Genomic DNA, 576,716 nt, shown 5'->3' with positions numbered 1-576,716 from the left:
GGCTCATCCAGACAACTGCAAAATGTGTGACATGCCCGCTATGTGTGTTCATTATTTTTCGGTTGTCCAAATGACGTCTCGCGCTGTTACGCATTTTCGCGGATTAAATCCGCTCCTTGCAATACCGGCAAAAATGCAATTTGCTGTTTAAAATCAGGAATCATCCGCTGTGCCTTCAGAAGGTAGGATGCAATACCGTGGACTTTACAGCTGATGGGTGGTTCTTGGGCGTTTCCCCTTGCCCCTTCTCCTCATTCCAGCCAATCACGTATCTGCACTTTTGCACATGTGCGAGAATAAGCCTGGGAAAATTGAACCAATCATCGCAATGGTGGGGTGTTGGGGGGGGGTCTGCAAGTACTGTGCAGATGCATTTTATTTTTTGCCAGCCTGCGAACTGGGTGGCCGCTCTGGGTGAGATCTGCAATGCACAGCAAGCGAGAAAGGGGCTGCTGATCGGTTTCACGCCTGCCTCCAGAAAGCTTTGTCAATTTCATTCTACTTGCTGGGGTTTTTGTTTCAAATCATTTTGCCGCAGGAAGGAAAGGGAGAAGGAGGGGTGTGTGACACGTTTCTTGCTTTTTTGGAGAAATAAGTGCAATTGCCAGCATGTGTATCTCCTTAAATATCCATAAAGGCAGAAAAGCATACATTCCATAAAGGCAGAAAAGTAGACCTGGTGGCCTGGTCTACCCATTGAAATGCATAGACTTTCTGGATGCCAGGTCTACCCATTGAAATGCCAGATCTACTCATTGAAACGCATTGGCTGTTGTGACGCCAGGTCTACCCATTGAGACGCATGGGCTTTTCTGCCCCCAGTTCTACCCATTGAAAGTAATTGGCATTCCCTGCCCTGCATATGAGCGGTTTGCTACAGCATCCCCGCCACCCGGAACCATAGAGACTGGAGAACCATAGAGCAAGAAACGTGTCACCTCCCCTCCTTCTCCCCGCGACAAAATGATTTGAAACAAAAACCCCAGTGAGTAGAATGAAATTGACAAAGCTTTCCAGAGGCAGGCATGAAACCGATCAGCAGCCCCTTTCTTGTTTGTATTTGAGATATTACACTTAAACGAATGCATGCTTTTCTGCCTTTATGGATATTTAAGGAGATACACATGCTGGGAATTGCACTTATTTCTCCAAAAAACCAAGAAACGTGTCACACACACCCTCCTTCTCCCTTTCCTTCCCGCGGCGAAATGATCTGAAACAAAAACCCCAGCAAGTAGAATGAAATTAACAAAGCTTTCCAGAGGCAGGCGTGAACCCGACCAGCAGTCCCTTTCTTGTTTGTATTTGCGATATTACACTTTAAATGAATGTATGCTTTTCTGCCTTTATGGATATTTAAGGAGATACACACGCTGGCAATTGCACTTATTTCTCCAAAAAAGCAAGAAACGTGTTATCCCCCCTCCTTCTCCCTTTCCTTTCCGCGGCGAAATGATTTGAAGCAAAAACCCCGGGGAGTAGAATGAAATTGACAAAACTTTCCGGAGGCAGGCTGAAACCGACCACCCCCCTCCTTCTCCCTTTCCTTCCACGGCAAGAACTCCTTTACAGCCATATTGTGCTTCGTTGCAAAGGGGGAGAGGAGCATACGTCATTTTTTTGCTGACCAATTGGTTGATAGGGAGAGGTTTTAGAGGCGGAGCTTGGAAAAAGCAAAAAGAATGTTGGGGTCTTACCGCTGCATGTGCGGGTGCAAAAAAGCGTGTTTTTTTTAATTGAGAAAGAGCGAACTAAAAGGCAAAGTGAGGACTATCAGATGACAAACCGAATATGGAAACCGTGGATTATCCCGCTCCGTTTGGATAAGCCCTTAGTGTTCTCTGATGGCCTTTACCAGCTTCCTAATAGGCCTTTACAGGCCTCTGATAGAAATTAGCAATGTGAGGCTGTCTAGACCACTGCCTGCAGAATTCTGAAGAGCTCTGGATATTTGATGTGGTTAAAGCAGAGCAATATAGGACTATTTAAAAACTGAAGTGACGTTTTTAACTTTTAATTTTTTTTCCACTGCTGTGTTTTCTCTCTCTCTCTCTCTCTCTCTCTCTCTCTCTCTTTCTCTCTCTCTCACACACACACACATAAATCCACAGCTCTTCAATACTCCACAGGCAACATTTCTGACAGCTTCACCTCTTAAAGAGCCCATGGGCCTACAGAAACAAGGAAATATAGGAAAAAATTGAACTCTGTCAGTACAGATAATCACAGACACACAGCGCCCTGTAGCTTTGTGGGGTTGCTGATGTAACTCAGCGGGCTTACTGACATCATGCTTCAACTCAGGGGGAGAAAAGACCCCCAAATTGCCCCGATTTGCCCTCACACAGATGCACTGATGCACACCTTGCCCGGTGAAAGAGAAAGGAGGAAAAGAAAGAGTAAAAAAAAGGGAGGGATAAGTAGGCATATTGACCTTTACGGCACAGCAGCAGTTGGACCATATTGTGCCATGCAGGGAACGAAAGAACGAGGGCATTGTATATTACAAAATGAAAACATGGTCCCTTGTTGCAGGTGCTGAAAAGCACAGGCTTTGGGTTGCTGTTTGATTTAAAGACTGGGATAGAAATTTTATATAAATAAAATAGAATAAACAAACACTGCAAACAGATGGTTACCTTTGGTTTTTAAAACAGCAATATGATATCATCTGCCTTAGCCTTTGTCCTGCCACCAGTTGTCTTTGACTTCATTGGATGTGACAAGACCAGCCTTGAGCCTAGCACCCACACTTTACAGGCTGTGGAGCAGGGTACATCTGAGCAAAGAGGCCTTCTTCCTCCCCTGCTCCCAACAAAGCCCCATTTCTTCATTATCTCCACTGCCAGCTGGCTGCCCTCCAAGATCCAGTAGAAGCCACTTAGTCCTAACGCTGTTCTAGGCACAGCTGCAGTGGGATTCAGCTTGTCAGCACTCATGAAAAAAGGTAGTGAACTGAGATGACAGTTTAACAATATTTCACCTTCAAGCATTTGATGTCTTCAAACTTAGGCTGGTTTTGTTATTTAACAGATATAATTCACATTCTGGGCCTTGTCCAGATGATAGAATCTGGAGCTCTGTGTTTACAGGTAAAATAATTGTAAGCAGTGATATCTTTACATTTGGCTTTTTGATTTGCCTGTATATAATGCAAATTTCAGAGCCCAGACCCTGCTGTCTTAGAATGTAACAGCTAAAGAATAGAATGTATTTCATTCTCACAAGGAGTCAGAAGACCAAAACCTTCTCCCCACCTAAACTGCATGCAAGGCTGGTGCTGGTATTGGGGTGGGATCAGTTATGTCCCTTCCATCCAGTATATTGACCTTGCTTACCATTAACTTTTATGTGTAATTAATACTAGTAGATCAGTTGGACTCAAGTTTTGAAGTGAAATTTTATCTGATTGCTGGCATAACTAATGCTAACCTGATCCTTATCTATTGAAAGAAAAAAGCAGTTCTTAACAGGCATGCACAACCCTTTTTACGATTGCACATACCTTACTGAAAATTATAAAAAGGCCTATTGTGTGAAATAGACACTAAATGGACACTTGAGGTCCGAAGGACATATTTGCACTTTCAGTTAGTGTGATCAGTGCAATCTGTTAAATTGCACTTTGTTCCAAAAAGTCTATAAAGTTAAATGTTTGACTACAATATTTGAAAACACATTTCTTTACTAGGTCTTTATCCTTTGGCCCAGAAAACATCCTGGTGATGAAAATATTCTGGAAAATTTACTGCATCTTGATGCAACCATTGCTAAACATTTTAATGTCTTGTCTGTGCCAAATGTTTCACAATTTGTAGGGTTTTGTTTTAACACTCTCCTCCCACAAATACAAGTATCATCTTTGTTCATAATGCCGTCTTCTGGCTTTGGTCTAAAATGTAAAACCACTTGCAAAAAAACTCACAGGAAGTTTGAACTGGCTGCTTTCCCAAGGGTTGGAGGAGAGTGCCAACATTTCCCACTTTACAAACTTAAAATTTGCCAGTGTTCAAGTTTAAAAGCAAATGTACAGCAGGAAATATTGCATATGTGTTTATCAGTCAGTTCTCTAAATTGTCCTGATCAATTTAATCTGCTAGAGGCCTGAATACTTTCTTAAGATGATTAATATATCAATAGTTTTAGATTTTTCTTTTTCTTTATTTTTTTCAATTAGATATAGAGTTGGGCGAATGTTTAAAAGTCCTTTATGTTCATAATACTATAAAATGGATATAAATTCCAGTGCCTGTTTAGAAGCAGACCACCCACATGTTTTACTCCTTAAACAAATGTTTTCTGACAGTTGGCATCCTGCAAGAAGATAAGGACAGTTCTCTCCTCACTCTGCCCTCTTCTTACTACATTTCATGGCCAAACTATACAAGACACCATTTACACAATTACTAATTGCATGAATGGTCTCATTGGTGTCAATTTCTCAAAGGCACCTGTAACAGGGAAGGGGAACCTGTGGACCTACAGATGTTATTGTTCTACAGCTTCCATCATCTCTGCCCATTGGCCATGCTGACTGGGGCTGATGGAAGGTGGAGTCCAATAACATCTGGAGGGTCACACAGGATCCTCATCCTGACCTAAAGCTTCAACTCGCTCACTAACACTGCAATCCTAAACACACTTACTAAGGACTAGGCCTCACTGAAGACAAGTGGTACTTACTCCTGCGTAATCCTGCATAGGATTGCACTGCAGCTCTAGCTATGAGTCCATGCTCTATAAGGACATCAAACACACAAATCTCTTGGTTTAAAAGGGAATGGACTGCCTGTTTGTGCAGCATCTTTGCTATAGGATTGGAACGGGGTTGTATTTGACTTTGGAATATATCCGAGGGCAGGGCTTTGCTGCTCCCCCCCCAAAAAATCTGAAATTGTACCCCTGAAACTGGGCAACAGTTGTAGTTTCACAGATGCCATGGGCAAACATGAATCTGTGAAGGGGGATTAGACCTGCTGTTCCTGCTTCCAGACTCCACGTCCAACTTCAGAATGCAGTGACTATTACCCATTCCTAGTTGTACATAGGCTCTATGCAGATCTGCAGGTGAAAGTACATCTTGATTCTTACCCACCCACCCACATATTCATTGAATGTCTGAATGCTAGGACATCTGTTAATAGCCAGTCTTTATTTTATTTCTATCCCTTCCTGCTTATTCTAAGAGGGATGCAAGTGTACAAGACTGGTGTTGATTTTTTTCCCCAGCTAGCCCAGAAACTGTTGTTGTTGTTGTTGATTCATTTATATACCGCTTATATAACTGATTGAAAATAGGAGTGGAGGTGGGAGAAAAATGACTGTATGAAACCACCTCAGATCAGCATTCCTTCTATTTCTGATTCTTAAATTGCTTATATAGTCAAAACTGTAACACTGATGCATAGGAAGGTGGTACCTGCAAACTTGGGGGAACTTTGATGCTTGCAGAAATAATTAAAAAAAACTTTCAGGGGGAAGGAATCACCTTCAAAGTAGCTCAGTGAGGACCAAACATGCTCAGTGAGGATGGGATGTTGACTGACTACAGGGTGGGAAAGGTAAACTGGGGAAGTGATGAGGGATGGAATGGAGTGGCTAGAATCCAGAACAGGGACTCTTCACGCTGCAACATTTTGTTGCAGATCCAACTTGTATCTCTGTTCTCTATACAACTTTTAGTGTACCATGCTCAATAGTTTAGCATACTGTGTCTCTCATTTCTTTATTCTCAAATAATACTGTGTGAAGGAGTGTCGGACTGAGAGATTTGCCCAAAGCCATACAGTGGCATCCATGCCTTGTCAGGGAGTTGAACTTCATGCCATCCACTGTAGAATTGTGCCTCTTAGTATTGCTACAACTAGTGCTTACTAATATCTTTCTACATTATAGAAAACATTCCAGGCTAATATAAAAAAATTATAGCAGATTAGTGTGATAGCATTAACGAGTGTGTGTGTGTGTGTGTGTGTGTGTGTTCATAAATCAGGGTTTTTTGTTTTAGAAATTGTCTCACTTCATTGCAGAAAGTATATATTTAAATTACTTTGATTAATTAAATCATATCGCACTCATAATCTAGTTTTGTCACCACATGACATGTGTCCCAATATTTCCTGCAAGTCCATGTTACCCTACAATAAATGATCTGAACAGTAGGTGTCCTAATAGTCCTTTGGCAATACACTGTATTGTTGCATGAACCTAGTTTAAATAAAGCAGCCACCAGTTATTGAGTAAAGCTTAGATTACAAAGCAAGAAGGTGGCTTCCATTTTGATGTAGGCCTAATCAGAAGCAGCAGATGACGTGGCAGATCTGTCTGGAGAGTATCACTTGGGACTGCAGATGGAGTCTCACAAGCCTTGCATGCTCCTCTATACAAAATAGAGGACCAACAGCTCCAACTCTAAGACAGAAAACGGTCCTCTGCTGGGGCTCCCTCCTCTGTTGGTGAGCCCTGCCAGACTTATCTGGTGGTGGCGATGGACAGTAGCAGTAGCATTCCAAGCCAGATGCCAGGTGGCTGGGTCTACTACTACTTTAAGATGTGGTGCCTTGTAAGTGCAGACCCATAAGCACTTGCATTGCACAGTTCCCAATACAGTGAGAGATGCCAGCACAAAAGCTCACTTCTGCATACACATCTTCTTAGCTAGACTGGGACATTCTGACTCTAGGCTTTTTGATTTATGCAACTGCAGTGTCTCTCTGGCTGAGCAAGGTTTACTAGTGAGCGAGAAGGTTACATTACAAAGTGCAAATCAAAGTAAATTATATAAATTAGATGGTACACGGCACAAAGCTAAGGCTCTACTCCTAAAGCTGGCTTTATGATTTGTTGTATATAGACAGTATATCTAAAAATAACAGCTGGAATTTCACCTGATCATTTCCCCCCAGAAACAGCTATTTGGAAACTTATTGTGTATAAACTATTTTTTTTAAGCATCTTAATCACAAGGCCTTAACAAGCCTCACAGTTTTCAAAGTTCATATGAAGTGGCTGGGAATGTCATGCAACACATTCTCTCAATTGTTCAAAAATCACGCTCTGGAATGTATACTGCAGATCAAGAAAGGTACCACCAAGCAAAGAGGATGCCCATGTGGTTAACAAAGAAACTGTTAGAGGCACTTTCCTTTAGAAAGTGTCTTGTCCAAATGAGATTCAAAAAGGAATGAGATTGGCAAAAGCAATGGAAGCAGTCAATAAAGGATGCTAAAAAAATGAATCATTACTAAAAACATAAAGACCACCAACAAAAAAAATATTTAAATACATTGCTAGCAGAAGACCAGCCGGGGAGGTGCTTAGACCTTTGGATGACAAGGGAGTCAAAAGTGCTAAAGGAGGATAAGGAGATTGCAGAGAAGCTGATTTAATTCTTTGCATCTGTCTTCACAGCAGAAAATATAGGGCAGATTCTTCTACCTGAACTAAAGTGAGAAATTCAATTCCATTCACATTTCAAGCTGAGTCTATCAAATTTGCATTTTCCCGAAGAACATGAGAACCAAAACACAGCCATCTTTCAAAATTTGCACTTATTTGAATTCTGCAATACATCAAGCAATGAATTAAATATCATTTTTTACAAAAATGCATATGTTAGGGGAAAGTGTGTATAAAAAGAATATATGAGTGAAAATAACACAAAAATGCATTATATGATGAAAAATTGCTTGCAAAAATGTGTACATTAATCAAAACCACCTACAAAAATGTGTTTATTAGGAGAAATTCATGCTAAAATGCTGGAGAATTTTCACGAGAATTAAAAAAAATGCTGCAGAAATGTAGAGAACAGAATTGAAGATTAGAAAAATGAGAAACTGAAAGAACCAAAATTGACAGATCTTTCCATCCCTAACCAGAACTAACATTCACAGGAAGGGAGTCTGAGGAATGGAGGCAAATAGTGATGAGCAGAAACAAAGTTCTAGGCCTTTTGACAAAATAAAAACTGATATATCACTAGGTCCAGATGGCATTTACCTAAGAGTTCTTGAAGAACTCAAATGTGAAAGTGCTGATCTTCTATCAAAAATATGTAACTTGTCCCTGAGATCAGCCTCCGTATTTGAGGACTGCAAAGTGGCCAATATAACACCAATTTTTAAAACGGAACCGGGGTGGTGGTGGCAAATTACAAACTCATCTTAATGTTTGTTCTGGGAAAACTGGTGGAAAACACTGTTAAAGATAGAATTCCCAAACATATAGAGGAGCAAGCATTGCTGAAGCAAAACCAGCATGGCTTCTGCAAGGGTATGTTTTGCCCCCTAACCTATTAGTGTACTCTGAGAGTGTCAACAAACATATTGATAGAGGTGGTCCAGTTGACATTGTGTACTTGGCCTTTCAAAAAGCTTTGGCAAAGTATTTCACCAAAGACTCTTGCATAAGCTTCTGAGCCATGGAACAAGTGGACTCCTGCTGGGAGGAAGGGTGGAATATAAATTAAATAAACAAACAAACAAATAAATAAATGGAATAAGAGGAGAAGTCGTCTTGTGGATCAGGAATTCATTAAGAGACAAGAAGCAGAGAGTAGGAATAAATGGGCAGTTTTCCCAGTGGAGGGAAGTAGAAAGTGGAGTCCCCTAAGGCTTGCTATTGGGACCAGTGCTTTTTAACTTGTTCAAAAACCAGAGCTTGGAAACGTTACTTTTTTGAACTACAACTCCCTTCAGTCCCAGCCAGCATGGCCACTGGATTGGGCTGATGGAAGTTGTAGTTCAAAAAAGTAACTTTTCCAAGCTCTGTCAAAAACAATCTAGAGTTGGGGATGAGGTAACCAAATTCTGATGATACCAGATTGTTCAGGGTGGTTAAAACAAAGAATTGTAAAGAGCTCCAGAAGGATCTCTCTAACCTGAGTGAATGGGCACTAAATGGCAAATGCAATTCAATGTAAGCAAATGTAAAGTGATGCACATTGGGGCAAAAAAAATCTAAGCTTCACATATATAGTCATGGTTTCTAAACTGAGAGTGACCGACCAGGAATGAGACCTTGGGGTTGCAACTCAGGCAACTCAGTGAAGATGCTGACCCAGTGTGCATCAGATGTGAAAAAGGTGAATTCCGTGCTAGGGATCATCAGGAAGTGAATTAAAAATAAACAGCCAATATCATAATTCCATTATGCAAATGGTGCGACCACACTTGGAATATTTATTTATTTATTTTTTATTTAATTACATTTCTAGACCGCCCTATAGCAGAAAGCTCTCAGGGCGGTGTACAACAAATAAAATCACAATTAAAATATGAGCAAGTGTGGAAAAAAAATATATATATAGTACAATTATAAAACATTAATAAAATTGCCATTGAGATTTATAAATTAAGATCATATTAAGTTTAGAATGTTAAATTAAAATATTTAAAAATTTACAAAATTTAAAAAGCCTGGGCGAAAAGGTAAGTTTTTACCTGGCGCCGAAAAGATAACAGAGAAGGCGCCAGGCGTATCTCGTCTGGGAGGGCATTCCATAGTTCGGGGGCCACCACCGAGAAGGCCCTAGATCTAGTTGTTGATCTCCGGGCCTCTTTATGGGTTGGGACCCGGAGAAGGGCCTTCGACGTCGAGCGTAGTGAACGGGTAGGTACATAGCGAGAGAGGCGCTCCATCAGGTATTGCGGTCCAATGCCGTTTAGGGCTTTATAGGTAAGAACCAACACTTTGAATCTGGCCCGGAAACATATCGGTAGCCAGTGCAGCTGCGCCAGGACAGGTGTTATATGGTCAAATTTCTTTGTCCCAGTGAGAACTCTGGCCGCAGCATTTTGCACTAGCTGAAGTTTCCGAACCGTCTTCATAGGTAGCCCCACGTAGAGTGCATTACAGTAGTCCAATCTAGAGATTACCATAGCATGGATAACTGAGGCAAGATGCTCCTTGCTCAGATAGGGTCGTAGTTGGGCTACCAGCCGGAGCTGGTAGAATGCATTCTGTGCCACCGAGGCTACCTGAGCCTCAAGTGACAGGAGCGGATCTAATAAGACCCCCAAACTACGTACCTGTTCCTTTAGGGGGAGTGTAACCCCATCTAGGACAGGTCGAACGTCAACCATCTGGGCAGAGGGTCCTCCCACCAACAGCATCTCAGTCTTGTTAGGATTGAGTTTCAGTTTATTAGCTCTCATCCAGCCCATTATCGCGGCCAGGCAGCGGTCTAGTACATCAACAGCCTCACCTGACGAAGATGAAAAGGAGTAGTAGAGCTGCGTATCATCAGCATATTGCTGGAAACGCACTCCAAAACTCCTGATGACCTCACCCAGCGGCTTCATATAGATATTAAAAAGCATGGGGGACAGAACTGAACCCTGCGGGACCCCATATTGGAGTACCCAGGGACTTGAGTAATGTTCCCCCAGCATCACCTTCTGGAGACGATTCCCGAGATAGGAGCAGAGCCACCGCCAAGCAGTGCCTCCCACTCCTAAATCCGTAAGTCGCTCCAGAAGGATACCATGGTCGATGGTATCAAACGCCGCTGAGAGATCAAGGAGAACCAACAGAGTTACACTCCCTCTGTCTTTCTCCCGACAGAGGTCATCATACAGGGCGACCAAGGCCGTTTCTGTACCAAACCCCGGCCGAAAGCCCGATTGAAATGGGTCTAGATAATCAGTTTCATCCAAGAGACCCTGGAGTTGGCGAGCGACCACACGCTCTAGAACCTTGCCCAGGAATGGGACATTTGCTACTGGCCTATAGTTGTCCAAATTATCAGGGTCCAAGGAGGATTTTTTTAGGAGCGGTCTCACCACCGCCTGTTTCAGGCAGGGTGGGACCACTCCCTCTCGTAAAGAGGCATTAATCACCTCCTTGGCCCAGCCGGCTGTTCCATTCCTGCTAGCTTTTATTAGCCATGAGGGGCAAGGATCCAGAGCAGAAGTGGTCGCCTGCACCTGTCCAAGCACTTTGTCCACATCCTCGAGCTGTACCAACTGAAACTCATCCAATAAAACAGGACAGGACTGTGCTCCGGACACCTCATTAGATTCAACTGCAACAATATTGGAGTCAAGGTCCCAGCGGATGTTCATGATCTTGTCTTGGAAGTGTCTCGCAAACTCGTTACAGCAGGCTATTGATGGTATCATTGCGTCCTGGGGACCAGAATGTAAAAGTCCCCGGACAACTTTATAAAGTTCCGCTGGACAGTTAGAAGATGACTGAATGGAGGCAGCAAAGTACTGCTTCTTTGCTGCTCTCACTGCCTTCACATAGAGTTTGGTAGAGGCCTTCACAAGTACATGATTACTGGCGTCGGGAGTTCGTCTCCATTTGCACTCAAGCCGTCTCCTATCTTATTTATTTATTTATTTATTTATTACATTTATATCCTGCCTTTCTTTTCATGATAGAAACCCAAGGCAGCTTACATATGGTTCCCAGGCAGTCTGCCATCCAGGCACTGACCAGACCTGACCCTGCTTAGCTTCAGCAGGGTGCTGGCCTCATGTGCCTTCAGACGATAGCTTGGGACCCATTTCATTTGCCCAGGAATGGGACATTTGCTACCGGCCTATAGTTGTCCAAATTATCAGGGTCCAAGGAGGATTTTTTTAGGAGCGGTCTCACCACCGCCTGTTTCAGGCAGGGTGGGACCACTCCCTCTCGTAAAGAGGCATTAATCACCTCCTTGGCCCAGCCGGCTGTTCCATTCCTGCTAGCTTTTATTAGCCATGAGGGGCAAGGATCCAGAGCAGAAGTGGTCGCCTGCACCTGTCCAAGCACTTTGTCCACATCCTCGAGCTGTACCAACTGAAACTCATCCAATAAAACAGGACAAGACTGTGCTCTGGACACCTCATTAGGATCAACTGCTACAATAATGGAGTCAAGGTCCCGGCGGATGTTCATGATCTTATCACGAAAGTGTCGCGCAAACTCATTACAGCGGGCAATTGATGGTGTTATTGCGTCCTGGGGACCAGAGTGTAAAAGTCCCCGGACAACTTTATAAAGTTCCGCTGGGCGGTTAAGGGATGACTGAATAGAGATAGCAAAGTATTGCTTCTTTGCTGCTCTCACTGCCTTCACATAGAGTTTGGTAGAGAGCTTCACAAGTGCATGATTACAGCCGTCGGGAGTTCGCCTCCATTTGCACTCAAGCCATCTCCTTTCTTGCTTCATCACTCTTAGCTCCGGAGTAAACCAGGGAGCCAATTGAGCTCTGCAACGGAGAGGGCGCACCTGGGGCGATCGTGTCAACTGCCCGGGCCATTTCCGTATTCCACAGCATGGCCAGGGTTTCGACAGGACCGTCAATTCTATCAGCCGGAAAATTCCCTAGAGTCATCAGAAAACCCTCAGGATTCATTAGTCTCCGGGGACGGACCATCTTAATTGGTCCTCCACCCTTGCAGAGGGGAGAAAACAGTGTGAGTCTAAACCTTAATAGGCAGTGATCTGACCATGACAAAGGAATAGATGAAAAATCCCTCACTTTCAGATCACCATCCCCTAATCCAGTGGCAAAAATCAAGTCCAGAGTGTGCCCCAACACATGCGTAGGGCCAGTAACAAATTGAGACAGCCCCATGGCTGTCATGGAAGTCCTGAAGTCCTGAGCTGCTCCAGATAAAGTGGCCTCAGCATGAATGTTGAGATCCCCCAATACCAAAAGTTTGGGGGAACGCAACAATAGATCCGAGACCACCTCTGTCAGCTCAGTTAGGGAGGCTGTTGGGCAGCAGGGTGGACGGTACACCAACAGAATTCCCAGTCTGTCTCGCTGACCCAACGTTATGTGCAGACACTCTAGACCATTAGCCATCTGGATAGGGTGCCTAACAAGAGGGATGGAACTTCTATAGACCACAGCGATTCCCCCTCCCCGACCCTCGGATCTACCCAGATGCTGAACCGAATACCCAGGTGGGCGCAACTGGGAGAGATTAATACCTCCCAGATCGCTCACCCAGGTCTCGGTAATACATGCCAGATCGGCCGCCTCATCCACAATTAGGTCATGGATGAGGGAGGTTTTATTATTTACCGATCTGGCATTAAAAAGCAGCAATTGGAGATCCGAGGGTTGGCTGATAGAACTACCAGCAATCCTGTGGGTGTGAGGAGGACCGGAACACATCACAGCCACCAGTTGTCTGGGGCGAGTTCCCCTTAACTGGCATGTCCTACTCACAGCGCCATACCTCCCATTACCCGTCACTACACTAATAGGGGCCCCCTTTGGTCCTCCCTCCCACAACACTGTCCTCTCGCCCAGGCACATAATAAAAATAAAATAAATAATAAAACTCATGGCATATACACACAATCACACACTCACTCATACAACCCACTCATACATTCAGACAACACAGCAGCATCCGAGGAGCTTCAGCAGCCGATAATCCGTAGTAGCTGATGTAATGGGACCCAAGAACGATAGACAGCAATGACCCCCAACCTGGTGATAATGACAGCAGCAACGGTGGCATACACCTCAGAAGAGGCAACAGCAGCACTTCAGTCTCGCATTCCAGGACAGCCCAACGGCAGCAACAGAAACGTCCACGCCCTGATCAGGATCAGGCCTGGGGCCTGGTCCTGCCAGGCAGAAGTCCCTCTGGGAAGGGTGGTGGAGGTGGTGGTCCCACGGCGGCAGCAGCAAGAGCAGCAGCCTCTCCTTCCCTTGGGCGATGGTCTCTTCCTCCTGCAGGCCCTGGGTCTCCCAGGCCACCTCAGCCAGCCGGCTTATGTATCCCTCCAAAGAGGGACAGGTGGTAAGAATCAGTCCTGGCTGGCTGGGTACCTGGGGCCTGGTGCTGCCAGGCAGAAGTCCCTCTGGGAAGGGTGGTGGAGGTGGTGGTCCCACGGCGGCAGCAGCAGCAGCAGCAGCAGCAGCAGCAGCAGCAAGAGCAGCAGCCTCTCCTTCCCTTGGGCGATGGTCTCTTCCTCCTGCAGGCCCTGGGTCTCCTGTGTACAGAATACTGTGTACAGTTCTGGTTCCCCCATCTCAAAAGGGATATTGTAGACCTGGAAAAGGGAGCGTACAGTGGAATGAGGTGACCTGATTCTGGCAGCACCATGATAAAGACAGAAACTGGTGCCTAGCCTGAATGTTACAGCAAGACTTTTTAAAGCTTGGTGTCAGAGGTGAGGAGGCATTTGGAGCCTGCTTCAAGCAACAAAATGTCTTTGGCCAGCAATGGCAGGAACCAGGGAATTGCCTTTCACACCTGATCCTCCTTATTCATCCTGTCATACTTCTATTAGTCCAAAATTTGCACAGCCTTTTTTATATTGCTTCGAGACCCACATTATACAAATGCACATGCCCCATGTTACTCATTGGCCCATCCATTCACACAAAATGCCCTATTAAGTGTTATTACTTAAGCTGCAGTGTGTTCTGGAAGCAAAGACATCTATTTTTAGGGCTGACCCAGGTCAACCAGCTGAGCTCTCCAGTTGTTGTTTTTCTCGTGCAGCCACTATGCCAACCCAGATAAATGGGACCTGTTATATGGTTCTATTTTTGGTTTTATGTGTTGACCCAGGGTGTTAATTCAGTCAAACAGCCTGTTATAAAGAAAAGAAGACAGCAGAATTGTTACTGCAACCTAAGCAGTTAGCGCACAAACTTCTTGTCAGTGTGGACACCAAAAATCCAAACTTGGGTGGGAGGGAAAGGCCCTGTCATTTGAAAAGGAGGGATCTGGAAAGGCAGCTGTGCTGCAGCTATCATGTTTATAATTCCTGCCTTTTGCAGCTAAGCCTTTCTCTTTTTTAGTCACATGGGAGGGTTTAGCTGCTAAATGCAATTGAAACTGTTCTAGTTTCTTTTCCAGCATGGCAGCAGCATGAACCACAAATAGCGGTCAGCTACTGGGAAGTGGCAGATGACTAGAGACCACCCCCCTCCATTTTCTTCAGTATCCTTGGCTCATGCTTCCTGTCTGAGCTAATGTTAGAGTTCCGATTGCAATATGTCTCGTGCTTTGTAGGCTCACATCAAGAGCAGGAACTGGCCCAGAAGGATCACTCCTAGTCATTAGGAAATGTAGCACTGCCCTCCAATATGCCTAGTCTTTCACTGACTGTCTCTGACAGTGCCATAAGAAGGCCACATTCTGATCTCAGCTACACAGTTATACCCAGGACTACCAATTCACATGACTATTTGGGGGTTTATTCATCATCTGCATCTATACCTGTTAGCCTATACAAATTGGGAAGGTGAAAAAGCTGTCTGAGCAAATAATCCCAGATTATTTTTTTATTTCATTATGGAAAGTTTGTGTAGAGTGGTTAAGAGCACTAGCCAGGAAGTCATCAGTTCAAATTTCACATTAACCATGAACTCACTAGAGCTCTGTTCAGGCAATAATCCCATACAGAATCAATGCATAAAGCAGGGATCATACTTTCTGGCTCAATCTTTGACTGCGTGTTGATTGGGTTTTCTGAACAGAGCCTATGTGAGTACAAACTTTATCAAACATTTTTGTGCAGACACAGCCTGTTCTGCTCAGGAGAACGGCTCACTGCACAGCGGTCAAGGGATGAGGCCAGTGAGTCCAATCATACTCCTCCCCACACACCTCATGTGTTGATTTTGGATGGAATTGTCTGAACAAGACTTCGGACTCTTTCCTTTACAAAGTCACTGTCTCCCAGCTTGAACTCACTCAATTCTATGTGGCAGGGATGGGAAACCTGTGGCTATACAACCCCCATCACCATCAGCCAGCATGGTCACTGGTCAGGGATGATAGATGTTGTACTCCAACATCTAAGAGCTACTCATGACTCCTACGAGGGATGGGCATACTTCAGGCTTGCAGGATTTACTTTGCTTTTTACTAGAGCGCCACCAACTAGAGCCAGATGCAAAATGATGCTGGATGTCTGGGGGAGGGGGATAAAACAAGGAACACATTTCCTCTAAGCACATGCTCAGCCCAGGAAAATGTTTTTCAGTGCCAGAACTGAGTTGCCAGTCTTGGCACACAGGAATCCATGCTTTGCTTTTCCCCACCCCAGCAGCCTTAGAAAGGGCAGGGGGAGACCTTTTGTTGTTGCTATTGCTAAATGACAGGGAGTCAGAAAGTCTTGCTGATCTACTGTCAGTCACTCAGAGATCTACCAATAGAGCTCCATCTACCTTCTTTGCCTACCCCTGACCTACATGTTAAAAACTGTTGTAAAGATTCTTGAGATAATGTATGGGAGATACTAGAGTGTGAAGCAGACTTTTCATTGAGGGCGTAGGGAGAGGAAGAGCTGTGTTTCTGTAGGGTTGTATGGGTAAAAATGATACGAGTGAGCAATGGGTTGAATACAGAGAATCAACTTTTCAAAGAGTTATTGTACAGCACATGTAATTGGAGGCACTTTAGAAATAAAATATGCCAGTGATTGTGATGATGTTGAGATAATGGAATTGCTGTCTTGTGATGTCAGCAAACAATCATGCTGCAAGAGAGGGAGAAAAGACTTCGGGAAATTAAATGAAAATAAGTTCTTTCAGGAGATAATGGCACACCCATTCTATTGTTATTATCGCCATTGCATGTGATGCCCATAATGAGAAATGCACAAGAGTCCATCCATCTGCTGCTTATTTCTCTCCCCCCCCCTTCCGTTTCCTCCTTTAGCACAGAAATTTCCCTTTAGGTCTGTCCTCCTTTTAAAGGCATCCTGAATTTTGCAGGAGAGGAAGCATGTGTTAAACAAGCGGTGGGGAACAACATGGCAGTTCCCAAATGATGGGCCAGAACCCCCAGCGTGCTGTTATTGCCTGCTGAGTTAAAGAAGCTGCAGGGAATGTGTGATGGCTGAGGGGTTAATATGACAAAAGGGTTTTGGGGGAAGGTAGTATTCTAAACTGGTGGATATTACAGACCAGACAACCTTCCATCACAGGGTCCCTGTAGTAAAAGTGAAGGTTTATGCTTGCTCTCTGTGTGAAATGTAGTCAGGGGTTGGTCAAACTCAGAGACAGGCCATAGGTGGGGCCCCCTCTTCTGATCCAGCCAGACTGAGGTTTAAAGGGCGAGAAGGAGGTGGCGCAGTCAAAGACAGGCCTGTAATTAAGTTACTGATAGAGAAGACAAGGAGGGAAAAGTAAGGCAGCAGTGAAACAAGTTACTCAGAGTGAAGAGCTAGCCTGGGAGTTAGGGCTTTACAGGGCATGGATTCCAATTGCCTTTGAGGAATAGTTGATAGTAGTCATGCTGGTTTGAAATCTAGAGGGTACCACTGAACCACAGAGCTTAATGTGCCTGTTCTCCTGAAGAACCAGAGTTTATTGACGTAGGAGGTAAGGTACTAGAGAATGGCTGTGCAGGCCCCAATCTGAGATCTCTTTGGTGCTTCTGAGTACGTCCCACACATCTGATTGAGGCAGACTTTCCTCAGGAAGTAGAGGCAGTTGCCAGGGTGGCATTAGAGTTGCCGGGTTAGAAGCATCCCAAACCTTGAGATTTCTGGAACGGGCCTAGTGATGTCACAGGGCAGGCCCTAGTGATGTCATTAAGCATGATACATTAAGCATCAACCACAGTTACTTGAAGCATACAATTCAAACAAAAACATTTATCTGATTGGAAATTAAGATAGAAATCTAAGCTAAAAGATGGTGTTCCCAGGTCCAACTAAAGTGATGGAATAATTCCTTCTCACCTGCTTAGGGAGCCTGGTAGGGCACATTTAATCTAGGCTACTTGCTTCTGGCAAGAAGGGTTTAAGAGCCCTCAGGCCAGGCCAGTCACCAGAAGGTCATTGTAGAAAGAAAGCCTAGTGTTGTGAAGATGTTGTGGAGGCTGCACAGGAATCAATCCGTCTCTTGTTTGGCCTTCCTCTTTTTCTACTCCCTTCTGTTTTTCCCAGCATTATTATCTTTTCTAGTGAATCCTGGCTTCTCATCATGTGTCCAAAGTATGATAACCTCAGCTTCTAGTGATAGTTCCAGTTTAAATTGTTCTAACACCCAATTATTTGCCTTTTTCGCAGTCCATGGTATGCACAAAGCTCTCCTCCAACACCACATTTCAAATGAGTTGATTTTTCTCTTATCTACTTTTCTCACGATTCAACTTTCAAATCCATAGATAGAGATCAGGAATACCATGGTCTGAATGATCCTGACTTTAGTGTTCAGTGATACATCTTTGCATCTGAGGACATTTTCTAGTTCTCTCATAGCTGCCCTCCCCAGTCCTAGCCTTCATCCGATTTTTTGACTATTGTCTCCTTTTTGGTTAATGACTGTGCCAAGGTATTGATAATCCTTGACAAGTTCAATGTCCTTGTTGTCAACTTTAAAGTTACATAACTCTTTTACTTTTATTGGATTTTAAAGGGATTTATTTCTTGTTCTGAGCTACCTTGGTTTCCAGTCAGCAACCGAACCTCACAGGGATGTTGGAAAGACTCCATATACACACACACTGGAGATGTAAAATACACCCCCCTTAATAGTAGTTTATTGTCAAAACATACAAACACAAACACAATCCTTTGCTATGTTCACTCAAAAGTCCCATTAATTTAAAGCACAATCCTAACCATTTCTATTCAAAAGTAAGTCCTACTGAATTCAATGGGGTTTACTCCCAGTATGTAGGATTAGCATTGCAGCTTTACTCCCAGAAAAGTGAGTATAGGATTAAAGCTTCATATTGGGAAGGTTTTCAAAACACTGCCCTCTTCAATAGCCCTGGAAAATTTAAATGTGTTTGACTCCTCATAATTAGAAAAGCATAACACATTGTAATGGCATTTTGATCTCCTACACACACAGAGAAAGAGACTTTTGTTACTGCTGAAAGCTATAAATTTACACAGTTTATGAGATTTTCAGACAAGCAGGAAAAAACAAGTTTTCTGGATTTGTAATAGCTTGTTGGGGGAGGGGGAGGAGGAGGAGGAGGGAAGTAGGGGATTGGAAGGGGATGGGGTGGGGAAGAGAGGGGTGAAGGAAGGGAGAGGGAAGGAGAGAGAGAGAAGGGATAGGAGGTGGAGGAGGGGAGGGCAGGTTTGATCATTTGCATGATTTTTGAGCTCAGTGGGATTTACTCCTGTGCAATCATGCTTAGGATAAGTGAAAATGATCTGTGGGAGGGGAGGGGAGGGGGAGGGGGACAGAAAGGGGAGGGGAGTGGGAGGGGAGGAGACATTGTGAACAGTATTTCTTTCTCAGGGTTTTCCTCACCTTTTTATTGTACAGCAGGCTCATGTAGCCTCCTACCCAAATTTAAACCTAAACTGTCCCTGGCGACATCCACACCAGGGTGAAGAGTGCTGAGAGTTGCTAGGAGATGCCCTGTTCTACTTACAGAGCTTCAATCACAGCATCTGACTGTTAAACCACTCTGGCCACTGGGCTCCCTCAGGGGAATAGGAGTCTCCTCTCAGCACCCTTCACAAACTACACTTCCCAGGATTCTCTGGGGTAAGCCATGACTATCTCACATGAAACCAAAGTCTGGTGTGGGTGTGGCCCCCTGGTTAGGCAAGCCCAGCAGCTGGGAATTTGGCTTTTAGAACACTGACAGTTGGTTCTTACTGAGCATGCCTGACATTATCATTGAGTTCAAGCCAAAATTTCTTAAATTAATTAAAAATCAGCCAGACATTTTTTAAACTGCAGACGATGAAGGTCAGAATGTGGAGGAAGGTCAGTAATAGCATTACAGGTACTCTCTGAACATGACTGAATTTTATTTAATTTCAACAGATTATGAGAACTCTGACAGAAAAAAGTCTGGCGTTTTCTCTCTCTTTTCCCCCCTTGAACTCTCGATTCTCTCTGACTGTTTTGTGTATCACCATGAAAATTTAGAGGGTTGTGGCGCAGAGTGGTAAGCGGCGGTAACGCAGCCGAAGCTCTGCTCACGGCCGGAGTTCGATTCTAATGGAAGGAGGAAGTTGAATCTCCGGTAAAAGGGGTCGAGGTCCACTCAGCCTTCCATCCATCCGTGGTTGGTAATGAGTACCCGGCATATGCTGGGGGGTAAAGAAAGGCCGGGGAAGGAACTGGCAATCCCACCTCATATATACGGTCTGCCTAGTAAACGTCACAAGATGTCACCCTAAGAATCGGAAACGACTCGCACTACAAGTGCGGGGACACCTTTACCTTTTTTAAAAAAAATTTCTGAGTTTAGGACTATAAGTTTTGTAAGGTTTTGTTTTGAAATGAGCTTATAGGAAGGAACGGTATGACATGGGGGGTATTTTCAATTTAACATTGCAGAATGCGAAAAATCCATGCTGACTATAGTATACAGCCACTCTTGTGGCTGTATAACGAAAGACCCATGGAATGCTAGAATAAGCAAGGCAGCTGTTACAGCCTTCTCCAGTTGAGACCAAAGTTGCAGTTGAAAGGAGATGGCAGAGCAAGTGCTATGTGCTCCAGTGTGTGTCAACAGAAATCCTTTTGTGTGAGGTAACTTATCTAGTTAATTGAGGGATGTTTTAACCTTGCTTAAGTTAAGTGCAAAGGATTATTTAAAAAAACAAAAACAGAGATGATGACCTGCTGCACACAGAATCCCAGGGATTGCTTCTCTGGCATTTGTGCAGTGCAAGAGGTCACTGCTTTAAAAAGATAGTGCACCATGGACTAATTTGAATTAATGATTGGGTAAGAATTTTGTAGAATGGTTGCAGAAGAGTTTAAACTGAAGCAACAACTGTTGCTTGGGCAAAATGAGCTCATGGCATGCCATAAGTCATTTTTCGATACTGTCTTCAGTGTGGAAAAAATATAACCATACAAAATTAGGGAGGCCACGCTGTTCATTCTACTTTCTTTGGTCCTGAATACACAGATAGATGCAGATCTATTTATACAAATGTGTCGTTGACTGATGAGGCCTTAGCAATAAAACTATATTCCTTCCATTATTTATTTATTTATTATTAATTATTACTTTTATATGAAACTGCCATGGTCTTAATATGTTGGGTGATTCATTTATTTTCCATCCTTTGTTAACCTCTGGACACTTCCAGACTATTGTAATTTTTGGGAGGGTTAACTGCTATAACTGTAATGCCTCCTGCCCTCTTTTAATACTGTTGTTGCAGATTTATTGATTTTACACTGTTTTATATTGTATCACTGTATTTTATTAATTGTATTTTAATGATTTTGTACGTCGCCTAGAGTGGCCATTGGCCAGATAGGCGACACAGAAATTAAATTTATTATTATTATTATTATTATTATTGGGTGGGATTCAATCCCATACTGGCAAATTCAGGTGGCACAATTATAGTTGGTTGGGGGGTCTTACGAAACAAACCTGCTTCCCTAAAAGATCAGACATTTTTTGCAATAAGGAAAGGGATAGGAAAACATGGTGGAAAGTGTGGGTTAACACTTGTTTGGCGCAATGTCATTTAGCCTCCCCACAAATAAATCAGAGCGAATGCTCATTAAATAGCCAACATTGTCAAATCTTCCTGCAAACAAATCAGGATGGTTGCTCAATAAACAGGTCATGTGGAAGCAACTTCTGTCTTCCTTCCCAGCTGCAAATGTGGAATCAGCAATAACTAATGGTGATGGTTGGTTTAGCCATTGCTGGGCATACAAACTATCAAGGCACATATTATATGTTTGAAAGGTGTGGCTGGCAAGAAAATGATGTATTCCTGGTTTTTAAAACAATTCTCATAACAAGTAATTAAAAATCATAGCTCTCTCTCTCTCTCTCTCTCTTTTATTCACAGAGCATACATCCAAGAAGGCGAGAAATGTCAAGAAAAAAACTATGACATTTCCAGTTTTTTTTATAACAAAAATAAAATCATCTAATGTGAGAGCCCCAGGACCTATTTGTCTGAACTTTGACTTTTTTTTTTTTTTTTTACCTAAGGGCATCTCCTTGATGTTTCCAGTTTTCAAACTGATTGTCACAAAAAAAGGGAGGGAATATCGTTTCTATTTTCCCCAAACTACTGAACCTATCTTTCTGAAATCTGGAATGTTTCATCCCCTCAGAAAAGGTGACCATTTCTGAAATGTGCATCTAATTGTGGCAGAAAATGTAAAAAGTTAGAGACTTTTCCCAAAAATTAATTTTAAAGGTTCCATGCGCAAAAAAACAAACAACCTGGATGGATTTGACATGCTTAATCTTACTCAGGAGGGGCTCCTGGGCCTGCAAATTTTATCATCTGAAAAGAAAAAAAAGTGATATCCGTATTTATATTCCCTATTATATTCAATAGGGTTAAAATAAAGCTTTGGATTTAACGTATCAGATTTGGTTCCAAATAACAGATCATATTCAAACAATAAAGGGCAGATCCCAAACAGATAGGGCTGCTTCCAAACACTACACACTACACTTCTCTGTGCCCCCCTACTATTTATATCTTATTTCAAACCTCACCCTTCCAACCAAGAGCACATTATATTAGGTCAGTAGCCCATGTCACTGAAAGTTGATCAAAGCTATAAAAGGATTTTGTTTAAAAAAAATGACGATATGCAGACACCAGGTAGCCTTGGCCACATCTATCTCTAGCCTAACCTACTGAACACAGGTGTTGTGAACATAAAATGAGCTCTAAAGGGGAAATAAATCAACCCATAAGTGCAAGAATAAATATATTTATTGAGTTTTAAAACATCAAGATGTGTCACCATTTGCTCAGAGGTAGGGAAGGGTAGCAGAGAGGTGAGACCTCTGTTTATTAGCATCCCAAATGGGCATAAACGATCAAGACTGTAAATTCTATTTAGGCTCTTTTTTAAAATCCTTTGTATGTCTCTGTATCCCAGTGCCCAGACTCCCCTTCTTGGCAGACAGTATGACTCCTCAGTTCAGCATGCTGTTTTGTTTTGTTTTGAGTTAACTTTCTTTTTAAAGTCATGCCACCTCTTATTTCTGTGTAACTGGTCCATCTTTGACCCCATGCATTTGTTCCTTAAACTTCTCAAATAGACTGATATTATTACATAATGTAAAGAAAAGAGCAAAACAGAAAAATCTACATGTAAATTGTAACACATTTTGTATGCATACTCTGTTCTCCTAAAACATGTATTTTGTATACATTTTAAAAACAAACTTTTGCTCACACTTTTGGGGACTGAAACACTATTGCAAAATCCAGAGAATGTGTAATCTAGTTAATAGTTGTGTTTTAATCTGCAAGCATATTTAGGAACATGGAATTGGGTCACTGCAGAACAGATTCCTCCTCCATCCCTAATTATTACTGAAGTTTCACCCGAACTCACATGGTGGGCTTTGCAATGCCACAAACCTGCTGGAAGGTTTGCAGTGTTCCAAAAATTAGGAACACCCAAACTTCTCTTTAAAGGAAAGAAGCAAGATTGCTATATAAGAAAAAAATGTGCAAACCATGTACAAAAGCCAAAAAAGCTAGCATTCTACCAGCCAAATAAATGCAGAGGGAAGATATTCTTTTGAAGTCATTAAATATTTGGTGCACATAGCAACTGGTTCACTTCACATTGTCAGAAAATATGCATTGTATCTTGTAAGTGGAGGTTATGAGAAAAATTACTAAAAGGTCAACAATTAAAGTCAAACTATAATGTTAATTGCCTTCAAAGCAATTAAGTCATTCTAAGAAAAATTGAGCTGTTATTCAAATGTTTAAATTAGTTCATCCTTTCCTTGTGATGTGTAAAGTTTTGTGATTCATTCAAAACTAATGGGAACTCCCAGTTTTTTCCAATCAAGATGCTAGCTCATCGAGTATTCTTCTTCTCCTTCTTTATTTATTATATCTATATTTCATCTTTCCTCCAAGGAGCTCAAGGTGGCATTAATGGGTTGCCCCTCCCCATTTTATCCTCACAGCAACCGTGTGAGGTAGGTTAGGCTGAGAGGTAGTGAGTGGCTCAAGGTTACCCAATGAGTTTCATGGGATTTGAACTCTGGTCTCCCAGGTTCTAGTTCAGTGCCAACAACTACACCACCACTGGCTCTCTTTCTCCTCTTCTTCCTTCTAGTATCTTTGTAGTCCATATTCTCTGTTCATGTATTTGTTGCTAGATCAACTGACCCAAAGCGAAAGTTAACACGCAGTGACTCTGGTATGCAGAAGTGTTGTCAAGCTACAAAATGTCACCAGAATTTAGGGAATCTTGGAAAGCTTCTCCTGTTGTTTTAATCCTATCCTGTGACAGAATCCTTTTTCAAAGCATAGGTCCCTTTCAAATGCACTCAGGATTTATTTCCCCTTCCTTGAATACGTGAAAATGGGCTTTGTTGAAACCTCCTGTGAATTAAGTTGATTTACTAGAGAATCTATTCATTGTTTATGGACTTGATGAAAGCATTAGGTATTTAATGATTCCCAGACTGCTCAGGGGTTAGGGGGTGAGTGGGGTTTAGAGAGAAAAACTGACTGTGGTAAGTGTGGCTATGTTCTCCACAAACCTTATAGCAAGCTTAGTGGACAGAATTGCTTCAGGTGTTGAACATTGTTATAGAGGTCTAGTAATTACTGAGCCACTAGATGCATTTTAAAGGCACCCTTTCTTTTAAAAATGACCAGAAATGGATTGGGGGGGAAATCATCCCATGCAGGTGGACCTCGAAACATAACCCTTTTCACAACCTCAAAAGAATCCATTTCTGCTTTTATATTTCAGCATCCTCACAGAATGAAACACTCGTGTTCTGTTTTTGATCCTGCCGTGCCGACCCTCTGGCCCTGCTTTTGTGGAATTAAATGTGTAATAAATGAAATTATGCTTCATTAAGTATATATCGAGATTTCAGTCTACAGAACTCCAATGGGAAGCATTTTGTCCCACACAGCAAGTAGTGCTCACATTTCCCTCCCCACCTCCTTGCTCTCAGCTCTTGCAAAGAACACAAAAAATCCAATATATTGCAGAGTCATGGGATGCTGGACTAGAAATATGTGGGGCTTTGCTACAATCTAGCAGGGTTAGTTTTACGTCCCTATGGCTGCTTCTGTTTTAGTTTTGTTTCTAATGAAATCTTGAAGGATATACTCAAAATTTGAATAGAATCAAGCAGTGGACAACTTTATTTTCCTGTTTCTTCAGCCTGCTAACATTGCTGGAGAAAACACTTCCCGCTGGAGGGGAAAATACCCTCTAATGCTGTCCTTCCCACTGAAATAACTGAGTAACCTGGTCAAGACTAGGGATGAGTGAATCTGTCAATTTCGGCTTCTCTCAGTTTCTCATTTTTCCAATATTAAAGTCATTTCTCCACATTTCTGCAAAAGTTTGTGATTTTTTAAAAAAGAATCCTCATGAAAATTCATCAGCATGTTAATGAGCTTTCCCCTAATATACACATTTTTGTATGCAATTTTGCCTAATATACACATTTTTGCAAAACAATTTCCCATAACATAATGTATTTTTGTATGCTGTTTTCACTAATTATACATTCTTATGCACATGTTTCCCTAGTATATGCAAAATTTGGCAAAAAGCGGTTGGTTCGCATATTTTTTCAGTTTGTGGGAATTAGGTAAGTTCGCCTTTAAATTGAAATTCTCCTCCATCCCCAGTCATGATCAGGTTACTATGTTACTTCTATGGGAGAGGAAGGGAGGCATTAAAGGATATTTCCCCTGAGATTTGTTTATACTGCTTGCTTTTCATTCCACGGGTTATAAATCAAATAATAAATAAATAAATAAATTCCACCCCAAGGTACAAAGACTCTTGTAGCAGCCCAGAAGAGTGTGGATTGGCCATTGGACTGCAAGTTAATTCATGTACAACCAGAACTCACTCTTTGAAGAATCCAGTACTCATATCAACAACTCCAATATCATTTGTGTGTTTGTTTTTACTGGTTCCCAAGAGCCTGATCTCACTCTTGACAAATCTTGAAGCTGGCTTAATGTTATGGGGATGGTTTTTCCATTGTAAAACTAATGGCCCTCACTTTGAAACATCAAACTCAGAAAACTTGTGTATAATTTCTGTTTGTGGATCTATGGTTCAACTCATAACTGAACCAGCGTAGCTCAATAAATTAATGGCCGTATTTACATATTTCATAATTGGTTAGAATGATAAAAGTTAATTTTAACACTCTTGGTAAAATAGGTGCAAGAGAGCCAAAATCACTTTTCATAACCCCAAGACACATTTCTTCCACCTCCAGGAATGTGATTTCTGCACTTCAAGGAGAGTGACCAACAGTGATTTCTCTTTTATCCAGAAAATTTTAGTCACAGCTCTGTATAATGAACTGTTTACAACAGATAGTTCAAAAACCTCTGAAGCAAATTTGATATCAAATGAGTTGTCATGAAAAGCTTCTGTATCTCTTTGTTGTTTCATCACAGTGTTTAACTCTTTCTGAACACATCTGAAATCCAACGGATTTTCTGTTATGGCAGCTGGTGCTCTGAAAATCCATCTGGCCAATGAATGCACTTTGTGTTGAACGTGTCCAAAAATCAGCATCTCAAAGTAATACTTGGAAGTTTCAGGCTGTAGGGTATGCACACACAAGCTCAGTTTTGCAAAAGGTTATCACAACCTGCCCTTCTGCTTCCCTAAGCTGTTCCTTCCCCACCCCTCTGCCCTTGCCTGGTACTAGGTGACATGTTTAAGATAACCCAAAGGGTTCATAGAACACAAAAATAACCTATAACATTCCTTTCCACGGGGGATAGCAATGACCAATGGCAAGACAGGACCTTCTAAGAGTGACCCAGGAGCTCCACAGTAACTTCCTTACTGTAATAGATTCAGGAAGCCTGTCATTGCTGCTGCCATGATGTGTGACATCATTTATACCTGGGAAAAGGCACAGTCTGGGCAACCAGCGATACTTCTGTGAACCATTCTGGGTGCTGGTGGGATTCAGAGGCTAACAAAAGGCTCAGGCAAGTCACTGGCCATGGAAATGATTCTCACTGGAGAGCAAATCTCCGCTCAGGATGCCAGACTGGTAGGCCTCCAAAGTCTGCCCTTTGGAGAAGCTCTCCATTGAAGACATCATCTGTGGGAAAATGTTTGCTAAGAACTCTAGGATGGTGACAGTGACAGCTAAGGAAGCTGGGAATGCAGCTTTTGAGATGATGTTAACTAAGGGGAATAAAATGGAGCAGAGGCAACCTTAGCTACAGATGACTTGAATGAGGGAATGAGTGCCTTTGTGGAGAAGAGAGAGGTGAACTTTAAGGACCACTGAATCATTCTACAGAAGTCACTGATGACATAGAGGGTAGCATTGGAATGTGTAGCTGGATGACAATTGGCTATATGGCTCATCAGTTGGCTCATCAGACTAAACAAATCTTAAGTCAACATGGAAGGGGCAGCAGATATCATCTGTCCTTTGGGGGGGGGAGTGGAGGAGACTGGTAATGACAAAATCAGGGCTTTCTGCAGTTGGACTGCTCCTCACAAGAGGGACAACTTTACATTGTATATCATCTATTTCTTGTAGTATTTTAAAGTTATAAACTACCTTGAGTGTCCTGGCAGAAAGGCGGTATATAAATCCAATAAATAAATAATAAATAAATAAACATGAAGAGATTACGGGTGTGTTTTGTTGAATCTGCACAATTGGTTTCTTCCAAATGCCACAAGAGGCCTATAACTGTAAACTCTGTGCCTTCTACTTTTCTGGAATTTAATGCACCTCCTGGGTACAGAGTGATGTGATGCTGTGCAATTCCAAAGATGACTTTCTTTTGTAAGAAGTAATTGGGAACAATTGTTGTCTCCATTAAACCAGCTGTTGGGGAAAGAAAAGAAAAAGAAAGGGGGTTAGTCTTTTTTTGACCCTTCCATTAGAATACTTGCAAAAATCCCGGAAGACACTGAAAATGCACCTGCTATTGTCGTTTCTCTGCCTCAAGTCCCAAATCTCCTTTGAGGCAGAGCAAGGAAAGCCAGAGGTAGCAGGTGCTCCCCAGGAGTGGGACTGCTAGTCCCCAAAATGGAAATGGACTGCCTTCAAGTCGATCCCAACTTTTGGCGACTCTATGAATAGGGTTTTCATGGTAAGCGGTATTCAGAGGTGGTTTACCATTGCCTTCCTCTGAGGCTGAGAGGCAGTGACTGGCCCAAGGTCACCCAGTGAGCTTCATGGCTGTGTGAGGATTCGAACCCTGGTCTCCCAGGTTGTAGTCCAGCACCTTAACCACTACACCACACTGGCTTTCGCTAGTCCCCAAACCCAGGGTTTATTCTAGCCTTTCCTTCCTACTGCACAAGCAGCCAGCAAACTGCCCACCCCCAAACTAGTCAAGAAATTTGTCCTATAATATACTATTAGCTGGGCTTTTTTTGAGACAGTACTTGCACCTCTTTTTTTTTTTTTTTTTGCTGCCCATGCTAGCCATTTTGTGCAGGCACCCACAGTACTTTTATAAATATATGTGATAAAAGTTTATGAAGATAGGTTATGAAGATTTGAAACGAAACCGGATTGCTCTTCATTTTCTATTTCTTTTTAAGAAACTACCTAGCTCCTTGTTAAATGCAATAAGATCAACTGCACAAAACCTTGTTTCACCCTGCACAATTTTTTTACACTGCACAACATGTGCCTAGCTGAACATTAGAATAAACCTTGCCCAAACCCTCAATAGGAAACTGATGATGCGTGAGTCATGTCTGCCAAGCACAAGGCCCTCAGCAAGGGACTGCAGATTACATAGGGGTCACCAATGTGCTGCCTGTGAGTGCACAAGTGACCCACAGTGGCTTTCCCTGGCACCCACAGAAATATTTTTTGTAGCCAATAGACTAGCTTGCAGGGTGTGCTTAGTTGCCTGTGCATGGTGCCCTCAACTATTTCCCCAGTTTGCAAATGTACCCACAGTCCCCAAAAGGTTTGTGACCCCAAATAACGTGTCAGGATGCACAACATGGACTATGTCTCTTTGGCCTGACATCCAGATAACAAGGAGCTTGCACATTTATTTATTTAGACTATTTCTATACTGCTTAGTATATAAAAATATCTCTAAGCGGTGTACAAGAAAAAAAGAACACAAAAAGTATTATAAAAAGTACACAATGAAGCCATAGTACAAATAAACTCATACTTAATACAAATTATTAACAAATAAATATAGCAACACAGCAAATTCCATCACACTTCCCCACTTATCCCCTGCCCCTTTCTGTTCCAACAACTTGGAAGAGAGTCCTGTCGTAAGCCATAATGCATTCAACGAGGCTACCCTTCCGCCTCCCTTGTTTCAGTCTCCAAGACGACTTCGCAATACTCCACCTCCTTGAGAAAGAGGCTGTCTGGCGGCACAATAGTGTTCTGGGGGTAAACCATCAGGTCTCTAGTCTCCAGGGGCTCCTCTACATGGCAAGGTTGCAGCCAGTTCTGGCCAACAGCCACCAAAACACCGGCTATGCACTGCACCGAGGGTCTCCCCACCGCCACGACCAGAGCCGCCCCTAGGCACTGGGAAGCAGGGCAGTTGCCCTGGGCCCCGTGCTTTGGGGGGCCCCGCGCTTGGCGATCTGCATATAAAAGCAGCAGCTGCATCCTCCTCACTGCCGCAGTAGCGAGCTGAGGGGAGTGTAGAAACAAGCTGGGAGGAAGAGGTGCAGCAGCGGTCTTCTGATGGCCGTGGTAGCGAGCCGGGAAGGAGAAAACCTCGCAGCGAGAAACGCTAAGCAAGTCTACAACAAAGGCTGCAAAAAAGGGAGCCGCAGCTGCAGGCTCCTAGCAGCCGAAATACAAAGCCTCCACCGCTGCCTGGAGGAAAGGATATATAGAGAGAGAAAGAATGTGGGGGGCCCCCAACTATGTTTTTGCCCCGGGCCCCGCACATGCTAAGGGAGGGCCTGACCATGACCATACTTGTGCTGTGGTCTGCGAGTGCAACAAGGCTCTGGCTCCTCCTCCTCCACTTCCTGCGCTGCTGCTCCTGCCACGCGGGCAGTTCGAACTTGGCCCCGAGAAGCGACGCAGGCTGTAAAACAAGGCTTTCCTCATGAAGAAGGGCATGATGGTGCAGGGAGAGGGAGGAGTCAGGGGGGCAAGGTGGTCCTGTCTCCCTCTCAGGGCTCCTGAGGTAGCGCCTTCCTCCTGTACTGCCTTCAAGTCCACATGCGGAATTGATGATGGGGAAATTTTATGAAGGACTTTATACAACTAGTCAAGAGCCAGGAGGATGGGGAAGGAGACAGACAGAGAGAGAGAGAGAGAGAGAGAGAGAGAGAGAGAGAGAGGTTGGCTGCTTTCACAAGGCACTTTATTCCATTATTCTGGCAATTTCTTAACTGGTAAATTGCTCATTTTACTTGATCTTTCACACAATGTGAAAGCTAGTTCCAGAAATCTAGTGGATTGTAGTGGAAGTTTAGCACTCATTGCCATGATAAATGATTCCAGAAATAATCTGTTTGCAAGTTTGGAAACTCAGAAAATCGTGGGAGTTTTGCACTAGCTTGTCCTGCCCAGAGTGCGATCCATAAGATGGAGACGAGGATGAAATTAATTCTTGTTTTATTAGAGTAATTGAGACATCAAAGGCAGCGTGCTTCATAGACCTTGCTATGCTAACTCACTACTGTCCCTAACTAAGCTACCTAAGCATACTCTGCAGCATGTGAAGAAAGTTGACTTAGGACCCAGATCAGGGGGGCGCTGGCTTAAGTTTGGAAGGTCTTCGCCCGTAATCTCTGACTCCTTCGAGGAGCCTCCCTCTGGACGAGGCACTTCTTGGGACGTCTCTGTCGGCTTATCTGACAATACAGTCTCGATAGGTGCCGGCTCAGCTTCAGGAGGCGGGGATGTGTTTGAAGTTTCAAGAGGGGAGCTCGGGGGGGGGTTGAGTTGGCACACGTGCCAGGACATCCTCCAACGGCTCTGTTGAGGCGTCTGGAGGTGGCACGAAGTCTTCTTCGGCAGGAGAACTGTCCGTGGGAACTGCCACAGAGTCAACCACACCCCCTCCCCCATGATCCTCGAAAGTGTCTACACCCTCTGATTCTTCCCCATGCTCTAACTGAGGGATCTGCAACTCATCTAGCCCCCTTTCTTGGTTCCCTTGAGGGAGCTGGGGCTCGACATAGCTGCAATAGCTTACGTGACAGGCATCCAGCAGGCAATGTTCTCCTGCACTTTAGTCATGTATCTTTTTTTTGCTATAATTGTACTGGTATTCCAGTATAAGCACGGGTAACAACTTCTTCCTCTTTCCCCCCCACACACTGGTGTGTCCAGACACTAACTCACACACTGAATTATACGGGAACTACAGTGTGCATATGTATAATGGGTGAGGGACGAAAGTAAGATGTTGTTCACTGCAGTAGTGTGAAAGACATGTGCATGAAATGCTGGTATATTGGCTGAAAGAACCTCAGTTCCTTAATCCAACAGGTATAGCAGTATGAAAGGAATTTTAGAAATTGGGACAGAAGCACTACCATTTTAATCCACAAAACTACACAGTAAGCCCCATGTGTGAAAGCAGCCATTGTCTCAATCCTTCAGACAATTGCACAGGTAAGGCTAGTGCTCCAACTGTGCATGATTATTTATTATTTATTTATTTCTTACATTTATACCGCACCTTTCACCATTGAACCCAAGGAGGCATACATGTGGTTCCCAGGCGGTCTCCCATCCAGGCCCTGACCAGACCCAGACCTACTTAGCTTCAGCAAGGTGGTGGCCTCATGTGCCTTCAGACCATAGCCTGGGACCATGTTCCTTGAGCAGCCAAATCTGGCTGTGGTAAGATATGCCTTGTTGTTGTTATGTGCCTTCAAGTCGATTACAACTTATGGCGACCCTATGAATCAGCGACCTCCAAGAGCATCTGTCATGAACCACCCTGTTCAGATCTTGTAAGTTCAGGTCTGTGGCTTCCTTTATGGAATCAATCCATCTCTTGTTTGGCCTTCCTCTTTTTCTACTCTCTTCTGTTTTTCCCAGCATTATTGTCTTTTCTAGTGAAGATATGCCTTAGTTACATCTTAATTGGAGTACTGTGATGTGCTCTATATGAGACTGCATTTGAAGAGCGTTTGGAAATGTGCAAGTGTCTTGACCAGACCTGATTATAGGGAGCATATGACCCCCATTTTACAACAGCTTTACTGGTCACCAGTCCATTTTGGGGCACAACTTAAAGTGTTAGTTATGACTTACAAGATCCACCCAACACGGGCCAGTTTATAGCAAAGACTGCATTCTCCCATTTGAGCGTGAATGGGTTTTAAGATTCCTGGAGAGTCCTTTTGCTTGCCCCACCAATATCTCAAGCATATTTAGTAGAAACTGAAGACAAGGCCTTCTTAGTGACTGCTCCAGGCTCTGGAGTTCCTTGTCAAGGAGACTCTGTCTCTAATGACCTTCAGCTGGCAGGCAAACATTTTTATAGGGCTTTGGTCCAGACAAACCTATAAATATGTCGTTTTAGTTTAAATAGTTGTTTTTAATGAATCTTTGTCTTTCCTGTTTTCATATTTTTTACTTTGTATTTTATTTCAGATAGTTTGTCTACATTTTTATATGTTACTGCATTTGCATTATTGCTATCAGCTGCCTTGGGACCATTTGGTAGAAAGGCAGGGTACAAATTTAACAAACAAGCAAATAGGAGGAAAGAATGGATATTTACAGATTTGATTTTTCTTATCCTTCAGATAATCCTGTACGTCAGTCAATTGGCAATGTTAAAGGATAGCCTTTAGCTATCCTTAGATTATGTGTTTGTTAATAACTGTATTCTTTTGTCATGATATAAAAATCTGAAAGTATTTTTTAAGGGGACATCTAGCAACCTGACATTTATGAGTCTATAACTAGAGGTAGAACCTACCTTGAGACATGTCCTATTTCACTTTTCTTTGATAGCCAGTAGTCATTGTACTTAATGGCTGTAACACATTGCATTACACAGTCAATCCAATCCATAACACAATCAAGCAGAAACATTTGGATGCAAGCCAGTTTAATACCACTAAAACCAATAGATCTGAATTAATTTAAAACTAAGAGCTTCGGCTTAACTGGGTTGTGGATCAGCCCGTTGGCCACTTAATTGCTCTCCCCCCCCCCAAAAGTGTGGTAATGTTAACATGTATTAGAGTGATTCTTTACACAAAACATCTGTAACATTTTCTGAAAATTATAAATGCTCTGGGATTGGGGACTCCAGCTGTTGCCTGACTGAAGGAATCCCCATGACATCAGCAGTCAGGAATTAGGTTTCATTTACCCCTTTTGCCATGGTAAAAAAAAAAAGCCAACATGATCCAGATGGTCGTTCTGGGTATTAAAATGTGCCTGCTTTATGATTGTGGTCTGGGACACAACTCCTCTCTTTTTATAGTGCTGAAAGAATTGATTTCACCCCGCTTCCCAGAGAGGTAAAGTACCCAAGAAAGAAAAAACCTTCTTCCATTACTGCTCTGGGTGGGGATCTGTCTAAACGCCTTTATTGTTCTTCAGATTTCACTGTTTAATAATATGACATCATGTAGTTTCCTGAGGTATTAAGCTAGCTAGAACTAAAACCAGAATTCACTATCTTTATAATATGTTACAGCTTCAAGCTATGTGCAATAAGCAAAATGTGCTTTTATGTGTTTTAAATGTAGGGTGTGTCGTGTGCATAGAAAAACATTTTAGATTTAAAAAAAAAACAACCAGGCTACAGAATATTGAATGTGGCATGTAAAGAACCTTACAATTATACCAAGAAACTGAAAGTTTGGATTTTTTTTAAAAGTGTATTTGAAATTTGAAAAACACACACACAAAGATTCCGTTTTGGAACTTGCAAAACATGAAATGGAGAGAGGGCCCATCTGCTGCATGGACACCAGTAAGGTGCTATGCTTCTTTGGGGGATACTGTCTGCATGTTATGGCATTCTATGAATTTCCACTCCCTGAAGAGACCAGCACATCTAGTGTCATCGGGATAGGTGTGGACAGGTTTTGATCCCACTTCAAATGTGTCCCTCCCAAGTGTAGTACTTTCTGTACCTATGGAAAAATGCAAAGGAGTGTACTGAACAATATCACTGGGATGCGGATAAACTTAACTTTCTTGGATGTGGGCAGGGGTATAGTCATCCAGGGTCTTGGGGGGGTGTCTTAGACCTCTTACTTTTTGGGGAGCCAGGTCCCATCAGAGTCTCTATGTTTCCAGCATCCTGTGAAGCAATCAGCATGAAAGGGGAGTGTGTTAGCTACTGAGAAGAGTCTTCCAACATGCTTCCTTGTTCTTTCCTGTTGACTGGAGTCAATTAGAGTGAAAGGAGGTGAGTCAGCCACTGAGAAGACTCTTCTCAGTTGCTAACACTCTCCCTTTTCATGCTGATTGGCTTCTAGGGATGTCTGTTATTGTGGGAGAAGGCATTAACATCTCTTTCCCAACCCAGCAGCAAAAAAGGGTGTGTGGCTGTGACTATCATGAAGGGAACCTGCACTTCTGAATTTGCAACTACACTACTGGATGTGGGCAGTTTTTGCTCCTCCCCAGCGGCCTTGGCCATTGTAGTAAATGGACTTTAGTCTATAGTACTCAATAGGAGCCACTGAGAATAACTGGGCCTGGTCTCCTCAGCCTAACCTAGTCCTGGGATCCATTTCTTAGCTATGCTGAATGGTGATAAATGGCAATGCATTTTAAATATATTTTAAATTATAAGTAATTCACTTTGCTTTTTTCAACTGACCAATTAATGTTGATTTCTTTTAAGGCTGAGCAAAAATGGCCTCCCAAATACTCCATGCCATTTGTGGAAAGAAAATTGGACAGGGGTGTTCTGAGAGGTTAAGGAGGTGAAATTCTTCAACAGTTTGTCTCAGAAATTGTTGCATATGTATTGCATGCAGAAAGCCCCAGATTCAGTCCCCGGCATCTCCAGGTATGGCTAACTTTATTTGTAGAACAGAAGTGTACATCAGTAGACATAATAGCATAGATGGGCAATAATTGTACAAATTGTCAATAGTACAAAGTGTCAATTGACAGGAGCTTAATCAATAAATTTGACCCAAACAGGTACTCCATGAGGGGGTGAGCCCAAAATTCTCATTCAAGAGGAACCTCTGACATTTTTGTGCCTGAAATATAGCCTGCTATACAACAATAAGAAACACTGCTCTACCTAGTTTTGCCCCTCTCTCTCCCTCTCTCTCTCTGTAGCCCTTAGAAGGTTGTCCTTGAGGGAATGTGGTCCTTAGGATGAAAAAAGGTCCCTACACCCCTGCTGTATTGCATTTCTTCTTCTGGGTTCAGCTGATAATGGAAAGAGCCCCCATGATACCAAAGGCTCACCTTCTCTTTAACAGCAAGATCAGTGTCTTTGGGACAACAATGATTTTGACAGTGCAGCACAAAACAACTTTCCCAAATCCTCATTTGACTCACAGTCCTTATAACATCGAATCTATTGAACACAATCCCAAAGGAAAATCTGGTTTGAGATTGTTGTCATCTGGATAAGAGTGCCATAGGGATAACATCTGTTTCCAATCATCTCACCAGTGAATTAGGAACAGAACATACCAGCTGTTGGGGATCTAGCATAAGAACTAGCTTGGGGCATTACTGATCTAGATGGTGTGGCCCCTTCTCAGCACACCTGCAGCATGTAATAACAGCATCAAATACTATATGGATGAAATCTGGATTTGCTTTGAAGTCACAGCTAACACTCTTATCAACTCCAACAAAGCCAGAGTTCCACCTCAAGAGTGTTGTGGGATTTTAGAACAAGTTTTAGAATTTGCTGATATAATGAGCCTTTTGTTTACAAAGCATGGGGCAAGTTGCCCTGAGCTAGGAACCAACTTGACAGAAGCTGTGAAATTGTCTACCCACATCAGAAGAAAATAATTGGCATTAAGCAGGAAGTGCTGCAAGGCTCAAAGCACCGGCATGAAAAATTACATGGCAAACCAGAGATACATTGCCAGCTGCATAAGCCACTGGAAGAGCTCCCACAGAAACCTCCCTCAGGTTATCAGGAAGCTGAAAACCACAACGTTCTTGGGAATCTAATCTGTCACCAGCCAGATTGCCAAACTGCTGATGCAGTGAAATTTAGCTAGGTGAGAAACACAGGCAACACATAAAGGGAAAAGGGAAGAAGCAAAAAGAAAGTGAACATGATTGGTGAGTGATGAACAAAAACGTAAATGTCTCAAACATTGGACAAAGCCTCAGACACGTGTACTGTGTGGACACAACCCCCCCCACTGACTTGCATGAATAAAGATCCACTAATTTCAAGATTATTTGTTCAAATAAGAGTACTTGTGGTGCTGGCTTAAGAGGCAGTTCAGCATATTCATAGGACATTTTCATAAGTGAAACTATGAACTCCTGGCTATATAAATAGCTCTGGAACTATTCTGAGCGGGGGGACCATGGGCAGCCTCAATATGGCGCTGAAAACAGTGGGGAACTTTAATAAAATAGTAAATTCCCCAACATGTTTCAGTGGCAATCTTCCTAGGAGACACTGAAAGAGCAACAAAGCATAATTCAAACAATATAAAAAATATTCATAATACAAAATGTATATATAATTATATAATCATTAATTATAATCCAATGAGCCATATTTTAAAAACCCTGATCAAACATGTAACATGTCTTGTTAAAAATAGCCCTTTAATCTGTACTAATCTCTTCCAACCCAGTATTCCCCTCAGCAGTAACTGGGGCAGACTCAGTAGTTAAAGAACAAAGTCCAATTTTCAAACTTTCTACCTTCAGGGACCCCTTCCCAATTTCAGCTCATCTGCTGAGGCACTCCAAACATCTGCCATGGAACCGTTCTGCATTGCAGACAATTCTGAGGCATGCACTAGGCCAGAGGTTCCCAAACTGTGATCCATGGACCACCAGTGATTCACAAACTTCATTCTGATGGTCTGCAGAATGTCTGTGGATTTGTTGTTGAAGACGGAAATTGGCACATCCATTGCATTAAATATTCATATTGATTTTTTAATTGTATTTTTATTGCTTCTTTTATTTCTTACATAGTGTTCTGTTGTATTACAATTTGAACTCTGTTGAATTGTAATTGCTACAACAGGCAGAAAACTCCTTCAGTGGTCCACCAAGACCCTCAGCAATTTTCAAGTGGTCCGTGGAGGAAAAAGTCTAGGAACCAGTGTTCTGTCTACACATCAGGGATGTGCTTCTGCTGTTGTACTTTCCAAACTATGAGGCGAGTAGGACAGATTTGGGTGAGGTTTCTGCATTAACAAGTCTGACTGAGCAATACATAAGGCATCTCATTGCATCAAGGACTCCTTAAAGTCCCATGCCATGTCCACACTATATATTTAAAGCACTCTGGTACCACTTTCAAGGTCGTGGCTTTTCTAAAAGAATCTTGGGGACTAGTTTGTAAAGGGTGCAGAGAGTTGTGAAAACATTATTTATTTATTTATTTAATTATTAATTAATTAATTAATTTGTATCCCGCCCTTCCTCCCAGCAGGAGCCCAGGGCGGCAAACTAGGCACTAAAAACACTTTAAAACATCATAAAAACAAATCTTAAAATACATTAAGACAAAACAGCATTAACATTTAAAAAACTTTTTTAAAAGGGTTAAACACATTATTAAAAAACATATTAAGCAATTCTGACACAGACACAGACTGGGATAGCTCTCAACCTAAAAGGCTTGTTGAAAAAGAAAAGTCTTCAAAAGGCGCCAAAAAGATAGCAGAGATGGTGCATGCCTAATATTCAAAGGGAGGGAATTCCACAGGGTAGGTGCTGCCACACTAAAGGTCCGTTTCCTATATTGTACAGAACGAACCTCCTCCATTAACAAACTACAGTTCCCAGGATTCTCTGGAGGAAGCCATACCATTAAAGTGTATGGTGTGAACACAACTGCTGCCTTTTTAAGATGGTTGCCATTTTGTGTTTTTTTAAAAAGCAAAAAGAGAAATGCTCAGCTCAAGTGGGGAGTGGGGAGGGAACTTTTCATTTTGACTGCCTGCATTCTAGGTTTTAATGACAATGAACTGTTTTCTCAGGGCACTCCAATCACAATTTGGGGGAGGGACATTGACTTGAACATTTAAAAAATGTGTTTGCTTTTCATGTGGATCTATGCTGGGGCAGGTTCTATGCATCCTTCCCCTGTGCAAGTCAATGAAGAGATCTCTATCTCCCAGGAGAGACTATCCTGAAAAATATTTTATTTATTTATTTATTTACTTATTTAGTTATTAAATTTATATCCATTTGGGGATCCAAATATAAATATCCATGTATATGCACTTGGGGACCCACTTCTTTTTTACCATATATTTGCATGGTGGCAGTGTTGCTGTTACAACCCACCTTGAATTAGGTCTTGACCCAGTGGGTCCTGAGCCACCAATTGAACACTACTGTTCTAGGGCATTGTGGAGAAGTAAAATGACTGAGCCACCCAGGCTTCAATGGTGGAGCTTTGGCAGCTGCCTGAAGTCGCCATGTGCTGACACCAAGCCTGGCAGCAGGTCACTGCTTCACTCTTTGCGACAGTTGTGAACTCACTAGGTGGCCTTAGGCAAACCACTCTTTTTGTGCATCATTGCTTCTGTCCAAACTGCACAATGGAATAAAAATACCTACCTTACAGGATTGCTGAAAACATTATTGACAGTGTAATCTGATGTATGGTTACTCAGAAGTCAATCCCAATGAGTTTAATGGTGCTTACTTCCAAGTAAGTATACATAGGACTGTGCTATGAGATCATAAATGTGCAGCACTATGAAGCACTATGGATATTCTACATATTATAAAGGCTACTGGTAGCAATTGAACCAGACTGACAACCCCATGCTCAGAATCTTTCTCTCTCTTATGTTATCCTGCATTACAGTATAGTTTAATTTGCTGTATAGAAGTCCTAGATAGAGATGTCATGTGGCACCTAATTTGAAGATATCAAAAGGGATTTGCAATCTTAAACTATTAAAATTCTGCAACTGTATTCTTTTTTATTTAAACATTGACTCCCCAAGATATTGCACATATTCTATGGAAGATGTTTATTCAGCAAAAGCTATATCTACATTAATGCAGGAACAAAACCATGGTCTGCTTATCCCCATAGAAATAAATCATACATTCTTTGCTTTGAGGGCTTACTCTATATTAACCTTTCAAATTTCAAGTCAGTGACACAGTTTTGTAAATAAAAGGATATGAGGAAAATATGCTTCTGATTTTATGCAATCAAAAACTAACTCAGAAATATAACTTGTGTGCCAAATGCATTTTACTTTTGTTTCAGATAGCTGTTTCTTATTTCAAAATACTATTTTGCATACAGTTTTTTTTAAGTTACAATATTTTATTGGAGGTAACCTGTTTGGCTTATGGAAGACGCGAAATTTAAAGTACATTCCCATACCTATTTCAGACAGGTCCCAAAGATACTTTTCTTGAAAAATAAGACTGTAAGGCAAGGATGAGGACAGGGCCAGTGCTGGGCATGACTGGGCCCTTGGGCACCAGTGCTGTGGCCCAACACTCCCACCCGGTACAGGTGGTGTGGGGCTAATAAGCCTGCCTGTTTACCTCACCTACCTCTCTTGTTGTGTGAATGACATGTGTGCATAGCGTGCTTGTCTGCCATCAACCAAGATGGTGGCAGGGGCTTCAGCCCCTTAGGGAAGCCTCTGCCGCCATCTTGGGTAATGGCAGGCATGCACACACAGTGCACATGACATTAACACTGATGGAAGAGGTAGGTGGGGCATTTGTGCAAGCTTATTGAAGCCTGCACTGTCTATATTGCGGGGTGTGCTCCTGGAAACTCTCTCCCCATGATTCGTCACAGGGTCGGGTTGCAGGACCTGACACTGCTGCTGATCATGGAATGGGAGCGCTACCCTCCCACCTTAAGAAGGGGTCCTACAGGGGACCCTCTGAGTCACAGGGGCCCTCAGCCAGGCCCCAACCTAGCCACCCTCTGGCACCAGCCCTGGATGAGGAACTGTGTCCCGTCAGTTGTTGGACTACAACTCCCATCGTCCCTGAACATTGTCCATGCTAGATGGGGCTGATGGGACAGCAACATCTGGAGGGCCACAGGTTCCCCATCCAGGGCTGACACCAGACTGCAGCTGGCCCTTGAAGGTGGTGGCGGCAGCACTACTGCCAGTGGTACCAGAGGCTTAAATAGGCCTGGGAACATCAGCTTGTTAGCATGCTGCATGTGTATGTCTACTATCACCCAAGATGGAAGTGGGGGCATGTTGACACTCCCCACCAGCATCTTGGCTGATGGTAAGCATGTGCACACAGTGCAGTGATGTGGCGATGTGGGAAGTGGCCTGGCCAGCCCATGTCAGTGGTGGGATGGGGTGCTGCTTGGGAGGATGGCTCCTGCTCTGCGATCTGTGCCAGCATAGGGTCATGGGACGCACACTCCGTGACCCGATGCTAACATGAATTGCAGAGCGGAAGCTACACCTACCTATCACCAGCTGCAGGGGTCCTTGACCAATGCCCATCCTGGCCACCCACTGGTGCTGGGCCTGTCCCCATCTCTGCTAGCACATTTATTAGCAAATGTGGCTGACGTCTTGATGTCTGGCTGATGTGTGGGCATTCTTTTCATGTCAGTATACAGTGATTTAAGATATGTTTTAAATTTTACCATATGTTACCAGTCTCTAACAATGCAAGATCAATTCACAGCTGGTCCTCTGGCCCTCAAACAATTCAGCAGAAAAGCATGTACAGGCAGATAGATATCAGTTACGCATAAATCAAGGAAATTCAGGTCAGTCTGGGGCTTTTTATAGGGCCAGGTGAAATGCAATTGTCCTCTTGCATCAGCTGACAAACCAGGGACAGCAAAATCTGGATCTGTCTAGCTCAGCCTTCCACAACCTGGTACCCTCCAGGTATTGTTGAACTACAGCTCTCATCTTTCCTGACCATTGTACATGCTGGCTGGGACTCATGGGCCAGCAACATCTAAAGCACCAGGGATTCCCCATCCCTGCCATAATATTTATCTGAATCAGACCAAAAGTCCTTCTAGTCAAGGCGGGAGCTCTCAAACAAGGAGTTATGGAGGTAGCCATGGAGTTTAATATTTAATATCAGTCAGTCAGTCAGTCAGTCATCACTTTATTGTGCTAGCCACTAGCCTGACTTTTTTATTTATTTCAGAGGTGGGGAACAATCTGGCCAGCAGGCCAAATTGGTATCCTCACCCCACCCCTCATGGGCCCACCTTTCAATCACCTGATGTCACAATCATGTCAGGTGAGACTTTTTGCCTGTATGGTTTGAAATCAAACCATGCAAGCAAGTGTCCAGCACATAAAGAACCTTTCAAAGTACTCCCTAAGACCTGACAATCAGCTGATTGTGAAGTCTTGTGGAGCCATTTTCAAGGATCTAAAGAACCATGCAATTAGTTCTGTGTCTCCTTGTGCCAGTATTCATCAACCTGATGTCCTCCAACTGTTTTGGCCTAAAACTCCCAGCAGCCCCAGCCAGCATGATGAAAGTTACAGTCCAATACACCTGGAGGGCATCAGGGTTGGAAAGTCTGCTTTATGCCATAGTTTGAGCAGAGTTCTAAAAATAAACCCATGACATGACATAGGAATCTACTGTTCAAAGTCAAAAATCCCACCATGCATGGAAAGTCTAGAAGGAACCTAATCACCCAGAGAATAAATTCAAACACCTATCGTTTAGTATTACATGAACAAGCCTTCTCAAGTATTAGATTTGAATGCTTCCTTTGCCATTTGACAAGGCAGGGTCACAAACCATAGTTTAAACTAACCAAAGTTTGTCCTTTTTAGGCATAATCATATCTTTACATGGTTGATCCATTCATCCACTGCTTATTTACTTGGAATGTGCTAGAATGACAAAACATCCAGGGCATTCCGAGAAAACAAAATGGTGGCTGTCATAAGATAGTTGTTGAAATCTGCTGCTACTAGGAAAGGCACGCTCCCAGAATCCACCCAAATGAGTGATAAATGAAATGATGAACCCCATTCATTTGCATTTTTGCTCATTGTATCAGTTTTGTTACACAGTAAAACTGAATTTAATGGGGCCCAATTTACATTTGTTATTAAAGTAATGACCTCAAGAAATATTTTTATGAAGGAATGAAACTATAGCCAACTAGTGACTAATACAGAAGAAATTAAAATTTATGATCTGAAAAGAAATCTGCATTTTACATACAGTATAGTTCTTTCCTTCATTTGCAGACTGAATGTTTGGTACCTTCACCACTGGAGCTGGTCAGAGCAAAGAGCATCATCTGCTCTCTTTGGAGCACACTCTTTTTTGAGAGAGAGAAAGCCCAATGGTTACCACACGAGGATGTTCAGCTGTACTGAGAAAGAATGCTATCTCCCCTAAAAAACAGAAAGAACAAGAAATGCTTTGTGTGCAGTTTTTATCTATGCAGGTAGCTACTTAGAACTCCAGGGAACCCCATTAAAATCTGCTGACATGCTTTTGTTTATAGGAGTGAGGCTAAAGGAAAAATACAACAGGTGTTAATATTTGAAAGCGAGGGAAAAAAAGCTGTAGGGAACAGCAGACAGCCAACTGTGTTGTGGTCTCCAGCTGCCTATTATTAGTCCCTTCCCAGAAATTAACACCTGGTGAGACCCCATGGAAAATCTAATATTATGTGTAGCTTGGTATCAGAAAGGGGGAAAGGTGTTTCAAACTGCTACACCCCTCACAAAAAAACAGATTTGTATTGGTGCTTACCTCCACCATATCATCTTCCGTGGTCTCCAGATTTTCCTATGCAAAAGAGCCAAATGATTTTTCATTTCATTTATTAGCTGGAAAGAATTTTACAGAAAATGACATTCTGGCAAGAGGGCTTTCCAGTCAGTTTTCTGACTGCCTTTTGTATAAGTGGGAAACAAAAACAGATTACATAGATAGATAGATAGATAGATAGATAGATAGATAGATAGATAGATAGATAGATAGATAGATAGATAGATAGATAGATAGATAGATAGATAGATAGATAGATAGATAGATAGATAGATAGATAGATAGATAGATGAAACTGGTTGAGTATATAGTATGCTGCAAGCGTCATTTTGTTAATCAGGTTTCACACATTATGCTGCCCGCCATTAACAACAACAAAGAAGGTTCATTACTTTACAAAACACTGAAATCATGTGAATAAGAACCCATAGTTTGGTTACTATGATGATCCATTATCTCATGGGGGAGGTGGGTGGAAAACACTAATTCATAAGGGAAAAGCCACAGCTCTCTGGGTGGGATCGATGCAACCCCAATAGGAAAAGTGAGCACAGCCTACAATCTCTCCTGCACATGCCCAAAGAAAATGAAGGCAAGCTCTTCAAGGGCATGGATGTACAGAAGACATTCCTAATGGCCTATTCTCACTGGCAGCAACCCAGTGAATCCATACTGTGCTTAACAACTCAGTCCTCAGATTGTGTCCTATACCTCATTGGTTTCAGTGGAACCAGGAAAACTGTGGAGGCAACTGGGTTTTGGATTCAAGCTAACAAACACATGCAGCCACTATACAGTCTTCTCAAACACCAGCCCCAAACTTGCTATGAAACATTGTGCCATGTTCAGTTCAGTTCATTGGTCAGCCAAACAGGTTGTAACGATGTAAACAGGGGCCTACAAAACAAGCAATCATCAGGAGTTCAAAATCAAGTTAATTCAGTGAACAGCAAAGAAGAGTGTATGTCTAAGCCACTGGTGGGGAACCTCTGGTCCAGGAGCCAAATGTGGCCATATCTCCCCAGGCCACAGCCCTTACCAGCCCTACTTTGCGCCCTGAGTGTTTTTGCCTAGCTGGGATGTGTCCTTGAACTTTGATAATGCCCCCTGCTTGTCTGATATGTCTCTCTCTCTGTGTGTATAGACACTAGCCTATTGTACAAAGGTAAAATTTACATTCATTAGTCGGACCTTTTTTGCCTCTGGCCAGCCTGCTATTGGCTTGTGGTTCCTAGAAGTTGCTCAGAAAGGAATGTGTTCCTCGGGCTAAAAAAATGAGATTCCCCATCCCTAGTGTAATCCGATCCATGTCTACTCAGAAGTAAACTGCATTGGGTTCAATGGGACTTAATCCCATGTAATTGTGTTTTGGATTGTAGCCTAAATTGATCATTTCTTAATGCTGAAGGGCATGTAAGGGACTGATCCAATGTTTGCTTCTCTCTTCTCCACTCTATCCTTAAAGGCAATCAGCACTGTAAGAGCAGAAACACCATTCATACATTCCTGGGTGCTGGATGCAGGGGCTTCTATGCACAATATGGTAACATGTTTGAGGATGTGGTTTTACAGAAGATCAGGAAAAGGTGACCAGCATTTCTTAACTTCCATCTTTTGTGTGCAATCTTATACAAGTCAGACATCTAAGTTAGTCTGTTTCCAGGTCTGAATGAGTCATTTTAACCTCCAAAGGTGCTATGAATCTATACACAGATCTAGGGATATCAGAGGCAAAATAAAATATTAGTGTCAATTATTGGTACTTTAATATTGCAATCAGTAGCAATATGAACATGACAAATATCTGGTTTCACCAAGCTCTCTCTAGGGTCATGATGTTTGTGTGTTTCTTTTTCTACTCTCTATCTGCTCTGTTGTGTCTCAATATCTGAGGCAAAAGCTTGGTCTGTATTTTCAATAACTTATGGCTCGAAACAACTAGCCACTGTTTTGACTCGTCAAGACTGCAGAGAGACATTTTAAGTAGGTCTCAAAGCTGCTGAACATTTTTGTGTGGTTTTCAAAGGAAATGGCCCAACAGCTGCAATGGTGAATGATGTACACAGCAGAAACCCAAACCTCAGGAGTATTTTAGGGGTGTGGCTGGTAAGGCATCCAAATGCAATTTTTATGCTTACAGATGAGAGATGCATAAAGCCAAAATCTTTATCTGGATTTCTAAAGTATGGGTTGTGCAGATGAAAGCAGACACCACCTGCAGCAACTGCCCTTGGCCCCAAAGGAGAACTGGCCAGACAGCGAGCCATGTCCTGACTCATTTTTTAACTAAAGAGGGCAGCAGAGAATTTTCTCATGGGTTTTTATCACAATCGCTTCAGAAGCAATCCCAGAAGGATGGGCACTTTGGCTGTAGAGTAAGAAGCACGAGAATGAGAAGAAGAGTGTATAGTTTGGTTTGTACCAAAGTAGCAACAACAAACTGTTGTAAAATCATACCAAATGACTTTCAAGAGCCACTTTTAATAAGCTGATTCAAAATCAAACACTTAGGGGAAAATACCTGTTGTGTACCCTTGCAGGTTCTAAGAGACTTTGACTTTAAGCAATCTTCTTTATGCATTTTGAGGTGATGTAAGCCCTATTCAGAAATTCTCTAATTTCCCTAATCGCATAGAGGCAAAGTGGGGCTGCAGTTCTGGGCTCTTAATATTTACATTGTGTGCCCCTTTGGGCCCACATCCAGGGTCCATCCACTGAGTGTGGATATCTGCAGGGGATGCCTACAAGCATTTAGCTGAATTTACATAGGTGCTTGACACAAAGAGGAGCCCTGGTCATACAGGAATCCCCATTATGTGGAGCTAAGTGCAAATCAGTGCCCCTTTTTCACATCTGCACTTCAACACATGAACATCAGGGATGAGGCCATCGGGGCACATGCAATATCAGTTGTGGGGCCAGGAGATATGGCTCCACTTCCCCTCCACATGCTTAACCTGAGACATGGAGAATTTCTGAATATGGCCGATATCAATGGAACACATGGGAAATAAATGATCTGGAGAACATTTGAATCAGTTTCAGTGCTTGAGTTCACGCTGACATCCATGGTGAACTATCACAGGTAGAATTATACCCATAATTATTAAATTAATGTCTAACCCATTTTAGTTAGAATATTCAGACGTGTAGTTACTTTTTAACATGAGAGGCCTCTGTCTAAAGTGTTCTGCTAGGGCAGAGCTGACTATTAGTGGTGGTATTAGGTACTTTTAGACTCTAGACTTAATGGTCTTTTGCTCCTCCCCTCCTCCTCCTTAGATGATCATATGTATTACTTCACAATGTCATGTTGCTGTCCTTAGGGAAGTAGATTGCTGTGAATACATGTTTTATATTTTTATCATGTTTTATATTTTACTTCTTTATAAAAAGTCCTCAAGGCATTTGTGATATAAAGGAAAGAATAAATAAATAATAAACAAACAAAACATGTAATAAGCCAATCCTGTTGCATTTGGGGGGCTCTGTCTCCTGCTCATTCTGCCCCCCCTGCATGGCACCACTGCTGACCAGATGGGTACACATAACAGTCTTTAATCACGAAGCTTTTATTGCTGCAAAACAACAATTATGGATCCATAATATACATAAAACTGTTGAAAGCAATAAAAGAGCACACTTTTTAAAAGTTGCATGAAACACAATGATAAAACGCATTGTGCGGTGCTCAAAGTACTAACCTTTATCTTAGCCATCTGCACTTCTCCCTGATGTTAGACTGACACATTATGTCATTATTTATTTAGAAAAAATTATAAGCCACTTAATTAAAAAACACTAAGGGCACAGTCCAACTTGCACTTACGCTGGGCTGAGGGGATTTGGATGCAGCAGATTTCCAGCTGAAATCATAAGTACCTCAGGGGAGGTACCAAGGTGAGGGGCTTAGGCCGCATCCAACTCATATTTGGAGCAGTCCTGCAGGTCCCAGTCCAATCAAAAGTTACTCTGGGGAAAATGTCGGTCTAAGAAAATGATTGCAACAGAAGTCAATGGACAGGGCTTACTCCCCAGTAGGAGTATTTGGGAGAGCATGCATTTACTTTCTGGTCCCAGCTAAGCTGGCATTCAGCCAGTCCAGAAGCTCCTAAATGGCAGTTTGATGTGGTGGAACTTTATGCTGGCTTCTCTTGCTCCAGCACAACTTACGCCAGCTTCCCTTGAGTTGGATGACTCTGGCCACGGTATACATTATCTGAAATCTCAATCATGTGGGAACAGAACCACTTAGGAAGTTTTATTTGCATGAAGAGGTTCCCGTGCCGGTTGGGGACAATTTTAGCCTTGAGAGCCATTTCACACAAACATCTTCCTACAAGGTTTGCGATCTCAAAGAGAAACATGTGGGTAAGATATCTGCTATATTCACACATTCACCTGAACACATTTTATTTATTTATTTATTACATTTATATACCGCCCCATAGCTGAAGTTCTCTGGGCAATTTACAGCAATTAAAAACAATAAAAACAAATATACAAATTTTAAAACACAATAAACAATTTAAAAACACAATTTTTTTAAAAAAATTAAAGAACAATTTAAAAACACATGCTAAAATGCCTGGGAGAAGAGGAAAGTCTTGATCTGGCACTGAAAAGATAACAGTGTTGGTGCCAGGTGCACCTCGTCAGAGATATCATTCCTTAATTTGGGGGGCACCACTGAGAAGGCCCTCTCCCTTGTTTCCAGACTTCCAGTTTCCCTCTGAGTAGGCACCCAGAGAAGGGCCTTAGATGTTGAGTGTAGTGTACAGGTGGGTTCATGTCGGGAGAGGCGGTCCATCTGGTATTGTGGTCCTAAGCCATGTAAGGCTTTATAGGTTAAAACCAGCACCTTGAATTGAGCTCGGAAACATACAGGCAGCCAATGCAAGTGGGCCAGAATCGGTTTTATGTGTTCGAACTGTTTGGTCCCTGTTACCACATAAAGGGTTAAACCAAGGATGAGGTAGGGGTGCACACATCCCTGGGTGTATCAGCTGTTCTTGGGATCTTTGTACAACTAACACAAAGGTCTGAAGAGAGTTTTTAAGTATGTTTGACTGAACACACTTTAATCATGTGAGTACTGTGACTTATGAGGGTCTCCAACTGTGTGAAGTTTCTAAGTACATTTAATTGAATGCACTTAAAAAGAAGGGCTCAGGAGCAGCCAGTGCACCTAAGGATGTTGGGGCAAGGCTTTTGTTCATGCCCTTACCCCTGGCTAAATACCTGAACACAGCTGTTGTTTTAATTGGGTCTTGGTTAGGACATTTTCCATCAGCTTCCAATAATCAGAAGCTGTCTAGTCAAAGGAAACTGTTGCTACCATAATTGTCCCCTTCTACAAGATTTCTCCATCCCAGCTGGTGGGAAGGTTTGAGGACTGGGAAGAGGGGGAACTTGATCTTCTCCCCCTTCTTCACAAAACCATCTCCAACTTCCATTCATTCTTGAATTGCACATTCACTGTACTCTACTCTATGAAACTTTGGCTCATTTGGGATCTTTGGGGTTAACAAATTCAGTGTAGTCGTAGGGCATTAGCACTTGACATTTCTAAAATGGGGATGAAAAATATTTCCCCTTTGTTTCTGGTTTGCTATAGTCATGCCTTTCTCTCGAATGACCATTTATTTCAGTTGGACTCATTGCACACCTTTGCATTTAAGCAGTCAAGGAATTCCAAACATTTATCATTCAGAATGGTGCCTGGTTCTTGTCTCAGTTGTGTGGCACAGCTTTTAACCCTATGGTAACTAATTGGACTAGACGGAAATTGATCTCAAATTTTAGCTCCATAAGTGATTTTGAGAGCTCAGTATTCCTACACTGAGGATTGATTCTCACAGGGACAGCCCTCTGTCTCTAGTATATGATTCTGCAGGGACTGTGTTGCTCTGCTCATCATTAAACACATTTTTTTAAAAAAACACAGTACATGCTTGCCACATTTGTGCAGTTGCCTCAAGTGATGAGTCTTTCAGAGTCAAGTGATGATGCATGTAGGGCATGATCATACTATTTAGCTGTGGCCTGTTGAGTTCCAGTCATTAGTTTCCACTGTCAATCCCTTCTGCAAATCAACATTTGCTTTGAGTGTTCAAATAATAATATACTCCCATTAAGAAAGTGTAACCTTACACACACACACACACACACACACACACACACACACACACACACACACACACACACACACACACACACACACACACACACTAATTGCAAAATAACATTTTGTAGAAAGGACCTTTCTACCAACATGCCCACAATTGCTTAGCTCAAGGTTAATTGCAATTTCATAGTACAACAAATGGGGCATTAATCAGCAATCCTTCACTGGCGCCAGCAGAATTGTTCTAATCTGCACCAACCAAATCTGTTCTTAAAGATCTCCCTACTAATTCTCTTTTGTTTTAAAGCTTGGATAGTTTTGAACTTTCAAGTGGACGACAACTTGGAACCACTTCAAAAAAAGATTGGGGGGGAAGCAAATTACAAATGATGGCTAATTCTAATTGGCTACATAAAGCATTTGATATCTCTGCCATCATTAAAAACATGCATTTTATATGAAAGCATTTTATGGGGGTGGTTACATCCTTGAAAATGTTTGGGTTCTAAATATCCATTTACTTATAGTACACAGAAGGTGCAAAATGAAACCACTCCTTATGTGAAGTGGCTAATTTGAAATCTAATCCAGCATTTCTTAAATGGTTTGATCTTGCAGCCTTTGCTTAGGAACACCTGCAGTTTATGTCATGCATTTTTTTTCATTCAGAACAATCTGTAAAATTGTTATAGTGTAGTCCTGTACCATGTCACATTGTGGCAGTACCTTTGATCTCTGCCCTTGGGAAAGATTTTTTCATGTGGGCAGCAGCAGCAGCTGTAAATACAACAGTTAATACTATTGAGGTATTGAATTTCCCATTTATTTTGCTGGCTGAAGTCAGAAGGCTGAACTGCATTTCCCATACCATTTGCTTTCAAGTTTCTGAAGTTTGAAGATAATCTGGTAAATGGATGGTCTTAAAATACTTTTTTCAATGGTGTTACAAAGGGGGAAAGCCTTCTTGGTTCTTTTGGGAAATAAACTTGGCCAATAAATCATTATCTTCATATAGACCTTGACATTTTATTCTTGCCATGGTCAATTCAAAATTCACAGCTTTTCATCTTCTATTTAACTGGAAGCAATCTGTTGTCTAAAGTTTTAATCCCCATCACCATTCTGCACAAGGCTTATGTATGCCAGTTATCCTGTTTAGAACGCTTTTGACAAACTTGTATAGAAGAAACCAGAATGAAATGCATTCTGTGGTCTTGAATTCGCTACTTCATTCTTTGTACCCATCCCATATTGAATCATTACCATTTACATGCCATCCTTCAGTCTGGGTGTGGATTCTTACTGTACACATCAGCAAGAGGTCCTGATTTCAGCATTAAACAGTTGTGCCACAGTATGACAATCAGTGTGGTAAAGTGGTTAGAATGTTGGACTAGGACCTGGGACACCGGGGTTCAAATCCCAGTTGGCCATGAAGCTCACTGGGTGACTTCACTGCCTCTTAGCCTAACCTATGTTGCAGGGTTGTTGTGAGGATAAAATGGAAAGGGGGGAACTATGTACCAGGGCCAGTTCTGAAGGGCAGCCAGGTGGGGCACTGGCCCGAGGGCCCCTGGAGCTACAGGAGGCCCTCCGCTCTCCTTCCGCAATTCACAGAAGCATCCGTGTTGCTGCCATCAGCAAAGATTGCGGGAGAGGCTTCAGCCCCTTAGGGAAACCTTGGCCGCCATCTTGATTGATGGCAAACCTGCACGCGGCAAAAAACAATGGAAAGGTAGGTGAAGCATGGGGATAGCAGGGGGATGGTGGGCGGTGCGGAAGCTCCTGTCTTGCGGTCCTCAGATGCTTAAGTCCTGTGGACTGCAGAGGGGAAGCGGAGGGGCCCAGGACAGGCTGGTACCCAAGGGCCCCGGCATGCCTGGGGGCAGCCCTGCCATGTACACCACCTTGATCTCCTTGGAGGAAAGGCGGGATATAAACACAATAATAATTTTTTGTGCCGGGACCCCTGTTAAGTGATCACAACAAAGGTATTCCTGTGAGACCCTCCCCTTTGCTCAGTAAACATAAGGGAGAGTGAGATCATGCCTGCTGACCATATCCCCCTCCCCACTGCTGATTATGCCCACCAGAAATCTCCATGCCATCAGAAATCCTGATCATCTTGACTCCCTAGTGGTGTGCATGAACTGTATGCACATACAGCGCCTACTTCACATCCATGCTTTCTGTGCAATCTGACAATATGGCTAGCTGGAAAATCTGGTAGAAGGGTATGGCCAACAGGTGTGATTTTACTTCCTCTTCAGCGGGAAGGGGTTTGAATACATATCTCTATGGTTAATATAAAGATCCTCCGTGGCACAGAGTGGTAAGCGGCGGTAATGCAGCCAAACCTCTGCTCACGGCCGGAGTTTGATGCCAACGGAAGGAGGAAGTCGTATCTCCGGTAAAAGGGTCGAGGTCCACTCAGCCTTCCATCCAACCGTGGTCGGTAAAATGAGTACCCGGCATATGCTGGGGGGTAAAGAAAGGCCGGGGAAGGAACTGGCAATCCCACCCCATATATATGGTCTGCCTAGTAAATGTTGCGAGACGTAACCCTAAGAATTGGAAATGACTTGCACTATAAGTGCTGGGACACCTTTACCTTTATGGTTAATATAATCAGGCAAAGATTAAAAATACATTATTTTTCATTACAATGAGTTAAAAGGTTCAAAAATTTGTCTTTACATCACTACGTAAGACTTTACATCTCTTTTTGGGGTGTGGCGGTTGAAAAAACTCCAGGTACTAGAAATAAGGTTTCTTCTAGGCCTGAGCCATTAAAAAAACAAATCTATAGCGGTACTATAAGAATAAAATAAATAGGAAGTGGGATAGAGGCCACATCCACACCACACATTTAAACCACTCTTCCACTTTAAGTAGTTTATTAAGTGTGCTGACCTCACTGGACTATAATTCCAAGCACCCTTAACATACTACAGTTACCAGAATATTTGTGTGTAGAGCCATGACTGTTAAAGTGGTATGCTTTAAATATATAGTGTGGATACGACAAGAGTGTACAAAATATAGTAAAATATATTAAGAATTTAGGAATATATGAAGACCCCTGCTGGATCAGGTCAAAGGCCCATCTAGTCCAGCAACCTGTTCTCACATTCAGCTTCATTGGATGCCTAAGTTCTGATATTATGAGAAGAGAAAAACTCCCTATTCGCTTTCTCCATACTTTGCATCATTTTATATTCTCTAACATTATCCTCTCATAATTGTCTTTTTCCCCTAAACTAAAAAGTCCCAGTTGTAACCTTTCCTAATAGGAGAGTTGTTACAGCTCCGTGGCCATTTTGGTTGATTTTTTCTGAACCTTTTCCAGCTGTACAATATTCCTTCTGAGGTGCAGCAATGAGAACTGTACATAGTATTCCAAGTGCAGTTGCATCCTAGATTTCTATAATGGCATTATGATATTGGTAGTTTTATTTTTAATACTTTTCCTAGTTATCCCTAACATGAATTTGCCTTTTGAAGCTGCACACTGGGTCAACATTTTTATTCAGCTATTCACTACATCGCCAAGTTCTATTCCCAGGTCATTAATTCAGCTTCTGTGCAATCTGCTTTTCATCCCTGAATACACCATTTATTTTATTTTAACAGAAACCATACATGTTTATAATGACAAACAAACAAAGGAAATACAAGGTTGAATACTATCCTGATAGGTGTTATTCCAGAACATCTCAAAATCCTTGCTGGTGGTTCATTATCCATTCACATGTACTATGTTAATTTAGATAATATAGATAATAGTGCTGTGCTCCATATTCTGTTAAAACTTTTTCTTTTTAAAGTTATTTATTCTTTATTTATTTGATTAATTAATTCATGCTTCCATACAATATAATAAATGACAAAATCAAGATTTAAATTTCATAATCAAATAAAAAGAGAAACTGTATTCTCCTCTTTCCCTTACACATTACATTTTCCAGGAAAGGTATAATATTTTCACCCATGTACTGGGAATGTATAATAAATTCTCTTCCTTTCCCCCCCTCTTGTCTGCAGATTACTATCAGAAACAGCTCTGATTGTCAAAATTTCATATGACAGAATAGTTCTTTATGAGTTCCAAATCCTCTCATATGCTGCCAGGTGGGGGAGGGGGGGAATTATGTCATTTTCTCGTATACTTGCATAACTAATAAAATTGAACCCAAATGAAATAAATTTCCATCCTGTCTCAGTTCCATGTGCTGCCTTTAGCTTCTCTGTCAATTTTTCCAGAAGTGCCATCTCCCACACCACCTGGTGCCAATATTTCTTAGTTGTTCCTTCCAACTCTTTCTAAAACCTTGCAACAGAAAGGCGTGCTGCCAATAATAGGAGACTGATCAGAGGTTTATTGTGCAAGTCCATATCTTCATTCAAAAACAGGTTCAGCATTACCAACTGACGATCTAATTGCTGATATTGCTGATCCATTATTAATCCTATGTCCTCAAATATTTCATTCCAAAACTTTTGAACTTTTCTGCAACCCCAGCACAAGTGTATAAATGTGCCTATCTCCTGACAGCCTCACCAGCAATATGGTGTGAAGCCTGGGTTTATGTATGATAATTTACTGTGAATCAAATACTATCAATAAAGTATTTTGAGAAATTGACCTATACGGTAATTTAATCCACTGAGTCATCCAGTCCTCTCTTATTTAGTCCTAATTCGCTTTCCCACTATATCTTGACCCCTGATGTTTCTCCACCCTATTTATCTAACAGTATTTTATAGATACCGGATGTCAACCCTCAGGAGTCTTCCTGAAATTCCAACATCAGGTTTTCAAACCTAGTCAGCCTTCTGGTTGCACTCTACTTTGTAGTTGCATTATTCAAGAAGGCCAAGAATTGTCTTTTCAATAGCCATGGGAGGGAAATTCCCTGTAGGCCAGTTTTCAGCCTTTCCATAGAAATTGATTGCCCATTTATATAATAATCACCAAGATTATAAAATCCTTTGGCACGCCATCTTGAGCTGTCATAGCCTTGACTTTTGTTATAAAATAATGGGTGGAATGCCAAAGGAATTAGAGGAAATAAGGCAGGAACCAAATCTGGTACATTATTTATCCATGCTTCAAACGTCGACTGCACAAACCTATTCTGTATTTTCAGCCAACAAAACTTATTTTATTTTCTTATTTTCTAAACTACCCATTGCTTATTTGTATCTCCCATTACATAGGGGATAATATGTCGAATTTGATTAGCTAGGTAATACATTTCTAAATTTTGGGATGGTCACCTTAATCATCATTATTCTGTCTATTATTGAAAACATACACTTCCCCATCTCTTAAATACTAATAATGTTCCATATTGCGATATAATTAACATAATATAGCTTATTTAAATTCCCAGGGATCTGGACTCCTAGGTATCTCAGGCTGGTATGACAGACTGGGATACCTAGGAGTGATTAAGAATTTTTGGGTTTTCAGAGGGATTGTTAAACTTGTGGAAACTGGTGGTGCAATCCCCTGCCCTCTACAATTTTCTGCTGTACATATCCTGGCAATAGTAAGAAGGCTCACAACAATTTCCACATCAACATCAATAATTATTACCTTTAAGTAGTTCTTTTAAATAACCCAATAGTAGTATCTTTGGTTCTAATGAAAATAGATATCCAGTCATTTTCCTGACTAGAATCTAGATTCTATTACAAAAAATCTGGATTATAGGACATTCCTAAAATAGACTTCTTGCCCCTAATAGCTTCCTTGACTCTATTCATTAGCCATACTGGGATCCTCTTGGTCTTGGTGGTATATTTCCTGATCTGTGAAATACATTCTACTTCATCTTCTGTTATTGTAGTTTTGAACAGGCCCCAAACATTCTGGAGAGACCCTCTGGCCTTTCCCTTTTCACTTCCTATTTACCAATCCCCTCATTTCAATGATGTTTGATCTTTTGAGGAATGTGATTATGTTGCACTTTCTTAGGAAGTGGCCACGTACATGTACATATTGAACTTGATAGCACTGTGGTTACTATTCCCAGTTGGTTCAACAACACTTAGATATTGCACAAGGTCGTGGGCACCACTTAAGTCTAGGGTTGGCTCCACTCTTGTAGGATCGATGACTAACTGTTCTAGAGCACAGATATTTAGATATCTAGAAATTTTACCTCTTTGTTGTGCCTGGAACACACATGTCCACTCTATGTGAGGGTCATTGAAGTTACCCATTATTTCATCATTTCCTTTTTTGAATGCCTCCAGATTTTATGTTCCAACTCAAGATCATGCTAGACATTAGGGCTGCCAGATAAGAAGCACCCCAAATTCTGAGATTTCAGGGGCAGGCCCTAGTGATGTCATAAGGGTGGACCCTGGTGATGTCAGGGGGGGCAGACCCTAGTGATGTCATTAAGCATGATACATTAAGAATCAACTACAGTTGCTTGGAGCATAGCACTCAAACAAAAACATTTCTCTGGCTGGAAATTAAGATAGAAATATTAGCTAAATGAGGGTGTTTCCAGGTCTAGCTGAACTGATCCACTTGGACAGCCTGGGTAAGGAGCATTTAATGTAGCCTATTTGCTTCTGGCAAGAAGGGTTGAAGTGCCCTCAGGCCAGGCCAGTCACCAGAAGGCAGTTGTGGGAAGAAAGCCTAGTGTTGTGGAAATGTTAGATGGGAGCACTCACGAGTACAGATGGATGGCCCTGAAGGCTGCAATTCCAAACACACTTACTAAGGGACTAAGTCCCATATAACTCAATAGGACTTACTTCTGAGTAGATATTGTTAGGATTGTGCTGTTGATAAAGCTTGACTAGGGATCCTCTGCAAAGATATCCATATCAATGCAGGGTTGGCAAACCCCTGCCTGGAATGCCCTGCCTGCCTTTTAATGTGGCTGCTCTAAACTTCTTTACAGACTTGACCTTTCACTGTAGAGCGAGGTTTGAGAAATGAGTAAGAGTTAAGAAGATTCTCTACTCTTTCTTGCCTACTCTGTTATGAACTCACTTCGACAGCCAACCCAATTCTAGTGAGTAATAACTGACAGAGAGAAAACTCACATGGCTTGGTCTACCTACACACGCAGTAGCTTGGGAACAACAGCAATTGAAGCTACACTTCCCAGTATGTGAATTCTCTTTTACCACTATTGGGCAAGAAACAAACCATCATGCAAATAACAAGGTGCATCATCAGTGGATTTACAGGGGTTGAACTGACCACATGGAACCACTGTTGTTGCTTCTATGGATGTAAGAGAGTAAGGTCAGAGGTAAATGAAATGCAAATAGAAAAAGAAAAGACAGTGATGATTTCCTAAATGCAATACCATACCAACCACAACAAGATTCCTATGAGTAAGACAGAAAACTCAGCACCCCACAACCAGTTAGGGTTCCTAACCAAAACTAAAAAAATCCTGGCAGCCAGTCAGCCAAGATCACAGGAATCCCCATGTAGCACACTCTGACCCTGGGGCTGCAGTTAGTGCAGAATGCTGTGGCACAATTGCTGACATGAGTGAGACCGTATCCGCACATAATATCTCTGCTCTGAAATCTGCACTGGTTGCCGATTTGCTACCAGGCCATGTTCAAGGTGTGCTTTCCATGTTACGGATGACACATAGTACTTGTTCGGCTCTTGTAAGAAATCGATCCTTTAGTGTGGCAGCACTTTGGAACTCCCTGCCTATTTACATTAGGCAGGAGCCTTCATTGTACTCATTTTGGCACCTGCTAAAAACATTTTTGTTTAGGCAATCCTACCCAGGCATGTAGAAGCTATTATGTTTTTTATCTGTTGTTAACTCAAAGATGTTTATTATTTACACAATCTGTAAATATGTTTATAGTGCACTCCTATGCATATTTACTCAGAAGCAAGTCCCTATGTATTCAATGGGGCTTACTCAGACAGGGAAGCATGCACAGGACTGCAATTCAGTGATAAGGAACTTCACTAGCCCAATGCAAAATTCAGAATCATGCCACTTTAAGCTGTTTTGCAACTGTTTTATACTTGTTTTATGGTTATTGGATTTTTGTTGTTGTCATATGCCATCCAGTCGATTATGACTTGTGGCGACCCTATGAATCTTTTGGATATATTCACAGTAAATGGCTTTATTTCTTCTTGTGAGCTGCCTTGGTTTCCAATCCTACCTCACAGAGTTGTTGAAAATATTCCATACACACACAAACTGGATATGTAAAAATACATATAATCATTTATTGTCAAAACCAGTTGACCATTCAGAACTTTTTTTAAAAAAAGAGTTTCCTGCCAAATAAAAGCAGTGATACCTAGGTAAGCCCTGCCTAACTGCTTAAAAAAAAGGATTGGAGGGGGAGAGAAAGATTTACCACACAATCCTTTTCTATGTTCACTCAAAAGTTCCATTGATTTTCAGCACAATTCTAACCAAGTCTAAAAAGTAAATCCTACTGAATTCAATGGGGTTAGCTTCCAGGTATGTGGAATTAGCATTGCAGCTTTACTCCCTGAAAAGCTTCATATTGGGAAGGTTTTCAAAACAGGTTATGAATAAAATAAACTGCCCTCTAACAGTCCAGTAAAATTTAAACTTGTTTCACTCTTTAATTAGAAAAGTATAACACTGCAGCATGTACCCTTTTTAAAACTTCTGTTCAAAAATTATTTGAAAGATAAAATGTGTAATATGCCATTTTTGCAAGTAATTAAAAAACCTGCATGTACACTTTTATGCCTACCAAGATCCTGCTGTGATCTTGTGCTGTAGTGCAATCCTATGCATGTTTACTCAGAAGCAAGTCCCAACCCTGTACAGAGAAAGTACTCTTTATGCTGCTGAAAGCTATATTTACTGAATTTACTGAATTCCTGATATGAGACAAGCAGGAAAAAGAAACTGTGGGTTTAACTATTGCCTGGGGTCAACAAATATTGTCAATCACAACCCTGGCAGGGATTAGAGCAGCTAGTACTAACAGAAATGGGGTGTGTGTGACATTTTGGTATATATCTTTTGAACCAGACCACCTTGAAACTTAATTTTTTTAAAAATGAAAGCTAAAAGTCCGGAGAGTAAGGGGACTCACCCAGAGAGGACCCAAAAAACCAGAGTTCCCAGGGAAAAACCGGAGACCTGGCAACCCTACTGGGCATCATGGTCAGATGGGTGATGATGGTACATCTCCAGTACTAAATTACACTTGGGCCTGTTTTGCTACTCACTGTGATTGCGACCCAGGGGTGAAATAAGACGCAGACACAATATGATGGGTTAAATAACGGGCCACTTTATTAAACCAAATACATATCATGACAATGAACCTGCAAAGGGGAACATAAGTGCGGGATTCAACTGGTGAGTCAGGCAAAGCCTGCTTGCAGCTATTCGGGCGACCCAAACCCCTGTCGGGCAAAGGGGTGCAATCTGTCAACCCCTTGCCCTGACCATACTCCAATTGTGCGTAGGGAGGCCAACCTGCGTCACCGCCCCCCGGTGCCGTGAAACTCCAGGTGGATGAGACCTGTTGGCCCCAAAGGCGACCCGTATCCTGCCCTCAGGCCGTAAAACCCAGAGCTGCAGGCCTCCGGAACCGCCTATCACCTCCAAAGGTGCCTAAAGGTGTCACCTAGCTGCCCTTCACCTTCAACCGAGGGAGCAGATGGCGCGAGCCTAAATAAGCTCATATGCCCCGCCCCCTCTAGAAGCGCGCCGTTACTGCGTCACCCCAGTCGGCGCGCTTGCCCTCTCCAGGCATGGAGGCTCAGGCTTCACCCGGGCCGCAAACACGCCCTGCAACCGGTAAGTCCCGGGTGCGAAGCGGGGTTCTGTGGAGGAGTCTCTCCCTTTTGGATTTGTAGCTTATTGGACTTTATGCCCTCTGTGATGTATCGAGTGACACCACCTCTAGTTCACCCTTCCTTTTCTCCTATAGTTTGTATTCAGAGATAACCATGTCCCACCAGTTCTCTTCATTTTACAAGGTTTCTGTTATGCCCACTATATTTGTGCTCTTCTTTAAGAACAAACACTCCAGCTCACCCATTTTGGGTCAGAGACTTCTAGTGTTAGCATCTAAACATCTACACATTTGTCTCTCTCCGTGTATTACAGTCTCATAATTTAATACTAAACATATAAAAGTTATCAAATTACCTTTTGTAAAAAAAAAAGAGAACTTAAAATGTATTATGTATATCAACAAAAATAGTATTGAAGAAAACCTAATGAAAAACGCTCCTTAAAATGAGAGAATCCTCAAAAATTAAAAATCAAAAAGCTTTGTTAGTAAGATTCAAGCTCCAAACCTACAAAACTCTTTGAAAATATACACAGGGATATCTAAATACTCAGCACACAAACAAACACAGGAAAGTATACCAAGCATTTCTAGCAGCAGTTCTCAAAACCTCCTTGAGTTGTATCCAGTTTGTGTCTGTCTGCTGATGGAAAACTTTTTGATTCCGCAGACGCTTTCATGGGTGGAACAAAGGAGGAGGTAATTTCTGGCAATTCATCCTCCTTACTGCAGCTCCTGCAGCACCTTCCTTGCTGTTCCAAAGGGGCCCCAGCCCCCCAGAGCATATTTGGTGGGGTCACCAAACATTCTATCAACAAAAGTATACCAATTTGATACAGCCCTTGAGTATAATCATTTCAGTGGGCTCCAAGCAAGTATATGTTTCTGTTGGATTGTTGCTTTTAAAATTATGTTTTTTTAGACCTCCATTTTCTCACCCTTTGTTTATTGGCAACCTATTCCCAGTAGTGTAGTGGCAAATTCAAAAGTGCAAGGTCCCTTCATAATAGTCACAGCCAGACACCCTTCTAAAATTATACAACCTTTTAAGATTATAGAATAATCTGGCCAGGTTTGAATATTGCCTTCTGCTTCTCTAGCACTGTCACCATTTTACTCTTCTTTCTCATTGTCAGAGATATTGGTTGAATTACTAAATTCAATGTCTACACATTTATCTCCTGCTGTTACCAAATGCTTGATGATGTAGATAGGATGCTATCATTAGGATTCAATGTCTCTTCTTCTGCAGTTACAGAATTCACTCTCCACAATTTAGCTTTTTGAAGTAGGAACTAATAGGAACTCCTTTCACTCCGATTGGCTCCAATCAGCAGGAAGCAACAAGGAAGCAAGTTAGAAGACTCCCCTTTCATGCTTATTTGCTTGAAGGATGCTGGAGAAGTAGGGACCCTGCTGGGACCAGTCTCCCCCCCAAAATAAGGGGTCTAAGATGTTCTGAGACTCTGGACAACTATTGTTGTTGTTGTTGCTATGTGCCTGCAAGTCGACTACGACTTATGGAGACCCTATGAATCAGTGACCTCCAAGAGCATCTGTCATGAACCACCCTGTTCAGATCTTGTAAGTTCAGGTCTGTGGCTTCCTTTATGGAATCAATCCATCTCTTGTTTGGCCTTCCTCTTCCTCTTTTTCTACTCCCTCCCTCCCTGGACAACTATACCCCTCAGGGCCGGTTCCAAAGGGCGGCCAGGTTGGGCACTGGCCTGAGGGCCCCGCAGCTCTATGAGCCCCTGGGGGGGCCCTGAGGGGCCCTCCGCTCCCCTTCCGCGATCCCATGGATTGCAAGATGAGCTTCCAAGCCGCCCGCCATCCCCCACGCTTCACCTACCTTTCTCTGCTGTTTGCACAGGGTTGCCATCAATAAAGATGGCGGCCAAGGTTTCCGTAAGGGACTGAAGCCTCTGCTGCCATCTGGGTTGATGGCAGCAATGCGTGCGCTGCATGCCATCAACCAAGATGGCAGCAAAGGCTTCAGTCCCTTATGGAAACCTCGGCCGCCATCTTTATTGATGGCAACCCTGCGCGAACAGCAGAGAAAGGTAGGTGAAGCGCGGGGGATGGCAGGCGGCTTGGAAGCTCATCTTGCAATCCACGGGATCGTGGAAGGGGAGCGGAGGGGCCCGGGGCAGGCTAATGCCCAAGGGCCCCCGCATTCCTGGAGCCAGCCCTGATACCCCTGCCTATTTCTTTCAAAGCCGCACTGAAATATTTCTTTTATCATTGATGAAATTGGTGGCATATAAATGGCCATCAAATACAAAATATACAAAACTAGCAATCTCATTCTGACCATTTATCAAAGTGCATATAATTTCAGTTTGAACATCAGTTTAGCAATATCCCATTACTAGAAGTCCACCACAGCTACCTTCTTATTTAAAGAACAAGTCTCTGGTGGCATTACCAGAGTTCAAAGACACATTGCAGCCAGGCAAACACACTAATGCAAAGCAGGGCCAGTAAGGAGTGTGGCCTGACAGGCCTGGAGCACTGCATTTGACCCCTGCAGCTGAGGTTCCCTGTCCCTGTTACTGCATAAGCTTCTGTGCAGTGGATTCCTCTTCATCAGCAGCACAAAGTTCAGTTCTCAGTAGGCAGGTACAAACACATATGGGCGTAGAGAGAAAAATGTAAACAGTGAAGTCAGAGGGAACTGTGACAATTATGTTAAAGCATGAATGTTTTTTTTGTTAGAAAAGTGAAAATCTTTAGAAGACACAACTGTTAAAAAGGTACAGAATTGCATTTTTGCCAGAAAAATATACACAGCTGCTAAGACAGAAATATTAGCCCCACTGGGAGTAAGCCCCATTGAATTCAATAGGACTTGCTTCTGAGCAGATATGGTTAGAATTGCACTGTTAGTCACTTGCATTTTAACCATCTCTCTGTCTCTCTCTCTCTCTCACGCACGTGTATGTTGGAAAAGCTTACCTTTTGCAATAAAATTCATCACGTCATATGCTGCAGCAAACATACCTTTCCTGCACAGAGATCCATCTGTTCAGTGGATCGTATAATAACCTAAAGACCTTAGTTGCCAATGAATTGCTTGAACATGATATAGGAAATGGCCATGTACAAAGTAGCTCTAATAAAGCAACATTAATTAAATTCTCTACTTTTGTTATGATCAGAATAGCAATACACAACAATTTGGTTTTGAATGATATACAACAATAGTGCGTTAATTATTATAAGTGTTTATATTGCTTCTGTAGATGCATAATCAAAAAGAAAAGAAAAAGAAAGGTAGAGGATGGTGATATTTTTAGAACACTTTGTGAGCAACTGACAACTTTCATTCTGAGGCACTGTGGCCTTTAATAACCTGCCTGAATGAATACACACATAGTTTTGAAGTCTAGACTTCGCATTTTTTTTAAACAAGAACTTCAGGCACCCGTTTATTATCAGCTTTCTAGTTATAGCTTTTTGTTCTGCATGGGCATATTATATGGCGTGGTTCCTTTGATATAAAACTGTTTGTTTGCACAGTGTTTCTGCCATTTTTGGCTAAACAACAAAGAATATATTTCTGAGATGAAATCTGCCTTAGTCTGAAACATGTCCCTTTAGTCTTCCTCACACTTTCATCTAAGAACCTCGTTCTCACTCTCAAAAGTTAAACGTAGACCAGCTAATTAAAATTCTTGTTATTGCCCTGTTTTATCCCATGAAAGTATACATAATAGAATCTTCCTCAGAGGCTGTGCATTTGCTTAAATGATCACCAAAGTCAAAGAAGAAAAGAACCTTCGTATAGGCCAGGGGGGATCATCTAGTTTCTCGTTTCTAAGACCTGGATAGGCACTGGGTAGATCATACTCCCCCCATATGATCTCAGTTTCATCCATTACCAAAACAGTGTGAAAAAAAGAGCTGTGTTTTATAGTTTGTGCCTCTCAGTTTAAAGAGAACTTTAAATTGTGTTTTAATAGAGGTTCAGATTTTAATTCATTTGTTACAGCTTTTGATGTTGCTGTTTTGTTGTAGCCTGTTAAATTTAATGTTCATTTTGTTTTGTTTTGTGACCTGCCAGGGAACTCTTGTTATGGGGTAGTTACATAAATGTAGTTAAAAATAAATACATTTTGGAGAAGAGAAACTCGTATGCCATTGACATAGTATAAGAATTGATCTGTAGCTATAGATAATCACATACATCATTGTAATCGCCAACCAGAAGTCTGACCTCAGGTTTACCATTTTGAACACCATGTCCTTTATGAGTCACCTTGTCCTCCTTATAGTCTTATTACATAGTTGAAAATGACCCGCTGCCCACACTGCCAGATTTATTCTTGTCCCCTCCCCCATATTCCACTTCCTGTTTCAGTCAGGGTTTCTTTTCATACATCCTAAAAAGTGGCAGGTACTACTTTCAACATGTTTCTTATAGGATTGAGTTATAAGCCATCAATTTGTTTGGTATCCTGCAAACTTTCAGTAGGGATGAGTGGATTTCCTGTTCCATTCATTTATACTTTTGTGTGTGATGTTTTTAATGATATGCAAGGATTATCCTGTAAAAAAGTAAAGCACACAAAACAAAAACAATCTTGATACCACTGTATCACATCAAGGATTTTGGTTTTTGTATTTTATCAATGAGCACAAGCACATCACTAATGCCACAGGGTAGAAACAGAGAGGGTTGTATTCAGCTAAGTCCTACTCAGAGCAAACCGCTGACATTTATTAACCTAAATTAGTACTGTCTATTTACCTCAGTGGGTCTACTCTGAGTTGGACTAATATTGAATACCACCCAAAGGAACTGATATCTGTAGCAAACTGCTTAAGCACACAACACTGTACAAAAATAAAATAAAATAAAATTCAGAAGAATTGAGAATTCCAAATGCATTCATTCCACATCAGAAAAATGTCTGGGTAATTTGGAACTCCAAAATCTGTGAAGCAATTCAAGTGAAGATAATTTTGGAAGCATCCTTACTGTTAAGAAGCTAGCTTCACTATACTAGACTAATCAAATTCCATTATTAGGAAGTTACTACGCCAAAAGCACCAATACAAATTGACAGGGCTGGGCTGGACTGTAGGCAGTGGGCTGGAATGAATCAGGAAGTGGGAATCAGGGCTGAAGAGCAATCAAGGTCAGAGAACAAACCAGAAGGCAAGACTGGTGAACAAGCCAGGAGTTGGGTCCAAAAAGCAAAACCAGAAATATAAGAGCTCAGATAGACTTTGCTGCTTAAGCAAGGCTCAGCTAGAAAAGGAAGCCCTTTATACCTCTTCCTGCCCAAAAAGATCCAATGGTCAATGTGCATGGGTAGAGTTAGGGTGAACAGTGAGTCAGCACAATATTGGGACAGATGAGCACTTTAAAGACACCATATCTTTCTGCTTCCCTGGTTCTTGAGAACATAAAAGTAGGATGTTTCCTATTCTGGATGCAGTCATGCTTCTGCTGAAGATGCAGCCATGCAGCTTGGTGGTACTCTTAGATGAAACATTGATACTGGAGGCCCAGGTAGCCTCTGTGGCATAAAGTGCCTTCCATCAGCTTTGGCTGGTGGCCCACATGCAACCTTATCTGAATGGGAATAGCTTTGCTTCAGTTGCAAGTGCTCTGGTAACCTCTAGGCTGCTTTACTACATTACTACAATGTGTTGTACATTGGGCTGACTTTGGAGATGGTTCAGCAGCCAGACTGTTAACAAAAACAGGAAGGTGTGAACATATAACATTGGTTCTGTCCTGACTGCACTGGTTGCCAATTACCCTCCAGGCTGATCCAAAGTGCTGGCTTTGATTCTTAAAGCTCTGCATGGCTTGGGACCTTAAAGGACTGGCTCATCCCATTTCAACCTGCCAAGACCCTGCATTTGCCACCTGAGGCCTTTCTCTATGTCTAACCTCCAAAAAGAAGCATGGGGAGTGTAACCAGAGAATGGGCCTTCTCTGTTATATCCCTCTGTCTATGGAATGCTCTCCCCAGAGAGACACACCTAGTGCCAACTTTACTATCATTTTGGTGCCAGATAAAAATACTTTTGTTCTCTCAGACATGTTGAGATTGATGTTATAGTTACTCAATCCAGGCTTTAGTCTGTGTTTCCATATTTGTTACTATATTGATATTTTTGTTTTAATTATTGTTTTATTATGTTTTATTATATGTATTGTAAATCACTTTGAGATTTTTTAGTATAAAGCAATATATTTATTTATTTATTTGATTATTTGATTTATATCCCACCCTTCCTCCCAGCAGGAGCCCAGGGCGGCAAGTCTATACATACAAGTCTAATGGATCAAATTAGAAGAGCTCTTTTGAATCAGAACAATGGCCCATCCAATTTAGCATCCTGTTCTCACAGTGGCCAACCAGATACCTATGGGAAGCCTGCGAGCAGGAACTAAGCACAACAGCACTCTCCAAACTTGTGGTTCCTAGCAGCTAGTATTCAGAGGCATACCTCCACTGACAGTGAATGTACAACATAGCCATCATGGCTAAGTACCCATAGATAGCCTCCACAAATTTGTCTAATCCCTTTTAAAGCATGTAAACTTGTGCCCATCACTACCTTTTCTAGGAGAGTATTTTACAATTTATGGAATCCTTATTTATGGTGTTGAGTTTCTTACATTATGAAAGGCATTCTTCATATAAGAGCCACGGCCCAGAGCTTCAGGTCTGCCTTATCTTTCCCTTTAATGTTTATATATTCGTGTGTGGTAGCACTTGGATTGTTAATCTGACATGAATGTTTTAAACAATGTTACAGCATAGGTTCCACTCACATTTTACTTGTATTTATTTCAGCCGCCCCAAGGCTGAGGATCATTGGTTGAAGAGGTCACTATCTTTCTGGGTCAACATGGTTTGAATTTATTACAAAAATTGCACCCTACAATGCTGTTTCAAAAAGCTACTTTTGTTGCCTGTAATTTAGCTTTGGTTAAAAGCAGGGACTACATTCCACTCATTCCAATTTCTTGAATAGTTAAATCTTGCCCAGGAGCAACATTCAAGTGGAAGTAGCTCTTGATTTTATAATTGATGTTTAAAATTGCAAAGGGAGATGCACACTGTACCTTCCTCCTGCTGAGATGAGCTTTATTAACTATCACTTCCTTTGAGAAATGTCTTAAAACATTATTTTGTCCCTCCAAGAACTCTAGTGAACTGATTTAATATTTTACTTTTACATTGTTGCAATCCACCCTGGACCTTATGGTGAAGGGCGAGTGAGAAATGCAGTATAAATACACACATTCAGTAAGAATACTCAGTAGTGCTAAGAGGTGCTATGGAGAGATGGCTACAGTGCAGCATCACATCATGACAACAGCTTTTGGCTGGGATTGGGAATGCAACCATAATTCCTAACCATGCAGAGCATACCAGATCAGGGTCAGCTGTAATAGTTTTGCTACCCAATGTGGGTGGAGCATGTTCCTATGCAAAAAGAAAACGAATCTCTGTTGCCTGTAGTATTGCAGAGAATTCTGGAGCATAACCATGGATTATGGGAGAAGCTGACTATGACAGAAACAGCCAGAGAGTTCTTATTTATGTGCACCCTTGGAATTGTGCTGCCTTAGTTTTAATAAGTCTTACTGTAATCAGATAGTTGAAAATGTGTAAGAGATCTAAGAAGTCTGATATTTTGTTAGAGAACAAAATATCAGTAACATTACTCGCACTTCAAGGGCACAATCTAGAATAAAGTTCTCCTGTACAAGTCCCTATCAAACTTATTTCATGTTCTTTCAGCATTTCTCATTCTTTCCAATGATAGGTTGTGGAAACAAGTTCCTCATTGGATTGTACCCATGGTATTTCGTTTCTGTTACCAAACATTATTAGTTAGCAAATCAGCGCTTTACACACTGACACTTCTTCTGGTAGTCAAAATGTGCCATGACCTACTGAAATCACTTTAAGAATATGGAAATGTTATCTACACTTAAAAATATATTCATGAGACAAGCAAGAACTGACATGTAGAAGAAGATTCCTAGGAAAGCCACTCAACCAGTACTCTAACATCCCAGGGAGCACATTTAATAAGCAATTAAGGAGATGATACAATAGTTTCATATTTCCTTTCATTTTGAGTGAGTCTAATGTCTATAAAAGTTACAGTTCATTATACAATTCCAGCATGTAATAGACTTACACACATTGTGTACATTAAATTTCTTCCATTCTGTTCCTTTAAATCAGGAATGTAAACCCTTTTTTCAGCTCAAGGGCCACAGGCTGTCATAGGCAACCTTCTAGGGCCATATGCCAATCAGCAGGGCCAGAAGCAAAATGGGTGGAGCAAGATGTGACTCAGGTGCTACTAGCCCTGAAGGCTATGTTCTACAGCCACTGTTGGAGGCAATATGCCTCTGAATACCAGTTGCTGGGAGAAGAGTGCTATTGCCTGAGGTCCTGCTTGCAGGATTTCCACTGGCATCTTGTTGGCCACTGTAAGAACAGAATACTGGACTAGAAGGGGGCTTGGTCTTATCCAGCAGAGCTCTTCTTGTGTTCTTACTCTTACCTCTGTACATTATACCACATTCCAGTCATGCACAAATCAGAGGTTTATACACACAATCCAAGCAAGCAAGCGGCATTATGACAGGTCAATAACATATTCTACTCAGGCAAAAGCACTCAAGGAGGGTGCAGAGCAGGTCTGGTGAGGGGTGTGACCACAGAGTCTGAGGACCTGATACAGAGGACTGCAGAGACCCATGTGGAGCCCCTGTGGCTGAGTTTCCCCGACCCTGCTTCTCATATTTCAGGGGTTCACTCTGCCTGCATGTTGCTCCTCCTAAATTTAGAGTTAACTCAGAGGATTTACAAAACTAGTTCTGTACCTGAAGCATGTACAATTTGCCACAACTTTCATTTCCTTTAGCTTATTTGCATCTTTTATGCCTCTAATATTATCCATGTACACTTGCTTACATGTAAAACACTGCAAACAACAAGCTCGACCTGATCATAGATATAATTGCATCAAGATTTGTATGTTGTTTCACTGATGCACACATGCACCTCTTTATACTTTGGAAAAACAGCACAGAAAAAGAACGCTGCACTGACTTCACTCATTGGCTAAAAACACTGACAGATGACAGCACCCAAGCTGGCTCATTTCACAGAAATCACTTAGAAAGCTAATAAATTAAGAAGAAATGTGGTTGCTTTAATAGTGAGAAGTGATGTAGCAAAAGCAATTAGGAACTATAATGCAAGGTCTGAGCAAGTGATATCAATGAGATTTAATGGGAAACCTATTAACATAACCATCATTCAAGTCTATGCTCCAACGGCAAATGCAGAAGAAGAGGAATTGGAAAGATTTTACACAGAAGTACAGGAAGAAATTGATCACACACCAAAACAGGTTGTGCTGATATAATCATGGGGGACTGATATGCAAAAGCAGGGAACAGAGAAGAACTAGGAATTGTGGGAAATGGGGCTTAGGAGATAGAAATGAAGGAGGAGAAAGACTTACTGAATTCTGTGAAGCCAATAATTTGTTTCTTGCAAACACATTTTTTGAGCAACCGAAAAGATGACTGTACACGTGGACATCACCAAATGGTCAATATAGGAATCAAATCAATTATCAGGAAAGAATGCAAAAAGACAACACCTCTAGTTAAAAAGAGTGAAAAACCTCAATGGATAACTGTAGAAACTCTTAAAATGATACTTAAAATACTTGGAAGAAACAAATCACCAGGAATAGATGGCATACCATTGGAGTTACTACAAGTTACTGAGATGGAATCTGTTCAAATTTTGACAAAAAATGGTCAACAAATATGGAAAATAAAACAATGGCCCACAAACTGGAAGCGTTCAATATACATCCAATTCCAAAGAAAGTGGACCCCAGGGAATGCAGTAATTATTGAACTATTGCCTTAATATCCCATGCAAGTAAAGTAATGCTCAAGATTCTACAACAAAGGCTCTTACCATATATGGAACGAAAAATGCCAGATGTCCAAGCTAGATTTAGAAAGGGAAGAGGAACCAGAGACCATATTGCAAACATACATTAGATAATGGAGCAGACCAAGGAATTTCAGAAGAAAATCACCCTGTGTTTTATAGATTACAGCAAAGTCTTTCATTGTGTAGATCACAAAAAACTATGGAATGCTTTAAAAGAAATAGGGGTGCCTCAGCATCTGATTGTTCTGATACGCAACCTGTACTCTGGAGAAGAGGCTACTGTAAGGACAGAATATGGAGAAACCAACTGGTTCCCTGGTGGAAAGTGTATGAAGCAGGGGTGTATTTTATCACTCTATTTATATGCAGAACATATACGGAAAACAGGATTGGACCAAGATGAAGGAAGTATGAGAATTGGAGGGAGAAAACATGACATTCTTACTGTGAATTTCTATTCCTGGGGGTTCCTGGAGGGAAGTCCTGACCCTTGGGATGGATACTTCTTCTGGCTGTGCAGGCAGGGTCCACTTTCAATGCCTCATCCAGGGTGTTGCACTGTGTGTAGTTGTGTTGCTTAATTTCGTTTAAAAGCAGCACCACAGCAGCAGAGAGTAACAGCAGATGTTGAAATGCGAGTGTGCCAGCGTGTGCGTGCGTTTGCCTAAGAAAGCAGGCTTTTACCCTGCTTCAGCATCACTGAGACTGGAGACTTAATAAAATAAGAAAAGCTACTTTATTTATAGAAATACATAGTAGATAGAAAAAGGCAAACCTAGTTCTAACTAACTAGCTAAGTTGGGGGCATAACTCCCAGGTGTAGGAGTCAGCCCCATGCTTGGAGAGAGAGAGAGAGAGAGAGAGAGAGAGAGAGAGAGAGAGAGAAAGGGAGTCTCCTCTCTCCTGGTCAGCTGGAGGACAAAGGAATGGAAAGGGCAGAAGGAGGAGGGACAGGTAATCTTCCCTAAAGGCATCACAGTCTAGCGACAGAAGGAAGTCAGTCAGAGCATCACAGGTAAAAGGTAAACAAAGCCTATCCATCTGGAGGACCCTAGCCCTATCTTCCCTCTGGAGCTTAAACAAAAGAACAAAACAGGAGTTGCTCTTGCCCCACTTCCAACACAGGGTGAGGGCCCATCCCTGCTCTCCAGACAGAATGTCATAGCAAGGACAACCCCTCAACCCCAACCAGGCTCCTGAGTTGTAGTAGAATCCAGGCCTCGCTGGCCTGCCGCTCCAACAGGAAGCACAGGAACTTGATCAAAACAGGTGTTAACAAAGAACATAGACAAAACTAATGAAACAAATTGAGAACATTTGTTAGTAGCAACGGTAAGAAAAAAAATGCCAGGAAATCCCTGGGGGACCATAGGTACCTCCCCACATGTGGGACACTGGGAGAACCCTCTAGGCTCTGCATGACTCAATGTCTGGAATTAAGAGGCGGGAATCCACCCTTCAGAAACCCCAGGGAATACAAATTCATGGTAAGAATTTCATGCCCCTGTAGGGCAGTCCTGACCCTTGGGATAAATCAGAGCCAAGTGTACCAGTGATCATGTGCATACTACTCTCTGTAAGACCTTCAGGCCAAATGCTGCATCTGCAGAGGCCCAGGAATCGATCTTGTAGTGTTTAGAAAATGTGTGCAGTGAAGCCACGTGGCAGCCCTGTATATATCCAAGAGAGAAAAACTGTCCTTGAAAGCTGCTGATGTGGAAGCCCACCTCAGGGAATGCACTGTAAGACCTCTGGGGGGAGACTTCCCCAGTGTTTGATAAGCTAAAACTATTGCCTCCTTAAGCCAGTGAGAGATGGAGGAGGAGGAAACTTTATACTGAAGGGCCTTCCCCCCAAAAGAAACAAACAGAGACTCAGTCTTATGCAATGCAGAAGTCCTATCCAAACAGAATTTAAGAGCCCTATGGATATCCAAGGTATGTCATATCCGTTCCTTGGATGAGACTGGGTTTGGGCAGAAAGATGGTAAGACCACCTCCTGAGACCTATGAAACAATGACTTACCTTGGGGATGAATGATAGATCTGGGTGAAGTACCACCTGAAAAACACATAGTTGGCTATCCGAAGACAACGCCCCAAGCTCGGACACTTGATGCGCCGATGTAATGGCCACTAAGAAAATGGTCTTAAGGGTAAGAAACTTAAGATCACAGGTGGCTAGAGGCTCAAAGGGGGGACCCAGAAGTGCCAATAACACCCAAATCAAATTCCACGTGGGAAAACGGTGAACCATGGGAGGGTTCCACTGACCAACCCCCTTGATAAAGTGTCGAAAATCAGGGTGTGAAAACAATGAAAAATCTCCCCGCAGCCCAAAATGCTGCCTAATGCAGTGGCTTGTTGCCTAATGGTGCTAGTGCTCAAACCCTTATCTATTCCTGACCAGAGGAACCCTAAGGCATCAACCAGCTCCCTGGAAGAAGGGTCCCTCCCCTGGGCGTGGCACCAACTCAGGAATACTTTCCAAGTTGAACTGTATGCTTTATTCATGGAAGCTTTACGGGAAGACATAAGGGTATCTAAAACCTCCCCAGAGAACCCCATCTCCCTCAACCAGAGCTGCTCAGCTGCCACTCTGTCAGACGGAAGAGGTCCAGACGAGGATGAGCTATGAGCCCCTGGATCAATATGTCCTCCCAAGGAGGAAGACACCAAGGCCTCTCTCTGGACAGGTGTAGCAACTCTGGGAACCACAGCCTCCTCAGCTAGTACGGTGCAATGAGTATCACCTCCATCCGCAGATAACGTATCTGTCGAATTTTCTGAAGGAGAATTCCACATCGGTGCAATGTTGTTCCCTGGAGGGTGCCCTCACCAGAATGTCATCAAGATATGGATCTACCCACACCCCCAGGGTCCTGAGATGCGCAATCAAGGCCACTAGAACCTTGGTGAAGACCCTGGGGGCAGAGGTGAGCCCAAAGGGATGCCCTGTACTGGTAATGCTGGCCTCCATAGCAAAAGTGCAGAAACCTCATCTGTTTCCTGTTTATCAGGATGTGGAGATAGGCCTCTTACAAGTCTGTGGATGCCATCCAGTTGCTTTGAGTTATAGCCTCCAAAATCAACTTGAGGGTCTCCATTTTGAATTTCTTGTAGGCCATCCTCCTGTTGAGCCATTTGAGATTGAGTATGGCCTGGACGTCCTAATTTTTCTTTGGGATGAGAAGGAAAATGGAGTACACTCCCCTCTGCTGGTCCTGGGTCAGGACTGGCTCCACTGTTCGGATAGACAGGAGGTGACTTATGGCTTTGCAAAAGGCTTGGTGCTTGTCTGATTTTCTGGATCATGGAGTTGCCGTAAATCTCTCCCTTGGTTGCCTGAGAAACTCCAAGGAGTACCCTGAGGAAACTCTTTTGCATACCCATCTGTCTGTTGTTGTTAGCACCCATATGTGTGCAGATTTTGAGTCTGCCCCCTATAGGTCCCAGAGGAGATGAGGTCCTGGTGTCAGGCTGAGTGACTCTTCTTGGGTTCCTTTTGAAACTTGGTGCTGGACAAAAAGTATGTGGAGGGTTGGGTTCATGAAGAGGATGATCCTCCTGACCTGTCAGATCTGCTCCAACGTGGCTTGTAGGTTGCTGAAGAACCTTGCCAATGGTATAGCCTGGAAGAATGAAAGGATTGCCTCTGAAGCAGCTTGTAGTCCTTCTTTGTGATTGGAAGTGCCTTTTGTTTGTCCCATGTTTCCACCAGCACTTTCTCAAGTGGCTCCCCAAACAGTTTGGTCCCCCCGAAGGGGTAATTAGCCAGTTGATTTTGAGACCCAGGATCAGCATCCCACTGTGTAGGTTTACATTGCATCTCACCACCGTGCTGGCTGCCATAGCTCTTGCAGCGTCTGCCTGGAATGCTGCTGTTATGGCCAGTTTGGCCAGATCATCCTTCACTGGTTTGGGAATATCATCTCTGCCAGCCAACTCCTGTGCCCACAGTATGCTAGCCCCTGCCATTGTGGATATCGCTGTGGACACCCTAAACGTAGCTGCTTCTGCCTCAAAATTGCTATGCATTGAATGTGGATGTGAAAGTTGGACAATGAAAAAAGGGGACAAGAGAAAAATCAACTTTTTTGAAATGTGGTGTTGGAGGAATGCTTTGTGCATACCATGGACTGCAAAAAAGACAAATAATTGGGTGTTAGAACAAATTAAACCAGAACTGTCACTAGAAGCTAAAATGATGAAACTGAGGTGATCATACTTTGAACACATCATGAGAAGACATGATTCACTAGAAAAGACAATAATGCTGGGAAAAACAGAAGGGATTAGAAAAAGAGGAAGACCAAACAAGAGACAGACTGATTCCATAAAGGAAGCCACAGACCTAAACTTACAAGATCTGAACAGGGTGGTTTACAACAGATGCTACTGGAGGTCGCTGATTCAGAGGGTCACCATAAGTCATAATCGACTTGAAGGCACATAATACACACACACATCCATCATGGCTTTAGAGTAATTTTTTTCTTTATTTCAAAAACTATTCTACTTTCCACAATATATATTTTGTTACAAAGAGGAACAACGTAGCTGGGGTCTGACAGATCAAAGCCATGCCTGAACTTTTGAGTTAACGCTTGTTGGATTTATGGATTTGCTTCATTAATCTTTACTTTGAAGGCCGAAAAGGGACCAGGTGTTGTAAGAACTATATCATTTATAGCAATTAGATTACAGGTAGGTTTCCATTGTTCAGTCTTCACTTTTAATTGCTACAAGATATAATGCACTGCAAGATAGAATGACTTTCTTTGCTGTGATCGTAAGCACACATACTTAGAAGTCAATTCCATGAAAATAAATGGAATTTACTGCCAATTAAATGTGTTTAGGATCAAGATACCAGCTGTAATCTTTATACCATTTACACAAGGTAGGGAAATGGTTTCAGGACAATTCTGAGCAAGCTCTTAGCTGTGGCTATAGACCTGGAGATATCTTTGAGACAATCCTTCTACTGTTTGGGTTTATAACAGAATTTTTTTTTTTAATTCATATTGTATGTTAGATGCAATAACATACATACTCTACAGAAACATTTGAAAAATGGGACTGCTACAAAACAGTTTTCTCACATTCATCGCTCCATTTGTAGGTGATGAGTTTGAAGGAACTATTTTCAGGGGATGGGGTTCAAATTGTTTCAAGTAGCAGGGATGGGAAGTTACCATGGCATTGTCGTGGCAAGGTAAGTGGTGGTGGCCCTCCAGACATTTTTGGACTCCAGCTTCCATCATCCCTGACCATCGTCCATGTTGCCTGAGGCTGATCGAACTTAAGAGTCCAACAACATGTGGAGGGCCACAGGTTCCCCATCCCTGACTTAAGGATTAGAACCCTCCAGCAGATATTTGCATGCTGTACCTTTGCATTCATAAATCTAACAAGCATTAACTCAAAAGTTCATGCTGTACCTTTGTGGTCCCAGGCTATGGTCTGAAGGCACATAAGACTAGCTCCCTGCTGTAGCTAAGCAGGGTCAGGTCTGGTCAGTGCCTGGATGGAAAACCTCCTGGAAATCATATGTAAGCCGCCTTGGGTTTCATGAAAAAGAAAGGTGGGGTGTAAATGTAATACATTTATTTATTTATTATTTGATTTATATCCCGCCCTTCCACCTAGCAGCAGCCCAGGGCAGCAAACAAAAGCACTAAAAGCACTTTATAACATCATAAAAACAGACTTTAAAATACATTAAAACAAAACAACTTTAAAAACATTTTTAAAAGCTTGAAAAAAGGTTTACAAACATTAAAAAGCAATTCCAACACAGAAGCAGATATTTATAAATAAATAAATAAATAAAATTCACCACATGTAATGAGAAACTTATATCCTAACAGTACGCAAGCCTGTTGTTCCAGTGTTTTAGATTTTTCTTCTCCCTTTGTTCTAGATAAATTCCTCCCCTACATGATGGAACTAAGTTTTCTTCTCTAAGTCCTTAGTGTTCAGTCTTCACGGAATATTTTCTAGCCATTTTATATGCTGATTTTATATGTTTATATGTTTTATATATTTATAGGTTCTTAATGATATGTACTTTTTTTAATCTGGAAGTAGCCTTGAGTTCCAGTTTGGAAAAAGGCCGGGGTATAAATAAAGATAATAATAATAATAATAATAATAATAATAATAATAATAATAATAATAATAATAATAATAATAATATAGTTCTAATCCTAACCAGCTTTTCTGCTCGTCCTACCTTTTGTTCCACCAGTGTTCCCTAACTCCTTTCTGTCTGTTATTTTTATATTAGGTTTTACTCAGGGTGCTAAGGGAATGCACAGCTTCATATTCTCCCTTGAAACCTCTGCTTAAGAGAGCCTTTTATTGCATAAGGCTACAGGGATGTACAGCATTCCATTGGCCCCAGGTTTTTATTTATTTATTTATTTATTTATTTATTTATTTATTTATTTTATTAAATTTATATACCGCCCGACTAGCAGTAGCTCTCTGGGCGGTGAACATAAAATAGCATAAAAATACAATGAATAACAAAATAATACTAAAATACAAGCAACAATCCAATACAATTGGATTTCAACAGATTGGTTTCAATCGCAGACCATCCAAGCAACCCTAGTATATTGGCACTATACAATATACATGAGTCTCCTCTGAAGAAAAAGAATTTCCCCTCTTTACTCTCTGAGATCAGTATCTGCACTTTGGTTTTCTCTTTCTTAATTTGTTTTAGCCACACTGCTTCTAGCCGGCACTGGTTTATATTCTAACTTCCCTCTTCAACCTAATTCAGCTCCATGTCTGTCTGTCTGTCATCTGCCACTTTCCACACCCTGCACTTGCCATTAGAGTCCTCCTATTTCAGCTACCTCTTTGATTTAAGCCCTCAGCTGCCAGTCATATTTGAACCTGAATAATCAGCCATTTTATTTCTGCAAGAACCTACATGTTAGTCAATCTTTGTCTTCTGTAATAATCTGTAAATGCTACCATGTAATTTGCCCTGTGGCATGCTATGACTCCAAGCTGAAGACTCAATGCATGTTCTGGGCTGAAAGTAACAAAATGAAATTCAACAGGGATAAATGCAAAGTTCTGCACTTAGGAAAAAGAAACCAAATGCACAGTTATAAGATGGGGGATACTTGGCTCAGCAATACGACATGTAAAAAGGATATTGGAATTGCCGATATTGGAATTGCCGTTGATCACAAGCTGAATACGAGCCAACAGTGTGATGTGGCTGCAAAAAAGGCAAATGCTATATTAGGCAGCATTAACAGAACTAAAGTGTCCAAACCGCATGAAGTATTAGTTCCCCTCTATTCAGCACTGGTTAGGCCTCATCTTGAATACTGCGTCCAGTTCTGGTCTCCGCACTTCAAGAAGGATGCAGACAAACTGGAACAGGATCAGAGGAGGGCAACAAGGATGATCAGGGGACTAGAAACAAAGCCCTATGAGGAGAGACTGAAAGAACTGGGCATGTTTAGCCTGGAGAAGAGAAGATTGAGGAGAGATATGATAGCACTCTTCAAGTACATGAAAGGTTGTCACACAGAGGAGGGCCGGGATCTCTTCTCGATCGTCCCAGAGTGCAGGACACGGAATAATGGGCTCAAGTTGCAGGAAGCCAGATTTTGACTGAACATCAGGAAAAACTTCATAACTCTTAGAGCCATACAACAATGGAACCAATTACCTAGAGAGGTAGTGGGCTTTCTGACACTGGAGGCATTCAAGAGGCAGCTGGACAGCCATCTGTTGGGAATGCTTTGATTTGGATTCCTGCATTGAGCAGGGTGTTGGACTTGATGGCCTTGTAGGCCCCTTCCAACTCTACTATTCTATGATTCCTCTACACAGGCATTTTCCCAACACATGTAGATGAGGACATATAGATGAGGACATGTAGTAGAAATGCCCCTGAATGTAATGGCACTACATGCCTACCAGTTTAAGTACCTCAGTATTTTTCACTCTATGATCACTGAGTTCTATAAAGGTAGCTGGGATGCACAAAGCATTTAAAGAGAACACAAATAATTTGTGGGAAGTGTGTTGGAGATCAAACTATTTGGGAAGCTATACTGTGGTTACACTAATGAGATTGGTGAAAAAATAGAGAGTGCATCTATACAGCTGCAAATCTGCATCAGTTGTACATTGTACAGCTGAGTTTTTCTAATGGTATCACTGTGCCAGCATTTGCAAAAGGTTTAATGTGATATCAGGAAAAGGTCTTTGATGAACTGATGGAAGGAATTCCTGGTTTGCCTCAATGTTAAAAAAACCCAATTTAATATGCAGCTTATAAATAGAAAATATGCCAGATATTAAATAGATAATAGTTTAATTAAGAAAAGTGTTTCATGTTACAAGTTCACAAAAGACTATTATAGCAGTAACAAAACTAGAATTATACACAGAGCATAGATTATAGACTCTGATGGCTGTAGAAGTATATTTGGTATTAGTTCCAAGGTACAGATACATCATAATCTAACTATAAACATAAATTTGTAAGCCCAGGACCAAGCGTGGAAAAAAAGAAAACCGGCAGGACCCCAAACTCAGTAATTTCAACATACAGAAAAATATTCATATTCATATTCATTTTAGGTTAAAAAGAAAATGCCACATAATTCTAGTACAATGCAATAATAGTAATAGTAATATTAGGAGCAGAGCAGAATAGACTTGTATTGCACAAGTCTAAGTCTGGACTAGTTTATAGTGGACACTTTGGCACTAGATCCATGACATACATCACTCCAAAAGTCAGACAGTTTAAACTAGGCCATGCAGGGTTCAATCCAGAAAATTAATACACAGAACATACCTCCTACACAATGATGCACTGGAGTCAATAAATCTGTGGGACTGTATAATAGATTTTTATGAATCATAGGCTGTGTTCATAGGGAACTGAGTACGAACTGACCACTCTATTGCACCTCAGATCATGCTTCCAGTTACCATTTCTGTAAGTAGCATGCTGCTATGAAAATTATGCTAACTGGGGAGCATTTCCTACAGCATTATCAGCTCTACTCTTCATTCATCTTCTCTAAAGATACGTAACGTAACTCATAGCATCTGGATGAAAACAAAAAGACAAGGGGGCAGTCCATAATAATAATAATAATAATAATAATAATAATAATAATAATAATAATAATAATAATAAACTTTATTTCTACCCCGCCCTTTTTCCAATAGGACTCAGAGTGGCTTACAACTAAAAACAACACCATTAAAACATACAGAGTATATTATTAAAAAAGAATTAAACTATGAGAAAAATTAAAACCATAAAATATAGGTTAAAAACAGTGGACAATTTAAAATAATAAAATCATATAATGTAATCACCAAACCTATGACACTTAATCCTGGTCGTTCTCTATCCCAAATGCCCATTGAAATAAAACAGTCTTTACTTGTCGCCGGAAAGACGGCAAGGAGGGAGCTGATCGCACCTCACTCGGAAGGGAGTTCCACAGCCTAGGGGCGGCCACCGAAAAGGCCCTATCTCGTGTCCGCGTCATATGTGCTTGTGAAGGTGTGGGGAACACAAGAAGGGCCTCACCTGAAGATCTCAAATCCCAGACAGGTTCATGTAGGGAGATACGAGCTGTCAAATAGTCTGGACCTGAGCCGTATAGGGCTTTGTAGGTCAAAACCAGCACTTTGAATTGTGACTGGAAACAAATTGGCAGCCAGTGGAGCTGTTGTAACAGGGGAGTTGTATGGTCCCTGTAACCAGCCCCGGTTAGCACTCTGGCTGCAGCTCTTTGTACCAATTTAAGTTTCCAAACAGTCTTCAAAGGCAGCCCCATGTAGAGTGCGTTACAGTAGTCTAAGCAGGATGTAACCAAGGCATGCATCACCCTAGTCAGATCAGGTAGCTCCAGGAACGGGCGTAGCTGGTGCACCAGTTTTAATTGGGCAAATGCGCTCCTGGATACAGCAGCAATCTGGGCCTCCAAATTCAAAGCTGAGTCCAGGAGTACACCCAAACGGTGAACCTGAGACTTCAGGGAGAGTGCGACCCCATCCAGCACCAGTTGAATCCCTATTCCCTGATCTGCCCTCTGATTGACCAGGAGTACCTCTGTTTTGTCAGGATTTAATCTCAACTTGTTTGCCCTCATCCAGTCCATCACTGATGCCAGACACTGGTTTAGGGCCTGTACGGCTTCCTTGGCTTCAGGTGGAAAAGAGAAATAGAATTGAGTGTCATCAGCATACTGATGGCACCGAACACCAAAGCCCCGGACAACCTCTCCCAGCGGTTTCATGTAGATGTTGAATAACATGGGGGACAAAACAGAACCCTGAGGGACCCCATAGGTCAATGGCCAAGGGGTCGAGCAGGAGTCCCCCAGTACCACCTTCTGGGTTCGGTCCCCCAGGAAGGATTGGAGCCACTGTAACACAGTGCCCCCAAGTCCCATCTCGGCAAGGCGGCCCAGAAGGATACCATGATCGATGGTATCGAAAGCCGCTGAGAGGTCCAGTAGAACCAGCAGAGACACACTCCCTCTGTCCAGTTCTCTGCGTAGGTCATCCACCAAGGCGACCAAAGCCGTCTCTGTCCCATAGCCAGGCCTGAAACCAGATTGAAATGGATCCAGATAATCCGTATCATCCAGGAATCTCTGGAGTTGGGCGACCACCACACGCTCTGTTATCTTGCTTAAAAATGGAATATTGGAGACTGGCCGGTAGTTACCTAGTAAACAGGGATCCAGGGAGGGCTTTTTCAGCAGTGGTCTTATAACTGCCTCCTTTAAGCATGATGGAATTCTGCCTTGTTGTAGAGAGGCATTAACTACTCCCCTGACCCAATCAACCAGTCCCCCTTTGGTACTTCTAATGAGCCAGGAAGGGCAAGGGTCCAGTACACACGTGGTGGCACACGCCGCTCCAAGGATCTTGTCCACATCCTCGGGTAGAACAAGTTGAAAAGAATCCATTTTAATTGGACAAACAGGCGCCGAAGTTACATCCTCAGAGACTGTATCAATTTTAGCGTCCAAATCACAGCGAATCTGAGCGACTCTGTCTGCAAAGTGCCGTGCAAATTCTTGACAGCGGTCTGCTGAGTGGTCAGAATTACCCTCACGGGGGCTGGAACTTAAAAGCCCCCTAACCACTCGAAACAGTTCCGCTGGACGGCTCCCAGCAGACGCAATGGAGGCCGAGAAGAAAGATTTCTTCTTAGCCTGTACTGCCTCGGAGTAGGCCTTCAAATAGGCTCTAGCCCGAGATCGATCAGCTTCGCTCCGAGTCTTCCACCAACGTCGCTCTAGTCCCCGTCTGACACGCTTCATCACCACCAGCTCCTTGGAAAACCATGGAGCTGGTTTGGCTCCACTCCAAAAGAGGGGATGCTCGGGAGCGATCGTGTCCACCACCCTGGTCATTTCTCTATTCCAGAGATCAACCAGGGCTTCGACAGGATCACCTGCCAAGGTGACAGGAAAATCTCCAAGAGCCATCAGGAAACCATCCGGATCCATCAGCCTCTTGGGATGGACCATTCTAATCGGTCCCCCACCCCTGCAGAGGCTCTGAGTCCCAGTGAGTCTAAACCCGACCATGTAGTGATCTGTCCATGACAACGGAACCACCGCAAGTTCTTCCACACCAAGATCACCGTCATCCCGACCAACACAGAAAACAAGGTCGAGGGTGTGACCAGCAACATGAGTGGGGCCAGATACTACTTGGGACAGACCCATGGTTGTCATGGAGGCCGTGAAGTCCTGAGCCACTCCCAACAGAGCAGTCTCAGTGTGGATATTGAAGTCACCCAATACCACAAGCCGAGGGGACTTCAACACCAACCCCGAGACTACCCCGGCTAGCTCAGGTAGGGAGACTGTGGAGCAGCAGGGTGGGCGGTACACCAACAGAATCCTTATTCTGTCCTGGCCACCTAACTTCAAGTACACACACTCAAACCCTGAGAACTGTGGGAGAGGGCACCTGGTCAGGGGGATAGTATCACGATAGACCACTGTGACCCCACCTCCCCGTCCCCCAGGTCTCGGCTGCTGGTGTACTGAAAAACCAGGTGGACAAAGCTGGAAGAGATTAACCCCCCCAGGTTCATCCAACCAGGTTTCCGTAATACAGGCCAGGTCAGCATGCTCATCGAGGGCCAAATCCTGAATGAGCATCGATTTTCCATTCACCGACCTGGCATTCACCAGCAGCAGTTTTAACCCAGGGGCACTGTCGCCGAGGCCATCAGGTTGTTTGAACGGGAAGACAGCTTGAGGGTTATCAACAGTTGGTTACACTCTACCCTCCCATGATAGCATGGCTGTCTCCCTACTTCGTATCTCCCTCTGCCTTCAACAACATTAATGGCAGCCCCTTGGATTACCTCCTTCACCCCATGGATCCCCTCCTTTGCCCACTTATCCACAAACTTAAATGACCATTTTAAACCAGGGGAGTGTGTCAGAGGCAGTCAGGGAGAAGGAAAGGTATGTGTCAGCCTACAAACATTAGGGGGAGAACACTTCAGAGGAGCTAGTGAAATTAACGGAACCGGTCCTCGACAACTAGCTGACAACCCCTGTTCTGTATTCTCCAAGTCAGACCAAGATGAGTCGAAACTGGTGTTCAAAGATGCCCTATGAGAACAGACACTAGACAGGGTAGGGGTGGAATGAGCAGTCTCAATATAGTTCACAGATGAAAAAGGATTAGTCAAGTTGGTAAGGGTAGTTTTCAAGGATGACAGCCATGACAGGATCTCATGTTGTTCCTGTTCGGGAAGCGCACCAAAGCTGTCAATGAGCAGAAGTTCTTCAGGATAAAAATTCCCGGAGCCGAGGATCGACACACTATCAAGATGGCTCTCTCTGCCTTGCTCGGCCCTCAAGTTCAGAGATCCTATATTATCTGGGCCAGAGTTAACTGCTGGTGATTTCAAGGGTAAGTTAAAACGAGGCACGGAGACTCCTATATTGGACTTCTCCAATCTTAAAATTGAAGAGGCAGAGCGTTCCCTCATGCTACGTGTGACCAAAGGCACGGGAGGAGAAACGTCTCTAAAGTGTCTTTTAACCTCTATTCCTTTGCCTAGAAACACCTTCTTACACGAGTAAACAAAGTCCACAATAGAGGCTGAGGCAAACGTTACCAGGGCACGGGCCGTGTTTGAATTGTAAAAAAGATATTCAATCTTCGAGAATGCGTCAAGTTTCAAGGAAGACTTGACCATAGAGGACAGTAACTTCAATAGGTGTATTTTGCGATCCCTCTGTGACAGCCAACCGTATGGTTTGGGGTAGATGGTAAAAACCAAAACCCTATCCATATCCCTTTGAAGTGATTTTTAAAAAATCCTATTGATTAACATTGTTTTGGATTGCACCCCATGTTTTCTGTGTTCTTATTTTCCATTTTGGAGAAGGATTGCATGAGGAAGTTATCTGGCAACAGATCAAAGACTATCTTTCCTTCCAGAAACCTGAGCCAGGTTGAAAAATAAAGGTGTGATTTCACAAAGGATTATTTTTTTAGGCACAGGTCCTTTGCTATCATCTGGCACACTGTAATCTCACATTCTTATCTTCAAGTTTTAACTCTAGAGTAATGATTAACAAAGCAGATACACACAACAGAAGGATATTGCAAACGAAACTGAAGAAAAACCCTTCAGCAGCTATCAGATAAACGTTAAAAGGCAACTGAATATTCAATTTCCCCCCTTAAAGAATAAAAAAAATATTTCCAATACTAATTCATAACCCTTTAAAAATGGAGTTATTTCATGGTATAAGGGAGTAAATTTATTTTTACAAGAAATAAGTATGCAGTTTATTTGTAACTTTGCTGATCAATTTAACAACTAATTCTTGCCTACTGATAATTGTTATAACCGCTTTCTCTTGCAATTCTTCATTCACTGCTTTTTAGGCTTATGTATTATTGCCATAGATCACTCTGATATTTGGAAATAAAAATTGTTCAAATATATTTCAAATGAAGCTAAGTACTATACTAGTATTATCAGCACCAATGAGCCATTTTTTGCACATATGCTGATATTTGATCCTGAACACTGAATTAGCAAGCTTTTAAAATGTGCTTGGTTCAAAAATAGAATAAGCAGCATTTAATTACTGTGTTTGAATTACTCATGTTTCTATAGAGAAAATGCATAATGGGACATTTTGTTACAGTTAAGTTTTACTATCTTTCATAAATTACAGATCCAGTGCAAGAATAATAGTTTCTTTCTCATTTTTGGAGATTTCTCACACTGTGGGAAAAGCTGTATGCTGTGGTCTTCACAATTATGGAAGGAAAGGGAGGCCACAAGTACAAGGACAATAAGAGATGAAACTTCAAAGATAGATTGAAAATGCAGATGTTCTTCAGGAATAATTGATTCAAAGGGCAAATAAAGTTGTCTTCGACAGTATCTTAGAGATGACAAAGTAGCATTTTTAGAAACAACCATATTATTAAAACTACCAGCCCAATCTGAACAACTTTACCAAAGATATAAGGCATATGGATAAATTGTTAAAGTAATCACCAAACATGAACTGTGCCCACGTTGCAGAGATGTTTCACTAACGTTGCAGGCAGATATCAGTGTAAAGTCTTCAAAACTGCAGACAAATCTTTTTCACTGACATTATGATATACCAACTGACCCACTAGAATTAGCATTGCATGTTTCACTTATTGGAAGCATTTAATACCTAAACGTTATTATTAGGCACCTTTAAATACCGCCCCGCTCACCCGTGCAGCCTGGACAAGCAGGATATAGTTGCAGATGGGGCCGCCGCCGCCATCTTTTAGATGGGCAACGTCGCGTGTCACAGTGGTTATGCACGTGCAACGTGCGGCGTGTAGAGGTGGAGCTCTGAGGCCGCCCCTCCTATCCTCCCTCCTCTTTGGCATGCAACGGCTGAGGACAGAGCAGCGCAAAGAGGAGAGCGGTGTTGGCCATTTTATTGCGGCTGCGTGGACGGCGCCATTTTGCAGTGCAAAAAAGCAGCAGGAAAGGCTGCATTTGTTGGGCCGATTAGGCCCAGTTGCTAGATTCCCCGGAGGGGGTGGGTGAACATAAAGCTGCCGCGTGGGTGGTGCCATCTGGGCACGGCAGCGTGGCTGCTTCTGGCACTGGCCTTGGGAAGGCCGCATTTGTGGGGCCGATTAGGCCCATTTGTTTTTTCCCCAGAGGGGGTAGGAGACCATAGGGCTGCTGCGTGGGGGAGCCGCTTGTGATGCCGCAATGTGGCTGCTGCTGGAGCGGGCCCCGTAAAAGGGGCCTAGCCAGTGGGCCTCATAAAAGGGGCCTAGCCAGCTGGACGTCCAGGCCCCCTCCCAGGCAGTTAGGGGAGGGTGGCATAAGGTGTCTTTGAGCAGTGCCACGGCAGGGCTGCTAATTGTTCAAAGAAAAAAACACATAAATTAAAATAAATATAAAATAAAAAGAATAAAACAACATCATACAGCGTTCCGCTAATGGAGCAGTTGTCAATTGCAGAAAGGTCCTGCTCTTACAGTGCTTGTTCCGCTTTTACAGCGGTTTTTTGCCATCGGGCACCATTTTGGGCAATGTTAGTCAATGGGTTCCGCTTTACAGCAGGGGTCCGGAACGTAACCCGCTGTATGAGTGGGGCCCTACTGTATAGTAATAATAATAAAATACAGTATAATAAAATAGAAAAGGTGAAGGGATTGGCACAGCCATGCCTCCCAAGAAAGGAAAGGGGGTGCCAAAAGGGAAAGGAAAGGCCTGTAGGCCTCCACAAAAATGGCACCCCCAATGCCTACCTCTTCTGATGAGCAAGAGGCGCCTCCATGGGCAGCTATTTTAGAACTCTTGCAAGCATTGGAGCAGCAGGGGATGGGAGCATCGGCTCAAAGCACCATGCCACCCCTGGCTGCCACCGAACTGACAGCCACACCTGGGGCTTCAATGGGGGTGGCGCCCAGGCCAGAGAGAGCTAAGGCTGGGGTGCGGGGTGGTATTGGCACAGGGCAGCAGCACAGGGGTAATAAGAATGTTATTAATTTGATTTTAGCCCGGCTGGATACTTTGGAATACCATTCTGGCTCGACACAGGTTGTGAGTGACTGTGTCAACAGCGGCGGCTGGAACAGGACGGGAGGAAGCTGCACCTGAGGCTGGCGCGAGGTCATCATCAGTGGGGAAGGGTCAGGCAGCTAATGTGACAGGGCTGCTGGTGGGAGCAGGTGTGTTTGCTGGGCCTGCCCAGGCAGCTGTGTGGTCAGGATGGGGGTGGCCTCCATGGGGGCCATGGGCCTCAGGGCCGGGAACAGCATTTGCTATGCCTTCCAGAGTGGAAGCGAGTGGCGCATCCCCCACCTGGTCTGGTATGGAGACAACGCCAGGTGGTCTCCAGTCATCGCTACAGGCTGCTTGTAATCAAGTGTGGCAGCATACATGTAGGGGACAGGTGACAGCACCAGACATATCTCCTGGAGGGGCGGATCCAACAGTCACACTGACAGATGAACAACCACCTGTGGCCACAGGGCAAAGTGCAATGTCGGATCCTTTGGGGTCAGAAGCAGCGGGTGTCATTCCTTTTGGTGATACGTCTATCACCTTGGGTTTCCACCTGCTCCCGGCGACCAAGGATAAAATCTGGTGAGCGGAGTATGTGGATTTATTTTCCCTGCTCTATGGAGAGCACCCCAAAAAAGATAAAGAAAAGGAGGGTGAGGGTGATGTAGAAAGGCCCAGACCTAGGAAGGTGGACCGGATATGGGCCAATTGGTTCCCAGCGTACCTGATTTATGCGGGAGTGCTGATGGAAAGGCAGCCTCTGAAAGGGTTGCTTCTAGTGAAGTACCTGAATACTATACAGGGCATATGTGGAATTTTCTGGCCTAGCCTGGTTGTCCTATGATGAGGCCTTTCGTATGCTGCATGCGATAGGACACTGCCATGGGACAAAAAAAAAGAACCAGAGTTATGGCTGCAGTTCATGGCAGTGGCCTGAGCCATGATGGGGGACAGGTGTGATTGTGGGCACTTATTGAGCAGGCAGTCGGCTACTACCCTTCCCATTGCTAATGTGGGGCAAGGGGTTCAACAACGGCTGCTGTGCTGGGAATTTAGTTCCCAGTGGGGTTGTGCATGGAACCCGTGTCGTTTCCGGCATGAGTGTTCCATTTGTGGAGCGACACACCCTTGCACAGCCTGCCCTAGGGGCAGGTTGTATAGGGGAGGAGGCAGGGATCAGCAAGGGGGCAGAAAGCAGCCCTCACCTGGTGCCTCTCAAGGAAAAGGGTCCCTCCCCGGTAAAGTTAGAGGTTTTGCAGACCTTGCTTGCTGGTTACACAGTGGTTGGGGATGCACGTTTTCTGTTGCAGGGTTTTTCTTTAGGCTTTCAAATTCCTTACAGCGGTCCACGGGCCACCTTCATGTCCTGTAACCTTAAATCTATACTAAGCATGGAGGCGACTGTACAAATGAAAATTGACAAGGAAGTGCAGGCAGGGTGGGTGCTTGGCCTGTTCCAATCACCCTCACTCCCTAACCTTAGGGTGTCCCTGCTGGGTATTGTGCCCAAAAGGCAGCCGGGGAGTTCAGGCTGATTCACCACTTGTCCTACCCATGAGGGCAGTCAGTTAATGATTTCATTCCTGACAGTCTATGTACAGTCCACTACACCTCCCTGGATGCTGTAGTGCACATGGTGCAGGCTTGTGGGGAAGTGTGACATCAAGTCCTCTTTCCGCCTCCTGCCCATCTACCCTGCAGACTTTGAGCTGCTGGGCTTTGCTTTTGCTGGCAAATTCTATATGGATCAGGCATTACCCATGGGATGCTCGATCTCTTGTGCAGTGTTTGAGTGTTTTAGCTCCTTTTTGGAGTGGGCGGTCAAGAGATGGGCAGGTCTGAGTGCAGTGGTGCATTATTTGGACGACTTCCTGTTTGCAGGTAGGGCTGGCACAGGTGAATGCCAGCACCTCATGGCACAGTTTGAGGACATGGCAGAGGAACTGGGGGTTCCTTTAGCCATGGAAAAGACAGAAGGCCCAGCCCCTGTCTTGACTTTCCTGGGTATAGAAATTGATTCTGGGAGGCAGTGCTGTAGGCTGCCCAAGGAGAAGCTTGAGATCCTCCAAATTAAGATTAAGGAAGTTGCAGAGGCTAAAAAAGTTTTCTTCTCCACCCTCCAGGAGTTGGCAGGGCACCTAAATTTTGCATGCAGTGTTGTAACACCAGGCTGGGCATTTTTGAGATGAGTTTATGATGGGCTTTTACAGCCCCACCATAGGTTTAGGGTGACAGCTGTGTTATGCGCCGACCTGGCTGTGTGGTCCTCCTACAGGATTTCAACGGGTTATCCTTTTGGAGGCAGGACCGGCTCCTGGAGACAGAGTTGCAAATCCAATCTGACGCGTCTGGGGCTTTTGGATTCGGGGTAGGTTTTGGGTCTTCCTGTTGTAATGGGCGATGGCCTCAGGCATGGATTTAGGAAGGGCTGACCAAGGATCTGACTTTTCTAGAATTTTTCCCGATAGTGGTGGCAGTCTATTTGTGGGCTGAGAGGCTGAAGAACTCTACGGTCCATTTTTGGTGTGATAACATGGCTACAGTTCATGTTATCAATTCCCTTACATCCAGGAACACCTGGGTTATGGACCTCGTCCGCTTTTTTGTTCTCCAATGTCTGTGTTTTAATGTTCTTTTCCGGGCACGGCATGTTCCTGGCATTGGCAATAGTGTTGCTGATGCTCTGTCATGGAACCAGATGGACCGTTTCCATCAGCTGGTGCCCCTGGCTGGGGCTCAGCTGGAAGCCATGACCCCTGCGATTTGGGAGATTGGAGAGCACAGTCAGAGAGGGCCATAAGCCTTTCCATTGCCCCCAGCATGCTCACCAGCTACCAGAGAGCAGGTAGGGCGATTCAGAAATTCTGGGCCAGCAAGGGCTATGCACCAGAGTAGCCTATTCCGGTGAGTCACCTGCTGGAATTCCTGATGGACGACAGGAGAAGGGGCCTGTCAGTCTAAGCACTTCAAGGTAAGCTGGCAGGGCTTTCCTTCCTAGCAAAGGCTGGAAATTTTCCCGATCATTCCAGGGACTTTACAGTCAGCTGTATGTTAGCTTGGTGGGCTAGAGAACACCCTGCTGCCCCCGATTCACGTCGCCATTTCTTACTGACATTTTACTGGGTATAGTGGGTCAGTGGGAAACAGTATGCTCCTCCAGCTATGAAGCCAGACTATTCCAGGCAGTAGCCCTTACACTGTTTTTTGAGCTTTTAGGATAGGAGAGGTGGTGGCTGGATCCAAGCGAGACCCGTCTCGACGTGCCCTCCAGTTCTCAGATGTCACCATGGAGGGGGTTGTGCCTGTATAAAATTGAGAAGGTCTAAGATGGACCAGAGATGCAAGGGGCGGACCATTCATTTGGCCCCTTCCTCGGAGCCAAACCTCTGCCCTGTGCGGGCTTTGCAAGTTTTTCTGGGGGCCAGGGGATCTGGAGAAGGATATTTATTCACCCATGCAAGTGAGGATCCCCTCACAAAATACCAGTTTTGGGCACTCACAGCGGGCCTTGCAGGGGCTAGGGCATGACCCCTCAGAGTTTGGAACCCACTCTTTTAGCATTGGAGCTGCTTCTACAGCAGCAGGTCTTGGGGTTTCCTAGGCAAAGGTGCAGGCCATTGGACGCTGGTCCTCTGGTGCTTATAAGGGCTATATTCGCCCCTTTTAGAGGGCCTGGGAATTCGGACCTAATAAGTTGTAATTGTTTTTGACAGGTTGCTGAACGGGGATGGAGCAGATGCACATCCTAATATGTGGCCACAGCATGGTCTTCTGGGCAGCCCAAAGGGCCACGAAATTGAGCATGGGCTCACAGTTGGGCCTCAGTCGATGGGCTGCAGTGCAGTGGCTTGGCTGGAGAGAAATGCATTAGGATGGGCTCCTACCCGCTTTGTTCCAGCAAGGTTTAGTACGGGCAGTTCCACAGGTTGTGGTCATTCACCTCGGTGGGAATGACCTTGGTTTAATGAAGGGCAAGGCCCTTAGTGTTTAAGCATGTGAAGACATGCAGTTGATAAGGCAATGTTGGCCCTTGGTACGTCTGCTGTGGTCGGACATTCTCCCACGCAGGGTTTAGTGTGATGTATGGGACCCTAGGGGATTGATCGGGCATGGAAGAAGGTCAACCGGCAGATTTGGTTGGGTCTTCTTCAGCACGGGGGATTGGCTATTCAGCATCCCCACATACAGCATTGGAGGATTGGACTGTATAGGGCCAAAGGCTTTCACCTGTCAGATGCAGGGAACAACATTTTTTTGGGAGACCTGCAGAGGGGTCTGTGAGGTGCTTCTTGGCAGTGGGGTAAAGGGGGAATAAATAGAGATTTGAAGGTATGGGAAGGGAAGTAGGTAAGGACAGCTAGGTGGCCCCCTTAGGCACCTTTGGAGGTGATTGGCAGTTCCAGAGGCCTGTCTGTCAGGGCTTTATGGCTCGAGGGCAGGATATGGGCTGCTTCTGGGGCCAACTTACCCCATCCACCTGGAGTTTCACGGCACCGGGGGGTGGTGATGTGGGAAGGCCCCCCTAATCACCTACAGGGTGTGGCCAGGGTAAGGGGTAAGCAGATAGGCTTGCCCTTGCCCCAGTAGGGGCTGGTCGCCCAAGACCTGTATGGCACGCTGCTTGTTTATAGACAGTTCCCGCACCTAGGTTTCCCTCTGCAGGTCACTTTAAAAAGTGTTTTTTTAAATATAGTTTAATAAAGTGGCCCTTGTTCAACCCAAGCTGATGTGTCTGTGTCTTATTTCGCCCCTCAACCGCAATACTTTAATGCCATTTTACTTTTGAAAAAAAATCTTCAAAACTGAGGTGTACAATTCCAGCTCTACTAAAGTCAGAAAATCTGAGCTACATTCTCCAGTGTAATGCCTTTAAACAAGATTTATTATTTAATTTATTATTTGATTTATATCCCGCCCTTGATGTGGAATCAAGTTTTCTAACAGAGCAATCCTATATAAGTTAGAAGCAAGGGTCATTAAGTTAGGCAGGACTTACTCCTCGGTGAGTGCGTACAGGATTTTAGCAAAGCAATCCTCAATATAAATCTCAGTGAAGCTTTACAAGGGGGTTAAAGGCATTAGGCTTCCAAAGGTAAAGTCCTTTAGAGAGGGAATAAATCTCCCTGAACCCAGTGGGACTCTCATGATTGTTCTGTAATTTTACCTTCATATAACCTGTCTGTAATGGTCCGCACAATCATCTTTTGATAGTAGGCATGGATTGTGGAGGTATGAATGCTGAAAGCTCACTTCCTGGTTCTCTGGTAGAAAATTGACCAACAAAAAACTCCTTTGCATATTTTATAGCTTTTCAATACCACATACCTCCATATCCAAGCAGGAAATGAACCCATAAATTTTGAAGAATAAATAAGTAGTTTCCCATGATATTTTAAAATCAAATCATATATACTGCTTCCTCCAGAACATTGGAATTATTTAAATTGTTGATCAATTTATCACAGGCCACTGGAATAATAAAAGCACAACTCATCAATCCTGTTCCTAACAGGTCATCATCTGCAAACAGCATCTGAATATTTTTTCTTTTTCTTTAAAAGCACCCTGCAAACTCCATTGTCATTATGAACATGTGCTCCAAATTTCTTATGTGAGTGAATTCTACATCCAACAAAGACAACCTATAGCTGCATGGAAACATAAATATCTTGAACCATGAGCCCGTTGTAGATCTGCATTCCTTCCCTCTTTAGACAAATGTACAACCTTCCTAAGAGAATGAGTACAAAACAAAAGAATGGAATGTATTAGTTGGTCTATAGACAATGGGTTTTATCCAAAGTAGTGCTAAGTCAGGGTTCTGTTAGTGCGAGGATTTCTGTTTGTGCATGGGCTTTGTTCCCCTCCCCTCCCCCACCCCTCCATAAACCTATTCTATGGTTTGCCCCAACCCTCAAGAGCAGATTTGTGGAGGGCACAGGACAGCATAGGGGCATGAGAGGAGGAAAGTCCCATTGCACAAACAGAAATCCTTGCACTGACGGGACATGTTGGTTGGATACCACCCCATATTAAGAAAAGAATGAATGTTAGATTCTAGCGTGGTGTTTTGTTTTAACACGAAACATTGCTCAGAGTGGTCAGGGCCGGTTCTAAAGGGCGGCCAGGTTGGGCACTGGCCCGAGGGCCCCAGAGCTACAGGAGCCCCTGAGGGGCCCTCCGCTCCCCTTCTGTGATCCGCGCCCCCCACTTACCTGGCAGCTGGCTTTTTAGCATTGCCCTTAATGAAGATGGTGGCTGCAGCTTCACTAAGGTACTGAAGCCACTGCCACCATCTTAGTTGATGGCAGAGATGTGCGCGCATAGCATACACATGTGCCATCAACAAAGATGGCAGTGGAGGCTTCATTCCCCTTAGGGAAACCGCAGCCGTCATCTTCATTAAGGGCAATGGTAAAGACTAGACAGGTAGGGGGGCCGTAACAGGGGGCCAGTGTGCAGGTGCATATGTGCACGCACACACATTCACACACACACACACCGGGGGGCCAGGGCAAGTTAAAGGGCCCAAGGGCCCCTGCATGCCTGGAGCCGGCCCTGAGAGTGGTCGACTGGCTTTGTGATTCCCATAGGACTAGGTAGTCAGCATTCTGTGCAGTTGACTTCAGGACACAAAAAGAATTTTGTACAACCATAGCAGAGAACCTTCATCACTCCTAGGGCTGCATTCCCACATGGACAACTTTCTGGGGATAGCATGCCAGAGCAGGTGTGTGTATCCAGGGGCAAAACTGGGCATGGCCGGAAGCAAAAAGTGGGGGGAGGAATGGATAATATTCTTAACTTTGCAAAAGTCAGTGATTTCTACACATACATATCAACATAATCTGTCCATCGTCCATCTAGACAAGCAAGAGGTATTGGCATATTTCAAGGACACATTCCAGCCATGCAAAAGCCCTTGAGAAGGACATGGAGCAGGGACAATGAGGGATGTAGCCTGGAGTGAGGTGTGGCCTGGGGAGAGTCCCAAACGACAGAGAGGCCTGGAGATTGCATTTAGCTCCCAAGGCTGAGGTTCCCCACCCCTGCAAGAATGTTTAGCACCGGGGTTCCAAAACTGTGGTACATGGACCACTCATTCAGGTGGTCCAGGCATGTCCATGTTAAATATTCATATTGATTTTAATTGTATTGTTATTAGTTCTTTTATTTCTTATATCGTATTTTATTGTATTACAGTTTGAATTCTATGGAATGCAAACTGTAATACAATAAAACAATATAAGAAATAAACAAAGCATTAAAAATACAATTATAGCATCTAGCACAGTGTATTACATTTGCTGCAACAAGCAGAAAAATCATTAAATGGTCTGCCAAGACCATCAGCAATTTTCAAGCGGTCCATCGGGAGAAAAGTTTGGGAACCACTGATTTAGAAGATTCTGGACAAATATTTCTGATTTGTTTGATGCTTTTCTTGAAAAAAAATAATGACTAGACATACCTAGAGATGTGAAGGCTAGAAATAAAAATGGAAAAATTCAGAAAAAATCCCTCTCCCCCATTTTCCCAAGCCTTCATATCTCTGGGCATGCCAGGCAGCTGAAAGTATTGTGTTGGATCCCAAGTTGGTTGAGCAGAAAGCTGCTTACTATATGGATTATTTCTATCCCATTGTCTCCCCTCCAGTTCCCAGCTAGCAGAAAACCTCTCCAGAGAGTCAGGGAACATTTTTGTACAGTGTGAGCTGTGGTATGGAGAGCTGCAAGAGGGAAAGTGTCCCCAAATGTGAAGAGGTACTTTTTGTGAGTACAGGGATTCATTGCATAAACATCTTTCCACTCAACCAACTTGGGATCCAACATTTTTTATGTCAAAGACTGGATTCTGAGCCAGATATATTTGTCTTTAGAGAAGCAAAAAGGTGTAAAGGGAAAGGAAAACTTATTCAATGGCAGAAAAAACTGCACTGGCTCCTGTAGAGCAGTAAGTCTCAATGTATCCTAAGAAGTTCTATACATTTTAGAGGTGGGAACTGCACAATACTAAATATTTCTACTTGATGCATTTCCTTTTTGAAAGTTATAATTTCATTGAGTAGAGTTAAAAAGGGTTTTCAGCAGTAAAATGAAACAGCAGTGAAATACTAACAATATTCTATTTGTCTTTATCAAGCAATTTGTGTCAGAGACCAATCTCTAAAAGAGACTGCTCCAAGTGGACATGTGTGCACTATGAAGATTCTATGCTATGCTATATTTTATTCTTATAGTGCTAATCTGATAACCATTTATTAGAGCAGCAGTAACCAACATGATGTACTCCAGATGCTGTTGGAGTATAACTCCCATCAGACCCAGTTAGCATGGACAATGATCAGGGATGATGGAGGGCACCACATTATATACCCCTGCATTAGACCATGTTTATTTTATGATTTATTCCTACAATGTTAAGCTGATACCCATTTTTCTTCTCTAACAAATATACAGAAGCTCAGAAGATTGGACTGATGGATAATTAGAATTTTTACTGAATCTTAAAGGCCATATGTGGATAAGGGTAGCATTTCCTCTCTCCCCTAATGAGCACCATTCATTACTTTGTAGGGTTGTTAAATACATAAATCCAAACAATAAACAGAAACATAGAAAAACACACTAGACAATGTTAAAGCATTTTACAAGCAAAATATTTTACTGCTTTTTTCCAATTTGGGTAAAGGGTGGGATAAATAAGCTGGTTTACATAAAGACTGTACAAAAGCAAAACCACATTTCATGAAACTGTACTTTACACCATTAAGATATTGGAAGCCCACTGTCCTTACAAGGAAATAACCGGTATTAATAATATAAAAAAACCCTTACACCTGTAGCAATAAATATGTACGTCTTTTTCATGAATACATTATGGATGCAAGAACACACTGAAATGTCAGTGGTGATTATGCTCTTGTCAAGATCTTTCACCTGCTAATTTAACAGTGAATTAAGATTGCATCCTAAACATAGTTACTAAGAAGCAAGTCCCACCGTGTTGGAGTTCACTCTGAATAAATATGTTTAGGATCAGGCTATAAGACAGAATGGGCCTCTCCATTTTGGATTTATGATTGCTGTGAAGAAACCTACATCCTGTTCCATCACTAGTCACATGTAAAAAGGATATTTACTCATGCATTGCTGCATCAGAATATGGTTAGAGATGCACATTTAAATACACCTGAATATTCAACCCATTGAAAACAAAGCAGTGTGGACAGACATCATCTGCCTTCTGATGCTTATTAGATTTATGCCACTTGTCCCTGATCCAAAAAGTGATATTTATTAATGTATGCATGCAGAAGTTTACTTCTGTGCACAGATCTCCTTATTTGGATTGAGGCACTAGGTTACGATGATGAAGAGGGTTTAAATATTATATTGACTCTTTTTTATCCCAGCATCATGAAGCTAGTTACACATATCTGGAAATTTAGACTAACCTCTCTTGTTTACCTGTTTACATGTAAATGCAACTTTTAGCTCCTTGCCTTGCAGAAAGAGAATTCTATCTTCCTTCCCCCTTTCTATAACTCTGACTCCAAGTTTTATAAAACTAAGAAGTAGTTTATCTAAGCTGTAATAAACAAAAGAATATTAAATACCTTTGGTAAAAATATATATATTTAACAAGATTAGAAAAGCAAATAGTTATGCTGTCAAAAAGAGTATAAAAATGTACACAATAAAAATATAAACAAACAAAAATATTTGCAGGTCATAGTGAAAAGAATAAAGCCACTTCTTGGGGTTCGACCTTTTTGTCTTTGTTCACATATACTGACCATTCAGGTTTTCTAAACAGCATAATCTTTACTGGAAGAAACCAAGGGAAAGTGTCCATTCTTTTTCTACTTGCATCAGTGAAAAGTTAAGTTTAACTCAGAATAAGACAATCTGTAAGACAATTAACACTTTGATTTGGAATATGCAGGAGTTGCTGAGTTGAGTTAAGGAAGATTCCAGATGTTTTGAACTGTAAGCCAGAAGTAACAGACCTGCAGACGCAAGACCACCAGAAGAGTCCAGGCTTTGAGCACTGTCTTTTCCTATACTTCTAAAAAATTAAATCTTTTAAAATTCAAGATGAGTGAGAGAGATGATATTTTATATATCTATATCTAAAAGTATAGAATGGGGGAGGGGGCAAAATCCCTCATTGAAGCCTTCTGCTCATCCTTCGTAGTGGACTTTCAAGTAACAGAGTTGTTACATTGCATATACATAATCTCAGCTTTCTTCTTTCTTTCCATCCCCCCCCCGTAATTGTCAATCTTGAAGACTGAAGATTCTTAAAGTAAACAACTGAGATTACAGAAGGAGATTAATGCACAAGCCCCAGAACAGAATCAGCCACTGACTGAATGTGCTGTAAAAGCAAGCAGCACACCGAGTTCCTCTTATCGTCCTGTATTTCCTTTACATACACAGTCACATTCCTCATGATGGTCCAAAGGTACATCTGTCAGAGATTTTTGCAATCCTCTTGTACCGCTTCTAGGCTTCAGTTGCAGGACCTGCAAGAGGAGAGTTCAACATAATCTTTTAAAATGTCATAGAGTAACTTAATTGTTTAATAGAATCTGTTCCTATACCAGAAGCAATCCATACACTGCAGACCAAGGCTTTCACAAACTCATGCTGTAATCACATGATGAGTCACCCATGGGTGTTACACGGGATGCTGAATGTTTCTGAGGAAGACCTGAGCTCAGTGGTGGAGCATCTGCTTTGTATCCCAAATTCAATCCCAGCATCTCCAGGTAGGGCTGGAAATGACCCCAGTCTCAAACCCCAGAGAGTTGCTACCAGCTGGATGGACCAAAGAGAGTCAGTATAAAGAGGCTTCCTGTGTTAGATTTCCTGAAAAGGGTTAGAATGAAATTTCTGCACTGCTTCTTTCTTATAGCTGTTCTCTATCTAAGTCAATAACTTAAAACAAGGCACAGTTCTAATCCACACAGCTCTTCAAGAGCTTCCTCAGTGCCATCTTAATTCTGAAACAACCTACAAGCTTAAGAATTAAACATGATGCAGGCGGGGTACCCTCCAACACCCATGACCCAGCAAGGGCCTTCTGCTGAGAGCTCACTGTCTCTACTGCTGCTGCTTGCTGTTGCCACCTGTTTGCACATCCACTCTCTAGAAGGAATGAACAAGTGAGCAGTGACAGCTGCAAGGATGAATAGCAGCAGTTGTTGCTACTGCTCACTCGCCAGTCCTCTCTCTATGAAGCAGGTGACTTCAATGGCGGTGAGAAGGATGAACCACCACAGCAGTAGGGCACACACTGACAGCAACTTGCCTAAGGACCCTTAAAAAATGAAGTTGACACTGGCTTAATACCATTGCTGATATGTCTCTTTTTATTTCCTCTCTGAAGAAGAATTCTTTGTGACTTCAAATCTGCAATGTAAACATTAGTTCCAATAAAAGTATTCAGTAGTCCCTGATTTTTTTCATAAATAGTTTTCTATGGTCATAATTTAAAGTACATTTTTAGAAAATCATTGTACCTCATGGTATTTTTTCGTGACCTTGGTGGGGACACACTGGCACTCACTACAAGAATGCTGACAGCAGGCACAGTTTCCACCACAGCGTTTTACTAGTAGACAAAGTGGCCAAAAGATGGTGTCTGTTCGCTTCAGCTCTTCTCGCAGAGATACTGAGAAGTTGCGTGGAGTACAGCTGTACATTCGTACCTCCTCCTTCAGAAGATTCAAATCTACGACTGATTTTTTTTAAAAAAAAACATTTTTGTCATGAGTTCATCAGATTCCATCACTATAAATACCTGTTACAAGTGAATGCTATGAAACTGGTTTATTTGGGAGACACCAACCCTGTCCTCAATGCCACCAGACCTTTCAGACTGAACTAGTTTATTTCTGTTACAGATCTTATAAAGTCTACATTCTAATAATGCAACATTTTTCTAAGTTAAATTCCAATCCTTGCCTGTAAAGCGACCATGCCTGTGGTTAGTAGTCAGCATACATTCACTGGCCTGATGGATAAGTATTTAACAGAGCTTGGAAGATTACTTTTAAAAAGTAATAAATAACAGTTACAACTACACGGTCCAGAAAAAAGTAGTAATTACTGTTACAATTACAATTACCCTGAAAGTAACTGATTACTTTACTTTTTCTCAAAAGTAATCACTATAATTACATTTCAGTTACTTAAAAAAAATACCTACAAGGTGCTGGCCTTGGCTGCTGCACATCGAAGTAGCCTAAAACAACATTAAAAATAAACACACACATACAGAGGTAGTAGAATAATTATTTTTATCCATAAGATAGCAATGGTGGTCTCTCCACTGGTAAAGGAGGTGGGGAGGGAGGCAGAGGCCACTACCCAGATCTTTGCACATCAAACCAAGTGCATCTCCCACCCCCCGCTCAGCCAGCAACCATAATCTCTCTCACTTAACCACCTCCTGGACCCTGCCCTGCCACCAACTAAGAGACACTCACCCAAGCAAGCATTTTCCCCTGAGATGCAAAAAAGTTAAAATACTGCAAATGCAGCACTGTAGCCAGGGAGGGTGGTGGATGCCACTTTGTGTGCCAAGTGCAAACACAGTATTCTCTCTCTCTCTCTCTCTCTCTCTCTCTCTCTCTCTCTCTCTCTCTCTCACACACACACACACACACACACACACACACACACAGAGTCATCTTTCACATCCACAATCCTTTTATCTCCATTCTGCTGCTGCCTCCTCCTCCTTTATCCATGTTCTTGCCCTCTGGCTCCTTTCTCCCTCTAATCCATTCTTCTCTACCACCATTCATTGTTTTCTTCACTCCACCCTTGTCTCACTCTCCACCCATCCCTTGTCGCCTCCTACCCACCCAGCCACCCGCAGAGCACGAGGGAAGAGTGATGCTGCACAGAAGCCCAGTTTGAGGCACATGGTTTTCATCCACAAATCAGAGGAGCAGAATACTTCCCCTGCTTCCCCCTCCCCAAGTAATGCCCAAAAGTAATGCTGGAAACGTTACAATTACTCCACCAAAGTAATAAAATTACTCCTAGTTCTATTACAATCAAAATGTAAAGGAATTACCCACTCGTTCCTCAAAAAAGTAATGAATTACAAGAAATTCGTTACTTGTGGCTAATTACTTCCAAGCTCTGGTATCTAAGCATTGTATTGGGTTGTGTGGAGATCTCAAAATTACTAAGGGCCAATTGCATCTTTAAGGAAAGAACTTTCCTTCCATTTAAAAATGGTCATGTAGAATGGGAGATGGGCTGTGGCTCTCATTGAGTGTGTCAGGATTTTATCTGAATCATGCAGTTTGGGCTATAGGTGGACAGCAACCATGCAGTGATGCAGCCCATTACAATACAGCCCATTGGCTGATGTGCCTTTGAAGCAGCTGCCTCCCTGCTTGAAGCAGCAAGAAGGTGGGTGGCAATGGAGGTGGCTGGAGAACTCCCCACCCTGCTATTGCCACCCACACAGTCCCCCTTAAAGGAGAAGCACAGCTGTTTCAAAGAAAACCCTTTGCAACAGTCCCCCTTCTCAGAGCAGGCAGGTGACGGTGGGGGGAACCCCTGAATTCAGCACTGCCGCCCTCTTGGTCCCTTAAAGAAGAGGCAAAGCATCTTCAAACAGAGCTTTTGCAAAGGACAATCCCGTCCCCCATCTTCTTTAAAACCAGAGCAAGCAGGTGAGTGGCAGTGGTGGTAGTGGTTCCCCCACCATGCACCAATGCCTGCCTGCTTAAAGGGGAAGCAGAGCACTTTTACAAAGGGCTTTAAGACAGCCCCCCCTAAACAGGAGTATGGGGCTATCATATAGCCACTGTCTGCTCCTCTTTTCAACCTTTGACATCCGGTGTTTAAAAGGGGAATCTGGGCAGACTAGGCAAGCCCTTAGCAAGTCTCCCCAAGATCCAGTTTTAAACCTCTGAGATTGGGAGTTTAAAGGGGGGGAGAAGGGAGGCTTACAAAGCCACAAGGTAGTTTGACAGATGGGTGGTCTCGCTCTCCTGATAAGGATCTGCCCTAGTTCCTTCACCCAACGTTCTGAAATTTTGTAAGCTACTTTCCTAGAGGCAGCTCTGATGTGTGTCATTTACATACTAAAATCACTGTCCACAAAACCACAGGGAGAAAAACACATTCTTTCTATAACGGAAAAAATATCTCCACCCCCAAAAATCAACTTTAAAAGTGTGTCTAGCACAAAAACCTGGACCAATCTGTCTGTAATTTGGCAGGTTTCTTGCCTGGGCCACCTCTCTTATGCATTCTATTTTCATACAAATTGCTCAAAAAAAAATAGGGGAAATTAAGGGATTCTTTTTTTATTCACCCCAAAACTGTAAAGGCTGCCACTGTAGCTATCCTTCTGAAATATGGCAGAATTTATCCTTTCAGAAGGGGCTAATTTAATCAAATACTGTTTTAACAGTTATAGACACTTCTTTTTAAAAGCTAGTGCCCAGCACAAAAATTTGGACCTATTAGTCCATCATTTGGCACGTTTTAGCCACTCAGGGGCTACTATGCCTGAATATTTCACCCAATTCCACCAAAAGAAAAAGAAAGGTATAGATATTTTAAAATTTTTCCCATAATAGCAAATGGGGAAGATATAAAGCTTCATTTTTTAAAATCCGGATATGAACCTAAATGGGTTCACTGACGTATTTGGGACTGAATTGTGCTATTCTTGGAACTGGAGCCACCTCATAGATATCCAAGCCTCTCACCAGTTTAGGAGTAGGGCTCTCCTATTAAGCCTAGTAGCTCCTTCTAAAGTAGGACTGTAGAAGTAAGCCTGTCTGTGCAATGTGGGTGCTTCTGCACCTTGAGTTTTTGTTTTGTTGTTGCTTAGGAGACTAGCTGATAAAGATGTGTGTCTGAATTCGATTATTCTGCTTGATTAAATTATATCTCCAAATGTACTCCAGCTTCTGAATATTAAACTAAACTTTTCAGGCTATGCATTTTTTCTAAATTATAATAATCTCAACAGAGTCTAAAGCAATATACAGACACCACGTTAAACTATTTGGATTTCAAAAACTAGATTTCATCGCCTTGTCAAAGTACATTATTATACTACAATATGCACCTTTCCATGATGCTACACTTTTGTATGAATAGGTTACCAGCAGTTTCACATCGTGCTTGTATAATCAAGTCTTTGAAGTGAAAACTTTCCTTCATCCCTCCCTTCTTTTCGCATATCTGTCTGGCCCAAAATATACTTTAACACATTGTAGGGCATAAGGGTAGATGGGAAAATGTATATATATTCCTTTAAAATGTTTACTTAACTAAAAGAAAAGGTTATATGGATCTACGAAGTGAACTGAGCTACAAAACATTATAATGTGAAAATTTAAACACCCTTTGAACTGGGCTTCCATTCATTCATCAAGTTTGACACAATAGTCAAAGAACTTTTTAAGAACAACGTCAGAAAGAACACAGGGTTGTTTGCAGTGGCAAAGTAACTTCATGAATCAGAGCTATTACCTGAAACACAAATCCAACTCAAATAGGAAATGCTTCGACTGGGTGGCTTCAAATAAAAATGTTTCTAATAAACACTGATTATTAAAAACAAAATTCTGCAAGTGGAATACATAAAGCTTTGGCACACATAAAAGCTTTAGTAAGAACAAACTAGTCAGATTTGCACTGTTTTAATTTTTGAAATGCATTCAAATTGCATATATATATATATGTAAATGAGTGTTGGTATCCAAAAGGTATGTGGGGAGTTTCTGAGCATATGCTGGTGCTTTTCTTGCCGTGCAGGTTTCTGTCTCCTATTGGATATTCTACTTCATTAAAAATGTAGGAAAGAAACAGTTGCATGTTTGGCTTAGAACTTTCTGATTATCCAGTTATTTTTCAGTGAAGTCAGGGAATTTGTCTTTACAGAATTTTGCTTTCATTCCAAGGCAGTCTTCCTTCTTGCATCAAAAGTCAGGGACTGCCTCCCTTACTCAAAGTAGTGGTTAAGATGAAAACAAGCAACTAATTTACTTCTGAAATTCATGGATCTTACCTGATCTTGGAGCCCCATTACCCCTAGTAAAGTAACAATAGGAAAATAAAAAGTCACTTTCCTTCAAAATAATATGCCAATTTGATCATGAAATACATCCCAAGAGATGATATTCTCATTGGGCAGAGAAATACCACAGGGTAAGGGACAGAAAATTGGAGGCAGAGAAACGATCAAATCCAGATTCCTACCAGGCAGAAGATGGGGGAAGGGGAGCAGTGTTTTTCCTTCCCCACTTTTTGTGGCCTCTGCAAAAGATTTCCTCCTGGAACATTGCCTTCTCTGCCATCAGTACACTGACAGCGGAGAAGCAACAGCTGCAGACCTTTCTGTGGCAATCAGGAGGAAGATTCCAGAGGCATACACCCTCCCACCAGCCACAGAATTGTGCCCTTAGTGCAGCTTGTCCATGCCATTCTACTAGATATTAAGAGGAGCTAACACCTAATCTGTGACTGGGTATAAGACATCTTTGCTCGATAGGATTTAAAGAGATTGAAGCTATGACCGTGAATTTATCTTATTGGTTCTATAAAGTACTACTGACCTTTGTATTAGACAAAGCAAGAATAATATCTGAAAGAACACCGTCTCTCTTGTCTCTATCCTAATTTCTTTCAAACTGAAGAAAAGGTTGTTCTTTAAGACTAGAACTAATGCCAATGTTGTATGGAGCTGAAACTTTTTATTGTTTCTGCCAGTTGTATCATAATTACCCATCAAAATATTCAGCATTTGCAATGTATATACAACAAAGATGGGTATACACACACATCAGTATAACTCATCCAGATTTTTTTGTGTTGCTGCCACTAATTGTTATAAAACTATATACTATGCTAAAATATTATGTTTAAAGCTGAAGTTGTATTTTCTATTACATAATCAACACTTTCAGGTCCCAAAACCACTCCCTTCAGTGAGATTTTTCAAAAAGGCACCACACGGTATTAAAACGCAAACATGTCATTTCTGCAACAATTGTGCATGTCAGCAGTTAATACCATGTCATCTCAATGGGACACATTTTCTGCCTTAGGCTATTACATTACATACTCTCTTGTAATGCAGTCTGAGGGTGGTCCTTTTAAGATGAATGTGGCTATACTTGGATTTGTTTATTCAACAGCAATTCTATTTTAGTGTTTAATTAAAACTCTTTTAAAAGTTTTGTTCTGATGGCGCTTCCTTTTGGAGGTGATTGGCAGTGGGGTAATTGTTGTTTTGCTGGAGTTGGTTTTGAATAGATGTTATCCAATGATGGTGCTTCAGTTTATGTAAGACTTTATATATCAGCAAAATAGAAATACTCTAATCAGGAAAGAATTTCATACATCCTATCATATCTCCACACATAGGATCCTGTCGTTCATTTGTACATGCTGAAACCAAGAAAAAAACATAGGCAGAAACTTGTGCCATACTCCGGGCATCATATCAAACAAGTAAAATGGATTCTTGAAAGATTTTCCTTAGCCCTATTCTTAACATATCCATTGATAATCACTTTGGAATCATCAAGGCACTACATTTAAGTTTGAATACATCTCTATTCATGCAGTCATAGCTGTGCTTGTATATCTTCAGTGATCATGGTATGAGAAGGGTAGGGGCAGGAATATTGTCTGTTCTCTCATTAATATCAAATGCATTTGAGTATGTAGCAGACACTCCTCAGCATCTACATCAGATCTGGCTGGAATTAAATTCAAATGGAAGTGAAAGGAAACTCTTTTCCAGTACTATAGCCAGGTAAGGAATCAGGTTTTAACATGATACTGAATCAGCTTTATTGATTCAACAATGTACTTTCAGCTTTATTGGTTCAACAATTGCCTACTATTGTGTTAGATAAGATGGAAGCAGTGAAAAAAAACCTGTCCTCAAGGTTTAATGCAGCTGTTATCCTATCTTGCCTCCTTTTCCACCCCAGAAAGATTTTTTTCACTAGTCAACAGAATTTTAATTATATTTAGGAGCATTGCCCAGTTAGGTCAGAATTAGGGAGATTTAGTCCATTCATATCACCATCATATACATGTCTATTCAACAGTAAGCATCATTGAGTTCAATGAAGCTTATTCTCCAGTAAGTGGGTACAAGACTGCTGCCTAACAGATATGTGAATGCCCAATCCTTTCAAGGAGTAATTTAAAGTAGTGACCATCACCCACAACAGATTACATAGGAGAGGGTCAGGATGTAAATTTATGGTTGCTGATCCTATGCTGCGGAATGCTTTTTCAGCAGAGATTCGGCAGGCAACCTTGCCTTTGATTTTCAGGCACCTCTTAAAGACTTTTTTATGCCAACAGGCCTATGCAGTTTAAAATTTTCTTACGTGGCCAGTCAATTTAATGTATTGTTTTTAAAGGTTTATGTTACTGTACACCATTCTGGTGCCTTGTGAGAGGGCAGTATATAAATACTTTTATAAATAAAAATAATAATTCACTGACATTCTGAATGAACCAGAACTATGCACACAAAAGGACCATCACTTCAGTTTTCCAAAATGTTCACTTTTTAATCTTAGTTTCTACTTGCTAACGCTATCAACAAAGGCTCTTACCATATATGCAGCGAGAAATGCCAGATGTCCAAACTGGATTTAGAAAGGGAAGAGGCACCAGAGATCATATCGCAAACATACATTGGATAATGGAACGGAGCAAGGAACTTCAGAAGGAAATCACCCTGTGCTTAGATTACAGCAAAGCCTTTGACTGTGTAGATCACAAACAACTATGGAATGCTTTAAAACAAATGGGGGTACCACACCATCGGATTGTCCTGATGCTCAACCTATACTCTGGACAAGATGCTACTGTAAGGACAGAACATGGAGAAACCAATTGGTTCCCCATGGGAAAGGGTATGAGACAGGGGTGCATTTTGTTACCCTATTTATTTATTAATCTATACGCAGAACATATCATACGGAAAGCAGGATTGGACCAAGATGAATGAGGTGTAAAAATTGGAGGGAGAAATATCAATAATTTAAGATATGCAGACGATACCCTACTACTAGCAGAAACCAGTAAATATTTAAAACGAATGCTGATGAAAGTTAAAGAGGAAAGCACAAAAGCAGGACTACAGCTGAACGTCAACAAGACTATAAGTAATGACAACAGAAGATTTATATAACTTTAAAGTTGACAATGAGGACATTGAACTTGTCAAGGATTATCAATACCTTGGCACAGTCATTAACCAAAATAGAGACAATAGTCAAGAAATCAGAAGAAGGCTAGGACTGGGGAGGGCAGCTATGAGAGAACTAGAAAAGGTCCTCAAATGCAAAGATGTATCACTGAACACTAAAGTCAGGATCACTCAGACCATGGTATTCCCAATCTCTATGTATGGATGTGAAAGTTAGACAGTGAAATAAGTAGAAAAGAATTAACTCATTTGAAATGTGGTGTTGGAGGAGAGCTTTGCGGATACTATGGACTGCGAAAAAGACAAATAATTGGGTGTTAGAACAAATTAAACCACATATCATTAGAAGCTAAAATGATGAAACTGAGGTTATCATACTTTGGACGCATAATGAGAAGACATGATTCACTGGAAAAGGCAATAATGCTGGGAAAAACAGAAGGGAGTAGAAAAAGAGGAAGGCCAAACAAGAGATGGATTGATTCCATCAAGGAAGCCACAGACCTGAACTTACAAGATCTGAACAGGGTAGTTCACGACAGATGCTACTGGGGGTCGCTGATTCATAGGGTCACCATAAGTCGTAGTCGACTTCAAGGCACATAACAACAAAAGCTATTACTTTAAAGGCTATAAACAATCACCACAACCAGTCTCAGTTGTGCTTATAGCAACTGTTTTAGTTCACTCCATCAATATTTGACATGAGGATAAGCCTGCTCCCCAAACACATTGACCTGATTTGTTTAAACTTTACTCTAACAAATGTTAGTGAATCAAGAATACTCATATAAAGAGTAAACTAGGAATAAATGCTGTTCCAGATAGTCCACGCTATTCCAAAGGTCAATTTAATACAGCTGCAGGGTGATGACCACACAAATGTAACAAATACAAGGAAAACAGCAACACGAGATTAACATTAGTGTGCCAAGATAAATCACAAGAAAAAAATCAACTGGTTACCTCTAGATTTTCTTCCATGAATGTATGCTTTTCCAAGGAGCTGCCAAGTTGGTCTGTACAGGTCTTCCAAATCTAGTTGCCATCTGTCTGGTTCAAGGTACTTGATAAGTTCCTCCACAGTACTAAATCCAGCAACAGCATTGTTTAGCAATTCTAATGGTAAAGATGAGGGTGGCAATATTGTCGGGCTGGCAGATTCTGTCTGATGTTGCAAGAAGAAAAATAAGTATCTTAGATTATAGCTGTTGAGAATGACCAATATGTTGATAGCTGTTGAGAGTGACCAATATGTAAATTATAGAAATGCCTTCCTACAGAGATTTGCCTGGGACAATCCTCATGGTTATTTTTTTCTTTTTCCCAGATTAAGACATTATTATTCATCCAGGCCTTTTAAACAACTACTTTTATAATCTTGGATTTTCACTTTATAATTTGTGTTTTACTACATTTTGCCAGAAAGAGCAATTTTAATTTTACATTGTTTTTATTCTTTTGTATTGCATTTTTAATACTGTATTTTATTATTTTAATTTCCTCAAGGCACTTAGAGAACATATGTCATGGGGAGTGCACTCAAGTATAGTTAATAAAATCGTCTGTGAAAAACTAGAAATCTTTTTATCTAACTCATAATGTACTATCAATAGTGATAATCTAGGTCAGTAATTGTCCAATCCTTTGTAAGGTTACTCAGAAGTAAGTTTTGTGTTCAGTGGGGCTTAGGTTATAGCATAGGATTATAGCATAAATATTTACTTTGCTTATTATGTAAATTTTCCTCCTGCTTTCATTTCACAGTTCACCACTACCAAAGTTGGGCTATAAAATGAACTACCGCATTACTTTGCCAAAGATACTCAGTAAACTGATACAAAATGATGAATAGTATGTCAGTAAACAATTAGAGTTTAACGTACTCTGAGACTTTGATGGAAAAATAATTCTATTACATGCTATCACCCTCTGCAAAAATGCTAACACACATATTTCGCATGTATTTAGCATTAATATAAGTTGTTTTGATAAGTGAGCAGTAGAATTGATCTATATATTTTGCTGAGGAAATATATGAAAATATCAGCTGTAAAGGAGTCAATATTCTTGGCCACAAAACCCTAGATTGCAATATGCCACAACAGTTTACATGGCTAAAAGCAGTCATGACTCCTGCACATAGGAATGATATGTAATCAAGCTTCTCATCTCTTAAGCCAACAAAAGGAACCCTTGGGTGCATTAAAGGTTCTAGATCTCAAGCTGCTGGTAATTCTTTCATTACTGGCTGACTTCTGATCTTGTCCGGTCAACAGTAGTTTCGCTTCTGTACTCTAGTTTAAGCCCAGCTAAAAGTCAATCTCAAGCCCTAGCTTCAGATTGAAGAGCACGCACACTGTATCTCGATTCTGGTATGATTCACCAACACTCAGCCTTGGAACAAATCCAGACTATCTGCTTTTAGGATTCTTAAAAACTGAATATTGCTTTGTAAGGATTTGCACATTACTCTGCGCAGATATTGAATATGTGTTCACACACAAACACATGTGCCTTATGAAGCCTCCCTCACCACAAAATTTTGAATATTTATCCAGCCTTGTCCAGGAGAGACGGAGGTTTTTCTTTAGTTTTACTTTACATTTTTGTAAATATCTAATCACAATTCTCAGTGATTAAGATCACTGAGAAAAGGGATATTGGGGTGACAGTGAGAAGAAGTTCATTGGATGAGTCAGTTCAGTCTGCTGCAGTGGCAAAAGAGGCAAAGTCTGACATGAATGGTTACATGAAGGGTTGAAAATAAAATAAGTCAACAGGGTATAGATAAAAAATAAACAAAATAATTAAAAACAGACAAAGGTTGCATATTTGTAATACCCAGAATGCTACTGATATTTATTTTAAACATGTTTAAATATTAGATAGTTCCAACTATTTTATCTCTGTCATACTACTATATGTGAATGGGATAGCAAACCATAACCCATATATAAATACTCTAGGCCTTCTGCTGCCTTATAGTGAAGCCAAAAATGACAATTAGTGTTGGATCAGGAGGAATTTCCTGTTCTGCTATTTATACGGTATTTTCCTGCACACATTTGAAGCTATGAAAATATAGGTGGTTTCAATGCAGAGCAAAACTTTTCCTGCAAGACCTTTGTGCTTTCGTTGAGGGCAATAAAAACTGTGCTTTGAAAACCTAAATGGAGCACAAATATTAAAATACCAATTGCTCTGATTATTTCTACAGGAAAACCCTTCAGAAAAAATAACAATTCTGCTATTAGTGGCTTTAATAAAACAGTCAAAGGACAAGGACATAATTAATCAAGTTATATTTAAGACAATGCCACTATGCTGGGTATTATTTGGAGAATGTAACTACATATATTAATAAATTAACTTTTTCATTTCAAACAGATATAAGGATGATTAATTTTGTAACATGTATTATCTATTTATTTAATTTGTATCCCGCCCTTCCTCCCAGCAGGAGTCCAGGGCGGCAAACAAGGCACTAAAAACACTTTAAAACATCATAAAAACAAATCCTAAAATACATTAAGACAAAACAGCGTTAAAAACATTTTAAAAACTTTTTAAAAAGGGTTAAAAACATTATTAAAAAACATATGAAGCAATTCTGACACAGACACAGACTGGGATAGCTCTCAAAGGCTTGTTGAAAAAGAAAAGTCTTCAAAAGGCGCCAAAAAGATAGAAGAGATGGCACTTGCCTAATATTCAAAGGGAGGAAATTCCACAGGGTAGGTGCTGCCACACTAAAGGTCCATTTCCTATATTGTGCAGAACGAACCTCCTGATAAGATGGTATCTGCAGGAGGCCCTCACCTGCAGAGCACAGTGATCGACTGGGTATGTAAGGAATAAGATGGTCTTTCAAGTATCCTGGTCCTGAGCTGTACAGGGCTTTGTACACCAAAACTAGAACCTTGAACTTGGCCCGGTAGCAAATGGGCAGTCAGTGCAATTCTTTCAGTAGTGGGGTGACATGTTGGCGACCCCTGCTCCAATGAGCAGTCTCGCCGCCGCATTTTGCACCAGCTGCAGCTTCCGGACCAACCTCAAGGGCAGCCCCACATAGAGCGCATTACAGTAAACCAGCCTGGAGGTTACCAGTGCGTGGACAACAGTGGTCAGGCTATCCTGGTCCAGAAACGGCCGCAGCTGTCTCACCAGCTGAAGTGGGTAAAAGGCACTCCTAGCCACGGAGGTCACCTGGGCCTCTAGCGACAAAGATGGCTCCAGGAGCACCCTCAGGCTACGGACCTGCTCTTTCAGAGGGAGTACGACCCCATCCAAAGCAGCCAACTGACCAATTATCTGAACTCGGGAACCACCAACCCATAGCGCCTCCGTCTTGCTAGGATTCAGACTCAGTTTATTGGCCCTCATCCAGCCCACCACCAAGTCCAGGCAGCGGTCCAGGGCTTGCACAGCCTCTCCTGATTCAGATGTTACGGAGAAATAGAGCTGGTTATCATCAGTATACTTCTGACACCTCACCCCAAAGCTCCTGATGACTGCTCCCAAGGGCTTCATATAGATGTTAAACAGTATGGGGGACAAGATGGTACCCTGCAGCACAGCTGCCAGGGGGCCGAAAGACAAGGTATAAGGCCCACTTCTCTGTCTCCATCCCAAGAAGCTGCTCAGTAGAGCTTTTTAGTTTTGTTTGGAGCTTGTTAACATCTATTCCAAGGAATGGAGTTTTAGATCCTTCAGAAGCTGATGAGTAAAGTCATTCACCTCCATAACAATCTTGACACCACATCAACATTCATTGCAGTCTTCAGTGAGATCCTGTGCAACTTCTGCTGTAACATCACAGGATCAATCTCAGCCTGATGACATGCTGCTTGCAATGACACACCCAACCATGTGTCCTCCTGACCCTTGCTCCTCTTAGAATCATAGAATAGTAGAGTTGGAAAGAGCCTATAAGGCCATTGAATCCAACCCCCTGCTCAATGTAGGAATCCAACTTAAAGCATACCTGACAGATGGCTGTCTAGCTGCCTCTTGAATGCCTCCCTAGGTAATTGGTTCAATTGTTGCACTGCTGTAACAGAAGGTTTTTCCTGATGTTCAGCCAAACTCTGGCTTCCTGTAACTTCAGCCCATTATTCCACGTCCTGCCCTCTGGGATGATCGAGAAAAGATCCTGGCCCTCCTCTGTATGACCTTTTAAGTACTATCATACTTGAGTCTTCTCTTCTCGAGGCTAAACATGTCCAGTTCTTTCATTCTCTCCTGTGGAATGAAAATTCTATGGGCCTCAAAACTTTGGTCTGAACCTTGCAGACACAAAGGGAATGATGTGATAGATAGACAGACAGACAGATAAATTTTAAAAAAGACAATGAAAAGCTGCAGACTACATATACAGAGTGTGTTACAGAATGTTCCAAGAAAACTGTTGATGTTTGACCTTCTGGAAAACCACAAAGTAGATAGCACATGTGCATAGCTCAGGCGTTTCTTTCGCAAATAGTTGAAAGATGTCAGTATGATGATGGAAATCTGCTTCTGTATGCCTTAGAAATTTTGCTATAAGAGTGAGTGGACAATTGTCTATGGGAAAGAGCTTTGGACTAGCACTTGTCTGAAGTTCTCTCCAAATGGCTGTTCATTTGCTTTGCTTGATTTTGTTTTGCTTTCTTTTAAATAAAAAGTGTCTCTAGCAGATCTTGATGATTCAAATACAACGTGAAGCTTTATTTTCTTCCACAATTCTTGGTGCCGTGACTCGGATTAGCCATCTCACTTGAGAGCCAGCAGTTTGGACCATCCTCCACTCCCCAGCACCATCCTAAGTAAGGGAAAACTCTGTGGAGACTGTCAGTGGGGGATTGCCCATACTGCCTGGCCATCTCCTGTTCGGGACTGCGCTATCTGACCTTTTGCTGCAATTCACTATGTAAGTAGATAGTGCAAGTAGGAAAGAAGAGGAAAAGAAAAACTGTGTACATGTCTTTGAAGTATTTTCCCTGGGAAAAGGTATTGAAAGTGGTGCTAGCAAATGGACCCTTGTAAATTGAGCGAAATGAACTGCGTGCTGTAGCGTGAATTGAGCATAACTTCTGACCACCTCATGGCTCAGTGGGTGTGATTGACCTTACCCTACCCTGCTCCCCTACCCTTGCTGTGAATTGAGTGAGTGAGCTCCGCACTCTTGTGCATTTTGAGTGCTCTCCTATGGTATAAGGAGGCTTAGCTGAATGAGTTTCCCTCCCCATTCCCTGGTGTGTCACTGATTTGTGAGCCAGATCTAACTGTGGGAAAATGCATATCGTGCTGCCAAGACACAGTCTTGCCTCTGAGCATTAGGTGGGTGTTGCTGTGCCGTAGCAGACCCCATGACCAGAACTGGACTTCCTAAATAAACCTTTCCTGTGTGAGTGAAAACAAACCCAAATGAGCCTTTCCTGTGTGAAAGACCTGTGAGAATTGAGAAAGAAAAATGTGGGGTGGAGGACCCTGCCAAAAAAGGAACACCAGCTTTTAAGAATGATGGCCATCAAAGTTGCAGATGTTGGATGAATGGGATTTTTATATTGGAGATATAGTTTTATAGTTTCCCCTAGTGGGAACTTTTGATTTAGATAAAATTGTTCACCTCTGCTGAGCCTATGAGTTTAGAAGCAGCAAAATACCTCAGACTCAATGGAATGCCTATTTTTTATTGGTATGAGGAAACTAGTAAGAGATTACATGAATCCCAGGTAAGGAGTCTTAAGGACTGCCAAGGAAAAAATTTTGAAGCTCAAGGAGTTTAAAGAAGAGAACCCAGAAGATGTTATAGATTCTTTCACTGAAATTGAAATGAAATGTTGTCTAAATAATGCTGTGAGAAGGTTTTCCTGCTGTGTGACTCATGAATAAAACACAGGTTTGCCTAGTTGATTTGAGAATGTAGTTGAAGTATGTGTAAAGGTGGATAGAGACCAGGGAACTGTGTTAAAACATCCCCTATGAAAAACAGAAGGCAGAGGCATCAGTTGGTGCAAAAGCTAGGTATTCTCTAAATAAAGCCCTATGTGCCCATTAAAGGGAAGGGGAAGTTAAGGCTACAGATGGGTGAGATGCAATATGTAGTTAAGAAGGTATGTGGAGAAGATTGGAGAGCTAAACTGAAGGATTAGGAAATGTAACTATTGTTCTGCTTATCTTACTTTGCAAGTAACAAAGGTTTGGGTTAAGAAATGTTTTATTGGCAAACATTAACTCAAAAGTTAGACAGCAAGAGAATGGGTTAATGCCAACAATTCAACTCCTCCTCTTCCTCCACTCTTTGGAGGAGGTTTGAGATCAGTATATAATTTCAAAGGTGCACTTCAAGGCTGGGAGAAGGGGGCACATTATCCACCAGCTATCCCTCCTTTCCCAGCCCACTTTTAAAACAGCATGGTTGTATTTCTATTGTTAATTGATTCTAAAGAACATTTGGGTATACAAATTGACTTTTTTTGCATTTAAAATGTAAATGTACTGCCTTCAAGTCAATTCTGACTTATGGCGACCCTATGAATAGGGTTTTCATGAAGCTGAGAGGCAGTGACTGGCCCAAGGTCACCGAGTGCACTTCATGGCTGTGTGGGGATTCGAACCCTGGTCTCCCAGGTCATAATCCAGCACCTTAACCACTACACCACACTAGTCTTTAACTGCAAGTGAGCCAGATGCTGGCACCTTAATATGGGAATTTCAGAGCAAATTTTCATGTGCAACATTTTGTGTATGGACAGAAGCTGTAGGCTTCCAAAAGCCCAGAAAATTAGAATTTGTCATTTTGGGGAGATATTTGTATAAATTTGCATATTGGAACTGTGATTCATACTTTTACCCACATTTAGTATTTAATTAAAGGAAGAAAAGACAGAAGTTGGTAATTCCAGCTCTTTGATGCTAAAGAAGCAATGTAAGTGAAATCTCTCCCTTCGAAGGGTCTCTGTGATGCAATCTAACTTGCTAAAATAGTTCTTAACTCATCTGGTTAAAGAAACAATGCCTTAATTGGTCAGTTCAGTGAAAGCCAAAACATTTCAGAACATAATGCAATTTTCATAAACTGTGCTAATTCTTTTCAACCAAGTCATGACCAACAAAAAAGATTTGGGGGTTTGTTAATGTCTTATTAATGTTTATATCTGTCTGTTGTTTAGCTACAAAATGTTTAATGTTTGTTTTTATGACCAGTGTCTAAGGGGAGGCTTCTCTTCTTCTCCCTTTTTCTTTCTACAGATGGATTTTCTAAGGGAGGGTTCATTTTTCCTATGGAGTTTCTTTCTTTTTTACTTCTACCATCTTAACTTTTGAATTTGGATTTTTTTTCTATTACATATAAGTAAAGTGCAGCAAATTGTTTAAAACACAGCACAAAGCTTTGTTTTTGTTTTTTTTAAATTAACTCATGTCAACGAAATGCAAAGGATGACCTTGTTGCTGGTTATGCTGTTTGTTCCCAACATGAAATGCTTCTGAAAAAGACAAATGCAGACTGGCAGGGTGCCTCTTGCATCTGGACCATTTGGGGGGCTATCCAGACAGCTGCTTGGTAGCTCCCATGGTCCTTCTTCCCTATTTTTCTGGAGCGCACCACAGCGTGTCCCAGGCTAGAAAAGGGAGAATGATACATACAAAACAGCAAGATTGGAATGCTCCAAATTTTCCACCTGTGGCCCATCATACTGCCATACCTGCCCTGTTTGCCAAGCCCACAATGTGGGTAAAGCTGTAAGGACAAGAGGACAGCTGATTCCCCACCATGGGGACCTTTTGTAAATGTTCAGGTTGATTTTATTTAAATCCAAAAATGTTGTTCTTATGAATTTGTTCTTGTCATTGTATGCATGAGTTCTGGATGAATTGAGGCCTGCCCTAGAGCAAAGACCAACAGCATCATAATTATCAAAGACAGTTGGAGGAATTCATTTGGTATCTCCTTTCTCTTATGAGCACCAGAAGAACAGCTGAGAAAAAAAATCTGGACTGTCACTTCATGAAATCCTCATAGGTCGCTCAATGTGAACCCCAGTTTCACCTCCTATAAATCCTGCCCACTGTGATCTCTATTTAAATAATGAAATAGTCATGAACTATTGTGAGGCATTAATGAAGTGTGCTAACGCCTTTCATTATAGATCCAGATGACCCTATCCAGAGAACCAGAGGACCAGTGTCATCCTATCCAGTCAGGTAATGGCTCCAAGTCAAGGTACGTCAAAGGAAGTCTTTGCTGGGACCTCACCAGAAAGACCCCTTCCAGGTACTGCTGGACCTGGAACACAGCTGTAAAGTGCAAAGGACTCCAGACATGGATTCATGCGTCACACTGCAAGAAGACTTCACCACCAGAACCTGAGGACTCCAGTAGCAGCACCAGTCAGCCCCAAGATATCTCAGCCCTGAAGGAGAAGAGGATTTCTGGCTTTCTTCCTGGTTTTGGTTGGTTCCATTCTTCCTTGTTTTGACAACTTTCTTCCTGCTTCTGTTTCCCTTTTGAACTCACAATTAAAGGCCTCCACAGTCTGATAGTGAGCCTAGCGCCAGCCAGCACAAAAACCTATTAAAGAAGTAACCTTCAGCAAAGGGCCATAATAATGCCTTCAACAAAAGTCTAGTGGTAAGCCAAGAGCTCACTGGTGAATATTTGCCACCCCAAGATGCAGCTGAAAACATTCAGTTGACCAGGTACCATCTTAGAGAAAGAAGCCCTCCGCTTAGATCTCACTTCCCAAAGTGGGTGTGGTCTGTTGTTGTGTGGCTTCTATTCTCTGGACTAGTCTAGCTGCTCCTGTCCTGGATGTGCCTGGAAGAACCAGATCTGGTTCCTAGTTACTGCAGCTCCAAGGCAGCAGGCACCCAAGGTATATGAAACTGGTGGCAAGCAACTAAATGACTCTGAACTCATGAAACTGTTTCCCAACAAGAGTTGGTGGAAACCTAGCTAACCTAAGTGCTCTATGCATCATAGTTGGAACCACAAGAATTCTTTCATACAATTGATCAGATTTTTATCAGACAGACAAATGGGATTTATGGTCTTGGTTCAGCTACATTTTTGGATCATTTGGCTCTACCAATACATGGGTTATTGATATTGCTTGCTATATTAGTAGGAATTTATGCTATCATAATGCTTGTGCAATGCTACTTAAGTTGTACCATGAAACAAATGCAAAGCCTTTGAACCCGGAACAAAAACAGGAAGTGCTTAATATGTATGAGATTATAGAAATGTAAGGAAATGAAAATGAAATTAATGGTTTAATGCAAATTTAAGTTTGATATCATGTTGAGCTAGAAAAGCTCAAAAGGAGGGAATTGTGGAACTAAAATTCTATGGGCCTCAAAACTTTGGTCTGAACCTTGCAGACACAAAGGGAATGTGTAAGATGACGATGAAATGCTGCAGACTACACGTACAGAGTATGTTACAGAATGTTCCAAGAAAGCTGTTGATGTTTAACCTTCTGGAAAACCACAAAGTAGATAGCACATGTGCATAGCTCAGGAGCTTTTTCCGCAAATAGTTGAAAGATGTCAGTGTGATGATGGAAATCTGCTTCTGTACGCCTTAGAAAGTTTGCTATAAGAGTGAGTGGACAACTGTCTATGGGAGAGAGCTTTGGACTAGCACTTGTCTGAAGTTCTCTCTGAATGGTTGTTAGTTTGCTTTGCTTGGTTTTGTTAACTGTCTTTTAAATAAAAAGTGTTTCTAGCAGATCTTGATGATTCAAACACAATGGGAAGCTTTCTTTTCTTCCACACTCCTCATAGTTCAGTTTCCAAATCACATGAAATACTAGTTCCCCTCTATTTGGCATTGGTTAGGCCTCATCCTGAGTACTGCATCCAGTTCTGGACACCACACTTTAAGGATGCAGACACTGGAACAGGTTCAAAGGAGGGCAACAAGGAGGATCAGGAGACTGGAAACAAAGCCTTCTGTTGGGTATACATTAAGTTGAATTCCTGCATTGAGCAGGGGGTTGGATTCGATGGCTTTATAGGCCCCTTCCAACTCTACTATTCTATGATTACAGTGGCTTGACTGCTCACTGGGGTAGACTATTGCCACCATATTATGCTGGTACCCAAAATAATTGCAATGGCTGCCAATTAGCTGCAGAGCTAAATTCAAGATCTTGTTACTGGTACAGAAAGCGCCATACACCTTGGGACGAGGATACCTAAAAAATAGTATTACCCCTTGTATACCCAACCAATCACAGCACTCTGTAGGACAGGGCTTCTTGCAGATACCAACTGACCAGGAGGTTCATTCTTCACAATATAAGAATCCGGCCTTTAGAGTAGTAGCTCCTACCCTTTGGAACTCCCACTTGTTACATTTTAGTCAGGGACCATCTATATTTGTTTTGGCACCTACTGAACTTCATTTTTGAACAAACTTTTTAAGTGGAGACCTTTGTATCTGGATTTCAAATTGTTTTTACATAAGAAATTGCTTTTAATTGTTTTTATTGTTGAAGTTTTTACGTGAAATCACTTTGATATATTTTATGGGAAGCAATTCATAAATTAAATTAAATATGTACATAAAGTATAATGTTAAAGATATGCTTTTCAATATGGGACAAACAGAATATTCTCCAGAATAACTGTGAGGGGAGCGACACTGTTTGTCCTCAGGGGATGACTATTTCCACCTGCCTTGCCCCACCCTCCAGCCCTGGGAGCCTTCAAAAGGGAGCTGCCTTCAGGAGGAGGACTATGAGGAGAGAGACTCTGTTTATCATCACGGGATGGCTATTTCCTCCTGCCTTGCCATACCCTCCAGCCTTGGGAGCCTTCAAAAGGGAGCTGCTTTCTGGAGAAGAACTGTGAGGGGAGAGACACTGGCTGTCATCAGGGGATGGCTATTTCCACCTGCCTTGCCTTGACCTGTCCTCTAGCCCTGGGAGCCTTCAAACGAAGAAGCGGTTTGAGGCATAAGGTCAGGTGGATAGAAGAGATTTTTATATCAGCTTTGGGGTTAGTTTTCAATATTTTTGCTTTAAGCTTTATTGTTGAACTTTATGCTCATTTACACTTTGATGTATATTAACTTTTTTAGTGTTGTAGTGTTTATACTTTTAATTATGTATAGTTGTGCTACCAGGGCTGTGGAGTTGGAAGCAATTTTGGGTGGAGTCGGAGTCGGTAGAAATGTACCGACTTCGACTCCAGCTTCAAAATAAAAACCTTCATAGGAATTTAGGAAAGTTTTCGGGTCAGAAATTTTAATCAAATAAATATATTTTATGTTCTATCAATCTAGCCGGATGATTCACATGGTGGTGATGAAATGCCTTGTGCTACCATTTTACTACAGTAAATTTGTTATTACTAGTTAATATACATTTGCCATTTATGAAGGAGTCGGAGTCGGACAGTAGAAAAACAGAGGAGTTAGAGTCGAAGGTTTGACATACCGACTCCACAGCCCTGTGTGCTACAGTACTTGGACGGTTTGTGGTTTGTGTGAACTGCTTTGAGCACATGTATTTGTGGAAAATGTGGTATATAAATAAATTGAATAAATAAAAAACATGTTGTGGAAAAAAATCTCAGTGGTAAAACCTGCATACTGAGAATTTGGTCTATGCGACAAGGCTGTAATCTTACACTGGAAGTATAATTGAATTCAACAAGACTTACTTCTCAATAGCCATGTATATCATTGCATTGTACAGAGATAATATGCAGTTCTGAAACTAATATGCAAAATGGTGTTAGAAACAGGGCTCAGGTAATTAAAATCTATTAAAATCGATGGTCTATTCAGATGTTACTTAATAGATCAATCTTGATTCTTCAATGAAAAGGCCAGATTTTCTCTTTGCAGCTATTAATATTTGAATTATTACTGCTTTCGTAACAGTTTTGTTTATCTGCTGGTAAGTACATGGTCATTTATTAGCTCTTTTCTTGCCAGTATAAGTTTTTAAATATCTCATTTACAATGAGTCGTTCTTTTCTGCCCCAGACATACACATACTCTTCCCAGAGAACATAAGTTTACCTTTTGTGTCCTAGCAACTCGTGCAAAATATTTTGGTCTCTGAACTTCAAAAAGATTTATGCTTCAGCTTTCCTAAGCCAAATATATGCAGTGAGTTTAAAACTGATAAGATGCCTTTTCACCTCACACATACCTCCAGCAGGGTTAGTTAAGAATTCTGATTACCTTTACTGTATTCTTTACACTGTAAGAAATGAATTATTAATACGGGGGGGGGGGAGACTTCCAGGTTCATCTTAATGCAAAAAATACATTTGATGCTTGTAAGCTATATCAAAGCTTTATGCATTAATCTGAATTTTAAATAATTTAAGATGATGGGGGAACTGACATGCTTGCCAGGAACAACAGTGCTGTTCATGCTGATGCTCTGGAAGAATTTATTTAACATTGTTTTTATATCCACGACTCACTAAAATGTTTCATTTGGAAAAGCTTGCAATAGTGGATTGTTTTAAGTTATTCGTTTTAATCAGGGGTGTGTGTGTGTGTGTGTGTGTGTGTGTGTGTGTGAGAGAGAGAGAGAGAGAGAGAGAGAGAGAGAGTGAGTGTGTGTGAGAGTGAGTGAGTGAGTGAGTGAGTGACCCAACCTCTTGCAGAAGTTTATAAAGTCTGCTCTTATCATGCCGCCTTGGGCTCCTGCTGGTGGGAAGGGCGGGATATAAATAAAATAATCAATCAATCGTGGAATTTGGAGAACTGTACCTTTCAGGGAAATGAACTTAACAACACGCAGGGATAACCTAGAAATAAAATGTGTGACAACTTGGAACAGCAGGGATTTGTTGCCTATAAAATGCATCCTAACAAGCTTTGGCACTGTCAAGGTCAGATTATTCAAAGTTCTAAGCAAGTTCCAGTAAATAGTGATATCATATCTTAAATCAAGCCAGATAACCCCTTTTTCATCAGCAATCATGACTATTGTATCTTCGTGGATGGAAGTATTAACATGCAATTTGAGCCCAAAATTCTAGTTATTTCATTTGGGGGAGGGGAAAATTAAACCTGCTATTCAGCTGCATAAATGCTGCCCTGGGCTGCTGCTGGGAGGAAGGGTGGTATATAAATCAAATAACAAATAAATTACATCCCATTAAGATGGTGGCCTCAGTCTCATAAATAGATTTTAAAATGACATCCTGGGCTGTTGTCTAGGCAGAAAGCACCAGCTGTCTATACTCAGACAATGAAATGTTTCTAGACAACCTCTTAATCCAAACCCATTCAGGAGTATTTTTTTTTTTGGCAATATTGTTAGTAACAAGGTTAACAAATCAAAATGTTAAGAGTTAGGGAAGCTAAGGAACATTAATATTTAGAACTGAGTACTTTCTTAAAGTATATGTAAAGCCATCAACTGTTCAAATAAGAATAATTATAAATTTAATTAATTAATTAATTTGTATCCTGCCCTTCCTCCCAGCAGGAGCCCAGGGCAGCAAACAAAGCACTAAAACACTTTAAAACATCATAAAAACAGATCTTGAAATACATTAAAACAAAACAGCATTAAAAACATTTTTAAAAAACAACCTTGAAAAAGGGTTTAAAACATGATTAAAAAACATATTAAACAATTCTGACACAGATGCAGACTGGGATATGTCTCAACTTAAAAGGCTTGTTGAAAGAGAAAAGTCTTCAAAAGGCGCCAAAAACATAGCAAAGATGGTGCCTGCCTAATATTCAAAGGGAGGGAATTCCACAGGGTGGGTGCCGCCTCGCTAAAGGTCTGTTTCCTAGAATAAGCAAAATATGTACACCTGAAATAAACAACAGGATTAATGCCATTTTGAATTGTCTCAATTCTAATGTGGTTAAAAATGTGCACTGAGTGCACTCAAAAAAAATGCCGTCTGACATTTCACAGATAAATATATGGCCACTCATATGCAGAAGTGGTTGGGAATCTGGCAGCTCTGCAGCATGGCCTGGGAGAAACCAGCAGGGCAAACGCATCCAGACTCAAAATGCACCTTAAGCAGAAAGTGGTAACTGCAGTGAATGCAAGCACATGGCTTCAGATGCAGTGAGTCTGGCCCCAGATTAAATGCAATTCAAATACATATAAGACACGTATATGCACTACATTCATTTAAATAGTTTTCAGATGACATTGATCCAAGTTCACAACTAAAGAAAAATAAGTGACTAAGGCCGCAATCCCATGCATCTCTACTCATAAGTAAGCTCTATTGCTTTCAATGGGACTTACTCCCATGTAAGTGGGTACTGGATTGCAGTCTAACCCAACATCAGTCAGTACATCTATGGGAGAAAATTCTTTAACCAAAACATTTAAAGGTACTGCCTCTGAGCATCTGTCGAATGCTTTCCCATTACCACTAGACAACTGCAGCCTCTTCCATTCCCATAAACTTAGAATTAAGAATTGGGGTACACAGAATGATATCATATCTCCCACACAGATTTAAGTCCCAATTCAACTCTTTAGATACTAGCCCCATCTCTACCGCCAACCACCTAAAACCAAAGAACCCATACTTTATTTCCACAACCTAAGCAAGTCATTGTTTCACTTTCACCATCTGTGTAGAAAAACAGAATCTTTTTTTCACAATTGACCCCCTTTCTTGTATTGGCAAAAGTTCTCCATCCTCAACTTTTTCCAGACTAGGTTTGTGCTTACTAGGGCTCAGTCCAAGTATTTATTTTCAATATCAGGACTGAGTTCTGGAATACAGGATAAAAAAGTTATTCTGAGCATGTACGGAGTGCTTTCCCCTTTCTGTTGATCAACCCCCTTTTAGAATGCAAGAGTAGATTGTCTCCAAACACATGCTTAGTAGTAGTAGTATTCAGTAAAAGGATGAAGCCACAATAATTTTCCTCTATAACACAACATACATCCCTCCTACAATCCAATTAATAAAATAAAGGTATTTTTCTCTTTTTTAATATAATTAACAAAAAAACCAAAATTAACAAAATAGAAAGAGGAACTTTCTTCCGTTCTAAATTTCCATCTATCAGTAAATTAAGAGAGCAGGTGGAGGACTGAGTGAGTACTTCCCTTGTTGAAAATCCTCTTGCCTTCTATGCCTTACTCCTGCAAGCATCTGTTGCAACTTCAGTTAACTTCTTTCCTTCAATTAGTTAACCAGTTAGCTATCTCTATCACCTGCCTCCTCTCTGGGTCCTATTTTTAAAAAACACAACCAAATGCTGTATTTTGGGAGAAACAGAGATAATTAGCCAATACTTAAGATACCTATTTTGCATTAAGCATTGTGAAACTTAGGGATAAAAAGTTCAGAGAATGGGAAATCTGCATTTGCTTTTAAAGGAATACATAAATGTTTCAAGAAAAAAATATAGAATGCAGAGGTTTATGTAAAACTTTGGTAGTCTCTTTAATATGCCAATTTCTTGGCTTCAGCTTTAGCTAACAGGTACGTATCATCAAAAATAGAGAGAAAATATAGCTGAAGCAGAAATGTTTTTAAAGATAATTCTTTATCTTTCACAGAGAACTTCTAAAAAGGAACAACTAACAATCTAAGTTACCACTTCACTATCACAGAAGGCTATAAATGAACTGTACCCAGTAGTAACAAAGTCTGTACACACTTATATGATGGGAATGTGGTCAGCCACAATTAAAGGACGCCTTCTTTTCAAGGTCTTTTTAAAATTATATAAATCAAAATATGGGAAACGTTATCAAAGCTAAACCAAAAGCTGCAATGTGTTTGGATTCTGAGAACATGTTTGCCTTTCTCCGATTTCATATAGGAGGCTGCTTGTGAACTGACTACTTTGCAGTGTCACTGGGAGGGAGTGATCAATGTATCATATACATTAGGAAGGATGCAGTCATCACTGAACACTCATATCAACATAAAATTGAAAATTAATTACACTTGGCACATCCCATTAAGAGAGCCACTGTTTACTGAGCTAAGCTCTAACTCAGCTCTAATAATAATAATAAATACATGGCCCCAAAAGTAGTAATTACCGTTACAATTGCTCTGAAAGTAACTGATTACTTTTCCTCAAAAGTAATCACTACAATTATATTTCAGTTACTTTAAAAACAACAAGGTGTTGGCCTTGGCTGCTGCACATCTAAGTATCCTAAAACAACATTAAAAATAAACACACACATGCAGAGTAATTCTTTTTATCCAGAAGATAGCAATGGTGGTCTTTCTGCTGGTAAGGGAGGGAGGCAGGCAGGCAGGCAGGCAGGCAGAGGCCACTGCTCAGATCTTTTCATGTCAAACCAAGTGCAACCCCTACCCCCCATTCAACCAGCAAGCATAATCTCTCTCACTTAACCACCTCCTGGACCCTGCCCTGCCACCAACTAAAGGACACTCACCCAAGCAAACATTTTGCCCTGATACAAAAAAAGTTAAAATACTGCAAATGCAGCACAGTAGCCAGAGAGGGTGGTGGAGGCCACTTTGTGTGCCACGTGCAAACACAACATTCACACACACGTTATCTTTCACCTCCACAATTCTTTATGTCCATTCTGCTGCTGCCTCTTTCTCCTCCTTTATCCATGTTCTTGCTCTCCGGCTTCTTTTTCCCTCCACTTCATTCTTCACCACCACCATCCATTTTTTAAAACAATTGTTTTCTCTACTCCACCCCATCTCACTCTCCACCTCCTCCCTCGTCGTCTCCTACCCATCCACAGAGCATGACGCTGCACAGAAACCCAGTTTGAAGCACATGATTTTCATCCACAAATCAGAGGAGCAGAAGATTTCCCCTGCTCCCCCCCCAAGTAATGCCCAAAAGTAATGCTGGAAACATTACAATTAACTACCACAAATCCGTTCCATTGGTTGATCACAAATTTCTAGTATCATCTTTGATTTAGGAAAGTTTCTTTCTATCCACATTTTCCATTGCCCACTATTAATTTGTCTGATTTTTTTCCAAAACCATATATAAAACTGGCATCAGAACGTCCAGTGGCATTTAATTCTATAAGTTAATTTTGTAAGTAAATTCTTCACACAAGTCTTTCTTTTCCCTTGAACCTACTGCCAATACATTTCATGGGATAACTCAAATTTCCAGTATTATAAAGAACATACATGCAAAACATATGTAATCAAAATATTTAGTTTTTGTTTGCTCCAACTTGTTCCAGTTTTTGCTTATTTTGAACTATACCTGCCGTTTTTGTTGGCCAGATCCTTTAGGAGCTCATAATAGTCTACTTTGAATTTTACTATCTTGAGTGATCTTCTGTCTTAGATCCATGGCAGATTAAAGCATTTATTTGCAAATTATTACAACTGGCCATTTATTCCTTTTTTTTAAAATCTAAGGCATAAACTAGAAGAGAAAGAACCAGTTACAACCTAACCATACACATAATTTACATACACATAAAGTAAGGACAAGGGAGTGCAGACCAGCCATTATGTAAAAGCAGAAGTGGCAAAGAGAAAAGGCATGAAGAAGGTCAAGTCTCTTACCCTTCTTCAGCTATCTTTACAGCACTGAAGAACAAGAAGTTAAAAAGGATTTGGAGACTACTGAAAAGGGTTGAAAGGAAACACATGAAGAGCTTTGTTTGAAAGATTAATTTGAATGTCATTGTGTTTGCCTTCCTAGGCGGGAGAAGAAAAACTATTTATAGTGTCTTGAGAAATAAGGGTCAGGGTCATGGCATATTTCCATTGAGAAACTATTCTTGATCATCCTTCATAGAAGACTTTTTTAGTTTGGTAATGGACTATAAAACCCAAATGTTTCTAGTGGTTTGGCACTTAATTCTAAGTACCATAGTACACCTTTAATGATTTACTATATGGTTTCATATAGCCTACTTGCATGCAATCCTGTATGTGACTTTGTCCTACACTGAAGCTGTTTCTTACATTGCTTCTAAAGCACACACATATTCTAAAAATACTTTAAAATTGTCATGGATCTTTAGTTGAGTAAACTAAACTTTAGTTAGTAAACTCACGTGTTTGTGTGAGTATTCCTAAGCCCAACAAGGACTAGAAAGTTAAAATCTACTTTAACAGAAGACACACAATGCTCAAAGAGTTAAGGTGCACATATGAAACACCAAATAAAATATAAACATTTAATGCAGATATAGTTAAACCAACATAAAATCACTGCTAGAATTCTGCATGTGGTATTGAATCAATGCCCACATAAAGTAAAATACAAAAAAGAATATAAAAGCCATAAAATTCTGCAGCTGTAATAATTCAATGCTAATGCAAGATGAGATACAAAAAACAAACTGCAGCCAATACAAAAACAAAGTGCAGCTAAAAGCATTTTGACAAAGAGTCTTCTTCAGTGGTCTTCTGACTTATTAGGCATATGCTAAAGGCTAAAAGATAAAAATATGTTGAGATGTTAATTACAATTTTTAAAAACAAACAGCTGATTGTTGGAAGAGGATGCTGTAAACCCACTTACCCTTATATATTACTCTCATTGATAAGGGCTGATACATTGGCAGTTCAAAATGTCAAAATCTCTGCGTAAAAATAATTTAAAATTAAAATTTAATAAAGTGCAATAATAATAATTAATAAAGCAAAGATTTTGCCATTGGTACATACCATTTTCTTCTGTTGGTATATTTCTAAAAATAGTAACAAGAGTTTTGCCAACATTATGCATCCATTCCACTATGGTTTCAATGCTTTATTAGCCAAGTTATTATAGTCACTGCTGGGCTTAAAGATGTGGCACATCTGTGGAATTTACTCCTCCAGCCACTAGGCACATGACATAACTCAGCTAGAATTGCTCAACAATTTACATTAATCCTTCATAACTCACCAGAGGCACTTCACCATAAAGATAATAACATGACAATTAGTACCACCTATGAACCAATTAAATATCTTAAGAAAAATAATTCAATGTTGCTGTTGCTGTTATGTGCCTTCAAATTGATTATGACTTATGGTGACCTTATGAATCAGTGACCTCCAAGAGCCTCTATCATGAACCACCCTGTTCAGATCTTGTAAGTTCAGGTCTGTGGCTTCCTTGATGGAATCAATCCATCTCTTGTTTGGCCTTCCTCTTTTTCTACTCCCTACTGTTTTTCCCAGCATTATTGTCTTTTCTAGTGAGTCATGTCTTCTCATGATGTGTCCAAAGTATAATAACCTCAGTTTCATCATTTTAGCTTCTAGTGACAGTTCTAGTTTAATTTGTTCTAACACCCAATTATTTGTCTTTTTCACAGTTCATGGTATCCGCAAAGCTCTCCTCCAACACCACATTTCAAATGAGCTGGTTTTTCTCTTACCCGCCTTTTTCACTGTCCAACTTTCACATCCATACATAGAGATTGGGAATACTATGATCTGAATGATCCTGACTTTAGTGTTCAGTGATACATCTTTGCATTTCAGGACCTTTTCTAGTTCTCTCATAGCTGCTCTCCCCAGTCCTAGCCTTCTTCTGATTTTTTGACTATTGTCTCTATTTTGGTTAGTGACTGTGCCAAGGTACTGATAATCCTTGACAAGTTCAATGTCCTCATTGTCAACTTTAAAGTTACATAAATCTTCTGTTGTCATTACCTCAGACTTTTTGACGTTCAGCTGTAGTCCTGCTTTTGTACTTTCCTCTTTAACTGTCATCAGCATTCATTTCAAATTATTATTGGTTTCTGCTAGCAGTATGGTATCATCTGCATATCTTAAATTAATGATATTTCTCCCTCCAATTTTCACATCTCCTTCATCTTGTTCAATCCCGCTTTCTGGATGATATGTTCTGCGTATAGATTAAACAAATAGGGTGATAAAATACACCCCAGTCTCACACCCTTTCCGATTGGGAACCAATCGGTTTCTCCATATTCTCTCCTACAGTAGCCTCTTGTGCAGAGTATAGGTTGTGTATCAGGACAATCAGATGGTGTGGCACCCCCATTTCTTTTACAGTATTCCATAGTTTTTCATGATCTACACAGTCAAAGGCTTTGCTGTAATCTCATACTCTACAAAGTACAGATAAAATAGTAACCCAAAACAATTATTGCAGCACAGGGGTCTAGTTCAGGTCTTCATTTAGTCCATTTGGCACGATTGTCTTCAAAGAAAATATTCATACAAGTTCCCTTCTTTTCAGTTTTGCTTCCAGTTCTCTTCCTTCTCCTGTAACTTTCTCAAGGGTCCAGAATCTTATATCCATTTCAATATGTCCACAACTTATATAATGTTTTACCATAGGGTCATGTAATCTTCTATTTTTAATAAAACTCTTATGTTCACTAATTCTCATTTTGATTTTTCTAGTTGTCATTCCTACATATATAAGATTACAAGGGCATTGTATAGCATATACAACCCCCTTGGTGTTACAGTTGTAAAATCCTCTGAGAACATACCTCATATTATCCACCTGATTGGTAAACTGTTTTAGAGTCTAACACAATTAATACAAGTACTACATTGATTACAAGGGAAGTTTCCAGTGACTTTATCTGATGTAATTGCACACATTTTTATCCATCCTTTTTTTCATGTCACTATGGACTAAAAGATATTTCAAGTTAAAAGCACATTTAAATACAAGTAAGGGGTTCTCTTTGCATCTAGGAATGTCAGATAGTAAGTTCCAATATTTCAGTATAATTTGTTGGATTTGTCCATTGTACCCATCAAACGTTAAAGTTATTATCATCCTGGTTTCAATCCTATTGTTTTCCTTAGATTCCAACAGCTCATTTCCTTTCTATCCTCCTAGCTTTGTATTTTGCTTGTTTCAGGATCTTTTTAGGATACCCCCTTGCTTGCAATTGCTTCATTAATATACTAGCTTGTTTTTCAAAGTCTACCAAAGTACTGCAGTTTCCTTGTAGCCTTATCGTGAATATGGCAAATTACTTTTGATATATTTAGGGTGAAAACTATCAAACATCAAAAAGTAGTTTGCATCAGTTGGTTTCCTGAATGTATCTGTATAGATTGATGTTTTGTTTTTTATAACTTATATCTAGGAAATTTATCCTTGATGCATCATAGTTCAAGTTAAATTTAATGGAATGATGCTTGTTGTTTATATTATCGTTAAATTTCAAAAGATTTTCCACTGATTCCTCCCAAATTAAAAAAACATCATTCAAATATCTTTTATATGTGCTTATATAATTCAAGAACTCATTATTCACATTCAAGATATGTATTTGCTCAAACCAATCCATAAATAGGTTTGCCAGTTCGGGGGCAAATTTACAACTAATAGCTGTTCCAGATACTTTTGCCCTTTATAGTGTATGCCTAATATGTCAGAAGGCCACTGAAGAAGACTCTGTCGAAATGCGTTTGGTTGCACTTTGTTTTTGTATTGGCTACATTTTGGTTTTTTTGTATCTCTTCTGGCATTAGCATTGATTTATTACAGCCACAGAATTTTATGGTTTTCATTTTTTTTTGTATTTTACCTTATATGGGCATTGATTCAATACCACATGCAGAATTCTAGCAGTGATTTTATGTTGGTTTAACTATATATATGCATTAAATGTTTATATTTTATTTGGTGTTTCATATGTGCACCTTAAGATTCCACAAATTCCTGCTTACATATACACACTATACTTATGGATATGCATTACTCACACATCTTTCACATACTATGTGTATTTTCATACAATACAACAGCCTCTCTCACACGTCCAACAGCTAGTCAGCACTGCAGTGGTGCTACCTACTCCCTTCTCTACTGAATTACTTTCCATCAATAGCACATGTCCCCTTGGGCTTGTGTCCTGACAGGGTTTTTTTTAAGCTTCTGAGAAGCTGAAATGGTCATAAATATTCCACAGCTGAGCCAAACGAGGGCTCAGTTCAATTAACCGAAGCCAGAGATTTCAAGCCAATAGTCTAAATTTACCTCTTTTTTCTGCCTTTAGCTGACTTGTTCTGATTGGAACGGGGAGGGAAGGGGTTATGGTGGTAAATTGGCAAAATCACTTTATGATGCCTAGTTTATTACTATCATAGAATCTGCTCAAAAATTATTATACAGCCACAAGAGTGACTGTATACTATAGCCAGCATGGATTTTTCACATTCTGCAATGTTAAATTGAAAATACCCCCATGCCATTCTGATGCTTCCCATAAGCTCATTTCAAAACAAAACCTTACAAAACTTATAGTCCTGAACTCAGAAACACTTGCTTAACAATCCTCTATATTTTCATGGCAATACACAGAACAGACAGAGATAATCAAGAGTTCAAGGTTTAAAAAGAGAGAAAACCCAGAGCCCTTTTGGACTTTTTTCTTTCAGAGTTCTCATAATCTGTTGATTATGGTGGGGGAAACGCTGAAAAGCAATGATACTGTTCACAATCTATTCCTTTTGGAAAGGAAAGGGGCTTCCCCTCTGCCCAGTGCCCACACACCCAATCTCCTCCCCTCCCCCTCCTCCTCCCCTCCCTGCCCCTTCCCTGGGTCAGTGTTGGACTACAACCTGGTAGACTAGGGTTCAAATCCCCACACAGCCATGAAGCTCACTGGGTGACCTTGGGCTAGTCACTGCCTCTCAGCCTCAGAGGAAGGCAATGGTAAAACTACCTCTGCATACCGTTTACCATGAAAACCATAGGGTCGCCATAAGTCGGGATTGACTTGAAGGCAGTCCATTTCCATTTTCAAACATGATTGCACAGAAAGAAATCCCACTGAACTCAAAAAGTATGCAACTGATCAAACCCACCCTCCCTTCTACTCCCTTTTGCCCCCCTCCCCCTTCCTTTGCCCCTCTCTCCCCATCCCCTTCCAATCCTCTCCTTCCCCTTCCTCCTCCCCTTGGTCAGTTTTACTTATCTTAAGCATGACTGCATGGGAGTAAATACCATTGCACTCTATAAGCATGCAAATGATCAGACCTGCCCTCCCCTCCCCTTTCCGTTGCCCCCCTCCAATCCACTCCTTCCCTTCCTCCCCCTTCCTCATGGTCAGTTTTACCTATCCTACTCCATGACTCCATAGGAGTAAATCGCATTGAACTCAATAAGTATGCAAATGATCACACCTGCCTTTCCCTTCTCCTCTCCCTTCCTCCTTCCCTCCCCTCTTCCTTCTTCCTCCTCCCCTGCCCACTCCTGCCCTCCCCCTCCCCCTGGTCAGTTTTACCTATCCTAAGCATGATTGCATGGGAGTAAATCCCACTGAACTCAATAAACATGTAAATGACCAAACATGTCCTTCTCCTTCCATCCCCATCCTGCCTGCTCCCCTCCCACTCCTCTCCTCTGCCCTCCCTCCCTCCTCCTCCTCCTCCTCCCCCTCTCCCCATCCCTTGAATCCCACTGAACTCAATAAGCATGCAAATGATCAATCCATTCTCAGCAAACTTGCACAGGATCCCATTTCTTACCTCCCAGATTAAAAAGCAGAGAAATTCACTAACAGGCAAAAAAAACCTTGCGGTTTAAGAACATACCTATAGCCCACAGATATTTCTATCAAACTTGAAAAAGCAGGAAAATTTGGCAGCTATAGTGAATGGACTAGGGGAGCAGGAGACCTGACCTCCTCTCTGAGATATTGTACTGCCCTACACAGTTGTCAAAATGCAAACACCATTTGGGTTGGTCTTTCACAGTCCAATCCACTTGCTGTGTAGCTTGGAAGAATTTGGTAACATGTGCCTCTGAGCATATGGTGAGTGGTGGCAACACCTGCAATCAGCCCAAATAATACAAAGACGACATGTGCTGTGCTGATCTTGTTTTAGCAGGGAGGAAGCAACATTATTAAGACAGTTGATATAATTCAGATGGTCACTTTAAATATGTCTGATTTCTTTTGCAATTTTAGTGAAGTTTCCTATAGGAAATCATTTTCTTTTCTATTTCTGTGAATATGTGAAGTACAGCAACACTTTGCAAAATTTACACAAAAAAACCTCCAAAAATAATTGTGGAATAATGGCACTGCCTATTCTGCAGAATAGTCTCCAGTGGACATCAGGAGTGTCTCAATTTGCACAAGATAGAACAGTGGGAGGTGAAATATATTCTAGCAAAATTCTAGGTGTGCTCTATGTTTTTAATTGACTGTGCCCACCTTGCCTTAAATGAAGTGGTTTAAACATAGCAGGCTGAAAACATGCATCCTCTTTTTCTCCAACAGCTAGAGTCATTGCTGAAGTAGCAACATATTGTAATCAATTTGATTTTACATCAAACTGCAGTTTCAGATTCATCTTTTAATGCACCCAAAATAGAAATAGAACACAACCTCCAATTTGAAACACAAAAGGCTGTCTTCACCATCATATGACATTGACCAATAAAAAGGCTTTGAAATTAATAAAAATAAATTTGACACAGATTTCTAGGATGAATAATGAGGGAAATAAAATTTTCTAGTTTAGATTCTCTGTAGAAACATTAGTAACACAGGAAAGAAGCAAAGTAAGATGAACACCAACAAACATACAAAAATATAATTGCAGTTGAGGGGTGAAATAAGGTTGGGTTGCACAAGGGCCACTTTATTAAAATTATAGCAAACAAAAACCCATTTTAAAGTGACCTGCAGAGGGAAACTTAGGTGCGGGAACAAGTAGCTTGCCATACAGCTCTCAGGTGACCAGCCACTGCTGGGGCAAGGGCAAGCCCATCTGCTTACCCCTTACCCTGGCCACACCCTGTAGGTGAGTAGGGGGGCCTTCCCACATCATTCCCCCCCGGGGCCATACAACCCTTGGGTAGATGAGATAAGTTGGCCCCAGAAGCAGCCCATATCCTGCCCTCGAGCCGTAAAGCCCTGACAGGAAGGTAGGAGGGGCGGCTGGACTTAAATAAGCCCAGAGGTCCCTCCCCTCCACGCTGCATGTCACGCTCACATAATAGGTGTGACGCACGACGTTGCCCCAAACAAAGGTGGAGGCAGCAGCTTTGCCCCCATCTGCAATTATGCCCTGCTCGTCCAGGCTGCTCGGCGAGCGGGGCGTCATTTCTCCATCTTTGGATGGAATGGATGGATTTTTGGATGGATTTTCCATGAATGGAAAATCGATGCTCATTCAGGATTTGATCCTTGATGAGCATGCTGACCTGGCCTGTATCACGGAAACCTGGTTGGATGAACCTGGGGGGGTTAATCTCTCCCAGCTTTGTCCTCATGGTTTCTCAGTACAACACCAGCCGAGACCTGGGGGACGGGGAGGTGGGGTCGCAGTGGTCTATCATGATACTATCCCCCTGACCAGATGTCCTCTCCCGCAGTTCTCAGGTTTCAAGTGTGTGTACCTGAAGTTAGGTGGCCTGGACAGAATAGGGATTCTGTTGGTGTACCGTCCACCCCGCTGCTCCACAGTCTCCCTACCTGAGCTAGCCGGGGTAGTCTCAGGGTTGGTATTGGAGTCCCCTCGGCTTGTGGTACCGGGTGACTTCAATATCCATGCTGAGACTGCTCTGTTGGGAGTGGCTCAGGACTTCATGGCCTCCATGACAACCATGGGTCTGTCCCAAGTAGTATCTGGCCCCACTCATATTGCTGGTCACACCCTCGACCTTGTTTTCTGTGTTGGTCGGGATGACGGTGATCTGGGTGTGGAAGAACATGCGGTGGTTCCGTTGTCATGGACAGATCAATACCTGGTTGGGTTTAGACTCACTGGGACTCAGAGCCTCTGCAGGGGTGGGGGACCGATTAGAATGGTCCATCCCAAGAGGCTGATGGATCCGGATGGCTTTCTGATGCCTTGGAGATTTCCCTGTTGCCTTGGCAGGCGATCCTGTCGAAGCCCTGGTTGATCTTTGGAATAGGGAAATGACCAGGGCGGTGGACACGATGGCTCCCGAGCATCCCCTCTTTCGGAGTGGAGCCAAACCGGCTCCATGGTTCTCCAAGGAGCTGGTGGTGATGAAACGTGTCAGATGGGGACTAGAGCGACGTTGGTGGAAAACTCGGAGCGAATCTGACCGATCTCGGGCTAGAGCCTACTTGAAGGCCTACTCCGAGGCAGTACAGGCTAAGAAGAAATCTTTCTTCTCGGCCTCCATTGTGTCTGCTGGGAGCCGTCCAGCAGAACTGTTTTGAGTGGTTAGGGGGCTTTTAAGTACTAGCCCCCATGAAGGTAATTCTAACCACTCAGCAGTCCGCTGTCAAGAATTTGCACGGCACTTTGCGGACAAAGTCGCTCAGATTCGCTGTGATTTGGACGCTAAAATTGATACAGTCTCTGAGGATGTAACTTCGGCGCCTGTTTGTCCAATTAAAATGGATTCTTTTCAACTTGTTCTACCCGAGGATGTGGACAAGATCCTTGGAGCGGTGCACGCCACTACGTGTGTACTGGACCCTTGCCCTTCCTGGCTCATTAGAAGTACCAGAGGGGGACTGGTTGATTGGATCAGGGGAATAGTTAATGCCTCTCTACAACAAGGCAGAATTCCATCATGCTTAAAGGAGGCAGTTATAAGACCACTGCTGAAAAAGCCCTCCCTTGATCCCTCTTTATTGGGCAACTACCGGCCAGTCTCGAATATTCCATTTTTAAGCAAGATTTATTTATTTGTTTATTTATTTATTTATTTATTTATTTCATTTTTAAACTGCCCATAGCAAATAGCTCTCTGGGCGGTGAACAAAACAAGATTAAAATACAATATTACAATAAAATTACAATAAAATCAGCAACAAATTAAATGAAAAAAAAATTAAATGAAACACATTGAACATTAAAATGCCTGGGAGTATAGCCAGGTCTTAACCTGGCGCCTAAAAGAAAGTACCGAAGGCGCCAGGTGTATCTCCACAGGTAGGCTGTTCCACAGTTCGGGGGCCACTACAGAAAAGGCCCTAGATCTAATAACAATCCTCCGGGCATCCTGATGAGTTGGTACCTGGAGGAGGGCCTTGGATATTGAACGAAGTGAACGGGTAGGTTCATAGCGGGAGAGGCGTTCCACAAGGTATTGTGGTCCCACACCGTGTAAGGCTTTATAGGTCAAAACCAGCACCTTGAATCTGGCTCGGAAACAAATAGGCAGCCAGTGCAGGCGGGCCAGGACAGGTGTTATATGCGCAGACCAGCGGGTCCTCGTTAACAACCTGGCTGCCGCATTTTGCACTAGCTGAAGTTTCTGAACGGTCTTCAAGATAATAGAACGTGTGGTGGTCGCCCAACTCCAGAGATTCCTGGATGATACAGATTATCTAGATCCATTTCAATCTTGTTTCAGACCTTGCTATGGGACAGAGACGGCTTTGGTCGCCTTGGTGGATGACCTACGCAGAGAACTGGACAGGGGGAGTGTGTCTCTGCTGGTTCTACTGGACCTCTCAGCGGCTTTCGATACCATCGATCATGGTATCCTTCTGGGCCGCCTTGCCGAGATGGGACTTGGGGGCACTGTTTTACAGTGGCTCCAATCCTTCCTGGAGGATCGAACCCAGAAGGTGGTACTGGGGGACTCCTGCTCGACCCCTTGGCCATTGACCTATGGGGTCCCTCAGGGTTCTGTTTTGTCCCCCATGTTATTTAACATCTACATGAAACTGCTGGGACAGGTTGTCCGGGGCTTTGGTGTTCGGTGCCATCAGTATGCTGATGACACTCAACTCTATTTCTCTTTTCCACCTGAAGCCAAGGAAGCCGTACAGACCCTAAACCAGTGTCTGGCATCAGTGATGGACTGGATGAGGTTAAACAAGTTGAGATTAAATCCTGACAAAACAGAGGTACTCCTGGTCAGTCGGAGGGCAGATCAGGGAATAGGGGTTCAACCGGTACTGGATGGGGTCGCACTCCCCCTGAAGTCTCAGGTTCGCAGTTTGGGTGTACTCCTGGACTCAGCTTTGAATTTGGAGGCCCAGATTGCTGCAGTATCCAGGAGCGCATTTGCCCAATTAAAACTGGTGCCCCAGCTGCGCCCGTTCCTGGACCTGCCTGATCTGACTAGGGTGATGCATGCCTTGGTTACATCCCGCTTAGACTATTGTAACGTGGTCTACGTGGGGCTGCCTTTGAAGACTGTTCGGAAACTTAAATTGGTACAAAGAGCTGCAGCCAGAGTACTAACTGGGGCTGGTTACAGGGACCATACAACTCCCCTGTTACAACAGCTCCACTGGCTGCCAATTTGTTTCCAGTCACAATTCAAAGTGCTGGTTTTGAGCTACAAAGCCCTATACGGCTCAGGTCCAGACTATTTGACAGATCGTATCTCCCTACATGAACCTGCCCGGGACTTGAGATCTTTAGGTGAGGCCCTTCTTGTGTTCCCTACACCTTCGCAAGCACATTTGACGCGGACACGAGATAGGGCCTTTTCGGTGGTCGCCCCTAGGTTGTGGAACTACCTCCCGAATGAGGTACGATCAGCTCCCTCCTTGCCGTCTTTTCGGCGACAAGTAAAGACTGTTTTATTTCAGTGGGCATTTGGGACAGAGAACGACCAGGATTAATGTCTTATAGGCTTGGTGATCATATTATATGATTTTATTATTTTAAATTGTTCGCTGTTTTAACTTTTATCTTATAGTTTTTAATTTTCCCTTATAGTTTAATTCTTTTTTAATAATATACTCTGTATGTTTTAATGATGTTGTTTTTAATTGTAAGCCGCTCTGAGTCCTATTGGAAAAGGGCGGGGTAAAAATAAAGTTTTATTATTATTATTATTATCTTTGGAGATGGCAGGTGTTGCCACCACTCATCATATGCTCAGAGGCACATGTTACCAAATTCTTCCAAGCTACACAGGAAGTGGATTGGACTGTGAAAGACCAACCCAAATTGTGTTTGCATTTTTACGAACTTGTAGGGCAGTACAATATCTCAGAGAGGAGGTCAGGTCTCCTGCTCCCCTGGTGCATTCACGATAGCTGCCAAATTTCCCGTTTTTAAAAGTTTGATAGAAATATCTGTGGGCTATAGGTATGTTCTTAAACTGCAAGGTTTTTTTGCCTATTAGTGAATCCATAGTTTGCTTTGACCTGAGTGTCCCTCATTAAATGCTGATGAGCAGAATTGAGATGCTCTGAGCCTGCTGCGAAGAAAATGAGCACGGCAAGTGTTTTCCTTGATCCTGTGAGTATCATTGCTGCTTCCTTTGCTCCAAATGTTTAACTTTGGGTATAGGGAAAGCAGCTGTCACTCCCCAGGACCTCAAGGAGCATCTTCCTCCACAAAGGATGTCAGGATTCCCAGCTAAAATTACACAAACAGCATCAATTTCCCCACTAGGTATTCCTGGACTGCTAATTCCCTGCCATTCCCTGACAGTAAAATATGCTTCACCAAGGCCTAGAGAGTACATGCCACTACTTCTTCCTGTAATGCCCAAATAAAATTACTGGGACTTGGGGAAAGGAAAGGCAGTGGTAGAGGTTTTGATTTTTTGCTACCATTTGAATCTCATTAAAAAGAATTGATTTGAACAGTCACAAATAATTAATTCTGTTGTGATCTATGGGCATGGTCCAAGGAAGGCAGAAGCCAGTAGTCCCAGGCAGACAGGAAGGATGGCAAGACATGCTGGCAGCCTACAAGACAAGGGAGGATCACCACTTTGGGGAGGGACCTAAGTATGTGTTTCAGGATCACAGTGAATCTATAGCTGAGGCACAGCATACAAGTTGTCTCTACAGTGGCCTGGAGTAACTGACAAATCTTTATAGCCTGGACTCCAGTTGGATTAGCAGCCTTATTGGCTAAATTCTTCATCTGGCAAGTTAAAGGGCCAGTGCTTTCCTCTGCAGACGTTGGCTTCTTCTTGGCCCTGTAGGTTCAAGCTGTGGGTATATCTCCTCAGGGCTCTCCTGATCCTCTGAAAAGTCAGTGAATCAATCATTGGAGCCTGGTGGCAGAGATGTCTCCCTGACCTTCATGGGAGGAGATGTGGGTTCTGGTGACCACATCTCTAATAATCAGCATGAATATTTAATATGATGTATGTTCTGTCTCCCAGCTTCAAGCACAAACCTGCAGACATGTCATAGACCACCTTAATGAAGCTTGCAGACGACTGGTGGTCCACAGACTGTGGTTTGTAAACCCCTGCTCTAAACAATTTTCACAATCTTATTAATTAATTACATGATACCATGAATAGATACTGTGCTTTAAAGAGTACAAGTGGACTTGCATAAAATAAACTATCAGGAGGTGAGACTGGTGCCAACTAGGCATAGGGTTTTCCCCACTAGGGTTCATACTCTATGGCAGCCTTTCCCAACCAGTGTGCCTCCAGATGTTGTTGGACCACAACTCCCATCAGCCTCAGCCAGCATTGCTGCTCTATGGAATGTCTTGCTAAGTGAGGTCTATCAGGCCCCATCACTATACTGCTTCAGGCCATTGGCTACGATCTGGATTTATGAAAATAACTGTGGTTAACTATGTAATTTTGGTGGCTCAGTTTTGTTACTGTTGTGCTGCTGGAAACTTTGTGAAGATATATACAGTCCCAGTTATGCAATGATTTGTTCCTGGAAGGTGGGACATAAATTAACTACCTACCTAGTTTCAGAAGGTAGAAAAAATGTTCTCATGGGAAAGAGTCTTGGTACATAGGAAGCTGCCTTATATGGTATCAGACTACTGGCCCATCTAACTCAATGCCATCTATATCAATTAGCAGCAGACAAGTGTTTCCCAGCCATTGAATATGCTAACAATTGAGTTTGGAAGACTTTGGATTCAAAGCACATGCACTACCATGCACTACCACTAGCTATCGTCCTTCCCCTAACAGTACAACAAGCCTTCCCCACTGTTGGGACAGGCCTTGTATGAAACTAAACCCAAGATCTCTTGGCCAAAGTAGAATCATTCCCCTAAAATGAATAGGTTACTCTGAGGTTTTAATGAACTGATAATTTTATGTGGGATGTTCATGTTGTTTGTTCAATTGCCTTGAGCTGTCAAGAAAGTTGGTATATAATTTATGTAAAAAACCAACACCCAAATATTGAACAAAGTCAGAGGACCTCCAGCCACCCCATTGGTTCTTATTTTTGCCAATGGAGATGAACAGTGACTGGCCTAAAACAGAAAAATACCACTGAAAAACAACAACAACAACTTAGCAATATTATGGCCAAAAAGAGAAACAGATAACCTCGGTGAGGGCTAAAACAAACAAATGACAACTGTGTTACAAAATCCAGTGGTCTGTGTATAGTTATCCTTATGGCTTAACTTTCAAGTAAATACATTTTTGACCACAAAAATGTTTATACATTAAATGTATTCACACATTCATACTTAATGACCTTTAAGGCATATGCTCTAAGATAGTTGGAGACCTTAATGCTAATGCTGATTCCTTCCATTCAAGTCATAACATGTCCCGTAATGTGTAAAATGTCATAAAGGAATGAGTTGTCTCATAAAATGTTCTCCTTTAGCGAATACCTCAAGGTACACTCCTTTCTTCATTAATCCCAATATCTGACCATGCTGATCAAAAGTGTTAGTAAGCTGAAGCTATTTACTTCTTTAAAGTATTTTTTATTTTCTTTTTATGTAAACCACCCTTGGAATTTTTATTAAATGGGCTTATAAAATATCTTAAATAAATAGGTATTTATGATTTAAAAGTGTCTTACAGACTTTTAAAATAAGTATATAATTAAATAAATCATAAAAATTAACAGTGCAGCAATATATAAGATGTGATAAGAGATATTAAAACAATTATAGAACTCACACACCAAGGAACTGAGCTCAGTTCCTTTTAACACTTGTAAAGACATTGCAATACACTTCAGAAATGGTGTGCAAAGAATTGATATAATGAAAATGAGCGTCAGGCACAAAGTAGAGCCACAGGGCCACCAATTTCCTAGGAACTCCATGTTTTGAAGCTATGCCTGCCTATGCCTGTCTAGAGTTCCTTTCCACATCAGTACCCTGGATGATGGTTCCTATCAATGAGTACTGTATAAAAGGAACCCAAGGTGAAAGCATTCTTCTTGCAATCATTTTTATGTAGTAATGCATGGGCTGAACTGTTAATTAGATTAACACAGAATTCTGGGTTTTTAGAATTCTCTGCCCACTCCCTTTCCCAAAGATTAATACATAAAATCCAGACACAGGACACAGAAACAGAGAACAGGAGCAAAGTACACAAAACTAAGGGGCCTTTAGAACAGTTTCACACCATTCAAACCAAATGAACCAAGGCATATGGAAGAATCAAGCTTTATCTATAGTGTCATATCTATTTGTTCTTCCCTTACTTTCAGTATAATTGTTAGGGCCCTGCAGGGTCAGAGACAAATGTCAAAGCTGTGCCTATTCATACCAAATCGCAAATGGTAATTAATTGGCTACTGAGTTGATTAAGCTTTACTTTTAAACATAGAAAGTGATAAGATGAGAACAGAAATGATTATTTTGTTTATAATGAATAACATTGTCATGCGATTTCCATGATTTGGTATGAACAGGCACTGCGTTGACATTCATTGCATCTTTCAAACAGGTAAATAAGAAATATCTAGAAAAGCAAATGTAATTTCTAGCAAAACAAAGGTTTCAGAAGTTACAACTTTGTTTTTAAAGAGTAAGAATTAGACTTACGTAGGGTCTCCAGCCTTTAGGCTATGGGCACATTTGGAAATTTGAAAGTGTCATGGACACCACTGGTTGCTTCTTTTTCCCCTTCCAGACAGAAAAAAGAGAAAGTGTTCTTATCTGCACACAGATCTTTTTTGGGGGGGAGGGGGGTCCAAATAAAAGTTGGATCCAGTAAAATAAAAACGGTTCCTTTTGAATTAGTGCAAGCAAAAGACATATTCATAGAAGCAATGCCTTCATTTCTGCCTGACCAGTACTCTTGCTAGCCTAGTAAGGCCTTCACCCTAACAATGATGTAGTAACAATCATGCACACTGGTGTAACAGAATTTCCCTTGAGTCCTGCATGGTACAGGTATGATTCACAAGGACATTTACACATGTAGCTCTGGAGCGAGCAACATTTCCTGAACCCGTTTCCTAAGTGCTATTAAGTGTAGCCCAGAATGTACCTCTATTGTAATATCTGATATTACAGAATTCTCTGAAACACTTTGATCTTTAATTTAACAGTAGCAGTGCATTTTTGTATCCCTACGGCTAAAGCCGATTATCGGTTTTCTTAATCTCTATAATACGATTACAAAAGATTTCCCATCTCCATAGTCAGAAAATAGCTTCTTCTGTTACATATACAGTAGGGCCCCGCATTACGGCGTTCCGCTTTAAGGCGTTCCGCTGATGCGGCGCCTTTCATTTTCAATTTTAAAGGGTTTTTCCCCTTTTGCGCCGTTTTGCGCCGTTTTCGCGTCATTGTCATGCGACGCAGCCCATTAAAGTCAATGGGGTTCCGCTTTACGGCGTTTTCCGCTTTACAGCAGGGGTCCGGAACGGAACCCGCCATATAAGCGGGGCCCTACTGTATATCCTTCACAAAATGTAAAACGGACAGATAACAATGCAAACATATACGTAATCACAAATACAAATTCCAAAACATGTTATGACATGCAAGATGTTTAATGCTATAGAGATATTATAAACCTGAACTCAATTTACAGCCTAATATCTGAATTTCATACACCAAAGAAAAGTTCCATATCCCAAATTACGCAACAGTATTTGTTTTTTGGTATATGGACAAACTTATAATAATAACTATTTGTGATCTATGCTGGCTTGGACTGGCAATTTTTGTTGCTTTAGACTATGGTAACAGAAATTAAATTTTGATTGGGAGGTTGTGGACATCTGTATATTTACATCCCACTGCTTAGTCTTCATTTATCAAGAGCTGTGGCCCTAGTGATTTGGTATGCCTCCAGTTGCCAGTACTTTATATTTTAAATTAACATAAACACCTGCTTTAATTATCCTCTTCTATTTCAAACACTTTTATCTCTTACCCCTTTTCAAAAACAGTATTTTAGTACAGGCATGGGATAAGACAGACCAGAGTTTCTTACTCAGAAGTAAAATAAACACATTAAAATGTATTAAAAGTTATTATTAATGCAATATAAAATATTTACCTGCATTTAAGTGGTAAAATAAAAATTGATTCATTATCAGATACAAGATGCTATTATTCCTTCATGTTGATACTGTTACTTTAAATAGAAGATATATTACCTAGCTTTCTTAAAGCAATAGCAACACCATTATAGTTTCTTGTTTTATTCCTTTCCCTGTAATAGATGTGACGCTCTTTCCGCCCTCCAGAAGTTGCTGAACTACAATTCCCATCATCCCTGGCTATTGGACATGCTCGCTGGGGTTGATGGGAGTTGTAGTTCTGAACATCTGAAGTCAAAAGTTCCCCCCCTGCCCTATATAAGAACCTTAGCCAATATCCTTCCTAACTCACAGGCTTCTCAAGAGAGCTTTTCTTGAAGTCTTCCCTCTGGTCAGGGTTCACTTCTCTCTGGTACCTTCCCAGCTTTCCAGAGGTCTTCAACAGAATTCTTCAACCTCTGTCACTCTGGCCTCAGATCTCCAAAAGACTGTTGCTGGAGTCTCCCACCCTTCGCTTGACCTTCTTAGCTTTCACCTCAAGTGATTTCAGGTGGGTTTCTCACTCTTCATCAGAGGCTGCCTCTGTGACTACTGATACTTCAGGTTCTCTTTCTCTCTCGGTTTCCTTCTGCCTTCACAGGCTCTTCACATTTCACCAAAGACGACTTGACTGAACCCCAAACAATGCTGAAGCTGGCCTTATATTTCCTTTAGCCAGAACTCTCCAGCCAATCAATTGGTTTCTGATGCAATTCCAAACCCTCAATGGCCTATAATTATGGACCAATAGATTTGATGAATGGAATTTCCACCAACTGACCAATCATAAACTAACCACTTTTGGCTGCTCTCTTTTGCCCAGCATGAATACCTCTATCATCTTCTTAGCAACAGGGAACAATTGTGACAGTTTAACCACCACTTGGCCAACTTGTAGTAGACAATAAAACTTTATTTCAGAACCACGTTTCTCAACAGAGGGAAAAAACGTTCTTTTCATACATTATGAAATTAATCCTGAATCTGTCTAAATTAGGTCCTCTATGATGCATCAACAAATCTGGACAAGTATGCAAATAGTTGGAGGATGGTTAATTCAGTCCTTGATTATTGAATTCATTCTCTGTTATCTCTCATGTTAGACTAATTCCTTCCAATGCAATCCTGTGTCTATCTTTTCCTTGGGTAACTTAAATTATGCCAGAGTGGAAAACTTCTAGACTTATTGCAATGCCCCTTCTGCCATTCTCCTCTCAATTTCCTCCATAACATCTATTATGAGGTCTATGGTTATACCTCCCAGCCCTCATCCCCAATTGAGCTTTATATGTTGGCTTCTTTCCTAGTTTCCTAGCTGTAAAAAAAAGTTATTTGAGGCTGAGATCTATCTGTAACCTTTTCTGTGTGTGTCCACACAAGCACCATCCTCATAACTGGAAAAAATTACATAACAAATATTACATGTAAGGTATGTGGTATAAGTCCTTCTGTGCCAGTCTTCTTCCACAGACTAATGCCTTGACAAATATGCAGTTGGTTTTTAAAAAGCATGGAGAACTATACACAGACACATGTAGTTTGACCCCAACATAGTTTCTATTTCCCACTTCATCCTCTTGTCCTCTGCTAGCACTCCTTGTCCCCACAACTTGGAAAAGGCATTCCTCATTCCCTTTTGTTGGAAATATAATTCCTATGCTTCAATAAAAAAAACCCGTAAATTTTCTGGATACTCTATAAGGGTGATCTTGGCCATTCTGGTAAAATATTGCATGATCCATAACAGTGAGTTATCTAGGAAGTCAGGACACCTAGATAATCTTTCCATCCTATTTTGATCCCATTTATTACACCAGGTAGCATGAAAGCTCTGTGTGGTTAATATGGTTGAGAGCAGTGGTACTAACCTGCGTCCGTCCCAATTTTGTTGGACTCCAAATCCTATCAACCCCAGCTAGTATGGCCAATAGTCAAGATTAAAGTAGATGTAACTCAGGAACCCCTGGGTTAGAGGTAATATATTGAGAGGTATTGGGGGAGAACGGTAGTAAAAAATGTTTTCTTCTTAGGAAAAAAAGTATTTTTGTGCCACCAAAGTACTATATTTCAAAAACCAATTGTGTAAATTAAGCAATTAAAAATAATCGCTACATATTCGTATTTCATGAGGAATAATCAGGGGATTCCCAAACCAAACAGAAGAGACATTCTTGGCTGATAGATCTCCTTCGAGTTCAAATACCTTTCAGAGCTCTTTCTTTTTTTAAAAATCCTAGTTTTCAATAAGAAGAAATCTCTATAATGTGATATAAAAACACATTTTGAAATATTAATCTATTTTCACAGACAAGTCTGCTAAAGTTACATAAAATAATTCTGTTCACAGCTATTTTAACAAATATTTAACATGTTCTACTACATTTTCATTCCTGCTCTCTGAGGACTAAACATGTTACTCTCCAGCAAATCAGGAATGCTTTTTTAAAATTAATAGCAGACTCCCCTGATTTTTATTGGGATCGCAATAGCAGGCCAAGGGTTAACTCTTTGCTTTCCAGCCACAATTCCAACAATTCCTCCCATGAAAGCTATTCATCCCAGAAAGGAAGCTCCCTTTGGCACCAGTTGGATCTTTACCCCTTGGAAAATAGCAGTTTGTGGGAGGGGGGTGCCAGGGGATTAAAAGAAGAATCCAATAGACAGTAAATGGAAATTAATTAAAGAGGTTCAATGATCAATTGGACTAGAAAGATCTGGCTTAAGTCTATATATAAAATCAAACTGATACATCTGATCTGTTTTATAGGATGAGAAAATATGTATATTTTGCCTGTGTTCCATAATACTGTGTATTCAGTATGAGATGAGTTTTATTTATTGGTTTTTGGAGGAGCATGCTAATCCAAACATTGATAATATTTTAAATCTGTGAAATACAGGATATAGGTTTCCTGTAGGATATGCACCCATGAATTAGGTGTCCAGAGCACAGTCTTGTCCTGTTTTATTGGATGAGTTTCAGTTGGTACAGCTCGAGGATGTGGACAAGGTGCTTGGACAGGTGCGGGCGACCACTTCTGCTCTGGATCCTTGCCCCTCATGGCTAATAAAAGCTAGCAGGAATGGAACAGCCGGCTGGGCCAAGGAGGTGATTAATGCCCTTTACGAGAGGGAGTGGTCCCACCCTGCCTGAAACAGGCGGTGGTGAGACCGCTCCTAAAAAAATCCTCCTTGGACCCTGATAATTTGGACAACTATAGGCCAGTAGCAAATGTCCCATTCCTGGGCAAGGTTCTAGAGCGTGTGGTCGCTCGCCAACTCCAGGCTCTCTTGGATGAAACTGATTATCTAGACCCATTTCAATCGGGCTTTCGGCCGGGGTTTGGTACAGAAACGGCCTTGGTCGCCCTGTATGATGACCTCTGTCGGGAGAAAGACAGAGGGAGTGTAACTCTGTTGGTTCTCCTTGATCTCTCAGCGGCGTTTGATACCATCGACCATGGTATCCTTCTGGAGCGACTTACGGATTTAGGAGTGGGAGGCACTGCTTGGCGGTGGCTCTGCTCCTATCTCGGGAATCGTCTCCAGAAGGTGATGCTGGGGGAACATTACTCGAGTCCCTGGGTACTCCAATATGGGGTCCCGCAGGGTTCAGTTCTGTCCCCCATGCTTTTTAATATCTATATGAAGCTGCTGGGTGAGGTCATCAGGAGTTTTGGAGTGCGTTTCCAGCAATATGCTGATGATACGCAGCTCTACTACTCCTTTTCATCTTCGTCAGGTGAGGCTGTTGATGTACTAGACCGCTGCCTGGCCGCGATAATGGGCTGGATGAGAGCTAATAAACTGAAACTCAATCCTAACAAGACTGAGATGCTGTTGGTGGGAGGACTCTCTGCCCAGATGGTTGACGTTCGACCCGTCCTAGATGGGGTTACACTCCCCCTAAAGGAACAGGTACGTAGTTTGGGGGTCTTATTAGATCCGCTCCTGTCACTTGAGGCTCAGGTAGCCTCGGTGGCACAGAATGCATTCTACCAGCTCCGGCTGGTAGCCCAACTACGACCCTATCTGAGCAAGGAGCATCTTGCCTCAGTTATCCATGCTATGGTAACCTCTAGATTGGACTACTGTAATGCACTCTACATGGGGCTACCTATGAAGACGGTTCGGAAACTTCAGCTAGTGCAAAATGCTGCGGCCAGAGTTCTCACTGGGACAAAGAAATTTGACCATATAACACCTGTCCTGGCGCAGCTGCACTGGCTACCGATATGTTTCCGGGCCAGATTCAAAGTGTTGGTTCTTACCTATAAAGCCCTAAACGGCATTGGACCGCAATACCTGATGGAGCGCCTCTCTCGCTATGTACCTACCCGTTCACTACGCTCGACGTCGAAGGCCCTTCTCCGGGTCCCAACCCATAAAGAGGCCCGGAGATCAACAACTAGATCTAGGGCCTTCTCGGTGGTGGCCCCCGAACTATGGAATGCCCTCCCAGACGAGATACGCCTGGCGCCTTCTCTGTTATCTTTTCGGCGCCAGGTAAAAACTTACCTTTTCGCCCAGGCTTTTTAAATTTTGTAATTTTTTAAATACTTTAATTTAACATTCTAAACTTAATATGATCTTAATTTATAAATCTCAATGGCAATTTTATTAATGTTTTATAATTGTACTATATATATATATATTTTTCCACACTTGCTCATATTTTAATTGTGATTTTATTTGTTGTACACCGCCCTGAGAGCTTTTTGCTATAGGGCGGTCTAGAAATGTAATTAAATAAATAAATAAATTATTTTTCTAGAACTTGGCAAATCACATGAATTCACACTGCTATTTTGAGACTTGAGCTGTATAAAGGATGGTGGGGATAAAGCTCAAAATTTATAAAAATACAAATAAAACTTTTGATCAAGAAGTGTGAGACAAATATTTTTCTTTTTTTTCTTTTTTAAAAAAAGGTAATTCAACTGCCTGATGTTCTAGTAGTAAGTGATTAGTTAGTTTTGTACTGAATATCTTACATTAAGCTACAGCTCAGGTTGCCTCAGGCTGAGAAACATTTCTTAAGCCAATAATAACTACCTGCCACAAATTACTATCTCTCTAAATGAACGTCTGGTACATATACAAAGCTCAAAACATTTGAGAAAAAAACATTTCAAATTAGGGTGGTCAGTCAGAAGCTTCTTGGATTTCCATCTCAACTTCCATGCAGGAGGATAAAGTGAGTTTCTTGTAAAGAAATTTTGGCATGATCTTGAATGACAAATGACATACTACCAGGTGCCAAGATAGACGGGGGATATAGTCACCCCCAACTCCAGCTTCAACTGGAGAAGCTTTGTTCTCAGTGCCCTGAATAATTAATAACTCCTTTGGCAATCAGTCATGCATTCCTTAATGGCACCTCAGGCATCAAGTGTCCCATTCAAATGCTCTCTCCAAGTAACAATAGACTTTACTACACTGGGTGTTCTATGCCAAGCTTGTAACTGACATAATTTAAACTAAACAAGTCTACAGAAGGAATATTACCCAGACCCAAATTGGAATCTTTTATCAGGTTTGTTTACATAGCATATGGTAGCTATGTAAATCATATCAGTATCGAAGAGATTTGGGGTAGACTTTCTTAACATAATTTTTTGGCAAGTCACTTCCTTTCTTGCATACCTAAAGAACTTAAGTATAAAATGCTATTATGTACCCCAAGACTTAAAATGACTGTGTGGATACAAAAGATGGAAATGGGAATATATTCTATATAATTTAAAATACAGTTTTCTATAAGACCTTTATATTCAAAGTGATGTTTTCAGGATGGAAGAATCAATGAAATGCTAGGAGGAACTTGTGGTAGAAAATAAAATGTTTCAGTTTCTCATTTCTTCACAATATTACTGAATGTCAATGTACTAGATCAGCTCCATATCTGGATAGGTGCAAGTCTGTAGAGGAGAAAACATCAGTAAAATACTACTACAAAATAATAATTGTGTTTACTGATTTCAGCTTTGCTCATTTTCCTGTTGTCTGGACCAATATCCTTTAGACACTTAAGGAACCTAACAGTTTTTTTTTTCAAAAACAGTTTACTAAAATTAAATGTATTACAGCAGATTTTTTAAAAAAGAGGCTGAAGATGTTCTTCTCACTGTGTGTGGCCTCCAATAACAAACAAAAACTTGAACTGTTCAATTTCATTTTTACTTTGTTTTTCTTTAGTTTTTTTGTTAGAACCACCCAGTCTTTTCATCTTCCAGAATGTGAGCAGAGCATGGTATTTCACCAGGGACAATTCTTAAAAATACTGTATGTTTCAGACATCCTTCAGCACTCTTTAGATTATTCTAGCTCCTGACACATTCCTGGTATGTAAAATTTTAGAATTGCTATTTATCACCAAGTAAAATGCAATAAATAGAGCTGGTATAGCATAGTGGGAAGGAGAGCCTGGCTGGAAGTCCAGAGTCTATGAGTTCAAATCCCCGCTCATGCCTCCTGGGTGTCAAGGGCCAGCTAAAGATCACCCCCACAGTGAGTGGCTCAGAGGTTACATGCCCTGCCACCTGTGCAGCCGTGGGCAAGCTGCATAGTCCCAAGGAGCCCAGTTGCCCCCCAGCTGGAAGTTGCAGACAAGGAAAGAGCTGGCTTGTGTAGCTGTGGCAAGCTGAGCAGGCCCTAGCCTCAGGACTAGCCTCAGAGGGAGGCAATGGTAAACTCATAGGTAGCCATAAGTTGGGATTGACTTGAAGGCAGTCCATTTCCATTTTCCAAAATGCAATAATGTTTAATTTACTGTGAAAGTGCCTCTTCGCATGTACAGAATACCTCACTACTAAGCAATTGTTGTCTTCCTAAGACACATGCAATAAAGGAATAGTGGCAGGAAAGATTCTAGGAAAGAAGGCATGGCTGCTCTGATAACCACCCTAGGTAGGGAATTCCTCATAGTTTGTTTGTTTTTAAAGCTATGCATTGCACATCCCACACATTCAGTCCAGGTTTCTCATCTGACTGCCACTTACTGTAAATGATACAGGCTTTTACACATATATATGAATATAATTTCGGACATCAATTCAGATTACCTTTAGCTTTGTTTGAGTAGGATTAATTCTGAAGCTATGTTAAAAAACCTGATATATTTTTGACAACAACATGAACTGAAAAATTATAAGAAGAGTTGTTGGCTTCATTACAGACTAGATTGGGGCAGCCAATGTGGTGCCCTCCAGATGCTGTAGGACTTCCATCAGCCCCAGCCAGCATGGTCAGAGGTCAGCAATGACAGGAGTTGTAGTCCAACAACATTTAGAGGGCACCATGGTGGCTGCACCAATCCTTTGCTGTATTGGCCACTGAGATTCTTGGTGAAAAGAATTTTCAATAGATTAATTATGTTCAATGCCTTTTCATCTTTGCCTTCAGAAAAATCAATCTACTTTTAAGTGTGAAGAGTTAAAAACGCATCCTCTACAGTACAACTACATTTTTTAAAAAATACTGTAAACAAAACATAAAAATGATGTCTTCACATTATACTGTATAAAGAATGAGAAAATATTGTTTGTCATTTTATGTAAAAGGAACGGACCATTAACTTCTCAGAAAACACAGTTTTCTACTTTTCAGAGAGTATCATACAGGTGCAAAAGTGAGCCTCTGAGTGCCAAACTATATTCTCCCCATCCTTTTTTTCCGAAAGAAAGAAAAGAAAGAAAAGAAAAGTAGTTTCTGCAACCAGGAAGGAAAGATAGGGAATAGGCGTATAATGCATTTCCTACCTGCCATTTTCCTTTTTAAAATCACCCACTCCCAAAGTTGCCTTTCCTCCTGCAAGGAGGAAAAGGAGAAAACTAAAAACAGGTTGAGAGGAAGAATGAGTACATTGGTAAGTCACTCTCAAACAGAGAATGAACAAACACAGCTTAGAAGGCAATGGCCAATGTCTCAGTGCTATGGACAGGAAGACTGGTTGATGGCTGTGCCTTTGTAAACCAGTTATACAGCATACAATATTGTATTGTTAAACTAACATTTATTCATTTATCATTACATCTTGAAAAAACAAGAGGTAGAAATATGATATTACTTACTGGTGTGAGGAGAGTATAATGGATACAGAATCCAGGTTCTGAAGGCAAATATTCATCAGAAACAAATCTTATTCTGATCTGGTTTCCTTTGGAAATCTGTTTTCCTGGAATAGTAGTAGAACCACACCACCGTCCTAATATAGTGCCATCACTGGGCTCTTCAACTTCTACAAAATCATATCTACAATGAAAAAATAGACATCATTCACTCATTGATGCAAAGCCATCCACAGGGAGATGTGCTCAGTGATTACACAGTTTTAGTACTCGGCTAAATCCTGACACATTTGGATGACTTTTATGTTAAACTGTAGTTGCTTCTGTCTTTATTTTAGCCTTGTTTTTGTTATGGTTAGTATAATTGTTATTAACTTTTGTTATTAACTCTAGCTGATTTTTGTTTCCTGTTGCCTGTGTTTCTGCTTGATTCCTCCCCCACACACTGAGGTTAGCTACTTTTCTTTTGAGAGATTTGTTGTTGGGTGGTTTAATATTTGAGTTTTGTAAACCACTTTGAAATTGAATTGAGTTATTATTAAAACATAGTAAGCCAAGCTGTAGTTTTTTAAAAAAAATATAAATGCCTTAAAAAAATAAAATGCAACTAAACTGAAGATAACATTTTGAGTTTTCTATCTTCCAAAGAGAGGAGACAAAATTTTCTTGCTAAACAGTTCTCCTGTCCATTTGGATGGGGCTAGGAATAATATTAGATGGGACAAAGAAATTCCAGTCCACAGCATGAGGGGAGGGCCATAGCTCAGTGGTTTGTACATACATGCATATGGTTTACATACAGAAAATCCCAGGCACAGGTCAACTCCACTGGAATAAGTATCTCAGTTAGTAGGGCTGGAACACCTCCACCTGAATCAGAGCAGTCGGTACTGGGCTACATGGACAATAGTCTGAGTTGGTATAAAACAGCTTCCTAAGTTCATGCGATATCCCCATTGCAATTAATATGGGATGAAGAGCAATAGCAATCAGAGATAATTAGTTGTGCCTCATACCCTGCAATTTGGAGGGAATTACCCTTCTCTTTCTTTGCATTTTGCAAAGGATATAATGTAAAGGTGGCACAAGGGTTGCTTCCCAGAGTTCTAGGGAGTACCATTAGTTAGCAAATCTTTTAATTTGATTTTTAAAAAGTTATTATTTTGTATTTAACAAGTGATGTCAGTGTTTACTAGCTAGTGGTTGTTCTGAGGAATATAGAAGGCAAGGTATAACTGAAAAGTATATTTATCATACTTTTCAAATAAATGTGTGTTGAAATATACTTAACATATCTGGAACAGGGTTTTCAGTCATGGAACAGGGCTTTCCCACCTTCCCTCGGAAGCCCCCCCCCTCCAAAAATCTGCCCCTGAGGATTGGCGGGTCTCTCTTTGGAAATATGAGATATAGTGAGGGGACTATGGATAAGAATGGGAAACAGATAGAAATTACCCACTCCTTTATGTGAAAAGTTACTAGCCAGTTTGTGTAATACTTATTCTACTTATTCTATTATTCAGGTAAAAGTTGTTTTTAAAATGATAAGAAAATGAATGAATTGATTTGTAAGTAGTGATCTACAAAAATATTGTCTATGTACAAATTTATGTTGCACCTGACAAATGTGTCTTTATGCTATGGACACTCCAATTTGAACAATTCAGATTACACAGCATAAAACACAAGACACAAATAAGAAGAAAGAGCAAAGTATAAAGCAAAATGAAAGTTGAGAATTATACCTATAAAAATTGGCTTAAGGATTATTAGTCTTTGGCAGTCTTATATTTTTATTCATACTTATTTTCAACTTTTTTGCACATGAAACACTACTAGCACAAATAACTTTGGATTGTCCACCAAAAATTGTTCATTATTCATTACAAATCTACTTTTCAAAGTAGCACAGAGTTCAAGCACAAACAGCATCAATAAAATTCCAGGGAAGTGGAAAAATGATATGACAGAACCCCTGACACTTGAAGTGAAATGAACTATCATTGACAAGAACCCCGCATGTCCTCAGGTGACAATTTCAGAGACTTATACCCACTGTAATATACCCACTGGTATTGTATTGCACAGTCAAAATCAGCATTTAAAGGATTTATTAAACCTGTTTTATTGGCCAATCAAATGTGAGTTTCTTACAGCAACATGATACAGTGCATGTATAACTAAGTGGCTTATAATGATAACTTCACAGACTTATTCTCAGGGACCTAACAATAGATTTATTTTCTTTCATACTTCACAAATCTTTTTTTGTAGACACAATGTCTGTTCTCCTTGAGCACATTTAAACTTTTGGTTTGGACTTAATAAAGGTCTAAAATAAAGACTGGGTCTACTCTGTCAAGAGTGCCTTCCTGAGAGGCCTAAAAACAAGAAAGGCATGTAGAGTGACTACATCTGAACTCTGGCATTTTTTCCATCCTGGAGATCTACTAACTTTGAATTTCAGCATAATTATTAAAAATGTTTTAATTGCCCAGTGACCAAGCCATGTATCTGAATGTTTCTGTTCTAAAACTCTGGGACACACAAATTAAAGTGGTTGCCATGTTCACTGTAACAATGGGATAGACTGGAATTGAAGTTAAAAGAAAAAGTATTTATTTGTGCTAGCTGGCACCTAAAAATAGATATATCATGAACTTTACCCATTCAAAGATTCTTCTACATTCTCTACTCAAGTTCCACCCATGAAAGCTCTCTTACCCCTTATGAGTTTTTAAATTAAGTAGATATGAATACATCTTTACATTTAATGTGCAGGTTTTTTTAAAAAAAGCCACACTTGCTGTCATTAGCAGAAGGCATATTTGCACCTCCTGCACTGGGGCAGGGGCAGGAGTCTTGTCGGGCTGTTGGTGCATGGCGGGTGACACTCTTTATTGGCTCAGGTTTCCCCAGTATCAGCCAGCAGGTGTGCTGATCAGTCATGTGATCCTTGCCCTAGGCCATGTCAGCCTAGCATATGACTAGGGGATAATAAAGTTGTGCCCTTGTTTTTTGCAAATCTCACTACGTTTCCTTGGCTTTGGAACTCTCACCCCATGCTCACTGAGCACAAATTCAAATAGCATCAAGCTGGGCTGCAGGAGCCATTGAGGCATTTCCTTCCCCACTGTATCTTCCCTTTGAAAGGAGGAAATATTGGAAGAAAATATTACTTTCAAAGGACAGATTTTCCTCAGGACTGCAGAAAGGGAGGAAACATCAGCAGCCAGCATGGTGGGGCTGTGCTGCTCACCTAATCTCCATCCGGCTGAGTCACAGCAGCATACCAGCCCAGAGAGAGCGAGGGGCGTGGCAGTGGTGCAGTCAGTGCAGTGCAAACGTGTTGGCAGGATCACTGGATTGGCCTTGCTGGCAGGTTTGCACAGTGCTGACCTTACTGCAAAGCCCCTCCCTGTCCAAGTATATTGCAGCAACTCAGCTGGACAAAGGTCAGGTAAGCAGTGCAGCCCCACCACACCATCCACTGCTGGCATTAAATGCCTCCCATGCTTGCTGCAATCCTGATCATTATCAGCCCCCCTCCAACTGATGCTATTTGCATTTTTTAAAAACCTGCACATTAAATGCAAAGATGCCTCAGAAGCATTTGGACAGCCACTGTTGGAAACACAGTGCCGGATTAGATGAAGACGAGGGACTTGTAAAGATCACAAATTGAGTCTAAGGCATAGCCTGGATCTGAGCAATGTATACCAAGCCATTCCTTTGACCCATCATCTGGTGCTCCAACACAACACCCTTGTTACAGAAAGCAAGCTAGCGAGTTTCTCCAAGGCCACCAGCTGAATACAACCCACAGATGCGTTCAGAGCCTGAAACATCACACATAACCCACCCAAATCGCCCAATCAAATTCCCAGTTGATCAATTTACCCTGGAACCATCAGGTTTCCCCTGCTTCCCCCCCTCCCCTCCAAAAAAAGAGTTCCCTGTTTTTCATATTTGCTTCCCTTAAGGTTTGTTCTTAGCTTACTGTTTGTGGTTTGTTTTACTTAAACTATGATTCCCAGTTCAGATGCAATGCAAAGCCAGGTGATTATAGTTTTTCCCCTCCCCTCTGCTAGTGGGAAGAAGTGGGCAAGATCAGCCTATTCATTCCCAATCTGCAACCAACCACGCTTTCCACCATAAGCCATATACTCTGTGACCCAGCCAATATCCATGAACCATGCTTGCATCATGCTCAACACTCAACTGAAGAAACAGACAAGGCCTAACCCCTAAAAATCCATACTTGCACACCCTCACAGAAACTCTGATCTTTATGTATATACTGGCAATCAACTTAAAGGAAAAATCATGGCATACTGATTTTTCCAAGTGTTTTGCCCTTAAAATGGCACGGACATATGCTGTACATGATGAATGGTAAAACATATGAGAGGTGTGTGTGTGTGCACACATATAAATATATACATATATATACAGACACATATGTATGAGAAAGAGGTGTCTGTTTTGCAAGAAAAATGCACTTTGAGTATGTAGTGGAGCTTTGCCCATTAACTAAATGTATTTTGAAAGCCTACCAATTGGATCAGATGTGCATCACAACATTCCTTACACTGCACATGTTGACTGAAATGTGAGCTGCTGAGAAAGATAATGAAGCAAGTGAAGTTGCTAAGAAGCTGTGGTGTTTTCAGCATCACTATGGCGTTGTTTAAAGCACAGCATGGAACCTAGATATGACTGTTCTGAATAACAGATGTAGCCAGAAATTCAGCGATCAAGAGGTAGAGACTTGCCAATCAGCAATAAGTGGTAAATTCTTTATTGCAATATCCTGTACATCCTTTTATATAATAATCATGTATAACAAATGCAGAGTTGAGTATCTCAATTTGCATCAACCAATATTTTTAAATAAGCTATTATATAGTACTGAACAAGATCAAGACAGCCCATTCCTTTCACTTTAGTCTGCTGCTGATTTAGAAGTGCTTCTTTTTTATTTGTTGCTGCTGACAAGGAATAGATTGACAGGTTACCCGAGAATAAAACATGATAGCATAGAAGTTATAAAAAGTTCTCAATGTTTCTCAACCCCCCATTCCAAATACAAACCATTAAAAGTATTTATAAGAAATTTACTTTCCTGCTATCCTAAGTTATTTTCATTTTAATAAATATGGTTTTCATTGTTATTTGCTAGATCTGTTGGGACAGACTGCTTACCTTGGCTTGCAGTTCAATGCACATTGTGTAACATTTACCCTCTAGGAACTTAAAAAGAAGCCAATGGATGTAAAACACAGGAACTCACATATAATAGAATTGTTTATATCCAAAGGCAGTTCATTCATTCAGAAGAAGCCATATTTAGGAGCATTCCTGTAATAATTTGAAACCTCTGCCTCAAAGTACCTTTAGTATAGTAAAATACCACACAACTACTTCCATTTAGGCTGCTGTTCTCTGCACACTTATCTGGGACTCCCACTGAAGTCAATGGGACTTACTCCCAAGTAGATATGTACATCAGGGGTGGGGAATTGCCTAGACATTCTATCGGACTGTACAAAATACAGAGCCAATCATTTACCAGTATTAGGTAAATGACCAATATTTATGATACAGTGTCCAGATTTTAAAGCTTTTGATGTGTACCACTACCAAAAACCATCTAAAACAATATGTTGTCCCTCCCCACCCTCCAAAAACCGAACAATAATACCATCTACCAAAAATTAGTCCAAAACAGGTAGCCTTTGAGAACTTTTGGTCATATACTCAGTCTTGGATTATGGCATGTCTTCAGAGAAAACTAGTCCTACAGGTATATACATTGTTAATCATATTCAGAGTAGACCCATTGACATCAATGGGCTTAAGTTGCTTAAGTCCACTGATTTTAACATGTCTGCTCTGAGTATGCCTTAGTCAGTTATCATCTAGAGAGAATAGTTACGAATACAATGAACAAAACTGCAAGTTTAAAACTGCTGTTTCTGAAGTTTACCTGGTTCAGGATCCAGCAAATAACACCCAACTGTATTACTATACACCAATCATTAATTCTCCCAAATATATTTTCTCTTCAGTGGTGGCGTTCTTTTTCTAGAATAATCTCACCGGTCTGCTCATCTGACAGCATCCCCGTTAGGCTTTAGGAGCCCAGTCAAGAATATTTACCTAATGCTAAATGAATGCCTGCTTCTTATACTGCAGGTTTATTATTGCCTTAATAAGCATATTCTTGTTATTAAAGATGCCTTGAAAGCGCCTTGGTTTTTTCTAATTTAAAAGGGTGAGATGATGAAATGAAAGGGCATGGGTATCTATTCAATCAATTCACACAGAACATTAAGCCAAATCATGACTTAGCACGAATACGTGGGCTGCCAGGGAAGAGATCACAGCTACTTAGCTCCTCTCCAGTCTTTTCAGCTCAGTGCTGTAAAATAACTAAGCCAAAGTTTGGCTTAGTGTATGGTCCAAATCCAAGGTCTTGGTTAAGCTCTCTCTTCCTTAACTACAAGATATAGCCAAGAACAAACTTCAGCTATAACTTGTGGTTACTGAGGAGAAAGTTAAACCATTGTCATCCTTGACCATGCTAGATAGGGTTGAGGGGTGCTGGAGTCCAACAATATCAACCCTAAGTTAAATGATTCAGACTAGAGGAATTTTCTTGCTAGTGACAGCAAATATGACAGTTAGATTAGAGGGATAGTAAACAAAGAATAAGTAGGCCTCCTTGCTCTGCGATATGTCACTGATGTTTTAAACATAAGCTATCTCATTTTACAATTAAAAATAAAATATTCAAAACTTTAAAAAAACAACTTTATTATCTACATCTGAGAATGTCATATCAGATTCAGACTAATAAAATTTACCTTAATTAAATTCACTTTCATGTAGTTCAAGTCTGAATAATTTCCCTTAGTATCTAATTTACTTAGCTCATGTAATTTGTTTCCTCTGTCTTTGTATAAATGAAATTAAAATGAAACCCAAACTAATTTAGCAGAAACTATTATGTTAGGCATTCGTGCAAGTAATCTGCCATTCAGAATGTGATTCATTATCAACCAATCATAAGTATGTAAATACATTGTGTAACACCAAATATGAACATAAAATTCCAGTTCATTTTGTCATCTCAAATTGTAATGTTTCATGGCATTCTTAGTTCATATTAAAAGAGCTTGGTTTGAAAAATTTCAATCTGTTAATTTAGTAGCAAGTCTTACTGTTTCAATTTTTCCTCTGGATCCACAACATGTTTACTCAAGATTAAGTCCCACTGATTTCAAAGCAATTTACTTCCCAGTAAATACACTTAAAATGGTAGCCTTAAGCAACTGTCTGACATTTCAGATTTTTTAAAAAAAATCTATGCAGTGTTAGTGTATTATTTGTTATTTCTGTCTTGATGCCAAGTACAGAATTGCCCTCAATGCACAGGACACAGTCATAATATTTCCCCCTCTATTAAAGCAGCCTCCCAGTTAGCCAGTCACCTGAGGCAATTTATTTTTTTGAGTGAGCATCCTTAGGAGATCCAGCAATCAAACTGCACTAAAACACATGCGTACAAGAAAGCAGGCTGATATAAGGTAATGTGATCTAGAGTTTGGATTTTTTTTTGTTCTTTACTGTAATACTGTGTTAAAAGGAAGACTAAATCTTAATGAGCTACGAGAGAGACCAACACCAGCACAGACAAGGAATGAAAGTGGAAACCTGAATAGAAATGTTGAATAGAATCAGAATCATATAAACTGAACAAACATACATTATTGAATTATTTATATTATATAGTGAGATAGGGAACATCTTGCCCTCCAAATGTTGTTGCATTCAAACCTCTCATCCCAACCAGCATGGCCAATGTTCATGGATTATGGGAGCTGCAGTCCAATAACATCTGAAGGACCACATGTTCCCCATCCTTGTTTATTTAAAGTTGAGAGATATTCATAAATACAACTCTAAATAGTGAGGAAGGTATTGGCTCCAAATGGAAAATTTATTCACCCCACTTCACCAAAATTTGTATGCAGGCAGTCTCAAACTCTCTGCTATAATGCTGGGACAGATTTAACCACATGCTTTACTCCTCAAGTTGGGGAGGGGGTTGAACAGCTTATCACTTGGCCACTCCCCAAACCGTCTTCCTTCTATAGCTGTACAGAACTACAGCACTCAGTTTTTAGGTTGCAAACAATGTGGGGAGAAGTATAAAGCCTGCTCCCCATATTGTACTGTTCAACTTAGATGGCATCTGTAATAATTCCCACCACCACTGCCTACTTTCTTCCAAAGCATTTTGGGGATGAAGGCAGGCTGAACCCGCCCCCCAGCCCACCTCCCCCCATGCAAGTTGTTTAGATAGGTAGGTCCCAAATCCAAATTACTTAGGGCTTTGAATTGTAATGCTAGAACCCAAAATAGGGCTCAGAAATATGCATACCAATCATATTCTATTCTGCACTAATAATGTTGGCAGCCCAACTCCTACAAGTATTCTGGCCACCATATTCTGCGCTAATTGAAGTTTCTGGGCCATCTTTAAGTTCAACCCTATGTACAGCAGATTATAGTAATCTACTCTGGAGATAACCAAAATCTTCCTGATGCAGTATATGTCTTTTCTAAATAAAGTCACAACTGATAAACCATCAAAAACTGGTAAAAAGCACTCCTGGCCGCTGATGCCAGGTCTTCAATAGGCGCTGAAAAGATAACAGAGATGGTGCCTGTCTAATATTTAAGGGGAGGGAATTCCACAGGATAAGTGCGGCCACAGTAAAGGTCCATTTCCTATGTTGTGTGGAAGGGACTTCCTGATAAGATGGTATCTGCAGGAACCCCTCACCTGCAGAGCACAATGATTGACTGGGTATATAAGGACTAAGACGGTTTTTCAGATATCCTGGTCCCAAGCCGTATAGGGCTTTGTACACCAAAACTAGAACCTTGAACTTGGCCCAGTAGCAAATGGGCAGTCAGTGCAATTCTTTCAGCAGCAGAGGGACATGTTGGTGATATCCTGCCCTAGTGAGCAGTCTCGCCACCACATTTTGCACCAGCTGCAGCTTCCACACCAACCTCAAGGGCAGCCCCACATAGAGCACATTACAGTAAGTGAGCCTAGAGGTTACCAGTGCATGGACAACAGTGGTCAGGCTATCCTGGTCCAGAAATGTCCGCAGCTGTCTTACCAGCCAAAGCTGGTAAAAGGCACTCCTAGCCACGGAGGTTACCTGGGCCTCTAGTGACAAAGATGGATCCAGGAGCACCCCCAGACTAAGGACCTGCTCTTTCAGAGGGAGTACAACCCCATCCAAAGCAGGCAACTGACCAGTTATCTGAACTTGGGAACCACCAACCTACAGGGCCTCTGTCTTGCTAGGATTTAGACTCAGCTTATTGGCCCACATCCAGCCCACTACTGAGTCCAGGCAGCGGTCCAGGGCTTGCACAGCCTCTCCCGATTCAGATGTTACAGAGAAATAGAGCTGGGTATCATCAGCATACTGCTGACAGCTCACCCCAAATCTCCTGCTGACTGCTCCCAAGGGCTTCATAGAGATGTTAAACAGCATGGGGGACAAGATGGTACCCTGCGGCACACCACAGCACAACTGCCAGGGAGGCGAAAGACAATCACCCAAAGCTATTCTCTGAAAATGACTTTGGAGATAAAACAGTGCCTCCAATAGCTATTGCACCAAGTTGGCCCCAAAAGATACCATAATTAATGGTATCAAAAGCCACTGAGAGATCAAGTAAGACTAACAGGGTTGCACTCCCCCTGTCCTTCTCCTGATAAAGGTCATCCATCAGGGCGACCAAGGCCGATTCAGTCCCATAACCAGGCCTGAACCCAGACTGGAATGGATCAAGATAATCTGTTTCATCCAAGAGTACTTGCAATTCCTGTGCCACAACCCTCGCAATCACCTTCCCTAAGAAGGGGGTATTTGCGACCAGTCGGTAATTGTCACAGACCAGTGGATCCAGGGTCGGCTTTTTCAGGAGAGGTCAGATCACCACCTCTTTCAGGGTGGCTGGAACCATTGCCTCATGCAATGATGCATTGACCACAACCTGGATCCACTTGGTCAAACCCCCTCGACAACCTTTAATGAGCCAAGAAGGGCAAGGGTCAAGAAGACACATTGCTGGTCACATCATTGCAAGCACCTTGTCTAAGTTATCAAGCCACATCAACTGAAACTGTTCCTAAGAATTTGCAGCAGACGTTGCATTGAACACCTCATTGGGGACTACAGTAGATGTGGATGGGGCATCAAGACTGATACGGAGGCAAGCAACTTTACCCTCAACGTGCCTTGCAAACAATTCACAGTGGGCCTCCAGAGGGTCTAAAACTCCATTTCCTGGAGTTGATGTTAACAACCCAAAATGTGTTCCATATAAAGAAATGGTAAGTTATGTAGCTATCAAGATTTTACATGTGGTTTTCTTTTTTTTGTACAATTGCAGACATGTAAAACCTGCTATTGTTAACAAAACAACAGACTTAATAAACTACTGAAATCTATAGTATAGTAACTACTACCTTCACAAAAATATAGATTTGTTTTCATGTAAACTCTTACAGTCTAATCCTTTTGTCATAAGCTACCAACCTATCATCGTATAATCTCTGGTAACCTGGTCACATTGGTTGTGAGAGCAGCTATCCAAATAAATTAAGTCAGAGCTGTGAGCAGCAAGTTTTTAAGTATTGCCAGTGACATAAGCGGGTCACTAAAAAGTATCTCTAAAGGAAAGTCAACCTTTCTGAAATTTTTTTCAGTTTTCTTTCAGTTTTCATTCTATTTAGACATCTTTAATTTTGTTTGTTTGTTTATGGACTGGAAAGTTGATTACTTTATGAAGACTGCACTAAAAATCAGCACATGAACAGCTAAGACTGACTGGGGTAAAAATAACTAAAGACAAAAATGGGACATGGATATTGGGGGTACATTTCATATCTGTCTCCTTCCCAGAACCCAACATCCAAGAATCCCTATCTCCATTCATGTTGCTCCATTCTAATTCAAGATTCTACCATGTTTTTATAAATATCTTACCACTTGGGACCAGATACATATCCTGCATGGTCTGTGACTTCCGTGTACAACTTGATTCCTAGTACTTGCCACATTTCCCACTATCGTCAGGCCAAAAGGCTCTGGCGAGGGTGGGCCTTTGCAGCCATGCCAGGGAAGACCTGGCATGGCTTCAAAACCCAATTTTGGCACGACGTGGCCACGCACGCCTATTGCGTAAGGAGCGGGGCGGCTATTTAAGCCCTGCTCCGTCTCCCCTTGGCCTCTTTTTGAATGATCCCAGAGGCCTGAATAAGGCTAACCATAAAGTAAATAGGGAAGTCCGGCTCACCCTTGCTTATCAGCAGGGTGAGGTTATACATCATCCGGAGGTGAGGTGTGAGCGGGCTGATCTTTACCAGAGAGACGGTGTACACTGTCTGGCCGGTAAAGATCAGCCCGCTCACACCTCACCTCCAGATGATGTATAACCTCACCCTGCTGCTAATGATTTGTTTTTTTCTGATCTGCAGAGTGCCCTGCATCAATTAATTTGGCGCAGGTGGGGGAAGAGGGACTAAGCAGAGGCTTGTCCTCTTCTGTGGTGGATTGTGGTGGAATGTAACAAGGTAGGGTTTGGTGACCACCCTTAGGCACCCTTTAAGGTGATATGTGGGTTCTGAGGTCTGCCTTCCAGGTTGTGCGGCCCATTGGCAGGATAAGGCTCACCTATGGGGCTAACCTGTACCACCCAATGAGGGGGGTGGATCAGGAAGGCCTCCCTAACCACTCTGCAGGGATGGGGCCTGGAAGAAGGGCTTGGGCTTGGCTCACCCCCCTTTTCCCATGGCAGGGTGCCCTCGCCCAATGAGGTGAGATAAGTTCCACAATGGCTCTGCAGATCATTCTACTATGCAAACAAGCATGTAATTGGCTTTATTCAATAAACGTGGCCCTTGATTTACCCACACCTCATCTTGTCTTGCCTCTTCTTTCCCGGCTATGAACTGCAAAGGCCTAACCCAAAACTAGTGATGGAGGAGAAATTCAACTGAGTTTGCATTTAAAGTTGAATCTATCAAATTTGCACCTGCCAAAACAATATGAGAAGCAAAATACAGCCATGCTTCAAAATTATGCACTTATCTGAATTCTGCAGTGCAGTTCTCCAACCAAACAGTGTTACAAGAATGCATATATTAGGGGAAAGTGTGCATAAACATGTATATATTAGTTAAAATAACATGCAAACATGGATAGGAGTGCCTTTTACCAGTCATGGCTGGTAAGACAGCTGCAGCCATTTCTGCACTGGGATAGTCTGACCACTGTTATCCATGTACTGGTAAACTCCAGGCTGGATTACTGCGGTCTAAGTTGGTCCTGAAGCTGCAGCTGATGCAAAATGTGGTGACATGACTGCTCACTAAGGCATGGGTATCACCATCATGTTACCCCATTGCTGAAATAATTGCACTGGCGACCCATTAGCTACTGGGCAAGTGCAAGGTTCTGGTGTTGGTATACAAATTCCTATGCCGCTTGGGACCAGGATATCTGAAAGATTGGCTTACCCCTTATGTGTGTGTGTGTGTTATGTGCCATCAAGTCAATTACGATTTATAGAGACCTTATGAATTAGTGACCTCCATTAGCATCTGTTGTAAACCACGATGTTCAGATCTAAGTTCAGGTCTGTGGCTTCCCTTATGGAATCAATCCATCTCGTTTGGTCTTCCCCTTTTTCTACTTCCTTCTGTTTTCCCCAGCATCATTGTTTTTTCTAGTGAATCACGTCTTCTCATGATATGTCCAGAGTATGATAACCTCAGTTTCATCATTTTAGCTTCTAGTGATAGTTCTGATTTAATTTGTTCTAACACCCAATTATTTGACTCTTTCACGGTCCATGGCAGCTGCAAAACTCTCCTCCAACACCACATTTCAAATGAATTGATTTTTCTCTTATCCACTTTTTTCACAGTCCAACTTTCACATCCATACATAGAGATCGGAAATACCATGGTCTGAATGATCCTGACTTTAGTGTTCAGTGATACATCTTTGCATTTGAGGACCTTTTCTAGTTCTCCCATAGCTGCCTTCCCCAGTCCTAGCCTTCTTCTGATTTCTTGACGATTGTCTCCATTTTGGTTAATGACTACGTCAAGGTATTGATAATTCTTGACAAGTTCAATGTCCTCATTATCAACTTTGAAGTTACATAAATCTTCTGTCGTCATTTCTTTAGTCTTCTTGACATTCAGCTGTAATCCTGCTTTTGTGCTTTCCTCTTTAACTTTCATCAGCATTCGTTTCAGGTCATTACTAGTTTATGCTAGATGTATGGTATCGTCTGCATATCTTAAATTACTGACATTTCTCCCTTCAGTTTTTATAGCTCCTTCATCCAATCCCGCTTTCCACATTATATGTTCTGCGTATAGATTAAACAAATAGGGGAACCAGTTGGTTTCTCCATATTCTGTCCTTACAGTAGCCTCTTGTCCAGAGTATAGTTTGCACATCAGAACAATCAGATGCTGTAGCACCCCCATTTCTTTTAAAGCATTCCATAGTATTTTGTGATCTACACAATCAAAGGCTTTGCTGTAATCTATAAAACACAGGGTGATTTTCTTCTGAAATTCCTTGGTCTGTTCCATTATCCAACGTATGTTTGCAATATGATCTCTGATGCCTCTTCCCTTTCTAAATCCAGCTTGGACATCTGGCATTTCGCTCTCCATATATGGCAAGAGCCTTTGTTGTAGAATCTTGAGCATTACTTTACTTGCATGGGATATTAAGGGAATAGTTTGATAATTACTGCATTCCCTGGGGTCCCCTTTCTTTGGAATTGGGATGTACACTGAACACTTCCAGTCTGTGGGCCATTGTTTTCTTTTGCATATTTGTTGACAAGTTTTTGTCAAAATTTGGACAGATTCCGTCTCAGTAACTTGTAGCAACTCTATTGGTATGCCATCTATTCCTGGTGATTTGTTTCTTCCAAGTATTTTAAGTGCAGCTTTCACCTCACATTCTAAAATGTCTGGTTCTTCTTCATACGGTTCTTCTGTGAATGAATCTGTCATCCTTGCATCTCTTTTATATAATTTTTCAGTGTATTGCTTCCATCTTCCTTTTATTTTATCTCGGTCAGTCAGTGTGCTCCCCTGTTGATTATTCAACATTCCTACCCTTTGTGTATATTTCCCTTTTTATTTCTCTAATCTTTTGGAATGGGACTCTTGTTCTACCTTTTTTATTATACTCTCCTATTTCTGTTCTATTTCTTTGTCCCTGCATACTAGCCTCTGTATTATTGCATTTAGGGTTCTAACTGTGTTTCTCTCTCCTTTTGCTTTCTTTCTCTCTTTAACCATTTTAAGAGTTTCTTCAGTCATCCATTGACGTCTTTCTCTCTTTTTAATCTGAGGTATTGTCTTCTTGCATTCTTCCCTGATAATGTCTCTGACTTCACTCCATAGTTCTTCTGGTTCTCTATCAGCTAGGTTTAAAGCCTTAAATCTGTTCCTTATTTGATCTTTAAATTATTCTGGGATATTATTTAAATTGTATTTTGGCATTATGATTGCTTTGTTGTTCTTCTTTAGCTTTACTCTGATTTTCAATATTACCAGTTCATGATCTGTACCGCAGTCTGCTCCTGGTCTTGTTTTTGCAGAAAGTATGGAACTTCTCCATCTTATGTTACCAATTATATAATCAATTTGATTCCAATATTAACCACCTGGTGATGTCCATGTGTACAGGCATCTTTTCGGTTGCTCAAAAAATGTGTTTGCAAGAAACAAATAATTGGCTTCACAGAATTCAGTAAGTCTCTCTCCTGCTTCATTTCTATCTCCTAAGCCCCATTTCCACACAATTTCTAGTTCTTCTCTGCTCCCTGCTTTTGCATTCCAGTCCCCCATGATTATCAGATTATCCTGTTTTGGTGTGTGATTAATTTCTTCCTGTACTTCTGCATAAAAACTTTCCATTTCCTCTTCTTCTGTGTTTCTGTGTTATACCTTATATATCCGGTTAATCACTGTGCTTTGTGGGTGAGAGCCTCTTACCTTATCAGAAGGTCTGTTCCACACAACATAGGAAGTGGACCTTTAGTGTTGTAGCACTGACACTTTGGAATTCCCTCCCCTTAAATACTAGACAGGCACCATCTCCGTTATCTTTTCGGCACCTACTGAAGACTTTCCTCTTTCAACAAGCCTTTTAAGTAGAGACTTTATCCCAGTCTGCATGTGTGCTGGAATTGTTTTTAAGATGCTTTCAAAGCCAGTTTTTAAAAGATATTTTGTTTTAATATGTTTTAAATTATTTTTTTTAAGATGTTTGAGAGTGGTTTTAGTGTTTTTGTTTGCCATCCAGGCTCCTTCTGGGAGGAAGGGTGGGATATAAATTTAATAAATAAACTATAATTGAGCATGATATGCAAACATGGCTTGCATCAAAGTGTTACATCTTTCTGTAGAAAGAACCCTGCTGGATTAGACCAAAGGTTCATCTTGTCTCAAATCCAGGAGTCCAAAGTGGACAACCACATATTTGTTGGAAGCCTACTAGCTTGGCTTGAAAGTGCTAACTTTATCATATTATTACTCCTCAACCACTGGCATTTAATTGTATACAGCCTCTGAATCTGGAATTGCATTACAATAATCATGATGACTAGCACACATTGATAAACTTATCTTTCATAAATTTGTCTGATGTCCTTTCAAATCCCTGTAAACTGGTGGCCATCACTACACTTTGTAGCAGTGAAATGATAGAAGCAAAGGATTCTGATAATGTTGTAAACTCTATGGGGAGTGGGTTTGTTCTTCTTATTCCTCTGGGAGCAGTCACTTCAGGCCATGCATACAAAGTAATGCTTTGCTACAAATACTCTGCAAGTCTAATCTTATTTTGTCTGCATATGGCTAGGAGAAGCAAAAAAAAAAGCATTTTGGGGTGTACACATGGTCTTCCCAAAATCCCAGGATAGTTGGCTCCTAAAACTGATATAATGTCCTGGTAGTGGCTGGTATAAAAATATTAATCTAAACAGCATATTCTGTAAGTGGCTAATAAATGTTATGACCCTACATGCAGCACTGCCATATGAAAGAAGTTTTTGGCAGCCTTTGTACGTAGAATGTAATACAAGAAACAGCCCCTTTTCCATCTTAAAAATACAGATACAAATTAAAATAATAGAATTAGGGCTGGAAGGGTCTAACAGACAATCAAAACCCTGTTCTTGTTCCTAAAGCACCTTGACAATACCTTCCCAACTTTTTCTTGGGAATCTTCAAAGAAGTAAATTCTATAGTGTCACTGAGAATTTAATCTATATCTAAACTACTCTTGTACAGGAATACCTCGATTTACGTACATTCGTTTAACGGACACTCGTGATTACAGACATGCTCCATACTCCACCATACCCCACTTAACATACATGCACTTCACAATTACGGACACTGACGGAATGCCCGAACTTTCGTTCCACGTGCCATATGCGTTGCGAAGCATTGTCTCCTGTAGCATTCAGAGCGATCAGAGCAACTCTGAGCAACTGCTGACCTGACATGAAGGTTCTCATTTACAGATCTTCTTTAAATTGTTTAAATTCTTTAAATTACTACTTTACTCTGTACAGTACAGAGCGATCGGAGCTCTGCCTGCCCCGGCCTAGGTTGGTGGCAGCAGTGTGTGTGTGTGTGGGGGGGGCACCTCGTGCTCTTTACAGTACTGTAGATCCCCCGATTTCATTTTATACCTCTCCATTGTCCCATCTTCCTTTCCTGCCTTAATTGAATACTTTTCTCTCTGTCTCTGCCCATCATTAGTTCTTGCTTTTGCCGCTGCTGGCTTGTGACCACCAATAGCGTGTGTGTGGGGTGTGTGTGTATTGGTATTGTTTTTCCTTGCCTTCAGTACAGTACAGTAGTACAGTACTGTACAGTATTACAGTACATAATGGCAGATACAAAGAAAAGTCGTAAATCTATTACCTTAGATATGAAGCTTAAAATGATTAAACTGTCTGATGAAGGTGCCCTCTCCTTCATCGTTCCTACAATACATGTAAATTTTTGTTCATCCATTTCGCATCTGCCAGCTGACATTAAAGGTAAGCTTACCCTTTTTCATAAAGGGTATATTTTATTTTATGTTATGTTTATTTTAGTTATAAATGCGTTATTTACATCAGTTATGCCCGTATATGACGATTGCAGTGCAGTGCATGCATCGATAAGTGAAAAAAAAGTAGTGCTTCACTTTAAGTACATTTTCACTTTACATACACGCTCCGGTCCCATTGCATATGTTAATGCAGGGTATTCCTATAATCAGCACACATTCTTTATTCTTTAATTTATATCTACATCCTGTATTTTAAATAGCATTGCTTCATTTTCTTTTAGCCATGGATAAAGGTACTTACACTCTAGAATCCTTTTCAGTATTTGAAATTTGGCAGCATGTTAACCCTTAATATTTTCTTCAGTCAACAACATGATGCTGTGAGAAAAATAAAATCCAGTGCTGCTTTAGGCTTATTACTAGATGCCGAGATCTATGATTGGATCTCCTGATGTCATTTTTTTCTTAACATTTGCAGAGTTCCCACAAAGGGCCATAGTGCAGGGGAAAGGGGAAGGGAACTTAACCACTCCCCATGCTGCTTTCTCTCTCCCAAAGCTATTTGTCCTTCTGGTGAACTCAAAACAATTTCTCCAGCATGACAAATGGCAGTTGTGTGTCTGGAAAAAGTGTACAATTTAATCCAAGAAAACTTAATTTCTCAATCCAATCCAGAGGAGTGCTTTCAGAAAAATAGAAGCATAAGGATAGTCAATCATGGTTCTCACATGTATCTACTCCTCCACTGTTACAAACATAGAGACTAACAATAAAAAACATTAAATACAGGAAACAGGAAACCAGCTAGTGTGGTGGTTTTGCCCTTTGGATGACAAGGGAGTAAAAAGGTGTGTTAAAGGGAAAATAAATTGCAGAGAAGCTGTGCCTGAACTAATTTCTCAGGAAAGGAGTCTAAGGAACAGGCAAATAATGGTGACAACAGACAAGATTTTAGGCCTTATTAACCAGAGCTTGGAAAAGTTACTTTTTTGAACTACAACTCCCATCAGCCCCAGCCAGCATGGCCACTGGATTGGGCTAATGGGAGTTGTAGTTCAAAAAAGTAACTTTTCCAAGCTCTGTTAACAAATTATAAAACAAATCACTGGGTCCCGATAGCACCCGCAAGTTCTTAAAACGAGTTGTAAATGGTGAAATTTCTGGTCTTCTAAGGGTTCCTCCAGAGGACCTGCTAATTCAGCATCCATCCTGATTTGCTTGCATAAAGCTCACATGGTGGTAGAACTGTACCCATTCTTTCCTGAACGTTCATCCTGATTTGTTTATGGAGCAGTTGTATGACAATGAACATTCGTCCTGATTTGCTTGCAGGTTGTTTACATGTCTTCCTGTTATTAATTTCTTCAATGTATTTTCCTATCACTTTCCAAAATGTCCTTAAAAAAAGAAATGGATTTCTTGCACTAGGGCGACAGAGCACTTTAATCCACTTATTTGTGCAAACCTAGAGTTCTAATCACAATGGCTACGTTCTGCCTCTAATGTTGGAGACAGTTTACATCTCTATACCAGTTGCTGGGAATCACAAGCTGGGAGAGTGTTGTTGTGCTCATGTCATGCATTTGGGCTTCCCACAGGCATCTGATTGATTGTTGTGAGAACAAGATGCTGAACTTTGGTCTGATCCAGCAGGGCTTTTCAAAAATATTCTTATGACTGACACCAGAATCAGAAGGTTCACAAGGCTATGGGACTTCCACAGTTTGCAAAGTGACTCTACCAACCCAGACAGCCCACTGATTCCCAAAACTAGATGATTAGTACTTAAGTGCTAGAGCTCTACCACACACAGAGTTTGTGAGGAAGTGTCAGCCCAAAAGTAAAATAAGAATTTATACACCTTATATCTTCCCCTACACAAATTGTTCTTGTTTTTAATTCCATGCCCAATTAGAACTGGCTTTTGGCTTTTTAACATCAAAGAAAGATACTATGCCATCATTTTTCTCTTCTTCAGATTTAAGAAAGAAAGAAAGAAAGAAAGAAAGAAAGAAAGAAAGAAAGAAATCAATCAATCAATCAATCAATCAATCAATCAATCAATCAATCAATCAATCAATGGCTACTAGCTGTGATGGCTGTGCTCTGCCACCCTAGTCAGAGGCAGCATGCTTCTGAAAACCAGTTGCTGGAGGCCTCAGGAGGGGAGAGTGTTCTTGCACTCGGGTCCTGCTTGCGGGCTTCCCCCAGGCACCTGGTTGGCCACTGTGAGAACAGGATGCTGGACTAGATGGGCCACTGGCCTGATCCAGCAGGCTCTTCTTATGTTCTTAAAGAAAGAAAGAAAGAAAGAAAGAAAGAAAGAAAGAAAGAAAGAAAGAAAGAAAGAAAGAAAGAAAGAAAGAAAGAAAGAAAGAAAGAAAGAAAGAAAGAAAGAAAGAAAGAAAGAAAGGCTAACTTAACTTGTCAGAATTATTTGAGTGTGTCAACAAGCATATAGATAGAGGTGATCCAGTTGACATACCGTACTTAGACTTTCAAAAAGCTTTCATCAAGGTACCTCACCAAAGACTTCCAAGTAAGCTTAGCAGTCATAGAATAAGAGATGTCCTCTTGTGGATCAGCAATTGGTTAAGTAGCAGGAAGAAGACAGCAGGAATAAATTGACAGTTCTCCCAATGGAGGGCTGTAGAAAGTGGAGTCCCCCAAGGATCAGTATTGGGACATGTGCACTTTAACTTGTTCATAAACAACCTTGATTGTTGACAGGTTGAAGGCAAACAGAGCATATAACACCTATACTGTTTCAATTACATTGGTTGCCTATATGCTTCCAAGCCCAATTCAAAGTGCTGGTTGTGACCTATAAAGCTCTTTACGGCTCAAGACCCCAATAACTTCTGGAACACCTCTCTCGATATAAACCTACCCGGACTCTTAGATCTTCCTCTGAGGCCCTTCTCCAGGTCTCCCCTTTGAGGGAAACTTGGAGGGTGGTGCCAAGGGAGAGGGACTTTTCAGTTGTGGCTCCCCATCTGTGGAATATGCTCCCCAGTCAGGTCTGCCTGACACCATCATTGACATCTTTTTGGTGCCAGGTAAAGACGTATATTTTCTCCCAGGCATTTGATATATTGAGATGATGTTTTGTTTTTGATATGCTGCCAAACATTACTGTGGCTGTGTGGGGGTGGTATTGCTATTGTTTTGTTGTTATTTATTGTTATGTTTTTACAGTCTGTTTTATTTGTTTTAACATTGTATAAGTCACTTGGAGACCTTTGGGTATCAAGTGACTAATAAATCTAATTATTATTAATATTATTATTTTTATTAATCTATATCCCATCCTTCCTCCCAGTAGGAGCCCAGGGCAGCAATAATAATAAGAGTTAGGGATGAGCAGTGAGATGGCCAAGTTTGCTGATGATACTAAATAGTTCAGGGTTGTTAAAACAAAATGGGGTTGCAAAGAGCTCCAAAATGACTTCTCCAAACTGAGTGAATGGGCAGTAAACTGGCAAATGCAATTCAATGCAAAGAAGTGTAAAGTTATGCATACTGGAGCAAAAAATCTTATTTTCACATATATACTCATGGGTTCTGAACTGGCCATGACTGACCAGGAATGAGAACTTGGGGTCATAGTGGATAGCTCAATGAAGATGACGACCCATGTGCAGCAGTTGTGAAAAAGGCAAATTCCATGCTAGGGATCATTAGGAAAGGTACTGAAAATAAAACTGCTGACATCATAATGCCACTGTATAAATCTATGGTGTGGTCACATTTGGAATACTGCATGCAGTTCTGGTTGCCCCACCTCAAAAAGCATATTGTAGAGTTGGAAAAGATTCAGAAAAGGGCAACCAGAATGATCAAGGGGATGGAGCGACTCCCCTATGAGGAAAGGTTGCAGGATTTTAGTTTAGAGACAAGGCGAGTCAGAGGCGACATGATAGACGTGTATAAAATTATGCATAGCATGGAAAAAGTAGATAGAGAAAAGTTCTTCCCACCTCTCATGTAACACTAGAACTTGTGGACATTCAAGGAAGCCGAACGTTGGAAAATTCAGGCACACAAAAGAAAGTACTTCTTCATGGAGTGCATAGTTAAACTATGGAATTCACTCCCACAAGAAGGCAGTGATGGTCACCAACTTGGATGACTTTAAAAGAAGATTAGATAAATTCATAGAGGAGAAGGCTATCAGTGGCTACTGGCCATGACGGCTGTCCTCTGCCACCATAGTCAGAGGCAGTATGTTTCTGAAAACCAGTTGCCAGTAGCCACAGGAGAGGAGAGTGCTCTTGCACTCAGGTCCTTCTTGTGGGCTTCCCATGGGCATCTGGTTGGCCACGGTGCGAAAAAGATGCTGGAGTAGATGGGCCACTGGCCTGATCCAGCAAGCTCTTCTTATGTTCTTAAGGCTGACTTTGTGAGCTACTGAATACAAAAATAGTTCATCAAGACATTTCTTCATAGTAAAATTAAATCCTAGTTTTTCTGGGGCCAAACAAGAGATGGATTGATTCCATAAAGGAAGCCACAGACCTGAACTTACAAGATCTGAACAGGGTGGTTCATGACAGATGCTCTTGGAGGTCGTTGATTCATAGGGTCACCATAAGTCGTAATCGACTTGAAGGCACATAACAACAACAACGACGACGTTTTTCTGGAAACTGTTCGTGTCTCCTCCTCCTGTCTGCAAACATACATGTCCTCACTATATTCTTGCATGTGTCCACATTTTTCCACTTCTCTCAGAACAGATCTAGATGTGACTTTCACCGTGGTGACCAGTAACCTAGGTTTCCCACTTTCCAGCCATATCATGAAGCAAAAGCATCTCTTGAGTGCTGCATCATGGTGTATACCCCACCACCATTCTTAATAAAGGATAGAAAAATGTGAGAGAATTTCACCTTTCTTCACCTTTCCAGCCTAAGACTTTTCAGGTATAGCCAGATGTTTTATTTATTAATTTTATTATTTAATGTGTAACCTGCCGTTCCTCCCAGCAGGAACCCAGGGCGGCAAACAAAGCGCTAAAAACACCTTTTCTTTTTCTAAGTAACAGAGAGGGGGAACAAACATAACTTCATTGCTTAGTAACAACAAAAACCTGCCAACATACTTAGAAAAGATACCAAGTACATTCTAACTATCTCATCCTTTCTCACAATCTCCTAATCCCGGCCTGTGGTGCAACCAAAATAGAGATACCATAGGAAGGACTCCAGGAAGCTGTGTCTCATGTGCATGTTAAAGATGCCACACCCTGGAAAAGTGGTACAATAGATAGTGGCTACTAACCTCTCTACAATCAATAAGCAAAGAGAGAAATTGGCTTTCTAATTTAAGATCTTGTTAAAATGTTCAGATATACACTGATGTATTCAGCATAAAAGGCTTAGCTCATATGTTTTTTATTATCCTTTGCTTCAGTGAACCCTCAGATATCCCAATGTTTAGTCTATTTATTATGGTTATCATAACTCACAACTCCACAGTACTTACTCAATGAACTCAGTAGCTAAGCAAATAATTTTCCACTGTAAAGTACACACTTCAAAGCAACATATTTGAAATTGCAAGTTTCTTTCTGAAATATTTGTACTGCTAGTCAAGGATGAGAAGCAGGTCCAGAAACACTCTCAATAATTTTATAGTAAGAGATTATTAAACTGAAATAATGAGGTGGCTTAATTTCTAAAATGACCCTCTGATGACTGCCAGAAACAAGAGGAGTAAACTGCTCTCTTCCACAACAGGTTATTCAGAATACTCAACACTAGTATTTTTCCTGCAGCTCCTTTACATCACTTCATGTTTCTATACTAATGCTTTCTGATTCCCTTTAAGGAGTTACTGCATATTCTCCTTTTTATTTTTTAGTCAAGCATCTATACACATCTTAGACCCCGTTACTATAGAGTCATGGCAGCTGCAATGGCATCATCTGCTAGGCAAAGAGACAAAACCATCAGACTCCAGTTCTTGTTAGAAACATCCATATCCAAGTTGTTCCTATCCAAGTTGACAGAAGTCAATTGCCTTTATATAACATGCAATGCTGTAGCAATGATCGGTACAGAAGTACTGAGTGCAACACTGCATCAGCAATAATCTGCATAAGACACAGAGCATTTGAGCCATTAGTATACTCTTTTGAGCCATTAGTCTACTCCAGCGTTACCCAACCTTTTTCGACCCAACGCCCCTTTGCAAAATCTTTTTGTGCCCAACGCCCCCCTCAGATTAAGTATATGCCAATGCTTCCTATTATACTTAATATACTTAACAACAAACTCATTCAGTTTACCGGCATTGTTTCATTAAACAAGTTCATTTAAACATCACAGAAACAACGGGTAGCGAGTGTGTCCCATTCCTGAAGAAAACCAGTGAATAACTGACTGTCTGCATCACCCGTTTGCACACGGCACTCATCCGTTGGAAGAATGCGCCCTCCACCAATACACCCAGCTTATCAAACACTCTCTCGTGATTGGTTCCAACATCCCTCAAGATAGCATCAGAACATTACCTAGTGCCGGGGCGTGGCTAATATCCCCATTCCTTGATATGACACTGGCCGCTATTCAGAATTTCTTTGCTAAAGAGCACACACTATTTATAGTGTTATTTCCATGAATTGAGACTATTAAATACATTCTAACTGGGGACAAAACAGTTTAAAAATTAATGATTTGTGTATTAAATAAAATTAAACTTAAATGCTTCAACTGTCGCATCAGACCGCCAAATGTCAACTCCCCCCTAATGAACCCAAATGCCCCCCTAAAGTTTGCAGTCATGCCAATGCCCCCCTGAAAGGCTGTAATGCCCCCCAGGGGGGTGCTACCACCCATGTTGGGAATCACTGGTCTACTCCAATAATACTGTTTTAGTGCTATTAGCTCCTGCCTGTTCATTTTCCTAACCTTAAACTCATTTCTTGTGTTGTCAATAAATGTAGCAATTTTCAAACAAGATGAACTCATAGAGTCAATCCACTTGCAGCATAATATTCTACTCTCTGCCATGTTCTTTCTTCAAAAAGTGGCTTAAAAATGATTCTTAGACTGTTTCCCATCCAGGTAGTGTTCAGAACCAGAACTGCTTACCTTCTTCTTCCTATCTTTACATTAATCAAAATTAGTATCTTTAAGCATCTGGGCTTCCTAAGCAAAATAATGGAGTTGCTATATTTTCTTCTCGCCATTCATAGAGTTTGGATACTTAGCAATTCAGATTATCTGGAAGAGTGCTGTTAGTTGTCCCCTGTGTTACAGATTAGGGCTGTGCACCAAATTTAACTGAGGCCTGAGCCAAATTGGGCCTATTTGGAGGGATCTTGGCTTTGGTTGAGTCAGGTTGAGACCTTGACTGGGTTGGGCAGCTCAGTGATCCAGGGCTGTCAGGGGGCAGGGCGTGAGGAAGGAAGGAGAGGCAAGCATGAGCAGGAAGAAGAAACAACCACAAAAAGGAGAGACCTACCTGGCAGCTGTATCTTCGTGGGAGAAGGTAGGGATATGGGTCAGTGGCCTTTCCCATCCGACCTCTCCTTCTTCCTGCCCCTTGAAGCAGCATCCCACAGGATCTGATCCTGCATGGTGCTGGTTGCTGCTCTTTGTGAACAGCACCCCACAGGATCTGATCCATCCTCCTCCCAAACACATGTTAAAAGTAGGGTTTTAAAAAATCCTTAGTCTCGCCCCTTGAATTGCTTTCTGGATGGATCTGAGGTGGGGGCAGATGGTTCCCGGGCTGGTCCAGAGTGGGTCAGCCTCTTTGGAGGGCTCCGGATTGGGGCTACAGGGCAGATTGAGGGAGTTGTGCACAGCCAAAGTTGGGCATTTATTGTCACCGGTTCCATGCCGTGGAACATTCTTACATCAGAGTTTTAGCCGGCATCTTTGCTTTGGACTTTCAGGCATCTCTTGGAAGACTTTTTTTTATGCCAACAGGCCTATGCAGTTGTTTAATACGTCTGTTGAGTAGCCAGTCTTTTTAATTATTGTTTTGCATTGCTTTTAAATGTTTTTATATTTCTGTACACTGCCCTGATGTTTTGTGACATGGAGGTATATAAACACTTTTAAAAATAAATAAGTCAGATGGGGCTTCCTTCATTATCCTTTATTAGAGAGATCTGACAACCAGACACTCTCTAATGAGATCTATACCTCTATAGAATTGCAGATCTATCAAACAAATCATGAGTGGTTAACCAAGAACAAAGCTTAACTAGTTCAGAGAGAAGAAACTATAAGTCTGGGTTCAGATGACACACAAGCCGGACCATATCTTTCCCGGCAGCACAAAAGGATCAGAAGAGTGAGCATCTGTGATTTCAGGAGCATGTAGTAGCACACTGTTCATTCACAATAAAACATAGTTTATTTTAACTATGGTTTTATTTGGCATGCAAACCAGCCCATTGCTTTCAGAATTAGTTGCTAATTCAAAAATGTACCAAAAGTGTCAGCATTTGCACTCAAAAGAAATTAAAGTCTAACAAGTAGCTGTATGTACTAGAAAAGGGGTGACAAACTTATTTCCAGTTTCTTGCATGTGTATTAACCATGAAGGGGATATTCCATAGATCAGTGGCCTGGCCTGTACTTTTTATAGAAAAAGAAAACTAAAGTCATTGAAGGCTGCAATGAATGAGTTGCAGAAATGCTCGTGGACCAGAAAGGTGAACCATTCAAGTCTGGAAAAAGGATGCAATTATTACAATGACTACATTATGATAGAGGGCCAGTGTGGTGTAGCAGTTAAGGTGTTGGACTATGACCTGGGAGACCAGGGTTCAAATCCCCACATAGCCATGAAGCTCACTGGGTGACCTTGGGCAAGTCACTGCCTCTCAGCCTCATGAAAACCCTATTCATAGGGTCACCATAAGTCGGAATCGACTTGAAGGCAGTACATTTACATTTTTACAATATGATTGATTTTATATTTTGCTTCTAGAAAGTGACCAAGGTAAGCTATGGCAAAGTTTTAAAAAGGAAAAAAAAGTAATAGAATATTCCATTCTGCGCAGACATCAAAGATTTTACTGTGGATATTGATGTCATTCACTGGACCAATATTCCAGCTTTGGTTTTATTACATACCTTTAAAAAAATTGGCTAAGTACCACAAAACACCCTTTGAAGAAGCTTCAAAGAGGGGAATTTTCCTAGACTCAGAGTCTGAAATAATTTCCTTAACTCTCATGCGTGCTCTGTCTCCTTGAATCTGGCTCAACAGGAATAAAGAGGTGCTGTGCACCTGCTTCATGCCCATCCTGATTCATGGTGACAAATTATCAAGAATCTAGCACATTTCTCTTTTAACAAAGAACTATCCACCATAGCTGATAAGAACATAATTTCACCAAGGAGCATGTGCAAAGGGCTGCCTTGGGCAGCAATGTGGAACACCCAGGTTGAAATCCCCACTCGTCTATGAGGCTCACTCCATGATCTTGGGCCAGTCAACAGGTCTCAGCCTAACCAGAACTGTTGTGAGGATAAAATTGGGAGGGGGGAAGCCATGTATGCCACTTTGAACTTATTAGGAAAAGACGTGGAATAGAAATGTAAAAATAAAATAAACCTTGAGATGTATCCAGAGCAAATATATTTCCTCTTTTCAGTTTTACTTTTTCTTTTTCAGCCTACCCTATATTGAAAACACACTTTTAAAACTCAATGTATGTAGAGTGATTGGAGAAGGTAGTGTTGAAGTCCACTTGTGGTATTCCCTGTTCTAGATTTTCACTTTAGCTGTGGTATGAAACAGACCTGAAGAGGAGCAAGAAAACATTTTTTCTCTTAATATTCTGCCCCATTTTTGTATGTGGTAACCACCATTCCCCCCCACACACACACCATGCCCCAGAAGAATGCTAAGTTTGAGGCATTGTGGAGAATACAAAATGTCAGCCAGGCTGCCAACACAGAAAAAGCTATGTTACTATCACTGCTACTGGTGATACAAATCCCCAAGAAACTTGGAGAACCCCTGCTCATCTGAGAAATTAGGTGAAACAGTCCTTCCATTTTTTTCTGAGCAGAAAAAGGGTGGAGAATTTGTGCACAGCTATTATTTGAGATGAAGTTTATAATCTGTACTACAAATACTCCATGTTCAATGGATTGTCAAGTATGCTAGACCTATAGAAGTGCAGAACTCTAGCTACAGACTGTCAAATTATTCATAAGGTACCTCCCCATGGTGCTTTCTATGAAACAGATGGCTTCTGTCAGATAGGACCTCAGCTCCCTCTGCATAAGTATACACATGGTAAAGATGAGCAGTGACTGATTTTTTTGGGGGGAGGGGAAGGGAAATTAAAGGTGTCATAAGATCTTTAAAACCTTTCTTCCCTTTATATTAGGCATGCAGAATCTTAGACTGCAATACGTTTGTATAAGTTTTTTGCAATCCTACTTTCTAAACTCAGAGATACACAAAACAAAAATAAAACAAAAATAAGAATTAAGTGGTCACCAGAAGCTGATTTAGCCCTGACTTATCTTTTACATTCCAAGGATTTTCTAGCCATGCATGATACTATTCTGTCAGCCAAATCAGCTACTGAGGCTATGGACTTGTTTAAAACTCTAATGGGTAAATTACAGGACCATTTAATCAATAAAACTACGAATACTGCCCTTAGAAAAACTCCAGTAACATCCAGCTGGTTCAACAGTGAATGTAAACAGGCTAAAAGCCAGCTGAGGAGGATCTATCGTAAATATAGGAACACTAACTCCGGCCCCTTGCTTACTGAGTATGTTTCATACAGGCAAAAGTACAAACTATCGATAAAGGGGAAAACAGCAATTTGAAAAACATGCCTGGCAAACCCTAATAAAGGCTTCTAATGATAGGGACACTTGCCTCTTTTGGCACACAATATCGGGTTTCTTAGAGAATAGTTGTATAGCTCCACTGTGTGTTATCCATCCTAACAAATGGAAGCAGCACTATCAATCACTATTCTTTGACCATAGAATTAAGGAGAACCAAACACTGGATGTCCCAGAAAATTTACCAATCTGGCCGCCAGTTTCTGTAATCGAAGTTAAGAACCTTATCTCACAGTTAAAGAATAACAAAGCACCAGGCATCAATTTTCAACCAACTGAACTTTTAAAATCTAATAGTGATTGGTGGGCCCCTCTGCTGGCAGCTGTATTTTCATTTATTAACTCTACAGGGCTATTGCCCGAGGATTGGGGTATTGCCATAATTGTTCCTATTTTTAAAAAAGGATCCAAATCTGACCCAGCTAACTATCACCCAATCAGCTTGTTATATATAATTAGTAAACTTTACATAAAACATCTTTATAATAAATTAACTGACTGGATAACTGAGGAAACTATCCTGGCTGACGAACAAGCGGGATTCAGGCAGGGCAGATCTACCATAGACCCAGAGCTTGGAAAAGTTACTTTTTTGAACTACAACTCCCATCAGCCCAATCCAGTGGCCATACTGGCTGGGGCTGATGGGAGTTGTAGTTCAAAAAAGTAACTTTTCCAAGCTCTGCATAGACCGCTGTTTTGTCCTTAATCATTTAATCGATAAATATGCAAAAATGAAACCAGGTGGCACATTATATGCAGCATTTATTGACTTGAAGGCAGCATTCGACTAAATCTCCCATACAAGACTCTGGGAAAAATTAGCCCTCTCATCTATAGATAAAAGACTTCTCTTCCTGATCAAGTGTTTATATAATAACACTTGGCTGAAGGTGCGATGTACCACAGACGGACATCTTACAGATTCTGTCCCAGTGACAAAAGGGGTCAAACAAGGCTGCATTTTGGCCCCTGTATTGTTCAATTTGTATAACAACGACATAGTCGAGCATTTAACATCCCCAGACTTTCATGCCCCCAAACTGGCTTCTAAAGCTATCTCTGTCTTATTGTATGCAGATGATGCCGTGCTTCTTTCTCAAACAAGAGTGGGCCTGAAAAGACTGTTGGGGGCATTTTCTTGTTATTGCCAAAAGGAATACTTAGTGGTCAATTATAAGAAAACTAAGGTTATGGTATTCTCTAAAAGTCATAGGCCCCATAGATGGCTCCTGGACAAACAGTCAATTGAACAATTTAAGAGTTTTTAAATACTTGGGCATAGTCTTTTAATCAACAGGGGCATGGCTAGCCCAACAAAGATATGTAATTGAGAAAGCTCTACAGAGCTCCAAAGTCTTGATGCATTTATTATTATTATTATTATTATTATTATTATTATTATTATTATTATTATTATTATTATTATTATTATTATTATTATTGAATTTATTAGTCACCCATCTGGCTGGTTCACCAGCCACTCTGGGCGACGTACAGAATAAAAACAATACATTAAACATTAAAATTTAAAAACAACAGTAAAAGCCTAGGCCATCCCAAAAGCCTTCCTGAAGAGCCATGTCTTCAGGGTCTGGCGGAAGCTCATCAAAGAAGGGGCATGACGGAGATCATTTTATTATTATTATTATTTTTATACAAAAGGTGGCAACTTTATACCTCCAGCACTTGAGGTTTTTAAGGCTAAACCTTTAGCACAATTACTGTATGGAATTCAAATTTGGGCTAATACTCAGCTAAGACCATTGGAAGTGGTGCAGTCCAAATTTCTTAGAAAAATTTTCTCTGCTCCTTGTTGTGCTCTTAATGCTTTACTGCCAACAGGGTCGGCCCCAGGCATGTGGGGCCCTTGGACACCAGCCTGCCCTAGGCCCCTCCGCTCCCCTTCTGCGATCTGCGGAAGCAGCTGCGGCTCGCCGGACAGGAGCTTCCGAGCCACCCGCCATCCCCTGCTTCACCTACCTTTCTCTCCGCTGTTTTTTGCAGCTGCTTGCACTGTGCTTGCACTGTGCACACAGGTTTGCCATCAATTAAGATGGTGGCCAAGGTTTCATTAAGGGGCTGAAGCCTCTGCCGCCATCTTGGTTGATGGAAGCAATGCGCGCGTGTAGCACGCATGCGTGCCATCAACCAAGATAGTGGCAGAGGCTTCAGCCCCTTAGGGAAACCTCGGCCACCATCTTGATTGATGGCAAACCGCAAAAAACAGCAGAGAGAAAGGTAGGTGAACTGGGGGGGGATGCCAGGCAGCTCGGAAGCTCCTGTCCGGCGAGCGGAGGGGCCCCTGTAGTTCCAGGGGCCCTCAGGCCAGTGCCTCACCTGGCTGCCCTTTAGAACCGGCCCTTACTGCGAATGGAAGCAGGCCTTCCTTCTGTTACTTTGCAGGCTTGGCTGAGGACATTTAATTACTGGCTGCAGTTAAATCTATTTCCTGTTGGCTTAATCTCTCAAGTTCTGTCTGACTCTTATGAGAACAGGTGAATGAAGGCCAAGACTCTGCTCCTATGGCTTATCCCCACACCAATTACTTACTTTAGGGGTTAGTAATGCAAGAGCTCTTATTAAACAGCACCTTTACGATATCCTAACACTTTGGTTTATCTACTAGTTCAAATCTGAGACAGCATGTGTAAGAGAAAGAGAAAATATTAACCCAAATTGATTTGCATATTTTTCTATTTAAAGGATTCAGTTAGTCTAGTCCATTGATATAAATGGAATTGAAATGTATCTAATCCTTTTTGAATCATACCCAGTTGCATATGGCAGTTACTCCTTTCAATCTCTGTGTCGCACAAGCTTTGGATGCTTAATCTAAAAAACATTTAGCAGTTTGTATATTCAGTCATAAGCAGAGATGTAAACAATACAGTAGAACACATTTTCTCACATCAGACATAATCTGAAAATATTGGTGATGTGAATTCATTGTGTCTGTCCTTTGTAGCACCTGGTCACTCCAATTCTAAATCAACCACTCTCCCATTTATCTAAATTTCTAACTATTCAGATGTTCTGGGTACACATGGTATATTTATTTATTTAATTTATATCCCGCCCTTCTTCCCAGTGCATAGTGCAATGTGATGCACTATAAAACTTTTCCCAAAGTGTTAATTGTTTTTAACAGTAATGTCATTTTAATTGCACACTGAATCTGAAATAGCACACTACTTATGAGTAATCTTATTAAATCAATAGGCCTGCTGAATAATTGAGTTGTGCCCAGAAGTACCTACAACACATTTAACTTGACTTGACACATTCCCCAAGAGAATATAAAGAAAGGGTCATTGTATGTATAAGCAATTATGAAGATTATAGCAATGCTTTGTAGAATGAAAAAGTTACCCACAAATACCAATGGATATTATTGCCTTTTATTTTATGGCAGATATGCACACTACATAAATACATAAAGGTTTATACCAGCTATGCAGGTTGGGGAGATCTAACTAAAAATGTGAAATGACAGACCATTGTTAGGGGTGGAGTTTATGGCATGTCATCAGTATATCTATCACCACTTCCATTAGGCTTATATGAACTGAGCAACAGTAACTTACTTGCATATGTCATCTTCTGGGTCCTCAAGCCCAAACCTTTCATCGAAAGTGAGCTGTATCAACACATTCTCCTCAACTGCTACTAATCGCCACACCAGTACTGTGTTACGGGGATAAGTATATGGGAACTTTGGGCTGTGAATACTTCCGTTAGAAGACACTGTAATAATCTTCTCATGTTGTGGTTCTTGTACTCCTATAACAAAATAAATACATACACAAAATAGAAACATCAACAATTTGTTCAATTAAGAATACACTGAACAACAGGATCCAGAGGACTATTTTAGGTGTGCTCAGTTGGATTTTGAATTTCCTTTCACTAGCAGACCACCAAACCACATCATCTTCCAACTTTCAAAAGAGGTCGAGAAATATGTCCAAATTCCTCCTGGATGTACAGAATGAGTCACACTGTTTGTAGGATAAAAGCAGTATGAAGATATCTACTTATAAAGTGATCCAGTCACAGCATTGATAGTATAGGTTTGAAAACTGAATGGCTTACCACTGGTTTGAGACAGAAACAGAGACAGATAGCTTCTCCCTTTGTTTCTTAAAAGATGGGAATATCATATTTTGTTATGTGCCTTCATGTCGATTTCAACTTATAGTGACCCTATGAATCAGCAACCTCCAATAGCATCTGTTATAAACCACCCTGTTCAGATCTTGTAAGATCAGGTTTGTGGCTTCCTTTATGGAATCAATCCATCTCTTGTTTGGCTTTCCTCTTTTTTTACTCCCTTCTATTTTCCCCAGCATTATTGTCTTTTCTAGTGACTCATGTCTTCTCATTATGTGTCCAAAGGATGATAACCTCAGTTTCATCATTTTAGCTTCTCATGATAGTTCTGGTTTAATTTGTTCTAACACCCAATTATTTGTCTTTTTTGCAGTCCATGGTATACATAAAGCTCTCCTCCAATACCACATTTCAAATGAGTTGATTTTTCTCTTACTGAAAGCATAAATGCAAAGACAAATCTTTAAAGCAGAAACAATGAGAAGCAGAAACTAGAATAGTAGAAAACAGTGCTGATAATCAAATAAATTAATTTTTGCCTCATCTAGATAATTTAGTAGTACAAAGAGATGAGTACACCGATTATTTTAGCTTCCCAAATGATAAAGAAATTATAAAGATACCCTTGTCTGCATGTAACACTAAGCCACATGTGCACGAGCAAATATTTAGGCTTCCAGAGAGGAGATCATGGTCAATTTGCTCCTCCCCAGTCATTCTGCTATTATCCTGCACTGTGCTAAACCATAGTTTGGCTTGGTGTCACCTGAACCTGGGCTCATAGTCTAGCTCTCCTAGACAAACCATGTCTATAAACCATAGGACAAGCCTCTCTGTCCCAGGGCTTAGTACAGAAACTACAACTAGTGGAGAGTGTGATGGCTAGGGTGCTAACAGGTGCTAAGCTGGTTTCCCGGGGGAGGGGGGGCAAGCAGAGAAAGGGGCCCTAATATCATCAAGGGGCCCTTTTGGGATCTGGTGAATGGTTTCCTCCTCCCCCTGCCTTATGTTGTGCATTTGGGCGAAGGGGAGCCCCAGGGCAACAGGGGAGGGGGCAGAGGGGGGTCTGCTGCCAATCCACCTGGGACATTTTAAAATAATTTTAACGTTTTTAGTGTTTTGTCCTTTGTTTCCCAACTTGGGCTCCTTCTGGGAGGAAGGGGGGTAGAAATTTCAATAATAATTTCAATAATAATAATACATAGAAAAAAAGAGCTGCACTGGTTTCTCATTTGCTACTGAGCCTAGCTTAAGGTTTTGTTATTAACTTACAGAGCCCTAAAAAACATAAGACTGGGTTATTTGAGAGAACATTTGGTTCTGTATTGAACAGCTATTCTGATATGGGAATGCTCACCACTGCAGTTAGGTAACTACTCAGACAACAGGGAAGTGAGCAAAGCAGAATTGGCACCTTGGAGAAGGCTCTAAGAGTGGGTTTCAGGACCATGGTTAGTGATCCTCCAGATGAGGCAGACCATACAAATTATCTCAGTATTGTCTTGGAACATCTGGCAGATCATATAGCTTGGATTAGCTATTTATTGCATTGAGGCTCCACTCCTTGAATACTGCATCTTGACAGTTAAAGGGCTTACTCTGCAACCGCCAGATTCTAGGGCTGGGGGTTTCAAGCTTTGGAAATATCTTCTCAGAGGTCTCTCCTGGCCATGACTTCACACAGGACAGACTATGGAATGGATCAATCTCTTCCTCAGGGCTAATGTAATTGTACTCTGTCTCTGAAGATTCCTGGTCTGGGGCCATGATACACTGCAGCTATTTTAGTTTCCTATGACCTTCAAATCAGGAAACTGTAATTTTGGGCTCCTTCTAAACCAGGATATGAAATCAGCATCAGATTGTACAGGCATACAGCTTCTTCCTGGCCAACAACCTATGGTTTATCAGAATAGGTTCATTACATCTGAACAGAGCCAGTGATTCTTTCTTTCACGAATAATCACTTTAAAGCTTAACTCTGGAATTTTAGTTATACCGCTCTCCATTATTATTATTATTATTATTATTATTATTATTATTATTATTAAATTTTATTTATACCCCGCCTATTGGCCAAAGGCCCTCAAGGCAGCATACAAAGAAAAATAAACACAGGTATAAAAATACAATATAAAAATACAATAAAAATACAATAAAAGCAATACAATTTACAAAAATTAAATTAAATAACAAATAACATTATAATAACAAATTAAATTAAATAACAAATAACATTACTTTCTAATAAATACTGCACTTCATGTAGTAAACTAGCACAGTAGGGCTAAGCTAAACCCTTCTCTCTATTGCACTAGTTTTTTTAACACACAATCTTACTGCAGTTTGAAGTAGTGCTGCCTCTAAACTCCACCAATTTTCTCTACCAGCTTTATAACTAAAAGAACAGTCTCCAGTTCATGAAGGCGAGCACTTTCTTTATCAACCATTCTATTCCTACGCTGCGCCCCCAGTCCCATATCTCACTGCTCCCCCTTTCCATGTGTGTATTCCTCTTCATTCTAGGTGTTTTGGGTCGAACCAATTGTTGGTGGTGTGATGGGCAGCTTCTTGTATGACTTCATCCTCTTCCCCTGGATGTGCAGCGTCAGAGTGCTTGTCTGTCCTCAAGGGTGACTGGCCAGCTGAAACCAGTGCACCACCAGAACCTCTGGGGAACCTGTTGAGCTTACTGAAGGACAGGTGAGTTGCTGAGATGACATTCCGAGGTTGAAGATGATTCCCATTTGGAGCTATTGGAAAGCGTTGACTGAAGGGCACTAGATCTCCGTTGCAGGATGGGGAGTATAAATGTACTCGATGGATCGTATGCTTGTGGGAGGCATATTTGCAATTCACTGGTTTATCCTGGGAGTAAATCTCATTGAACCCAATGGAGCTTACTTGAGTAGACATGTACTGGATTGCAGTGTTCATGTCTCCCTGCAGTCTCTCCACATGATCTTGAATGTGTGTAGCTTTCTCCCTGGGGTCTAACCATACATATCTCCCAAAAGGGGGTATCATACTCTTCCTTGACAATGTGGAACAAGATAGTGAAAAAAGATAGTGGAATGCAGCCATATCAGAACACACCGTTCTACTTGACCAATAAATTAAATAATAAAAGTTAACACAAAGCATAACTTTACAATCAGAGAAACAAAAAGCAAAATGTCCATGGCTTCATATATTTGCCCCAGCTGACCTAACATGAGCAGGGGGTTGGACTCAATGACCTTATAGGCCCCTTCCAACTCTATGATTCTATCATTTGTATATTACTTGGTTACAGAAAATCTGTAGCAAAAGGCAGTCATTCCTAGTCAGAAATTCAGAAGCTTCTTTACCTCTTGAACAAAAAAATGTAACAAAGATTTAATCTTTTGCCAGTTCAATGACTGAACAATCTTACAATAGCTTTGGTTGCATACTTATGGCTGTGAACCAGCCGCAGGCCACAACATGGTAAAGGAAGCTAGAAAAATAGATCATGGAAATTCAGGCTTGTCCTCACACATAATACCCATCTGGGTGTTTTGAGATGATCTGGGGTGATCAGAAACAATGGCCAGGAGTACAGCGTGACCATTAGAAATGAATGCAAGTTTGTGTAAAGTAGGTACAGATTTATATGCAACTTGGACAACTTAAGTATTTGCGAGTGAAGGGGCGAAAGAAGACAAGAACACATCAGCTTGGGTTGAACAAGGGCCACTTTATTAAACTATACAAAAACACCTTTTAAAGTGACCTGCAGAGGGAAACCTAGGTGCAGAACTATCAATAAGCAAGCATCTTGCCATACAGCTCACGGGCGACCAGCCCCTGCTTGGGACAAGGGCAAGCCCCATCTGCTTACCCCTTCCGCCAGCCACACCCAGTAGGTGAGCAGGGGGGCCTTCTCAGGTCACCACCCCCCCGGGCTGCACAACCCTCGGGTGGATGAGTTAAGTTGGCCCCAAAAGCAGCCCATATCCTGCCCTTAAGCCGCAAAGCTCTGACAGACAGGCCTCTGGAACCGTCAATCACCTCCAAAGGTACCTAAGGGGGCCACCGAGCTGTCCTTACCTATTTCCCTTTCTGCACCTTCCCGCCACAAAAAGGGGACAAATCTCTATTTAGTCCCCTTTTACCCACTGCCGAGAAGCACCTCTCGCAGACACCTCTGCAGGTCTGCCAAAGAGACGTTACCTGCGTCAGACAGGTGAATGCCATCAGCCCTGTACAGTTCACCCATCCAATGCTGAATGCAGGGTGTGAAATAGCCAACCCCCCCTGCCCCAGAATAGCCAACTGAATTTGCCGGTTGGCCTTCTTTCGCGCTTGGTCCATCCCTATCGGGCTCCAGACACCACGCCAAACCCTTTGCAGGAGTATGTCTGACCAAAGCAGATGTACCCAAGGCCGACGTTGCCTTATTAACTGCATGCCATGCATGCCTGCCAAACTGAGGGGCATGCCCTTTCACTGCAACTGAGGGCCATGCCCTTAAGTAACCGAGGCCATCGTTGCCTCCTGAACTGCATGTCCGCACATGCCTGGAACTGAGGGCCATGCCCTTAGGTAACCGCGTCCCAAACTGCATGTCCACACATGCCCGCCACCTGAGGGCCTTGCCTCGAATACTGAGGTCATTCCCAACTCGGGGAATGACCAACACATGCTGAGATGTCCACACTGAACCAAGCTGGAACAAAGTGGGTAGGAGCCCATCCCAAAGTATTCCTCACCAGCCAAGCCACCACACTGCAGCCCATTGACTGAGGCCTAACTGTAAGCCCAGGATAGGGTGTGCAGCTGCTCTATCCCTGTCCAGCAACATTGCCGGTCCATCAATGTTATACAGGTACAACTCCCTTCCATGGAGACATCTGATTGCTGGAGGGCCCGTCAAGACAAATCTCCCTTGGATCCGGCCACCACCTCACCTATCCTAAAAGCTCCAAAAACCAGCGTAAGGGCTGCCGCCTGGAATAGTCTGGCTTCATAGCTTGAGGTGCATACTGTTGTTCACTGGCCCACCATACTCAATAAAATGTCCCGTGAGAAAGGGCAACGGGGATCGAGGGTGGCATCGTGTTCTCTAGCCCACCCAGCTAACATACGGCGGACTCTAAAGTCCCTGGAATAAGTGGGAAAATTATCAGCCTTTACCTCGAAGTGCTTGGACTGAGAGGCCCAGTCTCCAGCCATTCACTAGGCAATCCCAGCAGGTGACTCACTGAATAGGCCACTCTGGTGCATAGCCCTTGCTGGCCCAGAAGTCCTGGGAAAAACCCCTCCTGCATTCTGATAGCTGTTGAGCATGCTGGGGCAACAGACCGGCTTATGGCCATCTTTGACTCCGCTCCCCAGTCTCCCAATGTGCGGTTGCACAGCACAGCTGAACTGCTCCACCTGAGTCCATGACAGCACCTCAATAAAACAGTGTCAATACTCTACCTTACCATGCCCCAAAAGAAAACATTAAAATCTGGGCACTAGAGAACAAAGGAACAGACAAGGACCATAACCCTACCATTCCGAAATGGAAGGAAGTCACAGACCTGTCCCATGACCATGTTATCCCACTAAAATGGACGGGAGAGTTCCCAAGCCTCACTGCCTATAAGTCCAAGCCTGCAGCCAGCACAAAACCCCCGATGCATCCACAGACTTCCAGTTCTCCCTCCCAGCCCTACCTAGAGATGCTATGGACCTTCAGCCTGAAGTTCAGATGCTCTAGTCCTGAGCTATGTCACGTAATTCTACAGCAAGTTAGTTAGTTCTTCCCCAGGAGTGTGGGAAAACTAGACCAAATGATTTGGGCCAGAATATAAAATGTAACCTGCAGTTTGGCTCTAATTTCTTGATCAATATTTGATCACAACAAGCATTAAATTATACAGCCACAACCCTGAACCTGTAGTAAGGCTATGAAAGCCCTGCTACAACCTCATAAACCACTGGAAAAGACCTCTAATACCTGGAGGGCAGACAAGAAACACTTTCTTGGCCTAACTGGCATGAAGCCATTACTGACTGACCACATGAGTATGATTGGTGGTGAATTAGGTGGTATGCCCAGGAAGGTTAACACCAGGCAGGATGGTCCATTGACACAGCCATTAAGATGAACCAGTTACAAAGCCATTCCATAATCTGCGACATCAGGTGTTAACATGCACCCAAATTTTTTACCCTCTCTTCCCGACAGCCCCTTCAAGGAAGGAGCTGAAGCGCTCCGTGTGAGAATAGAGCAGCCCATATATAATGCTCTAGCTCATAGAATTGACTGAAAAGGCAAAAACCCAGCAGCTATAAATCCCCTTGTATCCCCACAGTAGATGAAAAAACAGATTAGATGTCATACTTTCCCATGGGCAGTGCATTAACTAACTGGTAGGAAGCCATTACTGATCGCCATTGTGTCTATGCCCAAGACAAATTTAAGAGTGCAGGCCCTTAAGGCAAGCCCCGAGACTACAATATGGGATCCAGAAACTGAAAGAAAACCCCATAACAAAACAAACCTCCCCAGGAACTGGGCAGTCTGCAAGCAAGGTCCCAGTACCTCGAGCTTAACAGGGGAGGGACGCTTTCCTTGAGCAGCTACTGCTGGGTGCTTCTCCTCACCTCTGAGAGGGCCACTAACCTCATATTTCCCTGTTTCACATAAAGAAAGGAAATAATTTATGAGTAAGCACACTTTCCCAGCCACCATTTTAGTGCAGCTAACCCAGTTCCCCAAAGCACAGATACTGGGGATATGGCGCTGCCACCCATATTTGCCCTTAACGAAGATGGCCGTGGCAGCATCGCTCCCTCCTCGCAATTATGCCCCACTTATCCATGCTGCGCAGGTAAGCGAGGCTTCATATTGGTAATTCTATATCAAAATTTTAAAGGGAAACTCAGGAAAACTAATAAAGCTAAATTTGTTTCTTTAGAAAGTACTTATTTAGAGCTAAATTATCCAGAAATGAAGCATTAATTGACACCAGGCATATAGCATTTACTCTTGTACAAACTACCTGCAACATTTCCTGGAACGCATCACATGAAAATCATCTGGTGCAAATTAAGGATGCTCGTGAGCTTTGTAATTCCTTGGCTCAGAATACAAACTTGGTGTCTAGTAATGCTCATCTTCAATGCAAAGGTGATAATTAGGCCCCAAGTTCTTCTCTAGACCACATTTTAATCCAAGCCTTAGAATAATTTCTCCCACCCACTCATCTTGCAGCTGCTTCACAGTAGCTCCTGTGGTAATGAGGGCAAGGAAAGAGGGAAGTCTCTCTCTGGACGTCAAGAGCCCTGGAAAAACTGCATTTACTAGGCCTTCCAGTGCCTGGAATGCTACCCTAGCAGCATTCTAGGTACCAGGAAGAGCGGAGGAGGGAGATAAACACACATTAACATCCCCCTCTAGATGAGATGATACAAGGCTCATCTACTACAAAACAAGTTTACAACCCTATCATCATCAGCTGGAGAGGGTCAGGCAGCTAGTATGTCAGGGCTGCTGGTGAGAGCAGGTAAGTCTGTAGGGCCTACCCAGGCAGCGGGGTGGCCAGTATGGGGGTGGTCTCCATGGGGGCCGTGGGCCTCAGGGCCGGGAAGGCATTCGCTATGCCTTCCAGTGCGGAAGCGAGTAGCGCATCCCACACTTTGTCTGTCATGGAGACGCCACCAGGTGGTCTCCACCCACTGCTACAGGCTGAGTGTAATCAAGTGTGGCAGCATACAGGAAGGGGAAAGGTGGCCGCACCGGCCATATCTCCCGGGGGGGGCAGATCCAACAGCCATGCTGACAGGTGAACAACTAGCTGCAGCCACAGTGCAAGGCGCAATGTCGGATCCTTTGGGGTCAGTAGCGGTGGGTGCCATTCCTTTTGGGGATATGTCTATCACCTTGGGTTTCCACCTGCTCCCGGCAACCAAGGATAAAATTTGGCGAGCGGAGTACGTGGATTTATTTTCTTTGCTCTATAGAGAACACCCCAAAAAAGATAAAGAAAAGGAGGGTGAAGGTGATGTGGAGAGGCCTAGATGTAGGATAGTGGACCAGACGTGGGCCAATTGGCTACCAATGTACCTGATTTACACTGGAGTGCTGATGGAAAGGCAGCCTCTGAAGGGGTTGCCTCTAGTGAAGTACCTATATATTGTATACAGAGCGTATGTTGAGTTTTCTGGCATGGCCTGGCTGTCCTATGATGAGGTCTTTCGTATGTGGGCTGTGTGTGATAGGACACTGCCATGGGACAAGAAGGAGCCAGAGTTGTGGCTACAGTTCATGGCAGCGGCCCAAGCCACAACTGGGGACAGGTGCGATAGCAGGCACTTATTGAGTAGGCAGTTGGCTGCTACCCTTCCCCGCTCTAATGTGGGGCAGGGGGTTCAACAATGACTGCTGTGCTGGGAATTTAGTTCCCGGGGGGTTGCGCACCTAACCCATGTCATTTCCGGCATGAGTGTTCCATTTTTTGGAGCAGCACACCCTTGCACAGCCTGCCCCAGGGGCAGGTTGTATAGGGGAGGAGGCAGGGATCAGCAAGGGGGCAGGTTGTATAGGGGAGGAGGCAGGGATCAGCAAGGGGGCAGGAAGCAGCCTCCACCTGGGGCCTCTCAGGGAAAAGGGTCCCTCCCTGGTTAAGTTAGAAGTTTTTTGGAACCTGCTTGCTGGTTACCCAGCGGCCGGGGACGAACATTTTCTGTTGCAGGGTTTTTAATTAGGCTTTCGAATTCCTTACAGTGGTCCACGGGCTGCCTTCATGTCCCGTAACCTTAAATCTGTAGTAGGCATGGAGGCAATTGTACAACAGAAAATTGACTAGGAAGTGCAGGCAGGGTGGGTGCTTGGCCCGTTCCAATCACCCCCATCCCTATCCTTAGGGTGTCCCCCCAGGTCTTGTTCCCAAAAAGGCAGTGGGGGAATTCAGGCTCATTCACTACTTGTCCTACCCGCAAGGGCAGTCAGTTAATGATTTTATTCCTGATAGTTTATGTACAGTCCACTATACCTCCCTGGATGATGCAGTGCACATGGTGTGGGCTTGTGGTCGAGGTGCATTCATGGGTAAGTGTGACATCAAGTCTGCTTTCCGCCTCCTGCCCATCCACCCTGCAGACTATGAGCTGCTGGGCTTTGCTTTTGCCGGCAAATTCTATACGGATCAGGCATTACCTATGGGATGCTCAATTTCTTGAGCCATGTTTGAGCGCTTTAGCTCCTTTCTGGAGTGGGTGATCAAGAGGCGGGCAGCTCTGAATACAGTGGTACACTATTTGGATGACTTCCTGTTTGCGGGTAGGGCTGGAATGGGTGAATGCCAGCACTTGATGGAACAGTTTGGTGACCTGGCAGAGGAACTGGGGGTTCCTTTGGCCATGGAAAAGACGGAAGGACCAGCCCCCGTCCTGACATTCCTGGGTATAGAAATTGATTCGGGGAGGCAGTGTTGTCGGCTGCCCATGTAGAAGCTTGAGCTCCTCCAAATTAAGTTTAGGGAAGTTTCAGAGGCTAAGAAAGTTTTCCTCTCTACCCTCCAGAAGCTGGCGGGGCACCTGAATTTTCCATACACGGTTGTAGCACCAGGTCGGACATTTTTGCAATGAGTTTATGACACTATGGTTGGGCTTTTACGGCCCCGCCATAGGTTCAGGGTGACAGCTGCATTGCGTGCCGACCTGGCAGTGTGGTCCTCTTTCCTGCAGGATTTCAATGGTGTATCCTTTTGGAGGCAGGATCGGCTCCTGGAGGCAGAGTTGCAAGTCCAATCTGATGTGTCCAGGGCTTCTGGATTTGGGGTAGTTTTGGGGTCTTTCTGGTGTAACGGGCGGTGGCCACAAGCATGGATTCAAGAGGGGCTGACCAAGGATCTGACCTTTCTTGAATTTTTCCCGATAGTGGTAGCAGTTTATTTGTGGGCCGAGAGGCTGCAGAACTCTATAGTCCATTTCTGGTGTGATAACATGGCTACAGTCCGGGTTATCAATTCCCTTACATCCAGGAACACCAGGGTTATGGGCCTCGTCCAGTTTTTTGTTCTCCAATGCCTGTGTTTTAATGTTCTTTTCCGGGCACTACATGTTCCTGGCATTGACAATAGTGTTGCTGATACTCTGTCATGAAACAAGATGGACCGTTTTCATCAGCTGATGACGCTGGCCAGGGCTCAGCCGCAAGTCGTGCCCACTGCGTTTTGGGAGATTGGAGAATGGAGAATGGAGTCGGAAAGGGCCATAAACCTTTCCATTGCCCCCAGCACGCTCGCCAGCTACCAGAGAGCAGGTAGGTGATTCAGGAATTCTGGGCCAGCAAGGGCTATGCACCAGAGTGGCCTATTCCAGTGAGTCACCTGCTAGAATTCCTGGTGGATGGCAGAAGGGGCTTGTCAGTCCAGGTGCTTCAAGGTAAGCTGGCAGGACTTGCCTTCCTAGCAAAGGCTGGTGGTTTTCACGACCATTCTGGGGACTTTAGGGTCTGCCGTATGTTAGCTGGGTGGGCTAGAGAACACCCTACTGCACCCGATTCCCGTTGCCCTTTATCGCTGGACCTTTTACTGGGTATGGTGGGCCAGTGGGAAACAGTCTGCTCTTACACTGTTTTTTGGAGCTTTTAGGATAGGAGAGTTAGCGGCGGGATCCAAGCTAGACCCTTCTCGGCTTGCCCTCCTGCTGTCAGATGTCACCATGGGGAGGGGTTGTGCCTGCATTAAATTGAGGAGGTCTAAGACTGATCAGAGGTGCAAGGGGTGGACTGTGCATTTATTCCCTTCCTCTGTACCGAACCTCTGCCCTGTGCGTGCTTTAAAAGTTTTTCTTGGGGCCAGGGGATCAGGAGAAGGATATTTGTTCTCCCACGAAGGTGGGGATCCCCTCACAAAATATCAGTTCTGGGCACTCACAAGGTGGGCCTTGCAGGGCTAGGACAGGGCCCCTCAGAGTTTGGGACCCACTCTTTTAGAATCAGAGCTGCTTCTACGGCAGCAGGTCTTGGGTTTTCCCAGGCAAGGTTGCAGGCTGTTGGACGTTGGTCATCTGGGGCTTATAAGGGCTATATTTGCCCTTTTAGTGGGCCTGGGAATTTGGAAGCTTAACGTGTTGTAGTTTGTTTTGACAGGTTGCTGGTCGGGGATGGAGCAGACAAGCATCCTAATATGCGGCCACAGCATGGTGTTCTGGGCAGCCTGGAGAGCCAAAAAATCGAGCATGGGCTCCCAGTTGGGCCTCAGTTGATGGGCTGCAGTGCAGTGGTTTGGCTGACAAGGAATGCATTGGGAGGGGCTCCTACCTGCTTTGTTCCAGGAAGATTTAGTGCGGGCAGTTCCACGAGTTATGGTTATTCCTTGGTGGGAATGACCTTGGTTTAATGAAGGACAAGGCCCTTAGAGTTCAGGCATGTGAAGACATGCGGTTGATAAGACAACATTGGCCTTCAGTGTGTCTGCTGTGGTCAGACATTCTCCCATGCAGGGTTTGGCATGGCGTATGGGACCCCAGGGGAATTGATAGAGCACGAAGGAAGGTCAACCGGCAGATTCGGTTGGTGCTTCTGGGGCATGGGGGGTTGGCTTTTCCTCACCCCCACATATAGCATTCAAGGGTTGAGCTTTATAGGGCTGATGGCCTTCACCTGTCAGATGCAGGGAACGACATTTTTTGGGGGACACCTGCAGAGGGTCTGCAAGAAGTGCTTCTCAGCAGTGGGGTAAAGGGGGACTAAATAGAGATTTGTCCCCATTTTGTGGCAGTAAGGTGCAGGAAGGGGAGTAGGTAAGGACAGCTAGGTGGCCCCCTTAGGTACCTTTGGAGGTGATTGGCGGTTCCAGAGGCCTGTCTGTCAGGGCTTTATGGCACGAAGGCAGGATATGGGCTGCTTCTGGAGCCAACTTACCTCATCCACCCAGAGTTGTGTGGCCCGGGGGGGTGATGTGGGAAGGACCCCCTACTCACCTATCGGGGTAGGGGGTAAGCAGATGGGCTTGCCCTTGCCCCAACAGGGGCTGGTCGCCCAAGAGCTGTATGGCAAGCTGCATGCTTATAGACAGTTTCCGCACCTAGATTTTCCCTCTGCAGATCACTTTAAAAGGGGTTTTGTTATCGTTTAATAAAGTGGCCCTTGTTTCAACCCAAGCTGCTGTGTCTGTGTCTCATTTCGCCCCTCAGCTGCAAACCTCCTTGTGGCCTTTTGACAAAGGGTGGTATATAAATGTCTTAAAAATAAAAGGAATTAAAATAAGTGACAAATAAATTGACATTTTCATGTGTGATCCAATCTCAAGTTCCCTGAAATAGTGTGGATATATGAAAAATAAACCAAACCACTAAGATCCCCGTGGAAATATTTTAAAATAAATAACTTCAGGATTGTAGTGCAATACAAAATTAGATGTGGTGTTAAACATGCCATCATGAATTCCATTAGGAATAAGTTTGAGACACAGGTAAACACAAATCCATCAAATGTTTTCTTTAAATATTCATATAATGTTATTTTATTGTAATTGGCTCCAATGTTTAATGTGGAAATATTAGCTTAAATGTCTTCTGGAGAAATATTTGACAAATTTGACAGCTACAAAGCAAATGAAGCACCTAAATTAAGAATCTCCTCCTTGTACTCTGTTTTTGCTTTATAGACAATATTATTTTAGTTGTTCAGCTTGAGGTCATCTGTGAAGGATGTGTGCATGTTGGAAAAACCAATTCTTTACTGCAGCTAGGTGGAATATCCTTCTCTTTAAAAGTGAAATGCAAGATTTTCAAATCCAAAATTAATGAGATTTTATTTATATATAAATGATCCTCAAGACTCTAACAGATATCCTGGTGACCTATGAACATTTTAATGTAATAAGGCATTTCAATACTTCTCCAGTATGGGCATAGTTTGGTAAACGCACACACACTCCTGGGAGGAAGGGAGGGAGATAAATTAGGTTCAATCCCTGGTATCTCTAGGTAGGGCTGGAAACATCCCCTGTTTGAAACCCTGGGGGGCCAGTGCCAGTCAGCCTAGACAATACGGAGCTATATGGACAAATAGTATTTCTCAGTATGAGGCAGTTTCTTAGGCTGAACATTAATGCTGCAACCTTACACATAATTATCTGAGAAAAAGCCCCACTGAACACAATGGGACTTCTGAGTGAACATGCATAAGATTGCACTGGTAAGAAAGGAAGGCATGAAATATTTAAAAACCAAAAGACAGATATATCATGCCAAAACCAAAATCATGTCATTACGTCTGAGACTGACAAAGAATGCAGTGGTGCCATTTTTTACTGGTTACTAGACAGAAAGACAAGCCTACTTTCCATTCAAACTAGCAGCTATTTTTTTTTTCTGAACAGGTGATAACGGAATTATCACTATGTAGAATACAATATATACTACTGAAACCACTTTGGGATTCTTTTAAAACTGTTACACACTGACCCCATAACCAAGCAAAGAAAACTGAAATCATGTCATGTAACAGAATTCGATAAGCATTGCTATCAGAAACTAAAGCTGAAAACCTTAACTGAGCAAGTATAGTCATGCCTATCTCAAAATAGGTCTGTTCCTGCAGGCACAATTCATTTCAGAAAGAACAGGCCTGATCTTTGGAAATACAAACAGTCATTGTCATCCTACATAATCATTATAATCCTCAATGTAATCCTATAAGGATTATTGTGACAACTCCCAAAAAGTATATCATCTTGGTATGAAGCCAAGGTTGAATCTGAGGGGGGGGGATACTCACAGTAGAGTTGAAGTATCTAACCATATTACCATAATATATAACCATATTATATATTAAGAAGCATTTTAAAGCATATATGAACTCATGTCATTTTTTAAAAAACATGGTAAAAGACAAATTAAAATTTATGCTACAATATTATTTGAAAGACACATGTTTTGTGGAATAAAAGTGAAGATTTAGATTTTTGCACAGTGGAATGACTCCTACAAGGCATGGTCAGGAATCACAAGAATGTTCCTTATCTTATCCTAATTCAAAGAAAGGTATTTGTGTTCTGTTCCTAAAAGACAGTTCACACAAATCAGAACCTTGATGGTGCTTGAAATGTAACCATGTGGATTTGTTTCATGTAGGAAGCAATTTCTGTGTCATGACATCACAAGGACCTGGCAAATTTGCAACCTCACTACACCCTTTGTGTGTTGATGAACTGTGGCATATTAAAAAATTAAATGGTCACATTAGGGGTGTTCACACGTTACATTCAACAAATATGCAATCTGTGTACCTGGGTACACAAATACAAACACCTGTATAAGTGTAGAGACAGTTTGTGTCTGTGTTCAGTGTGATGTGTGAACATCTCTATTCACACATAGTGATAAACTATGGTTTAGAAGCAAGTGGGCAAGCCAGGAGCATACAGTCCTTCCATGCAGCAGGGTAGAGGAAGCTTCTGACGACTTCAATTTCACATTTATGGAATCTTAAATTAGGATTACACATGAACCAGGAGTCCTAGTTTAAAACAAATTCTGGTCACTTTCATAACAAGCTAAGTTGTTATGGGCTATGAAGTTGTCATTAAACTAGTGATTCTTTGCTTTCAAAAGTGAAACTAAACTTGGCAGAAATCTTTTTCCCAGCCATACGGGAGGAGAAAGTTAAAAGAGAGAGCATGTGAGCCCAATACTTTGTTTGGGCTTGTAAAGACTCATCCATGTAGCACTAAATCATGGTTTAGCATTACATGTGGACTGGTCCAATGAATATGCACAGCAAGCCACTACATGCAAAGGAACTTGCAATATAGAGATATTTCCATGTTGACATGTTTTGAACAACCATTATGCCACTGAATGTCTGTATTGTCCTTGAGCTGGTTAGGAGGACTTGACACAAATGGAGTCACTGAGTCATAAGCCCATTTCGAAACAAAACCTTACAAAACTTATAGTCCTGAACGCAGAAACGCTTGCTTAACAACCCCCTCAATTTTCATGGCGATACACAAAACAGTCAGAGAAAATCAAGAGTTCAAAGTGTAAAAAGAGAGAAAAAAAATCCAGACTCCTTTTGGACTTCTTTCTGTCAGAGTTCTCATAATTTGTTGAAATTAATTAAAAATCAGCCATGTTCACAGAGTACCTGTAATCCTATTACTGACCTTGCCCCATACTCTGACCTTCATCTTCTGTAGTTTAAAAGTTAAAAAATGCCTGGTTGATTTTTAATTAATTTCAGAAATGTTGCACTGAAGTCAAGGATAAGCACCAGCATGCTCAGTAAGAACTAACTGTCAATGTTCTAAAAGCCAGACTCATAGCTGTTTGGCTTCACTAAACAGGGGGCCACACCCACACCAGACCTTTTTTTCACTTTAGACAGTCATGGCTTTCCCCAAAGAATCCTGGGAAGTGTAGTTTGTGAAGGGTGCTGAGAGTTGTTAGGAAATTCCTGTTCCCCTGAGAGAGCTCCAATGGCCAGAGTGGTCTAACAGTCAGCTGCTCTGATTGAAGCCCTATGAAGGGAACAGGGTGTCTCCTAGCAACTCTTAGCACCCTTCACTAACTACACTTTCCATGATTCTTTGGGGGAAGCCATGACTGTCTAAAGTGAAATAAAGGTCTGGTATGGATGTGGCCAGGGACAGCTTTGGTTTAAATTTGAGTGGGAGACTACATGTGCCTGCTGTAGAATAAAAAGGTGGGGGAAATGCTGAAAAACAATGATATTGTTGACAAAGTTTTCCTTTTGGAAAGGAAAGGGGCTTTCCCTCTGCCCAATGCTCACCCATCCAATCTCTTCCCCTCCCTTCCCCCTTCATCCCTCTCCCCTCCTTCCTACCCTCCTCCTCCCCTCCCTCCCTCTTCCCCCCTCCCTGTCCCTCCCCCAGGTCAGTTTCACCTATCCTAGGCATGACTGCACAGGAGTAAATCCCACTGAACTCAAAAAGCATGCAAATGATCAAACCTGCCCTCCCCTCCTCCTCTCCCCTCCCTTTTGCCCCTTCCTTCCCCCTTCCTTTGCCCCTCCCCTTCCCCTTCCAATCCTCTCCTTCCCCCTCCCCTTCCTTCCACTCCCCTGTCCCATCCCTTCCTCCTTCCCCTCCTCTCTCCTCCCCTCCCCTCCCCTCCGCCTCCCCCATGGTCAGTTTTACCTATCCTAACCATGACTGCACAGGAGTAAATCCCATTGAACTCAATAAGCATGCAAATGATAATACCTGCCTTTCCCCTCCTTCCCCTCTCCTCTCCCTTTCTCCTCCCTTCTCCCTCTCCTCTTTCTTCTTCCTCCTCCCCTGCCCACTCCATCCCTCTCTCCATCCCTCTTCTCATCCTCCTCCATGGTCAATTTTACCTATCCTATGCATGATTGCATGGGAGTAAATCCCACTGAACTCACTAAGCATGCAAATGATCAAATGTGCCCTCCTTCTCCGCTCCCCATCCTACCTGCTCCCCTCCCACTCCCCTCTGCCCTTCCTCCTCCCCTACCCATCCCCCATGGTCAGTTTCACCTATCCTAAGCATTGGAGGGGAGTAAATCCCATGGAACTCAATAAGCATGCAAATGATCAATATATTATCAGCAAACTTGCACAGGATCCCATTTCTTACCTCCCAGATTAAAAAGTAGAGAAATTCACTAATAGCAAATTCTTTCAAACTACACAGGAAGCGGATTGGACTATTTAAAAACCAACTCAAATTGTGTTTGCAATTCGACAAATTTGTAGGGCAGTACAATATCTCAGAGAGGTGGTCAGTTCTCCTGCTCCCCAGGTGCATTCACTAGAGCTACCCAATTCCCCTGCTTTTTCAAGATTGATACAAGTATCTGTTGGCTATAGGTACATTCTTAAGCTGCAAGGGTTTTTTGCCTATTAATGATTTTATTTTAATCTATGCAAGAAATTTGTGGATGGATTTCATGTATCACCTACCTTGAGCCTAAATTCCTTCTAGATTCTTAAAGCAGATTCTCAGAGAAAATATGATCTATTTTTCCTCCATGTATTATGATTCTGCCAGAACAGCTCAGATTTTCAGAACCCTGTTCCAGGCAAAACCTAACCCACAAATGGTCCCATGGTTTTAGAGTGGCAGCAATATCACTTTTCCATCTTCTTTACATCTGCTGTTCATGCATCTACTAGCTCAAGTTGACTACACATTACAAAGAAATTGCCAACCAATTCACAGAAAAATCAGTTACATTCTTCATAAGCCAAACACTGAGAAGCATGTAATTAAGGCTACAATCCAATATACCCTTACCTGCTTTGTAGAGTTCTCCCCCAAACAAGCAAAGAAGCTAGCATGTATCACAGTTTTAAAAATGCAGTTGCTGATTGCATTTTTCCCTCTGAGCTTTCCTCTCACAATGCTATCTGCTAATTAGACAGCTCGTTCTCTTATGCGTCTCCCTACCCACTAAGGTTGGGGAGGGGAGCCAGCCAGAGCTACAATAAGAACATAAGAACCACCTCCTGGATCAAGCCAGTGGCCCACCTAGTCCAGTATCCTATACAGTAGGGCTCCACTCATACGGCATTAGGTTCCAGACCCCACCAAAAAGCGAATCAGCTGTAGCGGGGGGGTCTGGAACCTAACCCGCTGATCGCACCAGAGGAGGAGAAGATCAGATCTTCCCCTCCTCAGGCGCAATCAGCTCGAGAGGGAGTCTGATTGAGCCAGAAGAGGAGAAGATCAGCTGTAGCACGCAATCAGGTGGAGTGTGGGGAGCTCCATCCCCCTCCAGCCGATTGCCCCGCTGGCGCCGTATTAGTGGAATGCCAAAAAGCAGGGCTCTGAGACCTATGGGAAGCCCGCAAGCAGGACCTAAGTACAACAGCATTCTCCTGCAGTTCCCAGCAATAAGTATTCAGAAGCATACTGCCTCTGACTGCAGAGCACAGCCAACATGGCTAGTAGCCTTTGATACCCTTATCCTCCGTGAATTTGTCTAATCCTCATTTAAAGCCATCCAAATTGGTGGCCATCACTGCCTCTTATGGGAATAAATTCCAAAATTTAACTGCAATATGTGAAGAAGTACTTTCTTTTGTCTGTCCTGAATCTTCTAACATTTAGTTTCATTGGATGTCCACAAGTTCTCTAAACTAGAAAGCGTCAAATGCTGCAACCTTTCTTCATAGTGGAGCTGAATCATTCTTTGTTGCCCCTTTCTAAACCATTCCAACTCTACAATACCCTTTTTAAGGTGTTATGACCAAAACTGTACACACTATTCCAAATGCAGTTGCACCACAGATTTATATAACGGCATTATATTGGCAGTTTTATTTTCAGTTCCTTTCCTGATGATCCCGAGTAGGGAGCTTCCTTTTTTCACAGCTGTCACACACTCGGTCAACATCTTCATCGAGCTATCCACTACGACCTCAAGGTCTCATTCCTGGTCAGTCACCACCAGTTCAGATCCCATGAGCATATATGTGAAATTAATATTTTTTACCCCAGTATGCATCATTTTGCACTTGTTTACATTGAATTGCGTTTGCCATTTTACTGCCCATTCACTCAGTTTGGAGAGGTCCTTTTGGAGTTCTTCACAATCACTTTTTCTGTCTAATGTCTCTGAACAATTGAGTATCATCAGCAAACTTGGTCATCTCACTGTTCACCTTTAACTCTAGATCATTTCTGAACAAGTTAAAAAGCACAGGCCCCAATACTGATCCTTGGGGACTCCAGTTTCTGTATCCCTCCATTGGGAAAACTGTCTATTCCTGCTCTCTACTTCCTGTTATTTAATCATTTCCTGATCCACAAGAGGACTGTGATGTCCTTCCCTGGCACCACCTGTGTCGCTCTCACTCGTGGCTACCAGCAGTCAGGATCATCGTGTTTATTTTTACCTCTCTCTGCTCTAGCACAGATCTCAAAAGATCCCCCTGCTAGGTCACACTGCCCAACCCTCTGTGTATCCAATATAACCTCTAGACTGTGCCTTAGTCTCTTCCTGGTTATTTTGATACCTTGTGTCTGTGTGTATAGGTAATTCCCAACCCGCCTGAAGCCTCTTGCCTATGAAGCTCACAGCTCTGGGTTGCTCTGTGGTACTGGAAGTTGATACAATATCTCTTCCTTCACCGCTGCCACCATTCGATACTATTTCTTCTACAGCCTTGGTTACTCTGCCTCCCCCCTGGTCTGTGCACCCCAGCTGAGGAATCAGGCTTTAAGTAAACCAAGAAAATATTTATTGATAACACTAAGAATAACAAGATTACTTATAGATTTCATTGACAAGCGTATGGTTTCATATATGTTTCTCTTATGTTCCTAATTCCTACTATTTGCCTCAGAACTCCCAATCCAATCTCTCAACAGCCACCTCTTACTCTCCACATCAACCTCCCTGTCCACAACCACCCTGTCCAACACTCACCGTCCAACAACTCTCTCTCCCACTCAACTGTCATCCTCTCATTTATACCTTCAGCCATTCAAACACACAGCCAATCATCATCCAGCATTCTACAGCTCATGTACTCCCCCTTCTCACTCACTCCACTTACCATATTTCCTATAATAAACCTGCACTTACCATATTTACATTACATTTACATACAGGAACATCACAAGGACAATGGAAGTTTGCAGAGGTGGAAAGTGCAGGGTGGCCATAAGAACAGCCTGCTGGATCAGGCCAATGGCCCATCTACTCCAGCATCCTGTTCTCACAGTGGCCAACTAGATGCCCATGGGAAGCCTCCAAGCATGACCTGAGTGCAAGAGCACTCTCCCCAGCTGCTGCTTTTGGCAACTGGTTTTCAGAAGCTTACTACCTCTAAATTGGCAGCACCTAGAACTGCCATCGTGGCTAGTAGTTATTGATATCCTTCATGAATTTGTCAGGAGAAGCCTGGTTTAGTCCACTTCCTTAACTTATTTATAAAATCTAATATAAAACTCTATCAAAACAAAGTTTTTGTAAGGCAAACCACAAACACTGTGCTAGTAATCTTAGACACAGCAATCCTACATTGAATAAACTGGTGCAACTTAAGCTGGCTGAAATTACAGAGGTAGGATGTGGTGGCCCCTTCTGCCAGCATTGCTTCCATCTGCCTCTACTTGAGTTGGATTGCAACCTAAATCATACTCATAGAAGACCCACTGAAATCAACTTAAGTTACTTAAATCAATTGATTTCAATAAATCTACTATGAGCATGATTAACAATGGATGTATCCATACAAGTGAGTTGTTGCATGGAGGGGAAGAAAATGTATATTTTCTATTTCTAATTCACTGGAAAAGCTTAATTTCTAGACAGAAAAATACAGACATACCCCGCTTTAACGTTCGCAATGGGACCGGAGAGTATACTTTAAGTGAAAATCTACTTTAAGTGAAGCAATTGTCTTCACTTGATCTGCACGCAATCACCACTAGATGGCAGCGGCGCAGAGCTTGGAAGTAACTCGTTATTTTTAATGAGCTACTTGTAATTAGTTACAATTTTAAATAACGAGTGGGTAATTCCATTACATTTGGCAAGTAACAGAACAACTAGTAATTTCCCTACTTTTCAGCTGCAACTTTAATGTTTCCACGTTAGGTTGGACGTTACTTGGGGGCGGGAACAAGGGGAAGTCAGCTCCTGGCTGTGATTGGTTAACACAAGACATGTGCCTCACGCTGATTGGACCTCTGCGCAGACTCTCTCTTCCCTTGTGATCTGTGTTAGGAGGACGAGGGAAGAGGTGAATAGGCAGGGCCTGCTAGCGTCTGAGAGGAAAAAATGGACACCGGAGGAAAAAGCCAGGGCAAGGACAATGGAGAAGGCAGCAGCAGAATGGCGAAGAGCTGTGGAGGTGAGTGACAATGATTTGTGTGTGTGTGTGTGTGTGTGTGTCCCCGCGGCCCCTTCCGCCCCCCCACTGCCTCTCCTTGCCTAGGTATGCATGGGAACAAAGGGGAGAGTTCAAAAAGGGGGGGAAGGAAGAGAAGTAGGGCTTCTCTTCCTTCCCCCCCTTTTTGAACTGTCCCCCTTGTTCCCATGCATACCTGTGTGCTGTATTTATCCAGACAGAGCACTCCTGCCTTTTAAAATGCTGGCTAGCTTTTTATTGTATATTTATTTGAACTCCATCTTTCTTTTTATTTGTATTTTTGTCCTGTTTAATCACAAGACTGAATTGTATGTGGGACAAAAACTGTCTCAGTAATAATAATAATAATAATAATAATAATAATAAATCATTAGGCATATAATAAATGGCTTAAGGCTGATTTTTTTGTTCTTGGCAGAGATGAGGTGAGAAGTAGGGTCCTTGCAGCTCCTCCTCTCAGTCCCCCAGCTCTCAAACTCATGTTCTGTGAGAAAGAGAGAGATTCCCAGTCCCAGAGAGAGATAGACTGTTGACAATCTCTGCTAATATCTAAACAAATGTACATAACATGCATCACCTGAACTCACATGATCTAGAGTTACCTTAGATCTTGCAAGATTTGCAAATGAGAAGCAATAGGGTTTTATATTAGTTCTGATTGTCTATTGGGCTATCATAGGTTATATGTTTTTTTCATTTTCTATGGCAACAACTCCAACTTCAGTGGAATTTATGTGATGTGTTCTAATCATTTGAATTTGGCTAATGAATGCTTTATTCTTTCATCAGAACTTTAGCAGTAGTACTAAAATATTAATAAAAAAGAAAAGGGAAAGAAAAAATACTTTACATACATCATTCAGCTGTATTGCTAATTATAGATATAGATATAAAAGATAAACGGCATTTTGTCAAAAGTATTTTTGTCTACATTTTATACCTCATCCTTGGTTTTCCAAGCTTGGCATGGAATGCTTCTCATACAGAATTAATTTGAAATGCTGCATATTTATTATCATAATCATCATATTCAAAATAAAAAATATATGTACCGCCTTCAAGTTGATTCCAACTTATGGTGACCCTATGAATAGGGTTTTCATGAGGCTGAGAGGCAGTGACTGGCCCAAGGTCACCCAGTGAGCTTCATGGCTATGTGGGGATTTGAACCCTAGTCTCATTTTGTTCTCACAACCCTGTGAGATAGTAGGTTAGTCTGGCCCAGGCAGGGTTATTCAGTGAGCAAAAATGATGCAAATAGGATCTCTTTTAATTGTGCTATCGACCTGCTTACTTCCACTCTGACTGGGAGATCTTGCAGCATGGGGAAGAGATGGGGGCACATCACAGCTGAAGTTCACCCATATAGGAGCATTATCTCTTGTTTATTACAGAGACGCCTGTTGCAGGTTTTGCTGCTCAGAGCAGCAGTCAGTTAGTGCGGCCACTTGAGTCACAGCTTGTTGATCCTGAGGAGGCAAAACTAGAAAGTGAGGTTCAGAAAGGAGGCCCTGTGCACGAGGAGGAGGAGGGCATGAAGCAGTGCCAGTTGCCCACAGCCACATCTGCAGAACAGCAAGTACCATGGTTTGGCTTTGAGAAAGCTTGTACATTTGTGAGCCAGAGTGGGAAAAATGTTGTTGTACAATGCAATTACTGCCTTCCAAGGATCAAAAATCTGAGATCAGCTGTTTCCTCCTCATCCAATGTGAAGAAACATTTTGAGGTAAGCCTTTGTCACGCTGGTCCTCAAAGAGTGTCCATTGTCTATTTATGTTTAAATGGTGAAGTTCCTCTTCCATTTTTTCTTGGATTCATGCTTTGTTCTTCTTCCTCAGAGGGCACACCCTGAGAAGCTGAGAGCAATTGAAGAAGCAATAAAGGCAAGGAGACGTGGCCTTCCTGAACCAATGCATGACACCCCTCCTCCCAAAATGCTGAAGCAGCAGCAGACAACCCTTGAGAGGTGGGGATCTGGCAGGGAGCCTGTCACCCAGAGCAATCTCGACAGGAGAATCATTGATTTCATTGTAGAGGAGACATTACCACTTCAGACTGTGGACAAACCATCATTCATTAATCTGGTTCGCATTGGACTCCCCAAAGATCTCACCATCATATGTGCCAAGACTCTGAGAGACAGAATTGAGGCGAGAGCATGCCACATGAGAGAAACTCTTGCAAACCGAATGGGTGCTGTGGCATATATAGCAACCACTGCAGATTGTTGGACCAATGGCAAGAAGAGTTACTTTGGGGTAACAGCCCACTGGATCAACCCAACTACCCTGAAACGTGAGGTCGGGGCCTTGGCTTGTAAGCGTCTGAAGGGGCGCCATACATATGATGTCCTTTCAAAAGCACTGCATGATGTACATGTGCAGTACAGGATCCACAACAAAGTTATGTGCACTACTACAGACAATGGCTCCAACTTTGTGAAAGCGTTCAGAGTTTTCATGGCCAAAGAACCAGTGGAAGCTGCAGGCACCAGTGACGATGATGGTGATAACCAGGAGGAGGAGGAGGCTGAGGTGGAGTTTGTGCCTATCTGTGAGATCCTGGACACAGGACCTGAGGCAGAGGAAGAAGCTGCAGACTCAGGAGAGGATTTTGTTTTACCACCACACCAGAGATGTGCTAGCCACACCCTCAACCTTGTGGCAACACAAGACATAGAGGCCATGCTTTCTGACTCCTCCAAAAGTAGTCTTCTTGGTCCTTTCAAGAAACAGTTTCGTTCCTTGATGGGAAAGTGCAGCAAGTTGTGGTCCAAGCAGAACCAGTCAGCCCAGATTGCTGAGTATATCCATGCGCAATGTGGTGTGTATCTGAAGGTACCGAATAAGACCAGGTGGAATTCCACCTTTGATGCGTTGAAGCAACTACATGAGCTCCTGTCAACTGTGCCACTAAAAATGCATGCCATAATGGACCGCTGCTCCTTGTCCAGGATCACAGCTGCTGAGATTGAAGTGGTACAGGAATACACAGAGATTATGGAGCCACTAGCCCAGTCCCTAGATATCCTGCAACGGGAGAACAGCATGTTCATGGGGTATTTGCTACCAAAGCTCTGCAATCTGGTCCGCAAGTTAGAAAGCCTGGAAAACAAACCTGAGAGGTACACATACTGTTTTCAGCTGCTGAGAGGTGTGCGCGAAGCCCTAAGAAAGCAGTTTGCAGCTATCTGGGAGGACAAGAGGCTTCTTCTGGCAGCCTGCCTACACCCTCGCTTCAAACTAGATTGGCTGGAATCGTGTCAGGCCACCACCCATACCAACAAGTAAGAACATTAGGGAAGCCCTTTGGGTGGATTACTCCAAGGGAAATGTTGTCTCAAGGGAGGCATCAGAGGGCTTAAGGTGGTAGGCAGGGGCTGGGCCTTTTCTTCCTGGGGCTCCTCATCACAACCTTGGGTTGCTGCAGGTAATCCTTAAGGGTCTGCTGTGCTGCCCCATGAGTGTGGTGACTTGGTCACCTTCCTACCTTCCATGTCATCATCCACAGGCTCAGGCTGGACCCTGAACCAGGGGACATGACAAGCATCAGGAAATGAAGAGCAGATGATGGTTTCCTAACATATATGTGTTAACATATCCTCTCTCTTTCTTAGATACACAATGGAAGCCTTGTTGAAAGCTGAAATAAAGATGGGTGCACTTAATGAGGACAGTGATCAGTCTTCAGATAAAGACCAGGAAGGAGATGACTTAGCAGATGACTTCTTTAACTTTCTGCCCCAAGGCAAGAACTCAGCAGTGGACACTGCTGAGGAGGAACTGGTGAGGTACCTGAGGTCTCCCAGCAGGGAAGTGTCATCACTCCATGGCTTTCCACGTGTGCTGCGGTGTTTTTTGCAGCACAACACAGGCATGCCTTCAAGCACCGCAGTAGAACGCCTGTTCAGTACTGGTGGCAACGTAATGACTCTAAAAAGACATTCCTTGTCTGACATGCTCTTTGAGCATCTTGTTCTTTTGAGACATAACAGAAACATATTATAAAAGCATTTCAAGTGTAAAATTTGATTTCAAGAGTTGGGGTATCTTCATTGCTTGGGGGGATGTGAGATTCTGTTATGCCATTATGTTAATCTTATGGATAATTTTTTTTATTCTACTACCCCCTGTGTGTGTGTGTTTATTTTTAATATTGTTTTAGGCTTCTTAGATGTGCAGCAGCCAAGGCCAGCACCTTGTAGGAGTTTTTAAAAAAAAGTAACTGAAATGTAATTGTAGTGATTACTTTTGAGAAAAAGTAATCAGTTACTTTCGGAGCAATTGCAATTGTAACGGTAATTACTACTTTTTGGGCCAAGTAATTGTAACTGTAATTTATTACTTTTTAAAAGTAATCTTTCAAGCTCTGCAGCGGCGTCATGCCAATAAAATGTACGTTATTGCGAGGCAACGTTAAGCGGGGTATGCTTGTACTGAGGCTTAAATCTGTGTAGAAGGTATGCTACCACTCTATAAACTCTGCTTCTTAAATTCAGAAGAGAAGGAAAGAGGGAGACTGCAATTTCTGAAAAGTAAGGAAAAGCATCTGCATACGCTGAGAGGTACTCTATTGCAACTTTAGTATTGGTTTTGCTTATGATTTCTCAGACTGATCTTAGGCTATGCCTCAGTGTTGCTCATCTGTAAAATGAAACCAATGTCCTCCAGACTGTAAAAAAATACTTATGTGTTTCATATGCCTTTTTAGTAGCTGATCTGACTATGCTGATTTTATCTATATCTATCTTCGTTTTTAAGATTTAGGACATTCTTTGTTTTTAATTTTTTTTTACTTACTGTAAGCTGTCCTGAGCACTGTATTTAACAATAGAAAGATGGAATGAAATATATTTTTCTTGCAGCTTTCCTCATATGGAGCCTTCTGCTTGTGGCACACAGAACTGGATTCTGTTGTCTCCATTATTGTTTGCCAGGACAAAATGCTTAACCCTGTCCATCAGAAACAGGACAGTGTCTCCCAATTTTTACCTGTGTAATGCTGGAGGGAGTACTGCAATATTCACATCAAATGCACTGGCACTGGATAAGCATGTCATGAAAACAAAACAATCCATTAAATAATTCTAGATAGGTTTGCATATATGTCTGGCATTATTTTAGATCATTTAGTTCTAGTTGCAACAGCTGCTTTTATTACTGTTATTTATGTTTAACAACCTCAATATACTTTCTGCAATAAGGATATGATTATTAATATATAGTTCTGTTACACTGTTGTTTAACTGACTAGCAATTCCCATTACCATATTGATGGAAGGAGGGAATTCTCCATCTTTTTTACATTGCACCTGACATCTCTTTATACCAGCTGCTTTAATTTCAATTAGTTTTTCATGCCAGATCTGTCAAATAGAATTATGGAAATGGGACAACCAAATTCTGAAATCAGTAACTACTTCATTGTTTCTCTCTACAGAGGTGTATAAATATAAAACAATTGTCTGTAATTTCAACATGTTCCAAATCTGCTATGGTTTGGCACTTTAAAAATGAATGTGGAAAAGCTGGTAAGGCAACATTTGCCCAGGTTAAAAGAGGAAAGGTTTCAGCCTTCTTAATGAGATGGCACCAAGTTCTGCATAGATAGATACAACTATCAACACATATACATTCACACAACAAACTCCATCAGCTGCTTCTGCCATTTTTAGCAATACATTAACAATTAGTTGATGCTGATATATCCTAAACATGAGTTGCAAATAAATCCACAAAAATATTAACCCACAATTAGGAATGGGGTTCGCTTTTTGGTTCTGGTCCATGTTTTGGTTTTCGCAATTGGCTTGTGGTGCTGATCCGCAACATTCCCCCCCCCCATTTATTTATTTATATTTCTCTTGGGTTTTCTATTTAAATTTAAATTAGACAGGTCATTGCCTGTCAATTCTGCCTCTTGCCTCAGGTTACTGTGGTGCTGACCAAAGATGTTAATGGTGATAGTTATCACCTCATCGAGACAGAACTTCAAAGGAATACATATTGCAGCACTACAGAGCAAAGGTGTTTATGTTAATGATGTAAAATTAGCCGCGGATTTGTTTTTTTAAAAAGCCAGTGCTGCTGACAGTCACAAGCATTAGTCAAACCCAATCCGAAGACATACAGGATTTACGGATTCTGACAGAATTCAGTAACAAATCTGAAAATGCCAGAATTCGCCATCTCTACCCCAGTTCTTACTAGTCTTCTTTACAAGCCTGCCAATCCATTATACAGAAGTGTTACGTGATTTAAAACAAAATTCTAGAAAGCTTATCTGGTCTTCTGGAAGGAACTTCTTATCACAGTCACTGACCAAAGATGTGGCTGCTTACAAGTTTACCTAGAATATAATGAACTGAAAAGGTAGCTCTACATTCAGCCTGCAGCAGCTCATTTTGCTTGACTCTCTCAAGTGTATTGGCTGTATTTACAGCCAAGTAAGTCAAGAACCTTGCCATAATAAACCTTTCTGTGCATGAGTTATGTGCTAATGCATGCAACCCACTTGCTCTCTCTTTTGCATGAGTGGGTCAACAAACCAGGAAGTGGATAGTGTAGCATAATGTCTGAACCTAGGATCATGGTTTGTTTCTCCCCAAATAAGACAGAATCCCTAGTCAGCCTAAAACCAAGAATTGCTGTTGGCTTATGAATCCTGCCTTGTTAGGGAGAAACTGTGATGTTCCTATATTAATGTATATATGGTAAGTGTTGTTGTTTAGAAGATACATGGTAAGTGGAGTAAAAGAGGAGGGGGAGTGAATGGGCAGTAGAATGCTAGATGATTGGCTGAGTGTTTAAAATGGCTGAACGTATAAAAGGAAGAGTGAGCGTGGGGGTGGATGAGGTGAAACTGAGTGGGTTGCTTGGTGGGGTTTAGAGAGTTGTTTGCCAGGAGAGAGTGGAGAAGGAGGGGGGTGGAGTTCGGATTAGTATTGAGTAAAACCATATGCTTATGTGCCTTAAGAAGAAATCTTGTTAATCTTGTTAGCTTTGTTATCTTTAATAAATACTTAATTTGGTTTACCAAAGGCCTGATCCTTGGCTGGGGTTTCACAGACCAGAAGGGAGGGTAAGGTAATGACCAAGGCTGAAGGGAAACTGTAACAAATGGTGGCAGCGGTGAAGAGAATAACAATACCAGTATTCAGAGTCTCTGGGAATACTAGTATTAGGACGTGACTGGTGGTTGCCTAGCAGGGGGATCTGTAGAGATCTGTGCTACAGAGGGGAGAGAAACAATAAAAAAGGACAGTCCGGACTGGTGGAGTCCCTGGTGGTGCCTTGTGACAGGCAGTAGCCACGCGCAGGTAGGAACCTGACAGGGAGAACCAGGGAAGGGCGTCACATGTGGTGGCAGTAGCGGTGGGATACGAACAACAGAGAATCCAGATACGAATACTAGAGAATCCAGAACAGTGGTGTGGCAAACAGAAATAACAAAACAAGATTTCTTGTGAGAGTGACTGGCAAAGAGTGTGTGGCAAAGAGTGAGTGAACTCAAACACCATGGCTGAATACATAAAAATGAAAAGAGAGGAGCTGGTGGAGAAGTGCATAACATTCAATTTACCGCATGAGAGTAAAGGGGTAGATGAATTGAGGGTAGCACTTATAGGGTTTGCAACTGCCCAGCAAAAACAACCTATAAGGGAAGAGACCCCAGAAGGATATTTAAGCAATCCCGCTTATATAGAGTATTTGAGAGAGAAGTTGAGGATGGAAACTGAGAGAATGAGGATGGAAGCTGATGGGAAAGACAAGCAGAGGGAGTTGGAAGCTGAGAGACTGAGGAGGGAGGCTGATGAGAAAGAAAAGCAGCGGGTCTTTGAGGCTGAGGAAAAAGATAAACAGCGAGAGTTAGAAGCTGAGAGATTGAGGATGGAAGGTGCAGAGAAGGAAAAACAGAGGGAGTTGGAAATTGAGAGAAGGAGATTAGGGTTTGAGGAGAGGGAGAAGCAACAAGCATTGGATGCTGAATTACAAGTAGAAAAGTTAAAATTTGATAGAGAGAAATTTCACTCTGAGGAGACAAGGAAAGACAGAGATGGAGCAAAAATAAAAATTACTCCAAAGGACTTTGCTGTCTATGAGCCTGGTCAAGATCCTCAAATTTACCTCAGCACCTTTGAAAAAGCAGCTCAGTTGTGGGGGCTACCTGAAGATAAATACATGCAGTATTTATCAAACCTGATTAAAGAGGAATTGGCTGAGGTATACCAATATTTCCCCTCAGACAGGCCCGTCACCTATGCTGAATTCAAAGAAGCAGTGTTTAAAAGATTCAGACTGGGGCCTGATTATTTTAGAAAGCTTTTCAGAAACTGCCAGATACAGACAGGGAGGTCTTTCGTGGAGCTGGGGGCAAAACTGATGGACATATTTGGGAAATGGCTGACAAGTGCAAAAGCTCAGTCTGTGGAGGAGGTGAAAAGCCTCATGATACTGGATCAATTATACCATCAGTTACCACCAGAAATAAGGCTCCTGGTCAAAGACCGTTCCCCTACATCGGTGCAGGAGGCTGCAGAGATGGCGGATCACTTTGCCTCCAATAGAACTGGCTGGGTGGGGGAAAAATCAAGAGATTTTAAACCCAGACCATATAACGCCGGCAGAAGGGATGTGGTACCACAGAGAGTGAGTCCTCCAGTAAAATCTGAAGGGCACAGGACACCCCAGAGTGGATCTGTGTACCCTAAAAGTGAGGAGAAATTATGCTACAAATGTGGTAGACCGGAGCACCTACGTTTTCAATGTGAGGTTGCCAACCCCATTAGTAATCCTGCTCAGAAAAGGGCAGTGAAAACAGAGCCCAAGGCTTTATAAACAGCAAAAAAGGTTCAGTTCTGCCAGATAAACTGGACAGAAGTAACAAACCTTGATTCAAGTCTGAGAGAGGAAGTGAGTGTACAGGGGCAAATTATTGGGCATTGCTTGATACTGGTGCCGCTCAGACATTACTGAGGCCAGATTTAATAAAATCTGAGGTAATATTACCTCAGGAAACTGTGACTATCCAAGGAGTGAGGAGTCAACCAGAAAGTTTGCCTGTGGCCCTGGTGGAAATGACTTGGAGAGGCCGAGAGGGCCGATATAAAGTAGGCATTAATGCCCAGCAACAAGAACCAGTAATACTGGGAAGAGATGTAATGGGAGCCCAAGGAAAGATATATGTAGTGACCAGACAGCAAATGGGCAGAGAAAAAGAAGCCATGTTAAGGGGGCTGAAGCAAACAGGGTGGAAACTGTTAGTGAGCCTCAGGTCGCCATAACAACCACTAGCAGGCCTGCTGAAGGAGACTAACTGTATCAAGCGGTCGCTGATAAGAAAGAAGCAGAGCAATTCAGGGAAGAGCTGCATAAAGATATAAGTTTGAAGCAGATAAAGGAACAAGCTCTGACCCAACAGATTCCTTTCACTGACAAACTGAGGAATCAAGTTGTGTGTGAGAATGGGATTTTATATAGACTGTGGATGCCTGCTGAGAGAAAGGATGAATGTGAACCAGTGAAACAAATGATGGAAGTGGTGAAAGAGAATCTCAGTCAAGCTCAGCAGAAGCAACGTTACTGGTATGACAGAACAGCCAGGGAACGTGTGTATGATGTGGGAGATATGGTTATGGCGTTCATACCCAGGAAACATGACAAATTACAGGCTAACTGGGAAGGACCATATACCATCAGAGAAAGGCTTGACACAGTGACGTATGTTAATTGGACCACAGACCAATTAAACAAAAGCAAAGTGGTTCATGTAAATATGTTGAAGCCTTACCATACCAGGGATGCACAGGTGTTGCAAGTTACCTTATTCCCTGAGGGAAGTGGGCCTGAACTTCCAGATTTGGTACAGGAAAGCAAAGACAAAGGAGGGGTAGATCAAGTGGAATGGTCAGAGGAGGTGAAGGAGGAAGTAAAAGAAGAGATTCTGAGAGTTTTGAAAACCTATAGGAATCTCTTTAGCAACAAACCTGGCCGAACCAGTATAGTTATACATTCCATTGATACTGGAGATCATGCCCCAATCAGATCTGTTCCGTACCGTGTGAATGGGAAAGTTTTGAATGAGATCAAAAAGGAGGTGGAAGATATGCTGGAATTAGGAGTGATCAGGGAATCCATCAGTCCCTGGGCCTCAAGTATTGTCCTGGTTCCAAAAAAAGATGGAACGACCAGGTTTTGCATTGATTATCGGCTAATCAATAAAATTACTGTCCCAGATGCGTATCCTATGCCTAGGGTAGACGCAATGTTAGAGTTATTGGGGGCAGCAACCATTATCTCTACACTAGATCTCTGTAAAGGATTTTGGCAAATGGAACTAGACGAGCAATCCAGAGCCAAAACTGCCTTCAGTACACCAGATGGGTTATATGAGTTTGTGACCTGACCCATGGGACTAAGGAACTCACCAAGTTCATTTCAGAGGCTAATCAATACTGTGTTGCGAGGCATGTCAGATTTTGCAGTGGCCTATATCTTTTTTTTTTTTTACAATAATTTTTATTCAGATTTTCATAAAACAAACAAAACAAAATCATAAAACATTCAAAGACAAAAAACAAAACAAAACAAAAATGATTAAACAAAAAAAATAAAATAAAATGTTGACTTCCCATTTGTCGCAGATCAGTTATAGGTCTACAATATATAACAATCCTGTCTCTTAAATTATATTATAAAATCACTTTCCTCCAGTAGTTATCTTAATTAATCATCAAATCTCATAAACATTACTTTATTCTTTCCACAAAAAGTCAAAGAGAGGTTTCAATTCTTTAAGAAATATATCTATCAATTTTTCTCCAAATAAACATGTCGATTAATCCATCTCTTTAATAATAATAATAATCTTATTGTCATAACCATAGTCCAAATAAACATATCGATTAATCCATCTCATCAAATCTGTTAGGTCCAATAATTTCAATAGCCATTATTCCATTATCCATATTAATTCCATCTTCCATCTTCAATAGTCCTGTTAAGTCCAGTAATTTCAGTGTCCAATCTTCCATTATCAGTATTCCATAATAATCTTGCTGTCATAGCCATAGTCATATAATAAGAGTCTGATGGGAATTTCCTCTATCCCAAATATTTTCTTGCCATCGATTCTGAATAAGTTGCTGAAATATTGTTGTAAAGTCATATCTCTGTTCTTCTTTTTTACAAAATGCACTGGCTCATCTCTTGAGAGTTTTTCCATTGTCACATGGCTGCAGTTAATTCCATAGATTTTCTCTATATCAAGCTCCATCACGTCATTCCAGTCCAGAAAATTATCCAAGCCATTGATAACTTTATCTCTAATATCTTCATTAATTTCTTCAGAGATAACGTTAAATTCCAAACAGTAGATTTTATTTCTAATATCCATAAACTCCAGATCTTTTTCCAATTCCACATTTGTTCCAATCTCCAGGGCTTGTATCTTCCCTTTATTTTTTCTTTTCTCATCTCTGATCTCATTCTCCTCTCTCTCAGGATCACCTGTTTCTTTAAGCTCCTGCGTCATTTTGCTCAGTTCAATTTTCAGCTCCTTACTGCCCTGTCGCAGGGTTTGTTTCGTTATCTCAATCTCATATCCATTATTTTCTGAAACATAATTACTTCCAGATTCTCAGCCACTTTCTTGATTGCCATTTTTAAAACCACGAAAACAAAACAAAACAAAAATAAAGAAGAACCACTTCTTATTTCAGCAACAATTGGGTTAATATTCCAGGCTTGATGACATCACAGTATAAACAGAGCAGCCTGCCTTATCTCTCTATGTTCAAGAATACAAAACAAATTTAGTTCCCAGCATCAAAACAGTTAGTGGCGTCGTGAAGAAGCAGATTCGACAAAATAAAATAGACCAAAAAGAGAATAGTCCCAGACAATATAATGTTCCAAAGTTCACATTTTTTATTTTTTTCTCCTCGGAATAGAAATCCCTCTTCTGTTTATATCTTTAGAATGCACTTCCAGGACAGCTTTTTGCAATAGAAACAGAGATAAGCTGTTAATTTCGTGAATAACAGAGAAGAGTTATAGCTCACCCAGAAGTTCTTTAAAGCTGATTCATTTGACAAATCTCTTTTTGCTGCAACAATTTAATCCAAGTAAAAAAAGAATAGAAAGAAGGGTGCTTGCCTGTTAGTCCATTTTCTCTTTGAAGAAAGGATAAACGTGTCGCATTAATCAGATAGAGCTTGTTTGGAAGTCCGTCCGGCATTGCTGGCTGGACCTTTTCTCATAAATTAATGAAATCCAGTCCTCCCAACAAAAACAGGCTTTTGAGGTTGATCTCTACGTTTCTCGCTGCCCGGGAGAAATTTCGTCAGTCAAAAAAAAAAATGTTCTGACTGATTTATATCTGAATAAGCTTCTTCTGAGGCGGGAGCCTGTGTCAAAAGCAGGCACAAGCGAAGTCACCCTTCCCGGAAGTCTGCAGTGGCCTATATCGATGACGTGGCCATTTTTAGCAAGTCGGTGCCTGAGCATGTCCAACACCTGACAACAGTATTGGAGGCCTTAAGAAAAGCAGGCCTCACAATAAAAGCTAAGAAATGCCAGTTTGGACTAAAGGAAGTAATCTATTTAGGACATAAGGTGGGGAGTGGGAAAATCACCCCCTTATGGAGCAAGGTGGAGGCAATACAAGCGTGGCCGATCCCCTTAACCAAAAAACAAGTAAGGGCATTTCTGGGTGTGGCTGGATTTTATAGGAAGTTTGTGAGAAATTTTGGGGAAATAGCAACCCCCTTGCATGAATTGACCAAGAAGAAGTGTTCTGAGCGTGTGGTATGGACAGATGAATGTCAGAAGGCTTTTGATCTACTGAAGCAAGCCTTGTGCCAAGGACCCATATTAATAGCACCAGACTATGAGAAACCATTCATCGTGGCTACAGATGCGTCGGACCTGGCGCTGGGAGTCGTCTTGCTACAGGAGAGAGAAGGCACCAGACATCCAGTGGCGTACCTGAGTCGCAAGCTGATGCCGAGGGAGAAAAACTATTTGTCAGTCCAGAAGGAGTGCCTAGCGGTCATGTGGGGACTGAACAAGTTGCACCCATACGTGTGGGGACAAAGATTCACGGTGACTACGGATCATCGGGACTTGTTATGGTTGCAGACTATGAAAAACCATAACACTATGTTGCAGAGGTGGTCCTGGGCCCTACAGGACTATCAAGTGGACTTCCAGTTCATAAAAGGCAAGGACAATGTACTGGCCGATGGACTTTCCAGGCAAGTGGCTGGGACTGCAGTGACGTGACCAGACTGAGGAACAAAGAAAGACATTTTCCCCATAGAGACTTTTATTTGTTAACGCGACGTATAAATCCTGGAACAGGAATAATACTCTGCCGTTGTTTTAAGGGGGGGGGAATGTGATGTTCCTATATTAATGTATATATGGTAAGTGTTGTTGTTTAGAAGATACATGGTAAGTGGAGTGAAAGAGGAGGGGGAGTGAATGGGCAGTAGAATGCGAGATGATTGGCTGAGTGTTTAAAATGGCTGAATGTATAAAAGGAAGAGTGAGCGTGGGGGTGGATGAGGTGAAACTGAGTGGGTTGCTTGGTGGGGTTTAGAGAGTTGTTTGCCAGGAGAGAGTGGAGAAGGAGGGGGGTGGAGTTCGGATTAGTATTGAGTAAAACCATATGCTTATGTGCCTTAAGAAGAAATCTTGTTAATCTTGTTAGTTTTGTTATCTTTAATAAATACTTAATTTGGTTTACCAAAGGCCTGATCCTTGGCTGGGGTTTCACAGACCAGAAGGGAGGGTAAGGTAATGACCAAGGCTGAAGGGAAACTGTAACAAATGGTGGCAGCGGTGAAGAGAATAACAATACCAGTATTCAGAGTCTCTGGGAATACTAGTATTAGGACGTGACTGGTGGTTGCCTAGCAGGGGGATCTGTTGAGATCTGTGCTAGAGCGGGGAGAGAAACAATAAAAAAGGACAGTCCGGACTGGTGGAGTCCCTGGTGGTGCCTAGTGACAGGCAGTAGCCACGCGCAGGTAGGAACCTGACAGGGAGAACCAGGGAAGGGCGTCACAGAAACATACCATAATCTTAAATTCAGATGCACAGTATGGTGAATTAAGCCCAGGTTCATGGGCCACAATGTGACTGTGGCCAGTGGCAACTACAAAGTAAAGAACCACAAGTAGAATTTATAAAAAAAGAGCAGCAAAATGGCTACACATCATTTTTGTCTTTGATTATCAACCTTCTACAGCAGAACGCAACCCTTTCATCTTTATGAAAGAGGATGTGGGTGAGAACTAGGGTTACCAGATGTCCGGTTTTTGGCCAGATACTTCGGCTTTTGGGGGTTCTCTCCTTGTCTCCAGGTGAGTCAGCTTAATCTCTGTATTCTCAGCTTTCATTTTTAAAAAAGTTAAGTTTCTAGGTGGTCTGGTTCTGGAGATATACACCAAAACGTCAGCTGCCCACACACACACAACTTACGTGAAATGATCTCTTTGCTGGCTGCTGTAACCCCACCCTTTCAGGTTTGTAGCCAATAACTGAAGTCAGGGCTGTGACTGACAAGGGATTTCTGGGCCTCCGTGCAGTCCTTAGACTCCATTGCAAAGATAGAAAACAATTGTTTTTTCCTGTTTATCTGAACATCTCATAAACTGAGTAAGTACCAAGTCTTTTTTTCTCTTCTGTTCACAAGTCAAACAAGTTTAAATTTTCCTGGGCTGTTGAAGATGGCAGTGAATTCAATGAATTCAATAGGACTTACTTTTGACTAGACATGTTTAGGATTGTGCTGTAAATTAATGGGACTTTTGAGTGAACATAGTAAAGAACTGTGTTTGTATTGTAAATCTTTCTCTTCCTCTCCAATCCTATTTTTTAAAAGATATTAGGCACTGTTTATATAGATATCACTGCTTTTATTATGCAGGAAACTAATATTGATTTTATTTTTTATTTTTTTAAAAAATGTTCTGCAATGACCAACTCATTTGGACAATAAACTATTATATGGGGTCGATGTATTTTTACATCTCCAGTGTGTGTGTGTGTGTGTGTGTGTGTGTGTGTGTGTGTGTGCATGTGTGTGTGTGGAGTCTTCCCAACAACCCTGTGAGGTAGAATTGCTGATTGGAAACCAAAGCAGCTCACAACAAGAAATAAATCCCTTTCAAATCCAATAACCATAAAAACAAGTACAAACACTTGCGAAACAGTTTACAGCGGCATGATTCTGAATTTTGGGTTGGGTAAGTGTTCCTTATCACTTGAGGCTGCAGTTCTGTGCACACTTTCCTGTTTCGAGTAACCCCCATTGAATACATTGGGACTTGCTTCTGAGTAAACAAGCATAGGATTGCACTACAAATATCTTTACAGGTTGTGTAAATAATAAACAATTTTGACAGTCATGCTTATATAAATATTTCTTCATTTAGAGCACATGACATCCCCCAAAAGAATCCTGGGAAGTGTAGTTTCCCCCTCACGGTTATAGTTCTCACCACCCTTAACAAGCTACAGTTCCCATGATTCTGTGGTGGGATTCAAGTGCTTCAAATGTGTGTTGAATGTGCTTGAAATGAATGGTGTGGATCTGCCCCAGGTATGCTTTAGTGAATTGTAAAGAACAATTTCGAAAGATATTTTTTAAACAGGGGAAGGGCTGTAGCTCAGTGGTAGGGCACATACGTTGCATGCAAAGGTCCAAAATTCAATTTCTGGAAAAGACTATTGCCAGGAATCCTGGAGAGCCAATGCTAGTCCATGTCATCAGTACTCAGCCAGATGGTATCAAATGACCTCAGTCGGTATAAGGTAGATTCCTTTCTTCCTGAAAGTGGGAAAAGACCCAAGGGCCACAATGATGCCAAAATTTATTTATGCATTTTATTTTCAACATTTATATACCATTTTATTGTAAAAAACCACTACAAGAAGTTTACAGAAGGAATTAAAACAATAAAATTATTGGCAAAAAAAAAGTTAAAGACAGGTATTTAAAAACATTCAAAATATATAAAAAACACAACAGCTTCTACATGCCAGGATAGGCTTGCCTAAACAAAAATGTTTTTAGCAGGTGCTGAAAACAGTACGATGAAGGTGTCTGTCTAATGTCAATAGGCAGGGAGTTCCAAAGCATAGGTGCTGCCACACTAAAGGACTGATTTCTTACAAGAGCAGATCAAGTACTATGTGGCACCTGTAGCATGGAAAGCATACCTTGAACTTGGCCTGGTAGCAAATTGGCAACCAGTGCAGATTTCAGAGCAGAGGTATTATATGTTGATAGTGTCTCATTCTTGTCAGCAATCATTCTGCACTAACTTCAGCCTCTGGATCAGGTTATGCTGCATGGGGATTTCTGTGACCTTGGCTGCCTGGCTGCCGGGTGTTTTTTAGTTTTGTGTTTTTGTTAGGAATCCTGACTGGTTGTGGGATGCTGAGTTTTCTGCCTTACTCATACGAATTTTGTTGTTGGTGGTATGGTATGGTATTTAGGAAATCATCACTGTCTTTTTTTTCTGTTTGCATTTCATTTACCTTTAACCTCACTCCCTTACATCCATAGAAGCAACAACAGTGGTCCCATGTGCTCGGCTCAACCCACTGGTGATGCACCTTGTTGATTGCATGATGGTTTGTTTCTTGCCCAATAGTGGCAAAAGAGAATTCACATACTGGGAAGTGTGGCTGCAATTGTTGTTGTTCCTAAGCTGCTGTTTGTGAAGGTAAATCAAAGCATGTGTGTATTCTCTCTATCAGTTATTACTCACTGGAATTGGATTGGCTGTCAAAGTTAGTTTATAGCAACCCACAAGGCAGACAGAAAAGGGTAAAGAATCTTCTTACTCTTATTCATTTCTCAGATCTCTTTCGGAAGTGGATGGTCAAATCTGTAAAGACGTTTGGAGCAGCCATGTTGAAAGGTACAGGCAGGGAATTTTAGGCAGGGGGCTACCAACCCTGCTTGGATATGGATATCTTTGCAGAGGATCCCTAGTCAAGCTTTACCAACAGCACAATCCAAACCATACTCAGAAGTAAGTCCTGTTGAGTTCTATGGGGCTTAGTAGGTGTGTTTTGAATTGCAGCCTTCAGGCGCATCCATCTTTACTCCTGAGTGCTCCTATCTAACAGCTCCACAACACTAGGCTCCTTTCTTCCTAAAATGGCCTTCTGGTGACTGGGCTGGCCTGAGGACACTTTAATCCTTCTTGCCAGAATCACATAGGCTATATTAAATGTTCCCTACCAAGGCTCTATCTTTCAGCTAAGATTTCTATTTTAATTTCCAATCAGAGAAATGTTTTTGTTTGAATTATATGCTCCAAGCAACTGTGGTTGATGCTTAATGTATCATGCTTAATGACATCACTTGGGCTCACCCCTGTGACATCACTTTGGCCCACCACTATGACATCACTATGGCCCATCCCCATGACATCACATGACCTGCTCCCATGACATCACTATGGCCCACCCCTGAAATCTCAGGCTTTGGGATACTTCTGCTCTGGCAACCCTAGTGAGAATGGAGAGACTGCATCACCCTTAGCAGCAACACCACAATCATCTAATAAACTTTTATACTTTACTTTTGTTTACACAATCCACCATGGCACAGCATGAATGAATCCTGAGCATTTAAAAACATTTAAGAGCAGATCTGAAACAATTATTAAGTTGTATGCAAAGTTGAACCAAACATTTTATTTCCAAAATACCACAAAGTCAGTTTTATAAAAAAAATCTCAGAGAGTGAAAAAGTTTCCCAAAACCTATAGCAGCTGTTTAGAGTAGGAGGCTTTAAGAATGGATTGTAATATGCCACATTAAAGCTAGGTCTTATCTATACATCAAAGCATAGCTGTCAAGAAAGAAATATGAAGTGTTGTATGCCAAATGTACTCTGTCTGAATCATAAATTGGAGGGTGGGAGCAAGGCTGTTTCAGCAAAAGGTTTGTTAATGACAGTTTTTTAAAAAATGCATTTGCATTAAAACCATATGAAAATACACTTAATGTTCTGGTCTATGATATAAGGGGAAAGGTCTAGTAAACATTTTTGTAAAGTTTATTTTTCCATCTTGTTTTGACTCCGTTGTCCATCTTTTACAATCAAATGTGTTAATTTTCATAAAAAAAATGTTTTTGTAAAATGCAAAAAAAACTGAAAAAAGAAATTATCAATCATGTATAAACAGATGGCTTTGTTAAAAAAACAAAAATAAAAAAGCTTATTTATATAAGTATTCTAAAATATTTTCAAAACTGACGTTTGACAGAGGAAGTAATGAATTTCTTCTACAATAGTCAATAATAAACTTCCAATTCAATATGGATTTTTTTTTGCTTGTGCCCACAAACGACATATCAGTTTAGCCGTTACAGCCAAATCCCACATTTTCCCTGGCCATTCTCTTTGTGATGGTACTTTTTGGTGTCTCCATTCGTTTCCATAAAGTGTTCTTATTTTCAACGCAAGATATAGAAAGATTGTATATTAGGCTGTGAGATATACACACGCATAATTTATATATAGATATAGACACACACATTTTGTATTCTGAGAGAGGATAATCATTTGGATATTTTAATAGTTATTAATCTTTTCCTACAAAAATGTGGTTCATTTATTTCTTTATTGCATTGTCTTCACAGTTTATACAGGCATTTCATCCTTCCATTTTAATATTGCCATTCCCCAAGAAATAGTAGTCCATTAACGGGGTGCATCTGTGAATTTGGACACTCTTACATGGGTTGTGCAAGCACATACCATTTCTATGTTTAAAGTGTAAGTATTTTTGCTAATGAAGCTGCTCAAGGGAAAAATTACTTATTTTTTTTAAAAAATAAATCCCTCACAAAGCAGTTTACAAGATTTTAAAACACATAAAATTAAAAAATACATTAACTATAATGACAACATTTAAAACCATAAAATAAAAAATAAGACCAGAAACGGCTTAAAAATGCTTTCCCAAGTAGATTTTATCCAGCCAGTACATGGGGTAGGAGGGTGGATCTTTAAAGTTTTTTTCTAAAAGCAATAACAGCAGTGATGTATCCGCGTGAGAAACTCCTATCGCTAGCACCCACCAGCCTAACAGCTCTCAGGGACTCTGACGCATATATTAACGCTCAGACAGGCTCATATAATTGTAGACACTCCTCTAGATAATCTGATCCTAAAACATTAAAGACCAAATCCAGCACTTTGAATTGAATCCAGAAATGAACAGGCAGCCAGTGTAGCTAATACAGAACATGTATATTGTGCTCTAGCTACTACATCCATTTAAAATTTTGATTTCTTACCTGCCTTTCTCCATGAGGTCCCAGGATGGGTTATAACAATTAAAAAGTACAATTTAAAATGCATTTAAAACAAATTAAAAGTCAAGAGAATAGGGTGGGTCCTAAAATATATCTCAGGTATCAAAAGCCAAGTTAAAGAGGTGCATTTTCAGAATACGGCAAAAATTAGATAGCAAAGATTTTATTTATTTATTTATTATTTGATTTATATCCTGCCCTTCCTTCCATCAGTAGCCCAGGCCGGCAAACAAAAGCACTAAGGACACTTTAAAACATTTTAAAACATCATAAAACAGATTTTAAAATACATTAAAACAAAACATCTTTAAAAACATTTTTAACAAAGCTTTGAAGACATCTTTAAAAAAACATTAAAAACATTTTGTTTTTAAAAAAAGGTTTAAAAACACTTTAAAAAGCAATACCAACACAGACACAGACTGGGATAAGGTCTCAACTTAAAAGGCTTGTTGAAAGAGGAAGGTCTTGAATAGGTGCCGAAAAGATAAGAGGGAATTCCACACTAAAGGTACGTTTCCTATGTTGTGCAGAACAGACCTCCTGATAAGATGGTATCTGCAGGAAGCCCTCACCTATAGAGCACAGAGATCGACTGGCTATATAATGGATAAGACAGTCTTTCAGGTATTCTGGTCCTGAGCTGTATATAGCTTTGTACACCAAAACTAGAACCTTGAACTTGGCCCAGTAGCAAATGGGCAGCCAGTGCAATTCTTTCAACAGCGGGGTGACATGTTGGTGATACCCTGCCCCAGTGAGCAGTCTTGCCACCACATTTTGCACCAGCTGCAACTTCCAGACCAACCTCAAGGGCAGCCCCACATAGACCGCATTACAGTAATCCAGCCTGAGGTTACCAGTGGATGGACAACAGTGGGCAGGCTATCCTGGTCCAGAAATGGTCACAGCTGTCTTACTAGCCGAAGCTGGTAAAAGGCACTCCTAGCCACTGAGGTCACCTGGGCTGCCAGGAACAAAGATGGATCCAGGAGCACCCTCAGACTATGGACCTACTCTTTCAGAGGGAGTACAACCCCATCCAAAGCAGGCAATTGACCAATTATCTGAACTCGAGAACCACCAACCTACAGCACCTCTGTCTTGCTAGAGTTCATCCGGCCCACCACCGAGTCCAGGCAGCGGTCCAGGGCTTGCACAGCCTCTCCCGATTCAGATGTTACAGAGAAATAGAGCTTGGTATCATTAACATACTGCTGACACCTCACCCCAAATCTCCTGATGACCGCTACCAAGGGCTTCATAGAGATGTTAAACAGCATGGGGGAAAGATGGTACCCTGTGGCACACCACAGCACAACTGCCAGGGGGCCGAAAGACAATCATCCAGTGCTATTCTCTAAAAATGACTTTGGAGATAGAATTGGAACCACTTTAAAACAGTGCCTCCAATACCCATTGCCCCAAGTGGGCCCAGAAGGAGATCATGGTCAATGGTATCAAAAGCCGCTGAGAGATCAAGTAAGACTAACAGGGTGGCACTCCCCCTGTCCTTCTCCTGATAAGGGTCATCCATGAGGGTGACCAAGGCCGATTCAGTCCCATAACCAGGCCTTAACCCAGACTAGAACTGGTCAAGATAATCTGTTTCATCCAAGAGTACTTGCAATTGCTGCACCACAACCCTCTCAATCACCTTCTCTAAGAAGGGGGTATTTGCAACTGGTTGGTAATTGTTGCAGACCAATGGGTCCAGGGTGGGCTTTTTCAGGAGTGGTCGGATTACCACCTCTTTCAGGGTGACTGGAACCACTCCCTCCTGCAATGATGCATTGACCACAACCAGGATCCACTTGGTCAAACCCCCTCGGCAAGCTTTAATAAGCTAAGAAGGGCAAGGGTCGAGAAGACACGTTGCTGGCCACATCATCGCAAGCACCTTGTCTTTGTCATCAGGCTGCATCAACTGAAACTGTTCCCAAGAAGTTGCAGCAGACGTTGCACTGGACACCTCATTGGGCACTACAGTAGATGTGAATGGGGCATCAAGACTGCTATGGAGGCAAGCAACTTCATCCTCAAAGTGCCTTGAAAACTATTCACAGTGGGTCTCCGAACAGTCTAAAACTCCATTTCCTGGAGCTGATGTCAACAGACCCCTGACAATACAGAAAAGCTCCACTGGATGGCTACTTGAGGATGCGATAGAGGCAGAGAAGCTGGCCTTCTTCGCCGCCCTCACCGCCACACAGTAGGCATGGTTATGATGTTTTACTCACAGCACGTCTTTCACCTCACAGAATGTCTTTCGCCACTTGCACTCTAGCCATCGTCCAGCCTGTTTCATTGCCCTTAGCTCACTGGTGTACTAAGGTGCAAACTGGGCTCCACAATGCCGGAGAGGGCGCTTGGGGGCAACCGTGTCAAAAGCCTGGCGCGCCTTGTTGTTCCACAGCATGACAAGGGCTTCAACAGGGTCACCTGCTCTATCTACTGGGAACTCCCTGAGGGCATTTAGGAATCCAGTGGATTCCATTAGTCTCCAGGGGTGGACCACCTTAATCTGTCCACCACCCCTGCAGGAAAGGATTGGAGCCATAAGTCTAAACTTCACTAGCAAGTAGTCTGACCATGACAATGGGGTGACATCCACCCCCCTATCTCCAGATCACCCCTTCCTCCATCTGGAGAAAAAACCAAGTCGAGGGTGTGCTCTACCCTATGAGTCGGGCTGGTGAAAACTTGAGACAGCCCCATGGTCGTCATGGAGGCCATGAAGTACTGAGCTGGAACACTAGAGGCAGCCTCAGCATGAACATTGAAATCACCCAGGACTATAGTTCTGGGCTCCTCTAGTACCACAGCCAAGATGGCCTCCACTAGCTCAGTCAGAGAAGCTGCCGGGCGCAGGGTGGATGGTACACCAGCAGCAACCCTAGTTTCCTGTTTCCTTGGCCCAACACCAGGTGCAGGTCCTCACAGTGAGCTCCAAGACAGAGTGGTTTCCTGGTGACAGAGATGGAAGTTCTATAGACCACAACAACTCCCCCCCCCATCCCTGCAGCCTGTGCTGGTGTTGTACTGAGTATCCAGGTGGGCAAACCTGGGTCAGATCAGCTCCTCCCAGCTCACCCACTCAGGTCTCGGTGATACACACCAAATCGGCACCTTCATCCACGGTCAAATCATGGATGAGTGTGGTCTTATTGTGTACCGATCTGGCGATAAACAACAACACACACAGGCCAGTGGGCACAGTAGATGAGCAACGAGGAACCCATCCATGAGAGGAATGGGAGGGAGGAACAAGGCATAGATAGCCTTGCCCTCATCTTCTATGGTAATTTACTCCCCCCATGGCTATACTTCCTCTACCGGTGATCACCAAAATTGGGGTGGCATCACCCATGTCCCTCCTTACTAAGACTCCTCCTAAACACCTGATATGGACCCAACAAGAGCCCACCAACAAAATCTGCCTGAACCAACTGTCCCAGTAGGCCTCTGCGAGAACTGGGAACAGTCAGACCCACTCAATATTTTTCACACAGGGCACATCTACTCCACCTCTGTCTCACACCCAGGGAGGGGCAGCCTGCCAGTTACAGACTCTCACTCTGATGGCATCTGGCGACTTTCTCCTATCATTCAGTTCACTGCACAGGCTCTCACCCTGTGCAGCAACTACACATGAGCCATATGCCCTCCCCATTACCAATCTCCTCCAGATTGGGAAGGAAGGAAGGAAGGAAGGAAGGAAGAGAAGAGGGTAGCGCCCGCGCCCTCGGGACTCCCCAAGGGGCTACCCCCTTTGGTGTCACCCCTTTGGTGGCAACCCCACCAGTGGCAGACCTACCACCCAAAGGCAGCTGGGCTTTTTGCCTCCTGACCCAGCCAGGAGCTGATGCAAGAGGCTGCAAGATTAACTGCAGCCTCTCTCTGGAGCCAGGGTCAGGCAGAGGTTCCCAGTCCTTACCAGGGACTTCAGCTGTCTCAAAAGACAGCAACCCAGAGGAGCAAGCAGCAAGCACCCAGATGCTCAGATACTTACTCCCAGGGCAGGTCTTCTTCAGTTCCCCTAGTGCTGCAGCTGTTCCCCAGACACATCTCTGTAGGGAGATAATTCCACAATTTAGGAGCTGCCACAGAGAATGCCCTCTCTCGGGCTGCCACTCCCTGAACTTCTGAGGGTGGTAGAACTACCAAGAGAGCCCCCTCTGCTGATCTAAACACCCAAGAGGGATCTGTAGGGAAGAAGGTAGTCTTTCAGATATTTGGAGCTGACGTCATTTAAGATTTTAAACACTAATGTGTTACTGGTCCCAGTAACAAACTGGCAACCAATGTAGCTGTTTTAACATAGGGGTTATGAGAGTTCTAAATCTGGCCACTTCATTATGGACCAGCTGATGTTTCTGAGTTATCACAGGGCAATAGTTAGTTAATGCTTCTGGGTCCATGGAGGTTCTCTTAAGAAGAGAAAGCATTCTGCACCACTTAATATTTCCAAGCGATCTTCAAGGATAGCCCTATGTAGAGAGCTTTACATAATCTAAACTGAATGTAACCATTGCAAGTGTCACTGCAATTAGGTAAACTTCCTTTATGTAGGGTCATAGCTATGGAACCAGTCTAAGCTGGTAAAACATACTCCTGGCCACTAATGTCTCCATAGACAGCACTGAGTCCAGGAGCATTCCTAGACTGCATATTTGGTCCTCCAAGGACATTACAACACTATACAAGAATAGTTGCACACCCCATCCCAATTAGATTTCCCAACCCATAAAACTTTCATCTTATATGGATTAAACTTCGGCTTGTTAGGTTTTATCCATACCAACACTGCTTCAACAGTGGGCTCCTACTGGGAGGAAGGGCGGGATATAAATTAAATGATAAATAAATAAATAACAGTGTCCTAGGGATTAAATAGTAGAAAAAAAATAGTAGAGCTGTATGTCACCTGCATAACTATGAACCCTCAAACCAAACCTCCAGCTGACTTCTCCCAGTGGTTTCATGTATACAGTGAATAGCATTGGGGAGAGGGGAATGAAACCATGAGTTATTACAAAGGTCGATACCCATGAGGTCTATTAGAAGACCCCCAGCACGTCATTATGAGGGACTGGTTCCATCCTGAAGAGAGAGTCGAGAAGAATGCCATGGTCAATGGTACTGAAAGCTGAGGACCCAAAAAGGTCATATGGGCTCCTTGCAGCCCTCGATGTAAGTCATCTGCAGCATGGCCAGCTGTTTCCATCTTGAACCGAAATTAGAATGGCTCTAAATTAGGGGTTGCCAATTATTTTGGACCAGTGGACACATTTCAGACTTTAAGCAAGTGCTATGGAGGCATGGCATAACACAAAATTAGATATAATCATTTCTATACCCCCTCCTCTGCCTGCATCCCAGACACTAGACTTACCATGTGAAGTTAGTTATGTTCTGATGGTCCTGACTGTGTTGATCACACAGTATTAATCTCTCTCTCTCTCTCTCTCTCTCTCTCTCTCTCACTCACTCACCCACACACAGATGCTGTCTAATAATAGGTAGCATTCCCTAGTACCAGAAAAAATATACAAGGTGGCCACACCACTCACTCTCACACATACGGATCACAGACACACATTCATTTCTCCAGAGCTTGGAAGTAACTCGTTAGAAATAACAAGTTACTTGTAATTTACTACTTTTTTGCGTAACGAGTGGGTAACTTCGTTACATTTTGCTTGTAACAGAACAAGTGGTAATTTTATTACTTTTCAGCTGTAACTATAACGTTTCCCGCATTACATTTGGAAGTTACAGGGGGGGAACAGGGAAAGGCTGCTGCTGTGATTGGTGGACGAAAGACATGTGCCTTATACTGGGCTTCTGTGCAGAGCTGCTCTTCCCTCGTGCTCTGTGTTACGAGGGAGGAAGTGGAGAGAAAGAGAAAAAAATGCTTCAAGAATGCACAGTGGTGGAGAAGAAAGGAGCGGAGGGAGAAAGCCTGAGGGCAAGGATGGAGGAGGCAGCAGCAGAATGGAGGTGAGGAGCTCTGTGTGTGTGAGGGTCATGGTAACATCCCTACCCCCACTCTCTTGCCCGTGCTCGCTCAGCCACCCTCTTGCAATACTCCCTTTCTCATCCTAACACCCCACCCCATTCTCTGCCCACGGTCACTCAGCCACCCCTCTCGCATACTCCCTTTCTCATCCTAACACCCCCACCCCATTCTCTGCCCGCAGTCACTCAGCCACCCCTCTCGCATACTCCCTTTCTCATCCTAACACCCCCACCCCATTCTCTTGCTGGGCTCTCTCAGCCACCCCTCTCGCACACTCCCTTTCTCATCCTAACACCCCCACCCCATTCTCTGCCCGCGGTCGTTCAGCCACCCCTCGCATACTCCCTTTCTCATCCTAACAGCCCCACCCACACTCTCTTGCCCCCACTCTCACCCCCTACTCACTCCCTCACTCACTCTACCACTCCCACTCCCCCCTGCTTGCTCACTTTACATATTTTTTTTAAAAAATGTGGTCTTTAGTTGTGGTTGCATTGCAACAGTGCTTAGAGGGCTGCTGTTGCAAACTCAGGGAAGTAATTTTCATATCTCTCACCCTTTTTGGTGTGTTGCATAGATCGTCAAATGTATGTCAGTATTTATTTGGCTGCTGTAGAGATGGGGGGGCTGGAAGTGGAACCAGAGGAACAGTACCCTTTATGGTACTAATTTGAAGGGTTAGATCTCTTTGAGAGACCGTAATTACAAAGAGCTTTGTTTGATCTTGCATCAGAAGCGAAGCTGACCACTTAACAAAGTGAGAGAACTGTGGCCAGAGCTGGTCAGTTTTAGATTTAGTTGGCTTGATCTTGTAGGCAGAGCTGGCTTCTTTTGCTTTAATTTCCACTTTCTTCTCTAATCATTTCTTTACCTTCTTGGAAAGTGTTGACGCTTCTGTGTTGGTTTTCTGCACATTTTTGTTTAACTTAAAAAAGAACATTTTTTGTTCTGTTCTACAAGGATGTAATGATGCTGTATAAGCTGTCTTGCTCCCTTTAAGAAGGAAAGATTTTGTGTGTGTGTAGAATAACTGGGCATATATCAGTCTTGCTGTAGAGGAATGAAAGGTAACATCATACCCCAAACCATAATTTGTCCTTGGCAGCAAACTCTTGAATTACAGAAATTTTATTTATTTATTATTTGATTTATATCCTGCCCTTCCTCCCAGCAGGAGCCCAAATGGCAGAGACAGGGTTTTTTCCCCCTCTGTTTTTATATCATGGTGGCATAAAACCTCCCTGGCAAAACATTCTTGGATTGTAGGCCTTGAAATGACTTTTTCTGGATTTTTTTATGACTTCAGGTAACATGAGAAACAATAACTCCTGAAAGATTGCATGTGTATTTCCTTTTGTCCTCCTTTATATCCATCCCTCTTCAGAGACCTGTGGTGAATGCTTTAATAATTAATGGACAAAAATAACAGATGATGTGCTAATTTCAAGTTTTTGGAAACACAGTTCAGTTTAAACAGGATTACTTTTATCTAACATTAATTTAAAGTGTTTTGTGATCTGAAATATTTAACATGAAATTATTAAATTTTGTTCATATAGCTTATTAGTTTACCATTAGATAGGCATAAGGTTACTTCACATAGCTAGGCTAAATAGTAACTGTCATAGCCAGAGCATGAGCAGATGTACTCATCAATGAAACTTTTCAAGGTTTAAGCTGGCAGCATGGGCCTGTAGGTAGTAACACAGATCCAGATCTTCAGGGGATGCTGCCTTATAATAAGTCAGGCTATTAGTCAGCTATCATACCACATTGACTATCAGCGTATTTCCAGAATCTTAGGCAGGGGTCTTTCTCAATCCTACCTGGAGATGCTAAGTATTGAACCTAGGATCTTTCATATGCAAAGCATGTGCTTGACCACTGAGCTATAGCCCAGACAGTGCTCTTGTTAAAGAGCTTCAGATTACTCAAAATTTAACAGACAAAACAGTTCCTAAGTACAAAGAACATATTCTGTCTGTGTCACATTTGAATTTAGGTACATATAGTTCAACCACCTTTCTCTGGGCTGGTAGTGGTTGTGGTAATCAACATCTGCTGCACCTCAAGAGCAATACATTCCATCTTTTACTGGTAAATCTGGCTAGTTCACATTCCGCTGCCCCTTTCCAATCTCTCAGCTAGGAGTAAATTCATCCACAGCCAATGATCCACATGCGGTTCCCTCACTCTCATCACACCCTCAAGGAACAAATCAAAGGAGTGACACTCTCCTTTGGTGTTTCCCTGGGCTGGGGCTGACCTGCTGGCTACTGCCAAATAGGCTTGCCCCTTGGAAATCAGCTATAGCTGTGGCAACAGGTTGCTGTTCTTGAGGTGCAGCAGAAAAAGGTTAAGAAGGTTATGGTTGGTGTCCATCTCCTAGCCAGCAATAGTCCTATTGACGTTTATGTTGTGGGTGACATTGTTAGGTCCTGCAATAGTGTTGCTAGATAAAACAGCACTAAGGTCAGTAATGGCATCTGGGTCTGCCACAGGATCTGGTCCCTCCATTTGTATCTCTGTTATATGGCCTGTTGTTGCTGGTAAGTAGCTGTTTAAGGTTGTTGTTATTATGTGCCTCCAAGTCTACTGCAACTTATGGTGTCCCTATGAATCAGCGACCTCCAAGAGCATCTGTCACGAACCACCCTGTTCAGATTGTTTAAGGTTACAGGGCTGTTTCTAAGCAAGGACAGGTGTAGCACCCTGGGCCTGCGGGAGGGGTGTATTGTTGTCCAGAATAGGCTGTAAATCATTGATGATATGTAGAAGTGGTTTTATGGTCACGCTGACTTCTAGCTGCCTGTAGTAAGAGGGGAACATATTACTGTGAAGTGCTGAAGGGATCACATTCACTACTCTTCTAATTTTCTGACTGAGGAGGTGTATATAAAAGCAATTATAATGAAAATAATGTTCTGAAAGTAAATGTTTGTCTTTTGTTTTAGCTTGTGTTTAAAAAGGTTTGATCCTAACTAAAGTTGTGTGTGCCTCCACATTCTTTGTAACATTTTGAATTAATTGTAAGAGCACACTGAGCAATGCAAATTCATACGTGTATAGTATAGAGCTCTGAAGTTAGGTCAGGAATGGATTCCATAGCTGAGATTAATTGGCTATTTTTTGCTTAGCATCTTAGTTATTATCCCTGAACTACTGATAAGTTAATATAGGACACTGTCAGAATTAATAGGCTTTGTTCTGCGTTTGGGCAGTAAAGACATAGTAGCTGCCTAAAAACTTTAAATAAGAGTTTAAAGAGTCATCTTCTTTCTGAATATAACCTTTGCACAAGGACATACAGTTCTGTTAGACTGTGAAAAAGTTACCTTCATTAATTGTCAGCTTAAGCTCAGACTTGCCAGCACTAATACTTTGGGCCTGGTTTAGAATAAAATGGGAGCTGCAAATGTTCTAGTATACCATGAAATTGAGTTTTGAAGAATTTGTAAAAGTATTATTCTACTACCTTCTGTGTGTGTGTTTATTTTTAATGTTGTTTTAGGCTACTTAAGGTGCAGCAGCCAAGGCCAGCACCTTCTAGGCTTTTTTAAAAAAGTAACTGAAATGTAACTGTAGTGATTACTTTTGAGAAAAAGTAAAGTAATCAGTTACTTTCAGAGCAACTGTAATTGTAACAGTAATTACTACTTTTTTGGGCCATGTAACTGTAACTGTAATTTATTATTTTTTAAAAGTAATCTTCCAAGTTCTTCATTTCTCACTCATACACATTTCATGTATGCACAGCCCCCCCCACACACACATCACATAGACCACACATACAGGGCCGGTTCTAAAGGGCAGCCAGGTTGGGCACTGGCCCGAGGGCCCCAGAGCTACAGGTGCCCCTGAGGGGCCCTCCGCTCCCCTTCTGCGATCCGTGCCCCCCCACCCCCCACTTACCTGTCAGCTGGCTTTTTAGCATTGCCCTTAATGAAGATGGCAGCCGCAACTTCCCTAAGGTACTGAAGTTGCTGCCGCCATCTTAGTTGATGGCAGAGATGTGCATGCATAGCACGCACATGTGCCATCAACAAAGATGGCAGTGGAGGCTTCATTCCCCTTAGGGAAACTATGGCAGCCATCTTCATTAAGGGCAATGGTAAAGACTAGACAGGTAGGGGGGCCGTGGGGGGCATGTGGGGAGCCACGCACACACACACACACACACACCAACCAGAGGGCCAGGGCAAGCTGATGCCCAAGGGCCCCCGCATGCCTGGAGCTGGCCCTGCACACATACACACCTATCTCTCACACAGACCTCTCTCTCTGAAGTGGATCTCTCCCTCTCCCAACTGCATCTTTCTCAATCGCACACTTACACACTCCATACTTAGCACCCTCACACACACTTCAGAAGGAAGTGCCTGACACCAACTTGTTGGTAGGGAACAGCTGGCTGAGCCACTTGGGTGATCATCATGCCTTTCTTCCTCCCCAACACTGAAAAAAGAGCCCGCTCATGGGGTGAAGCAAGTCACCAGCGCCAGCTCCACATGGCCAGTGAGCAACAGATGAGCAAACAGGATGGGCCACAATGTGAATGAGGAAGCCATCCCTGCCACTCCTATTCCCCCCAAACAAACATGAGTGCAATAGGGCAGGCCCTACTAGCTCCAACAACTGTTCTGCCATTTCCACAGCACAATCTACACAAGGGTCAATAGTAGCTTTATTGAACATCAACATAATTTACAATTTGTTATGTTTTTTCTTGAACAGCAATGGTAGTTTAATAGGTCAGAATTACACTATTTCTCTTCTGACTTTGCATTTGTAAGAAGTATAACTGAATATACCGGGATTTGTTTTTTGAAAAATTAATAAATCAGAAAAAAGACACACAAGACAAGGATAACCAACCCAGGACCAAAGGAGGCATTTGCAGGAACCCAGGATGGAAATATCTATTCTGAATAATCAGTGTTAACCAAGACTGCCTGGAACTGATGTAACACCATCCACTTCAAGACCTTGTTCAGAAATTGTGTATTTGAAACGAGGTGATAATTCTCCAATACCAAGGGATCCAGACCTGAATTTTTAAACACTTGAACCATTTGAACTACCCCAATTCTTACTTCAGGCAGCTTTGGTGTTGTCATGACAAAGAACAGCATATAAAAGCCTCAAAATAAATAAACAAAATAAAAATTCCTTGACGATGAGTTGACCACTTCCGATATCCATATTGCAAATCCAGCCCTAACAGATTTCACAAGCAAAGAGGGACAAGGATTTAAGGAGCAGGTGTTAGACCTCAGTCCTCCAGGAACTTTGCTGACATCCTCAGGCTGCACAAGATGAACAGTATCCAGAACTACAGGACCAGAAGATGCCATGGTTATAGTCATTTCTAATTATTTTATCCAAGTAAGAGCAAATATGAACAATTATTGTTAAATTCATTCTGACTGGTTTGGGTGACAGCAGACTTGGATTGGCTAGAGGTTCCAGTTAGTTGGGAGTTAACTGTCAGTGAGTGAGTCAGGGCTTATCCATGTGGGATAATTTCTTCATAGCAAATACACTGCTTTTACTATTGTAATAGATTTGCAAGGTCCACACATCGTGCTCAATGGTAGCTTAAAATCCATTGTTTTCCATTCCTACACAAGTTGGCTTTCCTCTGGAAAGCATTAGTGTTGCTGTTTCCTTAGGGCCCTTCCCTCTAATTTTAAATTTTTACTTCCTCTAGTTGATCAGTTGCTACCATGTGCAAATATTTTTGACCTGAGCAGTATTTCCACTCCTTCCTGCCCCCCCTCCCTGAAGTTTGATGGCTGAAAAGAAGTGGTGTCATCTGCCTCCCCTTTCTCCGCTGCCCCTTGCTTTTTCTGAGTTAATTTTTCCCCTTTAGTAAAACAAATCAATATAATATTGACATTTTAAATAAAATATCAATATCAATATCTTGACAAATATCAATATGAGAAAATATTAATATTGATATTTTTGATGCGACTTTAAAAAAAATCCACTTTAGCTTTTTTAGGGGAAAAAATTGGAAACCAGATGCAGAGAGATGTTACTCTCTGTAAAGATAGAGAATATGAGAAAGAATGATAAAATCCAATGGCAATTCCCATCTCTAGTTACAAGGAGTGAAGGAAGTTTACTCTGAAAGAAAGGAAGGAAAGAAGGAAAGGCTGCAGCAAACTTTCAAGGGGGGAGGTCATAGCTGTTGGAAGTTGCTAGATGAACCACCGGAAACAAAATGGAATTCATGGGATTCATTCATAGTGGGCGGAGAAAAGGGAATAGCTGAAAGTGATGATTCACCCACCCACTAAAAACCATTGAAGCAAACCGTCTTCAAAGATGTGTGGAGTGGAGGGGGTAGGCAAGGGGGTGGCAGTTTCCATCCCCTGATGAGCCATTATCCCCCAATTCCAGTTTTAAAAAAACTTAGCTTCTATTACTTATAGATATGAGATATGAGGATAAATATTCAGACACTATTTCTGCTGGTCTTCCCTGGTGGGGAAGTTATTGTTGCCCACAAAAAGCAATTCAGGCCTGGCATAACCCTCTCTTTCAGTCACAACCCCATCCCCTGCAATATCGGTATAAAATTGACAAATATTATCAGCATTGACAGAATAATTTGTAAAGTGTTCACAAACATATATAAGGCCTGAACTAGAAAATTAATGAACTCCTGTCTTTGCTGCTACCTTTTATTTTGGAGTTGGCATGCTAATGCCTAAACAGAGCTAGACTGAAATCCTGGATATCTGAATTGATGGGGCAAAAAAAATTAGGAGGGGCCTAGGGCAGGCAGCAACAGCAGGCCCTAACAGGGCCCTGGGAGCCCAAGGATGCCAGGTGCTGACATCGGCCCTGCAGGTAGTCATCCCTGCCAGGTATTCATCCCTGATTGGAAGTGAGGTTGGTGGTGACCTGGGATGAGTGTTTTCAGTCATGGCACCCCAGATTTGGAATGTTTGCACTGGGAAGGCTTGCCTGGCACTGTACTTAATGCCTTTTTGACACCAGGTGCCTTTTCAGTTGCCCAGGTCTTTAATTCCTTTATTCCTGTTTGGTGATTGTTGCATTTAAAAATAATTTTAATGCTGACATCTCTGTTGCTCTGCTATTTTACTAACAGATTTCTTTTTTATTATTTTCCTGTCATAAAAAAAGTGTTTTGCAAGCCTTTCTGAGTGCACTGTAGAGTTGGGTATGAGCATTTAAAATAGTCTTATAGAAAAATTAACTCCAAAATGAGTAAGATTGAATTTGCAGCAACAGAATTCAGGTACATTTAAGACCAGCATGCCATCTTAGGATCCAATTCTTGGAAGGCTTAGATGCCTATATGGCTTACTTCAGTTGGGAAGTACACAATTAACATTTCTCTTCTATTAAGATTTCTCTTCTCTCCCCCACCTCCACCTGCCATTCCATACTTTACAAATGTGTCTACATTCCTGATACGTTAGGAGCAAAAACAAACGTTTGCCAACTCTGATAAAAAAAAAATAATTCTCCAAGTATGTGCAGTATTACAAATTCATTTAAATCATGGCCTCATCATAACTACTGGAATAAAATGGAGTTTCTCCTACTGTCTTGATACAAAACACATTTACTCAGGAAAAAGCATCATTTTGTTGTAGAAGAGAATATATTTTAAAAGTAAAACTAATAACTATTTACATGTAACCATGTACACGCCTGTCACTATAAAATGCTTTTAAAAATAAAAAATAAGAATATAAACTGACTTGTTTTGCTTGTGCTGCATGACGATTTCTGTAACCTTGGCTGACAGGCTTCCAGGATGGTGGGATGCTGAGTTTTCTGTCTTACTCATAGGAATCTTGTTGTAGTTGGTATGGCATTGCATTTAGGAAATCATAACTGTTTTTAGTTTTCTTTTTTATTTGCATGTCATTTACCTCTGACCTCACATCCACAGAAGCAATAACAGGGGTCCCCTATACTCAGCTCAACCTCATTACACCTACTGATGATGCACCTTGTTGGTTTCATGACAGTTTGCTTCTTGCCTAATAATGGTAAAAGAGAATTCACACACCAGGAAATGTAGCTTCAACTGCTATTTTTCCCAAGCTACTGCCTGTGAAAGTAGACAAAACCATGGGTGTTTTCTCTCTGTCAATTATTACTCACTGGAACTGGGTTGACTGTCAAAGTGAGTTTATAGCTGCCCACAGGGTAGCCAGGAAAGGGTAGAGAATCTTCTTAACTATTACTCATTTCTCAAACCTGTCTCTGCAGCAAAGGATAAAGTCTGTAAAGAAGTTTGGAACATCATTTATTTGACTTGTGAAGCACAGTCAAGAGCACTGTGGTAAGTTTTTAAAATTATGATGATGGAACTCTCACCAGTTAGCCTGATCCTATGCATTCTGGCTTCAGCATATTCTTATTACTTTCAGTAACACAACCTAAAAACTGCATAGCATCTAATTAATCTAACTACCCAGCTTCAATCCTAAACACACTTACTATGTTCCATTAAATGCAGTGAGATTTGCAAAGCAATCAAAAGTAACTGTGTAATCCCCTACATGTCTGGTCAGAAGTAAGTCTCATTGACTTGAATGGGGCTTTCTGCCAAGTAAGTGGGAGGGCAGCCTAAGGATGCAAGCCTAAATCCACTTATTTAGGAGTAAGCCCCACTGAATTCAGCAGGACTTACGTCTGAGTTAGGATTGTGCTGCCAGTCTGCTGTCTCTGCCCTGGACTCCTACTGGGAGAAATGGCAGGATATAAACCTAATAACTAAAATAAATAAATAAAATAGAATCTCCTCCTCCTGCACTCTGTCTTCAGATTGTGACCAGATGTAGACACTGTGGCAACAACAGCAAGCCCCCTTTGCCATCCAGCTTGGTAAAGTATTCTGGAGAGCTTGAACGTTTGCTTGCTAGTTTGTGACATTTTGGTTGGTCTTAACAAAGGAATAGCTTGGCTTTGGATTTAGGCATTTTTCCTATGGGCCAACACAGCTTCTTCTGCTTTTTGTGTGATTAACTTCTAAATTCAGCTTAGAATTGTGCCTTTTAAAGCATTGTTTCTTTTTAAGGATTGCATATAATAGGTGAGGCAAGTGCTCTCTTATCAGGCAGCTTTCAAAATGCTGGATGTAAGCTTTTGACATTTGTGAAACTGTTTTTCATGGATGATGTTTTTCATCACATCATGGTGGTATGATGTTCTTTAAATCCTGATTAAATGCGTATGTGGGTGGTGGATGTAGGCTGGCCTTTTGATGCAAATGACACTGTCTCTACAAAACATGCACATGCATAAGGAACCTTTTCACCATGTTTTTGCCATGTTCTACACAATGTTGCCAGGCATGACTGCTTAAAGAGTAAGCACGATGTTGAGTATCTGGTTCATAAGGTATACATGGAGTTCTCCAGGAGCACCCTTAAAAATGAAAAACTCAGAGAATGCTTTGATGAGCTAGGCATACAGTACCATGCACTAGATATGGAAACACACAGTGGCTCTCTCTTTTCCCAGCTGTCAAGCAGCTACTCCAATTGTGGCCTGCTATAAAATCCTATTTACTGGAGCTTGGGGATGAGCAGACCAGTGACATGATGTGGAACTTTATTGGAGACCAGGCAGATGAGGCAACTAGTGACACAACTGAAAAGATTTCTGTCCCAGAGTGTTACCTCTACTTTGTGCATCACTACAGCCAACTATTTCATGAGACTATCAGTGTTTTGGAAAGAAAGCACTCAGAAAGTCCACACCTCCACACCTTGATGTTCAGCTTGAGAGAGAAACTGGTAAATCGTGTGGACAAAGGATTTTTTGGAGCAAAGGTGCTTTCTGGTCTAAAACACCTCCCTGAATCTCAACGTACATCTTTCACTACAGATGCTCTCCAGATGTACAAACAGGCAATAGCATACCTTGATAAATGGTATGATTTTGAGAACTCACAATTAAAACACAGCCTTTGATCTGGACAGAGAATCAGAGGAGCTAACAGTGGACCATGTTAGTAAAGTGGCTTCAGATCTGGGCATTGAAGTCAATGTTGATGGACTTTCAGATGAACTTTGCCTGATTAACAAGTTTGCGCCTGAGGTGAGAACATCTGATCTTCCTCTGGATGAGAAATGGATGAAGTTGCTAAAGAGCATCAAATCAAGAATTCTGGTGAAGGTTGTCAATGCAGTGTTTGCCATCCCAGTAAGCAATGCTTTTGTGGAGAGAGTGTTTTCACTCATGGCCAACGTATGGACTGATAGCAGGAACTGTATGTTACCTTCCCTTGTCAAAGCAGAGCTTTGTGTCAAATTAAACTTTGGCATGAACTGTGCTGATTTTTTCAAATATGTGAAGAAAGATGAAAAGTTGCTTAAAGCTTGTATTTCAAATGAGAAATACAAATTCTAAACTTGGCCTTTTTTGTTCTTTAAATTGAGTTACTACAGTGACAGCACCTTGTTCATTATTTGTTTCTCTTTTATAAAGAGTAATACTGTTTGTAATGTTTGAGAACATCCACTGGATGTCATTCACTTCTCTTTTGCAAGAGAGGTAAATGCCAAAATCCAGCTGCTAGTCCCAACAACAGTAGACCCATTGAATCGATGGGAACTTGGTAAATTGACACTATGTAAATTCCATTGCTTCAGTAGGTCTCTACTCTAGTTGGAACTAGCAATTGGATTATAATTAGCAGTTGGATTGGTGATGTAACCTGCCTTTGTTCTCAAAAAGTCAGCGTTTGTTAATAAAAAAAAGTTTATTTCTAACCTAGCAAATGTTCCATTCCTGGGCAAGATCCTTGAACAAGTGATGGCAGGCCAGCTCCAGACACTCTTGGATGAAACCGATTACAGTAGGGCCTCGCTTCTCGGCGCCCCACTTTTCAGCATTCCGCTAATACGTTGCCAGTGGGGCGATCAGCTGGAGCGGGGACTGGAGCTCCCCGTGCTCCTGCTGATCTCACCGGAGGAGCTCCAGCTGATCTCCTCCTCGGGGGCGATCAGATTCCCACACTCCAGCTGATCGTGCTGGAGGAGATGAAGATCAGCAGGTTACGTACCAGACCCCCACGCTACAGCTGATGAACTTTTCGGTGGGGGTCTGGAACCTAACTTGCGATATGAATGGGGTCCTACTGTATCTGGATCCATTTCAGTCGGGTTTCAGGCCTGGTTGTGGCACGGAAACAGCCTTGGTTGCCCTGTATGATGACTTCTGTCGGGAGAGAGACAGGGGGAGTGTGACTCTGTTGATCCTCCTTGATCTCTCAGCGGCTTTCGATACCATAGACCATGGTATCCTTCTGGGAAGACTGGCTGAGTTGGGATTGGGAGGGACTGCATGGCAGTGGTTCCACTCCTACTTGGCAGGTCGGCTCCAGAAGATGGTACTTGGGGAACACTGCTCGGCACCCTGGACTCTCCAGTATGGGGTGCTGCAGGGATCAGTTCTGTCCCCCATGCTGTTCAACATCTACATGAAACCGTTGGGTGCGGTCATCCGGAGCTTTGGAGTGCGTTGCCATCAGTATGCTGATGACACACAGCTCTATTTCTCCTTTTCATCTTCTTCAGGTGAGGCTGTCAATGTGCTGAACTGGTGCCTGGCTGCGACAATGGACTGGATGAGGGCTAATAAACTGAGGCTCAATCCAGACAAGACTGAGATGCTGCTAGTGGGTGGTTCTTCTGACCAGATGGTGGATGTCCAACCTGTCCTGGATGGGGTTGCACTCTCCCTGAAGGAGCAGGTTCTTAGCTTGGGGATTCTCCTAGAACCATCGCTGTCACTTGAGGCTCAGGTAGCTTCAGTGGCACGGAGTGCCTTCTACCAACTTCGGTTGGTGGCCCAACTACGTCCCTATCTGGACAGGGATAACCTGGCTTCAGTTGTCCATGCTCTGGTAACCCCCAAGTTTGTTTACTGCAATGTGCTCTATGTGGGGCTGCCTTTGAAGACGGTTTGGAAACTGCAGCTTGTGCAAAATGCAGTGGCCAGACTTGTAACAGGGACCAGACAGTCCGAACATATAAAACAGATTCTGGCCCACTTGCATTGGCTGCCTGTGTGTTTCTGAGCTTGATTCAAAGTGCTGGTTTTAACCTATAAAGCCTTACACGGCTTAGGACCACAATACCCGATGGAACGCCTCTCCCGACACAAACCCACCCATACACTACGCTCAACATTCAAGGTCTTCCTCCGAGTGCCTACTCGGAGGGAAGCTGGAAGTCTGGCAACATGGGAGAGGGCCTTCTCAGTGGTGGCCCCCAAATTATGGAATGATTTCCCTGACGAGGTGCACCTGGCACCAACACTCTTATCTTTTCGGTGCCAGGTCAAGACTTTCCTCTTCTCCCAGGCATTTTAGCACGTGTTTTTAAATTGCTTTTTAAAAATGTGTTTTTAAATTTGTATATTTGTTTTTAATGTTTTTAATTGTTGTAAACTGCCCAGAGAGCTTCGGCTATGGGGCAGTATACAAATGAAATAAATAAATAAACCTGGTGCTATTGGTTTTATTTCGCTCTCCTCACTTTTTTACCTTTACCTTAATGCTAGAGATAATCGTGTAATTGTGATTGTTCGATTTATTTGAACAGAGACTGACCAAACAGTAGCCAACATATAAAGTTGCAGTGGCCTATGGATAACTCTGTGGAAGATCCGCATTCAAGTCTTAGCAACACCACAATGCTAACAGGCAGTTGCAAACTGCTTGCCTAGAATGTCCTCCCTTGTCCTTAACATGGCTGCAACCATATCTACTCAGAAGTAAGTCCTGTTGAGTTCTATGGGGCTTAGTCCCTTAGTATGTGTGTATAGAATTGCAGCCTTCGGGGGCATCCATCTTTACTCCTGAGTGCTCCCATCTAACATCTCCACAACACTAGGCTCCTTTCTTCCTACAATGGCCTTCTGATGATTGGCCTGGTCTGAGGGCATGTAAACCCATCTTGCCAGAAGCACGTAGGCTAGATTAAATGTTCCTTATCCATGCTCCCTAAATTGGTGAGAAGGAATGACCTTGTCACTTCAGCTGGACCTGGGAACACCCTCTTTTAGGTAAGATTTCTATCTTAATTTGCAGTCACGATAATTTTTTTTTTGAATGGCATGCTCCAAGCAACTGTGGTTGATACTTAATGTATTATGCTTATTGATGTCACTGGGGCCCACCCCATGTTGTCACTAGGGCCCGTCCCCATGACATCACTAGGGCCCACCCCCATGGTGTCACTAGGGCCCGCGCCCCTCCTGTGATATCTCAGGTTTTGGGATGCTTCTGACCAAGCAACCCTACTGGGAAATGTAGTTTAAGAGTGCTGAGAGTTGTTTGGAGATTCCAATTTTCCTCACAGAGCTATAATTCTCAGAGTGGTTTAACAATCAATCCCCCTTCCCAGGGAACTCTGGGAATTGCAGCTCTGTGATGGGAATAGGGGTATCCTAAGAACTCTCAGCATGCTTCACAAACTACAGTTCTCAGGGTTCTTTTGGGGAAACTATGGGTGTTTAAAACTGAATTATAATGGAATAAATGTACTGTGTGAATGTGGCCTTAGAGGCTGGTGTCAGCAATGGTTAGGGATCAGTGAGAATTTCTATTCAGTTTGCATCTCAAGCAGAATTTATCAAATTTGCACTTTCCGAAACAATAAGAGAACCAATACACAGCCATCCTTCGAAATTCACATTTATTAGAATTTTGGGGTGCAGTTCACCAACTATACAATATTTACAAAAATGCATGTATTGGGGAAGTGTGCATAAAAACGAATATATGAGTGAAAATAACAGGTAAAAAGGCATGATGTGATGAGAAATGGCTTGCAAAAAAGTATACCTTTGTCAAAACTACCTACAAAAATGTGTTTATTTGGAGAAATTCAGACTAAAATGGTGAATTTTCATGAGGATTAAAAAAAAAAAATCCGCAGATTGGTCCAGAAATGTAGAGAACTGAATTTAATATTGGAAAAATGAGAAACTGAGAGAAACGAAACTGACAGATCTTTCCATCCCTAGCAATGGTATCTCTTTAATAATAACAGCATTCCTTTAATAAACAAACAATTTTAGTTTTAAGGTTTATCCTGTCTCTTGTGTTGATGTCCATCTCATGCCTGAAGCCTGCTTTACAAACTACTAGGATGTTTTGAAGGCATTCTGAGTAAATTGGTGGCAGCAGAAAATTAAGGAAGCCTGTGTTTACACAAAGCAAGACTGAGGGACTTGGGAATCCCTGGCAGTTCATATTAAATAGAATAGACTAGCAAATAGACTAGTGCCTATTTTACAGAATATAGGTACTAAAATCTCTGACTACCAACACATTGTTCTTTAGGATGTTTCCAATATTTTTCACTATCTTGGAGAAAGGACAAGATTGTGCACAAAGTATGGTAGTTGCTCCTGCATGTTCTTGGCTTTATTGGACCCAAGCAAACACACACTACATCCTTTTGTTGATTGTGTACTAAGTTTTTTAAAAAATATAAAATCTAAAAGAATAAAGTGAAAAGTGAACAAGATTTTATTAGCAAGAGTTTGCTAATGCTTCTAAAGCAGTTTACCCACTAATTACTGACAATTATCCACATTTTGTACAAGATGTCTAGATGGGAAGGGAATGATAAAATTCTCACGTAACCATTGTACAGTTAAAACTGTGCAAATCCAAATGCGACTTGAACTCTTTAGACCAGCATTTTCCCACCGGAAACACCACCACAGCAAGTGGAAAACACCAATATATCCTTCATAGCGCTATCAATTTTATGTACCCAGTACCATGTAACCTACTTTTTATTAGTATTATTTAAGCTAAACCAAGATGAGAAACCTGTGGCCTTCCTGTTATTGTTGGACTCTAATGCCCATCGGACCCAACTAGCATGGTCACGGATGATGACAGATTTTGTCCAACAACCTCTGGAGGGCCACATCCTAAACTATAGCTACAAATCAAAATTATAAGATTTCACAGTATTTAAAACATTTTTATACTACTTCAGGATCAACGTTCTTTTAAAGTAGCACACAATCAAAACTTATAATAAAAATGCAATTAAAAAACAACAGCTTCCAGTCCAATAATTAGAACGACATATGAATTAGTTTTTTTAAAAAAGCTAAAAGCTAAGAGCTCTGTGTGTGTGTGTCTGTGTGTGTAAATGACACTGCCTGTCTCAACATGTATCATTAGTGTAACAATAAGATCAAATTTAAAATTACATCAAGTTCCTACCCAAAGACAGATTGAAAAAGAAAGCTTAAAAGGCCTGCCTAACGAAATTAGTGATTGAGCATGACAATATCTCCCAGGGGAGGAAGTACAATAGGCAAGGAGCCACCACTAGAAAGCCTTTGTCTCCATGTTCCCATTAGCCTGATTTTATGCACTGACAGGTCTACAAGCAGGGCCTCTGTGATTAATCTTAATGTCCAGACAGACTCATGCGTGTACAGTAACAAAAAGTAGGCAAAGGTCAATGTGGCCATGAAGTGGCCAAATCTATAATTAGGGGTCACCAACATTTTTAGACCAGAGAAAACATTTTAAATTTTGAGCTAGCACTGGAGGCACCAGTCACAACATGGCTGCCACGAGGTGTATGGCATAACACAAAAAAACTCATGGTGAGACTTTTCTCATAACTGCATTTCCATGCTAGAAACAGCTTGACCTGTTGAATTTCTGTCTGTACAGCTGTTGAAGGCACAAGAGTCTTGTTTTTCCCCAATGCCAACCCTAAACCAAAGCCTTGGCTGCCATCCTGTATTCACTTACCTGGAGATAAGCCCCATTAAACACAAACAGGCTTACTTTTTAACAAGGTCCTGGTCTCTGGCAAGCTCCTGTAAAGCAGAACATATGCCCAAGCCACTTTGCAGAGTTTTTATATTTTCACATTTGCCTTTTGAGGGAAGGGGGTTCTTTAACATTCACCCACACTTATTATGCAGTAGTATTTGCAGAAAATAATTTCTAGGCACTACTGATCTCGGATGAACCCAGCACAAGAAAGATGCATCTTGGTTACTAGGGAAAAAGGAAGGGCAAATATGGAGATTCCAAGGACTAGAAAAAAAAGACATAAACAGGAAAAGTGTACTAAAAGGGAGGGCAAAACAGTAGCACTTTACTGACCCCAGGAACTCATATTGAATCAGTTTGGCTTCAAACCTAGTTGTTGGTAGGCTGGCTACAAGCCGATAAACCTGAGACACACTCCATCCCAACATGGTCTATATGATTTTTAAAATGGCTTCAGTTTGGTTCATTTTGCAAAAAGGCTGCTTGAGATCTGATGGAAAAGTAGCCGAAAGAGTGAAGTCTATCATTTCAACTGAGAGGATGTTGCAAGTCATATGCACAGGACATGACCTCTGGCAATCCAATCAATGCAATCCCCAAAGTAATTGTAAAAGTTTGGCCCTCAAGAGGAGCCCATTGCTCAAATCTTATCAAGCTAGCTAAAAGGTGAATGCCACCACCTGTCTTCACAAAAGAAAAGTCCATTACCCTGACCATACGACTCATTATAGGTATGGAAATTAAAAAAGGATACCTGCCTGATCCAACCAATTCTGCATTCTCCTTTGAGGCTCTTGTCCAGAAAGGTATAAAAGCTGGAATCCTAGGGCCATGTTCTGGGATCTGGTTGCCCAGTTCCAGTATGAAGTGAATCATTGTTCTGTGAATATCACTCTACCTGAAATTGCTTGCTGAATCACTTAGCCAGCCAGAACCCAGGGGTCTTGCTCTCCTCTGCTTTTCCTTCACTAGCTCTGGACCCCTGCCTGCTGAAACAGAGATTCCTGCTTGCTGAAGCTGCTTCAAAAGCTCTTTTCAGGGCTCCACTACTTTTCTTGCTTTGCTCTGGATCTTTACAAAGCAGAGATCCAAGAAGCCATTTCAGGGCCTGCCCTCCGCCTTTGCTAATAATTCCCTGGCTGATCCAGGAGTTTCAGCGTGCTCCAGTTCTACTTCCAGATTGCTCACCAGGGCTGGGAAAGGCATATTTTGCTCTCTGTCCTGTCTTCTGGAAGTCCTTTTCCTAAAAATTGTAGCCTCCACATCTGCTGCCTCTCCCTGTCTTTGACTGTGTGTATGTTTCAGAAGCCATATTCTAAGTCCTCCCTGCCCAGCTGCACGTGACTTAGGCCTAGTCTAAAAAGAAAGCCCAGAGAGAGAGAAAAGGGCAGGCTAGTGTGCCTTCCTCAGTCGTACTGAAGTCAACCCCATCTCCTCTTATGCCTTCTTGCTCATTCGTGTGTGGGTATGCGTTAATTTGGTTACAATTAAGTTTATTTAGCTAATTCCCTCATGCATGTTGTTACCGAGCAATCCCCATTGATGTCAATAGATATGTACTGTTACTGAGCTATTCCCCATTGAAGTGTTAAATGTGTATATTTTGATTCTATGTGTATATGCTCAATAAATATTCCCATGTTTAAGACCTGTGTGAGTGAAAGTTACTGTGTAAATCTACCAAGACGCACTATTGCCAATGTCTAAAGATTCTAATTCACAAGAAGTCTTTTCAACTCTATGAATCTGATGATGATTCTACCTCTGAGTTAAAACTTGAAAAATTAATGGAAGCTTCAAAACTATCACCCACTCTCCTGAAATTCCTATGTACAGTACCATGGGTTTATGATCTGCCTAGGCTTGCAGATATTTATTAAAACAATAAATAATTAACAAAATAATAGTTCGAACCTACATAGCTATTTCCCTATCAATACCTGGATGTTTAGGCTAGTCTCATAAGTTTGATGACACAACTTACTGGAATCCTTCTCATCTGCCATTGTTTTCTTTCATTCCATTTACACTACAGCTGGTACTATGGATGCATTCCAGATGTCATATAAACCACAGCTGCAAAAACTGGCCTGTGTCTGTTCTAAATCTCAAAACATACTCCTCAGCAAGAGAGTGCATTAATTCTATATATGGTAAATTAGAAGAAAACTGATAACAAGGTCAAATTTAAAATGATACACAGGTTGTATGTGGATGTGACATCAAGGCTTAATGAGTCTTAACTCAGGACTTAAGTTCAGTTACATAGAGAAATGTAAGCACTGGATACAAACTTGTTTCCACATTCTGCAAAAGTCTGAAACATTCCTTTTTAAGGGTTAGTTACTGCCATGCTCTGGCTCTAGTTTGTGTGCCCAACTGAATTTAATCCAAGTGTTCAAATTTGATGGAGAGGATAAGGCTGTGGGTTAGGATGCTTACAGTTGAGGATGTCAGATGGTTTCAGTTACAAGAAAAGAGATCTTAGGAAGAGTAGATGGGGTTTACCCACATAACTATGAATATAGATCAGTGCCCAAGTTGGTGATAAAGGCCTCAGTATTATCTTGCCCTCTCCACTTACTGGAGAGTTGCACAATTACAAGTATCTGGGAAGCCTATGAAGAAAAAAAATCCCTATAGTGCACAGTGTAGAAAAGCCTAGCCCTATTCTTTTTTATCTTGAAGATGTAGACAAAAATGTATTAACATCCATTACAAAGCTACAGCATATGAAATAAAGATGAGTGGCAGAGCAATCCTAGAGTGACGGTGACTAGAACCCATGGTGGTTCCTAGGTCCTGCCAGCTAGTTTGGCTGCATGTATGATTTTTTTTGTTTTAAATTCCCTCCTGTTGACTTAGGGAGTAATAAATTGCATTAGCTACAGGACTAGTGCAGTTGTCAACCAGATCATCATGGATTATGAGGGGCTTCTCAGGGGGTGTAGGTATGCCCTGTCAGCAGAGTCCTAAAAGATTCCATCTTGTCTTCTATGTTCTATCTAATCTAACTTTATAATATTTTTGTGAGATCTGAATGCATCACACTGTAGCTTGCTTGGCCACAGACAGGTGCTGGACTCAAGGCAGGGAGTAAGGAAAGCGAGCAAGTGGGTGGCAACCCAGCAGTGTGTCCGGCCCAGAGTCCGAGAGACGAGACTAAGATGAGACTGGAATTAATTCTTGCTTTATTAGAGTAACGGTTACATCAAGAGCAGTGCGCTTCATAGACCTATCTATGCTGCCTCACTATTGAACCTGACTAAGCTACCTAGACATTCTCTGCAGCATGTGGAGCAAGTTGACTCAGCACCCCAGTCAGTGGGGCGCTGCCTTAAGTAGGTAAGGTCTTCGCCCTTAATCTCTGACTCCTTCGAAGGTCCACCTTCTGACCGACCCGCTTCTTGCGGCTTCTCACACAGGGCAAAGGGGAGCGAGCCTCTGCCTGCTCATCTGACAGTACAGTCTCCCTAGGTGCCGGCTTGACTTCAGGGGGAGGGGCACCCACTGGCAGGGAAGCATTTGAAGTGCCAGGCAGGGAGTCCTGGGGGGGTGGAGTTGGCACACGTGCAAGGTCTTCCCCCAACGGCTCTGTTGGGGCGCTTGTAGGTGGAGCGAGCTCTGCGTTGGCGGGAGGACTGTCCATGGGAACTGGTGGGCTGTTGACTGTACCCCCTCCCTCAATGCCCTCCAAAGCCTCATCCACCTCTGGCTCCTCTCCCTGATCTATCCAGAGAAGCTGGGGCTCAACCAACTCCCCTCCCTGCTCCTCCTGGGGGAGCTGGGGCTCAACATTGTGTTGGCTCAAGGCCAGGGAAGAAGGGGAATCATGGCAAGACAGAGGCACCATGCGTAGGAGGTTCTTGTGTCCAGAACTCTTGATCTACTTTTTTTCTATTGCAGTTTTCAGCAGGGCTTGCCCAAGACAACTTGCTCCCTAAGTCAAAGGAAAAAATGGTGCCTCATCCCCATTCAGGTACATAAACTGACTAGACTGGCAGATTAATCTTATTTCAACACTGGCAACAGGATAGCATCCTCCACCTCACCTGAGGCAGGATAGTGTAGGGGAACCAGGACTGGCTATGTGACATACAAGGGAGATATCTGTGGGGTTCAGGAGGAACTGCTAGGGGGCTATTAAACTGGTGTCTGACATCAGTTGTGGATTGGATGAGGATGAACAAATTGAGGCTTAATCCAGACAAGACAGAGGTGCTCCTGGTCAGTCGTAAGGCAGATCAGGGAATAGGGATACAGCCTGTGCTGGATGGGGTTATACTCCCCCTGAAGACACAGGTTCACAGTTTGGGTGTCCTCCTGGACTCAGCTTTAAATTTGGATTCCCAGGTTTCTGCAGTGGCCAGGAGGGCTTTTGCACATTTGAGATTAGTGCGCCAACTGCACCCGTTCCTTGACCTGTCCGATCTGGCCACGGTGACACATGCCTTAGTCACATCCCGTTTAGATTACTGTAACGTGCTCTATGTGGGGCTGCCTCTGAAGACTGCTCAGAAACTTCAGCTGGTACAACGTGCTGCAGCCAGAATGCTAACTGGGGCTGATTACAGGGACCATACAACTCCCCTGCTACAAAAGCTCCACTGGCTGCCAGTTTGTTTCCGGACACAATTCAAAGTGCTGGTGTTGACCTATAAAGCCCTACACGGCTTGGGTTCAGGCTATTTGTCAGACTGCATTGCCCTCTATGTGCCTGCCCGGGCCCTGAGATCTTCAGGAGAGGCCCTTCTTTCAATACCTTCAGCCGCACAAGTACAACTGGTGAGGATACGAGATAGGGCCTTCTCAGTGGCTGCCCCTAGGCTTTGGAATTCCATCCCTAAGGAGATAAGAATGGCCTCTTCCCTGTAGTCCTTTCGTCGACAGGTAAAAACTTTCTTATTTCAGCAAGCCTTTGATTCCGAAGGCGGCTAAGGATAGGCCCAAAAGGAGGTCTTGCTTGTTTATTTTTTAATTATTCTGATTTTATGAGTATAGTTTTTAATATCAGAAACAGTTTAATGCTATTTTAAATTAGAGTTCATTTTTTAATTATATCTGTCTATATTTATTTACTTATGTATTATATGCTTTTAACTTTGGTAGGTTTTAATTGTATCTGTTTTTTATCTGGAAGCCACCGTGAGTTCCAATTTGGAAAAACGGCAGGGTATAAATAAAGTTAATAAATAAAATAAATAAATAAAATATTACCCTTCCCACCCAGCATCTGCTGCCTAAGGCACACATCTCATTCTGCCTAGGGTCAGTTCTGCTTTTCAGTCTCAGGTATATTCCTTTGCACAAATGCAAGAAGATACATAACATAGATTAAAATTATATTGCTAAAAGAAATAACAATATGAAGGTTTTCAAGTGAAGTGAGAGCCAGTGTGGTGCAGTGGTTAAGGTATTGGGCTATGACCTGGGAGACCAGGGTTTGAATCCCCACACAGCCATGAAGCTCACTGGGTGACCTTGGGCCAGTCACTGCCTCTCGGCCTCAGAGGAAGGCAATGGTAAACTCCCTCTGCATACCGCTTACCATGAAAACCCTATTCATAGGTTGCCATAAATTGGAATCGACTTGAAGGCAGTCTATTTCCATTTTTTTCAGTTGAAGATAGCTAAGGAACACTTCTTTAACTCCAGGCTGTGGCACATCTGAGGACACTTGCTACTACCTCCGTCTTTACCTTCAGAAAACATTTACCTCCAGGGATTACTGTACATCTTATATCACTGACTGCAATAACCTAAAAATATTTGTTTTTATAACGGTACTGCAGATCTGAGAATCACTCATCTCTCATTATTGCCTTGTGAAACAACTACTACATAGGCTTCCAAGAAGAAATAACGAGGATAGGATTGTCAGTTTCTACCACCAATGACCTCAAAGAAAAAGTGTAACTCCCTTTTCGCAAGCATTAGTGGGATGGAAACACTCTGTACAAATTTCATTAAACATTTCAATATTGTACTGGAGGTCTTTGTTCCCCAAAGCTTAACATTTCTATTGCAAGGACAGATTTAGCTCAATACTTCCGACAGTTCAGTTAAATTTAGATGAAAGAAATAATCATACACAGCATGTTCTTGAACCGTATCTTGGTTCCAAAATGCATAACTATTTTAACGATGTGGGTGTGATTGTATATTAATTCCTGCTACTTAACAAAATATTTTTATTTGGAAGAGATCAAAGAATACAAAAATGAAAGAACAGATGTATAAACCTTGAATCAATATTTGTGTATTCAGTGTTATTAGCACTGTGCAGAAAAAATTCTACATTCTTTCACCATTTTCCATCAATTTTTGAGAGAAGAAGCTTCATTTGAAAATTATCAAACGGGAGAGAAAACCTGGGGGAAATTCTGATGGGTGGGAGGCAGTTTTAAGAACATAAGAACATAAGAAGAGCCTGCTGGATCAGGCCAGTGGCCCATCTAGTCCAGCATCCTGTTCTCACAGTGGCCAACCAGGTGCCTGGGGGAAGCCCGCAAGCAGGACCCGAGTGCAAGAACACTCTCCCCTCCTGAGGCTTCTGGCAACTGGTTTTCAGAAGCATGCTGCCTCTGACTAGGGTGGCAGAGCACAGCCATCATGGCTAGTAGCCATTGATAGCCCTGTCCTCCATGGATTTGTCTAATCTTCTTTTAAAGCCATCCAAGCTGGTGGCCATTACTGCATCTTGTGGGAGCAAATTCCATAGTTTAACTATGCGCTGAGTAAAGAAGTACTTCCTTTTGTCTGTCCTGAATCTTCCAACATTCAGCTTCTTTGAATGTCCACAAGTTCTAGTATTATGAGAGAGGGAGAAGAACTTTTCTCTATCCACTTCCTCAATGCCATGCATAATTTTATACACTTCTATCATGTCTCCTCTGACCCGCCTTTTCTCTAAACTAAAAAGCCCCAAATGCTGCAACCTTTCCTCATAAGGGAGTCGCTCCATCCCCTTGATCATTCTGGTTGCCCTCTTCTGAACCTTTTCCAACTCTATAATATCCTTTTTGAGATGAGGCAACCAGAACTGTACACAGTATTCCAAATGCGGCCGCACCATAGATTTATACAACGGCATTATGATATCGGCTGTTTTATTTTCAATACCTTTCTTAATTATCCCTAGCATGGAATTTGCCTTTTTCACAGCTGCCGCACACTGGGTCGACATTTTCATCGTGCTGTCCACTACAACCCCGAGGTCTCTCTCCTGGTCGGTCACCGCCAGTTCAGACCCCATGAGCGTATATGTGAAATTCAGATTTTTTCTTCCAATATGCATAATTTTACACTTGTTGATATTGAATTGCATTTGCCATTTTTCTGCCCATTCACTCAGTTTGGAGAGGTCTTTTTGGAGCTCTTCGCAATCCCTTTTTGTTTTAACAACCCTGAACAATTTAGTGTTGTCAGCAAACTTGGCCACTTCACTGCTCACTCCTCATTCTAGGTCATTAATGAACAAGTTGAAAAGTACAGGTCCCAATACTGATCCTTGAGGGACTCCACTTTCTACAGCCCTCCATTGGGAGAACTGTCCGTTTATTCCTACTCTCTGCTTTCTGCTTCTTAACCAATTCCTTATCCACAAGAAGACCTCTCCTCTTATTCCATGACTGCTAAGCTTCCTCAGAAGCCTTTGGTGAGGTACCTTGTCAAACGCTTTTTGAAAGTCTAAGTACACTATGTCCACTGGATCACCTCTATCTATATGCTTGTTGACACTCTCAAAGAATTCTAATAGGTTACTGAGACAGGACTTTCCCTTGCAGAAGCCATGCTGGCTCTGCTTCAGCAAGGCTTGTTCTTCTATGTGCTTAGTTAATCTAGCTTTAATCATACTTTCTACCAGTTTTCCAGGGACAGAAGTTAAGCTAACTGGCCTGTAATTTCCGGGATCCCCTCTGGATCCCTTTTTGAAGATTGGCGTTGCATTTGCCACTTTCCAGTCCTCAGGCACGGAGGAGGACCCAAGGGACAAGTTACATATTTTAGTTAGCAGATCAGCAATTTCACATTTGAGTTCTTTGAGAACTCTCGGGTGGATGCCATCCGGGCCCGGTGATTTGTCAGTTTTTATATTGTCCATTAAGCTTAGAACTTCCTCTCTCGTTACCACTATTTGTCTCAGTTCCTCAGAATCCCTTCCTGCAAATGTTAGTTCAGGTTCAGGGATCTGCCCTATATCTTCCACTGTGAAGACAGATGCAAAGAATTCATTTAGCTTCTCTGCAATCTCCTTATCGTTCTTTAGTACACCTTTGACTCCCTTATCATCCAAGGGTCCAATTGTCTCCCTAGATGGTCTCCTGCTTTGAATGTATTTATAGAATTTTTTGTTGTTGGTTTTTAGGTTCTTAGGAATGTGCTCCTCAAATTCTTTTTTAGCATCCCTTATTGTCTTCTTGCATTTCTTTTGCCAGAGTTTGTGTTCTTTTTTATTTTCTTCATTCGGACAAGACTTCCATTTTCTGAAGGAAGACTTTTTGCCTCTAAGAGCTTCCTTGACTTTGCTCGTTAACCATGCTGGCATCTTCTTGGCCCTGGCGGTACCTTTTCTGATCTGCGGTATGCACTCCAGTTGAGCTTCTAATATAGTGTTTTTAAACAACTTCCAAGCATTTTTGAGTGAGGACTTTGTTTTTCAGCTTTCTTTTTACCAATCCCCTCATTTTTGTGAAGTTTCCTCTTTTGAAGTCAAATGTGACCGTGTTGGATTTTCTTGGCAATTGGCCAGTTACATGTATGTTTAATTTAATAGCACTGTGGTCACTGCTCCCAATCGGTTCAACAACACTTACATCTCGCACCAGGTCCCGGTCCCCACTGAGGATTAAGTCCAGGGTTGCCGTCCCTCTGGTCGGTTCCATGACCAACTGATCTAGGGAATAGTCATTTAGAATATCTAGAAACTTTGCTTCTTTGTCATGACTGGAACACATATGCAGCCAGTCTATGTCCGGGTAGTTGAAGTCACCCATTACTGCCACCTTTCCTAGTTTGGATGCTTCCTCAATTTCATATCTCATCTCAAGGTCTCCCTGAGCATTTTGATCAGGGGGACGATAGATCGTTCCCAGTATTAAGTCCCTCCTGGGGCATGGTATCACCACCCACAATGATTCTGTGGAGGAGTCTGCCTCTTTTGGGGTTTCGAGCTTGCTGGATTCAATGCCTTCTTTCACGTATAGAGCGACTCCGCCACCAATACGTCCTTCCCTGTCCTTCCGATATAGTTTATATCCAGGGATAACCGTATCCCACTGGTTTTCTCCATTCCACCAGGTCTCCGTTATGCTCACTATATCAATGCTCTCCTCTAAGACCAAGCACTCCAGTTCTCCCATCTTGGTTCGCAGGCTCCTAGCATTAGCGTACAGGCACTTGTAAGCAGTGTCTCTCTTCAAGTGTCTTTGGCACTTGTGGTTAGGCCTGTGGTAATTTTGCTCTTCTGAATTTATATCCTGTGCCCCTGCTCTCACAATGCCTACTTCTAGGCCTACCCCTTTTAAAATTTCATCATTTCTTTGGTTTTTATCCCAGGGGGGAGGTTTATTCCAAACCGGACCTTTCTCAGCTCCTGTCAGGTTTCCCCCCTCAGTCAGTTTAAAAGCTGCTCTGCTACCTTTTTAATTTTAAGTGCCAGCAGTCTGGTTCCATTCTGGTTCAAGTGGAGCCCGTCCCTTTTGTACAGGCCCGGCTTGTCCCAAAAAGTTCCCCAGTGCCTAACAAATCCGAACCCTTCCACCTGACACCATCGTCTCATCCACGCATTGAGACTGCGAAGCTGGGCCTGTCTGGCTGATCCTGCGCGTGGAACCGGTAGCATTTCAGAGAAAGCCACCTTGGAGGTCCTGGCTTTCAGCATCCTACCTAGCAACCTAAATTTTGCTTCCAGGACCTCACGGCTGCATTTCCCCATGTCGTTGGTGCCAACGTGCACCACGACCACTGACTCCTTCCCAACACTGTCTACCAAACTATCTAAACGACGGGCGATATCCGCAACCTTCGCACCAGGCAGGCAAAACACCTTGCGGTCTACACGCCCATCACACACCCCACTGTCTATGTTCCTAATGATCGAATCACCCACTACAAGGATCCCTCCACCCCCTGGAGATATATCCTCGGCACGAGAGGATAGCTGCTCATCCCCCAAGGAATGGGTCCCTTCTAAGGGATCGTTTCCCTCTTCCTCAGCTGGATGCTCTCCTTCCCCGAGACCATTGTTCTCCATGATAGCAGGAGAGCTATCATCGTTGGAGTGGGACACAGCTATAACGTCCCTGAAGGCCTCCTCCACACACCTCTCTGCCTCTCTCAGCTTTTCCAGGTCCGCCACCTTGGCCTCAAGGATATGAAGTCATACCCGGAGAGCCAGGAGCTCATTGCACCGAGAGCACACCCACGACTTCTGTCCAACAGGCAGATAGTCGTACATGCTGCAGGCGGTGCAAAACACTGGAAAGCCCCCACACGCCTGCTGGCTTCTTACCTGCATAGTTTTGTTTAAGGTTTATTACGTCAATGGGTTGGAGACTGCGGTTTAGTTGAGGTCAGGGAACAGACAGGCAGAGTGGGGGGCCCTGGCCTCCTCGCCCTGCTGCCGAACTCGCTCTGCTGCTTAACTCGCCTTGACGCTTTGTCAGCTGGGGCTCCCTCTAGCTCGTGGAGCAGTTTTGTTGCACTGAGCTTACTTCGGAGGTGGCCAAAAGTAATTTGTGAGTGTGCTTTCATTCTACAAATCAACTCTCCAATTGTAGCCTTCCTGGATGCCTGTGTTTCCTGAAAACCCTGACATCCTCTGGTGGCCTTCTGCCATGGGTGTGACCACTCTGTTTTTTTTTTTTTAAATGAAGGCTTTTTTACCTTTGGAAGAATTAGGAAAAATTAGCAAAAACCACTGATCTCAGGTGCTCAGCAACCACTCTCCCAGGTTCCCATACTTCAGTTAAAACCAAATGAAAAATATTATGTGTTTATGTAATTTGTATACCGTTTAACATTTTTAGGGGAAAATGTTTAAGCATTAACACCTCCCATGGACCTTTTTGAGTTCAGAAAGCACAAAAAGCTGGGAGTCTGCTGCATGTTGGAGAAATGATTATTTATTTTATTTATTTATTTAATTTCATTTTTAAACCGCCCATAGCAAATAGCTCTCTGGGCGGTGTACAAAAGATTAAAAGTACAGAAATACAAAATATCACAATAAATAAACTGAAACAAAGAGATTTAAAATTGTAACATTAAACGCTTTAAAATGCCTGGGAGCATAGCCAGGTCTTAACCTGGCGCCGAAAAGATAGAAGCGTCGGCGCCAGGCGTATTTCTTCGGGGAGGCTATTCCACAATTTGGGGGCCACTACAGAAAAGGCCCTAGATCGAGTAACTGTCCTCCGGGCTTCCCGATGGGTTGGTACCCGGAGGAGGGCCTTAGACACTGAGCGAAGTGACCGGGTCGGTTCATAGCGGGAGAGGCGTTCCACAAGATACTGCGGTCCCACACCGTGTAAGGCTTTATAGGTCAAAACCAGCACCTTGAATCTGGCTCGGAAGCAAATAGGTAGCCAGTGCAAATGGGCCAGAACAGGTGTTATATGCGCTGACCGGCTGGTCCTCGTCAGCAGTCTGGCTGCTGCGTTTTGCACTAGCTGAAGCTTCCGAACTGTCTTCAAGGGCAGCCCTACGTAGAGCGCATTACAGTAATCCAACCTAGAAGTTACCAGAGCATGAACAACTGAGGCGAGGTCATCCCTGTCCAGATAGGGGCGTAGCTGGGCTACCAACCGAAGGTGGTAGAATGCATTCCTTGCCACCGTGGCCACTTGCGCCTCCAGAGACAAGGAAGGATCGAAAAGAACCCCAAGACTACGAACCTGTTCCTTCAAGGGGAGTGTAACCCCATCTAGAACAGGGTAAGCATCCACCATCTGGGCAGGGAAGGCATTCACCAACAGTGTCTCAGTCTTGTCTGGATTGAGTCTCAGTTTATTAGCTCTCATCCAGTCCATTATCGCAGTCAGGCAGTGATTCAGCACATCCACAGACTCACCTGTAGAAGATGAAAAGGAGAAATAGAGCTGCGTGTCATCAGTGTACTGATGGCAACGCACTCCAAAACTCCTGATGACGGCACCCAGAGGCTGCATGTAGATGTTAAAAAGCATGGGGGACAAAACCGACCCCTGAGGGACTCCACAATGGAGAGTTCAAGGAGTTGAGCAATGTTCGCCAAGTAGGAGCGGAACCACTGCCAAGCAGTGCCTCCAACTCCCAACTCCGCGAGTCTCCCCAGAAGGATACCATGGTCGATGGTATCAAACGCCGCTGAGAGATCAAGGAGAATCAACAGAGTCACACTCCCTCTGTCCCTCTCCCGACAAAGGTCATCATACAGGGCGACCAAGGCTGTTTCAGTGCCAAAACCAGGCCTAAAACCGGATTGAAACGGATCCAGATAATCGGTCTCATCCAAGAGCACCTGGAGCTGACCGGCAACCACCCGCTCCACAACCTTGCCCAAAAAGGGGACATTCGCCACCGGTCTATAGTTGTTCAGGTCATCTGGGTCTAAGGAAGGTTTCTTTAAGAGAGGTCTTACTACTGCCTCCTTGAGGCTACTAGAGACTACTCCCTCACTCAAGGAGGCATTTATCACTTCCTTGGCCCAGCCGGTGGTAGTAGTCCTGCTAGCCTTCACTAGCCAAGATGGACAAGGATCTAGAGCAGACGTGGTCACCCGCACCAATCCAAGTACCTTGTCCACTTCCTCAAGCTGCACCAACTGAAACTCATCCAATAATGAAAGACAAGACCGTGTTCTGGACACTTCAATGGATTCGTCTGTCATAACATCGGAGTCTAGGTCCCTACGGATGCATGCAATTTTATTTTGGAAGTGCCCTGCGATGTCGTTACAGCGAGATTCAGATGTTTCAATAGTATCTCGAGGACCAGAATGTAAGAGTCCTCGTACAACCCTAAAAAGCTCTGCAGGGCGGCAGAGAGATGTCCTGATAGAGGCAGCGAAGTGAAACTTCTTCGCCGCCCTTACCGCTTTTATATACGACTTAGTAGAGGCACTTACCAAAGCATAACTGCATCCGTCTGGAGTTCGTCTCCATCTGCACTCCAGCCTCCTTAATTAATGGGTATAAAAACAATTGCACCATCCACAGCCACTTCTAATACTAAATTTAATTCTGCACCTACCAAAAGTATAAAGAAATTTTAAAGTACCTGCATGAGAGACAGAAAAATGCAAGCCTATTTCACAGGGGAAGAAAACTTTTGAGAAACTGGATGACAAGTTTTGGCCTAGCACTAGTTTTTAATACAAAGTCACTTACCTACCAATTGCCTCAAAACTAATGCATGAAAGCTACAGCATAAAATTGCTTATGCTAGATATTTCAGCTGATGTTAAAAAGCAACCTGAAGTAAATAGTTCTGAGAATTCTAGCTGAATTTTTTTAAAAAAAACCACTGCTTTAGAAGGCAATTTCTTTCTAACCTATGAATTTTACATAATTTTCAAATTCCTCAGCAATAATTTACAAAGGCTGTGCCAATAGTTATGACTCTTTATTGGTTACATCACACCAAACTGTAATCTTGTGAGTAAAAACAACCAGTAAAGTGCATCAATTTTTTAAAATTGCTTTTCTTGATTCTTAGATGGTTGATGGGATCTAATCACAAGGTTCCGAGGTTCTGTACTATGGTTGGGTACTAACAGGTGTGCAAACGGCTTTTCTCCCTATATGCCCTCACAGACAATGACCAATAGCCATACATACATAGTAGGGATGAAGGCAGGCTAGCTCATCAACTTGGGTGCTTGCAGAATCAACAGCAGCTGCATTTAATATATTTTAAATATCTCCTCTTTCACCCTGTTGGGAAACAGAGGAGCCATTTCTCCTCAGACCTCTTTCTCAATCATCCTGCTAGTAAATACCAAGTTGGTTTTGTGTTTTTTTAAAAAAAGCTGAACTCTTTTAGTTATGGATAAGCACCCTTACCAAACAGCGTTGATAAAGACCTAGCTGAACAAGGGGATTCATAAGGTTTTGGCCAAGTACTTGGCTGAGTAGCAACCTCAGACTGGGAGATCAAGAAGCTCTTATTTATCAGGTAAATTTTTCCCTCAGCAGACATGCAGTATGTACAATCTCTGGCTTTTACTGTGGGTAACTTCTTCACAAATCCAGGGACAGATAAGAGATTATACTGGTGTGCCAACTGCCCAGCTGACTCCCTAACTGAGCTGGTAGGGATAATTTTGGACATTTTGTTAGAAATGTTAGTTGACTGTACTGCGTAATTTAAATTTTCATGCCAAGTCCCTTAGCCTGCTACAGCTCAGAACTTCATGGCCACCAGAAGTCTGCCATGTAGGTTGAGTTGGGCTCTACACCTGATATAAGGATATGCACTGGTTCAACTTTTTTGTACTGGCAGGATTCTGGAGTTCCAGTAACTGGTGAATATTAATTCAGGTAAATTATTGTCATGGCCAGATCATCCAAACTGCTTCTGTGTCTGCAAAAGGTTTTCATACATTCTCTCTCTCGAACCTTGACTTTTTAAACTTTTGATGACACCAAAAGCTTTTCTCATAAAAGCCTCTGTGCTGAATGAAATTATGTTGTCTAGACTTTTGGGGTCAATTTGCTAGCTCTCTCAGAGCTGTATCCAGGGATTGAACAAAAATAGTATTAAACTAAAAGCACATTCTGTACATGTGCAGGATCTCATTTTTTATTCCAAGCTGTAGAAGAACTAAGGGCAATTATATTTGATTAATACATGCAAGCATTACTAGCCAGACCAAACAGCATTCCCAAAACAGGCAATTGCCAAGTTTGACAGAATCACTTATAATTTCCCCTCTAAAAATTACCAGCTCTTTGCTGAAATGACATGCCATGCTCTGAATTATGCCCCCCTCCAGAATAAATGTCAATGCAGACAGCCTCATAAAAACAATACTGCAAATGTTATTACTTCCACACACATAAACATATTATTTTTTTACAGAATTCATAACCATTAGGTGTGTTACAGCAACCAGCTTAGAATAATTTTTTTTTTAAGTTTATACCCCGTTCTTTTTCCGAGGAACTCAGGGCGGCTTACATTAAAAACCAGAAATGATTAATAAACATGCTATTCATTTTAAACAATTTAAAAATAAATTAAATAAACATAAGTTAAAACTAACTACATTAGTTAAAAGCCCGTCTAAATAGAACAGTCTTCACCTGCGCACGCAAAATCGATAATGAGGAAGCCAACCGAACCTCACTAGGGAGAGAATTCCACAGTCCAGGGGCGGCCACCGAAAAAGCCCTATTCTGTGTCTCTGCAAGATGAACTTGCAGGAAAGAAGGGGTAATGAGAAGGGTCTCGCTGGAGGATCTTAGAATCCGAGCAGGTTCATAGAGGGAGAGGCGCTCTGACAGATAGCCTGGACCTAAGCCATATAAGGCTTTATAGGTCAAAACCAGCACCTTGAATTGTGCCCGGAAACAAATGGGCAACCAGTGGAGCTGATACAGCAGAGGAGTTGTATGTTCTCTATATCCCGCCCCAGTTAGCATCCTGGCTGCAGCTCTTTGTACCAATTTCAGTTTCCGAGCAGTCTTCAAGGGCAGCCCCACGTAGAGCGTGTTACAGTAGTCTAATCGGGATGTAACTAAGGCATGTGTCACCGTGGTCAAGTCTGACTGATCAAGGAACGGGCGCAGTTGGCGCACCAATCTTAATTGAGCGAAAGCACTCCCAGACACAGCAGAGACCTGTGCCTCCAGGGTCAGAGCTGAGTCCAGGAGCACTCCCAAACTGCGAACCTGTGATTTCAGGGGGAGTGTAACCCCATCCAGCACAAGTTGAATCCCTATTCCCTGATCCGCCTTCCGACTGACGAGGAGCACCTCTGTCTTGTCAGGATTTAATCTCAGCTTGTTCACTCCCATCCAGTCCATCACTGATACCAGGCATTGGTTGAGAACCTGGACGGCTTCCTTGTTTTCATCAGGTGGAAAGGAGAGATAGAGTTGGGTGTCATCTGCATATTGGTGGCACCGAACCCCAAAACTCCGGATAACCTCTCCCAGCGGTTTCATGTAGATATTAAATAACATGGGGGACAGAACTGGACCCTGTGGGACCCCATAGGTCAATGGCCAAGTGGTCGAACAGGAATCGCCCATAACCACCTTCTGGGTTCGTTCCTCTAGGAAGGACCGGAGCCACTGTATTACCATGCCTCCAAGTCCCATCCCAGCGAGGAGGCCCAGAAGGATACCATGGTCGATGGTATCGAAAGCAGCTGAGAGATCCAGTAAAACCAACAGGGACACACTCCCCCTGTCCAGCTCCCTGCGAAGGTCATCCACCAAGGCGACCAAGGCCGTCTCAGTTCCACAACCTGGCCTGAAACCAGATTGAGCTGGATCTAGATAATCCATCTCATCCATAAATCCCTGGAGCTGAGCAGCCACCACCCGCTCTATTATCTTGCCAAGGAAAGGAATATTGGATACTGGGCGGTAATTACCTAATAATAGGGGGTCCAAGGAAGGTTTTTTCAACAAAGGTCTTATTACTGCCTCCTTTAGACAGGACAGTATTCTGCCCTGTCCCAAAGAGGCATTAATCACTTCCATGACCCACTTAACCAGTCCCTCTCTGGCAGTTTTTATAAGCCAGTAAGGGCAAGGATCTAACATGCACGTGGTAGGGCGTATTTCTCCAAGGATTCTGTCCACATCCTCGGGTTGAACAAGCTGAAAAGAATCCATTCTAATTAAGCAAGCAGGAGCCGAAGTTACATCCATAGAGACTGTATTAATCTTGGCGTCTAAGTCAGAACGAATCTGAGCGACTTTGCAAAATAACATGCAAACTCATGGCAGCGGGCTATAGAGTGGTCAACATATTCATGAGGGTCAGAGTTTAAAAGACCGTTGACAACTCGGAACAGTTCCGCCGTGCGAGACCCAGCGGATGCAATAGAGGCGGAGAAGAAGGATTTCTTCTGGGTCCTCACTGCTATGGAATAGGTCTTTAAATAGGATCTAGCCCGTGTTCGATCAGATTCGCTCAGAGTTTTCCGCCAGCGTCGCTCTAGTCTCCGTCTTTCGCGTTTCATCATCACCAGTTCCCCAGTAAACCAGGGAGCAGATTTGGTTCCAATCCGTGAAAGGAGGCGCTTAGGGGCGATTGTGTCCACCGCCCTGGTCATTTCCTCATTCCAAAGGTCAACCAAGGCTTTGACAGAATCACCTGCCGAGGTGACCGGAAAATCCCCAAGAGCCATCAGGAAACCATCCGGATCCATCAGTCTCCTGGGGCGGACCATTCTAATTGGTCCCCCACCCCTGCGGAGGTTCTGAGTCGCAGTGAGTCAAAAACTAACCAGGTAGTGATCTGTCCATGACAACGGAACTAATGAAAGTTCCTCCACACCAAGATCACAAACATCTCGTCTAGCACAGAAGAAAAGGTCCAGAGTATGACTAGCAGCGTGAGTGGGGCCAGATATTATTTGGGACAAACCCATGGTTGTCATGGAGGCCATGAACTCCTGAGCCACTCCAGAAAGGGCAACATCGGCGTGAATATTGAAGTCGCCCAGTACCACAAGACTGGTAAACTCCAGTACCAACCCCGAGATTACCCCAGTAAGCTCAGGAAGGGAGACAGTTGGGCAGCAGGGTGGGCGGTACACCAACAGAATCCCTATTTTGTCCCGAGCACCCAACTTCAAAAAAACGCATTTGAACCCTGAGGACTGTGGAAGAGGATACCTGGTCAAATAGATGGTATCTCAGAAGATCACTGCGACTCCACCTCCCTGTCCCCCAGATCTAGCCTGCTGGTGTACAGAGAAACAAGGAGGACAAAGCTGAGAGAGATGAACTCCCCCAGCCTCATCCAACCAGGTCTCTGTAATACACGCCAGGTCAGCGCGCTCATCCAGAATCAGTTCCTGGATACCACTAGATTTACCATTCACTGACCTGGCGTTCACAAGCAGCATTTTCAACCTGGGGGAATAGTCACCAAGGCTATCCAGGGTATCTGAATGAGAGAGCAAGATTAGCAGCCCCTTGCCTGGCAGGGGTTGAATCGCCCCAATAGCTTCAAGCAGGCTTTGCCTGACTCACCAGGAGAATCCCGCACTTATGCTCCTCTCTGTAGGTTCATTATACAATGTGAATTTGGTTAATAAAGTGGCCCGTTATTTAACCCAAATATATATTGTGTCTGTGTCTTATTTCACCCCTGGGCTGCAAATTAGGGTTGTGATTGACAAGGAATGATAAAGACAAAAATGTAGAGTCAAATTGAATTGTCTGCCTTCAAGTCCATTCTGACTTATGGCGACCCTATGAACAGTGTTTTCATGGTAAGAGGTATTCAGAGGGGGTTTACCATTGCCTCCCTCTGAGGCTGAGAGGCAGTGACTGGCCCAAGGCTCAGAAACGTGCTTTTTTCTGCTTTTCTGAACATCTCACAGATTGAATAAGTAAGCTTTCAGTCTTTTTCTCTCCTGTGTGTAGGAGTCAGACAGATTTAAATTTTGAAGAGGGCAGTGTTTTGCAAACTTCACACACTGAAACTTTAACCCTCTTTTCTCTTCTCTCGGGTATTTTAACAGCATTTGAATAACGTGTTTTTAACTTGCTTATCTGTTTTTATGGGTTTTAATGGTTTAAATTTGTATACTTGTTTTTAATGTTTTTAATGTTCAGTTCGAGGACGTGGACAAGGTGCTTGGACAGGTTCGTGCGACCACTTCGGTACTGGATCCTTGCCCCTCTTGGCTAATTAAAACTAGCAAGGAAGGAACAGTTGGCTGGGCCAAGGAAGTGATTAATGCCTCTTTACGAGAGGGAGTGGTCCCTGGCTGTCTGAAAGAGGCAGCAGTGAGACCACTCCTGAAAAAAACTTCCATGGACCCAGAGGATGTCAGCAGCTACAGACCAGTAGCCAATGTTCCGTTCCTGGGCAAGATCCTGGAACGTGTGGTTGCTGACCAGCTCCAGGCGCTATTGGATGAAACCAATTATCTAGATCCATTTCAATCGGGGTTCAGGCCTGGTTTTGGCACTGAGACTGCCTTGGTCGCCCTGTTTGATGACCTATGTCGGCAGAGAGACAGAGGGAGTGTAACTCTGTTGATTCTCCTTGACCTCTCAGCGGCTTTTGATACCATCGACCATGGTATCCTTCTGGAGAGGCTTGCGGAGTTGGGAGTTGGAGGCACTGCTTGGCAGTGGTTCCGCTCCTACTTAGCGGGTCGTCTCCAGAAGATAGTGCTTGGGGAACATTGCTCGACACTGTGGGTTCTCCAATGTGGGGTCCCGCAGGGTTCGGTTCTGTCTCCCATGCTTTTTAACATTTATATGAAGCCGCTGGGGGCGGTCATCAGGAGTTTTGGAGTGCGTTGTCATCAGTATGCTGATGACACGCAGCTCTACTTCTCCTTTACATCTTCTTCAGGTGAGGCAGTCGACGTGCTGAACCGTTGCCTGGCTGTGACAATGGACTGGATGAGAACTAACGAACTGAGACTAAATCCTGACAAGACTGAGATGCTATTGGTGGATGGTTTCTCTGATTGGATGGTGGATATATACCCTGTCCTGGATGGGGTTACACTCCCCCTAAAGGAACAGGTGTGTAGTCTGGGAGTCATCTTAGACTCTTCCCTCACACTTGAGGCTCATGTAGCCTCGGTGGCCCGGAATGCGTTCTACCAACTTCGGTTGGTAGCCCAGCTACGTCCCTATCTGAGTAAGGAGGACCTCTCATCAGTGGTACATGCTATGGTAACCTCGCATCTGGACTACTGCAATGCGCTTTACGTAGGGCTACCTTTGAAGACGATTCGGAAGCTACATCTAGTGCAAAATGTGGCGGCCAGACTGCTAACAAGAACTAAGCAGTCTGAGCATATAACACCTGTGCTAGCCCGTTTGCACTGGCTTCCAATATGCTTCCGGGCCAGATTCAAAGTGTTGGTACTTACCTATAAAGCCTTATACAGCGCGGGACCACGATATCTGTCGGAACGCCTCTCCCGATATGAACCGGCCCGTACACTATGGTCTACTACGAAGGCCCTCCTCCGGGTTCCGACTCATAGGGAAGCCCGGAGAGTGGTGACAAGATCTAGGGCCTTCTCAGCGGTGGCCCCCGAACTATGGAATGGTTTCCCTGAGGAGGTGCGCCTGGCGCCGACACTATCATCTTTTCGGCGCCAGGTTAAAACCTTTCTCTTCTCTGAGGCATTTTAATTCCTGTTAATTCTAAATTATTATATTTTGATTTTAGACTGTACAGTTTTTGTACAGTTTTGTATTGTGATATACTGTATTGTGTTATTTTTATTGTATTTTTAATGTTCACCACCCAGAGAGCTGTTGCTAGTCGGGCGGTATATAAGCTTAATAAAATAAATAAATAAATAAATAATTGTTGTAAACTACCCAGAGAGCTTCGGCTATGGGGTGGTATATAAATGCAACAACAACAACAATAATCTAGTACTTGATTTTCCAGAGTAAACATACCCAGAGTAAATCCCATTGAATTCAACAGGACTTCCTTTTGAGTAGACATGGTTAGGATTGTGCTGCAAATTAATGGAATTTTTGAGTGAACATAGGAAAGAATTGTGTTTGTGTTGTATATCTTTCTCTGTCCCTCCAATCCTATTTAAAGCAATTAGGCAGGGCTTACTTAGGTATCACTGTTTTTCTTATTTTGGAAACTAATACTGATTTTATTTTTTTAATGTTCTGCAATGATCAACTGGTTTTGACAATAAACTATTATATGGGGTGTATGTATTTTTACATCTCCAATGTGTGTGTGTATATGGGAATCTTTCCAACAACCCTGTGAGGTAGGGTTGCAATCTGGAAACCAAGGCAGCTCACAATAAGAAATAAATCCCTTTAAAATTCAATAACCATAAAAACAAGTATAAACAGTTGCAAAACAGCGTAAAGTGGCATGATTCTGAATTTTGGGTTGCGTGAATGAAGTTGCTTATTGTGATGTTCCTGTATTAATGTATATATGGTAAGTGCTGTTTGTATAGAAGATACATGGTAAGTGGAATGAAAGAGGAGGGGGGAGTAAATGAGCAGTAGAATGCTGGATGATTGGCTGAGTGTTTGGATGGCTGAGAGTATAAATGGAAGGATGACAGTTGAATCTGGGTGGACGTTAGTGGGTTGTTTTGGTGGAGTTGGGAGGTGGGTGTGAGTTGGTGTATGTCAGCAGAGTGTGGAGAAGGAGGGAGGTGGAGTTCGGATTAGTAATAAGTCAAATATCACAGTAATAGATGAAACCATAAGCTTGTAGATCATTATCAAAGTTATCTTGTTATTAATGTTATTTAATAAATACTATTTTGGTTTACCGGAGGCCTGATCCTTGGCTGGGGTTTCACAGACCAGAAGGGAGGGTAAGGTAATGACCAAGGCTGAAGGGAAACAGTAACAAATGGTGGCAGCGGTGAAGAGGAGAAGATAACATTATAAGTATCCAGAGCAACCCCGAGTTATGAGTTATCTGCATTGATACAAGGGGGTTGGGAACAGCATAGGCACGCAGTCACAAATGTAACTGGATAGAGAGACTCAGGCAAGGTCTCTGGGAACATTGGTTGTAGAACGTGACTGGTGGTGCTGCCTAGCAGGGGGATATATTGAGATCTGTGCTAGAGCGGAGAGAGAAACCATAAAAAAGGACAGTCTGGACTGGTGGAGTCCCTGGTGGTGCCTAGTGAAAGGCAGTAACCACGAGCAGGTAGGAACCTGACAGGGAGAGCCAGGGAAGGGCGTCACAGGTGTTGGCTGTAGCGGTGGGATACGGACAAAAGAGAGTCCCTAACAGTGGTGTGGCAAACAGAAATAACAAATAAAGATTACTTGTGAGAGTGACTGGCAAAGAGTGTGTGGAAAAGAGTGAGTGAACTCCAACACCATGGCTGAATATATAAAAATGAAAAGAGAGGAGCTGGTGGAGAAGTGCATAACATTCAATTTACCTCACAAGGGTAAAGGGGTAGATGAATTGAGGGTAGCACTAATAGGATTTACAACTGTCCAGCAAAAACAACCTGTCAGGGAAGAGACCCCAGAAGGGTATTCAAGCAATCCCGCTTATATAGAGTACTTGAGAGAGAAGTTAAGATGGGAATGTGAGTTGGAAACTGAGAGATTGAGGAGGGAGGCTGAGGAAAAAGACAAGCAGAGGGTCTTTGAAACGGAAGAGAAGGAAAAACAGCGGGAGTTGGAAATTGAGAGAATGAGAATGGGGTTTGAGGAGAGGGAGAAGCAACGAGCATTGGATGCTGAATTACAGGTGGAAAAGTTAATGTTTGAAAGAGAGAAGTTTCATTCTGATGAAACAAGAAAGGACAGAAATGAAACTAAAATAAAGGTGACACCGAAAGATTTTGCAGTGTTTGAGCCTGGACAAGATCCACAAATTTACATCAGCGCTTTTGAAAAAGCGGCTCAAATGTGGGGGCTACCAGAGGATAAATATATGCAATATTTATCGAACTTGATCAAGGGGGAGTTGGCAGAGGTATACCAATATTTCCCCTCAGACAAGCCCGTCACATATGCCGAGTTTAAAGAGGCAGTATACAAAAGGTTCAGACTGGGACCTGACTATTTTAGAAAGTTATTCCAAAACTGTCAGATCCAAGCAGGGAGGTCTTTTGTTGAACTGGGAGCAAAGTTGATGGATATATTTGGAAAGTGGATGAGTAGTGCCAAAGCTCAGTCAGTGGAAGAGGTGAAAAGCCTCATGATACTGGATCAATTATTCCATCAGTTACCACCAGAAATAAGGCTCCTTGTCAAATACTGTTCCCCTACATCGGTGCAGGAGGCCGCAGAGATGGCGGATCACTTTGCCTCCAATAGAACTGGCTGGGTGGGGAAAACATCAAGAGAGTTTAAACCCAGACCATATAATGGCGGCAAAAAGGATGTGGTACCACAGCGAGTGAGTCCTCCAGTAAAATCTGAAGGGCACAGGACACCCCAGAGTGGATCTGTGTACCCTAAAATGGAGGAGAAATTATGCTATAAATGTGGTAGACCGGGGCACCTACGTTTTCAATGTGGGGTTGCCAACCCCATTAGTAATCCTGCTCAGGGAAGGGCAGTAAAAACAGAACCAAAAGAGCTGGAAACAAAAAAGGTTCAGTTCTGCCAGATAAACTGGACCGAAGTAAAAGACTTGGATACGAGTCTAAGAGAGGAAGTGTGTGTTCAAGGGGCAAATTATTGGGCATTGCTTGATACTTGTGCCGCTCAGACGTTACTGAAGCCAGATTTAATAAAATCTGAGGAAATATTACCTCAGGAAACGGTGACCATCCAAGGAGTGAGGGGTGAACCAGAAAGCTTACCCATGGCCCTAGTGAAAATGCAGTGGAGAGGCAAAGAGGGAAATTATAAAGTATGTATTAATGCCCAGCAACAAGAACCAGTGATACTGGGAAGAGATGTTATGGGGGAAAATATATGTGGGAAAGAGAGCAACTTGGGAAAGAAACAGAAGCCATGTTAACACAGGCTGAAGAAAACAGGGTGGAATCTGTTTTTGAGCCTACGGTCACCATAGCAACCCCTAGCAAGCCTGCTGAAAGAGACAAATTGTATCAAGTGGTCTCTAGTGAAGAGACAGAGCAGTTCAGGGAAGAACTGAAGAAAGATACAAGTTTGAGGCAAATAAAGGAGCAAGCCCTGACCCAACAGATTCCTTTCACTGACAAACTGAGGAATCAAATTGTGTGTGAGAATGGGATTTTATATAGACTGTGGATGCCTGCTGAGAGAAAGGATGAATGTGAACCAGTGAAGCAATTGATAGTACCTAGCAAATACAGAACCAGATTGCTAGAGGTAGCCCACGAAGTCCCATGTGCAGGACATCTGGGAATAAAAAAGACCAAGAGGAGATTGGCTGCACACTATTATTGGCCAAATATCTCCAAAGATGTAAAACAACATTGTCTATCTTGTGGTATATGCCAAAAGGTGGGGAAAAGTGGAGTAAAGACCAAGGCACCCTTAAAGCCCCTTCCTATAATTGGACTACCCTTTTATAGAGTGGGAGTAGATTCGGTGGGCCCTTTTTCCAAACCCACAAGGCATGGCAAGAAATATCTATTGGTGGTGGTGGATTTTGCCACCAGGTACCCAGACGCGGAAGCATTAAGATCCGTAGAAGCCCCTGTAGTGGCAGAGGCTTTGTTAAAAATCTTTATGAGTCTGGGTTTCCCTCATGAAGTGCTGATGGATCAAGGCAGTGTATTCATGGGAGAAGTGATGCAATGTATGTGGAAGTGTTGTGGTCTAAAACATCTAAAGACCACCATTTACCATCCAGCCACTGACGGATTGACTGAGAGATTTAATGGGGTTCTGAAGGGCATGATAAGAAGCTATGTTCAAGATCACCCACAAGACTGGGATGAACGTTTGGGGTGCTTCTTATTCGCGTACAGAGAAGTCCCTCAGGAGTCAATAGGCTTCTCACCCTTTGAACTGATGTTCACTAGAAAAGTGAGGGGACCTTTGGAACTGTTAAAAAATTCATGGGAAGGAACCCTGGGAGAGTACAAAACATCTGTAGTTGATTTTGTATTAGTCTTCCGCAGCAAATTAACATCGATGATGGAAGCTGTACAAAAGAATTTGAGTCAAGCTCAGGAGAAGCAAAGTTACTGGTATGACAGAACAGCCAGGGAACGTGTGTATGATGCGGGAGATATGGTTATGGCATTCATACCCAGGAAACATGATAAATTACAGGCAAACTGGGAGGGACCATATACGATAAGAGAAAAGCTTGACACAGCGACGTATGTAATTACCACAGTATTAGAGGCATTAAGAAAAGCAGGGCTCACAATAAAAGCTAAGAAATGCCAGTTTGGGCTGAAGGAAGTAATCTATTTAGGACATAAGGTGGGGAGTGGGAAAATCACCCCCTTATGGAGCAAGGTGCGGGATTGCTTCTCTCTCAAGTACTCTATATAAGCGGGATTGCTTGAATACCCTTCAGTAAAGGGAATCTTTTGTGTCAGGGCTTGCTCCTTTATTTGCTTCAAACTTGTATCTTTATCACTTGAAGTTGCAGTTCTGTACCTGTTTGAGTAAGCCCCACTGAATACATTGGGACTCGCTTCTGAATAAATAAACCTAGGATTGCACTATAAATATCTTCACAGGTTGTGTAAATAATAAATATATTTGATAGTCATGTTTATACAAATATTTCTTCATTTATCATATTTTTGGTTTTTGGGTAGGAATCCTGACTGGTTGTGAGATGCTAGTTTTCTGCCTTACTCATAGGAATCTTGTTGTGGTTGGTATGGTATTGCATTTAAGAAATCATTACTGTCTTTTGTTTTTTTTCTATTTGCATTTCATTTACCTTTATCCTCACTCCCTTTCATCCATAGAAGCAACAACAATGGTTCCATGTGCTCCGCTCAACCTTCTTAAACCCACTGATGATGCACCTTGTTTGTTTCTTGTCCAATAATGGTAAAAGAATTCACATACCGGGCAGCGTGGCTGTAATTGTTGTTCCTAAGCTACTGCCCATGAAGGTAGACCAAATCATGCATGCTTTCTCTCTGTCAATTATATTCACTGGAATTGGGTTGGATGATAAAGTGAGTTTATAGCAGCCCACAGGGGAGACAGAAAAGGGTAAAGAATCTTGTTACTCATTAATTCAGACCTCTTTGTGAAGTGAAGGGTCAAATCTGAAAAGAAATTTGGATGTTAAAAGGTAGGGGCAGGGTATTCCAGGCAGGGGGTTGCCAACCCTACTTGGATATGGATATCTTTATAGAGAATCCCTTGTCAAGCTTTACCAACCAAACAATCTAAACCATATCTACTGAGAAGTAAGTCCTATTGAGTTCTATGGGGCTTAGTCCCTTAGTAAGTGTGTTTAGAACTGCAACTCTTTGAGGGCATCCATCTTTATTCCTGAGTGCTGCCATCTAATCTCCACAACACTAGGCTCCTTTCTTCCTACAATGGCCTTCTGGTCACTGGCCTAGCCTGGCCTGAGGGCACTTGAACCCTTTTTGCCAGAAGCGAATTGGCTAGATTAAATGTTCCCCACCCAGGCTCCATCTTTTAGCTAAGATCTCTATCTTAATTTCCAATCAGATACGTGTTTTTGTATGCACCAAGCAACTGTGGTTGATGCTTAATAACATCACTCGGGCCCACCCCATGATGTCACTTGGACCTGCCCCATGATGTCACTTGGACCCACCCGATGACGTCACTTGGGCCTGCCCCCAAAATCTCAGGGTTTGGGATGCTTTTGACCTGGCAACCCTATTACTTCAATATATAGTTTCCCAAAATTTCGGATGTACTCATAGATTAAATGATTATAATGCAAAATTTGTTATCTGGTATCAAGGTAAAGGTAACTCCAGTATTTTGCCAATGATATTGTTGATAATGTCAAAAAACAAGATTAATTGCACATCCATTAATTGATCTATTAATTGCATATTTACTACTGGTTTCTAAGATTTCTGTACATGTGGACATAGCCATTATTGCATGGACTGGAATAAATATAAAATAATGTGTAGACTAGGAAAATTGATAGAATATTTGGTTATCTATGCAATTAAATATTTTCTACAAACACCAATATAGTTTTGATCCTTTTTGTGGTTAGTTAATAAACATTTCAAATGCCTCTCAGTTCCTAACAAAATAATAATAATAATAATTTAATTTATAAGCCTCCTATCTGGCCGATGGCCACTCTAGGTGACGTACAATTTAGTTGCAATAAATGCATCATAATAAAATACTCATAAAATACATATAACAGTAAAACTATAAATAAAGAACAATAGCAGTTCAGAGTAATAGGCGATTAGTCCTAAAAAATTAACCCTCCCCGGAAGTCCCAAAGGCCTGTCTGAAGAGCCAGGTCTTCAAGGCTTTGCGGAATACATTCAGGGAAGGGACATGCCAAACATCATATGGGAGGGAGTTCCAGAGAGTGGGGGCCGCCACTGAAAATGCCCTCTCCCTAGTCCCCACCAACCTAGCTGTTTTAGTTGGTGGGACTGAGAGAAGGCCCTGAGTGGCTGATCTTGTCGGGCAGCATAATTGGTGGCGCTGGAGGCGCTCCATCGGGTAAACTGGGCCAAAACCGTGTAGGGATTTAAAGGTTAATACCAACACCTTGAATTGAGCCTGGAAAACAACAGGAAGCCAGTGAAGATCGAACAACACTGGGGTGATATGTTCCCGGCGGCGACAATTTGTGAGTAGTCGAGCCACAGCATTTTGTATCAGTTGTAATTTCCGGACCGTTTTCAAGGGTAACCCCACGTAGAGCGCATTACAGTAGTCTAAACGAGAGGTGACCAGGGCATGTACTACCAGTGGGAGCTGATGAACAGGGAGGTAGGGTTGCAGCCTACAAATGAGGTGTAATTGATACCAAGCTGCCCGGCTCACTGCCGAAATCTGAGCCTCCATGGACAGCTTGGAATCAAGAACAACCCCAAGGCTGCGGACCTGGTCCTTTAGGGGCAGTCTCACCCCGTTGAACATCAGGTCAACATTTCCCAACCTTCCCGTCTCCCACAAGCAGCACCTCAGTCTTATCGGGATTTAACTTCAACCTGTTCCTTCCCATCCATCCACTCACGGATTCCAGACACTTGGACATGGTCTCCACAGCCAACTCTGGCGAAGATTTAAACGAGAGATAGAGCTGAGTGTCGTCCGCATATTGGTGACACTGCAGCCCAAATCTCCTAATGATTGCCCCCAGCGGCTTCATATAGATATTAAATAGCATGGGAGAGAGGATAGAGCCCTGTGGCACACCACAATCGAGAGGCCAAGGGTCTGAAACCTCCTCCCCCAATGCTACCTGTTGATGCCTATTGCAGAGAAAGGAATGGAACCACTGCAATACAGTGCCTCCTATTCCCAATCACTCCAGGCGATGTAGAAGGATACTGTGGTCAACAGTATCAAAAGCCGCTGAGAGATCGAGGAGGACAAGAAAGGTGAATTCTCCCCTATCTAATGCCCTCCTCATATCATCAACCAGAGCGACCAAGGCTGTTTCAGTTCCATGTCCAGTCCTGAAACCCAATTGGTATGGATCCAAATAATCCGTTTCATCCAAGTGTGTCGACAACTGATTAGCCACCACTCGCTCAATGACCTTGCCCAAGAATGGTAAATTTGAAATTGGGCGAAAGTTATTCAAAACCTGGGGATCCAAGGAGGACTTCTTGAAGATGGGCTTTACAATTGCCTCCTTGAGGGCTAATGGCATTACACCCTCCTTCAAGGATGCATTGACCACCACCTTGATCCCCTTGCCCAGTTTCTCTTTGCAGCTCACGAGGAGCCACGATGGACAAGGATCATTTAGACAGGTGGTAGGCTTCACAGTCGAGAGCACCTTGTCCACATCCTCAGAATGGAGAGGCTGAAATCGATCCCATTTGACTGGCTTGCAACTGGCCAACTCTGATTCATTCACTGCATCCACGGCGTACGGGATCAAGCTCCGTAAATGTTCGATTTTGTCAGCAAAGTGCTTTGCTAATTTGTCACAGGAGGCCTTGGACTGTTCCAAGGGTTCCTGAGCAACTGGACCGACCAGGCTTCGGACCACTTGGAACAACCTCCTGGGACAGCACTCTGCTGACGCAATAGAGGCAGCAAAGAACCTCTTCTTTTCTGCCTTTATTGCCACTTGGTAGGCAGTTACTGCTGCTCTAACCTGTGTCCGGACATCTTCGGAACGGGATTTCCACCACCGGCGTTCTAGTCGTCTCACCACCTGTCTCAGATTTCGCAACCGTGGTGTGTACCATGGTGCTAACTGAGTTCTGTTCAGGGGGAGAGGACGTTTCGGTGCCACCCGGTCCAGAGCCCTGGTGATCCCTTCATTCCACTCCAACACCAGGGTATCAACCGAGCGGCCTTCAGCAGGTTCCAATTCTCCAAGCGCAGTCAGGAATCCTTCTGGATCCATCAGGCGTCTGGGGCGGACCATTCTAATAGGTCCTTTACCCCTGCGGAGGGTGTGAGGCATTGAAAAGTCTATGTTTACCAGGTAGTGATCTGACCATGACACAGGGGTGGAAGAGATCACCCCCAACTTCAGAGCACTTCCCTCCCCTCTCAGGACAAACATAAGGTCGAGAGCATGACTGGCTACATGGGTGGGTCCAATATTACTAAGGTGCAGTTCCCAGGAAGCCATGGTTTCCAGGAAATACCGAGGGGCCCCAGTGAGAGTGGTCTCGGCATGCACGTTGAAGTCACCAAGCACCAATAATTCTGGGGACAACGCCCGTACAGCCGAATTAACATCTTAATTCTTTATCAAATTTGTTAATTTATATATTGATGAAATGGACTTTTCATGCCATTGCATATTTCTGAGATTGGTACTTGAATAGCATTTCACTACTTTTCTACATATCTAAGCAAGTCTTGCCTAATTTGAAATGAAACCATCCCACTTTGAGCACTTTCTATAATTATCTACTGTTAATGGGTCTAACTCTTAACCCAAGTCTTTTTAGAGATTAATACTATACATGTCTAATCAGAAGTAAGTCCTGTTGAGTTCAATGTGGTACTCCCAGCTAAGTGCATAAAAGACTGTAACCTTTAAAGGTGAAAGGTTTTTTTTATCTATTTGGGTTATTGGAGGAGAGGGAATTCTGAGCTTTATCCTTAAACTAAAATCAAAACAATCCTTTCTACTAGCTTCACTACACTAAGTTTATAAACCTTTGAAGAAGGTAGAAAAACCTCTTACAGTAGGAAGTGAAAGCTGCAAGGAAAACTTATTGCTATTTTCTAACACTCAATATTTATTTATTTAGTATATTTGTATGCCGCTTTTCATCACAAGGTGACCTCAAAGCGGCTTCCATAGCAAGAACAAAACATAATAAAAACAATTCAGAACATAATAATAATAATAATACCTACAATATATATCACTGGAAAACTATTAACTGCAATATAAGATCTGCATATTGGTCTGTGGCCTACAACTGCCAGAGTGCAGATGTTCTGATATGCATTTTGAGAACTTAAACTCAGTTTGACTTTCTCCCTATGTAATGTACAAGAAATTACTTTTGAAGACACCCAAATAAGCAGCAGAAGAAAAAAACTAGCTATGTTGATGGTGTGTGTGTGTGGGGATAATAAAAGCTTTTGCTCTCCAAAGTAAAATTGGAGAAAAAGGTTTGGTAAAAAACTTGCTCATCAACAGACCTTTAAATTATACTGACAGTACAATTCATCAAATGGAGTTTTATATGAGGAAAACAAGATAAATCCTCAAATAAAAAGTTGCTTAAAATTGTTTGTCTCTCTGTATGACAGACATACACACACCTAGAAGAGTTCAAAATATTTAAGTTTTTAATCTGCTGTCTTCTCCAAATATAGAACTAAACAATGAGTTTAAGATTCAACACTACAATGTAGTTAAGATAATCATATGAAGATGTATAACTGGTGTGCTGCATGGTGTGCTGAAAAAAGCTTTCCTCTCTCTCTCTATCACAGTAAATATCCCAGAGTAGCAGCTGTATTAGTCTGTTGCAGTAAAATTTTCATAGAGTCTTGTGGCATTTCCTAAAAGGTATATTTAAATTGGCAAAGGACTCAGTGTTGTTCAGTGCCATGATGTAATAAGACACACCATAACTTTAAGTGCCAACTTCTTCCTCTTTCTACACTTCTTCCTACACCTGACTCCTCATACCCCCAAAAGTAACCAAAATACACTTCTGACACCACCCATTTTATTAAGTCTACTCTTGCACATGAGTCAGAACATCTTTTGCTGACAGAATTATACCATCTGAGAAAATGATACACATGTACATCTGGTAAGAAAGGGTAGTCTGCAGCTGTTGTGATCAAAAAGGCATAGTTGCTGAAACTACTGTAAACATATGCATTAGATGCCGACAGCTGGAGTCTGAGTTCCATGTCAAAATGTTACATTCACTGCAAAGGCTGTGCAAATATTTCATTATAACACCAAGTTGGTATAAGCACAACATTTATGTTGGAAAGTCCAAGCACCCTTCCATGATAACATCTGCAAAGGTCCAAGTTCCTATTCAAGACATGATTATATCAACTTTCCCACCACTACTTTGCTACTACTCCAGTTTGGCAGCATGATCCAATAATGAAACTAAGTTTATTTGCTTATATAATTATTCTTCATTTATAGTATGGCTTTCTAGTAAAAGTTAGCAAGATACTCTTTGACTAAGTTAGCAACCACTATTGGTTTCAAAGGTTTGGATTAAAATAAAATATTCCACAAATAAGCTGCCTTGGACATGAGGACGAACAAATAGGCAGTGTGTTAGCACCTGCATGTGATCCTGAACATCCACAACTACAATGAAATAATAAAACATTGTTCACTATAATACATTTGTCATGCTCTGCTTGACAATTCTACAACAAAAAAACCCACTGTTTTTCCTACCCTGCTCAAATTCATGCTAAAATGTTGTAATGAAGCCAAAAGTAAATTTACTGCTACAAAGCTAAACAAAATGAACAACAGGAAACTACAAAGTCTTAGGTTACTTTATAATGAACCAGTGACCGCTCTGCAAGGTAGACAAAACAAAACGTCTTAGACCTGTAGTCACAGGAACTTTGCCCCACTAAACATATGAGAGCGGAAATGTTCTTCAGTCAGCTTCTCTTAGATTTTATTTCCCTGAAATCCAATTAGAGGTTAAATAACCACACATTTTGAAAGTCAGTGTGTCTGAATGCATGTATAGAAGCTATGGGTGTGAACTACAGTTCTGATTTACTGGAAATGCTAAAACAAAACTGCAAACATTAACAAAGAGAACTTAAATGTCTATAAATTAATTTCCATAGTATGCCTATGAGGGTCTAAAGTTATAAGCTTAATTAGATAGCAGAACATGTTGCCCAAATTACAAGTTTTAGAATTTTTATGTAAAGAGTCAATAAATCAAACTGGTTGGTATTGGAGGTGAGATTTTTTTATATCCCATTGATTTACTCTAAGGGGTTCATAAGATGCCTTAAAAATAAAACCTATAGTCTAAAATCATCCAATATATACACTAAGAACAGTTTTTTAAATTACATCATCTAAAACTCACAGGTTTCCAAATTAAAATCTACTACCCAAAAGGGCTTAGTATGAGAGCATTAATAGGGAGGAACAAATATTGCTACAACAGAGAACATCTGAAAAACTGAGGAGCCACTACTGAAAAAGCTATGCCTATAATGGAAATAAATCTCACCTAAAGTAAAGCCATTAGGGATGCCACCTTTGCACCACTGGGTTTTGTCAGATGCCCTTCTCTATGACAGCCATGAGTGTACCTCCATATTGGCTTTTAAGTATATTAAAATGTTCTTTTTTCATCAGGCTGAATAGGCAATTCTTCATTAATACCAAGCTGAAACTGAAACAATTAGAGGAAGAAGCTGCAAAGAGGAAGCCCCTAATTAAATGCACTGTGCCCCTGAAAAGCCTCAGTAGTAACTTGCCAATCCACAAATGGACAGGCTGGCATTGAAGCTACAATTAAAGTGTGTGTTGGCGGAGGGGGTTGGAATCACAACAAACCAGGTCTAAAAAAAGCAAACAGAAGGACAATACAGAAAAGACTGAAATGTTTGGCATAATATCATCTGTATTTTAGTGAAGTATATGAAAGTAGGGTGACAATTCCAAACTAAAAAAAAGAATGTGTGCAGGCAACTGATTGCAGAATAGCCTTAGATGAAGCAAGAGCAACTTTGCATAAAATGTGTACTCCCAAATTTAAGTGTACTCCCAAGCTTAAAAAGAGTTATTCTTTTGCATGAACAACTGCCATGTTGTACTACATATGTTTCAAGTTCTTCCAGGCCAGGGTGGCTTCCCTGTGGCCCTCTAAACATTGCTGGACTCCAGATTGGATCAGCCCCAGTCAGCATGGTCAATGGACAGGGTTTATGGGAAATGGAGTCCAACATCATCTGCAGCACCATGTGGATTCCTCACACCTGCAGATCTATTATTCTGTGAACTCAAACTGTCAGGTTTTTCTTATAATGCTTAAACACGCTACTAGTCAACCATTTTGTTGTTAGGTAGATTGCTGGTAAATACTCCAGGATGGCTAGCTCCTATTCCATCAATGAGAGATTATGGTTATTTGGAGATTATCTCCTACTAGCCAGGACTATTTCTAAATTAGATATTCAGTTTGGAGAAGGCCATATCCTTCCAGCTTAAGGTTGGTGAGGAGACTGACAGCAGTTTGGAATTCTGAATGGAAAGAGAAACAAAAAGCAGAGATTTTCTAGCTGGATTTAGCAGAAACTAGCAATGCAGCCTGGAAGGGTGCTTTTGTTCTGCCTTTGTTCTGCCTTGTAGAAATGCCTGTTTACCTATACCCCTGCCCACAGACCAAACATGGCCCACCAGGATTCCCCATTTGGCCCTCAGTGTTGTTTTTCTGAAACCATAGCCATCTGCCCCAAACCTGGCATAATATGTGATGTCAGGTGTGGGGCAGGTACAGACATGGCTTCAGAAAGCAGGATTGACCTCTCCATGCATAAGCTGATATGCAGGGAGTTCAATCTTTCTTTATGCAGTATCTCCCCCAACCCAAGTGAGCCAAATTTGACAAGTGGGCAGAACAATCTACATGTTGTCAGTAAGACATTAGATTACTGTCAAAGGGGAAGATAAAGATCTGGCCAACTAGGCCCCATTGCTGACCTATAAATATGCTTTGCTTAATATTTGCAAATAAAGCAAATATTACAGACAATACATTTATATTATTTATTTATTTATGAGATTTGTTAGATGCCCATCTGGCAGAGGTTAATCTGCTACTCTGGGCGACTTACAACCAAACACAAGTACATTTCATATAAACATAATCAAAATCCTAAAAATTAGAAATTAAAAATTAAAAGGGTAAATATTTAAACCCCCCAAGATCTGCAATCTGCCAGCCTAAATTTGAATTTAAACCCCCTAAGAACTGCAATCTGCCAGCCTAATCCCCTTCCCATGTTTCCAGTATACATACTAAAAGATGGGTGGGATGTCTATTTTTTATATCAGACCACGTGGTGAAGGAAGTGAAATCTACCCATCCCAATGACAAGTTTGCGGAGGGACTGGGGAAAGTGTCTTTGGTGGTCCTTTCAATAGAAGCGCTCTCTCCATGCCCTTACTGGGTGGGTGAGCAGGCAAGCATGGGTAGTAACAGCACTGAAAAGACTACTGTGAACAGCTGCAGCCAATGAGGGACAGAGAAAGGAGGGAAACCAGTGCAGAAGGGTTGGCTATCATTAGGGATGGAGGAATCAGCCTATTTCTGTTCCATCTCAGTTTTGCATGTCCTCAGTCATAGCACTCTTCCATGCCATTCTTTTGCTACTTAAAAAAATGCATGAAAATTTCTCAATTAAGTATAAATGTAAATTTAATAAATAACAATTTTAAGTAGTACATACTTTCCCCTACAATATGTGTTTTGAATGCTTTTCCATGCACTTTTCCAAAAATATGTATTTAAACTGAAACTGCATTGTTGATTACACTACCCTAGGTCGCCATATGTCATAATAGACTTGAAGGCACATAACAAGAACAAAGTTGTAAAAATTTTATAATGTATCTGCTGCATTTTGTTTTCTATTTGCAACATTTTGTTATCTTTGTTGTATGTTGTTTTCTATTTGTAATGTGTTAGGATACATGCAAATTATGTAGAGATTTGCAAAATATGTTAAGTGGTATGTAAATTATCTAAATAATAAATTAATAAATAGCAAAATTCTGAAAAAGTGTATCAACCTGTTGATAGCTACATTCTATCTAGAATATTTAGTCAGTTCACCTTAAAATGTGGAACAAATTTATTCTCCATACCTATTTATAACCCTTCCACCAGCAGAAACAATCCCCTTGACACAACTCCACTCCCTCTGAAACCTGTTCACGCCTTAAATTGGCTGTGTCACTACTGCTAAATATAGCTAAATATGAAACCAAATCATTTCAAACCAAATATTGCCAATTCGGGTTCTACATTTTTGAATAACAGATAAAATATACAAACACAGATGTAAGAGTCATCTATGAAACTGGCTTTGGACCACTGAATATATGTAACTCAACAATATTTTCAGTTGAAATTGGTATCAATGAAGAGTCGCCAACATAAAACCTCTTTAATGTTAACTAGTTAACTAATGATAATGGCAAAAGCACATATCTAAATCTCTACAGAATTATGTAAATAATTCAATATTGGAATATCCAGAAACTGCTTAACGCATCAAGCAGCAAATATTAGTAAGCCACAGTATTTAGAGATTTCACAAAATTATCAGCATTGCTTTGCTACCTTACCACCTTTCGAAAGTTTCAGTCTATGGATATAGCCTCTCACTTTCCAGTGTCAGTTAGATTACACATCAAGTCATTTTATGCTTTCAGAATATTCATTACATAACAATTGCTAGAATGGATTGTTATCCTATATTGAACTCATTATGTATCTTACCAGTAAATTATAAAATACTTCTCTCATAACTACATTTCCTTCTTTGTTTGCCTGCCTATTTCTTAAACCTTTGCCATTCTTATTACTTTCACAACAAATCTATGAGATACTTATCATGCCACTCTGATGATTACGAAGTCACGTTAAGTATGAATTAATCTGATCAATCTTTCCATAGCACTTAGTCCTGATAATGTATTGTTCTTGTTCTTTTCTGCCTTCATAAAGTGCAACCCAAAACTCAGCAACTCAGATAGCAAATTGGCCCCATTACTAATTCCATATAACTACATGTAAAAAAGTATTAGCTTTGACATTTTGATATCTTTTAAAACTTTATAGTGTGCATGTCTGACATTATACATTTTGATTCTTGTGTTTTTAGAGAAAAAAATTTAAGTGAACATCCCTTGTGTGCCAATCTTATCATTTATTACAGTTGGAGAAATCCCAGTCTCCTGCATTGAGTTACTAGGTGCACTTTTGCATACAGACCACAAACCAGTCCGCTTCTTTATGTGCTGTAAAGGACTTATCCTTCTGACATTTCCTCAAAAATGTTCCAAGCATATTATTATCATCATAATCTCAAAGTGCTTCTGAAGTTAGCACTACTTCATAACTTAAGATACAGAAACTGTAGCTACTGCAGAATGTGGCTGCTAGGCTGGTAAGTGGGGCAGTCCGATGGGACCATGTGTCTCTGGTCCTGAATGCACTGCACTGGTTGTCAGTGAGCAACTAGGCCAAATTCAAGGTGTTAGTACTAGCATATAAAGCCCTAAATGGCTTGGGACCCGAACACCTAAAAGAGTGCTTTGCCCAATAACAACCATGTCAGACCCTACCTCCATAGGTGAGGCTTTTTGGGTAGTGTCACCTCTGAAGAATCCCCAGTCGGCATTGATCCATGACAGGATCCCAGTTGGCATTGATCCATGACAGGGCCTTTTCAGTGGCAGTTCCCCATTTATGGAATGCCCTCCCTGGTGAGCTGTTTCTGCATGCCTCATCATTAATTTTCAGGAGGAATTTTAAGAAATTCCTGTTTACCCAGGCATTCGATTGCTGAAAGACACCGATCCTGGCAACCCTGAGATGACTGGTTGAGAGAAAGTTTTTAACTGTTTTTAGAATGCTTTTTAAAGAGTCATTTTATCATTGATGTGTTTTCCAACCTGGGATCCCTTGGGAGGAAGGACCGAATACACATTGAATAAATAATAATACGTAAAAGATCAAAAAATGTAGAAGATAAAAATGTGGTGCCTTAAAAGAGATGTGCCAAGACAGATATGGCAAGAGACTGTCTAGAAATGAAATGAACAAAATAGTTAAAAACCCAGCATCTGCTATGGAAACAATCAGGTTTAGTAAGTTCATATGCTAAGAGTTCATCTTGTTTATAGCAGGGGTGAGCATGCATACAGTAGCTCTAAAAGTGAACTACAATTTCCAGGTGGTGTAATTGCTTATGTATAACATGGGTGGGTAAACTTTTTCAGACTAAGGGCTCCATTCAAGGCTGGCCAACCCTCCAGTGGCTGCATTCCACTGAACACTCAGTCTGATGCACACACACTCGCTACATTCATTCATATCACAATGCTAGGCTGAGAGCCCAGTGCTGCAATGGGGAGAACAATAGCTATATCTGAAGAGCAGAGATCAGTATACAATGGGGAGGAAGACTTGGGCTGTTGTGCCTGATCCAGTGTGCTCATAGGTTCAACACCCCGGTATACAACAGTCATTTATTCCTAGCGATGAAGCAAATTCAAATGAGTATTGGTGATGATGGTACAGTCAGCTAGCTTGAACTGTATGATACCAAGCATAAGATGTTTGTTATACCTATGGGCAAAATGTCTAATTTGTAAATTATCATCTAAAACATACTTTAGGAAGGACAGGAAAAAGACACGGAGCAAGTCCTTTTGGAATAGTCCCCAATCAACATGTGTTACTTAACTCCTTTCCTGTATGTAAAAACTATAGATTATCAGTCTACAAATATGCAAAAATGCTCAAGAATTTGACAACTATCAATTAACACTGGTACTTGAAAAAACATGTTCAAAGTTAAGGTTCCTTGAATATATATGAGCACAACTGGTGCATAAAACAAGGAGTATGTGTCTCCATAAGTATATGTGATTTAACACTTACCTCACTCAAACATGTCTCAAACATTATTTGTTAATTAAAACAACATTTTCAGAACCACAAAAATGCCTTCAAGCATAAACAAAATAACTCCCAAATGTAATCTAAATTCAAACCAGTCATCAGTCATGTATGCACGTGAAAGCGCAACTACAATTTGAAGAGAGCAATTAGAAATATGTAGTACACTACAGGAGAAACAAACAATGTTTGGTATTTTTTATATACAAACTGCACCTTTATTCTGCATATTGCCCTTGACAAATACTCAACATTTACAGAATAGCATTCAGTCATACCAAAGTGATATATTTGTTAAATGGGAGGGGCTGGTGTGTGCTAGGATGGAAAGAGGTGCAGCAGGGTTCCTTGTTTGAAGAATTTTTTCCCCTCCCCAGGTGTAGTACTTAAGTTTGTGCCTGACAACATCATAAGCAAAAGGACTCTCATCCTGTGGCTCTCAGGCAAGGGTTATTAGCCAGGGCACAAGACGTTCACTGAAAAATATCAATGGAACATGAGACGGAGCAGACCAACATATCAGTGGAAAAAGAAAATGTTGCCAGTGCAGATTGGTTACCTATCATGAACTGAGGTTGTAGTGGGTCTGAGTGGACAGAAGTAGTTTTCTACCTCCAGGGTGAGACCCTGCTTTGGTATAAAACTGGGAGAGGAGTATTAGATAGTCCAATGGATGGAGAGTGAAATGGTTGAATGAATGTGTGTTATGTTGGTTGGAATTTTATATTATGATGCTGTGTAATGCTCTCTGACATTATATTTATACTGTATTGTGTTTATGTATAAGGATATTGTTTATGAATTTGTTTTCTATTTTTATGTTATGGAGTCCCACAAGAGAGACATGCACACCCCAAAACTCCCAAACAAGTTGCTCTCCCCCCAAAATGGGTTGCCAAGTGTACTCTTCTCCTTCCCTCACCCCAAAATGGGTCTCCAAGCTTCCTCCTCTCCTCCCCTTTAGACCTTCTCCTGCAAGGAGGAGGGAGGCAGATGGCCAAGCGACACAAGAACAGTGGGGAGTGGCTGGGGCAGTGCCTCAACAGCCATCCTGCTCTCTCGCTCGCTGCTTCCATCCTCCTTGCCTTCCACTGCTGAGGCTGTAGGTGAGGGGGGGCAGTGACAGCAGAGCTGGACAGTTGATGAAGAGCCACCCTTGCTATCCTGACTTTCTCCATGGCTTGCCTGCGGCACTTCATCCTTCCACCTGGCTTGCTTGCCGCCTACCTCACTTGCCCACCTGTCCACTGCCCTCGCCATACTTGCCCCATGGCTCCTGCCACACCCACATGGAATGCTGCCATCATGCTGTGTGCCAGCTTACATTTTTATTATACATATAGAAATAATTAGAGTGTAATAACATCAATAAATACTCAATGTTTAGATGGATGTATTACTTAGTTTGAAAAAAACCTCAAATATTCTACTCTGAACTAGGATGAAATTTCCATTTCAGCTGACATGATTCATACCCAAGTTCAGCAGGTCTTGACCTGCACGTTTTCCAGTTATCTTTGTAACCTGAAATTACATATTTAGAAAGATTTTTTTTCAGTAATTTCAACTGGAGGATACATATATAGAAGGACATTATTCATTAAATTATGCCCTAGACCACAAAAGGAGAGGAAAACAAGCCCCTTTATAAATTAGAGACCACATTTATAAGCCATTTTTTCAACTATGCCATCAGCTTTGCCCAATACAGCTTATCCTTCTCATCGTGTCAAGTGGAATCTTTTCATTTTCCTTCATGTTCCCCTCTAGCACATTTTATTTGGTATAGCTATAACACAACTGGCCTGTTTGGATGGGAATAGAAGTATCATATTTCAGTGATCTTGCATATGACCAGAAGACCGTTATGTTTAAGTAATTAATGTTAGTATGCAATGTTATGTAACTTAACCTCTCACCCTCTGTCACACATTTCTGCATGAACACAAATGCAAGCAAACAGTAAAATAAAAAGCTATGCATCTAACACCATTTATATCTTGCCTTTCCACCAAAGAGCTCAAGACAAGATACATTATTCTCCCCATCACCATCACCACCACCTCCTCTCAACAATTCTATGGTTAGGCAGACAAATAGTGACTCGTCCAAGGTCACCCAGTGAGCCTCATGGCTAAGTGAGGACTTGAACCCAGATTGCACTGGTACTAGTCTAACACTACATCCCAACAGCCATATTGCCTTGCCTGCATTACTGCTGTCAACCACTAAGCTCCATGATTACAAAGGAATTTGAACCAGCATCTCTCCAGTCTTAGTCTGACACTGGCTCTTGAAAGGTATTTTGATATCTAATATGATAATGTGTTCATGAATAATGATAGTATATTGAGCTTTATGATCTCAGTGTCTAGTATCACAATCCTACTAATTTTAGAACTTTCAGTTTAAAGACAATTAAAAACAGGAGGGATGGGGACAGGGATGCAGCTTACCTCCTGCATGCAACTTTCCTCCCAACAAAAATGAATTTATCTTTTCATTATCCATTATCATTACAAGAATAAAGTATTCCAACCAACAGACAAAAAATGATTGCTTCATTTGAGCCAGGGTACATCAGAGCACAGCAGGACATACAGTATTTGCAATGCATGGCTTAGTCCTGAAAATGTGAAGTAATAATCTCTGCTCATGTGCAGAGTATATCACACCAAATTAATCATAATCAGCCTCTTATGTCTGAGATTAAGGATAATACCTTCCAGATTTGGGAAAGGAGGTGGAGTCAGTCAGTGTGATATTGAGACAGTCATAGAGTCCAAACTTTTTATTTTAGAAATTCACTGACAAAGTCACAAACCCCCGCAAGAAGTAATAGCTTTTCTTCCATTATCCATTCAAGATATTCTGCATTCAAAATATTAAGATGGGGAAGGCCCTGCTGGAAGCAGATCCACACACCTTTTCTGGAAACACTCTGGAAAACAGTCTAGAATTCCACATTCCCACTTCAAGGAAACAGCATGCTCAGAACAGATGTATGATTCTGATAATCTACTACATGATACAGGACTGTTTTTCAAGGCTTTAAAACAGTCCTCCCTACACTGACATAGTGGCTGCTGGATAGCCCTAATAACAGCAGAGGGAGTGGGAGCTCGCCCAGCAGGGACTTCAAACCAGCAGTACTCCTAATATTAAAATGTCAGTCACATTTTTTTTTCTGCCCAGAGGACATACAGTATTTCCCATAGTTATTGTTTTGGATTAGGATTGGTTGAGTGGTGCAGAGAACTGATTGCCCAGAGGACAGGAGCTTTCAAAAATGCCTCCACAAGCCTCTGTAAGTTAAGAACATAAGAACATAAGAAGAGCCTGCTGGATCAGGCCAGTGGCCCATCTAGTCCAGCATCCTGCTCTCACAGTGGCCAACCAGGTGCCTGGGGGAAGCCCGCAAGCAGGACCCGAGTGCAAGAACACTCTCCCCTCCTGAGGCTTCCGGCAACTGGTTTTCAGAAGCATGCTGCCTCTGACTAGGGTGGCACAGCACAGCCATCACGGCTAGTAGCCATTGATAGCCCTGTTCTCCATGAATTTGTCTAATCTTCTTTTAAAGCCGTCCAAGCTGGTGGCCATTACTGCATCTTGTGGGAGCAAATTCCATAGTTTAACTATGCGCTGAGTAAAGAAGTACTTCCTTTTGTCTGTCCTGAATCTTCCAACATTCAGCTTCTTGGAATGTCCACGAGTTCTAGTATTATGAGAGAGGGAGAAGAACTTTTCTCTATCCACTTTCTCAATGCCATGCATAATTTTATACACTTCTATCATGTCTCCTCTGACCCGCCTTTTCTCTAAACTAAAAAGCCCCAAATGCTGCAACCTTTCCTCGTAAGGGAGTCGCTCCATCCCCTTGATCATTCTGGTTGCCCTCTTCTGAACCTTTTCCAACTCTATAATATCCTTTTTGAGATGAGGCGACCAGAACTGTACACAGTATTCCAAATGCGGCCGCACCATGGATTTATACAACGGCATTATGATATCGTCTGTTTTATTTTCAATACCTTTCCTAATTATCCCTAGCATGGAATTTGCCTTTTTCACAGCTGCCGCACACTGGGTCGACATTTTCATCGTGCTGTCCACTACAACCCCGAGGTCTCTCTCCTGGTTGGTCACCGCCAGTTCAGACCCCATGAGCGTATATGTGAAATTCAGATTTTTTGCTCCAATATGCATAATTTTACACTTGTTTATATTGAATTGCATTTGCCATTTTTCCGCCCATTCACTCAGTTTGGAGAGATCTTTTTGGAGCTCTTCGCAATCCCTTTTTGTTTTAACAACCCTGAACAATTTAGTGTCGTCAGCAAACTTGGCCACTTCACTGCTCACTCCTAATTCTAGGTCATTAATGAACAAGTTGAAAAGTACAGATCCCAATACCGATCCTTGAGGGACTCCACTTTCTACAGCCCTCCATTGGGAGAACTGTCCGTTTATTCCTACTCTCTGCTTTCTGCTTCTTAACCAATCCCTTATCCACAAGAAGACCTCTCCTCTTATTCCATGACTGCTAAGCTTCCTCAAAAGTCTTTGGTGAGGTACCTTATCAAACGCTTTTTGAAAGTCTAAGTACACTATGTCCACTGGATCACCTCTATCTATATGCTTGTTGACACTCTCAAAGAATTCTAATAGGTTACTGAGACAGAACTTTCCCTTGCAGAAGCCATGCTGGTTCTGCTTCAGCAAGGCTTGTTCTTCTATGTGCTTAGCTAATCTAGCTTTAATAATACTTTCTACCAGTTTTCCAGGGACAGAAGTTAAGCTAACTGGCCTGTAATTTCCGGGATCCCCTCTGGATCCCTTTTTGAATCTTGGCGTTACATTTGCCACTTTCCAGTCCTCAGGCACAGAGGAGGACCCGAGGGACAAGTTGCATATTTTAGTTAGCAGATCAGCAATTTCACATTTGAGTTCTTTGAGAACTCTCGGGTGGATGCCATCCGGGCCTGGTGATTTGTCAGTTTTTATATTGTCCATTAAGCCTAGAACTTCCTCTCTCGTTACCACTATTTGTCTCAGTTCCTCAGAATCCCTTCCTGCAAATGTTAGTTCAGGTTCAGGGATCTGCCCTATATCTTCCACTGTGCTCTTCTACACATGCTCTACAACATGTGCTTCACAACATGTGCTTCACAACATGTGAAGAAAGTTGACTCAGCAACCCCCCCCCCGTGCACTGCCAGCTTAAGTAGGGAACATTTTTGAGCGTAATCTCTGACTCCTTCGCAAGTCCTGTCTCTGCCCTGTCTGCTTCTCACGGCGGCAGGCACGAGGTGACGGGGGGGCGGGTCTCCAACGGTTCATCGGAAGACACCTGCTCCGGAGTAGGCTCGAGGTCAGGAGGCTGTGTCACGCTGTTGGCATCCTGAGAACTGCTTCGTTGGGGAGGAGTTGGCAGAGTCTCCTGATCTTCCCCCAACGGCTCCTCTGTGACAACTGGGGGCGGCGCGCTCTCTGCTTCTGAGATCGCGCTATCAGTGGGAATTGGCTCAAGTTCAAGCTCGTTTCCCCTCCCAAGGTCCTGCTCAGACTCAATAATTGCTGGTTCTTCCGCACTCTCAGACAGCTGAGGCGCCCGCAACTCATGCCTCCCCCCTTTCTGCCCCTGAAGGGAGAGCCGAGGCTCAACAATGAATGAATCTGTCATCTCTTTTATAGAGTTCTTCAGTGTATTGCTTCCCTCTTCCTTTTATTTCATCCTGGTCAATCAGTGTGTTCCCCTGTTGATTATTCAACATCCCTAGTTGTGGTTTAAATTTCCCTTTCATTTCTCTAATCTTTTGGAATAGGGCTCTTGTTCTTCCCCTTTTGTTGTCCTCTTCTATTTCTATACAATAACTATTTTAACAGTTCTTTGTCCCTACATACTAATCGCTGTATTGTTGCATTTAGGGTTCTGACCATGTTTCTATCACCTTTTGCTTTTGCTTTCCTTCTCTCTTTAACCATCGTAAGAGTTTCTTCAGTCATCCATTGAGGCCCTTCTCTCTTTTTAACTAGCGGTATTGTCTTTTTTTGCATTCTTCCCTGATAACGTCTCTTGCTTCACTCCATAGTTCTTCTAGTCCTCTGTCACCTACGTTTAAAGCCTCAACTCTGTTCCTTATTTGACCTTTATATTCTTCTGGAATGTTATTTAAATTGTATTTTGGCATTATGATTGCTTTATTGTTCTTTTTTAGCTTTACTTTGATTTTTGATACCACCAGTTCATGATCTGTACCACAGTCTGCTCCTGGTCTTGTTTTTGCAGAAAGCATGGAACTTCTCCATCTTCTGTTACCAATTATATAATCAATTTGATTCCTATATTGACCACCTGGTAATGTGCATGTGTACAGTCGTCTTTTTGGTTGCTCAAAAAATGTGTTTGCAAGAAACAAATTATTGGCTTCACAGAATTCAATAAGTCTTTCTCCTGCTTCATTTCTGTCTCCTAAGCCCCATTTTCCCACAATTCCTAGTTCTTTTCTGTTCTCTACTTTTGCATCCCAATCCCCCATGATTATCAGCACATCTTGTTTTGGTGTGTGATCAACTTCCTACTGTACCTCTGCGTAAAATCTCTCCTTGTTCTGTGTTTGCTATTGGAGCATAGACTTGGATGATGGTTATGTTAATAGGTTTCCTGTTTAATCTCATTGATATCACTTGCTCAGACCTTGCGTTGTAGCTTCTAATTGCTTTTGCTACATCACTTCTCACTATTAAAGCAACCCAGTTTATTCTTGATTTCTCATTTCTTGCATAAAATATTTTGTAGTTTCCCAATTGAAAATGTCTCATTCCCGTCCATTTTAATTCACTCACGCCAAGTATTGTAATGTTGATACATTCCATTTCTTGCTTGACAATTTCTAACTTTCCCTGGTTCATGCTTCTCACATTCCATGTTCCTATTGCGTGCATCATACAACTCCTGACTCTCCTTTCGCATCTGTGTGCATCAGCCTCTGGGCTTCCTTTTAGCTTTGACCCAGCTGCGTCATTCGTCACAGTGCTACTCGTATTTGTCCATTGTTCTTCCCCAGTAGCTTGGTGAGTGCCTTCTGACCTGGGAGTCTCATCTTCCAGCACTATCTCGTGTTGCATTTTGGATACTCTGTTCATAGGGTTTTCATGGTAAGAGGTAGGTGGTTTACCATTGCCTTCCTCTGAGTTTGGATACATCTTAGTCTGGTGTCTCAGTTTTCACCATTCCACCTTGGGTGCCCCTGCTAGGAGTCTAGTATTTTAACATCTACATTAATTAAAGAAATTAGCCTATAATTTGCACAGTTGGTATGGTCTTTGCCAGGTTTAGGAATAATAGAAATATATGTATCATACTTTGAAGTTGACAGGGTACCTAATTCAAAAGCCTTTTGATAAACATAGAGAAGCTTAGGGGCCAAGAAATCTGAATAGGTCTTACAACATTTTGTGGGGGAACTGGCTCTGGCACTTTCTCAGTCTTCATTTTATAAATAAAATTCTTAATTTACTTCTGTCTATGATAATTTTGCAGGGAAAGAATAAGACCTATACCACCTTCAATTTTAGCAACTAGAGAGACCAGATGTAATTGTCTCATTGGTTACAATTTGCTCATGATAAATCAACTTTACAGGGTAATCCAGATTAGAAGACACAGCCTTTGTGTTCAAGAAATTGGTTGACTGTGGGATTTATACATTAGATAGACCGCTGGATATTTTTTGTTGTTTCCTATATTGCAGTTTAAATATAATGTACCGTGAGTTCTGGATGGCAATATCTTCAGTTATAACAGCTGCTTTGAGCATTTCAGCATCTCCTAAATTGTTGGAAAGAATGATTGGATCTGCACAGAAAGCTAAACTCATAACTTCTGTTTAGAAATGCTAAACCCATAACTGCTAAAAGAGAAGTTCAAGAGCTCATAGAGATGTGGAATATGGAATTAGAATGTACTATACAACCTAAACAATGAAAAACTGCTTTAGAATCTACATGGAATGTTTCCTTAAATTTGAAATTGAGATTGATCCTGCAAAAATTAATGTTCCATGTATACTGGACTCCACAACACCTTTTTCAGGATGGATATCACCCGTCATTTAGATAGTTTAGTAGACAGAGCTGGGGAGGAGTCAGTGGTCGTGCACATTAGCACCAACAACATTGGGAAATGCAGCCGTGAGGTCTTGGAAGCAAAATTTAGGTTGCTAGATAGGATGCTGAAAGCCAGGACCTCCAAGGTGGCTTTCTCTGAAATGCTACCAGTTCCATGCGCAGGACCAGCCAGATAGGCACAGCTTTGCAGTCTCAATGCGTGGATGAGACGATGGTGTCAGGTGGAAGGGTTTGGATTTGTTAGGCACTGGGGAACATTTTGGGACAAGCTGGGCCTGTACAAAAGGGACGGGCTCCACTTGAACCAGAATGGAACCAGACTGCTGGCACTTAAAATTAAAAAGGTGGCAGAGCAGCTTTTAAACTGACTGAGGGGGGAAACCCGACAGGAGCTGAGGAAGGTCCAGTTCGGAATAAACCTGCCCCCTGGGATAAAGACCAAAGAGATGATGAAATTTTAAAAGGGGTAGGCCTAGAAGTAGGCATTGTGAGAGCAGCGGCACAGGATATAAAGCTTTGGAACTCCCTTCCTAGGGAAGCAAGAATGGCCCCCTCCTTGCAGTCCTTCCGTCGGCAAGCAAAGACTTTTTTATTTTAACAAGCCTTTGGAACTGAAAGCTGTTAAGGACAGGTCTTGAAGGGTGCTGCATTGCTGTTGCCTAATTGTATTATTTTAAACTGAGTTTGAATTATTTTAACTGTATGTATGAATGGTTTTAATACTGTAAATTGTTTAATTTGATTTTAATCTAGACTTTTGTATGTTTTTAATTATATGTGTGCTTTTATCTGGAAGCCGCTGTGAGTTCCAGTTTTGGAAAAAGGACGGGGTAAAAATAATGATAATAAATAAATAAATATATAAATTCAGAAGGGCAAAATTACCACAGGCCAAACCACAAGTGCCAAAGACACTTGAAGAGAGACACTGCTTACAAGTGCCTGTACACTAATGCTAGGAGCCTCCAAACCAAGATGGGAGAACTGGAGTGCTTGGTCTTAGAGGAGAGCATTGATATAGTGAGCATAACGGAGACCTGGTGGAATGGAGAAAACCAGTGGGATACGGTTATCCCTGGATATAAACTATATCGGAAGGACAGGGAAGGACGTATTGGTGGCGGAGTCGTTCTATACGTGAAAGAAGGCATTGAATCCAGCAAGCTGGAAACCCCAAAAGAGGCAGACTCCTCCACAGAATCGTTGTGGGTGGTGATACCATGCCCCAGGAGGGACTTAATACTGGGCACGATCTATCGTCCCCCTGATCAAAATGCTCAGGGAGACCTTGAGATGAGATATGAAATTGAGGAAGCATCCAAACTAGGAAATGTGGTAGTAATGGGTGACTTCAACTACCCAGACATAGACTGGCCGCATATGTGTTCCAGTCATGACAAAGAAGCAAAATTTCTAGATATTCTAAATGACTATGCCCTAGACCAGTTGGTCATGGAACCGACCAGAGGGACGGCAACCCTGGACTTAATCCTCAGTGGGGACCAGGACCTGGTGCGAGATGTAAGTGTTGTTGAACCGACTGGGAGCAGCGCTATTAAATTAAACATACATGTAAATGGCCAATTGCCAAGAAAATCCAACACGGTCACATTTGACTTCAAAAGAGGAAAAGAAAGCTGAAAAACAAAGTCCAGAGGGTCACATCACTCGAAAATGCTTGGAAGTTGTTTAAAAACACTATATTAGAAGCTCAACTGGAGTGCATACCGCAGATCAGAAAAGGTACCGCCAGGGCCAAGAAGATGCCAGCATGGTTAACGAGCAAAGTCAAGGAAGCTCTTAGAGGCAAAAAGTCTTCCTTCAGGAAATGGAAGTCTTGTCCGAATGAAGAAAATAAGAAAGAACACAAACTCTGGCAAAAGAAATGTAAGAAGACAATAAGGGATGCTAAAAAAGAATTTGAGGAGCACATTGCTAAGAACATAAAAACCAACCAAAAAAAAATTCTATAAGTACATTCAAAGCAGGAGACCATCTAAGGAGGTGATTGGACCCTTGGATGATAAGGGAGTCAAAGGTGTACTAAAGAACGATAAGGAGATTGCAGAGAAGCTAAATGAATTCTTTGCATCTGTCTTCACAGTGGAAAATATAGGGCAGATCCCTGAACCTTAGCAGGAAGGGATTCTAAGGAACTGAGACAAATAGTGGTAACGAGAGAGGAAGTTCTAAGCTTAATGGACAATATAAAAACTGACAAATCACCAGGCTCGGATGGCATCCACCCGAGAGTTCTCAAAGAACTCAAATGTGAAATTGCTGATCTGCTAACTAAAATATGTAACTTGTCCCTCAGGTCCTCCTTCGTGCCTGAGGACTGGAAAGTGGCAAATATAACACCAATCTTCAAAAAGGGATCCAGAGGGGATCCCGGAAATTACAGGCCAGTTAGCTTAACTTCTGTCCCTGGAAAACTGGTAGAAAGTATTATTAAAGCTAGATTAGCTAAGCACATAGAAGAACAAGCCTTGCTGAAGCAGAACCAGCATGGCTTCTGCAAGGGAAAGTCCTGTCTCAGTAACCTATTAGAATTCTTTGAGAGTGTCAACAAGCATATAGATAGAGGTGATCCAGTGGACATAGTGTACTTAGACTTTCAAAAAGCGTTTGACAAGGTACCTCACCAAAGACTTCTGAGGAAGCTTAGCAGTCATGGAATAAGAGGAGAGGTTCTCTTGTGGATAAGGAATTGGTTAAGAAGCAGAAAGCAGAGAGTAGGAATAAACGGACAGTTCTCCCAATGGAGGGCTGTAGAAAGTGGAGTCCCTCAAGGATCGGTATTGGGACCTGTACTTTTCAACTTGTTCATTAATGACCTAGAATTAGGAGTGAGCAGTGAAGTGGCCAAGTTTGCTGATGACACTAAATTGTTCAGGGTTGTTAAAACAAAAAGGGATTGCGAAGAGCTCCAAAAAGATCTCTCCAAACTGAATGAATGGGCGGGAAAATGGCAAATGCAATTCAATATAAACAAGTGTAAAATTATGCATATTGGAGCAAAAAATCTGAATTTCACATATACGCTCATGGGGTCTGAACTGGCGGTGACCGACCAGGAGAGAGACCTCGGGGTTGTAGTGGACAGCACGATGAAAATATTGACCCAGTGTGCGGCAGCTGTGAAAAAGGCAAATTCCATGCTAGGGATAATTAAGAAAGGTATTGAAAATAAAACAGCCGATATCATAATGCCGTTGTATAAATCTATGGTGCGGCCGCATTTGGAATACTGTGTACAGTTCTGGTCGCCTCATCTCAAAAAGGATATTATAGAGTTGGAAAAGGTTCAGAAGAGGGCAACCAGAATCATCAAGGGGATGGAGCAACTTCCTTATGAGGAAAGGTTGCAGCATTTGGGGCTTTTTAGTTTAGAGAAAAGGCAGGTCAGAGGAGACATGATAAAAGTGTATAAAATTATGCATGGCATTGAGGAAGTGGATAGAGAAAAGTTCTTCTCCCTCTCTCATAATACTAGAACTCGTGGACATTCAAAGAAGCTGAATGTTGGAAGATTCAGGACAGACAAAAGGAAGTACTTCTTTACTCAGTGCATAGTTAAACTATGGAATTTGCTCCCACAAGATGCAGTAATGGCCACCAGCTTGGATGGCTTTAAAAGAAGATTAGACAAATTCATGGAGGACAGGGCTATCAATGGCTACTAGCCATGATGGCTGTGCTCTGCCACCCTAGTCAGAGGGAGCATGCTTCTGAAAACCAGTTGCCGGAAGCCTCAGGAGGGGAGAGTGTTCTTGCACTCGGGTCCTGCTTGCGGGCTTCCCCCAGGCACCTGGTTGGCCACTGTGAGAGCAGGATGCTGGACTAGATGGGCCACTGGGCTGATCCAGCAGGCTCTTCTTATGTTCTTATGGCACTGTCTAATACAGATAGATACTGGAGGCATAATGCTGCAAATGCCTCCTTGAGGCATATGATCCGAGCATGTCCAGTGGTATATTCTTTTTGGTCTGAAGTTGTTGTTTGTATCAATTTTTACTAATGAAATCCTTGATATTTGCAGATGTTCATGTACTTTTAAACTAGATTCCTGTACTATGAGGATTAATGCAAGACAACAAAAGTGGATTTTGCAATCCATTATGGTCTCTAAGACTTATACTTCAAGCCTCGATGGATAAACACTCACTGTCTATTATGCAATTTTCCAAGAATCTCATCACCCTTGCTACATTTGAAAATATTTCCTATAAATGTTAATCTCATGTGGATACCTATTTGGACATCTGGATGGCTAATATCGATTTATATGTTTAATTTAAGTTGAATGTACTGTTGATTACTGTATCCTTATGTGATTACTGTATCAATGTGAGCTGATGGCATTTCTCTCTCCCCCCCCCCACTTTTTCACTACTTTGTTAAATGTGCTATTAAAAATTAATAAAATAATGATAATGTACCCTGCAGTGTATAGCATGGATCAAACTAGCTAGAACAGAGCGGAAATATGTAAGCCACATACAAACAAAGTTTGTATTACTATATCACTATGTCATAGAATAAACTTTAACACCAATAGGCATGTAAGAAATGTGGGGCAAATATATTAAAATTACATTCAAAAGACAACTCCAATATCACTAGCTTTTCTTGTACTTTGGACCTCAGACCAGAAATGATACTAAATAAAAGCCCTACTTCAGTTTTAGAAACGGTTTAGTGCAACAGAGAAGAAAAACATTGTCTTACTGTAGTGTTATGTCGTGTTTCTCCCTTTCATTGTCTGTATTTTCTATTTTGAAATAACAACTTATCAGGCTAATTACAACTGGTAAATGTTTGCTCCCACATCTAACTTTGATTAGATAACTTTAATCACATTCTTTATTTCAAAAGGTTTTGTATGTGTTATAGTATCTATTGTGACACACTGTCACTATGCAGTAAAGTGTGCACTCCACTCCAAAGGCCAAGCTTTGCATTCCTGATCAGATAGAGCTAAACAATGTTAATAAAACATTACCTTCAAAATATGTAACAGCTGTTCCATGCAACTGAACTGGATTGTTTTTATAGAATGTTAGAACTGGAAGACATTAAGAGACCATAATCCAGTCTCTTGCTGAGACACAGACCATCTACTCTCATGCCCAGATCAATCAATACAATCTAATATTACATTAACAACAGAAACAACCCTATTGACATCAGTGGGTTATCTGAGAGAGCTATGTTTCCTGCTGCTGCCAGTGCTCTGAATGAAATGTAGGGAGACACCTGAAGTTAGTACTGATCTTTCCTTCTTTAACTTTGAAATCCAATATTCTGACTTTGCTTTGTCACTGTGATCAGTTTCATTTTCACAGATATTTCCTAAACAAGAGCTAATCTGTATGAATCGAAGCAAAAGCACTTCAACAATTGAGTTAGATCCTTTGCACTTTGATCTAAGCAAATCTACCATTGCACTGAGCACAAACAATGGTGATCCTAACCATTTCCTGGCAAGCCCCAGTCACACCCATTAAAGGGGATTCAAGAATTAACAAGCATTAGACTAAAGATTACAGAAACATACAACTTTTTTTTTAAAGACAAAATGATTGCAAGGGGAGGCTGTAAAAAAAGTCAACATTTTGGAAGAGCAGGAATTTGGTTATCAGGTTTTTAAAGGGATAGCAATCAGTCCAGAATGAACAACTACATAAACTTTTTAATGCACAACTAATACATTGATTATTTCAATGGCATGAGCTATATTATATGAGATGGATCATGTTCCTGAACTTTGAGAACTGTCCATGTTTCTTGCAGAAATTCCTGCTTTTGCAGGGGTATGTATCAGTTTTGTTCACCGCCCAGAGAGCTATTCGCTATGGGCAGTTTAAAAATGAAATAAAATGAAATGAAATGAAATGAAACAACGTATTAACGTAGCATAATTTACATGGTTTTGAAAAGTCCAGACTCATATGTATACTGAGGGTATAAATCATCAAAATATTACTCTGCATTAAAATGTATAAAATGCTTTTCCATTTGAAATACAAAGCACTGGCAAATAAAAGGTCAATCCAAGTGTGTTAGAGATACATTGCAACCTAGTAACAGCAATAATACGAAAAGCAAAACCAGCTAACCAACCCTCTTCAACAATGAAAGCAGTACAAGAATCGTTGTAGAAAAGATTTTCCTTTGTAGAGTGCACTATCAGAAGAAGCTACCAAGACCACCCTGCTCCACCAACTCTCATCTCCAAAACTCAGAGTGAAGCCTTCCTGCCAACTTCAGAGAATGATCTGAAGAATTTGAGGATTTCATGTGTGGAAGGGAGCAGTTTCTCCAGCTTCCCAAATACACCAATATAATCAAAGTGGGTTAGTATTTGGACAGTTAACATCTTCATTTGTCTTCAATTCCACTCTTAAAACTGAACAGTTTTCAGAGACCTTTCTTGTCCCCAGCTCCAGAAAATTGTAATAGTTTCAAGGCCAAAAACTTACTTTTCTCTTTCTCAATCAATGAAGTATTTTGCAGACTTACCTGAAAAATGTGGGTGGTTTCTTTTTCTCATTTTGTGAAATATTCAAAAGAAATATTCTTTGAGTAAAGTGAACTAGTGAATCCTCTTAAAAACATGAACTAAAATGCAGCTGCTACTAACTTCATATTGTAATTTATGCTCCACAGATTCTGTATCATACTGCATTTTCATTTATGTATTTTCATCCAAGCAACAATATTGTAAGGCCTATTAAAATGCCCATAATGAAATTCAGCAATAAACAGAAAGAACTGAAGTCAACTGAGACACTAAAGCATAATCACTCTTATCTTAAACACTAGCTATAATCACCAGCTGTTAAATAAGATACATTTTTCATACAGGGCAAATGCAATTCCTTACATATAATTAATGAAGAATTACTGCTCTCAGTTCCTGTTGTTTCATAACAGTGTATTGGAGCATCATCTGCAAACTGAGAACTGTTCTTTCAGCTTCTGATAGAAGATTCATTTATCAATCAATTAGTTTTGCATTAGCTTTTGTCTCTATTTAACAGTTAGAATACACACATGGCAACTATAAATTAAAAGGCTGAATGTATATACCCCAAGTTTTAAGGCAGTGCTAAAATAATGTTTAAAACTTATTGGCAATAGTTACTATCTCTTTTCTCTCTCAGACGCACAGCTGCTATTCTTCCTAATGGGGTTCAATTGCATAGTGCTTCCATACATGCTAGTAGTCTCTGAGCCTCTTGTAAGCCATTTGTGTGCATGTTTGCACATTAATGCTGCAAAGAAAGAGCAAGAGTCATTTGTAAAACCAATCCAGCCAGTGTAGGTTTTACATTTGAATTACAGATGCACACAGTAGGGTCTATCCAATGCCACAGTTCTGTTTGTGCAACAGACTTCTGTGTGCACCACAGAACTTCTCCTTCCTCTCCTGTGCATCCTAAAAATCTGCTCCAGAGGATTTGGGGAATCTCCGGAGCAGATATTGTGGGTGTGCAGGGGGAAGAGAAGAAGGTAAAGTCCTCTGCATGTGTAGAAATTTGCTTGCAAAGTGTTGAATAAAATTTGGTATCACAAATACTGGCAAAGATAATTATGTAAAAGTAAATACACATGAGAAAATGAACACATTTAAAGGCAAACAATTCATCACATTGCATTCTTCATGAAAACCAATAGCTCACTAAGAAATATGTTATGAAACAACTGAATACCACACTCTCATTAGGAAGGCAAACTTTAGTTCTAAAATCATTATTAGTCTCGTATTTTTTATATTACACAGTGGAACCTCATAATGTGGTTTGCTGTATCACAGATTCAGATATACCACGAGTATGAAGATGTACACAGTACTGTGGTTTTCACTGTAATGCGGAACCCCTATAACATGGGTACATCTTTTGTCGGCCAACCCTCACGCTATAATGAGGTTCTACTGTGTTGTGATCCATTCTGTCTCTGAAAGGTGCTTTGGTCTGAAAGTAAGAGAAACTGGGTAGTCACTAGCTAAAAATGAATTGATTTTATATCTCCTGAAGCAGTAGTTAACATTTGCTCTTACAAGATCCATGCTACTCTGTTCAAAACCTCTGTCTTGCTATTCACTTACAATCAGCCCTATATTTTCTTGAATTAGCCTACCAAATCCTGCATGTCACTCTGGATTACATCCAAGGCTGTATCCACTTTTGCTGGTGTCATGACTGCTTGTTCCAGGGGATAATTATACAGGGTATCTAGAACGCTTGTACTGTCTGGCCAAAACATAGTTACCCATTCATCTATTATTTCTTATTATTATTTCTTTCTCCATCTCAACATCATTCTCAGCACTTTGATCGGGCACTAAATATTCTAGCACTAATTTACTTTTGGGGCCTGCCATTATTCCTCCATTATTTGGAGGAATCTGGACACCTTACATTTTCTAGTTTATTGGGGTTCTATTTATTTTACACCCAGAGCTACTCTCTATATGCACCTTCCATCCTTTCTATAGAGACTGTATTTAGGGATATCCAGATCTCCCATCTTAACTCAAAGGTTTATAAGGATTAGTCTGTGAACAACTCATTGTCTCTCTCCAAATGTCTTTGGCACATCCTTTTTCTGCTATGGCTGTTTGGCACCTATGACCAAATGCCATGTCTTTCCATATGTTCACTACCATGTTTTACCACAACTCTATTTGAATGAAGTGGAATATTTAAATACTCATCCTTACAGATCAAGCTGTTCTGCAACTATTAATATTAAAGCACCAACAGTCTGATTCCATTTCAGTTAAAGAGCAGCCCATTCCTTTTGAATTGGCTCGTCTTATGCCAAAACATCCCCCATGCCCAGCAAATCTAAAACTACTTGCTCTGATACAAGTCTCATCACCTGTACTGCTGGTCCTGTGCATGAAGCAGGTCACATTTCTAAGAAAGCTTGGATGTCCTAGATTTCAGATCCTATCTAGCAACTAACTGTTGTTTCCAGGATCTCAAATCTATTGTTTCCTGCCATTGCTGCCAGTATGCACTATGATAGTCATTTGCTTTCCGGCCCACCCAAAGCATTTGCAATGTCTGCAACCATAACAGGCAGGTAAATCATAATTATTATGCAGTCATATATCAACATGGGAATTAGTACAGTCCCAGCATAGTACTTGTTGGTGTCACCAACCAAAATGCTCAACAAAATATAAGTTTATTTAATGGCATGAAACACATGCTCTACCACAATGTCAAACTGTGATTTGGTGCATTAATCCTTAGCTGTGTATTCACTTCCCCATCTCTTCCCTTGCAAAGTCTTTGGGAAAGCAAGGAGCTATGAAGCAACTGGTGTATTCAGTGGTGTCTATTTACAAGTGGGATAGAACTCTGCTCACACTATAAGACTTTCCCTTCCTTTCCTCATCCCCCTGCAGCTCTCCATGTGCTCCTAACATTGCTCTGAATGATTAGGTGACCCTCCAGAGCAGATTTGTGGAAGCCAAGAAGCTACAGAAGGGAGGAGAAGGAGGAAAGTTCCAGTGCACGAGCAGAATGCTTGAGTGACACTAGCTCCAACCTAGTATGTTTTATAACGAATCTTGCATTAAGAGAGGTACAGTAAGGGAGTACAGCCAAACGACTTTGGTATTTTCTATCAATAAGTTTCTGGTACATGAATCAACCAGACACATAACAAAACATGTTTTTAGCAGCAAATAGTCACACTTTAGATAGATTTAAATCTATCAAAGTGAGGGAAAGCAGAGGTGAAATAGACACATTTAGAGTGATCTTTGTATGGTTTATTATTTCTTACCAAACCTGTTTTCATATTGCATGAAGGCTGGCTTCAAAATAAACATTTTAGACAACCTCTAATGGAAGCTGAGCCAGAGTTGAGGCTCTGGTGTTCCTTCTGAAATGGCCAAATCCCTACATAAATTGAAAATGCATGCCAGAGGCCTCAACTGCATTGCAAGGGGTTCTTCAGTATATTATTTATTTATTTATTACATTTATATACCGCCCCATAGCCAAAGCTCTCTGGGCAGTTTACAGCAATTAAAAACATTAAAAACAAATATACAAATTTTAAAACACAAAAAACAATTTAAAAACACAATTTTAAAAAATTAAAAAAAATTAAAGATACATCGGTATACTGGCCAAACATGTGGATAGTGAGGGGCGTACCTGCTCTATGCACCAGTCGTCAGGGTTAGCCCATGCAGTTCCACAATCCACAACATGCATTCTGTTGGAATGTATGAGGTTCAACTCCAACTTGTGGGTTGAGGCTGCATGGGGTTAAAAAAGGTAGCTAGAGAGGAGACCTCTTGGTTGCTAGGCTATACCTATCCCTTTGATCTCCTGCTGTCTCTCCCTTCCTGCTAGACTGATATGCAAAGGATGTTGATCCTAGTTCCTTCCCTCCTTCCCAGTCTTCTTCTTTCTCTCTAGAGAGGAGCAGACATATTCCTTTTGTCTCTCCCTCTCCACCAGCATGACGGCAAGTACTGGGCTCAGTGCTTGCTGCTCCAACTTAGCTAGTTAGCTAGATATAGGACTCTTTCCTATCAAACATGCACTTTCAGAATAAAGTAGTTATTTCTTATTTTAAAGCTTAAAGTCTCTGTCTGACTAATTTGCAGGGAAGGTAGAATCAGCAAAGATTCAAACACACACACATAAGCTCACTCAATACTCTCCATTCCGCAGTGCAACTCTGCCGGGTCCTACAGGACATTGGGCCCAGCATCCTTTACATTCTTAGGCAGTGTCTGATATAAAAGCCTATTTTTTCCAAGGAAAAAGTCCCTCTGATATTCTACCACCTACTGAAGGAACTTTGACTGTGGGGATTTTTAGCCCAACAGTGAAGTTCAAGGAATCCTAGCTGGAAAGTATATATTTGCCAAAGCACATATAGGCAGATGAGTTTGTGTCCATTATGAAAAATAGATAAACATTTCACTTTGAAAGGGAATATCTCATGCCTCCCCACCCCCTCCATATTTCATAATTCAGGGCATGGCTGGTGCCCTTCTGATGTTTTGGACTACAATTATTATTATTATTACTCTTTATTTTTACCCCGCCCTTTTTCCAAAACTGGAACTCAGGGCGGCTTACAAATAAAAACCACACATAGGTAAAAAACATACAAAAATATACAATTAAAATAGAATTAAACTATTCGTAACATTAAAACCATGAAACATACACTTAAAATACTACGACAATTTAAAACATTAAGAATAGGACCATAGAACAATACAACAGACCTTATGAGGTCCTATCTTAAACAGCTTCTAGTCCAAAAGCCTGTTGGAATAAAAAAGTCTTTGCCTGCCGACGGAAGGGTAGCAAGGAAGGGGCCATTCGTGCTTCCCTAGGAAGTGTGTTCCAGAACCTGGGGGCAGCCACCGAGAAGGCCCTATCTCGCGTCCCCACCAATCGCGCTTGCGAAGGTGTTGGGACTGAGAGAAGGGCCTCTCCTGAGGATCTCAACACCCGGGTAGGCTCATATGGGGAGATACGGTCTGACAAATAGCCTGGACCTAGGCCGTATAGAGCTTTATAGGTCAAAACCAGCACTTTGAATTGTGATCGGAAACAAACTGGCAGCCAGTGGAGCTGTTGCAACAAGGGGGTTGTATGGTCCCTGTAACCAGCTCCAGTTAACACTCTGGCTGCAGCTCTTTGTACCAGTTTAAGTTTCCGAACAGTCTTCAAAGGCAGCCCCACGTACAGCGCGTTACAGTAATCTAAACGGGATGTAACTAAGGCATGCATCACTGTAGTCAAATCAGGCGTCTCCAGGAACGGGCGCAGCTGGCGCACCAGTCTTACAACTACCATGTTCCCTGACCATCAGCTAGTGCTGGCTAGGGCCAATGGTAGTTGTAGTCCAAAATAATCTGGAGAGCACCAGGTTGGAGAAGGCTGCAGTAGCGCAACAGTCTTCTGTTTAGTGTTTAGTTCAGCTGACTAGTTTGTTTTATCAATGGTGCTTATTTTGTTCATTGCAAGATATTTGCAACAGTTTTATTTTTCCTGCATTTGGAGAGGTGGCTTACAGGTTATTTTAGTAACAAATAGACTATTTACAATCAGGAAAGTGATCTGGTGGTACTGAATAGAGAAGCTGGGAGGAGGGTCATTTTTTCCATTCCAAACTTCATCTCTCAAGGGGCTTTTGGGCTTAAGAAAGGTCCAGTCCTCCACTGTACACATGCATGCCCCACCAGGCTTGTTTTGTTTTATTTATTTATTTATTAACTGTATATCCCGCCCTATTCATATGGTCGCCATAAGTCAGAATCAACTTGAAGGCAGTCCATTTCCATTTTCCTTCTGTCCAGTAGGAGCCCAGGGCGGCAAACAAAAGCACTAAAACACTTTAAACCATCATAAAAACAGACTATAATTATAAGTACAGAGAGAAAGCTGGCATAGTGCCATAAAGAAAAAGTGGTATGACACAATACATTATCTTTTCTCCAGATAATGTTGCATTTCTCTCTATTGCAGTGTTTTGTGAATACTTGAACCACAAAAAATACCTAGAACCACTTCTTTGAACTTACACAAACTAACCATGACTGTCTGTCTTATATCCTATTTAAATATCCCATTTTATTTTATTAGTCGCTTATTATTTTTTGGTCACTTTCCTCACAGAAGTGACCCAAAGCGACCTACGTGAAAACCAATTAAAACGAACACAACCAATAAAAGCCTAAAAACACATCTACACAGATAAAATACAGGTCTTACAGATCCCACCCAACTAAGTAGCCACAAATGCCCAAAACCCTTCAAATAAAGGGCCAAAAGCCAGGGTAAAGAGGAAGGTCTTTTCCTGGTGTCTACAAATAGATAAAGATGGGGAGCGCATTCCACAAGCAGAAACCACGACTGAAAAGGCCTGTTCTCATGTTGCCACCCTCTGGACCTCCCTTAGATTATAGGCAAGGGGAAACGGGCAGTAGATAATTAAAAGATTATCTTATGCTCTCCCTAACCCTGCATATTGGCATAGTCTTTCATTTCACACAAATTTCAGCTAGCTACCCAATGAACCTGTTTGCGGCCTATTGCCGAAATAAAACACAGACACCATTCCTTGGGTTAAATAATGGGCCACTTTATTTAAACAGAATCAATTGAATAATGAACCTGCAGAAGGGAGATTAAGTGCGGGAGCATTCTGGTGATCCAGGCAAAGCCTGTTTGCAGCTATCGGGCGACCATACCCTGCCTGAGCCTGGGGCTGACCTGTGCCAGCCCCCCAGCTCCAGCCACACCCTGAAGATGTGTAGGGGGTCCAACCCGCATCACTGCCCCTCGGAGCCCTGAAACTCCGAGCGGATGAGGCACGTTGGCCCCAAAGGCGGCCCGTACCCTGTGCCCGGGCCGTGTAGCCCTGAGCTGCAGGCCTCCGGACCGCCTGTCACCCCCAAAGGTGCCTAAAGGTGTCACCTAGCTGCCCTTTCCCTTTAACCTTTCCCCGCACTTCTTCGCCACAAAAGGGGGACAAGCCTCTGCTTAGTCCCCCTTTACCCCACACCCGAGAAGAATCTGGTGTAAACCCTTCTGCAGGTCCCCAAGAAATATGTCATTGCCCGTGTCCGTCAAATGGACGCCGTCAGGCCGAAACAGCTCCAGCTTGTTGTGGCCCACCTCTGGGTGGTGGATGACAGAACCTCCCAAGTCCCTAAGGGCCCTCTGAATTTGCCTGTTCACCTTTTTCCGTGCCCTGTCCATCCCGCGTGGATCACCGGCACAATTCCACCTCCTGCGCAGCAGGATGTCTGACCACACTAAGTGCACCCCCAGCCAGCGACGTGTAATGGCCCGGAGGTCACCTCATGCCTGTTCAATTAGGGCCTTGCCCTTTAACAGACCCAAGTCGTTGCCCCCGAGGTGGATCACCAGCACCTGGGGCACTGCCAGTTCCACAGCCCGTTGAAACAAGGCTGGCAGGAGCCCGTCCCAACACATCCCCCGACGTCCCAGCCACCGCACTGCGGCCCATTGACTGAGCCCCAGCTGCGTGCCAAAGTGAGACTTCGCCGCCCTGCGGCCCGCCCAGAAAATCATACTGTGGCCACATAGGAGGATGCATGGCTGCTCCGATCTTGTCCAGCAATCTGTTGAAACGACGACGACATTGGGTAACAAAAAGGGGGGGCATGGGGGGGCAACATCTAGCCGCTGGCATCGTGTGTGTCAGCCAGTGGTCTAACGTAGGCCTTGTACACGTCCAAGGACCACCCGCCCACAGCCTGAAGCCTGTCTTTAGAGAAGCCCAAGAGGGCCGCCGTGGAGGCCGCGCCTATCCGGAAGGAGTGTGTCCCAAACTTACTGGGGTCCACGCCTAAATTTCCCAGTGCGGCCTTCGCCACGGACCAGAACTGGTATCTGGTAAGGAGCTGGGAGTTCCTATGTATGAATAGGTACCCTGACTGCGACCCCCTCATTGCCACAAAACCATGCAGGGCTGTTACTGGGCAGAGTTCTAGCTGCTGGCATGGGGCCAATACCACCAGGCGCCCCTTACCATGCTGGTCCGTTTTAGACCGCCTGAGTTGCAGGAGGGCCCGCTCCGCCCTCCAGCTGAGGTCGGAGACCAGCAGAGACCGGAGGGAGTCATCCATCTTAGAAGCCGCCACCACCTCCCCAATTCGGAAGGCCCCAAAAAACAGAGTGAGGGCCGCAGCATGATATAGCAGGGCCTCGAAAGGGGAAGAACACAAGTGCTTCCACTGTCCCTGCAGGCCAAACAATAGCTCTGGGGAAAAGGGGAGGCGGGCATCTGGGGGGCAAGGGCGCTCGCGGGACCAACCCTCCAGCATCCGGCGCACCATAAAGTCACCCGTGTAGTCCTGAAAGCCCCGTGCCTTCGCTAGGAAAGCAAGGCCTGAGAGCTTACCTTTGATGGTCCTGACTGAAAGGCCTCTCCATTTCCCCTCCACGCAGAACTCCATAAGCTGCTCGACAGGGATGGGCCACTCCTGGGCGTAACCCCTGGACTCTCTGAAGTTTGATAGATCCCTACCTGCCCCCTGGTAGCTGGCCAAAGTGCTGGGCGCCACAGAAAGGCTTATGGCCCTTTCTGATTCAATCCTCCAATCTCCCATAGCGCTAGGCGGAACACCTCCGGCAGAGCCCTTGCCCACGGTGCCAGCTGGCAAAACCTCTCCATCTGGTTCCGTGATAGAGCATCACCAATACTATTGTCAATACCCGGAACATGGCGCGCCAGGAACTGAATATTATAGCAAAGACATTGGAGCACGAATGCTCGCACCAGACGCATAACGTTGGGGTTTCTAGAGGACAGGGTGTTAATAACGTGCACTGTGGGGAGGTTGTCGCACCAAAAGTGGACTGAGGAATTACCCAACTTGTTGGGCCAGAGGTGTACGGCCATGACAATGGGGAAGAACTCCAAGAACGTCAGGTCTCTGGTCAGGCCAGCCAGTGTCCAGCCCTGCGGCCAGCTGCCGTGGCACTGAGTCATGAAGAATGACCCCAAAACCGAAGGCACCCGAGGCATCGGAGTGCACCTGTAGCTCTGCCTCCAACAGGCGATCCCTTCTCCATAGGGAGACCCCATTAAATTCCCGCAAGAAGGTGGACCACACTGTCAGGTCAGCCCTAAGAGCGGCTGTCACCCATGTGCTGTGGTAGGATCGTGATAGGCCAGCCATGGTGTCATATACGCACCGCAGGAAGGCACGGCCGGGCGCTACAACCCTGCAGGCAAAGTTCAGATGGCCTGCCAGCCGTTGGAGCGTGGCTAATGTCACCTTATTAGAACTGACCACCTCTGAGATCTTCTCCCTGAGGGCCCCCAACTTGTCATGAGGGAGCCTGCAGCATTGGGCCACCGTATCTATCTCGATGCCCAGAAACGTGAGAGCGGTGGACGGGCCCTCAGTTTTCTCGGCCGCGAGGGGGACACCCAGCTCCCCAGCCAGTCCCGTGAAATGTGCCATGAACACCCTACAGGTGCCTGAGTCCGCAGGGCCCGCAAACAGGTAGTCATCCAAATAGTGTACCACTGATTGCAAGCCTGCGCGTCTCTTGACTGCCCATTCCAAGAAGGAGCTGAAGCGCTCGAAAACAGCATGATATAGAGCAGCCCATAGGCAATGCCCTGTCCACGTAATATTCACCCTCAAAAGCCAAGCCCAACAGCTCGTAGTCCTGTGGGTGGACCGGGAGGAGGCAGAAAGCAGACTTGATGTCACACTTTCCCATAAGGGCCCCGACCCCGCAGTCCCTGACCATTCGCACAGCACAGTCGAATGATGTGTAGCGGACGGAGCACAGCTCCGCTGGGATGAAGTCATTGACTGACTCACCCTGTGGAAAGGACAGGTGGTGTATCAGGCAAAATTCACCTGGTGCCCTCTTGGGGACAAGGCCCAACGGGCAAACTCTAAGTGAGGGGATGGGTGGTGCCGCAAAGGGGCCCAAAACCCGGCCGGCTACTACTTCCTTCCTAATTTTTTCTCTCAGAACTGATTCCATGCCTTCTACTGACTTAAGGTTGCAGGACATGAAAGGTCGCCTGGGACCCAAATAGGGGATCCGAAAACCCACTCTGAAGCCTTCGAGTAAAAACTGGGCATCTTGGACTAGGGGGTAAAGGTGGAGTAAGTGTTGGAGCTCAGCAATTTTAAATGGGCTGGGGCCCCTTTCCCTGAGCTGCGCCTGCAGCTCCTGGCTTTCTTGCGCCAGCCGAATCCCTGTTTCTACCCCTGAAGGGGCGGCCCCTGGGGCAGCTAGTGCAGGCGTGGGGGCCCCCACATATGGCACATTCATGTCTAAACCTACACGGGCTCCGACCGCAGAGGCCACGCAAGCTGAACTCCCAGGAAAGCAGGCGGGGTTGAACCCCCTGCCCCGCAGGCCCGCGGGAAGCAGTTGCTGATGCCTGGCGCGCCAAGAGATGGCCACTGTCCGCCCTATCACCTGCCATGGGCTTAGAATGTGCCATAAATTGCAGCCACAGGTCAGCCTCCTTTTTGTCCCAGGGGAGGGATGTATCAAAAGCCGCCCTCATACGGAACGCCTGGTCGTAGTCCAGCCATGCCGTCCCCTGGAACTCAGAGTAGCCCCGATATATGGTATCGAGTTATTTGATCAGTACCGAGGCCCTATGAGGCTGCCTCTGTATTACCACCCCCATGTACGTAAGGAATGCAGGCAGCCAGTTAGACCAAGAGCACTCTACCCGTCGCCGCTTGGGCCTATCGGGCTCTGCATGTTCCCCTTTATCCTTATCCTTCCCAACCGGCTCCCTGTACAGGAGTGAGAATAGGTCCACGTACTCTCCCTTCCATATTCTGTCCTTCGTAGCAGGCAGCAGATGAAAACCTAGTGGGGCAGATGTCTCCCCAAAAGGTATGGCCCCCTCTCTGACTGATCCCAGGGGGACGGATATCTCTGCAGGGGGGTTGGCAGACAGGGCGGGCTGATTCCCTCCTTCCATCGCCGTCCCAGCAGAGAGGTGCCAGACCTGCTCGCAGGCCTCCCTTAGGGGATGCTGCTGCTGTTGTGCAACCTCCCCCCCGCCGGCGGGAGTCCCTGCCTGCCCATATCCCTTGGTTACCGCTGGTGGGGAAAAGGGCCAGTAGGGGTACCCCCAGGGGGCCCAGCTCCACTGCCGCTGCCCTTGTTGGTGTGGCATGATAGAGGACTCACCCTGTGTGCTTTCCGCCGAAGGTCCTTGTGTGGGCTGCATTGTCGGGGCTGCTTGCAAGGTGGGAGCTGCGCCTGGCTCTATGCTGGGCGTCCTCGCCTCAGCCCTGGGCCTGGCCTCCAGCGCATCCAGTCGCGCTAAGATGGAAGCAACAGCCCCTGCATCAGCCCTGTTCACTGGCCACTGCGTTTTCCCCCGATAACGTTTAGGTGGTGGGTCCTTCGCCTTCCCTGTCACAGGTTGGTCCCGAGGTGCACTAGGATGGCCTGAGCCATGCTCTAGGGCCTCCAACCTGGCTAATATGGCCGCCCATGGTGGCCCCTCCCCACTCCTTGTCCCCACCGCCACTGGGGGTGGGCATCTCCCCCCCGCTTTGGGGGCCTTTCCTTTCCCTTTTGGCCCCCCTTGTCCTTTCTTGGGTGGCATATCTAGCTGATTTGGGTCTCCCTGGCCCAACCCTGTCTAGAGAGGGAGATAGGGGCCCCGCTTACAAAACGACGTGATTTCAAAACGTTGTGAAGGGGCCCGCCTGCTTATTCTATACCCCCTCCCGGCACCCAATTATCCAGGGGGGGAGCCTAATTGCCCTGCACGCGGCAAGGATTGATGGTTGGGGTCGTGCACCCTTTACCCCCGCGTTAATTAAAATTAAAATTTAAATTTAAAAATTGCTGGCCAAAGACCGCCTAGCCTGTGGTCCTCGCGCTGCTGGATCCGATCCTGCGCTGCCGCCTCGTAGTGACTGCACTGCCGCCGCAGGGCCTCCCAAGGCCAGGAGCCTCGCCGCGTAGGCCTTGGTGCCAGCCGCCAAGCCTCGCTATGCGCCACCTCGCCACCGCTGCCTCCCTGTCTCCCGAGGAGGCTGGGGGGGGGCTCGCCACCGCACAGCCAGCCTGGCCTCAGAAAGCCTCCGGAGGCCCACGTGCACCGGCAAAGGAGCCGCGCCGAAGCTGCTGCTGCTGCTGCGACTGCCGAGATTGCCGCCGAAATTTGAACTGGATGGCAGGAAGCAGGCGGGGCGGCCTTAAATAGCCTTCAGCCGCCCCGCCTCCCTGCCGCGTCACACAACGGCGCGCTGGCGTGCCGTGTGCGCGCGCATCCCCTAAGATGGAGGCCTGGACATCAGCAGCGGCCGCAAGCTCGCCCCTTTGCCCGGTAAGTCCCGGGCACGGAACGGGATTGTGACCACAACCATGAAATAAAGAGGCATGACACACATGAAGTTGAGTGAAAACTTGGGCTTAATAACTTAACTTAATAAACTTTAATAAGTTTCCATAACTTTATTCAAATAAATCAACTATCTGCAGTGTGACTGTGTGGACCCCTAGGTATTATTACCCTGGCAAAACCCACTCTGCTGCCTAACAGGGAATGGCTTTAACTCCACCATCTTCCATCAGCCCCACCCTTAAGGGTGGGTAAGGAGGCCTTTCTGACTCACCCCTCCCAGTGCCCCACAACTCCAAGTGTGTAGCACAGGTTTGCCCCAAAGGTGATCCCCACCTGGCTAACAGGCCCCCACAAACCCAAAAGGCCAGTCTCAGGTGTCACCTTTTACCTTAAAGGTGCATAAGGCTGCTCACCAATACCCTAACCTGTGAAACTTTCTGCCCATATCCACCACAGAAAAGGTCAAGCCTCTGCTTAGTACTTCTTCCCCCACCTCAGAGAAATGATTTCATGCAGGGTACACTGCAGATCCTTCAGAAATAAAATTGTCCAAGTCTGAGAAATGAACTCCATCCATCCAATAGAGTTCCACCCATGAACACTTCATCTCTTGCTTGTTGTGAACCGTCCAGAGAGCTTCGGCTACGGGGCGGTATAGAAATTTAATAAAATAAATAAATAAATAAATAAAATCTCAGGGTGTCGAATGACCTTACCCCGGGAGCCAGGCAGGGCTAGGCAGATTTCCCTATTTACTTTTTTACATGCCAAATTCAGGCACCTAGGATCACTCTCACTCCTCCAAACCCACCAGGGACACATATCAGACCCATCAATGAAAGCCCGGGCCACCTCTGTCTGATCACCTCGAAATCCAAGCATGCTTGAATAATAAAAGCTTTACCCTTGAGCAACCCCAAGTTGTTGCCCCAAGGTGAACAACTAGAACATGTGCTGCACTGACACAGGGTTGAACAACATGGGCAAGAGCAATCTCACTGCATGCTACATCGACCCAGCCACTGTACCACAGAGTTGTGGCTGAGCCCCAATTGGGTCCCATAGGCATTCTGTGCTCAAGAAAACCGTACTGTGCTCAACAATGAGCACCAGGATCTTCTCCAGCACCCTCCAGTCACCTGTTAAAACAAAACGAACATGAAGAATACTAACAAAACAATGCCATCAGTGAGGGCCCCCGAAAGATTGAACATACGCCCTGAAAGCCCCAGACTTCCACCTGCCCACCAATTGGATATTTGCATCTCCAAGACCCATCCCTGCCACTGTGGATGCCACCCCATCCAGAAGGAATGTGTCCCAAAATGAGCTACATCAACCCCCAGTTGTTCCAAAGCCTGCCTAGTAACCACTCAAAACTGGTATACAGTAAGGGCCTGACCATCCCTGTGGCAGTAGAAGAGGACCTCCCGAGTCCCCTGCATCCAGTAAAATTGCCCCAGGGCCCTAACTGGGCATAATTCCATAATAGAGGATGCAGCCAAATTGACCAGCACACTCCATCTGAGTTGATCAGTCTTAGACTGGCACAGGCAAATTTGGACACCCTTGTCATGAAAACTTCCAAAGCATGCCCTGACTGGTCACTCCTAGAAATTATCAACAGCTCCCCTATTCAAAATGTACCAAGAAAGGCTGTAAGGATTGCAGCATGAAATAAAATAGACTCAAAGCCTGTGTTACAGAGGCCCACATCTCAAACAGGCCCACCAGGATCTCAGGGGAGATTGGGCGACGGGCGTCAGGCACCAATGGCTGAGCACAAAGCCACCTTTCCAACATTTTCCTAATTCTAAAATCCCCAGAATTGTCATGGGCACCTTTAACCTTAGCCCAAAAACTTAAGCCAGCCAACTTATCCCCAATTGTCCCAACAGATAGACCTCCTTGGTGCAAAACACCACAAAACCCCATCAGCTGCTCAATGGTAATTGGCTAATGACTGCAAAAACAATGTCTCTCCTGGAATTCCCTACCTGCTCTCAAGTAACTGGACCTGGTGCTGGGAATGAGAGACTGCAAATTGGCCTTCTCTGCTTCAGACAGCCAAGTTCCCACAATGCACAGTCATCTGCTCTGGGAATGTTCTGGCCAAAGGAGCCAACTCCCCCAAGCGTGCCAACTGCTGGTGTGAAAGCGCCAGCAATGCCATTTACCAGACCAAGTATGTGCCGTGCAAGAAAGAGAACATTGAAGCGAGGGCACTGAGTGATGGATGCACGCACCAAGACCATGACTCATGCATTTTTGTAAGTCAGGGTGTTGATGATGTGCACCGTGGCTTGACTGACACACCAACAGTTCACCACAGAGTTGGCAAATAGTCAGCCCACAGACACACAACAACCACTATCTGAAAAAAATCTATAGAAGTTAAGTCCCAGGTAATGCCAGCATAAATCCAATTCTCTGGCCAAGTAGCAGCACACTATCTGTCCATAAATAAAACCCCAAAACCAACAGCCACCTGTGGAGGCATCTGAGCTAACTTGAAGCTCAGCCTCTAATAAAAAACTGCTCTTCCAAAAAGAACACCACTGAACTGGCTGAGGACATCAGACCAAACAGGAAGATCCTGCTGCATCTCATGGGTGACCCTGACCCTATGTTGCGGTTTGCTAAGTCCCTTAGTTAAATCACAAATCCCATGCATGAAGGTTCTACCAGATGGCATCACCCCACAAGCAAAGTTGAGGTGACCAAGGATCCTCTGAAGCTGTATACGGGTGATTTTCTTAGGTCCCAGAACTGCATCAATCTTAGTTCTGTCACCTTTTCTAAGGGCAGCTGGGATGACTGAGCCTGAGAATGAAGTGTATAAGATCTCCCTTTCTAACCCAGCTGGCTGCCTTTTCAACCAGGCTCCCTAACTGATTTATTAAGAGTTATATACTTAGCTAGTTTGGCACACACACAGTATGCTACTTTTTTCAGTTCACCCATTTTTTCTCCATGCAGGACACCAATAAACACAAACACATATATTAAACACATCATGAAAATAAATCTTGATTGCAGATTGTATGCATTGGTAACACTGAAGAAAAAAGAAAAGTCTTGACCTGAGAACAAACTATACATTCAGCTACTCCAAAATTAATTCTTGAAATTTTCAAAATTAACCTGGAAGGCAGGCAATTGTAGAATGTAGGTTGAAGTAAAACCACAGAAGAATAATGAAATGAAATGAGAAATATCAGTTTCCCTTATATGCCCTGGAGACAGATAAACCTTTTTAAATAGATTTTTATTTTGCACAAAAATATGAATAATAAATATTCAAGTTGCATACAACGCTGAATACAAAGTAAAAAAAGAAATGGTTTCTTTATAATACCAATACATTGATACTATTTCTGCACTTAATAGGACAGACAGTTCAAACTATGTAAATAAATGGTAAAAAAACAAGAGTGGGTGAACCCCTAAAATATCCTTTAATATATAAGCAACTTAACTTATTCCTGCAGCAAAGGCAATTCAAGAACACTACCAGAAATGTAAAATTTAGCAAAACACATGTTTATTTGGCCTTGGCTTATAATAAGCCAGTGTCACATTGCCTGTTTCACTCCTTGACCCAATCCCACAAACTATTTGCTGTGCTATTTTATTTTTTTATCAACATACACTCAATAAATTCAAAAAGCCTGATCTTGAATACAGAAAAATCAATGGTATGTGAAGGTGAAGGATCAAACATCTTCAGAATCTTTATGTTTAAAAACCTGAACTGAATATGTGGCATACTTTACTTTTGAGAGTTGCCTAAGTATGTAAAGCACAATTTTCTACATATACCCTCTTATTCTACCATTAAAGAGAATTAAGGTTTTCCCTGAAACAATCTTACCACCCCATAAATATATTTAAGTTTCAATTAATGACATGTGTCTACTTGTTATAACAACTTTGCATAAAATAAATTGAAAGCCAATACAATAAAAATAGCTATAAAGAAATACATATTCATAACTACATTAAAACATGTATATCCTATCTTCATGCTAATAAATAAATTGCAAGTAAACTATTTAAAAATAGTAATCAAGCAGTCAGTACAAGAACAATCCCAGACAAATCAGTAGAACAGGAAAAATAAATTGCTCCAAACAAAACACCTTTCTTAAAAAGCCATATTATTGCCACTCATCAAAACATAAACAGCATAGGGGGAATGCAGATCTCTCTAGGGAAGAAGTTTCACAGCTTATAAACTTGATGATGATCCCTCAAAAGGTTCTAGAACACATTAAGCAGTCTGTAAACATTCAGAAAATAATACTGTGATTATAAAGTGCCAGCGTGGGCTTCTCAAAAACAAGTCATGCCAGACCAAGTTACTAGCTTGGTAGAGCGGGGAATGCTGTAGATGTAGTGTATCTACATTTCAGCAAGGATTTCAACCATATTCTCTGCTGTACTTCAGCAGCAGCACCTCAAAAGGGTGGCACTGCAGCTACCAGCTCAGCCAAAGTCAGGGGACTCAAGATGCCAGAAGGGTTCATGGTCTTATAAAGTTGGGTCCGTCTGACCTGGTTCCTTAGCACAAGCAATTCAACACTCTGGCAAAATGTCAGTCCCTGAAGGTATTGGGGAGTATACTTGCCACTCCCCTCCTGAGGCCAGAATGGGGATCACACTGAGGGGACATGCTGATGTCAGGATGTCTGTCCAATGAGAGGGGAGGTGGTGGCTGGGAGCATTTCTGCCTTTCCCTCCTTATCAATCGTGAGCTGGCACAGCAATCCACCTGCCCAACCTATGAACAGTATGGGCTTCAGTTGCTCCTTGGCAGGGCTGAGTAGGAATTGGGGGGGGTCCTAATTGGCTACTGGGGCTCCTATTTTTCTGTCTACTTCATTCTGCCTGTATTATAAATTTGGCTAATTTGGTCTTTTGGGTCATGGGTCAGCTGACTGGAAGAGCAGGCAGGTGGGAAAAGATTGGTTGGAATGCAATTACCAGTACCTGGGAAACGCTTATTCAGTGAAGTGTGGCCCTCTACCTGCCCCATTGCCAGCCAGCTTGGGAAGATTGGGAGGTGACTGACCCACTTCACCAAACGTTGGCAAGTGTAGGTGGGCTGGGCTGGGCTGGGCCAGCAGTGCCAGCCCATCTCACATTTGTGAACAGGCAGTTGACAGTTCAGCTGGGCTGTGCCGTGAGCCAGGTGGATTCCCCCAGCCATTTGGAGGGCTTAGGTTGAGACCAGCTATCAGATTCCAGGGCTGCCTGCCCACACTTTGTACATGGGATTTACTGCATGTTGCAGATGTGGAGTTATGTATCTCATGTCCTCATTCTGATGTGGGTATCTGTGTTGGTACAAACCAAATTCTCCAGCTTCCTATCTAAGCATGATGTCTGACTGATTGTCTCCTTCCCAGTTCACTGCCAGCAGTCACTTGCAGCCAATGGGCGAAATAAAGCACAGACAACAGCAGTTATGGCTGAAATAAAGGGCCACTTTAATAAACTATAACAAACCAATTAAAGCGACCTGCAGAGGGTAAATCTAGGTGCAGGACTAAACCTTAGGCAAGCAGCTTTCTCCACAGCTCTTGGGCGACCAACCCCTGCTGGGGCAAAGAGCAAGCCCCCCTTTTTGCTTACCTCTTGCCCTGGCCACACCTTGTAGGTGAGTAGGGGGGCCTTCTTGCATCACCACCTCCCAGGGCTGTAGCACCCTCGGATGGATGAGGTAAGTTGGCCCCAAAAGTAGCCCATATCCTGCCCTCAGGCCATAAAACCCTGAGAGACAGGCCTCCAGAACTACCAATCACCTCCAAAGGTACCTAGCTGATCTTTACCTAATTCTCTTCCCGCACCTTACCACATCCAAAATTCAAACTTATCCCCAGTCGGGGTATTCCTTTTAGTCTATTAGATTAGCCAAATTAGCCAAATTCACCGTGACTCCCCCTAACCCGATTCCCTCCTCTCATAGTGTGGAGCAGGCAAAAAACCTGCCCGCCAACTAGGGTGGGCAGGATAAAAATTCCTACTCGGCCCCGAAGCGACCTTGAACACACCAATAAAAGACGGAGGGCGGGGTGGGTGTCTCGAAGCGAAGGAGGAGGAAGGAGGGACAGCGCGGGCTTAAATAAGCCTCTTATCGCTCTGCCCCTTCACACAGCACATCGCATGCGCGTATTGTGTGTGACGCACAACACTGCCCTTCTCTAAGATGGCAGCTGCAGCTTCACCCACTAGCCGCAACTAAGTGCCGCCCGGCAAGGCTTTGCGAATGAGCGGCGCTGGACATAGCCATAAATCCATATACAGAGACCAGCACAAAGGACTCTTTTTCAGCAGCCTTCATATGGAGGAAGTAGTATGAAGATTAGCCCTAAAGCCTCAAATTAGCCTCAATTCTATTTTTATCATAAGCTAGCAGCGCTCCTAATACTGATATATTTCATGTATCTGTAAAGCAGGAGTAAAAATTAACAGCCAACAGGTATTAGAATACATGTTCTATTTTCTAGTCTGAAAAAAATAACCATGCAATTTATAACAGAGAGCAAATATAGAAAAGTTCTGTCCAGATGCTATTTTTAGAAATAGAAACAATGATTAAATAGGTAGCAACAAAGAACCAGAACCTAAATTTTAGAATATATCCATTATTATAGTAAAGTCAATTCAAACTGGAAAATAACAAAAGAATTTTAGTACAACTACTAGTCTTTAGATAACATTTATGAAGAATTTATCCATTAAATTAAACACCATACTTGATCTGGTTTCATCTGTAACCTCCACAAATAAAGCGGGGAACACTCCAATACTGACCATAAAAGGACAGTATGCAAGCTTCAAAAGTGGAGAGCAAGGGAGAATTTACAAATGTATAAATACATGCCATTCTTTTGTGCTCATATGCCCTTTTGAAAATGAGCCAGAAAAAGCAAGGAGAAGCAGACAAGGTCAAAAACAATAAATTTCTAACATATTTGCACAGATTAGGATTTTATCAACTTTTGTTTTCATATCATGCCATTTTAATTCTAACAAAATATAAGCTAACTTTACTGTACAGAACATGTTGATCAGAAATTCTAATATTTGAGTAGCAATAAATTATTATGGGGGAATACAACTTTGTTCATATAAAATATTTGATTTTTACTGGCCATGTGTGTATGCAATGCTAAACCATGGTTTAATACTAAATGCATCAACAGAAAGAAGCCCCTGTGAGCCTCAGGCCTGTGTGCTCCCCACCCCACTCCCTCCTCCCACACAGCGAAGACTTCATCAGAGTTTAGTTTCACTTTCTGTAGAAATTGGTTGGTCATTATGTACAAACCAGAAGCCATGATTTAAACAAATCCAGAATAGTTAAATGGAAAGTTGGACTTACCGTGAAGTGTCCTTCTGGTCAGTGGGGAGTGGAGCATACAGGAATGGGTTAACTCCTCCTGTAGGCAGAGTCAAACTGAAACAAAGTGTTAGATGGTGGCTAGCCGGAAGGGGAGGGAACCATCCTCTAACTGCCACTCATGATAATGGTGACCCAGCCGGGCCCGCCACCAAAAAATCATAAAAAACTATGCAACATGCGAAACATAGACAGTAAAAGAATACAGAACAATAGTAGAGAGTGCAGGAGGTTGTCATGGGAGGCCCTCCCTACACTATCCAGGTTTCTGCGCGAACGCAAATTGCCTATGGACCTTAAAGACGAGGTCCTTCCCACCCTTGGCCTAGCCACCCCTGCAGGGTGGGACTGTATGCTCCACTCCTCACTGACCAAAAGGACACTCACGTTAAGTCCTACTTTCTATTCTCGGTCAGTGGGGTCGTGGAGCATACAGGAATGAGATGTACCAAAGCAGTGAACACCACATCCCTGGGGGGGATGCAGGGCTAGGCCAGTACTCTCTGAAGAACCCTCCTGCTGAAGGCTGCATTGGTGGAGGTGAACTTATCCACCTTGTAGTGCCTGATGAAGGTGGATGGCTGTGTCCATGTAGCTGCCTTACAGATCTCCTCCAGTGGAGCCTCCCTGTACAATGCAGCCGTAGCGGCCACTTCTCTGACTAAGTGGGCAGTAATGCCACTAGGCAGAGATCTGTCGGCTGCTTAATATGCTATGGCCACACACTCCATGACCCATCTGCTGATAGTAGAGTGTGATACCTTCCGTCCCTGTGACCCCTTTTTAAAGGAAACAAATAGGGACTCTGTCTTATGGAAGACTCAGTCCTGTCTAGATAGATCTTGAGTATCCGCTTGATGTCCAGTTTGTGCCATTCCTTTTCTCTAGGATGTATAGGGTGCAGACAGAAGGTAAGCAAAGATATGTCCTGCCCCCTGTGGAACACTGAATTCACCTTGGGCAAAAAAGCGGGATCTGGATGAAGTACCACTTTGTCTGCGTGAAATGTGCAAAGCTCCTCTCGGGCTGAGAGAGCTCCGCTCTCTCCTACCCTCTGAGCCGACGTCACAGTCACCAAAAATACCATCTGAAGGGTGAGCAACTTGATAGACAATGTGCAAGCTGGTTCAAATGGTAAAGAACAGAGAGCTTTAAGGACCAAGGGCAGGTCCCAAGAGGGAAATCTATGCAGAGTGGGGGGAGAAACGATGGACGCTCCCCTAAAAAAGCATTTAACCCTGGGGTGGGATGCCAAAGAGCCACCCTCTGGTGGAAAGAACACAGTACCAAGCACCACTGCCTGATGCTTCAGCGTGCTAGGGGTCAACCCTTGATCCACAGGATCCTGCAGGAAATCTAGAATGATCCTAAGATGGCACTCACTGTGCAACAGATGCTTATACCTGTGCCACCGATTGAAAGCCCTCCACATGGTCTCATAAATTCTCTGTGTGGAGGACCTGCGCGAGGCCAATATGGTGCCTATGACCCTATCTGATAGACCCTCTCCTTTCAACAATCACTGCTCAATCTCCACGCATGAAGCTGAAGCCAGTCTGGATCTGGGTGTAGCAAGAGTCCCTGAGAGAGTAGGTCCTGTCTCCAAGGGAGCCTCCAGGGGGATTCTGAGCTGAGATCCACCAGATCGGAGAACCATGGACATGTGGGCCAGTAGGGAGCAATCACCACTGCCTGTGCTTGAAGAGCCCTGAGCCTGTGCAAGAACCTGGTCAGCAGAGGTAGGGGAGGAAAAATGTACAGTAGACCCTGGGGCCAGGGGGCAGTTAGGGCATCCACATCCTGAGCCCCAGGCTCCCAGTAATGTGACATGAAGCTGTCAACCTGTGCTTTCATCTTGGACGCAAAGAGATCTATGCATGGAGCCCCCCATCTCTGAGCCAGCTGACGAAAGACTTCTCTGTGGAGAGCCCATTAGCCCTGCTGTACCTGCTCTCTGCTGAGCCAATCTGCCTGGGTGTTCAGTGTCCCCTTCAGGTGAACAGCCTCAATGGATATCAGGTGCTGCTCCGCCCACCTGAAAAGGAGACTGGTTTCCTTCTGCAGGGAACCCAACCTTCTTCCCCCCTGATGGTTCAAATGAGCCATCATGGAAACGTTGTTGGTCCGGATCAGGATGTGGGTTTGTTGCAGGATGGGTAGGAAGTGCTGGAGAACCAGTCTGACCACCTGGAGCTCCAGCCAGTTGATTGAATGCCCCCTTTCCTGTGACTGCCACATTCCCTGTGCAAACAGATTCAGGCACGCCGCGCCCCCCCCATCCCGAGAGACTGGTGTCTGTGGTGACAACTGTGACTGAAGGAATCATGAGGGAGAGACCCTTCTGAAGATTGGGTAGATGGCACCACCAGCATAAAGAATCCCTAGTGACAAAAACTAAGCCCTTCCACCGACGAGCAATCTTGTCCTGGAAAGGCAGTAGAAGCCGCTGTAATGCTCTGGAGTGAAATCTCACCCAGGGTACTGAATCAATCACTGCTATCATTGAGCCCTGGAGCTTGGCCAGGTCACTCAGCCAGACATGTCTGCTGCTGAGACAGGTAAGTAGTTGACACTGGAACTTGGATATCCTGTCCTCCGACAGGAACAACTTGGCCCACTCTGTATCTATAACTACCCCGAGATGTTGAAGGTGCTGCATCAGCAACAGATGACTCTTGGATGTGTTGACAACAAAGCCGTGGGCTTCCAGAGAGCAAATAGTACTCTCCATGCCCTGTCTCATCCTCTGAAGAGATGGAGCCCAGATAAGAAGGTCATCTAGGTAGGGGTACACATGTACCCCCTGAGTGCAAAGGTGCCCCATAACCACTGCCAGGAGTTTCATGAAAACTCTGGGAGCGGAGGAGAGACCGAACAGCAGAACTTTGTATTGGAATTGCTGCCCTCCGTGTGCAAAGCATAGGTACCAGTGATGCTGGGGCAGAATCGGGACGTGCAGATATGCCTCCATAAGGTCTATAGTGGCGAGGAAGTCTCCAGACTGAATTGCCTCCACAATCGACTGGAGCATCTCCATTTTGAATTTCCTGGGCCGGATGAACCGGTTCAGAAATTTCAAATCCAAAATGGCGCTGTCACCATTGTGCTTGGGCACCATAAAAAAGACAGAGAAGACCCCTGACCCACGCTGTAGTGTTGGCACCTGTTCTATGGTGCCTATGTCAATGAGATAAGCTATGGTGTTTAGGGTTCTCTCCCTTTTTTCAGGGTCGCGTGCCAGGGGAGCCATTCTCCACTTGTCTGCTGGAATGGTTGAGAATTCCAGGGAATACCCCTTCACTACTATGTCCAATACCCACTGGTCGATAGTGGATGCTGCCCGTGCATCCGCAAAAAACTGCAGCCTGCCCCCGACTGGGTACTTTGCGGCGTCATGATTGAGCCAGCTTGGAGTTGGGCTTGGAATGACATTGTCTACCAAATCTACCTCCTGAAAAGGGGGTTTGGTGCTGTTGTCGATCTGCACCCCAAGAAGAGCCCCAGGAACCTCTGCTTTGTCTGCTGTTCCTATATGCGGAAGAATAGCCCCTTGAGCAAAAGGACTACCCTAACTTCCTACGAGATTGCTTACCCTCATCTCTTTTCTTAGCCATGGGCAAAGGCTTCTCCTTGTCCCTGGTCTCCACCAAATGGCAATCCAGGTACTTGCCGAAAGGTACCCTCCCGCATAAGGGAGAACAGACAGACTGGCCTTGGAATGGTGATCCACCTCCCATTAATTAAGCCAAATGTTTCCTCTTATGACCACTGCATACCCTAGGGCACAAGCAGGGTACTGCAGACTGTCCATGGAGAAATCAGCCAAGAATTCGGCCATCTTGGCCAGTTTATAAGTCCCTCCCGGACATGCCTGGCACCAGACGGAACCTCTTCCATCAATTCTCTGACCCATTTGACCGCTGCTCGGGCCAGGAAGGCGTTAGCTGCCGACGCCCTCATGGCCAGAGCCGTGGCCTCATGTGCATGCCGGAGCGCTGTGTCACTGCGTCTGTCACTAGGGTCAGACAAGGAGTCCCCTTCCTTGGGGATAGCCTTTTGGCACCTAAAGCCGATACTGGCTTGTCTATGGCTGGCACTTTCAGGCTGTCCATCACTGGAGAAGGAAGTCTAAAGTTTTTTGGACAAGACGTGGGCCTTCTCTGGTTTGGCTGGCTGTTCCCATTCCTCCTTGATTATGTCTTTGAATAGCTTCAGAAAGGGAATGCCAGTGAATGTCTCCCCCAACCTAGGGAAGACATCAGAAGAGCCTTGCTGCCCCTCATCCCCAGCCTCTACATTGGAAGAGGTCTCCTTAGAGGCACGCCTGCAGGCATGCCATAGCCTTGGTAGTTAGCACCAAATATGTATTGGGAGAATAAAGCCTCTTGTGCACCAAGGGCAGAAGCGGAGCACCATCCCTGGATAACTCTCCCTTCTCCCTCTCTGACTCCTCCAAGCCAGAATCTAAAGGCCCAGCAGCCTCTAAGGTATCTGGGCTAAGGCCCTCTCCTCTGCGGTAACTCCTGGACCCAGAAGAGCACCCCTTGCTGTGCCCCCCAGCTCTGTGGTGGTCTTTGCGCTTGGCCCTGCTGTTTGTCGCAACTGGACTAGAGCCAGAAGAAGAAGAGGACCATGAGGCTGAGCTTGAGGAAGGGGAGGGAGAGCGCACTCGGCCATGTCTGGGCCACTTCTTCTTGTGAGAGTGAGTTAGGTGCTTGGCCAGCGAGGCCCCTGCTTCCCTCATCATGGCCCTACTACTCCATTTCATCACGGTCGAGGAAGATTCTTCTTCACACTCATGATGACCCCTGGACCTTTTGTGGCGAACACCCCTCCACGCTGTGTGGATGTAGTCCCCCCACTGAAGGGGAAGGCAGCATGGCCCCTGCCACTGAGGCCAAGGTATCAAGAGGGGTATCATCCTGATGCTCCCCCTCACTTTGAGACAAGACATCCTTCTCCAAGGAAGACTGATGCTCCATAGTCACAGCCATTTAGTTTTGTGGGGGGGGGGTCAGGGCTACGTGGACACCCCTACCAAGACCTCTTATGTCTTCAGGTAGCCGGGGAAATCTGGCAGCTGCTGGTGTCCTTGCGTAAAGTGCTCAGTGCCTTCCCGCCTCGTGCGATACTGGAAATGGCAGGAAAATGCCCTTCCCCCACGAGTATGGCGACCACCCTGTTGAGAAAATTTGACAGGGTGGGAAACAGCAGAATGTTCCTTCGCAACCACCCTGGGCCTACACGGGACGTTCGGAAGCCCCCAGCTGCTAGGTCACTTCACCCTGTGAAGTCCCTAGCCACTATGTGGAGCCACATGGAGTGGCCGAGTGCTGCCGGTGCCAGGAAGAAATGGAGGGGGGCTTAGGATGCTTCCTGGCTACCCCCTTTTTCAGCTGCTAAGCCTCTTTGGTGGTAGAGACGGGCTGGCGAGCCCTAAGGCTGCAGAGGGGCTTGGGACGTCTCCTGGCTACCTCCTGCCCCTTCAAATCCTGGCATGCTGATACTCACAGCTGCCCTGAGGTAACGGAGGGGCTTGGGACACTTCCCGGCTACCTCCCACCCCAACTTGAGGGAAGAGCAAAGGGCTGGCTGAACAAGGCATGCCCGCAGCCCTGAGGCAACAGAGGAGCCTGGGACGTCTCCCAGCTACTTCCCGCCTCGATTCGAGGGAAGAGCAGAGGGCTAGCTGAACAGACGCGCTGCCACCATGAGGCAATGGAGGGGCCTGGGATGCCTCCCAGTTACCTCCCGCCTCCGAGGGAAGAAAAAAGGCTGGCGCGATGGGACTCACCACCACCCTGAGGCCGAGGAGAGGCCTGGGATGCCTCCTGGCTACCTCCCGCCTCCGAAGAAGCTGTCGTCCACCGCTTCTGGGTAGCAACAGAGGGGCCAGGGACAAATCCTGGCTACCTCCTCCCCTCGGATGAAAGGTGGTCTTTGTGGGGCAAAGGAGAGCCCTGGGAGAATTCCCAGCTACCTCCCAACTCGAAGTCTCCAAAATGGAAAATTTTCTCCCCCCCCCCCAGTCTGACTAATCCCTGACAGTCGGGGTGAGGAAGAGAAGTCAAAAGCTGAGGTAAAAATTACAGAAAAAACACTTCTTCGCCCCCATATCTCTGAAGAGACACGGGAGCATACAGATGACTCTGTTAACTTGCTGGAGGCAGAGTCAAGACTGGCAGTTAGAGGGTGGTTCCCTCCCCTTCCAGCTAGCCACCATCTAACACTTTGTGTCAGTTTGATTCTGCCTACAGGAGGAATTACCCCTTTCCTGTATGCTCCATGACCCCACTGACTGAGAACAAGCCAACTTCATAGCCCACACAGGAGAAGAAAGGTGGGGAACATGTGACTCACAGCAGCAGCTTCCTGCTCATGCCTCCAGCACTGGACAATTGTTTAGTATTTATGTGCTAAGGCATTGCATACTACAAGAGAAAGGTACAAACCCTAATCTACAGCAGTGTGCATATATGATTTTTTCCTATAAATTCCTGATGCTTTATCTTATGCATCCAAAAATCAGTTTGAGAAACAGGCATAAGACCTTCAAAAAGGAGGAGTGGTGCTATGGTGGTTTTTTATTTTTAAAAAATCTGAAGTCAAACTCCTCAAGGCCTTGTAATACATTACTAGGATGGAGCATGGAAATGGAGGAGTGGAGATGAACTCTTCTAGTCTGGGAATCTTTGAGTTATTAGGAGGCAATCTCCATCAACATTTTGCCATAGTTTGTAATGGCTCGGTATCAAACCTCTCATGTGCCAGTTTTCCTTCCCCGCTGCTACCATATTTCCCACTTTCACAAACGTCAAGTTGGGGTGGGGGTGCAGAAGGCAGGGAGAAAGAAAACATCAGATGAGGCTAAAGCTGAGGGATGGCATCAGCTCCGGTAAATGTAGGGTTTTTTCCCCTCCTGACTCATTGACCAAGAGGCATCAGTGTGCGCCACAGTTAAGCTTAGGACTGTTTTCTATGCAGAGAACTGTTTTCTAAGCAGTTCCTCACTCTGCAATTAAAATTTCTGAGCATGCTCAAAGCCTGCATTGCTGACTCGGGAAAGTGCAGCTTATATTCTTCCTGACTCATTTACTAATAAAATCTACAATTTCTAGAGTCCCTATTGACATTCAACCACACTCAGAAAAGTCCTCATTGAAAAGAGCTGTAAACTTGACAACAGCCCTCAGCTTTTGCAATTCCTCTCACTATTCCTACTCCAGTTGTAATTTTGAAAACTAGGGAGAAGGAAGGAAGGAAAGTGGCAGACAAGAGGATGGGCTACAGTGGAGGTGCCACATAGGCTGAGAACAAGATTGGAAGATGCTTCAGAAAACGTGCTGGCTTTACTGAACATTTTCTAAACATGCTCAGAGAGAACTAGAGCAGCACTACTAAACTCTTCCATGCTTTTTTTTCTTAAGACATATAGCATCATGGATGCCTTCTGTCATTTCAGATACAAAATAGAGCACTGAAGCATGATATTGATTGTATAAGGAAATCAGAAAACATGACAGTATCAAAATGTCAGTACTCACAAGCAAGGAGATGCATACTTCTTCACATTCACCCAAAAGATTTGGGAAGAAGAGAACTAAGCATGTGCATTTACATGTGCAACAGTGCATGGAACATTGACAGCAAGAGAACAAGGCACATGCAAAAGTCCTCATTTTTCTTTGTAGCAATTTACTAAAGGAAAGCAAGTGGCAAGCTGCTTGGTCCACTTCAATTTTACAGTCTAAAAGGGGAGAAATTGGGGATTCTCCACATTTCTCCCAAGCCAGGAGTAGAGGAGGAGCTCTCTCAGATTTCACATTGAGCCATGGAGATCCTTGCTAACATCAACTCATCTTTCTGTTTTGCAAGCCCCTTACCATGTGGACTACAAGATTGCCCGTGCTTGTCCCTTCATACTGTAACCCTTGTTGCATGCTCCATTTGTTCCTTCCAGTTTGTTGCACTGATACTGAAAAAAACTTGCAAAGCAAGCCTCCTAGAAAGATAGATCTACCCCCATGGGTAGTCTCAACAGGACCATTCTATCTACAAGTGGCCCAAGCCATAAACAAGACACCTAAGACAGGAGGACTAGGCAATGGTGCTAGTATCTGACTTCAGTTGGGCTTATCCCTCTGCCTGTTTCCCTTCAATCCTTCATGAGAAAAACAGCCATGGTGCAAGCCTCTGGGTGAAGCAAACATATCTGAGTGGGCTTTCAAACCCTAAGGAGGTAGGGTGGGAGCCCTGTGAAGTCAAAGATTGATCCCAGGGCTTGTGAGGGGAATGGAAGCTGCCATTAGTCTGCTTGTCTTAAGGTATGAGGGGGAATTGCATTAAAGAGGTAGGACTGCTCTCCCTTGTCAGTTGATAATGCCTCCTAAGAGGCGTAAATCTGCTCCATAGCAACCTGCCTAATTCTACAGCACCCTTGAAACCATCTTGCAAAATTTTTATACAACTTCTTTGCCTGACACATCAGAATCAACGAAATTGCCTAGTGCTATCTGAGACACTGCAGCAGGACTGAGGATCAGGCTCGTTAACAAAACAAACAGTCCAATTTCCTACATACTGGAACCAGTCAGCCTGAGCATGCTGATGGGCCCTAATGAGAGTTCTCATCTAACTGTTGGTAACCACTGTGTTAGAGACTTGGGCTGCAATCCAATACATGTCTACTCAGAAGTAAGCTCCATTGGGTCCAATGTTTGTAGTATGTAGTAGACTGCAGCCTTAATGTTGGATTTCCCCTTCTCCAACTATTACTCTCTAGATGTGGTTGGATGTTACAAGATAAAACCTTTCAGAAAAACATATTGCATAAAATTCTTTCCCAGCATTTGAGACTTTGTTTCCCTTTCTCAGAAAGTGTAATTCTATGTGCCATATTTCTGATACTACTAAGCTATCTGTCATAAATGGCTTATTTCCCAACTTTGTGCATGCACAGTAAATTTCTCACTTCTCTTTTAATAAATTGGAAAACACGTTGTCAGAGCCTTCTGTTTTTTTCTCCTGTCAGGCTTACACTGTTACAACATACCAACCTAGAAACCAAACCCTGAATCCAAAGACATTTCTCATTATATCTTCCTTATTATTGAATCATTTTAATGCAAGTTTTGGCCAGATGCAGTGGCAGGCCTAGGATGCTGCAGCTGACAAGATGCTGTGATGTCCCACTTTCGCCACAATTTTGTTTAGTTTTACAAAACTCTCCACAACCACCATCCAGATGTGCCATTTCAGGCTTCCCAGGGAGGCCTTTACTCTCTTCTCAGTTTACTTTTTCATCAACTAACATCCTTATTTACCCTTGATGATGTCAAAGGGATGTCTTCAGACACTTTTAATGACTCTTTGCACTAGTGTTCATTAAGTAAACATTGCTTCAGTTTAACTAATTCACCAGTTTACCAAACACTTAGGGATCCTACTTTTTCAAGTCAATAATTTCAGGACAGCAAAGTTTCCAGAAAAGTAGAATAATTCTACTACAAAGTCAAGGAAGGGATGGGGAACCTGTGGCCTGCAGATGTGGTGGACTACAACTCCCATCATTCCTGCCCTTTGTGCATGCTAGCTGGGGCTGATAGGAACTGGAGTCCAACAACATCTGGAGGCTCACAAGTTCCCTATCCAAGCTTTATAACCTGGCACATGATGAGGTACCAGTATAGGCAACATGTCACAGCACCAAAAGAAGTCTGTTCACAAACAGCACAGCATCAAAAAAAAGAGTAAAAAAATAAGGAAAGAACGAGAAATGCCAGATGTCCAAGCTGGCTTTAGCAAAGAAAGCGGTACCAGAGATCATATCGCAAGCATATGTTGGATAATGGAATAGACTAAGGAATTTCAGAAGACAATCACCCTGGGCTTTATAGATTACAGCAAAGCCTTTGATTGTGTCGATCATGAAAATCTATGGAATGCTTTAAAAGAAATGGGGGTGCCACAGCATCTGATTGTCCTGATGAGCAACCTGGACAAGAGGCTACTGCAAGGACAGAATATGGAGAAACTGATTGGTTCCCAATAGGAAAGGGTATGTGACAGGGGTGTATTTTATCACCCTATTTGTTTAATCTATATGCAGAACATATCATATGGAAAGTGGGATTGGACCAAGATGAAGGAGGTGTGAAAATTGAAGGGACAAATATCAATAATTTAAGATATGCAGATGATACCATACTGCTAGCAGAAGCCAGTAATGATTTGAAACAAATGCTGATGAAAGTTAAAGAGGAAAGCACAAAAGCAAGACTACAGCTGAACATCAAGACGACTAAAGTAATGACAACAGAAGATTTATGTAACTTTGAAGCTGACAATGAAGACATTGAACTTGTCAAGGATTATCAATAATTTGGCACAGTCATTAACCAAAATGGAGACAATAGTCAAGAAATCAGAAGAAGGCTAGGACTGGGGAGGGCAGCTATGAGAGAACTAGAAAAGGTTCTCAAATGCAAAGATGTATCACTGAACACTAAAGTTAGGATCATTCACACCATGGTATTCCTGATCTCTAGGTATGGATGTGAAAGTTGGACAGTGAAAAAAATGGATAAGAGAAAAATCAACTCATTTGAAATGTGGTGTTGGAGGAGAGCTTTGCACATACCATGGACCACAAAAAAGACAAATAATTGGGTATTAGAACAAATTAAACCAGAACTGTCACTAGAAGCTAAAATGATGAAACTGAGGTTATCATACTTTGGACACATCATTAGAAGACATAGTTCACTAGAAAAGAGAATAATGCTGGGAAAACAGAAGGGAGTAGAAAAAGTGGAAGGCCAAACAAGAGATGGATTGATTCCATAAAGGAAGCCACAGACTTGAACTTACAAGATCTGAACAGGGTGGTTTACAACAGATGCTACTGGAGGTCACCGATTCATAGGGTCACCATAAGTCATAATCAACTTGAAGGCACATAACAACAACAACAAATCCCATAAACAGAATGCTACTCTGTCCTAAATCATGATCAACATCTCAAAGCCAAAGCATAGATTAGTTTTTCTCTCGCTTTCTTTCTGTAACTCATAATCCTACCATAAATAACTATCTATTTAAAACTATTAAAGAAAACCTCAACAAAAAGACAGATACATTTGTAAAAAAAAAAGTTTTAACACAATAGGATATGAAATAGTCGTCACAATTTCAATGTATTTTGTCACTCTTCATCAAAATGACTGAAAGAAAATTATTTCATGCCTCATTATACAGGTGAAATATAATCAAGGTAGCTGTAAAATAACACAGGCTCTTGAGTTTGGATTTCATATCCACCACTTAAATGTCTAGTGAATGACCCAATTTGTTTATACAACCCTGCAACTTTTTATAGTTTTTCCATAAAGAAGTTATTACATCCATTCCTTTTATTTTGTTTTTGAGCATTTGAGTGGGGCCCATAGCCACAAGCAAGTTGAACAAGCTCTTTTCTGATGGAAATGGCCTCACATAAATTCACCACCACTGGTGAAATATTTGGGACAATGTTTGTAGACTGAAAATATTATATAGTCCCACAGTAAAAACATGTGCTTTGTCATTCAAAAAACTCTTCTCCACTGTGAGCGCTACTTTCTGTTGAAATACTATGTCAGGATTCAAATGCCCATGTTAGGTGGGCAGGGAAAGGATCCAGCTTCTCCCTGTAGTGACAGCCTCATTAAAGGCACCCAAAGGTCAGGGAACCCTCCAGAGAAGCATTCCATTAAGTCTGTTAGACTGGTAGGAAAGGAAAAATCTGAACACTCCCCTCATCCTGGCACATATCCCAGACTTTGCTGAATCGGAGCCCCTGAGGATGCAATCCATACCAATTTAGAAAACAATACGCTCACTTTAAAACCTTCTATCTTTTTACTTCAGTGAGATTACATCAGTGTAAACGATCACCCAAGAGCTGCCCTTTTAGGTGTGCCAAGAAACTGGTAGCAGGCATTGTCCCTTGGCAGAGAGATAAGCAAAGCAATTTCTATTAATTATTTTATACTCAACATGATATTTCTGAAAGTAGTTCTAATAAAACAATTTCAGCATTCTAAAAAGCTGTGTCTAAGTGAAGTACCCCCTTAAAACAACTGAAGTTGACCAATGAAAGAAAGGTGCATGCAAAACATGGTATCATCTCTAATTGCATGAGACTCACTCTGAGAAACTTTGTATTCCTCATCTTCCTCTGACTTTAGAGATATAATGTTTAAAGTCTAGAGAGATTTAATCACACAGGGTCATTTGGGGAAGCCACATGCACACCATAAATTTACTCCACTATCATTCCACTCTAAACAGTTATAGCTTCTCCTAAAGAATCCTGGGAAGTATAGTTTGTGAAGGGTGCTAAGAATTGTTGGGGGACCTCTGTTCCCCTCACAGGGCTACAGTAATACCTCAGTTAACAAGTCCTCCAGGAAAGAAGCTCCTTTTAACAAAGTATTTTTGGGTGTTGGGGACATGGGGGGCACACACTCTGACATAATTGGAATGTGGTTCCTTGTCTACTGGATTGCAGCTGTTGCTGGCAACTCTCTCACACTTGGCTGGAATGGTGCTCCTTTGGCAGGTGCCCTGGAAGCACTGTTTACTCCAGACACATCTGCTCAAGTGCAGAGGAGGATGGCAGAGAGAGAGAGAGACAGAGAGAGAGAGACAGAGAGAGAGAGACAGAGAGAGAGAGACAGAGAGAGAACAAGCATGGGGTGGGTGGCTGCCCTTTGCCTGCCTGGTCGAGAGTACAGTGAGGAGAACTGTGTTCAAAGCTTTAGGTTGCTATAGCAAGATGCTACATGATAAAAGAAAAAAGGCATGGCAGGCATCCCCAGATTCACTTTGGAAGAAGCCGTCAAGTGGTCTGTACACAAGGCTTACCTGACCTGGTTGTTTCATTTCAGACATGCATGTTGTCAGTTTCGAATAAAACATTTGCTGAAATACGTTGAACTGCTCTTTTTTGTGGTGTAGGAACCTATCCCTATTCTTTCCATGTTATTCCTACCTACAAAGTTTCTGTTAAAGAAGTAATGTCCAGGAATGCATGTACTTCATTAACTGAGGTATTACTGTACAAGAGTTCACTGGGAAGAGGGACTGACTATTAAACCACTCTCAGAGTGGTAGCTCTGTGAGACTGGGAATCTCCTAACAACTCTCGGTACCCTTCACAAAGTACACTTCCCAGGATTCTCTTGGGGAAGCCATGACTGTTTGAGCTGGAACTATAGTGGAAAAAATGTATAGTGTGAATGTACAAATATATCCCAAGAACATGGCTGAGCTACAATCCTCACATAAAAATATTGCCACTCCCCAACCTCTACTTGTCAGTAAAGTGACAATATAACCCCATGCCTTGAGAATGAAAGCACAAATGGCATAGCCAGTCCACCACTGGAAGGGGAGGAGCAAAACGCTGTTGAATGGCTATTGATCTGTCCCCTGTGCCTCAGTATAAGGCAACACAAGCAGAAACCTAGAGTAGCTTGCCTATCTGCAGTTACTATAACAGTAGCTCCTATGATGCTGAGATACAGTAGGGCCCCACTTACCGGCACTTCGCATTCCGGCATTCCGCTAATGTGGCGGCGGGAAATTCCCCATTTTAAAGCCGTTTTTGTGATTTTGTGGCATTTTGCAGCATTTTCGCGTGACGCACCTCTTTATAATCAATGGGGTTCCGCTTTACGGTGGGGGCCTGGTCCCTAACCCGCCATATAAGCAGGGCCCTACTGTAATATTGAACCCTTCAGTAATATTATAAAGTATAACTGTTCATAGCATTACTAGTCCTTAATTACATCACAGGAATGTATAAGTTTTAGACTTTTTTCTTCTAAAGTATAACTTTCTTATTTCCATTTGATAAGGCAGAAGTCTACATTTTTTTTGTAAAAAATAGCCATTTATACTTTCAAATTTCATAAATATACTGAAGAGTACACTTTTATGTGCTATTATGTGCAACATATACAGGAAAGTGTTGCCTATAATTCCATTTTTCTTTTAAAAAAAGCCTCCATCAGCATCAACCACTCCAGCTTTTTTCCATGAATTCTGAAAATGTTACATTTCTCTACCAGTTCAGCTGGTAGCCCTTGCAACATGTCTGGCACTGCAGTTTGCTCCCAAACTTGGGGAAAAGCTAGAGCAGCCTTTCCCAACCAGTGTGCCTCCAGATGTTGTTGGACCACAACTCCCATCAGCCTCAGCCAGCATTGCCAATGGTCAGGAAAGATAGGAATTGTGGTCCAACAACATCTGGAGGCACACTGGTTGGGAAAGGCTGAGCTAGAGCCCTGCCACACGCAAGGCACTAGCACTGCCTGAATGGACCCTGAAATACAGCTATAATTTTGACATGAGTCCTCTGACTTTCCCCAAAATAAGTGTAATGTAGAATCAAGCATATGTTCATGCTTTACTGTCTGGAAAAAACTGCCACAGAATTTTTCTTTTTTTAAAAAAACCTTCTAGCTAGCTGCACATGTTTTCTTTAGGGCCAAACTATGAATTACACAGCACCAACATATTATAATAACCTAATGACTCCAGCTTTATGCACATATGTTCAGGACATACTCAAGTACAGACTGGAGAGGAACCATACTTTTAACCCCTCTCCCATTGCTGTTTTTCAAAAAGTGTGTTGTATGCAGTTGTCAGTATAAAAAAGCTAACATGTAGGGGACCCATGCAATTGGGACATTTGGATGTGTAAATGTCCAAATGTCACACACAGTACCTACATTCCCCTAAGCTATGGAATTCCCTCCCCACAGAGGAGTTTCTGGCACCTTTACTATACAGTTTTCTTCATATGCTGAAGACTCACCTTTTTACCTTTGACACTTTAGATGTATATTTTGAGGACCCATCCTATTATTGTGATTGTAATTTGTTTAAAACTGTTTTTAAAGTTGTATTTTAAATTGTTGTGACCCATCCTGTGACATGGGAGGAGTCTGCACATTGGCATTTCTATACATACAACCACAGGAAAGCAGACCTGACAATGGGGATAGAGCTAAAAGCACAGTCCTGTTTCAGACGGTGCTCAGGTATGTCCTACATGCATGTAACACATGCATATATGTCTTCTATCTCTTTTGTAAATTACCCTCAGGAGAGCTCACTTTGCAGCAAAGAGGCAAAAGCAACCAGACTAGGATACTAGACAGTTTTCTCTTGCAACACCCCACCATCACCAATATTTCAGACAAATGTCTACAAGGTAAACATAGGTCTGGAAGACTAGCAGAAGTTCGAGTTTCAGGAAAAACTGACCAGCATGGAGATGGCTGAGCATCCACTACTCCACTGCACATTGTTCATTCATGAAGGTGCTTTGCAATAAGAGAGATTATCAGGTTAATGTTAAAAATGGCTGTAGTGGAACATATTGTCTGGCCCTTAGATATCTGTGAATCATGACAGAAAATATTTGTAAAGCTTAAAGATAATCAGGCTTCAACAAAACACTCGTAGGATAATTATGGCAATGCTCTCCCTGCTCTGGTGAGTAAATGCAATGGAAATTAAAGTTTACTTGCTTGTGAAAGATCAGCTCTAATTCAAAGGTCTGGAGACAGAGGAAGCACAGCCCATTACTTTGTAGGTAAATACTTCAGAATCTTATCTATGTTAATTCACTGGAGCAAGAAAATAATACAGATTAAAAGCTAAATTGAAGGAATGGAGGATGGATCTTGATGCTCTGCAACCTTTATTTTTATTTGTTTGTTTGTTTATTATATCATCATCACCACCACCACTAGATTGTAAGACTAGGACTCACTCTATCCCATTCCAGGGTTCCTGTCTGCACTCTGAAGAGTGAAAGGTCTATCTATAGCCAAATGGTAGATGATATCATTTGAGGTCCCAAGGTAGCCTGAGAAAGGTCCCTGTCTGAAACCACGTACAGCTACAACTAGTGAGTGCAAATAATACTGAGCTAGATGGACCAATGGCCTTGCTATGTTTCTAGAAGTACAAATTCTTCTCTAAGAAGCATAATAAAATCAACTTTTGAGTTTCTCTGGTCAAATTTACTTCCTCCTTGTGGGAAATATATTCCTATAGTGTGGATTCAAAGGCCGCTATGCATTCCTAAATAATCCCTAAAGTAGTGCCCTTTGAGCTTGTTGAATTCCAACTCCCATCACCCCCAACAAACATGGCCAATGGTCAGGGATTATATGAACTGTAGTCCAACAACATCTAAAGAGCACGACCACACTTGCTACCCCTTCTCTAGAGGTCCCCTACACAGTTCACCTTTTCTTGCAAGACCAGTGACTCATTATAAAAAAAATACACTGATTGGTCTTCCAGATTAATAAAGAATTTAACATTTGCCTTATATAAAGATATACTACATTGCTAAGCGTTTTGTCTAGATTTAGCCAAGTAAAAGGAAGCCCTCCTGACGGTGCAACAAAATTTATTGAACTGGTCAGAAAAATAAGCATTAAAATAGCTAGGTTTTGTATTATTGGCTCTTCTTTTGACAAGACATATTCCAAGACTATTTACTTATCTTTATGAACACAGAATGACTAGTATGCCACCCACTATGAGTCACTGAGTTTGTTGGCAAGATACAGATTTACAATGCTTAAAATGTTCTCAATTAGCATTCAACTTTCAACAACTACATTCCTTACATTTTTATTTCATTATGTTACTTGAAATTGGAGTGGATATGATAAACAAATAATGCATTGCTCTTCATCTTTCTCTGCTTTGAAGTTTAATTTAGGCTCAAAGGACAATACAGCACTGATGCTATACTAGAGTCTGTTACCATTCACCAATCAACCTCATGTAGATATAAAAGTTGTCATTAAATGCAGAGGAACACATTCATTCACAGATACTGGCTGTTTCCAATGACATTTGTACTTCATCCAGCAAGGAACAGGCATAGCCATGGCTCATCTACATATGTACATGTGTTAATTAGGGTGCATCTGAAATGTCCCCCTTCAACTTCATCATCCTGTTTGTGGGTTACAAAAATAAGTACACCTGATCACTTTTTGGTAGGGATAGAGCACTGAAAACAGGGGCGAAGTGTTTGGCACACTTATTGTAGTGGCAATAGCTCTCTCTTCTCTTGTCTGTCACCATTTTTTTGCTTAGGTATTTTACCTAGAAGATGCAAGCTGCAGCAGAATGTAGTCAATGAGTTTGGCAACAAATGATGGTGCTTGCAGCAATTATCTGTGTGACAACATTGCTTCCTGCTTTCAATATGGCACCTTCTGGATTAAAAAAAGCAGAAAGAAAAATAGCATAGCACACAACTTGAAACCATGCCAGGATCACAAACAGGCAACAAAAAAAAGCTGTGGAAAATGTGAGGAAGGGGAGGCTTTTATTGAACTTTTCTCCACTCAAGAGCCCTCTCTTGAAGAAGAAAAAACCCAGAGAACCTTTAGTTTACTCCTAGTAAACACATAGGTCCATTAAATGACAGGGCCATTGATATATACCTTTCAGTGTAAGGATTCTTAGCCATTGTTAATTTAGTTCTAAGATTCTTTTGGTAGAAGAATGCATGAAAGGTTTACTGGACTAAACTAAATACCTATATGCTATCCTACTGGGAATAAATGGTTGAGTAAAGTGATTTTTTCATTACTCCATCATTCAGTGCAAAGTGAATGGCCATGTTCACACATAATGTTGAACCATGGTTCAGCATTATACAGACAAGCTATTCCAAGCTAGCCACCTGTAAGCCTCATTGATTTCTATGGAAGACAACTAAACATGAGATTAACACTCCCAACTGTCTTCCATTGCAATCAATGAGATTTGCAACTGCTCAGATGAATTATGCCCAGAGAATGGAGGAAAATGTTGAGCAACCATTACTTGCAAAACATTAACATTCCTTCTTGCACCATCTTTATTGCCCACCCAGTATAGAAAAAAACTTTGTACTGCTTTTCAAATGTTTAAGCTTGCACTGCCTTTCCAGCAAATACTGGACCAAAGTATCTGTAATAGTAACGTGTCTATAATTGTTTCACCTCAGGATTACAACTTCAGTCCTGCCCAGTTAGGCTGCTTAAATTCCAAAGACTTCAGTTGGATTTAAGCAAACTAACTGCACAGGATTGTAGCCTCACACTTGAATCTCTGATGGTGGATACAATTTAGCCAGTTATAAGAGAAATAGCACACTTATTTTAAATTTAATGGTCTGTTAAGGCAAACTACTCTTTCAAGATATTTGTGGAATAAATTGATTTGGATATTTTAAACTTTTATTTCAAAGTCATGAAGTTATGAAAACCCCTATCAGTGTAATATTTTAAGCAGAAAGATCCAAAAGTTGGAGCTGAAAGCACCAAAGATTCTATCACATAAAATTCCACATAAATGTTCCCAATTAGAACACTGAAATTGTTACAAAAGATTAAGTACCCACAATAAAGCTATACCCCTTTTATAAAGAAGTCCTAGACTCCTTTTTATAAAGAAAGTGTTACTGGTCTCAGACCACCTATCAGTTTGAATTCCTAGAAGGCACTGGCAAAATGCATGCTTCTCATAACACTGCTAATTATATTAAAAATCAGACTTGGAAGTTGCTATGAAAAATATTATTCCCATGTGTAATGCAAGACTTTAAAAGTCTTACTATAGTAATGATTTAAACACTTGAAACAAGGATTTTATTCCTCAAAGATACTCAAGTGACCTTATTTAATCTACAGGTGGAAACTGTGGATAACTAGAACCTGCAAATTCTGAGCAATAGTTACTGTAGCCATTTACATTGGTTAAAAGTCACAAAGTAGCAGCTGACATGGAGTAGTGGCTAGTCTAAATAATCATATAACAGTATTACTATGTAATAGACCAAGGCAACAATTAATGAGGAGGGACCACAGTGGCAGAGCATAAGCACTGCATGCACAAGTCCTCAAAGTCAATTCCTGGTATCTCCAGTTAAAATAATCAGTTTGCAGATGATGTTAATGACCTCTGCATAGGACTCTAAAGAGCCACTGCCAGTTGGAATAGACAATACAAGGCTGCATGGACAAATAGTATGACCTGGTGTAAGGCAATATTCTATCTTTTATGGATATATAGTATTGTCCCATAAATATTATCAGATTTTGACACTGAAATCCTATGAACACTTCCTTGGGAATGAATCCCACTCAACTCAGTAGAACACACTTCCAAGTAAACAAACATACAATCAGGCTAATAGTGACCAAAAAAACCCCTTAATAGTCACTATTGTTATGACTGTATATACAATAATACCAAGTGAAAAGCTCCTTTAAACTGACTACTTCAAGTAACGTTAACCTGCTCCTATCTAACTGACAGAAAATGTTTCAAGTTGCAGGAGAGGACAAAAATCACTCTAATTATGTCAAATTAAAACAGTCCAAACAAAATTAATGAGATTCCCTAATAACTGAAATGGTAAGAAAATTAAGTGTGGGTTTTAGGTTAACATTTACATTAGAATCTATGCCATGCTAACAAAGTAGAAACTATAAATTAAAGTAGCCTCCAATGCAGATATATAAACAGGTTTAAGACAGTAAAGTGCAGTTGTTTTTCTAGTTAATTTATTTACTTAAGGTTCACTTAAGACCCAGTGATGCCATTAGTGTACCTTATACCATTCCAGTGGTCCATTATAAAAATGAAGCTTGAGTACTGAAGTAAAATAAAATACAATTATCAACACTCTCTGTAGAGTGCACTGTAGAAAGTGCTACCATTCTAGCTGTTTTCCAACTGTAATACTTTTGCTTATACATTTAGGCCACAGTATATATTTAAACCTCAGCTATATTGTCACATAAAATATATCTTTTTAGGAGGAGGAGATACTGAAATGGTTTCTCTCAGAAAAGACAACGTGTCCAGGTATCCATTCCCAACCTCCTTGGGGAAAGATAGTTTACACAGTTAACCAATAAACAGGGGGCCTTGTTTTGTCTGAAATGAAAAAGAAAGGGTACTTCTAAGCTCTTCAGTCCACAACTCATGTGATTACAGTGACAGTGGAATCCACAGATTACATCAGCCAACATGTTCATTCCTCCACAAAACTAGATTTGTTTATGACAATGAGTACCAGCTGGAACAGTTAGTAGAATTTAAGCATAAGGTATGTTTTATGCTCATTGGTTATCAATCATGGAATCCTATGAAACCTTAAAGCCTCCATCCCACAGAGGAAGTGGAGGATAAGGAAGATGAAGAGATCTCTACTCTCATGCAAGGTATAGGCTTTCTTTGGCTCTAGGACAAAAGTTGGTGTGATCAGTTCCCTGTGGATCTAAAGTTGGGCTCCCAACTCTTGATCATATTCTCCTACCCCTCTGCAGTTACTCTGGTTAAGAGACTGATCACAGGGCTGCTCTTTGATGAGCAGCTATGCACTATGCAAGTGCCATCCGACATCACATCAGAAACCAACAGCACTATTAATCTCTTAACAAATTTAACATCACAAAGCACATTTTATAAATTCATATGAAAGCAAGAGACTATTTTGTTCTCTGTTAACTTTGTAACAAAAAACCCTTACACAATATATATAAGAACCAATTTTCAAAGAACACAGGAATTTTCACAGGTTTGAGATGACATATTCAAAGCTGATGTTACTCAATACTACGCTCATTTTTTCCTAGTGTAAGTTTAATATTTTTCCTCTTCTTGATTCCCATTTGGCTAGTTTGTGTCTTGATGAAATCACATCTTTCTAGCTAGCAAGGAAACTACTAAAACATTTTCCCCTTACATTAGCACACTCCACTGGAAAACAGGGTGGTTAATAGCCTAAAGTTAGGCAGCCTGCTTTCATGGTGTGGTTTCACATGGCATATAACATTTCTCTTTGCAAAGTATTCCTTTAAATGACTTTGTAATAGAAGATCAAAGGGGAAAGGCCTTAAAAATCTGAATAATGTAAATCATATGGCGTTCGGAGGCTAAGCAAATTACACACCCTGAAGCTGCCCTCTCTATGAAAGGAGCCTTTCTCCAAGTCTGCTCAACCCCAGCCCAAGGGAACTTACATTTGAGAATTTTCTAAACATTTCAGGTACAACTGAAAGCTTAAAAGTTACTCTCATTTCCTATGCAGATTAGCTTGTTTTCAGCACGTGCAAAAGAGAAGTTCATTCTCCACAAACCCACAGAGACCTATTTCGGGGGCAGAAAAGTGTGATTAAAACAGCCACACTAAAACACACACACAGCTCTTTCAAGGTGGGAGGAAGAAGAAGTTAATATGTTCGCTATCTTCTAGCTACTTAATTGGCGTCCTTTTTACCTATCCTGCTTCAGTTAACGAGGTTGACAAGTATCCTGGAGTAACAAACACGCTGTGAATTCAGACCTGCCAAATCTCATTCATTTTGGCTTCAGTCTTTCAAGGCTCACTCTGGCGAAAGGAGATGTTTTCCCTCCCCGAGTGCCAGTTTCAAATGAGATTGTTACAACCTCGCTCAAAACAGTAGGGAGGGCTTCTTGTTTCAGTCGCCCTTTAAAAAATTGTCACCCAGCCGCTCCACGGCAGCCCAGCCCCGGAGGCTTTGCAGAAGCAGACGGGAATGCAAATCCTCCCTGCCTTGGCGACTCCTCCTTCCCCAGCGTGTGTTGCTGCAACTATAAACACTTTTATGTCTTCTCTAGACACAACAAAAAACACGCACACAAACAGAGAGAAAGAGAGAGAGAGAGAAGAACGCCTTACCGTTTTGCTCCTTGGCGCTGGAGAACTGGAACTTGCTGCTGAGGTTCGATTCGGCTTGGGCTCCCAGTCTTTGGCTGACCAGGGCAGATGTCAGCAAGAAGAACCCGAAGAGGAGCATTTGGCAGGCTGGGGTTGAAGCTCTTTTCACGCACACGCACACAACACAAGCCAAGCACTTGCAGAGAGATCAAGTTCTCCCCGAGCCGTCCTCTTCACCACCTCCACCAGCCCACGAAGGCTGCACCGCTGGGGAGAAAGCAGCAGCACTGAGCCTGCTCGGGCAGCCGAGAAGAGCAGGATAGTTTCCACATAATCCCATCCAAAACGTTGTTCTCCGTCTGCGGTCTTTTCCCCCCGGTGTCTCCAGGGTTCACACACACACACCCTTTTCGCCTAAGGTTCACAAATCAGCTTCCCAAGGACACAACAGTCCTGAAGAGTTGTGGGGGGCAGATGAAGAAAAGGGGGCACCAGAAGTCGCTGCTGGCTGGAAGGAGCACCTGTCAGCTTCGGGAACAAGAAACTACCCAACAAGCCGAGAGAAACGGGGGGAGCTCTCTTTGGGAGGAAAACACACACACACCACCTTCTTCGCGGGCTCTTTCTCTCTAACAGCTAAGCAGCCACGCTGCCAAGCGAACCAGCTTCTCTCACCCTCTGGCCAGGACTCCCAGGTTTTTCCTTCTCCCCTTCACGTGTTTCTCCCATTCCCCCTCATCGCTCCTGACGAGAAGGAGGGAGGGGGCGGAGGCTGGGAATGGGTGGGAAAGGAAAATAAAAAGTGAGCAGCAGGCTACGACCGGGGCGGGGGGGAGGAGAAGGAGAGCAAGCAAACTCCAAGCGCCTGCTCGCTTCTCCCAAACAGCAGCAGCTGCAGCTGCACAACAGCACCTGGTTTCAGTTTTACGCCCCAGAAGTTTTGCTTGGAGAGAATGTTGAAAATAAAATAAAAACCCACCAAGTTAACGCGAGAGTCCCCTAAAAAACAGCCCCTTTCCGTCACAGGTTCTTCTACCTACCTCCTTTCTGTCACACACGCAGGCAGGCACACCGTGTTTTTCTGCTCCACCCCAAATTCTTGTGTGCCCTCCCTTCTCGCTCCAGCTCTCCTCCTCGCAGAGCCTTCTATGGTCTTATCACAGCCCAATTCTTGACTCTCTTTCAACTCCCCTAATATCCTCCTTTTTTTTTCTCCTGTAGGAGTCGATGGCCCGAACCTGCCCCCCCCCCGCCGCCGCCGCCGCCGCCTCCTCCTCCTCCTCCTCCAGGTCTGGTGGGAAAAGGTGGTTGTGGTAAGAAGGAATTCTTCCCCCACCCCCGACTGCAGGAGGGGCTGCCGCCGCAACAGCAAGACGGCGCAGGAAGCCCAGTCAGGCCGGCCAGTCAGGCGTGCCCGGCTACAGTGCAGGGTGACGTTTGCTCTTGCTCAGGAGGCGGCGGCGGCGGCGGCAATTGAGAAGTCGTGCAAAGTTCAAGCTAGCTACTGGACTCCCGTGCGCTCTCCTTCTTTCTCTACGACTGCCAACTGGCCGCATAATAACAGGTGCTGTAAAAGAGAAAAGAGCAGTAAGGAAGGCTCTTGCTAGGGCGTTGTTTGGCCAACGGTTCGACTGTAGAGCAGACTGCAATTTCAGCGTCTGAAGTTTGTAGTTGCACTGAAGTGTGGTGTCACTGACCATACGCAGATGGCATTTCCCCCTACCAACTTCCCATATCTGGGATTAGAGGCTTCCTTATACCTTCACACCTTTCTTTTTAGAAATTAGCTATGTAATTGGCAGGGGAAATATTTCAAAGCAAATGAGACCAAACTGGCAGACGTGAAGGTACCATACAAATGTTACTAGAAACCAATTGCAGCACCCCACTCCCCAAAAAGTTGTGGTGGTGGTTTTTTTTTTTTTGGAAGATTTGAACCCTGGTCTCCCTTCAGTCTTGAAGTTCTCTTGGTGACCTTGCTAAATGCATAGCAAACCATGATCAGAATTGCCGAAGCATATTTATTTATTGTTACATTTATATCCCACCTTTCCTCTAAGGAGCTTAAGGCAATGTATGTGGTTCTTCTCCAGTAATGTAGTGGCAACTCCAGAAGTGTAGGGTCCCTTCGTGATGCTCACAGCCATGCTCCCTCACTCGCTTGCTTTCCATCCTCATCTCCACATTCCTCAGTCTTTCCCACATATGCTTTCTTCCGCAACAACAGACATCTGTAAGCCACTCCACATGAAAGGGGAGTGTGTTAGCTACTGAGAAAAGTGTACCTCCTTACCTCCTTTTACTCTGATTGGCTTCAATCAACAGGAAAGGACAAGGAAGCATGTTAGAAGGTTCTTCTCAGTGGCTAACACACTCTCCTTTCATGCTGACTGGCCTGTAGAATGATGGAGACATAGGGACCCTGCTGGGACCCTGCACCCAAAAAAGTAAGGGGTCTAAGTCCCCCAAAGACCTGGGATGACTACATTCCTGTTCTTCTCCCTCTCAATTTTATCCTCACAACATCCCTGTGAGATCCATGTACATCACCTTAAGCTCCTTGGTGGAATGATGGGATATAAATGTAATAATAAATACATAAGCTTTTGCAGTTCTAAACCTGGTTTGTTTAAACCAGAGTTCCTTATTAATGTCTAATTTGAGGAACTCTTGTTTTGCTGTGGATTTACTAACCAGAATTTTAAACCAGGATGAAATCCAGGATTATTAAGTGCAAACTGGCCCAATATGTGAAATCTAGCCCCACCTCTCTGTTTGCCACCATTGTTCCCTAAGATTGACAGGTCACATTTGCTTTGGTGATAATAGAAGCCGCCCGCTGGTAAAATTCTGCTTCTCAGGCACATCAAGGCCAGGAGGACAAAAAAAACAGATGCTACTCAAAACCCTGATAGAAAGCTTCTGCAGGGCTGCTGTGATTTGCCCATCTTTGCTCTAGGGTCTAATGGATCCTCTTATTTGCCACCAAGTAATTTTTGGTGAAGAAGGGGAAGCAAAGATTAAGGGCAGGGTGGGACTTGTGAGGTGTTCCCCTAAACTTGATACAAGTTGGGCTGAGTTTAAACAGATAAATTTGAACTCGATCTAAAGCATGTGTTCTGAAGCCTCACTGCTGTAAACACAGTCCTATTCACTATTATTTAAATCCACCTTTGCCAACTTGGTACCTTCCAGATGTTTTGGACTATACTACAACTCCCATCATGTGCTGGCTGGAGCTGATGGGAATTGTAGTCCAAGGTATCTTAAGGGCACCAGGTTGGCAAAGTCTATTTGAAATGAAACCCATGGTTGAGGGAGAGCAAGTAAGTTCTCATGGTTTACCAGGATCTCTTCTAATCCAGAATATATTTTTCTTGATGTCCACTCTCCCAGCATTAGAAGGTCAAGATTGGTTGTACAGAACCTATTCCATCTTAGGCTGCAATGCCAAGCATTTCAGTCAGTCTGCCCCTCAGAGACTCTCTCCAGCTGCCCAGAGAAGATGCATATATATTGCTCAAGTTGCCTTAAACAAGACTAGTAGATCAAATGATCGTGGTGGCGGCACTATTGCTGTAGAAACAAAGACCTCCGCCTTGTCCTTATTTAGTAGCAACACTACAAACACCAATGAAAGGAAGCAGCCTTTTTTTTGGCCTATCCTGACCATTTGCATTTCCAGATAAAATGATATAGGCCTGGCTGTGTCAAGCAAAGGCGGATGCTCACGTCTACTTGCTTCCCCTCTCCTAGAAATTATTTATTTATTTAAAAAAGTATATTTCCTTTAAAAAGTTCAAAGTAGCAAATAACAATAAGTTAAAACCAAAACCAAAATTACAGAATTTTGATACCTGCAATTCAGGTAGCCTCCCTCCCTACTGCTGTTATACCAACGTGCATTGCATTAATATGAGATTATTCCATGTATATATTTTTTCTTTGATGTGCAGTTATAATTCTGCTAGAGTTCTTTATGCAATAATCACAATTAATGACTAATCATGAAACCAAAAATGTGTTTATACATGTGGATTTTTAGGATTATATCCTAAAGTTTAAATATGCACCTTATAATTAATAAGCCAGTTAACTGTGATCCAAAAAGTATATAAATCAGGTATAGATGCTTTTTAGCGAAGGCAATGAAATTTAATTATACATTCTTGTCAAATATGTTCCAAGAGCAATTTGTTTCAGTCTAATGTATATGTATATGTACTGCCTTACTAGTGAATAATTTATATGCTAGACTTTCCCAGCTCCTAGGTATTATACAGGATATTCTGTCACTCCCAGAGTCAAAAAGAAAAAAAGGAATGCCCTGTTCCTAAGTAAAAATATGTAAACCCTCCAGTAACAGTATATGATCATAGATTAGTGATAAATATAAGCTGCTAGACTATTCTGGGACACTGGTTTCAATAAATTTATCTTTAATTTTTTTAAAAAAATTCCTAATACAGACAGCTAGTTCTGTTTTAGTATGTGCATCTTAAGTAGAGCAATCCCACGAAGGGTTATACCAATTTACATCATTTGATAATTTGAACCATCTGGATTAGTTTCTACAAAGTATGTGTAGATTTAAAACCCTGTTTCTTTTGTCTACTTTTTTCCATTCAACATATATACGGTTTTAAATGAGATCAGTTACAGCTTGTGGTGCTCTGAGGTAAAGTCACTCTATTATATCTGAAAGAAAACAACTACCTAAGAATCTGTAAGAGACTGCTGGCGAAGAAGCAATGTCCCAAGGTCTTTTTTAACACAGGGAGGGAGGTTCTAAAATTAAGCTGTATTACCTAAGGTTGTTTATTTAATATGTACTTCACATTAAATCCTTATGTAGGCATGTCTTGCAGATTAAAGAAACTAAGTTAAATTTAACCCTTTCTTCTACAATTCCACAAGAGTGTCTGTTTCTAATATGCATATGGAGGTCCTGTCATGTAGAGTTAGGAATATACTGTATTAAGTTGTCAGAGTCACATAAAATCCTCTTTAAATTTTTGCCTTCCAATGACCGAAGTTGCTGCAGTTCCTAATAGGTTTGGATGCATGTAGCGCATGTAGCTGACTACTGCTTACTGCTAGCTTAGGTTTCTCATAACCCCAGACAGTATCAGCATCTCCAGATGTTTATTGGCAACTCCACTCAGTGAATGTGTTTTAGTACTCGGACAAGCCTGAACTTGCCTGGTCTATTCATTCATGCACAGAATATGTCATTCCCTGGGCCTTGTTAATAGCCTACTCTTGTAAAGATGGAGCCAGGTTCCTTGTTAAGGTTTTGGAACTAAAGAAGGAAAAGCTGAATTCTACACAGCAGCCCCTTCCTCTAAAGAGGTCAACAAGAACCCTGGATTTTTTATCTAGAATCTACTGCCCTTGGTTGTGAAGTTTCTGATAAGATGCATTGGCTTATTGTTTCAAGTAACAGCAAGTATATTACACTATAAACAATATTTTGCTTTTTATTTCTCCAATTGCAATGTATGTTTTGTTTATATTAATAAACCTAACTCCTGGATTAAGTAAACTACTTTTCACATGGGGATTCTATCTCATCTCATGTTAAATGCCTTTATCGTTTTGGCCAAGTTGCTAAGAAAAGTATGTTAATATTTGAATTGAGGAGAGTGGTTAGAGCAGCTTTTCCCAACCAGTGTGCCTCCAGAAGTTGTTGGACCACAACTCCCATCAGCCTCAGCCAGCATTGCCAATGGCTGAGGCTGATGGGAGTTGTGGTCCAACAACATCTAGAGGCACACCGGTTGGGAAAGACTGGGTTAGAGATTGGAGGCCAGCAGAGTTCTAGCTTCATAGTCCAGTTAGAGCTTTTAACTTGAAGCACCTACTCCTCATTGTAAGTTTCCATTGCTCTCTCAGTGGGTGATGGCAGCCTACTGATTTTGTATGTGTGGTAGGTTTAATTTTGTTCCCAGAGTAAAACTGAAGCAACTAGACACCTCATCTAATTCCATTTAGTAAATGACCCCTGGGTTCTGGATAAGGGAGAAGGGCAGGACTTTTCAAAGAACACCAGAGACATCAATGTGCTTACGCTGGGGTTGTTGATAAGGTTAACTAACGTCTTATGAGTTAATCAGTGGATGTGACTTAATATTTGAATAGAAGTCTCAAGAGTAGGTCCAACCTAAGTTTTTTTCTGTACTATATGCATTAAAAGCCACCTTTCATTTGAGTGCATTATATGATAAAGGATCAACTAATTTTCACTTATTTACCTCCTTTCCTTACACTGGGTTTAGCCACACTGGAGTTAACTGTGTGTTTGCAGCTGTTTGCATTCCCATTTATTTTGTATAGTCCACATGACATTACCCTCAAACACCAATTTCGATGCTTTCTCCCTATAAATCTGGATTTACCTGATATGGAGCCATCCAATAAGTTGGGGGAAATCAGGCTCCAAACTGCTCCACTCGTGGTCACAAATTATTTGTTTCAGTGTTTTTGGGTGGGTGGATCAATCATCACTTTCTGCTACCAATCATCCCTTTCCACACCCATTACTTTCTCCATTTGTTTTCTGGCTGTGTTCGTAACATTTTCACGTGGTGAACTGAGGTGGCAATCCCTCATACTTGCAAAAGACTGGTGGAACAGTTGTGAAAAAAACCTGTAACCATTTATAAATAATATAGTCCTGTGATTAACATACACAGCTGGCACTATTTCAACTTAACATATTTATTATTATTATGGGTGGGACAAGAATTCAAAGCATTCTCTGCAAGCAGAACTGAAGTGAGCCTCCAACTTCAATTTGACTCACATCTCCAAGCTGTCTGCCATCTACTACCCCCTTCCCAGAGGGAAAAAAAACTCTTTTCAGGAAAAGGAGAAGGAGTACCAGTTGCCAGGAGGCTCCAAAGAAGATGAGAGAGGCCTGGCCTCCCTGACCATATCCTTTCCTGACAGGAATCATTGGGTTTGTAGTTCAACCCCTGATTTGTGGATGTAAATTACACTAGTAGTACTATATTAGTTACTTGAATGAAGAGGGGCCTATCAGGCCTTCCAGCTTTATTGAAATTTTCTACCCTCTGCTACCCAATCCCCCTTCACTATGGAAAAAAAATGCTGGGAAACAGGAAAGGGATAGTATGCAGCTAAGAATTGTTTTTATCCTTTTTGCACTAGATCAAGTACCTAATTTCCTAAATAAACTATGTTTAAAGAGATAAAATGTAGTTTAAAATTCATTGGTGGTTATTTAGGGTCAATCTAAGACATTTTTGCTGCTTGAGGCAAACAACAAAATGGTGCCCCCATTCCATGTACAGAACCCAATTGGACTGACAGCTGAATCTTAGCTGAACACTGGCAGGGTCCTCCACTGCAACTAAGGACAGCAGACTAGTTTAGGGTGCATAGAAGAGGCTAAGTGGCATACAGTGGTGTCCTCCAACATTTTACCGACACTTTTCATCCCCCAGCATCGTCCACCTGAGGCATCTGTCTAACTCTGCCTACTGCCAGGGCTGGCCCTATGGTTCCTGAGCTAATAGTTTCAACTGGACCTTTTCCAAATGGAAATACCAGTTTATTCAGAAGTGTTTTGCACAGATGGCAGACATCTACTAGAACATATGATGAATTGCTGCTTGTCTGAAAGTATAATCTTGCAAGCTGCATTACTTTTACAAATTCTAGCACTCTTAGGCTGCAATTGGATGCACACTTTTAGACTACAATTGGATGCAAATTCTAGCACTCTTAGGCTGCAGTTGGATGCACACTTAACTGGGAATGCATCCAACTGAAATTTGGTTCAGTGTAAGCAAGTGTAAAGTGATGCATGTTGGGGCAAAAACTCCTAACTTCATACATAGGCTGATGAGGTGTGAGCTGGCAGTGACTGACCTGGAAAAGGATCTTGGGGTTATAGTGGACAGCTAAATGAAAACCTAAACCCATTTTGCAGCAATTGTGAAAAAAGGAAATTCCATGCTGAGGATCATTAGGAAAGCAATAAAAATGATACAGTAATGTCATAATACATTTATACAAATTAACGGTGCAACCATACATGGAATATCCTTTTTGAGGTGCACTGACTAGAAATGTAGACAGTGTACAGTTCTGGTTAGTGCACCTCAAAAAGGTTCTGTAGAAATTGGAAAATGTGCACAAAAATGCAACTATAATGATAAAGGAGCTGGAGCAACTCCCCTCTGGAAAGCTTACAATTTTTATCACCTTTTAGTTTGGAAAAAGGATGAGTAAAAGGGGACATGAAAGAGGTGTATAAAATTGTGCATGGTGTAGAGAAAGTGGAGAGAAAGTATTTTTTTTCTCCCTCTTTCATAATATTACAACTCCAAGGTCATCCACTGAAGCTGAATGATGGAAGATTCAGGACAAACAAAAGGAAGCACTTCTTCACACAGCACATAGTTAAACTATGGAATTCACTGCCACAAGATGTAGTGGTGGCCACCACCAACTTGGATGATTTTAAAAGGGAATTAAATAAATGCATGAAGGATAAGGCTATCAATGGCTACTAGTCACGATAGCTATACATTACCTCAGTGTTTTGACCAAGGGTGCTTCCATGTAATTGTCCATGCCAGAGATCGTCATGATGTACTCCTCACTAGGACCATGATGAGTGCTGATGACTGCTGCACAGATCACCAATTAATTGATCCGCTATGGCTATTAATATTGTTCCTCAATGTAGGCTCCAAGGAAGAAAACCAAGGTGTAAAATGAACATCCATGCCCTTCAACATCCTATTAAGCGAGCCTGCTTTCAAACAACTCTCAAGAAACATCTACTGACAGAACTCCCTGAAAATGTCAAGGAACACTGGATTAAACTGAAGACTTCCATTACTGCAGCATGTGAACAAACTATTGGATACCAAACTAAGAAACATCAGGATTGGTTTGATGAGAATGACAGTGAGATTGAACATATCATCGGCAAGAAAAGGAAAGCCTTCCAGATATGGCAGAAAGACACTAACTGTGCTGCTAAGAAAAAAATCTATGCCAGTGCAAAGGCTGAGGTCCAAAGAAGAACTAGAGAACTTAAGAACACCTGGTGGATAAAGAAAGCTCAAGAAATCCAGCACTTTGCAGATGCTCACGATGCATGGGGCTTTTTTCATGCCACAAAGGCCATCTATGGACCAACAAATTATGGTACAAAGCTCTTACGTTCAATGGGTGGTACCAAACTTCTTAAGGATAAAGAGTCTATTGCAAAGCTCTGGAAAGAGCATTACCATGACCTTCTTAATCATAACTCTATCATGGCTGATGAGGTCTTCTCGCAAATTCCACAACAACAAACTAGAGACGAGCTTGCAGTATCTCCAAATTTAGATGAAGTCAGTAAAGCCATCAGTCAAATGAAGAACAACAAAGCTAGTGGACCTGATGGGATTCCTGCTGAAGTCTATAAAGAAGGTGGGCCTGAACTTACAGAACTACTTCATAAACTCATCGAAAAAATCTGGATGAGGGAGGAGATCCTGGAAAATTTTAGGGACGCCATAATTATCACCCTTTTTAAGAAGGGTGATAGAACAGATTGCGAGAACTATCAAGGTATTTCTCTTCTTGCTACCGCAGGTAAAATCCTTGCAAGGATCCTCGCAAATCGCCTCCTGCCGATCTCAGGGGATGTCCTCCCCAAATCTGAAAATGCTTTCCAGTCTTCCAGGGGGACAGTGGACATGATCTTCACTGCATGACAGCTTCAAGAAAAATGCCGGGAGCAGAATTGACCTTTATATATGGTGTTTATTGATCTGGCTAAGGTCTTTGACACTGTGAATTGAACTACTCTCTGGAAACTCTCTTCTGAAAACTGGATGCCCTGATAAATTTGTGAATATTTTGCGACTCCTTCATGACAACATGACAGCAACAATTTTGGACAACAATGGCTGTCAGAGCGATCCATTCAGAGTCAGATCAGGCGTAAAACAGGGATGCGTCATTGCTCCAACCTTATTTGCTATCTTCATTGCTATGATTCTACACCTTATTGAGGGGAAACTTTCTACTGGTGTGAAAATCATATATTGAACAGATGGAAAGCTTTTTAATCTCAGTAGGCTGAAAGCAAAAAGTAAGGTAATGTCAACCTCTGTCATAGATCTTCAATATGCCGATGATAATGTAGTCTCTGCACATTAGAGAAAGATCTTCAAGCTATCCTAAATGTCTTCACAGAAGCATATGGAAAGCTTGGGCTCTCACTTAATATTAAAAAAACCGAAAGTGCTTCATCAATAGGTGTGAACTAGTCCCTCTGTAGCACCATCAATCCAGCTTAATGGTGTGATGTTGGAGAAAGTTGATCACTTTCCCTACCTCGGCAGCCATCTCTCTGTAAAAGCTGACATCGATGCTGAAATTCAACATTGTCTGAGCTCTGCGAGTGCCGCAATCTCCCAAATGAAGCATAGAGTGTTCGAGGATTGGGATATTCTCAGGGAGACCAAAAATGCTTTTTTACAAAGCCATTGTACTATCGACCTTGCTGTATGCCTGTGAAACATGAACCATTTATGAACGCCACTCCCAACTTCTTGAAAGATTCCACCAACACAGCCTCTGGAAAATTCTGCAAATTACTTGGGAAGACAGACGGACTAATGTTAGCGTTTTGGAAGAAGCAAAGACTACCAGTGTTGAAACAATGATCCTTCAACATCAACTTCGCTGGACCGGCCATGTTGTTTGAATGCCTAATCACCGTCTTCCAAAGCAGCTCCTTTAGTCCCAACTTAGGGATGGAAAACGGGATATTGGTGGACAGCAAAAGAGGTTTAAAGATGTTCTCAAAGCTAATCTAAAAAAATGTAACATGAACATCGACAACTGGGAAGTCTTGGCCCATGAACGTCCCAAATGGAGGTCGGCTATTCTCAAAGGTGCTGTGGACTTTGAAGGAGCATGAATACAAGGTGAACGGGACAAACGAGCTAAGCGGAAGGCACGTCAAGCAAATCCTCATCGCGACCACCTTCCATCTGGAAACCTATGTCCTCACTGTGGGAGGCTGTGTGGATCCAGAATTGGCCTCCCCAGCCACTTATGGACCCACTGTTAAAGACCTTATCTTGAAGGACATTCTTGCTCGGCCATGAGTGATTGCCAATGAATGAATGACGCTACCTCTACTATTGGAGGCAGTATGCTGAATAAACAGTTTCTGGGGAACACAATGGACAATTAATGGAAGGGGCTCTGGTTGGCCAATGTGTGAGCAGAATGTTAGACAAGATGAGCCTTTGGTCTGATCCACCAGGGCTTTTCTTATGTTCTTATGGAACTTACTGCAGAGCAGACATGTACAGAATTGTGTTGTTAACTGAAGAAGAAGAAAAATGCTCATTTGAATGAGTTGCTAGGAGAAATTACATATGAGAAAGAGATTGTTGGGGCAGGTAAGGGTAATGTAAGATTCTGATGAAAGATCTAGGAAATGAGCTGTGAATGATAAACTACAGTAGGGCCCCACTCATACGGTGGGTTACGTTCCGGACCCCCGCTGTAAAGCAAAAACCGCTGTAAAGTGGAACTCATTGAATAAAATTGGGCACGATGCCCGAAAACTGCCGTAAAAGTGGGGCTTTAGTCTAATTGCGTCTAACTGAGACCGCTGTATTAGCGAAGCATTATAAAGCAAAGCGCTGTAAAGCGAAGCGCTGTAAAGCGGGGCCCTACTGTAATCACATGTCTTTTCTGTTCTGAGGGGGGGTAGTGTTATTGTTTTGTATGTTTAAACTCATCTGGTATCAGTGAACCTGTTTGAAAATGTCTTCACACATCTCTGACATTTCAAAAAATGTAATCAAGAATGAAAATCTTGATAAGTTCCTAGGTGGCGCAACAAGGTGTATTAACATACCCAGGGCCAGTATCAAGGGTTGGCATATTTGGTACATTCTGAGATTTACATCACAGCAAAGGTCCACTGCTAACCCATAGCTTTGCTGCTCTTCTGCTTGTTTATTTATTTACTAAATAAAAATAATAATAAACCTGCCTTTGAGGGACATTATAGTCACAAGATAGTATACAAAGTATACAAAGTGGAAGATATAGGGCAGATCCCTGAACCTGAACTAACATTTGCAGGAAGGGATTCTGAGGAACTGAGACAAATAGTGGTAACGAGAGAGGAAGTTCTAAGCTTAATGGACAATATAAAAACTGACAAATCACCGGGCCCGGATGGCATCCACCCGAGAGTTCTCAAAGAACTCAAATGTGAAATTGCTGATCTGCTAACTAAAATATGTAACTTGTCCCTCGGGTCCTCCTCCGTGCCTGAGGACTGGAAAGTGGCAAATGTAACGCCAATCTTCAAAAAGGGATCCAGAGGGGATCCGGAAATTACAGGCCAGTTAGCTTAACTTCTGTCCCTGGAAAACTGGTAGAAAGTATGATTAAAGCTAGATTAACTAAGCACATAGAAGAACAAGCCTTGCTGAAGCAGAGCCAGCATGGCTTCTGCAAGGGAAAGTCCTGTCTCAGTAACCTATTAGAATTCTTTGAGAGTGTCAACAAGCATATAGATAGAGGTGATCCAGTGGACATAGTGTACTTAGACTTTCAAAAAGCTTTTGACAAGGTACCTCACCAAAGACTTCTGAGGAAGCTTAGCAGTCATGGAATAAGAGGAGAGGTCCTCTTGTGGATAAGGAATTGGTTAAGAAGCAGAAAGCAGAGAGTAGGAATAAACGGACAGTTCTCCCAATGGAGGGCTGTAGAAAGTGGAGTCCCTCAAGGATCGGTATTGGGACCTGTACTTTTCAACTTGTTCATTAATGACCTAGAATTAGGAGTGAGCAGTGAAGTAGCCAAGTTTGCTGACAATACTAAATTGTTCAGGGTGGTTAAAACAAAAAGGGATTGCGAAGAGCTCCAAAAAGATCTCTCCAAACTGAGTGAATGGGCGGGAAAATGGCAAATACAATTCAATATAAACAAGTGTAAAATTATGCATATTGGAGCAAAAAATCTTAATTTCACATATACGCTCATGGGGTCTGAACTGGCGGTGACCGACCAGGAGAGAGACCTCGGGGTTGTAGTGGACAGCACGATGAAAATGTCGACCCAGTGTGCGGCAGCTGTGAAAAAGGCAAATTCCATGCTAGCGATAATTAGGAAAGGTATTGAAAATAAAACAGACGATATCATAATGCCGTTGTATAAATCTATGGTGCGGCCGCATTTGGAATCCTGTGTACAGTTCTGGTCGCCTCATCTCAAAAAGGATATTATAGAGTTGGAAAAGGTTCAGAGGAGGGCAACCAGAATGATCAAGGGGATGGAGCGACTCCCTTATGAGGAAAGGTTGCAGCATTTGGGGCTTTTTAGTTTAGAGAAAAGGCGGGTCAGAGGAGACGTGATAGAAGTGTATAAAATTATGCATGGTGTTGAGAAAGTGGATAGAGAAAAGTTTTTCTCCCTCTCTCATAGTACTAGAACTCGTGGACATTCAAAGAAGCTGAATGTTGGAAGATTCAGGACAGACAAAAGGAAGTACTTCTTTACTCAGTGCATAGTTAAACTATGGAATTTGCTCCCACAAGACACAGTAATGGCCACCAGCTTGGATGGCTTTAAAAGAAGATTAGACAAATTCATGGAGGACAGGGCTATCAATGGCTACTAGCCATGATGGCTGTGCTCTGCCACCCTAGTCAGAGGCAGTATGTTTCTGAAAACCAGTTGCCGGGAGCCTCAGGAAGGGAGAGTGTTCTTGCACTCGGGTCCTGCTTGCGGGCTTCCCCCAGGCACCTGATTGGCCACTGTGAGAACAGGATGCTGGACTAGATGGGCCACTGGCCTGATCCAGCAGGCTCTTCTTATGTTCTTAAGTATTTATATAACAGATGTAATATATGAAATAATTAGGTTACAGCCCCTTAAAACAAGCAGAAAAATATAATTGACACAATAGTAATAAAATTAGGATTGAAATAAAAAGTAGAGGGAATCTAGTACTGATGACTGGATTAAGATAATAACTCACTAAAAAATTCTGTGTATTGGTAAACTAACTTTATTTCATTGCCAGTTTATTTAATGGGAATATGGCACAAAGTAATAAAAAGGAGGATTTCCCCCAGCACTGTAATTCTTTAGATCTTCAAGGGTATTATATTTTCTATGAAAATGTATTAAAATATTGCCAACATTTTCCTTTATGATCATATCCTAGTGTCCTATTCTTAAAACACTGAAGCAAATCCTAGTGCCCTGTTCATAAAACACCATAACAACAGAAAAAGAGCCATGCTGGATTAGGCATTCTTTTCTCACAGTGGCCAACCAGATGCCCAGCAACAAGTATACAGAGACATACTGCCTCCAACAATGGATGTAGTGCATAGCTATTAGGGCTAGAAGCACTTATAGCCTTATCCTTCATTAATTTGAGATATGATGGCACTCTTCAAGTATCTGAAAGGTTTTCACACAGAGGAGGGTCAGGATCTCTTCTTGATCATCTCAGAAAGCAGGACACAGAATAATGGACTCAAGTTACAGGAAGCCAGATTTCAACTGAACATCAGAAGAATGCCCTAACTGTTAGAGTAGTACAACAATGGAACCAATTACCTAGGAAGGTGGTGGGCTCTCCAACACAGGAACTATTCAAGAGGCAGCTGGACAGCCACCTATTGGATATGCTTTAAATTATATTCCTGCTTTGAACAGGTGGTTGGACTCTTTGGCCTCCTAGGACCCTTCCAACTCTAGTATTCTATGATTCTGTATTTGTATAATACTCTTTTAAAACCATCTAAGTCGCTGGCCATCACTGCATCTTGTGGAAGCAAATTCCATAGTTTAACTATGTGGTGTATGAAGAAGTACTTTCTTTGGTCTGTCCTAAATCTTTCATCATTCAGTTTCATTGTATGTTCTAGTTTTATTTATGTATTTATTTATTTATATCCCACCTTTCCTTCCAGAAGTAACCCAGGGCAGCAAACACTAAAAGCACTTTAAGACATCTTAAAAACAAAATACTTTAAAACATATTAAAACAAAACATCTTTAAAAACATATTAAAACAAAACAGCTTTAAAAAATATCTTTAAAAGCAATTCCAGCATAGATGCAAATTGGGATAAGGCCTCTACTTAAAAGGTTTGTAAAAAGAGAAAGGTCTTCAATAGGTGCTGAAAAGATAACAGAGATGATACCTGTCTAATATTTAAGAGGAGGGAATTCCAAAGTGTCATTGCTATAACACTAAAGGTCCACTTCCTATGTTGTGTGGAGTGGACCTCCTGATAAAATGGTATCTGTAGGTGGCCCTCACCTACAGAGTGCAGTGATCGACTGGTTATATAAGGGGTAAGACAGTCTTTCAGGTATTACGAGATAGGCCTATTTGTTTCTCCATGCTATGCATAATGTTATACACCTCCATTATGTCCTCATTTACTAGCCATTTCTCTAAACTAAAAAGCCCTAAACCTTTCCTCATACTGGAGTTGCTCCCAGTCCCTTGTTTACCCTTTTCTGCAGCTTTTCCAGTGCTACAATATCCTTTTTTTATGTAGAGCAACCAGAACTGTACATAGTATTCCAAGTATGCTTGCACCATAGGTCTGTATAACAGCATTATAATATTGGCAGTGCTATTTTCAGTCCCCTTCCTAATGTTCCCTAAGATGGAATACACATTTTTGCAGTTGACACACACTCGGTCAGCATCTTCACTGAGGTATCCACTATGGCCCCAAAGTCTCATTCTGTCAATCACAACATTCAGACCCCATGACCATATATGTGTGGATAGACATAGTCTCTAATGCTGCACATGTAGGTACTGTAAATGGGCATGATGAGCGCTAAGGCCCCATATACTGTATAACCTGTTTTGCTTTCTTCAGCTGCTGAAGTATATTTTGCAATTGAGGTGATACATTTCATATTACCAAGTCAATTATATTTTTTCTAGTATATATTTAACCAAAAGAACAAAGATGTAATCACTGGACAGCAAGCTACTGGACAGAGCATACAGCTGATCGTAAAAGAGCCTTCAGCAACATATAATGGTGAGGGGTGTGGCTCTCAATGTAATCTTTAGAATGACAAAAAGGTTCTTACAAGTATGTCCCTGTTTTCACCTATGGAATACTATTATTATTATTATTATTATTATTTATTAAATTTATATACCGCCCGACTAGCAATAGCTCTCTGGGCGGTGAACATAAAATAGCATAAAAATACAATGAATAACAAAATAATACTAAAATACAATCAACAATCCAATACAATAAACATTTTTAAAATTAAATCAGTGTAACTTAAAATGCTTCAGAGAATAGGAAGGTTTTGACCTGGCGCCGGAAGGAGAGCAGAGTCGGCGCCAGGCGTACTTCCTCAGGGAGACTGTTCCATAGTTCGGGGGCCACCACTGAGAAGGCCCTAGATCTTGTCATCACCCTCCGGGCCTCCCTGTGAGTTGGAACCCGGAGGAGGGCCTTCGTAGCAGAACGTAGTGCACGGGCCGGTTCATATCGGAAGAGGCGTTCCGCAAGGTATCGTGGTCCCGCACCGTATAAGGCTTTATAGGTTAATACCAACACTTTGAATCTAGCCCGGAAACATGTTGGCAACCAGTGCAAGCTGGCCAGAACAGGTGTTATATGCTCGGACCGCTTGGTCCTTGTCAGCAATCTGGCCGCCGCATTTTGCACTAGTTGTAGCTTCCGAACTGTCTTCAAAGGTAGCCCTACGTAAAGCGCATTACAGTAATCCAAACGTGAGGTTACCAGAGCATGTACCACTGATGTAAGGTCCTCTTTACTCAAATAGGGACGTAGCTGGGCTACCAACCGAAGTTGGTAAAACGCATTCCTAACCACCGAGGCTACTTGAGCCTCAAGTGAGAGGGAAGAGTCTAAAAAGACTCCCAGACTACGAACCCGGTCCTTTAGGGGGAGTGTAACGCCGTCCAGGACAGGGTATATATCCACCATCCGATCAGAGAACCCGTCCACCAACAGCATCTCAGTCTTGTCTGGATTGAGCTTCAGTTTGTTAACTCTCATCCAGTCCATTGTTGAGGCCAGGCAACGGTTCAGCAAATCGACAGCCTCACCTGAAGAAGATGAAAAGGAGAAGTAGAGCTGCGTGTCATCAGCATACTGATGACAACGCACTCCAAAACTCCAGATGACCTCTCCCAACGGCTTCATGTAGATATTAAAAAGCAGCGGGGACAAAACTGACCCCTGCGGGACCCCATATTGGAGAGCCCGTGGTGTCGAGCAATGTTCCCCAAGCACTACCTTCTGGAGACGACCCGCCAAGTAGGAGCGGAACCACTGCCAAGCAGTACCTCCAACTCCCAACTCCGCGAGCCTCTCCAGAAGGATACCATGGTCGATGGTATCAAAAGCCGCTGAGAGATCAAGGAGAATCAACAGAGTTACACTCCCTCTGTCTCTTTCCCGACATAGGTCATCGTACAGGGCGACCAAGGCTGTCTCAGTGCCAAAACCGGGCCTAAAACCCGATTGAAATGGATCTAGATAATCAGTTTCATCCAATAGCGCCTGGAGCTGGCCAGCAACCACCCGTTCCAAGACCTTGCCCAGGAATGGAACATTCGCCACTGGCCTGTAGCTGTTAAAATTGTCTGGGTCCAAGGAAGGCTTTTTCAGGAGTGGTCTCACCACTGCCTCTTTCAGACAGCCTGGGACCACTCCCTCTCGTAAAGAGGCATTTATCACTTCCTTGGCCCAGCTACCTGTTCCATTCCTACTAGTTTTTATCAGCCAGGAGGGGCAAGGATCCAGTACCGAAGTGGTTGCACGTACCTGTCCAAGCACCTTGTCCACGTCCTCGAGTTGAACCAACTGAAGCTCATCCAACAAAACAGGACAAGACTGTGCTCCGGACATCTCACTAGGATCTACTGCTATAACTTGAGAGTCTAGGTCCTAGAGAATATTCTGCTTCATATTTGAAATTAGTTATTCATTCATATTTCAACATCACCCTAGAAATCATACATACACTCAGTAATAATATTAGCAATTATGTAGTGCTTTAGAGTGCTCAAGCCACTTCATACATATTCTTGTAACCTTTACAACGACCAAGTAATGTAGGTTAGCATTACTGTCATCAGGAGGTTTGAAGCTGAGAGTGACTTGTCTAAGGCTACTGAAAGTGTAATCCTATCCTATGCATGCCTACTCAGAAAAAAAATCCTATTGAGTAAGTTCAATGGGACTTACTTCCGGAAAAGTGTGTATACTGGATTGCAGCCTTAGCAAATGTACTTTAGACTACAATCCAGTATACACACTTACCAGGTCCCTTTGGAGTCAATAGGAGTTACTTCTATCTGAGTAGGCATGCATTGGATTGCTTTGTTAGTAGGTTAATGGCAGAGGTCATATTTGAACAGGGGCTTCCTGATTTGTAGCTCGCTACAATACTACACTGCTCTCTGGTGTACACCTGTTGAATAAAAACAATGAAAAAAATAGTTGAATAATTAATAATGCAAAAGAAAAAAGTTGAATAAAAATGTTGATGAATAACAAAAACCAAATACCATCAAATGCCAACTGTGTGCTCTTAAACCAGCTCTTAATTTGGTGACTGAAAGCTCAGACAAGATGTTTGTGCCATGATTGAAAAAGATATTTGGGTCTAGAGGAAAAAGAATTTCGTAATTGTAGGTATTCCAGTAGCAACCTCTCCTTGCATTCTGTATATGGACTTTGTACATATGGATATATTTACAAATTTACCTTAGTAGTTGCCATAGGAATAAGGGAGAAGGCTGTTCTGTGGGTTTACTGGACCCAACTTACTCCAAGCTAACTTTTGGTTCAAAACTAGAGCTGTGTCAAATTTTCATTCTTGAATTCCCAACCCCAAGAAGCCACACATTTATGTCCTCAGATAACTACAAAACTAAGGCTGCAAGCTAATGCATCCCACTGCATTGAGTAGGGCCTAGACCCAAGTAAGAGTGAATAGCATTGCAGCCTTAGTTTTGTAGTTATACCATCCAATTTGAGGCAATATATGTGGTAAATGTATGAACAAGCAATCGTTTGTTGCTGCTGTTTCTAGTTATTTTCTGCTTCTTGGCTGCTGCTCCTGTGCCTTTGAGGATGGGGGGGTAGGCTTTTTAAAATCACATAAGGAATATGATAGCCCAATGGCACATTGCACCCAGTCACATGTGGTGACATCACTCAGGGCAAATGGACCTAATGCTTTGGTAATGGGCTGTTTCCTTCCCACATCAAGATGAAAGCAATTACATTGTTTTGGTAACAGGGATTATTCCTTTCTTGCTATGTAATGGTTTCATTTCAGCACAACATGACTAGAGAGGGAGTATTTTGGATGCACATCTGAATGTGCATGTTCGTCTGCTACTTCCAGTGGGATCTGAATGCATGTTTCCATCCACATTCTAAATTGCACAGCAAGAGAGTTACAATAGGCATAGCCAATGTGGAGCCCTCCAGATTTGCTGGATTGCAATTTCCACCATCACTGACCATTATCCATGCTGACTGGACTGGATGGAAGCTGGAGTCCTGGAGGTCACCACATTGGCTGTTCTTGGACTAAGGTCTCATTGCTCTGGTAACAAGAGTGTATTCCTCAACCAGTTAACTATTTTATGCTTTTTCAATCCCCCCTCCAAATTGCCAGAAAGAGAGTAATTTTCAGGGAGCACAACAACATTCAAATCCCCACCTTCAATTTGGTTCACATGTATTCAAAATCAGCAACTTTAACTGTTCCCAATGTATGTCTTTAACTGCTCAAGCTATTCCCCTTGGTATATGTGCTAATGTACTAATGCTTAATCTTCCACTTCCACACCCAAATCCCCTTTTCTCTCATATACTATCAGAGTCCATGGTTCTGTATGACTACAACTCTTCCCTTGCTTTGGCTGCTATCACATCAGTAGTGTCATGGCAAATTCAGAAGTACAGGGTCCCTTCCTGATAGTCATACCACGCCCCCTCGCAGCCATGCCCTCAGGAGTTACTGCCTCTTCTGCAATTACAGAGTTATAGAACCAGAATAAAACTGTGATATGCATAGGCTCCCCAGCCCTTCAAATTCCTCTCCCCGGTGCCAGAAACCGTTGGATTTTAAGAATTCTGAAATGAAGCCAAGTATGGGACTAGAATTTGGAAGACCAAGGTACTTTGTTATAAAGCTCACTTCACTTATCCTAGGAGCCAATCAGCATGAAAGGCATGTGTTATTTACTGAGAGGAGTCTTCTCAGTGACTGATTTACCTCCTTTCACTCTTATTGGCTCCAGTCAGCACAAAAGGACAAGGAAGCATGTTGTTATCCAAGTGAGAAGACTCTTCTCGGGGGCTAACATGCTCCCCTTTCATGCTGATTGGCTTGTACATAGGGACCCTGCTGGGGCCCTCCTCCTCCAAAAGTAAGGGGCATATGACCCCCTCCCAATCCTGGACAACTACACCTCTGGAATATACAGTACCATTCCATATTCATTATTTCCTCCGTGATTACAGCAGAAAAAGGAATGGGAAGACCCAGGCCTAAACCATAAAACATTTGCAATAAAAAATTTTTGGCTTTCTACAGAAACCTGGGTGGGAATTCTATAGCCCTTAGAGCTACTATACCTTTCTTTTTAATAACAGTGATAACTGTAATTCAGTGATCTTAATGGCAGCATCGAGCAGCAGTTTTTCAATTTATACTTGAGGAGCCCCACATCTCTGTCCTCTAAAGTTTGTAGTTATGCCATCTCATTTGATACAGAATAGCTGGAAAATGTATATTTCATAAGCAACTGATATCTCAAGGCCTCTTTACCATGCTGTTAACAAAAGGATTTTTTCCCAGCCAGTTATTAGGAATATTTATGTAAAAGGAATTTGTAAAAGCCCATATAAGACAATATCTGATATTCTAAATTGCCAAGAACTGCCTGCCTAAATACCATATTTGCCTATGAGTATCTTCCATTCTGTCAGTAGAAGTAGAACTGACATCTTCAAGATCAAAATAATTTCTACTGGGTGAAAGGAGCCCTGCCAACACTGAATGTTTGTGGAAATTCAGCACATAGGGCTAGAATAGTTTCCTTTCTTCTAGATCTGAAGTTGGAAAAGGTGGATCTGTTTTCAAAGATCTGCATCATAAACATTCACATTTTATGTGAACCTGCTGTCAGATCCCCATGTCCATGGTCCCAAAATGATGGTTCAGGTGACATTTAAAGAGAACCTGATGGATTTTTTGTGAGCTGGAGAGGACATTTGTTCATTTGTAAAAGGAGCAGCAAAGGTAAAATACTTCAGCTGAAATGAAACACCATTGTGAAAGAATGCAGAAAACACTGTCTGCAGACATGTGGAATTAATAAGAACGAGAATAAGAAGATATATGTTCTCTGTGTTAGGTCAGGCCCAGATGGCTCTCATTTTGGAGACTGTGTACACTGTCTCAGCACTTCAGGTCCTTCCAGTCCAGATGGCTGGGTACTTCAATCAGTTCTTAGTCATCCAGAAGTTTAAATGGGTGATAATTAAACAGTAAACAAGGTATTTATTGTGGATTGTTTGTGGCTTATCCTTTGAGAGCAAGCAGGGGATGTCCCTGAAGAAAAGGTTTTTCTTTAGACTCTTTCTACACTTCTCATGACATGAGTACATGAAGTCATGAAGTGCCATCAATCTAATCCAAGCCCATCTTTTTAATATAATTGTTGCAGCTTTAATTGTTGCAGCAATCTAATCCAAGCCCATCTTTTTAATATAATTGTTGCAGCTTTTAGAGAAGGTAGATATCTTTTCCTAGGGAAATGCAAGGATATAACATTTTCTCATTGTTTAAATCTCAGTATTCTGACACAGTATGCAATTTTTCTTCCATTTTGTGCATCTATTGCAATTGTGAGTGCTGAGTAGAATATAGTGATATGGGACAAATTCATTCAGTTTGCATTATAAAGCGAACCTACCTAATTTGCACTTCCTAAATCAATACACAAACTGAAACATAACTATCTTTTGAAATTGACATTTGTCTGAATTTTGTGGTGTGGTTCTCCTACTAAAGAATGTGTACAAAAATGCACATATTAGGGGGATGTGTGCACAAAAATATGCATACTAGTGAAGATAATGTAAAATGTTAGAGAAAATTGCTTTCAAATGAAAAATGCATATATTGGAGAAATGCTTGTAGACATTTTAAAAAAAGTTCAGAAACTGATGCAGAAATGGGGCAAACTGAATTTAAAATTAGTAAACTGAGAAACTAAAATTGACAGATTCATCCATCCCCATAATAATGAGATAGTACTAAGATCATGGGGATACTGTGACACTATGGGTAACAAGCCATGAACTCCCTACAGCCCATGCAATTTATGAACATTTTAAAAGTTTTGTTTCAGATTTACACCTAACACCCGAAGTGCGTAGTACATCTTCCCTTCTTTTTAACAAAAAATAAATAAAATGGCAGCCTTTTCCATTCATTTATGTAGAAGATAACTATATGGAAGGTTGCTTCACAGAGTAAGGATAACATTTTATAGGTTGTATGTCCTTTAATCATGCCAAGAAGCCCTGAGGTTATGTGAAGACTAATCTGATGTGAATTCAGAATTAACCCTGTGTGCCCTGTTTGAACAGAAGTAGGTAACATTTAATAGTATCTGTAGCACTTAATAACCACCCACCCCAATAAATAGCCGCCATCTGTCTCTAAAATTCTTGTGGCTGCTTTGCATTTGTCATTTCTGTGTGAAACCAGGTTAACTGGTAGGTCTGGAAGTAACAGCTGATGTGTCCAATATGAGTTTGGATTGTTAGCATTTCTAATATTAATCTAGTTTTTCAGGAGTTTATAACCAACTTCATAAAAGCTTGCTTCAGGCTAGACTTGGCATGAATAAGGACAATTTTAAATGTCAGTATGAGTAATATCTAAATATTAGCCACCGTGCATGATGTCCCATAACTTCTTTTGTCTAGCATTATGAGCTAGGAATGATGTTGTAAAGGTTGAAGAACACAAATGGGGTGCCTTCTTCTGGTCCTTGACTTGAGTATCTGGGGTTTATTACACATCTCTGGAAGAAAATAGCTTACAGTATATTAAATTAGTCATAGGTTGTATCCTTATGTGAGAAACATTTAACAAATCTGTCTTGTGTCTGTAAACAGAAAAATGTGGTGATACACAAGAGGTTATTGTGTGATATTAGATTTGTTGTCTGTGTAGAAGATACTGGTATTAAACATTCAAAAATTCATAAGAACAACTAAAGTAGGTGTGAGTTCATGAAAGCTTATGCCATAATAAATTTGTTAGTCTTTAAGGTCCCACAAAACTCTTTGCGTATTTTTTGCTGCAAGAGACTAATACAGTTTCTCCTTTGGAAATAAATTCATGAGATAATTTTCATAATTGGTATGGTATTATGATATTTCAGTGCACATGTTTTGGCATGGAGTTTTCTTCCAAAATCTAAAACAAAAACTTTTAAAGCTGGAGTGGGGAACCTCCAGATGTTGTTGGACTCCAGATTCCATTAGCTCTAGCCAGCATGGCTAGTGGTCAGGAATTATGGGAATTGGAATCCAACAGCATCTGGAAGACCACAGGTTTCTCCCACCTTTTCCAAAAGCTTGCTTGACAATTTAGGATATAGGATTTTAATATATATATATATATTAGGAATAAAACTTCAAAAGTTAGCAGGCTGGTTGTATCTTCTAAACAACCAACACTTACCATATATACATTAATATAGGAACATCACATTTCCCCCCCCCCTTAAACAACGGCAGAGTATTATTCCTGTTCCAGGATTTATACGTCGCGTTAACAAATAAAAGTCTCTATGGGGAAAATGTCTTTCTTTGTTCTTCCGTCTGGTCACGTCACTGCAGTCCCAGCCACTTGCCTGGAAAGTCCATCAGCCAGTACATTGTCCTTGCCTTTTATGAACTGGAAGTCCACTTGATAGTCCTGTAGGGCCCAGGACCACCTCTGCAGCATAGTGTTATGGTTTTTCATAGTCTGCAACCATAACAAGGCCCGATGATCCGTAGTCACTGTGAATCTTCGTCCCCACACGTATGGGCACAACTTGTTCAGTCCCCACACGACCGCTAGGCACTCCTTCTGGACCGACGAATAGTTTTTCTCCCTCGGCGTCAGCTTGCGACTCAGGTACGCCACTGGATGTCTGGTGCCTTCTCTCTCCTGTAGCAAGACGACTCCCAGCGCCAGGTCCGACGCATCTGTAGCCACGATGAATGGTTTCTCATAGTCTGGTGCTATTAATATGGGTCCTTGGCACAAGGCTTGCTTCAGTAGATCAAAAGCCTTCTGACATTCATCCGTCCATACCACACGCTCAGAACCCTTCTTCTTTGTTAATTCATGCAAGGGGGTTGCTATTTCCCCAAAATTTCTCACAAACTTCCTATAAAATCCAGCCACACTCAGAAATGCCCTTACTTGTTTTTTGGTTAAGGGGATCGGCCACGCTTGTATTGACTCCACCTTGCTCCATAAGGGGGTGATTTTCCCACTCCCCACCTTATGTCCTAAATAGATTACTTCCTTTAGTCCAAACTGGCATTTCTTAGCTTTTATTGTGAGGCCTGCTTTTCTTAAGGCCTCCAATACTGTTGTCAGGTGTTGGACATGCTCAGGCACCGACTTGCTAAAAATGGCCACGTCATCGATATAGGCCACTGCAAAATCTGACATGCCTCGCAACACAGTATTGATTAGCCTCTGAAATGAACTTGGTGAGTTCCTTAGTCCCATGGGTAAGGTCACAAACTCATATAACCCATCTGGTGTACTGAAGGCAGTTTTGGCTCTGGATTGCTCGTCTAGTTCCATTTGCCAAAATCCTTTACAGAGATCTAGTGTAGAGATAATGGTTGCTGCCCCCAATAACTCTAACATTGCGTCTACCCTAGGCATAGGATACGCATCTGGGACAGTAATTTTATTGATTAGCCGATAATCAATGCAAAACCTGGTCGTTCCATCTTTTTTCGGAACCAGGACAATACTTGAGGCCCAGGGACTGATGGATTCCCTGATCACTCCTAATTCCAGCATATCTTCCACCTCCTTTTTGATCTCATTCAAAACTTTCCCATTCACACGGTACGGAACAGATCTGATTGGGGCATGATCTCCAGTATCAATGGAATGTATAACTATACTGGTTCGGCCAGGTTTGTTGCTAAAGAGATTCCTATAGGTTTTCAAAACTCTCAGAATCTCCTCTTTTACTTCCTCCTTCACCTCCTCTGACCATTCCACTTGATCTACCCCTCCTTTGTCTTTGCTTTCCTGTACCAAATCTGGAAGTTCAGGCCCACTTCCCTCAAGGAATAAGGTAACTTGCAACACCTGTGCATCCCTGGTATGGTAAGGCTTCAACATATTTACATGAACCACTTTGCTTTTGTTTAATTGGTCTGTGGTAATTACATACGTCACTGTGTCAAGCCTTTCTCTGATGGTATATGTTCCTTCCCAGTTAGCCTGTAATTTGTCATGTTTCCTGGGTATGAACGCCATAACCATATCTCTCACATCATACACACGTTCTCTGGCTGTTCTGTCATACCAGTAACTTTGCTTCTCCTGTGCATGACTCAAATTCTCTTTCACTACTTCCATCATTGATGTTAATTTATTGCGGAATTCCAATACAAAATCTACTACAGAAGTTTTGTACTCTCCCAGAGTTCCTTCCCATGAATTTTTTAGCAGTTCCAAAGGTCCCCTCACTTTTCTAGTAAACATGAGTTCAAAGGGTGAGAAGCCTGTTGACTCCTGAGGGACTTCTCTGTATGCAAATAAGAAGCATCCCATCATGCCCTTCAAAACTCCATTAAATCTGGTTCTGTATTTGCTAGGTACTATCAATTGCTTCTCTGGTTCACATTCATCCTTTCTCTCAGCAGGCATCCACAGTCTATATAAAATCCCATTCTCACACACAACTTGATTCCTCAGTTTGTCAGTGAAAGGAATCGGTTGGGTCAGGGCTTGTTCCTTTATCTGCTTCAAACTTATATCTTTATGCAGCTCTTCCCTGAATTGATCTGCTTCTTCCCCAGAGACCACTTGATACAGTTTGTCTTCTTCAGCAGGCCTGCTAGTGGTTGCTATGGTGATCTGAGGCTGGTTAACAGATTCCACCCTGTTTGTTTCAGCCCCCCTTAATATGGCTTCTTTTTCTCTGCCAATTTGCTGTCTGGTCACTACATAGATCTTTCCTTGGGCGCCCATTACATCCCTTCCCAGTATTACTGGTTCTTGTTGCTGGGCATTAATGCCTACTTTATATCGGCCTTCTCGGCCTCTCCAAGTCATATCCACCAGGGCCACAGGCAAACTTTCTGGTTGACCTCTCACTCCTTGGATAGTCACAGTTTCCTGAGGTAATATTACCTCAGATTTTATTAAATCTGGCCTCAGTAATGTCTGAGCAGCACCAGTATCAAGCAATGCCCAATAATTTGCCCCTTGTACACTCACTTCCTCTCTCAGACTTGAATCAAGGTCTGTTACTTCTGTCCAGTTTATCTGGCAGAACTGAACCTTTTTTGCTGTTTCTAAAGCCTTGGGCTCTGTTTTCACTGCCCTTGTCTGAGCAGGATTACTAATGGGGTTGGCAACCTCACATTGAAAATGTAGGTGCCCCGGTCTACCACATTTGTAGCAGAATTTCTCCTCACTTTTAGGGTACACAGATCCACTCTGGGGTGTCCTGTGCCCTTCAGATTTTACTGGAGGACTCACTTGCTCTGGTACCACATCCCTTCTGCCAGCACTATATGGTCTGGGTTTAAACTCTCTTGATGTTTTCCCCACCCAGCCAGTTCTATTGGAGGCAAAGTGATCCGCCATCTCTGCGGCCTCCTGCACAGATGTAGGGGAACGGTCTTTGACCAGGAGCCTTATTTCTGGTGGTAACTGATGGTATAATTGATCCAGTATCATGAGGCTTTTCACCTCTTCCACTGACTGAGCTTTGGCACTACTCATCCACTTTCCAAATATATCCATCAACTTTGCTCCCAGTTCCACAAAAGACCCTCCCTGTCTGTATCTGGCAGTTTCTGAAAAGCTTTCTAAAATAATCAGGCCCCAGTCTGAATCTTTTAAACACTGCTTCTTTGAATTCAGCATAGGTGACGGGCCTTTCTGAAGGGAAATATTGGTATACCTCAGCCAATTCCCCTTTAATCAGGTTTGATAAATACTGCATGTATTTATCTTCAGGTAGCCCCCACAACTGAGCTGCTTTTTCAAAGGTGCTGAGGTAAATTTGAGGATCTTGACCAGGCTCATAGACAGCAAATTCCTTTGGAGTAATTTTTATTTTTGCTCCATCTCTGTTTTTCCTTGTCTCATCAGAATGAAACTTCTCTCTTTCAAATTTTAACTTTTCTACTTGTAATTCGGCATCCACTGCTCGTTGCTTCTCCCTCTCCTCAAACCCCAATCTCATTCTCTCAGTTTCCATCTTCAACTTCTCAGCTTCCATCCTCAATCTCTCAGCTTCCAACTCTCGCTGTTTATCTTTTTCCTCAGCCTCAAAGACCCGCTGCTTATCTTTCTCATCAGCCTCCCTCCTCAACTTCTCTCTCAGGTACTCTATATAAGCGGGATTGCTTAAGTATCCTTCTGGGGTCTCTTCTCTGACAGGTTGTTTTTGCTGGGCAGTAGCAAATCCTATAAGTGCTACCCTCAATTCATCTACCCCTTTACCCTCGTTAGGTAAATTGAATGTTATGCACTTCTCCACCAGCTCCTCTCTTTTCATTTTTATGTATTCAACCATGGTGTTTGAGTTCACTCACTCTTTGCCACACACTCTTTGCCAGTCACTCTCACAAGTAATCTTGTTTTGTTATTTCTGTTTGCCACACAACTATTAGGGATTGTCTAGTATTTGTATCTCACTGCTACAGCCAACACCTGTGACGTAGTCTCCTTTGTCACCACGTGTCTTTGGGACTCTCTTTGGTTCGTATCTGGATTCTCTGTTGTTCGTATCCCACCGCTACTGCCACCACGTGTGATGCGTCCTTCCCTGGCTCTCCCTGTCAGGTTCCTACCTGCTCGTGGTTACTGCCTGTCTCTAGGCACCACCAGGGACTCCACCAGTCCGGACCGCACTCTCTTATGGTTTCTCTCCCTGCTCTAGCACAGATCTCAACAGATCCCCCTGCTAGGCAACCACCAGTAACATCCCAATACTAGTATTCCCAGAGACTCTGAATACTGGTATTGTTATTCTCTTCACCGCTGCCACCATTTGTTACAGTTCCCCTTCAGCCTTGGTCATTACCTTACCCTCTCTTCTGGTCTGTGAAACCCCAGCCAAGGATCAGGCCTTTGGTAAACCAAATTAAGTATTTATTACAGATAACAAAGCTAACATAAGCATATGGTTTTACTCAATACTAATCCGAACTCCACCTCCCTCCTTCTTCACGCTCTCCTGGCAAACAACTCTCTCAAATTCACACCACATCCACCTATCAACATCCACCTCTTTCTCTTCTCCTCCCCAGATTCCACTCTCACTCTTCCTTTTATACATTCAGCCATTTTAAACACTCAGCCAATCATCTCTCATTCTACTGCCCATTCACTCCCCCTCCTCTTTCACTCCATTTACCATGTATCTTCTAAAATAACAACACTTACCATATATACATTAATATAGGAACATCACATGGGGATTCGAACCCTGGTCTCCCAGGTCTTAGTCCAACACCTTAACCACTACACCACACTGGCTCTCATAAGCTATTTACCAAGATAATTACACTCTTCTTATATCCTGTGAACTTTGAATATACACCTGGGAATTGTTAGGCTCCTGTGTAGCTTCTACTTTATTCCTTGACTACAAAATGAAAAAGTTTATTAGAAGTTTACTTCTAATACTTCCAGCAGGTGAAGGAAGTATCATCATCAGTATAAGGACTCCTTGGATGTTTTAGGATTTTGCAAAGCACAGTCTTGTGCTAGATCCTGACAGCAATATTCCGACTGTTAAATTCTGTCCTTTTTTCTCCTTTCAGCTGTCTCACCCAAAATCCTGGTTCCAGGCTATGGTCTGAAGGCACATGAGGCCAGCACCCTGCTGAAGCTAAGCAGGGACATGTCTGGTCAGTGCCTGGATGGGAGACCTCTTGGGAACCATATGTAAGCCACCTTGGGTTTCATGAACAAAGAAGGATGGGGTACATATGTAATAAATAAATAATAATCTCCTCTCTCTCTTGTGAGGAGAGAAGCTTATTCAACCCTAAACATGTTTACCTGGAGGTAAGTTCCATGGGATGCCAACAGGGCTTATTGCTATATAACTGAAGATCACCTTTCCGCAACTGAAAAGTAAGCCCCATTGATTTTATTGTAAGTGCATAGGCTTTTGGCTTATGTCCATCTTGTAAACACTCCAGGTGGGAGAAGAAAACGAAACTGACTGTTCTCTCACCCTGATCCAGCCCTCCACAATTGCTGCCATGCAAATGAATGAATGAATGATGAAGCCAAGTTGTTACTACCCAGGCAAATGTACAAATGTAAATGACTTCTTTGCAGCTTCTGAGAATCTGACAAACTGATGGTAATGGGGTGGTGGTAAAGGATACAATCTTGTGTACAGTTACATAGAAGCAAGCCCCATTGAAAGCATTTAACACAGGCTTTGACTGTAACCAAGACTGTTACATATTCATTGTCTCCCTCCCTCCCTCCCTCCCTCCCTCCCTCCCTCCCTCCCTCTCTCTCCCTCCCTCTCTCTCTCTCTCTCTCTCTCTCCAGGTATCATCTCTTCATAGTGAATAATAACCTTGTGTTCTAAAAAAAGGGACCTGTTCAGGATACAAAAGTACAAAAATAAAATATTGGGGGGGGGAGTAAAAGGAGGGAAAAAACCAAATAGCTCACTGAAGACTGAGTAAGCTCAGTGGGCATGATGTACCTGTTGGTGGGTAAAACTGAAAGCCCTTGATAGAGGGGGTGGAATAGAGTATCATGGAAGAGGCCCTGGCTGGCTGGCTAGAAGCATAAATAGGAAGACACCACACTGAAACATTTTGTTACAAGTTCCACCTCCAGTAGTAGCAGTAGTTGTTGTCATCGTTGTCATAGTAGTATCATCTTGCTGTTGTTATTCTAATTGTAATCAAGGGCACAGTTCAGCCAATGGAAAGCAAATGTATGGGTTCATTTATTTTTAAGAAGAGCATGCCTGGTCAGTCTGCCTTAAAGTGAGCCCAATGTACTTTACCAGAAGTACTTATAGACGCAGAGTTGCCCCAATCCAATAATTTGTTGTGGGTGTTCTGTTGCAACCAAAGACCTTCCTTGCCTTCATGGCTTCTCTATTAGTCTGTGGAAAAGATGGCTGGGCACAAGGGTGTGCATTGCAAAGATCCAGAACCAGAAAATTAGTTGGCTAGATAAGATGAACTTGAATGCTTAAACATCCACATTTTTTTAACAAATATGGATTGCAGTTATTTAGTTGCTACTAGTACTTGAGAAACTATGGAAAGACCTAATCAACTCAGCTTTGTGCTTTAAAGTACATCTGAAGAAAGAGCTTGCTCTTGTTTCTGTTAAGAATAGATGGGAATTTAGTCTGTCTCAGACTGTCTGGGCGAAGATCAAACAAGGTCTCACAGTCTCACTAGTTTGTTATGCGTTGGAAGCTCATTACTAAGCTAATATCTCCCTGAGAAAGTTGCTTGTGATGGCAGCTTCCAATCAATTCTGATGAAATTAAGTTTGAAATTAAATTTTATGTTTGTATAAAGGCTGACACATGAAACCTTTTAAGATTGTCAGATGTTATATGCTCTGCTAAAAACTTTATATATATATATATATAAACATCATTATGTAGACATTGTTATAGTTTTATCCTCTTTGTTCACATGATGTCTCGTCAGAGAGGAAAGCCTTGCCTGACGTCTGGAAGTTTGTGTTGGCTCATCAATTTTATTTTATTTTATTTTGTTATTTAGTTGCTTCAGTTCATAATACATTCCCAGAACAGTGGCATACAATAGAAAGGAATAAGAATGTTGATGAAAGAAGTGGCACCAGAGAGATCTTTGTTATTCTTGGCTGCAGACACTTCCAGCCTCAACAATAGCTTGTTTTCTTCCTCTATTTCACCACCACCATGTTGTCAGTTATTCATGGCAGGAATTTCATTATATTTCAGATGTGTGGAAAAGAGCAATCAGATGTCTGTGGCAGGTAGGCAGGAAATTTACCATGCATTATCAAAGCTCAAGAATCAAGAGACACTTTAGGTCAAAAGGCAACCAAAGCTGCTTCTGTCTCCTGAAGTGTTGCTTTAAAGCAAAACATAGCATAACAAAACAAAACACAAAAATACTGGATTCTCTTATGGCACAATCAGGACTTTATCCAATGCTTGCTGTGTATCCATTGCTATCATAGTGATGGCGGGGAATGAGAGTCTGAGCCTGTCTAAAGCTCCAAGCACATTCATGTTATAATGCTTTGCAGGGAGCCAGGGCTTTGATTTTTAAAGCAAAGGGCCAAAATTAGTATATAGTCAGGTTTTTTTTAGTAGCAATATTAATAGGCATCACCATAAAAACAGCTGCTGTGGTCTGGCACGTTGCCACTAGTGGGCTAACCCTGTTGGATCTCCACCAAAGGTTGACACCAGAGTTTGGAAAAGTTACAGTAGGGCCCCACTCATATGACGGGTTACGTTCCGGACCCCCGCTGTAAAGTAAAAACCGCTGTAAAGCAGAACTCATTGAATAGAATGGCGCGCAATGCCTGAAAATCGCCGTAAAAGCGGAACAAGCGCTGTATGAGTGGGGCTTTAGTCTAATTGTGTCTAATTGAGACTGCTGTATTAGCGAATCGCTGTAAAGCGAATCGCCGTAAAGCAGGGCCCTACTGTACTTTTTTTGAACTACAACTCCCATCAGCCCAATCCAGTGGCCATACTGGCTGGGGCTGATGGGAGTTGTAGTTCAAAAAAGTAACTTTTCCAAGCTCTGGTTGACACCAAAGGGAGTTGTCCCTTTGGGGTTGAGGGTTCAGGCATGGAATAAGGGCAATGGTGCACTATTGATGGTAATGTGCTGTTGTATGAGACTGGGATGTATTTGAGTTGTTTGACCATACATAGGATTAAGTGCACTCCTTAGATTACCCACTTTGAGTCACTGTAGGGACTCCAGGAGTTAGTATTTCTTGGGTGTGAGACAGGGGATGATGCACATTTGCAATATCACTGGGGAGAGATCAGATAGAATGCCTGTGAAAGGAACTTATGTTTAGATGGATGGTGTGAAGTATTATGTGTTCTTTTATTGTTAACTAGCTTTAGTGGCTCTATAGTTGGGTGGTGTACTTGGCTGAATATCTGTGACTATCTTTGAGTTGGTAGATTATAAGGATAATGTGCCTACAAGGCAGGGGGAGTAAATCTTGAGGGCCCACAGCAGGATTACCATCTCAGTTATTGGGGGAAGAGCAGGCATAGCTGGAGGAGGGAGTTTCTGGGTGTTCAGGGTGCATATTTGAGGTATTGTATTACAATAGTTGTGCTCCTACCTGCATGGCTGAGTACAGAGCATAGCATTGAGGAAGTGCTCCTCAGCTCCCTGACACTTGTGCTATGAGGTTCTGCAAGGCACTATTGTGTGTGCAATGCTATTTAACATCTACATGAAGCCACATGAAGTCATCAGGAGTTTTAGAGCACGCTGATGACATGCAGCTCTATTCTCCACAACATCTGAATCAGGAGTGGCTGTGCATGAATTCAGTGGTGGGCTGGATGAGGGACAATAAACTGAGTTTGAATCCTAGGAAAGTAGAGAGTAGGTGGTTCCATGTCTGTAAGACCAGTTGCCTGTTCTGAACAGGGTTGCACTCCCTCTGAAATGTCAGGTACTTAGCTTGGGGATATTCCTGGAAACCTCTTGTCATTATTTATTTATTTCTGTTATTTATGTACCACTTAATCACCAGAGTTTTTAAGTGGTGTACATAAAAGCATATACTAGAAAAAATCAATTAAAATTAAACATAAGAACAGAAAACTTCTTTAAAATGCCTGTTAGCACAGAAAGATTTTTTTTGTCAAGTGTCTGAAATTCAGTAGGGAGGGGGCTTGTCTAATCTCAGCTGGGAGGGAATTCCACAGAATCAATCCAACATTTCCACAGACTCAGTTCCACGATACTGAATGCATGATTTCTGGTACACTCAAGGCCCAAGTGTCCTCTGTGGCTAGGAGTGCCTTTTACCAGCTCCAACTGGTATGCCAAATTTGTCCATAACTGGATCAGAATAGCCTGGCCATTATAGATCATGCATTGGAAACTTCACAACTAGATTACTGCAATATGCTCTATGTAGAGCTGCCCTTGGGCCTGGTCTGGAAGCTCCAGCTAGTGCAGAATGCAGCAGCTAGACTGCTGATAAGGACAGTCGGTTGACAACATGTGACAACTCTGTTAAAACATCTGCACTGGCAGCCCATATGCTATCAGGCCAGGTTCAAGGTTCTGAACAATTTGGGTCCAGGATATCATAAGAACCTCCTAACCCCAGCTGAATCACTGAGATCACCTAGAGAAGTGCTAAAAGTTGTCCCCCATGTTTCAGCAGCCCATCTGGTTTCAACTAGAAGTTGGGCATTTAGTGTTACTTCTCTTACAACAGAGATTTGGCAGACATCCTCACTGCTAATTTTCAGACATTTCTTGGAAAACCTTTTTATGCTGACAGGCCTATTTAGTTCTTTACATTTTTTTCAAGATCAGCCAGCCATTTTTATGATTATTTTGTATTGTAATGGTGGTACTTTATGTTTTATTGTACTTGCATATTTTGTTGTATACTGCCTTGATATTTTAGATTACAGGACTGGCTATAAATATTTGATTAAATACATACGTACATACATAAAATGATGTACTATTAGGGCTAGTTCATGCATGTATGTTCAGCACAACCAGACTGACAAGAGTCACCTAATTGGCAAGATCTAACTTATTGTACAATATTTGCTGAATCAATATCTGCAACTGTATCAAAATTATTAAAATGAAATGAACTGCCTTCAGGTCACTAATGGTGACCCTATGAACAGGGTTTTCATGGTAAGTGGTATTCACAGGGGGTTTACCATTGCCTTCCTCTGAGGCTGAGAGGCAGTGACTGGCCCAAGGTCACCCAGTGAGCTTCATGGCTGTGTGGGGATTCGAACACTGGTCTCCCAGGTCGTAGTCCAACACTCTAACCACTACACCACACCGGCTTGCGATCAAAATTATAAATATGTGCAAAAAAAAAAGAAAAATAGAAACATCTAAATCTAGTTGTCCCCCATATTACAGAGGCCTGCCTAGCCTCAAACAGAAGTATGACATTTAGTGTCACCGGTCACCTTAAGGTATGCTGCCCAAATGGGTGGGGCACAACAAAATAATAATGATGAGCTACACCCGGTTCTAGTTATGTAAAAGTGATTTTCACTTCTCTCTCTCTCTCTCTCTCTCTCTCCCCCCCCCTCTGGCTCTGTGAAACTGTTGAGGATAGTTGACTTTACCAGTATGTTGTATATCCTGTGGAACAAAAAGAAATTATTAGACATATACTTTCTAACTCACTACTCCACTCAGTGTTGAATACAACTAGCTAAATTTATCAATCTAGGTGTTTTTTAAAAAAACCAAAACTTCTGTAAGAATATGAAGACAAAGAAATTATTATAGCAAAACCCAAATAAAAACACCATTCATAAATGAATGTCATTGGAATCAATGCTGTCATTGATGAAGAGATCTCAAGAACTGGAAATCTCATCATCTGGGAATACTGCTTAGACAATAACTTTTCTTCTTGTATAAGCAATCTCCAGTGAAGAACTTTTTTCTGTAGACTGAGACTCAGAACTGAAGCTAGAAGACTCCTGTTGAACAAGTAACTTTAAACTTCCCATTGGTTGACTGATGATGTATCTGTTCATTATAGTGACAACTGATGGACAAACGTATCTTAATTGAATAGCTTTGATCCATAGGATGCTCTTGGTAAGCTCTTTAAAGTGTAGTTTCTCTTTTCTAAGCAGTGTCTATTTTGGGGAGAAAATTGATGGAATCCTGTATTCCTTCCACCCTTGGATTTTATGAAGCAGGGAATCCTATGTCTTCCGTAAAAGCAAAAAGAGGTGATCTTCCCCATTGCTTCAATAAATCACATTATATCTGTGGAAAATAAATAGAAATAACTCCCATTAATGATGTTTACATCATCTGTGACACAAAGAATAGATAATATTTGTGTCTGCAAAATTCATTTTCCAGGTTCTGTTAATATAGTATTTGGCTCTGTACATACAAGATTCCATAGCGTGATCCCATAGGATCAAAAACCTTAGTCATTCCCTGCTTACTTCTCAGTACTGGTCCTTCCATGGGGATCAACAGTATTATTGTGGAAAGCATCCATGTAATATGCCTCTCTGATGTCATCCCTCTTTATCACCAAAGCAGGGTGAGAAGCAACCACGCAGAAATATCAACTTTGTTGTTAAAGTAGGATGTAGTGACTTTCAAATTGTGGAGTGAGCAACCTTTGGGTTGAGCCATGAAATTCCTGGGATGGATCCTGAAGCAAGTAGTACCTTCCTCGCCCACTAGCCAAGCCCTGGGTAAATTGAATACTCTTTAGCAAGTGAGCTGTGCCCAAAGCGGCTACAACAAACATTCAGAATATCAAATACAAAGCATTGGGGTAGGGGAGAAAAGTCAGTTTACAAAACGTAACAATTTCAAATAGGAAAAAAGCCAACAATTTAGCAAACATAGAATAAATTCAGTGTTACAAAATAAAAGAAGATTTGTGTGGCTAAGTCCACCTTCACTGCCCCATCCTATCAATATATTTCAGGAAGAAGGAAGTTGTAGCCAGGAGGACAAAATTCTCTCAACATTTTATGTGTTCTGTAGCACATTGGTTCCCCAATGGTGCCATTTTGCCTGGGAAAGGTAAGCTAAGCTGAGGCTTCACTACACAGGGCAAATCTGGGTGTATTCAAAAGTTTCCTCCTCAGAACTCTTATTGACATATACTAGGGAATGGCTGCACCAGATTTACAGCTAAAGAGTGGATTCATGAGGGTATTAACACCCAGTCTCATCTCTGTTCTAATCTAATCGATGCCTGTATTTGGGCATTTTTTCTCTTCACATGAGAGAAAAAGCGGGTGTGCAACCCCCCTCCATTCAATGTACAGCATGGGACAGAGCCAGCAGGGAACACAATAGATGGGGTGCAGACCTGCTATATCTTTGTGTTATGCCACTTCATGTGGGTAGAGAATAAAGCCTGAACAGTGCTTTGCTGTACTACCTGTTGAATTGGCTACCAAGTTTCCTGGGAAGTAGATGGTACTTTATAAGATAGGATAGGGAACCTGTGGCCCTCCAGATGCTGCTGGACAACAACTCCCATCATTCCTGATCATTGGCCATGCTGACTGGGACTGATGGGAGTTGTAGTCCAGCAACATCTGGAGGGCCACGGATTCCCCAGCTCTGGTAGAAGTGGTGCTATAAATCCTGCTCCTAGCATACATCCAATTAGTTTGTTCAACAAGCACAAGACAATGGTCTCTCTTCCCCCTGTTTCTTTTTTAAGGTCCCTAACACCTGAATCTACAACTGCCCAAGCATGCCACATACCCCGTTCTTTGTTTCTGCCTCTTCTTGAGTAACTCCTCAGTTTTGCCTATGAACCTGCTGCCTGTCTGTTCATGAGCTCCTGGCAGGGGTCCTCTCTTATACTGTGGATCACTGCCCCCTTTCTGTGCTGTTCAGACCTAAAAAGGGATAATCTTTATTCCCCCCTTCCTGCCTTCTATAAGTCCCACTGCCTTTCTTCCATCTCTCCTCTTCTTCTGAAGCCATATTGTGCAGTAGCACCACCAACTCATTCTCATCCCCTCTCTTCTCCTCTCTCTTCCTGAAGAGCCTCATGGTTAACTATTCAATTGCTGTTTGCTAATTTTTTCTCAATAAACTCTTTTTTTCAGAAGTGATTGGACTTTGTCTCTGTTGCCTCCCTGTTTGTACCTTATGAGGGCACTCCACCTTCCAGACTAAATATTCCCAGATATTTTGCTCCCAGTCTTTTGGTTAAAATGTGCTTGCTTGGGCCAGCCTTACTGGTTCAACAGCATCCTGTCTTCTGGCACAGTAACATCAGAGTCACATCAGGAAATGGTTCCCCAGCACACATTTGATTGAAATTCCTTCCATTTATTTTGTGTTCCGGAAGGGATTGTTCCCTGAACACAAAAGAGTAGTCTGCTGAACATGCTTAGATGCATGCGCCATGAGCAAGTGTGGTAACTTCTTATGTTTCACTTTTATGGCTTTAGGAAAGGGTCAGAGATTCCCTACTATATATGTATAGGATTACTATCCAATTAACAAATCCTTGCACACAGCAACATGGACATTACTGCATGCAAGATTGCTGCCTATTCACATCTAGAAGAGAGGACTGGTACTAGGTTGGGAATTCCAGAAGGAAGACAAAATTCAACAGTTTAAAAAGTTTGAAAAATGCAGCTTTGGTTTGATAACAGGAGATGCTTTGATCCAGAAAGATTAAAAATACAGTTATGGGTTTTGCTATCAGAGTTTTGTGAATAGGACTATCATTCTGGGTTTGCTTTATGGCAATACTTGACCAGATGCTTAGACATGATAAGCACTTGAGTAGACAGAGGTGCTGTTGGGCAGTAGTAAAGCTGAATTGGACATGGGGATATGTTCTATCCTGGCCTGGGTGGGATTGCCCTTTCCTTGAAAGATCAGGTCCACAGCTTGAGAGTGCTTCTGAACCCTGTTTTCCTCCTGCATGTTCAGCTATGACTAGGAGTGATTTTGCACATCTTTAGCTGGTGTGTCAGCAATGCCCTTTCCTGGATGAAGCAGATCGGTCATTGTCATATATGTCCTAGTCTAGATTACTGTACTGTGCTGTCCACGAGACTGCCTCTGAGAAGTACATCTAGACTTCATTTGGTACAAAATGTGACATCCAGACTGATTTCTGGAGCCTGCTTTGCTGATCATATCATCCCAGTTTTGTTTCATGTGCACTGGCTACCATTTCATTTCCAGGCACAATTCCAAGTGCTTATTCATATCTGCAAAGCCGTAAGTGGTTTGAGAGCACGATATTTGAAGGACCACTGCCTTCCATACATTGCTGCTTGCCCACTTGTTCAGCATTGAAGGCCCTGCAATGCACCTGCTACTTACAGAACCATGATGTGCTGGGCACAATACAGGATTTCTTCTGTTATAATGCACAGGTTGTGGAACTCTCTCCTTAGAAAAGTCTGCTTGGCTCCTTCTGTCTTAAGATTCAAACTGCAAAAACCTTTCTATTTTGCTGAGCTTTTAGCGTGGGGTAAAGTTCTGCATTCCTGTTTTTATATTGAATTGTTTTATCCTGCTCTTGGTTTTATTGTACAAAATGGATTTTAGTAGCTTGGACTGTTTTACTATGTTTTATGCATTTTAGGAACTTTTTTTTTTAAGTTGCTTTATTCTGTAAAGAAAAGTAGGGTATTTTTTCCCCAAAATAAATAAACAGATGCTAGTTATCATATATTCAAATGATTTCCCTCCATGGGAGTGAATTGTTAAAAGGTTGCTATCCTTTGGTCCCTGCTGTGGTCCCAATCCAGATTGGACTCTCTTTTTTTTGCAGTGTAAGTGGAGTTATGCAAAGTGGTGATCCAGATCAGGATCACAGTGGGGGAAAGGGTTTAAAGCCCTCCCTGATGCTAAATCAGATGCAAAGTTGCTCATGAGAGAGAGAATCCCATAAATAATTCTTTGAGCATTCCTCCCTCTCCCACCCACCACCTTTTGGCCTCCTCTGGGAACACTGTAGTTCATTCAGTTTTGATCATTAACTTGACCCTTCCATGCCACACACAGAAGCAGCTAGTAGCCCAGCTCCTCTTCAGAGTGCCATTGTTGAAGGCTACTCTCAAGAAGAGGACAGTTGTATTTAAATCCAGCACTGGCAGGCTAAGGTTTGCCTAACAGCAACTATGATAAAATGTAATTAGTATCTAGGTTTACATCTGGGAATAGGTACTCCCATGGGACACTGTAATGTTTGCTGCTTTGCAGCCTGCACCTATGCAATATTTAGTCCGAAGTAAGTTTAACTGTTTTCAATAGGACTTGCTTCCAAATAAGCATGTATAAAATTGCAACCTTGGCCTTGATTTTCTACCCTCCTTTGGTGGCATTTTCACAACAATGGACAATATTCTTACAGTTTTAACCCATGAGCATGTTTTAGGTCACTCTTTGCTCAGTATGATCAAGTTCATTACTTCCCTTCTGTGAAATTAACATGTAGTACACACTTACATTGTGATCCAGGACCCCAAAAGAAGGCATTTTTCTTCAATCAGTGTGCAAAATTCTTCTCAGAATACTTCCGTGCTGCTTAGCAACTGGTAGAGACATTCATTCCCAAACTAATATTTCAAGCCAAGATAATGACTGGCAAACACCCAAACACAACTGGTATTGTTGCCATGCCTTTCAGGTTAACAAAGGAAAGCAATGCAAATTTACTTCTGGTAGGTTCTGACTTTTCTGACCAACTGAATTGGAGATGACAATATGTATATTGTTTGGATAGAAATCAAATTTGCTCCTAAAATTTAGCTCTAAGAAATTAACTTGCAGCAACTGACCTTGTTATTAGGCTGGCAATAAGTAGCACTACAAAGACATGGTAAGAACTGCAGAGCCTGGTGCAGGGCTAAATTATTTGTTCAACCCCTTTATGAATGTTTCCTTACTCCTAACCACCTATGCGTAATTGAGGATATGTACACATATGTACCCCATACATGCATATCATTTCATATAATGATCCCCTCCCTTTGCCACCCAAGGCTCTGAATGGATTTCTACTTCCCCACACTTTATTTATTCTTCCCACACTATTACCACTCTCTCTCTCTACCCCTTATTGCCGCTACTAATTCAAGGACATACTGTGGAGGGGATCTGACTCCACCCTGTATTATGGCACCGTGTGGTGATATGTACTGAGTGTCCATCTGACACCTCCTTTATATATCATGTATCAATCACTGGTGTGTCAGCATAAAGGGTTCCTTTGAAGTGGTGATGTTCAAAATGAAAAATAAGGCATTCTTGTGAGCTGTGTGTGTTTTGGTTTAATATCTATGTTAGCTTTAATTCAGGTGTGAGTCAGTTTTGTTTGGAAGGATTTGGATGTTGTCACGTGTGAATGAATATTGGTTCTTATTTTCTCTCTGTAGCACTTTAAAGATTATTGTATTTTATTTTAAAAGAATGAACTTTTATAGAGTTCATTTAATCAGATGCTGAAATAGAGTGAACAGCAGCAAGTATGTAAGGGCAGTTGACTGGGGCTTTTTTTAGGGGGTGAGAGTCTTACATGCTTGTCATTCAGCACATTTCAGCATCTGATGTAGGCTGCTTTCACACTGAACTTTATTCCATTATTTTGATGATTTCTTACCTAGTAATTTGTGCATTATATTTGATCTTTCACATGACGTATAAGCTAGTTTTGGAATTCTAGTGGAATATAGTGCAAGTTTAGCACTAATTTTCATGATAAATAATACCAGAAATAACTATTTGCAACCTTGGGAACACGGAAAATCGCAGGATTTTTTTGCTAGCTGCAGTTGCTCACATGGCGGGCATCCTAGCATGCAATGTGTTCCTACCCTTTAGGCATGCAGGGATTTTTTTGCCTGATGAAAATTGTATTGGTATTCTGGTGTAGGCATGGGTAGCAGCAGCATTTCCCACACACATCTCTATGTCTATACAACTAAAAAAAAATGTAAGATGCTAAAGGGAAAGGGTTTGCATGGCGACGGAATGAGATCTTAGATCTCCTACACAGTGGGGAATGTGCATGTGTATAAAGTGTGTGAGGGACAAAAACAAGACGTTCATTGCAGCCATGTGAAAGACTGTTGCGCAAAATGCTGGTATATTGGCTGAAAAGGCTACTGTTCCTTAACGCAACAGGTATTGCAGTGGGAAAGGAATTTTAGAAATCAGGACAGAACCACTACCATTTAAGTCCATTAAACTAACGCAATAAGCCCCATGTCTGAAAGCAGCCAAAGTGAACTCTAGCTTATGAAAATTCATGCCAATAAATAATATGCTAATCTTTAAGAGGTTACAAAGATCAGGTTTTCTCTTAAAAAACAACCACAGAAGCTTATTACATGGCTCTGAAGCTAAATTTTACTATATGTGTCAGAATACTACAAAGCAGTCCAAACCCCTGGCAGACAACCGCAGGACTTAACAGAGCAGTGGAGTTGCCACCACACCTGGAGTCCTACTGCTTGTGCAGAGAAAGACAAAAGATGGGGAAGAGGAAAAATCAGGATTTTTGCTGTGCCATCTCAGCAGAGAGGTTCAGATCATATCTGAAGGAGCAATGTGTAGGTAGCTGGTCTGACATAAGATCCAATAGATCCTAGGCTGGCCCAAATTTGCCTCCTCTGCCTCCAAATTGGGGGCATACACCAGCCACTACTGGCAGGGATACCACCACCAGTAGCTTCCATTAACCTGTGTCTTGAGCTGATATAGTCAGGAGAGTGGCAGAGACCAGCACAACCTGGCATAGCCAGAATCCAACCAACAGGGCTGGATTGCTTTGCCAATTATTCAGGAGTGCCCATAGGAGACAGTACATTTTCATGTGACAAAAATTATTCAGCTTTGTAATGGCCTATGCATAAATACAATAAAATTGACTTGAATTATGAAAATAGGTTAACTGCCATGCACATGTTAAAATTTGTAACTATTATATATTGTGAGTTTGGGGGGTTGAGATCAAAGCTTGGAAAAGTTACTTTTTTGAACTACAACTCCCATCAGCCCCAGTCAGCATGGCCACTGGATTGGGCTGATGGGAGTTGTAGTTCAAAAAAGTAACTTTTCCAAGCTCTGGTTGAGATGGATAATTCCTATGAGTTCTCTTCCAGCCTCTGATTTGGAATCCTGTGCCTGGGGTGTGAAACTTGCTCTGCTGATCAGGTGTGCTTCTTTGTTAAGCTAGAATGGCCAGGTGGGTTAATGGGTCTATCAGGTGCCCACCAACTGGTGAATGGGTCTGAGAGATCCTTTTGTCATTTAAACTCTTCAGGAGAGCCTTCTTTCCCCCTTCTGGAGCCAAAGAAGCTTGTGTTTAGAGTTGTGTCTGAGAAAGGCTGGGAACTGGAGGCAGGCAGAGAGACTGGCTCTCTGCACCATGGTTTTAGGATACCTCCTGTAACCCTGAAGTAAAAGCTGGATATTGGACTGCTGATGCCTTGAACCCCTCCATCCTAAGCTCAGGTTGGAATGTGTATAAATAAATAAACCATATTTCATAAAGACACCAGACTTCACTCACCTTCTTCCCAAGGAAACCAAACCCAGGGTGAGTGCAGGGACCCCTGGAAATCTCACCGCTCAGAGATTGGGGTGGTGCACAACAATATAACTTACAATATATAATATATCATGCATTTAAAGCATGTTTAAATACATGGCGTCTCCTAAAGAGTCATAGGAGTGGTAGTTTGTTAAGGGTGTTGGGATGTGTAGCTCTGTGAGGGGTAGACTACAGTTCCAAGCATTATTTGGAGGAAGCCATATGCTTTAAATATGTGGTGTGGATGTGATTTACACTTACTTTCAAACAGTGGGGGCTGGTGTCCATTGGGACTGGTAGAGCCGAAGGCAAGGAGAGCAACAGCAGGCAGAGCTGACCATTCTAACTTTTCCCCCTCACCCTCCCTGCTGAGATCTGTAAGGGCAACACTGAGACTAAGGAGAAGGAAGCTGACAGATAGTGTTACCCCCTGGACTGGTTGTAAGAGGGCAGGCAGCAGTAATATAGTGGCAAATTCAGAAGTGCAGGATTCCTTCATGATAGTCATGCCACACCCCTTCACCTACTTACTTGCTGTATGTCATCATTACCACATTTCTCAGTCCTTCCCATGCACGTCTTTTCCCAGAACATCAAATGTTCCTAGGAGCCAATAAGCATGAAAGGGGAGTGTGTTAGCTACTGAAAAGAGTCTTCACAGTGGATGACTCACCTCCTTTCACTCTGATTGGCTCCAAGATGTCCTTTGGGAAGATAAAATAAAGCCACTTTAATAGATACCCATGAGGAGGAGGATTGTTTCACTGAAAAATACTTTAATAGTAGTCAACAGCATTTGACTTTATCTGTTTTAAATAAATAAGATGTGGAACAGGTCTGAAACCCTTTCATTGATTTAACATTTTCATTATGGCCACTGATATGTGGGCAACTAGTTTTATTGGACTGCTACTTGGGGGAGATTATGGTGGGTGGTAGGCTAAGATCTCTCCATCACCCCCAAAATAAGTTCCCCAAATGGTCTGCCAGGAGGTCCTATGGCTGCAGCTAACACTCCCTCTGCACAAGTCTTTTGTCTCTAAGTTGGCTACTAGGAAGCCAGATTTAGCCCTGGAGTAACCAAGGTTGAATCCATCTTTGGTTGTATCCAATGTTAGTCATACTCAGAGTAGAAATTAATGGGTATGACTAACTTAGGTCTATTAATTTCAGTAGGCCTACTCTGAGTAAAATTTAGTTAGATACAAGCCTATTCTGTTGGAAGTAGCAACTGGATTTGAATTGGCATTGCCCATATTAAACTAAACTGTTACTACCACTCAAGGGGTTTATACAGAGTTAGACATTGTACTGGCTGAAAAAAATCACAAATCAAAAGCTGAAAGGTAATGGTAAAAATTATTTATTCATAACATTATGACATCCATTTCTTGCATATGCAGAAAGAGAGTGCTCACAGTTGCCATATAGCCCACCAGCATCTTACCTCAAGATCTAGACAAGTACTTTTTGATCAACTAGCCTTTTAAGTCAGGAGCTTATGCAAAAATGGTTTTGAGACTGTTCAGCCCTTTCAGAGGGTCCTACGTGAACCTGTCAAGACTGTAAAATTCATCTGGCCTTTATTCATTGCTGCCGTCTTTGTACTTTTTAATACTCTTCATATTGTTTGCATGTAGTAACAAAATAATTTCTTAAAATGTTACTGCCTGCAGATCAAGAAAATGGACTGTCCTGAGATTCTGTTGACCTTCAGCAGCTAATGTCTAGCCCAGCCTTTCCCTACCGTTGGATCCCCAGATGTTGCTGGACTACAATTCCCATCATCCCTGACCATTGACCAGGCTGGCTAGGGCTGATGGGAGTTGTAGTTTAACAACATCTGGGGACTGAAAGGTTAGGAAAGGCTGGTCTAGCAGGTAGTTGATGACTATGTGGACAGTTTCTAAATCAAGAAGCAGTCAAGGACAAAGCTCAGTCAAAAACATCAGTAGCCTAATAAGAGAGTAGGCATGCACTGTGGTCAGTAAGTGGAAACTTTCAGCTTCCACTTCATTGGCCTTATTTTTGCCCGCATATGCAGCCCTGTAATTTCTTCATGAGTCAGTGAGAGTTATGTGGTTACTGCTGAAAGCAAAAAATGTGCCCAAATAATGCATTTCATGTGGCAGTTGGCATCTCTGGATATCATACGCTTCACTTCTGAAGCAGAATATGTGCCCACTTTTCTCTTGAGCAGAATACATGGCCACCAGTAAAAATGAAAAGAATGGAAAGGGTGTTTGCATACATTGGGAAATATTTTATGACCAATTTATGACAACAGATAATGTAAACTCAAGAACATAAGAAGGCCCTGCTGGATCAGAACAAAGGCCTATCTAGTCCAATATTCTCTCCTTACAGTGGTCAACTATAAAGTCCTTCCTGGCAGGCCTCTGGAGCCACCAGTCACCTTCAAATGTGCCTACGGGGGCCACCTAGCTGTCCTTACCTACTTCTCTTCCCACACCTTGCCGCACAAGTGACCAGACAACCTAAACCAACTCAAGGAATTAAACTCAACCTTGTAAAATTAGCCAAATTAGCCAAAATTACCAATTAAACACAATGCCCATCCCCACTACCACAGTGTGGAGTAGGCAAAAAACCTGCCTGCAAACAAGGGTGGGCAGGATAATAATTCCTACTCGGCCCCAAAGTGACCCAGAACACACTACAGCAATGGGAGGGCATGGTGGGTGTTGAGTGCCAAGAGGAGCATTGGGGAGGTAGCATGGGCTTAAATAAGCCCTGATGCCCCACCCCCTTCGCATAGCACACTGTGCGCACACTGAGTGTGCGACACATGCCCGCTGCCCCCCCCAGCTGCAAATACACCCTGCCCGTTCAGGCTGTGCTCAGGCGAGAGGAGCAGAACATATCCAAAGAAAGTGAATATTGTTACTGGCACCCCATTTCTCTGAGCAATGAGAATTTCCAGGGGAACAGTGCTTGCCTGGGTTTCATTTCATTTAGAAGAAGGTCACTGAAGGCTTATTGTGTTTTGTAGTAAGTGAGGGTTCACACACACACACACACACACACACACACACACACACACACACACACACACACACACACACACACACACACACACACAGAGGCTAACAGCTTAAACCCTCCAACATACAGCCCTTGACACAGTTTTAGAATGTTTGTAAGGGAACACTGTTTGGTTATTTGAAAATATGATATAATTTCTGTGGGAAGCAATGTGGCAAAATCAATACAGAGCCCCTTTACAAGTTGAAAAGTATACAAGGGAGACATTCACTTCCTCTTCCATTGCTTTGACTGCAACAATGGGAAATGTTACTTATTTATGGAGTTCCTCCATATCAAATCCATGAGCTCCAAATAACTTCAGCAGCTTGTGAGTGCATGTCAGTGCAATAGTGATCTGAAAATCCTACATTCTAAGGTACATTAGAAACAGGATGTGCAAGAGACTCAGGGCATTTCCAGACTGTTATTTTCAGGTGAGATTCAATTGCTGACCTAGGCTCCTTTGGGAGAAAGGGTGGGTTATAAGTTGAACAAATAAAAATTGCATACTTGCAAATTCAGGTTGCACAATTATTTTAGAGGATTTTATGATTAAGCAGCATGCAAACTCTGTTAAATAACAAAATGAACTTGATTTGGAGCTCTTGTGCAACAAACCTGCTTCCCCCCCATCAGACTGTTTGCCATAAGGAAAATGATGGGAAAATGCACTGGGAAGTGTGGAATAACATTTCTACACACTATTTTGTGTAACCTCCCCACAAACAAATCAGAACGAATGCTCACTAAACAGGTTTTCTGGACGCAAACACCTCTCCTGTTATGGTAGTTCTTTCTAATCTCTTACATCACCTCAAATGTCATGTTCATTAGTCCTTATTTTTTAAGCTTGACTGGCAAGAAGAAAAAACAGTGTTGGTGGTGAGCCTGTTCACAAGCACTGGGCTGAGATCCAGTTAATTCTTTCCCAGTTCTTGCACTGGAAAAACCAGCCCTGAAACATTTTATGGTGATTTCCCATAGAATCACAGAGCTGGAAAGTCTCAAAAGGCCTTTTTATCTGGTCTTCTGTTTCACACAAGTAAAGCGTCTTCTTGGCTCTCTTTCCGTTTTGAGGGAAGAAAACTACTATAGTGCAGGATCATATTAGTCCCCACGTGTTACTGTACTACATAAAAAAAATGTCAATCACAGAAGAGGAGAGTCCTTCCTAGGCGCCGGCTTGGAGAGGGAAGAGGAGAATGGCGTGCCTTTGTGAGGCTGCGGGAGAAGCTGAGGGGTCTGCCATGTCATGGCAGGTTGGGCGCTGCTTGCTGTTGGAACATGCCCTCTGCTCTCTTCATGTAATGCAGCAAACGCGCGCCAATATGATACCGTATGGGGAGGAGGCTTCAGCTCAACAAGGGGTGCTTGTGTTTCATCGCCCGCTGAATACGATTAGATTCTGGGGTTTAATTCTTCCCGTCGTATTCCTGTGCAATATTTCTGGGACATTACAGCCCTGATGCTCCAGGAGGGAGCCTTTCCTCTCACTAGTCGCCGGTGTCTGCGAGTGAGGGCAGAACCATCAAGGGCAGAGGCTTCTCTAAGGCTTCACGTTCCCACTGCACATGTGCAGGGGGGGCGCGCACATGCTCCCTAGCTGCCTCTTCTTGGGCAGTGTTCACATGCTCAGTAGCAAAATGGACGCTTTTGCGATGCAGGGTTCCTTCTGATAGAGCGGCAGCCGCCGCCGAGCAACTGCTTTCGAAATGGCTTGAGGACCTCGGCTTGGCTATGGCCCGCTGCAGGCTGTTTAGCCATCTCCAGCTGTAATCAGGCGGGCGGAGGGGGTGGCTGTGGCATCCCGTGCGTCTCTCTCTTCCCTCCGCCCTGGCTTGTGGTAAGTCCCGGACTTTTGCCAGAAAGGGCTGCGTTGCTGAGCTTGGGGAAGGAGATAGGCTTCTCCATTTGCGCCCGCTGGGAGAGGGAAGGGGAGAATGGCATGCCTTGGGGGAGAGGCCCACGGGTCAGCCGCGTCAAACGGGTGGACTCCGTGCTCCTGGCTGGCGGCGTCCCCTTGCCAAGGTGGGCGTCTCTAAGCCGCCTTTCTCCCTTCCTGCAGCAGCACCTTCCTTCCTTCAGTACCTCGGCCAGCACTTATGCAGCTTCTGGCAGGATTGTGCCGTCGCTATGCTAATCGTGCTGCATTCGGAGCTCTGCATGGTCGGCCCGAGGTCGGGAAGGGATTTGTGGACCTCCTGGTGAGGAAGGAGCCAGGGAGTCCTGGTCGTAGAGGCAGGAAACTCCTCTTGGTCCAAGGGGGAATGTTTTGCTTTTGCTGGAGGATTAGGGTGGAGGTGGTTCAAACTGAGGAAGGTCTAGAGGGCGTGAATATAATGGTTTGCGCCTAAAAGGAGACACACAGTAGGTGAGAAAGTGTCTGTGGCTTTGGCAAGAAAGTCATGGTGCACAGAGGCCTTGTTGCTTAGATGAGGGCAAGAGGAGGGCAAGCAGAGCCTGATAATGTCAGAGGTTTATGTGGACACCTGTTGCCAAGGTTATGCAGGCGGCCATTAAGCCTGCTTTTTTCAAATTCGTTTTCATAGTGTATCCTTCAGTGAAGCATGGTGTGTGTGCCTAGCATTATTCTCCTCATTTGACTTTTGCAGCTATGTGGATGTCCCACACTGTTTGTGATTTTTATTGCCCTAGCAATAACTGCTGACATTTTAATGCACGGAGGGAGCGGGATCACAAAGGTCCCTTGGTAGTGAATGCTGGGGAGGGTTGTACCACCTTGCTGCTGTGGTACTGGGGGGACAGGGGAAGCACCACCACTTCCACCACTGCTGCCACAGGGGAGAACCACCATTGTGATCATAGCTAGGCTGTAGGAATGGAAAGTCCCATGTCTCATAATTTGGCTGGGAGCCCTTGCTGCTATTGCTCTGGGCATAAGAAGATGCTTCCTCTGTTGCTCTTGGAAGGAAGACAAGAATGTCTTCTGTTGCTGTGATGGAAGGGATATAAATATATTTCTGCTTTTAAGAAAAATGTGCCCAGCCTCTGCATCTAGAATAAGAGGGAGAAATAAATAAATGCAGCTGGTGCTATAAAATTCAGTCACTTGCTCTATAGATTGAAGCCTGGTTTTTGTTTTTTAAAAAACACCCCTGCTTATGGTGTGGAAATCATAAAATACAGATATCCCCCCCCTTAGTCAGTGTAGCTAGGAGCAGACAAGCAGTGTTTGGTATTGAACATAAATACAGCCCTGTTAGGAATCCATTCTTTATTCATTATGTTGATAGGAAATATTCACTAAGCAAGATGCTATGGAAATGTAGTGTGATAATAAATGTTCTCAGTGGTGCGGACAACACATGCAGTTTGTTTCCCTTTGTAAATGGAGTAGTAAATGCAAGGCTAGTAATAACAGTGGCAAGTTTGGATGTGTAATTTATTGTTAGCAAAGGCACATGGTCTAGTGTGATGTCTTAACTGGGCACTCCTTACTAACTCTTTCCACTGATATTAATGGAACCAATTGTGGAAGGAGAAGGACGGGGTTTGTGTGTCATGTCTTAGTGCAACAGTTAAAAGGATTTCATGTTGAGGACTCCATTACGCATTATAAAGATGTCTATGGCAACGCATGTGGATTTAGTGTTTGGGAAGCACATCTAGGTGGGTTTCTATGTATGAAGCTTCTTCTGGAAGATGTAAGTTTGTTCTGCAAACATATCAACCCCAGGTCTATAGTTATAAATTACTAACCATTGTGCAGTTGCTCATTTAGGAACATAAGAAGAGCCCTCCTGAATCAGGCATTCTGGTCACACAGTGGCCATCCATATGCCTATGGGGAAGCCCACAAGCAGGACATGAGTACAGTGGCACTCTCCTACTCACTACCCCCAGCAACTGGTCTTCAGGGGCACACAGTCTCTGATGCTGGAGGTAACAGCAATCATTAGTAGCCATTGATAGCTTCATTTTCCATGAATTTGTCTGAACCTTTTGAAAGCTATCCAAATTGGTGGCCATCACTACACCTTATGATAGCAAATTCCATAATTTGCTTATGGTATGAGAAAGGATTTTCATCTGTCCTGAATCTCTTAACATTCAGCTTCATTGGATGTCCCCTAGTTCTAGTATTATGAGAGAAGCCTATTCACCTTTTCCACCCCATGTATTACACACCTCTGTCATGTCCTTCTCCCTTACTTGCCTTTTTTCTCAACTTATTTTCATGATGAATGCATGCTCCAATGTTTATGGGAAGAATTAGAACACAGTGGTCATGATCTAATACAGAGTGATTTCACTGGGCTTAAGCATGCCTAACACTATACTGGATTGTAGCCAGTAAATATATCTAATTTATAAATCCAAACATTTTTAAGTCATGCAGAATCCACATAAGTGCAATCTATACCTATCTACTATGAAATAATCCCTCTACATTCAATGGAGTTATGCCCAGGTAAACGGGAATAGGATTGCAGCCTATATCCAGTAGCTGATTATTGGAGTGATATGTGTTTAGGGTTTACAATGACTAAAAGCTGTTTGTTTCCTTAGTATGAAGTTTTTCCTATTTTTCACATTCAACCTTATTAATATTTTTCTTGTCTTATCTATCATAGGTCAACTTTTGTTCTGGATTTAAAAGTCCCCACAATGAAGTTTTTCCCGGTGATTCTTGCCTTTGTTTTTTTCTCCTTATGTGTTGAAGAAGTCTACCCCAAAGAGAAATCTTCAAAGAAAGGGAAAGGGAAAAAGAAGCAGTATCTCCTTCATATGTTTCTTACATTTTTTGTACAGTACCTGTGTATAATGAAAGAAATTGGCTGTACTTTGACATTTCACAACAAGAGATAGCATGCAAAAAAGTGGACCCATTGAAGTTAATAAACATGACTAACTTAGGGTCATTAATTTCAGTGGGTCTACTCTGGGTAGGTCTTAGTTGAAAACACCCCTTGTAGTTTTCCTCTGAAGTAAGACAGAGTTCAAATAAGCAATATTAATGCACTACAGATGACATCCAATGATGTTCTCCCACTTGTGCAAAGGAAATCCACTTGTGCAATGGGACTTATGGTTTTTCTTCTCCCCACACTATCCCCTGTGTGCACACACAAAATCTGCTTCGGAGGGTCAACCAGTCCTCCAGAGCAGATTTTGTGAGGGGGGGGCTGCAAGCGAGGAGAGGAAGGAGAAGCTCCATTGTGTGATTAGATGCCCATTCATGCTACGTTGGGTCTTACCCTATAATAAACAAAAATGTGTTCATTTTATGGAGAATTAACTAGATTTTACTAGCATCCGTTTCATACAGCTTGTTACACTGGGACATAAATAGTAAGGATTGCTTCAACCATGAGTTATGCCAACAAAATACCACATAAGAACACATGAAGCTGTCTGATGCTGAGTCAAACCGTTGGTCAGTGTTGCTCAATATGATAATCTACATTGACTCTTCAGGTTTTTAAGACGGGCCTTTCCCAGGCCTACTTGGAACAGACACGTGTCTTTTGCATGCAAAGCTTGTGCCCTGTTACTGAGCTACAAAAAATTAGGATACCATGTTGGGACCATAAGTCAGGCACAGATTTATGTGACATACGTTGTTTTAAAAAAGCAAACTGTGTTATCTTATCCTCAAAACCCAATGTGATCCAGTTTAGAGGCCTGCATGCACTTTGATGTGCCCTTAGCACTCTTGTGCAGGCGGTTTGCTCTTATTTATTTCTATGGAGGAAAAAGAGATACACTGGCAAAGATGTGCACATAAATCCACTCCCTCTATTGCATTTATTGCAAGTGTGGGATCTCTGCCTGTTCCTTACCAGTGGTAGCCAGTCAGGTGCTTTGCTAGGTGAAACTGTCAGCAGATGCTCAATAGAGTTTAACAACATTTATATATATTCACTAATAGGCAAAAAAAACCCTTGTGGTTTAAGAACATACCTATAGCCCACAGATATTTCTATCAAACTTTAAAAAGCAGGGAAATTGGGCAGCTATAGTGAATGCACCAGGGGAGCAGGAGACCTGACCTCCCCTCTGAGATATTGTACTGCCCTACAAATTGGTCAAAATGCAAACAAAATTTGGGTTGGTCTTTCATGCAGTCATGCTTAGGATAGGTAAAACTGACTAGGGGGGAGGGAGGGAGGGCTGGAGTGGGCAGGACAGGAGGAAGAAGGAAGAGGGGAGGAGGAAGGGAGAGGAGAGAGGAAGGAGGGGAAAAGCAGGCCTGATCATTTGCATGTTCAATGGGATTTACTCCTATGCAATTATGGTTAGAATAGGAAAAACTGACCATGGGGAAGAGGAGGGGGAGGGGGAAGGGGCGTATGGGGGGCAAAGGAAGGGGGAGGGCAGGTTTGGTCATTTGCATGCTTATAGAGTTCAATGGTATTTACATCTGTGCAATCATGCTTAAGATAGGTAAAACTGACCATGGGGAGAAGAAAGGGGAGGGGGAGGAGGGGGAAGGATGGTATTGGAAGGTGATGGGGATGGGGAGGGAGGGGCAAAGGAAAGGGGATGGAAGGGGGAAGAGGGAGGAGAAGGGAGGGTGGATTTGATCGTTTGCATACTTTTTGAGTTCAATGGGATTTATTTCAGTGCAATCATGTTTGAATATGGAAATGGACTGCGTCCAAGTCGATCCCGACCTATGTTGACCCTATGAATAGGGTTTTCATGGTAAACGGTATTCAGAGGTGGTTTTACCATTGCCTTCCTCCGAGGCTGAGAGGCAGTGACTGGCCCAAGGTCACCCAGTGAGCTGCATGGCTGTGTGGGGATTTGAACCCTGGTCTCCCAGGTCATAGTCCAACACAGACCTGGGGGAGGGGCAGGCAGGGGAGGGCGAAGGGGAGGAGATTGGGTGGGCGGGCACTGGGCAGAGGGGAAGCCCTTTTCTTTTCCAAAACGAAAACATTGTGAACAGTATCATTGCTTTTCAGCATTTCCCCCACCTTTTTATTCTACAGCAGGCACATGTAGCCTCCCACCCAAATTTAAACCAAAGCTGTCCCTGACCACATCCACACCAGGCCTTTATTTCACTTTGGACAGTCATGGCTTCTCTCAAAGAATCCTGGGAAGTGTAGTTAGTGAAGGATGCTGAGAGTTGCTAGGAGATGCCCTGTTCCCCTCACAGACCTTCAATCACAGTGGCTGACTGTTAAACCAGTCTGGCCGCTGGAGCTCTCTCAGTGGAACAGGAGTCTCCTCTCAGCACCCTTCACAAACTACACTTCTCAGGATTTTTGGGGGGAAGCCATGACTGTCTCAAGTGAAATAAAGGTCAGGTGTGGGTGTGGCCCCCTGATTAGGCAAGCCCAGCAGCTGTGAGTCTGGCTTTTAGAACTCTGGCAGTTGGTTCTTACTGAGCATGTCCGGCTTTATCATAGGCTTCCAGCCAAAATTTCTTAAATTAATTAAAAATCAGCCAGGCATTTTTTAAACTTTTAAACTGCAGAAGATGAAGGTCGGATTATGGGGCAAGGTCAGTAATAGGATTACAGGTACTCTGTGAACATGGCTGATTTTTAATGAATTTCAACAGATTATGAGAACTCTAAGAGAAAAAAGTCCAAAATGGCTCTGGTTTTTCTTATTGTGTTTTTAGACTTTGAACTCTCAATTCTCTCTGACTGTTTTGTGTATCCCCATGAAAATTGAGAGTGTTGTTAAGCAAGCGTTTCTGAGTTCAGGACTATAAGATTGATAAGGTTTTGTTTTGAAATGAGTTTATGGGAAGCATCAGAATGGCATGGGTTTTTTTTTCAATTTAACATTGCGGAATGTGAAAAATCCACGTTGGCTATAGTATACAGCCACTCTCATGGCTGTATAATTTATATGTAAGATAGATTATATTGTAAGTGTTCAGTGTAAAGATGTGTCCGTAATATAAAACTGATGGACGGTACTACTTTTTTGAAGGAAGCAAGGGGTCAGGTTGTATGGAACTTTCACATCTATGAATGGAGAAGATGTACTGTATAAATTTGGCAAGAAGGGTGATAAAGGTGAAGTATAGATGGATGCGGGCCTAAAGGAAAGATTGTTGAAGGTAATGGGCTGAGAAGCTGGGATGTGAATACTTGAGGATGGAAGAAAAAATGTGGAGTGGAGGAAAAGAAGGATCAAGGAGAAAACTGAGCCAGGGAAATCCCCACTTAGCTATATGATCTAGCTAGGTAAAGGAGGTAGTTAAGGGGATTTTGGAAACTGATGCTCCAGAGACCAAGGAAGGAGTAAGAGCAAAAGAGGAGGTGGAAAATCAGAATTCTCTTTATTGATTTGAACTGACCAATTAAATATTTGACTGCAAGTGCCTTGTTTCCAGTTGAATTTACATGCAGGCCAACTTCACAGGCAATGCTAAACCAAAAATCCAGGATATGCGCAGAGCTCCTTTGCAACTGCTTTGCTCCTCCCATTGTGTGTGCAGTTGAACAAACCAGGATTCAGCACTTAACCACAGCATGTGCCCAGTCCTGGACACTATGGCTAATGGCTTCATAGAAAGCCATGATATGGCTTAATATCTTAACTTGATTTGAAAGTGTTTATCGCTTCTGGGTTTGCATGTAGCAGGAAGCTATGGTTAAATGCTGATTGTTCAGTCGTTTGCCTGAAGGGAGGAGAGAAGTAACTGCAAAGTAGCTGCATGGTGATGCATACTGTTCATGTATATCCTGGTATATTAAGCTTGATTTTTTGTTTCAGCATTGGCATTGCCTAGTCTAATGTGTCATTTTCCAGCACTATCTCGTGTTGCATTTTGGATACTCTGTTCATAAGGTTTTCATGGTAAGAGGTATTGAGAGATGGTTTACCATTGCCTTCCTCTGAGTTTGGATACATCTTAGTCTGGTGTCTCAGCTTTGACCATTCTGCCTTGGCTGACCCTGCTAGGAGTCTAGCCAAAGTTATTTATGTAACTTTAAAGTTGACAATGCAGACATTGAACTTGTCTTTTGGCACAATCATTAACTGAAATGGAGACAATAGTCAAGAAATCTGTTGTCCACGCACCAGTAACCTCCAGGCTGGATTACTGTAATGCGCTCTATGTGGGGCTGCCCTTGAGGTTGGTCTGGAAGCTGCAGCTGGTGCAAAATGCGGCAGCGAGACTTCTCACTGGGGCAGGGTATCACCAACGTATCACCCTGCTGCTGAAAGAATTGCACTGGCTGCCCATTTGCTACCAGGCCAAGTTCAAGGTTCTAGTTTTGGTGTACAAAGCCCTATACAGTTTGGGACCAGGATACCTGAAAGACCGTCTTACCCTTTATATACCCAGTCTATCACTGCGCTCTGCAGGTGAGGGCCTCCTGCAGATACCATCTTATCAGGAGGTTTGTTCTGTACAATATAGGAAACGGACCTTTAGTGTGGCAGCACCTACCCTGTGGAATTCCCTCCCTTTGAATATTAGGCAGGCGCCATCTCTGCTATCTTTTTGGCGCCTTTTGAAGACTTTCCTCTTTCAACAAGCCTTTTAAGTTGAGACCTATCCCAGTCTGCGTCTGTGTTAGAATTGCTTAATATGTTTTTAAATAATGTTTTAACCCTTTTTTTAAAGTTTTTTTTTTAAAAAATGTTTTTAACACTGTTTTGTTTTAGTGTATTTTAAGATCTGTTTTTATGATGTTTTAAAGTGTTTTTAGCGCTTTGTTTGCAGCCCTGGGCTCCTGCTGGGATGAAGGGCGGGATACAAATTAAATAATAAATAAATAAATAAATCAGAAGAAGGCTAGGATTGGGGAGGGCAGCAATGAGAGAACTAGAAAAGGTCCTCAAATGCAAAGATGTATCACTGAACACTAAAGTCTGGATCATTCAGACCATGGTATTCCTGACCTCTATGTATGGATGTGAAAGCTGGACAGTGAAAAAAGTGGATAAGAGAAAAATCAACTCATTTGAAATGTGGTGCTGGAGGAGAGCTTTGCAGATGCCATGGACTGTGAAAAAGACAAATAATTGGGTGTTAGAACAAATTAAACCAGACCTATCATTAGAATCTAAAATGATGAAACTGATGTGATCATACTTTGGACACATAATGAGAAGACATGATTCACTAGAAAAGACAATAATGCTGGGAAAAACAGAAGGGAGTAGAAAAAGAGGAAAGCCAAACAAGAGATGGATTGATTCCATAAAGGAAGCCACAGACCTGAACTTACAAGATATAAACAGGGTGGTTTATAACAGATGCTATTGGAGGTCACTGATTCATAGGGTCACCGTAAATCGTTATCGACTTGAAGGCACATAACAACAAGTGTAATGTTTGGCTAATTTGCTTGCTCTGCAAAGCACCAGATCTGGAGCAAACATGGAGATTTGTATTATATTAAACAGTGTTAAAAATTATAAAATAAATAAAACAATAAAATAAAATAAAATAAATAAATAAAGGCAACTATTTACCAAGTAACAATTTATTATGGTGTCTGTATTATAACCTTTGTAAGCCATTATTCTACAACAGAGGTGGGAGATGTTTTTGGGCCAGTGGGCCAGATCTTTATTCCCCCCCCATATTTCAAAGAGCTTGCTCAGCTCTGTGTGCAGTGCTTCCCAAATGCTCAACAACTAGGTGATTGTTGGGCATTTGGGAAGAGCTGCACAAAGTGCTTTACTAAGTGCCTGCATAGCCCCTTTCAGCCAAGCCATGCCCATAACTGGCCCACATCTGTTATCATATATGACATCAGATATTGGGCAGATGGATGTGGTTTGCCTCAAAACAACCAAGTGGGCTGGAGTTTCCTAGCCCCTGATCTACAGTGTAGATCTTCCATGATCCTACCAAGTAGTGAGAAGAATCTTACTACACTTCTGCACGTAATCAAAATCTGAGGAAAGCAGCAGAGCAACAAGATTCTCCTCGCCAGTTGAATGTAGATAACTGGCTTACAAAATGCATACTATGCTAAGTTATCATTTGGTAAATGCTTGTCTGTATTGCCCATGGCTTCATAAAAATCACATTATTTGCCAACAATCTCTTATTATTTTGTTCTGAACACATAAGCTTGAAGAGACATTTTCTATAACTTGAAAGCTTTCCCCCCACACTTAAAATCATAAGTTTGTCTAAAAAAATATATAAACATTATTGCTCAGTGGCCTGAAGATTAGTGATAAAGAGGATGTTATTATTTTCTATCTCTGGAAAGTACTGTGCAAATGACATTATAATGACACAAACATTTTACAGATCTCAAAAAGAAGTCTACTGCAAGAGATTTATGTACAGTCCTGGTTTTCACTCTTGTATCTCTGTTTAATGACAGTGTGTTACAGTGGGCAGTTTGGCAATGCAATATGTCCCTGGGCAAGTGCTTGTAATTCAGTGTTCTTGGGCTTGATAGGGTTCCTGGTGTTGTGTAGGTAAAATTCAGTATTTTGCAAAATGTATCAAACTGTTCCCTCAGGGCAGGCTGTCAGCCAGATACCATTTTTATGTGTTAGGTTGACTAGCAGCAGTATGAAGCCAACAGATGGGACTGCAGAGATGAGAATCTGTGTTGGAAAAGGTTAATTATTATGTCATAGGCAAATATTTATTAGAAATGCATTTCCATTTTCCAAATAGGAGAATTCTTGCCATGATTACTCATGCTTCTGTTTAGTTCTAGTTATGTAATTATTGACTGGTTTGAGAAGCTTTTCTGCTTTCTATTTAGATCTCAGCAAGCTTATTTCAACAATTGCACTTTATATAGCATAACCATAAAAGAGCCATCAAATCAATATTGAATAGTTCATCTTTTTGGGTGGGTGGGGGTTCTACCTTTAAAATGATGTCTTCAATATATTATTTATTTAAGTATAAGCTTTCTTTTCTTACCACCCCTTAAGTCAGATGTGTTGGTGCAAATTCCATTTTTGGTATATATTGTTTTTGACAGATAGAAGGAGTAGGGTGAGTTCATGCTATCACCCACTGACTTAAGTTGAAACCACAATGGATGAAAAATGTCATCAGTGTACTATGACTGATGGCATTTCTATGTCCACTGCTGGAATAGCAGAATGAATTATGACAATACGGTGGCTCAGCAATTGGCAGATCTCATCCTAAGCATTTATTTTCTGGTATAGCAACTGTTAGGATACTTTTATATACTGTTATGCTAAATTCTTTTGTATAAGGACTTTCACAAGTACCATTGTCCCCATTGTTTACTGTGAGAAAGTGGCTGTATATTTCTGGTACACCTGGTTAATACAAGTTCTGGTGCTAAGTCTGGCGAGATTTGACTCAAATTAGACTATTTGATACCTTAGGGATAGGGAATCCCATGCTCATGTAGCAGATATAACCTAGAGCTGGATTTCATTCAGCCCTTGGGCTCCCCCCCACCTATCAGCTGTTCAGTGGGGAGTGGCCAAGAGGGAAATGTGCTGTGATGTTGATGATAAGTAGCAAGCACAATTGTAGCTCCTTTCTCTGCAAGAAAATCTGTTGTAAGAAGATCAAAGCGGAGAAGAGAACTTCTCAGGAAAGAGATGGTTCTTGCAAATATGCAAAAAGTGTCCCTGCAATTTACCAGTTACAATTGCTTTCTTAAGTTTGAGGCCCTGAATAGCTCTATGGCATTGCTCAGTTGTGCGTTGACATTATTTGCATTCTTATGCTGGAAGTATTGAGTTCTTTTTGTCCTTTAAACAATCAGGACAGAAAAAGGGTGTTGGGAAAATTGAAGGTGACACTCAACTGGTGTTACTAAGAAATAACTATTGGCCTCTATTTCCATGGGAAATAGTTCTGTGTTTGTGTGTGTGATTGTATGTATCTCTCTTTCTGTGTTAAAGGTAAGTGATTTGTATGTGTAAGTTTGCACCCACCCACTTTGGGGTCCATCTAGCCCTGCACTGCCCACTACTGGAATATACCCCCTGATAGCTTAACCACCCCGTCTTAAGACTCAATGCATTGTTCAGAATAGCAAGTCAGAATAACGCAGTCATTTAATAATGGATACAAATATGCTGGTATATGGTATCCTTGACAGTAATGTAGCCTTTAACATGAAACAGGGTAATTTTGCAAGAGATCTTTTGTATGTTCTAACAACCACAGAAACAGGAAGCATGAGTGGGACACACTTCCTGTTTTCATGTTTCTTCTGTTACATTTGAAAAGGATGCTTGTGCATCTGTCCTAAAGTATGGATGCTTGTCATTTTGTTGTAGATATAGTGCCCTTCAAAGGACAGTATGTACTCCCCTTTCAAATGTTACAGGAAAAAATATGGAAACAGAAAGTGTGATTGATACTTGGAGCTTTTTGGAATGTAAGCAAGAAAAAATAATCTGAAATAATAAAATTGGTCACTTAGAAAATAACAACGAAGGGTTTTGTGACACAACAGGTAAATTGTTCCTATGCCGCATCCTCTGTTACCTGAACTAAATTATCCGAAATTCAAATGTACAGCAACTAAACAAGTGTTCCCTCACCCTTATAATGATGACATAGAAGCTTTTAATTATACATCTTTCAAAAAACCTTTCAATTTTTTTGCTTTTCCACAATTGCCTAGAATTGTGTCAGGCATTTCTAGCCTCTCCTACAAATTTTCCATACTGCAACTGGAATTCATGGAGGGCTGATGGGACATGTTAAACACAAACTTGCAGTTAATCAGAGCAAGACTGTGGAATGATGACTACAATGTGGGACCTACAACAGAACGTTGCAGTGTCCAGTTCCAGGTTCCAGCCAGCTACACCATCTTCCACTTTATTCCCATCCCCCATGATTTTAATTTTTACCTCAAGAGATACTCAGTATTCAGGGCCATTAGTCTTCATTGGGATGTTTTGGGTTTCCCCCATAAAGCTTGTTTTTGGTTTTGTACTTCTGCAAATCTTGGTTTCCCCTAAGCGTGCTGATATTTCCTTGTTGTGTGTGTTACATACATATGATGTGTTACCACTGTGGGGGCATCTTTTAGCTTGCACGACTATTGTTGGTTTCTCCTCTGTGTGCAGTGACTGTCCAAAAGGCAAAGCAGACTTGTAAATTGGTAACTCTAAGCACATCCATTCTGTTTGGACATTGTGAGGGAATCCACATACCTTTAGTTATTGAATTTATATCCTGCCCTTTCTCCAAGGAGCTGAGGGCTAAAGGTGCTTTCAAGGATGACTGTGGGGCAGATGTCCAGAACCCACTAAACAGACTGGGCAGAAGGAGCCACAAATGCACCTGGGCTGGACTACTGCAGCAGGGGTAGCTGGTGTCATGCCCTCCAGATGTTGTTGGGTTACAACTCCCACAGCAAAAGGTGGCAAGCATCCAAAAGCAAAAAGAAAGAAAAAAGGGGGGGAAACCCAAAATGCTTGAAAAAATATATATTTATTATGACAAAAGCCCAATGCGTTTCAGCCACTCTGTGGTTTGGCCTTTGTCAGGGGCTGTAAACAAAATCATGAGAACACACCATATTATTGTATAGGAATTTCATACAGCATCAAACCATAATATATCTGTGAAAAAATAATAATTTTTACTTACATAAATGGGTCTTTTTTCACAGGTATATTATGGTTTGATGCTGTATGAAATAATAAATATATTTTTTCAAGGATTACAACTCCCATCATCCCTGTCAATTGATCATTCTGGCTGATGGAGTTGTAGTACAACAGTATATGGAGGGCACCAAGTTGGCTACCCCTTTACTACATTATGAAGTAAGTGAAGTAATACACATTACCATCTAAAGAGCCTCCTCTCTCCCTAATGCCATTAGACAGGGACATACTAACATTGTGAGAAGGGGCGCTTAATGTGCCTGCAGCTTGCCTGAAGATATGAGTCTCCTGCACTGGAGGATCATAGAGGGAAAAGGTCTCCATGGTAGCATAAGCTGTAGAAAGAACCCCATGAGTGATTCTATAGATTACCAACAAGGGAACAGATTTTTCCTGGTATTTTTTAATTATAGAAGTAAGTAGATTTATGATCATGCAAATGTGTTTCATCAAAGTCACATAGCAGCATGGTATTTGAAGTGCTTAAAAATCTGAATGGCTGTTGCTCATGTGTATTTGACAAAATTTGCAAAAAAATAAGCCATTGCATTCTGATTGGAACGTTAACTCTGCTGGAGCAGGGTTATTCTACAAGAATCAAATCTACCATTTAAAAACTTGATTGACTTTATCGGGCCGCTATTAGACAGTAGTGCACCAAGGAGCGCTGTGAACCTGCTCCTCAGTAGAACAAGTGAAAGACAGAGAAGATGTTTGTGTTTGCCTGCGCACTTGCTGCCTAATCACTGCCACACATTATCCTGTTCTCTGAACATGTTTGCTATTATGTGATTTCCTGTCTGCTAGTCTCATGTCATCACTAGTTTCTTACTTGAATCTGGCTGAAGGAATGGAGAGAGAACAGAATCAGTGCCACAGACAATCCATAGCACTTTTTCTGGGGATGGACAAACTCCTTGTCTGTCATGGCTTTGGGCCTCATGGGAACCACAGCTTCTTGATATATGGTTACTATGTGCATGCAGTATTAAAGTAGATGTGCAAAGTCTCATTTTGCACTGGTTTTAAACCAATATACAATCTGAATCACCAGGAAGCTGCAAAAGATGTTTTGCCAGAGGCCATACAAGATTAAAATCCAAGCTAGAGAAGGATTCCTGACTTATCCCCCAACCCCCCTGTCTTCCTCTCAGTCCCAGGTTCTCCAGATCTCCCCCATTAACTTTTTGTTGTTGTTATGTGCCTTCAAGTTGATTATGACTTATGGCTACCCTAGGATTCAGTGACCAACGTGATGTTCCTATATTAATGTATATATGGTAAGTGTTGTTTGTTTAGAAGATACATGGTAAGTGGAGTGAAAGAGGAGGGGGAGTGAATGGGCAGTAGAATGCTAGATGATTGGCTGAGTGTTTAAAATGGCTGAATGTATAAAAGGAAGAGTGAGAGTGGAATCTGGGGGGAGAAGAGAAAGAGTGGGTTGTTTGGTGGGTTTGAGAGAGTGGTTTGCCAGGAGAGAGTGGAGAAGGAGGGGGGTGGAGTTCGGATTAGTATTGAGTAAAACCATATGCTTATGTGCCTTAAGAAGAAATCTTGTTAATCTTGTTAGCTTTGTTATCTTTAATAAATACTTAATTTGGTTTACCAAAGGCCTGATCCTTGGCTGGGGTTTCACAGACCAGAAGGGAGGGTAAGGTAATGACCAAGGCTGAAGGGGAACTGTAACAAATGGTGGCAGTGGTGAAGAGAATAACAATACCAGTATTCAGAGTCTCTGGGAATACTAGTATTAGGACGTGACTGGTGGTTGCCTAGCAGGGGGATCTGTTGAGATCTGTGCTAGAGCGGGGAGAGAAAAAATAAAATAAAGGACAGTCCGGACTGGTGGAGTCCCTGGTGGTGCCTAGTGACAGGCAGTAGCCACGCGCAGGTAGGAACCTGACAGGGAGAGCGAGGGAAGGGCGTCACACGTGATGGCAGTGGTGGGATACGAACAACAGAGAATCCAGATACGAATACTAGAGAATCCAGAACAGTGGTGTGGCAAGCAGAAATAACAAAACAAGATTTCTTGTGAGAGTGACTGGCAAAGAGTGTGTGGCAAAGAGTGAGTGAACTCAAACACCATGGCTGAATACATAAAAATGAAAAGAGAGGAGCTGGTGGAGAAGTGCATAACATTCAATTTACCTCACGAGGGTAAAGGGGTAGATGAATTGAGGGTAGCACTTATAGGATTTGCTACTGTCCAGCAAAAACAACCTGTCAGAGAAGAGACCCCAGAAGGATATTTAAGCAATCCCGCTTATATAGAGTACTTGAGAGAGAAGTTAAGATGGGAGGCTGAGGAAAAAGATAAACAGCGAGAGTTGGAAACTGAGAGATTGCGGATGGAAACTGAGAGAATGAGAGTGGATGCGGAATTACAGGCAGAAAAGTTAAAATTTGAAAGAGAGAAGTTTCATTCTGATGAAACAAGAAAGGACAGAGATGGAGCAAAAATAAAAATTACTCCAAAGGACTTTGCTGTCTATGAGCCTGGTCAAGATCCTCAAATTTACCTCAGCACCTTTGAAAAAAGCAGCTCAGTTGTGGGGGCTACCTGAAGATAAATACATGCAGTATTTATCAAACCTGATTAAAGGGGAATTGGCTGAGGTATACCAATATTTCCCTTCAGACAGGCCCGTCACCTATGCTGAATTCAAAGAAGCAGTGTTTAAAAGATTCAGACTGGGGTCTGATCATTTTAGAAAGCTTTTCAGAAACTGCCAGATACAGACAGGGAGGTCTTTCATGGAGCTGGGGGCAAAACTGATGGACATATTTGGGAAATGGCTGACAAGTGCAAAAGCTCAGTCTGTGGAGGAGGTGAAAAACCTCATGATATTGGATCAATTATACCATCAGTTACCACCAGAAATAAGGCTCCTGGTCAAAGACCGTTCCCCTACATCGGTGCAGGAGGCCGCAGAGATGGCGGATCACTTCTCCTCCAACAGAACTGGCTGGGTGGGGAAAACATCAAGAGATTTTAAACCCAGACCATATAACGCTGGCAGAAGGGATGTGGTACCACAGAGAGTGAGTCCTCCAGTAAAATCTGAAGGGCACAGGACACCCCAGAGTGGATCTGTGTACCCTAAAAGTGAGGAGAAATTATGCTACAAATGTGGTAGACCGGGGCACCTACATTTTCAATGTGAGGTTGCCAACCCCATTAGTAATCCTGCTCAGACAAGGGCAGTGAAAACAGAGCCCAAGGCTTTAGAAACAGCAAAAAAGGTTCAGTTCTGCCAGATAAACTGGACAGAAGTAACAGACCTTGATTCAAGTCTGAGAGAGGAAGTGAGTGTACAAGGGGCAAATTATTGGGCATTGCTTGATACTGGTGCCGCTCAGACATTACTGAGGCCAGATTTAATAAAATCTGAGGTAATATTACCTCAGGAAACTGTGACTATCCAAGGAGTGAGGGGTCAACCAGAAAGTTTGCCTGTGGCCCTGGTGGAAATGACTTGGAGAGGCTGAGAGGGCCGATATAAAGTAGGCATTAATGCCCAGCAACAAGAACCAGTAATACTGGGAAGAGATGTAATGGGAGCCCAAGGAAAGATCTATGTAGTGACCAGACAGCAACTTGGCAGAGAAAAAGAAGCCATATTAAGGGGGGCTGAAACAAACAGGGTGGAATCTGTTAACCAGCCTCAGGTCACCATAGCAACCACTAGCAGGCCTGCTGAAGAAGACAAACTGTATCAAGCGGTCTCTGATAAGAAAGAAGCAGAGCAATTCAGGGAAGAGCTGCATAAAGATATAAGTTTGAAGCAGATAAAGGAACAAGCTCTGACCCAACACATTCCTTTCACTGACAAACTGAGGAGTCAAGTTGTGTGTGAGAATGGGATTTTATATAGACTGTGGATGCCTGCTGAGAGAAAGGGTGAATGTGAACCAGTGAAACAAATGATGGAAGTGGTGAAAGAGAATTTGAGTCAAGCTCAGCAGAAGCAACGTTACTGGTATGACAGAACAGCCAGAGAACATGTGTATGATGTGGGATATATGGTTATGGCGTTCATACCCAGGAAACATGACAAATTACAGGCTAACTGGGAAGGACCATATACCATCAGAGAAAGGCTTGACACAGTGACGTATGTAATCACCACAGACCAATTAAACAAAAGCAAAGTGGTTCATGTAAATATGTTGAAGCCTTACCATACCAGGGATGCACAGGTGTTGCAAGTTACCTTATTCCCTGAGGGAAGTGGGCCTGAACTTCCAGATTTGGTACAGGAAAGCAAAGACAAAGGAGGGGTAGATCAAGTGGAATGGTCAGAGGAGGTAAAGGAGGAAGTAAAAGAAGAGTTTCTGCGAGTTTTGAAAACCTATAGGAATCTCTTTAGCAACAAACCTGGCCGAACCAGTATAGTTATACATTCCATTGATACTGGAGATCATGCCCCAATCAGATCTGTTCCGTACCGTGTGAATGGGAAAGTTTTGAATGAGATCAAAAAGGAGGTGGAAGATATGCTGGAATTAGGAGTGATCAGGGAATCCATCAGTCCCTGGGCCTCAAGTATTGTCCTGGTTCCGAAAAAAGATGGAACGACCAGGTTTTGCATTGATTATCGGCTAATCAATAAAATTACTGTCCCAGATGCGTATCCTATGCCTAGGGTAGACGCAATGTTAGAGTTATTGGGGGCAGCAACCATTATCTCTACACTAGATCTCTGTAAAGGATTTTGGCAAATGGAACTAGACGAGCAATCCAGAGCCAAAACTGCCTTCAGTACACCAGATGGGTTATATGAGTTTGTGACCTTACCCATGGGACTAAGGAACTCACCAAGTTCATTTCAGAGGCTAATCAATACTGTGTTGCGAGGCATGTCAGATTTTGCAGTGGCCTATATCGATGGCGTGGCCATTTTTAGCAAGTCGGTGCCTGAGCATGTCCAACACCTGACAACAGTATTGGAGGCCTTAAGAAAAGCAGGCCTCACAATAAAAGCTAAGAAATGCCAGTTTGGACTAAAGGAAGTAATCTATTTAGGACATAAGGTGGGGAGTGGGAAAATCACCCCCTTATGGAGCAAGGTAGAGGCAGTGCAATTGTGGCCTATCCCCTTGCATGAATTAACAAAGAAGAAGTGTTCTGAGCGTGTGGTATGGACGGATGAATGTCAGAAGGCTTTTGATCTACTGAAGCAAGCCTTGTGCCAAGGACCCATATTAATAGCACCAGACTATGAGAAACCATTCATCGTGGCTACAGATGCGTCGGACCTGGCGCTGGGAGTCGTCTTGCTACAGGAGAGAGAAGGCACCAGACATCCAGTGGCGTACCTGAGTCGCAAGCTGACGCCGAGGGAGAAAAACTATTCGTCGGTCCAGAAGGAGTGCCTAGCGGTCGTGTGGGGACTGAACAAGTTGCGCCCATACGTGTGGGGACGAAGATTCACGGTAACTACGGATCATCGGGCCTTGTTATGGTTGCAGACTATGAAAAACCATAACACTATGCTGCAGAGGTGGTCCTGGGCCCTACAGGACTATCAAGTGGACTTCCAGTTCATAAAAGGCAAGGACAATGTACTGGCCAATGGACTTTCCAGGCAAGTGGCTGGGACTGCAGTGACGTGACCAGACGGAGGAACAAAGAAAGACATTTTCCCCATAGAGACTTGTTTATATTGTTAACGCGACGTATAAATCCTGGAACAGGAATAATACTCTGCCGTTGTTTAAGGGGGGGGGGAAATGTGATGTTCCTATATTAATGTATATATGGTAAGTGTTGGTTGTTTAGAAGATACATGGTAAGTGGAGTGAAAGAGGAGGGGGAGTGAATGGGCAGTAGAATGCTAGATGATTGGCTGAGTGTTTAAAATGGCTGAACGTATAAAAGGAAGAGTGAGAGTGGAATCTGGGGGGAGAAGAGAAAGAGTGGGTTGTTTGGTGGGTTTGAGAGAGTGGTTTGCCAGGAGAGAGTGGAGAAGGAGGGGGGTGGAGTTCGGATTAGTATTGAGTAAAACCATATGCTTATGTGCCTTAAGAAGAAATCTTGTTAATCTTGTTAGCTTTGTTATCTTTAATAAATACTTAATTTGGTTTACCAAAGGCCTGATCCTTGGCTGGGGTTTCACAGACCAGAAGGGAGGGTAAGGTAATGACCAAGGCTGAAGGGGAACTGTAACAAATGGTGGCAGCGGTGAAGAGAATAACAATACCAGTATTCAGAGTCTCTGGGAATACTAGTATTAGGACGTGACTGGTGGTTGCCTAGCAGGGGGATCTGTTGAGATCTGTGCTAGAGCGGGGAGAGAAACAAAATAAAGGACAGTCCGGACTGGTGGAGTCCCTGGTGGTGCCTAGTGACAGGCAGTAGCCACGCGCAGGTAGGAACCTGACAGGGAGAGCCAGGGAAGGGCGTCACAACCTCCAACAGCATCTGTCATGAACCACCCTACTCAGATCTTGTAAATTCAGGTCTGTGGCTTCCTTTATGGAATCAATCCATCTCTTGTTTGGCCTTGCTTTTTTTCTACTGCCTTCTGTTTTTCCCAGCATTATTGTCTTTTCTAGTGAATCATGTCTTCTCATGATGTGTCCCAAGTACAATAACATCAGTTTCATCATTTTAGCTTCTAATGATAGTTCTGGTTTAATTTGTTCTAACACCCAATTATTTGTCTTTTTCACAGTCCATGGTATCCGCAAAGCTCTTCTCCAGCACCACATTTCAAATGAGTTGATTTTTCTCTTACCTGTTTCTTCACTGTCCAGCTTTCACATCCATACATAGAGATTGGATATACCATGGTCTGAATGATCCTGACTTTAGTGTTCAGTGATACATCTTTGCATTTGATGACCTTTTCTAGTTCTCTCATAGCTGTCCTCCCCAGTCTTTGCCTTCTTCTGTTTTCTTGACTATTGTCTCCATTTTGGTTAATGACTGTGCTAAGGTATTGATAATCCTTGACAAGTTTAATGTCCTCATTGTCAACTTTAAAGTTACATAAATCTGTTGTCATTACTTTAGTCTTTTTGACATTCAGCTGTAGTCCTGCTTTTGTGCTTTCCTCTTTAACTTTCATCAGCATTTGTTTCAAATAATTACTGATTTCTGCTAGTAGTATGGTATCTTCTGTATATTTTTAATTATTGATACAGTATTTCTCCCTCCAGTTTTCACACCTCCTTCATCTTGGTTCAATCCCGCTTTCCGTATATGTTCTGCATACAGATTAAACAAATAGCATAATAAAATACACCCCAGTCTCACTTCCTTTCCAATTGGGAACCAATCGGTTTCTCCATATTCTGTCCTTACAGTAGCCTCTTGTCTACACAGTTAAAGGCGTTGCTGTAATCTATAAAGCACAGGGTAATTTCCTTCTGAAATTCCTTGCTGCATTTCATTATCCAACATATGTTTGCAAAATGATCTCTGGTGCCTCTTCCCTTTCTAAATCCAGCTTGGACGTCTGGCATTTCTCGCTCCATATATGGTAAGAGACTTTGTTGTAGAATCTTGTGCATTACTTTACTTGCATGGTTTATTGAGGCAATAGTTCAATAATTACTGCATTCCCTGGGATCCCCTTTCTTTGGAATTGGGATGTGTATTGAACTTTTCCAGTCTGTGGACCATTGTTTAGTTTTCCATATTTGTTGACAATTTTTTGTCAAAATTTGGACAGATTCAGTTTCAGTAGCTTGTAGCAACTCTGTTGGTATGCCATCTGTTCCTGGTGATTTGTTTCTTCCAAGTATTTTAAATGCAGCTTTCACCTCACATTCTAAAATTTCTGGTTCTTCATCATAAGGTTCCTCCGTGAATGAATCTGTCATCCTTGCATCTCTTTTATAGAGTTCTTCAGTGTATTGCTTCCATCTTCCTTTTATTTCATCTTGGTCAATCAGTGTATTTCCTTGTTGATTATTCAACATCCCTACTCTTGGTTTAAATTTCCCTTTAATTTCTCTATTCTTTTGGAATAGGGCTTTTGTTCTGCCCTTTTTGTTGTCCTCTTCTATTTCTGTACAATAACTATTGTAATAGTTCTCTTTGCCCCTATGTACTAGTCACTGTATAGTTGCATTCAAGATTCTAACTGTGTTTCTGTATCCTTTTGCTTTTGCTTTCCTTCTCTCTTTAACCATTTTAAGAGCTTCTTCAGTCATCAATTAAGGTCTTTCTCTCTTTTTAACTAGAGGTATTGTCTTTTTGCATTCTTCCCTGATAACGTCTCTGACTTCAGTCCATAGTTCTTCCGGTTCTCTGTCAACTAAGGGTGCTTTCACACTGCACTTTATTCCATTATTCTGATAATTTCTTACCTGTTAATTTGCGCATTATATTTTATCTTTCACATGACGCATAAGCTAGCCCCAGAATTCTAGTGGAATGTAGTGAAAGTTAAGCGCTACTTTCCGTGATAAATTATACCAGAAATAATCCATTAGCAAGGCTGGGAACCCGGAAGATTGCAGGAGTTTTTTGCTAGCTGCAGCCGCTTACGTGACAGGCATCCTAGCCAGCAGTGAGTTCCCACCCTTCAGTCACGCGGGGTTTTTTTCTGCCTGACAAGCAGCAGCATTTCCCACACACACCCATGTGTTGATACAACTAAAACAATTTAAAAAGTCAGATCCTAAAGGGAGAGGGCTTGCATGGTGACAGGACAAGATCTTAGACCTGCACAGTGGGGAACAGTGTACATGGGTGAAGGTGAAAACAAGCCGTGTGAAAGGTATATTGGCTGAAGCAGCTGCTTGTCCTTAATGCAACAGGTACTGCAGTGTGAAAGAGATTTTAGAAATTGGGACAGAAGCGCTATCTTTTTAATCCGTTAAACTAATGCAATCAGCCCCATGTGTGAAAGCAGCCTAAGTTTAAAGCCTCAAATCTGTTCCTTATTTGATCTTTATATTCTTCTGGGATGTTATTTAAATTGTATTTTGGCATTATGATTGCTTTGTTGTTCTTCTTTAGCTTTACTCTGATTTTCGATATGACCAGTTCATGATCTGTACCACAGTCTGCTTCTGGTCTTGTTTTCATAGAAAGTATGGAACTTCTCCATCTTCTGCTACCAATTATATAATCAATTTGATTCCTATATTGACCATTTGGTGATGTCCACGTGTACAGTTGTCTTTTCGGTTGCTCAAAACATGTGTTTGCAAGAAACAAATTATTGGCTTCACAGAATTCAGTAAGTCTCTCTCCTGCTTCATTTCTATCTCCTAAGCCCCATTTCCCACAATTGCTAGTTTTTTTCTCTTCCCTGCTTTTGCATTTCAGTCCCCCATGATTATATCAGCACAACTTGTTTTGGTGTGTGATCAATTTATTCCTGTACTTCTGTGTAAAATCTCTCCAATTCCTTTTCTTCTGTGTTTGCCGTTGGAGTGTAGACTTGGATGATGGTTATGTTAATAGGTTTCCCATTTAATCTCATTGATATCACTCGCTCAAACCTTGCATTATAGCTCCTAATTGCTTTTGCTACATCACTTCTCATTACTAAAGCAACCCAGTTTCTTCTTAATTTCTCATTTCCTGCATAAAATATTTTGTAGTTGCCTGTCTGGAAATGTCCCATTCCCATCCATTTTAATTCGCTCATGCCAAGTATTGTAATGTTGATACGTTCCATTTCTTGCTTGACAATGTCTAACTTTCCCTGGTTCATACTTCTCACATTCCATGTTCCTGTTGTGTACATCGTACAACTCCGGACTCTCCTTTCACATCTGTGTGCATCAGCCTCTGGGCTTCCTTTTGGCTTTGACCCAGCTGCGTCATTAGTCACAGCGCTACTCCTACTTGTCCTTTGTTCTTCCCCAGTAGCTCGGTGAGTGCCTTCTGACCTTGGGGGTTTCATCTTCCAGCACTATCTCGTGTTGCATTTTGGATACTCTGTTCATAGGGTTTTTGTGGTAAGAGGTATTCAGAGGTGGTTTACCATTGCCTTCCTCTGAGTTTGGATGCATCTTAGTCTGGTGTCTCAGCTTTGACCATTCTGCTTTGGGTGCCCCTGCTAGGAGTCTAGCCTCTTGGTCTAGACTCCTGACTGCATTGCTCTCAGCTTCTTCAACGCTCTTAAACCCCCTCACCAAGTTAAGGTGTGCATCCTACAGGGGGCCATTAACTTTAAACACAACATAATCATCCAGGACAGTCATGTGTGAAATACCACTGCCCCAAATGGATAATTTGTTCTGGAAGTGAAGAAGAGTTTAGAGATTAGACATCTGTGGTCTAGCTGTGTGTGTGTGGGGGGGGACTAGGTAGGTTTGTATGGATGGGTGCGTAATTTACAAATCATGGACTGGGTCAGAAAGAACTCATCTCATTTCTGAGACAACTGTAGCAAGTGGGGGCAAGCTTCCAATACTGTTTGTGCACAGGAGTGCACAATGGTGCACTCACTAACGGTGGGCATCACTAATGGTGAGCATCAGCTTTCTCCATGGGCTCAGCCACACTGACAGTTGTAAGTCTCTTGCACTTCTGGTTTTCTTTCCCTTCTCTTCTTGCTGTCTGAGCTGACAGCAGTATTTTTTATCATGGCAATCATTGAGTAAGACTGGCATCAGTAGAGAGGCCGAAGAGAGGGCTTCCACTCCGGAATGGACCACATGGCAGCATTCCAATCTCACAGTCTGCCATTATTTAAAAGGTTATGGCTACTTAACTCTTACCACAAAAAACCTATTAAAATATCTATTGTTTGTTATTAATATATCAGTTAATTTGGTCAGCTTGTAAAATATATCCAAACCAAAGTTTGTTGTGTTTTTTTAATCTAGTGCAACAGTTTCTGATCCCAACATTTCCCATTGGTATGTATTGGTCTCCATATTCTACACAAGGCCTCTCAATGATATTGGGAATGTTTTGTAATTTTATCCGTCCCTGGCTTGTGTTGGCTTGTGCCTGCTTTCCCGGTGTGCTGGTCTCGGCCGTTGTTGCCTCCCAGGTCGGTTCCATCTCTACCTCTGGTTGTTGTGGGGCTTTTGCCGGAGTATCCCTGGGCTGTTGTGCTGTTTCTGCCGCCGCGGTTCCGCGCCCTGGATTGCCGTTGTGACTGCTGTGGGCTTGGGCGCCGCTCCGCTGTTGTTGCTGCTGCGACTGTGCAACCCGGTGCACCATCATCGTTGTGCAGCAGTCGTGGACCCGGATGTCGCCTTCCTGCTGTTTCGAATGCTGGGCGCCTGCCACTGCTGCTGTTGCGACCTTACGCCCGAGTTGCCATCCCGTTGCTGTGGTTGTTGCGGATCTGGGTGCTATCTCACTGCTGCTTCGTCCCGACGCCCTCGAACTGTTCTGGGATCATTGTCGCTGCTAACCGTTGTTGCTGCTGCCTGGACCTTGCAGCCTTTGTGGTCGCTGCCATTGATGCTGCTGTTTGGTCGGGGGGCATCGTCGCTTCATCGCTCCTGAGCCCCTGCCGCTGCCGCTGTTGCGACCCGCTGGCTGCTAGGACATTGCTGTTGCTGCTATGCTATCTGGATGTATGAGTGGTTGTATGAGTGAGTGTGTGATTGTGTATAAAGTATGAACTTTGTGATTTATTTTATTTTTATTATGTGCCTGGGCGAGAGGGTAGTGTGTTGGGAGGGAGGACCAGAGGGGGCCCCAATCAGTGCAGTGACGGGTAATGGGAGGTATGGTGCTGTGAGGAAGACATGCCAGTTAAGGGGAACTCGGCCCAGACAATTGGTGGCTATGCCGTGTTCCGGTCCTCCTCACACCCACAGGATTGCTGGTAGTCTTATCAGCCAACCCTCGGATCTCCAGTTGCTGCTTCTTAATGCCAGATCGGTAAATAATAAAACCTCCCTCATCCATGATTTAATTGTGGATGAGGCGGCCGATCTGGCATGTATTACCAAAACCTGGGTGAGCGATCTGGGAGGTATTAATCTCTCCCAGTTGTGCCCACCTGGATATTCGGTCCAGCATCTGGGTAGATCTGAGGGTCAGGGAGGGGGAATCACTGTGGTCTATAAAAGTTCCATTCCTCTCGTTAGGCACCCTATCCAGGTGGCTAATGGCCTGGAGTGTCTGCACATTGCGTTGGGTCAGCGAGACAGACTGGGAATACTGCTGGTGTACTGTCCACCCTGCTGCCCAACAGCTTCCCTAACTGAGCTGACGGAGGTGGTCTCGGATTTGTTGTTGTGGTCCCCCAAATGTCTGGTATTGGGGGACCTCAACATGCATGCCGAGGCCACTTTGTCTGGAGCGGCTCAGGACTTCATGACCTCCATGACAGCCATGGGGCTGTCTCAATTTGTTACTGGCCCTACGCATGTGTTGGGACATACTCTAGACTTGATTTTTGCCACTGGGCTAGGGGATGGTGATCTGGGAGTGAGGAATTTTACATCTATTCCTCTGTCATGGACAGATCACCGCCTACTGAGATTTAGACTCACATTGTCTTCTCCCCTCTGCAAGGGTGGAGGACCGATTAAGATTGTCCGTCCCCGGAGACTAATGAATCCTGAGGGATTTCAAAGGGCTCTAGGGAATTTTCCGGCTGATAAAACTGACGATTCTGTCGAAACCCTGGTCACTCTGTGGAATACGGAAATGACCCGGGCAGTTGACACAATTGCCCCGATGCGCCCTCTCCATTGTAGAGCTCAATTGGCTCCTTGGTTTACCTCAGAACTAAGAGTGATGAAACAAGAAAGGAGACGGCTTGAGTGCAAATGGAGGCGAACTCCCGACGGCTGTACTTATGCACTTGTGAAGGCCTCTACCAAACGTTATGTGAAGGTGGTGAGGACAGCAAAGAAGCAGTACTTTGCTGCCTCCATTCAGTCATCGTGTAACCGCCCAGCGGAACTTTATAAAGTTGTCCGGGGACTTTTACACTCTGGTCCTCCGGATGCAATACAACCATCAATAGCCCGCTGTAATGAGTTCGCGAGGCACTTCCAAGATAAGATCATGAACATCCGCCGGGACCTTGACTCCAATATTGTAGCAGTTGAACCTAATGAGGTGTCCAGAACACAGTCCTGTCTGGTTTTATTGGATGAGTTTCAGTTGGTGCAGCTCGAGGATGTGGACAAGGTGCTTAGACAGGTGCGGGCGACCACTTCTGCTCTGGATCCTTGCCCCTCGTGGCTAATAAAAGCTAGCAGGAATGGAACAGCCGGTTGGGCCAAGGAGGTGGTTAATGCCTCTTTACGAGAGGGAGTGGTCCCACTCTGCCTGAAACAGGCGGTGGTGAGACCGCTCCTAAAAAAGCCCTCCTTGGACCCCGATAATTTCAACAACTATAGACCAGTAGCAAATGTTCCATTTCTGGGCAAGGTTCTAGAGCTCATGGTCGCTCGCCAACTCCAGGCTCTCTTGGATGAAACTGATTATCTGGATCCATTTCAATCGGGCTTTCGACTGGGGTTTGGTACAGAAACGGCCTTGGTCGCCCTGTATGATGACCTCTGTTGGGAGAAAGACAGAGGGAGTGTAACTCTGTTGGTTCTCTTTGATCTCTCGGCGGCTTTTGATACCATCGACCATGGTATCCTTCTGGGGCGACCCACGGATTTAGGAATCGGAGGCACTGCTTGGCAGTGGCTGCGCTCCTATCTTGGGAGTTGTCTCCAGAAGGTGATGCTTGGGGAGCATTACTCGAGTCCCTGGGTACTCCAATATGGGGTCCCGCAGGGTTCAGTTCTGTCCCCCATGCTTTTTAATATCTATATGAAGCCGCTGGGTGAGGTCATCAGGAGTTTTGGAGTGCGTTTTCAGCTGATGATATGCAACTCTACTTCTCTTTTTCATCTTCCTCAGGTGAGGCTGTCAATGTACTGAACCGCTGCCTGGCCGCGATAATAGACTGGATGAGAGCTAATAAACTGAAACTCAATCCTGACAAGACTGAGATGCTGTTGGTGGGGGGGCACTCTGCCCAGATGGTTGATGTTCGACCTGCCCTTGATGGGGTTACACTCCCCCTAAAAGAGCAGGTCTGTAGTTTGGGGGTCTTATTAGATCCGCTCCTATCACTTGAGGCTCAGGTAGCGTCAGTGGTACGGAATGCGTTCTACCAGCTTCGGCTGGTAGCCCAACTACGACCCTATCTGGACAGGGAGAACCTCGCCTCAGTTATTCACGCTCTGGTAACCTCTAGATTGGATTACTGTAATGCACTCTACGTAGGGTTACCTTTGAAGACGATTCGGAAACTTCAGCTAGTGCAGAATGCTGTGGCCAGAGTTCTTACTGGGACGAAGAAATTTGACCATATAACACCTATTCTGACCCAACTGCACTGGCTACCAATATGTTTCCGGGCCAGATTCAAAGTGTTGGTTCTTACCTATAAAGCCCTTAACGGCATCGGACCGCAATATCTGATGGAACGCCTCTCTCGCTATGTACCTACCCGTTCACTGCGCTCGACGTCTAAGGCCCTTCTCCGGGTCCCAACTCATAGGGAGGCCCGGAGAACAGTAACTAGATCTAGGGCCTTTTCAGTGGTGGCCCCTGAACTATGGAATGCCCTCCCAGATGAGATACGCCTGGCGCCTTCTTTGTTATCTTTTCGGCGCCAGGTAAAAACCTACCTCTTTGCCCAGGCATTTTAAGCTTAAATTTAATTTTAATTTTAAACGTAACTGTAATTGTAATTTTATTTTAATTTGTATTCTAATCTTGCTTTTAAACATGTTTTATAATCGTATGCTGTAATCCACACTTGTTTGTATTTTAAATGTGGTTTTATCTTGTTGTAAACCGCCCTGAGAGCTTGTTGCTATAGGGCGGTTTAAAAGTGTAATTAATTAATTAAATAAATAATTAAATAAATGACTGGCATTTTGGGTGCCTGCAAAGGACTCATGCTGCTGCTGCAGTTCCAACAACACTTTAACTGCTGCAAGCTGGCTAGCTGGTTTAGCACCTCTTCCTCATCCTACAATGCCTGATTTCCTGGCATTTTATGAATGAATCCTATAATTGATCATGAGCACAATTCATGGTACAGTTACCATGGAAAAGTGCATTTTATATTGGAGTTTGTCTGGACCTGGTCATTGTGAAAGGCTGAAATCTTAAGATTATGGGTCACATAAAAGCATCTTAGGAATTGTAACAGAAGACAATAATGCAATCATGTTGATAGCAAGGAATCTCCTCACACTCAGATCCTGCATCCAAGTGCTGCAGATGGAACAAGCAGAACTTCCTGGGTCAGCTGTACATTGTTTGGATGGCTGATGTATGCTGGTGAGCCCAACCCCATCTCAGCATTCTTCACAGTCATTCCAATATAGTTTGTAAATCAGACCACCATTTATAATACCTGCAACTCCTTACATCGCAAACACACAGTATGAGATGCTTTGTTCTCAGTATGGGGATGCTCCCTGTCCCACAGGGCATGTCCTGGCCAATGTGAATAATGGCTAAAGAAAAGGTCCCCAGTGTTTTGTGCCCAGGGGCACATTTGGAAATCTAAAAAAAAACTAAACATGGAAATGGACTGCCTTCAAGTTGATTCTGACTTATGGAGACCCTTGTCATGGCCCCGTCAGAGGACTCATCAGATGAGGATGACTCGGGAGTAACAGCAGCAGACCCAGAAGCAGCAGACCCATAAGGAGAAACGGAGGAAACTCCTGAGAACCCAGCTCCTTCTCCCCCTCAGCTGCAGAGCACCCCAGACACAGCTGAAGCCCTTCAGCCAGACGCAGTCAGTGAACAGGATACTCCCCCCTCACCTGCAGAACGTAGACAACAGGAGGTCAGGCAGAAGAGGGGCAGGCCTGTCCACTTAAGGCCAAAACGCTGATGGCTCACACCTGCTGACAAACCTGCTCCTTAAAAGTCAAACCTTGGCTTCAGCTTGTTGCTGACTACAATGTCAGGCGTGACCACCGTGTGTCTTCCTATCCCTTGAACCTTGACTTAGACTGATCTCTCGGCAAACTAGACCTGGACCTTCACTGATGTCTCTTCTGGATTTCTGGCTTGGCACGTAAGCTTTGAATGGCCTCTGCCCTTACCTTGCTTCCTCCTTGCTAGCCTGGCAGATTTATAGCCAAGCTGCCGGCTGAGGACTTACGGCCTGGCAATTACCAAGGAATCTCCTGCCCTGCCTGCACCCCCACCGACACTGCTGTCTCAGTGAAGAGCTGACAACCCTAAGAATTGCCTTCCTCTGAGGCTGAGAGGCAGTGACTGGCCTAAGGTCACCCAGTGAGCTTCATGGCTGTGTGGGGATTCAAACCCTGGTCTCCCAGGTTATAATCCAACACCTTAACCACTACACCACACTGACTCTCATAAACAAGGGAAGCCCCAAAATAACAATTTCAAACAAGAAAAACTGGTGATGGTCAGAATTCTCCCCAAAGGGCAATACCTATCCCAATCAAACAAACCCCAAAGCCCCCAAAACCTTCATTTTGTGTTTTAATTAAAAACTGGAAGGGCAAGGGGTTTTGGTGGGTACCAAGGGACTGTCTGAGCATGCTGGGGTGCCCACAGATGCCACATTGGGGAACACAGGGCTAGATCGTGCCTATTGCTTTTATAGCTTTTTCGGAGGAGGTGCCAACATTTGCTAAATAATGAAGAAATACAACATTTTGCTCACAGTGGCATATGGACCTGGCAATTATGGAGGCATTTACATCTGCTATTGTTTCCAAACACTTTGATTTCGAAGACAGAAATAGAAATAGAAAATGCCCATTAAGAATACAGATATTCACAACTCATTGGGCTGAGCCCAGTTCAAAACCAATGGGAAAGAGTGACCCATGTAAACTTTGCACTATAGCTTCTGCTTGTTTCTTTTCTGTTAACAAGAAAAATGGGTTTTATTTTATTTTATTACATTTTTCACTTTTGATTTGCATATTAGATTCAGATGTTGTAAGAAAAAGTGTAAATCTTTTGTTTAAATAAATCACCAAAGCACGACCAACACTGTTTTTGTTTAATTTGAAGAGCTTGAATCAAATATACTAAGATTAACTGTTTGCTGCTAACAAAAATAACCAGAATAGTTTATTTTTAACAGACAGCAATCAGCCGAAGACCTTGCAACAGTGCCTGCAAATTCTACTAGCAACATCTTGAATAGACTTCTACTCAGTTACGATCCCAGGATAAGACCAAATTTCAAAGGTTGGTTAATGTATAACAACTTCAGTTTAGATGTTGGTTCCATAAAACATTTATATATTTGCACCAGCAACTAATTACATTTTATTTCCCTAATTCTGTGTACTGGTTAGACGTTTACAGACAGTGAGACTAGTGAGATTCCAGTCGATAATAAGCAGAGAGGTAAGTGAGCCCTTTAATCTCAGTCTGGCTGAAAATAAATGGTTTACAAAGTTAAAAGATCAACTCAACCAACCACTTGGGCTACAATCCTATATGCAGTTGCCTGGGAGTCCTTACTTCTGAATAGAAGTAATCAGATTATGCAGTTGGTCAGCAACCTACTTTTCTAGAAATGTTGTATGTTTAATCCATACCTGCTCTGGACATAGCAGCACTGTTGGGTGGTGCAGGGAAGTAACCCATTCTCCTATGCCTTTTCTAAAGTGCTGATACCCCAAAGGTACTATTAGATTCCCTGACGAAAAAAGACAGATGCCTGTATTGTGTATGTACATTTCTCTCCAACAGGGTTAATAGCTACTATGAGAATAATTTAGATCTAAAAAACAGCCATTGCCACTGTTCCAATCAAAGCTTGAGGTCTCTGCAGTTGCTTTATTTTTTTTAAAAAAGATCACGTTGGGAGATCATGAAGAACACTGTCATTTTTCTGAGCCCATAAATATCCAAATGTTTTGTATGCTCCACAAATTAAATGTGCATTTAATCAAGCTAAATTAATATACCATGCATGTTAAGGAGAAAGAACATTGTGAACAGTGTGGTTAAGAGAGATTCCTATCCACCCACCCACCAATTAAATTTACTAGTTGTGTAGTTTACTAGGGGTTATTGCTCTTGCTTTTACATGTACACCTGGGTTTGTATCCAACTGAATTATACTTAGAGTAGACCCATTCAAACTGATAGACCTAAGTTAGTCATATCCATTCATTTCAGTGGGTCTACTCTGAGCAGCACTAACATAGGATGCAATCCTTAGTACTCAGTCATGACTTGTAGCTCTAATTTTTTCTCCCAGTTCTTCTGCCTTCCTACACACCACACAAGTCTAGAAATAGGTCTATGCCCATTCCTATTTATATTTTAATAAAGGTTTTAGAATGTGAAGAAGAAAAATGGAAACTGGATTTGTTGGCAACTTTGAGACTCATGTTTTCTTATGTTATTTTAGGAATTCCAGTTGATGTAGCAGTCAACATTTTCATTAACAGTTTTAGATCAATACAAGAGACAACTATGGTAAGACTCATGTTTCTTGAATACTTGCTTGCTTGTTTATTAATATAATTTATACCCACATAATTTAAACCATTTATTTTTCCACTAAACAAAATAGTGCTCAAGGCAGCTAAAAACAGTCAAATAAAATACAATAAGGTAATTATTAACTATTAAGACAAAAACAATGGAAAGCCAGAAGATAAGAAGCAGATGATTAAAACATTGGCAAAGGTTTAAAATATCAGGTGTAATAAGAAGCCCACCTAAACAGAATTGTCTTCACTAGGTGGCAGCAGCAGTCATTAGGGCTGTGCAGGCAAGGTGGTGGTATGCACCTGGCTTCCCAACGCCGAGCATCACTGCCACTTACCAAGAAGAGAGGGGGAAGGATGAGGCATGGAGAGCTCAGTGTGGTGCAGGAGTATGAGCCTCTTTCACATTAAATGAATGCATGAGGGAGTAACAGAACTATGCCTGCTATCCATGACCCATACCAATGCACTTGGTGGTCATGCATGCAGCATCATTAAGAAACAGGCCCTATGCTCACACCATTTAAGGGCCCTTTCTCACTCTTGAGCAGGGCATCAATGAGAGACAACATAAATATACCAAATATTTGTGCTGTTCATGCTTCTTTTTAATGTTTACTGATTTTATCTTTGTATTATTGATAATAGTTCTGTATTGTTTTATATACACTGGTTAGATTTCTTTTTATTATTTATTTATATTTATTTATTTATTAAATTTTTATACCGCCCCATAGCTGAAGCTCTCTGGGCGGTTCACAACATCAAAATATCAACATACAATTTAAAACCACACATTAATCAATTTAAAACATAACTCATTAAATTTCCAAATAAACCTATACTAAACTAAAATACTAAAATACTAAATGCTACAATACTGAAATGCTAAAACGCTAAAATGCTAGAATGCCTGGGAGAAGAGGTAGGTCTTAACCTGGCGCCGAAAAGACAACAATGTTGGCGCCAGGCGTACCTCATCAGGGAGATTATTCCACAATTCGGGGGCCACCACTGAGAAGGCCCTTTTTCTTGTTACCATCCTCCGGGCTTCCCTCTGCGTAGGGACCCGGAAGGGCCTTCGATGTTGAGTGCAGTGTATGGGTAGGTTCATATTATTAAGCAGTTAATTTTTTTATAAATATAATTAATTAACTTTTTAAAAACCCTGTTCCCAAAAATATAATGCTTGGAGGGGGGGAAGGGGGGGATAGAGAAGAAGGGGAAATAGCAGTAAAACTGGCATTTTTGATTGCAAGTCTACTCAGAAAGCTTTTAGGAGTTTTCAAGTACTCAATATGAACACTCAAAAACAACATTTTTGAGCAGGGGGGTGGGTGGATCATATGGTTCAGGCAACATCCATATAAACTGGTGGTCAGTTTTCTCTATAGATGTCATGCTCCACCCCATATGAAATTCATTTTAAACAGTATCTCCATGGATTTTTACATATATGTTTCATCATTCAGGGTAGAATTCAGGGTTGGCCCAGGTAGACCTGGCTTACCTAACTATTTGAAAATGTCGGCCCAGACTTTATAATTATTATTAACTTTGGGTCTCAGTACTTAGCTTTCTATGGTGTTAGGTTCACAGATAACAATATAAATGTTAAGAAAATTAACTTTCAGTTTATTTTTTAAATTTTATTTTAATCAAAAGATTATACATACAGTTAGCTACAGCAGCCTTTGGGATGCCTCAGGCTTATTATTCTTCGTCTTGAGCGTTCAATGCAGAGCAATGGCCCACAAGAAACCACAATTTAACATGATGTGCTGGATATCTCCTATCATTCATGAGGGCCTACCTTCTTCTTGGATGAAAATTCCATCCCTCTTTATGACAAATAATGATGTTCTCATCTGCATTGATGCTTTTTGAATCTCCCCCCTCCAGTAAGAGAGTGATGCTCTTGGCTAAGGGGCCATTGGGCAATACTCTCTTGAGTTGCTATTCCTTTCCTTTTTTATTCATGATTTGCATTCTGATTGAAATAAAAACATCGGTCTCTGGACCATCTTTTTGTCAGGCTTAGGTGGGCAACACAGCCAGTTCCAGACAAGACTGTTAGGAGTTAAGGACAGAGGTAAGCAGTTAATTGACAGCACTTGGCAGAAATGCCCAAGGACAGGCTGCAGCTGTAACAGATAAGAGAAGCAGCAATAAAAGGCTTCAATGAGCACACAGAGGTGTGGGGGTAATAGGATTGTATTGAGACGGAGCATGGTGTGTTTAAACTGCCTATAGTAAACAGTAAAAATGCTCTTACTGAAATCTTGGTTGGTGGTCTATTCTTTCGGTCGGCGGCAAGCACTAATAGGCAAGTTAACGAGCTACTGGACTACTGGTTATGCTGGTTAATAGCTGTACACTCTATAAAGGGTTATGGGCCCAGCTCCACACCAGTAACAACCAGTTTGCTACCAGTAAAGAAAGCTTGTGCAATGCCGGACAACCAAAGGAAGCTGAGCCAGAGAGCTGGTGAGCTGTGGGAGAGCGGCAAAGCAGCGGCAGAGGATTGTGTTGCCAGGAAACCAAAGTGATAAGAAAGTCTGCGAGAATGGCTGGAGTAACTTTGGCTGGCATTCCACTGGAACGTCTCTCGGAACGAAATTACTCATGCTGGCGGCTGCAGATGCAAGCCTATCTAAACAGAGAGGATTTATGGAAAGTAATTGACAAACAACCCCCCTGCGTTCCACCACCTGCAGAATGGCTACGCTGGGACGAAAGAGCGAAGTCATTAATTATCTTGGCTGTCGGAGACTCGCAACTATTGCATTTAAGAGGTAAAAATACTGCTAAGGAAATGTGGACTGCTTTAAGAGACTATTATGTTCAGGAAACAGCTAGCAGTAGAATAAGTCTTGCGAGAAAACTATACAGGATGCAGCTAACAGAAGAAGTGACTATGTCAGAACACTTAATGAATATAGCAAGCCTGTTTGCAGAATTACAGGAAAGGGGTGTGGAACATACGGAAACACAACAAATTTATATCACTCTTTCAACGCTCAACGACTCTTGGAATCCTGTCATCAGCGCACTTGAAGCAATGCCTGATTCTGGAATTTCAGTGCGATATGTTGCTGACAAACTCAAACAAGAGTGGGAGAGAAGACAAGAAACAAAACAAAGGCAAGAGGGATGGAACGAAAGGAGTGAAAGAAAAGAAAAGACAGAGATAAAGGCTTTTGGGACTAAAGCATGTTACAACTGCGTCTCTTTGCATCATTTAAGGCGGGACTGTGACTTACTGAGAAGGAGGAGGGACGGAAGAAAACCCTCACACGTGCAGTTGGTGAGTGCAAAGACAAAGAATGAAAAAGACATTGTAAACAGAGACAATAGTATGTGGGTCTTGGACTCAGGTTCCACCCATTCACTCATAAAAGATAAAAGTTTATTTAAGACAATGGTGCCAGCTGATGAAGAAGTGAGTTTAGCTGATGGTACTAAACAAAGGGTGATGGGTAAGGGTACTGTACAGATATGTGCTTTACAGACAATAATGACAAATGTTTTATTTGTGCCTAATTTAACTCAAAACATTCTGTCAGTTTCAAAACTATTGGAAATGGGTTATAGCTTGTTATTCAGTAACAGGAAATGTGAAATAATGAAAAAGGGAAAGGTATGTCTACAAGGAAGTCTGGTGAAATCATTGTTTTACCTTAGACCAGGCGCCATGAGGAGTGGTGGCACTATACATAAAACAGAAATAAGAAACAGCATAACTACGTCCACACAGACACTCCCGCTAGCGGCCCCAAGGGCTTTTACTGCAAACATTACGGTAATGGATGAGTGTCTGAAGGAGCCCTCTTGCTTTAATGACTTAAGAGATTTGCCTGAGCATGAACAGAGCAATTGGTTTACTGCTATGCAAGAGGAGCTTGAGGCAATAAACAAGAATAAAACGTGGACATTGGGTGATTTGCCTCCTGACAGGAAAGCTATTGGGTGCAAGTGGGTCTTTAAAAAGAAAAGAGCTAGCACAGGAAAAGTTCAGCGATACAGGGCACGCCTAGTAGCAAAGGGTTACACGCAGAGATATGGCACTGATTACAATGAGGTATTTGCACCAGTAATTAGGTATGAATCAATGAGACTAATGTTGAAACTGGCTGCAGTGAGAGGTATGCAAGTGTTCCACTACGACATCAGTACTGCATTTTTACATGGCACGTTACACGAAGATATTTATATGGCACAACCCCCAGGATTTGTTATAGAGCCAGGCAAGGTGTGCAAGCTTCATAAGTCGTTGTATGGACTGAAACAAAGTGCCAGATGCTGGAACATTAAAATAGATGAAGTGTTACAATCCATGGGATTCACAAAATGTATTGCAGATGCATGTGTATACGTTAAAAACCAGGAAAATAACCAAATGTTTTGTACTGTCTATGTTGATAACATCCTGTACCTGTTCAATAATAATAAGGATGAGGAGTCATTTTATGACACCTTGACAAAACACGTGGACACTAAAAGATTGGGTGAAGTTCAGCATTATTTAGGCACTGACATTAAACGGCATGAGGACGGCAGTTTTACTCTAAGCCAAGGAAGTAAAATAGTGCAGCTGTTGGAAGCCTCTGATATGTCAGAGTGTAAGCCAGTGAAAACACCAATGACTGTAGGTTTCCAACAGGAAGCAACTGACACACTACATGAGAAACCTGAACAATATAGACAACTCATTGGAAAACTGCAATATTTAGTGAAGGTCACAAGACCTGACATATGTAATGCTGTTGGGATACTCAGCAGAAGGGTAGAAAGTCCCTCTGAACGTGATTGGCAAGGATTAAAACGGGTGATGAGATACCTGAAAGGCACCAGTAACAGGGGTATAAGGCTGACAACACAGAAAACAGATGGCATGTTACGTTGATGCAGACCATGCAGGAGACCCGTCTAGCCGAAAATCCACATCTGGTATGGTTGTGCTCCTGCATGGATCTATTATTGACTGGCATAGCAGAAGACAAGCAGTCATAGCTATTTCAAGCTCTGAAGCTGAATACGTGAGCTTTTCCACTGCTTGTAACGAACTTACGTGGTTTGCACATCTGTTACAGGAAATACACGTAGAAATAAAGATCCCGATTAGAGTGTTTGAGGATAATCAGACATGCATCAGAATGGCTATGTCAGAATCACACACAAAGAGAACTAAACACATAAGCGTACGCTATCACCATGTTCGTGAGTGCGTGAAAAAGGGATTCATTGAGCTGAAATACTGCAATACAGACCAAATGCTAGCAGATATTATGACAAAGCCTGTGACTGAAGAAAAGTATGAACGAATGTTGGAATTGCTTAACATGCCTAAAGACTGTAAAATGTAAAGTGTAACTATGTAACCAAAGGAACTGTATACTTGTACTGTAAGATTGTGACTTGCAATGTCTGTGTGGAAGGTGGGGGCTGTCAGGCTTAGGTGGGCAACACAGCCAGTTCCAGACAAGACTGTTAGGAGTTAAGGACAGAGGTAAGCAGTTAATTGACAGCACTTGGCAGAAACGCCCAAGGACAGGCTGCAGCTGTAACAGATAAGAGAAGCAGCAATAAAAAGGCTTCAATGAGCACACAGAGGTGTGGGGGTAATAGGATTGTATTGAGACGGAGCATGGTGTGTTTAAACTGCCTATAGCAAACAGTAAAAACGCTCTTACTGAAATCTTGGCTGGTGGTCTATTCTTTCGGTCGGCGGCAAGCACTAATAGGCAAGTTAACGAGCTACTGGACTACTGGTTATGCTGGTTAATAGCTGTACACTCTACACTTTTATGGACAGAACACCACTAGTTAGGCAAAGTCCCAAGTCTGACTGAAAGACAAATAGTTTTTTTTAGTGAAAATTAGAGATGAACTGTCTAAACATGCTTCTTGATTTAGTTTTTATATGTTGCTGTTTTCCTGCCAGTCTGATGGAAATTTATAATACATTTCCAACAGGATTATAGAGTTAACATTTTCCTAAGACAAAAGTGGAATGATCCTCGACTTAAACTGCCCAATGACTGGAAGGGATCTGAATCATTAACAGTGGATCCCACCATGTTCAAATGTCTGTGGAAGCCAGATCTATTCTTTGCAAATGAAAAGAATGCAAACTTCCATGATGTCACTCAAGAAAATATTCTTCTCTTTATATTCCATGATGGAGATGTGCTGGTCAGCATGAGGAACTTTTTAGTTTCAACTGCAAAATTTTACTATGGATTTTGAATGAACAAAAGCCACTGCTTTATTAATTGAGCAGGTATGGGATGCATATTTGGTTTTTAAAAAATCCTTTTATAAGCATAATAAATAGACAATGCTTATGAGTAGTTTCTTGGTAGTGATATAAAGTGTAGCTGCTATGTATCAGTGAACTTGAATTCTTCCTTGAATCCTTGAAGAGTTAGAATGGCTGTTGGTCTCACATGGTATAGCACTTGCAACCTGTCCTTCTGAGGACATGAACCACTGGATTTGGGAAGTCACAAAGATTGTCCACATGTTACATTCAATGAGTATACAGTGAGTATCCTTGGTACACAAATAATTGAGCTGCAAACTCGTACACAGTTGTACGATTTAATGTACCGGTATTCAGATTTAATGTTCAGTGAGTGTACAGCCTGTGTACTTGTGTACACAGTAAGAACATAAGAACATAAGAAGAGCCTGCTGGATCAGGCCAGTGGCCCATCTAGTCCAGCATCCTGTTCTCACAGTGGCCAACCAGGTGCCTGGGGGAAGCCCGCAAGCAGGACCCGAGTGCACGAACACTCTCCCCTCCTGAGGCTTCCGGCAACTGGTTTTCAGAAGCATGCTGCCTCTGACTAGGGTGGCAGAGCACAGCCATCAGTAGCCATTGATAGCCCTGTCCTCCATGAATTTGTCTAATCTTCTTTTAAAGCCATCCAAGCTGGTGGCCATTACTGCATCTTGTGGGAGCAAATTCCATAGTTTAACTATGCGCTGAGTAAAGAAGTACTTCCTTTTGTCTGTCCTGAATCTTCCAACATTCAGCTTCTTTGAATGTCCACGAGTTCTAGTATTATGAGAGAGGGAGAAGAACTTTTCTCTATCCACTTTCTCAATGCCATGCATAATTTTATACACTTCTATCATGTCTCCTCTGACCCGCCTTTTCTCTAAACTAAAAAGCCCCAAATGCTGCAACCTTTCCTCGTAAGGGAGTCGCTCCATCCCCTTGATCATTCTGGTTGCCCTCTTCTGAACCTTTTCCAACTCTATAATATCCTTTTTGAGATGAGGCGACCAGAACTGTACACAGTATTCCAAATGCGGCCGCACCATAGATTTATACAACGGCATTATGATATCGGCTGTTTTATTTTCAATACCTTTCCTAATTATTGCTAGCATGGAATTTGCCTTTTTCACAGCTGCCGCACACTGGGTCGACATTTTCATCGTACTGTCCACTACAACCCCGAGGTCTCTCTCCTGGTCGGTCACCGCCAGTTCAGACCCCATGAGCGTATATGTGAAATTAAGATTTTTTGCTCCAATATGCATAATTTTACACTTGTTTATATTGAAAGTAGTATAAATCAACACTATAAATCAACAGTATAAATCAACAAGTGTACACTCTTTCACATAAACACTTGTACATGTGTAGAGATAGCTTATACCTGCGTTCAATGTAATATGTGAACAAATCTACAGGTGGTCAGATATGCAGCTAACTACATCATTTACTTGCACAATGTAGGTCACATATTGGAAGACTTTAAGTGGAGTTCAATGTTAGTTACATGCCAGGTTCTGACAATGTTAGCCACTGAAATGGTGTGATAGAAAAGCAGGGAGACGGGAACCAAATGTTCTTTCTGATGGGAGACACATGGTGTTAGTGAAGGCAAGGGGTGGCTAGAATCAGCATCATGCAAAAGTCATTCATTCATTGGCGATCACTCGTGGCCAAGTAAGTTTGTCTTCCAAGATAAGGTCTTTAACGGTGGGTTTGTAAGTGGCTGTGGAGGCCGATTCTGGATCCACACAGCTTCCCACAGTGAGGACATAGGTTTCCAGATGGAAGATGGTCACGATGAGGATTTGCTTGACGTGCCTTCTGCTTAGCTTATTAGTCCCTTTCACCCTGTATTCGTGCTTCTTCAAAGTCCATAGCACCTTTGATAATGGCTGACCTCCAATTGGGATGCTCATGGGCCAAGGCTTCCCAGTTCTCGATGCTTATGTCACATTTTTTTAGATTAGCTTTGAGAACATCTTTAAACCTCTTTTGCTGTCCACCAATATTCCGTTTTCCATCCCTAAGTTGGGAGTAAAGTAGCTGCTTTGGAAGACGGTGATCAGGCATTCGAACAACATGGCCAGTCCAGCAAAGTTGATGTTGGAGGATCATTGTTTCAACAGTGGTGGTCTTTGCTTCTTCCAATATGCTAACATTAGTCCGCCTATCTTCCCAAGTAATTTGCAGAATTTTCTGGAGGCAGTGTTGGTGGAATCTTTCAAGAAGTTGGGAGTGGCGTTTATAGATGGTCCATGTTTCACAGGCGTACAGTAAGGTCGGTAGTACAATGGCTTTGTAAATAAGCATTTTGGTCTCCCTGCGAATATCCCGATCCTCGAACACTCTACACTTCATTTGGGAGAATGTGGCACTCGAGCTCAGATGATGCTGAATTTCAGCGTCGATGTCAGCTTTACAGAGAGATGGCTGCCAAGATAAAAAAAGTGATCAACATTCTCCAGCGTCGCACCATTAAGCTAGATTGATGGTGCTACAGAGGGATTGGTTCGCACTTACTGATGAAGCACTTTGGTTTTTTGATGTTAAGCGAGATGCCAAGCTTTTCATATGCTTCTGCAAAGACATTTATGTGCAGAAGTACTAACTTGCTAGGAGCACAGAGCCAGTTGAAGAATACAAACTGCCAATTCCAGTCATCTCCTACCTCCACCACCATCTAGCATCTCCTTAATGACACCTTAATCTCCACTTAGTAGTAGCTTCCTTTTCCTGCCTTCCTAGCATTTCATCTCACTGGTCTCTATGGATTTCTAAGGCATTCTAAGCCATACAAGAATCTTGGGTAAAGTGACATAACTAAAATAAGGTCATATCAAGGAAATCTTCCATGACAACAAAAACAAATTTAGTACAAAATACAGAGTGTTTTTCTTTTGGTCTGTTTATTTCAGAGTAAAATGGTGCTAATTAAAGCACATGTAACTAGTGCTCAGATACAGATAATTCATCACAGAGGGCAGAACACGGAATAATGGGCTCAAGTTACAGGAAGCCAGAACTGAACATCAGGAAAAGCCTCCTAACTGTTAGAGCAGTATGACGATGGAACACATCAGAAATTACCTATGGAGGTGGTGGGCAAATGGATAGACATGATTCTACTCTCTCCCCTGAACATGGGTGATTTCTGCATTTGGGCAGGGGGTTGGACCTGATGGCCTTATAGGCCCCTTGCAACTCTATGATTGTAAGGTCCTTTTGTCACAAATGGAGTATTGTGGAACAACTCTGAGCCTCTGATTTAACTATCTATATAAACAATACAGTGGTTTAACAATCTGTATGAACAATTCAGTATAAAACACTTGTCTGCTCACTTGGGCTGAATAATAATTGGCCTCACATGGTACTCTATAACAGAAGTGGGGAACCTCCAATTTGTGGGCCTTAAACATTGGCCCGCCAGGCTGTTTTAGGTCAAGCTGCATCTGTCATCAACCCAATACTGAGGTGCATGTGCAGCTTGACACAGGGCTTGGGCAGGCTGCTATTCAGGTCTGTACATGTGACTCTGCTTCTTTATGTTTTAAGGGGTATTGGCAGAAGGAAGCCAGACCTGGCATCATCATCATCATCAACTATTATTATTATTATTATTATTATTATTATTGATATTATTATTGATATTATTATTGATATTATTATTGATATTAATATTATTATTGATATTAATATTATTATTGATATTATTATTGATATTAATATTATTATTATTAATAATAATAATAATAATAATAATAATAATAATAATAATAATAATAATAATATCCTGCCCTTCCTCTCAAAGTCTGTGAGTTGTCATGGCAGTTCACCTGTGTTCAGGGGAGAGAGCAGCATGGTGTCAATCCATTTGCCCATTTTCTCACTTCAGTTTGGAAGAGAAGTACAGAGATCAGTCTCTGCCACCATGTGACTTTTACATATTTTGTATGTACATTACTAAAACCAACAAAAATATTTTCCAGTTCAATAGCATGTTGTAATGAAGTATGTGTTGTCTGTGTGCTCATAATATTGCAATGAAACTCCATTAGAGCAGAAAAATATTGTGCAGCAGATCTTTACATGTCTATGTTACATACTGATCTACCACATTTAATAACATGAAACCAAACAACATTTACCTCCCTTTTTAACTTGGAAGTTATTTTGAATTGTTTACAAGCTTTCGGTTTATATATTTCCAGATTATCCATTACGCTCTCCTGCCCGCTGGACTTGGCCTTGCTTCCTATGGATACCCAGCATTGCAAGATGCAGTTGGAGAGCTGTATGTAAGTCAGATTGTGCATAAAAATAGTTACTACATCTTGTACCTAGAAAATGGAACAAGAATATGCAGTACACAATACCGTTTAATGTGGACTTTTAAAATTATTTCATAAAATCATTTTCATTGGTTTTTGCCTTTTAGAATTTTCCCCTATTAAATTCACTCTGATCCTATGCATACTTATCTGGGAGTAGGTCCCATAGAACTCAGTGGGACTTGCTTCCAAGTTAAAGTGCGTACAGTTGGGCTGCATAGACTTGATAGTTAAATTATTTGCTTGGAAACTCCATCAATTTCAATAACGTTTACAAGTGCCATATGCATTTAGGATCATGGTGTAGTTTTAGTGGAGATACATATGAAATCCAAAGTTTCCATATCACAAACTGTTCAGATGCAGTTATGCAGGAAAAGCATGGCCAAGTGGCCCCACTCCCAACATAAGCATCACTGCTGCTTATTTGGATGGGGTTAGGCTGCAGTAGCGGTGAGGTCAGGGGCCTATGGCTGCTCTGATGAGAGTGCTGCAGTGATACTCCTTTGGTGCAGACTTGCACCCCCACTGGATCCCATCCCCATCCAGGGAAACAGCAGCGATGCCAGTGTTGGGATGGTGTCTCCACCTGACCACATTATACTGCTGCCAAGTGGACTTTAGATTTGTTTTTCAAACAGCATTCCTGCTCCACAACATGGCAAATTGCTTTTGAAACTTTCCAGAAGAGTCTTTTCATCCTTGCTAAGCACAGGGCCAGTTCCAAAGGGTGGCCTGGTTGGGCACTGGCCCGAGGGCCCCGCAGCTACAGGAGCCCCTGGGGGGCCCCTGAGGAGCCCTCCGCTCCCCTTCCATGATCCGTGGCATGAGCCGTGTCGTGGATAGCAAGACAAGAACTTCCAAGCCACCCACCACCACTGCTGCCGCCCGCCACCATCCCCCCTGCTTCACCTACCTTTCTCTGCTGTTCTTTGCAGCTGCGTGCACTGTGTGCGCAGGGTTGCCATCAATCAAGATGGCACCCAAGGTTTCCGTAAGGGACTGAAGCCTCTGCCGCCATATTGGTTGATGGCAGCGATGCACGTGCTGCATGCCATCAACCAAGATGGCGGCAGAGGCTTCAGTTCCTCACGGAAACCTTGGCCACCATCTTCAGTGATGGCAACCCTGCATGCGCAGTGTGCACAGCAGCAAAGAACAGCAGAGAAAGGTAGGTGAAGCGGGGGGGATGGTGCCCGGGGGGATGGTGGCAGGCGGCAGCCGGTGGCTCGGAAGCTTTTGTCTTGTGATCCGCTGCGCAGCTCATGCCACGGATCGCGGAAGGGGAGGGGCCCAGGGCAGGCTGATGCCCAAGGGCCCCGGCATTCCTGGAGCCGGCCCTGGCTAAGCAGCTCTTTTTTCTCCTGGCCAAAACGTGCATTTAATAACCAGTAGTCAGTAAGACATAGCCAATAAAATAGACATAACCTGAGTTCAGTATGGTTAATCTGTGGTGCAGTATTTATTTATTTATTTATTTATTTAATTAAGCTTATATACCGCCCGACTAGCAACAGCTCTCTGGGCGGTGAACATTAAAAATACAATAAAAATAACACAAAACTGTACACAAAACTGTACAGTCTAAAATCAAAATATAATAATTTAGAATTAACAGGAATTAAAATGCCTCAGAGAAGAGAAAGGTTTTAACCTGGCGCCGAAAAGGTGATAGTGTCGGCGCCAGGCGCACCTCCTCGGGGAGACCATTCCATAGTTCGGGGGCCACCACTGAGAAGGCCCTAGATCTTGTCACCACTCTCCGGGCTTCCCTATGAGTCGGAACCCGGAGGAGGGCCTTCGTAGTAGACCGTAGTGTACGGGCCGGTTCATATCGGGAGAGGCGTTCCGACAGATATCGTGGTCCCGCGCCGTATAAGGCTTTATAGGTAAGTACCAACACTTTGAATCTGGCCCGGAAGCATATTGGAAGCCAGTGCAAATGGGCTAGCACAGGTGTTATATGCTCAGACCGCTTAGTTCTTGTTAGCAGTCTGGCCGCCGCATTTTGCACTAGCTGTAGCTTCCGAATCATCTTCAAAGGTAGCCCTACGTAAAGCGCATTGCAGTAGTCCAGACGCGAGGTTACCATAGCATGTACCACTGATGAGAGGTCCTCCTTACTCAGATAGGGACGTAGCTGGGCTACCAACCGAAGTTGGTAGAACGCATTCCGGGCCACCGAGGCTACATGAGCCTCAAGTGTGAGGGAAGAGTCTAAGATGACTCCCAGACTACGCACCTGTTCCTTTAGGGGGAGTGTAACCCCATCCAGGACAGGGTATATATCCACCATCCAATCAGAGAAACCATCCACCAACAGCATCTCAGTCTTGAGTCTCAGTTTGTTAGTTCTCATCCAGTCCATTGTCGCAGCCAGGCAACGGTTCAGCACGTCGACTGCCTCACCTGAAGAAGATGTAAAGGAGAAGTAGAGCTGCGTGTCATCAGCATACTGATGACAACGCACTCCAAAATTCCTGATGACCGCCCCCAGCGGCTTCATATAAATGTTAAAAAGCATGGGAGACAGAACCGAACCCTGCGGGACCCCACATTGGAGAACCCACGGTGTCGAGCAATGTTCCCCAAGCACTATCTTCTGGAGACGACCCGCTAAGTAGGAGCAGAACCACTGCCAAGCAGTGCCTCCAACTCCCAATTCCGCAAGCCTCTCCAGAAGGATACCATGGTCGATGGTATCAAAAGCCGCTGAGAGGTCAAGGAGAATCAACAGAGTTACACTCCCTCTGTCTCTCTCCCGACATAGGTCATCAAACAGGGCGACCAAGGCAGTCTCAGTGCCAAAACCAGGCCTGAACCCCAATTGAAATGGATCTAGATAATCGGTTTCATCCAATAGCGCCTGGAGCTGGTCAGCAACCACACGTTCCAGGATCTTGCCCAGGAACGGAACATTGGCTACTGGTCTGTAGCTGCTGACATCCTCTGGGTCCAAGGAAGTTTTTTTCAGGAGTGGTCTCACTGCCGCCTCTTTCAGACAGCCAGGGACCACTCCCTCTCGTAAAGAGGCATTAATCACTTCCTTGGCCCAGCCAACTGTTCCTTCCTTGCTAGTTTTAATTAGCCAAGAGGGGCAAGGATCCAGTACCGAAGTGGTCACACGAACCTGTCCAAGCACCTTGTCCACGTCCTCGAACTGAACCAACTGAAACTCATCCAACAAAACATGACAAGACTGTGCTCCGGACACCTCAGTAGGATTAACTGCTATTAAATAGGAGTCTAAGTCCCGGCGAATGCATGAGATCTTATGCTGGAAGTGTTCAGCAAATTTATTACATCGAGCTACCGATGTATCTGCCGTATCTTGTAGGCCTGGATGAAGTAGGCCACGAACCACTTTAAAAAGCTCCCGTGGGCGTGAGAGAGATGACTGAATAGTGGCGGCAAAATGTTGTTTTTTTGCCGCCCTCACCGCTCCTACATAGAGCTTAGTAGAAGCACGAACCAGCTCATAATTGCATTCGTCGGGAGTTCGTCTCCATCTCCGCTCAAGCTGCCTCCTGTCTTGTTTCATCGCTCTCAGCTCCGGAGTATACCAAGGAGCTGTATGAGCTCTACACAGCAGTCATTCCCACTATATCCAGTGGGGTTTCCTGAGTGTGTTTAGAATTGCAGTCTTGGTGAAACTAAGGCTGTAATCCAGAGCTTGGAAAAGTTACTTTTTTGGACTACAACTCCCATCAGCCCACTCCAGCGGCCATGCTGGCTGGGGCTGATGGGAGTTGTAGTTTTAAAAAGTAACTTTTCCAAGCTCTGCTGTAATCCTATACACACATATCTGGTAACTCAATGAGATCTACTTCTCATTGAACTCAGCGAGACTTACTTCTGAGTAGACATGTATGGGATTGTACTGTAAGGTTGTAATCTTTGCACACTTACTTGGGAGTAAGCCACATTGAACTCAGTAGGATTTACCTTTGCTCTGTCAAATTTAATCTCACTTGATGTGTTTTAGTGATACTGATCTGAATATCTCATACAAACTATTATCTATTTTTTAAAATGTATAGTCAGCCTTTCAATTTAAGGAATTATTGAAGGCAGCGAGCATAAAACTTTGAGCCAATGTAAAATACAATTAACTATGCAAACCTATATATATAAGAGATAAGTCCAAGTGAGTTCCACAGATTTTACTCCCAGGTAAATGGGCATAGGATTGCAACCTAAAACCCCTAATAATTTGCAATTAAAAACCAAAAGCAGCAGTAGAGACACACTAATACTAAAAGCAGCAATTAAGATCTGTTAGCTTTTAATTCCTACCTGTCAACAGCTCTTGGTAAATAAAATAGTTTGTATGTGGCTAAAATAAATCTATATTAAAAAGTGGACAAACATCCTTGGGGAGGATATTCACAGCCAGGATGCCAAAATGGAGAAAGACCTGTCCCCAGTAGAGATAAACTCTAAAGGAGGCATTTGGAACATGGTTTCAAATGACAGTCTTAACAAAAGGAAATGTTCATAAAAGAAAAGGAGATCCTTCAGATACCCCAATCCCAGGCCCATATAGGACTTTACAGGTAAAAAAACCATTTTGAATGGTGTCTGGAAACAAATGAAATCAGTGAAGCTATTTCAGCAGCACTGAGATATGATCAGCATAAAGAATTCCCATTAATAACCAAGCTGCCATGTTCTAAGACAAATAATCTAAAATTAATTCTTTGTATTTTGGTTATTGCATTTGTTATTTTTAATCTGTTCATCCTTTCCCCCCCTAAACACTTAGTTGGTTACACTACTGATGATTTAAGATTTATCTGGCAATCTGGTGATCCTAGAATCATAGAATCATAGAGTTGGAAGGGGCCTTGTAGGCTATCGAGTCCAACCCCCTGCTCACAGCAGGAAATCCACAGCTAGAGCATCTCCCGCAGATAGCTGTCCAGCTTCTGCTTGAAGACATCCAGCGAAGGAGATCCCACCACCTCCCTAGGCAGTCGGTTCCATTGCCGAACTGCCCTTACTGTCAAGAAGTTCCTTCTAATGTCCAATCTGAATCTATGCTCCTGCAACTTAAAACCATTAGACCTAGTCCTACCCTCTGGGGCAGCAGAGAACAAATCTGTACCCTCCTCTATGTGACAGCCCTTTAGGTACTTAAAGAGTACAATCATGTCACCCCTCAGCCTTCTCTTCACCAGACTGAACATGCCAAGTTCCTTCAACCTTTCCTCATAAGACTTGTTCTCCATACCGGCTATCATCCTCGTCGCCCTCTTCTGAACCCGCTCTAACTTGTCTATATCTTTCTTAAAATGAGGCGCTCAGAACTGAACGCAGTATTCCAGATGAGGCCTGACTAATGCAGAATATAGTGGGACTATTACTTCCCTCGACCTGGAAACTATAGCTCTGTTTATGCAGCCCAAAACCGTGTTTGCCTTTTTTGCCGCAGCATCACACTGCTGGGTCATGTTCAACTTGCGATCCACTACAATTCCAAGGTCCTTCTCACACGCACTACTGCTAAGCCGGGTATTTCCCATCCTGTACCCTTGCATTTTGTTTTTGTGGCCTAAATGCAGAATCTTGCATTTGTCTTTATTGAATTTCATTTTATTAATTTCAGCCCAATTTTCTAGTCTATCCAGGTCCCTTTGGATTTTATTCCTGTCTTCCATTGTGTTAGCTATGCCTCCCAGTTTCGTATCATCTGCAAACTTCATAAGGCTTCCCTCCACCCCATCATCTAAGTCATTGATAAAAATGTTGAAGAGTATCGGCCCCAGGACAGAACCCTGTGGCACTCCACTCGAAACCTCCTTCCAGTCCGAAGCAGAGCCACCGACGACCACTCTTTGAGTACGGTTTTCCAACCAGTTGTGAATCCACCTGACAGTATTTCCATCTAGTCCGCATTTGACCAGTTTGCTAATCAAAAGGTTGTGGGGGACTTTGTCAAATGCTTTGCTGAAATCTAGATAGATGACATCTACAGCATTTCCACCATCTACTAAGCTAGTGACCTGATCAAAATTTCCTCCTGTTCAGCTGGAGGAAATCGCTTTGCCACAATTTGACATTAATAAAGAAGATATTGAATATGGCAACTGTACCAAATACTACAAAGGGACTGGTATACAGTATTATTCATTCATGAATTTGGTGATATGGCATGGCTTCATTTACCTGTAGTATACAGGCATACCCCGCTTTAACGTTCGCAATGGGACCAGAGAGTATACATTAAGTGAAAATCTACTTTAAGTGAAGCAATTGTCTTCACTTGTACTGCACGCAATCACCACCAGATGGCAGCGGCGTCATGCCAATAAAATGTACGTTATTGCGAAGCATATGGAGCATGTATGTTATAATGAGGCAATGTTAAGTGAAGCAACGTTAAGTGGGGTATGCCTGTATAGTGATGATCATCTGTCATATTCTGACTTTTTGTTTTTGTTTTAAAAAGGTATCGGCTTGAATTAATGTTTAAATTATTGCTTACAGATTAATCACAAACTGATGGAAAAGATGAGCACTCTAAAATGAGATATCATAGTGGAGGAAAAGCTTGGGCTCCATGTTTTATTTTCCAGCAGTTCTAGCTGCTCCATATTTGTATTATTAATCAAAGAGTCCTGGTATTTCTAGTGGGCCATCTACATAAAAAAAGAGTAGCCAGTGTAGTGCCTTCCAGATGTTGTTGGACTGTAACAACAACTGTCCCTGACCACTTGTCATTCTGGCTGGGGCTAATGGGAGTTGAAATCCAGCAACATCTCGAGGGCACCTCATTGGCTACCTCTGATGTAGAATGCAGATTCATGTCTCAAAAAACTTTTGCACTTTTATGGGAGTGGTCCTGTCTTTGCACCATAATTGTATCCAGTGTTGTTGTATTAGGAAGATGTATACATCACCATGGTCTAAAGAAACACTGAAGCCAGTTCAGTGCAATTTTTTTAAAAAATGCATCCAACAAAACTTATTAAATGTTAACAATGTAGATAATTTAAGAAAAACAGGAATAGCTAATGTTTCATAGTACACGTTTCATAGAGAGACTATAACAAACATCAACAGTTCTATTGGCCAGTGGAAAGCCAGGCTTCCCTTGATAAGGAGTTCTACGCTCTAGCCATTGAGTTGGGGAAGGCCATCATCCCAACCCCAAGCAGCCATATATTTTATGTTGGGACCAAGAGGAGAGCCTTTCCAACAGAACTTAATGCACAGTCAGGTTTGTATGAAAGAGGTATTTTAAGATAATCTGATTCTAAGCCACAATTAATTATTGTGGTGTTTCTGTGTTATTTTTATGCACTTCTGATAGCACTTGACACCTGCATGTCAGTGTATGAGAGGGAACATGGTGGAGAAAATGCATTTACTTTTTTTCTTTTTCTTTTTTAATAATTTTTATTCAAATTTTTCCAAAAACAAACAAAACAAAGTCAAAAAAACATAACAATACATCAACAAAAAATGAAAATAAAATAGTTGACTTCCGATTTGTCGCAGATCAGCTATAAGTATATAATATACATCAAACCTGTCCCTTAGTGTATACATACAGAGTCCCTTTTCTCCGTAGGCTGTCTTAATTAATCGTCAAATCCCAGTATCATCATTTTATTTTGATCTTTCAACAAAAAGTCTAAGAGAGGCTTCCATTCCTTAAGAAATGTATCTGTCGATTTTTCTCTAAGTAAACATGTCAATTTGTCCATTTCTACTAAATCCATTAATTTCAATAGCCATTCTTCCATTGTTGGTGTTGATTCCATTTTCCACTTTTGTGCATATAATAATCTTGCTGCCGTAATCATATATAATATTATTCTTCCATATTTCTTTTCTATTTGTTTATCCATAAAACCCAATAAAAAAAATTCTGGTTTTGACTGAATATTTATCTTTAGAATTTTTTGCATCTTCCTACCTATCTGTGCCCAAAATGATTTTGCCTTTTTACATAACCACCACATATGATAAAATGATCCTTCTTGTTGTTTACATTTCCAACAAAATTAGAAACATTACTATACATTTTTGACAACTTTTCTGGAGTCATGTACCAACGGTACATCATTTTATAAAAATTTTCTTTAAGATTATAGCATAGTGTAAATTTCAAACCTTTTTTCCACATATTTTCCCATTGATCCATTTGTATGTTATGACCAAATTTTTTTGCCCACTTTACCATACACTCTTTTACTTGTTCTTCCTCCATATCCATTTTCAATAAGAGTTTATACATTTTCGCAATTATATTTTCATCATTTGTACACAATCCTATTTCAAAATCAGATTTACTTATTTCAAACCCATACATTTTCTTGTCCATTTTATATCTTTCTAACAATTGTAAATAGGCAAACCATTGAAAACTATATCCTTCCTTTGTCAGTTGTTCTCTCTCTTTCATTGTATATTCTCCATGTACATTTTCTAATAGTTCTTGATAAGTTAACCATTTCTCTTTTCCAGCCATTTCTCTTCTATAAAACGCTTCTTGACTTGAGACACATAATGGTATTTTCGAATAAAACCTTGGTTTATATCTATTCCATATTTTCAACAGAGGACGTCTTATAAAATGATTATTAAAGTCTACATTTACTTTTACTTTGTCATACCATAGATATCCATGCCATCCCCACTTCAAATTATGGCCCTCCAAATCCAATAGTCTTTTATTCCTCAATAAAATCCATTCCTTTATCCAGACTAAACAGCAGGCAGCAAAATAAAGTCTCAGATTTGGTAATCCCAGTCCTCCTCTTTCTTTGGCATCTTGTAGTAGTTTAAATTTAACTCTTGGTTTTTTTCCTTGCCATACAAATTTAGAGATATCTTTTTGCCATTGTTTAAAAGGTAAATCAGAGGATATTACAGGTATTGTTTGAAACAAAAACATCATTCTCGGTAATACATTCATTTTTATCACAGATATTCTACCCATTAATGACAGTTGTAGTTTATCCCATCTTAGCAAGTCTTTCTTAATCTCTGTCCATAATTTTTCATAATTATTATGAAACAACTTTGAATTTTTATTTGTCATAATGATACCTAAATATTTCACCTTTTTCTCTATTGTAAAATCTGTCTTGTCCATTAACTCTTTCTGTTCCCTTAAAGTTAAATTTTTCACCAACATCTTTGTTTTTTGATTGTTGATCTTAAATCCTGCTAATGGTCCAAATTCTTTTAATTTGTCCATCAATACATTAATTCCTTCCAAAGGATTTTCTAGTACAATTATCAAATCATCAGCAAATGCTCTCAATTTATATTCTTCTTTTTTTATCTTTAATCCCGAAATTCTTTTATCTTGCCTTATATCTCTAAGCAGCACTTCTAAGACCAGAATAAATAAAAGGGGAGATAAAGGACATCCCTGTCTTGTACCCTTTTGTATTTCACATGAATCCGTTAAATCTCCGTTAACAATTATCTGAGCCTTCTGAGATGTATAAATCGATCTAATCCATTTTATAAAATTGTCTCCAAAATCCATTTGCTCCAAAACCTGGAACATAAATTTCCAATTCAAATTATCAAATGCTTTTTCAGCATCTAAAAAAATCAAAGCTGCTTGTTTATCATTTCGTTGTTCTAAATATTCCAAGACATTCAAGACATTCCTGACGTTGTCACGTAATTGTCTTTTAGGTAAAAACCCTGATTGATCTTCTTGAATAAATTGTTGCAATATTATTTTCAATCTTTCTGCCAAGATCATTGTAAAAATTTTATAGTCATTATTTAATAGAGATATTGGTCGATAATTTTTTGTTTTAGTTAAATCTTGCTCCTCTTTAGGTATTAATGTTATATTAGCATTTTTCCAACTATCCGGTATCTTTCCCTCTTGCAGAATAAGATTCATTGTAGACTGTAAAGGTAGTAAGAGTTCTTCCTCCAAACATTTATAATACATTGCAGATAACCCATCTGGTCCTGGTGCCTTTCCTAATTTAATTTTGTTTATAGCTTCAGATATCTCTCTTGACGTAATAGGACCATTAATAGCTTGTCTCTGAAAGTCTGTAATTTTAGGCAAATTCTGTTTAGATATATACTCTTCTATTTTTTCAGATGGAATTTCCTGACATTTGTACAATGTTGAATAATATTGATGAAAAATCTTTTTAATTTTTACATTATCTGTCAACGTCTCATCTCCTTCTTGTATCTTTAAAATGATATTTTTTTGACGTTCTTTTCTTAATTTATATGCTAACCATTTCCCAGGTTTATTTGCAAATTCAAAAGTCCTTTGTTTAGCAAAATTTAGTTTTCTTTCAATTTCTCTAACTGTCAGCATTGATACTTGCTTCTGTAACATTTTGATTTGATTTACAATAGAAACTTTAGTTGGATTCTTTTTCAATTCTTCCTCTTTTTGTTTTATTTCTTCCAAAATTAATTGCATTTTCTGTTGTTTCTTTTTTTAAAATTCAGAGTTACATTTAATAAGATATCCCCTCATAAATGCCTTACTTGTATCCCAAACGATATTTTCACTTGTTCCTTTATGTAAATTATGTTCAAAAAACTCTTTTAATTTCTTCTTACATTCTTGTACTACTTTGTCATTCTGTAATAAAGATTCATTTAGTCTCCATCTAAATCCAAGATTTTTCTTTTTTAAAGTTAATATCACAGGGTTATGATCCGAAAAAGTTTTTGGTAATATATCCATTTTAAAAGTGTCCTTCCCTAAAATTTTAGACATCCAAATCATATCAATCCTCGAGAATGTTTTGTGTCTTTCTGAAAAATAAGTAAATTCCTTTGCATTATCATTTATATATCTCCAGGTATCCACCAATTCTAAATGTTCCATCAGTTCAAAGCAAATCTTCGGTAATTTACCCTGTGTCTCTTTGATATTTTTTTCAGAAAGCCTATCAATTTTTGGTGAGATTACCCCATTCCAATCACCCATAACGCACCAATGGTCATATGAAAACTCTGACAATTTTTCCATAAGTCCTGTGTAAAACCTTGTTTTATCTTCATTGGGGGCATAGATACCCACTATCAAAATGTTTGTACCCTGTAGAGTAATTTCGACCCCCACAAATCTACCACTATCATCCAGTAATACCAATTTAGGAAGCAATTGTGGGTTAATGTAGAGAACAACTCCATTTTTTTTTTTTGGTCCAGCCGAAATAAATTCTTCACCCAAATTTTTACAAATCAAATATTTGGAATCTTTCTTCTTAATATGAGTTTCTTGTAAACAAATTATATCCAATTTTAATTTTTTCAAATAATGAAACACTTTCTTTCTCTTCTGCGCCGTGTTGGCTCCATTTATATTCCAAGTTAGATATTTGTAATCCATCTTTAAGCGTGTATTTTAAAATGTGCCTGATGCTCCTTTTAATCCATCATCTTCCTTCCCTTCCTCTGCATATCTTGTTGACTTTGTTCCCCAGGAATTATATCCATATCTTTGAGTTTATCTTCATCCATATCTTTTGAAGCTTTTCTCAAGAAGTCCCTTGCTTTTTGAACAGTATTCAATCTATATTTCTGTTGTCTGAATGTAAAGATCACTCCTTCTGGAACATCCCATCTAAATTGAATTTTGCATTGCTTAAGTTTCTCTGTAAGGAAAGCATATTCTTTTCTCTTACGTAAAAGTCTAATAGGAATTTCTTTCATCACCAGTATTTCCTTACCATCAATTTTAAAGGTATTTTTAAAGTGTTGCTGTAATACCATATCTCTAGTCGTCTTCTTTATAAAATGAACAAGCACATCTCTTGGAATTTTATTCATTGTTGCATATCTGGAATTAATTCTATACACTTTGTCTATTTCAAATTCCATCCAATCTTCATTCAAATCCAGAAATTTTACTAGAGCATTAACAATTTTATCTCTGATGTCTTCACCTGTTTCCTCAGGAATTGCACGGAATCTCAAACAATGTTCTTTATTTCTCATTTCAATCACAGCCATATAGTCCAAGTTTTTTTCTAATTCCAGATTTAATATATCTGTTCTATTCTCCAAGATTTGTACCTTTTCTTTAGTGTTTTTTGCATCCTCCTTTATTTGCCCAATTGTCCCTTTAATCTCATCCACTTGTGTTTTAATATATTTTTTTATATCTGTCAATTCAGTTTTCATATCCTGTTTTATATCATTAATCCCTTCCATTATTATTTGAAACATATCTGGGGGTATAGCCCCTTCCTGTGGATCAGTAGAACCTCTTCGCTCCCGGGCCTTAGTTGCTTTTTTAGTTGTCATTTTCAAGAGAAGCCTTTAATTTCTGATATTAATCACTGTTCCAAAACCTAGAGGCAGTCTATTTCTTTTTTTTTTCCTCCACCAACAAAAAAGTTAATATTCCAGGCCTGTTATTGAAATCCAGCCAGCACAGCACAGTTCTTATCTACATCCAAGAATGCAAAACAATTCTGGTTTCCAACACCAAGCAATTAGTAACATATACGAGCAGCAGATTCGTCCAAAAAGAAATAGTCCAAAGAGAAAAATAGTCCAAAATATAATAATTACCTCTCATCCGTTTTTAAACTTTAAAGCTCCAAATTCAGGCCAGCTTTTTGTCGTAAAAAAAGTATATAAGTTGTTTACATTTTCTTTCTTCCTTAATTATATTTAAAAGAGAAAAAGTATGACTCACCCAGGTTTCTCAGTTGCTGATTCGTAAACAAATCCCTTTTATTGTAGTAATTTAAGCCGAATGATAAGATTTAGACAGAAGTAGGCTCGCTGGTTAAGAACTTTTTTTTAAGAAGAAAAAAAAGAACGCTTCGCTTTTTTCCAGTACAGCTTGCGTGGAAATCCTGACTCCGTCTTCAGCCGATCGGCATGCCTTCTTATCTCAGGGATTTCCTGATCAATTCCAGCTGCCGACAGCTCAACGAAGTCTTGTGGAAAATCTGATCGGTTCTCCTATACCTTGGAGAACATTTAAGCCAGTCCAAGATTCCTCTTGGCTGGCTTTTAACCTGAAAAAAGCTTCCTCTGAGGCAGAGCTCCCTCAGAGACAACCACCAGCCAGCACTCCTTCCGGGAAGTCTGCATTTACTTTTTTTCAATGGTGTCAGAAACCACAAACAGAAATATAATGTATAAGCTACCCTTGAATGGTGCAATTATGATTCTCAATCAAAGTAGGATGGGATGGGGAATGAAGCGGTGGATCATCTGCCACTTGCAAAGTCCAGCCAGGGCAGGAGGTGGGAGATGATGCATTCCCATTTTCTTCTGCATCTCCTGGGGCCCTTGGGGAAACAGTCGGGGCTGTGGATCCAGCAGATCCAAGGCTGCTTCTGCCATACATCTGGAATATCCTGTTTCAAGGGCTGACATCAAATACAAGTGGGAATACCATTATTGGTGGAACTATGCCCATGGAGCTTTTTGCAAGCATAGTGGGAGCCTCAGCAGTAGATATGATCCCTTCTGCCAGTGGAGAGGAAATGTTCAATCTTAACCTCCTACAGACAGCGATCTGGGGTTTAGGATTGCTTTGTCCATGGTTACACTGAAGAAAATTAGCCATACATGCAAGAACTCAAAGGAGAGGGAAATCTAGATGACATTCTTTAGAAATACCTTATTCATTGGTTATGTTAAAGGGATAGGCCTTTCACTGACCATTCTGGAACATGGAGACAGAGCCTAAGTAGGAACAATTTCAGATAGCAGGGCTTTGTAACATTTGTTTGAGATGTTTGAGTCTGATCTGAATTAAGCACTGGCACTAAAATAGGCTTTGTCCAAGTGTTGCATTCCAGGGAGAGCTCTCAGTGATGCAGCTAGATAATTTTAGACCCTGGTTTTAATAGTCTGGACTATATTAGATGGTCTGATTTGGGATTGGAACCTAAAATATCAGATTGAATATTTTATGATATGGCAAGGTAATTTCTAAACAAGGGCTACCAATTTGAGCCATACACCTTATGATGTAATTAATGGTCTTCATTGTCCCATTTTGGAGGGGTCAGAAAGGGAGTAAACTCCAACAAAGTCAGTAAGATTTGATAGTCTGAAATTATGTATAAAGTTCCCCAACAGATACTGCTTGCTTCATTCATGTACATTATGATGTAATTATTGGCCCCAGAACGAGGTTTGGGGGGGCTGTCACCCACTAAGTGTCCAAACAGTTGCTCATAAAACTGGTAGTTTTGGAAATGTGAGCTTTAGTAAGATGTCTAGATATCCTTTGTACCTCTTGTATTTTTGACGCTATCTCTTGGACTATAATCTTTAGATTGTTAGAGGTTTCAGCACATACTAGGTTTGTTCAGTGATAATAAGCCAAGTGTATTGAGTGAACAAATGAACAGATTAGTTCCCTTCTCTGATGCTACTCTATTAAAGCTTTGTTCCTGAAACCTGACCTAGGATACCCGATTTATGCAGATTGTCAGTAGGTAGCTGTAGATATTTCTCGTTAACTGTGGCTGTACTAACTGCCCTTGATTATTACTACGGCATTAGCCCAGTGAGCCATACAGGTTGACACTTTAATCAGCATGGAGGGATTATGACGAGATATTTAAGGAGGGGGAAATAATCAAACCCTCATCAAAGCAATCAGTGGGGGAGGTAGCTTGCTGACTCATTTTCATTGGAGCTTTATTATTGTCTGTCATCAATCCATTAATTAATTGCAAAGGTTAATAATCAATTAACAACATCAGCACAATTGCTAGATCCCCCCTTCCCCACCATGGATGAAACTACTGTATAGTAACAACATGAAGAAATTCATTGCCTGCTAAAGTTTTATGGGAGAGTATACCATATGATGAAGATTTTAGGAAAACATAATGCAATTAAAATACCATAATAAATGGCACAAATATATTTTATTTAGATATCTGACAGTTTCTTTTCTATTTAACTTTATTTCTCTATTAAACACTGATTGCAACCCAGCGAACTCACTTCTGTTGCCCCAGACAGGCTTTTACAGCTGCATAATGATCAGTTGGATTATGAATCAGATTGTATGAGATGCAATGTGCATATTGGCTATTGTAAATGTTGGGATTAATCATTTTCCCAGTTCTTACCTGACTTTTAACAGAATTAGAATCCTGATAACACTTAATGCTACTAAATATGTGTTAGAGAACAATCCAAACTCCCTTTACACCAGGCTGTGGGGGCTATGGATTCAGCAGTAGGTCCCTCCACTTGGCTCTTCTGTTGGTGGAGCCCAGCAGAAAGCCCTGCTACTGAATGTTTCCAGGGCAGGGAAGGAGCAGGGCAGAGCCAACAGATTCCCAGACGAGTCTTACAGGCATCACCTGCTGGGGCTTGATCCAGATCTAGATGCTGCACCAGCTTGGATTGGCCTGCTCCCCTACCTTCTGCTGTGCCAACTGTGACTGTGGCCCCACTGCTAATGTCCTGACGGGGGATAAGAGTTAGGATTGCACTCTTAGGGTGAGTGAGCAGGCATGGATAAGACTACAAGCAGAAGGATGTTTGAGGATGACATTGTGTTTTGACTACTGAATTCTTCTTCTTCTTCTTCTTCTTCTTCTTCTTCTTCTTTTCTGCCAGCTAGCCTCCCTTAACATTTTTCATTGTCCATGATGATGACTAGAAATTTTACGCTTACTGTTTGAGAGATAATATTAGAGCAGGAGCAAATTTCTGACCTAACACAAACAGCTGAACACGTTAAAGTCACATATAGTATGGAAAGTGACACAAGAATTGACAATCTGTGGAATCCATTTATAAATGGCATAGAAAGCATTCCACGGGCTCAAGATCATAAAAGTGGAGAGGATCAGATAACTAGAACATGTTCCATATATTAATTTGCTCCTCATTTTTATTTGGTTGCACTGGACCTTTTTAGTAATTCTTTATTTTAAAATCATTAGCAACAAATGTTATGTTTTATTCTAAGCATTTGTACTTAGGTTTGTTTATTTATTTATTATTAAATTTAAATCCTGCCCTTCCTCCCAAAGGGAATCAAGGGCAGCAATTTTGTTTGTTGTGTAATGCAGTTGATTAGGGAGTGATCATGTGATTACTATGTGAAATGACACAAACAATTCTTATGTCTTAGGCATAGCACTTATTTGTAGCTCAAAATGATGGAGATGCATGCTGCAGAATTCATATAATCAGGTTTAATTTTTGTATTTTAAAAGTGGAAAGTTACACAATCATACTCTCAATATTGCCATGTTGGCTGTAACACAAATTCTGTTTACTGCTTGATATACAAGAAGAGGTAATTCATATATGGAAACAGGTCTGCCATTGGCACTAGGGATGGGGGAAAAATTCAATTTAGCTAGCATTTAAATGCAAATTTGGATTTTCTGAAACAATACATGAACTGAAACACAGGCATCCTTCAAAATTTGTACTTCTCTGAATTTTACAGCACAGTTCTCCCGCCAAGTAATATGTTCAAATATCCATACACAAGGGTAAAGTGTGCATAAGCATATATTAGCAAAAATAACAGGAAAATGCATGATATTAGGGAAACTAAATGTGTGTATTAGGCAAAATTTCACACAAAAATGTGTATATTAAAAGAAATTCCACTAAATGCTGATGACAAACTGAGTGTCCTCTTTCTTGCCCCCTCCATCATCATCTCTTTGGCAAGAGGAAGCATGGATGAAGCACAAATATAGCTGTACTCAAATATTTCTAGATAAGTTTAACGGTTTTATTCCGGCATTCAAAAGAATCTGTGAGGGCACAAACTGTGCCAGGGATGCGTATGGTGGCCAAACCCCTAAGACCCCCACACATGCCAGTCTCGCCTCTTCTGCTACCAACCTTTGTGCTCAATGTCAGAAAGTCAAGGGTGGAGTGGACATGGCCACTGCACACCCACCGACCCACATTCCCTACACACTTTGCACTCTCACACTTTCTTTTGAACAGATTGTGTAGTGAAGGTGCAGGACTACTGGATGCACTGCTAGTTACTACTTTGGCACTTGCATTTGCAAACTTAAATTTTACATCTGAGTTGTTAAGACGAGATGCTAAATATTACGTGGCATTTCATGTGCACTAGCAAGATTAGAATTAATCTGCTCCTTTTCAAATAATCTATATAGAGTTCTGGTTATAAAGGGATCTGAGTAGCTCTGTTCATTTGTTTTTATTTCCCTCAGTTTTTTCCATTAAATTCAATTCCCTGCAAGGGATGGTTTGTATGTTGCAGTGTTATTATCAAGCAATATAACTATGCCCATTTTTTAAATAGTAATGCAGTCTGTCTCTTTAATAGAGACCAGGAACATTGGGAATTTGCTTTCTATCATCACTGGAACCGGTTACTAATTTTCTTAGGACCTTTTTGAAAATCCCAGCAGTTTCCCAAATGTGTCATTGACTTCCAGAAATGCAGTATAAACTTGTTCTTCTTTTGACATAGGACAGGGGTTCCCAAAATGTGGTCCATGGGCCATAAATAATCCACAAGCTTCATTCAGGTGGTCCACAGAGTGTCTGTAAAAATATGATTAAAATCATACAGCAGCTAGCACAGTACATTACAATTGCTACAAAAGGCAGAAAAATCATTGTGGTCCGCCAAGACCCTCAGCAATTTTCAAGTGGTCTGTGGGGAAAAATGATTGGGAACCATTGGTATAAAAGTCTTCTGTGGGTTTTTATTTTTTTAAGATCAGAAATAAATCTGCTTCTAGTAATGACAGGATACATGTTTTTTCCCCATAAATAGACCCACAAAACTGGATAGTTATTTGTGATCTAAAAGGATAGGTGGACTTGAAGCAAATATTCTTCCTGTTCAATATTTTTTTCTCCTATAATGTATTTAAACTCTAATTAGGGCAGGCTCAAAGTTAGATATAGCTTCCTTTGAAATAATATGAAGAAAAGTAGAGCAGGTTGCCTGATGACATGAAAGCATTTATATCTGAGAGCTGGGAATTGTAGAAAAATTAGTACTCAAATGTATGTATTATTTATCCCAAGGTTATTACACATGCGTAGAAGTGATCTTCACTTTAAGAAGACAAGTTGGTTTTTACATGATGGCTGTGTATGCTCCCACACTGCTAATTGTCATCCTTTCATGGCTATCATTTTGGATCAATCCTGATGCAAGCACTGCAAGAGTGCCCCTGGGTAACCTATGTTTTCACCTACTGTCAGAACCACTGAATGTCACTTGTCCCTTTTGTGGTTACTTCAGTAGCAACAGGTTTCATTGGATACTGAAGGCAACTTAACTCTCATGGCATGCTCTTCACTTTCATCCCACTCTTCTCTTTTTCAGTCCCATACATGTCTCCACTTTTTAAAAGGCAAGAGCTATAACCTGTAAACAAGTTGTTCCTGTCTCAGCTCACTAAATCACAACTGGCGATCATAAGTGAAACTGTGAGTAGAACCTTGGAAGCATTATCAGTTTTGGGGTGGGGGTAGAAGAATAGGTATTTAAACCTTAGCCAGGGGAAATGGAACCAGAAAGGAACCAGACTGCTGGCACTTAAAATTAAAAAGGTGGCAGAGCAGCTTTTAAACTGACTGAGGGGGGAAACCCGACAGGAGCTGAGAAAGGTCCGGTTCGGAATACACCTCCCCCCTGGGATAAAAACCAAAGAAATGATGAAATTTTAAAAGGGGTAGGCCTAGAAGTAGGCATTGTGAGAGCAGGGGCACAGGATATAAATTCAGAAGAGCAAAATTACCACAGGCCTAACCACAAGTGCCAAAGACACTTGAAGAGAGACACTGCTTACAAGTGCCTGTACGCTAATGCTAGGAGCCTGCGAACCAAGATGGGAGAACTGGAGTGCTTGGTCTTAGAGGAGAGCATTGATATAGTGAGCATAACGGAGACCTGGTGGAATGGAGAAAACCAGTGGGATACAGTTATCCCTGGATATAAACTATATCGGAAGGACAGGGAAGGACGTATTGGTGGCGGAGTCGTTCTATACGTGAAAGAAGGCATTGAATCCAGCAAGCTCGAAACCCCAAAAGAGGCAGACTCCTCCACAGAATCGTTGTGGGTGGTGATACCATGCCCCAGGAGGGACTTAATACTGGGAACGATCTATCGTCCCCCTGATCAAAATGCTCAGGGAGACCTTGAGATGAGATATGAAATTGAGGAAGCATCCAAACTAGGAAATGTGGTAGTAATGGGTGACTTCAACTACCCGGACATAGACTGGCTGCATATGTGTTCCAGTCATGACAAAGAAGCAAAGTTTCTAGATATTCTAAATGACTATTCCCTAGACCAGTTGGTCATGGAACCGACCAGAGGGACGGCAACCCTGGACTTAATCCTCAGTGGGGACCGGGACCTGGTGCAAGATGTAAGTGTTGTTGAACCGATTGGGAGCAGTGACCACAGTGCTATTAAATTAAACATACATGTAACTGGCCAATTGCCAAGAAAATCCAACACGGTCACATTTGACTTCAAAAGAGGAAACTTCACAAAAATGAGGGGATTGGTAAAAAGAAAGCTGAAAAACAAAGTCCAGAGGGTCACATCACTCGAAAATGCTTGGAAGTTGTTTAAAAACACTATATTAGAAGCTCAACTGGAGTGCATACCGCAGATCAGAAAAGGTACCGCCAGGGCCAAGAAGATGCCAGCATGGTTAACGAGCAAAGTCAAGGAAGCTCTTAGAGGCAAAAAGTCTTCCTTCAAAAAATGGAAGTCTTGTCCAAATGAAGAAAATAAAAAAGAACACAAACTCTGGCAAAAGAAATGCAAGAAGACAATAAGGGATGCTAAAAAAGAATTTGAGGAGCACATTGCTAAGAACCTAAAAACCAACAACAAAAAATTCTATAAATACATTCAAAGCAGGAGACCATCTAGGGAGACAATTGGACCCTTGGATGATAAGGGAGTCAAAGGTGTACTAAAGAACGATAAGGAGATTGCAGAGAAGCTAAATGAATTCTTTGCATCTGTCTTCACAGTGGAAGATATAGGGCAGATCCCTGAACTTGAACTAACATTTGCAGGAAGGGATTCTGAGGAACTGAGACAAATAGTGGTAACGAGAGAGAAAGTTCTAAGCTTAATGGACAATATAAAAACTGACAAATCACCGGGCCCGGATGGCATCCACCCGAGAGTTCTCAAAGAACTCAAATGTGAAATTGCTGATCTGCTAACTAAAATATGTAACTTGTCCCTTGGGTCCTCCTCCGTGCCTGAGGACTGGAAAGTGGCAAATGTAACGCCAATCTTCAAAAAGGGATCCAGAGGGGATCCCGGAAATTACAGGCCAGTTAGCTTAACTTCTGTCCCTGGAAAACTGGTAGAAAGTATTATTAAAGCTAGATTAACTAAGCACATAGAAGAACAAGCCTTGCTGAAGCAGAGCCAGCATGGCTTCTGCAAGGGAAAGTCCTGTCTCAGTAACCTATTAGAATTCTTTGAGAGTGTCAACAAGCATATAGATAGAGGTGATCCAGTGGACATAGTGTACTTAGACTTTCAAAAAGCGTTTGACAAGGTACCTCACCAAAGGCTTCTGAGGAAGCTTAGCAGTCATGGAATAAGAGGAGAGGTCCTCTTGTGGATAAGAAATTGGTTAAGAAGCAGAAAGCAGAGAGTAGGAATAAACGGACAGTTCTCCCAATGGAGGGCTGTAGAAAGTGGAGTCCCTCAAGGATCGGCACTGGGACCTGTACTTTTCAACTTGTTCATTAATGACCTAGAATTAGGAGTGAGCAGTGAAGTGGCCAAGTTTGCTGATGACACTAAATTGTTCAGGGTTGTTAAAACAAAAAGGGATTGCGAAGAGCTCCAAAAAGACCTCTCCAAACTGAGTGAATGGGCAGAAAAATGGCAAATGCAATTCAATATAAACAAGTGTAAAATTATGCATATTGGAGCAAAAAATCTGAATTTCACATATACGCTCATGGGGTCTGAACTGGCAGTGACCGACCAGGAGAGAGACCTCAGGGTTGTAGTGGACAGCACGATGAAAATGTCGACCCAGTGTGCGGCAGCTGTGAAAAAGGCAAATTCCATGCTAGCGATAATTAGGAAAGGTATTGAAAATAAAACAGCCGATATCATAATGCCGTTGTATAAAACTATGGTGCGGCCGCATTTGGAATACTGTGTACAGTTCTGGTCGCCTCATCTCAAAAAGGATATTATAGAGTTGGAAAAGGTTCAGAAGAGGGCAACCAGAATGATCAAGGGGATGGAGCAACTCCCTTACGAGGAAAGGTTGCAGCATTTGGGGCTTTTTAGTTTAGAGAAAAGGCGGGTCAGAGGAGACATGATAGAAGTGTATAAAATTATGCATGGCATTGAGAAAGTGGATAGAGAAAAGTTCTTCTCCCTCTCTCATAATACTAGAACTCGTGGACATTCCAAGAAGCTGAATGTTGGAAGATTCAGGACAGACAAAAGGAAGTACTTCTTTACTCAGCGCATAGTTAAACTATGGAATTTGCTCCCACAAGATGCAGTAATGGCCACCAGCTTGGACGGCTTTAAAAGAAGATTAGACAAATTCATGGAGGACAGGGCTATCAATGGCTACTAGCCATGATGGCTGTGCTCTGCCACCCTAGTCAGAGGCAGCATGCTTCTGAAAACCAGTTGCCGGAAGCCTCAGGAGGGGAGAGTGTTCTTGCACTCGGGTCCTGCTTGCGGGCTTCCCCCAGGCACCTGGTTGGCCACTGTGAGAACAGGATGCTGGACTAGATGGGCCACTGGCCTGATCCAGCAGGCTCTTCTTATGTTCTTACGTTCTTAAATATATGGGATTTCTCCAATGATTGGTGATAACAATATGAAAGGGTGGGGTGATCAAATGCTGTAATGACAAATTCCAGTCATAGACTTCAGCAAGTCTCAATTAAGTATTTCAATAAGAATCCAGAGAACTTTTTTTATCCTTTTTTTGTTTTTTCTCATTTTGAAAGTGGTTGCATTATGAACAGGGTTGACAGTAGGTTCTGGGAAAGCCACACTAGCACCCGCCAAGCAACAACCTGGCTATAGGCGTAAGTTGGTTTTCTGATGGGCCCCAATGAACCATAGTATGTACCCACAGTGCCTCAACCTAATGGTGTTAGGTAAGCAATGGCAGTGCTAAGCACTGCAATGATATGCGGGACAGCAGCAATGACAATGGCCCTTCCAAGTACCACAGCTGCCATCAAGCATGCAGCAACAGTGGTGCTCCAAGCATCCTAATGGCTGCCATGTTTATTTCCAAGAGTAATGCTACATACAGGGCCCTGTAGGAAATGGTGTACACCCAGGGCTTAGAGCAACAACCCTCAGATTTCCCCCCCCCAAAAAGAGGGCTACGCTGCCCAGAGTAGGTATCTGTGCTGGTGGGCACTGGGGCCCTAGCAGCTGTCCAAGGATGCCATGTGGTGGTGCTTTGCTTGATTATGTAACTTGAAGATAGTCGTGTGGCTAGGATCACACAATTAAGTTTCTAATATAGCCATAGATCCTCTGACAGAAAATTGAGAAGAGACAAGCTGTAGCCAGCTAAAGGGAAGGAGGTGTACAGTACAGCCTCTGCTTTAACGGACTTCAGCATTTATTCAGTCCACAGGGTCCAAGGACACTGATACAAAGGGAGCATAATGTGGTACTGGGTTTAGTTCTGTCTGCATAAGGGCCAAGACAGGCCCAGCTTCTCTAAATCAACTATGGGGAGCTTTTTTTTTTTTAACCAAGGGCCACATCCCATCTTGGCAACCTTCTGAGGATCACATGACGGGCAAAAGTGAGAGGAGCAACAGATGTTAAGTTTTACCTTTGTACAGCAGGCTGGTTTCTGCACTTGCAGCTCTCTGTCCTACATAGAGGGAACCAAGTGGTATTATCAGAGTTCCAGGGCATATTCTAAGCAGACAAAATCACCTAAGGATGGTATGAAGCAGGGCTAGCCTAGGGGAAGGGGGTATGGCCTGGGAAAGTCACAAAGGCTAGATTGAGAGGCCCTGAAGGTTGTATTTGGCACCCTGGCCTGAAGCCTTTCACCCCTACTCTAGGTGGTTTCAGCCTGGAGAGCCATCTTCCCAATCTACTGTCTTCTTACTGGCTAAAGCCCACCTAACCTCAAATTCCAACATGCTCAGAAACACTCTTCTGGCTTTTTCTGAAGCCATAATACTGTTGGTTTCAGAGCAAAGTGGCTTCTAGATAAAATCTGTCTCTCATCTCCTTCAGCCAGATTATGGATTTTCTTTGGAAATATTGTAAGATCTGATTCTTTTCTATCACTCTGAGACTGAACTTCCACCCTCTCATTCAAGATAAATGGGAACTAGCAGCAGGCCACAGTGAACTTAGCTGCCCTGTTGAACAAAGCAATGAAAGGCCAAGCTGCACCCCTTTCTTAAATCCATTGACTGAAGTTAGTTTTCAAACTTTAAATGGCTGTGAAGGTGTTTGACGACTATGGAGTGTAACTCTACAATGACGAATATCCTTGGCGCTTTACTGTCAGAGGCAGACAATGGTTAAATTTAACACATATTTTTAAAGGAAGCAAAACAGTGGCAGAGTTCTCAATGATAGATGCTGTAGGCTGTTTTGTGATGTACAAAATTAGTATCCATATAGACAACCACCTTGACTGCTACATTCCCTATGGGGAAATTAGGAGCAGAGATAGCCACCCATCTGCCATTCCGTTTCCATATTACTCCATCATTTTGTGACATCTAAAATACCATTTGATTGATGGTAAGAATCAGCATTGATCAGGAAAAAAGGCATAGATGTGCCATGATAACAGAGTTGTTAGCACCAATAAAACTATTTCCAGCCATCACTGCTATATGTGCTTAGAATTATTATGAGATCAGTGCATGTAACTGAATCCATAATTCACCATGTACATCCATATTCATCTCCTGCAAAATACATGTGGTACATTAGCAAGTCCTGTTCCTTTTTAGGAAATGTCATCATTTAGAATCTGGCTGCATGTTTGAAGGGCAGCAAAGAGGGAAAGGGCCAGTAATGCAGAAATGTTTCTGTCATGCCAGTTGATCCCCTTAATTATTTTCCTGGGTCCCTGGTCATAGATAGTTAACTCCTTTGATATTTTTTCATCCCAGAGACCCGGTGATTTTTACAGCCCCAGCTGTATCAGCTTACTGCAAATTGGCACCTCCTTATCAGCAACGAGGGGCCTGGTTCCGTCAAGGCCGTAAAAACTCCTACGGTTTGTTATGGGAAACCAGGAGAGATGGGGCCTGGTACTGTGGGAACATCGTTTCATCATTCCTGTGTTGGAACTGCTAAATTAGTTGATTGCGCCCAGCTGAGGTAAGGATTTTTCTCTATAAGAGAAGGCCTCAGCTCTTGGGCTGTGTTCCACTTGTGGGCACCACCTTGCTTATGGTGATGCTCTGCGGTGGCTCCACTATACTTCCTGACTGACCGTCCCTGAGGGGAAAGATACTAACTCCTGAGAAAGAGCTGAGGCTTGTAAGTACAATTGAGGCAGTTAGTTTTATTATTTTCATTTTTGTGCCAAGAACCTTTATATCTTGTTTGTTATATACCTTGCCCCTTTTGGGTGTTGGTTTTAGGATTTAATTTGCTGCTCCAACTAATTGTATGTACCTTTTTATCTTTTGTACCCTTTACCCTTTTCTTATTTTCTTTTTTTAATAAACTTTACTTATTTTAAAGCAACGTGTGTTTATTCCAGAGAAGGGGTTCAGTTACTAAGTTCAGTCCTGGCTGCTTGACCAAACTACCGTGTACTAGAGGAATATTTTCACTTAAGACTTCTGAAGGGGCCAGGAGGGTATTGAGCCTCTGGTCCTGAGAGGCTTGAGTGTTCAGTGGGCTCTGGGGGTCCCTTCACCCCAGAGTGTTTAACCAATAGAAGGGTGGTGGCAGTACTACCGTGCAGGGTTAGTGTAAAGCATACACCGCCCTAGCAGACCAGGTTGGCTAGGATCAATTGCCCAAGGTTGGGGATTGATTCCTGGGACAGTAAAAGTAGGAGGAGGGGAACTCCCTGCTTTCACTACATGTTGGCAGCGTTTGGGGTCGAAAAAGACTGAACCTATCTCTGGTTAAACATAGTTGTGAAAAGGTACAATTGGATAAATTACAATTATTAAAGATTCTGGCACAAAGGTTTGTTGTTTTGGAAAGTCAGGATGGATACAAGATCTAAACAAAAGAAGGCATTAGATCAGGTTTCCACTGAGAGTAGTGATGAGGAACAAACAGAGATGTTACCTCAAAGCAATTTTGAAGCAGCAGGAGGCAGCGCAGAGGGGCTGCCAGTCCAAAGCTTTACTCCGGAGGGAGAACGAGCACCGTCACCGGTACGGGGTCGACGGAGTATGGATAGCCAAGTTAGCCAGAGTGGGGGTGTGCCACCCATGGATATGTGGGCAGAAATGCACAACTTCTTCTCGAAACAGATGGCTCTTATGACTACCCTTGTACAACAACAACAAGCTTTTGCCCCACCAAGCCAAGGACTGAGGTCTGGCAGAGTGTGTTTGGGAGGAGCGGATCCAGCAGATTTTCCGTTTTATCAAGCGGGAGAGGATATCTCCGAGTTTTTTTTAATCTTTGAGCAAGCGTGTGTGGACCAGTCTTTAGACAAAAAATACTGGATGAAAATTCTACGCACTCAAGGAAAGGGAGAGTTAAGAAGTCTAATGTGTAAACTCCCGAGAGAGCTAGCTGATGATTATGAAAACTTTGTAAAACTGGCAACAGCCCAGTTTGCGTTATCCACCAGGGCATGTTACCAAAAGTTTGAGACTTTGACAAAAAAATCAAAAGAGACGTTTTCAGCATTAAGCGCTCGTACTGCTCAAGCTATGGATTTGTGGATTGCAGCTGCAAAAGCTAATACTTTTGAGCAGTTAAGGACTGTGTATACTCTGGAGAAATTTTACAAAATGTTGCCAAGAGAGCTTGCCGCAGCGGTGCGAGGCAAAAAGCCAAAAAGCTTGCAAGAAGCTGGTCATTATGCTGATGAACTAGATTCCTTTCAGGACAAAGAGGAATTGCCTAAAGCATATGTTAAAAAACCGGGCAATTACAAAGGGAATCAACCAGCGGGTGGAGGAAGTGAGTGGAAGAAAAAAACGTGGCCATCTGTAGTTAAGTCGGAGGACAAAGGGGAGAGCTCTGTTCCTGCTGCTGTTCCCGTGCGTCCGTCAGTTTACCAACCGAGTAAAGCAGTTTTGGAGAATTTATGCTTTCTATGTAAACAACCGGGGCACAGAAAGGACCAGTGTTCCCAACTGATTAAGAAGCAGAATGTGAGTGTCAGCAAAGGGACTAAAATAGCGGTAGTACAGAGAGCCCGTGATTATGAAGAACCAGGAGGGCAGTCATCTCCGGAAATTTCCCGTTGGTCGTCTTCGGATTCTAATTCCGACCAGGACTGGGAGTTTTCAGCTCCTAGTACTGAGAATAGTCCCATCACCCAAAGGAAAGGAAGTAAACAGACTCCTGCGGTGAGTGTTATTCAACCGGGAGAAAAGAAGGGGGGTGGAAGGAAAAAACCAACCCAGGAACTACTCCAAAGCGGGAAGGGAGAGAAGGAACGACTCCCTGCAGACAACGCTAGCTATTCCTGTTTGCCTGGCCAGATTGCTTGGTCCAACAAAATGTTTAAAGAGACTATTTTTGTGAATTATGTTAAGTTAACGGCCTTTCGCGATTCGGGCAGTGAGGCATCGAGTTTATCTCGCCATTTAATCCCGCCTGAATTAATTTTACCAGGGATTAAAGCGTCAGTACATGTTTATGGGATGACTAATAAACTTTGTGATGTGGCTGATGTTTGGATTTCATATAAAAACTGGTCGGGAAAACATAGAGTATTAATTCATGATTACTCTGACCAGTTTTTCGATTTCCTGTTGGGGAATGATATTGCCTATGCACATTATTTACATAATCAGAAGGCTGGAAACGTGAATGTAAATGTTTTAACTAGAAGTGCAGTTAAGAAATTAGAGCGTGAACCTGATATGGAAATTCTACCACTAGATGGTGCTGTGACACGAGAAGTTGATGATTTAAACCAGCCGCTGCCAAATGGAGCTGGGAATAGGGATGATGTTGAATCTCCTGAGAAAGAGTTGCAATTAAATTCTGTTCGTTCTAAGGCGTTTAGGGAAGCTCTCCTACAAGATGAAAGTTTGCAAAAATGTAGGGAAGCTGCAGACAATGCTCCCTTGGAATTGTCTAAATCTGTGACCGTAAGATTCTATTGGAAAAATGGGTTGTTATACAGAGAGCATGTGCCGCAGGGTGCATCTGTGGATTGGAAACCTGTTAAACAACTGGTAGTTCCAGCAGCACATAGGCTGGAAGTGTTACAATTGGCTCATGATGCTATCAGTGGAGGCCATTTGGGAATAAAAAGAACTTTAGCACGAGTAACTCGTTGCTTTTATTGGCCCCAGATTGCAAAAGGGGTGCAGGATTTTTGTAAAAGCTGTTTAACCTGTCAGCTAGTAGGACATGCTAGGGATCACCCTAAAATGCCTATGCAAGTTTCTGAGATCATAGCAGAACCATTTGCCCGGGTTGCAGTGGATATTCTTGGTCCACTGACTGTGACGCCTAGTGGGAAGAAATTTATTTTGACTTATATAGATTATGCAACACGATTTGCTGAAGCAGTAGCTCTAAGCAGCATTACTGCCACGGCTATTTCAAAGGCTCTGTTAGAGATTTTTTCTCGGTGGGGATGCCCAAAAGTTATCTTATCAGATCAAGGTCCAGGTTTTGTAGCTAAACTCACTAAAAAGCTATGGGAGATTGCTGGGATAGAACATGTGATGTCTGTGCCTGGACAGCATGAATCCAACGGACTTTGTGAACGTCTGAACCTGACTCTAGGAAGAATGTTAAGGGCACATGCTGTAAAACATTCAGGTAACTGGGATGTGGCTTTGCCGTTTCTCATGTTTGCCTATAGAGATACCCCCCAGGCCAGTTTAAAATCTTCTCCAAATCAGTTGGTATTTGGCCGGGATATTACAGGTCCCCTGTCTTTGTTAAGGGCAGATTGGGAAGGAAAGATGGAATTCTCTTCTGTACCAGTAACCACATATTTACAAAACTTGCGTGAGACCCTAAAGGATGCATTGGAGACTGCCCATGAGAATTTAGCAGAAGCCCAGCAACAGCAAAAGGCTTATTATGATTCTCATACTAAGGCACGTCGTTTTGCAGTGGGTTCAGAGGTGCTGGTGTTAAAACCACAATCAGGATCTAAGTTGTCAGTAGCCTGGACTGGGCCTATGCTGGTTAAGGCATAACTGAGTGATACCAATTACTTATTGGCCTATCCTGATTCAAAAAAGAAACCAAGGGTTTACCATATTAATACCCTTAAGCAATACTGGTCTAGGGCAAAGCTGGTTTTGGCCTGCACTAGGGCGAAAGAGCAGGAGGAAGGGTTTGTGGACCTAGTGGCAGAAAGTCAACAAGAAGGGGGTATTGATGAGGTTTTTTTTTCTGATAACTTGGAATATGAACAATGTTCACAACTACGCCAAGTTTTGGTGGATTTTCAATCTTTGTTTTCTAGTAAGCCAGGGAAAACACATTTGGCTAAACATTCTATTTTGACAGGTGATCACCCACCAATGCAGTCCTCCCCTTATAGGGTAACTGGGCCACATGCTAAAGCGGTGGAAAAAGAAATACAGGCCATGTTAGACTTAGGGGTTATTGAACCTTCTGTTAGCCCCTGGTCTTCCCCCATTGTGCTGGTAGCCAAGAAGGATGTTAATGAAATTCGTTTTTGTGTGGATTACAGGAAATTAAATTCAATCACCCAAGTGGATCCATACCCCTTACCCAGGATGGACCATCTGATTGAAAGGTTGGGGGCTGCTAAGTTCATCACCACCTTGGACCTAACTAAGGGTTACTGGCAAGTACCCCTAGATGAAGATGCTGTCTTGAAATCTGCCTTTGTTACCCATATGGGCTTGTATCAATTTAAAATGATGAGTTTTGGGCTTAGGAATGCTCCTAGTACGTTCATGAGATTAATAAATTCTGTCCTGAATGGTCTAGGAGATTACGCCTGCGCCTATCTTGATGATATCGCGGTGTATAGTGGGGATTGGGAATCCCATGTGAAACACTTAAGAACTGTATTTCAAAGGCTGCAGGATGCAGGACTTACCATTAAAGCCCAGAAGTGCCAATTTGGGTTGGGAGAGGTTTCCTACTTAGGCCATAGGGTGGGTAGTGGCTGTTTGAAACCTTTGGATGCCAAAATTGAAGCAATTACTAATTGGCCAATACCTCAAACCAAGAAACAAGTTCAGTCATTCTTGGGGCTTGCTGGTTACTATCGGCGTTTCACTCCCCACTTCAGTAGTCTTGCCACCCCTTTGACTAATTTGTGTAAGAAATGCAAACCAGCACGGGTGGTGTGGTCGTCCGATTGTCAACAGGCCTTTGAGGCTTTAAAGGCTGCATTAATAAATTACCCTGTTTTAAAAGCCCCAGATTTTGCTGAACCCTTTGTGGTACAGACTGATGCTAGTAATTGTGGTTTGGGTGCTGTACTCTTGCAGGAGGATTCGGAGGGAGAACTCCACCCTGTAGCCTATCTGAGTAAAAAGCTAATAGAGCGAGAGCGCCATCTAGCGACCATTGAGAAGGAGTGTCTTGCTATAGTTTGGGCCCTGGAGAAATTAAGACCGTATCTTTGGGGACGTCACTTCCAATTGCAAACGGATCACTCTCCCCTGTGCTGGTTGTCCAGAATGAAGAATTCAAACCAAAAACTATTGAGGTGGGCTCTGTTATTACAAGATTTTGATTTCACCATAAATCATGTGGCTGGGAAGAATAATAAAGCCGCCGATGCTCTATCTCGTATGTATCATTTAGATGATTAATGCTGATCTTGTGCTTTGTAACTGATCTTGCTATGTTATGCCTGAAATTATTTTTAATAAATGTATAATTTAGTTTTGTATTTTAAGGTGATAATCTTTTTGATGTCTTCTAGAGCGATGATATCAAAGGTGTTCAACCTTTGATGTCATCTTCCTCGAAAGGGGGCGTGTCATGCCAGTTGATCCCCTTAATTATTTTCCTGGGTCCCTGGTCATAGATAGTTAACTCCTTTGATATTTTTTCATCCCAGAGACCCGGTGATTTTTACAGCCCCAGCTGTATCAGCTTACTGCAAATTGGCACCTCCTTATCAGCAACGAGGGGCCTGGTTCCGTCAAGGCCGTAAAAACTCCTACGGTTTGTTATGGGAAACCAGGAGAGATGGGGCCTGGTACTGTGGGAACATCGTTTCATCATTCCTGTGTTGGAACTGCTAAATTAGTTGATTGCGCCCAGCTGAGGTAAGGATTTTTCTCTATAAGAGAAGGCCTCAGCTCTTGGGCTGTGTTCCACTTGTGGGCACCACCTTGCTTATGGTGATGCTCTGCGGTGGCTCCACTATACTTCCTGACTGACCGTCCCTGAGGGGAAAGATACTAACTCCTGAGAAAGAGCTGAGGCTTGTAAGTACAATTGAGGCAGTTAGTTTTATTATTTTCATTTTTGTGCCAAGAACCTTTATATCTTGTTTGTTATATACCTTGCCCCTTTTGGGTGTTGGTTTTAGGATTTAATTTGCTGCTCCAACTAATTGTATGTACCTTTTTATCTTTTGTACCCTTTACCCTTTTCTTATTTTCTTTTTTTAATAAACTTTACTTATTTTAAAGCAACGTGTGTTTATTCCAGAGAAGGGGTTCAGTTACTAAGTTCAGTCCTGGCTGCTTGACCAAACTACCGTGTACTAGAGGAATATTTTCACTTAAGACTTCTGAAGGGGCCAGGAGGGTATTGAGCCTCTGGTCCTGAGAGGCTTGAGTGTTCAGTGGGCTCTGGGGGTCCCTTCACCCCAGAGTGTTTAACCAATAGAAGGGTGGTGGCAGTACTACCGTGCAGGGTTAGTGTAAAGCATACACCGCCCTAGCAGACCAGGTTGGCTAGGATCAATTGCCCAAGGTTGGGGATTGATTCCTGGGACAGTAAAAGTAGGAGGAGGGGAACTCCCTGCTTTCACTACAGTTTCTATTACATTTTTGGATTTTGTCTACCCCCCACCCCCTTAGGTATCTTTTTGGTGCTCAGCTTGGCATCAGAATGTACTACCCTTGCTGCTGAACTCCCCAAAGTATCTTATGTGAAGGCCTTAGATGTATGGCTGATTGCATGCCTTCTCTTTCGATTTGCTTCGCTGGTTGAGTATGCTGTGGTTCAAGTCATGCTGAACAATCCAAAGAGAATCAAAGCTGAAAAGGCAAAGATTGCCAAGACAGAGCAAGCAGAAGGAAAAGGTGGAAATGCAGCTAAAATAATACAGTGAATGGCACAGGCACCCCTGTGCACATCAGCACTTTACAGGTAAGTGCCTTTATTGTGTTGCTACTTTTGCAAGGTCACTTAATTTTCAGTCATTGTCATTTTAGGAATAGGGGACAATGATAGATAAGTGCTAGATTCACGGGTGTTTACATAAGCGGTACATTGTATTTGATGCGGATGCTGCAGGGAAGGGTTTTTGAAATGGGCAGGTGCAAGTTTAAGCTGCTTGCTGAAAGCCCTCCTAAAGTAGGAGCAAAAAGAGGGGTGAAAAAGAGCACGGCTATCCTTACCATTAGCTAGAGGGAGGTGGCTGCCATAGGCAGCTGATTTGGGGTGTCATGAAAGGGCAGCAAATTGTTGTGGTTTAATTTGTTGTTGTATTTTTACTGCAAGGGAGGGGGGAGGCGATTGTGGGATTTTCTGCCGCAGGTGCCAGAATATCTTGACTAGCCTTAGAGCAGTAAGCACCTTGGAGCAGTAAGCACAGGGCTTGAGGACATGTTGCCACAGCCAGTGGGGATTGCATGGGAAAAAATCATGGCTGTCCCCATGTAAACACTGGGGGTGTGTGACAAAGAAGACAGTGCCAAACTCTTGCTGTTTTCAATTATTTTTAAGGCGGGGTCTGGATGGAGTTTTAAAGGATTTCCCTTAAATATCTATGTGGAAATGGAACAGGACAGACTTAGTCTTGTACTCTCTGAGAACTGGGATGGACTAGACTTCAGAGGGTCAATGCATCCCTACTTCCATTCCATTTCACTAGGAGTCATATCTCAGGATCAGCCACTCCTTCCTGCCTATGCCCCACCCAAAGAACTCAATACCCAGCATTTTGCTTTTAGCTCTCATTCAGCTTTGACCACTTCCTTGTGGCAAGCCAGTGACAGCAGAAGAATGGGCGGGCAACAGATATGCTCATTTTACTCAAAACCTTACATTTTGAAGACATTCAGCCGCAGCCCAAAGGGGATGTGCTAGAATTCCACCCGATTTGGATTTGGTACTGAATTTTCCATTTATTCACTTATTCGCTGTTGTTCTGGATTGGATTGTAATGTAGTGATTTTCCATGGCTATTTTGGGGGATGGAATTTTTTTTAAAAAAACCTATGTTGAAAATATTGATATTAATATCAATATTTTATTGATATTTCCTTCAATTTATTGATATTTCCTTCAATTTATTGACATTTCCTTTAAAAATATTGGTACTTCCCTTAAAAATGTCAATATTAACAGTATTTTTTCCAAGGAGAAAAAAAAACAGATTGATAAGCAGCAGCTAGAAGACAAAGGATGAAGTTAGGATGCTAACTGGGGCGGACGTCCGAGCTCACACTACTCCGCTTTTAAAACAACTATACTGGCTTCCAATCTCCTATCGAGTTCAGTTTAAAATCCTGGTTTTAACGTTTAAAGCTCTATCGGGCTCGGGTCCTAGTTATCTATTAAATCGTTTGTCATTTTATGAACCGGCCCGTCCTTTAAGATCTTCTTTAGACCCTGGTCTTAATATTCCCTCCTTTTCCCAAATTCACCAGACGGGGATTAGGAATAAATTGTTCTCAGTAGGGGCACCAACTCTTTGGAATGCTCTTCCGCAGGAAATTCGTTCTTCCCCTTCTCTGTTTAGCTTCCGTCGCCAAGTTAAGACCTTTTTATTTCGGTTAGCTTTTGAATTGTAATGTGTGATATACTGTATATTTCTTATAATGTTTTATAACTTGTTTGGTATGTTATACTGTACTATGTTGTTTTATTATGCTATTGTTTGCCGCTTAGAATTCCTTGGAACTGAAGCGGGATATAAACTTTTTAAATAAAATAAATAAATAAATTTGAATTAATACCAGCCTGTTAGGTGAACTGATTGCTTTTGAACTGGCACTGGCCAACGGATCCCATCCTTAAGCCAAACAGGTATCACCTCCTTCTGTTAGCCTCTTAACAGCAAATCAGCCAGTGGCAAAGCTGCTCTTAGGAGAAGTGTGTATGCCTGTCCCCTGCTGCACCAGCTTCTATTAACTCCTCCAGTAGCCACCATCTCCTGTTCCCCTTTTCCACTCTCACATAAACTACCTTCAATAGAACGGAGGAAAAATCCAGGCCAATGGGAAAGATTCTGCTGTGATAAGCAAGCTCAAGAATGAAGACAAATGAGATATATCAGAAATGGAGAGGACAAGGTTATGTAGCCGCATAAGAGAATGCACTTAAGATCCTATTAATAAACTGAGAAGGAATTTGTATGGCTATTGCAGAGCATTAGCAGGATTATGCAAAACTAGGTCAATTATGCAGAAAAGATATAGAGAAAGGTGGCACGCTTAGTATCAGATGATGATCATGGAAAAATGTCTACCTTAGCTGTTGTAGCAAAACACAGTAGAGTTTGTTCCCTGTGCCAGATCCCATCAAGAAACAAATTACTATCTTGCGCCCTCTAGTGACTCTTTGTAGCAACAGCAGCAGCAGCATGTACAACAAATCTCTTTTGCCATGAAGAGCACACAACACGGGCTGAGTTTCTTAGTGGAGCAGAGAAATAGATGTTTAACAATTCATTTGGATTTGACAGTGTACACATATCTTGCTACTGTGCCAATGAGTAAAAGAAGCTCCTTAATTAAAAATCTACGAAATTCTTGCTGACTTTCCAGTTTATCCCTCAGCTCTGACATTATCCTTTTTTGGTTTGTGCATTTGGCCCCAGAACAATACTAATGTGTAATTAGTATGACAGTACTAATGCTGTTTTAAAGAGGGCCGTTTTTTACACTTCCTTTAAAGAAATGTGTGCATTTAGTCACACCTGTTTCTGAAGATATATGAAAAAGTAATGTGAGAATTACTGTGCACACAGTTATATCTGATATACCCATTTATTGCAAGTCCATAATTTGATTATTAATGCAATAGTGAATAATTAAAGGGCTATAGATCAGAGTTAGAGCCCACAATTTGCATGCAAAAGGTTACAGGTTCTGTCCCCAGCATTTCCAGGTAGGGCTAAGAGGACTTGTGTCAAATCCTGGAGAGCCACTGATAGTGTTGACAATACTGAACTAGATGGACCAATGGTTTGACTTAGTACAAAGCCTTAGTATCACCCTTCATCATATTTAAACCACGGTGATTTAACATGCAAATGCAAATTAAACAAGATATACAACAAAACAATTAAAATCAATAAACAAACAATGCAAGTAAATATCAGTTAGAACGTGACAGTTTGGCTTATGTTATTTGCATGTAATTAACAGAGCAGAGGAACAATCGGAGTCACTACAGAGTCCTGCCAACATAGTCCCAAGGCATTTTTAAGTAATAGCTGTGTTTCAAAATGTACATCCAGTGGACACAAATGGACACATAACATTTAATCAATAAACCAACAACACAAATTCAGACTGGATTCTAAATAGATGTTGGGGGTCGGAGGGGAGAGAAAAACTTTGCAGAAAGGCAAAGCATTGCTTTTTTACTATAAAATATAAAAATGAAATAAAAATATTTTATTTTCAGTCCTGTCTAGTCCCAGAACAATTCTTATGTGATCTTAATGTTCTAGAATTAGTGTTTTCGGTTTTTATTGTGTGCTGTGCAGGTTTTTTAATACCTTCTTTAGGTTACTGCAAACAAAAACAAAAATGATCCCCATACCAGAATAGTTGTGTAACAATCCCATACAAAATGCCCTGCATAGGTCCAGTCCAGGTAAAGTTGCAGTGCAATCCTAATGATGTCTACTCAGAAGTAAGTCCTATTGAATTCAATGGGGCTTACTTCTACATAAGTGGGATTAGGATTGCAGCCTTAGCCACAAGTCTCAAGCTGTAGCCCTACCCATACATTAGTTTGCATGTTAGCTAAGAACGTCCTGTACTGAAACGCTTAACTTTTGACTCCTGAAATGCTGTTTGTTTTAATAGGTTGGGGAGACCCGATGCAAAAAAGTGTGTACTTCAAAATCTGACCTGAGATCCAATGATTTCAGCATTGTTGGAAGCTTACCAAGAGATTTTGAACTGCCAAACTATGACTGTTATGGAAAGCCCATTGAAGTCAACAATGGGCTTGGGAAATCTCAGGCAAAAAATAGCAAGAAGCCTCCTCCTCCCAAGCCTGTCATCCCATCGGCTGCCAAGCGGATCGATCTTTATGCAAGGGCACTGTTTCCTTTTTGCTTCCTGTTCTTCAGTGTTATATATTGGTCTGTATATTTATGATAACCCTTTTCTTTTTTTAAAAAATGTGCGCAATATACCTTCCTCTTTCAACAAGCCTTTTAAGTTGAGACTTTATCCCAGTCTCATGTGTTGGAATTGCTTTTTAATATGTTTTTAAACCTTTTTTTAAAACAATATGTTTTTAACCTGTTTTAAAAAAAGACGACTTGAAAGCTTTTTAAAAATGTTTTAAAAGATGTTTTGTTTTAATGTATTTAAAGTCTGTTTTTACAATGTTTTAAAGTGTTTTTAGTGCTTTTGTTTGCCGCCCTGGGCTCCTGCTGGGAGGAAGGGCAGGATAGAAATCAAATAATAAATAAATATAAACCATTCCATTATATCATGAAGGCCAGTCTGCAACAATTACTTGCATTTGCAAAGCAATATATTGCATATTAGATGCCATATGTGACTGTAATGAAGGGGAAAGTGGCATCATGATTTTGACTAAAAAGCATGGCACTGCAATGTCTGTGCTCAAAACAACTCTTGTATATAAATGTACAGTGTACATCCTGCTTTAGGAATATATGAAGGATAACACATACTACAATACTGAAGCTGGAAAACACTCCCTGTGAACATAACCAAGAATCAAAGTGTTTCTGATAACGAAACTGATGTGCATGCTGATTATCAGTAAGATCCATATTCCAGTATATGTAGTATTAAAAAGTTCTCCTATGACTTTCAAAGCCAAGACCCATCTTGTTCTTGTATAAAGTTTAAATGGCATTGTGGAAGAACAAGCCGATGTAATTTAAATCATGTAGACTTTGTAAGTGGGCAAAGTATATATTAAGCTGATCTTGTATATGTGGCAAATAAAGATCAGATAATTCCTAGTTTTGCAAAATCAGATCATTTATTAAAAATGGCATTGTTTGTTTCAGTATGAACAAAATGTGCTACCAAACATATTGAACAGAGATTCTGGCTCAGCTCCTCAGGCTTTAAAGAGGTCCAGGTCTAAAGATTTCTGTCCCATCTATATGGCCACTTACTGAACAATCCTCATATTACACTGGGAATGGAGGTATGCAACCACTACTCTGGCAGAATGCTACTGTTTCCAATGTATGCTCAGCCTAGGAATGGAGGAAAAAACACAGAACCAGAAAAAACAAAAATAGTATATAAACTACAGACATACATAGCATCCCTGGAAACATTTCTAGTGCCCATCAATTGGGCTGTGCCAGAGTCATTTATACATACAGTCATTTATACACACTTGCAGCCAATGAACTGATGGCCCACTCGCAGCACACCCACCCTCCCAACACCATATGCACAACATGCAGGGTGGCATCATGGCACTCCTGCTCTATTAGCCCTAGCACTGCAGCTAGCAATGACTCTGCTATTGTCAGTCCCCCAGGCAGGGATTCAAATTCCCTTATGCTCCTCACAACCGCTGTTGTTCACAAAGCAAAAATGACACAAGCAAAGGGGAGGAAATGGAAGACACACAACGCAGCACCCACACAACTCTGTGGGAAGGATGCCTGCAGAAAACACTTGCAGACCTTCTGCGATGAAGCTGCCAGATCCGCCCACAGAGGGAAAGAGTCTTTCGAAAAGCAGTCAAGAAGGGCCAGGACACACAAGAAGAGGCATAGTAGCAGCCCCCAGTGATTCACTGCATTGGGATGGATGAATGTGGAACCTCAGGTCCAGGGAGCAAATATGACCTCTCTATCTGACCCTCAGGACAAGCCTGTGGCTCCCTGGAAGGTTGTTAAGAGAGAAATGTAGCTTTTTGTCTGAAGAAGGTTCCTCACTCCTGGGGTAGAGAGCTGGAAAGCAGAAAGAGAGGGTTCGACCTCCACCAGAGGAAGGGAGTACAAGGATCCCGGTCTCTCAGCTCCTGGGGACAAGAAACCACAGACAACCAAGTCAAGCCTTTCTTGATCAGCATCCAGGATGGAGTGCAACCTGAAAGTGAAAGAAGTATGTGTGGGGTTCCCAACCAGTCGCCCCAGCAGGGCTCCTGTGTCTTGGGCAGTGGCTCTACAGGTAGCAGTTGTGTCCCTTATAGACCAGATTCATGTTAGGAAAACCTTCACCTGTGGCATCATTGTCCATTCTGGAGCTTGCAAAGGTACAAGAACCTGCATAGAGCAAGTATGCTAAGAACCCCATGGAGGAACAAGTGGGGTTCGCTCTTTGGTTCCGGTCCATGTTCTGGTTTTCGCAACTGGCTTGTGGTGCCGATCCATAACATCTTCCCCTCAATTTTTTTTGCTATTTCTGATCTGCTTGTAACAGTTAATGAAATTGCTAATGCTGTTGGCGATCTTTCTACCAATGGTCTCTTGGGTTTTCTATTTAAATTTAAATTAGGTGGATCATCACCTGCGAATTCTGCCTCTTGCCTCAGGTTACTGTGGTGCTGACCAAAGATGTTAATGGCGACTGCTATCACCTCATTGAGACAGAACTTCAAAGGAATACACATTGCAGCACTTCAGAGCAATGTCAAATTAGCTGCCAATTTGTTGTTTTTTTAAAGGTGTTGCTGACAGTCGCAAGCAGTAGTCCAGCCCGATCCAAAGACATACAGGATTTACAGATTCTGACAGAATTCAGTAACAAATCCAAAAATGCCAAAATTTGCTCCCATTTCTAGTGAGAGCATTCTAGTCGTGGTGTCTAATCCTGGAGCAGGCCTCCTTCCTGATCTGCATGAAATGGGATGTGGGATGTACTTGTAGGACAGTGGCTAGTGGAGAATGCAAAAGGGAGAAGAGGGAATGGTACAAGATGAGTGCTCAGGCCTTAGCGATAGTTTTGGGTCAAGTGGGGGGTTTGTTCTGATCATGTAAGTGCTCAGGAGTTTTTAGCCAACAGTTGCAAAGGCAGTAGCAGTACATATGATGGGGCAGAGCCACCCACCTGACACTGATGTCATTGCTGCTTACCTGGCTAGGGCTGGGTCTGGGCCACAAGGACGGGGCTGAACAGGTACACAATTGCCAATCTGGTGCTCCTGCCTGTAACTAGGGTTGCCATATTCCAGTTCCACAAATCCGGGCAGGCTAATTTGCATATTATGCATATTATTTGCATATTAATATTTGGATTGTCCAGTTGTTTGATTTTTGTGCCTATTACCACCAAAAACTGGGGAAAGATGTTTTAAAAAGCAACATTTTAAAAAGCAACATTTTCAGCCTTAAATGCCTAGACTCTAGTTTCCAACACTATGAAATATTTATTAAGAGGATTTATATCCTGCCCTTCTGCTGTTGAAAACAGAGCTCAGCACAGCTTACAAATATAATGAAAACAATAAAAATACACAATCAATATAAAAACGTAATAAAAACACAAAATAGCAACAAAGATAAAGTAAGTCAGGGCAACAGTATGGTTAACCTTTGCTGGTCATTGACCAAAATAAAATTATTTACATTTTTTAGTATGGTTAACCATTACATATACGATGTATTTCAGAGATGTGGTGGGTGGAGAAAAACAAGAAGCCAAAATGTTAGGAAAAGGAGTCTTTCACACCACATGCTCAGTTCTAAATACTGTTGCAGCAAGTTTTACAAGTTCCTCCAGTATTCCACTGGGTGCAGGCACTCAGACATTCAAAGTATCTGTATGTTTCTTAGGTTTTATAAAAGCAGAGCTTTGCTTAACTCAAAATTTCTTCTCCCTTTGATCAACCACATCTACACAGGTTCCACCTCCCTACTCAAAATGAAACTGGGCCTGGAAGTGTGCAACAACCCCACACATACCTTGCTAATTAGATTACCAATGCCAGGATGTCTGTCTTATCGACTACTCTCCTGCTCCCTCCCCCCCCCTCGGGCATCATGAAAGACCCAGTCCTGGGCTCAGAAAGAAAATAAATATCTGGTCCTCTTCAAAGTACTGATAAGCCTCTTGTTTTAATTAAAATAATAATTATAAATTCTTGCTTTTATCACTAATGGGAGTGAATTACCTTGCATATGCTGCTGTTGCTTCTATGGCTGTAACAGAGTGAGATTAAAGATAAGTGAAATGCAAATAGGAAAAAAACAACACAAAAGGCAGCAACGCTTTCCTAAATGTAATACCATACCAACCACAACAAGATTCCTATGAGTAAGGCAGAAAACTCAGCATCCCACAACCAGTCAGGATTCATAACCAAAAACCCAAACTAAAAAAATCCTAGCAGCCAATCAGCCAAGTCACTGTGGCCCTTGAGTCTCTTCCCACTTTTAGGAACCAAGGAATCTGCCTTATACTGATTCAGGCCATTTCTTACCATGATTTCTTAAATGCAACACCATACCAAACACAACAAGATTCCTATGAGTAAGGCAGAAAACTAAGCATCTCACAACCAGTCAGGATTCCTAACCAAAAACCAAAAATATGATAAATGAAGAAATATTTATATAAGCATGACTATCAAATATATTTATTATTTACACAAACTGTAAATATATTTATAGTGCAATCCTAGGTTTATTTATTCAGAAGCAAGTCCCAGTGTATTCAGTGGAGTTTACTCAAACAGGGACAGAAATGCAACCTCAAGTGATAAGCAACTTCATTCACACAACCCAAAATTCCGAATCATGCCACTTTACACTGTTTTGCAACTGTTTATACTTGTTTTTATGGTTATTGGATTTTAAATGGCTTTATTTCTTCTTGTGAGCTGCCTTGGTTTCCAACCCTACCTCACAGGGTTGTTGGAAACAGTCCATACGCGTGCGCACACACACACTGCAGATGTATAAATACATACAGCCCATATAACAGTTTATTGTCAAACCAGTTAGTCATTGCAGAAAAATCAGTATTAGTTTCCTACAGAATAAAAACTGTAATACCTAAGTAAGCCCTGCGTACTTGCTTTAAAATAGGACTGGAGGAGGGAGAGAAAGAGTTAGAACACAAACACAATTCTTTTTTACATTCACTCCAAAGTCCCATTGATTTTCAGCACATTCATAACCATTCAATTGAATTCAATGGGATTTACTCTGGGCATATGGGATTAGCATTGCTTTTACAAAAGCAAGTATTGGGAAGGCATTAAAAACACTGCCCAGAATCTGACTCCTGCACACAAGAGGAAAAAAAACCTGAAATGTATATACTTACCTAATTTATGAGATTTTCAGATAAACGCGGAAACCACCATTTTCTGGTATTGCAATGTTTTCTAGACACTGCCTCAGGTCAATCAAACTGAAACACAACCCTGGCTTCACTGATTGGCTGCAACCCTGAACGGGCGGGGTTAAAGCTACGAAGTGCTATACAGTACTATTTAAAGAAAGATTTAAGAGTCAGGGGGGGTGGCTGATGTTTTTATGTATATCTCGAGAACCGGACCACCTAGAAACTTTTTTTTTTAATTAAAGCTGAGAATCCGGGCCACCTAAGGGACTAAACGGGCACCGGGTGGCATGCAAAGAATCCGGGTAAAACCCGGCTAACCGGGCAATATGGCAACCCTATCTGTAACCCTGCATAGCCCTGACTTCACTGATGGCCCATTCAGGTAAGCAGCAGCAATGCCAGGGTCACCCTGCCAAATGTGCCAGTCCTGTGCAATGGCTACAGTGGAATGCCTTTGCAAACAGAGAGAGAACCTCAGGGGATGAGTGCATCCCCTGTATTGTGGGGAGGAGAAGAGTGGGCCAGGAGCAATATAGTTCAGGCAAAGTGCAGTATTCATATATGGGAAAAGGGAAGGGGGTGATGAGACACAAGAGACATTCACAGCAGTTATCCTCTGCAGGAAGGGAGTCCCCTTACTGTGCTTACCTGTATGGAGTGCTCTGTCCCAGGTTCCTGAAGTGGAGTGGGTGGAGGGGAGTATGGTATTGGGTGTTCATGTCTGGAATTCTAAGGCAAAGTACCTGCTAGGATTCTACGTAGAGATGTAGGTCCCTTATGAGGCCAGGCAGTTTGCTGCATAGTGCCCTTTTCTTCCTTGTGGAAAGTTCCTCCTTGTGTGCATGATCTGAGACCAGAGTGATACAGACCTACCTTGCATGCACCCTGCCACCTGAGTATGGTGTTCCTACATGGAGTTTATATACTGGGGAAGGGGTGCACGTGTGTGTACTGGTTGAGTTTTATGTGTACCATATTCAATGCTCTGTTGTGGTGATGTGGACAGGGTAGCATCAACATGGGGTAGATTGAAAAAAACTGTACTGAAGTACATAATACAATGTGGAATCCTCCTTTGTGCTGTCCAGGTCCATCCCATGACTCTGCCCCACAATTTTAGGTGACTGCTGGCTTCTCTTTGACAGAGGAAAGGCTCCACCAGTGGAATGTTCCACCAGCATATCTATGGTGTTCTGGTGACATATTTTTTGTGGCAGTGGTATATTTGTGTTCCACTGTTGTGGCAGGGCTTCTGCCAAATTCTATGGCCCCTTATCTGGTGTATCGTCAGTATAGAATTGCACTCACAATGACCCTCCAGACTGAGATTTATTTGTTTGTTTATTGCAGCTGTATTCGGCAACATGTCATTGACAAAATAATAGTGCATTAGTGGTGGATTCATTCTGGACTGTCCATACATCATTCTACTTTATTAATTGTACTATGATGTTTCCCCAATGTTACTGCATTATGGCCATCTGGAGGTGCATTCTTGTGCTATAGCACTAGAAAGGAGAACAACAACAAAACATTTCCAGTATAAAAAAAGTTACAGGAGTCCAGCAGAAAGTTATAGAACATGCTGAGATGCTGTTGGCGCATGGTTTCTCTGATCGGATGGTGGATACATACCCTATCCTGGATGGGATTACACTCCCCCTAAAGGAGCGGGTTCGTAGTCTGGGAGTCTTTTTAGACTCTTCCCTCTCACTTGAGGCTCAAGTAGCCTCGGTGGCACGGAATGCGTTCTACCAACTTTGGTTGGTAGCCCAGCTACGTCCCTATTTAAGCAAGGAGAACCTTACATCAGTCGTACATGCTCTGGTAACCTCACGTTTGGATTACTGCAATGTGCTCTACGTAGGGCTGCCTTTGAAGACAGTTCGGAAGCTTCAGCTAGTGCAAAATGCGGCGGCCAGATTGTTAACAAGGACCAAGCGGTCCGAGCATATAACACCTGTTCTGGCTCGCTTGCACTGGCTGCCAATATGCTTCCGGGCTAGATTCAAAGTGTTGGTATTAACCTATAAAGCCTTATACGGCGCGGGACCACGATACCTGTTGGAACGCCTCTCCCGATATGAACCGGCCCGTACACTACGCTCTACTACGAAGGCCCTCCTCCGGGTTCCGACTCATAGAGAAGCCCGGAGGGTGGTGACAAGATCTAGGGCCTTCTCAGTGGTGGCCCCCGAACTGTGGAACAGTCTCCCTGAGGAGGTGCGCTTGGCGCCGACGTTGCTTTCCTTTAGGCACCAAGTTAAAACCTTCCTCTTTTCCGAGGCATTTTAATTTAAGTTAACTTAATTTTTAAATGTTGTTGTAATTGATTTCAGATTGTTCTTATTTTTATATGTTTTTGCTGTATTATATTGTGTGATTTTATTGTATCTTGTGTTCACCGCCCAGAGAGCTATAGCTAGTTGGGCGGTATAAAAGTCTAATAAATAATAATAAATAATAATGCACCAACAGGATAAGAAGCAGTGTGACCACCCCAGAATATGTGCAGGTGCAAGCAGTATTGAAAGTAGGATCACAAATATCCACTCCGATAATATCAGCAGCACAAATCATCATGAACGCACAATAAAAATATTGTATATTGTATATTTTATTCTATGTAAGTTGCCTAGAGTGTCCGTTAAGTCGGACAGATAGGCGACTAACAAATAAAATTTTATTATTATTATTATTAAATCTGGACTCCTGGAGGGGCCCTTAGAATGCCATCTGTAGTGGACTACAGCCTGTAATCTCAAAGTTCACTGTGCAGTTTTAATGTCTCTATTTAGTGTTCCTCTCAACCATGTAATATGGAATGCAATAGCCTCATCTTTCCCCAGGTCCACAAAAATATATTTCTGTGGTAAGACCCCAGCAATGAAAATGACTTATGTAAGCAGCCCGTATTGTCCTCATCTCAAATCTCCATACCAAGAATTAATAACGTAGAACAAGTGAGACAATGCCTGGAAGAAAACTATGACTTGGACCATCTTCTTGAGGTCTGTAATTTCAACCAACCAAATAAATAAATAGCTATCACATAGCTGAGATGAAAGAGCAAAGACATGGAGTGTGTATATCTGAACATTCTGTGTACAAGTTCTTAGTTGGATTACAGTTGGTTGAGGCTTGACAAATTACAACTATTTGTCACCAAATATTCAGTGGATCCAAACTCCAGTCACACTGGCACTGATTCAGCTTTGCTCAGCAGGGAATTGAATGTATGTTGCTTATTTCACAAACATAATTATATGTTTCCTATTGACAGTGTATTTGGGAAACAGAAGTTCAAGAGAATTAGAGTTTCCCTGTTAGTAAGTAATGAAGATTTATTTAGCCCAGAATACAGTGAAAACGGAAAATAAACCCAAGTGGTGTATTAACACTAGATGGGGGAGATAGAAGTGCAATAATAATAATAATAATAATAATAATAATAATAATAATAATAATAATAATAATAATAGAAGAAGAAGACGACATGACATTTCAAATACATTTTAATATAGTTGTGATGTTTAAGCCCATTTCATACATGCAGACAGCAAGATGGTGGCTAATTATAATGCTACATGGAAATGAGTCCATGTAGAAAAATGTTGATATGAAAAACTCTCCATGCAACTCAGTTTCCAGCTGTTTTCACCATGTCACTGCAAATCACCTGTACAAATGAAGATAGGAGGATGGAGTGGTGAAAATGGTTAGTATTTCACAGACAGGTGATTGACATGAATAGCATGCCAGCTGCATGAATGAGCAGTGCTGCTGGATCAGGCCAAAGACCCATCTAATCTAGTGCTCGTTTCTCACAGATGCCTATGGGAAACCTGCAAGCAGGACATGAGTGCAACAGCACTCTCACCATTTGTGATCTGCAGCTGGTATGCACAGACATGCTGCCTCCAGCAGTGGAGGTAGGACATATCCATGATGGCTGGTAGTCACCGATAGTCTTACTTTTCATTAATTTGTCTAATCCCCTTTTAAGCCATTCGTGTTTGTAACCATCACTACCTCTTGTGAGATGAAATTCCATACTAACTGTGCAATGTGTGAAGAAAGACTTTCTTTTGTCTGTCCTGAAACTTCCAACATTCATCTTCTTTGGATGGCTCCATGTTATATTATGAGAGAGGAAGAAAAACTTTCTATTCACTTTCTCCACACTATGCATAATTTTATACACCTATATCTCCCCTTATTCCCCTTTTCTCCAAACTAATAAGCCCCAATTGTTTGTTTATTTATTAAAATATTTGTATACAGCAATTTCATAAACAATAGCAAAGCAGTGTATAGCAATTTTAATACAATAAAAACCACACAAAAATTAAAGGAGATCACTATTACAGATTTTTTTTTCTTAATGTTCTGCATAAGCCTGACTGGCAGCACAGAAACTTTTTCAGCAAGCATTTGAAAATTCATACAGAAGGCACCTTCTGAATCTCTATTGGTAGAGCATTCCACAGGAGTGGACCAATAACACTGAAGACTCTGTGTCGAGTTGATGTCAAGCGAGCATCACCAACCTTGGGGATATCCAGCGATGATCCTACAGATGATTTCAGTGACTGAGCTTGGATATAAGGATTCAGGTGGTCCCCAAGGTACCCTGGATCTACGTTGTTCAGGGCTTTATAAATTGATACTACCCTGGTTTGGTAGTAGATGATACCCAGTGCAGATGTTTTAACAATGGAGTCATATGTTGGCAGGTATGTTCCCCCATCAGCAGTCAAGCCACCACACTCTACATCAGCTGAAGCTTCCAGACCAGGCCCAAGAACAGCCCCACACAGAACCCATTGCATTAATCCAGCCTCAAGGTTATCCACACATGGACTACAGCGGTCAAGCTATCTTGTTATAACTTTCCTCAAAGGGGAGTTGCTCTAGCCCCTTGATCTTCTTGTTTATCCTTTTCTGAAGCTTTTCAAGCTCTTTTTGAGATGAGGCAACCAAAACTGTGCACAGAGTTCCAAGTGGAGTTGTACCATAGATTTGGAACCACCTCCATATGATTGTATTACAAGCAGTTGCTGTACCACCATTTATATGCAAGATGGCCATTTGCTTATTGCACTAGATTTAAAATAAGATTAAGAAGAAAAGAATGGGAGAAACAAGGCTTGGCTGCAATCTGCCAAAGGAGATCCACAGGTTGAAGCAGGTTTCCACACATGGTTTTCTTTCTGGATTTGGGAACTAAGAATATAAACTGCATGATGAGGCACAGCCATTTGGAAGTACAGATGTAGAGATTCAATGCAATCCCAATTTACACTTCAGGGTATGGATGGCAGGCCGGCTTGGTGTGGTTCGGTGTGGTCCCTCCTGTGTCTGTTTGACCGTCGTGTTGCCTGCTGTGTCATTTTTCGGGGCTGGTTTGGGACGGAGAGGAGTGCGGCCTTGTTGTTCCATCTGGAGGCCCCTGTTCGATGGCCCACTTGCCTCGTTAGCGTCGCCGGTGGATGACACGGCTTTGAGGGGCCTTGGAGGTGAAGAAGGCCCAGGAGGCAGCGAGGAGGCGGTCTTGGATATCGCCTCCTTTTGGGAGTTGTCGGGAGCTGCTGGAAGGTGGGGGGGCTCCCTGCTTTCTGCTTCTTGCTCCCTGTTTTTTATTCCTCTCGCTCTCTCTTGGGTGGTCGTTACCTCGTCGGTGTTGGACTTTCTGATACTGCCTCGCATGGACTTATGGATTGCCCAGATGGCGCCCAGACATCTTGATGGTGCTACTAAACGGCGTTGACGAATGGCTTTATGTTAGCGACCCGTGGGTAGGAACTGCGGTGGATTTAGGAGGGGGTTTGCGTTTATTATCTGCGATTCCCCGCCCATTTGGTGGTTGAGGACAACGGCTGGACTATTCCACGGAGCTGGAGGAAGTTGATGGTGGCATTGCTCGTCCTGCAGAAGGCGGCTTGATACTTTTAACAACGAAGCTATACTGGAGAAGGAGTGACCTTGTAGTGGCTATTGCTTCGTGTGGGTTTGTGAGGGAGTGTATGGTTGTGAGTGTGTGTGTATGTGTGAGTTTACAATATGTGCCTGGGAGGGAGGAGCCAAAATCGATTGGGAGGATCTCTGGAGGCCCCAATTAACGTAGTGACGGGTAAAGGAAGATATGGTGTTGTGTGGAGGACTTGCCAGGTGAGGGGAACACGGCCCAGACAATTAATAGCTGTGCCATGTTCCGGTCCCCCACGCACCCACAGGATTGTTGGTTGCCCTATCAGCCAGCTCTCAGATCTCCGGATGCTGCTTTTAAATGCCAGATCGGTCCACAATAAGACCTCCCTCATCGTGGATGAGGGGGCTGATCTGGCATGTATAACCAAGACCTGGGTGGGTGAACAGGGTGGAGCTAGTCTCTCCCAACTGTGCCCACTTGGGTACTTGGTTCAGCATCAGGGTAGGTCTGAGGGCCGGGGAGGGGGGGTTGCTGTGGTCTATAGGAGTTCCATCTTTCTCTCCAAGCACCCTGTCGATTTAGCTACTGGCCTGGAGTGTTTGCACCTTGTGTTGGGTCAACGGGACAGATTGGGGATTCTGTTGGTGTACCGCCCACCCCGCTGCCCAACTGACTCCCTAACTGAGCTGACAGAGGTGGTCTCGGATGTGCTGTTGAGATCCCCTAGACTTTTAGTCCATGCCGAGGCCGCCTTATCTGGGGCGGCTCAGGACTTCATGGCCTCCATGACAACCATGGGGCTGTCCCAATACACCATTGGCCCAATGCATGTGGCAGGGCATACTCTGGACCTGATTTTTGCAACTGGACAGGGTGAAGGTGATCTGAAGGTAGGGAGTCTTACATCAGCCCCTTTGTCATGGTCAGATCACCGCTTGCTGAAGTTTAGACTTACAGCGACTTTTCCCCTCTGCAGGGGTGGGGGACCTATTAAGATGGTCCGCCCTCGGAGACTAATGAATCCGGATGGTTTTCAGAAGGCTCTGGGGAGTTTTCCGGCTGATAAGGCTGGCGCTCCTGTCGAAACCCTGGTCGAACTGTGGCACACTGAAGTGACCCAGGCAGTTGACATGATCGCTCCTGAGCACCCTCTCCTGGGTAGAGCTCACACAGCTGCGTGGTATACTCCGGAGCTGAGAGCGATGAAACAGCATAGGAGATGGCTTGAGTGCAGATGGAGACAAACTCCTGATGGATGCAACTTTGCACTGGTAAGTGCCTATACTAAGTTATATTTAGTGGCAGTGCGGGCAGCAAAAAAACAACATTTTGCTGCCTCTATTCAATCTTCTATCTGCCAGCCGGCGGAGCTTTTTAAGATTGTCCGAGGGCTATTACATTCTGGCCCTAAGGACATGATAGATCCATCTGAAGCCCGTTGTAATGAATTTGCCAGGCACTTCCAGGACAAAATTTCTTGCATCCGTCAGGACTTGAACTCCAATGTTATAGCAGTGGATTTAAATGAGGCATCCGGAGCACAGTCTGGTCATGTTTTGTTGGATGAGTTTCAATTGGTACAGCTTGAGGACGTTGACAAGGTGCTTGGACAGGTGCATGTGACCACTTCTATACTGGATCCTTGCCCCTCTTGGCTGATAAAAGCTAGCAGGGTTGGAACCGCTGGCTGGGCCACAGAGGTGATTAATGCCTCATTACGAGAGGGAGTGGTCCCTGGTTGCCTGAAGGAGGTGGTGGTGAGACCACTTCTGAAAAAATCTTCCTTGGACCCAGAAATTTTTAACAATTACAGGCCGGTAGCGAACGTTCCATTCCTGGGCAAGGTTCTAGAAAGAGTGGTCGCAGACCAGCTCCAGGCACTCTTGGATGAGACCGATTATCTAGATCCATTTCAATCGGGGTTTAGGCCCGGTTTTGGCACTGAGACGGCCTTGGTCGCCCTGTATGATGACCTCTGTCGGGAGAAAGACAGGGGGAGTGTAACCCTGTTAATTCTCCTTGATCTCTCAGCGGCTTTTGATACCATCGACCATGGTATCCTTCTGGGGAGACTCGCTGATTTGGGAGTTGGAGGTACTGTATGGCAGTGGTTCTGCTCCTATTTAGCGGGTCGTCTCCAGAAGGTAGTGCTGGGGGAGTCTTGCTCGGCACCCTGGGTTCTCCAATATGGAGTTCCACAGGGGTCAGTACTATCCCCCATGCTTTTTAACATCTACATGAAGCCGCTGGGTGCGGTCATCAGGAGTTTTGGAGTGCGTTGCCACCAGTATGCTGATGACACGCAGCTCTACTTCTCCTGTTCATCCTTTTCAGGTGAGGCTGTCAAGGTGCTGAACCGATGCCTGGCTGCGGTAATGGACTGGATGAGAGCGAATAAATTGAAGCTCAATCCAGATAAGACTGAGATGCTGTTAGTGGGTGGTTCCCCTGACCAGATGGGAGAGGCTCAACCTGCTCTGGACGGGGCTGCACTCCCCCTGAAGGAGCAGGTCCGTAGTTTGGGAGTTCTTTTAGAACCATCCCTGTCACTAGAGGCACAAGTAGCCTCGGTGGTATGGAATGCTTTCTATCAACTTCGGTTGGTGGCCCAACTACGCCCCTATCTGGATAGGGAAAACCTTGCTTCAGTTGTCCATGCACTGGTAACCTCAAAATTGGACTACTGCAATGCACTCTACGTGGGGCTGCCTTTGAATACAGTTCGGAAGCTGCAGCTTGTGCAAAATGCAGTGGCCAGATTGTTAACAGGGACTTGGAGATGTGAACATATAACTCCGATTCTGGCTCGCTTGCACTGGCTGCCTATATGCTTCCGGGCTCAATTCAAAGTGCTGGTTTTGACTTATAAAGCCTTACACGGCTTGGGACCACAATACCTGGTGGAATGCCTCTCCTGATATGAACCTACCCGTACTCTATGTTCAACATCAAAGGGCCTCCTTCGGGGGCCCACCCAGAGAGAAGCCCGGAAGGTGACAACAAGAAAATGGGCTTTCTCTGTGGTGGCCCCCGAACTATGGAACTATCTCCCTGATGAGGTACGCCTGGTGCCAACATTGCTGTCCTTCCGGCGCCAGGTAAAAACTTTTTTGTTCTCCCAGGCTTTTTAACAACATTTTAACAACATTTTAACATCTGGTGTAACACCTACATTTGCACTTACGCTCTTAATATTTTAGTAATCTTAATTACTTAACATCTTAACATCTTAATACTTTTAACTGATTTAATACGTTTTTAATATTTTTTAGGCTTGTGTTGTAGTTGTTTATATGTTTAATTATGTTCTACTACTTTTGGTATATTGTTTTTAAGTTGTTGATATATGTTTTTACTTACATATTGGATGTTTTTATGTTGTGCACCGCCCAGAGAGCTACGGCTATTGGGCGGTATAGAAATATAATAAATAAATAAATAAATAATAAACAGTGCTTATATACCCTCAACCCTACAGTTGAATGGGAATAACATTGGATGACTCTCTTTGAATGCACATTCCCTTTCACTGTCCATGAACATCTTCTTATATTCTGAATCATGCTGGATTATATAGCAGGATTGTGCAATTAGTGCACGTTAGATGCAAAAGGATATATATATATTCCCTCTTCAACTTACCACTTCTACAGATTCTAGAAGGGAAATAATTGCCTGATGTTGAAAATGTTTTTGAAATATATTTTCCTTGTTAGCAAAATAGATTTTCTGTAATTATTGCCTACATTTTAACTTTATAATCTTTCAGAATAGATTTACTTTTGAAATTAATTTCTATTTCTCTTTGCTCTCCTGCCTCCTTGATGCCCTTTGTGTTTATCACAAAGCATTTAATCAATAATGTAATAATTATTTTTTCTGTTACACTCACACAAGAGGATACTGAGAACTGTGTACTGTGATATGGCTGGTAATACAGGTCTGAAGTGGCATCACTGGCACAGGTTGGGAAGCAGACTGCATGATAATGAGGACATTCATGCTTAGTTTTACAAGGTCATGAACTCTGCAACAGTCCTACACCCTAATGTATCCATTTCCCTTTCACTTCAAAGGGGAGGGATGCAGAACACAGTCAAAGGAATCTTTTAAGTCAGCACCTTGATTTGTTCAATGGCTTCTTATTCTTATACTTCTTCAACTGCAAGCCACCAAGAATGGTGTGAGACATTTCTTATCTCCTGGTTGCATTGGTTAAGGGACTGTTTTAGATTGCTCATTATAGCTATTTTGATAGACAGATGTCTTCAGAATATCAAATAATCTAGCACACACTTTCACCAACAGTTTAATAAAACCATACCTGATTTATGTCCCTGGATCCTTAGGTCAATAGGATAAGTTTAAATCCAACTGGATTGTGTGATTTATTTATATTAGTATTTATTACAGCCCGCTTTTCTGCCTATAGGCCTCCAGTTCAATGATAAAACAATAAACAGAAATGTGTTTCTACTCACATTTATATAAACAAATCTCATGCTAATAAGTGCTAAATAAGCCTAGCTACACCTATCAGTGCTCAGTCTTTTCACAAGGTAGCATTGCTATCACTAAGCACTATATGTCAAAAGCAATCATGATACAAGCCAGGAAACTCTTGGTCAATGCATTTATTTATTTGTTTGTTTGTTTGTTTGTACACTCCTATTTCATTTTAAAAAACATCAAAGCAGCTTACAACGCATAAAAAACCTGTGCAGTAAAAACCATTAAAAATGCAGTAAAAATAATTGTCAACTATTGTTAAAAGACATCTTAATTGCCTGCATAAGCCTGATGGAACAAAAAGGGTTTTGGCAGGTGTTTAAAGGTTAAAACAGAAGGTGTCTGCTGAATGTCTGTTGGCAGAACATTCCAGAGAACTGTGTCGATGACACTGAAGGCTTGAATTCATATCGTTAAATGAGCCTTGCCAACTTGGGGGATGACAGAGGCTGCTCCTGCAGATGATCTCGGTGATTGAGCTGGGATATAAGGGTTCAGGGGGTCCCTATGATACCCTGGACCTAAGTTGCTCAAGGCTTTATAAATTAATATCAGGAACTTGAATCTGACTCGGTAGTGGATGGACAGCCAGTGCAGATGTTTTAAGAGTGGCGTCACATGTTGTTGGCCGCATTTTGCACCAGCATCAGTTGGTGTCCCTTGTAGTGAGCCACTCAAGGCTGCAAACTAGAAGAACGTGCAGTCTTGTGTTTTCAGGTCCTGACATGATCTCTCCCAACCCCCATCCAACAAGTACCCATTTGTTCCTTCTGACAGCAGCTGCATCAGAGACTGGGAAGGACATTTTTCAGAGCAGAGAGGGTGACTTTTCCAAAATCTTGCCCCTCTGCTTTGGGAGCAATGGACCCCCAAATAACATCTGAGCAGGGAGAGGTGTGATGGAGTGGTTGAGCCAGACTCATTGTCATCAGCTGAACCTTGTTCCGTGAGTAGGAGTGACTGGTACTTAGAGTTATGTGGTGCAATGTCTGTGGATGAAGGCTCTTTAATGGCAGTGGGCCACTTCTGGTGGGCCAACCCCAATGAAGGTGACATCAAAGGGGCAACACCAAAGATGATTTCTCTTTTGGGTTTCTTGGCAGAGCAATGGGGGTACTCTTCTGGAAGGATTTTTTGCTTGTTTTGGATGTTTGGATTGCAGGTCAACTTAAGCCCATGGTGAGAGCCTGGAGTTGTAAATGGTAGGACTGTTTGCTCTTGCTGATTTCAGTACAGGGGAACAGTGAACCACTAGTGACCTGCAAAGTGAAGTTATATTGTATAAACTTTTACTAAGCATTCTGTAATTTTTGTGACTATACTTTATACTGTATCAGTATTTTATTGCTGTGTTCTTCCACCTGGTCAATATCTCTGCTTGTATTTTGCACATTTGCACAACAGTACTTTCGGGGCCACTTTGATTGTGGCAGCAATGGGCCTTTTAGCTCAGGCTCTGGATTGCATCTCAGTTCCTTCAGGTTTACCATACTGCCCAGCTCTTCATGTCATGCTGGTTGCAATCCTACTTTTTGCACTTCATTCCCTACATGCTCAGCCGCCTACATCTTAGTTCTGACTGATTCTAGGCATAAACGCTGCCATCCTTTCTACGTATGTCAACCTCATAGATATTTCTTTGGGCAATTACACATAAACAACATGTGATGAGAGTCTAAAATTTATTATATATGCATAATATTTTGAAGTGTTTTCATTCTGACAATCATTCACAGCCTCAGTGACCATTCAGCATACCTGCAACGTACCTCCCAATAAATCAGAAATATGTTTCCTTGTAGCAGTGAAGAAATGAGATAGTAGGAAAAAGAGAGGCACAGATGATCTTCTGCTGTGTCAGTACAGTTTAGAATATCCCCAGGATTTGAGCCTGGAACCTGCTGAACTAGCCACATATACCTCGACAAAATCCATTTTGCTGCACTTCCACAGCTTTATTTTAAACCAATCTGCTAACATGCTGCCATGTGCAAGCTCACTGTATTGCTATTAGCTTCTTTGTGGGTCTCATTTTGACACTCACCACTGCCCCATTCCCTTCAGTGTGCCATTCCTGTTCTATACCTATGTACATTTTTTGTCCATTAGTTTGGATGCAGACAATCAAGAAGCCAACATGCCTTTGTTGGAACTGCTCCATTGCATTTGCAATGTCATGGTTGTGCCCCTGACAAAAGCCTTGGGAGAGACTTTATTATAAACTAATGATGGTGTTCTGTACTGGTGCTCTCAAACACTGCACTTTACAATTGGATCAACATAGCGTTCTGCACCATTACTATAGTACAATCCTAATAAGCAATCTAATCCTATACTGTTCTATGGAATACTATAATGCAATCCAATTAGATTATTAACTGGAGCATAAAATACTCATCCCAACCAGAAGCTATATGTGGCAATATATATATTTTCTTGTGCCCTCATTTTATTGTTTTATTTATTGAATCATAAGATGCCACATCATACCTTCCCTAGCATCAAATTTATGTAAAACACTGAGCTATTTTCTCCAGTTTATTTTAAATAAGAATATGAAAGGGGGTGATGCCTTTGACTATGTTACATTTTAATTAAAAGAATTTCACAATGAAGTTGCCAAGGGAATCTTTTCATGATGGAAAATAGATAGTAAAAATATGAACAATTGTCTACATATACACATACACACACACTATCCTAGAAATAGCCAGAATATAATCAATTTATGCAAGGAAGCCTCCTGCTGAGAATATGATGAGAATTGACAAGTGGACTAAATTATTTTGGATGAAGGGAAATGCTACATACTCTTTAAAGAAACCAGCACAACAATACTCTATGAAAAATCACAGACAATGTTAAGAGTAGGAAAAATTTGAAAGTCATTTCATCTAACACCAAATTCATCTATTGTAGCTCTGTTCTGCTCTGTATCCAACAACAGATCCCTGTCTTTGACCTGACAACCCTGGAATAAAAAGATAACTCATGGTAGGGAATGAACTAGGCCCATGTTTATTAATATGTTCCACAGGGCAAATGAGAAGCATGGGAAGCTATCAACATCAACCTTGGGTGAGCTCAACCACGTATATCCCAGGGGTCATGCATGACAAGGCATAGCCTCAAAGCCTGGCCCCCACCTTATGGTAAGTAAGGAGGCCTTCTTGCCCCCGCCCTTTCCACAGTTCTGAGCAGGTGCAGTAGATTAGCCTCAAGAATGTTCCATATCCAGGCTAAGAGTGCCACTATTAGATACGGAGGATAATTTTACTCTACGCAAACGGGGGAGTGGAAATTGCTGTAGTTTGCATGTTTGTTTGTGGCTAGGAACAAAAATTAGGCAAGCAAATGTGATTGGTATTCACTTCCATTTTTTATTCTGCACATGATATGCAATTAATGATGCCTCCTCCCATTTCTCTGATGCTTCCTTTACATTGAAATGAATGGCCTTTGCATAAACAAATGGTGTGGAATTATATACTTAATGATGTTTGGCTATAGTGGACAGTGAGATAAATACTTTTTGGTGGAAGCCAAACTGCAGCAAAATAGAAACAATGCTCATTGTGACAAATGCAGGTAGGAATGGAAACGACGTCCATATCCATAACTCATGGCACATGGCCTCCGGAAATACCTGTCACCTTCAAAGGTCCCAGGCTATGGTCTGAAGACACATGAGGCCAGCACCCTGCTGATATGAAGTAGGGTCAGGTCTGGTCAGTGCCTGGAGACCGACTGGGAACCATATGTAAGCCGCCTTGGGTTTATATCATGAAAAGAAAGGTGGGGAATAAATGTAATAAATAAATAAATAAAGGTGCCTACGGCTGCTCACCTGATCCATTATCTCCCCTTAACCTTCCCTGCACTTTCCTGACAATTAATCTATTTAACAGCACCCACCCCTACATCCTTACTGCCTCAGCCTCGAGTACTGTACAGTAGGTGTAAAAAAACTGCCTGACTCAGCCAATCTGAGGACAAGCAAAACATTCTTATGTGACTGGAGCATTCACATTCCCCAAAGTGACTGGAAATCCTGCACTGGAAACAAGGGTGGGCTTGGCGGGTGCAAAAAATGCCAAAGTGGCCAATTTGGGCGGGATGTGGGTTTAACTCCACAGCCATGCCCTGCAGTGCAGATGCCAACTTAGATATTCATGCCTGGTGTTTCAGAGTCCTGTCTCCCTCCTGGGCTGGCCGCAGATGGTGCTCCTGCCCCCAAAGTTTCGCAGCTGGAGGAAACTGAGTTCTGATGCACACTGTAGGAATTACTTCTGACTAATATGCTTAGGATCACTGTGTATGTTACAAGAGTTATACTGGATCTTGGAAAATGGAAATGGACTGCCTTCAAGTCGATCCCAACTTATGGCGACCCTATTAATAGGGTTTTCATGGTAAGCGCTATACAGAGGTGGTTTTACCATTGCCTTCATCTGAGGCTGAGAGGCAGTGACTGGCCCAAGGTCACCCAGAGAGCTTCATGGCAATGTGGGGATTTGGACCCTGGTCTCCCAGGTCATAGGTGTAACAAAATCAGCTTAATAGCCCAGTCCAACACATTAGCATTATCTAATGGGAAATGTCCATTTTGATCAATGTGGCTTAGTTCCAAGTAAGCATGGATAGAAAGTACTCATTATGCAACATTAGAACTTCTACTATTAGGAGGAGGGCTTATATAGCAGTGGTCTCAAATGGTCCATTCCTCTCTTTGTTTCCAATGGCAACCGATAGCATGACTGGGTGGCTGTGAAGGGCCAGCCCTACCTTACTTCTGCTTCCTCCTCCTCCACCTCAGCCATAATGCCACTTTCTCACTTGTGCCACTGCTAGCACGGCAAGAATCTATTCTATCTCCTCTCTGTGTGCAGGGAAGTCCTGCCCACCCATCTGTAGCCAGATAATAGACTTTATAGGATGAAGAAAGGGAAGAATAAGAGAGGAGCTATGGCCTCTCATACCCTGTTGCAATAGTATGGAAGGGAGCAATCGGCATAGCTGTGGGGCCATACCAAGGGCCTACGCAAGCCACCCCTGCATTTCATTACACATTTTGGAAAAGATGAATTTGGTTGATTCGACTTTTATTTACTTTGGAAGTTATTTCATTTGTTTATGGTTACTGCTTGGTTGTTCAACTATTTTATTAGTTTTTTGAATTATCTTTGTAAGGCACTAAACATACAGCATGTGGAATACAAATGTTTTAAATCAGGGGTGGGGAACCTGTGGTTCTCCAGATGTTATGGAACTAAAAGTTCTACCTTCTTATACCACTGAACATGCTTCCTGGGGCTGAAGTGGTCAGGGGGCTGATGGGAACTGGAGTCCAACAGCACTGAAAGGCCACCAATTTCTCATCCCTATATTAAATAAATAAATGTCGTGTCTAGGTAACTATAGTCCCTGTAGTAAACATTTGGCCATTTTACAGGTATGTACCTGGAAGAAGCCTTCATATCTTGTAGTACTGGAGGCTCATTTAGCCAATATTGTTTTAATAGATACCTGCAACTCCAATTCACTCAAGTTAACATAGTACTTACTTATTAATATACTTTCTAACAGCACAATCCTATGCATATTTATCTGGAAGTAAGTCCCATTATGTTCAATGGGGCTTAGGCCCTAGTATGTATGTATTTTTTATTTGATTTATATCCCGCCCTTCCTCCCAGCAGGAGCCCAAAGTGGCAAACAGAAGTGCTAAAAACACATCAAAACATCATAAAAACAGACCCTAAAATACACCAAAACAAAACAACTTTAAATACATTTTTTTAAAAAGCTTTTAAAACATCTTTTTAAAATGGTTAAAAAATATATTGTTTTTTTAAAAAACATTAAAAAGCATTTACAACACAGACGCAGACTGGGATAAGTCTCAACTTAAAAAGCTTGTTGAAAGAGAAAAGTCTTCAAACGGTGCTGAAAAGATAACAGAGATGACACCTGCCTAATATTCAAAGGGAGGGAATTCCACAGGGTAGGTGCTGCCACACTAAAGGTCCGTTTCCTATGTTGTATAGAACGGACCTCCTGATAAGATGGTATCTGCAGGGGGCCCTCACCTGCAGAGCGCAGTGATCGACTGGGTATATAAAGGGTAAGATGGTCTTTCAGGTATCCTGGTCCCAAGCTGTATAGGGCTTTGTACACCAAAACTAGAACCTTGAACTTGGCCTGGTAGCAAATGGGCAGCCAGTGCAATTCTTTCAGTAGCAGGGTGATATGTTGGTGATACCCTGCCCCAGTGAGCAGTCTCGCTGCCACATTTTGCACCAGCTGCAGCTTCCGGACCAACCTCAAGGGCAGCCCCACATAGAGCGCATTACAGTAATCCAACCTGGAGGTTACCAGTGCGTGGACAACAGTGGTCAGGCTATCCCAGTCCAGAAACGGCCGCAGCTGTCTTACATGCCGAAGCTGGTAAAAGGCACTCCTAGCCACAGAGGTCACCTGGGCCTCTAGCGACAAAGATAGATCCAGGAGCACCCCCAGACTACAGACCTGCTTTTTCAGAGGGAGTACGACCCCATCCAAAGCAGGCAACTGACCAATTATACGAACTCGGGAACCACCAACCCACAGTGCCTCCATCTTGCTAGGGCTCAGACTCAGTTTATTGGCCCTCATCCAGCCCAACACTGAGTCCAGGCAGCGGTCCAGGCCTTGCATGGCCTATCCCTATTCTTATATTACAGAGAAATAGAGCTTGGTATCATCAACGTACTGCTGACACCTCACCCCAAATCTCCTGATGACCACTCCCAAGGGCTTCATAGAGATGTTAAACAGCATGGGGGACAAGATGGTACCCTGTGGCACCCCACAGCACAACTGCCAGGGGGCTGAAAGACAGTCACCCAATGCTATTCTCTGAGAGCGACTCTGGAGATAGGATCGGAACCACTGTAAAACAGTTCCTCCAATACCCATCTCACCAAGTCAGCCCAGAAGGAGACCATGGTCAATGATATCAAAAGCCTCTGAGAGATCATGTAAGAGTAACAGGGTCACACTCCCCCTGTCCTTCTCCCAATAAAGGTCATCCATCAGGGCGACCAAGGCCGATTCAGTCCCATTACCAGGCCTGAACCATAACATATGCATAAAATTGCACATTGTGCATTAAGTTTAGTTAACATCATCTACTCAGAACTCTTGTCCAGTTGCTAAAACACAGCAGAAAAATAAAAACAAATAATATTTTTAGGGACTGGTGTAAAATATTTTTACATTATCTCCAATAACCTGAAACTAAGCCTAACAGAAAGTGGAAATATTACATTTTATCTTTTGAAAGGTATTATTATTTATTGCCATAACAGAAAGCTTAGGAATAATGCTGGCTGAAATATGGCACATCAGAATTTAATAAAAAGCAAGTTGTTACTCTCATGATATATCCGCTTTTGCAAAGCTTGTCTGCACTAATTAGTCAAGTCCTGTCATGAAGTGGTACATCTATTCTCCTCACTCATGGCAAAACTGGACACGATAGGAGCAGCCATGGCTGTTGTTCATGTGTCTTCCCCATTTATGTATAAAGCTGAGGGCGGGGCCTGGCTTTCAAGAACAAAAGCTTGAGCAGTTAAGGGGTATTGATGAATGCTCCCTTCATCTGCATTTTTGCCCCAATTCCATCACTGCAAATGCTTGTTTCCCAGCCAAAAACAGAATAAAAGGGTGCTTCCAGGCTGTCACTATGTTTGGATGGGATTCAGTCATATAACAGCAAATTCCAGTTGCACAATTAAAGCTGATTTGGAGTTCTTGCACAATAAATATGCAATAAAACCAAGCATTCTCTACTTTGACTGGAAGTGGCACTCCAGGATCACAGGAGGGGGTCTCTCCCATCACCTGTCATCAGATTCTTTAAACTTGAGATGCCAGAGTTTGTACCTGGGATTTTCAACATGCAAAATATGTATTCTACCACTGAGCTATGGTCCTTTCTGAGCCAATGGGGTGGTGATGGTGCAAATTCACTTTAGGAACTGACAGAGCACAAGGTGGGGGAGAATTAAGGTCCTATGTGCACCTTTTTGTTCCAAAGAGATTAGACATCCTCTCTGTGCTGTTAGTTGTGAACAGGGCAGACAGTGAAAAAGCAAATGTGACTGATCCTATCATGTCTAATTTGATCCTTGGTTCCTAATAGAAAGAAGAGGTGGACCAACATCTTGGAAAGGAGTGTGCTTTATGAAGGGTCACAGATCTATGCAGAATATGTAGTTTTGTTTTACACTTCTGCAATTTTAAAAAATAGGATACTGAAAATTACACAGTGCAATCCTATACAGGTCTACACAGAATTATGCCCCATTGTGTTCACTGGGGCTTATTCCCACATAAGACTGCCATCCTAATCCCACTTACCTGGGACCAAGCCACTGAATTCAATAGAACTTACTTCTGAGTAAACATAGATTGCAACCTTGTGAGTGTTTAGGACTGTAGCCTTAACCTTGGAACCAATTCTGCTACCTTTGAAATAATACATACTTGCTAATTACTTCTCTAATGTTAGCTGGATTCTCTAAGCCATTATTTTTTGTGGGTTAGTGCTAGGGCACTCATTTCCTTTTTTAATAAACTCTGCTTAAAGGAGTCAGAGATTCGCTCTCATTTCTGAAGGGTTGAGCCACCCATGAGTACATCACTGATAGTTTGTTTAGTATGACTGCATCATGCACCAATATTTTAAATCTCACACACTTTACCAGACCTTCTTACCATTTTTGTTCTTACCTTCTTACCTTCTGTTCCCATTTTGCAAAGACTCAGTATGGTTAACTGTTATCATTATGGTATTAGAACTACAGGTAACTGGAAATATCTCATAGTCTGCAGGATTCTGCAAACTCAAATATTCCTGAAATTAACCTATGTCAACTAGAACATATTCTGTACTAAAAGGAAAGAACAATCCAGTTGCACTCCTAGCCCACTGGGCTGCAAAATGGTTTATTTAATTAAGCCTAGGGTCTAAAACAAATTATGTATTCTACATATTACAGAGGAAAATGGACCAATTGCCCCAGGGTTACTACCTTAATGTTAGTCTGACCATCTGGCAAGGAGTTAGATTTTGAGTCAGACTGATTTCACAAAGAAAAGTTTTTCTTCACTCTCACATATCATTACATTGCATTTGATGTAGTATATACGGAATGCCCTAGAGGAAGAAAACAAACAACAACAAAAACACTTGCTTTATAAAAAAAGAAAGCTCTTTAAAATCAGGCTTTCTGTAATACACATGCTTTGATCTCAATAAAACTCTTGCTTCAGTCAAGACAGTAGAGTCTGCTTCTAAATCTGATAAGTCTTCTAAGGAATCCAGTAGCACCTGGTGAATATTTTGAGATGGTGGGGCTATAAAAAGAATTGTTGTTGTTGTTGTTGTTGTGCCTTTGTGTGCTTTTGGAAACACAACCCTCCAACCAGCAAATAATCATAGCCATCATCACCCAACCTGGAAGGCCATTGTTGGACAATGGTTAGAGTGTTGGACTAAGAATTGAGCTCAGGAAACTTTTGGCCAGTCAATATCTCTAAGCCTAGGGTTGCCATATTCCAGTTCCACAAATCCGGGCAGGCTAATTTCCATATTATGCAAATTATTTGCATATTATTTGCATATTATGCAAATTATTTGCATGTTAATATTTGGATTGTCCAGTTGTTTGGTTTTTGTGCCTAGGAATTACCACCAAAAACTGGGGAAAGATGTGAGAAATCTTTTTTTAAAAAGCAACATTTTCAGCCTTAAATGCCTAGACTCTAGTTTCTAACACTATGGAATATTTATTGATTGATTAAGATGATTTATATCCTGCCCTTCTGCTGTTAAAAACAGAGCTCAGCACAGTTTACAAATATAATAAAAACAATACAAATACACAATCAATATAAAAACGTAATAAAAACACAAAATAGCAACAAACATAAAGTAAGTCAGGGCAGCAGTATGGTTAACCTTTGCTGGTCACTGACCGAAACAAACTTATTTACATTTTTTAATATGGTTAACCATTACATATACGATATATTTCAGAGATGTGGTGGGTGGAGAAAAACAAGAAGCCAAAATGTTAGGAAAATGAGTCTTTCACACCATATGCTCAGTTCTAAATACTGTTGCAGCAAGCTTTACAAGTTCCTCCACTCAGACATTCAAAGTATCTGTATGTTTCTTAGGTTTTATAAAAGCAGAGCTTTGCTTAACTTAAAATTTCTTCTCCCTTTGATCAACCACATCTACACAGTACCTCCCTACTCAAAATGAAACTGGGCCTGGAAGTGTGCAACAACCCCACACATACTTTGCTAATTAGATTACCAATGCCAGGATGTCTGTCTTATCGACTACTCTCCTGCTCCCCCCACCACCACTGGGTATCATGAAAGACCCAGTCCTGGGCTCAGAAGGAAAATAAATATCTGGTCCTCTTCAAAGTACTCGTAAGTCTCTTGTTTTAATTAAAATAATAATTATAAATTCTTGCTCTTATCACTAATGGGAGTTAATTACCTTGCATATGCTGCTGTTGCTTCTATGGCTGTAACAGAGTGAGGTTAAAGATAAGTGAAACGCAAATAGGAAAAAAACAACACAAAAGGCAGTAACACTTTCCTAAATGTAATACCATACCAACCACAACAAGATTCCTATGAGTAAGGCAGAAAACTCAGCATCCCACAACCAGTCAGGATTCATAACCAAAAAATCCTAGCAGACAGTCAGCCAAGGTCACAGAAATCCCCATGCAGCACAACCTGACCTGGGGACTGCAGTTAATGCAGAATGCTGCAGCACAATTGCTGACATGAGTGAGATCCTATCAGCACATAATACCTCTGCTCTGAAATCTGCATTGGTTGCTGATTTGCTACCAGGCCAAGTTCAAGCTGTGCTTTCCATGTTATGGGTGCCACATAGTACAGTACTTGTTCTGCTCTTGTAAGAAATCAGTCCTGTAAAGTGGCAGCACCTACGCTTTGGAACTCCTTGCCTATTGACATTAGGCAGATGCCTCTTTTCAAAACCTGCTAAACTCAGTTTTCTTGAGGCAAGCCTCTCCAGGCATGTGGAAGCTATTGTGTTTTTAAATCTGTTTTTAACTCATTGTTCATTTTATTATTTTGAATGTTTTTAAGTATCTGTCAATGCTTTTGCCAATAATTTTATTGTTTTAATTCTTTCTGTAAACCACTTTGAGATTTTTTACAATAAAGTGGTATATAAATGTTGTAAATAAAAACACATAAATAAGTGTTGGAGTCACTGTGGACCTTGAGTCTCTTCCCACTTTTAGGAACCAAGGAATCTGCCTTATACTGATTCAGGCCATTTCGTACCATGATTTTTTAAATGCAACACCATACCAGCCACAACAAGATTCCTATGAGTAAGGCAGAAAACTAAGCATCTCACAACCAGTCAGGATTCCTAACCAAAAACCAAAAATATGATAAATGAAGAAATATTTATATAAGCATGACTATCAAATATATTTATTATTTACACAAACTGTAAAGATATTTATAGTGCAATCCCAGGTTTATCTATTCAGAAGCAAGTCCCAGTGTATTCAGTGGGGCTTACTCAAACAGGGACAGAAATGCAACCTCAAGTGATAAGCAACTTCATTCACACAACCCAAAATTCCGAATCATGCCACTTTATGCTGTTTTGCAACTGTTTATACTTGCTTTTATGGTTATTGGATTTTAAATGGCTTTATTTCTTCTTGTGAGCTGCCTTGGTTTCCAACCCTACCTCTGTAATACCTAAGTAAGCCCTGCCTACTTGCTTTAAAATAGGACTGGAGAGGGAGGGAAAAGAGTTAGAACACAAACACAATTCTTTTTCACATTCACTCCAAAGTCCCATTGATTTTCAGCACATTCATAACCATGTCTACTCAAAAGTAAGTCCTATTGAATTCAATGGGATTTACTCTGGGCATGTGGGATTAGCATTGCTTTTACAAAAGCAAGTATTGGGAAGGTATTCAAAACACTGCCCAGGATCTGACTCCTGCACACAAGAGGAAAAAAAACTGAAATGTATATACTTACCCAATTTATGAGGTTTTCAGATAAACGGGGGGGGGAACCACCATTTTCTGGCATTGCAATGAGGTTTTCTAGACACTGCCTCAGGTCAATCAAATGCAACCCTGGCTTCACTGATTGGCTGCAATCCTGAATGGGCGGGGTTAAAGCCACGAAGTACGGGTTAAAGCCACGAAGTACGGGTTAAAGAAAGATTTAACAGTCGGGGGGTGGCTGACGTTTTTATGTATATCTTGAGAACCGGACCACCTAGAAACTTAATTTTTCTTAAATTAAAGCTGAGAATCCGGGCCACCTAAGGGGCTAAATGGGCGCCGGGTGGTATGCGAAGAATCCGGGTAAAACCCGGCTAACCGGGCAATATGGCAATCCTATCTAAGCCTAATAAACCACACAGGGCTACTGTAAGGATAAAATGGGGTGTTTGACCATGTGGTGTAGCGGTTAAGGTGTTGGACTATGACGTGGGTGACCAGGGTTCGAATCCCCACACAGCCATGAAGCTCATTGGGTGACCTTGGGCCAGTCACTGCCTCTCAGCCCCAGAGGAAGGCAATGGTAAACCCCCTCTGAATACCACTTACCATGAAAACCCTACTCATAGGGTCGCCCATAAGTCGGAATCGACTTGAAGGCAGTCCATTTCATTTTTTTTTGACCATGTACATCCCTTTGAACTCCTTGGAGGAAAGGCAGCATATAAATATATTAAATAAAATAATAATTTCATTTCAGGGTTTGTATCTACCAAATCACTATCCAGGACTTTTCTGGTGGGGAAGGACCTCTAAACACATGAAGAGTGTGTTTGCCACATTACTGAATAAACAAGACTAGGTGCCCTCCATTCCATTTCAGGAATTGTTTCTACCTAAACACTCTATACTGCTGCCGCCATGAATGAGTAGAATAATCATCTCTTTTACCATCATCTAAGGTAGGGGTGGGGAAACTTTTCCAACTAACAGGCCAGATCCTTAAGTGTGGCTTAGTTCTGGATAGACTTTTTAGGAAGATTACACTGTAAGTCAACAACCAGGCATTGGGTTGCTCCATGCTCATTCTCCTCCCCTCTCCCCTCCCATTTCTTTTTTCCTTGTCTATTAGATTGTTAGCCTGGGGGTGAGGGTGGCTTTATCTGCAAAGTACTTTAAAAATCTAAGTGCTTTATAAATGTACAACAAATTTCATGTGTGCACTCCTGGCGGAAGGGTGGGAGAGAAATTGAACAAACAAATAAACAAACAAACAATGGGTGGTTAAATACTAAAATACTTACAGCTAATATAAAAATGGAACATGTACAACTATGTGTTTGAAGATTAGCCCAAAGAAAACAAAACAAAATACAGGCAAGTAAAATAATACATTTATCAGGATGAAAGTTCCAAATATAGCATGTGAGATTTTGAACAACACAAAACTCTTTCATCAGGCTGGATAATTTTTTTTAAAAGGAGGATTGATATTTCTTTGGAAGAGCACAGCGTTTGACCTTGTTTATAGTCTGTTTCAGTCTAGTGACAGTGAGGCAGTTTTTTTTCCTTTTTCCTTTCGCAGACTAATTTGAAGCTGTGACTGATTTATTTAAAACATTTCTGTACAGCTCTTTGGCAGGGCGGCTTTCTAAAGGTGTTTACATCAGATATAAATAGGTAAGTTATTCATAAAATGGTAAAATAGTACAACAGTCACTTGTACTAAAGGTCTCAGCTTATTCCAGTAAGGCATGCTGGACTCAAGAAGCAAATTATGAACATGATTCCTTGTTTAACTACTCAAAATAAAGTCACATTAATGTCAATAGGGCTATCTCCTAGGCAAGCATTTACAGGTATTAGTTAAACCAATAATAGGTTGAAATCTGAGTCAGGGGAGGGCTCACCAGGGTTTAGAACAAGAAGGGCAGAGTCGCTTAAAGCAGCCAGAAAAACCATTCGCACTGCTTTTGAAGCTACTAGTGTGCCCACATCCTTAGTATCTGAGCAAGGGCAAAATTTGTTTCTTCCATCACCAAGTAACTGAAACAACCACACTTAGAGGATCAGAGGGAAGACCCTGACGAATGTGGGGATAACGCCAAAAAGAAAGTAGAACTGGTTTTCTCACTCACCCTCAGGGGGAAAATCATGCAATTATCAGCAAGAGTGAGTATTTACAATTCAAGATCTCTCAGACACAGAAGCTATCTGGAGTCGCCTGGCTCAGAAATGGAAGAGAAAACAAAAACTAGAGACAGCCTGTTTAGGTTTTGCCAAAAATTTTTTGCATAACTGAGGAAGCTCAGGCCCACTGTTTTTCTCTTTGAAATTTAACATCACTCACACACTGGGAGACAAGTGCTAGCAGATCAACAGCACTCCTGGGTAGCTTCCCCATAGGTCTCTGATAGCAGCAGTGGGGAAAAAAAGCCTGGGGCTGAGAGAGAATAGAACCCTCCCTGGAAGTGTGAAGCTGCCTACAGGAGGCAAGAAGGCTTCTTCAAGTCAAGTCTGAGGGAAAGGCAGTTGTGGGAAGCACCACATGAGCTAGTGGAATGAGCGTACTCTTTAAATCTCCTACCCCTCTCAAAGAGAGATGGCACAAGCAATGGAAAAGAAAACTCTTTTGTCAATGCAGTCTGTTAAGATAATTCTCTCTTAATTGCATTTTGTTGTTGTCACAGTGGGCTCAATGTCACAGCCCATAATGGAAGAGCCTCTTCCAATAACGTAGTGGCAAATTCAGAACTGCAGGGTCTCTTCACGTTTGTCACAGACACCCCATTTTTTCTGCTGCTGGGTTGAGAATGAGATCCTTGTTAATGCCTTCTCCCAAAATAACAGACGTCCCTAAAAGCCAATCAGCATGAAAAGGGAGAGTGTTAGCAACTGAGAAGAGTCTTCTCAGTGGCTGACTCACCTTCTTTCACTCTGATTGGATCCAATCAGCAGGAAAGGACAAGGAAGCATGTTAGAAGACTCTTCTCAATGGCTAACACACTCCCTTTTCATGCTGATTGACTCACAGAATGCTGGAGACATAGGGGCCTGCTGAGTCCCTGCTCCCAAAAAAGTAAAGGGCCTTAGACCCCCTTCCCAAGACCCTGGACAACTACACTCCTGGCCTCTCCTGTAGGAGCCACCTTTCCCTTCTCAAACTTACCCTGACTGGGTGGGGGTCCTACAAATGTATAGGTTTCAGTATCACAAAGATTCTTATACCTCAAGAACAGTAGTGGCACCAGAAACAAATTGGGGGGGGACACAGAATGGGCAAAAATATACCCCCATGCCATTTTGATGGTTCCCGTAAGCTCATTTCAAAACAAAACCTTACAAAACGTATAGTCCTGAACTCAGAAAAGCTTGCTTAACAATCCTATAAGTTTTCATAGCGATACACAAAACAGTCAAGAGAGAATCGAGAGTTCAAAGTGTAAACGGAGAGAAACAAAAACATCCCTGTTGGACTTTTTTCTGTCAGTGTTCTCATAATTTGTTGAAATTAAGAATTCACAGAGTACCTGTAATCCTATTACTGACCTTGCCCCATACTCTGATCTTCATCTTCTGCAGTTTAAAAGTTAAAAAAAATGCCTAGCCAATTTTTAATTAATTTAAGAAATTTAACATTAAAGTCAATGATAAGTCCGGACATGCTCATTAAGAACCAACTGTCAGTGTTCTAAAAGCCAGACTCACAGTTGCTTAGCTTGGCCAGACCCACCTAGACACAGCTTTTTATTGTACAGCAGATACATGTAGTCTTCCTTCCAAATCTAAACCAAAGCTCTCCCTGGCCACATCCATGCCAGATATAGATTCCACTATAAACAGTCAGGGCTTCCCACAAAGAATTCTTGGAAGTGTAGTTTGGGAAGGGTGCTTCCTATTCTCCTGTTCTCCTTCACTAACTACAATTCCCAGGTTTCTTTGGGAGAAGCCATGACTGTCTAAAGTGAAATAAAGGTCTGGTGTGGATGTGGCCAGGGACAGCTTTGGTTAAAATGTTGGTGGAAGACTAAATGTGCCTGCTGTAGAATAAAAAGGTGGGGGAAATGCTGAAAAACAATGATACTGTTCACAGTGTTTTCCTTTTGGAAGGAAAAGGGGCTTCCCCTCTGTCCAGTGCTTACCCATCCAATCTTCTCCCCTCCCCTTTCTACCCTCCTCCTCCTTTCCCTCCCTACCTCCCTACTGCTCCCCCAGGTCAGTTTCACCTATGCTAAGCATGACTGCACAGGAGTAAATCCCATGGAACTCAAAAAGCATGCAAATTATCAAACCTGCCCTCCTCCCTCCCTCCTATCCCTCCCTCCTCCCTCCTATCCCTCCCTCCTGCCCCTTCCTTTGCCCCTCCCCTTCCAATTCCCTCCTTCCCCCTCCTCCTCCTCCTCCCCCATGGTAAGTTTTACCTATCTTAAGCATGATTTCATGGGAGTAAATCCCATTGAACTCAATAAGCATCCAAATGATTAAACCTGCCTCCCCTCCTCCTCCTTCCTATCACCTCCCTTTTGCCCCTTCCCTCCCCCTTCTTTTGCCCTTCTCCCCTCCCCTTCCAATCTGCTCCTTTCCTCTCCCCTTCTTCTGCTCCCCGTTCCCCTCCCCTCCCCTCCTCCTCTGCCATGCTCAGTTTTACCTTTCCTAACCATCATTGCACAAGAGTAAATCCCACTGAACTCAAATGATCAGGCCTGCCTTTCCCCTCCTTCCCCTCTCCTCTCCTCTCCTCCTCCCCTGCCCACTGTAGCTCTCCCTCCTGCCCTCCCCATGGTCAGTTTTACATATGTTTTACATATGCTAAGCAGGATTGCATGGGAGTAAATCCCACTGAACTCAATAAGCATGCAAATGATCAAACCTACCCTCCTTCTCCCCCTCTCTCTCCTGCTTGCTCCCCTCCCCCTCTTCCCCTCTGCCCTTCCTCCCCTTTCTCCTCCTTCCCTCCCCATCCCCTATGGTCAGTTTCACCTATCCTAAGCATGATTGTAGGGGAGTAAATCCCATTGAACTCAGTAACCATGCAAATGATCAATCCATTCTCAGCAAACTTGCACAGGATCCCATTTCTTGCCTCCCAGATTAAAAATCAGAGAAATTCACTAACGGGAAAAAAACCCAAACCCTTACAGTTTGTAATGTACCTATAGCCAACAGATATTTCTATCCAACTTTTAAAAGCAGGGAAATTGGGCAGCTATAGTAAATGCACCAGGGGAGCATGAGACCTGACCTCCTCTTTGAGATATTGTACTACCCTACAAATGAGTAAAAATGCAAACCCAATTTGGGTTGGTCTTTCACAGTCCAATCCACTTCCTGTGTAGCTTGGAAGAATTTGGTGACATGTGCCTCTGAGCATATGGTGAGCGGTGGCAATACTTGCAAGGTTCTTTTGCCTATTAGCAGTGAATAAGAACATAGATGTAGTTCTCCTTCCTTTATAATTCTCTGCACACAGTTTCTGGTCTGATCTGCTGAAAAAGGTGCCTACCAAATGTCATCCCCTCCCCCAAGAGGTAGACTTCCAACTGACTAGCAAGACAAGTGAGGAAAGAAAACTGAGTGGCACTTTCTGCTTTCTTATTCATAGAACAGTATTGTTGGAAGGGGCCTACAAGGCCATTGAGTCCAACCCCCTGCTCAATGCAGGAATCCAAATCAAAGCATTCCCAACATTATTGTCTGGTGAGCCCTCAGGTTGAAGGATCTCTGCACTGGGTCTTCAGTCTTTATTTCATCAGTGAAACACACTACTGGAGAAGGAAAATTCTCCAGTGCATTTTAGCAAGGTAGGAGAGAATTTGTGCTTTAAAATACAATAAGCGCACTTTAATAAAATATGTAGCCTTGCCTTAAAACTCAAACTCTATGATAACATGACAGCACTTGAGGTGATTGATAGTGGACTGAAATATAATTTGGAACCCAGTTCCAATTTTGCACCTTTCTTTTGTTTGAAGAAGTTTCAAGTAGGCAGAAGGAAACTAATTATGCTGTACTACTAATTTTCAGTCTGTGTTTGGCTCTCTCTCTCCCACCAATCTGAAGCTACAAATGAAGTTCATATTATTAGCTTAAAAGTACCAGATTTCTGTTTAAGATAGTATGCCAAGTGGGGAGATTTCCATCATCAAATGATATTCATTTATATTTAAACAGTGATATAAATTGTTATTGGTATTGTTATCATTGTTGTTATTGTTGTTATTATTATTATTACCACCACCTGCTCTTCACCAGAAAGCTCCAGGATGGATCATAACAATATAAAACAGAATATAAAATATAATTTCCCATGTGCAATTCAAGATAAAGCAAGATCAATCAAATAATAAAACAGATAAAAGGCAAAAATGCGAAACAATTCCATTACAGGAAGACAGAGGGCCTCTTTCTAGTCTCCAAGAGAGTCTGCTGGAACAGGTTCAATGGCTATTAACCCTCAACTGCTAATGCCACAGCAAGATGAAGAAATTATTGAACACACCTGTGGATATGTGATGATGTCTTCATATGATCATTGTGGCCATGTACTTGAATTTACTAAATGTCACAGCTAAATGTGGGTGTGTATGTAAATGTGTGTGAATGTGAGGTGAACATATCAATATTTGTGGTGGCTTTCCTATGGAGGTTATGATTATGCAACTCCAGATATGTTTCTGAGGTACAGAATTTAGCTGATCCCCCCTTTTACTTGGTTCCCCCCCTTTTTGGAGCAAAAACTTGGCCTCAATGGCTAGTTAACATTTCGGGCAAACCAACTCCTGTTGGGGGGCGCTTAGCTCCTTTCATTTCTCTGGAAGGCACGCCAACGCGTCTGATTTTTTTAAAAAAGCGATTAGCATGCAAAAAGCAAGAAAGCAGCTCCTCCTCCGACCAAGATGCTCCTCGAACCGTCAGATTTGGGGGGGGGATGGGAAAGAAAGGAGCTCTGGAAAACAGGCAGTTTCGAAGTTACATTTTGACACAGCCCACACCTTCTGCTTCGCTACCTCAGAAGCCTTTGCTTATTGACTTACTGTAATAGATGGGGAGGGTGGGAGAAGCCGCCATACGCCCAACGCGCAAGCGAGCGAGAGCGCTTTGCTGCAGCATGAGGGGGCGGGGAACGGGCTGGTTTTGAATGAGCGTCGGGTGTCCGCTGCCGCCTCAGAGGCGCGTCAGCGGCGCTGTCCTTTGTGCTGAACAGGACAAGCTGCTCGCGGAGCTGAACCGTACAGCACAAGGCTACCGTCCTCCCGTTACAAAGACGCGCCGAGTTCGCGCGTCGAGCCCCGTGCAAGGCGAGCTGCCGGGAGAGGGAAAGGCGCGGTCTCGCGGCGCACGCGCACGCCTGTTCTTTCCTTCGCTTGCCTTGCCTGGCTGTGTGTGGTGGGTGCGCGCGTGAATGTGTGTGTGTGTGTGTGTGTGTGTAAGAGAGAGAGTAAGACGGTGGGGGTGAATGTGTGTGATTGCCTGCGAAGAAGCTGGATGTACCAAAGCGCTGGGATCTCAAGAGCAGCACTGAAAATTGCATTCAAGCCGCCTCTTTCTTCCTCGGGCTGGCCTCGGGACCACTGCAGCAGAGGGCCAAAGCTTCGGCTCTTTCCCCATCTTCTTCGCCTTCTCCTCCTTAGGGCTCCTGTCCAGCTTGGGTCCTTCAGCCGCTTGCCCAATATGCAGAGGATCTAATTTGCTGAGCGAGAACAGGAAGGGAAGGAGGCGGCGGCGCCGTCAGCGAAGGAATATTCTGTGGCTTTGTGGATGCTCTGCTTTTCATGGCAATGCAAAAGATTCGGCAGGTTGCTCTCTTCCTGGCTCCTTTGGTTTGGGGACTCATCTGGGGGGTCTACTCAAACGGCATACAAATAGGTGAGTGTCCCCTCCAGAGAGGATCTTTTTTTCTCTCCCTTCCTCCTTATTTTTCCTGGTGCTTCCTTCACATGAGATTTGGTCACTCAGTCATTCTGGTCCAATTGGCGTATTCATGGTATGTATCCTTAAATCAAGCCTTCTCTTGCTGAAGTGAATGCATCCACCCCCCAAGTGCCTTCGTTTTATATCAACTCCTCTCTTTCTATTTTAATTCAAAGGATTCCCATCTTCTTGATGCCCTTCCCTCCAGAAGCATCTCCTTTCCACAAATCAGTTCATGGCTTAAAACCAAGTATCACTGATGACATTTGCAAAGGTGCATTCCACGTCCCATTGAAATCAGGAGGGGAGGGGGGAACTCACTTCTACCTCCTATTGCTCTGAATGGATCTGGATTGCACCCTTCAAGTGAGGAAGGCAGCATGTCCTGTGCTTTCCAGAGATTGCCCCCCATTTCCCCTGCCAATTGGAATATCTGAACCCTGAAAGAGATGACTGAGACTTTATGATAGATCATCTCTAAGATGAATGAAACCGGGAGGCCACTCCAATCTGTGGCAAGTTCCAGGGAAAATAAATGAAGGGCTCTTTCCCTTAGCGGTTCTGGCAGCACTACTTCCCAGCCTGCAGCACTGATGTCTTCTCTGTATGTCTCTCGTGTTCTGTTTTTATGTGTGTTTGTCATCCTACAGGGGGGCTCTTCCCCAGGGGAGCCGACCAGGAGTACAGTGCATTCCGGGTAGGGATGGTTCAATTTTCCACTTCAGAGTTCCGACTGTCACCCCACATCGACAATCTGGAGGTGGCCAACAGCTTCGCTGTCACCAATGCTTGTGAGTCATGAATGTTCCGTTCATTCGAATCCTGCCTACCCCACCCTTGAAGCCCTTTGTGCCCGTGTTGGTGGCGTTAGGGCAGCAGGTGCCCTTGTGCATTAATCAAGGGAAAATGTGTGTGTGAATGGGGTGGGGGTCCTGACTTTGGCATTTAACTCCTCCACTTGTGGGTGGGATGAGGAAATTAAACTATGGAGCATGCACCCATCCAGTTATAGTTCCCTCCTGAGGATGGTTGAACCATCCCCTCCTCAGAGTGGGCCCTCTCTCTCTGCTCCCTCCTTTTCATCTGATTCTTTCAGACCAGATTATACCATTTGTTTTGCAAATTGTCTGTAGACTCCTAAGCACATCACTCTTGTGCTTTCAGTGCATTACATAAGGTTGGCTGCAGTCGTGGCTGGTTGTGGTGTATGGAGGACCCCACCCTGTTCCATATTGGAGGCCCACATGGGCCCTGCCTGAGCAGGGTCATGTCTGATGTGCTCTTATGTACCTCTGTATATATTGTGACTGAATATCACCCTGTTCAGGAATTTGCTTACTGAAGGCAGATCTTCCCTGAACAAATGGTCTTGAGATGCTGGAAGAGAATGGGAACAAGATAGATTTCCCTTGCTGGAAAGGGTTTTTTGGTGTTGTTTCTTCCTGCCCCTTCCTGAAGACTCAGGGTCATCATCAGCTGAACCCTGCCAAGTGCTAGACATAGTACATCCTTTCACCCTCCCACAGCAAAGTACTCTAGGAAGGTAGATATCCACTTCTTCACCTTTCCATAATGGGAAAGAGACGTTTGAGGCCAGATTCCTCTGCATACTATTGTAAAAAGAGTGTCAAGAAACATTGTGTCACTGGACAGTGTTTGCTCTTCATACAAAACAGCACACATATGCAGGAGGAGATGAAGTGGGCAACCTGGGAGGGGATAGCATCTGAGAGCTCCTTGTGGGTCATGTCTTACTGGCTGGCTGGATGCACATGGCATGGGACCATATATACCAAGCTTGTTTGCTGCCTTGTGAAGGCTGTCTCAGTAATTCAAGAGTCCACATTTTGGCATATGCCTTATGTTAAAAAAGAGATTCTCAAGAGCTGTTTCAACCCTTGAGGCCTCTCTGGGTTTCGTAAAGGGCGCATGGCAAAAGGATGCTTGGGGAAGCAGCAAAATAGCTGCAAATGGATTGGTGAGTCTGAATAGCAATAGCTGCAAGAGACACTGATCAGCCATTTTCCTTTTTTTAAATCTCCATATTAGAATTACGCTTCCCCATCCCTTTCTCAATAAATCACAGCACTTCAAGGAACATTTCCTTGATTTGGGGGAAGGAAAGCAACTGAATAGTGAGCATAGAATATGTCCTGAATTTGGGGTGGAAATGGCTCTTGCCTGTCTGACAACCCTGCTACAGGGATCATTGCTTTTCTGAAATAGTAGTCTCGTATGACATAGGTTCAGATGAATTTTTATTACATACAGTATGCACATGTGACCAGCCTTCCATCTCCTGCTTGGCATAGTCTTGATGTTCCTCTTTTGTACAGTTCAGAGGGTTTTTCCAGAAGACCTCAGTGATAGGTACAGTGCAGCTATTGCAAGGGTCAAGTAGCAAAAATAATACCACGATAAAATCAAATCTGAAAATGCTATATTTTTCACAAACTTCCTCAGCTGGAATGTACATCTCCTTGGGGGATAGATTTGTCAGGACAATGGACAGTTGAGGCTGGTACTACCAAAACAAGAGCAATGGGATTATTTAATTTCTGTTGTTTAAATCATCCAGGTAATGAGAGGGTGCCTTGATTACATTTTTATGCAGTTTAATAGGGTCTGTTAATGCTACCCCCATACCATACCAGTGGTAAAAACAGTAAATGAATGAGGTTTAGTTAAAATTGAGATCCGAATCATTGCTCCAATGCAGTACAACTGCAAGAGAAAAGAAATTCTTGATTCTACAGACTAATTTCTGTTAGTTTGCGCTGAAATTGAATTAAGAACAAATGAAGACCTCACATCACAGGATTGTAGAATAAAGGTACAATATCTTAAAAACTGGAAGCAGGGGGAGGAGACCTACCAAAGTGCACGAAAACCACTGCCAGCTAAACCGATTAGAACTGCAATTTGTCATACTCTTTTTCAATAAATGTATGCCTTCTGTCCATAGTTCATTTGTGCACACATTTTCTGAGAGGGTGATGCCAAGCGTTTTAAAGCCAGGAACTCAAAGAAGGTGGAGAACAGTGATGTGCCCACATTGATATAAAAGGACATCCTACACATTCAAAGGATTGCAATGAAAATGAACGTCACATCTAAGATAGGTTCCAAAAGTATAGCTGTGGTGTAGCAGAAATAACCATGGCTCCTGTGGCATCTTAGAAACTAACCATGTTGTTGTGGCATAAGCTTTTGTAGACAATAGCCTTTTTCATCACATTCATTGACTTTCGCCTGATTAAACAGGCTCCTGCCTCTGAAAGTTTATGGCAGACTCAAATAAGTAGTCTTTAAGGACTCTTTGTTGATCATATAGAAAGAGACTTCAATAGGACAGCTTCCCAGATGACACAGGGAACAGGTTTGGCAGATGACATTTTGCATAGTTTTGCACATTCAACAATGATTAAATGCAAGTCTGTTAAAAATGTTTAGTTGATTTGGGGATAATCATATTGAGTCCACTGTTGTTAATTGTACCATCCAAGGCTTGTTTCAGAATCTATGTTCTGAAGCATAGTCTGTGAACATGATTCAAAGTAGAAAAAGCTTTTGAGCACATGCAGATTACATTTTCTTCACTCCCATCTCTTGTTAGGGTTGAGGACTTTCAGGGCAGAGGAAGGGATTTCCAGAAAGGAATGACCCTTGCCATCTCTTTCTAGAAACAAAGAGCTACTGTCAAGAATCTGAAGAATATGTCACTCAGATAAAAAGGGGCTATTAGAATACATTTTGAAAGATCAAGAAATAGGAAGTGAGTACAAATGACTTAAGAACATAAGAACATAAGAAGAGCCTGCTGGATCAGGCCAGTGGCCCATCTAGTCCAGCATCCTGTTCTCACAGTGGCCAACCAGGTGCCTGGGGGAAGCCCGCAAGCAGGACCCGAGTGCAAGAACACTCTCCCCTCCTGAGGCTTCCGGCAACTGGTTTTCAGAAGCATGCTGCCTCTGACTAGGGTGGCACAGCACAGCCATCATGGCTAGTAGCCATTGATAGCCCTGTCCTCCATGAATTTGTCTAATCTTCTTTTAAAGCCATCCAAGCTGGTGGCCATTACTGCATCTTGTGGGAGCAAATTCCATAGTTTAACTATGCGCTGAGTAAAGAAGTACTTCCTTTTGTCTGTCCTGAATCTTCCAACATTCAGCTTCTTTGAATGTCCACGAGTTCTAGTATTATGAGAGAGGGAGAAGAACTTTTCTCTATCCACTTTCTCAATGCCATGCATAATTTTATACACTTCTATCATGTCTCCTCTGACCCGCCTTTTCTCTAAACTAAAAAGCCCCCAATGCTGCAACCTTTCCTCGTAAGGGAGTCGCTCCATCCCCTTGATCATTCTGGTTGCCCTCTTCTGAACCTTTTCCAACTCTAGAATATCCTTTTTGAGATGAGGCGACCAGAACTGTACACAGTATTCCAAATGCGGCCGCACCATAGATTTATACAACGGCATTATGATATCGGCTGTTTTATTTTCAATACCTTTCCTAATTATTGCTAGCATGGAATTTGCCTTTTTCACAGCTGCCGCACACTGGGTCGACATTTTCATCGTGCTGTCCACTACAACCCCGAGGTCTCTCTCCTGGTTGGTCACCGCCAGTTCAGACCCCATGAGCGTATATGTGAAATTCAGATTTTTTGCTCCAATATGCATAATTTTACACTTGTTTATATTGAATTGCATTTGCCATTTTTCCGCCCATTCACTCAGTTTGGAGAGGTCTTTTTGGAGCTCTTCGCAATCCCTTTTTGTTTTAACAACCCTGAACAATTTAGTGTCATCAGCAAACTTGGCCACTTCACTGCTCACTCCTAATTCTAGGTCATTAATGAACAAGTTGAAAAGTACAGGTCCCAATACCGATCCTTGAGGGACTCCACTTTCTACAGCCCTCCATTGGGAGAACTGTCCGTTTATTCCTACTCTCTGCTTTCTGCTTCTTAACCAATTCCTTATCCACAAGAGGACCTCTCCTCTTATTCCATGACTGCTAAGCTTCCTCAGAAGCCTTTGGTGAGGTACCTTGTCAAACGCTTTTTGAAAGTCTAAGTACACTATGTCCACTGGATCACCTCTATCTATATGCCTGTTGACACTCTCAAAGAATTCTAATAGGTTACTGAGACAGGACTTTCCCTTGCAGAAGCCATGCTGGCTCTGCTTCAGCAAGGCTTGTTCTTCTATGTGCTTAGTTAATCTAGCTTTAATAATACTTTCTACCAGTTTTCCAGGGACAGAAGTTAAGCTAACTGGCCTGTAATTTCCGGGATCCACTCTGGATCCCTTTTTGAAGATTGGCGTTACATTTGCCACTTTCCAGTCCTCAGGCACGGAGGAGGACCCGAGGGACAAGTTACATATTTTAGTTAGCAGATCAGCAATTTCACCTTTGAGTTCTTTGAGAACTCTCGGGTGGATGCCATCCGGGCCCGGTGATTTGTCAGTTTTTATATTGTCCATTAAGCTTAGAACTTCCTCTCTCGTTACCACTATTTGTCTTAGTTCCTCAGAATCCCTTCCTGCAAATGTTAGTTCAGGTTCAGGGATCTGCCCTATATCTTCCACTGTGAAGACAGATGCAAAGAATTTATTTAGCTTCTCTGCAATCTCCTTATCGTTCTTTAGTACACCTTTGACTCCCTTATCATCCAAAGGTCCAATTGTCTCCCTAGATGGTCTCCTGCTTTGAATGTATTTATAGAATTTTTTGTTGTTGGTTTTTATGTTCTTAGCAATGTGCTCCTCAAATTCTTTTTTAGCATCCCTTATTGTCTTCTTGCATTTCTTTTGCCAGAGTTTGTGTTCTTTTTTATTTTCTTCATTCGGACAAGACTTCCATTTTCTGAAGGAAGACTTTTTGCCTCTAAGAGCTTCCTTGACTTTGCTCGTTAACCATGCTGGCATCTTCTTGGCCCTGGCGGTACCTTTTCTGATCTGCGGTATGCACTCCAGTTGAGCTTCTAATATAGTGTTTTTAAACAACTTCCAAGCATTTTCGAGTGATGTGACCCTCTGGACTTTGTTTTTCAGCTTTCTTTTTACCAATCCCCTCATTTTTGTGAAGTTTCCTCTTTTGAAGTCAAATGTGACCGTGTTGGATTTTCTTGGCAATTGGCCAGTTACATGTATGTTTAATTTAATAGCACTATGGTCACTGCTCCCAATCGGTTCAACAACACTTACATCTCGCACCAGGTCCCGGTCCCCACTGAGGATTAAGTCCAGGGTTGCCGTCCCTCTGGTCGGTTTTTTTTAAAATAAAAATAAATACTTGAAAATCTTTAAGAAAACAGAAAAATAATCTGTTATGGCAAATAAACATGCCATAAAGCTTTGGATCCTCCATGGCACAGAATGGTAAGTGGCGGTAACTCAGTCGAAGCTCTGCTCACGGCCAGAGTTCGATTCCAATGGAAGGAGGAAGTTGAATCTCCAGTAAAAGGGGTCGAGGTCCACTCAGCCTTCCATCCATCCGTGGTCGGTAAAATGAGTACCCGGCATATGCTGGGGTGTAAAGAAAGGCCGGGGAAGGAACTGGCAGTCCCACCCCATATATACGGTCTGCCTAGTAAACGTCGCAAGACGTCACCCTAAGAGTCGGAAATGACTCGCACTACAAGTGTGGGGACACCTTTACCTTTAAAGCTTTGGATCACAGTATCATGACAGGCAAGCATAACAAATGAATGCAAATTAGTTGGTTATTTATTTAATAGATTTACATTCTCCTGATTTTCAGAGTGGGGGGAATATCACCAGATGGCTCACGAAAGTATTTGAAAATAAAGCAATCAGAAGAATAAGATGCCCATTTGGTATGGCGGTGGGTATTTTTAAATCCAGGCTTTAAAACTGGGATGGGCCCTCTAGATGTTGTTGGGACTCCAAGTCCCATCAGCCCTGACCAACATGGCCAAAGGTTAGGGATAATGGGAGTTGGTCCAACATCTGGAGGGCCCATCCCAGTCTATTGGCCCTTTTATATGCAGTAATGCATATAATGCAGTAAACTGTTATTATTTTTTATTTATACAGCCCCATAAATGTACATGATGTTTTAGCACATAAGAAAAAGACAGATCCCTGCCCCAAGGAGCGTAAGTCTGAAGTTTGACAATGAGGAGAATAAAGGACAGGGAACGATGGGATGGAAGTTGGGGAAAGATCAGGCTAATAATAAAACAGGATGAGCAAATGAACTTACAAGTACTTGGATTTCTTTGCAATTGGGATTGGATGCCCAGTTTAGGCAAGAGCCTCAGGCGAAAGATGGCTTTAAGAAAGGATTTGAAGGAAACTAAAAATTTGGCAGCCATTTAGTTATTCTGGGATAAGAGGCAGCAAGTGAATAAACCTTAGAGTGGCCGACAGTGGTAGGAGTTCATGAGCAGAGATACACTGGGAAACAAGAGTGGAAGACAGGTTAGGGAAAAGGCAAGGCATTTGTGATGGATATGGAAAGGAACTGGAAGTCAATGCGGGAATCTGAGACGGTACAGCAGGCATGATGCCTTCAAGATATTTTCTATTTACTTCAATGGAGGAACCATTTTCTGGCTTGCAATACAGCATGCGATAGTTTTATTGATTCAAAAGAAATATAATTTTAAAAATTCCCCTAATGCTGATTAGATTAATCATGAGGTTGTTTATTAATGAGAACGCTTTTGCTATTTTATTCCATCCTGGCATTCTTTGTTTAGATTCCTTTTTCAGAATATATATTTATTTTAGAGGTTCACCAAAATAATGGGACTTGAGCTAAAATCTACAAACTGCTTACTCTATTCTGGGCTGGTTCTGGAGCAACAGGTTCTGAATTTGCTGCTTGGCCTATTAGTGAGTTTTGTGCCTGCTTTCCATGTTTCATATGCCCATAACCTTTGGGTGGCAATTATCTGATAATTAATCTGGATGTCCATTTCTCATTTTAAAAATGTAATACCAGTGTCATCTAGTGTTTGGATCAGGAAAACCTGGGCTGAAATTCATTACATTTTAATATTAATAACTCAATGTCAATATCAAATTTAATATTATGTTTTCCTCTGGCAGAGGTGGCTAACTGAAGACTGGTTCACATGAAAATCTGCTTCAGTTTATGGAAATGTTCTCTTCTGTTCTATATCAATCCCTGCCACTAACACTCATGTTATAAAAGTGGTAGCCCTGTAGAATGAGTAATCAGATATTTGTATACAAATACAAATGAATAATTTTCTTCAGCCTTTCTGAAGGCCATCTGAGAAATTTAAGTTGCAGTCCTACACTTACCTTGGATTAAGTCCCACTGAATTCAGTGGGGCTTACTTCTACATTGACATGTATAGGATTGCACTATGAAAGAGCTGCCAAAATGCTGATGTATATTTCCCCCACAATGGGTGAGATCATTGGCTTTGATGAGTGTGTATGGCTATCTTTACCATAACTTTTACACCTGACAGTAGCATCCCAGGAATGGGTAGGACATCCAGGTAACATAGGATGACAGGTATTTTTGGACTAATGTAACTTGTCAACTGGAATAAAAGCAGGGCAGGGGATATTCCTCCAACCATGTATGTATTGCAGTAGATAGTTCAATGCACATACTTAAAATGGCTTCCAATTGTGTTATGATTAGTGCTAACAATAATAAAACAGATAAATAGGAGCCAATATAGAATCACAGTTAAAGCTTTCCTAATATTAACTCCCTCCTAAATGACATTTCTTAGGCCTGCTTCACAATTGTACTCCACTTGATGATTCCAGGCTTGATCATACACCAGGTAGCTGTATACATTGATGCTACTGAAAAGCATGGCATGTAAGATGGCATCAAGTGATATGGCTATTTTGTAGAGCTTTGTAGACTGTCAATAATATTAAATCTGCAATGCTCCATGCAAGTCATTACTTGATGCCACAGTCATCATAAACATGCACAAGTGAACCATCCTAGATTTGTTTTTGTTTTTTAAAAGAGGATCCTAAGATAGCCACCAATGATCAGATTGTATTATTTATTTATTTATTTATTACATTTATATACCACCTTTCCCCCAAGGAGCTGAAAGTGGTGTACATGGTTTTCACTTCTCCATTTCATCCTCACAACTGTGTGAGGTAGGTTAGGCTCAGGCAGTGACTAGCCCAAGGTCATCCAATGAGCTTCATGGCTGAGTGGGGATGCAAAACTGATTCCAGGAAAGTTTACAACCAGCACAGAATTATAACAACACACTAAAAAAACCCCTACAATAAAAACATCAAATGAAAATAGAAGACTTCAAAGCTAAAACCATTTAAAATGTTTCCAAATGTACTTAAGAGTTAGTTATGATTGGGAACAAAGATTAAGAAGGAAAAGGCAGAGACCTCGTGAAAAGTTGGGCTCTAAGAAAGGCTTTGAAGGCAGACAGATTTGGCACCATTAAGATATCCTGAGACAAGACTTGAGCAGCAAGAAAGCCTGAAAGTGACTGCTTAGCTCTAGCATTTGATAGTGTAGTAAAAAGAAAAAAGTACTGCCTTCAAGTCAATTCTGACTTATGGCGACCCTATGAATAGGGTTTTCATGAGGCTGAGAGGCAGTGACTGGCCCAAGGTCATCCAGCGAGTTTCATGGCTGTGTGGGGATTCAAACCCTGGTTTCCCAGGTATAGTCCAGCACCTTAACGACTACACCACACTGGCTCGCTGGATAGTTTAGTAACTGGCATGCAATGATATTTAGGCAATTCACCATATCTGACAGCTAAAAGCTTGCTTTTCATATTTTATTGCTGACAAAACAGGATTAAAGCACAATTTTTCTCAGTGTCAAGAAAAACGTGGGGGTAAAACCCCATGTGACTTTGAGCTTAGATGGGAGATGCTTCCCAACTATGTTTATAAATGCCATTAATAACACTTGGCACCCACACAAAAAGGGGTGGACATCTATTATCTGAAATGAAGATCATTTTTTAAAAAATAAACCAGTATTAGGAATTAAATTTAAGGATAGAAATAATGTAATTGGCAAAGGTTTCATATTAAAATAACATTCGCTTTTCAGAAAGGATCTGTGCACTTTAAGACACTTCAGTCATATAGATACTGACCTGGGAGAAATTCCCACTGAACTAAGTAGGTATTACTCAGTGGGACTTACTTGCATCAGATTGTTCTGTAAGGGTCTATTCACAATAGTGAAGACAAAAGAGGTGGCCAGCAGGTGGCAGAGTGCTCCTAGTAATAGGAAGGCAGCTCTGATTTGTTCACCCAATCCCTTCTCTTATCAGCAAATGAGATTGATGTGAATGTACAAAAGTGTAAGAAAAACTGGTTGTTTATTGCACATAGAGAGAGAGCATTATATATACAGAATACAGAGAGACGGAGAGGGAGAGGGAGAGGGAGAGAGAGTATTTGACGCTAAAAACCCAATTTTCAAGCCAGCTGCAAATTTTCATTTCAACACTAGTTTGGGCTTTCAGTGCCCTAAATGGCTTGAGAGCAGGGTATTAATAAATGAATACTTTTCCATGAACTTAGCTAAAAGTTAAGATCTGTATTGGAGGTGTGCCTACACTGGCAGAAGTTGGGTGAGCAGTGACTAGAGGAAAGGTCTTTTCAGTGGTAGCCCCATACTTTATTGTTTTGATGACAGATTTAAGACATTTTCTTCTCATAGAATCATAGAATAGTAGAGTTGGAAGAGGACTATAAGGCCATCAAATCCAACCCCCTGCTCAATGCAGGAATCCAAATCAAAGCATTCCCGACAGATGGCTGTCCAGCTGCCTCTTTAATGTTTCCAGTGTCGGAGAGCTGACTACCTCTCTAGGTAATTGGTTCTATTGTCATATGGCTCTAACAGTTAGGAAGTTTTTCCTGATGTCCAATCGAAATCTGGCTTCCTGCAACTTGAGCCCATTATTCTGTGTCCATTCTCCCAGGCTGTTAGGCTGCTATTCTGCACACACATAACTGGGGGTATATTTGTAACCTCAGACTTCCCTCCCTCTCTTTCTCCTTCACTCCTGCTCCTCCCAGAGCTGTTTCATTCTGCCGTTCTGTTTTTCCTCTGTCACTACATGCCCCTCATGTTTCCCTTTTCTTCCATTTATAGTCAGTACTCTGCTCCAGAGTCTTCACTGGAGCAGAGGGTCTCCCCCTCTTTGCTCCTTATCTCTCCTTTGTTGCTATGAGCTTGCCGGCAACCGTTCCTTCTCGTCTTCCTCTGCACTTCTTTCCTGCTACTCCTACCATGCTCTTTCACACCCACCTGCCATCTTTTATTAGGCTGCAATGAGTGTGTGAGGGCGTTGTTGCCCATGCCATCTCACAGTAAGCAACTTCTGACTCCCCACAATGTCTTTTAAGATGATGCCTGCTGGGATACATGTGCACCATCTAAACAAACAAAAATGACTCCCTCCCCTTTGGAATGATTTTTCGTATATGCAAAGTAATGCAGGTTTGATTGATGAATTAATCAGCTAAACATGACTAATCAACTAAGACTGCAGTGCTAATCCTACTTACCTGGGAGTAAGCCTCATTAAATTTAGTGGGGCTTACTTCTGAAAAGACAGAGTTTGGATTGTGTTGTTAGATTTCTTTAGTTAAATAACAGTCCTAATTACCATCAATAATTTCTGGAGCATAGGGCTCTATCTGCTGTTTGTCATATTCAAAGCAGGTCCACTAACATCATTGGACTTAAGTAACTTAAGTTCATTGATTTCAAAGAGCCTACTCTTTGAGTATGCTTCGTTGGATATCACCCATAATTTTTGCCTCTTCTACCTATTATTTCTTATGTTCTGCTAGTAACAAAGTGTCCAATGGAAGTAGGAAGGAGTGATATATCTTTCTTATACTCCATAAATTCCCCAATGACCTACATATCTTTACAGTTTGTGGGTGTGTTTGTGGGTGTGTATCATTCCAATCTCTTGTGGAAGTTTTTCCTACAGGGTACAATAACAGTATTATAAAAGTAACCTGTTATTTTTGCAGTAGCTGTCCTCAGCATATAGGCAACATATATGAGAGCTTGCAAGTCAAATTGTGTTAGCCTGAGAAAAAGGTTCAGCATTTCCATTTTAAATCAAATCTTACAGCTCTGCAGGGCTCTCTGCACCATGACATTCTGATAAGGGAATGCTGACTCACTCATTCATGCCAGAGCCATTCATAATGGGCACAATCCAACAGGAACTCTCCTGTGAGAATCCCATTCATATGTATGGAAGGTGCTCAGAAGCACAGATGTTATCATGAGATGTGCCTAGAAGAATTCACCATGGATGGTATTCTTTATCTTCAATCAGCAATTTAACAAAATCTGTGGGTTGAATCCAGGTGTAGGCTGCAACCCAATACACACTTCCCTAGGAGTCAGTCCCATTGAACCAAATGGAGCTTAATTCTGAGCAGACATGTGTTGGACTGCAGCTAGCAATGTTTTAGTTCAGTGGTTCTTAACCTGGGGTGCATGCACCCCTGGGGGTGCGAGACACTTTTTCTAGGGGTGCGAGGCATTGTTCAAGAGATTTAAAAAATGCATTTAAATAGAAGCAGAAAATTAACTATACAACCAAAGATTTTGGAAAACTGTCATTTATCTTCGCTAAGTTAGGTTAAAACATACATTAAAATAAAATAAAATATTTTTTTAAAAAATGAACGGTATTTTTCAGGGGGTGCGAGAGCATATTTTGGAAATCCAAGGGGTGCTGGCAGTAGAAAAGGTTAAGAACCACTGCTTTAGTTCCTATTAAAATCAATGAGACTAAAGTTAATTGTGACCAACTTTTCCATTTATTTTCATGAGATTAAGGCTGTAATCCTATATACACTTATTGGGGAGTAAGTCCTGTTTAACTTAGTGGAGTTTACTTCTAAGTAAATGTGTATAGGACTGTACTGTAAAGCATAACTCCGACTCAGAGAAGCTCGGAGGATGGTAACAAGAACTAGGGCCTTCCGAACTGTGGAATAGTCTTACCGACGAAGTGTGCTTGGCGCCGACATTGCTATCCTTTCGGCGCCAAGTTAAAACCTTCCTATTTTATCAGGCATTTTAGCTTTTCTTAAATATGTTTAAACTGGCTTTAGATTATGGATTTGTATTTATTTTTTGTATTGTTCTATGTGATTCTATTGTATTTATTATATTTGTTGTACACCGCCCAGAGAACTATGCTAGTGGGGTGGTATAAAAATTCAATAAATAAATAAATAAAAAATAAACTAACTTAGGTGGCAATCTTATGCACAGTTTCCTAGGAGTAGGGTCAGTTAAACACAGTAGGACTTCTGAGAAAACATACTCATCTGGCTCCAACCCCAGTACATATCAATAACCACATAAGATCAAGGGTCATTCTGAAATATAAGGCTACAGACTGTACTGTTAAGATTCAGTAGCAGTAGTTAAATATTTCCAGACAAAATATGAATGCCTTCTTTGAAGAATGAAAAATAGTTCCAGTAGTAAATGTTTATTAGCAATAACAAATACTTGACAGTTTTTTACTTCTTCAGTTAAAAATATGAAGCTGTGGAGGGGAATTATTGACTATTTATATATCGACTGATTCATTTACAACAGGGATTTATTTAAAACACCTGACTCTCATCTTTCCAAAGCTCAAGGCTGCTTTCCTAAAGCATATTACATCAATATTTAAGTGATGTCTGTTTCTTTTTATGCCACCTGAAATTATTGCTTTCTGGGCAGCTGAAAAACAAAATCAGTGGAGCAAACCAGCTACATTTATTTATTTAAAGCAATTTTAGCTAATTCTCCAGCCAAAAGTCTCCCAAAGTGGTCCATAAAGATTTTTTTAAAAATACAACCCTACAAGTACTTCTGCGCAACAGCATTGTAAGTAGTAGATGGATGGTGGTGGGTTGAGTTACATCAGGACCATGTTGGGGTCAAAGGACAAAAGATCTCCGTATCCCAGCTGTAGTCGCAGTCCAGCTTTCCCTTCCACACTGGCTATTTATTTTTATTTTATTTTATTTATTCATTTAAAAAAGGGTTAAAGATATGAACAACATCACATCTAGTTTGGCCTTTATTTAACCACCCCAGGCATTGTTCTCAGATTGTGAAGTCAGTCTTCAAAACCTACTCCTATGCAACCCGTTTTCTTCTTTGTTGTTCAGTATTGGTTTGACTGGTCAAGCTCATATGTGATTATGAGTATTGAGTAATGAGAGAAAAAATGCTGCAGTAATCTGTTCACATACTCATGATGTGGCCCTGTTTTGAATGAGCATCTGTTTGCTGAGATTAATTCCCCATGTGTTTTAGTACTGGATAAACAGGGTCTTCATGCAAGACTGAAAGCCAGTCATAATTGAGATGAGAAACTATGCCCATAAAAACAGTGTTATGATCACAGGTCATGAGCCAATGGCTTTGATGCACATGAGAGGCTTCACATGTGCTTAAGAATTGTCTCCTGTGATCAAGGCACTACTTGGCACCAAATAATGACTCTCATATGCAAGTACAATTTGTTGCCAATACTCAACTGTACTCAGAGAATATTTTTTACCCTAATTTTTCACCTGTTCTTAATATCTCTTTGATATTTTATGTGAAAAGCCATTTAATTTAGGGTTGCCAGGTTCCTGGCCTGCGACTGATCCTGTATCTTTAGGAGAAGAGAAAGTCAGCCAAGTGCAGGTGTTCTTGCAACACTGTAATGGGAAAAACCACAAGGTGGGATTCTCCCTTCCCCCTGCACAACTTTTAAAGATACAGAAGACCTCTTGGAGGCCAGGCCTGACAACCAAGAGGTCTTCTATATCTTTAAAAGTTGTGCAGGGAGAAGGGAGAATTCCACCTTGTGGTTTTTCTCATTACAGAGTTGCAAGACACCTGCACGTGGCTGACTTTCTCTTCTCCTAAAGATACAGGATCAGTCGCATGCCAGGAACCTAGCAACCCTACTCAGTAAAGACTATTTTGTCCATATTGTCAGAAGGGTTTAGCACCTGCCTCTAAAAGGTCTGTTCACATTTGCCCCATAAAAACTGGTGATGTACTGGAATGTCCGTGGACCACCAGTAGTCCATCTGTGAGCTTGGTTCAGGTGGTTCATGGCATGTTCATATTATATATTCACATTGACTTTTAATTGGATTTGTATTGCCTCTTTTATTTCTTATATTGCATTTCCTTATATTATATTCTATGGAATGCAATTTGTAAAAGATTAAAACACAATATAAGAAATAAAAGAAGCAATGAAAACACAATGAAAAGTCACACATCATCTAGCAGTGTGTTATAATGGCTGTAACAAGCAGAAAAATCATTCAGTGGTTGGCTAAGACTCTCAGCTGTTTTTGAGTGGTCTTTGGGGGGGAAATTTTGGGAACTACTGCCTTATTGTTTAAAAATCTCACTGGCTAGACAGTTGCTGCATCTCTAAATTTCACTGTAGTGATATTAAGTGGTGGCCAGCTTTTATTACATGACAACTTTTCATTTTAGTACCTGATCCAGTTTCAATTACATAATGCTGCATTTGGTTTAATAGGACATTGCATTCCCCTTGCTCCTGTAAGTCAAGGGTGCTTGTTCAGCAAAGCTAGCCCAAGTATCTATTTATAAATGTTTCATACTGTGCCCAGGTGCCTGCTGGATTAAAAAAAAATGGGGGAGGAGGGGGTCTCATCTCAAAAGAAAGATTTACTCCAGTTTATGATATCTGCAAATATTTTATTAAGATGTTAAATCCTGCAATGTTGGTATGGTGTTATTTTCTCCCTGAGGCTTTGCAGTCTGCTGAATGGTGATTTAAAGATCTCTGTCCATTCCAAATGAATCTTTTCTCTTACAGATTTGAACTGGCTTTTTTTTTTAACGTGTTGATTGTTCCAAGTAAAAATTGTGTATGAAAAACCTTGTGGTTCTATTAGGAAATTACTATCAGTTATTCATTGCAGTGTTATTTTAATTTACTTACGTGATATCAATCCCAGCAAATGTATGTGTGGGTGTGGCTCATTGTTTTCATCATTGTTCTAGTGATAAGCAAGGTGACATACTTTATTTGACTATATCGGTGCTGTTGACTGCAGACTTTTAATGCGTATTTTCTGTGTGATGCTTAAACTCTTTGTAAAGATATTAATATAATTTCAACATCTTTAGAAAAGTGCTTCTTAGCACTTCTTGATTTGGCTTAATATGACTGCAGTTTATTTAAATCAGGCAGTATTCAGAAAGGCTGGTGAAAGGAGTAAGCTTGTATATAAGTCGCTTGGCCTGTGTTTTTAAAGGAAACTGAAAATCTCAACCTATGCTGTATGAGAGATGGGGAAAAATATAAAGTCAGTTTTGTTCTTCAAAAATTAGCTCCTAAATGCTCTCCATTTAGGTGTTTTTAGGGTTATTTTTGCTTTGTAGATTTCTTTCTAGTTATCTTTTGTTCCCTGCAAATGTAAGCCTTTGCCAGATGCAGGGTTGTCCATCACCATGAGAGATGCTTGAAAGAGATTATCCTTGACTATATAGTATGCTAATACTCTTAGGGCAATCAGTAGTTCCAAGTTATTTTATTGCCACTCAATTAGCATTTGCATTTATTTGTACCGCACTCTACAGAAACCGCTCATATGAGAGTAGGTTTCTTTCAGAGCAATGGTTAGTATAATCAGGAAAATGGCTTCTCTGCCAGCAAAGAAGAATGCAATGCCTTAAAACTTGGAAATTTGTAGAGATTGATTTCTGTCGGACGATGGATTACCAGTGGCTATATTTGCAGTGAGAACCACAGATATTAGTAGCTCATGAGTGGCATGAGTAATATCCCTCAAAGAGTACTTCAAGTCACTATGGCTGTTTTGAAGCACTTTCTGAAGTGTATGGTGCTTGTAGTCCTCCTGATACCTTTGTGCTTTCAAAACCATCAGCACTGTTTCCCCAGAGCCGTGTGTGTGTGTAAACCACTTTGTGATCTTGCATACAGTAAACCATCTACAAGTGGCTGGAGTTTCCATTTAGATTGGATCCAAGACATGAATTTCATTGTACAATAGCCTTTGATCACTAGGCATGCCTTCACTTTTTCAACCCTCTCTAGTCTTTGCCCATATTGAGAGAATAATATTTATTGTACTAGCCAAAGGCCATGACAAATACATTAAAATATACAGTGCACAGAAAGTAATATTTTGAACATTACAGAGCGATACAGGAAAATTACCATAGGCAAACTCAGCTTCAATTTAAAACTCTGAATCTCCAAGGCAATTTATGGCAATTTTGTCTAATTGTGTCTTCCTAATCTTTTTTGCTTCCAAGGCAAAGAGAGCCACTTTATGTGTCACATAGCCATTGGAGTCACTCAAAAGAAAATGAACTGTTTCTGAAAGGGCATTCCTATTTCCATAAGTTAGCAAGGGTTTCAAGAATCTCTCTCTTGAATCCCTATGCAGAGGGCAGATTAGCATGTAATGAATAATATCTTCCACTTGGTGTTGGCCATAGATATATCATCTACATTCAGATGGTGAGAGACTGTTAGGTAGAAGGACTATGCACCCTCTCATCCAATGGATGGGGGCCAAGGTATACAAACATTGGGCGGCAGACGATGGAGTGGTGCTGGAGGCAGACCATGTCAGAATAGAGGAACAAGGGATAGATGCATAATCCATCCCTTGTTCCAGGTCTGCCCATAACCCGAAGATAACTGGGGGATGCAAGATTCCAACCAACCTTTGTTTGCTGCTGTGTAATGCCAGGTCTGTGGTACAGAAAACATCTTGCATCCATGATATGATCTTGGATGAATCTGCAGACCTGGCATGTATAACGGAGACCTGGCTGGACGACGCCTCGGCACCTATTCTAGAGGCGATGTGCCCGCCAGGTTTCCGTTATGCACATCAGCCGAGGGAAGGAAGGCGGGGAGGCGGAGTGGCTGTCATCTATCAGGAGTCCTTGGTCTTTGCCAGGTCTCCTCTCCATGGGACCAAGTTTGTTGACTGCATGTTGGGCCCGAAGGGCAGTTTAGGGATCCTGCTTGTGTACCGCCCGCCTCGCTGCATGGCAGAATCCCTGGCCGAGGTGCTAGAGGTGGTCTCGGGTGTGCGCATGATGTCCCCAGAACTGTTGGTGATGGGTGACTTCAATGTGCACGCCGAGACCACTCTCAATGGAGCCCCTCGGGATTTCCTAGAAACCATGACTTCCTGGGAACTGCACCTTAGTAATGCTGAGCCCACCCATGTAGCCGGTCATGCTCTCGACCTTGTATTTGTCCTGGGGGAGGAGAAAAGTGCTCTGAAGTTGGGGGCCATTACTTTTACCCCTGTGTCATGGTCAGACCACTATCTGGTAAACGTAGACTTCTCAATGCCGCACACCCTCTGCAAAGGCACAGGACCTATTAGAATGGTCCGCCCCAGGCGCCTGATGGATCCAGAAGGATTCCTGACTGCGCTGGGGGATTTGGAACTTGCTGAAGGTCATTCAGTCGATACCCTGGTGATGGAGTGGAACTCAAGGATCGCCGGGACATTAGACCGAGTGGCCCCAAAACGTCCTCTCCCCCTGAAAAGATCTCAGACAGCACCATGGTACACACCACAGTTGCGTGTTCTGAGGCAGGAGGTGAGACGACTAGAGCGCCGGTGGCGTAAGTCCAGCTCCGAAGATGCCCGGACACAAGTTAGAGCAGCAGTAGCTGCCTATCATGTGGCAATAAAGGCAACAAAGAAAGATTACTTTGCTGCCTCTATTGCATCAGCAGAGTGCTGTCCCAGGAGGTTATTCCAAGTGGTCCGAAGCCTGGTTGGTCCAGTTGCTCAGGAACCCTTGGAATATTCGAAGGCCTCCTGTGACAATTTAGCAAAACACTTTGCCGATAAAATCGAACATCTGAGAAGCTCAATTTCGCATACCGTGAATGCAGATAGTGGACCAGAGTTGACCAGTCATAATGTGATCCAATGGGATCGGTTTCGGCCTCTTCCTTCTGAGGATGTGGACAAGGTGTTGTCAACTGTGAAACCTACCACCTGTCTCCTTGATCCATGCCCATCATGGCTCATGATGAGCTGTAAAGAGAGATTGGGCGAAGGGATCAAGGCAGTGGTAAATGCATCCTTGAATGAGGGTGTATTGCCATTAGCCCTCAAGGAGGTAATTATAAAGCCCATCTTGAAAAAGCCCTCCTTGGATCCCCAAGATCTAAACAACTTTCACCCAATTTCAAATTTACCATTCTTGGGCAAGGTGATTGAGCGAGTGGTGGCCAATCAGCTGTCAGCGCACTTGGATGAAACGGATTATTTAGATCCATACCAATCGGGTTTCAGGACTGGACATGGAACTGAAACAGCCTTGGTCGCTCTGGTGGATGATATGAGGAGGGCACTAGATAGGGGAGAATTCACCTTTCTGGTCCTCCTTGATCTCTCAGTGGCTTTTGATACCGTCGACCACGGTATCTTGCTGGATCGTCTGGAGGGATTGGGAATAGGAGGTACAGTATTAAACTGGTTCCGTTCCTTTCTCTCCAATAGACACCAGCAGGTGGCATTGGGAGATGAGGTTTCAGACCCTTGGCCCCTCAAATGTGGTGTGCCACAGGGCTCTATCCTCTCTCCCATGCTATTTAACATTTATGTAAAACCGCTGAGAGCTATCATCAGGAGGTTTGGGCTGCAGTGCCACCAATATGCGGATGACATTCATCTCTACCTCTCATTCAAGTCCTCACCAGAGTTGGCTGTGGAGACCATGTCCAAGTGCCTGGAATCCGTGAGTGGATGGATGGGAAGAAACAGGCTAAAGCTGAATCCTGATAAAACGGAAGTACTGCTCGTGGGAGACAAAGGAGGGTTGGGAAATACTGACCTGGTGTTTAATGGGGTAAAACTGCCCCTGAAGGACCAGGTCCGCAGCCTCGGGGTGATCCTTGATTCCGGGCTGTCCATGGAGGCCCAGGTTTCATCGGTGTGCCGGGCAGCTTGGGGTCAATTGCGTCTCATCCGAAGGCTGCAACCCTATCTTCCTGTCCACCAGCTCCCACTCGTAGTACATGCTCTGGTCACCTCTCGTTTAGACTACTGCAATGCGCTCTACGTGGGGTTACCCTTGAAAACAGTCCGGAAATTACAACTGGTACAAAACACGGCGGCTCGTTTACTTACGAATAGCCGCCGTTATGATCATATTACCCCAGTGTTATACAATCTCCACTGGCTTCCAGTTATTTTCTGGGCTCAATTCAAGGTGTTGGTATTAACCTTTAAATCCCTATACGGTTTCGGCCCAGTATACCTGAAGGAGCGCCTCCACCGTCATAAAGTGTGCCGCCCTACAAGATCTGCCACTCAGGGCCTTCTCTCGGTTCCGCTGACTAAAGTGGCTAGGTTGGTGAGGACTCGAGAGAGGGCTTTTTCTGTGGCAGCCCCCATGCTTTGGAACTCCCTCCCAATGGATCTTCGACATGCCCCTTCCCTAGATATATTTCGCCGGGGCCTGAAAACTTGGCTTTTCCATCAGGCCTTTATGACCTTTGAGACTTCCAAGGTGAACTAGTCCTAGAACTGTAAAAACAATCTACTAAATACTGTAATTTTTATATTATACTGTACTGGCTATATTGTTTATTGTATTTTATTATGTTTTATTGTAAGCCGCCTAGAGTGGCCATTGGCTAGATAGGCGGCCTATAAATTAAAGTTTATTATTATTATTATTATTAATCTGGGGCATGATCCAGGTTGATCTGGGGCCAACCTAATCTGACCCAATGGATTCTGGGGGCAGCCCCAATGTTGAATTACGGTTTTAAACCCTATTAAACGTGTGGTTGGGTTGGGGCGGGGAAGGAAGAAACACTGTGAGTGCGCCTTCCCTCTTCCAACCACAGGTTTAATCAGGGTTTGAAAGTCTTAATTAAACATGTGCTCAGAAGGAGGGTGGGGGACAGAAGGAGATACTGTGTCTCCTTCCCCTCTCCCAACTGCACTGTAGAGAGCAGTCCTGTACCTTCAGTCCCTTCGGTGCTCTTTTGCCAGGGTGTTCCCTGTGGGGAACACCCTGGCAAAGCAGATCCCTGCAGCCAGAAGGACTGAATCCTCCACTCATCAGCTGGTGAGTGGAGGGATTAATCTTGCTCAGTTTGGCTGTGTCTGTGCTGGGAACTGGGGCAAGCAGCCTCTGAGCTGCGCAGTTTGGGAAAGCCCTTTTGCAAACAGCCTCATGCTGCTCTTTGCTGAGGGTGCCTGATACTCCATGTTCCTGTGTATGCTGCCTGTAATTGATCTGGCTGAATCAGAGGGCCATTATTTGCAGGTGGGGAGGGTAGTTTCCATTTAAATATAATTCTAGACAACTCTACAGGTGACTATATAAGCTAAAATCTGTAGGTCAAGTGCAGCCAATAACATGCTTTCAAGATGTTGTTGGACTCCCATAAGCCCCAGCCAGCATGGCCAATGGTAAGAGATGATGGGATTGTCCAGCAGCATCTGGATGGTACTACACTGGTAATTCCTGCTGCAAATTTTCACCAACCCCAGTTCAACATCTTGTATATAATGTGATGCATACATCTTACTCCAAACTGCATAGCCTTCCTAGTTTTTTTTCTGAATGAGTTTAACTGCCCTATTTGTAATCAGTTAAGATGCAGACCTTGTTACAGCAATCCATAAATTTGAGACTTTTTTAAAGCTTGCATTTCTTTAACATGGTCACTTTGTCTTTTGTTACTCTTTTCCCATACAGATAATACAGGGATGCCCTGTACTACTAGCCCTGTGTGGTTAAAGAATGCAGTACTTCTTCCTTGCAGGAAATCTAAAACACTGGCTGAGTGCTTCTGTTAAACAATTAATTTAATTAAATATATTTAATCTAGTTAATATCAGACCTGACTACACCAGAATGTTCCATCTACCCATTCAGCTATTTGGAGAAATAAATCCCACAGGCATACATGAAGTAACCAGTCATATTTTTAAATGTCAGAAATGCATGGCTGTTTTACATGCATGAATACTATTATGGTTGGACTTTTAGTTTTAATTCATTTATTTTTATTCTGTTATTTTTTATTGGAGGGAGGAGCTAGGGGCATTAATGAAATCCACAGGCTCCATCACTGACTCCTCCTAATTTTAGCCAAAGCTTCTCCCAATAGCTAAGAGGGCCATCACAAAAAGTAAAGAGCCTGCCCTCTTTTTAGCTCTGTGTTGGGTGGATGCTTGTACATATGTGCCATCAGAAGTAACAGACACCAAGGCATGAGACTTTAAAAAGAAATTAGCAAATGATGGGTAGGTCTATTGTCTGCAAATCCATGCAGGTCATCAGTTAAAGTACTCCATGGTTCTTCTTCCCAAAGTGCCCTCTAGCCTACTAGCAGTGAAGGCTGGCCCACTAGGGCAAACCAGGACATTGCCCTACCAAGGAGAATTGCAAGCAAAAACATTTAAAAGTTTTCCCCAATTCATAAAAATCTCAAAACCACAATCTTTTCTGTCTCCCACACATTCATTATGCTTTCATTTTAACTTAGAGGGACTCCTGGAGTCATTTCTATCAATCTCCTTTTCTCTGGCTAATCAGGTCTCTGCCCCGTTCAGCCAATCCCAAACTATTGCAGTGGTGAGGAGGTCCCATCTGTCTCCAGGCAGAAGAAACATGTAAAAATAGATAATATTTCCAGAGTTTGCCCTTGTAGTTTCAGTTTCCTACCCACCTCTGCTGTCATGAGGGCAATTCAGTTAATCAGGATACAGAAATTAGCATTTAGCCATACAGGCTTTACTGGTTCTGCCTCAGGTGCTAGACCCAGTAGCCTGGTAGATCACAGATACGTGTTCTGAGCATGCTTAGAGCTGTTTCCTTGAGGACCACACCTACCAAGCTAGGCCTTGGGGTGTGTGTGTTCCCTAAGCAGTCTTGCTGTTTGGTTCTTTTCTTTCACTGTCTTTTTGTATAAGTAAGCACCACTAGACAAGTCCAGAAGACTTGAAATTGATACTTTTGCAATCAGGTCTTCTGGAACCATGGCTTGTGTAAAGAAATGAGTCCATCATAACACTACATTTGTTCATCTGATAAAGCCATATCAGATGGCTTTAATGCAAGTTCTTCCCTCATATTCATTTAGTAATTCAGTAGCCAGAATCCAAAGGCTTGTGAAAATAGCTCCTAGGGGGACTTTACACTTGTTTTCATTAAACAGCCTGCATACACATATGCTTTCAAAGCTGAAAGCTGTTTAAAAAGCAGTTTGCATTTTCATATGAGAATCACCTGTTTTCTGCCACAGCCAGAGAAATGTGATTCTTTGCATTTGGCCTCATAGACAATATCAACATAGTTAGAATACCTATTTACATGCCAACCAAGAAGGATACTAGGATCTATCTAACTGAATTGGGAAAGAGCGTAGATTCATATGAACATTCTTTCCAGTGGAACTGATGCTATACTATTTAAAGGAAGGTCAAATAAAACCCTGAATCCTTTTTTATTGCAGTGTGTATGAGAGAAAACATTTACCCTCAGGAACCTTTAAAGTCCACAGCTGGGCAATATACATTTATTAGGACAAACCAAAATGGCACAAAATAATGAGCAAGCTTTCCAGTTCTTCGGAACTCTTAGTCCAGCTGAATGTCACATAAAGTGGGGGAGGGAAAAATTAGGTCACCTCCAGATTGTTAGTATTTTGTGGGACTCAGTTGCATACCAGAAATGTGGAGTTGTACCATTAAAGTGGATTAGAGCGTGCTGGACTTTCTGTGATTAGGAAATCACATTAGGAAAGTGATGGGGAAATGCACTTAAAAGTGTGGGATAAATGAGTGATTGATGGAAAGATGTGTAACGTCCACACCAGCAAATCAGGATAAATGCTCATTGTCAAACAAATCAGAATGAATGCTCAGTACAGAGCAGACATTGTATAACCTCTGTGTAAGCCTGTGCAAGCAAATCAGGTTGCCAGGAGAAATCCTTAGCACAGATGTTGCAGCTACAAGCCTTATAAGTTCTGCATTGAGTCTCAAGATGGAGACTGCAGGCTGACTGAATTACAGCATAATCCTAACCATGTCTATGTACGTCTTATTGGATTCAAAGTGGCTCACTTCCAGGTAGGTGAGGTTAGGATTGCAGCCATTGTCTCTATTAGCTGCAGGTACATGTTACACCTAGGGGTCTGGACAAAGAAGCAGTGACAGACTCTCCACCAGCGCCACCATTTAAAAAAAAAGCCCAGCAGGTACTCAGATCCATCTCCATCATTAAGCAAAACACACAGGTTCCTGCATAGGTGGACAGTAGGAAAAGTTAACCATTAGCAAAGCAGAGCTTAGGAAAGATATTAGCGGAGATATTAGCAAAGCAGAGCTGGAGCTGTTAATTTTGGGTAGTGTTCTAGGCAATCCTTTGAAACCTTGTTCTTCCTCTTATCTCCTCATGACTCAGCATGTTTTGAGCCCACGGTTCTGAAACATGCTTTGTCAGACAGTCAACTCAATCTCTTTCTTTAATCAGGAACTATTTTTTTAAACCAAATAAACAAATGGTGTATAGACTCTCCAAGAAAGTTTACAGTCTCTGGGGATAGTGAACTGAGGGTGGTGATAATGATAGAGAAGGTTCATAGATAATTCTGTCATTGACTATAGGATTGTTGAGAAGTAGATTCAATGGGAGAAATAGTCCTTTGAGAAAGATGGGTTTTCCGAGAGACAGCTTTGAAGATTGCTGGCGAGAGAGAGAGAGTTCTGTCAGAGAGAGAGTTAAAAAAGGAGTGTTGTCCTCCGGAACTACAGGGCCTGTTGCCAGCTTTGCCAATGGCTGAAACAAACTGAGGCAAGTTTTGGAGGGAAAAACTATTTTTCTGCAGGAAAATAGTTAGAACTGACCAATAAAAAAGGTGATATCCCCCTACAGGAAGTTACTTTATACCTATGGGAGCACAGAGCCAGAAACTTAGAGTACTATAACTCTAGCCTCATAAATACATTTCTAACACAAGTACTAGAGAGAATCTCCCTACATACAATTTCAAACCCTGCGAAGGTAGCACACCTCACACTGTCCACTCTTGATATCTCAGATCATAAAACCACAAGAATCCACAGAAGTCTATAGGTGAAACCATAATATGCAAGTGAGTCCTGCAGATTTGTAGTACCAAACACTGACTGTAGCAAGAGTTGGTCCCCAGAACTAAAAATTGGCTTTCAAGCTCAGCAACAAGGACACTTCTAGATGGAGGCTTGAAGCATCAGGCATGCTGGTTCAGTGCTTCTGACCTCCACAAGTTGCAGCCAGGCTTGCCAATCTGGTGCTGACCGTAGCTAGGGTGGTATTGCATTACAATGACCTTTTCATTTTTGCTAATTTAGTAGAAAGGGGGGCTAAGGACTATGAAAATGTTGTCCTATCATCAAGAAAATTGTATTGATTTTTATGACAAAAGAAATTCTGGATGAAGCAGAATATATTCCTTAGGGAAACTAGGTATCTCCCTTGCTTTTCCAGATTCTTTATTAGTAGTAGCTTCTAGCAGTGAATTCAAGGGGAAGAAAGAACCTAACATTCTGCTTTGGACGTTCCCATTAAGATGCAGACACAAGTCTTTCCTAAGGTGCGGGTAGGGGGAGCTGTTGCTGTCTGAAACCCTCACTCCTTTGGAGGGGGGGTGTTATATTTTGTATTATATTAATAGAGAACTGGAAACTTCAGATACTAACCCTTTTTAGATAAGAAATACCAATCACATCAGCAACAACTTTACTGAAATTCCATCAGAACTACTTTGGCCCCCATCTGTACTTGAAATATAGACCAGGAGTTCTCATGCTTTCCACTCCCAAGGCCCACTTTAGAGAGACAAAAAGTACTGAGGCCCAACAGTCACAAAATGGGAGAAGTTTGACATAATTAGCTGGCAGTTGTATTGATACATAATTGGTATTGATATCTAGAAGGTTTTTCTTTGGAAATTGCTAACTACCCTCAAGGAGTTTCCTGGGGACCTAGCTAGTTACTTTTGCTCTGAGGTTTCTGTAACAGAATGCCTCTCTTATCCCCATTCCTCTCTGTTTCCAGTTCAGTAGTGAAGTAGCAAATTCAGAAGGGCAAGTTCCCTTTGTGATAATCACTGCCATACCCCTTCTAAGATTATACAACCTTCTATGATTATAGAATAACCTGGCCATGTTTGAATACTGCTTTCTACTTCTCTATCACCATCACCATTTGACTGTTCTTTCTCACTGTCAGAGATGTTACTCGAATTACTGAATTCAGTGTCTACATATTTATCTTCTTGTGCTACCAAACTGCTTGAAGATATAGATGGGATGCTATCATCAGGAACTGCTGTCTCTTCTTTTGTAATTATAGAATTCTCACTCTTCACAATTTGTCTTGGCTTTTTGATGTAGGAACGAATAAAAGTTTGCTTGCAATTGACCCTCATTGGGATTCGTCTCAGTGGCTAACACACTCTCCTTTCATGCTGAGTGGCTTGAGGTTGCTGGAGATTAGGGACCCTGCTGGGACCTGGTTCCCAAAAAAGTAAGGGGTCTAAGACCCCCCTGGGACACCCGACAACTACACCCCTGTATTATGATTAAAAATAGTAACATTTCCTCTCTCTTTCCAATTTCCTCCTTTCTGGTCCTTTGCCCTCAGTGGAGGCCGACCTCCTTCCCCAAATGTCTTTGTCTCCTAGCCATCTTTACTCAGTTCCACCTTCTTTCCCCCCCACACACACACTCAGTTCCACCTTCCCCCCCCCCCAGGCTCTCCAGTTCTCAGGACTGCTGCCCAAAATGCCAGAGTGTTTTTCAGAGGTGAAGCAGGCCACAGAAACAGACAGGAGAGGCTTTCTGGCTGAGCAGGAGTCCAGGTGGGTGGGGCAGGGGAGTAAGATGTGACTCTGTGTGTGAAGCAAAGGGGCTAGAAAAGTCCCCTCAGTGGCTCCAGCCATTTCTTGTTTTCCTCTCCTTCAGTCTTCCTGGGTGTCCTTGTTTGCCTCCCTACTTCCCATTATTTCTCATCCTCCTCTCATGCCCAGCTAACCACTCTGTCCATCAGAAGTGGTTCGCCAGGTGGGGCAGAACTACTTTGTTGGCTTCCTGGCAAGTGGCTCACTGTTGTTTGCTGGGAGGGGGAAGAGGTGAGGCGTTGCCTAGTGCAGGGCAAGAAGCGCCGGATTGGTTCTGATAGGAGGTGACCCATTTCCTGATTTTGGAGGGAATTATATTTGAGCCACTTTGAAGAAGGGCACAGGTGGCCCACCCACCTCTGTTGAGAATCTCATTTAATTTACTGCATGTTCCTTCAACAAGCACTCTAGTGTTTTTGGTGCCATAACAGTAAACATTGTGTTCCCAAAATATCATTTCTTTGAGATATTTCAAGTTTTTCATGGCAAGCTATCTGCTATGATTAGGTTGAATCCCACAATAAACTGTCCTTAAAACTGAATGCTTATTACTTGATGAAATGACTGTATTTACACAGGGTGAAGCCATACAATACATCAAGCATAGCTTACTGAAGGCATGCTCTGAGCATGCAGACTCTGCATCCATGGCTGGGGAAGATGGGGCTTTCATGCAAGCCCCACCACAATGATCCTGTGTCCATCGCCCCACGTCCTCAGCCATCCTTTTGCTGAGCAGGGAAGGTCTGCAAGGGCTTCTACTCACCTTTGCTTGAACACAAGTAAAACCTCAGCATAATTGCCAATCCTGTAAAAGCAGGCTTCTTGATCATGTAAGATGTGCTACTTATGTTTGTGTGAATGCGAATAGAGCTCCCTACAGATCTTCCTGGCTCAACACAGGGATGGTCGGTGACTGTGGGGGGTGGGATGACAAATGTGGGGACGCTAGGGGCAGGGCTTGCATGTGTGCCCCAGCCCCTGTCCACACTTGGAGTGCTTGCATATTTGGGCACATTCCTGAATGTGCTTTGACTGTCATCAGAATCTTGTCATGAAAACGTTCATACTACTTTGCTGCATTCCCTTGGACACTTGCCACCACCTTCTAAACTGGACAGCAAGGTCTTCTAATAATCAATTAGAATTTAAAGAGACAAGCTGGGTATCTGCATGAATGTTCACTTGCCATGTATTGACAACAGAAGATTATTCTTCAGTGCTACTGTTCCTTATTGCTATGTCCTGGCTTGAATCCAGATTGTTTTCTAGATAAGGTACTGAATATGGTATTATGCTCATGTCCAGGAGATGCTAAAGCTGCAATCATATGCCTGGGAGTGAGTCTTGATGAACTCAGAGAGGCTTTTTTTTTTTACTAGAAATGTACAGAATTGTGCAGTAAAGAGTGGAATGAGATGTAATGGATGATCCACACATAGAAATCCTTGTGTATAATTCTTCCCACCTCTCCCCCACCCCATAATGGCTAAACTCCCCTGAGTGTCGTGACATCACACTCTGTATTTCCCATTGTACAACACTGGCTTCCTTTGGCAATGATGGAAAAATGTATGGGTGTGATGACATCATGTCACATGCCATGAATTTTCCTAGAAGTTATGGGGGAGAGGGGGAGCACTAGACACATGGATATGTTGGGCAGCAGCACCATCATGTCTGAAATGGCAGGTCTAATCCTAAGAAAATATGATCACAGCTTAATTTTTTTTTCTGGTTGGACTATAAGTTTTTTGGAACAAGGAAGAGACACACTAATGAAAAATTTCACTGTGTTCCTGTCAAAAAAGCGGCATGTTGAATATTTTCAGTTTAGTTAATGCCTACTCATCTATCATATGCTGACAACGGAGTCTTTGTTTATAGATTCCTTGCACATTTACTTGTGCACAGTTATCATGTGCTGGCATAGCACAGATAGGAAGCAGCAATTATATTAATATATACTTCTCTGGAAGAACTTAATATGGTATTTGTCCTCCCTTCCTTCCATTTTACCTCTCCTGGTCACCTATGCAGTGCTGGCACAGGATGGTTGTGATGGAACAAACAGATGTGCACATGGTTTGCACACAAGTCTTTCTGTGAGCTCCTATGCAATGCTGACAAGGTCAGCTGCTTACACATGAAATGCTTAAGAACCTTGTTGTCCCTCCCCCCCCCCCCGAGATCCCAACTGGAAGACTTGTGGAAGTAAAACCCTATATTTAGATACAGTGCATCCATTAAATTAAAATGCATGATGCCCAGAAATTTACTTAGGGTTATATATAAAAAAAGCCTCCAAATATTAGTGATGCATGAACTCACCTTAGCTTACCTCAGTTTCCACATGTTTTTGTGATTGTTGGGATTGCTTAAAATAAAGCCGTGTGTGATCCAAAAAATAATAATAATGGATTAATGCCCTCAAACTCCCTCAGTTTGCCCACCCACATGAACATCTAGACCTTGCACTCATGAGCTTACTGGTGTGGTAAAGTGGAGCCATGGGGCCACCTTCTTAGGAGCAGAATCAACTGTAGCTTACTTGGATGGTGTCGATTGAGGCAGGGTGGCAGCAGAGTCGGGGCTGTGAGGACACACTGGCAGGAGTGCCAGATTCGCTCTGCTTTTGTGTCTGCATAGCCCCAACCTTGCACCATACAGGTAAGTAGCAGCAACACCTCTGTCAGAAGAGTGGCTCTGTGTCACCATCCTACCATGCTGCCCACTCCTGCCCGCATTACCAAAATTACCTGGCAGTTTGATGGAGCAGCAGCCCATGCCTCTTCTCCCTCCCTCTTTCAAGCACTTAAGTCTTAGAATGTTGCTCAAGCAGAATCCCAGATGCCAGGAATGTAGGGAAATTTAGTTCTCCAGGGCTCCCAGCTCCATGGTATGGTCTCAGTGATCCTGAAGATCTACATTTACCAGAGCTTCTTGTGCTTTTGAGTGCCCTGATGGCATTCAGTGATCTTGCTGCTGCTTTTGCTGCTGCTGCCGCCGCCGCCCTATACGTTTGCAGGTAGAGAAGGAAGCAGCTATGAAAGAAATAGGACTAGCTGGCTGGCTAGCAGAGGTGGTGGTGGGGAGTGTGAACCTTAACATAAGGTAAATTGAATCAAGACACAAATGTATTGGGATGGAACTTTTCAAACTGGACTTCATATTTCTCCTGACTTAAGTTTCATTCCCATCACTACCAAATGTCTGCCAGTTTATAATAGACTTATAAACTGATGAAATATTGTATAATGGTTCAATACATGTGGAGTGCCTTTTGATAAGCAAAGGAACTATGGAGGATTCATTGTGGCACAACACAACACTCGGCATAATCAAAATGCTGAAGGTTTATATAAGTCTATCCCTTTGGCCATCCTGATGACATTACCCTTCACCGGTCTCTTGCTATTACTCTCTGGGGAAGCAATTGCCTTGTGTCCTTGACTGAGTGACCAGCTATTGCCCTCCTATTGCTTTGGTGCCTTTTGAAACATGTAAGTTGATTTCTCCTTCTCCAGGGCAGTTCGCAGCAGCTGTAATTCTGCTAGCAGGTAGAGTATATGAAACAGAGTGAAGATTAATAAAAATGGTGGACAAGATGGAATGACTCCTACATGATGCAGTTAATCACCCTGGTTGAGATGGGTTGAGGGAACAAGAGCAGCTGGTAATAAAGCATAGTGGGCAGGATCCAACCAATGTTAAGCATTTGAGTTCAACTTGATTACCATGGGGGAGATATCAATGGATTATTTAAATGCTTCCATTTAAATCAGTGTCATTTAAAAGTGCCTATCTTTGGCTGGTACATACTGATTATGGGTAGAAACCAGATAAAGGAGAAAATAAGTAAAAATTGGTAGTTTTAAAAGGAGTTCCCATTTCTTTGTTTATAAATATAGATCCTTTCAATTTGAATATAAATGTCAAAATTATTTAAAAGAATCTTATGGCTTAAGTATAAAAAGTAGGACTGATAAAAGCTAAAGTGATTTTAAGCAAGCCTGTCAGTAGAATAATGAAAAAGGAATAACCTTAGGCTGCATTCCTATATCCATGTATGTGGGAGAAACCCCCACTGAACTCAATAGGATTTAGTTCAAATTACACATTATAGAATTGCATTGGTTAATCTTTTAACTGTTTCAATAATAAATTAAATGTAGTATTTACATATTTTAAATCAGGGCCAGTGTGGCATAGTGGTTAGAGTGTTGGACTACGACCTGGGAGACCAGGGATCGAATCCCCACACAGCCATGAAGCTTACTGGGTGACCTTGGGCCAGTCACTGCCTCTCAGTCTCAGAGGAAGGCAATGGTAAACCCCTTCTGAATATCGCTTACCATGAAAATCCTATTCGTAGGGTCACCATAAGTCGGAATCGACTTGAAGGCAATTCATCATCATCATCATCAGCTTTTGAAAATATTTCTGTAAAGTAATTTTACAGTTACTGTAAAAAGTTAGCATTTGTCACTGCTTGAAGTCAAGGCTATCTTCTAGATTTTCTATTTCATTTTCTGTTTCAGAAAAACAGCAAAAAGAAAATGGCTTAAAAATAAGCAAATGTGAATTTACAACTGGCTCCTTCAGATTAGACAACTATACCCATGTTCCAATGCAGGTTTACATAATTTTTATTTAGGATTTACTCCCTAGTAAGGATGCTTAAGACTGCAGCCCAATGGTCATGATGGAACTTCTGAGTAAACATGCATTGTATCATTAGTTGATTAATCATTTGAATAAACTGATTAAAGCTTGCAATCTAAATTGTAATTAATTTGATAAGTACAGGAGGCCCAAGGCTACCTATCTTGTTTAGTGATACAAAATAGGTGACTATCGACTTTTAGGTGGCAAATACTAAACAACTATAGTTAGCAAATGAAATAAAATATTGTAGCCCTTGAGACATATCTGTTGGCCACTAGTGAGTGGCAGATCAACTTTGAGATGAATGCTTATATTGTGAAAGGAACTGATACCCCGCTTGCTATCATTCACTTAGCTAATTTAAATTCCCAGAGGAGCTAGACACCCTAGTTACTGACAACTTTGGAAAAATGTAACTCCCTTTAAAAAAATTGTTTGATTCACCTTAGTAAGAGATTTCCTTTTAACTTGGTTGTAATTATAGCCTAATATGAAATAATACATGTCAAGCTTCCCACTTCAGAGGAAATTATTTAAAGGCTCTGTATCAAAGTGAAGCTTCTTTTTCAAGATGTATCCATCTGGGATGCTCAAACTGAACTATGGAGCATTCCTAGGCAAGAAATAACTGTATGAGCCTCCTCAAGCATAATGAAAGTGAGTTCACTAATGATTGCAACATCAAGTGAAGGTAATTAAGGAGGGGTTGGATAGCCATCTGTCAGAGATGTTGGAGTTGTATTCTGCAATTAGCAGGGTATTGGACTAGATTACCTCCCAGGTAGGGTATAATTTAGAAATAGAGGAGAAATTCAATTTTTTTGGCATTTTAATGAGAAACTACCAAATTCACATTTTTGAACCAATACACAAACTGAAACACAGCTTTCCTTTGCAATTTGCATGTCCTTGAATTTTGTGATGCAGTTCTCTAACCAGATAAAATGTTTTTGAAACGGTACATAGAAGAAAATGTACATCATAACAAATATATTAGTGTAAATAACACAAAATGCATTATATTAGGTGAAATTGCTTGCAAAATGTGTGCATTAGTCAAAACTGTGTACAAAACTGCACTAAAATGCTGAAGATTTTCATGAGGATTTTTTTAAAAAGAAAAATTCACAAATCGCTGCAGAACTGTGAACTGAATTTAAGATTGGAAAATGACAGAGGACCAAAATTGACAGATTTGCCCATCCCTTGTTGAATCCAATGAAGTTGTTGTGCTCACGCAAGAATTTCCTCTTCCTCTTCCACACACCCATTCTCCCCCTCAAATCTGTTCTGGAGGGTTGGAGGAAACCTCAGAGCAGATTTGTGGGGGTGCAGTGGGAAGAGAGGGAAGAGCATTTCTGTTGTATGAGTGAAAGTCATTCCATTTGCACAATTACTTTGCTGGATGGAACCCTATGATTCTAAGTGGATGCATGTGTGAAATGTTCATCACAGGTTGCAAACCACAGGCATAACTTTCATATTCTTGGCTGTAGTGGCCTAAATCTGGAATTCCCTTCTCAGAGAGTTTCATCTGCCACCAAACTTGGGTTTTGTTTTTGAGGGGCACTTGTTTAGCCTGGCCTTTCAGGATGCAATTTAGCTGAATTTAATTTCTGGCTGGTTGTTTTCCTTCTTTCCACACTTTTTATTGTTTGTTACTTGAAATGTAATGATACAGTAAAATAACTTGTACTCCAAAAGTATTTGTCTATATTAAATGTAACCCTTCTCTTCCCCAACCCATTCAACCTTCCTTTGCCCCAGCCTACACACTCCAAAGCAAATAATAAATATCACCTCACACCACTTCCGGCAAAACACTTGTGCAAAAATAATTCTCTATATATTTACTCATAAGTAAGTGCTGCAGAATTCAGTGCAACCTGTTTGTTAGCATGCATGCATAGGATGCAGCCTTAATGAAAGTCTGAATGTTCAGGTGTCTGCTTGCCCAACTGGACAGAGTTTCAGCTCTCATCCAAACCCATACAGATACTTGCTATTCCACATCCTTCTCAACAGAGGAGATGGTGAGAACTTGCCCAGATCAAAGTGGTGTTAGGATGTATGGATTATAATGGTATTTTGAGGAATTAAGCATGTGCAGTAAACACTAAGCAGAAGCTACACTTCAGCTTGGTAGAAAGTGCACTGAGATTCAATACACTTAGATAGAAAAGACCTACATCTGACTAACTAGATAGGAGATGCTGCAGAAGAGATGTCTGCTGCATCTGTGTTTCTCCTCAGGGAGCCATGCCGGCAAGAACAAAAAGAAGGCTGAGATCAGAGAAGGAGCAGGAAGAGAGATTTGTTTCATCTGAGGATATCAGTTTGCACCTGAAAGGAAAGGTAAACTTAAGTGAGAGTGGACAGAACAGTCTAGGGATTTGGGAGGACTTCTCTCTACCTCTCTACTTCCCATGCAGCATGCAATCCCCGCACAGGCTTAAAGCTGTGTTGCACTGTCACATTTCCAACAGGTAGCTCTGCTTGGACAAGTGGAGGAATTTCTTTTCCCTCCTTCAGCTGCAGGATACTGCCAGCTGAGCATTGCAATGAAGAGAAAAGTCCCAGCATAAAACCATTGCTTTCTATGCAAGTCCCTGCTGCCTCCGGTAACCCTAGCTGGAAAATAGGGAGAGTCTGTGGACTGTAAGGCTCAGTGGTAGAACCCAGGTTTTGCATGCAGAAGGTCCCAGCATCAAGCTCTGGCATCTCCAGGTAGGGCTGGGAAAGACTCCTGCCTGAAACCTTGGAGAGTCACTACTAGTCAGTGTCGACAATACTGAGCTAGACGGACCAGTGATCTGACTCGGTATAAAGCATCTTCTGACCGGTTGAAGCAAGTGATTAGATGGGCTTTTGTAAGAGCCAGAAGCAGTTCTCTTGATGTTCCCAAGCAGACAAGTGGATGGTAGAAGGAAGGAGAAGGAATAATGGCAGCCAGGGAAGGCAGGTGCATAAAGAGAAGGAAGTGCAGCTGCTAACATTACATAGGTCTTGGTACTGTTGCTGCCTGACAAGCCCCATGTCAGTGATGGGTTTCAGGCTAGGACTTTGAGGCAAGGGCTGCATCTTAGTGGTAGAGCACATTTTTTTTGTGTTAAATGTCCCAGCTTCAATTTCTGCTATCTCCAAGTAGGGTTTGGAAAGCCTAATATCCCAAGGAACGGCTGTCAACCAGTGCAGATTAACAGTGGGTAGTCTTTGGTCCTCCAGATATTGTTGGACTCCCAACTTCTATCAGTCCCAGCTAGCATGGTGAACAGGAAGAGTTGATGGGAGCTTTAGTCTAGCAACATGTAGAGGGCCCAGGTAGACAGCACTGAGTTAGATGGACCAATAGTCTTTCATTATCAGGAAGCTTCATATGCTCATATGGTGGTGGGTCGCTGCTGGAGATGAACCTTGTCCAATGCCCAACTAAACTTGAGATTGCTACAGATGATGATGAGGAACATTTATTACCCCCCTTCACCTAAAGGTCCCAGGGTGGGTTACAACCATTTAAAATACAGCATTAAAAATAAAATAAAAACTGAAATCACAAAATACAGTGGCTCCTAAAAATATGCATCTCAGGTGTCAAAAGCCAGGGCAAAGAGGTGTGTCTTTTCAGCATTCACCTAAAACTGTACATGAAGTTGCCAGACGCACTTCGGTGGGAGGGAGTTCCACAGCTTAGGGGCCATCACAGAGAATGCTCTGTCCAGGGCTATCACCGCCCAAGCTTCCAAGGGTGGTGGAACTACCCAAAGGGTCCCTTCTGCTCATCTCCAGCTGGTGTGTAGGGAAGGAGGTGGTCTTTCTGCTGTGAGCATTAAATTTTTGTCCAAGCGTTCCTTTAGTGTGATTGTTCTGTTCTGTGGGTAAGCAAACACTGATCAAGCTGCATTTTTACAGAATGGATGTATAATATCTCATGATGTACTTTGTCTAAAGTAGTTAGCATATACTTGCTAAAAAGGTTACTTTCATGCTTGTCATTTAAATTTGTCAAGGAATGCTGATTTAAGTATTTACATAAGCAAGGTCATAGATCTTCTAATCTTGTGTTATAATGGCTACAAATTGGGAAGATGTGCTACATTAAAGCTTTCGATTTCATGGTGTTGCTTAATATAACCCCATTTTCACCAAAAGACTTACCAGACTTTTGCTTATGCATATATAACATTCTTATCAACTTGCTTATTCATTATACAGCCACAAGAATGGCTGTATACTATAGTCAGCATGGATTTTTCACATTCCGCAATGTTAAATTGAAAATATCCTCCCATGCCATTCTGATGCTTCCCATAAGCTTATTTCAGAACAAAACCTTACAAAACTTATAGTCCTGAACTCAAAAACGCTTGCTTAACAACCCTCTCAATTTTCATGGCAATAAACAAAAGAGTCAGAGAAAACAGAGAGTTCAAGGTGTAAAAAGAGAGAGAGAGAAACCCAGACCCCTTTTGGACTCCTTTCTGTCAGAGTTCTCATAATTTGTTGAAATTAATTAAAAATCAGCCATATTCACAGAGTACCTGTAATCCTATTACTGACCTTGCCCCATATTCTGACCTTCATCTTTAAAAGTTAAAAAATGCCTAGCTGATTTTTAATTAATTTTAAAAATTTAACATTGAACTCAATTATAAGGCCGGGCATGCTCAGTAAGAACCAACTGTCAGTGTTCTAAAAACCAGAGTCACAGCTGCTGGGCTTGGCTAATCAGGGGGCCACACCCACACCAGACCTTTATTTCACCTTAGACAGTCATAGCTTCCCCCAAAGAATCCTGGGAAGTGAAGTTTGTGAAGGGTGCTGAGAAGAGACTCCTATTCCACTGAGAGAGCTCCAGTGGCCAGACTGGTTTAACAGTCAGCCACTCTGATTGAAGGTCTGTGAGGAGAACAGGGCATCTCCTAGCAACTCTCAGCACCCTTCACTAACTACACTTCCCAGGATTCTTTGTGAGAAGCCATGACTGTCTAAAGTGAAATAAAGGTCTGTTTTGGTTTAAATTTGGGTGGGAGGCTACATATGCCTGCTGTAGAATAAAAAGGTGGGCGAAACCCTGAAAAACAATGATACTGTTCACAATGTTTACCTTTTGGAACGGAAAGGGGCTTCCCCTCTGCCCAGTGTCCACCCACCCAATCTCCTCTCCCCCTCCCTTTCCTGCCCTCCTCCTCCCCTCTCTGCCCCTCCCCCAGGTCAATATCACCTATCCTAAGTATGATTGCATAGGAGTAAATCCCACTGAACTCAAAAAGCATGGAAATGATCAAACCTGCCCTCCCTTCCTTCTCCCTCCTATCCCCTCCCTCTTGCCCCTATCCTCCCCCTTTCTCCACCCCTCCCTTCCCCTCCCCATCCCTTTTCAGTCCCCTCCTCCCTCCTCATCCTTCCCCTCCGCTCTACCCTTCCCGTCCCACCCATTCTCAGTTTTGCCTATCCTAAGTATGATTGCACAGAAGTAAATCCCACTGAACTCAAGCATGCAAATGATCAAACCTGCCCTCCCCTCCTCCTCCTCCTCCTATCACCCCCCTTTTGCCCCTTCTCTGGCCCTTCCTTCACTCCTTCCCTCCCCTTCCAATACCCTCCTTTCCCCTCCCCTTCCGCTCCCCTCTCTCCTCCCTTCCTCCTTCACTCTACCCCCCCTCCTCCTCTCCCATAGTCAGTTTTAACTATCCTAGCCATGATTGCATGGGAGTAAATCCCACTGAACTCAATAAGCATGCAATGATCAGAACGGCTTTTCCCCTCCTTCCGTCCTCTCCTCTCCCTTCCTCCTCCCTTCTTCCTCTCCTCCCCTCTTCCTTTTTCCTCCTCCTCTGCCCATTCCAGGCCTCCCTCCCCATGGTCAGTTTTACCTATCCTAAGCATGATTGCATGGGAGTAAATCCCACTGAACTCAATAAACATGCAAAAGATCAAACCTGCCCTCCTTTCCCTCTCCTCTCCCTTCCTCCTCCCTTCTTCCTCCCCTCCCCATCCCCTGTGGTCAGTTTCACCTATTCTAAGCTGATTGCAGGGGAGTAAATCCCACTGAACTCAATAAGCATGCAAATGGTCAGTCAATTCTCAGCAAACTTGCACAAGATCTCTTTTCTTACCTCCCGGATTAAAAAGCAGAGAAATTCACTAATAGGCAAAAAACCTTGCGGTTTAAGAACACAGTGTAGACCAGCCTTTCCCAACCAGTGTGCCTCCAGATGTTGTTGGACCACAATTCCCATCTTTCCTGACCATTGGCAATGCTGGCTGAGGCTGATGGGAGTTGTGGTCCAACAACATCTGGAGGCACACTGGTTGGGAAAGGCTGGTGTAGACAATACATTGATAAACAAAACAAAAAACCCTTGTTGTTTAGGAACGTACCTATAGCCAACAGGTATTTCTATCAAACTTTAAAAAGCAGGGAAATTGGGCAGCTACAGTGAATGCACCAGGGGAGCAGGAGAACTGACCTCCCTTTCAGATATTGTACTGCTCTATAAATTTGTCAAAATGCAAACACAATTTGGGTTGGTCTTTCACAGTCCAATCCACTTGCTGTGTAGCTTGGAAGAATTTGGTAACGTGCCTCTGAGCATATGGTGAGTGGTGGCAACAACCAAATAACAGAAACGAGACGTGCTGCTCTGTGCTGATCTTGTTTTAGCACTGAGGTAGCAATAATATTAAGACAGTGTAGTTCAGATGGTCACTTTAAATATGTTTGATTTACTTTGCAATTTTAATGAAGTTTCCTATGGTAAATTATTTTCTTTTGCTTCTGTTTCTGTGAATATGTGAAGTACAGCAACACTTTGCATAATGTACACTAAAAAAAACCCTCCAAAAACAATTGTGGAATAATGGCACTGACTATTCTGCAGAATAGTCTCCAGTGGACAGGAGAACTGTTTCAATTTGCACATGAGAAAACAACGGAAGGTGAAATATATTGTAGCCTTTCTATTATATTTGCCTTTTTACAGATTTGTAGCTCAGTACAATATCTCAGAGAGGAGATCAGCTCTCCTGCTCCCCTGGTGCATTCACTATAGCTGCCCAATTTCCCTGCTTTTTAAGTTTGACAGAAATAACTGTTGGCGATAGGTATGTTCTTAAATAGCTACGGGTTTTTTTGGCCGGTTAGTGAATTTCTCTGCTTTTTAATCCAGGAGGTAAGAAATGGGATCTTGTGCAAGTTTGTGAGAATGCATTGATCATTTGCATGCTTATTGAGTTCAATGGGATTTACTCCCCTGTAATCATGCTCAGGGCCAGCCCCAGGCATGCCAGGGCTCTTGGGCACCAGCCTGCCGCAGGCCCCGGCACTCCCCTTCTGCGATTTGTGGCAGAATTGGTACCGTGGATCGCAGGGTGGGAGATCCCAAGCCACCACCCATTCCACCTGTCTACTTACCTTTCTCTGTTCTTTTTTTTTTTGGTGGCGCGCCTGCACGCGCAGGTTTGCCATCAATCAAGATGGCGGCCAAGGTTTCCCTAAGGGGCTGAAGCCTCTGCCACCATCTTGGTTGATGGCACGCATGCGTGCTACATGTGCACATTGCTGCCATCAACCAAGATGGTGGCAGAGGCATCAGCCCCTTAGGGAAACCTTGGCTGCCATCTTGATTGATGGCAAACCTGTGTGCGCAGTGCGCACAGCTGCAAAAAAACAGCACAGAGAAAGGTAGGTGAAGCAGGAGAATGGCGGACAGCTCTGAAGCTCCTGCCCTCCTATCCGTGGCAGCAATCCTGCCAAGGATTGCGGAAGGGGAGCACAGGGGCCCCTGTAGCGCCAGAGGCTCTTGGCCAGTGCCCCACCTGGCCACCCTTTAGAACCAGCCCTGATCATGCTTACGATATATGAAACTGACCACAGGGGAGGGTAAGGGAGGGGAAGGTGATGTGGAGAGGGGAGGAGGGGGAAAGGGGGGAGAGTAGCAGGCAGGTGGGGAGGAGGAGGGCAGGTTTGATTATTTGCATGCTTATTGAGTTCAGTGGGATTTACTCCCATACAGTCACACTTAGGATAGGTGAAACTGACCTGGGGGAGGTGAGGAGAAGAAGGGGAGGGAGAGAGGGCTGGAGTGGGGGTGGGAGGAGAGGGGCAGGACGGAAGAGATAGGAGGGAGAGGGAGGGTGGGTTTGATCATTTGCATACTTATTGAGTTCTGTGGGATTTACTTAGAATTTACTTAGAATAGGTGAAACAGACCTGGGGGAGGGGCAGGGGAGGGGGAAGGGGGAGTGAGGGGAGGAAGGGCAGGATAGGGAGGAAGGGGAAGTGGAGGAGGAGTGGGAGGAGGGGAGGAGGTTGGGTAGGTGGGCACTGGGCAGATGTGAAGCCCCTTTCCTTTGCAAAAGGAAAACCTAATTAACAGAATCATTATTTTGGGGGGTTTCCCCCACCTTTTTATTCTACAGCAGGCACATGTAGCCTCCCACCCAAATTTAAACCAAATGTGTCCCTGGCCACATCCACACCAGACATTTATTCCACTTTAAACAGTCATGGCTTCCCCGAAAGAAGCCCGCAAAGTGTAGCTTGTGAAGACACCCTATTCTCCTCACAGAGCTGCAATCACTAGAATTCTCTGGAAAAAGGGGTTGACTGTTAAACTATTCTGGGCATTGGAGCTTGGGTAAAGGATTATCCCTGTGAGGGGAATGCTGGTATTACCAAGACCTTTACCACATGTTTGTTCACAAGCTCCTTGATTGCCTTAGAGTGTCTATGCCCTAGGTGTGTGTGCCACAGGTGGGTGCACTTATTGTGTGGGATTTAGGAGGTTGTTCTGCCTTCATAGTCACTACTGATAAGTTTGTGCAAATGGCCATCCACAACTCCCATGGCTGGAACTTCATTCCCCTTCTGAAGAGTTCAATCCTTTCCTTAGCCGCTTCACTGAGATAAGGCTTCCTTCTATATGTGGCACATACAAGATAAAGGTAAAGGTGTCCCCGCACTTATAGTGCGAGTCGTTTCCGACTCTTAGGGTGACGTCTTGCGACGTTTACTAGGCAGACCGCATATATGGGGTGGGATTGCCAGTTCCTTCCCCGGCCTTTCTTTACCCCCCAGCATATGACCACGGATGGATGGAAGGCTGAGTGGACCTCGACCCCTTTTACCGGATATTTGACTTCCTCCTTCCATTGGAATCAGACTCCGGCCGTGAGCAGAGCTTCAGCTGCATTACTGCCACTTACCACTCTGCACCACGGAGGGTCTAGTGGCACATACAAGACATCCTTTATTAGAATCTTGCATAAGCCTCCAGATGGCACAGCACAACTTAGAAATCTCTGTCTGGCTACCTTTGCTGTAATATTTTTCCCATTGGCAAGGAAGACTGTCTTTTGTACTGTGGTCAGTTTCTGTGAAGAATCCTTCATCACAGGTCATATGGCTTGTTTCCTCTGAATTAATGCACCAGCCTGTTGAGTCACCTCTCTGTGATTGAGTGAAATTTTGAAGGAGCTGCTCATTCTTTTTCTGCAATCCTTTCTTTGGACACTCCTGAAACCCTCTTCCATTGATCATTCTTTAAGATTTAGCAGATTTTCCTTAAGTGTCCAGGTTTCTTGCAGCGAAAAGGCCTTGGGCCTTTGCTTGCCTTGAGAGATATCTTAAGTCTCTCGGTCTCCTTGCCTGCCCTGTTTTACTTTCTGCATCCATACTCATTAATTAGCCTTCTTTTGTCAGGACTGTGATTCCAAAAAAGCTAAGTAGATTTACTTTCTCAAAATTCAAGTCATCAACAGAGGCTACTGCAGTGATTATTTCATCATTTTCAGAAAATCACCACTTCAGTAAGAACAATATTGGGTCCCCACTTTTACTCTTGTTCCTGACGGATAGATTTTTCTTCCTTTTGGACAATCAAGGGAAAACATTTAAACTGTTTGCTATATAAAAGATGAACTAAGCAATTGGAAAGTAATTGTGGAAAATGATTGATTTTTTAAATAACTGGTTATTAGGTTGATTTTTCTGCCCAAAAACCCTGAAGGGGCCTCATGCTGAGCTGCACACATTGGGAAAATCAGAAATTAAGCCTGAATTACAGCCTAGGTGGTCAGCCAGTCAGCTAACTGTAGTGTGCACAGCAATATTTCTGTTCCTCTAGGGCTACATTCATCCTTTATCATCAAGAAAAAGAAGAAAAAATAGCCATTATGATTGTTGAAGGAGCCAAGGGTATCTAAGCGTAGTGGGATTTTTTAGATCACTTTCAGTTATCTCTTTATTTCACCCTTTAGCAGTAAGCACCCAATCCTGCTGTACTCATCGTAGCTGCAGAATAAATAAACTCTTACTTATTACTGCAAACAAACATGCTTCTTTTTTGCTGTCTGGGTAGAGAACACAACTGAAACTGAAGCTGAAAAGCAGAGCAAAGGAAAGTCCAGGGGGTGAAGTCTAATTCTAGCTTATAATGGCTAAATCACTTAAGTAATTATAGGGTAATTGTGACTATACAAAATCCACCCTCAGTCAGGGAAATTATTGAGTGAGCAGGCTTTTGGGGGCTCTTCCAAATGATGCTTTTGTTGTGCATCAACCCTGCCTTATTCACTGAATTTTTCAGAGTGATTTGTATGCTCATGCAGTATCTTCCTTCCTGATGTGAATGAACTAGTTATCTTCCACAAGCAGGCTGACTATTGCATATGCTTGCCTGTTCTTTCTGTCCCAGTTTTCTGGATTATCAACAGGTTTGTGTTCATCACTATCCACAGTTCATCTATAGAAAGCAGCATTTCTAGCTTCCATAGATGGTAGTTCCCATTGTTCTTTTTCTTTTTCTCCTTTTTCTTTGTTGCATGTGACTTATGTTCAAAATCATAAAATCCCATAACGTTTTATTATAGTACCTTGGTCCATTTTAATTAGCTCGATGTTTTAATTGTTTATCTCGTTGTATTTTGCAATGGCCTATGGCTAAATGCAATAAAATTGACTGACTGACTGACATACCCATTGTTCAGCTTTGCAGTTTCCAGTTTAAAAACTGAACTCCTTGTCATTTCTACCCATCAGAGGCCTGCTCTGATTTGGACCTATTTTCCTTTTCTCTCAGATTCACAGCCAATAGTTACATTAGAAGGGTTTCTAGGCCCATAACCTGTTAGCCGAATGATTGGAATAAAGCCCAGAGAGAAAAGAAACTGATAGTACTTTACTGAGATAAAATGAAGAAGAAAACGATATAATATGAGAAGAAATAAAACAGAAAGGTTTGTCTTGTTTACAGGGTTCAGGCCTACACATGAGGAACAAATTCCTTCAGGACCACACTTTCCCTCCAATTCCACCAACTATGAAATCTGAACTGTCTTCCTCGCTGACTCCCAACTGACTGGAACCTTCAGCCAATGAGAGTCTGCTGTCAGCCAGACCAATACTAGAATCAACCCCTTCAATCACTAACAGAATGGATGGTCCCTGCTCTTCTTCCAAAAAGAAATAAGGGAAGAATGTAATGTTTAGGTTGGAAAAGAGCAAGGCTAGCAGTGAACTGCTGCACAGAGGCCTCTTGGGTCTGGAAGTCATGTACATTTACAGGACTCATAAGCCCTATGTAGCTACATATCAGTGGCCCTTCCTGCTTCCTCTTAGCACCTGAGACAGGACATAATCTATGGGAGGGCTGAGGGACTTCAGTAAATATATTTTGCTTCCCTTGCCAGAGAGTTTTGACACAATAGGCATGTGGTGGATGGCAGAGGAGCTCTTTTATTATTAGGCCAGGAACAGTGTGCCATTTCCCTGACATGCTGGAGTATGGAGATCAGACCAGGCCTGCTTGTCTGCTTCTGTGGTTCTCATACTTTGGATGATGATGATGGTGATGATTTTAAATTTATATCCCACCTTTTCTTGTAAAGGAGTCCAGAGCAGCAAATACACAAACGATAAAACATCTAAAAATATCTAAAAACAAATCTGATGTAGAAAGGAAAAGATCTCTACTTAAAAGGCTTGTTGGAAGAAGGTCTTCAGCAGGCTCTGAAAAGACAACAGAGACAGTACATGCAGGACCTGTTGGCACCTGCCTTCTATTTATTTTTGTAGCAAAAAGTTGGATGGTCAGTGTATTCATACTACATTTTAAAATGTGAATAAAATGTGCATTCATAATCTGTGCACATTTCTTGTAATTGCATTTTCGGTAGATGTTGTGCCCTAAGTGTACAAGAGAAGCTCTGATCAATTTAGAAAAAAACAGAGGAGAAGCCCACTGTTAAGCAATAGTTTTCAGCAGTCAAAGTTTAATACTGCTAGCATTTCAATCAGAAATTTGGAGTAGATGAAAAGAAAGCTGTCCATGATATTCTCACTGTTAGTTCTTTAGATACCTAAATAGCTTAGATGACAATGAAAAGAAGAGGATAAAGTTAAATTCACTGTGAGATGAATTGCCCTTCTGAAATGGGATGCAAATTAACATTAGGCGTGCACCAACGTTCATATCTCTTTAGTGCAGCATAGCTTTATTCAAGGTTAAAGAGAAGTGGTAGGAGATGGCCAAGCTTCACTCTATACTAACATCTTTCACGTTCGACTCTTCCTTTTTTGTATTAGTAACCCATGCAAAGAGAGTAGTCATTTTTCTCAACTCCCTCTCCAGGAGAGCAGAAATTGTATAATTAACTTATCTGTTAGCTGGCTAGTGATGAATTCTTGCCTCACTCTTCAGCAAAATGTGCATAATAATTGTTCAATGACACATGGGAATTAAGTGAAGTTAGAATAGTGGGAATGTTTTGGAAAAATGACAGTGCCATGCAGGAATTTATGATCTTATAGAAAGCTAAAGGTGAGCATAGTCAAACAAGTACCTTGAATTTCAGGAAAACTGGTTTTAATATAGTTATCCAGAAATGCATGAGAGGCTGTATTCCTTGGCAAACCCTGCTAGGAAACATATTTGCAGATTATAGCATTTACTTGCAATTGCCAACATTCTATTTACCAAATAATGTTTGTCAATATTGTAATGGATGCTTTAAATGATCATAACTTCATGAAACATGAGAACAAATCCTTCTGGTAGGGAGAGCCTCATTTGAAAAAACAAATCACCAGTGTCATATATTCAATAGCTACTTTTACGACAGCCCTGTCATTTTTAGTCAATTGTATTTTTGGGACTGGTGGTGCTTAAGAAGGGCTGTTCTTGTTGATGATTTTCTGCTTACTTTGGGGTTTATAAAAATGAAAATGGACTGCCTTCAAGTCGATCCCGACTTTGGCTACCCTATGAATAGGGTTTTCATGGTAAGCAGTATTCTCTCTGAGGCTAGTCCTCCCCAGGTGGCTAGGGCCTGCTCAGCTTGTGTTACGACATGTGCTCTTGGGAACCTGAGTGTGTGAATTTGCCACCCTCATGTCCCATGAAACACACCTCCTTGAGAGGAGGGGATCTTTTGCTAGGGATAAAACAAGCGCTTTGCCCTGAAATGTGCCTAAATGGTGTATCTATTTAACCCAAGAAATGCAGGTCCAAACCAAAATAAAGCAAAGCTTTCTTTTATTGAGAGAAGGAGTAGAAAAGCATTACAGAATTACTTGGGTGTGTGGCAGCATTAATCATGAATATCCTAACCCATTCATAACTTTAAACTAAAGAAATCAAAGGGCCCTATTACTATAAGTGAAAGGTAGGAGACATTTCCTATCCTATGCCCGGAGTGGGCGGTTGAATACAGCTGAAGCTATGTGGAAGAGCTGATCTGAGTCTCCCCGGTTCTGTCCCTGCAGTCCTTGATGCGTTCCTTGAGAGCGTCGTACACGTGTGTGGGAGCTCTGATGTTCCTCGGCCCCCCTTCCTCTTTTTCTTTCCTCTCTTTCTTTAGATTCGAGCCTTGGTTTTAAAAGACTTTTTCCTCTCTCCCCCTCCTGCCAAGGAGGGTATGAAAGTCCGGTGATGTTGTGTATGTATCTCTAACTGACCCTGAAAAACTAAGCTCCTAACAAACAATGGGATTCACTGTGGGTGAGGGAAATTTGCCAAAGAACAAGATAATATTTATGCAGAACATTTATGCAGTTAGTTACTTTTTGTGTCTCAACAGCTGTCCTTGTTACCCTTCGCATCACCAGCCATACCATTAGGTGGGGGTGTGTGAGAGTGGGGGTGGGAGTATAGGCAAAATCATGCATTAAGATTGTTTATTGTAATGATAGAAGCGTCTTCCAATGGTTACAGACATTGGATGAACCATGGTAAGAAACAGGGTGTCATGGATTACACTTGCCACAGCTGCACAAGCCAGCCCCTTCCTTGTCTGCAACTGCCAGCTGGGGGGCAACTGGGTTCCTTGGGACCATGCAGCTTGCCCTTGGCTGTACAGGTGGCAGGGCACGTAACCCCTGAGCCACTCACTGTGAGGGTGATCTTTAGTTGGCCCTTGACACCCAGGAGACACGAGCGGGGATTTGAACTCACAGGCTCTGGACTCCCAGCCAGGTTCTCCTCCCCACCATGCTATACCAGCTGCCTCTTGGGGTTTATAAGCACATCTCTTAAAAGCAGTACTAACTTGTTTTTTATCAGCCTTAGATTCCCTTGGCACAGAAGCATTTAATACACCAACAGAGCTCCCTTTAAACTAGTCCTGGCCAAATTGGCAAATTGCTGCCTAGTATATTTTGTTTCATGAAAAGAGGGATATCACTTTCTTGCACTATAGCACAGGGGTAGTCCAGTCCAGTGACCATACAACTCCTGCCTCATATAAGTGAAAATTAATGAAGAAAAATAAATACCCAAGATTTGAAGCATCCTGGAAATGGCCTGAAATCTTTTATAAGCTTAGTGTTCTTTTCCCATTCCATTTTCTGCAGGCTATATACATATATCTAGATATGTGTTTTGTTTTTAATGAGAGTCATACAATCAGAGAGTTGTGAGGGACCTTGAAGGTTATTGAGTACAGCCCCCTGCTCAGTGCAGGATCTCTAATGAATTTATTATTATTTTATTTATTACATTTGTTTACCACTTTTACTCCATGGAACAACCCTGTAAGGTAGTTCAGGTTGAGAAATAGTTACTGATCCACGGTAATGCAGTGAGCTTCATGGCTGAGTGTAGATATGAACCCTGGTCTCCAGGTCCTACACTCTAACCATTATACCACACTGGCTCCAGCTACAGAATTCCTGACAGATGGCTATCAAGCCTCTTTCCTTGTTAGATCAAAATCTTTTTTGTTCACCTCTGTTTCCAGAAAGCTGGTCCAGGTGTCCTGTCCTTTGTTATCACCATTGGCATATGGCAGTGTTAGATCATTTGAAGCAGTGTGAAATATGTCCCCCTTTGCTTTACATGGCTGAAATTCTTTATGTCAAAAACCATTCTATATTTAAGGAGACTTTTTCTCCTTCTAAAAAAGGGCTGGAGAACCTTTTGCCCTCCAGATGTTGTTGGACTCCAATTCCCTCAGCCCCAGCCAGCACAGCACTGGTTAGTATGGTGGGAATTGTAGTCCAGCAACATCTGGAAGGCCGAAGGTTCCCCAACACTATTCTAGAACATAAGAACATAAGAAGATTCCTCCTGAATCAGGCCAATGCCCCATCTAGTCCAGAATCCTGTTCTCACAGTGACCAGACATATGCTTATGGGAAGTCAACAAGCAGAACATGAGCGCAACACAAAGCATAGACATTGTGGCTAGTAGCCCTTGTACTCAGAGTAGAAAATTGTGGTTGCAAATAAAACCCACAAATAAAAGTTTTACATATTCCCTTGTTTTGAACTTCTGATTTGTCATAAAAAGGCAGCACAATATCATCTAATCTCTTTGTATATATAAAACAGAAATTGATAGTAGAGTGTTTTTTAAATGTTTATTCCTTTAAATTAGACTTAATTACTCTCTAGCAAGGGTAGCTAGTGTGGTGACCTCCAGCTGTTCTTGGACTACAGCTCCTATAAGCCCTGGCCACTGGGCAGTCCAAGAACTTCTGTAAGGCACCATGTTGGCTACCCCCACACTATAATCAGTGTATAATCTATCCAGCAGGATAAAACTGTTATGGCATCCAACTTTGGTAAGTGGTCAGATATGTCTAGATCTGCTTTCTTCCAAAGAAACTTTAACTAGCTTCTTTTATGTAATAAATACTATACACAAGGTTGTATTGGCTTTCTTTGGTGTCTAGATGCCTTGGACTTTGAGTGACAAAGCATTGTCTCACTGCATTTTCCAAAAGTGCATTGACCCAGATGGACAAATAAAGTGGCACTGCTTACTGCAGCCTGTTCACTTCAACTGAACATTCTGATCCTGCATGCAGCATTTTGGACATTCACAGTGGGCCTCTGAATTGAAATGAATGGGGTAGCCTGCACATGGAGAAGCTGCATGTGTGATCTGGAACACATTCAGAATTCTAGTCTGAGTAGGGCTGGGGAGAAATTAAATCCAGTTTGCATTTAAAGCCAAATCTTATCAAATTTGCAGTTTCTGAAACAATATAAGAACTGAAATGCAGCCATCCTTCGAAATGCACACATATCCAAATTGTGTGGTGCAGTTCTCCTGCCAAACAATGTTTAGAAAATGCATATATTAGGAGAATGTGTGCATAAAAACGACTATATTAGTGAAAATAACATACAAAATGCATTATATTAGGAGAAATTGCTTGCAAAATGTGTACATTAGTCAAAACTGCACACAAAGTATGTTTATTAGGAGAAATTCATTCTAAAATATTGAAGAATTTTCATGAGGATTTTAAAAAATGTTGAAAACTGAAGACTGGAAAAATTATAATCAGAAAAAACTAAAATGGACAGATTCTTCCATCTCAGTCCTGCGGTGAGTGGTAATCCAAATGTATTAAAGTCAATTACAGGTTTACTGCTGAGTTCAGTGAGCAGAAATGTAAAAGAAATCGTTAGAATACTATCCGTTTTGGAACAAGAGGGTACTAAGTTCAAGATTATATGGCAAAATGGTTAAAAAGACATAATGAAGTAATAAGTAATAATAAGTAAAGAATAAATTCACTATCACCTCAAATCATATTGTATTTTAAGGTCTGTTTAGTATTTTAATGTCTGTTTTTATGATGTTTTAAAGTGTTTTTACTGCTTTTGTTTGCCGCCCTGAGCTCCTGCTGGGAGGAAGAGTGGTATATAAATTAAATAATAAATAAATAAATAAATAAATAAAATAAAATTAGTGTACAGTGATATATTTTTATTTTTAATATCAAAGACTTGTTTTCTTTTCAGATGGCCTCTCTTAATTGGGACAGCCATTAAATCAAGATAACATGTTCATCAGGTTGTCTTAATTAGGAAGATTTTGTTGATTTAAATTGCTAGTAAACTTTTATTGTGTTAGGTTTGATTAGTTGATAACACAATAATGTCTGTTATTTTTAACACAAATGAGGTGGTTTTGTATATTGTTCATGAATATGCATCATAGTAATTATACTCATTACTGCAGTGTATGTTAGAAATCAGACTGACATCACTGAATGTTATAATTTATTTTATGTCCCTGGGACATGGTTGAGAAAACTCACCAGCTTCAATAGCGCTATTCTGCAGGAATGGGGTTCTAGATCAGCCTTCATCTACCTGGTGCCCTCCAGATGCTTTGGACTACAACTTCCATCAGCTCCAGCCACCATGGATGTGCAGTCCAAAGTATCTGGTGGGCACCAGATTGACAAAGGTTGCTATAGATTGTGCAATAAACTGGATTTTTTGAGAGGATAATTACAGAGACTCACTATAGGAGGTACTGATAGGCACACTGGAACCCATGAGTGCCACATTGGCAACCCCTGGAATAAATCATTAGAACAGGTGTAAAGGTCAGAAGAGTTCAGGTGTCAGTTTACTAGGGACCATCTGGTGAGGGTTTCATGTGTTAGCTATTGCAAGAACTTTTTTGGACTGAAAGAAACAGAGGCAACATTAATATATAAAAACAGATGTGATCTGGCCTGATGCTTTGTAAAGCTTCTGGGGTGGACTGAACCCTAGAATCTTCTAGAAAATGCAGTAGTCTCTTTTTTAAAGTGATTATTTATTATATTTCTTGCTATGGTTACAGTGAACAAATGCTTTACAAATCTAGAGAATTATTTAACAATATTTACCAGACAATGAGGGAAGGGTGAGGGGAACAGTCTGGCCTCAAATGCCAATGCTTAAATCCTGGGACAGGCTACACTGTGCTTAGCCCAGTGCATTTTGAAATCCTGCCCTAGATCAAGGAATGGATCTGCCATAAACATTACAATTGTTGCCATAGTCTTAGACTTTAAATGTCACTTTGTAGACATATATTATTATTGCCATAGATCAACTGTTTTGCTATTTGGAAGTCATTTATAGTGGCTCAGTATAGGAAAGGACTTGATATGGCTCATGGTAGCTACTAATACCCTATTTTATCATGATTCCAGATATTGACTGGGGCTGCTTTCACACATGGGGCTGATTGCGTTAGTTTAACAGATCAAAAAGGTAGCGCTTCTGTCCTGATTTCTAAAATCCCTTTCACACTGCAGTACCTGTTGCGTTAAGGAACAGCAGCTTTTTCAGCTGATATACTGGCATTTCACGCAACTGTCTTTCACACGGCTTGTTTTCGTCCCTCACCCATGCCCACTGTTCCTCACTGTGCAGGAGGTCTAAGATCTCGTCCCATCGCCATGCAAGCCCTCTCCCTTTAGGATCTGACTTTTTAAATTGTTTTAGTTGTATCAAGACAGGGGTGTGTGTGGGAAATGCTGCTGCTATCTGCACCGATGCTGGAATACTGGTACAACATTCGTCAGGCAACCCCCCCGCACGACTAAAGGGCAGGAACGCACTGCATGCTGGGATGCCTGTCATGTGAGCAGCTGCAACTAGCGAAAAATTCTTGCAATCTTCCAGGTTCCCAGCCTTGCTAACAGATTATTTCTGGTATCATTTATCATGGAAATTAGTGCTAAACTTCCACTACATTACACTAGAATTCTGGAGTTAGCTTGTGCGTCATGTGAAAGATCAAATATAATGCACAAATTACCAGGTAAGAAATCGTCAGAATAATGGAATAAAGTGCAGTGTGAAAGCAGCCTTGGATTCTGAAATAAGTTAAGGACATTCATTAAGGGAAGTTTCCTTTTCCGTTCCTCCCCCTTTCAGCCATCTGCATCCCCTAAAAGCTGCTGAAGGGTTGAGGGCCCTCATTTACAGCGTGGGATGGGGTGCAGGAGGCATCCCAAGTGGAGGGGAATAAGGGAGGGGAAACTTTCCTTAGGATCCAAGCTCAATTTTGGATGATTCCTCAAACAACCCATCACACCCTGTCCCATATTGTTCAGGAGAACCTCTAGACCTCTGGAGAGGCTTTCTGTGGTACAGGTAGCTGTTGGAGGGAGGAGGAGAGGACAGGCAACTTTCCTTCCATAAACTTCCTTAAGTTAAGAATAAGATCTTTAGATCCAACCCACTATGTTGTTAGAGACTTGCAAAGTATCATAAAGAAACGGAGCAGCCAGGAGTAGGACAGCAACAGTGAATTTGTAGTGGGTAATTTTGCTGTGAAGGAAAGAGAGAAATAAGCAGACCAGTCGAAAGGAATCAATGAGCCTACTCGTTAATACAGAGTGAAAGGTGCTAATGTGCATAGAATAGACAATTATCCATATTTTCATCTTTGGGGTTTGTTACACTGCAGAATAGGATTAGTCAGATTCTAGATTGCTTTTCTGTGGCTCACCTTTTGCTGCAGAGAGTCGATAGCTTTGGAAAACATCATACATTGCTCTTTTATCCACATTCTGTATGGCCTTTGCCAATGGAGAATTTTGTCTGTATTCTTCCTGTTTTATTTTTCCAAAATACTTGCTTACAGCTTGCCTTTGATGCCCCTTTGTAACATTTCTAACTTGGTCTTTTGCAAAAGAACCATTCTCAAAAATTCTGATTAGGTATTCAGTTGTGGGGTCTCATTTCCTGGCTGCTATCTCTTTGTCTCTATTGTGAGTGCAATGTGCAGCCTTTTATCTTTGGCCATTCCTAACAAAGACTTGATTATTGGGCAGTATTCCTTTGCATGTGGATCATTTGTTTTCTAAAGGAAGTATTGCTGCATTGGGCTGGTGTCTGAAAACTTTATAGATTTATTTCCTGTGATAGCCTTGAAATGGATTCAACCAGAAATTTGCATTTGAACATTGATAGCAGTATTTCTTTATGTATTACCAATATTCTTTAGGTTGATCTTCATCTTTAGGTTGCTCTTTATCTCAGAATGGCTAATGATAAAATCATAAGAATTAAATTAAATCTTCAAAACCAGCAGACAGTTAAAATCCAGCATCAAACAAAGACAAAACCAAGACTTTGGAACTAAAAGGCATGAGAAAAGAAAAAGAAAAACTTTCACCTGGCACTGAGAAGAAAAGAAAGACAGCCCTAGGTTAACTTCTCTAGGATGAGTTTTCATAGACAGAGCACCACATTGTATCCAATGGTACATGGAATGGAATGAACACAGAATACAGAGGAAAGCAATTGTCACCAGTTCTCTCTCCCCTTTCCACCTTTCCCCTCAGTTTGCTCTGGAAGGGGCTGTGGGATTATACATTTTTCCCCTTCTTTCTCTACTGTAACCAAAAAAGCACTGGCCATCTCTAAGTTGGTTATTCTAGGAGTAAATAAGAATAATCACTCATTCCTCTGAGAATGAGTTTTGTCAATTTGCAAAAGATATATGGTAAAAATGAGAGAGATAAGAAAATGGGCTATTTCCCTGGCTATTAGTTGCAATAATAAAATATCAATAAAGGATCTCAGCTGTGACATATGAATAAATCTTTTTTGACCACTTAACAGTAAGATAGATTGCAGTCAACAACTCTGATTGATATGTGTAGTGGACGGTTAACTGTGGGTACAGTGATTTATATTGCTGACAATTATTTAGCCATAAAAGTATATACAAATCAAGAAATTCTTAGAGAAACTGGTAAATATTAATAATATGCTACATAATGTGCTAAATGGGGCTTGTGATGATAGTCACTGGGATCTCATCAAGTGATGTGACAAATAGAGGGGAAGAAAGCGAGGATAGCAAAGAGCTGCAATTTGTTGCTAGGCAACACCCCCTAAGCTCTCTTTTGTTTTTTCTGGGTTATCTGGAACCAGTTAGTGAGCACCCCAGGCTGTTGCTTGGCAGCACCTTCTCAGAGCCACTCCTGAGATAGGCAGAATGAGGGGGTTGTTTCAGGCAGCAGATATGTGGTGTCATGAAAGGGCAGCAAACTGTTAGTTAAGCAATTATTTTTGTTGCATTTTGTTACCAGGAGGGGCAGAGACACTTTGGGGATTATTATTTTTTAGTAGTAGTAGTAGTATTTGCCTCAGGTGCCAAAATAGTTTGGGTACTATGTATCTTAACTTGGGAGCAGGAGCACCATGCTGTTCTGCCTCAGGTAGCGAAATGTCTTGGGCCTGCCCTGCCCTGAGGCTCTGTTGTCACAGCTGAGTTGGAAAAAAACATGATTTTCAGAGCCCTGCCTCAGGAAAAACTCTACACTTTCTTAGTCTCAGATTGAAAGGAGCCACACTACATATGCCTAGGATGACAGAAAGTGAAGTCTTGAGATAGACCTTCTATATTCCTTGTTTCCAAGAGTCATATATAAGCATCTACAATCTTCATATATAGAAACTGTAATTGGTGATCACTGTTCGGTATTATAAAAATACCAGAGAGAAATAGGAACTAAGCTTTGGTGGTCCAATTTCTTAGCAGAGATATAAAAAACACAAGCAGCAGAGTGAGAATGTAGCCAGCCCCACCTTTCTCTATATAAATAACAACAGACACAATCTTCTTAGGTAAAAGATAAAAACATTTACTCACTACCTCCTCATATGTTAGAAACGTAGGCTGTAGCTTAGATGAAAGAAAAGAAGTCTTAGTCCATTGTTGGTGTTTGGTATTGATGCTCTCAGCAGAGAGCATCATTTGCCATGCGGCCTCTCTCTATGGTGGATAGATCAGCAATGGAGAATATTCAAAAAATCCTCCAGGACAAAGGAAGGAGGAAACCACGTAACTAACCCCACCCATAAGGAAGTTACATCATGGTGAACAGGTGCATGGGATATTTCCCAAATTCCCCCCCCCCCAGTGAACATGCAACATTTGCCTATTCCAACACTCCTCCTCAAATTTCCATGCATTAATCTAACAAGCCCATTTTGACATGAAGTCTCTGGAAACAGTCTCTTGGTAATGGTTTTGTCAAGATGTCAGCTGTCATCTCTGCAGTTGAACAGTAGTTCATCTTGATGAATCCTTTCTCTGTCAACTCACGTACAATATGGTATTTTATAGCTGTATGTTTAGTACGTGGAGTGATTCTCTCAGTCTGAGAAAGTCTAATACAACTTTGCTTGTCTTCCATCATCTGGATAGGTCTCTGCACCCTTACTCCAAGGTCCTTTAGTAGTCTGTTGAGCCAAATGGCTTCTTTGCAGGCTTCTGCAGCAGCTATATACTCAGATTCTGTGGAAGAAAATGCTATTATGTCTTGCTTGTGACTAGCCCAGGAGATAGGTCCATCTCCATACTTAAACAGAAAGCCACTAGTTGACTTGGAGTCTGAGCTATCTCCAGCCCAGTCAGCATCAGTGTAACACACAAGCTTTGGATCACTATTAGCTGGCAATCTCAGCTTAAAGTCCATAGTCCCTTTCAAGTATCTAGCCACGCTTTTGACAGCAATCCAGTCCTTTTGTGTGGGTGTGCTAGTTTTCCTGCATAGGATCTATACTGCATTTGCTATGTCAGGTCTGGTGTTTGTGGTCAAGCACAAAAGCTTCCCTATTGCTGTTCTGTACTTGTTATTATTTGGTAAAGGTTCACCTACATCATTGTCTTTAAGAAAGTCTGTTGCCATAGGCATTGCTACAGGATAGGCATCCTTGAGTCCTAGAGTCTCTAAAAGATCAACAATCTTTTGTTTTTGGTTGAGTAGGTAGGAGCCATCTGCTTCCCTTTCAATCTGGATGCCTAGGTAGTATGTTGCAGTGCCTAGCTCTTTGATTTCAACTTCTTTGTTCAAATGATGTACAACTTCTCTGTAGTCTTGATCTCTTTGAGTCACCACAATCAAGTCATCGACATAAATCAGAATATATGTCAAATGTCCATCTTTGCTTCTGGTGTACAGGCATTGGTCTACCTCACCTTGCTTGAAGCCTAGCTCCTTGAGCATTTTATCCAGTTTCTCGTTCCAGGCTGTTGCGGCTTGCTTGAGTCCATACAGGCCCTTTTAAAGTTTGCATACAAGATGTGCTTGCTTCTGGTTCATGAAACCTGGAGGTTGTTGCATGTACAACTCCTCTGTTATTTCTCCATGCAGAAAGGCAGTCTTGACATCGAGGTGTCTGACGTGCATCTGTTTGGAGGCTGCCACACTTAGTAGCATTCTTATTGTGCTGTGTCGGACAACAGGAGCAAAAGTAGCATCATAGTCCTCTCCATATTTCTGCAGGAAACCTTTGGCAACTAGTCTTGCCTTGTAGCGTTCAATTTCTCCTCCTGCATCTTGCTTCACCTTGAACACCCATCTGCATCCTATGGCTTTCTTGCCTGGTGGAAGTTCTGTCAGGGTCCAAGTCTTATTCTTGTGCAGTGCATCCATCTCCTCCTGAGCGGTTTTTCTCCACTGAGCCCCATCACCTGCTTTTAATTATTTATTGGATTTCCTACCTGCCCTTCACCATAAGGTCCCAGCAAAATAATAATAATAATAATAATAATAATAATAATAATACAACTTGTCACCCAGAGCCATATGGTTGCATGCACTTCTAGCTCCCACTTTCTGTTTAGGCTGCGATTGGGTCTGTATGCTATTGACTCAAAACATAAGAAGAGACCTACTGCATCAGGTCAGTGGGCCATCTAGTCCAGCACCCTATTCTCACAGTGGCCAACCAGATGCCTGTGGGAAGCCAGCAAGCAAGACTCTACCATTGTCAGTCCAGCCAGTGTCTCTATTTTTATCTGTGGAGGGTACATACGCAACAAGAGAATCCAGTTCCACCTCTAGCTGCATTCATGGAAGAAATAGACATGGACTTCAGCACCTCACCACACTCCATGGTAGAAGCAACAATAGCAAATTGTGAGCAGATGAAGAGAAGGGACCAGCACCATCATGAATGACAATGTATGTGGATGGAGAACAGGTTGCGTGGGTTACCTTTTTCACCATGAGGCCACATTCCCATCTGGCCAACTTTCCAGGGGCCACATACCAAAGGTGGGTGAGACTAGAAGCAAAAGTGAACAGAGGAACAAATGTGAATTTTACCTTTGTACAGTAGGCTCATTTCTACCTGCACTCATAAACTCATGCAAGAAGCATTATCAAAATGCAAGAACACATTCCAGCCAGGCAAAACACTTAAGGAGGGTGCAAAGCAGAGCCATTGGGGAATATGGCCTAGTCAGAGGCCTGAGGGCCAGAGGCCTGAGGCTCCCCATCTCTGTGGTAGAGGGATATTGCCAGTGGGCTATAGTGAGGGGAGAGTGTTCCACCTTTGTTCTGTGGTGCACTAACCCAAACTGTCTTCTTAGTAAGGTCTGCCAGATTAGGCACACTGGAGTGAGAGAGATGTAATCTGACAAAGTGTCTGGCCAGGCCAGCTTTCCAATGATGTGTGGTAGAAAGCTGAATATTGTCGTAACATGGGAATGATGGACAGGTTCAAACAGTCAAACAATAGTTTCATATCTCTCCACATATTATGAGTAGCCAGACATGTATAAACATGTTGGGGTGGGGAGGAATCATAGAATAGTAGAGTTGGAAGGGGCTTTTAAGGCCATCAGGTCCAACCCCCTGCACAATGCAGGAATCCAAATCAAAGCATTCCCGACAGATAGCTGTCCAACTGCCTCTTGAATGCCTCCAGTGTCGGAGAGCCCACGACCTCTATAGGTAATTGATTCCATTGTCGTATGGCTCTAACAGAAAGTTTTTCCTGATGTCCAGTCGAAATCTGGCATCCTGCAACTTGAGCCCATTATTCCGTGTCCTGCATTCTGGGACGATCGAGAAGAGGTCCCGGCTGTTGTCTATGTGACAACCTTTCATGTACTTGAAGAGTACTATAATATCTCCCCTCAGTCTTCTCTTCTCCAGGCTAAACATGCCCAGTTCTTTCAGTCTCTCCTCATAGGGCTTTGTTTCCAGTCCCCTGATCATCCTTGTTGCCCTCCTCTGAACCTGTTCCAGTTTGTCTGCAGCCTTCTTGAAGTGTGAAGTCCAGAACTGGATGCAGTATTCAAGATGAGGCCTAACCAGTGCTGAATAGAAGGGAACGAATACTTCACACAATTTGGAAACTATACTTCTGTTAATGCAGCCTTATATAGCATTTGCCTTTTTTGCAGCCACATCACGCTGTTGGCTCATATTCAGCTTGTGATCAATGACAATTCCAAGATCCTTCTCACATGTCGTATTGCTGAGCCAAGTATCTCCCCTGTTATAACTGTGCATTTGGTTTCTTTTTCCTAAGCGTAGAACTTTGTATTTATCCCTGTTGAATTTCATTCTGTTGTTTTCAGCCCAATGCTCCAGCCTATCAATGTCCCTTTGAATTTTGTTTCTATCTTCCATGGTATTAGCTATTTTGTATCATCTGCAAATTTGATAAGCATGCTCTGTACCTCCTCATCCAAGGCATTAATAAAAACATTAAAGAGCACTGGGCCCAGGACCGAGCCCTGTGGTACCCCACTTGTTACTGCTGCCCAGTTTGAGAAGGAACCATTGATAAGCACTCTTTGAGTACGATTCTGGAGCCAACTGTGGATCCACCTGATAGTTGTTCCATCCAGCCCACATTTAGCTAGCTTGCTAATCAGAATATCATGGGGCACTTTGTCAAAAGCTTTGCTGAAATCGAGGTATATTATGTCCACAGCATTCCCACAGTCTACAAGAGAGTTTACCCGGTCAAAAAATGAGATAAGATTAGTTTGGTAGGATTTGTTCTTCATAAATCCATGTTGGCTCCTAGTAATCACTGCATTGTTTTCAAGGTGCTTACAGATTGACTGCTTCATAATCTGCTCCAGAGTTTTTCTGGGATTGATGTTAGGCTGACTGGTCTGTAGTTCTCCGGTTCTTTCTTTTTGCCTTTTTTGAAGATAGGGACAACATTAGCTCTCCTCCAGTTATCCGGCACTTCACTGGTCCTCCATGATTTCTCAAAGATAATAGACAGCAGTTCTGAGAGTTCTTCAGCCAGTTCCTTCAATACTCTAGGATGCCGTTTATCGGGCCCTGCCGATTTGAACTCGTTCAAAGTGATTAGGTATTCCTTGACCATTTCTCTATCAATCTCAAGCTCCAATCCTGTCCCTTCTACTTCATGTTTCCCGGGAGGGTCACGGATCCTTTTTTGGGAGAAGACTGAGACAAAGTAGGAATTGAGGACTTCTGCCTATTCTTTGTCATCTGTTATCATTTTGCCATCCTCATTGAGTAGCTGTGCCACCGTTTCTTTTCTCTGTCTTTTACTATGGACATACCCAAAGAAAGCTTTTTTGTTGCTTTCAGCATCTCTCGCTAACCTCAGCTCATTCTCAGCTTTAGCCTTCCTGACACCATCCCTGCAATTCCGTGATACCTGCCTGTACTCTTCCTTTGTGGCCTGGCCTTCTTTCCACTTCCTGTATGTGTTCCTTTTTGTTTTCAGGTACTCTCTAAGCTTTTTGTGAAGCCACATTGGCTTCTTCTGTTGTTTCCCCCCTTTTCCCCTTGTTGGAATTGCTTGCCATTGCGCTTTTAGAGTTTCATTTTTTAGAAACAGGCAGGGAGACTACAATCTTGAATCCTTACTTTTTTTCTAGCTTCCTATTTGACATTAACAGTATTTTGAGTGAATGGATTAAGTCTTGCCATCTAATTTCTAGCATTTTATTTGGATTAAATCCAACTGAAAGCAAAGAACCTTGCTTTGCGATAATATAGGGGGATCAGCTAAGATCCTAAGAATCTTTGATCTTATTAGCTATGATGCTATTGAGAATTAAATGCCATTTAAGTCAATGGGATATCCTTTCAGCCATAGTGTTCAGTGTTGAAATGCCAATGTTTCTTAAACCATAAGTATTTTTTATGATTGTCTCCACTCTCATTCATATAGCAAATAAAACTATGGACAAGCTGCATTTGCAGAGTCATTGAAGAGAATGACCCCAAAAGATGGAATGGTTCATCCAAGCTTTACTGATCAGCAATTGTTTTAGTCTTTTATTGTCTGAGATGGTAATACAAATGAAATAATCAGCATTCTATTTACACTCAAGAAATTATTCTTCTTGCTCCATGACCTGAGGTGCCACAGAGAAGGACCTGCTTCTGCTGAGTCCTATAATTCTGATAGTAAAAGTTTAATGAAAATGAGCATTACAACACAATGTGCAGTGCTTCTGCTGCTTCTCTCCTGCTTTTATGTCCTTTGCATTAGCTTTCTGTATTTCTCAAAAAATGTACAGAAAGAATGGTTTTAGTCGTTTGAGAGTTTTATAGAACAACATCAACTAGTCCACAACAAGCAATGCATAGCTAAATAGAAAACATGTAAATAAGATTTAACAGATTCAAGAGGGATCAAAGACTATGGGAAGAAAGTGTTTGCTATGGCTCAGACATCTGTAGGTAACATTTTTTGTTCAAAAGTTGGGATTTCAAGAAGAGAGGTAAGAAACCCTTGTAAAACCCTTAATCCACAATTATTTTGGTGGATATTTGCTTCCATTCAGTCACTCTACCCTCCCCCCTTTTGGCTGTTGCTTGAATGGGCATTTTAAATATCTATTTCATGTTGAAGTGATACTTGACAATTAGATCACAGGTGTAGTGGTTAAGGTGTTGGACCATGATCTGGGAGACCAGGGTTCAAATCCCCACACAGCCATGAAGCTCACTGGGTGACCTTGGGCCAGTCACTGCCTCTCAGCCTCAGAGGGAGGCAATGGTAAACCCCCTCTGAATACCATTTACCATGAAAACTCTATTTGTAGGGTCGCCATAAGTCGGGATTGACTTGAAGGCAGACCATTACCGTTTTCACTGGATGTGATGATCACATACTGGATGGGCAATTAAGGATCACATACTGGATGGGCAATCAGATTTGAGTCTTTCCTGAGTGTCATTAAGGGTGAATGACTAATTTGGAGTTCAAGCTTCAATGCCTTCCTATGCAGGTGATATTTATAGGAAATGTGACAAATAAGGGAGATGTGGGGGCTGCATTGTAGGATCAGACTACGTATTACCTTAAACAGAATTTAGTCTCCCATTCCCCCTTCCCATTCTGTGGCAGTCCGTGGTGGAAGCTGATAGCCATCAAACTGTTGCACAGGCCCCTGACATTTATAAAGATAGTTTAAAACAGAAAAAAAATACTGTTGTGTATTTAAATTAGAAGTGTCCTATAATGATAAGCAATGGTGGAGGCAAAATATGTCATGGGTTTTTCTAGGTACTCGAGGATAAAAAAAAATCACCATCAAGGGTGAATCAGATTCAGTGGAGCAGGGGTGGGAACCTCCAGCCCATGGAGTAACTGAAGCCCCCCAGGCCACCCCATTTGGCTTCTGAAGCTGTTTTGGCAAAGCCACACCCACCTGCCCTACACCTGACATCAGGTATGAGTCAGGTAAGGGCAGAGCTTCAGAGGAACAATTGGGAGCTTAAAGTGGGCTCCCGATTGCTCCTTTGCTAGAACAAGATGCACTCCCAACCACTCATCAGCTGATAGGAGTGCACCTTCCTCAAAGAGGGGAAAGCAATTTCCATTCAGTGGGAACCACTTCTCCTTCCTGGTGTGCGTAATTCAGCAACCGCGGGGGGAGGGAAACAATTGTTCACTTCCTTCTACCCCCTGCTGCTGCCACCATCACTGCAGTGGTGGCAGAACAAGGGGAAGAATTCTTTCTCCCTTCGTTCCAACCCCTTTCCCTGTTACCACCTTTGTGGTTAGCGAGAGAAGAAAAGCCTTCATTTTAAAATGTAGGCTTTCTTCTCTCCCTTGCAGTGGTGGTGGGGGAGGAAGCAACAAAGAGAAGAATTCTTTCTCCCATTTGCTCTCACCTCCTCACTATTCCTCCCCTTGCTTGGAAGCAAGAGAAGAAAGCCCGCTTCTTCCTCAAGCTTCCTTCAGTGGCAGTAAGGGATTTTTGCAACCCATGTATCAATCATGTGATGGATTGATGAATGACCCTCCTACCTGTAAAATTTGGCCTACGAGGTTCTCCACCCCTGAAGTAGGGTAAGTTTCAGTTTTTCTAATATCCTCGATGAAGTTGCAAGCTTTACAAAAACATGCATTTCAGTTTCACATATGTGTAGCCAACAGTTTTGCTTACAAACACATGGTCCTCTTTGGTGATCTGAGCTGAACCTCCAAATCTGTTATCTGGCCTACAACCTAAGCATTTCCATTCTTATTAATGCCATGCACATATCGTGGAGCACCATATGTGTGTGGCGTTATTCAAGATGACGATGAGGACACTGAAGTCTTTTGGGACATACAGAGGGACCTACTTACAGGAACACATTTGAATGGCTTCAGTTTCTTAGCAAAATTGCTGGTTAGTCTCAACCACTCTTTAGTATGCATACAAAATTGTCTCCCAGACTTTTGTCCATTAAAAAAAAATTGCATTTCAATAGCAGTCTCTAAAATGTTTTCTTTTTATCTGTTTCTTCTAGTTTGCTCCCAGTTTTCAAGAGGAGTCTTTGCTATTTTTGGATTTTATGACAAGAAGTCTGTAAATACCATCACATCATTTTGTGGAACGCTTCATGTCTCCTTCATAACACCTAGCTTCCCAACAGATGGAACACACCCCTTTGTCATCCAGATGAGGCCTGACCTTAAGGGAGCACTTCTGAGCTTGATTGAATATTACCAGTGGACCAAGTTTGCCTATCTATATGACAGTGACAGAGGTAAGAAGTTATTCACTGAAATTGACTTATTGAAATTAATTTTGCACCATAAACCAAACTGAAATGATAAAGCAGACTTGAAGCACCAAGTGTGAACAGTTTTGTAAGTTCCAGCCTTGGTTGTTTAAGGAGAGAAAGCGGCTTGTTTAACAGGGTTCACAGCAGTCTGAACTGCCATCTGGATCTATGAGTCTTTTTTGAAAAATAAATAAATCCATGTGCATATATCTGCAAATAATTCCAAAAGGACTCCTTCTGAAGAAAATATGCTAGAACCAGTCTTTTGAGAGTGACATAAGACCTTCATTTAAAATCCATGGTTTTCACAGTATGAATTTTCCTAGGGAAGCTGTCAGGAAAGGCTCCCTGTGCACTCCACCCATCCATCTTCCTCTGTCTAGATGTAGGAAAATTATGACAATGTTTTCTTAAACGACAAAGGCTCACTGCAAATCCCTACCTTCAAGAACATGTTTTATTGCAGGAAAATGCTCTTAAAAGATAAGCAGAGAAAGCCCATGCAAAAAAGGGGGGCACTGGCACATGTATAACATTATGCTATTAAAGTTTCTTCTTCCCATTATTCTGCTACATTGCAGTTAGAGGTGTCACAAGAAATCGAGGGGGGGAGGGAGTGTGTGGACCTGATGGTCATTCCAGGCTTGCTGAAACTATGGTTTGACAAGCCAGGAATGTATTTTCTGAAGTCCGTTATTCTGAAAAGGTCAAGTGAATAAAAGCATGTCTAATTTCCTTCAAGAAGCAGCCCCCTTTGCCTGCCTGACCCCTCTGGAGTTGTGTAAGGAGCTGCCCCTGGAGGGAACATTGTCCTCCATTATTCATGGATGGAAGCAGCAGTTAATGTAAAGCCAAACCATGACTAGCAAATGGTGGGATTTCCTAAGATGTCATCTGGCAAGGGTTAAACAGCACTAAGGAGCTGTTTGGGTTATTTATTTATTTCACATGTACTATTTTAATACTTAGAGTCAAAGCTAGCCAGCTAACAAATTTAAATTAGCATCTATTTAGAGCAAATATAATAAGCATTCACTGTTCATCCTCTTGGGAGAACTTTTGACTTTGAAAGAGTTCAGTATCCTTCTGTGCTAGTGAAAGTCTTCCACCGTAGATTCCACAGTCTAGATCAGTCTTTCCCAACCTTTGAGTCCCCAGATGTTGCTGTACTACAATTCCCATCATTCCTGACCATTGGCCGTGCTGGCTGGGGCTGATAGGAATTGTTGTCTAACAACATCTGGGGACCCAAAGGTTGGGAAAGCCTGGTCTAGATTCTAAAGAACTAAAGTAATTCTCCTTACAAGACCCATTTAACAGGAATTCTTTTTGACAATATCACGACAGAGAGCCATTGTAGAATCTTTAGTGAATTATGTCTTGCATTCATTCTCTTATCCCTTTATTGTTTTTTTTTCCCTGTTGTAGAAACTGAGGCATAGGAAAGACCATTCTGATCTTGCAAAGGGATTAATTGACAGGCATGACTGCAACACTGCAAAGTGACATTTAACTAGTCTGTACTATCTACCTTACTGTAAATATCCCTAAAATCTGTTTTGCAAGCTTCATATTTCATGAGTCTTATTTAGGGCTGAACGCTATAATATGCACAAATGCGGGTAAAGTCTTCAATGGTTGTTTCACCACACAAAGGAGGCTGATGTGAAGTGGAAAATCAGCTTATGTGTGAGAGAGAACCCTTTCCTCACTCATCACTTTTTAATAGCAATTTCTCTCTGCTCCCCCCCTCCCCACTCTAAAACACAGCTAATTCCCCCTATTGCAAATGCTCATCTGGAAGGCCGTAGTTGAGGGAACTGGCTAAGAGGAGTTTGGGAGTGGAGTAGTGGCAGGTAAGGGATTCAGCATACATGCACATTTTTCTGCTTCCAGGGGTGTAGCCGTCCATGGTCTCGGAGTCCTGGACCTCTTATTTTTGGGGGAACCATGTCCTGGCAGGGTCCCGATGTCTCCAGCATCCTATGAACCAATCAACATGAAAGGATAGTGTGTTAGCCACTGAGAAGAGTCTTATTTATTTATTTATTTATTTATTTATTTGATTTATATCCCGTCCTTCCTCCCAGCAGGAGCCCAGGGCTGCAATCCAATTTGGAGTCTTCCAATTTGCTTCATAGATTCATACGAGTTGGAAGGGGCCTATAAGGCCATTGAGTCCAATCCTTTGCTCAATGCAGGAATCCAAATTAAAGCTTACCCAACAGGTGCCTGTCCAGTTGCCTGTTGCGTCCAGTGTTGGACAACCCCCCACCTCCCTAAGTAGTTGGTTCCATTGTCGTACTGTTCTAACAGTTAGGAAGTTTTTCCTGATGTTCAGTCAAAATGTGGCTTAGAAACCTTGTTGTTTCCTGCTGAATGGAGCCAATCAGAGTTTCTGTAATCTTAGAAGGGGGTGTGGCTGTGAGGGGGTATGGCTGTGACTGTTATGAAGGGATCCTGCACTTCTGAATCTGCCATTACACTACTGTCTGCTTCCCGTTGCCTCCTTCCAAAGTTGGTGTTAAGGTCTGGATTTTTTAAAAGGGTCTCTTGGGTTGAGTTATATCTATTTGCTTGTGTTGTCTAATTCAGCTCATATAGCCTTCATTGAACTAAGAAACACAAGCAGCTGCCTTGTGAAAGAAAGGAAATTTGTGTCACTATTTTACTAGCTCACCTTTGGGAACTACAATTCCCAGAATGCTTCATTGCCTCATTAAAGAGCTTTGGCAAGCTATAAGACATCTTTAAGGGGCCCTTGACACACATTTTGGTCTGGTGTCACACTAAAAAGGCTTGTAGAAGTGCCAGCAACATATGTCTGTTGTTTCAAGAAACTAAATCTTATTAACTGAGACAAACCAGAAATCCTGGATGTACCAGTTAAACCCATTAGAACGAAGAGCTGATAAGGATTTTAAAACTCAATCAGTTGAAATAATTTAAATTGGTAATAATTATTTTTAATTAGGAATGGGGAAGAAGTTAGATTCAGTTCACATTTAAAGCCAAATCTATCAAACTCCTACTTTCCAAAACAACATAAGAACTGAAACACAGCCAGCCTTCAAAATTCACAGTTATCCAAATTTTGCAGTGCAGTTCTCTAACCAACCAATGTTCCCAAAAATGCATATAGTAAGGGAAATTGCACATAAAATGAATATATTAGTGAAAATAACATACAAAATGCATTGTTAGGAGACATTGCTTGCAAAAATGTGTACTTTGGTCAAAACTGCATACAAAAATGGAAAGGAAAAGATCTTGCATACCATTAAAAAACTGAGAGGAGAGGGTGGACTTTTACTGATGTCAATTCTGTTATTGTTCAGGCACCAGGCAAATATGTCTGGGAAGAATGGCCCATCTGCACTATATTTTTAAAGTGATATTATACCACTTTAACAGTCATGGCTTCCTCCTAAGAATCCTGGGAACTGTAAAGGACACTGAGACTTGTTAGGAGACCCTTATTCTCCCCATAGAGTTATAATTTCCAGAGATCCCTGAAAAGAGGGGTTGGTTGTTAAACCATGGTGGAAATTATAGTTCTTTAAGGGGAATATGAGTCTCCTAACAACTCTCAGCACCCTTTAAAAACTAGAGTTCCTAGGAATTTCTGGGGGAATCCATGACAGTTTAAAATGGTATAATACTGCTTTAAATGTATAGTGCAGCTGGGGAGAGGGTTCCAAAATTTGGGTACCACCATGGAAAATACAGTCTCTCCAATGGCCACTTGAGAAGGACTACTGAAGAAGAGCTTATTTGATAGGCAGGTTCACCTCTTAGGATGTCACCAGCAGAGCATTCCTGGTCATGAATTTAGTTGCATTATTTATAACAATCCCATGCTCTCACCTCTATCCTGCCTGTAAAAATCACTGTCATTCAACCCCAAAGGTTTTACAGTGAAAACATTCAGACATATAAACATCATGTAGTTTGAAATTACATTACAGAAAATGTTTCTTAGTATCTATAACCATACATATGGACAATGAGTAAATTGTGCAAATCAATACAATGTGAGCAGATTTGCGTTCTGTGTTCTCCATCCCCGTTTTGTTCTGTCTTTGCTTTTTATTTTTTTTATTTTTTATTGTTTGCAATTATTAAACCAAAATGTTCTTTTGTAGTCTAATAACATCGGAGGGCACCACATTGACTACTCCTGCCTTAATGGTTTGGGACCTGGTTACTTTACAGTACAAGAAACACTGTAGTAGCAAAGGAAGAGATGAGAAGGGTCTGGAAGCTGTGTGAAGTTATGAAGAAATCATTCCTTGGCATAGATTGGATTTCACTGGGGCTAAGTGCACTTTACGGGAAAATACCAGGCTCAATTCAAGGTGTTGGTCTTCAGGCAGCTGTAGCCAGTGTGGTATCCTCCAGATATTGTTGATCAGCCCCAAAAAGCAGGATTGATGTCCAGGGGGGTTATAGGAGTTGTAGTCTAATAACATCTGGATGGCACTACATTGACTACCACTGCCTTAATGATTTGGGACCTGGTTACTTTACAAATCACTTTTTTCTGAAAGTGCATCCTCTCATGCTTCGATGATCGCCTGTGGCCCTGCCTCAGATCCTTTGATCTTGGAAGGTAAAGCTGGTGTCAACTAGAGGCAGAACTTTGCTGAATGAGGGTCATCAGGCCCTGCCACTATATTGATTAAGGTACATATGGTTCATCATGTTCTGAATTTCTTCCTGCGTAATTCTCAAAGGAACAGATTTCTTAAACGAATTCTCCAAAGAGTTTCAAGGAGAAAAGGAAAAAATCTGTTATGTGCTGATGAATGGGGATAAATACACTACATATAAGGTTTCTGTGTTTGCTTCAGCAGGCCAATGGATTAAACAAAATGTTATTGCTCACTGTGGGGTCCAGTGTGCAGGGCACTACTTATCCTAAAATGTACTTCAATACTGCTTGTATTTTTGACTGACTAATTCAGGTGATTAAGGCCTGACTTTATAACAACAGACAAAAAATGCTTTGGCTGACTGTGCAATTTTTTGCTGACTTACTAGTTCTATGCTCATTGAATAGATTGTTAACTCATTAATTTAAATGTAATTTTGTTTTTGTTTTAGGGATTATATTTGTTTTATTTTGTTTTTATTGCTTTTCATTAGCCATCTTGAATCTCTGGAGAAGTAGGTGGAAGAACAGAATTTTTAAAAATAAATAAATACTCTTATTCTTACTCTTAGAAATACTCTTGGGCTCCTACTGGGAGGAAGGGCGGGATATAAATTTAATAAATAAATAAATAAATTCATGTATGAAGGTTTGTTTCAGTCGAAGATTCCTGATATATTCCTTACTCAAGAGATTGTTTTAAGTGTGATGCTATTTGATGTAAGAACTTTTGAACGTGTGGATAAAATATTCCATTTAGGCTTGGTTGGATTGTCATCATTGTCTAGATGTTTAGAAACATCTTCAAAACCATGAGTTAGAAGCTTTTTTAAATATGAAAGTTCAAATTCTCAATTTTGTCCCAATGTTGGTGATTTTGCCCAATTCTAGGCCCAAACCTACCTGAGAGGATGCCCAGCACACTGCCAGTCATGTTGACATACCTTAACTGAGCATAACTTTTCTGTAGTTTCACTCCTGTAACTTTAATCTTCTTTAGCAAATGGGGACAGCAGTTGGGGTCTTTGATAGAAACAGTACAATTTTAGAGGTTCCAGGATACAATTGATTCGCTGATTTATTTATTTATTTTTCGGAAATAAATCATCACTCTAACATTTCAAATAATTGTCTTGTTCCCTTTGACAGATTACTGTACTCACCAGGCAGCCTTGTTATGGGCTCTTGAAGTTCAGAAGTGTTTTCTCTTGTTCCTAATTAGTATCTGAAGATTTAACATATTAGAAAGGAGACTCATGATGTTTTATTCCTTGTTCTACCCATTCCACCACTTTGGGTAGTGCAATGTCAACATGGACAAGTACAGTAGTAGTAGCAGGAATCCTCAGTAAGGCATTTAAAAAACCTTACGGGGTCCTTTCCACACTCCAGAAGTAATTACCTGTTTGATTACAGTGGCCCTTTTGACATTTTCTTTAGTGTTTAACAGGCAGAACCATTTGCTAACTTTTTCAAAGGTTATATTATACAGTAGGGCCCCGCTTTACGGCGTTCTGCTTTAAGGCGTTCCGCTGATGCGGCAGCTTTCATTTTCAATTTTAAAGGTATTTTTTGCTCTTTTGCGATGTTTTGCGGCATTTTCGCGGCATTTTCGTGCGACACAGCCCATTATAGTGAATGGGGTTTCGCTTTACGGCGGGGGTGCAGAACGGAACCTGCCATATAAGCGGGGCCTGCCTGTAATCATTTTACTATCTAAAACTGTAGCTGCACTGCAGAATAGCATGGACATATTTTCTTCAGTGTTTTGGTCCATGGAATTTTCTTTTTCTGTGTTCACATGCATTGTGGGCAATCAGGGATTGGGTAACAGAAACATTCAAAGTTGCAATGTGGAACTGGTATAAGGAGCCACTCAACTCTGCACAAATATGAAAACTATGATGGCAAAATCAACAGAGTGTTGGACTAGGGCCTGAGAGATCCAGGGTTCAAATCACCACTCAGTTCACTGGGTCACTCACTAAGTTACAGCCTAACCTACCTCACAGAGTAGTTGTGAGGATGAAGTGATAAGAGGGAGAACCACAGATGCCACTTTGAGCTCCTTGGAGCAAAAGTGTGATACAAAAGCAATTAAAAAATTAAATTAATGCAATTTCTTCCCATATATCTTTTAAAATCTTGAATGGCTTTGTGCATCGCTGCAGTGATTCTGTGTTCAAATTCATTATAGTACTAAGGTTAATATGTGGCAATGAAGTAGATTATTTATTGATTTTGTCTCATTGTAGTAAAACCTCAAAGCAGTTTACAAAAAACTAGTAGTTAAACATTCAAGAAGTAATTAAAATCAACAATAAGCTGAAAACAGATTAAAACATTTGCAGCTTCTACATGATTGGGTAGACTTGTCTAAACAAAAATATTTTAAGCAGGCACCAGAAATAGTACAGTGAAGGTGCCTGCCTGATGTCAAAAGGCAGGGTGTTCCAAAGTGTAAGTGTTGCCACACTAAAAGATTGTTTTCTTACAACTGCAGAATGAGTATTATGTGGCACCTGTAACAGTAACAGTTCCACAGATTGAAGCAATATATATGGGGTAAGGCAATCCCTCAAGTAAACTGGTCCCAGGTTCTTAACAGTTTTACATACCAAGAATAAGATCTTGCACTTGACCTGGTAACAAATAAATAACCAGTACAGATCTGAACAGAGGTGTTATATGCTGACAGGGTCTCACTCTTGGCAGTAGCTGTGCTGCAGCAATCTGCACTAACTGCAGCCTCCAGATCAAGTGCAAGGGAAGCCCCATATATAGTGCATTGCTGTAATCCAGCCATGAAGTCACCAATATCTGAACTACTGTGGTCAAGCTGTCCTGGCCCAGGAATGGCTGTAGCTGTCATACCAGTTGCAGCACATGAAAGGCACTTCTAGCCACTGAAGCTACCTGGGCCTCCAGTGACTATGTTGGATCCAGAAACACCCCCAGACTGCATGCCTGCTTCTTCAGGGGGAGTGCAGCCCATCCAGGGCAGGTAATTGACCAATTTCTTGGACACAGGTAGCACTCATCCACAGTACCTCTGTATTGTCAGGTTATTTTCAAGCTCAGATTATTTTCCCTCATTCATCTCACCACTCCATCCAACCACCAGTCTAGGCCCTACACGGCCTCTCCTGATTCAGATGTTACAGAGAAATGGACCTGATTGTTATCAGCATACAGATGGCATCGTACCCCAAAACTCCTCATGACCACTCCCAGCAGTTTCATATAGATATTAAATAGCATTGAGGATAAATAGTGTCCTGCGGCACCCTACAATGTAACTGCCATAGGACCAAAAAACACTCTCCCAATGCTACTCTCTGTCCCGTACATAGGATCAGAACCACTGTAACACAGAGCCCCCAATTCCCATTCCATGGAGCTGGTCCAGGAGGATACCATGGGAAATCGAAAGCTACACAGAAGTAGAAGCAAGATTGCACTCCCCTTCTCCCACTCTATAAAAGGTGACCAAGGACATCCATCAGGGTGACCAAGGTCGACTCAGTCCCACAGCCAGGCCTGAACCCAGATTGGAACAGATCTAAACAATATATTTCATCCAAGTATACTTGCAGCTGTCCCACCACAACTCCTCACCACCTTCCTCAAGAAGGGGGCATTTGCAACTGGTCTATAGTTATTCCAGTCCAAAGAGTCCAGGGCTGGTTTCTTTAGGAATGGCTGCACCACCACCTCTTTCAAGACAGGAGGTGTAATGAGGGATAAAATATTGGGGATTTTAAATCTGATTCACTTCATTGAACCAGAGTTCGGAAAACTCTGCAACAGCAAAGATTCCTGGGAAACAGTCTCTGTGTGACCACTGAGTAGCTACATATCTTGAAAGCCTGAGGGTATAGACTTCATGACTCTCATGGAAAATTTGGGGAATGTCACCCAGTAAGAATCAGGTGCTCTTTTCAAACAAAGAAACATTTTGCATAAAGTTTATGATAACCTTAACCTTTAGGAGGAGACAGGATAATGATTATCTGAAACATCAGGAATTTACAGCAGGGAGGTTGCAGCTATTATTTGGGAATTTATCGAGGAATGGTTTCCAGAAAAAAACAGTTTCCTTGACCGTCAATCCTAAATTCTTTCATTGTTCTTATCTGTCACGTCCGCATCTTCTTAGTCAGGTTTACATTGGGTTCAGTTCAGTTAGAAAAATTATAAAAAATGAGGGGTTAGAAGGGGTTGGCAGTTCTTCTGCTGGAGGGTTCCAATGGCTGCCTTACTTACCAAGGCTCCCTAGCATCATCGGGACAAACACAGAGCTTCAGAGCTAAGGATTTGGGTGAGATCGTTCAATTCTAGCATTGTTTACATGAAGGTGGAGCCTTGGCCCATTGGGCTAGATACTAAAGTCTCTCTCTCAGCCTTAGACTTGCAGCAACTCTCCAGAAAGGGTATACATAACTTCTGGGCTTCTTTCTTTTATTTTCCTTCTGTATGGGTGAAGTGAACTCTGAAATGTGCATAAGGTTTAGTCTCTTTGCTTTAGTCTATCTAACTCTACCAAACGCACAAATAAGTAATAGTTAGACACTGATCAAATATTAACTGTAATTGTACACTGCAATATTTTTCCTTGTTTCTTTTCTTAATAAAACCACTCTTTATTTTACTTTCTGTGTGTGTCATTGGGTTAAGGGTAAATTCTTTGGGGGTGATGTGTGGATTAACTCCAGCAAAAGGTCTTGCTACCCTCACAATAGGGGAACTTGCATTTCTAGTGAGCTATACTGATGAGGAAGTCCAAGGTCCATTCATAACACAGGGATCACCCCTTCATACAATGAAGCATTAACCATGCTCTGGACCCAACCAGTCGACACCCCCCCCGCATGCTAGATTTAATAATTCAGGAGGGACAGGGGTCAAGAGAGCATGTGGCTGGGCACATAGCCACCAGCGCCATGTCCTTTTTAGCTAACTGCATAAGTTGAAATTGATCCCACAACACATCACAGTTTCTGTCTTTGGAGCCTTCATCTTGAACTGCAACAACTGCAGAGTCAAGGTCACTCCCAAGCTGAGTGGCTTTATCCTCAATGTGAAGACTTGATGGCCTTATAGGCCCCTTCCAATTCTACTGTTCTATGATTCTAAGACAGCAGGTCTTCAAATGCTTAAGAGCCCCCCCCCATGGGATCAGTAACCTCTGGACCATCTGAAATAACCCAGGTGGTCAGCTACTAGAGGATGCAATGCAAGCTGTATGCTGCCACATGATAGTCATAATTATGTGCACTAACCAGTGTCCAGGAGGCTTCACTGCGACACTTATGCCACTGGTGCTCTAGTCTTCATCCAGCTTGCTTCATTGCATGAGTGCTATTCATTAAATTATTGAGGGGAGTCAGTTTATAATTTCCTAATCCAGGACGATGATATTACCTGTCCTAAGTAACTGTAGCACGCTATAATCTAGACTTAACACATAAGTACAGAACAAAATGAAATTTAACAGAAAATCACTCAACTGACCAGTCAATGGCGTTCAGAGCAAGTAGGATCTTCTCACCAGCCTAGCTGATTCACAGCTGGCTCCCTCATCTCTCCTCCCCAAGGAGATTCACAGCAGCAAAAGGAAATTGTTGGAAAGGGCAATGATAGTGAGTCTTCTTCCCCAGCCTTCTGAAGATTCCAACTGCTGGTGCTGATCTTACTGCACTTAACCAGAAGGCTTTAAATGTGTTGTCTCTCAAGCACAAAAGACAATTCAATTGCATTCAGTTACTGATTCAGCAGGTGTAGTAGTATTTTTCTCCTGGCCCTTTTTTAAGAGACAGGGCTCCACAGTAGCAAAATCTCTTCTGAAAAGAGCCTGTAGTATATAAAAAAAGATGTATTATGAACTCAGAAAGGTATGGCCATTGGTTCATTTTTTATCTTTTGGATTCTGGTTTGTTGAGCTAGTTGCTGCGTTATCCTAGAAATTAATTAACCTAAGTGTAGGGATGGGGAAGAAAGTTCAATTAAGTTCATGTTTATAAGCAAACTTGCCTTATTTGCACTTTCTGAAACAACACATGACCCAAAACTCAGCCACCCTTCAAAATTCACAGGTGTCTGAATTTTGCAATGCAGTTCTCCAGCCAACTAATGTCAACAAAAATGCATATACCAAGGTGAAATGTGCACATCAATGCATATATTAGTAACATTAATTAATACATTATATTAGGGAAAATTGCTTTGCAGAAATATGTATATTAGGGGAAATTACATACCAAACTAGAAAAATGAGATGCAGAGAAACTGAAATTGACATATTCAACCAACCCTACCTATGATTCATGCATCTAGAGTTGAGTTTGTATTATATATTTCTATCTTACCAGGTTTGTCAACACTACAAGCTGTACTGGATACTGCAGCTGAAAAGAAATGGCAAGTGACTGCTATAAATGTGGGGAACATTAATAATGATAGAAAAGATGAAACATACCGCTCATTGTTTCAGGATCTGGAGGTAAAAAAGGAAAGGCGAGTAATTCTTGACTGTGAACGGGATAAAGTCAACGACATTGTAGACCAGGTTTGCTTACTCTTATTTTTTTTAATGTCTAGCAGTGTGAGCATATATCAAATGTAATCATGAAGTGCTGATTTATTGTGAGGATTTATTTGTGTTTGGTCCAGAATTGGCAATAAAATTACATTTTTTTCTCTTATTTTGTGCATACTTTGGCATTGACAAGAATATTCTAACAATGCTGATACGTCAAGCAGATTATCCAGCTCATCAAGATGCCAAGATTACAAGGGTTCTTACTGATACAATGAAATGTTCTCCCCCTCTCCTCCTCCCACATACCCCCTAAATCTGTTCTGGGGGTTCCCCCAAACCCCAATGGGGTGGAAATCTCCCTCTACCCAGCCCATAATTTCCGCACTGGCCTTTGTTGATGGATTCTGGTGAAGAGCTCCCCATAAAAGTGTGGGCGGAAGTATCACTGGTAGCATTCCCACTGGCAGTAGTCTGCAGAAACAGATGTTCCAGAGGCAGAAATGGGGAGGGACTTAGCTAGCCTAGAATCTGCTGGATCCTGAGCTGGCTGCATTGTCATCACTTGATGCATTGTACCCAGTTGCTACAGCAGGTCCAGGCTGGTGTGGCATAGAGCAGGGTTTTACCTGCTCCCCTGCCTTACACCCTGACTGAGTGGCAAGACTGCAGATGCAGTGGTGGCTTCACCACCCATTACTCCCTGATCCTGTCCAGCTGGGGTTAGAATTGCTCTGTTACTCACGCAGACAGGTAGACACAGGGGTGAGCAGATTAAAATGCTTTTAAGTTGTAGAAAATGAATCTGTAAGCTGAAGGCTCTGGGTGGAATGCTTTGCTTCCATCATTTCTCAAAGTGAGAGCTTTTAGTTTTGGCATTTATCAAAAGAAGTCTAATATGTGCTTCTGGCCATCAGGGAAGTTTAAAAGGCTGATACCTGTAATGAAATGTGGAGACTTTGGTTTGTATTTGTTCAATGATAAATTAAAAGACACTCAGTCTGAGCTACACTATCCAGTTAACTTGAAGTTCCATCAACATCTCTAGAACTCAATTAAAAAACCACACAAGTATGTAGCTGATTGCAGAACAGGTTGTACTTCTTCCATAGTAGTAGCACTTTTTTTCTCCTAGGAGAGGCTAACAATGGGCTCTTCCTCTTTTAAGCATGTGAATGAATGCAAGAATGTTTCTCAAGCACAGGAGAAATTTCAAAGTCAGAAAGAGAATGACTGTTCCTTGCATTGGCACCATGTTTAAATAATGTAGCATTTAAGTGGGACCTGCAACAAAATGTTGCAGTGCGTCCTCACCCCATGTCAGGAGTGCCTTTTTTCAGGGTGCCAATCAGTGAGTCATGCACTCTTCCAGGGGTGCTATAGACCAGGTGTGAAGAACCTTTGACCCTTCAGTTATTTCTGAACTACAATTCCCATTAGCCCCGGCCCTTGGAAATGCTGGCTAGGACTGATGAGAGTTGTAGTTCAGCAACATCTGGAGGGCCAAAAGTTCCCCATCCCTGCTATAAGCTGTAAGGAGCTCAAGCAGAGAGACATTGCCTTTAAAGTCAATTTCCAAATGGAAACAAGTTTCTAAAAGGTTCAGTCCAACACCAGAAATGTTACAGTGTAATCAGTGATTAATCATACATTATTTTATTAAGTGTATCTTATAGTATCTTTGCCTTCCCTGGTCAAATGAGATACTTATTTCTCTTCCAGGTTATTACAATTGGCAAACATGTAAAAGGATACCACTACATCATTGCAAATTTGGTAAGTTACTTTAATACTAGCACCTGCACCTCAAGTTCCAGAGACTGAAGAACATGTGGGGGAGGGGAGGGATTTTATATTGTATAGTTCATTAAGAGATTTCTATCCAGAAAACACCTTAATAATGCTTAATAATGAGGGCTGTGGGATGTATCCCTGAAATATGTCACATTATATGAAATGATCAGCCTCTTTTCTGTTAACAATCAGCTTTCTACTCTGTTCTGCTCATCCGCTTGCCCATTCATCTCTTCTTATGACACTCTTATGGCCCATTTACTCTATTCTTATGTAGTCATTATTCTCTATGTGTTTGTTGTTGTTACGTGCCTTCAAGTCAATTATGACTTATGGCGACCCTATGAACCAGTGACCTCCAATAGCATCTCTCATGAACTACCCTGTTCAGACCTTGTAAGTTCAGGTCTGTGGCTTCCTTTATGGAATCAATCCATCTCTTGTTTGGCCTTCCTCTTTTTCCACTCCCTTCTGTTTTTCCCAGCATTATTGTCTTTTCTAGTGAATCATGTCTTCTCATGATGTGTCCAAAGTAGGATAACCTCAGTTTCATCATTTTAGTTTCTAATGATAGTTCTGGTTTAATTTGTTCTAACACCCAATTATCTGTCTTCTTCACAATCCCGTTCCGTGCCCGGTACTTCCGGGCAAAGGGGCGAGTTTGTGGCCACAGCCGAAGCTCAGGCCACCATCGGGCGTGCACGCGGCGCGCCGGCACGCCATTGTGACACACAGGAAGGAGGCGGGGTGGCTGAAGGCCATTTAAGGCCACTCCACCAGCCTCCCGCCCTCCTTTGAATTTTGGCGGCGGCTGCTGCGTGGCGCGGGGACCCTTCAGGCGCAGGCGAGGCATGGGAGGCCTTCCGGCCACGGCGGGGCCTTTCGGTCGTGGCGGGACCTTTGGTGCGCCGGCCTTGCGGGGGCAGCGGCGGCAGTGGAACGCAGGGGGCCTTCTGGCCCCGGTGAGGCACGGGAGGCATTCGGGCCACGGCAAGGCCTTTGATGGGCCGGCCTTGCGGCTGCGACGGCACACATGAGGACTTCCGGCGGCGGCGAGGCGCGGGAGGACTTTCAGCTGCGGCGAGGTGGTGTAAGGAAGATTTATGGTTGCGTGCCTAAGCACACTTAGAGAATAAATAAGGCCCACTGAATGCGGTGAGAATTACTTCTAAGTAGCATACAAAGGATCAGCCTGCTTATGCTATTCTTCCCAGTTGCCATCAAGAGGTCTTTTTCAGCCCTTGCACTCGGTAAATAAGATCTAAACTAGTGCTTTGTTGTTTGATTGTTAATCATGCAATGAGTGCCAGCCAAGGACCTTTACCAGCTTCCTTTTAATTACTTGGTTGGCTTCTTGGTTTATCTTGAAAGCACCATCCTGTGCATCAGTGAGAATGGCAAGCATGGCAATGAGGTTAAGAAAGATTTTGGTCCCCAAACTACTTGATTAGTCCTGTTGATTCTCTGTGTCTGTTCATAAAAAGGCAGCTGATTCATTATCTCGATCTACCCATGGAACTATAAAGAGCAAGCTAGCATTTAATCCATGTTTTTCAAAGTATCCTAGCAGGAGGATATGTTAATATGCAGTGGAGATGGAAAATGCATCTGAAGTTTAAATGAGTCAGAACTGCAGATCCCTGGATAGTGGGAAATTCAGGTGGTTGATTTTTGTTTGAACATCAAAACCATTCAGTACAATTTAGTTGAGTGTTTTTATTTAAAAAACAGCTGCTTATTTTTGTTGTCAATCATTTAATTCCTGTGGGATATATATAATTATTTTAATTCCTGATGTTCACTTCCCTGAGAACTGAAAATGCAACAGAAGGGTGGGATATCAGTGTTGGCTGTAATGTATGTATGTGGAGGAAAGGAGGGAGTGCCATTTGGGCTTGTCTTTAGGCAGCAAAAAGTTTTGGGCCCTCACTGCACAGAATGGTGAATCAGTGTGATACAATGTGTGACAATACTGTTTAAAAAGGGATTCAGTTGAAGAACCAAACTGAGGTACCACAACAGTTTATGAAAATGAAAAGCTAGGTGATCTTATGATTATAAGTCAGCCTTCCCTAACTTGGTTTCCTCCAGAGCTTAGCAGCCATGGGTTAAGAACATAAGAAGAACCTGCTGGATCAGGCCAGTGGCCCATCTGGTCCAGCATCCTGTTCTCGCAGTGGCCAACCAGGTGCCTGGGGAAAGCCCGCAAGCAGGACCCGAGTGCAAGAACACTCTCCCCTCCTGAGGCTTCCGGCAACTGGTTTTCAGAAGCATACTGCCTCTGACTAGGCTGGCAGAGCACAGCCATCATGGCTAGTAGCCATTGATAGCCCTGTCCTAATCCTCTTTTAAATTTAATCCTCTTTTAAATTTCACCCTCCTGCTGCCTGTGGCCGCCACTTCTTTTGCAGAATAACCTAGAAAGATGCTCTGTCATAGCGTAGCGGCCATTTGGATTGGAGCAATGCAATGTAATTACAAAGAGCAGAGGCTTTTTGAGGAGGGTGGGGGGCAGCTGGAGACAGAAAGGAGACGGCAGGAGCCAGTAGGGACCCCAGTTAGTGCTGCAACCTCACCTCCAAAACTACCTCTACTCCAAAATGCAAAGGGAACTCATCCCCCCCTTTTTTCCCCACTGTTAAGCTTCTCCCCCCCCCCCAAATACATTCTTCAAAACCCAGGTAAAAATATATGAACCTTTCCATCAGTTAAGTCCCATAAACCTCTGTCCTAAAACCCATTTAATCTGTGATATTCTGAGTAAAAACACATAGGATTCTGTATGCGTGCAATCACATGCACCCTTCCAGGGGAAGAAGTAACGATACACTCGGGATTTTCTCATAAGTAAGTATGCATAGAATTGGTCCAATTCATATTTTTCTGAGTAAATTATTTAAACATAATGGAATTAATCACGTGCAGGCTGCACATTTGCTTGCATCTTCTCTTTAGCTAGTTTACAAACTGGTCTGTAGATAAGGTGCCCACCTTTTTTACAGGCCTCTAGTCCTGTGCCTTTAAGAGGCATTTGATCTGCAGACATTAGAAGATGACATTGCTTAACTCCATGCCATCTAATAACTGCTGAATACGAACCTGCTATTAAAGGCACAACAACAAGCCAGAAGGCTATGTGGGGCCAGGTCCCCTCAAAGGAGTGGGAAGCAGCCCCCAGCAGAGGCTGCTCGAGAAAAGTGTCCCTTCCCAGCTACGCTCGAGGGCTATGGACCTTGATTGCAGACTGCCCAGTTATGGGGAGACTCATTTTATGATGTGGTTTTTCTTTATTATGCGGTTTTCCGGATCCTATGGATGCACTGGTCCAGGGGACAATTGATGAAGACATTCAGTTGGGCAGGGTTATTGGCCCCTTCCCATCATCCCCTACCTCAAAGTCTAACTGATTCACCATCCGTCATACAAGTGGGGTCAGTCAGTGATGCCTTATGGGCAAGTGTGGCAGCTAATCTGCCTGCATTGCCGGCTGTTACGGTGGATTTTGAGCTGCTGAGTTTTGCCTTTTAAGTCAACTATGCAGCAGAGCATTACCTAGGGGCTGCTGTATTCTTGCATGGAGCACTTCAGCCCCTTCTTGGAAGGGACAGTCAGGAGACGAGAGGGCTCAGAAGCAGTGGGGCACTACTTTCATGATTTACAGTTCACGGGTAGGGCAGACTTTGGGTGCATGTTAGCACAGTTTATAGCGTAGCTATGAACTGGGGGGTTCCTTTGGCAGCTGGGGAAAGGCTGCCCTGGAAAGCTTGAACTGTTGCAGATCAAGATCCTGCAGTTTTCAGGGGCTGGGGAAGGTGTTTGCTTCCTGCCCTTCAGGTGTTGGGGGCCTTCTACGGTGGGGGTTATGGTGCCATAACAGGGATTTCACAGCCTTACCACAAGTTCAAAGTTTTTGGCTGCCTTATGCGCCAGCCTGTGGTGTGGCCCCCTCCTTTCCTGCGGCGCGTCAATGGTGTTTCAGTTAGAGGAAGGACCAACTCAGCTAGTCCCATACCGCATACTGGGAGGTGGGGGAAGGGAGTCAGAGATGGCCATATGCCTATCTGCTGCCCCAGCATGCTCACCAGCTATCAGAGGGCAGGAGGGGATTCCTGGGAGTTAGGGGCTGGCAAGGGCTATGCAAAGTGTGGCCTATTCCTATGAATCACGTGCTGGAATTCATCACAGATGGTAGGAGTGTAGCTTGTCTGTCAGTGTGTCGCAAGGTAGGCTGGCAGGGGGCCTTTAGGACCATTCAGATGTCTTGGGATATGTCATGTGCTGGCCAGCTGGCCCATGCACACCCCCATACCCCTTATCCTCATCATCCGTGTTCACCTGACCCGCCAGGGATTGTAGATCAGGGAGGTGCCGTGTGACCATCATGTTTCAAAGCTCAGCAGTTGCATGTAGCGGCCCTCACACTTAATTTGGAGCCTTCCGGATGGGGGGCAAGGGTGTTTGGGGGCCAGGTCAGACTTCCAGGCAGACCAGGGGTACAAGAGTCAGTCCACATTATTTTACCCTCCCCCTGGACTGGACACTTCCCCATGACGGCGTCATAGTGTTTTTGGCCTGAAGCTACAGGCCTGGTTGCCTGATATTCAGGGGGAGGGATCTTCCCTTATAAAGTTTCAGTCTAGTGTCGCAGTGCCTGGGAGCAGACCCATGGGGGTTTGAGGGACATGCTCCTCCGGAATGGGGGTTGCCTACCCGGCAGTGGAATTGCCTACCTGGGACGGTCTATTTGGTTTTGGTATATGCAGGTGCACGCCGTCAGGAGGTGGAAGTAGGGGGCGCATGGAATACATTCACCCTGGGGGCGAGTCTGAAGGTCCGCGACCCAACTGTTCACGATTGTTTCTGTTTTGGCAGGTTGCTGGATGGGGATGGAGCAGACGCGCAGCCTACTCTGCAGCCATGGCATGATCTCATAGGCTGGCCTTGAGGCCGCAAATGCACATTGGTTCACAGCTGAGCCTCTGATGGTGGGCCACAGTTTGGTGGCTGGGTCGACAGAGTATGCACTGGAATGGTCTCCTACCCATGTTGTTCCAGCAGGGTTCAGGGCGGAAGGTTCTGCAGGTGGTGTTCATTCCCCTGGGTGGGAATTACCTTGGTTACTGAAGGGCAAGACATGTGAAGACATGCAGTTGAGACCACAATAGCATCTGTTCGTCTGCTGTGGTCAGACATGGAGGGCAAGGCCCTCAGTGGCAGGCATGTGAGGACATGCAGTTGAGGCCTCGGTAGCCTCGGGTCGTCTGCTGTGGTCAGACATGGAGGGCAAGACCCTCAGTGGCAGGCATGTGAGGACATGCAGTTGAGGCCTCGGTAGACTCGGGTCATCTGCTGTGGTCAGACATGGAGGGCAAGGCCCTCAGTGGCAGGCATGTGAGGACATGCAGTTGAGGCCTCGGTAGCCTTGGGTCGTCTGCTGTGGTCAGACATGGAGGGCAAGGCCCTCAGTAGCAGGCATGCGTGGACATGCAGTTCGTGGGGCAACGATGGCATCTTCTTGATGGACCTGCAGAGGGGTCTGCACGAGATTCTTATCGGGTGTGGGGTAAAGGGAGACTAAGCAGAGGCTTGTCCCCCTTTTGTGGCAAAGAAGTGCGGGAAAAGGTTTAAAGGGAAAGGGCAGCTAGGTGACACCTTTAGGCACCTTTGGGGGCGATTGGCGGTCCGGGGGCCTGCAGCTCAGGGCTATACGGCCCAGGGGGCAGAACATGGGCCGCCTTTGGGGCCAACGTGCCTCATCCGCTCGGAGTTTCACGGCTCCGGGGGGCAGTGATGCGGGTTGGACCCCCTACACATCTTCAGGGTGTGGCCTGAGCTGGGGTCTGGCACAGGGCAGCCCCGGGCTCAGGCAAGGTTTAGTCGCCCTATGGCTGCAAGCAGGCTTTGCCTGGATCATCAGAATGCTCCCGCACTTGATTTCCCCTCTGCAGGTTCATTATTCTAATTGATTTAATAAAGTGGCCCATGATTTAACCCAATGAATGGTGTTTGTGTTTTATTTCGGCAATAGGCCACAATCCATGGTATCTGCAATGCTGTCCTCCAACACCACATTTCAAATGAGTTGATTTTTCTCTTACCCACTTTTTTCACTGTCCAGCTTTCACATCCATACATAGAGATCAGGAATGCCATGTTCTGAATGATCCTGACTTTAGTGTTCAGTGATACATCTTTGCATTTCAGGACCTTT

The 576,716-nt window shown here is 42.3% G+C and overlaps 4 protein-coding genes and 1 long non-coding RNA gene across 7 annotated transcripts in view; 3 read left to right on the top strand and 2 right to left on the bottom strand.

The window, feature by feature from the left end:
• Window positions 1–93,365: 93,365 nt before the first annotated feature.
• On the bottom strand, window positions 93,366–336,613 carry PDGFC (platelet derived growth factor C). The gene is made up of 7 exons (XM_061584426.1): window positions 336,400–336,613; window positions 335,381–335,626; window positions 178,711–178,906; window positions 147,082–147,262; window positions 104,922–105,123; window positions 96,253–96,470; window positions 93,366–95,253 (listed from the first exon to the last, which is right to left on the bottom strand). Exons 2-7 carry the CDS (start codon window positions 335,496–335,498, stop codon window positions 95,137–95,139), a joined length of 1,032 nt encoding a protein of 343 aa, XP_061440410.1. The 5' UTR covers window positions 335,499–335,626; window positions 336,400–336,613; the 3' UTR covers window positions 93,366–95,136.
• On the bottom strand, window positions 123,240–123,619 carry LOC133364206 (uncharacterized). Its single transcript, XR_009757875.1, has 3 exons — window positions 123,558–123,619; window positions 123,412–123,472; window positions 123,240–123,322 (listed from the first exon to the last, which is right to left on the bottom strand). It is a non-coding gene; the product is annotated as an uncharacterized LOC133364206 (long non-coding RNA).
• Window positions 336,614–385,690: 49,077 nt separating the features above from the next.
• GLRB (glycine receptor beta) lies at window positions 385,691–460,297 on the top strand. The gene is given in 11 exon segments (XM_061584425.1): window positions 385,691–385,812; window positions 412,645–412,751; window positions 413,929–413,996; window positions 419,987–420,214; window positions 424,512–424,596; window positions 429,399–429,444; window positions 430,654–430,748; window positions 442,625–442,777; window positions 455,762–456,001; window positions 456,004–456,053; window positions 459,950–460,297. Coding segments are annotated over 11 exon segments (1,491 nt in total). The 3' UTR covers window positions 460,247–460,297.
• On the top strand, window positions 448,080–453,527 carry LOC133364203 (uncharacterized). The gene is made up of 2 exons (XM_061584424.1): window positions 448,080–451,117; window positions 453,439–453,527. Exons 1-2 carry the CDS (start codon window positions 449,795–449,797, stop codon window positions 453,499–453,501), a joined length of 1,386 nt encoding a protein of 461 aa, XP_061440408.1. The 5' UTR covers window positions 448,080–449,794; the 3' UTR covers window positions 453,502–453,527.
• A 35,275-nt stretch (window positions 460,298–495,572) lies between the features above and the next one.
• GRIA2 (glutamate ionotropic receptor AMPA type subunit 2) overlaps window positions 495,573–576,716 on the top strand; it is a 117,011-nt gene continuing 35,867 nt past the window's right edge. For all 3 annotated transcript variants that reach the window (XM_061584420.1, XM_061584421.1, XM_061584419.1), the window contains exons 1-5: window positions 495,573–495,775; window positions 496,471–496,611; window positions 557,262–557,501; window positions 568,545–568,741; window positions 570,434–570,487. In XM_061584420.1, the coding sequence (XP_061440404.1) occupies window positions 495,682–495,775; window positions 496,471–496,611; window positions 557,262–557,501; window positions 568,545–568,741; window positions 570,434–570,487 (726 nt within the window). In that variant the 5' untranslated portion in view covers window positions 495,573–495,681. The remainder of the gene's footprint in view (window positions 495,776–496,470; window positions 496,612–557,261; window positions 557,502–568,544; window positions 568,742–570,433; window positions 570,488–576,716) is intronic.

This window comes from Rhineura floridana, chromosome 9 (assembly GCF_030035675.1).
Source record: "Rhineura floridana isolate rRhiFlo1 chromosome 9, rRhiFlo1.hap2, whole genome shotgun sequence".
Lineage (NCBI taxonomy): Eukaryota > Metazoa > Chordata > Lepidosauria > Squamata > Rhineuridae > Rhineura > Rhineura floridana.
The sequence above is the reverse complement of the archived record's forward strand: the minus strand, read 5'-3'. Positions and strand labels throughout refer to the sequence as shown.

Bases quoted from the DNA above. Each gene is read 5' to 3' on its own strand.
- PDGFC (XM_061584426.1), bottom strand. From the start codon at position 335,498: ATGCTCCTCTTCGGGTTCTTCTTGCTGACATCTGCCCTGGTCAGCCAA. The intron at 105,124-147,081 runs GTAAGTAATATC...TTGCAACATCAG, and splicing joins ATTATACTCTCCTCACACCA to ACAGAATCTGCCAGCCCGAC. The intron at 95,254-96,252 runs GTACAATGATTT...CTCCTCTTGCAG, and splicing joins TCACGAAAAAATACCATGAG to GTCCTGCAACTGAAGCCTAG.
- LOC133364203 (XM_061584424.1), top strand. From the start codon at position 449,795: ATGGATACAAGATCTAAACAAAAGAAGGCATTAGATCAGGTTTCCACT. The intron at 451,118-453,438 runs GTGAGTGTTATT...TGTGGATTACAG, and splicing joins GAAGTAAACAGACTCCTGCG to GAAATTAAATTCAATCACCC.